Here is a 576,716-nt window from a genome sequence, read left to right as displayed (position 1 = left end):
CCCTTGACGTGAAAGCTGTACCATTGTCTGACTCAAGCGTATCAGGCAGCACAAAAGTGGCAAACAGCTTTCTCAAAGCTCTAACCGTAATGGCCGTGGACGTAGTGGCAATGAGGACAACTTCTAACCATTTCGAGTGGGAATCCACCACTATGAGGAACGTTTGTCCCCGTACTGGCCCAGCAAAATCTACATGGAGACGAGACCATGGTTTCCGGGTATCCTCCCATGTCTGCCCTGGGGCCCGGGGAGGGGCTGGACGTGACTCCTGGCAGGGCCCACAACCCCAAACCCACGTCTCAATTTCTTTATCTATCTTAGGCCACACACATAACTTCGGGCAAGGGCCTTCATTCGCACCACCCCGGGATGTGCTTCATGCAGTGCTTCCATAACTCGTTTGTGTAGTGGGGGTGGAACCACCACCCTGCATCCCCACAACAAACACCCCTTGTGCACTGATAGCTCCCCCTGCTTCTCAACATATGCCGTAAACTCTGGGCCTGGCTTGGCCTCCGGCCACCCCCTCCCCACCCAGTCCAGGACCTGGGAGATGACTCGGTCCCTAGATGAATGTTTTGCAATGTCCTTGGCATGGAGGGGCGTGTCTGGGAGGTCCTCCAGGAGCATTATGGCATGAGCCGGGGCAGGGTCAGGCCCACTCTCTGGTAATGGAAGGCGACTCAGTGCATCAGCATGCCCCATGGCTTTGCCCTTCCGATATACCAGAGAGTACTGATAACCAGCCAGAAATATGGACCACCTAAGAACCCAGGGTGAGAGTACCTGTGGCGTCTGGCAATCGGGTGCGAAAAGTCCCAACAACGGCTTATGATCAGTTAAGATGGTGAAGGGCCTGCCGTAAAGGAAATCATGGAACTTTTTTACCTCCTTTACTATAGCTAGGCCCTCCTTATCTATTTGGGCATAGTTCCGTTCAGCTGCCGAGAGGGTCTGTGAAAAATAAGCTACCGGAACCTCCTTCCCATTCGGCAACACATGGCCCAAAATGGCCCCTACCCCATAAGGGGACGCATCACACGCTAAAACCACTGGGAGCGACTCATCAAAATGGGCCAACACGTTAGAAATCAATAAGTTCTTGGCCGCCCAGAACACTGCTTCCTGCTGCGGGCCCCAAGTCCACTTGGCCTGCTTGTCCAGGAGTCTATGAAGGGGTTCCGCGACCGCAGCCTTGTGAGGTAGAAAAGCATGATAAAAGTTTAAAAGGCCGAGGAATGCTTGCAATTCTGCCTTACTCGTGGGGGCAGGTGCGTCGCAGATTGCCCGTACCTTCTCCGGTGCCGGGTGGATACCACTGGCATCAACCGTAAACCCCAGAAAGTCCACTCGCTCTACCCCCAAAAGGCATTTTTCCCGTTTAACTTTCAGCCCTGCCGCCTGAAACCTTTGCAACACAGCTCGTAGTCAGACGACGAATTCTGACAACGTCGGGGCAGAGATTAGCACGTCGTCAAAAAAGGGCGTTACTCCCGGCAACCCTTTCAAAAGTGAGTCCATTAAGTTCTGAAAGATCCTGGTGCGACACTAACCCTGAATTGTAGTCTTTTCACGCTAAAAGCACCTCTGTGTGTAACGATCGTCTGTGCATCAGCCGTCGCCTCGTCGACTTGCAGCTGTTGATATGCCTGGGTCAAGTCCAGCTTGCCAAAGACTTTAGCCCCCGCTAACGTGGCCAGGACGTGTTGTACGACCGGAACTGGATAGGCGTGGTCGGGCAATGCCTTGTTGAGGGTGCATTTATAATCCCCTCAGAGGCGGACCGCCCCATCTGGCCTCACTGGGGTCACAATTGGGGTTCCCCAAGACCCATGAGGAACCACTTCCAAGACCCCTTGGGCGACTAACCGATCCAACTCAGTGTCGATCTTAGGCTTCAAAGCAAGGGGGACCCGGTGTGCCTTAAGTTTGATGGGCCTAATGGCTGGGTCCAATTGAAGGGAGATTGGAGGGCCATTATATAACCCCAATGAGCCATCAAATACGGTCGAAAACTCCGCGCAGACTTTTACCAAGTCCGAGTCTGCGGTTCTAATCATGTTCATCCCGGTCACCTCAATGCCTAAAGGGCCCATTCAATTCCTGCCTAATAAGCTTGTATACGGCCCTTCAGTTATAAACAATTCAAGGTTCTGTCGGACCCCCTTGAATCCAACTTCGAATGTTCCAACCCCCTTCAACGCTATGGGATTTTTCTGGAAGTCTCTTAACTTGAATGGGGGGGCTTCAAGTGAGGACAACTTTCCGGGGCAGATACTCCGGAGTGTTTTAGCCAAAATAATGGACACGGGGGATCCCGTGTACAAGAACATGGGACACGCTGTGCCCTCAATGTTAACTACTACCCTGATGGAACTTGGGGCTTCTGAGCTAAGGCTGTATACTTGCAAGAGATCATACTGAGGCCGGGCCGTGTCCACTTCGACGTTCGCCGTCTGTCTCTGTCGCGGGCTCCGGCTCTCCTCTCGACCCCCCTTAGCTCAACATGCGCGGGCGATGTGTCCCAACTTCCCACATTGCCGACACTTAGCGTCCTGGAACCGGCAAGTCCTCCGTAGATGATTCCCACCACAGCTGCCGCATTGATGTCCAATGGCCTCCGACGTGTTGTTCCGAGCCATCCCTCCACCGGGCCAAGAGGCACTCCTACACCTCATCAATCACACGTCCTCCCTTCCTGAGTCGGAATCCTCTTCGGGGCTCTCCTGATGAAACCCCACCCAACTGGGTGTCTGTGTGGTTCCCCCCTTCCGGGCCTCTGGGGCCATCTCCTCAGCCGCGATGGCGATGGCCAGGGCATCTTCCATCTTAAGGTATTTTTTTGAACAAAATTTCCTCAACAACTTCTTGTCCGTCTGTCCACATATAAACTGGTTAAATAAAGCCTCATTCAAGTCATTAAATTCACACCAGCGAGCCAATTTACTCAACTCTGCCAAAAACGTTGTGGCTGGCTCGGCAACCAAATGCCTACGATTAAAAAACTCTACCCACCGAGACACCAACATTGGTTTAGGTGCTAAATGGGCCGTGATAATGCCCACCAGGTCAGAGTAAGAGAGCTGATCCACTTTCCTTGGGTGCACAAGGCTCACCGCTAGCCCACACAAGTCATTTCCACAGCAATTCAGGAACCAGTCTCGCCGTGCACCCTCATCGATAATGCCATAGCACCGGAAAAAGGACTCCAGCCACGCTTGGCATATTTCCCACGTATCCCACGTATGTCAAACTCCAACAATGCCGCCGCACCAGCCAACCCCAACTGGGGGGACGGGATGGCAAGGGCACCTGCATGCAAGGTGGCAGACGTACCGGCGTTGCTGGAAGTGCTCGTAGTCCCCCTTGAGGAGCTCATGGCCTTCAGCCTGGAGCAACCACCGGCTCTGAATTGCTGGATGCGTGGGCCGGTGCAGCGTGGTCTTGTGCCGAGCTGCGATGCCGTGCAACGCTGAAGAAGCCGCTTCCTTCAGCATCCCACCTTCGTCGCCAGTGAAATGTAGTGGGTTCCAATGAGCCAGGCAACTCCAAGTGACTTCAACTCTCTTTATTCCATGTTAAAAGCAAGTAGAAAAAGGCTAGAACAAGCTTACTTAACCAGGAACAGACCAAGAATATATATTGTTAAGGCTGCTGCTACAGGCTGGCCACTGGGTGGAGTAATTGACCAACAAAGCTGATTGGACCTAAAACCCCGGCCACCTATTGGTAGAATCAAAGAACCACCAGCTGGGGCCGCTGCAACCCGGAAGCACAGCCAAGCCTATCCCAAGACACAACAAGGTACTTTTACTGGAAAATGAAGTGATCGCAACCAAAGAAAAGCAGGATCTAAGGCAAAAGCACAAAAATTACAGATAGAAAGCATTCCCTCCCACTGTCCATTGTAAATCATCCAATCCAAGGGTCTCCCAAAGGTCAGGTGGGAGCACACGTCTGGCAGCGTCATCAATCAGGAATGCCACGACTGTTGACTCGATACCAGCTTCAAAGATGCAGCCCAGTAGCTTAAGTATCACTTTCATTTCCTTGTCTCTCCAGCATGCTTCCCCTCCTTCATGATAGCTCCCCCCCCATTACCATGGCAGCCAAAGCAGTAAAAGCGGAGGCTGACACAAAGTAATAACTAGCAGTCAGCACAGTTTTGTTAAAAACAGATCATGCCAAACCAATCTTATTTCATTCTTCAACATAGTGACTAAATTAATAGACCAGAGAAATACTGTGGACATAATATACTTAGACTTCAGCAAGGCATTCGACAAAGTAGACCACAACCTACTTCTTCGTAAGCTAGAAAAAAGTGGGATAGATAGCTTCACCACAAGATGGATTCACAACTGGCTGACAAACAGTACAATTGTCCTTAATGGGTCTAAGTCTCCATGGAGAGAAGTAAGCAGTGGGATGCCACAAGGTTCCATCTTAGGCCCAGAACTCTTCAATATCTTCATAAACGACTTAGATGAGGGAATAGAAGGGGAAGTCACCAAATTTGCAGATGATACTAAACTGGCAGGAATAGCTAACACTCTAAAGATAGGCTCAAGATCCAGATGGATCTTGACAGACTTGAACACTGGGCCCTAACTAACAAAATGAAATTCAATGTAGAGAAAAGTAAAGTCTTACACTTAGGTAAGAAAAAACAAAAGCATGCATGTAAACTGGGGGAAACCAGGCTTAATAGCAGTGACTTTGAGAGGGATCTTGGAGTCTTAGTGGACAATCAGCTAAATATGAGCCAGCAGTGTGCAGCAGCAGCTTAAAAAGCCAAGGCAATCCTAAATTGCATTAACACAGTGATCCAATCAAGATCAAGTGAGGTACTAATACCACTCTATAAAGCCCTAGTAAGACCACACCTAGAGTACTGCATCCAGTTTTGGTCACCACACTATAAAAAAGATGTTGAGACTCTAGTAAAAGTGCAGAGAAGAGCAACCAGGATTAGAGGACTGGAGACTAAAACATATGAAGAACGGTTACAGGAACTGGGCATAGCTAGTCTAGTGAAGAGAAGGACCAGGGGAGACATGATAGCAGTGTTTCAATATTTGAGGGGCTGCCACAGAGAGGAGAGGGTCAAGCTCTTTTCCAAAGGACCTGAAGGCCAGACAAGGAATAATGGATGGAAACTGATCAGTGAGAGATTCAACCTAGAAATGAGGAGGAACTTTCTGACAGTGAGAACAACCAACCAATGGAACAGAAGTTGCCTTCAGAAGTTGTGGGAGTTTCATCACTTGGGACTTTCAAGAAAAGATTGGACTGCTATTTGTCAGAAATGGTGTATGGTTTCCTGCTTGAGCGGGGGGGGGGTGTTGGACTAGATGACCTATAAGGTCCCTTCCAACTCTGTTAATCTTTTATCTGTTAGTTGGAAGAGACCTTGGAGGTCTTCTAGTACAATCCCCTGTTCAGGCAGGAAACAGGATCTGCAACAAAGAGCATATGTTTCCAGACAGATCCTGAGATTGTATTGAAAGGCAATGTTGCCAAGAGAAGAGAAGGAAAAAATTGGCAGATAAAATAAAAGCAGATCCACACAATTCACACTGAATGATGACTTTAATGTTGGCTGAAATAAATATTCAACTCTGCTTTGTTCTATTAGCCCTTTACACCACAGACTCAATTTGTTGCAGAGTTCTTTTAAAATGGTTTCTACCTCGTTTGGGAGCTTCCTTAATGGGGCAGGTTTTTCCCCCACCCACCCCATCAGGACCCTGCAGGTTTGGAGCCTACTCTCCACCCATCCGTCACTCATCACACACCTTTTGAAGACCCTTTTCTGCAGCTGCAGAAGCTTTCTTTAGGGTGTGCAGACTGCATTAAGGCAGCAAAATAAGATGTGCTTGTCAACAGACATGAAGATGGCAGTCTAGAAACCACAATGTACCACAAGGCCAACACATAGTATGGCTGGCTGAAGAATTCTGGGAGTTGAAGTCCACAAGCGGACAAGTTTGGAGACCCTTGGCTTAGATAACTACAAAGGCCCTTCAGCTCTATTATCCTATGAACACAGAAGTTGTCAAGCTTACTCAGGTTTCCTTTGTGATTTATCAAGTTTGATAGAAATACATGACTTAAGTCACTCATGTTCTCTTGAAAGGAGGAATAATGAAAACCAGTCCAAATGAACTTCAAGTCTTGAACCATATGGACTTCCAAGTTTACAATGATGGCAATTGTACTGCAGCTGATCAATGATAGGTGAAGATAGTTTTACATGTATTTCTGTGGTTCCATACTATATCAATGAATGCATTTTCAAAGAATACATTCAGTACTTGTTTGGATCTCACTTTTTATTTCTGGCAAACTTTTATGAAAACACCATCTTTCAGATGCCTTATTTCAATGTTGTTGCATTGTAACTACCATTGTAACTACTATAAAAGAGAAAACAACACCTTCATCAATCCCATATTAAAATCAGATCTCACATTTTGCAGTGAAGTTGCTCAAAAGGATCAATAGCGGCATGTTCCCCTCCATTCTGTGTGTCAGACTCTTTGTTTCTAATAAAAAGTGAATCAATAACAAACGTGACTTACAGTTCATTTTCAGTGCTCAATAACCACAGTGCAATTTTGAGCAGCAGTTATGAATGATCTGTTATCTTTTCCAGCCAATCTTCTGCTTTACAGTGTGCTGGCAATCACCGGTGCATATCTGCACGGAGGGTATCAGGCAGGTTTGAAACATTGACTATTTCCCACATTTTTACAATAATAATTTAGAAAAAGGCGAGGCGTGTTGATCAATTTCTTCATCCAAATGGAAGAGTTATTAATGCCTTTAAGATGGAGCCAAAACTTTTCAAGCCATTAGCCCTGCAACCCATTGATTAAATAAATAAATTACAGCCACCTGCTGAAAAGACAACAATTGGAGGCTTGTATTTTCAAAGCTGCTATGATAATGTAATTATTAGAGCCGCATGAAATGATCATGCACTTCCAACACAATTACTTCCTCTTGTGGTGACAAAAGTTCCAATAGTCCATGGTTTTGTCTCTCCTGCCTCTCCCCAAGTCTTGTTTTCTGCAGTGTTTCTTTCTGAAATGTTAAAAGAACGTTGCAAAATTGTGAAAAGCAAGTGACTTATGCCATCATTTTCACTTCCCAATTTCTCCAAGAACTTTGTGGAGGACCAGCAATTTTCTTTTGTTTCAAACTGGCACCTCTGAGAACAAAGAGCAAAGAATTGCTGCCTTTATCAAGGCTCTGACTAACGAACGCAAGAAAATCAGAACTCTAAGACTGGGATCCTTCTCAAAGGTCTTCTTTATTGAGTACATCATATCAGCACAGCTTCAAAGGAAAACCAATTCTAAATCTTTCCCATGATTTCAATATGATTAAACTAGGATATAACCCCACTCCAAATGTCACAGGTCACATTGGCCAATTGGATTAATTGGCAGGCTTTCCAGGCACTCCTTCCCCAACCTTATCCATTGCCAGTAGAGATGACCTTGGTTCTCATGAGAAAGTTCTCTGTTGTGTCTAGCAAGGCATTCCAACTTCCTTCCTCCCTTCCCTCTCTGTATGGCAACTGAAGAACAGAAAAATGGTTGCTGCCAGGTTCAGTTCAAAGTTGACAACCTTCTTTTACTTCTACAGATCCTGAAGAAACAGGATTTAACCATTGGCTTAAAAACTGGTGTTGTCAACAGAACTTCGCCTTCCTAGACCATGGTCTGCATTACTTAATTTCATTGAGGGCTGCATCAGAGTTGTGTTTGACGTACAGAGGAATTATTGAGTCTGTCATCTGCACCTCCATAACCGTCTGGTTTATCTCTGCAACCAAACAAGACAAACACAGACTTCAACGGATAATTAGAACTACAGAAAAAACAATTGCTACCAACCTGCCTTCCATGGAGGTTCTGTATACTGCACGAGTCAAAAAAAGGGCTGTGAAAATATCTACAGATCCCTGACATCCTGGACATAAATTGTTTCAACTTCTACCCTCAAAAGGATGCTATAGGGCACTGCACACCAAAACAACTAGACACAAGGACAGTTTTTTCCCTAATGCCATCACTCTACTTAACAACTAATTCCCACAACACGGTCAAATAATTTATTAAGACTGCATTACTATTATTCTTCTCTTCCTTACTAGTATCTATCTCTTCCCACTTATTACTATAACTATGTTGCTTGTATCTTTCAATTATATTGTTTTTATTTGTTTCCTAGTATGATTTGATAACTTATTAGTAACCTTGACTATCACTAAGTGTTGTATCTTTTTATTCTTGATGAATGTATTTTATTCTCCACTGAGAGCATATACACCTAAGACAAATTCCTTGTATGTCCAATCACACTTGGCCAATAAAGAATTCTACTCTATTCTATCTATCCCCTCATCCAAGTCATTGATGAAGATGTTGAAGAGTACTGGGCCTAAGATAGAGAGCCTTGGGGTGCATAATTCCCTCCATGTAGATGCAGTTCCATTGAGGGCTACATTTTAGTGTGGTTGGTTAGCCAGTTATGAATTCATCTGGTGGTGAGGCTGCCTAACCCACATTTCTCTACTTTATCTAGTAGTAGGTTATGGTCTACTTTATCAAATGCCTTACTGAAGTCCAAGTAAATTATATCAACAGCATTCCTCTGGTCCACTAATTTTGTCACTTTGTCAAAGAATGCAATAAGATTAGTCTGGCATGATCTGTTTTTGACAAACCTGTGTTGGCTTTTGGTTATTACTTTGTTTGCTTCTAGGTGTTTGCTGATTCATTGCTTGATTATTTTTTCCAGAATCTTTCCTGGTATTGAGGTCAGGCTGATAGGTCTGTAGCTTCCTGGATCTATTTTTTTCCTTTTTTGAATATGGGAACTACATCAGCTCTTTTCCAGTCCTCTGGCAGTTCCCCAGTGCTCCAGGATCTTTGAAAGATATAGTTCAGTATGCCAGCGTTCCAGAACGACCCAACTCCAATTAAAAACTCCAAGACTATCTTCATTTCAAAATCTTTATTTATTGGAATAGGTATACTGGCACATCTGGGAAAACCCAAATCTGAGAGTTCCAGGTTTTCCCTCAATAAATCAAAACCCCATATCCAGCCCCTGCACCCATCAGTCCATCACATGGCCCAATCACCATCCGTCTCAAGTTGATACACCTCTGCAACCACTCCTCCTCCAGATGCAGGAGCACCATGACCTTGACCAAAAAGAAGAATGCTATTATGTCTAACAAAAATCGGTCTATCAAATCCCCCCTCCTACTTTCCCAAGTGCAAGAAGGTGGCAGTATGGAAGCTTCCAAGGTCAATATGGCTTCCAAAGCTGATACAGTGGTTCTGAGATTTCATCTGCCAGGTCCTTCAGAACCTTGGGGTGTAATCCATCCATTCCTGGTGATTTGAACTCATCTAGGGTAGACAGGTGTTCACTTACCATTTTCTTCCCTATTTTAACTTGTTTCCTAATCTGTTTTTGTGGTACTGTTTTTGATAGGTTGGACTGTTTTTTCCCTTTGTGTAAAGACAAATTCAAAAAATGAGTTAAGTAGTTCTGCTTTCTCCCTGTTGCTTGTCACCTTCTTGCCACTTTCTCCCAGCAATGGACCAATTGTTTCCTGAAACATACCCAAGACCCATAAAGGATTCAAATGCCTTTACACAAACAAACTCCAGGGAACAAACAGGGTAAATTTGAAGCATTGGTACATGAAGGCAGATATGATGTAGTTGCCATTACTGAAACTTGGGGGAATGAAACTCATGACTGGAATGCAATAATAGAAGGATACAAACTATTCAAAAAAACCAGACCTAACAAAAGAGGAAGTGGAGTTGCATTATATATAAAACATTACTACTTCTCTACAGAAATCCATAAAACCAATAATGAAAACCTCCTAGAATCTATATGGGTCAATATAAAAGGGGAAAAAATGACATTGCTATAGGCGTATAATTCAGGCCATCCAACCAAGCAGAAGAAACAGATGAACTGTTTGCTAATCAATTAACAAATGTATGTAGGAAACATACCACAGTAGTAATGGGAGACTTTAACTACCCTGATATCAACTGGGAGACAAACTGCATCAAGTGGAAGATTGAACAGATTCCTAATCAACTTTGCTGACAACTTTGTCATCCAAAAGGTGGAGGAGGGAACTAGAGGAAAAGCTATACTGGACCTAATTCTTACTAATAGAGAAGTGATAAAGTTGAAGTTGCTGGAACCTTAGGTGAGAGTGACCACTTCATACTGGAATGCAATATAATGCAAACACAACCAATAGAAAACAATCCAACCAGTGTCTTTAACTTTAAAAGAGCTGATTTTAACAAACTCAAAGAGAGCCTAAGCAAAATTTCATTGATAAAAATCCTAAAGGGGAAAACAATTCAAGAAGTGTGGGAAACTCTGAAAAATATGATCATAAAAGCCCAATCCAACACAATACCATTGAAAAATAAAAAACAAGAAATCCAAGAAGAAACTAGCATTGTTGCACAAAGATCTCTTTGATAAACTGAAAGACAAAAAGGATAAGTTCAAAAAATGGAAAGAGGGACACATAACTAAGGCAGAATATCAGCAGATAGCCCAAATCTGCAAAGATGAAGTCAGGGAAAGAAAGGCTCAGAATGAACAAAGAGTAGCAAAAAAAAAAAAAAAAAGTCAAAAATAACGAAAAAGCCACATATGTTCCTCTTGGCTTCTAAATCCTCACTAATAAAGGATTTTTCAAAATGACCATCAGAGCATTAGTATTTTCTATATTATTTTTAACACACTCTGATGCTAAGGAATTCTACTCCCCCTCCCCACCTGAAAAGAAACCTGTTCCAAAGGAAAAACACAAGCAGAGGAGAGGAGTTTCAGTTTCAGTTTTACTTTCACAGCAGCAAGCAGGGGAATGGATAAGGGAGGCTTCTATGAGGCAAGCCTGAGGGAGAGAAGGGGATAGGATAGGGAAGGCTTCTGTGGGGCAAGGCTGAGGGAGAGAAGGGGATAGGATAGGGAGGCTTCTGTGGGGCAAGGCTGAGGGAGAGAACGGGATAGGATAGGATAGGCTTCTGTGGGGCAAGCCTGAGGGAGAGAAGGGGGATAGGATAGGATAGGATAGGCTTCTGTGGGGAAAGCCTGAGGGAGAGAAGGGGAGAGGAGAGGCCGATCATAACTACTCATTCATTTTCAAGCTGTAAGTGTTGATTTATCAAGCCCGATCACATAGTTTCTTAGTGGAGCACGGGTATTCAGCTAGTAACAAGATAAAAGTTAAGGAAACAGTCGGTCAACTAAAGAGAGAAGATGGCAAGGAAGTAACAGGCAGTAGAGAGAAAGCAGAGCTGCTTAACTCATTTTTTGCATCAGTCTTCATACAAAAAGAAACTGTAACCCAACCTACCAAAATCATAACTGTAAAGAACAGACTAGAAATAAAAATTAAAATAACCAAGAAAATGGTAAGAGAACACCTGCCTGGTTTCCAGTCTATTTTTAAAATCCTCCAGTGATGGAGCACCCATAACTTCACAAGCTATTTCATTGAATCTGCACTATTCTGCACTGTCTGGAAATTTCTCCTTAGTTCTAGGTTGGATCTCTCTTTCCGTCCATTGCTTCTGGTGCTTTGGATAATAAGTTAACCCCCTCTTCTCTGTGACAGCTCCTCAAGTACTGGAAGAAAATTATTATTGCATCCCTAATCTTTCTTTCTTTCCCTTAACCGTTCATCATATGTTTAGCCTCCAGACCCCTTACCATCTTTGTTGTTCTTCTCTACATACTTTCTAGGGTCTCAACATCTTTTTTTGTATACCCCAAGCAGGGGTGTCAAACTCAAGGCCAGCAGGCCACATCCAGCCCACAATGTGGCTAGATCTGGCCCGTGGGACTGCCCTGGAGACAGTGAAAGACTGGCTCCCAGTGCCTTAGCCCCAACTTAGGCCAGCTGGCCACTAATTTATAACTTGATGGCATCCCTCTGGGCCGGAACGCGGTCAGCCTTAGATCCGCGAGACTGCCCTGGAGCCAGCAGAGGCTCTGCCCCCTGTGCTAATGTAGAGGAGGTGGTGAGCACGTGCAGGGCCTGGGATCCCTAGGGACCATATTGCCCCACAGGCTGATTGTGTTCTGAATGCTTACCTTTCATCCAGGATGCTAGCACTCATCCAGGTTGAGGGAGATTTTTTTGGTTTCAGTTTGGGTCTTGGGAGTTGTAAGCTAATAATGTGCCTTAGAAAGCTTCAGCTTTGGCAGGTGGATTACCAGTTCTTAGGCTTCATTGGTCTACTGGCACAATATGGGAGGCATCTTCCTTCTGTTGGCACCTCAATCCCTTGCAGATGGGAAGCCCTGGGAGCAAGCTAAGCTGCCCTGGTAGGCCAAGGGTGACTACAAGGGACTTTGGCCTAGGCCAGGCATCTCCAAACTTGGCAACTTTAATCCTTGTGGACTTTAACTCTCAGAATTCCCCAGCCAGCATGACTAACTGGGGAATTCTGGGAGTTTGTTTATTTATTTATTTATTTATTTATTTATTTATTTATTTATTTATTTATTTATTTTATTATCGGACTTATATGCCGCCCTTTCTCCACAAGGACTCAGGGCTGCTCACAGCAATAAACAACAACAAGTCCAATTAAAATTCAACAATAAAAACTAAAATTCCCATTAAAACCCCATTCAGTCCAGGCCAGCTTGGTGAAACAGCCATGTTTTAAGGTCACGGCGAAAGGAGCGAAGGTCGGGGGCTACAAGTCTTAAAGTTGCCAAGGCCAGAGACCCCTGGCCAAGGAGGCATCAGGATCAGGATGAGACAGCTGTAGATCCAAATGGGAGTACAATGAACCCGACGGTAGTAAAACAAAATTTGCCTGGGTCTTTTGAGGGTTGTTCTTTCTGTATGCTAATTTAGAAATAACAATTTCTAAGCCCACAAATTACAAATATAGCTGTTTCCTAGTTGGAATTTGCATACTTTTAAAAGCATTATGTATCACCTGCTGTAACAAGGGGGAAGGATGGTGAAGAGGGATAAAAATAGGGTAGTTTCCTTCAGCTAAATGTCCTTTCACTCTTTTTAAGTTTGCTTATCTGGTGCCTCCCATCTCAGTGTTTAGTGTAAAAATGAAGAGGCAGTGACTTTAACAACAGATAACAGTAACTGGAAATCCTGACTTAAGCAGCAGGAAAGGGCAAATTTTACTGAATGATCTCCAAGTCAATAAAATCAAACCTTAGGTAATCCTCACTTAACAACCACAATTGGGAATGGAATTTTGATAGTTCAGTGGTCACTATATGACATCACTCAATTTTTTGACCATTTTTACAATGTCTACAAAGCAAATCATCAGAGTTATTACACAAGCCACATAATTGTTAAACCATGTGATTGTTAAGCAAATCCATACTCCCAATGGGCATTTTTTGCCAGAAATTGGCCAAAAAATGAAGCAAATTGCAGTCATGTGACTGTGGGATGCTTCAACTTAGCCATAAATGTGAGCTCATTGCCAGGCACCAGAAATGTAGTCATGTGACTCTAGGTGTGTTTGCGTATGCAAACATTTTTTAGTATTGTAACTTTGAATAGTTGCTACATGACACATTGTTAAGCGAGGACTTACCTGTAGGAGATTTGGACATGCCAGAACATAGAAAATAGAACACCAGAGTCGGAAGAGACTTTTTCTAGTCCAACCCCCTTCTCAAGCAGGAGACCCTATATCATTCCAGACAAACAGCTATCCAGCCTCTTTTAAAAGCCTCCAGTGTTGAAGCACCCACAACTTCTGAAAGGAAGCTGTTCCACTGGTTAATTGTTCTCACTATTAGGAAATTTCTCCTTAGTTCTAGGTTGCTTCTCTCCTTCATTAGTTTCCATCCACTGCTTCTTGTCTTGCCTTCTGGTTTTCTGGAAAATAGTTTGACTCCCTTATTTTTGTGGCATCCCCTCAAATGTTGGAAGACTGCTATCATGTCACCCCAGTCCTTTTTTGCTGTACAAAAATGCTGTACAATCAGGCCAGAAATTTATTAACAAGGGAGATCAGAGCAGCAAAAAGAAGCTACTCTGAAAAGCTAAGGAATCAGTTCTCAACAAATGAACCAGCAAACATGTGGTAAACTCTTAAAAATATAACTGGCTACGGCAAACCTCCTTCCTAGGCTGAAGGAAATCAACAACTGGCAGATGACCTGAACATATTTTACTGCAGGTTTGAAAGGAAACTACAGCCACCTATCTCCACAACCCCCATCTCAGAGACACCAACAACAGCCGAGCCTCCTACAACTGACCCCATCCCATTGGGTTCACAACCCCTAGTGATCACAGAAAAGGAAGTGCAAGACCTATTAAACAGACAAAAGCCAGGAAAAGCTCCAGGTCCAGATAAGGTAACTCCTTCTTGTTTAAAAGAATGTGCTGACCAATTGGCCCCCATCTTCACCCATATCTTCAATAAATCGCTAGAGATGTGCTATGTTCCTTCTTGCTTCAAACGCTCTACTATCATCCCAGTGCCGAAGAAGCCCACCATCAAGGAACTGAACAACTACAGACCAGTTGCTCTAAAATCTGTAGTCATGAAAACCTTTGAAAGGTTAGTGCTGTCTCAGTTGAAAACCATCACGGATCTGCTGTTAGACCCCCTGCAATTTGCATACCAAGCAAATATATCAACAGATGGTGCTGTTAGTATGGCTCTACACTACATCCTACAACATCTTGAATCTCCAAAGATCTACGCAAGATTCCTCTTTGTAGATTTTAGTTCAGGATTGAACACCATCATTCCAGATATTCTTCTAACTAAACTAAACCAGCTAGTGGAACCTGAACACACTTGTAAATGGATCATAAGTTTCCCAACAGACAGGAAGCATAGGTGAAGCTAAGCAGAATCACATCAGATACCTGTACAATTAGCATAGCCCCCCGCCCCCCAAGGCTGTGTGCTCTCTCCACTTCTCTTCTCTCTGTATACCAATGACTGCATCTCAAATGATCCATCTGTTTAACTACTGAAGTTCGCAGATGACACAATAGTGATCGGTCTCATTCGAGACAATGATGAATCCGCATACAGATGGGAGGTTGAACAACTAGCCTTGTGGTGCGACCGGAACAATCCGGAACTGAACACACTCAAAACTGTAGAAATGGTGGTGGACTTTAGGAGAAACCCTCCCATACTACCACCGCTTACAATACTAGACAACACAGTATCAATAGTAGAGACCTTCAAATTTCTAGGTTCTACCATATCGCAAGATCTAAAATGGACACCCAACATCAAAAACATCATCAAAAAAGCACAACAAAGAATGTTCTTTCTGCGCCAACTCAGAAAGCTCAAACTGCCCCAAAATACAGTTCTACAGAGGAATTATTGAGTCTGTCTCTGCACCTCTATAACTATCTGGTTTGGTTCTGCAACCCGACAAGACAGACACAGACTTCAAAGGATAATTAGAATTGCAGAAAAAACAATTACTACCAACCTGCCTTCCATTGAGGATCTGTATACTGCACGAGTCAAAAAGAGGGCTGTGAAAATATTTACAGACCCCTCACATCCTGGACATAAACTGTTTCAACTCCTATCCTCAAAACGACGCTATAGAGCACTGCACATCAGAACAACTAGACACAAGAATAGTTTTTTCCCAAACGCCATCATTCTGCTAAACAAATAATTCTCTCAACACTGTCAAACTAGTTACTAAGTCTGCATTAACTATTAATCTTCTCATCATTCCTATCACCCATCTCCTCCCACTTATGACTGTATGACTGTAACGTTGCTAGTATCCATAAGATTTATATTGACTGTTCCCCTATAACTATCATTAAGTGTTGTACCTTATGATTCTTTTTTTATTTAAAAAGTTTTTTTTATTTTATAAACAAACAAACAAACAAACAATACATAATCAATCATTCAGTGTATCATCTGAATACATCTTTTGTGTCTTCTTCTTACTCCTCCAATATTTATCATATCTTAATATTATCATTTCATTTATTATGATATTTCCCCCACATTTCTTACTTCTCTATTAATACATTTATCTATCTTTTTATTTTATTAAAAATTATACAACAATTTTATCCCCACACAACCTTCAACCCCCCCTCCCCACACACACCCTGACTTCCCAGAGTAAAAACAGGGTATAACATTTAACAAACATAAGCTAAAATATGCTAACTTACTACAAGATCAAAACTCCCTCACGCTCTTTAACTCCCCTTTTAAAAATTATTCATCAGCCTTCCTTTTATAAATTCTCTTATCACATTTCACATTTGTTACTAAAATCCTTTCCATACCTTCTTTTTCAGCATTACTCCCTAATAAAATTCTAAATTAAACATTTATCCTCTTTGGTCATTCATAAACCACTTGCCAATTTCTGATTCTTCAACATTACTCCCTTGTAAAATTCTAAATTAAACATTTTAAAACTTTCTTTAAGCATGTCTTTTTTTAAAAAAGAAATATTATTAATCCATTGAGTTAAGTTATATCTAGCTGAAACATTTCATCACATATACCTTTTAAAAATACTATAATCTTAGATTAAACATTTTAAAATCTCTTAATACATCAATTGTATTAAGTTGTGCACAGTCACTCACGCCCTCGTCACCTCTCGCCTTGACTACTGCAATGTTCTCTACATGGGGCTCCCCTTGAAGAGCACCCGGAGGCTCCAGCTGGTCCAGAATGCAGCAGCGCGGGTAGTGATGGGAGCAACATGGCGCTCCCATATAACACCGCTCCTGCGCGAGCTGCACTGGCTCCCGGTGGTCTTCCGGGTGCGCTTCAAGGTGTTGGTTATCACCTTTAAAGCGCTCCATGGCATAGGGCCTAGCTATCTGCGAGACCGCCTGCTGCTACCGACGACCTCCCATCGACCTGTGGGCTCCCACAGAGAGGGCCTCCTCAGGGTGCCATCAGCCAAACAGTGCAGGCTGGTGGCCCCCAGGGGGAGGGCCTTCTCTGTGGGAGCTCCCACCCTCTGGAATCAGTTGCCCCCGGAGATAAGGAGAATCCATGACCTCAATGCTTTCCGTCGTTCCCTGAAAACCCATCTTTTCCAGCAAGCCGGGTTGGCTTAAGAAGAAATTTTTAAATTCTTTTAATTAGTTTGTGATTTTTTTAACTTTCGGGCCAAAATTTATATATATTTTTAAATGTTTTAATATTTGTATTCTATGTTTTTTATCTTGGCTGTACACCGCCCTGAGTCCTCAGGGAGAAGGGCGGTATATAAATTGGAAATTAAATTAAATTAAATTAAAAATAAGACATTCTTCAAAATATAAGGTTTTGATTTTTTTTGTTTTTTTTAAATTTGATTTATATGCCGCCCTTCTCCGGAGACTCAGGGCGGCTTACAATGCGTTAAGCAATAGCCTTCATACTTTTGTATATTTATACAAAGTCAGCTTATTGCCCCCACAAACTGGGTCCTCAATTTACCTACCTTAGAAAGGATGGAAGGCTGAGTCAACCTTGAGCCTGGGGAGATTCGAACATGCAGTAATTGCAGGCAGCTGGATGATAATAACAGGCTATTAGTCTGCTGCGCCACCAGGCTCTAAAAAGTTTCAAAACTTTTTTAAAAAAAGCTATCCATTAAATTTTAAATTAACCATTTTAATACTTCAATAAATTTTAAAAAGCTATCCAATTTTAATTAAGCCTTTTTACTTCAATATAACATTCTTCAGAATATTTCTGAATATTTCTCCTGCCCTTTTTGTTCAACATTTATGTAAAGCTGCTGGGCGAGATCATCCGTGGTTTCGGGGTGAAGTACCATCAGTACGCTGATGACACCCAGCTGTACATCTCCACCCCGGACCACCCCAACGATGCCCTTGAAGTGATGTCCCAGTGTCTGGAGGCCCCGCGGATCTGGATGGGGAGGAACAGGCTCAGGCTCAACCCATCCAAGACCGAGTGGCTGTGGTTTCCAACGTCCCAATATAGTCAGTTGACACCATCGCTGACTATTGGGGGTGAATCGCTGGCCCCCACGGAGAGGGCTCGCAACTTTGGTGTCCTCCTGGATTCACGGTTGTCTTTAGAAGAGCACTTGACGGCCGTGACCGGGAGGATTTTTCATCAGGTTCGCCTGATTCGCTAGTTGTGTCCCTACTACCACAAGCAGCCTCCCACCGGCCGGTACGCTCTCATAGAGAGGGGCTCCTCCGGGTGCCGTCAGCCAAACAATGTCGACTGGTGGCCCCCAGGGGGAGGGCCTTCTCTGTGGTGGCACCCACTATCTGGAACGAGCTCCCCACAGAGATACAGAGGATCACGGATCTACGCACTTTCCGCCGTGCTCTTAAGATTCTTCTATTCCAGCAAGCCGGCCTGGCCTAATTTTCTCCCCTGTTTTAAAATTCTTTTACATCAAAATTTTAATTTGTTTTAAATTATTGGGATTTTTTAATTGTCTTGGGCTAAATTATTTAACCTGGTTTTAATTATATCTTTTAACTTTTGTATTTATGTATTTTATTTTGTGCCTGTTCACCGTCCTGAGTCCTTCGGGAGTAGGGCGGTATATAAATCTAAGAAAAGAAAGAAAAGAAAAAGAAAAAGAAAGAAAAAATATAACCTTAAAAATACTGTTAATCCATTGGGTTAAATTTATTTCTAAATCTTGAGTTCATTCTTCAAAATATAAATTTCAAAACTTTTAGGAAACTATCCATTAAATTTTAAGTTAACCATTTTAATACCCCAATAACTTTTAAAAAGCTATCCATTTTTAGTTAAACATTTTTACTTCAATAAAACATTCTTCAAAATATAACCCTCAAAAGGCTATCCCTTAAATTATATCCAAAACTAAATATAATAAAACACTTCCTTTATATCATTGTCTTAAGATAAACTTAAAAAATACTAATTTCAGTAAACTTTTCAGATTTATTACTAAGATCCTCCCCAAAAGAAATTAATCTTCCATTCTTCCTTTCTTTCTATATTTTTTCCAGTCCTTCTTCTTCAATAATACTTTCTTCTTCAGCATTGCTCCTCCCCCTGCTTTTATTTTCGAGAATTTTTGAATTTGGATTTGAGGTTGATGTATCTTTGGAATTCATTCTCTTCTTAGAATTATTTCCTTCTGGCGGTGAAGTCAGCGTGTCAGGGACCAAGGGGACTGCGCTCCGTTCCCTAAGTTCCAATTTTCGATCTGGGAGCCACTTTTTTGGCACTATTGACCATGAAGAGGTCAATAGATTAAAGGGGAAATCCTGAGGACCTCGGAGGTGACAGCAATCGCCCCGAAGGTTCAGGGAAAACCCCTTAATTCTGACCAAAAAACCCCCAGCCCTTTCTGGGCTGGCCGGAACGCTGACTGCCATCTCAGAAATGGAAGCGAAGATCGAATAAAGACATCACCAAATCAACAAAGAATAAGACTGTGAAAGGTACATACATACAGTGACGGAAGTATAATTAAGAGAGAGACTCCGAACAGATCGGCAAGGCTGAGCCATAAGGAAGCGGAAAAGTGAAAGCAAACGGAGCGAATCAGCGAGACCAGCCAGAGGGTGACTAAGCAGAGCTGACAGACAACGGAATTAAGGTGAACTGAGAGAAATACTGGAGAGTTGTGGATTGAATATCAAATACATTGTTACAAAATTGACTTAGACTTGGGTTTGGAATTGGCAAGGACTAATTGATTTGCGAAGGAATATAAGATCAAGTGTTGGATTTATTATAAACGGAAGTGGAGCTGAGGCAAGATAGACAGAGAACAGATGGTAATTAACTTTGAGAGCAATCAGGAGGAACTTTGAGACTTTGTATCGACGGCAAAGAGATAACATTTTAAAAGACACTGAAGTTTTGGAGTTATAGAAGCAGCATCCCTGGGAGGCACATGGAAGGATTCTGATAAGAACCACAAGACGAACGGTTTGAATGATGCAACATTGAGTGTGGATTGCAATGTTTATAATCCAGGAGCTAAATATAACACCTGAGACTTAATTCAATCAAACCTTTTCTAACTTGTTTTAAATTTTTCTACTAGCAATACTTAACACTTTAATATATAGTATACTATATAGAAGATTACAGTATATATAACACATAGTTTTGGAACGTTTCAAGTTGAAATTTAAAATACAAAATTTAAGCATAAGTAAGAGGAAGTGGAATATAAATTAAGAAAGTAATTTGATTGAAACATAGATTTTGAATAAGAATAATATTATAACAAATAGTTTACTTGTAGTTTATTTATACCTTCTTTGTATTTATTTTATTGTTTTTGTGCTATAATTTAATATTGGATTAAGTGATTGATATATTATCCTATTATCTTATTTATAATTAATTATATTATTTAAGTGAGGAATTGAGGTTGGTAAGAGTTAATAGATTGAATAGAGATATAATTAAGAATTAAATAGAATTAAATAGAGCTAATATAATATTTAAATAGAATATTTAACATAGAAATTGACAAATGACCTGCTGAAATGTCATATTTTTTCCCTACTCCCTGTTAAAGATTAAATTAATCCCTTATATAACGATATTAGCTGAATTTGAGAAATTAGAGTGGATTTGAAATTTGAATAACAGAAATTGGCTCCTGCAACTAACAGAAGAGAAATTCCATTATACAATATAGACTGTGAATGAAAATTTGGGAACTGCTAAACCAGAGAATCAAGATGACAACTACTGGCCCATCCGCAACGACTAAAACTAGTAAAAGAATAGTCACCAGCCAAACATCATCCATTGCATCACCTGCACAACAGAAAACGATAGATACAATGTTATTGGCAGAAAAAGAGAAAACTCCCCAATCAATTAATATCCAAAATATACACTCAATACTAGCAACGATACAAGAGGGGATGAATAGAACACAGGAATCAATTGCCAATAACCATCAAGAAAGCAAGAAAAACCATGAAGAATTGAAGTTGGATGTAACAGAAATAAAGGACAACCTAAAAAAAGATGGATGATAAAATGGAGAAAATTCAGCAAAACATCGCCAAGAATGAACAACAAATCCAAAACATTGACGTAAAGATGGAACAAACAGAGAAAAAACTGGAGGATCTAGAATGTGACCAGATAACAACAAATAAAGAACTGCAAGACTCAATTTCATTCTTAGAGATGGAGAAGGCATCATTTTATCTAAGATTCCAAAATATCGCGGAGACCAAAGAAGAAGATTTGAGAGATTTAATGGTGGGAATTCTAGCGGAGGCGACCCAAAAGAATAAGGAAGAAATAAATCAGGAAATTGATGAAGTCAATAGGGTATTTACCAATTATGCCCGAAGGAATAAACTAACTAAAGAGATTCACATTTGGTTTGCAAGAAAATCTGTGAAAGAGGAAATATACAAAATAATGAGAGAGGAACCAATCACAAAGAAATAATTATACTAAAACAAATACCAAGAAGAATAAGAGAAACAAGAAAAAATTACAGTTTTTTGACAACAGAATTAAACAACCATAAAATAATGTTCCGCTGGTTAACACCTGAGGGAATTCTTGTATCTTGGCAAGACAAAAAACATAGACTTGATATGCTACAGAAGGCACAACAGTTTTTTGACAGCAATTTCATCTTAGAAGAGGAACAAGAATCTGAAACACAGCGAGAATCTGTAAATCAAGAGGACCAATTGGAAGAAGTACAGCGTGAAGGAAGAACAAGGGGAGAGAAAGAAAGGCTGGAAAGAGAGGGAGCAAGGGAAAAAATACGAATTACTGGAAAAAATACTAGGAAACTCAGGACAAGGAGATAGAAGATTGGCATGGAGAAAGAAATAAGATTAATATCAATAAACATAAATGGCCTTAACACTCCATCTAAGAGATCACACACATTCAGGAATCTACAAAAATTGAACATGGATATTATCACACTACAAGAAGTTCATATCAAAAATCAACAACATAGATTATTAGAAAACAAATGACTAGGAACACTTTACACAGCATTATCAGAACAAAAAAAGAAAGGCATAGCAATGTACATTCAAAATTATATACAAGCAAAGCAAATATACACTGATGAGGAGGGCAGGACATTGATGGTCGAAATCGAAACAGGAACAAAAAAAATATTACTAGTGTCACTCTATGCACCGAACGGAACGCAAAGTGATTATTTCAAAACGATCCACAAGAGAATCAAAGAACTGGACTATTCAAACATATGTCTCATTGGAGATTACAGCGCAATTGTAAATACAGAGAAAGACTATCGGACCAGCAAACAAAATAAACCTAGGAAAAAATTACTCCCAGAGACATTTTACGATATGGCACAAGAGTTTCAACTAAAGGACGCCTGGAGGGAAATTAACTATGATAAACATCAATTTACATTCTACTCAAACCCGCACCAATCATGGTCCAGAATTGACAAGGCCTGGATGACAGCAGAACTTAGAGCAGACATCAAAAAAATAGAAATAGCAACTAATACATGGGCAGAGCACAGTCTGATTGAAATAATATGGAAGGGCCACCAACCACAGAGAAGATGGATGATGGATAGAGACCTTATGAATGATAAGCAATATGTGGAAATGATACAAAAGGAATTGAAATTATTTTTCCAAACAAATGTTAAAGAATACACCAGTCTGCAAAATTTATGGGACACAACTAAGGCATACATTAGAGGCCTAACAATTGCCTATACTGCACAAAAAAACAAAGACAAACAACAAACAAAACAAAGCTTATTGACAACACTACAACAATATGAATTAGAACTACAGGAACACCCACATAACCAAGAAATTAAAGAGAAAATAAACCTTACAAGACACAAATTGAATTTGACTACAACTGCAGAGATAGCAAGGAAAATAAAAATGACCAAACAAAATCAATTCGAGCACACAAACAAAACTGGACGGTGGTTAGCTTACAAATTGAAGACAGAAAAAGAAAAGAAGATAATAATGCAATTAAAAGACAAGGACAGATGTTTATACCAGAATAATGAAGACAAAAAACGAATTGCAAAGGAATTCTTCAAAAACTTATACGCAGAAGAAGAAATCCGAGAGAAGGATACAAGAGAAAACCTAAATAAACTAAAAATACAGGAATTAAAAGAAGACCACATTGAATTACTGAACAGACTGATCTCTATGTTAAAATTAATAGGAACAAGGAAGAAACAAAAAAAAAAAACAATAAGACACCGGGAACAGACGGCATACCAGCAGAGTTCTACAAGACATTTCAACAATTGCTAGATGGTATCCTACTACAAGTATTCAATGACGCACTTTTGGAAGCTGCAACCCCGCAATCATGGAACGAGACAATAATCACATTAATTCCAAAACAAGATTCGGACCCCGCTGAAATCAAAAATTACAGACCAATGTCCCTCCTCAATGTAGATTACAATCTATATACATCCATCATAACACAGAGACTGAAAACCTTTATCAAACACTATATACATCCCGACCAAAAGGGCTTCATCCCCAGACGACAAATCCAAAATAACACAAGAACAATTATGGACACCCTTGAATTCTACGAGCAAAGACCAGATAAACAGCTAGCCTTAATCTTCCTGGACGCACAAAAAGCATTTGATAACCTTAATTGGACATTCCTCATTGCACAACTGGAAAAGATGAAATTTGGAGAAAGATTTGTAAAGATGATTAAAAGGATATACAGTACCCAAACCGCAAAAATATTAATTAATGGTGAGACAACAGGACAATTTGACATAAAAAGAGGGGTGAGACAAGGATGCCCCCTATCCCCCATATTGTTTATATTAACCTTGGAAATACTATTAGAAGAAATCAGAAAGGATACAGAAATAACGGGATTAAAAATCAAAAATCAGGAGTATAAATTGCAAGCCTTCGCCGATGACATAGTACTTATCTTAGAAAAACCGCTACAATCAGGACTAAAATTACTGACTAAAATACAGCAATATGGAGAAGTGGCGGGCTTGAAAATCAACAAACAAAAAACTAAAATTTTAACAAAGAAACACCAAGAAAAAGAGTTGGAAAATATGCTAGGAATGCAAACAACAAAAAAGGTCAAATACCTAGGAGTGTGGCTCACCAACAAAATATTGACGCTGAAGGAAGACAATTATACTAAACTGGCTAAACAAGTAGAAAAAGACTTGGAAAAGTGGACAAAACTCCAGTTATCTTTTTTAGGTAAAATTGCCACTATCAAAATGAATATTTTACCAAGAGTGCTGTACCTATTCAGGGTGATTCCAGTAAACCCGGGCAGAACATACTTTAAAGATTTGGACAGGATGATACTAAAATACATATGGCAGAAAAAAAAGGCAAGAATCAAATTAAAGCACTTACAGGATAAACGAGATAGTGGAGGAATGGGCCTTCCTGATTGGCAGAGTTATTATAAAGCGTCAGCATTAACATGGATAAAGGATTGGATTGAATTGAAGAACAGACGAACATTAACATTGGAAGGTTTCCAAGGTTACCTATGGGAAGACAAACCCACAAAACAAGAACAATTCCATAGACATATCATGAGGAATACCCTAATCAAAACCTGGAACAAAATTAAAAAGATTCACTATGATAAGATACCACATTGGATCTCTACAATGGAAGCACAAATCTATCCAAATACAATGGACACAAATAAAATGAAAACATACCAGGATCTCTTAAATGAAGAAGGAAAATTAAAAACAATAGAACAATTAAGAACTCAAGGTCTTGAAATGGATTGGTGGCCATACTTACAATTAAAATCCAAACACAAAACATATATGGAGAAATTTGGAATCCAAAAAGAACTAAACCAACTGGACAAAATCTTATTGGGCCCCAATGAGAAACTAATAACAAAAATATATAACTTCTTACTGGCATATAAATTAGAGGAGGAGATAGTCAAGGAAAATATGATTACGTGGGCGATGAATTTCGGATACCCTATAGAACTAAACAATGGGAAAAACTATGGAAAATTAACAGCAAACTAACACTATCAGTACCGTACAAAGAAAATATCTACAAGATGTTTTATAGATGGCATCTCCCACCGGCACGGATCTCCAAAATGTTCCCCAATACATCTTCACTCTGCTGAAAATGCAAAGCACAAAAACCTTTACAGTCACAACTTGTGAGTTTGCTGACTCATATAATAATGATCCTCCATACTTGATGTCAGCCATATTTCAATTTTCACTTTGTGTTTATTCAGCTATCAGGTCAATAAGTCCAATTATTTTCCACATAATTTAAAAGTGTAAATTAGTTGAGGTCAATACCATAGTCTTTTCCATTCCACTTCTACTTTAAATCTTTTTCTTGATATGTAATCCAGTAGCTTTAACAATGTTGCAAGCGTTAACAAGCACTTTCACTAATAAGCACTACTACCACATGTGGTGGTCGTGTCCCAAAGCCAAACAATTCTGGAATAATATTAAAACCCAATTGGAACAAATAACAGCTCAAAAAGTACCACTAAGACCGGAAACATATTTATTAGGCATATTTACAGGTAATTATGACAGAGAAATAATATATTTGATCACACATATTTTGACTGCCTCAAGGATCACTTATGCACAAAAATGGAAGTTGGAAGAAGTCCCAACACAAGATAGAATAATATCTAAAGTCATGGAATGGAGAGACTCACCAAGGAAATTCAAGGAAAGGAAGAATCTGACTACTACCTGGTTTGGCAAAGGTGGTATCAATGGTTAGAGGGAAAAAACAAGACCAAAAGAGGATCCTAAAAGAGTAAAACAAAATTCTGTACCAAATAAGATATAACAACGCATAATTAAATATTAAAAAATAATATCGTTATATAAGGCGAGAGGAAGGAATACATATCGAGGAATTTAGGTTATTGATGTCAGAGGAAATCAGACATTACGTTTAGATGTTATTTATGTTACTAATGTCGTATTTGTCGCATTTGTATGTGTATGTGTATTTTGTGTGTTTATATATGTAATAAAAATTTATATAAAAAAAATATTTCCTTTAATTTGGAACCCCTATTTCGACTCTTCCTGCTTATATAATCAGTCACTTCATTCCTTAAATATTGATTCTGTCTGTAAAGCCAAGGATTGTCACGGTAAAATTTATCAATCTGCAGTAAAGAGTCTACTTGCTGCTTTTCAGTTGATTGCGTGGAAGCCTCTACCAAAACCTCCGTTTCCAGTGTGCTAACCTCCATCTTAATCCTGACAGCCTCTTTTTTATCCTCCAAAGTCACATTAGCCTGGTTAATTTCTTCCTCTTTTCCAGCCAGCAAATCATTGTTATTCTCCAAATTTTGATTTTGAACAGTCCTTTAATTAAAAGGACTGTTCAAAATCAAAATTTGGAGAATAACAAGAATAAGAAGGTTAAAAATTTAAGAGTTCTTCTAAAACCTTTACAGTCACAACTTGTGAGTTTGCTGACTCATATAATAATGATCCTCCATACTTGATGTCAGCCATATTTCAATTTTCACTTTGTGTTTATTCAGCTATCAGGTCAATAAGTCCAATTATTTTCCACAGAATTTAAAAGTGTAAATTAGTTGAGGTCAATACCATAGTCTTTTCCATTCCACTTCCACTTTAAATCTTTTTCTTGATGTGTAATCCAGTAGTTTTAACAATGTTGCAAGCGTTAACAAGCACTTTCACTAATAAGTTTCATTTTCACACCCTCAGGTGCCATTTTTTCCCCTTTTAAATGGAGTTAAAGTTCAATACTTGCATTTTTTGTTCTCCTGATTTTGCTCTGCCAGCATCCAAGGTCGAAATTTCTTATAATCCTTAAAATTGCATTGCTGGTGTGGTCGCAATGCCTTGTTCTGCATAAAGAAGACTCGTCCTGGATCTGGAGTACTGAAGGGCTTTCAGGGAGCTCTCACCCTGCAAACCCCAGGCTTAAAAAAAAAACCTGGGGGTCTAGGGGAGCTCTATCCAGACTCTTCTGCTCTTCTCTCCCCTTTTTTCCCTGGGGGAGAGTTTTGAGCCTCTAGACAGCTGGTTTTTGCTGTTCTAGTGGCTAACGGAATCACGGGGCTGGAGCTCCTAAAGGAGCATCCATCGGCGTTTGCGGAGCCACCGGAAGTCTGTACCTTATGATTCTTGATGAATGTATCTTTTCTTTCATGTATTCCGAGAGTGTATGCACCAAGACAAATTCCTTGTCCAATCACATTTGGCCAATAAAGAATTCTATTCTATTCTATACTATTTTCACCAGACTAGACATACCCAATTCCTGGAACCATTCTTTGTATGTTTTAGCCTCCAGCTTCTTAATCATCTTTGTTGCTCTTCTCTGCACTCTTTCCAGAGTCTCAACATCTTTTTATACTGTGACCAAAACTGGATGCAATATTCCAAGTGTGGTCTTACTAAGGCCTTATAAAGCAGTACTAACACTTCACATATATCTATATTCAGTATTTTAGTTTTTCCAGCAGCCTAAGTAAAAGAATTGCACCAGAAAAACTTTACTGTTGTTTTGTTTTGTACAAAATGACTAGAGTAATAGATAAGGATATGCTATGGATGTAGTATATTGAGGTTTTGGGAAGGCATCCATTAAAGTGAACCATAGCTCCGTCCTTGAAAAAATGGAACAAAGTGATGTTGATGTTCTTACTAACAGGTGGATTTGAAGTTGATTGAGCAATCATACCAAATAGGTGGTCCTTAATGGCCTTATATCTACATGCAGGGGGATATACAATAGAGAGCATTGGGGAACCTATTTAGAGACAGTAATAACAATATATGCAAAAATGTGCATGAAGCCCAGGAAACAGGGTAAATATTAGGAGGATCCTCAGGCAGGCTCTGCACTGACTCTCTGGGGTATAAGACTCAATCATAATAGAGCTGGAAGGGACCTTGGAGGTCTTCTAGCTCAAGCAGGAGACCATATTACCATATAACATTTCAGATAGGTGGTGCCTAGTCTTTTCTTTAAAACCTTCAGTGATGAATCACCCATGACAGCTGTTCCAGTGGTTAATTATCCTCACTGTTAGGAAGTTTCTCCTTAATTCCAAGTTGCTTCTCTCCTTGATGAGTTTCCATCCATTGTTTTTTGTCTTGCCTTCTGGTGCTTTGGAAAATAAGTTAATCCCCTCTTCTTTGTGGCAGCTCTTCAAATACTGGAAGACTGCTATCATGTCAGTCCTAGCCCTTCTTTTCTCTAGACTGGCCATACGTGCCAGAGGTATGAGGGAGGGAAAGAGGTTTGCAAGATTCTGTTAAGCAGGGGTGTCAAAATCAAAGCCCATGGGCTGAATCAGCCCACGAGGTGCTTAAATCTGGCCCGTGGGGCCGGCCTGGAAATAGCAAAGGAGCAGCCCACAGTGCCTCTGGCAGCCAAAATGAGGTGCAGGGCCCCCCGTGTTTTGGCAAGGAAGGCGCTGCAGGAGGCTGTCCAGGCTGAAAACAGGGTGCGGGAGGACCGTCAGGGTGCTTCAGGAGGCCTCCGTCCCATCTCCCCCCCCCCGGCGGCCCACAGAGGAGAACTACAATGCTGATCCGGCCCTCAAAGAAATCCAATTTGACACCCCTGGTGTCAAAGGAAGCCTATAAAGCCTAGTTCTAGTCACCTTGTAGAATCTGTTCCTTGATTTGGTCAGCCTCAAAGGGCTTCCAGTACCCTAAGTGTTCTGCCTTAGGGGCCGTGCTCTTCAAAATTTAGATTCCTTAAAGGGAGAGAAGGGATGCTCATGAGGTTTGCATAAGACACAAACTTGGGAGGGGTTGCTAACAATGCAGAAGACAGACTCAGAGTTCAAATACACTTAAATACTGGGCCTGCTCCAAAACTGTGCAGTTCAATACTGAGAACTATAACATTCTTAATCTAGGCAGGAAAAAACACACCTACAGGCATGACTTAGGTGATTTCTGACTTCACAATAATTCTTGTGAGAAGGATATGGGCATCATATAAACCAGATTAAGCATGTTACCCTGTGAAGTAGACCAGATTAAGAAACCAACTCCACAGAAGACTAGAACCATACATTATTAAGATAGACTATAGTAAACAGAATCTTGCAAGTTCACAGCTAGTCCTTAACTTATAACTGTTAATTCCAAGTTTCAATGGCCTCAGAAAAAGTAACTTACAATTCATCCTTGGAGTTACAACCATTGTTCCACCCCTATGATTTCAATTTGGGCACTTGGCAACCAGTTCACATTTATAATAGTTGGGAACATCTTAAGTCATGTGGTCCTGATTTGTGACACTCCCCCCAGCTTCCAACAAGGAGGGCTATTAAGATATTCAAATTTAGTAGCTGGAGCAGTGAAGAGTTGTGCAGTGAGCCAGAACACACAGTTCTGGTTGATTGATTGAAGAGTGCTGGCTCCTGGGTGAGGCAATCTGTGCTGTGATTGATTGTTGTGGGTGTGGAGTTTCCCTTTCCCCCCACCTTTTCCTTCTGTGTCTTCTGTGTGCTCTGAGATTTACCTCATGATGCCTTTGTTTGCCCGACTATCTTGTTTAGGGCATATATAGATCAGGGCAGTGGTGGGATTCATGTTTTTTAACAACTGGTTCTGTGGCCATGGTTTATTTGGGGGCATAGCTTGGAGGTCATGTGACTGGGTGGCCATGGCTACATGCATAGGGACTACTCAGAGGGCTGAAAAAAGTTATTTATTTATTTATTTATTTATTTATTTATTTATTTATTTATTTATTTATTTGTTTGTTTGTTTGTTTGTTTGTTTGTTTGTTTATTTGTTTGTTTGTTCGATTTATATGCCGCCCTTTTCCGGAGACTCAGGGTGGCTTATAATGCGTTAAGCAATAGCCTTCATACTTTTGTATAAACCTGCTTAGTAGGGCTTTTGCCCCCCCCTCAAAGTTCTTTTTATACAAAGTCAGCTTATTGCCCCCACAAACCGGGTCCTCATTTTACCTATCTTCGAAAGGATGGAAGGCTGAGTCAACCTTGAGCCTGGTGAGATTTGAACTTGCAATAATTGCAGGCAGCTGGTGTTATCTTAACAGTGCTTTAGTCTGTTGTGCCACCATTTCTGACCGGTCCTCGAACTTTTGACCGGTCCTCACACTTATAACCATCCTAACATTTATGCCCATTACAGCATTCTTAACAACCGTGTCACTCATTTCACAACTGCAGGGCTTCTCTACACCAAGGTGACAAGATAGGGCACAAAATGTAAAATGTGAGGACAGTTTTAAGTGTGAGGACCAGTCAAAAATCCCTTTTTCAGCCCTCTGAGTAGTCCCTATGAGGGCTGAAAAAAGTGATTTCTGACCGCTTCTTGCACTTATGACTGGTAATCATTTATGCCCGTTGCAGCATTCTTAACATCCGTGTCACTCATTTCATAACTGCAGTGCTTCATGTGACCAGGTGGGCATGGCTAGGTGGGCATGTGACTAGGTGGGCATGGCCAACTTGACATTGCTTCTTTGCCCTAATGACAGTTTGCTACAATGGTCATAAGTGTGAAAAATGGTCATAAGTCACTTTTTTCAGTGCCATTGTAACTTTGAATGGTCACTAAATGAACTGTTGTAAATCAAGGATTACCTGTACAAAAATACAAAAAGCTTCTTTGCTTGCAAAAAGCTGCCCTAAATACCAATCATTATATTAGAAATACCTGTAAGATGGAGTTACAAATCAGGCAGGGTGCCAGAGCACCTTGAGGAATGAAAATAGTTAAAATGCAATCTCTTCCCTTTTTAAATATGTAAATTTTTATCTGTTTTTAAATTATTGGGGTATTTTAATTTGTCTGGGCCAAATAATTTAATTTGATTTTATCGGGTTTTTAAATTTTGTGTATTTATGTATTTTATTGTTGGCTGTTCACCGCCCTGAGTCCTTCGGGAGTAGGGCGGTATACAAATCAAATAAACTAAACTAAACTAAACAAAACTATCAGCAGCTAACTCTTGCTCATAAAGTGAAACCCTTTAGCAGAGAGGTCAGTTAAGCTCTCCAGTATGAAGCAAAGGAGCAAACACAGTAGCTGTTTCTTGTTAAACCAATTATCAAAACAAATAGACACAGGAATTAGTCAGATTTTTGAAGCTACTTCTTTTCAGGAACAGAGATTAACATTTTTCCTTTTAAACAAAGCTGAATAGGAAAAATTATCCCATCAATAAACACAGGATTAAACTTCACCAAAAACCAGTTTTAGATCAAAAGTCAGAAAGGGTATGTAAACTCACATTTGAATGTCAATCTTTCTAGCTAGCCAAGATGCCTTGCTGAATGTCACTCATCTTGGTTCCTTGTCATTAAAAGCTTCTTTCCGGCAGCTCTGCTTCATTATTCAATTATTTCTTCAAAGTGCTGAACATTGCATCCTGGCTGGAAGAACTCCAACAGGAGAGTATTTCCTCCCAACAGAAGTGTAAAAAGCTTAAAACAACCCTTCCCCTTTAAGGAAGTCAAGCCAAAAAAAAAAACTCTGAGAAGCTCCAGAGGCGACAGTAAGTCTAGGCGTACTGCCAGGAATGTAATAAGGGTTAATGCAGAGGCAGTTTCTGTAAGCAGGGCAATAAAGATCGGGCTAGAAACAACACCAGAATGTTGTAATTCCTTACAGTATTAACCCTGTAAAGTGGAAAAAAAACAAAAGGAGATTTCTTCTAACAACCAGTTCTTGCGAACTGCTTAGAAAGTTAACAACCAGTTCTAGTGAACTGGTGCAAACTGGTAGAATCGCACTCCTGGATCAGAGATGTCAAACTCCCGGCCAGGTGTGTCACATGCTGGTCACGCCCATGCCTGGTTAAGTGAAGGGAAAAAAAGTCGCGATATGTCATGTGATGTTGCTGTGACGACGTGAGTTTGATATAGATGAAAAATATCTTTATATAAATCTACAAGTTCACGTCAACATCTCTGACATCATTTGGACAACTGCTGTTCAATTCCCTGACAAAGGCCAATTGGGGAAGTCAAATTTGCTTAATGATCACATACTCACTTAATGATAGCAATAGCATTTAGACTTATATACTGCTTCACTGTGGTTCACAGCCCTCTCTAAGCAGTTTATAGAGTCAGCCTATTGCACCCACAATCTGGGTCCTCATTTTATCGACCTTGGAAGAATGGAAGGATAAGTAAACCTTGAGCCTAGTGAGAATCGAACTGCTGTTAGTGAGCAGTGAGTTAGCCTGCAGTACTGCATTCTAACCACTGCACCACCATGGCTATTGAAGTGATTCATTTAAAAACCATGGTAAAATGGTTGTAAAATCAGGTCTGGTCACATGATGACTCATTTAACAACTGCATTGCTCAGTAACTGAAATTCTAATTGCAGTTGTGGTTGTAGGTTGAGAACTATCCGTACTTTTTAAAAAACCTTTCTTCCCTTAGATTTAAGGCAGACTAAGTCTCTTCTTCACACTATCCCCCAACAGCCTTGTGCCTGTTGTTTCCATGACAGCTTCTGAATATCCCTTTCAAGGCCATCTCCTTGGTTGCCTTATAGGAGTAGTGTCAAGTATTTGCAAGCCATTGGCACATATATCATACAGACACTAGTGGAGGCAGAAAGTGCCCCCACCCCTATGTGGAGAGGAGGGGCTTACACTGAGTATAAAACCCCCTCTAACCTCTCCACCATGCTCTCTTTTACGTTTGTCCTCCATGAGACATGATCTTTGATAGGGGTAGTCACACACGCTGTGTGCCCCCTATCCTAATGGATATTAAGACAGCCTCTGTATATAGTTAATATGTTTTGTTATATGAATAAATACGCTTATCACAGTTATTCATGCATCTGCCTTTGGACTCTTCTATGCTCCTGGGTGTTTCTACAATCCCAATTTCCACAGAATGGTAGCAGAGGGAATGGTAGCAGAACTCCATTCCAGGAGCTGTTGAAAAGGCGAGATGCCTTCCAAAATAACCTGTGAGAGAAGCTCCCCTGTTGTGACCAGAGGCCTTCAACGGAGGAGAACTTCACAGCAGCCCCAGACTGAATCAACGATGGAAAACATTGAAGGGGGTTTCCATCCAGCTACACCCTGGCAGCCAGAGGCCACCCAGAGGCAGCAAGAGATCCCAGGGGCCGAGCCAGGCAATGTTGGAGAAGACTTCTTCAGCACTGACGAAGAGGGGGCAGAAGGACCAGATGAAAGCCTGGAGAGGCAAGTGGCTGAGATGTCAGAAGAGGAGTGCTGAGCAGCGCTGGCCTCCCTCCTGAAGACAAGGGCAGCAGCCAGAAAGAGGCCTGAGGAGGCAGCACCAGAGATGCCTGCCATCCCGGTAAGGACTCCCCTGCCTGATCTCTCCAAGATGGCGCCTGCCGCCAGAGAGACTGCCCCCCCACCCAGTTTCCCGCCAAACAAAATGGCCACCAGGCCACTTCCGGAGGCAACTTCCTCCAAGATGGCTGCTCCCCTGGGCACTTTGCCAGCACCACGAGCCAGGCCATCCCCAGCTCCCCAGCCCAGGCCTACAATGCCAGCCAGTCAGCTCAGCATTCCAGCGGCCCAGAGGACCACTCCGAACCCACAAGCCCCTTGCCAGGCCCCGCCTGCCATGGCAAACATCAAAGAGGCCATAGAGGCCCTGGTCGCTGCCCTGCAACTTATGGAGCAACCACCCACCGGCCCCCCCGAGGCCCCAGACCCAGCTGCCCACTCAAGGAGGGCCCCAAATCCAACCTCCCACCCCCCGGAGGAACCCAGATGGACCTGCAGCCTCCCACCCCCCACTGCAGAGGCGCTCACCACTCACTGAATGCTCCAGGGAGGCCCAGGCTGAGGCCTCCGCACCTTTCCGGCCCTGCTGGGATGATCCGGAGCTGCAATCCTGCTCCTCTGATGGAGAAGAGGAGATCCAGAGACATTTCCAGGCCTACCCAGCCCATGGACCTCATCTGATGGGCCTCCAGTCTCCAGAAAATTCTCCAGGCCTTCTTCCCACTCCTCCAAGGCTTCCCCGCCACATCGCTGATGTCCGCGCCTATTCTGAGGCTCCAGCCAGACCTGACTTCAGAGCTCAGAGAGGGAGATCAGAGCTCCAACAAGAAAAGGCTTTGGAGCATGCTCCATTTCCTGCACGTGCCCAGTTGCTTCAAACTACAGAAGGACTACAAAAAGGAGCCAGACCTAAGCAGTCGATCCCAGGCTTAGGGATCCCAATGCCATTCACAACAGGCTCTTTTCAGCCATTTGAACAACTCCCCATGCAGTTTAATGGCAATAATTTTGTAACTTTGCCAAATAATTTTGAAAAATTACATTTAAGTGGTCAGAATTTTAAAAAATGGTGTAAAGAGATTCAGATAATTCTCTTAAGAGAAAATACTCTGGACATGATCAAAAGACCACCCCCTTTACCTTGGAGCCCTGAAATTGAGTTCCTGCATAAAAGAGCTTACACAACCCTGTTAAGTTCTATAGACACAGCTCTGTATGCCAGTCTTTCAGACGGCCTCACAGCTCAGGAAGTTTGGACTGCCCTATATAATTTGTTCCATAGTGACAATATGGCTGCAACCAGCAGATTGTCAAGAATTTTCCACAACTATAAACTCAAACCTGGTGTCAAAATGGGGGAACATTTGGCAACGCTTAAAGCCATGAGGGATGAGCTTATACAGAGGGGGGAGCCTGTTTCTGAATCCAGTTTAATTAGTGTGATGTTGAACTCCCTAGACAAATCCTGGAGTCCCTTTATTATTTCTCTAGAAGGGGTTTCTAGGGAACAAAGAAATATAGAATACTTTTCTGGCCGCTTTATTGAGGAAGATTTAAGGCGCAGAGATGAGGAACAACAAGAAATGAAGGAGGCATATCACAGACCTAGGCCTCAGAGGAGGCGCCAGGACACAAGTGAAAGGATTAATACCCTTCCCACCTGCTTTGACTGTGGCATACAAGGTCACTTTAAAAAGGAGTGCCCTCGCTCTAGGGCCAACATGGCTGGACCTAAGCACAATAAAAATAAAAGAGGCCGTGGAAGAGGGGGAGGTGGTCATAAAGGATACCAATACTGTAGTGTCACTAGTGACAACCACACCTCCCAGATAAAGGATGCTGAGGGGCTGTGGCTCCTTGATTCAGGTGCATCAACGCATATAGCCAACACAAACCAACAATTTAAGGTTTTACACCCACTCAAGTCCTCAGTAAAAGTTGCCACTGGGGACAAGGCAGAGGTAACTGGGGAAGGCGTGATCAATGTGCCTGGTATAGGAGATGTCACTGGGGCACTGTATGTTCCCTCAATCAAGAACAACCTTTTAAGCATCTTAAAATTGACTGAGGATAAAAATGTAAAACTGGTTTTCGAGAAGGGTGGAGGTTATGTTTTCGAAAATGGGGGTGTTGTTGGCGATATTGTAAAAATCAACAATTTGCCTTATTTTTCCCCAAAAGCACAGGTCAAAAGGCACAAGAAACCTAACAAGAGGGCTCAGGGAGCTAACGCCCAGATAGAGCAGAAAGCTTCTATGCCAGCCCCCAGGTTGTCCAAACTCAAGGACCCTGGACCTAAAACCAATGAAGCTTTTAAACCAGCTCCTAGGACATCCAAAGCCATTAAGGCTGAGCCCATTAAGGTCACAACTCCTCAGCCAACCCTGAGGAAATCTAAGGTGACCATTAATCCAATGCCTACTCTCATTAAAGAACAGACCAAGGCTTGTAATGGTAAGATACATAAGGTTGACAAAGTATGCATGGGTAAACCTTTACATTTGGATTGTGCTCATATATTACACCGCAGGCTAGGCCATGCCAGCTTCCCGGTTATTAAGAAAATGCAAGATTTTTCTGATGGGCTTAAGATAAAGAATTGTAATACCTATTTGGAATGTGCCATCTGTAAGGCAGCAAAATCTAAAACTGCTGCTATACCTAAGGTCTCTTCCCGTCGTGCAAGGTACCCTTATCAGCTGGTACACATGGATTTGGTTGGTCCTTTTAGACCCTCCCTTGGTAGGGGGCGTTATTTTTTAACGGTAGTAGATGATTACTCTCGTTATGGCCATGTATTTATTTTAAAGGACAAAACTGAAGTCTTTACCAACTTCAAATATCTTTACAACCAGATCCAAACGCAACACAAGGTGTGCATCGCTCAGGTGCAGAGTGATAGGGGGACTGAGTTTACATCCAAGATTTTTGAAAAGTGGATGAAGGAGAGAGGTATCCTCCATTTTAAATCATCCCCTCGAACTCCGTCCGAGAATGGTATTATAGAAAGGAGAAATGGCGTGCTGCAGAATGTCATGAACTGCCTACTTGCAGATGCTGACATGAGCCAGGTTTTTTGGGCAGAAGCGGTCAAAATGGCTAATTATCTAGTCAACAGGACGTGGAGTAGTGCCATTAACCAAACCCCATACTTCCTGGTCCATGGAAGGAAACCTAGCCTCTCACACCTGAGAATTTTTGGTTCCTATGCCTGGGTCCATATTCCCAAGCACCTCAGAAGAAAGGGGGGCAAGGCATCAAGGAGACTCAGATTTATAGGTTATGCAACCGGCAGCAAGGCCTCTAGGTTTGTAGACAAAAATAACCTTGTCATTGTCTCTAGATCAGCTTCCTTTGAGGAGGGGTCAAATTGGTCAAAAATTCATTCCAATGAACCCGGTTATTCCCCTATTAGAAGCGACACTGAACAAGCAGCACCACCTGAAGAGGATGAACCAACAAACTCCAAGCAACTGACCAGCGAAGATCTGGATGGTGATGAATCCCTACCTGACTCTGACGATTCAGACAAGGAATCCCTGGGTGACTTCACACCTCCTGCCTCACCTAAACGACCATATATTCGCAGCGCCTGGGACAGAGGCCCGCCCCATTTTGATTGGAAAGATACCTCCGGCAGCTCCAATTCTGACACCGATGCTCCAGATGACGATGATGGTGAGTGGCAATTTCCCAGACGGTCAAAACGCTCCAATAAAGGGGTGCCACCCAAAAGGTTGGACATTGGCTGTGTTGCCTCGGTCAACAGCGTTACCATGGCCCCTAAAATGTACTCAGATGTCCTCCAACTTCCCGAGGAAGAACAGCGCAGGTGGAGGGTGGCAATGGAGCGGGAAATGGACAGTCTCAAAAAATTGAAAGTCTTCATCCCCATGGAAGTCCCCAAAAAGAGGAAAGCAATTGGCACCCGTTGGGTCTACAAGGTCAAGCCAATGCCCAACAACAAACTCCTCTATAAGGCCCGGCTGGTAGCACAAGGCTACGCACAGCGCTACTTGCAGGACTTTGATGAAACATACTCCCCCACCGTGAGAGCAGAAAGTGTGAGGGCTGCTTTGGTCACCGCAGCAGCACACGGGGAACACATTTTTCAATTTGATGTGCAAACCGCTTATTTACACGCACATCTAAAACAAGAAATTTACGTCAGAGGTGCCCCTGGATTTCAACGGCAGGAAGGCCACACCTGGCTTCTGAAGAAAAGTTTGTACGGCCTCAAACAATCAGGCAGACTGTGGTACAAATGCCTGACTAAAACTCTCAAATCACTGGGTTTCCATCCATCTCCAGCTGATAAATGTACCTTCACAAGGGATACCAAAGGGGGGCTGGAGAAAGTCCTAGTGTATGTCGATGATCTTTTATATATAGGGCCTGACAAGGGGGGAAGTATTATATTTGCCAGGACCCTACAAAAAAAGTTCACTCTAAAGTCTTTAGGATATGTGGACAAGTACCTAGGCGTACAAATCATCACTACACCAAAAGGTTTTGCTCTCTCCCAAAAGGAAAAGATAGAGGAACTCTTGGTGAAATGTAAAATGGAAGATAGCAAGCCAACGGCTATCCCAATGCAGACCGACTATTATGGATTGGCACACAAGGATAGCCCAGAGTTCCAAAATAATACTCTATTTAGGTCAGTGATCGGCTCATTACTATATATAAGTAACTGGAGCCGTCCAGATATTGCCCTGGCCGTAAACCTGCTATCTAGACAAGTGGAACATCCTACCCAGTTCCACTGGTTGGCCATTAAAAAGCTATTAAGGTATCTCAAGACCACAGCAGATTACGTGCTTCGCTTGGAACCTGAGAATAGAGACAAGGCCCAATTAAAATGCTTCGCGGATGCGGACTGGGCCGGAGATACCAAGACACGTAGGAGTACTTCGGGCTTCTTGGTACTATTAAATGAGGCACCCATCCATTGGCATGTGGGGCAACAGAAATTTGTTTCGTGCTCCACCGCTGAGGCCGAATATGCATGCTTATCAGAGGCAGGGAACGATCTGATATGGTTTGATGCCTTAATTTCTAGCATCTGGACACCACCGACTTTGCCCATCCAAATTATAGAAGACAACACCGGGGCCATAGGCATTGCCAAAGCCTATGCGGTGGGAAAAAGGTCCAGACATATCGATATCCGCTATCAAAATGTTAGGCAACTAGTAGAGATGGGGTTTATATCTTTATCACATTGTCAGACCAAATATCAAACAGCTGATATTTTCACAAAACCTCTACCAGCAGATAGGCACAAAGATCTGTGTAAAAAGTTATGTCTCACAGGGTAAAATCTGTTGTGCATTGTATTTGTATGTTTGCATGCCATTGGCTCGCAAGGAGGGGAACTGTCAAGTATTTGCAAGCCATTGGCACATATATCATACAGACACTAGTGGAGGCAGAAAGTGCCCCCACCCCTATGTGGAGAGGAGGGGCTTACACTGAGTATAAAACCCCCTCTAACCTCTCCACCATGCTCTCTTTTACGTTTGTCCTCCATGAGACATGATCTTTGATAGGGGTAGTCACACACGCTGTGTGCCCCCTATCCTAATGGATATTAAGACAGCCTCTGTATATAGTTAATATGTTTTGTTATATGAATAAATACGCTTATCACAGTTATTCATGCATCTGCCTTTGGACTCTTCTATGCTCCTGGGTGTTTCTACGATCCCAATTTCCACAAGTAGCCTTATATGATTAGCTGGCCAAAACAGCCTGTGCCACCTTGAGCTGCATTGACCATTCTATGCTGCCTTGTTCTGACTGCCAGAATATTGTGCCTATTTCTGGTTATCATTACAAAAGAAGGACACTAAAATCTAGAGCTGAGGCTGTGGCTTGTTGGGGAGCTGCTGGAGAGGACTTGTGGGAAAGCAGGAATTTGTTCTGACTGCCTGTATCACTCTCCATTCTGCCATCCCTGTGGCTGCACCAGCCTGGCCTACCTTACAGGGTTGGAGAAATGATGAAGACAGCAGGGGAGAGTCACTGCAAGCACATGCTCAGCTGGCCCACACAGGAAAGGTCCAATGTACTTTGCGTTGGTTTTCAATATTATCAATTATGTTTCTAGTTACAGAGTATTGGTAAGCAAACTTGGTAGGATTTCTCACCTGACCTATTAGTGGAGGAAACAGACATGCAACGCTCTGAGCATCCTCTCTGTGCCTCCCTTAGAATTTCCTGAGAAAGGAAGGCCAGCAAGGCACAGGGGGATGGGCAGAGCATTGCTGCTGGCTGTGGGTCTTCAGAGAACTCTCCTGGACTGTCTCCTCCTCTGGCCCAGTGGGAGGCTGGCAGCTCTGCCCTTGGCCAGCAGCAGGGATTCCTTGGATGCCCCTTTATCGCTGGGAAACTCAGTGTGAAAAGAGCACCTGTGGCAGAATTTTTGTGTCTGTTTTCCAAGCAGTCCTTGGGGAGACAGGGCTGCAGCTGAATTCATTCTCTTCTGCCCTCTTTCTTCTCCATAACCTTTAAAGCCCCAAGGCCAGCAGCTCAGAGCCAGCTTGCCTTGGCATCCAGCTTATGTTGCCAGCCATCATTCTTTTCCAGGTTGGGCTGCTCATTGATAAACTGATGTGTCAAAGCCTGAGATAGCCAGCTTGGTATGGATGCAAACTCTACTCCACTAGCTACCCAGAAAGTGGTAAACCCTGTACTATTATGCATGGAGTTTTTGTATGCCACTTCTGCAAAGTGGAACAGTTCAGCCAAATTGGTCTGTTGGTAGTTGACATAACACCTCAGGTACTGCTCCAAAACTGTGTTTGTACGTTCACAGGCTCCATTGGTACTACAGTGGTAGGTGGAGCTAAAGCCCTGTGAGGAGTCAATCATGTCAAGGAATTCCCACCAAAATTTGTTTTTATTGAAAAAGTTTGACAAACATCAATTTTCCCCCGTTTCCCCCCCCATCCCTCCCCCCCATGACTTCCCCAAGGTGAAATCCATCCACATTATATTATATCATACTTTACCACCCCTCTATTCTCCCCCCTGTGCACTATACATTTCTGCATAGCAATAATCTATTTTGCCCCCTATAAACTATACATTTCTACACAACATTCAGCTAAAAGCTATCTGGTACTTCCTAGTTTGATATTTATTCTGCACGTAATCTATCCATTTCTTCCACTCCCAAGCATAAGTCTCCTGAGTCCTGTCTTTTAAATATGCTGATATCTTCGCCATTTCTGCAAAACTGGCCATCTTCAAAGTCCATTCTTGAATTGTAGGCATAACATCCCTTTTCCAATATTGACCAATCAATAATCTAGCTGCTGTCACCATATACAATATCATTTTTGTTTCACCCACTGAAAACCCCTTAACTATACCCAGTAAAAACAATTGAGGAGAAAATTGAATTTTTTTCTTCAAAACATTTTGCATAACCCACCAAATTTTTATCCAAAAAGACTTTGCTTTCTTGCATGTCCACCATATATGATAATATGTAGCATCTAAACAATCACATCTCCAACATTTCGGTTGAACATCAGGATACATGCATGACAATTTCTTAGGATCTAAATGCCACCTATAAAACATTTTATAAAAATTTTCCCTCAAATTTTGCGACTGTGTGAATTTAACATTCTGAACCCATATTTTTTCCCAAGTTTCCATCATCACTGGTTCTCCAAAATTTTGCGCCCATTTTATCATACAATCTTTAACCAATTCATTTTCTGAATCTCTTTCTAACAAAACATTATAAACCCTCTTAATATGCATTGGGCCTTTCTCTTTTATCTGTTTAACCAATTCTTCTTCATGCAACATTAAACCAGTTTTTTGATCTTCTCTCCATCTCAATTGAAGTTGATTATACTGTAACCAAGTTAAATTAATCCCTTCTTCCAACAGTGTGTTCAATGTCTTTAGTTGCCATCTGCCCCCATCATTAAAAAGTACTTCTTGGCTTCCGGTTTGCTCTTCGTAGCCACCAGACGGTCCTTCGGGACCGCCAGCCCCTTCGCCTGTAAAGAGCCGCCTGTACAGCGGAAAGGCGGCTCGAAAAACTCCATTTCCAGGAGGAAATGTGAGACAGAGCAGGTGAGTGTAGGTAGAGCTCTCCGTAGCCCCCAGAGTCCTTTTTTTTACTCTTGGGGGCGAGCGGATGACGCTCCCTATAGCACTCGCCGTTTGCTCTGAGCGTTGGGAGACCTCTGCTTTTTGCAGAGCAAGGCTACGAAAACAAGCTTTTCAAGATAACTAACAGATTAACCAAAGAGGATGAGATCTGGATCTGGACCTGTGACCCTAAATTGCAAGTATTAATACTTATTTCGCAAAGGATATTCAATAAAGTAAAAAAAATCTTTGAAAATGGCGACTGCCGAAACTGGAGCAGGGAAGCTGAAAAGGGAAAGTCCTTCCATTTCTTATTAAGCCACAAAGTAGCAGAATAAATGCTCTTGGCTACATTTGAAGAAAAAGCTACACTTTTGTGTTTTCTCCTTCCTGGAGATTTGATTTGATACTGATCCTGTTTGGAAAGAGGCTTGTGGTTTTTTTTTTTTTCTTTTCTAAAAAGTTTGCCTGTGTGGAAATATGGCGTTTAGGCTTATAAAGCTGGACAAACAAGCATGGGGGGGGGATTCCCCCATCCACAAATTATATGAACAAGTTCTTAACTTACAGTCTCAGAAAACTGATTTTAATATAATTGAATTTCTTTTGGAGGAGATTGTAAGAAGGGATGAGATTATGAATCAGAACTTTGAGAAATTTAAGCAGGAAACTAAAGAATTGGTGCAATTAAAGTTTGATATTTTGCATCGAAAGATTATAAAAATGGCTAATGGTTTCTCAGAATTTATGATCAGGCTGGATACAAATATTAATCTATTAGAGTCCAAAGTGGAGGAAATTGAGGACAATTTGGAAAATAAAATAGAAAAAATTGAGAATGATTTGATAAATATTCAAGACAATAGTTTAGAAGAAAAACCTGAAATGGAAGCTGATTGTAATGTAGAAAACATACAGCAATGTATTGAAAGGGAAGTTTAATTGATGCAATATAATTTTACTGAATATGCGATCAGACTGCGAGGATTACAGGAAAATAACAGAGAGGATTTAAGTTCTGGCTGGGATTTTAAAGGTTCAACCTGAGGAGGTATTTTGTAGGATCGATAGAGTTTATAGAATAAACTCCTGGATTGCAAAGCAAAGGCAATTGCCTAGAGATGTGGTGATTTATTTTACAGATAAAGATATAAGAAATAATATTGTGCAGAAATCTTTTAAGTCTACTTTGCAATTTTTTGGAAGAAAGATTTGGATTTATAAAGAGCTCCCGCCTAAGATATTATTGGAAAGAAAGAAATTTGGCTTCTTGGTGGCTGAGCTTAAAAAAAGAAATATCTTATTCAGATGGAATATTCCAGTTGGTATAATATTGAGATATCAAGGAGAAAGATATCAATTAAATACTGTTGAAAAAGCGGAAGAATTTTATCAAAAAAATTTAAAAATGAACTTAACATCTTTATGCACAACACAAGACAAGCAGAAGGAGTTAGAAATAAAGGAAAAACATCGAGTTACAGAGGCCTTTGCAGATGAATTGCCCTTGGATTCTTCAGATACCTCAGATGGATTATATATAAATAAGAGAGAAATGGCACCGGATTCTAACGTGATGATTCGCCAAGTTACATATAACCATGGAAATCAACCAATTGATATACAACTTACAGAAAAGAAATATGAGTCACAAAAACAAAACCAACAAGATCAAGTTATAAAACAGAATGAAAATCGACCAGTTGATACACAACTGGCAGAAAGGAAATCAGGATGGAGACCAAACCCACAAAAAGAAAGGAAAAAAAGAAATAGGTCTCACAAAAGTAAAAATTTCTAAACTAAGCAACAGTAAAGCCAGTTACTTTGAAAAAATACATGACTGAATACATGAAAAGATGGATGAGGCGAAGTAGTGGTTGATATCATCCTGAGGAGAGTGACAGACCTCTGCAATGCTGTAATTTTGGGATGTGAAAAGGGCCTTGAATTGTTGGATTGGAATTATCTATTTTTGGTTTTTTTTTTTCATTGATCAACGTATTATATTTATGCTGAGCTATAAGGCAAGAGAGTTATGCTGGGGCATGCAGAAGATCTGGATGTTACCCCATTATGAGAATGGGAATTAATAATCCTGAAGAAAGCCACTATTACAGATATGGATTACAATTATAAAGTCACTCGGGTGGTTGTTTTCTTTTTATATATATATATGTGAAGATATTCATTATTGATGGGGGCAGATGATAACTGAGGATTTTGAATACTCTGTTGCAACTGGGATGTTATGTTACCCTAATCCGGATGATGGAGTCAGCAATCCAGTGGAAAGACATCAAAGAAGATATTATATGGATTATAAATTTAAAGTCATTGATTTTGTTTATATAAGGGAATATTTTCTTAGTAGGATGGGCAGAAGAATAAAGATATTAAGAATTGTTGTGCATGGTAATCTTGTAGGAAAGTGGGTGGAGATAGGCTAGTGTATTGATTGTATAGATTAAGAAAAGGGATGCTTAAGAGACATATTTATGGGAGTGGAGGAAATGGATAGAGTAGAACAAATGTAAAACTAGAATTCATGGGGAAGGCTGCTTTGAAATGTTATATTAATATACACAAAAGATTAAATGTTAAAGTAGGATTTATTATATAGTTCTAAAGTGGAAGGTTGTTTTGAAATGTTATATTAATATACAGACATAAGTATGGGGAAGGGGGGGAAAAAGGGCAGACTATCGATAAATTGGGAGTTATAATAATATTACTGTGTTAAATCAGAAGTTATCATATAGTGTTTTAATGGAATGTTATTTTGAAGTGTTTGGTAAGAGGGGGAAGTAATAATATTAATAATATCACTAGAAGTAAGGGTCAGTATTTGGAGGGGGGAGTAAGGGGATGGTAAAATATTATATAATCTGTTATGTATTAGGTTTTTATTTTGAAGAAGTAACAGGGGGGATGGGGTGGTGAGGGGGAGTTAGGGAGGAGGGGGGAAAAAAGGGGGGGGAAATTTGTATTTGAAAAACTTTTTCAATAAAAAAAAAGTACTTCTTTATATACCCCCCCCCCCGAGTGACTTTATATTTATATTCCGTATGATATGACCAAGATCCAACCACAACGGTATTTTATAATCCCATTTGAATCGGTGCTTCTTCCATACTCTCATCAAGGAGCTTCTAAGTATATGACTATTGAATACTTTATCCACCTTGTTTTCATAAAATAAATATGCATGCCAACCAAATTCAAGATCATGACTTTCTATATTCAATATTCCAGTCTTTGTCCTTCCAAACCAGTCACTTGCTTGTGTAAACGCTGCAGCTTCATAATACAATCGGAGGTTTGGAAGTTTAAGACCACCCCTTTCACGAACATCTTGCATAATTTTCAATTTAACTCTTGGCTTTTTCTCATTCCAAACAAACTTATTCACTCCTTTTTGCCATTCCATCAAGTATTTATCACTTTTAAGCACCGGAATCATTTGAAACAAAAATAAAAATCTAGGTAGAACATTCATTTTAACTGCTGCTATTCTTCCAAGTAAAGACAGCTGCAGTTTTTTCCAGGTTTCCATATCCTTTTGTACCTTTCGCCACAACACCTCATAATTATTTTGAAACAGTTTTATATTTGAATCTGCAACTTGAACTCCTAGATATTTCACCTTTGATACTATTTCAAAGCCTGCCTTCCTTTCCAGCTCCTTCTTTTGATCAACTGTCATATTTTTAACTATCATCTTGGTTTTTTTCTGATTCAGTCTAAATCCTGATACCATACCATATTCTTCTATAATGTCATTCATCTGGATTATTGATTCCATCGGCTGTGTTAGGGTAACAACCAGATCATCTGCAAATGCCCTTGTTCTGTAATCCTCTTGCCTTATCACCATTCCCTTCAAAGTGTTCGAATCCCGTATTGTATTCAGCAAGACTTCTAAAGTTAGAATAAACAACAACGGGGATAATGGACAACCTTGTCTTGTACCTTTTTCTATACTAAAATTTGTAGTTAAACTTCCATTAATAATAATTTGTGCTGTCTGTTCTTGATAAATTGCTGCAACCGCCTGTACAAATTGGTCCACAAAATCCATCTTTTTTAGAGTCTTTAATAGAAAGTTCCAATTCACTTGATCAAAGGCCTTCTCCGCATCCAAAAACACCAGCACTGCAGAGATCTGTTTATTCTTCTCAAGATATTCCAATAAATCTATAATTTGCCTCACATTATGCTTCATATATCTGCCGTCTATAAATCCTGCTTGATCATAATGAATCACCTCTTGAATAACTGGCATTAATCTGTTGGCTAATACCTTCGCAAAAATTTTATAATCCGTATTCAGGAGAGATATTGGTCTAAAATTTTCCGGTTTTGTAGAGCCTGCCTCCTCTTTCGGTATCAATGAGACAAAAGCTGCTTTCCATGAAGGAGGTATTTTTCCCGCTTGTATGCTACAAAATAAGTCTTTAAGATGTTCAATCATTTCTGCTTGTAGAGTTTTATAATACACCGCAGTTAATCCATCCGTTCCTGGAGCCTTAGCTGTTTTCAGTTGTTTGATAGCAACAATAATCTCCTCAGCTGTTATTGGTAAACTCGTTCTTTCCTTTTGATCATTAGAAATTTTTATAACTCTCTTTTCTTCTAGGTATTTATTTATAAGTTCATTCTGTATATCATCTTTAGCATATAGTTTGGTATAATAATCTAAAAAGGCTTCTTTAATTAGTCTTTGTTGAAATACTTCCTTTCCCCTATACTCAATACTCCCAATAGTCCGAGTACTCTGCTGTTTCCTCAATGTGTAAGCCAACCACCTGCCCGGTTTATTGGCATTACAAAATGTATTGTGTTTCGCAAATTGTAAATTAGTTGCAGCTTGTTCCGCTGTAAGCATATGGAATTGATCTTTCAAAAGTTTTATAACTCCTTGTAATTTTTCGTCTGTTGGATTTTTTATAAACAACTGCTCTTTTTTCTTTATCTCTCCTTCCAATTCTAATCTTTTTCTTTGTCAATTTAATTTGTGTTTAGAATTCATATAAATCAGTACCCCCCGCATATATGCCTTACTCGCATCCCAAACAATTTCAATAGGGGTACCCTTGTTCAAGTTCATTGCTAAAAATTCCTTCATTTGTTTCTTAAGTTCATTTACATTTTTTTCATATCTAAACAAATTTTCATTTACTCTCCAAGATCTTCTCTCATTCTTTCCCATTTCTATTTCTATCCATACCGGGCTGTGGTCTGATAAAGTTCTCGGAAATATCTTTGTTTTCTTTGTTTTTGAGAGTAAATCAACTGTAAGTAAAATAAAATCAATCCTAGAGAAGGATCTGTGTCTATCTGAAAAAAAAGTAAAATCCAGTTCTTTTAGGTTATGCACTCTCCAAATATCTTTCAATTCCAGATCTTCTTTCATATCAAAAAAAGACTGTGGTAGTTTGACACATGATTTTGCCAGACTCTTCTTATCTGTTTTAGAATCTATTACTCCATTCCAATCTCCCATAAGTAAGATAGATCTATAGTCCCATTGTAATATTTTAGAATGCAATAATTTATAAAAATTTTCTTGTTGCTGATTAGGAGCATAAATTCCAATCACCAAAACTGGACCATTATCTGTAAGAAGTTCTATTGCTAAATATCTTCCACAATCATCTGCTTCTATAATTTTTGTTAGCAGTCTTTTATTTGTATAAATCACTACAGCATTCTTTTTCTCCGAATTTGAAGCTATAAACTGTGTTCCTAATCTAGAATTCATTAAATATTTTTGGTCTTGTATTCTAATATGAGTTTCCTGTAAGCAAATAACATCATTGTTAAATTGACTCAAATAATGAAATATCTTCCTCCTTTTCTGTGGTGAATTCAATCCGTTCACATTCCAGGATAAAAACTTAATTGTCATCTGTAGTCTCTTGAAGCGATAAGAGCATTTGCTGAAGTTGCTGTTCCAAACTAGTAGTCTTCGGCTTAGCTCCCCCCGTGGCTTCGGATTTTTGTGCTTCACCATTGACTCCCTGTTTATCTTGTGGTAGTTTAGAGCTCTGGTGTTGTTTCTCTAAAAATTGCTTGTAAGCTGCTCGAGTTATACGCTGGTCTTTAGCACTGTGCAACATCAGGTCAAGATCCATTGCCACTTCTCTTGTATTTTTAGGTAATTCAGATAAAGCCTCTAAAGGAAAATCCAACAAGGGTTTATCTAAAAAAAACCCTATTGCTCCTTGGGTCTCCATTGCCTCCTTCTCCATCTGCTTCCTCTGCTCTTCAAGTTCTTGTTCAAATTCCTTGTCTTTCTCACCCTCCACTGTTGCTAACACTGAAGAAGTACGTGGAGATGCTGCACCAGGTTTAAAAACATTAAGGTAGAATTCTTCCGCTTTTTGAAGGGTGTTTAATCGATATCTCTCTCCTTGATACCTCAATATTATGCCCATTGGAGTATCCCATCTGAATGGTATTTGTTGTTTCTTTAATTCAGTCACCAAGAACCCAAAGTCCTTTCTATCTCTTAACATCTTAGGTGGCAACTCTTTGTAGATCCCAATCTCTCTTCCATCCACTTGAATAGTAGAAACAAATGACTTTTGTAAAATATCATTTCTTATTCTTCTATCTGTAAAGTATATCACCACATCTCTAGGCAATTGCCTTTGCCTTGCCACCCAAGAATTCACTCTGTAGACCTTATCAATTTTGCAAAAAATCTCCTCGGGATCAACCTTTAGCATGACAGCCAAAGCATCAGCACAGATCCTTCTCAGATTTTCTCTAGTACTCTCTTTTATGCCTCTAAGTCTTACAGCATATTCCATAAATCTGAATTGCATCATTGTCACTTCATTTTCAAGCTTCTGTGTTTTGTTATCAACATTAGAAATTTTCTGATCAGTTTCCTTCATTTTAGATTCTACCTCTGAGCTAAGATGTTCCACTTTCTTATCAATCTGGACCACAACCTTTGACAAACCAGTCATAGCTGTCAATATGTCCCACCTCACCTTGTCATACTTTTCTTGAATCACCTCCTTAAATTCTTGCTGAGATTTTTCAAATTTCTGATCTAAAACTTCATTTTGATTCTTCAAAGCCACAGCAATAAATTCCTTCAGGTCTTTAAATCCAGATTCTTGTGTTTGAGTCTGTGTCTGCAAACTTAAAGGCTGCTCTTGTGGGTTGTGAGTGGGGGAGCCCCCCCCAGCAGCTTTAGCTGGCTTTGTCTGCTTTGAAGCCATTCTTCCACGCAGCCTGATTCTTTCTAAAAAGGGTATCTTCTCTCCCTTTCCACCACAAAAACCTTTTAGAAATTTCCCCAGCTTTAATCAAGTCCCAAGGGAGCGGGAACCAGTCAAGTCACTTTTAAAAGAACTTTTCCTCTCTCTTCTGGCCAGCACTGTTACTTTTTGTTACTTTGTAGCGCAGATAAGCTCAAACAGTTTCCACTTTCACTTTCAGCATTCCTTATTGCTAAAGCCGGGCGCCATTTTAAAAGAACTTTCACTTCTTCTCAGTTACTAAACTCATTCACAGGGCTAAGAAAAATACTTGCGGTTTAAATTTGAAGTCCAGATTCCACCCTGCTTATTTTTGACAATTATCTTGGCTTTCTCTCCTTTCGTTGGTTGCATCGCCTGGCTCTGCTAATTGCAGAGTTGTCCTCGGAGCCCGGAGCCTCGGCGCACTGTATAGGGAACCTCACTCTGCTTCCTTCCCAGACACTAAAAAAAACGATCTGGGGACTTCAAAGGGGGCTCTACCTTGTCGCGCCGGCTCTTCTCCCGATTCCTCCGGATCGTGGAGTTTTCCAAGCTGCCTCTCAACTGTAGAGGCAGCTCTTTACGAGCAACGGGGCTGGCGGTCTTAAAGGGACCGTCTGACAGCGACAACGGCTCCAACCGGAAGTCCAAGGAATTCCCACCAAAATTTTAATGTGAACTGGTCTGAAATGATGTGTTGATCTGAAATGATGCATTTTGGGATTTCATGCAGCTGATAGATATGCTGCACAAACATCTTTGCCAGGGACCGGACAGAAGGAATCTTGGGGCATGCTATAAAATGTTCCTGCTTGGAAAATAAGTCCATGATGGTCCAGATTACAGTATTTCCTGCACTTTCCAGCAAGTCCACAATAAAATATATAGAGATCTTTTCCCAGGCTTCATTGGATCAGCCACTGGCTGCAATAGACCAGGAGGCTTCCTGGGTAGCCGTTGGGCAACTGGCTACATATGCCTCTATGTCATTTTTCAACTCTGGCCACCAGAACTGCCTCTTCATTAAGTAAAGAGTTTTTATGAACCCAAAATGTCCTGCTGCCTTTGTGTCCTGACTCCTCTGGAAAATCAAGGGCTGACTGGGACATATAATTTTGCCATGCCAACCCTTCCTTAAGCAACAAATGACTTCTCCAGGTTAGGGTGCTTCAGGACTGGCTCTGCATTGAACAGGCATTTCAGCTTTTCAAAAGCAGCTTGGCAGTCCAGGGGTTGGTTAGATTTTGGTTCCCCCCCCCGCCGCCCCCCAGTTTTCAACAGATTGGTGATCAGCAGGGCTATCTAGGCAAATGTGGGAATGAATTGGCAGTAAAAGTTTGTGAAACCTAGGAAGCTCTGTAACTGTTTTCTGGTTTGCGGGGGCTCCCATAACTGAACGATAAAGTGTTTGATCCTCAAACTCAGGACTTGGTTCATGTGTAAAGTTGTGAAAATCTGTTTGCATGGATGTCTTTGTTGTGTTAGTGTCAGGTGTGCTTCCTTCAAAATCCAGGAAAGAATGACCCAGACTCCATGATTTATAGAGACAGGTACTTTTACTAGAAATGAAATGAATGCAACCACGGCTAAGCTGAAATTAAAGCAATAGGTGCAAAAAGTGCATATAGAAAGCATCCCCTCCCACTGTCCATCGTAAATCATCCAATTCAAAGGTCTTCCAGGGTCAGGTGGAAGCACGTCTGGCAGCGTCATCAATCAGGAATGCCACGATGGTTACCTGATAGCCACTCCAAGGATTCAGTTTCGTTTCTTCTGAAGCCACGCCCCTCCTCCAGCATGCTTCCCCCCCCCAAGCTCCCTAGTTCTCCCCCTCCTGGTTCCTATGGCAGCCAAAGCAGCAAAAGCGGAGGCTGACATTCGGCCCCTCTGCAGAAGAGATGTTAGTCCTAAACAGGGAAGAGAAAAATGCAACACAGAAATTACGGTTTATCAGGGTATTTGGTATGAAACAATTGTACTTTCCTGGATGCCCAGACATCCTGTTTATTCACCCATTCAGCTTGAGATAAAGGAAAATGTTTCCAGGCCACCAGATATTGCACTTTACCATGGTGTTTCCTAGAATCTAGAATTTCCTTAACTTCAAAATGTTGTTCCCCCTCTATCAGTATAGGGACTGGGGGAGAACTTTGGTCTGGGTGCAAAGGGGACAAGTGTTCTGGTTTCAACAAGCTGACATGAAATACAGGGTGTATTCGTCGCAGAATTTTTGGCAATTCCAATTCAACTGTTACTGGGTTTATGAGTCTAGTGATTCGGAAAGGACCCACATACTTGGGTCCAAGCTTTTCTGATTTCTGGGAAGTCTGTAAATATTTGGTGGAAAGATAAACCCTGTCACCCACTTGGTACACTTGTGCTGGGAACCTTTTTTTGTCGGCCTGGGTTTCATGTGCTCGATGTGCATCATCTAAAGCTTTTCGAGTTACTGCCCAAGTACCCCATAGCTGTTCTATCCACTCAATCAAAGAGGGGTTCTGTGGGTCATCCTGTGGTAGCTCGGGAATCGGCACAAACTCCTGACGCTGATGGATGATCTCTGGCGAGCCCGAGATGGGGGTCATTCCTCCATATTGGTGATACTTGACCTCTCAGCGGCTTTCGATACCATTGACCATGGTATCCTTCTGGGACGACTAAGGGAGCTGGGCGTGGGAGGCACCGTGTTACAGTGGTTCTCCTCCTATCTCTCTGGTCGGTCACAGTCAGTGTTGGTAGGAGGACAGAGGTCGACCCCTAGGCCCCTCATTTGTGGGGTGCCTCAGGGCTTGGTCCTCTCTCCCCTCCTATTTAACATCTACATGAAGCCGCTGGGTGAGATCATCTGACGACACGGGGTGAGATATCAGCAATATGCGGATGATACCCAGCTGTATATCTCTACCCCGCGTCAATTCAGTGATGTGGTGGATGTGATGTGCTGGTGCCTGGAGGCTGTGGATAGGAGTCAACAGGCTCAGACTTAACCCAGACAAGACCGAGTGGCTGTGGGTATTGCCTCCTAAAGACTATGTCGATTGTCCATCCTTGGTTCTGGGGGGGGGAGAAATTGTCCCCCTCAGAACGGGCTCACAATTTGGGTGTCCTCCTAGACTCACAGCTAAGATTAGAGCAACATCTGACTGCTGTGGCTTTGCACAGGTTTGCCTGGTGCACCAATTGCGACCCTACTTAGATCAGGAGGCTCTCCTCACAGTCACTCATGCCCTTGTCACCCCACAGTTAGATTATTGCAACACACTCTACATGGGGCTATCCTTGAAAAGTGTTCGGAGACTACAGTTGGTCCAGAACGCAGCCGTGCGAGCTGTCGTGGGTGCACCTAGGTACACCCACATTATACCAATTCTCCGCGAGCTGCACTGGCTCCCTATTGGTGTCCAGTCACAATTCAAGGTGTTGTTTATTACCTTTAAAGCCCTACATGGCTCAGGGCCAGGTTATCTTCGAGACCGCCTTCTGCCGCATAGCTCCCAGTGACCGGTAAGATCCCACAGAGTTGGTCTCCTCTGGGTCCCGTCAGCTAAACAATGTCGGCTGGCAGGCCTGCGGGGGAGGGCCTTCTCTGTGGCTGCCCCAGCTCTCTGGAACCAGTTACCTCCTGAGGTCCGGACCATTCCCACCCTATTGGCCTTCCGAAAAGCGGTGAAGACCTGGCTTTTCCGGCAGGCCTGGGGCCGTTGATCTTGCTCTTGTGATCTGGTGAGATCCGACCATGAATGGTGTGAATGTGTTTTTAATGTTTTTAATGTTTTTTGATTTTTCAATGTCTTTTTATAATGATTTTTTAAATGTATTTTGAGTTGCCCTGAGTCTTTGGAGAGGGGCAGCATATAAATTTAATTAATTAAATTAATTAAATTAAGTTGCAATACTTAGTATACTGGAAACTATACCCTTTGTCCGAAGCTACCTGGGTCAAGAATTGGAGTGTGAAAGCAGATAGGCTAGTCAAACAATTCCATGACAAGTACCCTGACAAGCCAAAGGGTCCCCCTGGGGGAAGGGGAGGGTGGTTAGGGATATGATTAACCCCCTGTATTATTATTTTTTTCCAGGACACATATCTTTTCTGAGGGGGGGCAGCCTGTCAGACCTGGAAGCCATCTTTCTATCTTCAGGCTTCAGGTCTGCCACAAATCCTACTGTGGGAAATTGGGAGGGGGCTAGTATAGAGTGAAGAAGACATGTAGTCAAAATAAAATTCTTTATAGAAAGTCAAGGCCATGGTGCCCTTCAGCTGTGTTGAGAAGAATGAGGAGGTATCTTCTGTCCACCTGATTGGATGTGTGGTGGACTTGTGGGAGAGGGGCAAGGTCTTGAACTTTCTTTTTGGTGTGGAAAACCCGGAAGCTCTCAGATTCGAGTTTTCCCAGATGTGCCAATGTGACATCTCTAATAAAAGTTAGCTTTGAGGAACTTTAAGCCTCGGAGTTTGATTTCGTTGGGGGTGTTATTTGGAACCCTGACATTGCCTCCTTTTAGTTTATCCATGGTCTCCGCTTTTACTTTTTTTTTTTTTTTTAATTTGATTTATAAGCCACCCTTCTCCGGAGACTCAGGGCGGCTTACAATGCATTAAGCAATAGCCTTCATACTTTTGTATATTTTTATACAAAGTCAGCTTATTGCCCCCACAATCTGGGTCCTCATTTTACCTACCTTTGAAAGGATGGAAGGCTGAGTCAACCTTGAGCCTGGTGAGATTTGAACTTGCAGTAATTGCAGGCAGCTGATGTTAATAACTGTTAATAACAGTGCTTTAGTCTGCCACGCCACCAGGCTCTTTCCTAGCCGTAGGTGCACTGCCAGCTCTCTATGCACTCCCTAGCTCTTGCTGGTTAGTAGCTTTTCTCAGCATCCACCATCTCTCTTTGTCCCAGCTCACAGAGGGGTTCTATTTTTTTCATCACACCAATCCCAGGACCATAAATTCAGTCATCTCAGGGACCACAATGAATCTAATAGTCTCTACGTGGGTCCTTGCTTTGAGCTTTATTGGCTCAGTCAGTAAGGCAGCTGGCACCACCCCACCTGTTATTGACCCATCCAGTTGGGAAAATGCCATGAGTCATCTTAGTTTCCTCAGCCTCAGTCCCAGTCCCTCCACCACCTGGTGACTGGCTATGCATTGCACCCCGAGTCCAGCGATGCTGTGATGGTTTCCCTCACTCCTAAGGAGGGCACCATGATCCCAACCTTGGCTGTCATAGAGTTGATGGTGCCAGTTACTATCAGGTCATCTTCCCCTTCACTGTCGTTCTCAGGAAGATTGGACCTGCTAGGGTGGTGGTCGGAGTTCCCTCTTCTTCACTGGATTGGGGAGAGAACTCAATGACCTGCTGCCCTATGCATCCTTTGGCTTCATGGGGAGAGCCTCTTCCTTTTATGTTGACTGGCAGATGGAGGAGCAAATGCTGACCATGGTGTGAGGCACTCAGCTACTCAATGGTCCTCCTTCCAACAGTGGAAACAGGCTCCCTGGTTCTGGCAAGGCTTTCCTCCTCTGGCTGGAGTTGCACCCCCTTTTTGCCTCTGGGACCCGGCCGTTGTTCAGGCATTCTGTGAGGTCGACTCTCCTGTGCAGCATGCTCTTGGAATTCCATCAGGTTGGTCTCTACCTCACTGGCCACCAGAACCATACTTGTAGGTTGTGTGGCACCCCTTGGGGTATGCTCTTGGTTCAGCTCTTCTCAGAAGTAGGAAACCAGCATATGCTCTGGCCAGTCCTTCAAGTGGCTAGCTAGGAAGTCTTGGATGCACTCTATCACTGTCCACTTCCCCTGCTCAAGGGTGCGGATATGGGATTCCACGTGTCAGGCTGCCATGAGGTCCTCGAATCACCCACATAAGAGCTGCATGACTGCATTTAAATCACCCAGTTCTGGCACCCTACTATCATGCAGGCAACACTAGCCAGCCAGCAGCACTGCCTTCCAGTTGGATGCCACTGCGTGAACCCTGGCTGCATCGTCTGAATGCATCCCCCCATAGCACTCCAAGCGGTGCCACATCTGGGTAAAATGGACCATCAGAGTGGGGAGTGGCCATGTGTCTTTTACCATGATGTACCCAGTTGGTAGGCCGCTGCTGCCACCAGTGGAGGAGGAGGAGGAGAGATCCCAGTTGTTGCTGAGGCCACAGGGGCAGAGCCCGCTTTGCTTCTCCTTGTGCCGGGGACCCAATCATCCCAGCAGGTGCCAAAACCATCAGCTCAGGAGGGGAGGAGACAGGGTAGTTAATGATTTCACTCCCCCTGTCCCAGCTACTGCTGCTGCAGCACCTGGTAACACCACTCCTTTGATTTCTAGCCTCCTGAACATTTCTCCCAGTTGCTCCAATGGGCTGTGGGTGGTTGCTGGAAATTTCCACTTGATCTGTTTGTCTGACTCAACTGGCCGCTTTGCCTTCCACTTGCTCCCTGAGATCACATTGACTCCAGAGAGGATTATGGGCTCCTCAGCTTCCGCTGCCTTTGCAACTTCACTGCCCTGCAGGTCTTCTGCCCCTGGTAGGGGGCATCTCTCAGCCATTCCCTTAAGCTCATTGGCTGTGGCTTTGGCCTCTTGGGTCTCTGTTCAGGTCGAGAACTTAGCCTTGGTGGGTATCTCCTCTCCAGTGGCAGAAGGCTGTCATGCATTCCTTAGCCTCCCTCTCACCCTAGGAATTTATTAACCCCCCATCTATTTCTGTTTGGCAAACTGTGTGCTGGACGTTGATGCAGGCAACAAAGAAAATGAATCAATGTTGACACGTATCCAGGCACATTTTGCCTCAGACGTGTACAGCTTCATATGTGCTTTTTCTTCTTGACATGGATGGCTTGAGAAAGCCTCTCTTTATGGGCAGATAAAAAGGTTGCCTGGAGGGGTGCCTGGGATGACAATTCATTTTTCTTTCCAGGTGAGAATAACTGGCAATTGGAAGAAAGTTGCACAGCTACATAATTAGGTTGCAAAGCAGAACGTCCATAGTCCATAGTCTTGTAGGCAGTTCTTAGGAAGTTTGAGAATTTGGTCTTCAATAAGTAAAAGAATGCCTCCTTCTTTCCTTCCCTCTCCCTCTCCTCCCCCACCCTTTCTTAACTTACTCTGTACTCTTCTCATCACAGCCCTATAAAAATGAAAAGCTCAAGAGGTCTCAGAAGCAGCTCTGGCCTCCAGACCCTCTTCTCTCTGTAAGCAGGGGACAATGTAACTGTATCTGAGCCTCTCTGGGTGGTGGTGGGGTGTTCATCCAACCCCTTGAGGGAGTCCTTGTGCGTTCTTGTTTTAGCTTCAGTGAAATTTCTGATGCAGATAAATCTCTTCATGTGGATGTTTCTCCACTTGAGAAATGCTTGGGGAGACACATAAATGAGGGGAAGAAGTGGTACAACCCTCTGGATTAGTCTTCCATCCTAATGAGCCCGGCATCTGCTCATTAGACTCTTTGCCCGAAGACCCAGCTGCTACTCCATTCAGTAGCCAGTTCCTTTTCAGTCCCCAGATCTTGCTCTTGGTACTGACATCCGCTTTGGCCTGGGCATACAAGGTAATAGTTTGTGTGGAGTCCTGGGCAAAACAAATCAGTTGCCCGCAGTTTAGCCTCAAATGTTTGCTTGATTTCCTCTTAACTCATTCCTTGTCTTTCTGCTTGGCTTGTTGTTTGGCAGTGTCCCTGCAGATCTTTGCTGATCCTGGATACTTCTTCTGCCCCTTGTCAGGACTTGCCTTGGCAAGTCCCATTTTCCTCTGCCTGATCAGGGCTACCTGGTGAGTGCTTAGCATCAACCAGAAAATTGGAGTCCTGTTATGGTATTTAAAACATTATTGCAAATCACAGCTTTAGTTATTACGTTATTACACCATGTAGATTGCTGCCGCTATTACACTATCACAGGAAGACTTAGCAAGGATACTTAGCAAGAGAAATCCCATCATGAAATACCTTCTGGGCAGAAAGCAAAAGGGAAAAGCAAAATTGTCATGCAAAAAAATGTATTTTATCCATAAAAGAATTTTGCAGAAAGAAAAGAGAGGGTTTCAACTGAAAGTTGAGATAGTCAAGAGTGCTTTGTGAATTCTCAAAACCTTGCTTGGAAGCATCTCGTCATCTACTTGGGCACTTGATGCCATGTTAGTTCTTGGCTAGTGCGATGTTAGTCCTTGGTTAGTGACTAATATTTTGGCCAGTATTATCCCCTGTGGCAGGGAAAAGTGAATCTCCAGGACAGACCTTCTGCCTCACAAGCTGTGTTGAATCAGCCTAGCCTTTGAGTCAGCTTGGGAATCTTGATGCAGCAGCTTCTCCTGGCCTCCCTGTGTAGATGTCTACCCCGAGGTCTTCAGGAAAAGAGGGAGAACACACCAACCTTCAGGCTTGGTCCAGCCTTCTTCCTTTGCACGGGCAGCATTTTTTCTCCCTTTACCAATGAAAATCACCAGAAATCCTTCTGGACAACCTTCTATAGAATTAAGAATGTGCTATAAACATCTTTCATAGGGCCTTGTCATAGACAGGTAGTTCTCAATTTACAACAGCTCATTTAATCCAACATTTTAATCCAATTCGAAATTTTCTTTTACCCGTGAGTTGGCCAATCAATCACCCAGTACCACCACTCCATTCAAACACCACTCCTGCACAAAAACTTAGTCTGGGTGCCCCAGCTTCAGAGTAGTCATTTTACAATGGCTGCCACCCCCGCTGCTGGTCCGAAGAGATGCCTCCGACTTTTCGAGGAACTTGCCTGTACCTCTTGGTCTTCCGAGATGCCTTTCCTTCTTCACTGTCCCTACAGGACAGTTCTGGTCCAAAGACCCCCCCCCCCAATAGTGGTTTGTCCAGCTGGATTTTTGCAGAGCTCATCGGAGCCCACTATTTTTCCAGCCAGTCTCACTGCAACACTTCCAGTTCCTCTTGGAAAGATGATTTAAGGACCACCTGGTTTGAGATCCTGGACAATTGAGCACATGGAAGAGGGAGGGAGGGAGGGAGGGAGGGAGAGAGAGAGAGAGAGAGAGAGAGAGAGAGAGAGAGAGAGAGAGAGAGAGAGAGAGAGAGAGAGAGAGAGAGACCCTCTCCTGGGCCCCGATTTAGAGCTTCCTGTTCCTGTCTATGGCCAGGTATCCCATTGGTTGCTGTAGGGTTCATGTACAAATCCTAGGAGTTTGTCTGAGATAAGTTTGGTTGAACTGTGGGCTGATGTAATGTCCCTAGATGATTTCGTAATGCAGTAAGACCTTCTGTTAGATGGATAGAGGGCTAATCCTACCATTTATTTATTTTATTTTTTTAAAAAAATTATATCATGTCCTGAGGGCCATGTCTTAATCCCACTGTCAACCCTAACACCCATCACCCCGGAGCTGAAGTAGGGGACAGGGAGCTGCAGGGAGCTGCTTTGTCTTTAAAAACATGTTTCTCTCTTGCAAAATTTCCTCCCTGGGTTAATCTCCCTAACACTTTAAAAATAATAGATAAACAACAGATTGTTAGGAGATAATTAATAAAAAATCAGTTCTATTCTTGGGTAACAGAACTGTTTGCTTGTTATGAAATACATATATTCTCTATCAACATGCTTCCTCGCAGTCCACAGAGTTCTTCACAGCCCAGCACAATCGCTCCTTGCCAGGAGAGGCTCAATTCTTTTACAAACTGCCATGGACCATCTGAGTCTCAGAACCGCCGTTCTTCACCTGCTGGCTTGTGAATTGCACAATTGTGCTGATTGGAGAGGAAGAAAAGGATACCCATAGACATCTTGCAATTCCTAATTCAAGCACAGGGATTCAGTGGGGATTGGGATGGCTCTGGGAATTTTTACAAATTCAAATTGTTGGTGAAATTTTCCAGGATGCATTTTATTTATATAGGCTCAAGCCCTGCTTGGTTTCTTTTGACACCAGCCTTCCCCTCCCCTCCAAAAGAACTAATCAGCATCTTTGGAGAATCACCCATTGTTTCTTGATTCCTACCTCCTCTTTGGAGGTAGGAATCTACCTTGCTAATCCTAGCATTCATTTTTTTTATTAGTTTATTGTAAGATAAAAATAGAAAAAGATTTTAAAAAAGATAAAAAGCTAAGAGAAAGAAGTTGTTGTTCAGTCACTAAGACCGTGAGAGCCTGAAACCTTTTTAAGGTTATCATAGCAAATGTGGAGTTGAAGCAGACAGTTCCCATAACAAACTGAACTTGTTTACATGGACTCCACAAGAGGTTGGGTGTTTGGCTGGGGAAAGTATCATTTAATTGTATGGACTGGCATCTGGGAAACTCAGAGTTAGTTTTGCTTCAACATTACCATCTTACGGTTCAATAAACAGTAAGATTTTGAGAAATGGAAAGAACCTGGAGTTTTATTTGGATTCTCGAGCTGGATGTTGACAATTTAGTTATCAAATGTATATACTGCCCAGTTTACTATTTAATGACTATGGGTAATTTATAAAGAACAAGAACAATAATCTTTTCTTATATTCAGGTACTTCTCCATGATCTGGTGAAGAGCAAGGAGCTGCTTTGCACACTCTGCCTACCAGAAAACTGTGTTGCATTTGTCAGATTGTGTTTATTGTCATCAAAATAATAGAATAACAAAATAACAGAGTTAGCAGGGAATTTGAAGGTCTTCTAATCCAACCTCCTGCTCAAACAGGAGACCCTATACCATTTTGAGTAAATGGCTATCCAATGAGAGCTTCTGAAGGCAAGTTGTTCCATGCATTAATTGTTCTCACCATTAGGAAATGTGTTCTTAGTTTTGTATCCATTTAATCTGCCAAATACCTTCCCAGGCATAAATACTAAATTTAGCCACTGATTGTTCCTAAATTCCTTCTTGCTGTTTTTTTAGCTGCTATGATGTAAGGATTGCCTCTCCCATTAACTTAAGAAAGTAAAAACTCTTGAAACATAGTATGTCAAAAGGAACCTTTTATTAAGCAGAAGTGACAGCAATGGATTCAAAGCAACCTCTGAATACCCTTAGGCAAGACAAGTAGGATTAAAGCAGTAAAGATCACTCCCTTTAGCCAGAATGCAGATTTTAGCCAATACACAAGTGTGAAGATGTTTTCTTTACCAGCTGCCCTGAGAACCGGATAAGCATACATTTCCATTGCTATCCTCCATTATCCTTTAAAGTGAAACATCCCACATGGCTATCAAAAACATTCCTCCATGTAAAGAGGATCTCAGGGCTCTTTGGCACTAGGATATAGGTTGTAAAATATCTGTTGACACAGGCAATACTAGTAAATCGAATCCAAGTCTCCCCCTTCTTCGATTGAATGGCAGTATCACTTTTAGGGATCTGACATGCTACCCTCCTTAGAAAACAAAAGGGTCCACCTGTAAAAAAAAACAACAAATATACACAAAATTTCATGATAGTATATTAACAAGGTTTGTTGGGAGTGAAATTTTCTCAGTAATATTGGAGCCCTTACATGGTGTTTAGCGACCCATTCATTGTGTGCTGATGGTAAATGTTTCCAAGTGACTAAGTATTGGATTTTCCCTCTGTGGATCCTAGAGTCAAGGATTTCCTTGATTTCAAAGTGTTGTTCACCTTCAATCATGATGGGAACAGGTGGTGTAGATGCAGGTGGTCTGAAGGATGAGATTACTTCTCGCTTGAGTAAACTGATATGGAATACTGGGTGGACTTGCCTGAGTGTCTTTGGAAGGAATAGTTCAACTGCTACTGTATTGATGACTCTAGTGATGGGGAAAGGTCCAATGAACTTTGGCCCTAGTTTCTTTGATGGTTGTAATGATTTCAGGAATTTTGTAGATAAGTATACTCTGTCTCCGATATGAAAAAGTTTGGGTTCCATCTTTTTCTTGTCAGCTTGAATTTTAAAAGCCTCTCTAGCTTCTTTAAGGCTAATCTAACCACTGGCCATGTGTTCTGCAAATTATCCATCTACTCCTTAAGTGAGGGGATAGTGGGTTCTTCTATGGGTAGTTCTGGCATGGGACTGAAATCCTGACTTGTTGCTACTCTAAAAGGGGTATAGCATTATTAAACGCAACTTCAGCAAAAGGCAAAAGTTCGGTCAACTTATCCTGTTGAAAATTAATAAAACAACTTCTAGTACCAAATTCTAGTTCTAGTACCAAATTCAAAATTTCAGAATTTCCATTAGTAGATGGGTGGTGAGAAGAGCTCAACTCCTGGCCACTACCAAGTAAGCCCAAAAATGCCCTCCAAAATTTGGAGGTGAATTGAACCCCTCTGTCAGAGATGATCCTTGGTGGAGCTCCATGAAGTCGATAAATGTGTATTAGGAATAATTTGACTAAACTTTTAGCAGTTGGGATCTTTTGGCAGGGTATAAAATGTGACTTTGAAAACAGGTCTGTCACAACCCAAATAACAGTATTTCCCTCACTGTTTGGCAATTCTACGATGAAATCCATAGCAATCTCTCTCCATGGCGCTGAAGGTTCAGCTACCTTCTGCAATAGACCTGGGGTTTTCCCCTGACGTCTTTTTGCTGCTGCACAAATGGGGCAGCATAGCTTTCTACACAGCTTTCTATGTCCTTTTTTAGAGATGACCACCAAAATTGTCTTTTAATCAGGTGTAAAGTTTTCACAAACCCAAAATGTCCAGCTAATTTGGAGTCGTGGCACCTTAGCATTAAGCATAGTCATTGGCTGGCAGGAACATACAACTTTCCTCCCACCCAAGCCAAGTCTTCTTTCATCAGACAGCTGGATTTGTTGTTCAAAATGCCAAGCTTGTTTAAAAGATTGGGTAGTGTCATTGTCCATCAATGTTTCTTGTTTTGCCTGGGATCTGGTGACTACTTTAGCAGCTAGTCGATTGTTTTGTACTATGGGTTTGATTACGTCTGACTTCGTACTATTGTATTGCGGTTAATAATAATAAATTTATTTACGGTCACAGACCAAAATGCAAGCATAGCTACAGAAAAACATAGGAAAAAGAACATCACGAACAGCTGGCCACCAGAAGCCCCGGCCGAGAGGGACCACAGCGCTCTCCTCTAATGGTTACGGCTCTTAGAAAAAATTTTGAGACCTGAGAGGTAGTGTATGAGGAGCCATCCCCTAAACAATACAAGGCCAAATCACGTACTATTGTATTGCGGTTTTCTGGACAGTGCATCTGCCAGAAAGTCCCCCCCCGGGAGGTATTTTAGAGTAAAATCAAACCATTTAAAGTACTGAGCCCATCATACTTGTTTTGGGGAGAGTTTTCTTGGGGTTTTTAGGGCTTCTAGATTTTTATGATCAGTCCAGACTTCAAAAGGGGTCTTACTGCCTTCTAGGAAGTGTCTCCAGGTTAACAATGCCCAACGAACTGCATAAGTCTCTTTCTCTCAAATAGCCCACCTTTGCTCAGTCTCATTCAACTTTTTGGGTGTGTAAGCGCATGGTTGTAATTGGTCTTGCTCATTTTTCTGAAGGAGGACTGCTCACATCGCTGTCATCTGCTTGTATAACAAAGCCTTGATAGTACAGTGGTCTACGCACCCTGTTATTAACACAGCTGCCTGCAATTTACTGCTGGTTCGAATCTCTCCAAGGCTCAAGGTTGACTCAGCCTTCCACCCTTGCTAAGGTAGGTGAAATGAGGACCCAGTTTGTGGGGGCAATAAGCTGACTTTGTATAAATATACAAAAGTATGAAGGCTATTGCTTAATGCATTGTAAGCCGCCCTGAGTCTCTGGAGAAGGGCGGCATATAAATCAATTTTTTTTAAAAAATGGTTTCTCCATGTCTGGGGTTTTTAGAATTGGTTCTGCCAAGAACAGCCGTTTAAGTTTTTCAAATGCCGCCTGGCATTCCATAGTCCAGTTCAACGGCTGCTTCAGTTTAGGGTTGTCCTCCCCCTTCGTTTTTAAGAGCTTGGTGATTGGGGGGGGCAATCTGAGCAAAAGCAGGGATAAACTGGCAGTAAAAGTTGGCAAAACCCAGGAAGCTTTGTAACTGTTTACGTGTGCATGGAGGGTCCCAATCAAGTACAGCCTGCACTTTTAGAGGATCCATTTCTACGCCCTAGTGTGAAATGTGGTACCCCAAATAGTCAATTTTCTCTGGTGGAATTCACATTTGGAAAGTTTAGCATAAAATTTGGCAGAGTGGAGTTTGTTTAAAACCTCCCTGACTAGTTTTACATGTTCTGCTTTGGTCTCGGTATAGATTAAAATGTCGTCCAAGTAGACCAGGACCCCCTTATATAAATGCTGATGCAGCACTTCATTTATTAACTGCAAAAACACTGCAGGGGCTTCTTGTAACCCAAAGGGGAGTACCTTGAATTAGTAGCAACCAAGTGGGGTGTTAAATGCCATTTTCCACTCATCCCCTTCCTTAATTCTGACATGGTAGTAAGCCTCCCTTAAGTCCAGCTTTGAAAATTTTTTCCCTTTAGCGACATGTGCTAGCATATCTTTCATAAGGGGGAGGGGGTACATGTTCTATTATTATTATGTATGTATGTATTATTATGTATCAACATAATAATTTTAAATTGGGGTATTTTAAATTTCTGGGGTTTTAAATTGAGCCAAATCTATTTAATCATTTTAAATTTTAATCGTTGTTTTGTCTTGTGTTTTTAAATAGGCTGTACACCGCCCTGAGTCCTTCGGGAGAAGGGCGGTATAGAAATCAAATTATTTATTATTATTATTATTATTATTATTATTATTATTATTATTATTATTATTATTATTATTCTACATACTGATTGCATTCAGGGTACAAAAATCAACACAGAGATGTTTTGAGCCATCTTTTTTCTCTCTAAATAGCACTGGAGCTGCGATTTTTGGTTGGGCTGTCTCGATGAAATCCGTTGCTAGGTTTTTCTCAATAAATGTTCTCAGCTTTTCCAATTCCTTCAGTGACATGCTGTACATCTTGGGTTTAGGGAGTTTAGCACCGGGTAAGATTTCTATCACCCAGTCAGTGGCGTGGTGGGAGGGGGGGAGCTCATCTGAGGCTTTTTCGCTAAAAACCTCAGCCAAATCCTTGTATTCTATGGGTATGCCCTCAGTTGGTATGGTGTGACCAGGCATGGCTGTTTCTCGATTCTCTGCCCCCTCAGTTCCTTTATGTGGATTCTCAGCAAAAGTCACATCCACCTGAAATTTTATGATGCCTTGTTTCCAATTGATTTTGGGGTTCCATTTTTTCAGCCATGCAAGACCCAGAACCAATGGCCATTCCATGCCAGGTGCCACTATAAATGTAAGCATTTCCTTGTGGCTTCCGATGCCTATATGTAGAGGCTCAGTGGCAAAAGAAGCTGGCTCCCCTCCTGCTATTGACCCATCTAGTTGGCAGAAAGTGATGGGGTTTTTCAGCTTTCTTACGTTTATCCCCAACTTCCCTACTAGGGTTGGGCAAACAATGGGTGCACCCTGAGTCCACTAGAGTGGAGATATTTATCTCCCTGTCCTGGTTTGGGATAAATAGTCTTAAGGGGAGGGTAAGCGGTTTAATTGGTTTGCTTACCAGTGGTTCATCATCTGGATCACTTCCAAATGAGTGTGCTTCCTGCTACTGAGATGCCAGGGTTTCCTCCCCAAAGAGGGGAGGGGATGGAACTTCTATGGTCTCCCTACTTCTCAGGGCAGTCTCCTTCCCATGCCGGCCCGGTTTTGCAGGGTTCTCCCCCGGTGGGTGGTTCTGGGCGGGTGTTTATGAAAGACACTGTGCAGCTCAGTGCCCCTCTTTTCCACACTTGAAACAGGCTGAGGATCTTGGAGAGAATGCGGTTTGTGGTTTGAGGGGCTCTTGCTTCCATTGGGGTGATGATTTTTTCCATGCTCACCCTGCTTGATACTGGTTTCTGGCCATATCGATCTCAGCTTTTTCGGCAGTGACGTACCATTCATGTAGGTGATTCGATGCACCTCAGGCCACACAGGCATTGTATAGATCATCACTCAGCTCGTCCTTGAAACAACTCACCAAAATATCTTCCGGCCAGTTCACACAACACACGAGATCCCGGAATTCCTCAGTATACTCTGCTACTGGCTGTCACCCCTGCCTCACCACTTTAATGCAGTCATGTGCTGCAATCTGCTAGTGGGTCCTCAAACCATTGTCGCAGGGCCATCATGAAATGGTCGAAATCCCACAGAGCTATTTCTATTGGCTATATCTTACCAGAGAAAATTAGTAAAGACAATATATATTTGATTATACATGTAATAACAGTGGCAAGGATTGTTTATGCACAAAATTGGAAAGCAGAGAATATACCATCAGAGGGAGAAGTAATTAAAAAAAATTTAGATTGTGCAGAAATGAACAGATTAACTATGATGATAAAAGAAAGAGAAGATTCAGAATATTTTAAGATATGGAATCAATTTTACTATTGGTTAGAAAAGAGATATAAATAAGATTGAAAAGAGACTGAAAAAAAATGTTTTAACTAGAATATTATATTAGTGGAAATTTTTTGTAATGGACTTGATGAGAATGAAGATAGAAGAGATAAGAGAAGTTTTTGGAGATAACACCAAAATGTCACATGGAAGAAATGAATGATGTATTAAATGTTTGTCATAAAAAATAAAAAAAAAAAACTTAAAAAAAAAGATGCAGTTCAGTGGTGAGACAAGTAAGGTCCTGCCCCCTAGGCAGGAAAAACCAAATGTACAGGCTTAGAATAGGTTACCGAGCTCAACAGTAGTAACTATGAAAGGCATCTAGGTGTCCTAGTGGATCACCACTTAAGTATGAGCCAGCAGTGGGCTGTAGCTGCCAAAAATGCCAACATAGTCCTAGGCTGCATCAACAGAGGGATAGAGTCAAGACAATGAGAAGTGATAGTACTGTTTTCTACTGCACTGGTGAGACCACACTTGAAATACTGATTCTGGTTACCATGATTCAAAAAAGATGCTGAGACATTAGAAAGAATGCACAGAAGGCGCAACAAAGATGATAAGGGGTCTGGAAGCTAAATCATACAATGACCAGCTAAGGGAACAGATATGTTTAGTCTAATGAAGAGAAGGCTCATAGGAAAGAGGACATTGATTTATTCTCCATAGCACCTGAGCAGTGGTGGGATTCAAATAATTTCACAACCAGTTCGCCCAGGGTCACATTGGCCATCGTGGGAGGCGTTGCCCATCCCCATCCTCCAGCTCCGCAGCACGTGTGTGACAAACCTCCTGCGACGGCCACCCTGACTCTGGGCGAACCGATTGTTAAATTACCCCCCACTCCGCTATCAAAGTGGGTCCTGGGTGCTGGGCTGCAATGGAGAAAAGAGAAATGGAGTGGCCAGTATGAGGGAAGGAGGAGGAGCAAGGAGAAGAAAGAGGGAAAGAGGGAAAGTGGCCTCCTCATTCCCTCGTGCCAGTCACTCTGTTGCCCATTTCTCCATTGCTGCACAGCGCCGCACCATGGAGCTTGCCCCAACCCCCCCGGCCCAAATGCCCTCACTTCCCCCAAGCATTTCTTTGCCTAAGTGATTTCCAGGTCTGTCACATTTCTCTGTTGTGTTTCTCACTGTGTCCTGCCTGCAGCAGTGCCCATGCCAGCTGCCACTTTCAGGCCAGATCTGGAATGTCGCCATATTTAAGTGCCGGTAGATGCCGGCCTTCCCTCTGGTGGGCCTGGGCAACTGCTGGAGAGAGATAGGCCCTGTTAAGTTGGGTGAATGAGGACTCAGCAAGCCAGGCAGTGAGTGACAACAGCTCCCTATATATACCTTGCAGCTGTGGTGGTCAGCCAATCAGCTGATGGTCAGTTAGTTCAAACTTCCCGCCAAGAAAACCTATTTACATAACACTCCTCCCCCTCCCAGAAGTCACTTTGGGTGTTATTTACATATAAAATCTCTCAGGTGACCAGGGCGTGTACATATCCTGGTCGACCTGCGCAGTTCAGTTGGAGAAGCGGCATCGAGCAGGTCGGAGGGACTCCCTGTCTCTCCCTGCTCCACCAATGGAACCTCTGAGATCTCTTTGTGGGTGGCGACTTCTCCAGCCAATGGAATCTCTTCGCTGGGGTGGCTCCAGACGCCAGGATCGTCAGCTAAGTCTTCCGCTTCACTCGGGCTTGACGTAGTTTGTGGTTCTGGCTGGTAGTCAGGGAGCGGTTCGTTGAAGTTTTCCTCGGCGTCTGTGGCGATTCACCTTCTCAGTTGATCTATGTGGTTGCGCCAAACTCTCCCATCCCCCATGTCTACTCTATATGATTTGGGCCCCGTGATTTCTGTGATTGTTCCTGCTTCCCAGAGTGCGCCCTTCCCGTAGTTCCTGGCATGGACTGAAGTCCCTATGGTGAACTCCCCGAGCTTCCTCTCCCCCCTTTGAAAACCTTGGGGGAATAGTTAGGATTTAGCCTATCCAGTACCCCTCGGAGCTTCCTTCCCATTAATAGCTCTGCCGGGCTTCAGCCTGTGGCTGTACAAGGTGTAGAGTGCTGGGCTGCTAGAAATCGATCTATTCTTTCCTGCCAGTCCCCAGGGCCTAGGCGTGAGAGGGCCTCCTTGGCTGTTCTTACAAATCTCTCAGCCTGACCATTACTAGCTGGATGGAATGGGGCTGAGAGGACGTGTCTGACCCCAAATCCGCTAAATATCCCTTGAATTGTGTGGTCGTGAATTGGGGCCCATTGTCTGACACTAGGACGTCCGGTAACCCATGGGTGGCGAACAACTGTCTCAGTTCCCTAATAACCGCATCAGTGGTAGTTGCCCTCATGAGCTTAATCTCTAGCCACTTTGAAAAGGCATCTACTACGACCATAAAGGTCTGTCCGTGAAACAGTCCAGCAAAATCTATGTGGATCCTGGACCAGGGCCCCTTGGGTCTTTCCCACTCCCTCACCAGTGCTGTTGGTGGATCTGGCCTAGACTCTTGGCAGGGCTGGCATCTCCCCACCCACTCGGTAATGTCTACATCCATGTTGGGCCACCAGACCTAGCTCCTGGCTAGTCCCTTCATCTGTACAATCCCAGGGTGCCCCTCATGCAACAGTGTTAAGACTTTTTCCCTTAGGCACAAGGGAACAATAACCCGGTCGCCCGGTAACAAACACCCCCCTTGCATGGTTAGCTCGTTCCGTTTGCTCGTGTATTGTTTAAATTCCCTGCCCCCAGTCTTTTCCGGCCACCCCCTCGTCACCCAACTTGCGACCGTCCGGATCACGTGGTCTTTGGTTGAGGCTCTTGCTACTTCTGCTGATGTAATGGGCCCCGAGTCCAAGACGTCTATCAGCAGAATGGGGATGCTGGGTGTGGGGTCTTCCAGCTTGTCTGGTAATGGGCAACGGCTGAGTGCGTCGGCGTTGCCTATGTCCGCCCCTGGTCAATGTACCAGGCGATACGAGTATGCTACGAGGAAGATGGCCCAGCGTGTCATCCTGGGCGATAGGGCTGCCGGTGTTGGTCGGTCCCCTGTGATGAGACCCAGGAGCGAGCGATGGTCAGTGATCAGGTCGAAGTCCCTCCCGAATAGGTACTCGTGGAACTTTTTTACTTCCGAGATGGCGGCGAGGGCCTCCTTGTCAAGCTGGCTGTAATTTCTCTCGGCGTTTGACAGAGTTCGGGAGTAGTAGGCGATGGGTGCCTCTAGGCCATTCGGGAGTCTATGGCTCAGGACGGCTCCCACACTGAAAGGGAACGCATCACAAGCTAAAACAAGGGGAAGCGTAGAGTTGTATTGTATCAAGAAATTCTCGGCTGACAGCAATTTCTTAATGTTCGCAAATGCATTGTCCTCGGCCTTCCCCCATTTCCAGGTGGACTTCTTGGCTAACAGTCTGTGTAGGGGTTCAGCCACTGTTGCCTTGTCCTTTAAGAAAATTGCGTAGAAATTAAGCAGTTCCAGGAATGCCTGTAGTTCCACCTTGTCTTTAGGGGTGGGGGCCTCTTGGATTACCCTAATTTTACTTTCGGTGGGCTGTATGCCGGTGCCGTCTACTCGGTACCCCAGGAATTCTACTGAGGGGACTGCGATCATGCATTTGTTGCGTTTGACTCGGAGTCCTGCATTTCTGAATTTTTCTAAGACCATTCTCAGCCTCCCCCCTAGTTGTTGTTCATCTTCCGCTGTGATGAGTACATCATCGAAATAGGGGACCATCCCAGGAATCCCCTGCAGCAGCCGCTCCATGGTGCTTTCGAAGAGTCCGGGGGCTATGCTAACTCCAAACTGCAGGCGGGTGCATTTGAAGGCCCCTCTATGAGTTATGATAGTCTGTGCTTCCGCGGTAGCACCATCTACCGGCAGCTGCTGATACGCCTGCGCAAGATCGAGTTTAGCGAAAATCTTGCCGGGGCCTAGGGAATGCAGCAGATGGTGTACAATTGGGACCGGATAAGCGCTCTGTTGCAGGGCCTTATTAATTGTACACTTATAGTCAGTGCATATGCGCACTGACCCATCCAGTTTCATGGGTGTCACATGGGGTCTCCCATTTGGCGTGGACAACTGGCACAAGCACCCCTTGCTTAATTAATTTGTCCAGCTCGACATCTATATTGGGTTTCAGGGCGAATGGTACCCTCCTAGGCTTCAAATGGATCGGGGCAACGTTGGGGTTGAGGTTGAACGAAATAGGGGGTCCCCACATACTTGCCAAGCCGTTCGTCGAACACATCCTGGAAATCCTGCTCTGGATGTTCCTCACTCTGATGAATCCCATGCCCAGGGCTCGAAACCAGTCCATGCCCAGGAGGCTTGGGAGCTTGTCACTGACAATGGTGAGGGGCAGTCTCTCACTGAACTCCCCATATCGCACTTGGAACTCGCCTATTCTTTCTACGGGGGTGCGGTTTCCTTGATAGTCCTTTAGCCGGCGTCACTGTGATTGGAGTTGCCGCTTGTGTGCGCTGGGGATGGCTTTCTTTAGGTTGGCCCATGACATGATGGATATGGGGGATCCCATGTCGATCTCCATCTGGCACTCACGTCCCTCGATCTCGACCGTGGTGTAGGTCTTTTCTCCGGGAGAGGTGTAGGTCTGGCCGATGCAGATCGTGTAGGCCTCAATATCTTCAATTTTCGCGCCCTTCCGGCTTCTGCCATCTTTATTGGGCCTCCGGCGTGGCGCAATCTTGGATTGGCTGGATTGGCCTCATGGTTTGTAGCCTTGTGTTTGCTTGGCTCTGCAGACTCGAGCGATGTGCCCCTTTTTCTCGCAGAACCGGCAGATCGCATCCTGGAACTTACAGTTGTGTCGGGGGTGGGGGCTTCCGCAGCTGGCGCAGTCGTCCCTGGGTCCCCGTTGGTCTGGCCTGGACTGCTCTGTGCGGTAGACTTCCTCCTCGGACTCCCCTTCACTCTCGGTGCTTACGGCTTCACGGTACACGGTCACCGACCTCTGCGCTGTCCGGCCATGGGTGGTCCCTTGCAGTCTCTCGGCGGCCTTTACGGATGACTCTTGGGCTCTTGCTTCACCTAGGGCGATGTGCAGGGTCAGGTTCGATCTCACCAATAGCCTCCGTTGTAGTTGGCCGTCCCTCACTCCGCAAATTAGTTGCTCTAGGAGCATTTCATCCAAGTCTCAGTACTCGCACTGGTTTGCGGCCTTACGCAGGGCAGCGACATACTCGCTGATCGACTCGTCGTCCTGCTGCAACCTTTGCCAGAACTTGTACTGCTGGACGTACTTGGAAGGCGTTGGGGCATAGTGGTCTTTCAGCAGGGTCTGCAGCGTTGACCATGATATGGTGTGGACCGAATTCAGCTCTGACAGAACTTCGGCTGTGTCGAACACCCGGGGTCCGCAGTGGCTCAGGAACAGGGCCTTCTTCCGAACGTCTGGTAGCCCTTGCAGGTCGTTGGCCACCATGAAGCACTCGAACCGGGACATGTAGGATCCCCACTTCTCTTCCTTGGGGTTGAAAAGCGCTGGCGGGGTGTAGGCAGACATCGTTCGCGATTCTCCGGTGCTACGCTCGCTCGCCTGGCTGGATTCTGAATTCGGTTGTTCCACGTCTCTCTCGGAACGTGGTTTCAGCTCTTTCGGTTGTGGCTTCAGCTCTTTCCTTGGCTTCTGGCCTCAAATCCCATCCTCATCGCCAATGTTAAGTTGGGTGAATGAGGCCAGGCAGTGAGTGACAACAGCTCTTTATTGTAGGGTGAGAACCCAGAGACTGACCTAGGAAAACAACTCCCTATATATACCTTGCAGCTGTGGTGGTCAGCCAATCAGCTGATGGTCAGTTAGTTCAAACTTCCCACCAAGAAAACCTATTTACATAACAGGCCCATTTTAGCACCTGGAGTCCAGATGCCCTTGCTTCCCCCAAGAATTTCTTTGCCTACCTGATTTCCAGGTCCGCTGTGTTTCTCCGTCACATTTCTCGCTGACGTGTGCAGGGAAACAAGTTTGTGGGACTTTTAAAAAGTTCAATCAATCAATTCTAACTTTATGAGGTTTTGTTTGTTTGTTTTTTTGCGCAAGAAGTTTTACTGAACCGGTGCAAACCGGCTGAATTCCACCACTGCACCTGAGGCAGGACAAGAAGCAATGGGTGGAAGCTTGTGAAAGGGTGATTTTTTTTTTACCTGGAAATGAGGAGGAATTTACTGAGACTAAGAATGATTAATCATTGGAACAGCTTACCTCCCAGAGTTGTCGGTGCTCCATCACTGGAGGTTTTCAAAAAATGATTGCACAACCAGTATAGTATAAGCATTCCTGCCTTGGGCAGTTGGTTGGACTAGAAGACCCTCCAGCCCTAGGATTCTGTGGAACTGAGGGACAGAATATCCTGTCTGAAAGTCAGTAGATGACCCCAAGGACATAGCAGCTCCAGTCCTGAAATTTTGCATTCTCTAGGGTGATGAAATGAGCCCCCCATCACAGGCAGTCAGCAGTCTCAAAGGCTAGTTTTAAATATCTTTAGAGAAAAGAAAGTGAAAAGGGAATTTCCCAGATTCATAGGAAAGGAACAGACATGAATCTGCACATCAACAGACCTTATTGGGTTGCTCCTTCTCCCACATAAGAGGAAAGTCTGGCGAGAGCATATCAGGCCAAAGAAACCCCCTTGGAATAGAGTGATGAGCAGACATACCCAGATAATTATTAAGAGACACAGAATTATTTATTTTCTTGTGCCCTGCTGCCCTTTTCAAGGCATGAGACATGCTGTAATCTTTTGTTCTCTGTGCTCACACCTGCTTAACTGGTACGTGACTGATGGAAAATGACTGGGCTGGAACTGCAGACCAGTCATTTAGTCTGATCTCATATTTCTACACATCCATCACTTGGCAGAATCCACTTTTGGAACTGGGAATCATAGAATCATAGGGTTGGGAGGGACCTCAGAGGCCTTCTAGTCTAACCACCTGCCCAAGGCAGGAAAGAACCTATTGCATCTCAAACAAACAGCTATCCAACCTTTTTTTAAAGACTTCCTGTGATTGAGTATCCACAACTTTGGAAGGCAAGCCATTTCTTACTGTCAGGAAATTCCTCCTCAGTTTTAGGTTGGACCTCTCTTTAACAAGCTTCCATCCATTGCTTCTTGTCTTGAGCAGCTTCCAATGCTCAAATCTGTCAAGATCCTTCTGAAACTTCTAAGCATGAACATTCTGAACACAAACATTCAGAACTGCCTAAAAGAATGAACTGCAAAAAGTATTCATTTATTTATTTATATATGTTCCATTGCAAGTTTAACGGATTCCCAGGACTATCAGCCACAAAGTACTGATGTTAGCTGCAGAGATTTCAGCCACATAATGGTTGAATAATTTCAGCCAGAGAAGATGAAAGTCCAACAGCACTTTAAAGATAAAATTGGTCCCAGCAATCATCATCACTACCAAAGTGGCATCACCGTTTCATCTCGGAATTGCCAGCCAGCAATGGAAGGCACCAAAAGATCAGCTTAGCCCTGAGCCAGCAGTTGGTAGAAATGTGATGCAGCTGCTAAAAAGGTAAATTTTACTGTGGGATGCATTAAGAACAACATAGCATCCAGATCCCAGGAATTAATTAATTGTATATTCTGTTTTGCTCAGGCCCTGTTTACAGCACTAGTTCCAGTTCTGGGCAGCACAGTTCAGAGTGGGCATTGATAAATAGGAGCTGGTTGGGAAGAAAGCTCCCAAGATGGTGAGGAGACTGAGGGCAGGTTAAAAGCTCTGGGTTACGTCTGGCTTACTGAAAAGATGACTGAGGGGAGAAATGAAAGTCATTTTCAAAGGGCTGCACATAGAAGGGGGAGGGGAAAAATATATCCAGGAAGCTATAGACCAATCAGGCTGATATCAATACCTGGGAAGATCCTGGAGAAGATAATCAAGCAACAGATCTGTGAATACATAGGAGCAAGCAAAGTTATAACCAGAAGCCAACATGGATTTGTCAAAAACAGATCAGGCCAAACCAACCTTATTGCATTCTTTGACAAAGTGGCTAAATTAGTGGACGAGCGAAGTGCAGTGGACATAGTATACTTGGATTTCAGTAAGGCATTTCATGAAGTAGACCACAATTTACTTCTTAGTAAGCTAGAAAAGTGTGGGATAGACAGCAGAGCCACCAAATGGATTTGTAACTGGCTGATAAACCAGTCACCATATAGTCCTTAATGCAACTACATCTACATGGAGGGAAGTAGGGTTGCCCTAGTTAGGTGCCCCAAGGTCCTGGTTTAGACTCACTATTCTTCAATATCTTCATAAACGATCTAGATGAGGGAATAGAACTCATCAAATTTTCAGATGGCACTAAGCTGGTAGGAATAGCCAATAGCCAAGAAGATCCAGATGGACCATGACAAACTCAAACACTGGGCCCTATCTAACAACATGAAATTGAATGGAGAGAAAAGTTTTACACTTAGGCAAGAAAAACCAAATGTACAGCTACAGATTAGGTGAAACCTGGCTCAATAGCAGTAACTGTGAAAGGAATCTTAGAGTCCTAGTGGACTCCTTACATTTACATGTAAGGAAGCATTTAAATGTAAGGAAGCAATGTGTGGCAGTAGCCAAAAAAATCAATACAATCATAGGCTGCTTTAATAGAGAGATAGAATAGGCCCAGTACTCTTCAATAGCCTGGTGGCTCAGCAGACTGATAGCATTGTGATTAACACCAGCTGTCTGCAATTACTGTAAGTTCGAATCTCACCAGGCTCAAGGTTGACTCAGCCTTCCATCCTTTCTAAGGTAGGTAAATTGAGGACCAGTTTGTGGGGGCAATAAGCTGACTTTGTATAAATATACAAAAGTATGAAGGCTATTGCTTAACGCATTGTAAGCCGCCCTGAGTCTTTGGAGAAGGGTGGCATATAAATCAAATTTAAAAAAAAATCTTCATAAATGACTTAGATGAGGAAATAGAAGGGAAACTCATCAAATTTGCAGATGATATTAAGCTGATAGGAATAGCCAACATCCTAGATAGGCTCAAGATCCAGATCGATCTTGACAGACTTGAACCCTGGACCCTAACTAGTAAAATGAAATTCAATGTAGAGAAAAGTAAAGTCTTACACTTAAGCAAGAAAAACAAAAAGTTTCTCTACACTCTATACACATATAGATTGGGAGAAACCAGGCTTAATAGCAGTAACTGTGAGAGGGATTTTGGAATCTTAGTGGGCAGCCAATTAAATATGAGCCAAGAGTGTGCAGCCAAAAAAGTCAATGCAATTCTAAGTTGTATTAACAAAGGGATACAATCAAGATCAAGTGAGGTACTAATACCACTCTTTAAAGCCTTAGTAAGACCATACCTAGAATTCTGGTGTTAATATGGTTTCCAAAACTGACAAGATCCAGTTTTGGTCACCACACTATAAAAAAGATATTGAGACTCTAGAAAGACTGCAAAGAACAGCAAGAAAGATGATTAGTGGACTGGAGGCTAAAACATACGAAGTGTCAGGGTTCCAAGTAACACTCCCAACCAATGAAGACTCCAAGGCCAGCAGTTCCTCAAAGTTCCATTTTATTACAGATGTCATATTGGCACATCTGGGAAAACCCGAATCTGAAAGCCCCCCAGGTTTTCCCCACCTAAAGGAAAGTCAGTCCCTTCCCCTGTACCCACATGTCCATCACATGGTCCAATCAATCCACTATCCCAATTGGAGATGATCCCTCAGTCAAGCCTCTCCAGGTGCAGGCTGAATGCCCTTGACCCCCAGAGAAAGGAATGTTGTTATGGCTATATATCTCCGCCAACTCCATGCAAACCCCTCCCGTTTCCCCATAGCACTAAGTATGGCAGCACTGAAGATCCAAAGAAAAAGATGGCCTCCATGGCTGACAGGCTGCCCCCCTCAACCGATGATTGTGTCCTGGAACGAAAGGAATGTAGGAGCTATTCAAGCATCAGCCTGTGGGACAGACTTCCAGCTGATGTCTCCTTCACTAGAATTCCTCAAAGTAATGCTGTCAGATATGTAGAGCCTGCATCGCTTCAAATTGCCTCCACCTGGAACATCCCCTTGCTAGTACACAGGCAGACTAGCCCAAGATCTGGATAACTGAGCAAGAGCAGAAGCCACAGAAGGTCATTTAGCATCTGCAGTCTGGCAGCTGTTCATGCCCTGAAATATCCATCTTTGACCTAAAGCCTCCAGTTCTAACTCAGGACCCCTGGGAAGCCAGTGAAGTGCCTGCAAAACAGGAACTAACATTCGTAAATGTTGCCTCCATTTCTGGGTAGTCTTTAAGGACATTGCAAGAATCCAATCTGGTGGTAATCAGGGAGGAGAACCTCCCACTCCCAAAAGGGCTGCAGTTGGGTCAATGAGTGCTCCACCTCCCAGGGTGATCCTGAATTGTGGACTTCCTCTTTCAGGGGGAGTGTGATCCCCTCCAGAACCAGAAGGAGAGCCAAACAATTATATCACATTATTGCTGAACAAACTGCCATTCTGTCCTGTTGGGAATAAGCCTCAACTTGCTTAGCCCATTCAGACTCCATTTTGAAGCCAGCAAAACCTGGCTGAGGACCTCCCTGGCAAAGTTTGGGGGTGAGCTACTCAGCAGGGAGGGCAGGACAAAGCATAAGCTCCAAGGTGGCCTCCCACTGTAAAGCAGGTGGATGTAGGTCAGGGAGAGAAGAGTGGCAGAGCTAGTGACATCCTTGGCTGGGGAATAGCACCCTGGGACTGCCTCCTGCAGACGGGCACTAGATCACAGTGCTTAAGGCTGGCAAAATCATACAAGCTTCTCTTGTGAGAAGGTCAGCAGAGCAGAAGGGATTTCACTGGTTAGTGTTAACATCTTTCCTTCACTTTAGTGCTTTATCCTGTGTGGTTTATGGATTGCCCTGAGATCCTCGGGATAGGGGGCTGCCTATTAATATTTTAATACACAACAGCACACAATACACAAACAAACACACAGTAAGAGAGTCTGTAGGTTGTAAGACAAATTGAGGCAGAGAGTGAACAAGAACGAATCACTCTTTTTCAAAGCTCTCCATCTTTTCAAAGTGCTGTGTGTATAACCAACTGTCTTAGGGTGAAAGAAAAGGCCCCTCTGTAGTACTCAGTAGCCAAAGTTCATTTCACAAGGACTGAAGCCATTTTGTGAAGAGTCTAGCCTGACCCTGAGCCCTGGCATTTAGCACTTGGGATGGGCCTTGCTAGTCGCCAGCAGAAACACCCCAGGCAGACAGGCTTCCCTTTGGACCAGGATAGGCACCGCCTATCAGACTGGCCCCTTGGATGCAGACTGGCTTTCTGGTATTGAAACCATTATCTGTCAGGGTGGATCCATCCAGTTTAGGGTCTTGATTCTACCTATAAACAGGGATGAGGACCACCTGCAGCCCAGTTCCTTGTAGTCACAGAATCATAGAATTCCAGGAACTGGGACTCAGAAATAGCCTCTCTCTGAAGCTGAGTTTATCTCTCACCCCCACCAACATCACCACTGCCAGCATCACCAGGAAGTACACTGAACAATCCAAAGAAGCAAAGGAAAAAAGATCCAAATATCTCTGGCTTATCTGGCAGGCTAGAGAATAGAGACCCCCACTTTGGTCATTATGTTTCTTAAACAAACAAAAATCTTGTTTTCCTATCCTTGGAAAACCTAGCCCAACAGTTCTGGGATTAGTGTAGCCCTCACCACCATTCTTAAGTGTACCCAGAATAAGGGGTAGGGAATGTGTGCATGTGCACATATGTGTACACACATACACACACACATGTGATGTAACAAAGATTTTGTTGGGTGAAAGGAAAGTTAAACTGGAGATCACAGTTCCAGGTGAAGCTCAAGGACCATGAGAAATTTCACCTTTACCAGGTGAGGGGCTCAAAGGTTCACCTGCCACTTTTGGTTTCTGACTTCAAAAATTTTGCTGCTATCTTTCCTTCTCTAGTAAGTGTGCAACCAAGATAAAGGATATTTGATATACAAAGTGATACACACCATATTAATGTATCCTCATTGAGTTCTTTTTCATTTATTTTATTTTTCTATTGTTTTACTTCTATTTATACTCCTTTCATTTCTCTACTGCCTAAAGTAGCCCCATGGTGAGATTAGCAGCAAATAACTTTAACAAGCAAACAAGGGCATTTGCATTGGCAGCATCAGCTGCTGCTAAACAGAGGCAACTTGGGCTTCAGTGCAGAGAAGGGCCGTTCATTGTAACCTTTCTTGACACATCGATTAGATCATTTGGGAACTGCTAGTTAAAACAGGCATCTTTTCAAACCATTTGATTTACCAAGGGATGCACAGCATGGATGTCATCCTGTTTTTCCCGGCTGGGTATAATGCAGCACTGCCATGCTCAGCTACTGAAATGCAACATGAACCTGAAATGTGATGAAATCTGGATGCTGAGACACAGGGAAGCACTATGTTCAGATTGAGTGGTTCCTGAGTGGTCCCACCTTGCCTGAAAGACCTCTGGTTGGAATGTCTATGGAGGTTCTCAGCAATCCAGATAATGGTTGTCCCAAAGGTACTTTTTCAAAAGGCAACTGGAGTTTACTTTTCCTTGAAGATGTTTAGCTTTTTATCCAAGCAGCTTCTTCAGTTCTTCAATCAGAAATCAGTTCTTCAAGGAAAAACAAAGAAAAACCAGTTGCCTTTTGAAAAAGCACCTTTGGGACCCTGGATGGAATCTACAGTATGGATAGTTGAGGACTTGAAAGGTTTTCAACTTAATATGGGCAGCCTTAGCTTTTCTGCTTGATGTGCCCTGATTGAGCTGACCAGTTCTTGGCAGGAGGGTTCTGACCCGCTTTAGGTGAAGCCATCCCTGAGCTAAGAACTTTGTCACATCTGCTCGGTGGTGTTTGGGGAGGGGTGAGCAAGAGGTCTTGTTCATGTGCCATGCTCCCTCGGCCTCTTTCCAGGGCAGCGGGCACAGGCAGCTTGCCCCAGAAAATGTCCTGCTTTGTTTTTGCCACTTTGTCCCCTTATACAGGAATGGTTTTGCAAGGCAACATTTGCTTTTCTCTTGATTTTCTACTGCAGTGTTGGAGCAGGCAACTATTGCAGCTGGGATTTGAAATGCAGGACCTGCAGTTTTCGGCTAAAATCTCAGAACGCCAGCTGGACACGACATGACAGGAAATGACATTTGCCATTTAGAAGAATGGGACACACACATACCCTTTCCTCTTCCTAGGGTGTGAGGGAAGAGAAGAAAAAGAGCCCAATTCAGAGCCAGCAACCCAAGAAAAGAGCAGCCCGCTCACTTTTCTACCTGCGGGTCTTGAAATTCTTTCAGGGCTTCCCAAGGCAGCAGCGGCTCAGCCAGCACTCTGGGGGGCCAGATCTTGAATGATGCAACTCATTGGGCTGCTCTGAGACCAGCCACGACAAACACCTGTAATTTTTATCCCAACAGATCCCTGAGCTTATTTCCACACCCCAAATGGTCTCAGCTGACATCAGAGCTCCTCCAGACCATGGATTTCACACGTTTGACACAGAGCCCTGGCTGCTCTGCTCTGCTTCTACAATGGGGGCTGCAGGTTTATTGTCATGGCAATGTTTCCTACCCTCTCCCAAATTACGGCAGGAGCTGGTTGGCACTTCAGAAGCCCTGTCCCTTCCTGCACTCCCCAGCCAAGCAGCTGAAAGTGTTCATGGTTACTTTTGGCAGGTCTATTGATCTATTTGGAGGTCAATATGTCCTTGTCAACTCCCTTCCCCCACAAAGAAAAACTAGTCTGCCAATTTTTTTCCAATCTGGTATGTGTGGAAGGGAGTGGGGGGAAAAGCCTCCCCATAGGGAAGAAAGCAGGGGTGAAATCCAGCAGGTTCTGACAGGTTCTGGAGAACCGGTAGTGGAAATTTTGAGTAGTTCACAGAACTGGCAAATACAACCTCTGGCTGATCCCAGAGTGGGGTGGGAATGGAGCAGTGGTGAAATGTAAAATTTGTTACTACCGGTTCTGTGGTCGTGGCTTGGTGGGGGGTAATGTGACTGGGTGGGCGTGGTCAACTTTTTTTTTTTTACTTTTAAAAACATTTTTTCTACAACCTCTTCAGCCAAGGAGGTTGTTTAAAAAATGCTTTTAAAAGCCTTTAACGATCCCAGCTGAGCCGCACGATCATCAGAGGCTTTTTTTTTACTTTTAAAAGCATTTTTTTCAGCTGAAGATGTAGAAAAAATGCTTTTAAAAATAAAAAAAAAGCCTCTGATGATTGCGTGGCTCAGCTGGGTATATGGGGCGGGGGGAGAGATTTTTGCTACTGGTTCTCTGAACCACCCACCATTATCGCTACCAGATCGGGTGATCCAGTCCGAACCAGGAGCATTTCACCCCTGGAATGGAGATTTTGCAATATCCTTCCCCTGCCATGCCCACCAAAGTTCGCCCACCAAGCCACATCCACAGAACAGGTAGTAAAAAAAATTGGATTTCACCACTGGAAGAAAGAGTAAGAAAGTTGTTTCTTGTGATAAATTTATAAGGGGCAACAGACTGGAAAGAATATAGCATGGTGGATTTTTGGTTTATTTTGCAGGACTCAGAAATTGCAAGATACTTACCACCGTAGGAAAGGCAAAATAAAACAGCTGGGAACCACACCTCATGTAAAGATGGCGGGGGAACCTTCTCAGAGATGTGGCTTCATCTGCCCAATTCTGCTCAGCACAATTTGAGCTGCTGGTGGCAGAAGGGGCAGCCTCTTTTCTCAGGCCTCTGGAGAAATCCACAATCAGGGTCTGCCAGGGTCCCACAGCTACTGACTGACTTCTAGAACACAGAATAGGGTTGGAACTTGGAAGGGACCATGGAGGTCTTTTAGTCCAACCCCCTGCCCATGACAGGAGATTCTATACCATTCCAAGCTTTCTTTGGACTTGATGGGATGGATTGGACATTGACTTACCTGAACGTCCTTTTTCTGAGCACTGCGACTACATTCCATGGCTGGTATTTCACTTATTGGTTACTTGAGAACTGAGTGTTAAATATTTAAATTTCTTGCTGGTATCTGCCCACTGATCTCTGATCACTGCGCTGATCTCATCAGTCTTTTCATGAAGGAGCTGGAAACCAGGAATCTAGAAAACAGGAACAAACAACAAAACACCAACACCGCCAACAACAAGCCGGACATAGCAGGAAGCTGGAATCAGGGCGGGAATGGAATGTAGTCGCAGCGCCCAGAAAAAGGACGTTCAGGTAAGTCAACATTCATTTTCCAGTGCGCTGCTTCCTACATTCCATGGCTGGGATATACCCAAGCTCAAACTAATGGGTGGGAGGCTGACTGCTCTCCGACCCCTGGACAGAATGCACTTATTGAAGCACTCGTCTGCCGAAGGAAGCCTCAGCCAAGGCAAAAGAGTCAATCTTGTAATGCCGTATAAACGGCGAAGCCGAAGTCCATGTAGCAGCATGACAAATGTCAGTGATGGACGCTTGCGTAGCCCACGCCGCTGTAGTCACCGCACTGCGGGTAGAATGGGCAAAAATTCTGCCTGGAATCGGCCTGGCCTGATGCTCGTAAGCCATGGAGATACAAGCCTTGATCCACCGGCCTACCATTGAAGAAGACACCTTCCGTCCCATGGATGCCAGATGGAAGGACACCAAGAGCTCCTCTGACTGTTGGAAAGATGCCATACGTCTAAGGTATCTCCGCAGAGCTCTCCTAACATCCAGTGTGTGCTAACGTTGTTCTTGAGGATGGCGAGGATTTGGGCAGAAATCTGGCAAGACCAACTCCTGGGCCCGATGAAACCAAGAGTTAACTTTGGAAACAAAGGCAGGATCCAACCTCAACACCACTCTATCAGCATGAAATATGCAAAGGTCCTTGCACGCCGACAAGGCTGCAATCTCAGAGTTCCTCCTCGCGGATGTGATTGTGAGAAGAAAGGCCAATTTGAAGGAAAGGAATTTAAAACTGATGGATCCCAACGGCTCAAACGGCTCAGAAGTCAGCGCCTGGAGCACCAGAGGTAGATCCCAAGAAGGGTAGTGATGAACAATAGGTGGGGAGATGACCGCCGCTCCTCAGAGAAAACCTCGAATCCTGGGATCATGAGACAAGGAACGCAATGGGTCATGGGAAAGAACCATGGCCAGGGCCGCCACCTGCCGCCTCAAGGTCGCAGGAGCCAAACCTTTGTCCAAACCGGATTGAAGGAATTGTAGAATCTCACAAAGACTAGCCAATGTGGGATCAACATATTTCCTTGAACACCAGAGACTAAAGGCCTTCCAGGATGCCTCATATATACGAATCGTCGATGGGCATCTAGACGATTGAATGGTACGTATCACGTCCTCTGGCAGGCCATCCTTCCTCAGGAGAACCCTCTCAAGTGCCAAACGGTCAACCGGAGCCACTGAGGGTCTGGATGAACGATGACTCCCTGGAAGAGTGACACCCTGTCTTGAGGAAGAGTCCAAGGGGGAGCTATGGAAAGATTCATCAAGTCTGCGTACCAAGCCCTGCACGGCCACCGAGGCGCTACGGGAAGGAGTTCCGCTCGTTCTTTCAGAACCTTCCGAATGACCCTCGGGATCAGTGGTAGAGGAGGAAACACATAGAGTAGACCGGCAGGCCATGGGCAACAAAGTGCGTCGTGACCCTCTGCTCCTCTGCTGGGGAAGCGAGAGAAAAACCTGAGGAGTTGCATGTTTTGAGGCATCGCGAAGAGATCGACTAGTGGTCTGCCGAACCGCTGAACTATTTCTTGGAACATCTCCGGATGGAGATGCCACTCCGCCGGGTCGAGACGCTCCCTGCTGAGCCAATCTGCATGTATATTGGCCTGACCTGAAATGTGATCCGCCTGAAGCGACAGTGTGTGGCGCTCCGCCCAAGCCAGCAACTTCTCCACCTTGATCATCAGAGACTTGGATCAAGTCCCTCCTTCTCGATTTACATGAGCCTTTGTTGACATGTTGTCTGTAAGTACTAGAACATGCCGGCCTTCCAATGTCGGGCGAAAGTGTCGAAGGGCCAGACGCACCGTCCGCAACTCCAACCAGTTGATGTTGTGACTCCTCTCCTCTGGAGACCAAAGTCCCTGAGCCACATAGTCCAGAAGGTGAGCTCCCCATCCTTGCAAGCTCGCATCCGATGTCACCACCAGATGATCTGGTTCGAGGAATGTGCACCCTTTCAAAATTGCCGGGGACAGCCACCACAGAAGAGACAAACGAACCTGTGGTGGGAGCAGAACTGGAGTCCTGGATGAACCACGCCCTGACTTCTGAAACTTCAAGAGGAACCATTGCAACTGGCGAGTGTGTCTGCGTGCCCAAGGAATGATGGCGATGCACGACACAATCTTCCCTAGCAGTTGCGAAAGCAGAAGGGGGGACACCGCTCTCTGTGATCTCACCTGTGACACCAAACACCTCAGGCTCTGGATCCTGTCTGGCGAAAGAAAGACCTGACTCTTGCTTGAGTCTATGATCGACCCCAGGTGAAGAATACGTCTGGTGGGCTCTAGGTGACTCTTCTGTCTGTTGATGGTGAAGCCATGTTGCTGGAAGGTGGTGATCACCTCTACTATGTCTACTGCCGCCTGAGGAGGGGAAGATGAGAGGACGAGGATATCATCCAGATAACACAGGACACATACTGGACGAAGACGAAGCTGAGCCGCCACCACTGCCACCAATTTGGTAAATGTCCTCGGAGCTGAGGAAAGCCCGAATGGCATCGCACAATATTGGAAATGCAGGCCATTGTACTCGAAACGAAGAAATTTGCGATGTGCTGGATGGATTGGCACATGTAAGTATGCCTCCTTGAGATCCACCAACTGCACAAGGTCCCCTTGTCTGATGCACGCCAGAATGGACCGTAGTGATTGCATCTTGAACCTCCGATAAAGGATGAATTGATTCAGATATTTGAGGTTCAAGATTCCTCGGAATCCCCTGGAGGACTTTGGAACCAGAAACACCATAGAATAAAACCCTGTCCCCTCCTGAGACATGGGTACTGGCTCGATGGCATTGATGGATCTTAAATGATGAAGTTCTGCCTCCATCAGCTGTCTTCTTTCTTTTAACGGGGACACGTGACAATGGATGAAGCGACTGGGAGGAGTGGATTGAAATTCGAGGCAAAGTCCGTGCTCCACCGTGCGTAGAATCCACTGCTCGCACATGGAGGCCTCCCATTGATGATGGAACTGATGGAACCAATGGGAGCCGACAGCCCCGAGTCATTTACCCCGTCTGAACGATCTGTATCCAGATCCCGGAATGGGCGCTTCGCCTGAGGTTGACTACAGCCTCTGTCATGAAAGGACTGCCTGTCAGAAAAATGGTCAGATCCGTGAGAGTAGGTACGCTGTTGAAATGACATCCCTGTCTCTGAGACAGGACGAAAGGACTGCCGTTGAGAGTAAGGGGTATATCTGCGTTCTTGCTGCCTGTAAGATGAGGGAAGAACTTTACGTTTGTCCTTGTCTTCCACCAAGATGGGATCCAGGGCTGCACCAAATAGCTTCGAGGCCATGTAAGGAGCTGAAGCTAGCTTCCATTTGGTCTTAACATCTGCTCTCCAGTTGCGTAGCCAAAACATCCTGCGTGAAGTCACAGATGAAGACAGGGCTCGAGAAGCGAACTTAGCTGCATTCAAGGAAGCATCTGCTGAATACTCCGCCACAGCCACCAACTTGTTAACATCCTGATGAAGTCTGATGTCATCGGGGGGCAATCTTTCCTGCAGTTGACGTAACCAGAGCAAGGAAGCCCTTGTGAAAAAGGATGTGGAAGTGGCAGCTTTTACTGCCCAGGCAGCCGCCTGGTGTGTCTTCCTGAAAGCCAACTCCGCCTTTCGATCCTCAGCTTTAAGACCATCAACAATGTCAGTGGTAATAGCAGATGAGGAAGTAAGAGCTGCCACAGGTGCATTTACAGCAGGTAAAGCTAGGATGTCCTCTAACTCAGGAACTGAGCAGTATAGCTTCTTATCCAGTGCACTGGGAGCAGTCAAGGTGTTGAGCCTCGGTTGGGTCTCGCCATCACTGGGGAGGATGACGAGGAGGGGGCAAGCTGCTGGACTCTCCGGGGGGGGGTGTCATCAGCTGTTTGAGAAGTCTTTACCACTCGCGCACAAAACGAAGCAAACTCTTTCATCGGAGATAGGGGGGCATGGAGTTTGCAGATGACGCTGCCTTGTGATGTAACAGAGGTGCGCTCGTCCTATAGGCCAGCTAGGGGAAGGAGGGATGAAGTTGACTGTTTGATTGCTAATTGATTTATTGTGCTCCTCCTACAGGCCTGCTAGAGGAAGGAGGGGTGATGTTAACTGTTTAATTGCCACTTGATTTATTGCTGCGTATATAAAAGGCGCTACACTGCAATTGCGTGTAGCGCTAACTTTAAACCTTGTTTTCAGCTTGTGCCTTTCTCCTGCCTGTGTTTGCTGTGCTGAACGTAATTAAAGGATTGCAACTGCCTTATTCCATTCTGGTGTTGGCTTGTTTCCAGTGCAGTTGGGTGGACTGGCCGAGAGAAAGTTAGTGCTCCCCACCCACCAATTTCAACTGCCTACGTTCCCTAGCTGCGGTCCGGTGAGAAAGGCTGTCAGTGATGGCAGAAGGGACGGCACTAGGTGATTCGGAGTTGGAGGTCCCTCTAGAGGCTGACGGGGAGGAGGTGGTTGTGGAAGAGGAGAAGCTACAAACAGCAACCCCTCACCAACTGGTGGTCAGACCCAAGCTGCGCCAACCACGTGAGGAGGACTGTGTGGAGACGACTGGTGCTCAGAGTCAAGGGCTAGACCCTTCGGGACAGGTTTCCGGTGGGGGCTGGTGGCCTAGTTCTACTCATACCGGGCCCCAATGGCCATCTACCCGCCCGTTGGGTCCGTCATTTAGAGGTTGGCGGGAAAGACGTTGGACAGACGATGAAGAGGCGGATTGGGGCTATGATACTACAGGGCCTGAACCCAGTGCTATGGATGCCATAAGAGATCGGTTTGGAGAAGGGAGTTTCCGGGACGCCCCATCTTGGCAACCCTGGGCCACTGGGGCGGAGCCGTTACAAGGCACGTCTTGGCAGGATGAGGGTCTTTCCAGGCCAGAGGCTCGGTTTCGCATCGCTAGCCCCAAATTCCGAAGGGAACAGGAAACAGGAAAAGGAAAGGGCCAAATCGAAGACCGGGACTACCACCTGCCTAAGAGGGAGGATAGCACCAGGGGCTCCGAACAACCATCGACCAGAAGAGAGGTAGGAGCTGGAAGGTGGGCACAACGTCCTGTGTGGGAACGGAGGCCCGTTGGAGACCTGAGGAGAGATGGGGAGAACAGACCGCCTGTACCACCCCCAGCATGGATCCCGGTTCCTGGGATGTGGGCACCACCTCCAATCTGGGGCCCTCCTGCACTACAAGCCACCTTTGACGGGAGCCCAGACCGTGTGGCGTTGTTCTTAAGCCAGGTGGTTAGTCATCTAGACCAGTATGGTCGCTGGTATCCATCACAATGGGCCATGGTGGTAGCCATTACGGCTGTGTTAACCGGCGATGCAGCAGACTGGGTGGCGGGATTACATCGCAACCATGCTAGAGAACTGGTGGACGTGGGTAGGTTCTTGGAAGTTGTCCGGTCTGCTTTTGAGGATGACTCCAGTGTACAAATCGCGGAAGGAGACCTTGTAGCCCTCAAACAGCGGGGTGTTCCTGCAAAGGACTATGTACGTGATTTCCGGAAAAATGCGAGTCGCTTAAGGGACTGGCCTGAACGGATGCTAGTCCAGCAATTTCGGATGGGGCTGGATCGTGAGTTACGTCAAGCCTGTGCATACCGAGGCCTGGCTCTGCGCCTGGCTGTTTGGTTTAAAGCCGCTATTGAACTGGACATTACATTCCGGGAGTTTAGGCCTCGGTCGGAAGTTAATGTGGGACAGAGACGGGTTCCTACGGAGAGGGCCTCAGAAAAGCCCCAACCACGCGGGTTCAAGTACCTCTGCCCAGCAGCGTCCCACCTGAAAGGTCTCAGCGACCGGCGTTTCATTGTTTTCGCTGCAATCAGATAGGACACAGAGTGGCTGAATGCCCTGTACCTCCATTACAAGTACAGGCCCAAAAGCCGGCTACGGGGGGAGCGACCAGAGGCCGACCACGGCAGCCACAAGAACGTACCCTGAAGCAGAACGGGTTTTCAGTATGCTGCTTTAATAGACACTGGATGTACCCGGTGTCTGGTGCGGAGAAGTGTGGTGGATGCTCTGGGCCTACAGATAAAAAAGCTAAAAGTTCCTGTGAAGTTCGAACAGATGGACGGGTCGTTATTGGGGGGGGCGCCTGCTAACCACGTAACTGAACAAGTGTTGTTGGCGATAGGTGAACATCAAGAGTCCATCCAGTTTATTGTGGTTGAAAAAATGATAGAGCCAGTTATTCTGGGTCTCACATGGTTAGATAAATGGCAACCTCACATCTGGTGGGAGGGAGGTTATCATAAACTTAGAATCCCTGTGGGACCTGCTGTCCCGTCCCCTGCTTCTTCAGTGGGACAGTCGAGTGAGGGACAGGACAATAGCTGTGCCTCCACAGAGGTGTTGCTTACAGCAGACTTTCCTATTGTTTACCAAGACCTTTCAGCCGTGTTTAGTGAAGAGGAATGCCAAGTACTACCCCCACATCGGACTACGGATTGCGCTATCGAGTTGGTGCCTGGGGCTAAGTTACCGAAACCTCGAATGTATTCCATGACCCAACAAGAGTTATCCGAGTTACGACAATATATCGACAAAAATTTAGCTAGAGGTTTCATCGTCCCTAGTAGATCTAGGATGGCTGCCCCAGTCTTCTTCAGGGAGAAGAAGGACGGTGGGGTTCGGTTATGTGTTGACTTCCGATGTTTGAATGGAGTATATATAGAACATCTATACCCCCTTCCGCTTATGAAGGATTTGTTAGCTGCGCTATCTACAGGACGGGTATTTACAAAAATCGATTTACGGGAAGCATACTACCGAGTACGTATCAAACAGGGCAATGAATGGAAGACCACTTTCAACTGCCCTCTTGGTAGCTACCAATATAGAGTTATGCCGTTTGGACTTCAAGGCGCTCCAGCGGTGTTCATGCAGCTTATCAATGAAGTTTTGCATGAACATTTGTATAGAGGAGTTCTTGTTTATTTAGACGACATTCTAATATATACGCGCACATTGGAAGAACATGTTGTGTTAGTCCGTCAGGTTTTGGAGAAGTTGTTAGCTGCTAAACTGTTTATAAAACTTTCGAAATGTGAGTTCCATAAGTCAAAAATAGATTACCTCGGGTACAGGATCTCAAGCGATGGGATAGAAATGGATCCACGTAAAGTCAAAGCTATAGTTGAGTGGCAAGCACCGAAAACCAGGAAACAACTCCAAAGTTTCCTTGGTTTCGCGAATTTCTATCGCCAATTCGTCCCCGCATTTGCTGCTATAGCACTGCCGTTAACAGACCTGTTACGCACTAAATCTCCTGTGATAAAACCAAGACCAAACCAGTTATTGCAATGGACAGCTCAATGTCAAAGTGCATTTGAACAGTTAAAATATCTTTTCACCAGAGAACTTAAACACCCTGATCTGTCTCGTGAATTCATCGTTCAAGCCGATGCTAGTGACGTTGCTGTGGGAGCTGTGTTGCTGCAAAAAGATGAACAGGATAGGATACGCCCTTGTGCTTATACCTCACGCAAATTAAACACCACAGAGCGAGGGTGGGCGATCTGGGAAAAGGAGGCCTTCGCTGTCCGTTGGGCTCTACTTACGTGGCGTCACATCCTGGAAGGGGCTACTATCCCGTTTGAGGTATGGAGAGACCATAAAAATTTAGAGGCATTACAAACGCCTAGACGTCTGTCCCCAAAGCAACTACGCTGGGCACAATATTTTCGAAGATTCAATTTCAGACTCAAATATGTGCCAGCAGGAAAGAACTTCCTCGCCGATGCACTTTCTCGTATGCCACAATATAACAGTAAGCACGAGGAAGTAGTGGAATCTCTTATACCACCTATTGAGAGTGGGCATGCGGTTGCGGCAGTGTTACGGGAAGAAGCGTCTTTCTTAACGAATCTTCGGATAGCTGTCAGCCAGGATACGTGGGTAAATCAAAACCAAACGTCAGTACTCCTACGAGATGGATTAGGGTGGAATGGGGATCGTTTATACATTCCAGAACCGCTTTGAGCTACAGTTTTAAAATGGTGCCATGATGCCAAACCAGCAGGTCACTATGGTTTCCTTAAAACACTTCACCTGATTAGACGTCAATTTTGGTGGCCACGAATGCTTGGTGAAATTGAACGTTACGTAAAAACATGCCCAACATGCGCAGCAGCAAAACCATGGTCAGGGAAACCACTCGGTCGATTACAATTGGTGGCTGGTCCTAGTCGTCCGTGGGAGGAGGTGGCGATGGATTTTATAGTGGACCTTCCACCCAGCAATGGACACACCGTTATTTGGACAGTAGTAGACCTATTTTCAAAGCAGGCGCATTTTATACCCTGTCGGGGTTTACCATCTGCCCGATGATTGACAGACATGTTTATACAACATATCTACCGCCTTCACGAGGTCCGGAAACGTATTATATCAGATCGGGGTGTCCAGTTCACCGCCCAGTTTTGGAGGTCTTTCGTTCATAGGATAGGGTCTACTCAAGGATTAAGTTCAGCCTTCCATCCCAGTACAAATGGAGCAGCCGAACGAGCTAATGCCGCTGTGGAACGATATCTACGTTGCTACGTTTCGTATCAGCAAACTGATTGGTCTGCCTTATTCCCGTTCGCTGAAGTCGCGTACAACAATATCAGCCACCGTAGCATGGGATTTTCTCCTTTCCAAATCATCTATGGAAGAGAATTCCCTGCCATACCTGAGGTAGAACCTCCAGCTATAGGGGTATCTACGCATTCCGGTTGGACCAACAAGATCCCACAAACGTGGCCAGCGGTAAAAACAGCACTTCAAAAAGCAGCAAATGAATACAAACTTTATGTTGATAAAAAAAGAGCTGACCCAAAACCGTTTTCTGTAGGGGATCACGTGTATCTATCTACAAAATACTTGAAATTACGATTACCTAGTAGGAAACTAGGTCCCAAATACATAGGTCCGTTTCCTATAACACGTGTGATCAACCCTGTCACTGTCATGCTTAAGCTACCTTCACTGTTAGGAAAAATACATCCTGTTTTTCATAGCAGCCTCCTTAAACCTGTCAAAGAGGAAAGGCCCACACATCAGCCTGTTTCCCCGGGACCGAGTCATTCAGATCAATATGAGATAGATAAAGTATTGGATTCACGTCTACGTTACAGTACTTAGTACGGTGGAAGGGTTATCCACTAGCACAAGCATCTTGGGTGGCAGCTCCAGACGTTCATGCCAACCGGTTGCTCCGTCGGTATCATCGTAAATATCCAAATAAACCAGGTCCCAGTCGGTAGAACGGTTGCTATGCTAACATCTTTATTTTATTCCTGCAGGTGGACTCCTGGTAGAGGGGAGCCACCTGTCGAGCCTCGGTTGGGTCTCGCCATCACTGCGGAGGATGAGGAGGAGGGGGCAAGCTGCTGGACTCTCCGGGGGGCGTGTCATCAGCTGTTTGAGAAGCCTTTACCACTCGCGCACAAAACGAAGCAAACTCTTTCATCGGAGATAGGGAGGGCATGGAGTTTGCAGATGACGCTGCCTTGTGATGTAACAGAGGCGCACTCCTCCTACAGGCCAGCTAGGGGAAGGAGGGATGATGTTGACTGTTTGATTGCTAATTGATTTATTGTGCTCCTCCTACAGGCCTGCTAGAGGAAGGAGGGGTGATGTTAATTGTTTAATTGCTAATTGATTTATTGTGCTCCTCCTACAGGCCTGCTAGAGGAAGGAGGGGTGATGTTAACTGTTTAATTGCCACTTGATTTATTGCTGCGTATATAAAAGGCGCTACACTGCGATTGCGTGTAGCGCTAACTTTAAACCTTGTTTCCGACTTGTGCCTTTCTCCTGCCTGTGTTTGCTGTGCTGAACGTAATTAAAGGATTGCAACTGCCTTATTCCATTCTGGTGTTGGCTTGTTTCCAGTGCAGTTGGGTGGACTGGCCGAGACAAGGATCCTGGTTGAGCCCAACCACTTTGCACCACCTCAGAAAACAAGGGAGGGCAAGGAATTACATCCTTATCTGGCTTTGACACCTGGAACAAGGGATCATGCAGAGATGGGGCCTTAGCTGCCTTGGCAGAAGAAGTTGGAGTGAGACCAAACTTCGTAGTAACTTTGGCCTTGTGAAGTAGGGATCTGAAAATGGAAGGTCTGAAGAGGCCTGTGAATGCTGGCTGTTCAGGAATGAAGTCCTCATCTTCTGATAATTCCATTTCCTCAGGAAATTCTTCTTCCACTTCAGGATCCTCGCTGGAGACATAGTCATGGCAGGCAGAAGGAGAAGGCCTATCAGACAAACGCCCTCTCTCCACCGGTTATGGATTGGTCTGTTGACCAGTAGACACACTCTGTTGGAGTCCTGTTGCCAAAATCTTTGCCAACACATCTGACAACATTGCCTGGACATTTAACTGGGTCTCTGTTCCAGGAGGCTGTCCAGCCGGAGCAGCCGGAACCAGTTCTGAAGAACCTTCAGGCAAAACTGCCTCTTCTACAATCTCAGCAGCAGGTGGCTGGTGAACCATAACAGGAACCTCAATGGTTCTAGGACTAACAATTTCTTGATGACTTTCCCCAGTCTCCTGGGCCATATTAGGGGACTCTGGGGGAAGATGATGAGGCATAGTCCCGAAAACATGAAGGGAAGAGACTGCAGGTGTAGCAGAAGTAGAAGAAGAAGGGGCCAAAACCTCTGCAGATTTTCTGGCCTTGTCAAATTGGCGTTCCAACGCCTTGTGTCGCCTTAGATGATATTTGTTTGTAGCAGCAGCCTTTCTTGTAGAAGCCCTGAGAACCCTAGGCTCTGTGCTCTTGACCTTAGCCTTAGAGCCTGTAGAACAAGATACTGGCAATTCTGTAGGTGGGCTGCCTTCAGCGTCCGAATCTGAGGACAGGGCAGGGTCAGCCATGTCAATAAAGTAGGATTATGTCTGCAAGAAAATGAGGCAAGACAGAATAATTATCCAACAGGAATTCAAACTGACCATGCAGTATTTTTCCATTATAATTTGAGCCTTATTAGCCTAGTAATCAGACAGGCTAAGAATGTGGAGTGGGGGGGAGGGCGGGCAGTAGTCCCTAATACCCAAAGCCTACTGGTAGTAGGCTAATAGGGTGGGACAAGGCTGAAGGCCCCAAACAAGCAGAAAGAACTGCTGAAATAAATCCAGACTCCCACCAATAATTGTAACATAAACAGCGTTGCTACAGTAGCAATCGATATAAAGAAATACAACCTTTCCACCCGTCACAGAAATCTAGAAAAAAACTTCAATGTGAGTAATACAAAATGGCGGCCACCATGAGGGCTAGCCAAAATGGCGGCCGCCAAAAATTCCAGACAAGATGGTGGTTGTTCTGGGTGCTCCCGCAACAACTGCGGCCTCCCCACACAGCTGATAGTTCACCCAGCCTTAAATAGGTCCCCTCAGGGATCACACAGTAATTTCCAACCATTCTATTCAGCCCATGGCTTGTAAGGCATTCTCGGCAAAAAAAAGGGCTTCCCGAAGGTATCCAAAATGGCAGCCGCCTATCAGCTGTTCGTCAGAGTGTGCCTGGTGCCTAGGCATTAACTTTGGAGCCGCTACAAGCCCTTCTTTAACGAAAGGCAAGCTGGGGCTGAGGCGGGAGCGGATGAACCAGCTCACCAGTTGCCCAGCACCCCGCCTGCGGCAGAAAGAAACCACGGAGCTGCCCAGCCGGGTCAGAGCTCCGGAACGCTGCAAACAGCAACAAAAAAACAAATGGGCGAAGAGGCCTGGAATCTGAAACTCCTAGCCTCGCTCAGCAGCAATAAACATATTGATAATAAATAACAACAGCCCCATCTGTAACTATAACTAAATTAAATTAAATTTAAGAACAATTAAAGACAATTTAACTCAATTAATACATTAAAATTAAAACAAATAACTCACGATACCACACGGAGCTAATCAAGACACTAGTTCTCTCGGTAACTGAGTGAAAAAGACTGATGAGATCAGCGCAGAGTGGGCGGATACCAGCAAGAAATTTAAATATTTAACACTCAGTTCTCAAGTAACCAATAAGTGAAATACCAGCCATGGAATGTAGGAAGCAGCGCACTGGAAAAACATGTGATCACTGAAAGAATAATGGAACGGAATAATAGAGTTGGAAGAGACTCTGGAGGTCCTTCAGCATACCCAAGCAGGAAACCCTACACCATTCCAGAAAAGTGACTGTCCAATCTTTTCTTCAACACCTCCAGTGATGGAGTACCCATAAATTCTGAAGGCAAACCATTTCTGAGTCTGCCAGGAAGAGGTGTGCTTGTGGCAGATTTATGCAACCATAGTTGAGTCTGATCACATCCCAGCCCTCATTGTGCTTCTCAGCCTCGTCCCTGCAGCATCCTAGACCACCCTCTTTCTGACAGGAGAAGGGAGACAACACTTTTGCCTTGGAGCACACAGAGATGGTTCTAGGCTGTGAGGATGAGATGAAGGCAATGTCAGCGAGAGCCAGTTTGGTCTCGGGATGAAGGCACCAGGCTAGAAACAGGAGACAGTGAGTTCCAGTCCCACCTTAGCTGTGAAAGACAGCTGGGTGACTTTGGTAGCACAACCCACCTCACAGGTTTGTTGTGGGGAAAATAGGAGAAGAAAAGAAATATATTTGCTGCCTTGAGATGTTGATAAAGATAATAAAGGCAGGATCTAAAATAAATAATAAATAATAAACATCATGAAGACATAACCCCCTCCCCCAAATGCTTAGCGAGGCATCTTTGTGTCACAGTAAACAGGGCATGAGCACCCTATGGGAAGAAGTCAAAGCTATGGGGAAGTGGAGGGTACAGAGTGCCTATACTGCAAGTGGTAGTTGTGTCATAGTGAAGAAAGGCCAACACACTTCCAACTGGCAGTGTGCGTGTTGGGGAAAACAGAAGATCCGGCTTTCCTTCCAGGCCTTGATCAATCAGACAGAAGCCTTTGTCCTGCGCGCCTGAAGCTTTTTGCAGGGAAGCCCTTTGTTGGGCTTCACACATGCAACATCATTCCTGCCTTGACCCAATGACTTTGGGTCATTCTGGAAGGGTGGTCCCAAGAGCCTCGTACACCCATGAGTGACATGGGTGATGGTGAGATCTGCCTGCTTGGGGAGGAAATAAATCCCCGACTGTCAAAAGGCCCATCGAGCGGCTTCCAGCATGCCTGGGAACTTGGAGCATTTCAGCAGAGGGCACTCCAGACTGCGAAATCTGGTCCTGCCAAATTCCAGGCACATTTCTGGTGGCATTTTGGAAGCTTGGTAATATGTGCGCAGGGCCTCGTAACTCACGGAGTTTGTGCTTGTGTTATACCATGTGCATATAAATTTAAAGAATATGCAGGCAGCTGTGGCTAATTTAACCCAGGACTATTTTATCCATGTTCCTCTTTATCATCAAAAGCCCTTCTTTCATCTTCATTAGTGTTAAAAACCGACCCGCCCCTAGGCAAAACCTGCTTAGTTCAATCTCTTTCTGGGCAGGGCATCCTTCAAACTCCGTTTGGACTTGGACTTTGGATACTTTGTCCCCTCAGCAATTCCCCACCCATCCCTTTCTCCCTTGTTTCAACATTTGCCCTGTCTTGTAAGCAGTTTCCTTTTGTACTTGAAAAAGACTGGCCTTAAATTAATAGGCCCGAGTCTCTATAAATCTGCACTTTTTGCTCACAGTTGTGAGACCATATAGTAATTTAAGCAATAGGAAAGGAGCATTAGCAACCTCTGAATCAGGAACATAGAAACCAAACACAAATGCTGAGAGTTTGGGCCCTCAACTGGGTTGGGCTGTTGTTCCCTAGCAAGAGTCGTAGAGAGCCGGAGGGTCCAATCTGGCTGGTTGGCTGTTTGCTTCATGTTGCAAACAGGGGAGGATGAGTATATTTGGCAGTGAGTACAGCCCCCCCCACCCCAAATGACTGGCTCCCCCACTAGGTATGTCCTGGAAGAGATTCTCAAGAATCAGTACCCTTCTCATCCCAACCTAGGAATCTGCAAAGGAGCTCAATCCACGTTTTGTCAGAATGACATATGGCCCATCAGATTTACTGTAACTGTTTAAAAATAAAACAATAGTCACATTTCACAATGAAGTTGCTGCTGCACTAACATGGAGCGATCCAGTTCCAAATGACGTTTCCATTTCTCCCTCAATCCAAAGGGGGAAAAATGGAGGAGGAGGTGCTATACAGGCTGCCTTAAGCTCTGGGAGGAATGAGGGATATAAGTTTAAGTAAATAAATATGAGTATCGCCCAACTAGTTCTTACCACAGAGCAAGAAGTTGATTTTTGCACGTGATTTCACTGAATGACACCGATTTTGAGGCCAAAAACATTTTGTGGCAGGCATTGGGTTATTTATGAATTCTGCTTTCAAGAGTTTTCTTGCTATTTCATCTTCGAATTTTAAATCCCTGCTCAGTCAGTCATGCCTTAGTCACCCCGTCTTGATTATTGCAAGATGCTCTACCTGGGGCTGCCCTTGAAAAGTACCTAGATGCTTCAATTGATTCAAAATGTGATGGCCTGCCTGCTTTTGTGCTGGCCTAGATGTACACACATCGCCTCTCCTGTGGGAGCTGCATTGGCTGGCGATTTGCTTTCAGGTCCAATTCAAGAAGCTAGTTGTCACCTGTAAAACCCTACATGGGTTGGGGCCAGGTTATTTGAAGGACTGCCTTTCTCTGGTCAAAACTCCCCGACTCACATCCAGAGTGAGGAGGCAGGAAATGTTACAGGACCCTTGTCCTAAAGTGGTCCATTGAGTGGGACCAAGAAGAGCCTTCTCCCTCCCTGTGGAACATCATTTCCATGGAAATAAGATTGGCCCTCACTTTGACACTTTCACACGGCCATAAAGACCTGGTTTTGCCAAAGGACCTGGGGACCCGAGTGGGATGGAGCTATTAAGTGGCTTATTTGATAGTTGTCAACACAGGGATGGAGGGTTATTTTTTTATTTTTGTCAGCTACCCAGAGTCACTGACAGTTTGACACCCCCAATTTCTTAGCTTCTTTTAGAAATGGTCTTAGTCCAGATAGGAGGAGAGTGTTAGGGCAAGAAGTTAGGGTGGGTGGGAGAAGGGCCACGTCTTTGGGGGAATTCAAATCTAGAAGGCTCTTTTTGTGGTTCCCCAAGGCAAGACTCTGACCCGTTTTTCCTGCTCTCTCTTCATGACATTGTCTTGTCTCATCCCCAACCCATGACCATGGAGGGAGTCTAATGCCATCCTTTCAAAGTTGATGCTTGATTTTCCTAGCCCATTCGGTCCCCTGAGTCTGCTACAGATCCCCTTCTCTGGGGCTGCTATGGCTGCAATAGATACCAGACAGCCAGCTCCTCTCGGCCTGGGGCTGGGCACTCTCTTGGAAAGGGAAGACAGCAGCATTCTACGTGTGTGTGTGTTGATACTTCTCTCATTTTCCACAGCTTCAGTTCGCAGAAATCTCATGTTGCTGTTTTTTATTTCCTTATATTTTACTATAATTTCCCAGGACACACAGAGAATTGCTAAGTGTCGTCCTATTTATCAGCACAGCCTCTGGACTAGCTTCCTACAATAACTATTGTCCAGGGAAAGAGGGTAGCTCAGTAACCCCTTGCCAGAAAGTGCTTGGTGAGGCCAGCTGCATTCAGTCAATCGTTGTTGTACACCTATGGAAGTGTGCTGCAGCACACCCATTTCTCCTGGGCAGATTTGGCCACCCGTTTTGCAGCATTATTTGGGGATGAAGCTCACTTGCCATCCATTTCACCTGGTGATCTCCTTCACCTATTGTACCTGTCCACCAAAATATTTTTACATTCAGGTTAGCGCTCTTTCAGAAAATTACTCCAGCTCTGCTCAGAAATTACCAGGCCCGGGTGGTGGAAGACAGGCCGTGTCTTTGGACATTGGGAAAAGGGCCACTCCTACTTCCCGCACACTTTGCAGCCCCTGTCACCTGTAGGATGGGCATCCTACAGGTACTAAATCTGCTATTCTAGCTCCCCCCCTCTGCATTTATAGATTGGCTGGCCTTCCCCTGGGAGGTGATGCCAGGGAGGGCAGTGAAGCCTAGAGGTCATCCAGCCCTCTCCTTGGCCAGCAGCTTTTGCTAGCCACGGAGCAAAGCCCAACCAGCCCTTGAGGTTGCTCTAGGTATGGGCCCCTTTCCAGCCGTGCCCGAGGACCAGTTTGGGGTGTGATGCAGGTCCCGGACTGGGAGCAGGGAGAAGGCGAGGGTTCCCTTTTCCTCCCCGCACGGCCCACCTTAAGGGGAAAATCGAGCGGGCAGCACTTTGGACTTCCGACGACGCCCGCTCGAACACAACCAAACGCAAAAAACGACGGCAAGAAGCCAAGGACGGCAAAGACACGCAGGCCGGCTCGGCTCTTCTTCAGACCACCTTCTCCCCCGGCAACCGCTGCTGGTCCCCCCCCCCCCGACTTCTGCCGCCGCCGCCGCCGCCTCCAATCCCGGGAGCGCGGCTACCTCGCCGGAGCAGCTGGGGCGGCGACCCCACTTCCTGGCCACCGCCCACCTGAGCCCCGCCTCTAAATTGCCCCCCTCCGCCCGGCTTCCTGGAAACGGGACGCTCCGAGCCGAGCCCGTAGCCTCCCCAGCGCAGGGAATCCTCGGGTTGTCCGCTCGCCGATCTCCGGCCGCTCTCGCCCCCTGGGAGGCCGCCACTCTGGCAGAAGGGAAGACGCTCTGCACGTGCTCAGAGACCCGGCTCCCCTTGGTTCCTCCTCGAGTCACGTGCGCACGTTGCGCCCGGAAGTCCGTCTTCCCGAGTTGGGGCATTTTCTCGAGTGGGACGCTCCGGCCGCTTCTTCGGGGGGCAGCCCGCCCGCCGCCCCCGAGAAGGCTCGGATAAAGAATAGCGGCGACCGTGGAGCATGTGCAAAGTACTTTGTCCCTCCCGCCGGCCCCCCTCTCCGCGCGCCGGCCTTCGGGGATGAAGGGGCAGGACTTCCCGGGCGGAAGGCGTGCCTGGCTCTGCGGCTCCAGCCCCTGCACCTTTCGGCCGAGCCTCTCCCGCCAGGCGGACGCCTTCCTCCGCTGAGCGGCCCCGCGCAGCCTCGCCGTCCCGGGAGATCGCGAGCGCGGGTGCCTGAGGCGCCGCGGACAGGGAAGCCGAGCCGGGCGTGGCAGGGCAGGCGGGGCGGCGGCGGCGTTCCGGTTGCTCCGTCCTCTTCGCATCCCGCGCCGGAGCCACTACGATGCTCCCCGCTGCGTCGGGCGCAGCCAGCCCCGAGTCGGACGCGCCTCTGCCGCCGCGCCCAGCCGCCGGGCGCCCCATCCTCGCCGGAGGTCCAGCCGGAGCCGGAGCCTGAGCCGGGCACGCTCGGCCGCGCCTCGCCCGCCTCCTGCCCAGGATGCTGACCTGCTGCCTTGCCCCGCGCCCGCTGCTGGCCCGCTCCTGCGCCTCCGCCGCCGCCGCCGCCGCCCTGCTCGGAATCCTTTGGCTGCACGCCTGCCGCGGCATGCCCCATGTCATCCGCATCGGTGAGCCAGGCCGGGGGGGGGTCGGGGCGGGCAGGGCGCCCGAGTTGTGGTCCCCGGGGCGGGCGGGAGCGCGCGGCGGGCGTCGGCTAGCGGGACGTTTCTGGCACGGGCAGGTTCGGGCTCCGCCGGTCTCCCGGCTGTGTCCCGGCCGGTGTGGTGCGCTGGGAAGACGGGCGCCGCACCGGCCAGGGCTGGGACCACCCGCGCGCCCTTGACGGGGAGCGCAGAGCCGGCCGGTGCGCGGAGCGGAGTTTGGCGGCGCGGCCGGGCGGAGTGCTCCGCGCCGGCAAATCCTGAAGGACTGCGCCGGGCCGCCGTCCCTTCTTACGGCGGCGGGGGTGACGGAGTAGCCCAGCCTATAAGGGGGGCCTGTGCCGGTCTGTCCCGACCCCCCTTTCTCCGACGGAGAAAGTAGCGAGGTAGAAGTCTTCGTAGGGTCGGCCGAAGGCGAGCCGTATGCCGGGGGAAAAGTGACCGGGAAAGTCGGGGCTGTCCGGGCGACTTAATTAAAACCTCCGCAGCCTCCCCGTTTTGCTCCGGGTCTCTTAATCCGCGCGGCTGCTCGGGGTTCCTCCGGCGCAAGTTCATTGTGTAGCCGAGTTCGGAGGGTGGGCGAATGCCAGCCTGTTCCCAACTCTGCGACGGAGCCTCCTGCCAGGGCCGGGCGCGGACCGCCGGCCGGGAAATTGCGGAGCCGCCGAGCCCTCGGCGAAGGAGAGCCCGGGCCGCCTTGGCGTTCTGCGGGGTCGGGCACCTCAAATGCCTCCAGCCAAGCGGGGTGGGAGTGACGGAGGGCCTCTCCCTTGTCCAAACTCAAAGTGCGTGTGGAAGTGTTTTTCTTCGTGGCTGGCGGGCCTGCAGGGCCGGTTCTCCTTTCTCAGGCTGTGCGGAAGGCGATGGCGGCCCCGGCCTTTGCCCCTCGGGCGGCGGGAGGGGGGCTTTCCCCGCAAAGGTGGGTTTCCCTGCCTTAAGCCCCGGACTCCATGCGGTCCACATGCTGCTGAGAAAGGCTCGCCGACCCGCCGGTGGTCCTTCCAGTCCCAAATCCATGAGCTCTTTCTAGCCTTGCCGTTGACTGTGCGTGGATCAAGAATTGACCTTCCTGTGCTCTGCAGTGGGGCCCGATCCTTTGGCTCGGCGCGCTTTGCTTGGGGCACCAGCCTAGAAGTGGCAAAGGGGCTGCGCGGGGCTTGCTTTGCCCTGATTTCAGGGTGGACTGGAAGGGCACAAGGCTGCTCTGGACCTGGGATAGTTCTTTTATTCTAACGGCTTCAGGCAAAGGAAGTCTCCTTCGGGCTGAAATGTTGCAAATGCAGCTGCAAATATTTTGGATGAGAGCCCTTCATTTTAAAAAGTAGGTTCAGATTTTGCTCCGAGAAAACACATATTGATTTTTGGGAGGATGGGTGTTTATTGTGTGTGTGTGTGTGTGTGGAGGGGCACAGGGTTTTTTTCTTTTCTCATCTGTTCAGTTGTGTCCAGTTTTCTGAGATTGCCTGGACAAACCCTTGCAGTCGTCTTAACCAAGGTTTTTCAGAAGTGGGTGCCATTGCTTCCTTCCTAGGGCTAAGAGAAAATGCCTGGCCCAAGGTCACCCAGAAAGAGTGACCTGAGGCAGGTCTAGAATTTGGGGTCTCCTAGTTTCTCATCTGGTGGCTTTACCACAGCACCAAATTGGCTCTGTAAAGGTTGGGTCATATAGGTTTAAATTTGGAATCTGAGAGGACTTTTTAGGAAGGGCAGTTGGGGATTTGATCTCACTTGATCCAGGTTAAGATAGTTTGGGGTGGAATTTGGTCCAGTGAGGGAGGTTTTACAGAAAGAAAAATGGATCCTTTGCGTGACTAGAGATTTGGCATTCTGCTCAGGTGGATCGCTTTCAGGGGCTCCTGCTGTTGTGGCTGCTTTCAGGTGCGCCCCAGACAGCTTCATCCATATGGGAGGAAGATTCTTTTAGTCATTGTCATGTTCCAGCTCTGTGTTGTTGGTGGTACTGGGTTCAAGGAGCTGATATTCCAGGTTTTTTTTTTTTTTAAATTAAGATTAATAATCTCTCAAAATCCCTTTTTGTCAAAGTGCAGAATGAAAAGAAAACTCAACAATGACAAGAGAATTTGTAATAACTGCAGCGGTTTCAGGTTTAGATCAAAGCCGGCCGTCTTTCTGATGCTTTTCTGCCATCTTTCCTTTTCTAAGAAATGAAGAATTTCTTCTATCCTGCATTCTTAATTGGTTTCCTTCTTTTATAGGCACATTTCAAAACAAAAGGGCCATAAAAAGTTGCATTTAAAAACAAAGCAGCTCGTTGAATTTTGATGGAGCTGCCAAATAAATGGCTATGAGCTTTGATTCTGGGCAAAACACTATAGAGGTGTAAGTGTTTGTGGATTTTTCTAGTTGTTAAATTATTTTTCTTTTCTCCAGCAAGACAAAGCATCTCTCTATTTTTCAGTTGTTTCTAAGAAATCTTGTTCTCTGTGACTAAATCAACTCAGATGTTTTTATATTTGGGTTTTCTTGTAGAATGTAATTTTGAGCATAATCCTTTTTAAGTACCATTTGTAATGTCTGATGGAGAAAATGTAATTGCTGTCACAGGAATGGAGGCAGCAAATCCACACATGGCAGAGTGGAATAACCTAATTGACTTAAGTGCTATTAGCTGGTGTCACGGAGGAAGCTTCTTGTATTTGGTGAGTGCTTTGGAAATCACCCTGTCTGGTTCTTTGCGGGAGTATAAAGCCTCTGGCTTGGTCAGGACCTTGAAGAGAATTTCTCGCCTGCTCTTCTTCTTTACTCCAACTTCTGCGCCCTCCGACAGCAACACAAAAGGGGCCGTTTCTCGCACCGTCTGCCTCCTTGCACTCCTCCACATCAGAAACCATCAGAAGAAGGCAAAACTCTGGCAAACAGAAATAGCAAGAGCCTTTTTAATTATATTAAGCCTTGAAATGTCACATTTGATATTTTGATAGCTGAGGCAAATAATTAAGCAGATGGAAGCTTCGGCTGAAAATTATGCCTTGTTAAAATGGGTCAGATATTTGTGGAGTCTAGAAAGGGGTAGGAGGAAGAAAGGGAAGAAAGCCATCTCCGTATCCTGGGCAGATTCGTAACCTTGGCAAGAGGCGTGTCACGGCAGCAGCAGCAGCAGCAGCAGCAGCAGCAGGCCCCCTTGTGTTCACCCACCGCGGCGTCTCCACCTTTCTCTGCATTGTGCTTCAGACTGGAAGGGTCTGGAGCCCAGCCAGGAGCTCTGGCGAGGCCCTTCTCTTCTGGAAGGGCAGCACGGCCGGCTCAGGCTGTCGCCTCTTGCAGGAGAGGCATCTGCTGCTGCGCCATCTCCTGCTACTGCTGTAGGGAGTACGGAGACGGGATTGTGTAGTGGGCATCAGTAGCAGCTGGAAAAGGGGCCCCAGTTGTGAAACATTCAGGGTGAAAGAAGAGACGAGGCAGGCTGAAAAAGAGATTGTCCTGCCTGTTGTTTGGATAACGCACAGGGCACGCAGGAAGAGAGGCGTGTTGGTGTTTGTGGAAATAAAATACCTCGTTCGTTATTGATGTACACATGATCAATTTCAATTCATGTTTCCTTGAAAATGGGTTGATTATTTTCAGGATTTTTCCTGTTTGGAGGATTTATTTTCTGTCTCTTTATTTGTTCAATTTTATTTATTTATTTGTTCAACTTGTATGCCGCCTTTCTCCGAAGACTCATGTTGTTTCCCTGAAATTTTCTTACACATTAATAATAATTTCACTGTTGTTTTAATAACATCCGTTATTAAAAAGAAAAAAAATCTGTTATTTAAAGAAAAAAAAGTCTCACAGGCTAAAATTGCGATTAAGAACTCACCGAAATTCAGCTTTTAAGTGGAAAGATCAGAGAAAATAAATCAGGGGGCCAATGGTGCCTGTGAGCTCTGAAATCCATAGCATAGGAATGTCGGCTCTGCGTTTTTTGTGTCAAGGCAGATCTCTGAAGGGGAGCAGTTTGAAAATGATAGATTTTCTCCCATATCTGGACCAGCAAAGGGACTCAAAAGGCTCCCTTTGTTTTTCATGCAGTATTGAATTCAGCACTGAAATTTGTCCCGCTACAAACCTGGGTCAGTGCCTTGAAAAACAATGACTTGGCTTCCATTCGGCGGAAGCATAATTGAAAATCAATATTATTGAAGTCAAGCTGGCGTGGAAATGTTTGTAGAAGACTGGGGTGCTCAGGATAATTTTCCGGGAGGGCAGTTCCACTTCAGAGCCGAACTAGCCAAAGTGGAAGCGGAGCTAGCCTCTCCTCTCCTCTTGCAAGGCAATGGTTTCCTATCTCTGGGCTGCTGCTGGCAAAGCCCTTGCTCTGTGTGCCGCTGAGGCACAGTCCTTTCAGAGAGGGAAGAGAGACCTGGCAGGCTGGTGTGTGTGTGTGTGTGTGTGTGTGTGTGAGAGAGAGAGAGAGAGAGAGAGAGAGGCTTCGTTATATGGCAGACATAGCCTGAAGAGAGTTGGGTGTGTGCTGGTCACCCTCCCACCTGCCCCAGGCAACCAGCTTGAGACACCCCCCTCCCCCAAAGGCCTGGAACAGATCACCTAGGTTAGGAAACGTTACCTTGAGGAGCTGCTCTGCTAGCTCCAAGTGCTTCCCAAAGATATTTTGAATCCCAGCACAGAGAAGGTAGCCAACAGAAGCAACATTCTGGCTACTTGAACAATGGGAGAATCTGGAAACATCCTGTGATTTATTTTTTTTCAACTGTTGGGTGATAGTGTTGGAAAACAGAATCTTTGAATGTGGGGGAAATTGCCTAATATTTTAAATGCTGAAATAAATGTAGACTTCCCACAGACTTTTCATCCACGAGGAAGAAACTAGGGAGAAGATGAAGTGGTGCTTAATCTGTCGAAATGAAAGGAGCCATTTTTCTTTTGTACCTGCCAATATTTAGATGTACTGCCTGGATGCTGCTGATAATCCTGAGGCAAAAGAGTCCGATTTTGGTGAACCACCAAATTAAAGCAAATCTGCAAATGAATCCACAGAGGCCTTTTCACAGTTCTTAACCCCTCCTTGGTATGGACACAAAACTGATGGAGTTTATAGCAATAATGAACTGGGTTCTCATGTTGCACACATTCCTTGCGCATAAAAGAGCCCAGAAGAACCTGGAAAGTTGATGCAGAGTCCTGTTCACTGTTGACATTCTGACTCCTTTGGGGAGTTATAAATTTAGAGGAAAGTCCCAGCAGGTAGTAAAATTGTCTTTATCTGCAAAAACTGAGGAGCAAATTCACGGGTTCCTTAACACGAGCAGATCTAGTCCTGCCCGGGGGGGGGGGGGATTGATTTCTGATCAGGTGAAGATCAGAATTTTTGTATTTTTATGGAGATTGTGAAAGCAGCTTTCTGAGGCTGATGCTGGTCAAGCTTTGAGCCGTTGGTCAGCCGCTCCAGGTGCTCTTATTTTGGTATGAAGGCAGGTGGGGAAATGCTGGCTAGCGAGATGAATGTCAGGCTAAAGCGTCAAGAGGGCCTCTTGGTAGCCAGCGGCTGTAGTGACTCAGTCCTGATTCTGCAGCCTTCAGGAGAAGAGGCAGCCAGCTTTGAGACGGAGTCAGGGCTGCGGTGGGAAAGCCGGCTACTGTTTTTTCAAAACCAAACAGCTGCTTTCTGCAAATGGCTACGGCTTCATTCTAAGTATGCTGTGTTAGGCTAGTTGCTGAATTTCATGGCCTGAAAGCTTTTTTGTGCACAAATCTCAGGTAATTTCTGATAGTCTAGCCAAGCTCTGTGCATGTATACATGAGTGTTGTGTTCCCATCCTTCGTGCTATATAGAAGAATCTACCTCATGAGGCTGGCAGTGAATTTTCACCATTTCTCCCTAGTGAAGCCTGTGTTTTTGTGTTTGTAATAAATCCTTGGTTCGACTGTGGCTTAGAGAGCTCTGCAATCCACTCACAGATTAATGTGGTCCATCTTGTCCTTTTAACGTGATTCCAAGTCCTCTCCAGCTCCTAGTTTGCCAGTTGAGATGAAGCTGATCTATTGCAGAGCCCAGGGCAGGTTTTGAATCACAGCAGCTGCTCCAGCTGCCGTGGACAGTCAGCAGAGGGCAGGTGTGTGTCAGCTCTTGGTTGGCTCATTGCTTCTTGGCCTTTGGCTAACATCAAGTGTCTCATACCTAGGCTGGTACCCTGTCTCCCACTCCCAAAGCAGCTCAAGACAAGATGCCCTCAAGTCAAGCTCAACGTCTGGAGACTGGACTGTTGGCTTGGCAGCGTCTGTTGTGGCCCAACTTCTTTTGCTGCCAGGATGCCACTGGCCCAACTTGCTATTTCTTTACAGAGATGGGCAGAAAATATGCCAGACTTTCCATGTTTGCCACCTAATATGGTGCATTTCTAAGCTCTTGTTGCAGAAACAGGTTCGGTTTTTAGGTAATTGTATTTTTTTTTTAAATTTGATTTATATGCCGCCCTTCTCTGGAGACTCAGGGCGGCTTACAAGGTGTTAAGCAATAGCCTTCATACTTTTATATATTTATACAAAGTCAGCTTATTGCCCCCACAAACTGGGTCCTCATTTAACCTACCTTAGAAAGGATGGAAGGCTGAGTCAACCTTGAGCCTGGTAAGATTCGAACCTGCAGAAATTGCAGGCAGCTGTGTTAATAACAGGGTGCATTAAACCACTGTACTACCAAGGCTCCTTGAAACTCATTTTATTTCTTCAACTCTAAACAATGCAGACCCCCTCTGTACTTTGCAACTGCTCAAAAGTTTGTAGAACCAAGGGTGACAGAAATGAGAAACAATTTGAAAAACATGGGAGGAAAGCCCCAAGAGATTCTGGCTACAGAGTTGAGCCACCAACCCCCATAGTAAACATTTTGCAATTCCTCCTCCCGCACTCCTCATCAAAATTGTCTTTCTACATATGGTGCTTTCTTCTGCTGTTCAACTTCTCATTGTCTGGACACAAAGCACATTTTTTCAGGTCATGTGTCCACATTCCTTCCTCAAGATTTTGCACATGTGAAAGAGAATCTGAAGAATGGGAATCCCTGTCTATTGGATATTACACAGACTATGCCAAGAATATGGCATCCAGCTCTGGGCTCTACTTTTTAGGAAGGGCTTCGACACACTGAACATGTGAGAAAGCAGCCGAGGGAATCCTGGAAACAAAAATGTAATGGTTGGAGGTGTTGGGTCTGCTTAGCTTGGAGAAGACCTACTAGCTGGACCTGAAGGGCTACCATCTAGAAGACAGGGCAGAATTCTTCAGAGTTTTTTCCAGAAGACAAAACAAGAAAGAAGGAGCAAGGAAGCAGAATTTGCTTGCACATCTGAAAAGGTTGCAGAGGAATAGACTGCATTGGGACTGTCCTTTGCTGGAAGTGTTGGATGATCATCTGTCAGGGATGCTGCTGCTGCTGCTGCAGGGGATTCCTGCACTGGGCAGAAGGTTCGACTAAATGGTCCAAGATGCCTTCTACCCCCTCCCCTCCTGCACAATTTTGTGGCTCAGCAAGGGTCAGAGGCTGGGCCAATCCAGGTTTTTTTCCCCTCTGTGATCCTCTGCCCCCCCCCCAGACTTTGCTTGCTGGAGGGAGGATCCTGGAGGCCCTGGGAGCCTCAACTAGACTATACTCAAGCCCAGGCTGGGTCCCCCCCCCCCTGCTGAAATCTGAAGTTCTGACTAAATGCCTTCCAGGTTCAATATTAGCTGCCACCCTTGCATTAGAAATCTTGCTGCTTTCAGAGGCCCCTTTTTCTTTCACAAATTTGTGGTGCAAAACTCCCAGTGTGACAACTTAGGTAATGGATAACAGTAACAGAGTTGGAAGGGACTTTGGAGGTCATCTACTCCAACCCCCCGCTCACACAGGAGACCTATATTAGGGATTTGAACTGCCGAACTGCCAACATTTCTGATCATCAAACTCAGCATCCAGGTGTCCTGGAACAACTTGTCCCTTGAGGGATCTGAGCAGCCCATGTTTCAGCTGAGTTGGGTGTAAGAGAGTCGTGGCCAGAAAGTAATTGGTAACCAGTGCTGGCTGCTCGGTTTTCAGAAGTTACAAATAGAAGAACAAAACTGAAGTGCATGTGGTGCCCAAATGAAGATGAGCCTTATGGAGGATATCTTGCCACGTCTTGGACTTGATGCAGTCAAGGCTAAGCCCGGACAGTTTATGCAGGTCCGTTTCTTTCTACTACAGTACCTGAAGCTCCAGCAGCAGCAGGGCATAATCTTAGTTTATGTATTCTCATTCAGCATGTGATTGAATCCAGCCAGTATTTTTTTTATACAGCTGAGGGACTCCTGCAAACAGAGATTGTGTATTCCAAGCATCTCAGCTGCCTGACCAAGAATTAATATTTCAAATTGTCCTATAATTCCCACAAGCTGCTCTAGGATGAGTTTCTCGAGTGAACGTTTCAATGTTGCATCTTTGAAATCATAAAACTGTTGCCATAAGAGGCACTCTTATCCGCAAGGCCAGTTCTGCTTTGTCCAGATTATTAGCTGGAAAAGCTGGGTGAAGGGGTTCTCCTTATTCATCTATCCACATTTTTCAAATCACCTGGCTAAAAAGGGGCTTGCCAAGATTGATTGACTTCATCTGAGAGCCGAGGTGGCACAGTAGTTACAGTGCAGCACTGCAGGCTACTTCAGCTGACTGCTAGCTGCACTTCAGCAGTTCAGATATCACCAGGCTCAAGGTTGACTCAGCCTCCCATCCTTCCGAGGTGGGTAAAATGAGGACTCAGATTGCTTGGGGCAATGTGCTGACTCTGTAAAACTGCTTAGAGAGGGCTGTAAAAGCACTATGAAGCTGTATATAAGTCTAAGTTTTATTGCTATTGCTATCTTCCTCTGAAGCCCACCCAAAAATAAGGCCAGTGGATCACTGCGGTCTCCATTGGTTCTGGCTTCTCCTCCCAGGATTCGGGTGAAGGAAATTCTCTCCATTGGGAAAACCATCGTAGGCTGGCATTATACTATTTTCATTGCTGCAAAGAGCTCTTTGCTTGGATTGTAGTCTGTACTTGGGCAAATTCACTGCAATTTTCCCAGCCTGCATTCTTTCTATTTCATTGCTGACAATGTTGCTTCCTTCCTGACTCCATTCTGCATCCATGACAGATATAATTGCCTGGGGTGTCCTTCTCCCCACAATTAGTTATTGTCAGCCACTGAAAAGTCTTTCCCTGCTGTTTGCTAGTAGCGCAAGTTTAGAGTAAGCATATGATATAGTGAACAGGTTTGAATTATGGAAAAGGAAAGAAGTCTCTGCAGATTTTTCTCTGCTAGTCGTTGCCGACTCTAGGAGATGGTGCTCATCTCAGGGGTGAAATCCAGCAGGTTCTGACAGGTTCTGGAGAACTGGTAGTGGAAATTTTGAGCAGTTCGGAGAACCGGTAGCGGAAATTTTGAGTAGTTCGGAGAACCGGCAAATACCACCTCTGGCTGGCCCCAGAGTGTGGTGGGAATGGAGATTTTGCAGTATCCTTCCCCTGCCACGCCCACCAATCCACGCCCGCAGAACCGGTAGTAAAAAAAATTGGATTTCACCACTGGCTCATCTCCAATTCAAGACATTGAGCCATTGTTGTCCGAAGATGTAGCCAGCATGACATCGTGGAGTGGTGCTTTCTCTCCATCGAAGTGGTACCTATCTACCTACTTACATTTGCATGCTTTCAAACTGCTACCGGTAGGTGGGCAGGAACTAGGCGAAAACTGGTGCTCACACCATTGTGTGATTCTTGAGTCTTGAACCCAGCTATCAAGCTCAGTGTCATAAGCACTGAGCCATCATGCTGCCTAGTGAATTACGGAAAGAGGTATGCAAATACAGTAGAAAAATGGAAAAATGGATAAGAAATGATGTGCAAATGCTGATAGAACTATAGTAGATAATATGATAATATTTGAGTTACAACCATTCACTTAGTGACCGTTTGAAGTTACAATGGCACTGAAAAAAGTGACTTATTACCCTTTTTCACACTGTTGCCCTGTGGTCATGTGAGCAAAATTCAGATGCTTGGCAACTGGAATATATTCATGATGGTCGCAGTGTCTTCATATGATCCCCTTTTGCAACCTTCTGATAAGTCAATGGGGAAGCCAGATTCACTTAACAGCTGTGTTACTAACTTAACAACTGCAGTGATTCACTTAACATCTGTGACAAAACTCACTTAACAACTGTCTTGCTTAGCAATGAAAATTTTAGACTCAGTTATGGTTGTAGGTCGAGAGCAATCTTTATGTCCATATATTATGAGCAATGAAAATAGTGTAAGAGGTCCTTTGACTTGCTTTGTGATATAAAAGTGAGATCTGAGCCTGTTTGTATGGTTAAAAGGAGAGAGACTGGCTGGATGAGAGATGAAAGTGACTTGAATACAGAATTGTGTAACCAGCTCAAAAGAAATCAGTTAGGCGATTTGGCCAGAGAGAGAGAAGATATGAGGATGAATCCCAAAGTATGTACATGAAGGAATATGCGATGGGCCAATAGCAGGGCTATCCACATGAAGCCACAGTAATCCTGGATCAGCTCCATCTGATCATGACATTCTTAGACTTCCGCTTCCTCTTGATGTTGGGTGGCAGCAATGACAGGGGCAAATAAGGACATGGGCATGGAGGCATCTTCAAACAAATGCTGCCTTTGCATACTTGCATCCTGATAGATGTAAGTAAGTTGGGCACAATGATTTGCATAATGATGCACATATGGCTGTTTACCCCCTCCACCTTAGCAGACTCCCAAGATCATGAAATAAGGAGAACTTTTCTGACAGTGAGAACAATCAAGCCATGGGACAGAAGTTGCCTTCAGAAATTGTGGGAGCTTCATCACTGGAATCTTTCAAGAAGAGACTGAACTGCCATTTGTCAGAAATAATGTAGGGTCTGCTTGGGTGGGGGGTTGGACTAGATGACCTGCAAGATCCCTTCCAACTCTGTTAATCTGTATCTGTATCTGAATCAAGAGGAAGAGGAAGTCGGAGAAACTCATGACTGGATCAGATTTTTTGATGGGATCTGGGATAAAAAATAGGTGAGACACTAAATGAACAAAAGATATCTTAGGAAGTGGTGTATGGACAAAATAGAAACAAAGTTGGTTTGCCAGGATGGAGTGCCCTGACACTGGCTTCTTGCCTTGCCCGGTTGCTCGTTGCCAAGGACAGCCTCACGATGTCACCTGGTCTGTTCCAAAAACTCTTGACTTGTGGTGCAGAAGTTATGTTTTCCATGTTGTGCTGGTCCAAGATTTTCCATGCCAACAGTCTGGGGAATCGAGACCCCTTTCATCGAATTAGTGAGTTCTGTTCCACAATGTTATTTTGGCTGAGAGAATCCCAACTTTCCCATATTTTATTCAATATATTTTGAATGATTGCTTGAGGTAACCACATATGCATACACAGGAAAAGATTTTCTCAAACACCAACTCTTCAATAATAGTGGCTGGGTCAATTGACCACTAGATAGTAGCCAAAAGACATTAGTGGTCAAGAGATTGACCAATTGACAGGTTGATAATCACTTTGGAAAACTGAAAGGAAGGAACCTGAGAGTATCCCAACTCTTTACATTCTCTCTCAGTTGCAAGAACGCTGATGCGGCAGCCTTATTTGGGCAAATGTGTTGCAGTCAAGAGAGATAGTCTTTGTTGCAGTCTATGCTTGTTAGATCAAGATGATAATATTTCTTTGAGGGAAATAAATACATTGGATAGTGAATGCCAAGACAGTAGGGCACCATCACTACCCAGATTCTATAGAGGTATCGGTGGTAGCCTTTGACTTTCAACCAGGTTAAACCATAAATCACTCTTTTTTATAGAAAAGAGTGCAGCGTAGCAATCCAGAAAGCAGCATCCCCTGGTCCCATTCTGGAGATGCAGAAGGGTATCTGATGGGAGGAAGCAGATTGGAAGTGGCTGTGTGGGTAAACTCATAGGGAGTTCTGTGGAGTACAGGTAGTCCTCAATGTGTTTAGACATGCAAATGCTGGTAGAAACGTAGTGGATAATAAAGGTAATGCTTGACTTAACAACCATTCATTTAGTGACTCTTTAAAGTTACAATGGCACTGAAAAAAGTGACCCATCACCATTTTTCACATTTACAACCATTGCAGCATTCCCATGGTCATGTGATCAAAATTTGGATGCTTGGCAACTGGTTCCTGTTTATGATGGTTGCAGAGGCCCAGGATCATCTGATCATCTTTTGCGACCTTCTGAAATGCAGAGTCAATGTGGAAGACAGATTGACTTAACAACTGGTTTATTAACAATTGCAGTGATTTCACTTAGCAACTGTGGCAAGAAAAGTTGCAAAGTGGGACAAAACTACTGTCTTGCTTAGCAACAAGCTCAATTGTGGTCATACCTGTGTTGCAGAGAATGCTGGTGTGAGCTACTTTCTGTTGTTTCCCTTTTTATCGTATGCTTTTATTTTCTTTGGCTTCTTGATCTTTATGATGCCTATCTTGAAAGAGAATTGCATGAAGAGTAAGAGGACTAGGCTGGGGGAGCCTCCTAGATAAGCAAGTGGGGGCTGTGGGGGGCAGAGCTTCAGTCAGCTTTGCTCGATGACCTTTTCTTCTAGAGCTTGAGGTCCTGGCTAGGGGGACCCTTCTCCCTTGCCCAGGCTTTGGCACCATGGTTGGAAGCTGCAGTTGGTCCCCCTTGTATGCTTGTGGGAGGGCAGGAACAGCTCTTCACGCTTAATACCATGTAGCCAGAAACTCCTGCTTAGACTTAGAAGCGGCCAGCCCAGGTCAAGCCTTCATGTCCACCATGGGTATCCCTGGCTGGGATGCTCTGGGCTCCTCTGCCCCGAGAATCGGGCAAGTGAGAGGAGCCCCACCTGGAACAGCCTGTCACCAGGCAGGATGGCTCCTATTGCAGCTGCTGACTTTTAGAAAAGCCATAACCCCTGAGCAATCCAGAAGGAGAATTCATTTAAGATCTGGCACATTACTTGCATGCCTATTATTAATTTATTTTATTATGATGAATTATGAAAGGGCTTGACAGTTTTAGGAGTCATTATTTCTATATAATTTCTGTATTGCTGTTTGTTTTTCATTCTACACTGCCATGAGTCCATGTGAAATGTGGCAGGGCATAAATAAAGTAAATAAATAAATATTGCTCTTCTCTTTCTTCCTGATGTTCAAGAAAAGGCTGGCCACTGAGTGGCTTATTGAAAAATCGTGATTTCACTTCTGTGATTCCGGGTCTGCCTATGGCTGCTGCCGCCGCTGTGCATGACAAGGGGACAAATCTATTCAAGATCTATTTCCTTGAGGGATCCGGTCAGCCCTGCTTTGCTCGTAGGAGTCGATTTTGCTTTGTGATGTTTGACTGGAAAAGAAAGGCTGAAATGTGTTTAAGAAAAACAGACAACGATTGCGCATTAGCTGCTTGGTCATCCCTTCTTGCTTTTATCAACTAATGTAATTACTTGAGAAAAATCTTTAAGTGGTCGATAGCCATTTAGTTTTTTTATTACTTTTAAAGGAAAGAACTCCCATCCTGAAATTGGCTAAGGAGTGTAAAAGTGGAGTAGTGGAGTAGCAAAGGGAGGGAATAATTTTTAACAGAAAGTGGGTTTGCAAAATGGAGTAAAAAGAAACCCGAATTTCTTCTACCAGTGAACGAGAGTTATTTATTTATTTATTTATTTATTTTATTGAATTTCTATACCGCCCTACTCCCGAAGGACTCAGGGCGGTGCACAACCATGAAATAAAACACATAGATATACAAAATTTAAAATCGAATAAAATGAATTAAATAAATTTGGCTGAATTAGTACCTGTAATTTAAGATACCCATATTTTAAAATACATTAAAAAATTTAAAATTTACACTTAAAAGGGAGAAGATTTAGGTGAGGCCAGCTTGATGAAATAAAAGCGTCTTCAACTCGCGGCGGAAGGTGCGCAGATCCGGAATCCTCCGTATCTCTGGGGGGAGCTCGTTCCAAATCGTAGGTGCCCCCACAGAGAAGGCTCTCCCCCTAGGGGCCGACAGCCGACATTGTTTGGCCGACAGCACCTGGAGGAGCCCTCTCTGTGGGAGCGTACTGGTCGGTGGGAGGCTGTTGATGGTAGTAGGCGGTCCTGTAAATAACCAGGTCCTAAGCCATGGAGCGCTTTAAAGGTGGTAACCAGAACCTTGAAGCGCACCCGGAAGACCACCGGGAGCCAGTGCAGCTCGCGCAGGAGGGTTAAAAGATATTAGAGAGTTAAAAGATATTTAGTATGTCTTTTAGGAAGTCTGAGTTCAGTACAGCCCATATCTAGATTTATTTATTTGTTAGATATTTATTCCACATTTTTTTATGTGGGATAGACGGCATCACCAGATGGATTTGTAACTGTCTAACAAACTTCATTCAACATACTCCTTAATGGTACTGCATCTAAATGGAGGGAAGCGTTCAGTGGGGTACTTCAAGGTTCTGTTTTGGGGATCTCTTCAACTCTTCATAAATGATCTAGATGAGGTGATAAAAGGGCAGCTCATCAAATTTGTGAATGATGCCAAGCTGGGGGTAACTGAAAGGCAGACTCAAGATTCAGAGGGACCTTGACAGACTTGAGCATTGGGCCCTATCCAACAAGATTCAGTTCAGTTCTGTGCAGGCAGGAAAAATCAAAAGCACTGGTATTAAAGAGGCAGTACCTAGCTCAGCAACAGTAACTGAAGAGGGATCTAGGTGTCCTTTTGGACCACCATTTAAGTCATATGAGTCAGCAATGTGCCGCTGCTACTAAAAAAACCCAATGCAGGCCTAGGCTGCTTTTTCAGCTCTACCAGCTCCTATAATTTCCTGGTAGAGAGCAATTTCTGTGCATCTGTCAGCTTTTTCCCATCTTCACTGAACAGTTGAATACTTGTTCTGGTTTCTTCTTTTTATTCTGGACATATCTGAAGAAACATTTTCTTATTGCTCCTAGAATACCTGCTTAACATCAGTTGTAACTGTCCTGATCTTCTCTCTCCAAGTCTGGGGTACTTTGGGTGCTCTTCTTTAACTACATGCCTCACATGATACCTTCTGAAAAACTGTTGTTCAGTTCATCACTGGCTTTTTTTGTCTACTACTCTTATTTTTTTTATGCTTTCCTCCATTTTCTTCTTTGTTGGAATGTTTCTGATTCTACTTTTAGTATCTCCTTTTTCCATTCCTTTCTCCTTGAGGTTATTTTCCCATTTGCTTCTGTTGTGAAATCATGCTTAGCAGTGCTGATTCAAAACTGCTTTTTTAAAGTCTTTAGCTTCCTTAGATACCAGGAATTTTGGCATTATGTGGTCAGTCTCATTCTCCCTAATACATACGCTTCTCTGTTGCAAATTAAAAATTCACTCATCATGTTTACTTCCTGAACTCTGTGAGTTTTATTACAGAGACAGCGAAGGCCATGGACTTTCTAGTTGTATGGCTAAGAGGCCCCGTGTTAACAGTTGGGTGTTTTTGTTTGTTTTTTTTATTTTGATTTATATGCTGGCCTTCTCTGGAGACTCAAGGCGGCTTACAATGCATTAAGCAATAGCCTTCATACTTTTGTATATTTTATACAAAGTCAGCTTATTGCCCCCACAATCTGGGTCCTCATTTTACCTACCTTAGAAAGGATGGAAGGCTGAATCAACCTTGAGCCTGGTGAGATTCGAACTTGCAGTAATTGCAGGTAGCTGATGTTAATAACAGTGCTTTAGTCTGCTGCGCCACCAGCAGACTACAGCTGGAGACTGAATGAGCATCAGTCTTCAAGGTCCCTGCTTCTGGCTTTTCTCTTCCATTTCCAAAGAATTCGATGTGAACCAGTCTTGGTCAGGCTTCATGTCTCTGAAAAATCCAGAAAAAAGATTTCTTCTGTTTGTATAGCCCATCATTTTCTTGTAGTGTTTGCCTAGCTCATCATTTCCTTTTCCCTTCTCCTCCGTGGGCCAGAAAGCGGGCCAAGAAGACTTCCTGAGCTCCAGCTACCTCTTGAGTTTGTGGTGACTCAGTTTAGTCCTGGTTGAAAGGCCATAAGAGCCTATAGGACTGGAGAGACTTGATTGGGGCAAGCTGCTGCCATGTGTAGGTTAATAACGTTTTATTGTTCTATGACCAATCTGCCTTTTTTCTTGGCATGAAGCATTAGGGAGGGACTAATGGGTGGAACTCTTTTTAGACCTTCTGAAACTGATTGAACAGGTGAAGCAAAACATCAGTAATCAAGAAAGTGGGACTCTCAGCTGTGGAAGCTCCCGTGTCCTTGTGTCTCAGTCCAAGAGCCAGATGTGCGTGTGTGCAGTGGGGACGATGCTAGGCTAAGAGTAGGGACATGTAAGGTCACAACCACCTTCAGCCCTGAAAACCACCTTTTAGCTTCGGTGCAGGTTCTTAGCTTCCCTGGTTATGTGGAAAAATAGGAGGAGGAACATTTTGCATGCCCCCTCCCTCCCTTAGCTCCTGTGCAGAAGTCTGAATGAGGAAACAAGCAAGCGTGACGAACCTCCCTAAAAAGAAGCCACTTCAGACCATGAATGCCGAGGTCTTCTGCTCCCATCGGGCGGCCTCTCTCCTGCTTCTGGTTCTGGCCTGGGGCCGGGATCTGTTTTGCTTGGTTGAAGGTTTAGCTGAAATTGTGTTATTGTTTGTTCTGTGTAGTTGTACTGAAATATTAATGTTGCTTTGGATTTTTGATTTTGGAGTGGAACCATTTCTTTTCCCTGCTGTGTGGCTGTTTTACATTTTGAGTACCTGGCTTCTGGGGCCAGATCCATTTCTCCCAATTAGGAAGAAAGCAAATTGCACACTAAAAGCTGTAACCCAGCCCAATTTGCATCTCATTATCTGTAATACGGTCCATTATGAATTCACATTTAATTTTAGTACTTTTTTTTGGAGGCGACGCACAGCCTAATTAAATCTTTCCCTTAATCCAGATATCTGCCGCTGCAGCTTTTCTGCTTCTCCCCCTCCCAAATATAGCCTCCCCCACTAAAATGCCAGCTGAGACCCAGCAGGAGAGAGCTCACCTGCAATATTCCAGTCAGAAGCCACCCTTACAAATGCTTTTAAGCTTTGGATCACACCCTCGTGATTCTCCTCATAGATCCAGTTAAATGTTCTTTCTTGTCTGCTGCTCGCTCACTTTGAATTGCAACCAATCATTGAATTTGATTTACGGATGCAGACAAACTGCAAGAGTTTTCTTGATGAAAAGTCTAAAGCATCCTTTGCCCATCCCTCTTCCAACCCTTTGTACAGCTGGGCTGTACTTCGGCTTCCCTGTCCTGGATGCCCACAATCAAATTGACTTCAGGGCCCACACAGCATCCCCCCGCTGGGTGTTTGTAAAATAAAAAGGTCATTGTTCTAACCACTTAAGGGAATTCTTTGGAATGAAGCTATCAATTCTATCAAATTGTCTCCTCTAATCATGAATTCCAACTCTACTCTTTTCTACTGATTTGCTTTTTCATAATTTGTGAAATTCAGGATTTTCATACCTTTGATTTAAGATTTTCCAAGTTTTTACATAACTTGGATGTGTCCATCCAAGCCATTAAATAGTCTGAGGCTGAGTTGGCTTCCCTTTTGCAGCTTGACTTTGCCCTGTGGGATTTTTCCTTCCTTTGGACCTTAACAGATTGATGAGGTCAGGGCCTCCTAGGGAAAAGGGAACTGCCTAATGAGATGAGGACTTCCAATCAATCTTGTCTTGAATCCGAGAGTCATTTTCTTTTGAGAAGCAGCACTGTTCCCATGCAAGATGCAGTTTGGGCTAAAATGGTCTCAGATGTTTTCTTGCAAAGCCATTAAGGCTCTCCTTGGAACATTTGACCTCAAAGTCCATCTTGCTTGCTTACAGGACTATTATGACCTTGCTCTCCCTGCCCAGGGGCCCTGGGGGTGGGTGGGGGGGACTTGGCATTTCTTTCCTGTGATAAGGAGCAGAAATCTTCAGTCTTGTTCAAGCTGACATGCAATGACACTTGGGGGAAGGCCCGGTGTCATTTTAGGGATGGAGCCGAGCTCCTTTGGGCTGCTTCCAGACTCATCTAGTCTTCCCACCATCTGCTTGACAACTGAGCTGCACTTTTGCCTGTCAGCATCCTTCAACATGACGGGTTGCAAAGATTGTTGTACAAAGATTGTGTTTGTTCATGCTGCCCTATCATGACTTCCAGAGCTGATATGGGCTGCCACCCATATTCCCTATCAACAAAGAAGACTTTCTTAGGACCTGCTCTCTTGCCTGGGGAGAAGTCAGCTGCCCTCAAAGGGCCGGGAAAGGGGGGAGCAAGAGGCAGTGTTGCTGGAACTGTTAATTGATCTTTGCTTTTCCAAGGATTTTTGGGGTTGTGTTACAAGTTCTTTTCTCTCTGACTAACAGAAAATGTAGCATGTGAACATTTACACAAAATACCAGTCTTAGGGAAGAAATTGCAATTTCTGTGTCTATATTGTTTTTCTGTGAAGTTCACCTTGCTCTGGAAGTTTTTCTTTTAAGCTTTGTTTGACAATTATACTCTCCTAAATGCAAACACGATTATGTATGACATTGTCTGTTAGCATTAGAAGCATCATTATACACTAGTAATGAAATGCCCTTTAAAACTACCTGTAGCTTTTTGCTATAATGGAATAGAGAAAAGTGGCAGCGAGAAGCTGGCTAAATCACAGGGAGCATCATTTGAGAAGGAACCGGTGAGAGGAGAGCACTCAGAAGCACTGAGTTCCCTTGCTGTCTAATTTACAGGCTGTTTTGCATTTTTCTTTAATTTGTTTAGGATTCTGTGCTACCTTAGATTTAGCACAATTACATTACATTAGCACAATTTAGTAGAAAATTGTGATGGCAGCTTGTTTACCTATAGATATCAAGGCCATTTGTAAGCTCTCTCTCTCTCTGTATGTTTGTGAAGAAAGGCAAAAGTGAAGCCCCTTTTTGCTAGTCTCTGGCAACAAAAATTCCACTTGCCAGTTGTAGGATCCAGCCGAGGAGGAACCATGTCGGGTGGGAGAGTAGAGATGTCCTCTGGGCTGGAGATGCCACTGCCTCTGGCCCAGGTTTGCTTTCTTCTTTCTTACTTTTATAGGAAAAGAGAAAAACACAACGATAATTATAATGGAAATATGCATACATTCACCGAGAAAAAGACTGCAAAAAATGCTTCAACAAAGTAAAAAAATGCAACAGAAGAAAAACCAGAAGAAACAAAACATAATATCATTATAACAGCAGTTACAATTCTATATATATCTACCTAATGTAAGTATTATTCAAGTACCTATATTTATTTTATTTATTTATTTATTTATTTATTAGTTCGATTTATATGCCGCCCTTCTCCAGAGACTCAGGGCGGCTTACAATGCATTAAGCAATAGCTTTCATACTTTTGTATATACCTGCTTAGTAGGGCTTTCGCCCCCCCCCTCCCAAGCGGTGTTCTTTTTTATACAAAGTCAGCTTATTGCCCCCACAATCCGGGTCCTCATTTTACCTACCTCGAAAGGATGGAAGGCTGAGACAACCTTGAGCCTGGTGAGATTTGAACTTGCAGTAATAGCAGGCAGCTGACAACTAAGTGCTACTTTAACAGCACTTAGTCCACTGCGCCACCAAGGCTCTAATATGAATTTCTAATACACTTATATAACTATCACTCTTTTTTTAACCTACTCTATTTTGTATAAATGAATCAGGGCAGTGGTGAAATCCAAATTTTTTTACTACCGGTTCTGTGGGCATGGCTTGGTGGGCGTGGCGTGGCTTGGTGGATATAGCTTGGTGGGCATGGCAGGGGAAGGATACTGCAAAACCTCCATTCCCACCCCATTCCAGGGGAAGGATACTGCAAAATCTCCATTCCCACCCCACTCTGGGGCCAGCCAGAGGTGGTATTTTTCGGTTCTCCAAACTACTCAAAATTTCTGCTACTGGTTCTCCGAACTGCCCAAAATTTCCGCTACCCGTTTTCTAGAACCTGTCAGAACCTGCTGGATTTCACCCCTGAATCAGGGTATTTCATTATACTTGGGCATACAAAACCTACGTCTCTAAGCAATCCTCTGAAAGTTGAAGATTGCAATCAAATCTAAAATCCATTCAGTAAATGCGGCTTTGCAATATCAGTCTTTCAGAGATAGGAATGGCATTGATTACAGAATAACAGAGTTTGAAGGGACATTGGAGGGTCTTCTAGTCCAGGGATCCCCACTCCCTGGGCCACAGCCCACTACCGAGCTGTGGCTTATTCAGAATTGGGCCACATGAGTGGCTGGCGGGAGCGCATGTGCACAGCGAACAGTGAACTGATGGGCACTTGTGTGCGTGCATGCTGGCCCACCACTCACGCAAGGGCTGTGTGCACTCACACGTTCACGTGGCCCAATTCACCTCTCCCTGCCCCCCCCGCCAGCTAGGCTACCAAGCCACAAAGATTGGGGACTAGTTCAACCCCCTGCTCAAGCAGGAGACCCTATACCATTCTGTACAAATGGTTGTCCAGTCTCTTCTTAAAAACCTCCAGTGATGGAGCACCCATAAAGTCTGAAGGCAAGCTGTTGCACTGGTTGATCCATTTATGTTCTCCGTTTGTCATATTCCACATACTCGGTAGGTAGTTCAAGAGATTATTATCTTCTGAGAATTTTAGCTTTTGTCTCAAGTCACATGTATATAGTCCACTACTTTCTCCCAAAACTTCGTGTTTTTGTTTGTTTGTTCTGTTCAAAGTTGTCTGATTCTCAGAGACTAACTGGATAAGTCCTGGCAGTTTTCTTGGCAAGGTGGTTCAGAAGTGGTTTACTATTGCCTCTTTCCTAGAAGTGACTGGCTCAAGGTTACCTAGTTATGTTAGTGCCTAAGGGTCTCCTTGGTTTCTACTCTGGTACTTTAACTACTACAGCAAACTGGTTCTCGTAGTAAGTATAGGTCATTGAAAAAACATACATTTTAAAGAAAGATTATCCTTATTATATCTCCAACAAAAAAACATCATGCAAACATAATGGAGTCCAATAAATTCTAATTATTTTAAGTAATAATTTGATACTATAGAAGTTAAAACACTAATTGTTTGTGCAATATCTAATTCTTTATTCCACTCATTCTTAACCTCTACATATCAAATTGAATTAGCAAACATCTATAGAAACTAAGAGTAGATTTTTTTTTAGTTTTAAAGGATTTAACAAGCTGTTCTAGCATCTCAGGTGCCTTAGAAGCTGAAAACGCAACTAGTCCAAACAATGTTGTTAACAGATATTGTGGCTGTAGCTGTAAATATTATTATTAGGTTACTTTTGATGGATGATATTTAACTCTTAACACAGCATATGTTAAAAATTCATCTTCATCATCTATCAGATAAAGTAATTTAGCGTGGGTAAAAGGGTTAAGTCTTTTATTTTTTCTTAGACATCTCTCCTATCATTTTCTAAGACTGCAGTTGTTTCCAGAGATACTAGAGTTTCAGTATATTTAGATCCCAATATTTTTCCTCCAATCTAAGGTGCTATATTTGTGTATTCCAAAGTTGTCCAATTCAGAAAATTGCCACTATTATTTGGCTTCCAATATTTAATACTTGATAGTAGACGATGATACAGGTCCAGATTTGGAAAACCAAATCCTTCCTAATTAATTGGTGATTGTATTTTCTGTAAGGTATTCTTGGAATTGAAGAACCTCATAGAAATTTTCTGAAAACATTTTCCAGATATGGGATCTAGAATTTCTCTCAGAATATAAATTAATCTGGGAATAATATGCATTTTGAGAGTGTTCATCTTTCTTCAAAGAGTGAGGTTTAATGACTCCCATCTACAGTAGTCCTTGACTTACAACCACAATTGAGCCCAAAATTTCTGTTGCTAAATGAGACATTTGTTAAGTGAGTTTTACCCCATTTTATGACATTTCTTTTCACAGTTATTAAGTGAATCACTGCAGTTAAGTTAGTAACATGGTTTGTTAAGTGAATCAAGCTTCCCTGTAGACTTTGCTTGTCAGAAGGTTGCTGAAGATGGTCACGTGACTCCAGGACATGGTAAATGTCATAAATATGAGCCAATTGCCAAGTGTCTGAATTTTGATCACATGACCAGGTGGATGCTGAAATTATCATTAGTGTGAAAATAGGTCGTAAATTACTTTTTTCAGTGCTGTTCTAACTTTGAACAGTCACTAAATGAACTGTTGCAAGTTGAGGACTATCTGTATTGATATTTAAAGAAATCTTCTCTATGTTTCATTTATATTACATGTTACTTAGTCATATCTGTTAATATACACATATCTAGATATTTAAAGGATTCAGTACAAATATGGAATTAATATTCCTTAAATGGATGGGTAACCAAGTTTTTACTTGTTGGCATCAGTTCTGATTTGGACTAGTTAATACAGCTATTGTTTGTACTAAAGGTGTCAATCCTTTGCAATCAATACTGGGATAGTAGTAGGTTAGAAATAAGCAAAATGTTTTCTGCAAGTGTTCAGCTGAGCTATATACTACTCTGTAGCTCTCTCAAGGTTGTCCAATAGCACAACTCATGGATTCCGCGCAGGGTGAAAGTGGGCATCTTCTCAGGAGTGGGAAAGTGGGAGAAAACATGCTATTAAACCTTCACTTTGATGGGGGCGATTCCAGTAGTGAAATCCTCTGAGGCCTGCTAATGGTTTGCTGCACGCGTGTGTGCATGCGCATTGCGCGCCAAATGCGTGCTTCACACGGGCATGCGCAGTGCATGCCAAACACGTGCTTCGTGCGCATGCGCACTGCAGGTGCTACCGTGCAACGCTGAAAAAGAAGGCTTAAGAACCCTTTTCTAAGGTAAGTAGAACAGCAAGAGGGGGAAACAGCTGTGCCGCACAATTTATATTCACTAGAAAGCAGGATTTCCTGCTTTCTAGCGAACATAAATCGCGCGGCACAGCTGATCATCGGAAATACTGGTTCGTCTGAACCGGTAGCATTTTTTTGCTACCAGTTCACCCGAACCAGTAGCTTTTATTACTACCGGTTCGCCTGAACCGGTCCGAACAGGTAGCATTTCACTCCTGGGCGATTCATATATCTTATCCATTTTATCAATTGCAAAAGAAATCCAAACGTATTTAGTACAATAAATATTTATATATTTTGTCAAAGGTTTTTTCAGCATCTAATGATAAAATTAAAAATTGACCTTTATTACTATTCAAGGCTATTAAATTTACAACTAACCTAATGATAAAGTTATCTGCCTGCCAAGCTTTTATAAACCCTACTTGATCATTCCTTAATGAACATTGTCATTTACTGTAATCTATTTATTAAAACTTCTGTTAAAATCTTTGTATCAACATTGCGTGGTAACTAGCATAGTGCATGTGATCCTTAACACCTTTTGGTATAATTGTAATACAGGCCTATTAAATGCCGCTGATCAAAATTCCCTTCTCGAATAACTCATACAATTGACAACGTTTGGGTACCAAAAAATCCAGAAGTATTTTATATCATTCCGTAGGGGAACCCATCCAATCCTGGTGTTTACTACCTGTTATTTTTAAAATTATTTACTTTACTTTATGTAGCAAACCAGAGAATGTATTGAATGAAGATATAGAGGCCTTTTAAAATAAAATTAATCTTTCACAATTAAATGCTCCTGCTCAAGCAGTTGGTTAGACTAGTTGCCCTCCAAGGTCCCTGTTATTCTATGATACACAAAACCAACATTTGTTTACTACAAATAAAAGTTGGTTTGGTGAGGCATTTAAATTTACCATATGCTTTCCAGTATTTTCCAGGTATTGATGTCAAGCTGATTGGCCTATAATTTCTTGGATCCATTTTCCCCTAATAATATAATATAATTCTATATAATTTTATACCATTCTATCTATATAATTATGTTGTATGTAATTCAGAATAACATTTTAAAAATTGACAGTTTATATCCATTGAATTTTTACATATTTCTTCTCTTTGACCTCTAATAGATGGAATCACTGCCCTATCTTTCATCGCATTAAGCACAAAGACTAAAAACAACTTTCCCAAAAAATAAAAATAATAACAGTTTCAAACTTACTAATTCAGACAAATGCCTTATGTGCAGAAATAAATGGCAGAGTTGGCAACATGCCTAGATTTCTTTTTTATCTTGAGGTTAACCATAATAAAAACGCAGAAAGGCCTGTAGGGAGAGAAAAGTTGCACCTTTTAAAAATACAGTTTTCCAGGATAATCTTGGGCAAACTCAAACTTCCCCCTCAGCACCTTCCCTGGAATGAAATACAGTCAGTTGTATTTATCAGTAGATTTCAAAGATAAGGTAAAGGCCTCTATTCGAAGGGTTTTCAAATCTGTGAATATGATCTTGGTGAATGCAGAATGTAGTGGAAAGCACATAAAATATTGTAGTTGTATTGATCTGAGCTGTTTTGAGACGACTTCTCTTTTTGGAGACTTCTTCAGTAAAGTTGGGATAAATTGACATTTTACTTTGTCTAGAAACTTCAGGGGAGACCTTGTGATTCTTGGGATAGAAAAAAATCTCATCTCTTGTGGAAACACAAAGGAATTACAGAATAATAATATTAGAAATAGTTCCAGGCTTCCTTCTCATTAAAGGAATTTGAACCACATGATCAATCTCCACTGGAAAATCCCAAAGGGAGGAGCTTTCTGAAAAAAATACTGCATAAATTCAGCCAGGTTTGAGTGACTTGGAGGGTTCAAGTGCCAATCACACATAGATTATTTCCAGTGCAATTGTGATTCTTAAGTAAGTAATTCGTTTATCCAAAATATTATGATTGGCTTGAGTAACTGTCTCATGGGCAGATTAGCCGATCTTCATAATGAGCTGTTTTTTCCTTGCATCTGTTTTAAATCACATTTAAGTTCTGCCAGATCTTGTTGGATCAGCTTCAAGATTTGTACCTGAGCCAGGACCTTTTTAACAAATTAGTAGAAGAGTCTTCCTCCCCCATCTTTTCTAGATTGGCAGATAATGACGCAGCTGAAATTAAGTTAGCTGTTGAACGTCGAGGGGAGGATGTATGGATATTCAGGGAGGGGTAGCACCTCTGGTGCTATTACTATTATTTGACCCACTCACTCATGTTTGGTCCCATTTGTGGCTCCAAGGATCTGTAATGCATCTACTAGCCACATCCTTGTAAACCATGTCGGCAGATGGACCAAACCAAGCGAGGGCAGTCTTTGACTCTTGGTGTGGTAGGGGATTTGTCTATCCAGCTTGCAAAATCTGGCTTGGCAGATTGAGTGGAGGAGACAGATCAACAGTCCAAGAAGGAAGAACCAGCAGCCATTGTGGAATGCTAAGAGTACAAGTCCTGACCATCCGCTGCAGCAGGACAGATCTCCAGCCATAACAGTCCTCCATGACACTGGATTAAGGTCAGAGGTGGGTCACATACTGTAACAACTGGTTTGCTCAGCACTGGAAATGTGAGCGTGCGCACTCTGGCTTCGCTCGCATGTGCGCTATCCGCGCATGTATGTGGCATCAAAAGGAATGGCAATTCATTCGCGCACAACTTCCACACATGCATGCGGCGTCAAAAACACTGCGATATAGGACGGGATTGTGCCTGGGCGGGTGGGCAGGTCCACCCGCAGGTTGCAGCTATCAGTTCACCCAAACCAGGCCGAACCAGCAGCAGCCCATCACTGATTAAGGTCTCTTCTGCCATTTCCTGAGGCTCTGGCACACGCCTCGACTGGAGACCTAGTGGCCGCCTGGGATAGGGCGGCTGCTGGAGCTCTGGATCGGGTCGTGCCTTTGCGGCCTCTGACCCGGCACCGATCTCAACTGGCTCCTTGGTTTACCGAGGAGCTGAGGGAGTTGAAGCGCCGGAAAAGACGCCTAGGGAGTAGTTGGAGGGCCAGTCTTTCTGAATCTGACCGGACACTAGTAAGATCCCATATTAGGAATTACATAGTGGCAATAAAAGCAGCGAAATGTAGCTATTTTACTGCTCTTATTGCGTCATCAGATAACCGCCCGGCCACCCTCTTTAGGGTGACCCGCTCCCTGCTCCATCAGGAAGCGCGGGAGGACCCCTTGGAGGGTAGAGCCGAGGATTTTGTTCAGTATCTGTATGACAAAATCACTCAGATTCGGGAAGATTTGGACTCCGACTGGGTAGTCTCAGGGGGAGAGACAGGGGCAGGTCTTGCGAATGTTATCTGGGATGAGTTTGATCCTGTGACCCCTGAGGACGTGGACAGGATTCTGGGCAGACTGAACACGACCACTTGTTTATTGGACCCGTGTCCTTCCTGGTTAGTACTGGCTTCCCGGGAGGTGACACGAGGCTGGCTCCAGGGGATTATAAATGCTTCATTGGGTGAGGGTGACTTTCTCGCCGCCTTGAAAGAGGCGGTGGTGAGGCCTCTCCTCAAGAAGCCTTCCCTGGACCCGGCAATGTTGGTAAACTATCGTCCGGTCTCCAACCTTCGCTTCGTGGTGAAGGTTGTTGAGAGTGTGGTTGCGCAACAGCTCCTCCAGCACCTGGATGAAAGGACGTATCTAGATCCATTCCAGTCGGGCTTCAGGCCCGGGTACAGCACGGAAACGGCATTGGTCACGTTGGTAGATGATCTCTGGAGGGCTTGGGACAGGGGATGCTCCTCTGCCCTGGTCCTGTTAGATCTCTCAGTGGCTTTTGATACCATCAGCCATGGTATCATGCTGCACTGGTTGGAAGAGTTAGGGGTGGGAGGCACTGTGTTGCAGTGGTTCTCCTCCTTTCTCTCTGGCCGGTCGCAGTCTGTGTTGACAGGGGGGCAGAGGTCGACCCCGAGGCCCCTCATATGCGGGGTGCCGCAAGGGTCAGTCCTCTCGCCCCTCCTGTTCAACATTTATGTGAAACCGCTGGGCGAGAGCATCCGTGGTTTTGGGGTGAAGTACCACCAGTACGCTGATGACACCCAGCTATACATCTCCACCCCAGACCACCCCAACGATGCCCTTGAAGTGATGTCCTGGTGCCTGGAGGCCGTGCGGATCTGGATGGGGAGGAATAGGCTCAGGCTCAACCCATCCAAGACCGAGTGGCTATGGTTTCCGACATCCCGATATAGTCAGTTGGTGCCATCACTGACTATTGGGGGCGAATCATTGGCCCCCACGGAGAGGGCGCGCAACTTGGGCGTCCTCCTGGATTCACGGCTGTCTTTAGAAGAGCACTTGACGGGAGGATTTTTCATCAGGTTCGCCTGATCCGCCAGCTGCATCCCTTTCTGGATCGGGACTCGTTATGCACAGTCACTCATGCCCTTGTCACCTCCCGCCTGGACTATTGCAATGCTCTCTACATGGGGCTCCCCTTGAGGAGCACCCGGAGGCTCCAACTGGCACAGAGTGCGGCCGCGCGCGTGGTAATGGGAGCGACATGGCGTTCCCACGTAACACCCCTCCTACGCGAGCTGCACTGGCTCCCGGTGGTCTTCCGGGTGCGCTTCAAGGTTTTGGTTACCACCTTTAAAGCGCTCCATGGCTCAGGACCTGGGTACTTGTGGGACCGTCTACTACCACCAATAGCCTCCCACCGGCCAGTACGCTCTCATAGAGAGGGGCTCCTCTGGGTGCCGTCGGCCAAACAATGCCAACTGGCGGCTCCCAGAGGGAGAGCCTTCTCTGTGGGGGCACCTACTATCTGGAACGAGCTCCCCCCGGAGATACGGAGGATTCCGGATCTGCGCACCTTCCGCCGCACTCTAAAGACTTTATTATTTCACCAGGCGGGCCTGGCCTAATTTTCTCCCTCTTTTATAAAAGATTTTTAACTTTTTAATATCTTTTAGTATTTTATATATTCATATTTTAAATTGGTTTTAAATAGTTTGGGGTTTTAATTTGTCTGGGCCAAAACTATTTAATTTGATTTTAATTCTACTTTTAAATTTTGTATGTATGTGTTTTATTGTTTGGCTGTGCATCGCCCTGAGTCCTTCGGGAGTAGGGCGGTATAGAAATCAAATAATTAAAAAAAAAAATTGCTGTTGTTGATTTTGTGCTGTTCCAGTTAATCACACATAAATTTCTGTTGTGTAATTCATTGTCATCTACAACTCATCTGTAAATGTTCCCAGTATAAACCTAATTTACTGGGTCCTGCAGTGTCCTAAACATTGCTTGTCCCACAGCAACATCTGGCTAGTTAACTGTAGCTGGTGGTTGAGAATCAAGAAAAACAAATCTAAAACCCCCTCATTTCTGGAGCCTGGAACATCTGTCTGTGGCGGGATAGAGATGGGTGCAAAGGCCTGAAAGATGAAATGCGCTCATAGCAGCCAAACTTCACTGTTACAGCATTGACATTGAGGGACTCAGGCTGGCAGCCGAGGGTTCATTACAGGAAGCAGTGAGTGGAATATATTCTTTGGGGAAGGGAAATCGGAGAGCAACAGTGGGATTTACGTAGTAGATTTTGTAATAAAAAATGCTCTGCTGAAGAACATTTTTACTCTGCCCACAGGAATAAATGAATGCATTATGAAGTTCCGCTGTTCTCTCAGCATGTCCTGGTATATCATCATTGTCAGCGCCTAGGCACCAGCTCTCACCAGTCCAAACAAAGACAACCCCACTAGTGACAAGCCTGTCATTCTGGACAATTAAAATGCTAGGTGGAGACGGATAGTGATAACTGGGATGGAGTCCTTGGGAGACATGGACTCCATCCCAGTCCATGTCTAGGCAGGAAAACTAAATAGCAATGGCCTACTACTCCTAAGTAAATGTGCCAAGCACAACTTCTGCATCACTAACATAATGTTCAGACTTGCAAACAATTACAAAACTACCTCGATGCAATCTATTTGACTATATCATAATATGTCAGTGTGATCTTAAAGTTGTCACCATCACTGTGCCATGCAAAGTACTGAATACCAATAAAGGAGAATATTTGTAGCTCAAGGTTGAAATGAGGGGTTCTTGGTGGTCTCTGAGCTTAATTGTTTTCTTGCAGACGTTTCATGACCCAAACTAGGTAACATCATCAGTGCAGCTCTGGGTGCTGGACAGATCACAGGCTGGTCCGGTCGGTTATCAACCAACACACAGCTCCTTTATATTGTAAGCAACCAAGGACTGTCAGAAACTCATGCAACCTCAGAAGACTACAGGACTCAGACCAAGTCGAACACGTTCAAGATGTACTTAAGGAAAAACTCTCCAGCAATTTACCATTTGTAGGAACCTAAAAGCATTTGACACTGTAATAAGTTGGGACGTTTTCTGGGCCCTCCTGAAATGTTATGGATGCTGAGGAATTGTGTGAAAGTGTTTCAACTACTCCATGATGGAATGATAGGACAGTTATTTTACAATCATGATACATCAGCTGTATTTGCCATTTCTGGTGAGATAAAACAAATTTGTGTGCTAGCCCCACATCTATTCAAGCTACTTTAATTGCATGTTGTCACATGCTCTGCAGGGTCTGAAGGAGGGAATGTACGGTACATTAGGGACTGATTTCATCCCCACTGCTTGAATGCATGGATGAAGTGCCTCAGTGCTTCCATACCAAGTGCCTCATTTAAGAAATCCTCTTTATTGATGACTTTTTTGCCCAATCTTTTCTCAGAGAGCTTAAACTGTGCTCTCAATTTATTCCCGCAACATTAACCTTTGGGTGAGGCGCAATGGAGAGTGGGTGCCATTGCTTTGTGGTCGCATTAACCTGATTTCCCAGGTCCCAGTCCAGCTCCCTAACCATGAGTGATAAGTGACTCTACCAGAGGTTCATGGCAGTGTCCTTGGGAGAGACCCCATTTCATCATGACCAGGATCAGATCAGAGTAAAGGACTCTCAAGACTTAGAGCATTTTCCCCCTAATCTTCAGTTGGAATCTCCCGTACTTTGGGAAGGGAGAATGGCTTGTCTTTCTGTGTCTGCTTTGTGGAAATTTCTTCTGTGGGACGTTCTTCAAGGTGTTTGAAATAACTACCATCTTTCTCCTTTCAATCTTCTTTCAAGTCTGAAAATTCCCAAGTCCTTCAGCTGCTCATCATGTGATTTATTTTCTTTTCTGAATCTGTTCTGGTATGTCAGGAGTCCTTAAAGTATGATGCCTAAAATCGAACAGGTTACTTGAGATGGATTCTGACCAAAGAAAAATACGGTAAAGTATTAGCATGATTTGGAAGGTAGTCTTCTGTTGATGTAGCCTAGTATTGTATGTACCTTTTTTGCAGCTGCATCACACTTCTGACTCATATTCAGTGTGCAATCAGTTATGATTTCAAGATCTTTTGCATAACTACTATCACCAAACCAGATCTCCAAATCATATCTCTGCTTGCTAAGTGGGGAAAAAAGTCTACATTTCTCTCTGCTAAATTATGTTCTTTCATTTTCAGTTATTTCTAATTATCTGGGTTGGATGGAGTTTTATTTCTTTTAGGGTATAGAATATCTCTTAATATTAACATCTGCATATTTCCTGTTGTTTAACCAAGTCCTTCATAAAAAATATTGGAAAAGTATTAAAATATTGAAAAATTAGAGGATTCAGTACTAAGGATACTTGTGGTACCCTACCTGATATATCCCTTTCTAGTTTGAATAGGAAACTTTGATGAACATTTTTTGAGGATTGTTTTCAAGGCAGCAATTATCCACTTAATTGTTATGCTATCCAGTCCACATTTAATTAGCTTGCTAATCAGAATGTCATAAGGTAGTTTGTCAAATGCTTTACTGAAATCAAGATATATTATGCCTATAGTATTCCCACAATCTAATAAGGAAGTTACATGATGTTAAAAAAATGAAATAAGATTAGCTTGATAAGATTTACGACAAATCCAGAGGGATTTCTGGTAATTACTGTCTTGTTTTCAAAGTGCTTAAGGTTTGATTGTGTCATGACATATTTAAAATCTTCCCAGGTATTAATGTGAACCAGTTCAGTGTGTACACACTTCTGTTCCCTTCTGTTTAAAGATGGGGCTTCTTCTCGTTATCTGTCATTTAACTTGTTACGATATTTTCAGGATCAGACTCAATAAATAAGTTGAGAATTATAAATTCAAATAAATCACTGTTTATTTACATAAGGCATTCTATATTCACTGAATATTCACAGATAGAAGCACAGAATGGACGTATGCAGCTCCTTATATATACAATGAGTGGAGCTAGATATGGGAGTGGTGAAATATGAATACATTAAGAGGTGAAGAATAAGTTAACCCCTGATACCCTGTTCATGTACTATTTACATAATGGAGAATAAGGCCTTTACTTGTGACAAATCCCCCTGTAAATGCCGATTCGATATATTACAACAATTACAATCAGATTCAGAACAATATAAGACATGTAATTTAGAAGTCAAGTATTTATGTTGCTTAGACGGCAAAGGCTTTGTTAATATGTCAGCTATTTGCTCTGATGTTTCGCAATGAACTGCTTTGATAAATCCATCTTGAGATAATTGTCTCACATGTTTAAACTTTATATCTATATGTCTGGACCTTTGTCCAATAGCATCAGACCTAGATATTTCGATAGCAGCTTTATTGTCTTCATGCATAATAAAAGGCAAAATGGGTTTCTTCCAAATATCAGAAAGTAAATCGTTAAACCATACAAGGTTATTTGCTGCCTTAGATAGACAAACATATTCTGCCTCTGTTGTTGAAGTGGCTACTAGATCTTGTTTGCCAGTATACCAGTAAACTGGACAACCGTTAAGGAAGAATAAATAACCAGATGTGCTTTTTCTACATGAGGCATCGCCAGCCCAATCCGCATCGGCATAACATGTGAGGATGGGCTCTTTGACAGTATTAGGTTCCAATAACAAACAGAAGTCTAAACTATTCTTCAAGTACCTTAATATCCTTTTGACAGCTTCCCAATGGTATAGTGATGGTTTGCTAACGTGTCTGGACAATAAATTGAGAGGCAAAGCAATATCAGGTCTAGTCCAATTGGAGATATAAAGAAGTGAACCTATGACTGACCTGTAAAATGTATTGTCTTTGAATTCAGGGGATGATTCGTCTGTATTCTTTAAAAAATCAGTTTGCATTGGAGTATCACAGGGCTTAGCATTACTCAAATTACATTTATTCAAGAGCTCTATGATTTTGTCCTTTTGAGAAAGCTTAAATCCCCTTCTGGTTTTACTGATTTGAACACCAAGATACTTATTTACTTTACCCAAAGATTTCAATGAAAAATGTTCATTCAGTTTTGTTACAAATGCTTCTCTCCTCTCATTATGTTTACCTATGTACAAAATATCATCCACATAGATCAATACAAATTCTAGGGAATCATCCTCTTTTTTGACAAAGAAACAATTATCAGCAGTAGTGGCATTGAAATTCATAGTTTTGAGTACTTTTACTAAACAATCATACCATTGTTTACCAGATTGTTTCAACCCGTATAAACTTTTATTTAGTAACCAAGTTTCATTTTTGTTTGTGTATTGACTGTGGGGTGCCCTTACATATATTTCTTTATCTAATTTTGCATGTAAATACACAGTCTGTATGTCGTATTGGAACACATCGAGGTTGAGTGCTGATGCTATAACCAGAGCTGTCTTAACACTCTCTGTTCTTACTGTGGGGGAGTATGTATCTGTATAATCCTCGGGATATTTCTGTGCATAACCTTGTGCAACTAATCTAGCTTTGTATAGAGTATTGCCTCCCTCTAAATTTTTAATTTTATATATCCACCTAGTGCCAATGATGGTTTTGTCCTTTGGTGCAATTGTAGGTGTGAATACATTTAGCCCTCGTAAACTATCCATCTCCTTAGTCATGGCTGATTCCCATTTTTTCTTTTCTTCAGGAGGAAGTTTTAACACTTCCTCATATGTGTTAGGTGTTGGTGATTCTCCATCCATATACATTACATAATCTTTGTATTTGTTTGGCACTTGGTTTCTGCTACTTCTGATTGCTCTTTCTGGTTTAGTATCATTGTCATGTAAATACCTTGCTTCCTTTTTAGTTAATGAATCTGTTCTTATTTTGTGTTGACTGTTTGTCCATGTTTTGATTTTATTCTTATGCGTGTTGTTACTATGTTCTTCTCTATTCCTTTTTTCTTGGAGTTTAGTGCCTGGGTTGGTGTTTGGGAATATTTCATTAAGATGTATTCTAGACCAGTTGGCCTGTTCATGGAACACAGCTGTTCTGGAAACTATAAATTTGTTATTACTATCGATAAATCTGTATCCTTTTGTACCTGTCTCGTATCCCATGAATCTAAGTCTTCTGGATACGTTCTCACCTTTGCGCCTTAATTGTTTAGGTATGTGTACGTCTGCAGTGACTCCAAATATGTGCATGTGTGCTAGTTTTGGTTTCCTGTTATACATTGCTTCATATGGTGTCTTATTTACAACACTGGACCAAGTTCTGTTTTGTGTGTAATTAGAATATTGTAGGGCTTCTGACCAGAATTGTTTACCTAAGCCAGCATCCTCTAATGTGCATCTAATCATGGTTTGTAATGTTGAGTTCTTTCTCTCTACCACTCCGTTCTGGAATGCAGAAAATGGGCTAGATGTGTAATGTAACATTCCTTTGTCTTTTAGCCATTGGGAGAATTCCTTAGACATGAATTCACATCCCCTATCTGTCATGATTTGTTTTATTTTAATATTGTGTTGTGTTTCTATACGTTTGTAAAACTCCTTAAATTTCTGAAAGGTTTCATCTTTATGTTTTAATGTGTAAACAAATCCATAACGACTATAATCATCCACAATGGTTAGAAAGTAACGTTTTTTATAAGTAATTGATGGTGTTAATGGACCAACTAGATCCATGTGTACCAAATCAAAAATTTTGTTAGTTGATCTCGTTGACTTTCTAGGTCTGGGACTAGTTTTGAGTTTTGTAGATTTACATACTGAGCATTCCAAATAGTTTTCACAATTTTTTATTTTAACACCTTCTGCATGTTCAGTCATCTTTTGCACTACAGGAAAACTGGCATGTCCTAATTTCCTATGTAAGACATGAGCACACTCATCGTGAATTGGTTTACCTATTTTAGGTTTTTTTTCATTGTGTGTATCTTTGTGATTATGAGTTACTTCATGTTCCTCATTGTCACTGTTACTATTGTCTCCATTATCTATTTCATTGTCATCTTCCATATTTGAATCAATGTTGTTTAACCATTTCTCCTTTGTCATTAAATAAGGCAGACCTCCTTTGATTATTACTGTGCCTATGTTTGTTCTGTTTTTCTCTAATGTTGCCTTTCCCTTTGAGAACACAATGTTAATGTCAGAATCTCTGCTTAGTTTTATTGCACTAAGTATGTTATGAGGTATTTCAGGTATTAGTAATACCCCCTCTACTTTTCCTAGGCCAGGTAAGATTACATTCCCTCTACCTATTACTTGAACCTTTTCTTGATTAGCTACTTTGATTACAAATTTATCTTCTACAAAAGAAGATAACATATTTTTATTATTTGTAGTGTGATTGGTTGCTCCAGAATCAATAAGCCAATTGTTGTTCTCTGGTTGTTGTATGTTAATGTTGTCATGTTTGTTTAGCCCATTCAGTGAACCAGACTTTCTATCCTTTGAATTATCTCTGCCCCCTCTATGTTCTCTATAGTTGGGTGGACTTCTATACCTATGTCTATCAATGGAAGGTTGTCTGTTGTTGTACCTATTTCTATATTCTGACCTATGTCTTTCTCTTAGAATTTTAGGACAATCCCTCCTATTATGTTCTCTGGACCCGCAATTGTGGCATCCAAATGGTTCATGATATCGTTTCTTGAAATGCTACCTTTTTATATTGTTTGTGTTCTATGTGGTTGTTATAACGACTCCTCCTTGAATTGTCTTCAGCTATTAACTTGTTAGATAGACTTTCTATGGATAAGTATCCTAGATTGATTGTGTCTAAATGTGACATATAATTATCCCATGATGGGTCAAGTGAGTTGATGATAACACTTTTCATCGTTTGATCTGAAATTACTTCCCCCCTTAAGTGCAGTTCTGCTCTAATTTTGTTTAAAGATATTAAATGTTCACTTATGGTAACCCCTGGTTTTATCCTAGAAGAGAAGAAATCTTTAGACATTCTTGTGGTAGTGGCTACACTTTCACTGTGAAATAAATTAAACATGCATTGAATAATTTCTGAGACAGTCAGATTTTGCTTAATACTGTGATACATGGCAGGAGATACACTGGAAATCAATAAGAAGAATGCTCTATGGTGTAGGCAATCTAACTTTAGAGTCCAAGGTCTTTTTGGGGGGTTAGTAATAAAAAAGAGTAAATTTTCTTTCATAAAGATAACCTGGAGCTGCTGATACCATTCTTGCAAATTAATGCCATCTATTCTCAGCTTTGGGAAGTCATTGGGTAAATTCCCAACATTGTTGGGTCCATTACTTACAACCGGAGGTAGTCCGTGGTCTTGCAAATGATGAAAGTTGCAAAACGGCGTGGGGATGCTCGCAACGAGTTTGCATGATTCTCTCCGCATCTCATGTCTTTCAAAGTTGTCTGCGTAGTCTTGCGCATGCGCGTTGCTCATTTCGTTCCTGGAGTCATCGTGAGAGGTTCTCGCTGCTGCAGCTCCCTCGCTTTGTTCTTCTTCCGATGAATCAGTCTCCGGCTCGATCTTTGGAGTCCTGGTGATAGCGGGCGCTCGTTTTCTTTCGCTGAAGGCGCTGGTCCTTGGATTAGTCTGCGGCGTGGGGCGGTATCTGCAGGGCTCTCTGGGCTCAGGCGTCGGTGCTCTCGTCGTCTGGATAGGAGCGGGTAGATTTTGAGGCGTTGGCTCGCTTGCTTGTTTTTTTGTTGATTTTTTAGTGATCTTCAGTTTCGGTCCAAATGCTGCAAAAAGCGTTTTCATTGCTGACTTTACTTGCATGTCTATTGAATCTTCTTCGTTCTCTGTGTCTGATTCTTCTGAGGTATATATTTTTTTCTCTTTCATTTTTGCATCGAGTAAGGCTTTTCGCGCCAGATATTTTGAATCCTGCTTTCTGATTGGCTCTGCTTCGCTCATCTTAGGGGTCTGTTGAAACCAAGATGGCTGCCATTCGAAATTTTGCGCGGGATTGTTGGTTTTCTTCTTCGTTGCGTTTTTATCTGCAAGCATATTACTCACTATTTTTGAGTCTTTTGATTTTTCAGTAACGATGTGCTTCTCTCTCGCTGCTCCGTTGTTTTTTAGTATATCTTGGAGGTTCGCGACGAGACTTTCATCGCTCTTTTGGCTTTTTAAAAGTTTTAGTATCTCTGACCTGTGTTCGTTGTTTTCTATTTCGTTTTCTTCTTGGTCATCATCTTCATTTATTATTTCTTCGTCGTCTGTGGTGTATTCTTCAGATTCTCTCGAAATTGCATTCGTGGACTCATTGATTATTTCTTGATCCGCTTCCATTTCTTTGCTGTATGCCCTGGTGTTGGGCCTATCTCTTTTAGACATGTTTAAGTTTTTATTGAGTCAATTCAACCATCCTCTGCTACCAGATTGTTACGATATTTTCAGGATCAGACTCAATAAATAAGTTGAGAATTATCAATTCAACTAAATCACTGTTTATTTACATAAGGCATTCTATATTCACTGAATATTCACAGATAGAAGCACAGAATGGACGTATGCAGCTCCTTATATATACAATGGGTGGAGCTAGATATGGGAGTGGTGAAATATGAATACATTAAGAGGTGAAGAATAAGTTAACCCCTGATACCCTGTTCATGTACTATTTACATAATGGAGAATAAGGCCTTTACTTGTGACATAACTATCTTCCATAATAACCCATAAAATATTTGATAGACATCAAGTTCTTTTAGGATCGTGGGATGAAGTAAAATACTATCTGCTATCATGTCACCCCTAGTCCTTCCCTTTGTTAGTCTAGACATAACCCAGTTCCTGCAACCATTCATTGTATGTTTTAGCCTCCAGACCATTTATCATCTTCCTTGCTCTTCTCTGCAATCATTTTAGAGATGCAACATCTCTTTTTGTATTGTGGTGACTAGAACTGGACACAGTCCCAAAGGTGCTTTTTTCAAGAGGTCCTTATAGATGTAACCAAAGAGTTAGGCATCCGAGTCCATTTTGGTACTGATAGAAGAGAAGATTTGTAGCTCTGGGTTGAATGGCCAAACTAGGTAACATTATCAGTGTGTTGATGGTGATGCCTAATTTGATAATGAAACATCTGCAAGAAAACAACCAAACTCGGAGAACACCAAGGATGCCAGGGCCTTTTTTGATGACTCAGCATTTGTTAGTTGAATCTTGGAGCGGCTGGACTTGCCTTTAAACTCTTTAATTTTTTTGTTTTACTTTACTTTTGTTTTTGCTTCTTCTCCAACCAAATCTGCTCCTGGAAGAAGCCTTGGACTTTGGAAAAGCCAGTCTGGTCTCAGTTCAGCAGTTGCTTTTCTCTGGAGGGGTTCTTGGAAGAGGCACAGACGTTTTCTGCTGAGGAAGCAGCCGGATGGCAAGCAGGGTTTCCAGCTCTTCAGCGTGTCTCTTAGCATTATAATGGCCCAGAGAACTTCTGCCTTTCAACTTGCTGAGGGTGTGGCTCCCTGTGGCGATTTCATTACACAGTTGGCCTGTCTTTTACTTTTCAGGCCAGGCGTTTTTGCCCATTTCTCTCCTTTCCCTACTGCCTAATGGCTTGTCTAACCAAGGAGACATCCCAGAGTGAGTCTGCTCACCCTTGGGAAAGAAATGCTCATTCCTCTAGAAGTGGAAACCTGCAGCAGCTGGTTCAGCTCATCAGGGCTGCTTGCCTTGCTGCCTTTGAAAGGGAAGAGAGGATTTCCTGGCTCTAGAGAGAAGGACCGTCGAGTCTTGGCCATTTTCAAAGGCAGATTGCTGCATGCGATGATTCCTCTGACCAGAGGGACTCTGAGCAGCCACAGCCGCCCACTCTCAGCCAGTGTTGGAGCCCTTGCTCACTCTGGAGGAAGGAGGCATTATTTGGCTTCAGCCAACTTGACAAGGCTTCTTGCACTTCATGGCTTTGCTTCTTTATGCCAAAAAGTAACATGAAATTATGATATTAAAATAGGATGAACTTATTGTACCGGAAGAAATATTGCTGTTACAACAAGACTCAGGAAGTGGAAGGGGATAGAAATATTACAATTTATATATTATGTGTGGTCTCAACTTATGACCGCAGTTGAGCCCCAGATTTCCATTGCTAAGCAAGAGAGTTGTTAAGTGAGTTATGACCCATTTTGCGCCTTTTATTGCCACAGTTGTTAAGTGAATCACCGCAGTTGTTAAGTTAGTAACGTGGTTGTTAAGCGAATCTTCCTTCCTCATTTACTTTGCTTTTCAGAAGATCGCAAAAGGGGGACATGTGATTCCAGGACACTGCAATCATCATACATACGAGCCAGTTGCCAAATGGGTGAATTTTGATCACATGACCATGGGGATGCTACAATGGTCATAATGTGTGAAAAATGGTCATGTCACTTTTTCAGTGCTGTTGTAACTTTAAACGAATGGTTGTAAGTCAAGGACTACCTGTATGGAGCTGGGCAAATAAATAAATCTACGATGAGTTTATAAATCAAATATTTTGCTGTCATGGGGTGGGGTGGGGAGGGCGATGCAATGTGTCCTTTGTCACCAAGCATTTCACCGAAACCATTTGGGCAGCAGCTGTTTGCATTTCTGTGAACCGTGACCCATAGAACAGCCATGGCCTAATGTGATCCAGGGCTCCTCCCCAGAACCAGCGGGATGGGGATGGTGTAGTTTTAATTAGCCCTGGGAAGGTCACCATTCTGCTGGCATGCACACGATGCTGCTCAAATTTAGGAGCTGCCAGAAAATCTCCTACCCCTTGCTTTCCACTTGAAATACCTTCTCCGAGTGGTGAAAATCCCTCCTTTTTCCAAAGTACGTACATCTCTCGCTGTGCCTTTGCCTAACTGAAGAGGCGTCAGGAAAAGCTGCAGCTGCGTCAGGAGTAATTACAGCCCTGGAGGCTCGTCAAGGCCTCTCTTCTCTGGCTCCGCTGCCATCTGTGGCAGGCTGAATGCAGAGAGATCGGCGGAGTCTTGGAAGCTTCACGTAGAGCATAATTTGAGAGCTTTTAGTTATTTATGGTAAATTATTTAACTTTGGAGTTCAATTTTTATAGCTGCATTATGCTCTTGCAGTAAATCCTCTACTTTGGACTTCCATTTTTGCAGCTGCAGTAGAAGTTCCATGCGGACAAAGGAACTGTAAAAAGCGCTCAGGAGGTCTTGGGGAGTCAGAGCTACACACCCGTCCCCCATGTTCTGCAGCCTTTCTTTCTTCCAGAGTGCTGGTTTCTTGTGGGGGGGGGGAATCATAATGCAGAGCCATTGGTTGTAGGTTTTCTTCTTTCCACATGCTACACCACCATTTTTCTGCCACCAACATCATCTGCTGGAAATTCTGAGCTTGCACCTGACTAGCCACGGCATCCTGCCTCCTTTTAGCCTGATCCTAGTGGTGGATAGGAACATCATGCATGGTGACCAGCCTTGACTGTGGGGATGATGCCACTTCTCCCTCAACAGGGCACTTGTTTATCCTCATTAAGCATCTCTCAAAAGTATTTAATTCATTTACGCTTTCAAGTTATATTTGGAGAGGAGAAGACAATTGAGCTGGAAAGATTGTTTGAAGAATTCTTGATGGCAGAAAGCATCTGTGTAAGAGTCCCAAGGTGTGCAGCAGGATAAGTGAGCCATGCAAGGTAAGAGCTGGAGGGACCTCAGAGTTCCTATAGATGGCCTCCATCCCAGCTCTGGGTAAATACCCCAAGTAAAGGAGAACCCATCCCCTTTCAAGGCAGGTTTGCTCCACTGGTGAATAGCTCATACCACTAAGGAGATTTTTCCAATATTCAATCCAAAATGATTTCTCTACAGTTTAAATCCCTTTCTTGTCCTGCTTTCTGGAGCAAGTCTGAACAGTTCTACCCCATCTTCTGCATGACATCTCTTCAGATACTCAAAGACAGCCATCATGCCTCATACAATCTTCTCTTCACCAGGGTGAAGATACAGCACCAACTCAGGTTTTTCCTTCTAAGGAACCAGTCATTTTAGTCATGCTCCTGTTGGTCAACATATGGTACCTAGGATTGGATCCAGATTTATCAACATACAATGTGGAGAAACAGCAATGATCGTGGTACATTATTTCTGCTTGTGCTGCCTAGGACTGCATACTCCTGTTGGCTTAGTCAGTTTGTGATACAGGAGACACCCAGTATCAGTTCCATTAGGTGGAGTGTCCCATCAGCACCACATGGAGGCTAAGACTACCTTTATTGAAGGTTATTAAGACATAATCTTGCAACCTTTGATAATGCTTTACCCATGTCTTATGGGGTAGGCTAGATTAAGAGACCAATGCTATATAGGTCTAAATCCACTTTTATTAGAATAGCTATAGAAATTTTCTGACAGAACAATCAACCAATGGAACAAAAGTTGCCTTTGGAAATCGTGAGAGCTTCATCACTGGAGGCTTTCAAGAAGAGGTTGGGCTGCCATTGGTCAGAAATGGTGTAAGGTCTGTTGCTTGGGCAGGGTGGGGGGGTGGGGTTGGACTAGATGACCTACAAGGTCCCTTCCAACTCTGTTAATCTGTTAAAACATGATCCTGCGAGCATGAATAGGCTTCCCCCATTCCTCACTCATTTTAACAGAATAACAGAGCTGGAAGGGACCAACCCCCTGCTCAGGGAGGAAGCCCTATACTATTACAGACAGAGGGCTGTCCAGTCTCTTCTTATAAGCCTCCAGTGATGGAGCACCCAGAACTTCTGAAGGCAACTTCTGTCCCACTAGTTAATTGTTATCACTGTTAGGAAATTTCTCCTTAGTTCTAGGTTGCCTCCTGTAATATTATCCCTCTGTTAATGCAGCCTAGGACTGTTTTGGCTTTTTTGGCAGCTGCCACACACTGCTGGCTTATATTTAAGTGATTGTCCACTAGGGCTCCAAGATCCCTCTCACAGGGAATGAGGGAAGGGAAGGGCCTGTCTGAGGCACTTTCTCAAGTTAGTTTCTTGGAATGGACTAAAGTGGTGTTTGTTTGATCATGATTTGGTGATGGATTTTCCCACTGCCTTTCACAGCCACTCTTTATACCCTCTGCAACCCTCCTCCCACTCCAGTGAATCTGCCCAAACCACTTCCAATTATGATTTTGTTTCTCAGGACTTAATATTTCTGTGAATTAAAAAAAAAGTTGAGCCCCTTTTGCCTAGGTAATAGTTCTTGTGTATTTCCATCCAGATCCCCATTTTTCCCGTCTATGCCCAGAGCTTTTCCTCATGCCCTGCTATCCAGTATGCTCTCTATCCGACACTCAAAACTTTGACTTTTCCTAGCCAAATAATTTTTTTTCATTTCTCTCTGATGAAATTAAAGTTGCTTGGGATTTTTTCCAGTCAAAATCCTCTTGAGTCTTGACAACTGTCCTCTGATATAGCATTGATATTCTGTGGCACTGGGAATTCTTAAAATGGCTTAAGTTTTATTGCAAATTGCAAGAAAATATCTGGCTGGTGTATAAATGATTTATTTATGAATATGCCTATATGCCATTTTGACGCAAAGCTTAAGTTATCAGTATAGAAACCAGGAGATGGTGAGTTTTGAACTCACTTTGGGCACAAAACTAGCTGGGTGATCTTTGGCCAGTCACTCTCCTTCAGCTCTCCTAGGAAGGAGACAAGGACAAACCACTCCTGAAATCTTGCAGTCATCAGAAGTCCATGCTGACTTGAGGCACTCCCACCTTCCCCCGAAAAAACCCCAGAAAAAAATGTCATTTTATCTAGTCCCAAATGACTCCAAGGAATATACACATCCGTATACAGCAAAAAGTCTGTAGAGATTCTCAGTCATCCAGGTCATGGTTGTCCCAAAGGTGCTTTTACAAACTGGAGTTCCTTGTTTTTTCTTTTGAAGACAGTTAGTTTCTCATCCAAGAAGCTTCTTCAGCTCTGACAGGACAGTGGGGAATGGAAGGATTCCTTGCAGACAGCTCCTTCCCCACTGTCCTGTCAGAGCTGAAGAAGCTTCTTGGATGAGAAGCAAAACGTCTTCAAAAAAACAAACAAGAAAGTCCAGTTGCCTCTTGAAAAAGCATCTTTGGGACACTATTCAGCAACAATCAAAGTAACAATATCAAAGGTACCCCTTTGCCATTGCTACTATTAGCTCTTTGCCCCAAAACTGTGTCCAAGAGAAGTCCTACCTGATGATCCAATTCTGGAGCAAAAAGCCTGTCCCCCTCTAGAAACAATGAGAAAGTCTTCCTAATATCAGCTGGTTTCTGAACCAAAGACTGCACCATTCTGCTGCAGTTTAGCTAAGCCTGTTCCTCTCCATCCTTACCTAACCATTTCCAGACAACAGGAAAAAAAGAGAAATACTGCAAAATAGGAGCTCTCATTCCCCACCTCAAAGTCTGCCCTGAAGGATATTCTGATGGAACTGAAGACAGCTGGGAAACCCATCAGCACCTACAGGGTGACATTCTTTCAGACTTGGTCCTCCCATCGGCCATTCTTAAGAGCAGTCAGCGGGTATCATGGGTGCGAGTAAAAAAAAAAAGGAGACCAAAAGGAAAAGCCATGGTTCTAATCTTCAGTGCAATGTGGCATACTGAGAATGAGTTTTTAATTTAGAAACATTTCAGGGTGTCTTTATTCTTCATTGTATAATATCCGGTGTTCATGTTATGGAAGGAAAGTCCTTGAAAGTGATCCTGGCAATACTTGGATGATAATCACCTTTATCCCAGCCTATGTGGTTAGTTTATGGATCAACAATTTGTGCAATCTCAGAATATTGAGTTGAGTTGCGTTTGAAGTCCCGATGGTTGACTTCACTGGCTAATTTTGCTGGTCGCTGTGCAAACAAAATATGGGACTAGGTGACCCTTGAGGGTGATTGAATGCCAAGACTTTTCTGTCTTTAAGGATGGTCAGACAGCATTAAACTGGGCAGGCCAAGAGGCCAAAAAGAGACAACTGGTCACAACGGTCAGCCCATCTATCTTGGATCAGGATGGGGGAGCTTGAGAGCAAGGACAGAACAAAGCTTACTAAGGGTAACAAATCATGTTGATCAGACAAAGAAAGAAAAACAACTCCCTTTAGCTCTTTCATAAGGTTTCAGCTATTTTTAAATTATGCATGAAAAATCTTTGGGAGTGCTGTGGAAGTAGAGGCTTTTTGGCATTCCAGTACTCTCTGGTGTATGTAAGTGGGGAGTCTCTGGCTCGGTCAGTGCGCAGGGCTTAATTTCTTGATGGATGGGTAAAGTCAACAAATGAGCCTTGCGGACTTCATACGGCTTTTTCTGTTGCCTCATCAATTACAGGCATTAGTTGTGTCAAATGTTAGGAAGGGTCTGTCTCTGACCCTGCCAGCACCTCAGGAGATGATGGAGGGGATGGCTGGAAGAGAAAGACAAGGTTCTACTGGTATTCCTGGCAGATAACATGAATGATCACTTCATGCTGTCATGAAATGGTATTTGATAGAGGTCTGTTTGCGGCTATTAGCACCCGGGGAATGTTGCACTCTTGATACACTCAATACCTTCTGCAATGGCCTGTCTTATTCAGGGGAAGATAAGAGAAATCCTCTGTAAACAAACTGTAGATTATCCTTTTACAAACCACACTCCATGTTTGCTTTTCTCCCTTGTGATATTGAGTTATCCTTTATAAATTGTGGATGATATCCCTCCAAAGCCAGTTCATTAACATCTCATCTTCACATACAGGGAAAACAAATAAAAGATGCAGATCTACATTTGTCCACTTGCTGAAGTGGAACACGATATCTGGATCAGAGCCAGCGGAGAAGTTGGATTCCTGAGTGCTCCCAGCAGGACGGCCCATACCGTGTGGCTGGGCGGCCTTTTTGTGACCTTGACAGCAGCAGACAAGAGTGTGCCCATGAGCTTGCTAGTACATAATTTAAACACAGGAAAGCCCACAATCTGACTATTGTTTATTCAAGATCTCAGAAAAAGGATGGCAGAAAGTGGCAGATACAGTTCCAGTTTCTCAAAAAGACAAATTCAAACTCAAAGCAGACTTCCAGGCTACAGGAGTGGAGATCAAACGGGAGAATTTGGAAAGTAGCCAATTGAAGCAAAGTCTTCTAGTCGGTGCAGAGGGGAGATGCACGGGTGGGATTTGGCCAGGTCTTCCAGCAGCATGGTAGCCACATTTACTTCCTATCTCTCTGTTTAATCTGCAACCAGCAGCCTTTTCTGTGACCAGTCTTCAGCCTCCTCCTAAGTGGAGCCAGGCTGGGCCTGGGCCGCGGCAGGCAATGAAATAGCTCTGGGGTGTATCTGAATGCTCCAAGCCAGAACTAGAGGAGCCTGAGGTTCCTTGGGCTTTATTGGACCACTGGGATTCTACCTTGGCTCTTTTTTCTTGCTTCACTTGCAGTCACAGGCAGCATGAATGGAATAAAGCAGGATCAACAGTCCACACGTTACTTGGCAATCCTGGAGGGATTTGTCATTTGAGGAGTGACAAAAACGGTCACATCCTTGACATGGATCACCCATGTGGGGCCTGCCTGAATTCTGATATCAAGCAAAGCGCTTGTTGGGGGTGGGGGGGGAGGGTTCAATTCAATTCAGAACAGAGTTGGAAGGGACCTTGGAGGTCTTCTAGTCCAACCCCCTGTTCAAGGGCCAAGTCCCATGCATGTTCCCCTATACAGGCAGAACATTGAATAGTGATGCTGAAGAGGCAGACCTGCATAGCCCAGCAACTCCCCTTAGGGAGCTGCTTCCTAGAGAGGCCCTTTAGGCCCAGGGATTGTGGTGGTGCTGTTTCCCCATCCCCTCATCTGGGGTCCCTGTCAGGCTGTCCCTGAAGAGGGTTGCCCTGCATCAGTTAAGGATACCCTGTGACTCTCCTGGCTCCAGCAGAGCCTCTTCTTCTCCATTCCCCAAACAGCGGATTTGTCTGTGGCTGCTGTCAGGCATTCTGGCATGAAGTATCTGGGAGAATATAATTCTGCCACAACTCCATTAATACACTAGTTTTCAGCTTCTGCCTGTCTCTGCCAATTTTTCTTCTCAGTCTCATAGAGCTGCCACACACATGCACACCAATACATGCAGGCTTTTGAGTTTTAATTCAATCCCCAGTAATCCAGACAACCCCCCCCCCCCACCAGGGGGCTGCAGAAGACTCTCAGGAGCTCAGCCTGCTCCCTCATTCCAGGCTTAAACCCTGATCTGATCTGCTTCTCCCTTCCACAACCCTGAAGCGATTCACACAATTACCTTGGGGAGGGGCAGAGGGTTCGATTCTCATGAGAAGGTCCTTGATTTTCCAGCTGACAAACATGCAAACTCCACACTGTTCCAGAGTTTCTCATCCTCCAAAATAAGTTTAGGGTTTCATTTCAAGGACAGGCTGAAAGGGGCAGTTGGCTCTTGGCACAGGAGATATGCAGATGGAACAGAGGCGGGAGATATGGCAGTCGAAACAGATGCTGCTTCTACAGGTGATGAAGAATGCAACAGTGAAACAGTCAAGTGAAAAGAATTGTTCTTGGCTGCTCTCATGGGCTGCTGGTGCTTTGTCCTCCTGTGTTCTGTTGGAGGATTTATGGATTAACTCTGGAATCCAGTTGCACCTAGGCTGGTTAAGGAAACAAGTGGCTGTAGTATGGCCATTGCACATACCATGGAGAGCGGCTTCTTATTACGGCTTGATGCTCCTTGGATTTTGAAGATCACCGTGTCTTCCTTGAGGAAAAAAGCAGGAAGAAGGCAAAGCTCATCCACTCCTGTGCTGCTTCAGTCTTTTTCCCAAATGGGAATGAAGGTCAAATGGATCAGGACAGAACAAACCCAAGGAAGTCTGTGGAGATTCTCAGTCATAGGTTGCCCTAAAGGTGCTTTTTCCAACAGGCAACTGGATCTACTTGGTTTTTTTTTTCCTTTGAAAATGTTTTGCTTCTCATACAAGAAGCTTCTTCAGATAGAAAACGAGTACAAGTCATCCCAACACTACTGACTGTGTGATCAGATTTAGTTAACCTTGGGGATGCAGTGGACAGTCTACCTGGATTTCAGCAAGGTTTCAGTAAAGATTTCTATGAGATCATAGTAGAGTAGGAAGCAACTTGTATTGTATGGCACACTATGTTGCACAATGAGTGTGTCAGCAGCTTTGCATCAATCTGCAAGGAAGTGTTAAATGACATGCGGCAAGATTCCATTCAACATACTTATAAATAACTTGAATAAGGGGTGAGAAAATACAATGATCATTTGCAGATGACAGCACCCTACAAGAACAAGATGATATTCACTGACAAGCTGGAACACTGGTCAAAATCCAGCATGATAAATTTCCACAAAGATAATTGTAAAGTTTTATATTTTAGTTCACAATTATTGTACGAGTATAGGATATGGAATGTGTGTGACCCATTCTGGGTAGGAGTATATGCAAGAAGGATCTTGATGCTAACAAATTGAACATGAACCAATGTTGTGATGTAGATAAAAATTATTATATCAAATAAATGCCCTCCCAGCCTCAGTTTAAACACTTTTAGAGAAGTAGAGTTTATCACCTGCTGAGAAAGGAGGCATCCCATTGTTGAATATCTCATATCACTAGGAAAGTCTTTGTGATAATCATTCAAATCTACTTCATTGTAGTTGAGTTTCTGTCTTTTGTCCTCGTTCTCTGGAAAAACGTTTATCAATTTTTCTCCATCAACCTACATGACATTCTTTCATATAAGCGAGGGCAGCATGTCTCCTCACACTCTTATTTTCTCCATGGTAATGCCTCTAATCGTTCTTCCTTTCTTCCTGATTCTTTATCATCTTGGCTGCTGTCTTCTGGATGTGCTCATTTTGTGCTTATGTGCTAGTCAAATTGGGATACTCTACCACCTGACTGCTACTAATTAGAGAGGAACAATGAATGTTCTTTGTCACAATACCAGATTTGGAAGGGATCTTGCAGGTCTTGTAGCCCAACCCCATGCACAAGCAGGAGACTCTATACCATTCCAGACAAGTGGCTGTCCAGACTCTTCTTAAAAGCCACAACTTCTGAAGGCAAGCCATTCCACTGGTTAATTGTTCTGTCAGGAAATTTCTCCTCAGTTTTAGGTTGCGTCTCTCCTTGATTAGTTTCCAGCCACTGCTTCTTGTCCTGCCTTCTGGTGCTTTGGGAAATAGGTTGAATCCCTCCTCATTGTGGCAGCCTCTCAAATATGGGAACACTTTTTTATATTATGGTGACCAAAACTGGATGCAGTATTCAAAGTGTGATTTTACCAAGGCATTATAAAGTGGTATCCCACTGCTGACTTCCCTCCATGTAGATGTAGTTCCATTAAGGACTACTCGTTGAGTATGGTTGTTTATCCCACTTTTTTTTTTAACTTACTTAGATTATGGTCTACTTTGTCAAATGCCTTACCGAAATTCAAGCATACTATGTCCATGGCATTTTGCTGATCCACTAACTTAGTCACTTTGTCAAAGAATGAAATAAGATTTGTTTGGCATGATCTGTTTTTGATAAACCCATGTTGGTGTCTGGTTATAACTTTGCTTGCTTCTAGGTGTTCGCAGATCTGTTGCTTGATTATCTTTTTTGCAGGATCTTCCCAGGATCCTAACATTATACTTCTGGTTCAGCTCACTGCTCCTGCCTGGGGTTCTGGTGGCTTGGCTTGAAGCCAGTTCAGAGAGTCCTGTTTGGATGGAGGCACCTTGCATGAACTTGTAAAGTATTCAGCCAAGATGGAAAGAATAGTAAAACAATAGGACTTACCCATGGAATTGCTTGCCTCCAGAGGTTGTGGCTGCTCCATCACCGGAGATATTTAAGAAGATTGGACAGCCAGTCCAAAATGATATAGGGTTTCCTGCTTGAGCAGTAGGTTAGACTAGAAGATCTCTAAGGTCCCTTCCAAGTCTGGTATTCTGTTTTTTGATGTACAGAGAAAGCCAGGAAGCTCAGGGAAGGGGGGGAGTTAATGATGAAAACATCTGATGGGTTTCATATCAGCACTTACCAAGCAAGAGTTATAGCCATTGTGCACCTAGAATACTCATGGAAAGTGTAGCTCCAAAATGAATGGGAGATGCAGCTGGAAAGTATCTTACTTCTCAACTGCAATGAATGGGCAGGTCTGCTCCAAATAGAACAGGGTCACTCAGATAAGGGAGAGAAAGTCTTTGGATGTGAGGTAGAGCAACATTCTTTGGGAGAGTGAACTCCAAAAACAGTTGCTGGCTCCTTCCAGCAACTGGGGAAGCCATTGCTTGGAAACTCCTCAGTGTTTGCACCCAAGTCAGTCAAAACCCAGATGCCAGATGTGATGCAGTGCAATGGGGCAAGTAGTGGAATGGGAAGACTTGAACTTTCTGCATTCTCCAAAGCTCTGGCTGGCGGCAAACAGTAGCCCTGAGGTAGCAGTGAGGAAGGAAGGAAGGAAGGAAGGAAGGAAGGAAGGAAGGAAGGAAGGAAGGAATAAAGCACCTCTTATGATGGGAATGGGAGTACAGAAGTCATTGATTGACAGGGCTGTTAGAGAGCTTTTGCAACCAGTCCACCCAAAGGCACTTTTTGAACAAGTTGGCGGGAGTGGAGGCAGAAAGCAATTGATTTACATTTATAAATTCATAAGTTCCTATTCAATATTTCTGTTATAGCCTCCCCCCCACATCACTTCCACCCTACATAAGTCATTGCTTGTTTTTTTTTTTTAATTTGATTTATATGCCGCCCTTCTCCGGAGACTCAGGGCGGCTTACAGTGCATTAAGCAATAGCCTTCATACTTTTGTATTTTTATACAAAGTCAGTTTATTGCCCACACAAACTGGGTCCTCATTTCACCTACCTTAGAAAGGATGGAAGGCTGAGTCAACCTTGAGCCTTGGAGAGATTCGAACCAGCAGTAAATTGCAGGCAGCTGTGTTAATAACAGGGTCCGCAGACCACTGTACTATCAAGGCTTGCGATTGCCAGAGGCCAAGATGGGCACAGAGGAAGTGGGCAAGAACCGGGGGGGTTTTGCATGGAAGCTCCCAGGGCCCTTGAGTAAATCCCATGTTCTGGGCCTGGCCGAGTGTGCACAGAGGAGGGTAAGAGGAAGGGAGATCCTGAGCACCTGCAGTAATAATCCATGTTTTGTCTTCATAGCTGAAACTGGGGCTACAGATCCCGTGCTGTTTATTGATATAATGCAGCTGAGGAGCTATCGGTAGATGTGCTTCTTGGTGTTTAAAGAGAATAGCAGTAACATACTGCAAAGCATTTGCATAATAATTGGTAAGCATTCACAGAGGAATAGTTTACAGACTGATAGATTTTGTACAGAAACCGTGAAGGTTACACGGAGGGTGAAAACACTTTGCTGTGTCAGTGAACATATTTAATTTTTCTGGGAATGCTGTTTGAATCGTGCAGCATCTTGACATTAGCCTAACAAAGACATACACGTTGGGCGGTATACTCTAGTGGGGAGGGGCTCTCTCCCTCTGCCCCCCATTACTTAGCCAGGCCTAACAAGAAGCATAGTGAATAGGTTTGAGAGCCGCCGCTTTCCAGACACTGGGACCCTCATTTCTTCCAGCATCACTGGGGTCCAGGATCTCCTAGGTTGTCGGCCTACATGGAACACAGATATGTCCCTCCTGCTCTTGCTTGCTCTGGCCTCTGTGTGAGACTGCCTGGTACCTGGCTCCCCTCTTTGTCTCTGGATCCATTGATTTTAAATCAGATATATAGAAAACATCAGTTGGATACAATAGCAAAATATCTGGGGCTTAACATTATTGGGACTCCCTTCCTTCCTTCCTGCCTGCCTGCCTGCCCGCCCATCCCGCCCTGCCCTGCCCTGCCTTTTCTTCATATGTTGCTGGGGAGGGAAGTAGTAGTGAAAGAGGGGCTGGGTTGTACAAGTAATAAAGAATAGAACAGAACAGATTTGTTATATGATCTGAAAGAGCTGCCTCCAAAGATGAAACATAGTACACAGATAGTCCTCGACTTACAACCTTTCATTTAATAATCATTCAAAGTCACAATGGCACTGGACAAAGTTGCAGCATCCTCATAGTCAAGTGATCAAAATTCAGGCGCTTTGTAACTGGCTCGAATCTATGCCTGTCACAGTGTCCTGGGATCATGTGATGTCTTTTGTGACCTTTTGTGACCCTAACCCTGACCCTAACCCTAACTTAAGAACAGTGATTCATGTAACAAGAGTGACAAGAAAAGTTGTAAAATGGGTCACAATCCACTTAAGAACTGTCTTGCTTAGCAACAAATTTTGAGCTCAATTGTGGTCGTAAGTCAAGAACTACCTGTATTTTCTTTCCCATGTTCGTACCTTATTAAACTAATTGAAGATCCCATTACACTGAGTTGCAGCTTCCATCTTGCTCTGAGGTCAGACACTTGCTTGAGGGCATCTGTACACACAGAGCTGCCTCTCTTGGCAGGTGTGATAGATGGGATGCTGTGGGGGAGGGCTTGCTCATTACTAGAGATTATAACTAGCCTTTTCCCCTAAAGAATCCTAGGAATTGTAGTCTGATGAATACAAATCAATGTCTATTACAGTACAGATAATCCAAAAGTTGCAACCATTTGCTCTGACAAAAGGTACTCATGACCATTTTTCACACAACCAGCCACGTGATCAAAATCCAGATGCTGGGCGATTGGCTCATATTTATGACAGTCGCCGTGTCCCAGGGTCACGTGATATCCTTTTGTGATCTTCTGACAAGCAAAGAATAGAATAGAATAGAATTTTTATTGGCCAAGTGTGATTGGACACACAAGGAATTTGTCTTGGTGGTTATGCTCTCAGTGTACATAAAATATCATAAAATAAAATTTCAGATCCCTAAAAATGATACTGCCATTCAATTGCAGGGTCGTGCTGAGGATTTTGTGCAATTCCTGCATGATAAAGTCGCTCGGATTCGGAAAGGCTTGGACTCTGACTGGGTGAGTCCGGGGGGGAGACGGGGGTAGGTCTTGAGAATATTATCTGGGAGGAGTTTGATCCTGTGGCTCCTGAGGGTGTGGGCAGGGTTCTGGGTAAGATTAGTGCTGCCACATGTTTATTGGACCCATGTCCCTCCTGGTTGGTACTGGCCTCCCGGGAGGTTACACGAGGCTGGCTCCATAAGTGCTTCTCTGAGTGAGTGTGCCTTTCCCGCCACCTTGAAAGAGGCGGTGGAGACTTCCGGTTGGCACCGCAGGCTTTGTGGATGGTCTCCTTAGACCGCCAGCCCCGTGACTTTGTAAAAGTCGCTTTGACAGTGCAAATTGGCTGTCTGGTGGCTGAAAAACCTCCCCTTCAGGAAAAGAAGGAGAGGAAAGCCGGTGGGCGAGAGTAGAGCTCCCCGAAAGTCCTCTGGAATAATTCCAGAGGCTTGGAGGGTGAGAGCTCCCCAGCCAGCCCGCGAAGAAGCTCCGAAGCCTGGACTACTCTGTGGAAGCAGAGCTAGAAGCCGTGATCCGATCCTGCTGTCAAAAAGTGAGTTTGATTGATTACAAGCGCAGGCAGAGCGGAAACAGGAGAACAAGCATTAAAAGTAACAGAGCTTAACTCCGGAATTACTTTGTTTCAAACTGAATTTCTTTGAGCTGGAGGCTGAAGATGGCGCCTTTGTTATGGTTTTGAAAGTGAAAGTCAGAAACAAAAGTAATTGCTTATTGAGAACTTTGTACCGGAAGAGTGGATTAAAGCTGCTGGGAAGTGAGAGCTTGTGAAGAAAAGACTATCTTGCCTGATAAATTAGAGACTATAAATTACAAGTATTTTAAAGTTGTTCAAGGGACTTTGAGGCTTTGAAAAAAAAAATCTTTTTAAAAGAGAAAAAAAAAAAGATAGCTTCTAAACAAGTTAAGCCAGAAGTTGTTAAAGGAGGGGGAGGTTCTCCAGTTGTGTCAGTGGTGACACAGAAAGCACAACTTCCTGCTGATTCACAGAGTCAGGAGGCTGCTTTTAATGACTTTAAAGAATTTATGAAGAAGCCATGAACAGTCAAGCAACAGCAATGAAAGAAGCTATGAATAATCAAGCCACAGCAATGAATAATTTAACAGTACTTGTGGAAGGGAAACTAAAGAAAGTTGAGGAGGATATAAAGTCAATTAAAGAAGTGGTTGCAATAAAGCACGATGATGCTGTATCAGGACTATCAAAACTTGTTATCCAGCTGGATGAGAAAGTGGAAGAAATTAATGAAGCCAATTTAAATTTGGATGTCATGACCAAAACAGAGAAAGTGGATGATGAATTGGTAATGTTACAATACAGGTCCATGGAGTTTGCTTTGAGATTGAGAGGCCTGAAAGAAAACAGCAAAGAAAATTTAAAGCATATTTGTGCTGATGCTATTGCAGAGATAATTAAAGAAAGACCAGAAGATGTGGCAAGCCGAATTGATAAAATCTACAGGGTTAACTCCTGGCTGGCAAGACAAAGACAGCTGCCAAGAGATGTGGTGATTTATTTTACAACCAGAAGGATTAGAAATGACATTTTACAAGCTTCCTACAAGAATAAGGTTCAGGTGGCTGGGCAAGAAGTGGTGGTTTTGAAAGAGATCCCTCCAAAGATGTTGAGAAGTAGAAAAGACTTTGGCTTTTTGGTAAATGAGCTGAGAAATCAACAAGTGGCATACAGATGGGACATTCCAACTGGTCTAATAGTGACCTACAGTGGAGAAAGATACCGGTTAAACACAGTCTGGAAGGCAAAAGATTTTTATGTCAATATTTTAAAGGCTGGATACCCACCTTCACCGGGGGGGGGGGGGGAGGAAGAAAATGGAGATTATACAACAAGAAAAAGATGGAAAGCAGATACAAACTTATGCTGAAGTTGCAGCTGGGGGAATTATCATGGAAGATCTTGGGGGTTTACCCCCAACTTTGGAACCAGCTAAGAAGGGAGAGCCGAAAGCACAATTTATTTATTTATTTATTTATTTATTATTTTATTAGATTTTTATACCGCCCCTTCTCCCGAAGGACTCGGGGCGGTGAACAGCCAAAATTAAAAACATACAATATAAACAATTTAAAATACGTTTAAAACAGAATTAAATCTAAAATGGCTCCCCAATTTAAAACGCCTTACCCATACCCCTATAAATAAGACGAATTTAAAATTTAAAAAATTAAAATTTCCACATTTAAAAAGGGGGAAGATTTAGGCCAGGCCAGCTTGATAAAATAGAAAAGTCTTAAGCGCGCGGCGGAAGGTGCGCAGGTGACTGACCCGATCAACTTATAAAGAACAACCATTAAAAATGCAATAATCTCAAGATTTGTCTCAAGAAGTCCAGAAAACAGAAGCAGTGGGGGGGGGGGCTAGGCCGAAGAGTAAGGTGGAGGAGGATCTTCAGCTGATGCTCATGCGGCTTCGAAAGGCTAAAGATGGCAACTAAATTATAAATTCAAGATTAGGTACACACTTTGTGGCATCAGCGCCAGAGAAGAAAAATGGGTTAGTCATATATGTAAGGAAAGGATTATCAGCTAATTTAATTGAGGCAGATGATCAAGGAAGATATATTGCAATTGAATTACTAACACAGACTGGAAAAATGCTTTTAATTGGAATATATGCCCCTAATCAGCAACAAGATAAGTTTTATAAATTTTTACATACTAAAATAACACAATGGGATTATAAATCTTTTATATTAATGGGTGACTGGAATGGAGTAATAGACACACAGAAAGATAAAAAAAGTTTATCAAAGATTTCAATACGTGCAAAATTACCTAAATCTTTTTTTGATATGATGGAAGATAAAGAATTGAGAGATATTTGGAGAGAACGCAACGTGGAGGAAAGAGACTTTACTTTTATTTCTGATAGACATCAATCCTTCTCCAGGATTGATTTTATACTAACCACAAATGATTTTATTTCTAGGGTGAAGAAGACAAAAATATGTCCAAGAACTCTAACTGATCATAGTCCGGTTTGGGCGGAATTTGAACAGGAGAAGGGAGAAAGAAGGTCTTGGAGGTTAAATGAAAATTTATTTAGATATGAAGAAAATGTGAAAGAGCTTAAAAAACAAATGAAAGAATTTTTTGCTATTAATATGAACAAGGGTACCACTATGAAAATGGTTTGGGATGCTAGTAAGGCTTATATGAGGGGCATGTTAATACATATGAATAATAAACATAGACTAAAACAACAAAAGAAGCAGAAAGAGATAGAGGAAGAAATAAAAAAAGAAAGAACAATTACTTATACTTAATCCAGGAGATAAGAAGGTTAAAGAAACAATAAATATATTATGAGGGCAATTTAATATGTTAATGGCTGATCAGGTGGCAACCAGCTTACAATATGCTAAACATAATACATTTTGTAATGCCAATAAACCAGGTAGGTGGTTGGCCTACATGTTGAGGAAAAAACAGAAATCACGAGTCATTGGTAAGATAGAATTTAGAGGTAAGGAAGTTTACCAACAGAATATGATTAAAAAGGCTTTTTTAGAATTTTATACAAAGTTATATGCTAGTGACTCAATACAAGGTATAGATATAGATAGATTCTTAAAGGAAGATTGTACTATGAAGCAGCTGCTTTATCACAAATTAGCGACTGGTTTAACTTAACTGAAGAAAGAATATTAAACATAGAAGGTTATGATTTGTTATATGGATGGCATGCTTATCTGTTATATGAAAAAAAAGTGGATAAAGTGTTTAAGGGTCATATACTTAGAAATGCGTTGTTGAGGGTTTGGAAAAAGTATCAATATAAGCTAAATTATAAGATACCCATATGGGCAAATCCCAGACATGCAATAGAAAATATAAGTATAGAGCAAAAAACAGAGGTTTTTATAAAAAAAAAACCTTATAAAGAGCTTCCTCTTTTGGAACGGGGTAAGCTGCAACTGAAATCTTTAGATGTATTAAAAGAAGAAGGGATAATTTATACTTGGTTTCAGTATGATCAGCTTCAAGCTAGATGGAGGGAAGATCAAAAAATTGGTGTCATGCAAAATGAGGAAAATCTGGTGAAACAGATTAGAGATCAGAGTCAGATGCATATTAAAAGGTTGTATAATGCTTTATTGGAAATAGATTCAGAAACGGAATTGGTTAAGGATTGTATGATAAAATGGGCACAAAACTTTCAGGAACCAGTGATGATGGAAACATGGGAAAAGATTTGGGTCAGAAATGTTAAATTTACGCAAGCACAAAATTTGAGAGAGAATTTTTATAAAATGTTTTATAGATGGCACTTAGATCCTAAAAAGTTACCATGTACTCGAATTTGCAAACTAAATGTTGGAGATGTGAATGTGATGATGCAACCTATTATCATATATGGTGGACCTGTAAGAAAATCAAGGCATTTTGGATAAAAATTTGGTGGGTGATGCAGAACATTTTGAAAAGAAGGTTGAAATTTACTCCTCAATTGTTTCTACTGGGTATAACAATGGATTGTACAGTATTAGAGACTAAATTGATTTTGAACTTAATATCAGCAGCTAGGCTGTTGATAGCGCAATACTGGAAGAACGACTCTTTGCCTACTATTGAAGAGTGGATACTGAAAGTAACGAACTTAGCAGAAATGGCGATGAATGAACACTAAGTATTAGAAGTATTATATTATCTATAGTGGAGTTAAGGTTTCAGGGGGGGAGTTAGTAGTCTGAGGATAGGTAGGTTAATTTAGCTTATGATTGTTAACTGAAATACCTTGTATTTTGCTCTGGGAAGTCGGGGGGGGGGAGAGTGGGATGAGGGGAGGGAAAGAGTGGGGGGAACATTGGGGGGAAAAAAATTTTCTTCTTGTAAAACTTTTTAATAATAATAATAATAAAAGAGGAGGTGGTGAGGCCCCTCCTCAAGAAGCCATCCCTGGACCCGGCTGAATTAGCCAACTACTGTCCGGTCTCCAACCTTCGTTTTGTGGCGAAGTGTTTTGTCCCCGTCCCACACACGCACCCCCACAGACGGCCCGGAGTTAATAAGCCACACGACAAAATCTTTGAAGATAAAGCTGGCAGCAACCCAGTGGCTAGCTGCCAATTCAGACTTTACTCACACAAAACAAAGATTAGACTGCAAGCATTCCGATAAAGCAGGCAAAGTTTCAACAATACAAGGATTAGTCCAAATGCAGTCTGACAAGGCAGGCAGAAGTCCAGTAACGCAGAGATCATGGATTATTTCTAGTTTTTGCTCATCACAAACTGAACCGTTCACCACACCCATATTTATACCCTGTGGGGTGTGGTCCAGTGACTCAGCTAATCTCTGGCACGCCTTCCCCTCTGCTGCGCACACTTCTCCCTGCGCCGCTGCCGAGGATCCAGCCAGCACTTATCTCCTTCATCGCTGTCCACCTGTGGCTGCGGGGACGTGCTTGGCTCTGGGCCTATCTCTTGGCCTTCAGTGTCCTCTGGAGGCATTGCCAGAGGGGAGGGTCCTGGAGAGGGAGACCTTGCCAAGTCCTCTCCCTCACTCTCAGAGTCTGCATCTGTCGATAGCCCAGGCTCAGGCAACAGAGCCACAACAGCGAAAGTTGTTGAGAGTGTGGTGGCACGACAGCTTCCCCGGTACCTGGATGAAGCTATCTATCTGGACCCGTAACAGTCGGGCTTCAGGCGGGGGTACAGCACAGAAACGGCATTGGTCGCATTGGTGGATGATCTCTGGAGGGCTCGGGATAGGGGTTGTTCCTCTGTCCTGGTCCTATTAGATTCTCAGTGGCTTTTGATACCATCGACCATGGTATCATGCTGCAGTGGTTGAAGGGGTTAGGAATAGGGGGCACCGTGCTGTGGTGGTTCTCCTCCTTCCTTTCCGACCGCTTGCAGTTTGTGTTGGCAGGGGGGCAGAGGTCAACCTCGCGTCACCTCACTTGCGGAGTGCCGCAAGGGTTGGTCCTCTCGCCCCTTCTGTTCAACATTTATGTGAAGCCACTGGGCGAGATCATCTGTGGTTTTGGGGTGAGAGTTCATCAGTACGCTGAGGATACTCAGCTGTACAACTCCACCCCAGACCACCCCAATGATGCCCTTGGTGTGATGTCTCACTGCCTGGAGGCTGTGCGGGTCTGGATGGGGAGAAATAGGCTCAGACTCAACCCTGCCAAGACCGAGTGGCTGTGGCTCCTGGCGTCCCGATATAGTCAGCTGGTGCCATTGCTGACTATTGGGGGTGAATCTTTGCCCCCCACAGAGAGGGCTCGTAATCTGGGATCCTCCTGGATGCACGGCTGTCTTTAGAAGAGCATATGACGGCCGTGGCCAGGGGGGCTTTTTATCAGGTTCGCCTGATTCGCCTGTTGCGGCCCTTTCTGGACCAGAATGCCTTGCACACGCTTGGTCACCTTCCGGCTGGACTACTGTAATGCTCTCTACATGGGGCTCCCCTTGAAGAGCACTCGGAGGCTCCAACTGATCCAGAATGCGGCTGCGTGGGTGGTTATGGGCGCAACTTGTGCCCATGTGACACCCCTCCTGCGCGAGCTGCACTGGCTCCCAGTGGTCTTCTGGGTGTGATTCAAGGTATTGGTCACCACCTTTAAAGCGCTCCATGGCTTAGGACCCAGGTACCTTCGAGACCGACTTCTGCCACCAGTAGCCTCCCACCGGCCAGCCGGCTCCCACAGAGAGAGGCTCCTCAGGGTGCCATCAGCCAAGGTACGTCGGCTGGCGACACCCAGGGGGAGGGCCTTCTCTGTGGGAGCTCCTGCCCTGTGGAATGAACTGCCCCCGGAATTGCACAAGATCTCCAACCTCCGTGTATTTCGCTGTGCCCTCAAGACCCTGCTGTTCCACCAGGCCAGGCTATCAATGTAAAGGATTTTAAATTGGGTGTTTTAAATTTTTGGGTTTTAATTTGACCGAAATTATTTAATAATTTTAATTATTTTTTAAGTGATGTCTGTATATTTTTGTGTTTTTAATAGGCTGTACACTGCCCTGAGTCCTTCAGGAGAAGGGCGGTATAGAAATAAAATTATTATTATTATTATTATTATTATTATTATTATTATTATTATTATTATTATTATTATTATTATTATTATTATTATTATTATTATTTGGAAAAAGGGGGAGACTTTGATTCGATTTGATAGCATTGCCTGTGTCAACAGATATTTTACAACCTATATCCTGGTGCCAAAGAACCCTCTTAACATAGAGGAATGTTTATGATAGCCATGTGGATTGTTTCACTTTAAAGGATAATGGTGTGAATACATGGTTGCTCGGGTTCTTAGGGAAACTAGTAAAGAAAACATCTTCACACTTGTGTATTGGCTAAAATCTGCATTCTGACTTAAAGGGAAGGGTCTCTACTGCTTTAATCCTACTTGTCTTGCATAAGGGTATTCAGATCTTGCTTTAAACTGGGTTGCTTTCACTTCTGCTTAATAAAAGGATCCTTTTGAACTATTACATTTCAAGAGTTTTTACTTTCTTAAGTTGGAAGGAGAGGCAATCCTTACAGATACGTTCATAAAGAATCATAAGGTACAAGACTTAATTATAGTCCTAGATTACAAATAAGCAATCAGGAAACAATATCAATATAAATTGCAAGGATACCAGCAACAAGGTTACAGTCATACAGTCAAAAGTGGGAGGAGATGGGTGATAGAAATGATGAGAAGATTAATAGTAGTGCAGACTTAGTAAATAGTGTGACAGTGTTGAGGGAAGTATTTGTTTAGCAAAGTGATGGCGTTCGGGAAAAAAACTGTTGTTGTGTCTAGTTGTTCTGGTGTGCAGTGCTCTATAGCATCGTTTTGAGGGTAGGAGTTGAAACAGTTTATGTCCAGGATGTGAGGGGTCTGTAAATATTTTCACAGCTCTCTTTTTGACTCATGCAGTATACAGGTCCTCAATGGAAGGCAGGTTGGTAGCAATTGTTTTTTCTGCAGTTCTAATTACCCTCTGAAGTCGGTGTCTGTCTTGTTGGGTTGCAGAGCCAAACCAGACAATTATAGAGGTGCAGATGACAGACTCAATAATTCCTCTGTAGAACTGGATCAGCAGCTCCTTGGGCAATGTGAGCTTTCTGAGTTGGCGCAGAAAGAACATTCTTTGTTGTGCTTTTTTGATGATGGTTTTGATGTTGGGTGTCCATTTTAGATCTTGCGATATGGTAGAACCTAGAAATTTGAAGGTCTCTATTGTTGATACTGTGATGTCTAGTATTGTGAGAGGTGGTAGTATGGGAGGATTTCTTCTAAAGTCTACCACTATTTCTATGGTTTTGAGTGTGTTCAGTTCTATATTGTTCCGGTCACACCACGAGGCTAGTTGTTCAACCTCCCATCTGTATGCAGATTCATCATTGTCTCGAATGAAGCCGATCACTATTGTGTCATCTGCAAAGTTCAGTACTTTAACAGATGGATCGTTAGAGATGCCGTCATTGGTATACAGAGAGAAGAGAAGTGGGGAGAGCACACAGCCTTGGGGCTAATTGCTAATTGTACAGGTATCTGATGCAATTCTGCTTAGCTTCACCTGCTGCTTCCTGTTTGTTAGAAAGGTATCTGTTGATCTATTTGCTCAGTATACACATTGCAGGGGGTCTAACAGCAGATCCGTGATGGTTTTCAACTGAGACAGCACTAGCCTTTCAAAGGTTTTCATGACTACAGATTTTAGAGCAACTGGTCTGTAGTCGTTCAGTTCCTTGATGGTGGGCTTCTTTGGCACTGGGATGATAGTAGAGCATTTGAAGCAAGAAGGAACATAGCACATCTCTAGTGATTTATTGAAGATATGGGTGAAGATGGGGGCCAATTGGTCAGCACATTCTTTTAAACAAGAAGGAGTTACCTTATCTGGACCTGGAGCTTTTCCTGGCTTTTGTCTGTGAAATAGGTCTTGTACTTCCTTTTCTGTGATCACTAGGGGTTGTGAACCCAATGGGATGGGATCAGTTGTAGGAGGCTTGGCTGTTGTTGGTGTGTCTGAGATGGGGGTTGTGGAGATAGGTGGCTGTAGTTTCCTTTCAAACCTGCAGTAAAACACATTCAGGTCATCTGCCAGTTGCTGATTTCCTTCAGCCTGGGAAGGAGGTTTGCTGTAACCGATGATATTTTTAAGAGTTTTCCACGTTTGCTTGTTCATTTGTTGAAAGTCAATGGGAAAGCCAGATTCATGCAACAATCATGTTGCTGACTTAATATCTGTGATGATTCACTTAACAACTGTGGCAGGAAAGATTGTAAAATGAGGCAAAACTCATTTAACAACTGTCTTGCTTAGCAGAAGAAATTTTGGGCTCAGTTGTGGTCATAAGTTGAGGAATACCTGCATAACTTCCAGCATTTATTGAATAGTTGCTAAAGCAACTCTCAGTCCCCAGATTACCCAGCGTCAGGGTTCATGTGTCTTTATGTAAAGATGTTCACTTCTGTGTTTATGATCCTTTTTTGCACCTATTGTCCTCTGCAAGCTTGTCGATCAGAAAGGTTGGCAGTTTGGTGGTTCAGATCCCTAGTACAGGTCTCCTGCGTGAGCAGGGGGCTGGACTAGATGACCTCCAAGGTCCCTTCCAACTCTGTTACTGTTACTATTTGCAAAGCACTACAAAATAATCCTGAAAGCAAATTGTAACTGAAAAATCAGAAAGTAATGCTGGATGAGGGGCCTTGAAGGTTGCCATGCACTGCCAAATTATCCACACTGCCTGTTGCATCTCCAGATTTCAGAGAAGAATTTCTGGCCCAGCCACATGCAGAGCAGCTGAGCTGTGGCTTCTTCCCAGAGAGAAATCTGTAGCAAGCCAGACTACCTGCAGTGAAGCATCAGCCTCCAGTCACAGCAAGTTGTACCCAGGCTTCCCACTGAGATATGAAGGCCAGGGTGCCTACAGGGAAAGAAGGGTGGCATGATGTGGAAAATACCTCCATCGGTATAGAATATCTGTCAGTGTTCCCAGCTTGGTCACTAGAAAAGAAAGACTCCCAAGGCCCTGAGTGTTGAAAGTGCCAAGTGGCTACAGGGTAGCAAAGCCAAATCTAGGGTTTCAAGCTCAAACCAAGAAGTTAACCTTCCCCCTTAGGCTCCATCCCCACCCCCCCATGGTTATTGGTGGGTGCCCAGTCATATTCAAACTAATTGTTTTGGTAACAGTCCCCAGCTGCCTGGACTTTGAGGTGTTGCATTCCATTGCGTGACCTGTGGCTCTCAGGAGACAGTAGAGGCTTTCAATTTCTTTTATTTCATCCCACCCTGCAAGTCCCCCTCCCCCCCATTACTCATGACAACCTGGTACTTAGTTCAGCAGAGCTGGTGCAGCGGAATGGCAGGTCTGACAATATTGCTGCATTCTCTATGAACCCATCTTCCCAACTCTTTCTGTCTCCCTAAAGGCTGCTTCGTTTAAAAGTTGTGGAAACCGTCGTACTTAGAACAGTCACACTTTGTGTTCCCTGTGAATCTGGTGGATGTGTTTAACAATACACTCCACACACGCACAAATGCTTATTGTGCAATGGTTGGGGGACAGGTTTTATACTGCCCTGCTTGAACAAAATGGAAGCAATACAGATAGTCCTTGATATACAACCATTCATTTTTGTGACCATGGGAAGTTACAACGGCACTGAGAAAAATGACCTATGACTGTTTTTCACACTTTTTTTTTTAAATTTAATTTATATGCCGCCCTTCTCCGGAGACTCAGGGCAGCTTACAATGCGTTAAGCAATAGCCTTCATACTTTTATATATTTTATACAAAGTCAGCTTATTGCCCCCACAATCTGGGTCCTCAATTTACCTACCTTAGAAAGGATGGAAGGCTGAGTCAACCTTGAGCCTGATTTGAACTTGCAGTAATTGCAGGCAGCTGATGTTAATAACAGTGCTTTAGTCTGCCGCGCCACCAGGGCTTGTGGTGCCCGCGCCACTTATGACCATTGCAGCATCCCCATGGTCATGTGATTAAAGTTCGGACACTTGGCAACTGGCATGTCACTTGCTGGATCCCGAGATCACGTGATCCCCTTTTGTGACCTCCTGACAGGCAAAATCAATGGGGAAGCCAGATTCGCTTTACAACTGTGTTACTAACCTAACAACTGCAGCGATTTAGTTAACAACTGTGGTAAGAAAGGTAATAAAATGGGGCAAAACTCACTTAAGTCTCACTTAGCAGCAGAAATTTTGTACTTTGTATGGATTATCTGGACCCGTACCAATCGGGTTTCAGGCATGGGCACAGCACGGAAACGGCATTGGTCGCCCTGGTGAATGATCTCTGGCGGGCCCGGGATGGGGGGTTTTCTTCCATTCAGATGCTACTTGACCTTTCAGTGGCTTTCGATACCATTGACCATGGTATCCTACTGCGACGGCTCCGGAGGTTGGGGGTGGGAGGCATTGTTCTACGGTGGTTCTTCTCTATCTCTCGGCCGTACGCAGTTGGTCTGTGCGGGGGGAGCAGAGATCCTCCCCGAGGCCCCTTGCTTGTGGGGTGCCACAGGGGTTGGTTCTCTCCCCCCTGCTCTTTAACATCTATATGAAACCGCTGGGTGAGATTATTCGTAGTTTCGGGGTGAGGTATCATCAGTATGCTGATGATACCCAGCTCTACATCTCCACCCCAAACCAACCCAGGGATGCCCTTTCCGTGATGTCCCAGTGCCTGGAGGCAGTACGGGTCTGGATAGGTAGAAACAGGCTCAGACTCAAACCCTCCAAGACTGAGTGGCTGTGGATGCCGGCATCTGATCTAGTTGCCCCATCACTTCAGATGGGAGGGGAGTCGCTGACTCCCTCTGGAAGGGTTCATAATCTCGGCGTCCTCCTTGATTCTCGGCTGTCCTTGGTGGATCATCTGACGGCCGTGACAAGGGGGGCTTTTGCACAGGTTCGCCTGGTGCGCCAGTTATGCCCTTTCCTAGACAGGAATGCCCTCCGTACAGTCACTCATGCTCTCATTATTTCTCGGTTGGATTACTGCAATGCCCTCTACATGGGGCTGCCCTTGGGGTGCACCCGGAGGGTCCAGCTGGTCCAGAATGCGGCCATGTGGGTTGTTACGGGAGCTTCCCGTTACTCCCATGTAACACCTCTCCTGCGCGAGCTGCACTGGCTGCCAGTTGCCCTTCTGATCCGCTTCAAGGTGCTGGTTCTCACCTATAAAGCCCTACATGGCATGGGCCCGGGGTACTTGCAGGACCACCTCCTACTGGCCTCCCACCGCCCTGTGCGGTCACTTAGGGCTGCCCTCCTCCGGGTGCCATCGGCCAGACAATGTCGGTGGCCACACCGACCCTCTGGAATGGGTTACCCATCGGGCTCCGGATGGCCCCTGACCTCCACACTTTCCACACCGACCTGAATACATGGCTGTTTCAGCAATTTCCCTGATCTGCTACAAGATTTTATTCTGTTTGGGGTTTTATATTGGCTGTTTTTAGGATTTATTGTTAAATGTTTTTATTCTGTGCGCCGCCCCGAGTCCTACAGGAGAAGGGCGGCATATAAATTTAATAAAATAAATAAATACATACATACTTAATTATGGTCATAAGTCAAGGACTACCTCTGTGTGTGGGGGGGGAGGTGATGGGGAGAAAAGGCAGCTGACTGAGCAGAATTATTGGGCAACACTGAACAAACTTTTTGTCCTGTGTTGCAAGCGCGTAGAAAAAAACGGTTTTAAAAGTTAAAAAAAAAATTGGCCATGCCCACCCAGTCACATTACCCCACCACCACCAAGCCACGCCCACAGAACCAGTAGTAACAAATTTTAGATTTCACCACTGGTTCAATCCTTGATTCAGTCATACCTTCGGCATTTGGTCTGAAGCTCAGCCAGCCGAATTGTGGCTCCTGTGCAGGTTCCACACTGAGGAACCATCCCAAGAGTGTTGATGAGATGCACCAACTTTATATCTATTCTATCTACTGTAGAGCAGGAGTTTGCCAATTTTTTCTGTAAAGAGCTGGATCCCACCACCTCTCCTCCAGCTCTACACATGCACCTGGCAGGCCTGCAGACCAAGCAGTGGTGCCAGCCCTCCAGTACAGATGTTGCTGATAGTCTGCTGCCCTTTGGAGCATTCTTTCCCCTGCCCTGGGACTCTGCCCACCTGTTCTTAGTTCTCAGGCAAAGAGGCAGTGAGCTGGTTTGGCCCACAGGCCACAGTTTGACCATCCCTGCTCTGGAGCTCTGAACTTGGGTTTTGAGAAACAAAATACAGGCAGTCCTCAACTTACAACCACAATTGAGCCAGAAATTTCTGTTGCTAAGCAAGACATTTGTTAAGTGAATTTTGCCCCATTTTATTATCTTTCTTGCCACAGTTCATAAGTGAATCACTGCAGTTGTTAAATTAGTGATACTGTTGTTAAAAGAATCTGACTTCCCCTTTGACTTTGCTTGTCAGAAGGTCGCAAAATGTTATCACGTGAACCCAGGACACTGCAACTGTCATAAGTGTGAGTCAGTTGGCAAGCATCTGAATTTGGATAACCATGAGGATGCTACAACGGTCGTAAGTGTGAAAAATGGTCATAAATCACTTTTTACAGTGCCACTCTAACTTCCGAACAGTCATTAAATGAAGTGATGCAAATTGAGGACTGCCTGTAGTCCAAAGGGAAATGTGTAGTCACTGGCCACAATTGATTCTGCTCATAAAATTTAAGTTTACTTTCAAGATAAAAAAGGGTATAGCTAGCACATACAGAGAAAGTGCTGTCTGTATTTTATTTATATTGTGCTAGTTTGTGTGCAAGCTGTTCTGACAACTTTGTTAAATTGCCTGATAAAGCAATTAGATTAATTAAATATGGACAAGTGGCAGTATCATTATCACTAGGATGGTCTGTGTTTCGTATGTTCTCTAAAAAGAGGAGCCTGTAGCTGTATTCACACAACATAAAGTGCATTGCTACTGTTAATCTTGGATAGTCTTTTTACAGCTTAGCAAGTTCTGCTAAACCCATCTGGGCTACAGTGTCAAGTGTGCTTCCTTCAAAGTCCAGGAAAGAATGACCCAAACTCCATTGTTTATAGAGAAAGGTACTTTTACTAGAAGATGAAGTGAACGCAACCAAAGGAAAGCAGAATCTAAGGCAATACGTGTGAAAATTGCATATAGAAAGCATCCGCTCCCACTGTCCACCGCCCTGAGTCCGAAAGGAGAAGGGCGGTATAGAAGTTTGAATAATTAATAAATAAATAAATAAATAAATAAATAAATAAATAAATAAATAAATAACTCATCCAATCCAAAGGTCTCCCAGGGGTCAGGTGGAAGCACACGTCTGGCAGCGTCATCAATCAGGAATGCCACGACTGTTGGACTGACGGCAGCTTCAAAGATACAGTCCGGTGGCTTAACTATCGGTTTCGTTTTCCTCCAGCACGCTTCCCCCCCCATGCTACCTAGCTCTCCCCCCTCCCATTACTGTGGCAGCCAAAGCAGAAAAGGCGGAGGCCGACATACAGGTTTTTATTCTGCAATCTGAGAAAATGAGATAACCAGGCTCAGTATTTACCTATGGCTTCTTTGGGAGAGGGAAGGATGGAGGAACACTGCTCCTCTACAAGGCAAGGTGGGGAAGAAGAGCCTGGGGTCTCACTCTTCCTTGCTGGCTTTTTAGCTCTTCAGTTCCTAAGTTGCCAGATCACCGAAGGGTTGCTTAATGCAGTCCTAGGCTGCATCAACAGAGGGATATAATCAAGTTCAAGTGTAGCGTTTGTACCACTTTATAAGGCCTGAGTAAGACTACACCTAGAATACTGCATCCAGTTTTGGTCTCCACAATGTAAAAAAGATGTTGAGACTCTGGAAAGAGTGCAAAGAAGAACAACAAAGATGATTAGGGGACTGGAGGATAAAACATACAGTATAAAGAACGGTTGCTGGAATTGGGTATGTCTAGTTTAATGAAAAGAAAGACTAGGGGTGATGATAGCATGTTCCAATATTATATTTGACTTCTGGTTGATATCGCGGCGAGAACAGCTGTAAAATAGCGGGCTCCACCGAGCCTTGCGAAATCCAGCCGGTAACTGCTGTCGGGAGACACTCCGGGGTCATAGCTGCCTTGTAGGAGTGGTGAAGGAAGGAGAGGCGCTTTGCTGACCACGTGGAACTCGCAATTTCCTCGTTAGGTCCGAAGCAAGCTCTCCCGAACAACAGCAGGGACGATGGACAGTTTTTGGCAGTCACATGCTGGGACAACCCGAACCACAAGATTTGTGCTGGAGCGGTTCATGGACAGAGCATTGAAACTGGGTGAGTTAATTACCAACTTTTACTCTAAAGACCTGCTTTAAGTACAAGAATTTTAAAAGATAACTTTCAAGCCTAAGAAAGTGGCGACTAAATACACAGGGGCAAAAAAACGTGAAAATCAAGAGGCAAAAGAAGCAAAAGAAGCTTTAACACACAGAAAGCTTGAAAAAAGCTTAAAGAATTTAAAAGGTGATTTTTGGGAGAAACTGTCTTGTTTATTTGTATTTTTAACCCCCCTGGATTTATTGGATAATCAGCTGTTTTTGACTGTTTAACATTGGATTTGGGAATAAGAGAGCCATCTACTGGAAGAATAGTACTACAGCACTATAGCCGCAGTATACTCAGAGAAAGTCAACTCAATACACACAAAGTCTAATACACAGAATAGAAGTAATAACATCTGGAAGACGGCCTGACCTTGACTTTATGTTAGAAGATGACTTGGATAATTTGAGAATATTTAATGAGATTTTTTTTTCCCTTCTAAAGATTTTTAAAAGGAACTAACTTGCAAATAACTAAACTTTATTAAAATTGGTTATTGGATTATGGATCTGAAAGATTGGAGGAATCTAGTGGATTAACTTGGATTTGGACTATTAATGTTATTCAATAGAACATTCTACGAGACGAAGAAAGGTGATAGAAGAGAAAGAAGGAAAGTTAAATAAGACTTTAAAATTTGGACAATTGGGAAGATATATAATTGGAAACTACAAGGCTGTAAATTATTAAGAATTTTAAAGATCATAAATTTAGGGGTTTTGGAGGTATAATTATGGGATTGATGAAATTTTATTAAGCAGGAGTTTTTAAATATTGAGATGTTGGAACTATAAAAATATACTGAGTAATTTTTATTAAATTGTTATAAAATACAGGGGATAATAGAGGCATATGAAGAAATATTCTTGATGCTAAAAGCGTGCGTGAATCTATAAAGAAAAATAAGGAGACAAGGAGATTGTTTAAAGACACAGAAATGAATGTAGAAGTCACACAATAATTGAGAAAAGAGGAACACGATATTCAAGAAATAGATGAGAAATTAGAAGAAGCAGTGGAAGGGAAAAATCAAAATGAGACGTAAGAAGCTAAAACTAAAGAAGAGAAAGGATTAATAAGTAGGAATCAATTAGATAACTCCACAAAAGCTTATAATAGAACAGAGAGAAAAGAGAAAAATCTCTTTAAAAAAAGAGAAAGATTTAAAGAAAAAAAATCTCTTTAAAAAAAAGAGGAAGTCTTGTTGATGGGTGTTCAAATAATACAGCAGAGAGAGACAAAGGGTATCCAGAAGGGAATGTTCAGTAGGCACAAAAATATTAAGAAGAGCTACTAAATTCCAAGAGAGAGAGATAAAAGGCTGACTAAAAAGTCAATAAATGATGGAATTTTAAAAAGGTTAAGAGATGATGAATAATGAGAAAATATATTAATAAAATGGGAAAATACAAATAGGGAAAATAGTACTATATATATTAATAGATAATACAACTTATTAAAACTAAAAATAAGTTATGACTCGTAGATGGAAATTTAGGATTAGGTAATTTAATTGTATTATTAACATTGTTAAAGCATATTGTGAATTTAAAATATTAAGGATTAGAAATTGTGGGGATTTTGAGATACACTCCTGGGATTGATTAAATATTGTTAATATTTGACGTTATTAGTAATCCTACACATTTGGAATATTGAAGTTATGGTGGAATAATGAGTGATTCTTAAAATATTAAATAATAGTAATTTAGTAGGGGATAACAAATACATGACGCAAAGAAATGTTATTTATGTTTAAATAAATGGGGAAAATGATAAAGGATTATGAGGAGAGAATAGTATTGCTGAAGTTGGAAGATTAGGATTACACATACTTATTTGTATTATTATTGTTAGCATTGTTTAAGAAAGACTTGACCCAGTCAATACTGTCCACAAAATATTTATGGTGTGAAAAGAAAACTGTAAATAAAACATGTTGGTTTTTTTTTAAAAAAAATAAAATTGAAGGGCTGTTACAAGGAAGTGGGGGTCAACGTAATCTCCAAAGCAGGGCTCCCCAACCAAATTAACCAGTGGAACGACTTGCCTCCAGAAACTGTAGGTGCTCCAACACTGGAAGTTTTTAGGAGATTGGACAACCACTTGTATGAAATGGTATAGGGTTTTCTACATGAGCAAGAGGTTGGACTAGAAAACCTCCAAGGCCCCTTCCAACTCTGTTATCCTGTTATTTTGTTATTCTGGTTCTCATGGGGAGGGCAAAGGGACTCCCATGGGAGAATGCCCCAGAGCATTTTGGGCCTTTGCTATGGAAACAGCAGCAACTCAGGCTCTTCAATTGGTAACCCGCCTGGTGGGATGGCGAGGGCTCCCTGCCCTTCACCATCCTCCATGCCTGACTTTCTCAAACTGGGTATCTGAAAGGTATTAATGCAGTGGCGCACATTACCTCATAATTAAACAAAAGGAGAAATCCCTAGACAATTTTCTGCCATGCGTTTCCTTCTTCACTGACTCAGTGATGCTGAAGGATTGTTCATCTACCTGTTTGCTACTCTTGGATGATCAAGAGCATGGCACCATCTTCTCTAGAGCAGGCTGCAAACCCTCATCCTGGCCTGGCAGTCATTATGGCGCCTCATTGCCTATGAAATCCAAGGGAAAATTGATTTGATTTATGTGGTCTCAGTTGACTTTAAAAAAATCAATGGATTTAGGCATACTTTCACCCACCAATAGTATAATTGGTGGTTTGTCATCAATGCCCCCAATTGTAAGAGGGAGATATTCGGATTTCAAGTCTTCCATGGTGCCGGACAATGACTGCGGATTCTGGCCCTTCCCAGCTTTCGTGAGAGGGCAGCTGGTGTTAACATCTGGCCTTGAAGCGGCTTAAGACTCCATCCACTGCTGTGAGAGACCAGTGGAGTTTACTGACTTGGAATTGATTGAATATCCCTTTCCAGACTTTGGACTAAAGGTCTTGATTACCCCCAGGCAGTCGATTTCCCCCAGATTGATTGATTGATTAATTAATTAATTGATTGATTAGATGTATTCGCTAACAGAGCTTCTTGTTCTGCGAGATTCCCCCCTCTTGCAGGTGTGGCCCTCTACTTAATCAAGGGCCTATCTTTATGACGGGCGTTGGCACCCTGAGAGGTGGCATGTTGCAAAAAGGGGATTGAGGGGTTTTTTAGGGAAACTTTTTGATAGATTTTTAAGGGATTTTAAGGGGCGGGAGGGTTGTGTGGGTTTGGGGGTTAATCCGCCGGGGGAGGGGTCCAGCCCAGCTGTCAATGGGGCCACGGAGGGTGCGGATTCCGGGGGTAAGGGGGACGTTAGAGTCCATTCTGTTGAGGGCTTTCCCATCAACACGTTGAGTGGAAGGTGCAGATATGGCGGGAGCAGGGAGCCGTATCATGTGGTGGGAGCGCGCACTCGCTATCTTCAAGCGGCGGCATGCCCCGGTCCCCATAGCCCTTCTCGCACCCCAGGCTGTTCAGTTTCTCAGGGCCTGAGCCTTCGGCTGCTGTTGTGCAATGCCAGGTCCGTGGTAAATAAAGCCCCCCTCATTTGTGATCTTATTCAAGAGGGGGGAGCGGACCTGGCAGGTATTACGGAGACCTCGTTGGGCCAGGAAGGGGAGTCCCCCTCATAGATATGTGCCCATCAGGCTTCCGTGCATTCCATCAGCTGAGAGCCCAGGGCAGGGGCGGAGGCGTGGCGGTTATTATAAAGGAAGGTCTTGGTCCGAGGGAGACCACTGTTCCACAGATAGCCGGATGTGAGTCCCTTTTTGTGAAGTGGGGCCGTGGAGTACAGATGGGCTTGTTGATCGCGTACCTGGCTCCCTGCCACGTGGCAACGGCCCTGCTCGAGCTGCTCAACGTCATAGCTGAGGTGGCTGTTGGTACCCCCAGACTTTTAGTCATGGGGGATTTCAACCTGCCATCTATCGGTGAAACGTCTGAGGTGGCTCGAGAGTTCATGGCTTCCATGACAGCCATGGACCTTACTCAGTTAATTCATGACCCTACTCACATAGGTGGACACACTCTGGACTTGATTTTTGTCTCTGGTCAGTGGTCGAGTGGCCTCGATACAGGGGATATAGTCATCGAACCCTTGTCATGGTCTGACCACTCGCTCCTTCGACTGGACTTTCTAACCGCTGCACCTCGCTGCAGGGAGGCGGGACCAACCAGGTGGTTCCGCCCCAGGCGCCTGATGGATCCTGATAGGTTCCAGATGGAGCTTGGGCCATTTCCTGAGACTCTGGCTCATGACTCGGCTGAAGACCTGGTATAGTGCGGCTGCCGGGGCTTTGGACCACATCGTGCCTTTGCGGCCTCTGACCCAGCACCGAACTCACCTAGCTCCTTGGTTCTCTGAGGAGCTGAGGGGGAGATGAAGCGCCGGAAAAGACGCCTGGAGAGTAGTTGGAGGACCAGCCGTTCCAAATCCGACCGAACACTGGTGAGGTCTCATATTAAGACCTACATAGTGGCGATAAAAGCGGTGAAATCTAGCTATTTTGCCGCTCTTATCGCATCATCAGATAATCGCCTAGCCACCCTGTTTAGGGTGACCCGCTCCCTCCTCCATCTGGAAGCGCGGAATGATCCCTTGCAGGGTCGAGCTGAGGACTTTGTGCAGTATCTGTATGACAAGATCGCTCAGATTCGGGAAGGCCTGGCCTCTGACTGAGTAAGTCCGGACGGGATGACTGAGGCAGGTCTTGAGTGTGTTATCTGGGAGGAGTTTGATCCTGTTGCTCCCGAGGACGTGGACAGGATCCTGGGATGGCTGAACGCGACCACATGTTTACTGGACCCGTGCCCCTTCTGGTTGGTACTGGTTTCCCAGGAGGTTACACGAAGCTGGCTCCAGAGGATTGTTAACGCTTCTCTGAGTGAGGGGGTCCTGCCCGCCGCTTTGAAAGAAGCAGTGGTGAGGCCCCTCCTCAAGAAGCCCTCTCTGGATCCGGCTATTTTGGCTAACTATTGTCCAGTCTCCAATCTTCGCTTCTTTGCGAAGGTTGTTGAGAGTGTGGTCACGTGGCAGCTTCCCCAGTACCTGGATGAAGCTATCTATCTAGACCCGCTCCAGTCCGGTTTCCGGCCTGGGCACAGCACGGAAACGGCATTGGTCGCGTTGGTGGATGATCTCTGGAGGGCTCGGGATAGGGGTTGTTCCTCTATCCTGGTCCTGTTAGATCTCTCAGCGGCTTTTGATACCATCGACCATGGTATCATGTTGCACCGGTTGAAGGGGCTGGGGGTGGGGGGCACCGTTCTGTGGTGGTTCTCCTCCTACCTCTCTGACCGGTCGCAATCCGTGTTGACGGGGGCAGCGGTCGACCCCAAGGCACCTTGTTTGTGGGGTGCCACAAGGGTCGGTCCTCTCACCCCTTCTGTTCAACATTTATGTAAAGCCGCTGGGCGAGATCATCCGTGGCTTTGGGGTGGAGTGCCATCAGTACGCTGATGACACTCAGCTGTACATCTCCACCCCAGGCCACCACAACGATGCCCTTGAAGTGATGTCCCAGTGCCTGGAGGCTGTGCGGGCCTGGATGGGGAGAAACAGGCTCCGACTCAACCCTTCCAAAACCGAGTGGCTGTGGCTACCGGCGTCCCGGTATAGTCAGCTGACACTATTGCTGTCTGTAGGGGGTGAATCTCTACCCCCCACAGAGAGGGCTCGCAATCTGGATGTCCTCCTGGATGCACGGCTGTCTTTAGAAGAGCATATGACGGCCATGGTCAGGGGGACTTTCTATCAGATTCACCTGATTTGCCAGTTGCGTCCCTTTCTGGATCAGGACTCCCTCCGCACGGTCACTCAAGCACTCGTCACTTCCCGCCTGGACTACTGCAATGCTCTCTACATGGGGCTCCCCTTGGGGTGCACCCGGAGGCTGCAGTTGGTCCAGAATGCAGCCGCGCAGGGGATTATGGGAGTGACGGGGCACTCACATATAACACCTCTCCTGCACGAGCTGCACTGGCTTCCTGTGGTCTTACAGGTGCGCTTCAAGGTGTTGGTGACCACCTTTAAAGTGTTCCATGGCTTAGGGCCAGGGTATCTGCGAGACCACCTTCTGCCGCCAATAGCCTCCCACCGACTGGTTCGCTCGCACAGAGAGGGCCTCCTCAGGGTGCCGTCGGCCAGGCAGTGCCGGCTGGCGACCCCCAGGGGGAGAGCCTTCTCTGTGGCAGCACCTGCCCTCTGGAATGACCTGCCCCCTGAGATACGCACAATATCAGACCTCCGGACTTTTCGTTGGGCCCTGTAGACACACTTGTTCCATCTAGCTGGGCTGGCTTGATCCCATCCTCTCAGTTTTTTTTTATCGATTTCGGTTTTAATTGGGTTGTTTTAAATTTGGGCCAAAATTATTTACTTGTTTTTTAAAATGTTTTTAAATTTTATATGCTATGTTTTATACTGGCTGTACACTGCCCTGAGTCCCGCAGGAGAAGGGCGGTATAGAAATATAATAAAATAAATAAATAAAATAAATAAATAAATGCTAGATGAGTCTATGGGGGGGGAACCCAGAGCATGAATAGTATATGCAATTTCTATAAATGAAAACCTACAAAAATATGGGAAGACTGGTTTCTCAAAACACGGTATTCTTAAAAAAAGAGAAGGATGGAGGGAGAGGGAGAGAGAAAGAGAGAGAGAGGGAAGTAGAGGGCGGGGGGAGGTAGAGGTAGTACAAAAACTAACTTTAGAGTTCATTGAAGTTGAGCCAGCCCATCTAAAAGCCACAGGGATTGTCTGCTGCCAGACATATTTCCAACAAGATGTTCGTGTCCTGCCTTGGTGTATTCTGTTGGGTGTCTACATTCTTAGAAAGAGGCCAATTTATGTGATCTAGATAAGAAGGATCCCTCCAGCAAGGAAGACAACAAATGTGTTGCTAGAGTAGCAAATACAGTAGGAGATTGTAAGAGAGATATTGGCTATTTTCATACTGTCCATTTGATCCATTTCCTGAATTAACCATTTTCTGGGTTTATGCAATTTACAGGTAGTCCTCAATTTATGACAACAATTGAATTCAAAATTTATGTTGTTAAGTGAGAAATTTGTTAAGTGAGTTTTGCTCCATTTTATTTTATTTTATTTTTATTTTTATTTTGAATTTGTATACCGCCCTTCTCCCTGAGGACTCAGGGCGGTGAACAGCCAAGTAAAAACATCAAATACAAATATTAAAATACAGTTAAAATATACATATATAAATTTGGCCCCATTAATTAAAAACAATAAACAAAACATTTAAAAACACTTAAAAAAAATTAGGCCAGCCCGGCTTGCTGGAAAAGGAAGGTTTTAAGGGCACGGCGGAAGGCACCGAGGTCTTGGATTCTCCTTATCTCTGGAGGCAATTGATTCCAGAGGGTAGGTGCCCCCACAGAGAAGGCCCTCCCCCTGGGGGTCACCAGCCTGCACTGTTTGGCTGATGGCAACCCGAGGAGGCCCTCTCTGTGGGAGCGCACGGGTCGATGGGAGATCGTCGGTGGCAGCAAGCGGTCTCGGAGATAGCTAGGCCCTATGCCATGGAGTGCTTTAAAGGTGATAACCAACACCTTGAAGCGCACCCGGAAGACCACTGGGAGCCAGTGCAGCTCGCGCAGGAGCGGTGTTACATGGGAGCGCCAGGCTGCTCCCGTCACTACCCGCGCTGCTGCATTCTGGACCAGTTGGAGCCTCCGGGTGCTCCTCAAGGGGAGCCCCATGTAGAGAGCATTGCAGTAGTCAAGGCGAGAGGTGACGAGGGCATGAGTGACTGTGCACAGGGAATCCCGATCAAGAAAGGGCCGCAACTGGCGGATCAGGCGAACCTGACAAAAGGTTCCCCTGGTTACAGCTGTCAGATGTTCCTCCAAGGACAGCTGCCTATCCAGGAGGACTCCCAGATTGCGAGCCCTCTCTGTGGGGGCCAACGACTCACCCCCAATAGTCAGTGATGGAGTCAACTGACTATATCGGGATGCCGGGAGCCACAGCCACTCAGTCTTGGAAGGGTTGAGCCTGAGCCTGTTAAGGTCTAACAGGACCAGAACAGAGGAACAACCCCTGTCCCGAGCCCTCCAGAGATCATCAACCAACGCGACCAATGCCGTTTCCGTGCTGTGTCCAGGCCTGAAACCCGACTGGAACGGATCTAGATAGGATGTTTCCTCCAAGAATTGTGGAAACTGTCGCGCGACCACACTCTCAACAACCTTCGCCAGGAAGCGAAGGTTGGAGACAGGACGATAGTTGGCCAATATTGCCGGATCCAGGGACGGCTTCTTGAGGAAAGGCCTCACCACCGCTTCTTTCAAGGCGGCGGGGAAGTGACCCTCACTCAAGGAAGCGTTGATAACACCCTGGAGCCAGCCTTGTGTAACCTCCCGGGAGGCCAGTACCAACCAGGAGGGACACGGGTCCAGTAAACATGTGGCCGCACTAAGTCTCCCCAAAATCCTGTCCACATCATCCGGAGTCAGAGCATCAAACTCCTCCCAGGTAACATTCTCAAGACTATTCCTCGTCACCCTGCCCTGATCTACCCAGTCAGAGTCCAAATCCCCCCGGATCTGAACGATTTTGTCATACAGGTATTGTCCGAAATCCTCCGCCCTGCCTTCCAAGGGATCCTCCCGCGCTCCCGGATGGAGCAGGGAGCGGGTTACCCTGAACAGGGCGGCCGGACGATTCCCTGATGATGCAATAGAGGCGGAAAAGTAGTTAAACTTTGCCGTCTTTATCGCCACTAGGTAGGTCTTAATATGCGACCTTACCAGTGTTCGGTCAGATTCAGCGAGACTGGCCCTCCAACCGCTCTCTAGGCGTCTTTTCCGGCGTTTCATCTCCCTCAGCTCCTCGGTGAACCAAGGAGCCGCGAGGGATCGACACCGGGTCAGAGGCCGCAAAGGCACGACTCGATCCAAGGCCCCACCAGCCGCCCGATCCCAGGCAGCTACCAGGTCCTCGGCCGAGTCGTGTGCCAGATCTTCAGGAATTGGCCCAAGCTCCGTCTGGAACCTATCAGGATCCATCAGGCGCCTGGGGCGGATCCATCTAATTGGGTCCGCCTCCCTGCGGCGGGGTGTAGCGGTTCGAAGGTCCAGACGAAGGAGTGAGTGATCTGACCATGACAAGAGTTTCATGTCTATATCCCCTATAATAAGACCACTCAACCACTGGCCAGAGACAAAAATCAGGTCCAGCGTGTGTCCCCCCCTGTGAGTGGGGCCATGAACTAACTGGGTCAGGTCCATGGCCGTCATGGAAGCCATGAACTCCCGAGCCATCTCTGACGTTTCACCAACGGACGGCAGATTGAAATCACCCATGACCATAAGCCTGGGTGTATCAACTGCCACCGTGGCTATCACGTCGAGTAGCTCGGGCAGGGCCGTTGCCACGTGGCAGGGAGCCAGGTACGCAAGCAGCAAGCCCATCTGAACCCCATGACCCCATCTCACAAAGAGGGACTCACATCCGGCAATCTGTGGCACAGTGGTCTCCCTCGGACCCAGACCTTCGTTAATAATAACCGCCACCCCCCCGCCCCTCCCCTGGGCCCTCGGCTGATGGAATGTTCTGAAGCCTGGTGGACACATCTCAACCAGAGGGACCCCTCCCTCTGGGCCCAACCAGGTCTCCGTAATACCCGCCAGGTCCGGGTATTAGGTGATTTTTCTCACCACATTTGTTAAGTGAATCACTGCAGTTCTTAAATTAGTCACACGGCTATTAATTGAATCTGGTTTCTCCAGTGACTTTGCTTATCAGAGGTTGCAAAAGGTTATCCCATGACCCTGGGACACTGCAATCATCATAAATCTGGGTCAGTTCTCAAGCTTCCGAATGTAAATCACATGACCATGGGGATGCTGCAACTGTGAAAAATGGCCCTAAGTCATTTTTTTCAGTACCATTGTAATTTTGAATGGTCACTAAATGAACTGTTGTAAGTCAAGGACTACCTGTACTGAGCCATAAACAAATTGTTTCAGTTTACACAACACACAATCTTAGATGGGATTCTTGTGATTTAAACACATTAAACTGCAAAAACAATCAGTTAGCTAATCATTTAGTTAAAATGTGCAGGAAGCACCCTACAATAGTAATTGTGGACTTTAAAATCCTGACATCAACTAGTAGATAAAATCTGCACCAGGTTGGAGATCAAACAGACTCCTGACATGCCTAGCTGATAACCTTGTCATCCAAAAGGTGGAAGGGGACTAGGAGGTCAGCTATACTGGCCTTAATTCTTACTAATAGGGATGACAGAATAGAAGGGGCAGAGTGACCATATCATACTAGAATTCAACACAATGCAGGCAGAGGTGATAGAACCAGGTCAAACTAGTGTTTTAGACACTATGCAAGGGACGGATAAAACCTCACTCTCCAAAATGTGGGAAAGGAGATTGTGCTGTTACAGTTTGGATAGAATGGAGACGAGGAAGATCATGTGGCAAGTCTGGGTGAAAAAGATGCAAAATGCTTTCAGCCCTGTGAGGTGTGGCCCCATTCTTTAGTTTCTTTCCATTCCTTTGGAGCACAGCCATGAGGATGTGAGGTTGGAGCACAACCTGAGGCTGGAAACTATTTTTTTTTAAATCCAAAACTCAACACTGTACTGTTTTCTACTTCTAAAAAGCTAGTTTCCTTGTGATGAGGCATTGTAGATAAAAAGAAGTAAAGATGAATTGTGGACTTGTAAACCTTGGTGCACGGTATGGAAGAGCCTCCCCCCCCACTAATAAGAGAGGGGCCCCTCCAGGTCCTGGTATGGCAGGAGAGTTCCCCATCACCTAGGCTGCTCAGGGGAAATGATCCTGGGACTGGATCAGGGCAGCCAAGGGTTCCCTGCTTTCCTCCCCAGGCCTTAATCAAAAACCTTTCTGAGGTGGCTCTGCCCTTGTCTTTCTCTGCTGCTTGGAGTGACACAGAGGTGTCCAACAAGGTCCTCAGCTGGAGACCCAACAGGATCCCCATTTTTCAGGCAATCTGCCACTTCTGCTCTCATAAAGTGTGAAATCTGCCCTCAAATGTAAAAGGAGAACAAACCTTTTCTCCTTCCAAGATGAGCTGGGCAGCAATGATACAAGATGAAGAGATGGTACAGAGAGGAGCTACTAATGTAGGCAATGACAAAGGAGGATTTCTGAATGTTGGATTGTTAAGCCACTCAGGGATTTCCTTGACCAGGGTGTGCCCAAGAAAAGTTTGGCAGGCGTGGGGCCATCAATGCCAGGCCTGAGAGGATGGACTGAAAAGACTGGGGGCACGTGGGGACAACATGAAGCATTTGGGGCAGAACATTGCCTGATTTTCTAGCCTGACTTTCTTCCAGTTAAGTAGATCAGGTGGTTTCTAATTCAATGTTTTAAGAGTTGATTAGTTTTAATTTATATTTTAAAACTTTTTTTGCATTTTAATCATTGTTAGTAATTTGAATCAACAGGCAGAGTAGAACGTGAATATGTTAATACAGTGGTGGGAGGAAAGCCAGGAATGTGCAGTGAAGGATGAGACACCCTCGTGTACCTTCTCGCCTTCATCCTGAGCTTCACACGATACCCAGGACCATTTCTTTGAATTTCTCTTCTCCTTTAAAAGAAATTCTCTTTCATCCAATCTGAGCGTTGCATTAAAAAAAGACATGCCTGACATCCCTGAAACTCAGGAAAGTAACTGGGTTATCAAGCACTTCTAAGTGGGAAGGAAGAACCAGGAGGCCGAGGCTGGCTGGCTGGGAAAAGCTGTGGAATCCTGCTTTTCACACAGGAGGCCCGTTCACTCTTCTCCAGACTTGTGGGGGGTCTGATTGCCGTTTAATCTGGTATCTGGTCATTTGCTTCAAAAATACATTGACAAATGATTTCTGCAGCTGTGGGGCTCCAGCTGTGGTTTGGTAGCTCTGGTGGCTGTTGAGCAAGGCTGGCTTCTCAGGTGACGAAAGCAGCAGCCTTTGCAAAGCCTAAATGTCTATGGAGATTCTCAATCATCCAGGTCATGGCTGGCCCAAAGGTGCTTTTTTCAAAAGGCAACTGGACTTTCTTGTATTTTCCTTGAAAACTTTTTGCTTCTCATCCAAGAAAATTCTTCAGTTCTCCAGCCTTTCCCTTACACTCTTTTTGACAGATTTTAGCAGAAAGAGAAGTTAATTGTGGGAGTCTAGTGTTACGGGTTAACCACCTGATCCAAGATGGCGCCGCCGAAGGCTGCCTTGGTGAAATGTTCTCTAATGGTTTCTTTGTTTTTAATTATTCTCTGTGACTCATTATGGATTTCTTACGAGACCATCTGATAAAAATTAAGCAACGTTTCTTTAAGGAGCAGCTTTCTGTGATCTCCCCCCCCCTTACAAACGTGGAGGAGATTCTAACACAGGAAGAAGCAATTTCCCCGGTGCCATGGATTACCAAAAAGACCAAATGGAAGAAGTGAAGAAAGAGAGGTAAAAGGGTGGGGTTTTAAACAGATTAAGGAATAGGAGAAATTAAACTCCTCTGCCTTCAATTTTCCTAATCAACATACGTTCATTTGCTAATAAGATGGATGAAATACTCCTTTTAAACAGATACAATTCTGACTTTTACAATTCAGCAGCCCTTTGCTTCTCTGAAACCTGGTTAAATGAATCAATTGAAGATAGTAGCCTGCATATCCCAGGGTTTCAGATTCGATGATCAGACAGAATTGCAAAAACATCTGGTAAAAAGAAGGGAGGAGACTTATGCTTATATATCAACAACAGCTGATCTCAGGATATAACTATAATATATAAATTCTGTGACAAAAACCTAGAGACATTAATTATCAACTGCAAACCATACTATTCACCTCGTGAATTTTCCTCATTTCTTCTAATTGCTGTTTATGTCCCACCACAAGCCTGTGTAAACAAGGCATTACGAACTCTAGCTGACCAAATTATGGAGGCTGAAGCCAAATACCCCGATTCACTGGCCATTATTTTGGGAGATCTAAACAAGGCAAACTTAAGGAAAGAGCTACCAAAATACTTTCAGCATGTTAATTGTCCCACTAGAGGCAAGGCTACTTTAGACCATTTCTACACAACACTAAAAGATGCTTATCGGTCCTTACCACGAGCAGCTGTGGGACACTCTGATCATTGCACGATTCACCTTGTACCTGCTTACAGGCAAAGATTTAAAACCACAAAACCAACAATTAAATCAGTGAAGACCTGGACGGAGGAGGCAAAGTTAAAACTACACTCTTGTAGCTTGCCTTGACTGCACTGACTGGAATGTTTTTGAAAGTACCTCTGCAGACCTATGTATACCCACCAGGAACTTGCAAATATACAGTAACAACAAACCTTGGTTCACAGCTAAACTTAAGCAGCTACGTTGTTCCAAAGAGGAAGCCTACAGAAAAGGTGATAAAATGTTGTACAATCAGGCCAGAAATGTATTAACAAGGGAGATCAGGAGGAGCCTGAGTGGCGTAGGAGATTAATGCCTCCTAAGGCAGCATTTAATATCCAACTGCCTGCAATTACTGCGAGTTCAATTCTCACCAGGCTCAAGGTCGACTCAGCCTTCCATCCTTTTTAAGGTGGGTAAATTGAGGACTCAGTTTGTGGGGGCAATAAGCTGACTTTGTATAAATATACAAAAGTATGAAGGCTATTGCTTAACACATTGTAAGCCGCCCTGAGTCTCCGGAGAAGGGCAGCATATAAATCAAATTAAAAAATAAAAATAAAAATAAAAAAGATCAGAGCAGCAAAAAGAAGCTAGTCTGAAATACCCCTTGCAATTTGCATACCGAGCAAATAGATCAATAGATGATGCTGTTAATATGGCTCTGCACTACATCCTACAACATCTTGAATCTCCAAAGACAAGGGTCCTCTTGTAGACTTTAGTTCAGCATTCAATACCATCATTCCAGACACTCTTCTAACTAAGCTAAACCAGCTACAGGTACCTGAACACACTTGCAAGTGGATGATAAGATTCCTAACAAACAGGAAGCAGCAGGTGAAGCTAAGTAGAATTGCATCAGATACCTGTACAATTAGCACAGGGGCCTCCCAAGGCTGTGTGCTCTCCCCACTTCTCTCTGTAAACCAGTGACTGAATCTCTAATGATCCATCTGTTAAACTACTGAAGTTCGCAGATGACACAACAGTGATCGGTCTCATTCGAGACAATGATGAATCCGCATACAGATGGGAGGTTGAACAACTAGCGTCGTGGTTTGACCAGAAAAATCTGGAACTGAACACACTCAAAACCGTAGAAATGGTGGTAGACTTTAGGAGAAACCCTTCCATACTTCCACCTCTCACAATACTAGACATCACAGTATCAACAATAGAGACCTTCAAATTTCTAGGTTCTACCATATCGCAAGATCTAGGACAGCTAACATCAAAAACGTCATAAAAAAAGCACAACAAAGAATGTTCTTTCTGCGCCAACTCAGAAAGCTCACACTGCCCAAGGAGCTGCTGATCCAGTTCTACAGAGGAATTATTGAGTCTGTCATCTGCACCTCTATAATTGTCTGGTTTGGCTCTGCAACCCAACAAGACAGACATCGACTTCAGAGGGTAATTAGAACTGCAGAAAAAACAATTGCTACCAACCTGCCTTCCATTGAGGACCTGTATACTGCATGAGTCAAAAAGAGAGCTGTGAAAATATTTACAGACCCCTCAATCCTGGACATAAACTGTTTCAACTCCTACCCTCAAAACGATGCTATAGAGCACTTCACACCAGAACAACTAGATACAACAACAGTTTTTTTCCTGAACGCCATCACTCTGCTAAACAAATAATTCCCTCAACACTGTCAAACTATTTACTAAGTCTGCACTACTATTAATCTTCTCATCGTTCCCATCACCTATCTCCTTCCACATATTTATTTATTTATTTATTTATTTATTTATTTATTTATTTATTTATTGCGATTTATATGCCGCCTTTCTCCCTGGGGACTCAAGGCGGCTTACAAAATGACAAATTCCAATACAAATCACAATGAAATAAAATTAAAATCAGCGACCCTATTAAAAACAGTTTAAAATTATGACAGTGTACCCCCAAACGGATCAGTTGAGTTGACGAAAGAGCCACGTCTTCAGCTTGCGACGGAAGGAAAGAAGGTCGGGGGCTGTCCTGAGCTCGGTGGGCAATCCATTCCAGAGGGTCGGGGCTCCCACAGAGAATGCTCTCCTCCTGTGGGCCGTCAGCCGACATTGTTTGGCTGACGGCACCCTGAGGAGGCCGACTCTGTGAGAGCGCACAGGACAGTGGGAGAGTGGCTGGAGATGGTCCTGCAAGTACCCCAGGCCTAAGCCATGAAGGGCTTTATAGGTGAACACCAGCACCTTGAAATATATCTGGAGCGCCACCAGCAGCCAGTGCAGCTCACGCAGGAGAGATGTTACACGGGAGTATCTAGACGCCCCCGTAACTACCCGCGCGCTGTGTTCTGGACTAGCTGGAGCCTCCGGACGCATCCCAAGGGCAACCCCATGTAGAGGGTGTTACAGTAGTCCAACCTAGAGGTAACAAGGGCGTGAGTGACCATGGCGAGGGCATCCCGGTCTAGAAAAGGGTGCAACTGGCGCACAAGATGCACCTGTGCGAAGGCCCCCCTGGTTACGGCCATCAGACTGTATGACTGTAATTTTGTTGCTTGTATCATTTGTACCAGGAGTGGGTTGTACTTACCTTTACTACCGGTTCGCAACGGGATCACACGCATGTTCTCGCTTCGCTTGTGTACGCGCCTTGCTTCTGTGCATGCGCAAAAGCTACTGCGCATGCGCAAATCACCGATGATGACATCCGGGGTAGTGTGCAGGGCCTCCCACCAGTTTTGCTACCAGTTCTTCCGAACCAGTCCAAACCATGGGCAATCCACCACTAATTTGTACCCTACGACTATCATTAAGTGTTGTACCTTATGATTCTTGATGAACGTATCTTTTCTTTTATGTACACTGAGAGCATATTCACCAAGACAAATTCCTCGTGTATCCAATCACACTTGGCCAATGTAAAATTCTATTCTATTCTATTCTATTCTATTCTATTCTATTCTATTCTATTCTATTCTATTCTATTCTATTCTATTCTATTCTTTGAAAGATTCCATTGGGAACCAGAAAAAAACAAATAGAATACATTTAATAAAGAGCAAAGAATTGTGTTGTTTGGCTGCAGACGGCCTGCATAGTTCGAGGTTGAGGTCTTTAAACATTTTGGGCTAGTGAGCATTTTTGCCCTGCTGAGATTATATTATGAGTGCCCAGCCTTTGGCTGATCTGGTTTGGGCTTAGATACTAAGCATGGTCAGATCTGGATAAACTAGGAAGTAAAAAAAAAAAATCCAAAATAAAATAATGGCAACCAGTTCTGTATTACAACTAAGGAAATGGATCTCTCCTTGAAGTCACCAAGATCCAAGAGGATTTGAGGAAAACTGTTCTGTAGTCTTAAAGAAAATGACTGCCATAAAGCTCTTGTCCATTCAGAAATGGCTGACACGGTCCATCTGGCGAATTATACTAGTTTACCAGAAGAAGAATCGGTAGGATGGTTCCAGGAATTTTCTCTAGCCCCGAAATCTGAAGAGTGAACTTTCAGGAGTTAATTGTCAGTTAAGGTGCCAAGTCCTGGGTCTTTGGGTCATGTGTCTGAAGTAGGATAATTTGAGCCTAGTAATTTGAGCCTAGTGAGAATCAGAGTCATAGGACTTGGCGAGACCTTGGAGATCTTTTAGTCCAACCCGCTGCTCAAGGCAGGAATCCTTTATGCCATCCCGGACAAATGGCTGTCCAATCTTTTCTTGAAAACCTCTAGTGATGGAGCACCATTTCCATTGATTAAGTGTTTTCATTGTCAGGAAATTCCTCCTTGTTTCCAGGTTGGAACTATGTTGATTTATTTGATGATTCTTGACTGCTTACAGTATTAATAGGAATTTTCTGCAACATGAACATCCAAAAGAATAAAGAATACTCTTTCTATCTTGCTTCTTCAATGTCCAACTTTCACTTCAATAGAGGGAATACCATGGCTTGCACAATTAGGATCTTTGTAAGTATAAGAACGGCATCTGAAGTAATTTCCCCAGATCTTCACAGCTCTCTGGCATATTTCTTGAATATTTGTTTCTTTACTGTTTATCCTAAAAAGCAGAAACTCTCCACCATTTGGTATTTTCATGATCAATTCTCAGATGGGTTGTTCTACCTGTTTTCATTAGCTTGGTCCTCTTTACATTTAATTTTAGTGCCATTTTTTGCTGTGTTTTTTGAGTATGGTAGTGCAAGTAGAAGGGCTTGCACATATCATCAGTATAGCAGAGGTTACTGATGTTTCTTCCTTCAGCTTTAAAACCAGGCTCATCTTGCAATCAGCTTCCCTTAATATATATTTGACATATAGATTGTATAAATAAGGGGAGAATATAAAGTCCTGTCTCCCTCCTTGGCCAACCTGGAGCCAACCTGTTTAATTTCTGCTCTAAGCAAAGGGTCAAATACAATTTACAAGCAATGCAAGATGACAGGACCGTCATTCTCCCTGTCCTCTCCTGGAAGTTATTGAAGGCTGTTTTATTTTCCAATAAATCCTGATTCCCTTGACTGCAATTGTCAAGTCCTTAAATAAATTCACTTAGGGAAGATGAAGAGAGATGCCTTCAGCTTTACAAAGTGTAGCTTCTGATCCAGGCGTTGGGAAGAAGGGAGTTCTTTGCACTGCAAAGGTATTGTGTAATCCAATAGACCTATCAACATTCCTTGTCTAACATGTAAATCTTATAGGTGGTTCTTTGGGTATTTAGTTACTCTGGGCCTGCCCCACTGCTCCACTCTGTGGAGAGCCATTTCCTCCCACCTTGATGCTCTGAAAAGGGTGATTGGTTCTTATTGTGGTGGCTGCTGATGACAGCAGCACCATCTGCCTAATTTGGAGTTGATTCTCGTCTGCCTCATTCCTTCCCTTTTTGTCTTGTCCGCCTCTGCCGTGACTCAAGCTCATTCCTGAACGCAATTTGACATATCTGTTAATTATTGCAAAGCCTTTGAGTTCAAAGCTTTCATTGGATCAAACAGCTTTGTCCTCTATGTTTGTCCTTTGTTAAATGTTATAATTGTATAGCCTCACCATTGTCTCCTGCTGTTATAATTGCATTGTTTTAAATTTTTTATCTTTGTATTTCTTTTCATATATTAAGCACTTACCATCCTGGGAGCATGGTGTTTTGTCAGGTTACCAGATAAGTACATGAAATGTTGGTGCCCAATTCTTTGAAGATGGTAATCCATGCTGCCCAATTGGGATCTACAAACATGGAAGGTCACATGACTCTGTGACATATTCTCTCTCTCTATTCTCCCTCCGCCCCCCCCCCATACACTCATACATATGCACACCACACTGTGAGATGTGATATCAGCTTGGATAGCTTCAGAAAAGTGAATTCATAGACAACTCATGGAAATCAGAGGGAAAATGGCTGTTAGCCGTGATGTTAGTGGGACTGCCCTTGAAAGCTATCTGTTGGGAGACTCATGGGGCTTCCTTGGGCTATTAAGAGAATAGACTGCTGGACTAAATGAGCCAAGGGTCCAATCCAAATAGGGCATTGCTGATATTCTTATGCTCTTAAATTTTACAGGTTATGGCCATGCTCTGTAATTGCTGCATTAGGACTATCCTGGTGGAGTGATTGTTTAAGCACAAATCTTGACATCAATAAACATTGAGCAAATCCAGATGTTAGGTTAAGTTACCTTGGCTAAGATGGGTGGCCAATATATTTAATTAATTAATTAATTAATTAATAATTATTCTTGGATCCCTGTAAAACCATTTCTGGTATCCTTCCTTCCTTCCTTCCTTCCTTCCTTCCTTCCTTCCTTCCTTCCTTCCTTCCTTCCTTCCTTCCTTCCTTCCTTTCTTCAACTTTTGCTCTTACTGGAAAAGTATCAGGTGAAGTTAGAATTTAGAATAACAAAGTTGGAAGGGATCTTGGAGATCTTCTAATCCAACTCCCTGCTCAAACAGGTGTACCATTCTGGACAAATGGCTGTCCAGTCTCTTTTTGAAAGCCTCCAGTGATGGAACACCCACAACTTAGGGAGGGAAGCTGTTCCACTGATGAATCGTTGCCACTGTCAGGAAATTTCTCCTTAGTTCTAGGTTGGGTCTCTCTTTGATAATCTTCCATTTGTTACTTCTTGTTCTGCCTTCAGGTGCTTTGGAAAATAGGTTGACCCCCTCCTCTCCGTGACAGCCCCTCAAATATTGGAAAACTGCTATAATGTTGCCCCTGTTCCTTCTCTTGATTAGACTAGACATACCCAATTCCTGCATGACCACTATGGACAAGAAACATTGGTGCCCTTTAGGTGAGGAATGAGAAGGCAGACTGAGGACCTGGTGCTGCTTTCCAGTCTGAGATGCGCCCATTGACAAAACGAAGAGGCCCCTAAGACACCATGCAGTCACTTTTCCTGAGCTTCTACCTCTCTCGTCAGCAAAATTTCCTTGAAGAATGTAATCCCAAAATGGGGGCTGTCAATCTATCTGGTTCTATGAGCTGTCATGTATCATGAGTAGAATTTTTTTCAAGAGTGTTGGAAGTGTAAATCTATCTGGCAGATGAAAGGCAGTCTGCACTAGCACATACAAAATATATGTGACACTTTTGAGAGTCAGAAGGGCTATTTTATACCCACAACTATAAAATAATCCAGGATGATAAAGTTGTAAAATAAATTGCCATCTCTTTCCTGAGTGCTCAGTTGGAATAAGCCATAGCTTGCTTAAGAAAATAAGTCATAATTTAGAACAGAACAGAACAGAATAGACCACCCCAACGATGCCCTTGAAGTGATGTCCCGGTGTCTGGAGGCCGTGCGGATCTGGATGGGGAGGAATAGGCTCAGGCTCAACCGATCCAAGACCGAGTGGCTGTGGTTTCTGACGTCCCGATATAGTCAGTTGACGCCATCGCTGACTATTGGGGGTGAATCGCTGGCCCCCACGGAGAGGGCTTGCAACTTGGGCGTCCTCCTGTATTCACGGCTGTCTTTAGAAGAGCATATGATGGCTGTGGCCAGGGGGGCTTTTTATCAGGTCCGCCTGATTCGCCAGTTGCGTCCCTTTCTGGATCGGGATTCCTTACGCACAGTCACTCAGGCACTCGTCACTTCCCGCCTGGACTATTGCAATGCTCTCTACATGGGTCTCCCCTTGAGGAGTACCCGGAGGCTCCAACTGGTGCAGAATGCGGCCGCGCGGGGGATTATGGGAGCGAGGGGTCGCTCCCATGTGACACCTCTCCTGCGTGAGCTGCATTGGCTTCCAGTGGTCTTCCGGGTGCGCTTCAAGGTGTTGGTTACCACCTTTAAAGCGCTCCATGGCATAGGACCTGGGTATTTGCGGGACCGCCTTCTGCCGCCGATAGCCTCCCACCGACCAGTACACTCTCACAGAGAGGGACTCCTCAGGGTGCCGTCGGCCAGGCAATGTCGGCTGGCGACCCCCAGGGGGAGGGCCTTCTCTGTGGCAGCTCCCGCCCTCTGGAACGATTTGCTCCCGGAGATAAGAAGGATATCGGATCTCCGGGTCTTTTGCCGTGCCCTAAAAACTTTTCTTTTCCATCAAGCAGGGCTGGCGTGACCCCCCCCCCTTTTTTTTAGTTTTTTAGTTGTTTAGCTTTTAATCTGTCAATGGGTTTTAATTCGAATTGTTTTAAAATTGGGTCAAAGTATATAATTCTTTTAATAATTTTAAATTTTGTATTGTTATGTGTTTTAGTTTTGGCTGTGCACCGCCCTGAGTCCACTAGGAGAAGGGCGGTATACAAATTGAATAAAATAAATAAAATAAAATAAATTAATTAATTAAATAAATAAATAAATAAATAAATCAAAACAGAATCTTGGGAGAGATCTTGGAGATCTTCTAGTCCAACCCCTGCCTATGGCAGGAGACCTTATATCCATGATGGCGAACCTATGGCACGCGTGCCACAGGTGGCACGGAGCCATATCTGTGGGCATGCGAGCATTGCCCTAGCTCAGTTCCAGCGCACATGCACATGCCGGCCAGCTAATTTTCTGGCCATTTCCAGCCTCTGGAGGGCCTCTGGGGGGCTGGGGAAGGCCGTTTTTGCCCTCCCCAGGCTCCAATAAAGCCTCTGGAGCCTGGGGAGGGCAAAAAACAGGCCTACTGAATCCACCATGCCATTGCGTGCCAAAAGCGGGGGGAGGGGCACATTGAATTATGGGTGTGGGCACACGTGCACACAACCCCCCCCACACTCCCCCCGCTTTTGGCACACGATGGCAAAAAGGTTAGCCATCACTGCCTTATATCATCCCGGTCAAATGTTTGTCCAATCTTTTCTTGAAAACCTTCAGAGATGGAGCAACCACAACTCCAGGAAGTAAACTCTGTGAATTGGCTCAATTCACACAGCTTTCTAAGCCATGACCTGCGTGCTTTTGATTTTATAAATTTCATCAGATCAGGTTCACTGAGAGAATGACCCGTAAGAGCCAATAAGAGTTTGGCAGGATGATTTAACTGAAGTGAAAGAAGAAGCAGAAGAAGGAAAGAGAAAGTGATAGAATGAAGGAATGGGAAAAGATGGATTGGCCCTGCTTGGCTGCTGCTGTTCCCTGAATGCTCAGGGTAGTGATTAGAGCATTCTTTGCTGATGACCTAGTCGAGGCAGCCAAGGGAGGCATAGATGGAAGCCCATTCCCTAAGAATAAGCTCACTGAGCAAATGAGCAGAGGTTTGGGAAAGGAGGTTAAGGAAGAGGAACACAGAGGTAGAGGGAAATATTCTCATGATCTGCAAAGATGTTCCACATCCCTTTTCCTCCCTACCAGTACTGAGAAATTTGCATGCTACAAGTGCCAGCGGATTGTCCCCTGGGAAGAGAAGGTGAAGGGGCTAAATGCAAAGTTGTCAGTTTCCCAGTTTATCAGAGAAGCTGAGGAAGTCTTGCATTGAACTTGGGAAGCCCTGGAGGAGGGACAGTGGTGTCAAGAAGCTTTTCAAAAGACAGAAGGCAAGGGTAATCAGAGGTCCAAGGGTATCAAGAAAACGGTACTTTTTATTTGGGGCATTGGCAATTTTTATATTAATATTCTTTTAACTTCTTGGAAATCTGAAAGATTTGTAATTGATGGGGAAGAAGGGATTTTCTTTGAAAGGGAAGAAAGGAGAAATAAAGGAGAAGGCTTGGTGAGATGGCATATATCACAAGGCTGAGCAAGCCTTGTATGAATCTTGGACAACAGGAGGATTTTGAAGATGAATCTCCTTAAAAATAATTTTAGTAAGTTCCCTGAAAGAGCTGAACTGGTGGAGAAGAGCAGATATGTGAAAAAAGAAGGAAAAGCTGAGAGACTTCTAATTGTGTAGTGAATCCAATGAAGGAAAGATGTCAACATGAAGGAAGATTAAGAAGGTGATATTGGGGGGAAAAGTGAATGTGAAGATTGTAGATTTATAGTAGTAGATAAACAGTTAGTAGGAGGAAGCTAGAATGGAAAGAAAATGAAGGATGACAAAGTTATGGTTTCAGGGGAAAGAACAATTCATAGAATCTTAGAGTTGGAAGGAACCTTGGAGGTCTTCTACTCCCCCAAGGCAGGAGACTATATCATCCGAGACAACTGGTTGTTCAATCTTTTCTTGAAAATCTCTGACAGCCGCTCAGATATTGGAAGACTGCTATCATGTCTCCCCTGAGCCTTCCCTTCATTCAGCTAAACATATCTAGTTCCCTTAATTCTTTTTAGGTTTTAGCCTCCAAACCTCTTATAATCTTTATTGCTCTTCTCTACACCCAGTTTTTTGTATTGTGGTGTCTAGAACTGTTCAATTAGACCAGGGGTGTCAAACTCACGTCATCACGGTGGTGTTATATGACATATCAGGACTTTCCCCCCATTTCGCTAAACCAGGCATGGGCATGGCCAGTGCGCAAATTAGACCAATTTAATTAAGCAAGGGAAGGAAGAAGGAGAACCTGTGATGGAGGAAACCACAGACAGTGGGTTTGGATTGTGCAATGACCCTTCCTTGAATGTTCAACCAAACTCACATGAAAAATGTGCCACCCATCGATAAGCTGGCCCACCTTTATCACAGGATTTTTATGAAAAATTAGAGGGTCTGCTTAGCTACGGATGGTCTTATACACAAATATAAATGAGAAATATGGATACTTTCAAAAAGTGTTGGCATATACATTCACATATAAGCCTACCTATGCCTACCCAAGCCTACGTGTGTGTGTGTGTGTGTGTGTGTGAATTTTTTGTCTTATCTGGGAGTGTATGTGGTATTGTTTGATTTGAATGGATAGTAAGTTGGAACAAAGAGAGGTTGAAATGTGTGGATTGAAGGTAGGAATGGTGGAAGAGAGGGATGAATGAATGGGAGATTGAAGGAGAGTTTGGAAATTCTTGGTAGTGTTATTTGTGTGGTCAATTGCTTGGATAAATTCACAAACTGGATACTTGCATATAATTTTGGTGTGGCTGATGGGGCTGAGAACTTTGGATAGATTTTACTGCAACCATTTTAGGGGAAAAGAACTGATAGCGCTATTTACAGTACATACTTTTTTATTTTATTTTTAAGTTATTAGGGATGGATGATGTTCAAATTTTAATTTTAGGAATTGCTGGGGGAAATCTTTTTAAAAAGTAAGGATATTTTTGGCTGGAAGGGTTTGGGTTGTTTTAGGATGAGGCTTCTCTTCACTTTACTTAGCGGGTGACTGATGGCAGGAGATGCATCTTCAGGGAGAAGAAGGACAGCCAAGGTGCATCTGCTGAGTCAGGGGAGGCTGAGGGTTGGTTGGGCAGCTTTGGCCTCCCCTCAGTCTGGCTGGGTTTCCAGCCCAGGAGAGGCAGGAAGGCGTGTGTGGTGCTTCAGAGTATTTACTGTGAATAATACATATGATTTAATGACTAGCACTGATGATGTTACCTAGTTTGGATAAGGAAACGTCTGCAAGAAAAGCTCAGAGTGTCAGATCCCTAAAAGTGATACTGCCATTCAAGTGGAGGAAGGGGGGACGTGGATTCGATTTACTAGCATGGCCTGTGTCATCAGATATTTTACAACCTATATCCTGGTGCCAAGGAAGCCTGAGATTCCCTTTGCCTGCAGGAATTTATATGATAGCCATGTGGGTTGTCTCACTTTAAAGGGAAGTGGTGGGAATGCATGTTTGTTTGGGTTCTCAAAGGAAATAGTAAAGAAAACATCTTCACACTTGTGTATTGGCTGAAATCTGCATTCTGACCTAAAGGGAGGGATCTCTACCACTTTAATCCTACTGCTTTGCCTAAGGGCATTCAGATTGTGCTTTAGCTGGATGGCTTTCACTTCTGCTTAATAAAAGAATCCTTTTGAACAACCACATTTCAAGAGTTCTCACTTTCTTAAGTTGGAAGGAGAGGCGATCCTTACACAGAGAGCACCAAGGATAGCAATAGCAATAGCACTTAGACTTATATACTGTACCACTTCATAGTGCTTTTACAGCCCTCTCTAAGTGGTTCACAGAGTCAGCAATCTGTAACCCCCAACAATCTGGGTCCTCATTTTACCCACCTCGGAAGGATGAGTCACCCTTGAGCCAGTGAGATTTGAACTGCTGAACTGCAGCTAGCAGTCAGCTGAAGTAGCCTGCAGTACTGCAGTCTAACCACTGCACCATCTTGGCTCTTAGGTTCCCTCACGTGTGATTTTCTGAGCATGGAGGTTTTAGGAGAGTTTTGACCTGACTATTCTTGTCCATGCTCTTGAAGGAGGCATGGCCATTGCAACAAGTCTACAATGTGAGAGTGAGTTTGGAGTCAGGTTGTAGGAGATGACAAGACTGAGCCTGAGGGAGGAGTCAAGCAGGTCATCAGTCTCGAATCTCTTCACACCCACAATAGATCTAAGTCCAGTCTACCTCGAGCTCTGTTGACTTTTATATATCTCCAGCTTGCTTTGACCATTACTATTCAGATTCTTGTAGAGTGTTAACATGCAATAAACTCATTTGCACAGCCTGGGTTTCTGATTTTCTGCACCTCTGGTGGTGCTATGGCAGAAGTCTGTGTGATCAATTCCAATCCCCCACCCCTCTTGAATGGTGGAGCTTCAGTTTGTAGTCACAGCCACAATCTTGACTTCTCTGACTCCCTGGGGAAACCCTGCTGGTCTCCAGTAGATTTCTGAGTACAGTCAAGGTGCTGTATGTCTCAGGTGCCCAAGAGTGGTTGTGGGCAGTTTCTGAGGGTAGCCTCCCTAGACAGCCAAAATCACAGAGGTGCTCCAGGATGACCTCGGCAAGTTCCTTTAAGATTTTACCAGCAACTGGTCTGTTCCAGGAAATTCATAGCAACCCCAACTCTAACCATCTTTTAACTTATAGAATTACACTATAACAGAGTTGGAAGGGACCTTAGAGGTCTTCTAGTCCAACTCCTTGCTCAAACAGGAGATGCTATACCAGTGATGGCAAACCTTTTTGGCACTTGTGTGGAAATGTCATGCACACATGCACACTTGTTGGGGCTGTGCTCCGGAAAAGCCAAACGTCCGGCACGCACGCACGCACGCCCGACTATCAGCTGGCCAGCGCACTTGCGCACGTGGACAGCTGATCATCATGTGCACATGCACACCAGAAATCCAGGAGACAAGCAGGCAAGGCCACGCATGCTGGGCGACATGGCTTCACGTGCCATTTTGGGCACGTGTGCCATAGATTTGCCATCACGGCCCTATACCATTCTAGACAAATGGCTTTCTCTTCTTGAAAACCTCCAATGATTCAGAGCAACCACAACTTCTGGAAGGCAAGCCGTTCCACTGGTTAATTGTTCTCACTGTCAGGAAATTCCTCCTTAGTTCTAGGTTGGGTCTTCCTCTGACGAGCTTCCATCCATTGCTTCTTGTCCTGCTCTCAGGTGCTTTGGAGAAGAGGTCCCATCAGTTGTTCTTCTTAGATGTGCTTAATCGCAATTTAAAATAAAGGAGGAGATGTGGTGCTCTGCTTGTCAACGCTGAGTGGTGCTCTCTGCGAGGGCACAGCTGGCTGTGGAGGGTGAGAATGTGAAACCTCGGACCTCCTTCCTTAGAAGCATTCTAGATGTGTGTCTCCCAGGCCCTGCTTTGGTGTAGCTGTCCCCATCCTTTTCTCCAGAGATATGCCTTTAGCTGCCCACTCGGCCCTTTCAGCCTGGCAGGTGGAGAGGCAACATTCCTATGGACCTTGAGGGCCAATGGGAGGAAAAGGCAACTGTGAAGCAGGAAACAAATCACTTGGTGGCTCTTCTGGCTGAGTGTCTGGTGAAGGGAATCTGCCTCATGCCTTTGGATAAAGATCCATTCCACAAAGGAGAACTAAAATCATTTTATTAAAAAAAGAGAAAAGGGACATTTTCATTTTGTTGCTTTGAGTAGTTACGTGTAAAACATTGAATGGCAAAGGAGATAAAAGTTGAAGCTAAAAATAAAGAACTGCTCCAAACCGGTCAGTTTCTGAAAAGTGTATCTCAAAGATGTAAAGAGAATCCTAGACGTAAGTGACTTTGATGGACAGATGTGCCTATTTCTATACACAACAGAATTTACTCAGTAGATACATTTTATTTTATTTAGCGTATGGTTGGTCACACACAGTATTAAAACACTTCATTTTTACAGGTTAAAAACAATTAAAACAATAAAAAAGCAGTAAGAAAACCTAAAAGGAAAACAGAAATAACATTTCAAAGTTTAATGTCGAGTTTGGAGATCCAGTCAGTAGCTGCCGTTGTTATGCAGAGGAAGTCCCTAGAATCTCCTGGATACCTTCTGTTAGGGCATTCCCTCACTATGTGCTGGATAGTCTGTCGAGGGGCCCCGCAATCACATTGTGCTGAAGGTGTCTTTCCCCATTTATACAGGGAGTCAGCACACACCCCATGAGTTGTTCTAATTCTATTATATGTCACCCATATGTGTCGGGGTAGGCTAAATCCTGGAGGTATACTACTAGGACTGATATGCTCGGAGACATCTTGGGGGGAACAGCTATTCCACGTCTCCATCCACTTTTGTGTGGTGTTCTGATGATCGGCCATCAACTTACGCGCTGTCAAGATTGGTGGGTTTCTTGACTTTAATCGGCACCTTAAGAGATCAGGAATGTATCCATGTATGGGTAGAGAGGAATTTAACAGGATCTTACTATACTCCTGAATGAGAGCTTCTTGTCGTCGTAAGTGCGGGGGAGTATGTGACTAAGAACTGGTAACCAGTAACTAGGTGTAGATTTTATGCACCCAGTAATTAGCCTCATCGTATGGTTAAGTTGAACATCAATAAGTCCTGTATGTGAGCTGTTTATCCATACAGGTGCACAGTATTCCGCTGCAGAGTAGCAAAGCCCGAGGGCTGCACATCGGAGAGTTGGGGCTGAAGCTCCCCAAGGTGTTCCGCATAGCTTTTGTAGGATGTTATCTGTATCTACTGTATCAGTAGATACAGGTAGTCCTTGACTTAAAACCATTCGTTTAATGACCAAAGTTACAGCCGCATTCAAAAATGTGATTTATGACCGTTTTTCACACTTACAACCATTGCAGCATCCCCATGGTCACATGATCAAAATCCAGATGCTTGGCAACTGGTTAATATTCATGATGGTTGCAGGGTCCTGGGATCACATGATCACCTTTTCTGCCAAGCAAAGTCACTTAAAACTGCAGTGACTCACTTAACAACTGTAGCAAGAAAGATTGTAAAATGGGGCAAAATTCACTTAACAACTGTTTTGCATAGCAACATAAATTTTGGGTTCATTTGTGGTCGTAGATTGAGAGCTACCTGTACAGAGAACTATATAATACTGGCCAGCAGGCACAGACGTGGCCTGCTAATTTTCCTCAGTATCCCCAGGGCAATGGTTCTGACAGAAGGGGTGGATCAGAGGGCCTTGGAGATCGCTAAGTCACTTCCAGGTCTGCAAGGTCAAAATATTTTCCATATAAATCCCAGGAGGCTGTGGTTAGGGTTAGGGTTGTTACGGTTGCTCTGACAGCTGATGGCGTGCATGATTGGGCTTCTCGGGATTTCTACAATTTTCTAAGGTATCTGTTGATGTCAGCATTCCAGAAAACCCCCAACTCCAAGTAAAGACGCGGAAGCAAACATTTTCCAAAGTTCTCTTTACTAGAATAGGCAAACTGGCACATCTGGGAAAACCCGAATCTGAAAAGCCCGGGTTTTCCTTCAGTAAGTCAAAGCTCCCAAAACCATCCCATTTCTCCCCCAGTCGGTCACATGCTCCAATCACGTCGATTCCACCTCGACTCAGCCTCCTGACCACTCCTCCAGATGCTGGATCGCCCTGACCTTGACCGACAGGAAGAATGCTATTATGTCTACTAAATCCCCCCTCCTACTTTCCCACACATGAGAAGGTGGCAGCATTGGAGCTTCCGGCCTAATATTGCTTCCAAAGCTGACAATTGATGGTATTGAAATGTGTGTTTCCAGAGATTTATTTAAAGTACTTCTCAGTACTTCTATTTTGCTCTTTAGTTATACTTGCCATAATCATCATTTAGGGGTGATATGACAGCAGTGATCCAGTATTTGAAGGACTGCTACAAAGAAGAGGGGGTCAAATTATTTTCCAAAGCACCAGGGGGCAGGCAGGAAACAATAGATGGAAACTAATCAAAAAGAAAAGCAACATGGAATTAAGGAGAAAGTTCCTAACATGGAGGACAATTGGAACAGCTTGCCTTCAAAAATCATGCGTGTTCCATCACTGGAGGTTTTTAAGAAGAAGCTAGACAGCCGCTTATCTGAAATAGTATAGGTTCTCTTGCTTGAGCAGGGGGCTGGACTAGAAGACCTCCAAGGTACCTTCCAGCTTTCTATTCTATTCTATTCTATTCTATTCTATTCTATTCTATTCTATTCTATTCTATTCTTTTCTATTCTATTCTATTCTATTCTATTCTATTCTATTCTATTCTGTTCTTTTTTTAAAAAAATTTATTGAATTAAAAACACACATATAGAAAAAAAAAGAACACAAACAAGTACAAAATAAAACAATACACAACATATACAACATTTAAATATATTTCTTAAGAAAATACATCGGTAAATTGTATTTCTCAATATGTATTCCCACATCTCACCTTATATAATGATATTTTTTAAAGTTTTGTTGTAACTCTATTGTATCTCCTTGGTACACGATTTGGTTCAAATCTTTTAGGATCATCTTTTTATTTGGTTTTCCTTTTCTCCAGCCATTGATACCACTTTTGCCAAACCAGATAGTATTCAGATTCTTCCTTTTCTTGGATTTCTTTAGTGAGTTTGTCCATCTTGGCACATTCCATTACTTTCGATATTATTTTATGTTGTGTTGAGATTTCTTCCGATTTCCAATTTTGTGCAAAGATGATTCTTGCTGCAGTCAGAATATGTGTAATTAAAAATATTGTTTCTTTTTCGTAGCTATTTGTGAGTATACCCAATAAATATGTTTCCGGTTTTGGTATTTTTTGTGCTGTTATTTCTTCCAGTTGGATTTTAATTTTATTCCAAAATTGTTTTGCTTTTGGGCATAACCACCACATGTGGTAGTATGTCCCTTTTTGTATTTTACACTTCCAGCAAAGTGGGGAAGTGTTGGGAAACATTTTTTTTTGAAAAAAGTTTTATTTTAGATTAAAATAAAAAAAAAGACAACATAAAAATATCATCCTTACAAACAATTATAGACAGCATCTCAATCAGTTAAAATCATTTTGTGCTTACAATTTTCCAAATCTCATCATATAACAATTATTCTTTACTTGAACTGAAGATAAATATTTAAACATTTCATATATGTTATCTCATCTCCATACTTTTTTGTCAAACCATTGATAAAATATTTCCCATATCAAATAATATTGTTTATCTTCCTGTTCTCTTATTTCAAATGTCAATCTACTCATTTCAGCACAGTCCAACATTTTCATAATAATTTCTTCATCAGTAATTATCTTCTCTCCTTTCCAGTTTTTGGCAAATACAATTCTGGCCACTGTTAAAATGTTCACAATTAAGTATTGTAATACTTTATTAAATGTCTCTGGTAAAATTCCTAATAAAAATATCTCTGGTTTAAAGTCAATATGTCTCTTTGTCATTTTTTTCTAACCACGTATGTATCTTAGTCCAAAATCTCCTTGCTTCCACGCATGTCCACCATATATGGTGGGAAACATTTTTGAAATCCGTGCTGGGGGAAGATGCCATCTGTAAAACATCTTATAAGCATTTTCTTTATATTATTATTATTATTATTTGGATCCTGATTGTAATGGTTGTTCTAGGATGAGTACTATATCATCCACAAATGCTTGCAGTTTGTATTCCTGGTCCTTTATCCTTAATCCCGTTATTTCTTTATCTTCCCTAATTTCTTTCAATGATAATGGTTGTTCAATTCTGTTGTTAGAAAGCTATAATTTTTCCTTGTTTCTCTTATTCTTCTCGGAATTTGTTTTAATGTTATGATTTCTTTATCTTTGTAAGTAATTACTTCCTCTCTCATTATTTTATATATTTCTTCTTTCACCGATTTCCTTGGGATTCCTTATTGGGATTTTTAATTGTCTCAGGCTAAATTATTTAATCTGGTTTTAATTATGTTCCTAACTTTTGTATCTATGTATTTTATTTTGTGCCTGTTCACCGCCCTGAGTCCTTCGGGAGGGCGGTATATAAATTTAATAAAAACAAAACAAAACAAAAACATTGTATCGAAAATGCCTTAATTTTTTTACATGTCCGCCATATATGATGATACGTGGCATCATCACATTCACATCTCCAACACTTAGGTTGCACACTTGGATACATACGGGCTAGCTTTTTAGGATCCAGATGCCATCTATAAAACATTTTATAAAAATTTTCTCTTAAATTTTGGGCTTGCGTGAACTTCACATTTCTAACCCATATTTTTTCCCATGTTTCCATCATTATCCATTCTTCAATATTTTGTGCCCACTTTATCATACAGTCCTTAATTAACTCCGTTTCTGAATCTATTTCTAGCAACGCATTATACAACCTTTTTATATGCATTTGACTTTGATCTCTAATCTGTTTTACCAAGTTCTCCTCATTTTGCAGAAAACCAATTTTCTGATCTTCTCTCCATCTAGCTTGCAACTGTACATATTGAAACCATGTTCGAATTGTCCTTTCTTCTCTTAGTTGATTCAAAGATTTTAATTGTAGTATACCTCTTTCCTTGTTAAGAAACTCTTTATATGTAATCACATCCTGCCTTTGCTCTATACTTATATTCTCTATCGCATGTCTGGGTATTGCCCACAATGGTAACTTCTCATTTAGTTTATATTTGTACTTTTTCCAGACACGCAATAGAGCATTCCTTAATATATGACTTTTAAAAGTCTTGTCCACTTTCTTATTATATAATAAATAAGCATGCCACCCGTAAACCAAATCATATCCCTCAATATTCAAAATTCTTTCTTCTGTTAAATTCATCCAATCTCTCATTGCTGATAGAACAGCTGCCTCCTAATAAAGTCTTAAATTAGGCATTTTGAGACCTCCTCTTTCACGTGTATCCTGCATTATTTTTTGTTTTATTCCTGGTCTCTTCCCTGCCCAAACAAAATTATTAATACCCTTCTGCCATATCTTCAAATTCTCATCTTTTTTAAGTATTGGTATCATTTGAAAAAGAAACAAAAAGAAATAAAGAAATAAAAAGAAAATTATTTTTATTGAAAATAATAGAAAAGATGCAGTTTGGGGAACATTTCACAAAATCTATTAAGGCAATATATCAGAAACAAACAGCACAAATAATAATTAATGGTAGTTTAACAGATACTTTTAATATAGAAAAAGGAACAAGACAAGGATGCCCTTTGTTCATTTTGACTTTGGAATTTTTCTTAAGTAAGATACGTGGGTCGGACAAAATAAGTGGAATTAAGATTAGGCAGTAATAGATTACGAGCATTTGCAGACGACTTGGTTGTTACTTTAACCCAACCATAATAGTCGGTTGTAGGTCTAATGGATATAATTAATCAATATGGACAAGTATCTGGATTTAAAATAAATGCAGGGAAAACGAAGATAATAACTAAAAATATGACTATAAATTAAAAAGAAGAATTAGAAAGACTAACAGGATTTGAAATTGTAAAAAAAGTTAAGTATTTAGGGGTTTATATTATGACATCAAATGCTAAATTTGATGTCTTTGAGTGCCTTTGCGGCCTCTGACCCGGTGCCAATCCCGGGCGGCTCCTTGGTTTACTGAGGAGCTGAGGGAAATGAAGCGCCGGAAAAGACACCTGGAGAGCGGTTGGAGGGCCAGTCTCGCTGAATCTGATCGAACACTGGTAAGGTCGCATATTAAGGCCTACCTAGTGGCGATAAAGACGGCAAAGTTTAATTACTTTTCCGCCTCTATTGCATCATCAGGGAATCGTCCGGCCGCCCTGTTCAGGGTGACCCGCTCCCTGCTCCATCCGGGAGTGCGGGAGGATCCCTTGGAAGGCAGGGCGGAGGATTTCGGACAATACCTGTATGACAAAATCGCTCAGATCCGGGGGGATTTGGACTCTGACTGGGTAGATCAGGGCAGGGTGATGAGGAATAGTCTTGAGAATGTTACCTGGGAGGAGTTTGATGCTGTGACTCCCGATGATGTGGACAGGATTTTGGGGAGACTTAGTGCGGCCACATGTTTACTGGACCCGTGTCCTTCCTGGTTGGTACTGGCTTCCCGGGAGGTTACACGAGGCTGGCTCCAGGGTGTTATCAACGGTTCGTTGAGTGAGGGTCACCTCCCCGCTGCTTGAAAGAGGCGGTGGTGAGGCCTTTCCTCAAGAAGCTGTCCCTGGATCCGGCAATATTGGCCAACTACCATCCTGTCTCCAACCTTCGCTTCATGGCGAAGGTTGTTGAGAGTGTGGTCACGCAACAGTTTCCACAATTCCTGGAGGAAACATCTTATCTAGATCCGTTCCAATTGGGTTTCACAGCACGGAAACGGCATTGGTCGCGTTGGTTGATGATCTCTGGAGGGCTCAGGACACGGGTTGCTCCTCTGTTCTGGTCCTGTTAGACCTCTCAGCGGCTTTTGATACCATCGACCATGGTATCATGCTGCACCAGCTGGAAGAGTTGGGGGTGGGAGGCACCGTGTTGCGGTGGTTCTCCTCCTTTCTCTCCGACCAGTCGCAGTTTGTGTTGGCAGGGGGGCAGAGGTCGACCTCGAGGCCTCTCATCTGTGGAGTGCCGCAGGGATCGGTCCTCTCGCCCCTCCTGTTCAACATTTATGTGAAGCCGCTGGGCGAGATCATCCGTGGCTTCGGGGTGAGATACCACCAGTACGCTGATGACACCCAGCTGTACATCTCCACCCCAGGCCACCTCAATGATGCCCTTGAAGTGATGTCCCAGTGCCTGGAGGCTGTGTGGATCTGGATGGGGAGGAACAGGCTCAAGCTCAACCCTTCCAAGACTGAGTGGCTGTGGCTCCCGGCATCCCGATATAGTCAGTTGACTCCATCACTGACTATTGGGGGCGAGTCTTTGGCTGCCACAGAGAGGGCTCGCAATCTGGGAGTCCTCCTGGATATGCAGCTGTCCTTGGAGGAACATCTGGCGGCTTTAACCAGGGGGACCTTTTGTCAAGTTCGCCTGATTCGCCAGTTGCGGCCCTTTCTTGATCAACAACACACAACAATTGGTGTGTTTAATGGCACCTTGCGCTTTGGTAAAATTATCGGCAATATTGTCCTCTGATGCGCAATATTCCAATGTAATCATGTTATCCTTAACACATTGCCAAACATTCAGATAATGTATATCAGTGTATTTAGTCCTTGTCTTTACAGCAAGATTCGTTGCCATTTTAATGGCTGCCTGGTTATCTTCATAAACCGTAATAGGATAGTCCATTTTGAATCCAATATCTTCCATCAACTGTTTATAATAAATCAGTTCAGTACATGTAAGTGATAAACAAGAAAACTCCGCTTCCATGGTAGACAAACTGATGTGTTTCTGGCGAATTGATCTCCATCCAATCAGGCAGTTATCCAACATGATTGCTATTCCAGACGTAGATTTTCTGGCAAAACTGGCATCAGCATATGCCTTTAACACCATATTGGCATTTGGTTCTAAATACATAGCAAAATGTAACGTTCTTTTAAGATATCTAAGAATACGTTTTGCAGCTTGCCAATGCCTATCAGTAGGCTCTGAACTATATTGTGCTAGTTGATTAACACTAAAAGCTATATCAGGCCGTGTCCAGTTGCTCAAATACGACAAACTGCCTATTAATGATTGATACAGTTCTTTACTGAACTGTGGACTCTGCAAACTATCCTGCTGGAATTCCTGTGTCATAGGAGTCTTGGCAGGTTTACATAATTCCATCCCATATTTTTTTAACAATTTGCAGATTTTATTAGATTGTGAAATTTTAAATCCTCTAGATGTTTTCAGGATATCCAGCCCTAGATAATGCCGTATATGTCCTAGATTTCTAAATTTAAATTTTGTTTGCAACTGACCAATAATCTCTCTGGCCTCAGCGTCAGTTCTGGTAATTATGGCAATGTCGTCTGTAAAGAGTAACAAGAATGAAACACATCCATCCTGTTTTTTTTTTAAACAGACATTTATCTGCTACGCCCTCATAGAACCCAATGTTATGTAATTTCTGCACTATACATTGGTTCCACTCGTAACCTGATTGCCTTAAACCATATAGGCTTTTTTGTAGCCTCCAACACTCAGTGCTATCCTGTGTATCATAACCAGGAGGTTTCTTCATATATATTGTATGCCTCAACGGAGCGTTCAAGTAAGCTGTCTCGACATCTATATGAGTAATAGAGCATTTATTTCTAGCTGCCCAAACCAGCATCGTTCTCAAAGTGCTTGCTCGTAAACTCGGAGCAAAAACCTCATCTCATAGTCTCTATCTGTCTGTGAGAACCCTTGTGCAACAAGCCGAGCTTTATGGGTTACTACCCCATCTACACTTTTCTTTACCTTGTAGACCCACCTACAGCCTATAATTCTCTCATTTGGTGGTATTCTTACAACTTCATAGACACCAAGCCTCTTCAATGACTCAATTTCTCTATCCATTGCTTCTTGCCAGGCTTTTTGCTCCTTTTCTGGATATAATTTTATATCATGATAACTGGATGGTTCGATATCTACTTGGTAAACCACTGTGGCTTTATAGCGATCTGGTGGATGCCGGTCCCTGGAAGATCGTCTAGGCATAACAGGACTAACATCAGGTATATTGGGTTCATCCTCCCCTAACCCTGATTCCTGTTCCTGTTCTTCAACCTTAATAGATGGTTTATCATCCATCTCAGATGAACTATCATCAAGAATATGGTCTACCTTAACATCCACATCTGTAAAACCATAGTCTGCTTTTTCTAACCTGTCCCAGCTTTCATGTTCTAGGAATTTAGCACTAGCGCTACACAAAACTTTTGTTGTTCCTTTTTCCCAGAACCTATAGGACCTATGGTTAGCCTCATAGCCAACAAAAATCATTTTCTTTGCTCTCTGTTGGTCCTTCCTTCTCTGACTAACCGGTATATGCACCCAGGCTGGTGCACCAAAAGTATGTATATAATTTAAATCAGGCTTCCTCCCGTGCCATAAAGTAAAAGGAATTTTTCCTGTAGAGGAGTGCACCACATTATTTAAAATATGATTGGCACATAGTATTGCTTCTCCCCACAATTTATCAGGTAAACAAGCATCAGCCAGCATAGTCCTAGTCATAGCTTGTAGGGTCTGGCCTCTTCGTTCTATATATGCATTATGTTCCGGCCGAAAAGGGGCAGAACGTTTATGCTGTATCCCAGAATCCTTCAAAAACTTAGCCAACTGATGGTTAGTAAACTCAGTTCCATTGTCAGTAACAATGCATTTCACCTTAAATCTCTGCTTCCTTTCTACAAAACAAAGCCAGTTTGTGATACATTGGAACGTATCACTTTTGGACTTCATAAGGTAGCAAAAACCATATCTGGTAAAGTGATCAACTATACTCAAAATATAGCATGCTCCCCCTAAACTGGGTTTCTTTGGCCCTATTAAGTCTAAAAAGACTACCTCCAAAGGTTTAGTTGTTTTAAACCCATTGCAGCGGTTTGCAGGTGTAACTTTACTTTTATGCTGGTTACAAGTATTACAGTTCAGGTATTTGCTGCAAGCCCTTAACTTAATGCCTTTAGACTGCTTAACAGTCGAATGCAACAACCTGAAATTCAGATGACCAAGCCTTCTATGTAGTAAATGTACGCATTCATCATGCGGCCTTACATTTCCAAATTTAGCTTTTGACTGAACTAACAGTAATGACTTATCCCTAATGACAAATAAGTCGTTTTCTAATTCTGCAGTAACTACAGTGCCTTCACATTCCAGCAAACATTTGTTGTTTTTAAAAGTTACTGTAAACCCAGAATGTAGTAATGACTTTACAGATAAAAGGTTATATTTCAAACTAGGGATATAAAGCATGGGTAAAGGGTGCTTACTAATAGAACATTGAACAAGTCCCTCCCCAGCCACAGTCACATTCCAGCCATTAGCTAATTTGACCTTTTTAGTACTTTTCTTCATGTTTAGAAACAGTTTTCTGTTTTTTGTTATGGATTGAGAGGCACTGCTATCAATCACCCACCAATCATCTCTTATATTAACAGATGAACTGGTTGCTAAATTACACCCTTTCCTGGGTTTAGCAGAGTTTCTAGCAGACACTTTCTTATTATTACAATATTTTGCAGTGTGCCCCTTAGCCCCACATGCATAACAGCGTTTAACAATATTGACATTCTCATATACATCTTCCACTTTTGGTTGCTGTTGCATCCTTAACTGGTCTCGTTCTTGCCTACGTTTGGCCTCATCCAGTAACCTACCAGTTATACTGGCCAATGTTAGTTCATCTCTAGACAATACTTCTAATGATGAAACAAAAGAGTCATAACTGTCATCCAACGATGAAAGAATAATATAGTATAGTATAGTTTATTGAATAGCCCGAAGGCCTTTTCAAACAAAACAGAAGAGAAAAAGGGAAAAAGATAAAACAGTTACAAAAATAGCAATCTAAAAATATATGATAGATGACATTAAAATTTTACCATATCAAATTTCAATAGCTAAATTGCCAGAAAGAATAATATAAACTTGCTGCAGTTCAGTAAACACAAGGTCTTTCTCATGTAGCTCCTGGAAAAGCCCTGTCATGGAGTCCAGGTGAGCCATCATGTCTCCTCCTTTCTGAAGATGTAAGCGAAATAATTTCCGTGTCAGGTAGATATGGACACCCACAGAGTCACGAACGTAGAGCTTCTTTAGCTTTGTCCAACACCTTGCAGCAGACTCTTCGCCCCGGAAATGGACAAGTTGCTGGTCTCCCAGTGTCAGGCCAATGATGCATAAAGCACGCTCGTTGTCCCTGTGAAACTTCGCTATCTTTTTGGCATCTTCGTCAGCAGCATTCAATGCAGTTATGTCTGGTGGATTATTAACCATGTCCCACAGTCCTTCTCTTCGCAAAAGTAGACAGCATTTTGTGGACCAGGTAACATAGTTTGTACCATCCAACCGGGTTATGGTAGAATAACTTGTACCTTGCTCAAAAGCCATCATCTTGACTACTACACCCACTGCCTGCACTTCTCACTTCCGCAAAAACAAATTAAAGAGCCCTGAAACGTTCTGGGCCCATAACCAATGTTAGGGTGTGTGTAAAAAAGTATTTGTTGCTTCTGCAACGAGCAGAGCAGAAACACACAGGGAAGGAGATAAACGTGCAGCTCGTGTGAGAAAAATACTTTATATACAAGATAATAAGCAGTCTCGGTGTAGGTAAAACACTCCAAGGTCATAAACAGTAATATCAGTCCAGTAAGTATCTTCCCTTACCAAAGCAAACAGACTTTAGTAACTCTCGGTATACAGTACCATATAACAATCCAGTCTAACACTAATCAGCAGAAAGACGCAGGAAGCAACAGGAACAGGTACAATCAGGAACAAAGAACGCTTCTCTGCGCTGCTTATGTATGCACTGTAGCCTAATTACAGGATTCAGCAAACCCTGATTACGTGGCTCAGTTGTTTCTTAAAGAAACAGATATATTGCCTGACCAACAAGTTAGGAGTAAGCTACAAGCTGAACCTAACAACACTAATCAATTAAATATTCCATTAATAAAATCAATATATTTACAAAAAGCTGAGAAATTCTAAAGGAGTCTGCTGTTCTCACACTCTTTCACCTGTCACTTTCTGTTGTGTAATCTGCCCCTGAGGATCAAGGAGACCTTCCATATCCTGTAGCTGCTTGCTTGTGGACTTTGCCCAAAGTCTTGAAAATCCCAAGCAGCTGCACCTCCAGAAGTATTCCCCTGACGGAACCTGTTCTAGAAGCAACTGAAGGCAGCTGCTTTCTATTGAAGGTGGGAACCAGGAAGGACGATCAATATGCCATCACCCAAATCAATGAGAAGAAACAGCTCGGTCAAGTCTGTCCATTCCTCGAGGTGGCTGGTCTCTCTCTGACCGTTGCCTTGAGCCAGGTTAGATTTCCCTCTTGCTTTTTCTTCTGAGATGTTCTGCCTGAAAGAGTTCAAGAGCCAGAAATCCCAAGTAGTGAGCGATAGGAAAAGACATCCTTCTCTGCCTTCTTGCCTATTTATACACGCGTTGCCTTGGTGCAGACAGCAAAAGTTGCGACCCAAGGAGCAAAGAGTTATTTGCTACATTAAGTGGATCATAAGGCATCTTCTGACACAGGCAGGAGGTGACCCATGTTGAACCATCATTAACTCTGAAAAGAGTCTCTGCTCATTAGCACCCAAGCATATTTCAGTCTTTTTTAAAATGAGAAGAGAAAGGGAAATCGCCATTGGTTATTTTTCCTCCCCATACACATTTATAAGAGTTGGAGAAATCTCTTCTAAAATATAACTTTTCACTGCCCGCAATGAATAATATATGTCAGAAAGGTTTAGAAACTGTCTGTGTACATTCTCTGTAAAAAGAAAAATCCCTATTAAGTACAGTATTCAGAGTGTATGAAGGGGATAGAGCAGAGTTCAGCCAAATCAGGATTGAAAAAGAGAAGCTCCTTTCACTAATATTGTAGACTGCCTGAATTATGTCTCTCCAACTCTAGTGGAGCATCATGTTCTCAACATGCCTCGTAGAAAACCAGGTGACAAGGAGTCTCCTTTGGCATCCTCTGAAATTGGTCTGTCTGTTCTCTTCACTCTCTGCTTGAAGAGAAGGACCAGCGGGCTGTCCTTGGCACCTGCAGGTTTTCTGCTGCCTTTCGCCTGTCCTCTGAGATTAATCACCATATCCTCTTCTCCTTTATTGGATTCTGCAGATCCAAGGGCATCTTTTAGCTGTCATTTGAGAGGAATGTTCGGGTGCATCAGCTTTCTGTCAAAGCCACTCTTGACAAACTCTGGATATTTGCAATAGCTAAGGAGTGATCCCTCTGACAGGCCATGGCCGCAGGGGGATTCTCGGGCAGCCTCAGGTATGCGAACTGTGTTGCCGTTTGACACCCAGTATTTGGGAAAGAAAATTAACAATGAAGAATGAAGAAAGGTCACTAGAACAACAGAGACTAACAAAGCTGGAAGGGACCCTGGAGGTCTTCTTGAGCAGGAGACCCTAGACAATTCCAGACAAATGTCAGTCCAGTCTCTTCTTACGAGACCTCCCATGATGAAGCACCCATGGCTCTTAATTGTACTCACTGTCAGGAAATTTCTCCTTAGTTCTAGGTTGCTTCTCTCCTTGATTAGTTTCCATCCATTGCTTCTTGTCCTGCCTTCAGCTGCTTTGGAAATTAGGTTGACCCCCTCTTCTTTCTGGCAGCCCCTCAAATATTGGGATATTGTTATCTTGTCACCCCAGTCCAGTGGTGGGATTCAAATAATTTAGCAATTGGTTCTCTGCCCTAATGACCGGCTGGGTGGGAGTGGATGGATGGGCGTGGCAAGGGTGGACGTGGGGGCATGACAGCACTCAGCCTCTTCCAGCACTCTGCCAGTCAAAATGGGGTGCAGAGGTTAATTACAAAATGTGGGGTTTGCTTTGTGACATCCAGATCCAGCGAGCAAGGGGTGTGAACTGCACAGAAAATATACACTTTTGTTTGGTCATGAAGAAATATCCCCAAAGTCAGATGTAGACTAAATGTAGACTGACTTTTAGCTATACATCTTCCTAGCAAACAGCAAGTTTTGAAGCTCCAGATAAAGAGGATTCATTTTAGGATGAGTAATCACAGTTTGCATGTTGGGGGTTCCTAAAGGAATGCTGGGAAACTCTGTATTTTAAAGAACATTTGAGGGAGGGGTGCAGAATAGCCCTTCTCTGCCTGAGGCTATAGAAAGCTGGCACCAATCAAAACATTATTTGTGTAGCAACTGATCAACACTGACAGGGGGAAGCCACTAGTATATGAAAATAAGAGCAAACTCCACTCCCTTCTAGTTCTGATGATGTTACCTAGTTTGGTAATGAAACATCTACAAGAAAACCATCAACCTCAGAGAGCACCAAGGACCCCACAGTTCATCCCTGAGCTACAAATATTCTCTTCTATTGATAAACACTTTTTGGTTAGAGGGACTCAGAGCCTGCCTTATATGAGATGGCTCCCAGTGGATTTCATTCTAAATTTGGATATGATTTCTGTAAATAAGGAATGTAGAGTTATAATGGCTGAGTATTTGATCCTTCATACATCAAAAAAATACAAAGTTAAGGGATAAACAAATAAAAAACATTTGAAAAAAGAAAAGGCTCAGGAAAGAAAAAGTGAAAGTGTAAGAAAGAAAGAAGAAAAGAAGGAAAGCTGAAAAAGAATGACTTCCAAATTTCTTTGATACAGATATAAGTACAAAATATATCAAACTCTTACTCTAAAATTAACATTTGTCTACATTATTTCCATAATCCCATATCTAATCATCAAAGCACAGATCAACTTTTAATTTCAGTTTCTCACAAAAAGTCCAATAATGGTTCATATTTTTTTAATCACTATTTGTTAAGGAAACCACAACTGATTTATTTAATTGCACCAAACTCTAAATAAAACAGGAATGGAAAATTCTAAACTCTAGTGTAGACCCATGCTTCTCAACTTTGGCAACTTTAAGGTGCATTCAATTCCCAGAATTCCCAAGGCAGCATGAAGTTTGCCCATCTTAAACTTGCTAAGACTGAAAAACACTGAAATACATATAGGGTTTTTTCCATTCATCTTTTACTGGTTCTTACTTACTTATAAGCAATCATGAATGCAAAATCCTCACTCCCACCCCATCCCAGAGCAACCACCATTCCCTCATTAATCTGCTTTCCAGCTCCGTTCTCCTACGTGCAGGGCAACAAAAGAAGACCATGTGACTACCAGTTTAAAAAAAGTTCAGTCCGACCTTCCAACTTCTTGGGGGAAAAAGATCTCACGAAGTTGGAAAGTCTGACTGAACTGACTGATCAGCCTCCCACAGCTGATGGGGCAGCCAGTCCATTGCCACCTCCCAGCTGATCAGTGCAGCTCCCAGTCATGCCATTCAGGGTGACTGAATGGCAACCTCGGAGGGTGGGGCGGGGCCAGCCAGTGTGGGGAACAACTGGTTAGCTGAACTATGCAAAAAATTAACAACAGGTTTGGCCAAACCGGTGTGAACCAGCTGAATCCCACCCCTGCCCCAGTCCTTCTTTTCATTAAACTAGACAGACTTGATTCCTGCAACTGTCCGTTGTATATTTTAGCCTCCAGCCCCCTAATCATCTTTGTTGCTCATCTCTGCAGTCTTTCCGGAGTCTCAACTTCTTTTTTATATTGTGTTGATCAGAACTGGACACAGTGTTCCACTAGCCATCCTCCCCTGCAGCCTTTCTCTCCAAGCCTCATTATAGCACTTTATTTTCTGATTTGTTTTCAGATTCATCACTACCTCCCCTTTCTGATTTTGATACCGAATTCTATGGCTTTCCTAGTTACTACTTTTCCTAGTAAGGGAGAGGAAAATACAACAGAGCATCATGATTTCATTTGGGAAAAGAACTTCCAAGGTCCCTTTCCTACTGGGACTTTGCTCTTGACTTTAGCTTCCCTCCTCTCCCTCTCTTGCACCCCTCCCCCAATTTCCCCATTATGCCCTTAATTTAAGATATGAAGCACTGTGAAGAGGTATATAAGTCTAAGTGCTATTGCTATAATCTACTTTCTTTTCCCTGGCAGGAGATAAGGTGGGAGGGTTCCATGTTTTTCCTCCTGAGCCAGATCATGCTTCTCTACTGAGTCCCCTGGAGCTGGGTTTAGCTTACACTGGAGATGGAACCAGCAAGAGTAGCAGTGATTTTTCCAAATGGCCAACTCATATATTTTAATTATTGTGTCTGTGAGATCCATTTCTATGAATTACTGCCTCTTTTTTTTTATTGAAAAAGTTTTTCAAATACAGATTTCCCCCCCTTTCCCCCCTCCTCCTTAACCCCCCTCCCCCTCCCCTCCCCCTGTGGCTTCTCCAGAATAAATCCCAAATTAATAACAGATTATATAATACTTTACCATCCTTTTTGCTCCACCCCCATACGCTGACCCTTTTTTTCTAACAATATTATTATATCCCCCTTATACTATACATTTCAAAGCAACATTCAACTGTAAAATTATATAATAAATCCTAATGTAGCAATTTCATCTATTCAGCTCATAATCTATCCATTTCCTCCTCCCCCATACATATATCTCTTAATTCAAATCTTTTACATATATTGATATAACATAACATCCCTTTTCCTAAACTAAACAATCAATAAACTAACCTATCTCCACCCACTTTCCTACAGGTCTACCATACATAATATTTTCAATATCTTTATTCTTCTGCCCACACCACTAAAAAAATATTTACATATATATATAAAATCCTCAAATGACTTTAAATTTGTAATCCATATGATATCTTCTGTAATGTCTCTCAACTGGATTGTTAATTCCATTACCCATGTTAGGGTAACATCACATCCTAATTCCAACAGTATGTTCGGTATCTTCAATTACCATCTGCCCCCATCAATAATAAATGTTTTCATATATAAAAAACCACCCGAGTGACTTTATATTTATATTCCATATAGTGTCGTCTATAATGTCTTCCATCTAGATTATTAATTCCAACCACCGTGTTGGGGTAACAGCCAGATCTTCTGCATGCCCCAATCCCATAGTTCTCTTGCTTTATAGCTCAACATAAACGTAATCCATTTGTCAAAGAGTCCAAAATAGAAAGTTCCAATCCACTCAATTTGAGGCCATCTCACATCCCAAGAGTACAGCACTGCAGAGATCTGTCACTCTCCTCAGGATAATATAAACCAATACTTTGCCTCAACTATATTTTCATATATTCAATCGTCTCTTAGGTAACTGGCATTATACTGTTGTTTAGTCTAAAATTTTTTGTTTTTTGTAGGACCTGCTTCTTCTTTTCTTAACTTTTTGTGGCTTAGATCTCCATCCTGGTTTCCTTTCTATGAGTTGTATATCAACTGTTTGATTTCCTTGCTGATCTGTAGCTTGATTAGTCATCACATTAGAATCCAAAGCCGCCTCTCTTGTATTTATAGATAATCCAATTATAACCTCTGAAGAAGAATCCAGAAGCGGCTCGTCCAAAAGAACCTCTGTGACTTGTTGTTTTTCCATTATCTCCATCTCCATCTGCTTAGCCTGAGTTTCAGTCTCTTGTTCATTTTGCATTTCTTTATTCCCCTCCTGTGTTCCTAACGAAAATGTCATACGTGGAGATGTTAAATCCATTTTAAGAACCTTGTAGTAAAATTCTTCCACTTTTTCAACAGTTTTTAATTGATATCTTACTCCTTGATATCTCAATTTTACACCCACTGGGACATCCCACCTAAATGGGATGTTTTGTTTCTTTAGCTCAGTCACCAAAAATCCAAATTGCTTTCTATCTTTTAACATCTTAGGCGGCAACTCTTTATATATCCAAATCTTTCTTCTGTTCAGTTCTAAAGTAGAGTTGAAAGATTTTTGCACAATATCATTTCTTATTCCTTTGTCTGTAAAGTAGATCACCACATCTCTAGGCAACTGCCTTTGCTTTGCAATCCAAGAATTTACTCTGTAGGCCTTGTCAATCCTACAGAATACCTCTTCAGGATGAACCCTTAAAATCCCAGCCAGAACTTCAGCAGACATCTTTCTCAAATCATCTCTATAATTTTCCTGTAGTCCCCTCATTCTGACCGCAAATTCCATGGACCTATATTGCATTATTGTAACTTCTTTTTCAATCCTTTGTTTTATATTATCAGCATTGTAAGTCTCGTGATCAGCTTTCTTTTTAGACTTTACTTCTGAGCTATTGTCTTGAGTATTTATCAAATCATTTTCAATTCTTTGTATTTTATTGTCCAGATTATAAATCTTGTGATCAACTTCCTTCATTTTAGACTCTAGTTCTGAATTAGTATCTTTATCCATCTTTATAACTATTTCTGAAAAAGTTTTCAAAGCTGTTACAAACTGTTGTTTCAGATTGGCATATTTTTGTTGTACCAACTCTTTAATTTCCTGCCTGAATTTTTCAAGATTCTGGTTCACAATCTCATCATGTCTTGCCATGTCCTCCAAAACAAATTCTTTTAGGTTAAAACCAATCTTCTGAGTCTGCAAATTCAAAACTTGTTCATATGGTTTGTAAATGGGGGAAACCCCCCCCCCGCTGCTTGTTTATCTGGCTTTGTTAGTTTTAACGCCATCCTGCTACACAGACAAACTCTTTTTAAAGAAAAGGACTTCTCTCCAGACAATATCAATATCAAATCTCCAAGAGGAAAGAAACATAAAGTAGAAATTTTTTTTTCAATTCTAGCCAGCACTATTATTTCTGCTACTTTGTAGCTTGTTAAACTATTCAGGTGGAAGGACTTTCACTTTCACTTTCTTCTTCTCAAGCCTCAGCTAGTCGCCATTTTAAGGTTTTTTTCCTTCGCTTTTAAAATCACTTATAAAATTGTTAAAAATACTTGCGATTTAGGGTCCAGAATCCAGATCTCATCCTCTTTGTTTAAACAATCTGTTAGTTTTCAGTAAATGGCTTGGTCCTGTCGCCTAGCTCTGCAAAAGGCAGAGTTCTCCCGAAGCCCGGAGCAGCAGCGAGGAAAAGAGGGAGCCTCATCCTGCTTCGTCCCCAAGAGTAAAACAAAAACTCTGGGGACTTCGCAGAGGGCTCTACCTGCCCTCGCCTGCTCTATCTCACATTTCCTTAAGGAAATGGAGTTTTTCGAGCCGCCTTTCAGATGTAAAGGCGGCTCTTTACGAGCGACGGGGCTGGCGGTCTCAAAGGACCGTCTGATGGTGACGGAAGCCAAACCGGAAGCCAATTACTGCCTCTTTTTAATTAAGGGTATTATTACAGCATTATGTAACATTGTTATGCTGTTGAGAATGGATTGTTTGTGTGTGATGGGAATGCTTCTATGAAGGAGAGAACAAGCTTTTTACTTTAGAAACTGGTTTTGTGCAAGAAGCTGAACCGGTTAAGGATGCTTACTGCCCAAATGTAAATCCCTGGGTGGCCCTTGCCTCACATCAGGTTTATGAAGATGGTCAAGAGAGGTCTGGTATTTGGTCTCTTTCCATCCTTGTCCCTTGCAAAGTGCCTCAAAATGCCAAGAAGGAGCCATGAGCACCAGGAGCTAGTCCGTGCTCCCATCAGGTAACTGAGGGAAAGAGGAGCAGAGAAGGACAAGGAGGAGGATCGACAGTGGAGCAACTGGGAATGTTTTGCCTGGGGAATAGCAGGTTGGGTGGGGATAAGGTAGCCCTCTTCAAACGCAGGAAAGGATGTCACACAAGTATCTATGGAGATTCTCAATCAGCCAGGTCATGGTTGTCCCAAAGGCGCTTTTCCAAAGAGCAACTGGACTTCCTTGGTTTTTCTTTTTTTTGAAAACATTTCAATTCTCATCCAAGAATCTTCTTCAGTTCTGAAGAAGTTCAGTTCCTCCTGGATGAGAAGTAAAATGTTTTCAAATAAAAGAAAAGCCAAAAAAGTCCAGTTGCCTTTTGGAAAAGTCCCTTTGGGACATGCCACACAAGTCAACATCTGCTCTCCATAGTCAGGATATGGAATAATAGTTAAAGAAATTAGACTGTCAGTGTTCCAGAAAACCCCAACTCCGAGTAAAGACGCAGAAGCAAGCATTTTCCAAAGTTCTCTTTACTAGAATAGGTAAGGATAAGGATAAGGATAATTTTATTTCTATACCGCCCCTCTCCCGAGGGACTCGGGGCAGTGTACAGCCAGGTAAAACACAATACAAATATCACAATTTAAATTTAAAAATTCTTAAAAGTATTACATTTAAGGCCAAAATTAGCTAAAAAGCCCAAAAACTTTAAGAACTCCGAATTTAAAACTCAATTATGAAGCTAGCCCTGCCTGTCAGAAGAGCAGGGTCTTAAGAGCACAATGGAAAACTCGGAGGTCAGAGATCTTGCGTATGTCCGGGGGCAGTTCATTCCAAAGGGCAGGGGCTCCCACAGAGAAGGCTCTCCCCCTGGGTGTCGCCAGTCAACATACTTTGGCTGATGGCACCCTGAGGAGTCCCTCTCTGTGGGAGCGAACTGGTCGGTGGGAGGCTATCGGTGGCAAAAGGCGGTCTCGTAAGTACCCAGGTCCTCAGCCATGGAGCGCTTTAAAGGTGGTAACCAACACCCTTGAATCGCATCCGGAAGACCACTGGGAGCCAGTGCAGCTCGCGCAGGAGAGGTGTTACATGGGTGCAATGAGTTGCACCCATAATTACCCACGCAGAAACATTCTGGACCAGTTGGAGCCTCCGAGTGCTCTTCAAGGGAAGCCCCATGTAGAGAGCATTACAGTAGTTCAGCCGGGAGGTAACAAGGGAGTGAGTGACTGTGCACAAGGCATCCCGGAGCAGAAAGGGATGCAACTGGCAAATCAGGTGAACCTGATAGCAAGTCCCCCTGGCCACGGCCATCATATGCTCTTCTAAAGACAGCCGTGCATCCAGGAGGACATCCAGATTGCGAGCCCTTTCTGTGGGGGGTAGAGATTCACCCCCTATAGACAGCAATAGTGTCAGCTGACTATACCGGGACGCCGGTAGCCACAGCCACTCAGTTTTGGAAGGGTTGAGTCTGAGCCTATTTCTCCCCCTCCAGACCCATACGGCCTCCAGGCAGCGGGACATCACATCAAGGGCATCATTGGGGTGGTCTGGGGTGGAGATGTACAGCTGAGTGTCATCAGCATACTGATGAAACTTCACCCCAAAACCACGAATGATCTCACCCAGTGGCTTCACATAAATGTTGAACAGAAGGGGCGAGAGGACCGACCCTTGTGGCATCTCCCAAGCGAGGCGCCTCGAGGTCGACCTCTGCCCCTCTGCCAACACAAACTGCGAGCGGTCGGAGAGGAAGGAGGAGAACCACTACAATACGGTGCCTCCTATTCCTAACCCCCTGAACCGCTGCAGCATGATACCATGGTCGATGGTATCAAAAACCGATCTAATAGGACTAGGACAGAGGAACAACCTCTGTCCCGAGCCCTCCAAAGATCATCCACTAATGCGACCAATGCAATTTCCATGCTGTACCCCTGTCTGAAGCCCGACTGGTAAGGGTCCAGGTAGACAGCTTCATCCAGGTACTGGGGGAGCTGTCGTGCCACCACACTCTCAACAACCTTCGCCACAAAGCCAAGGTTGGTGACCAAACTGTAATTTGCTAATACAGCCGAGTCCAGGGAAGGCTTCTTAAGGAAGGGCCTCACCACCACCTCCTTCAAGGCGGCAGGAAAGGTCCCCTCACTCAGAGAAACATTTATAACCCCCTGGAGCCAGCCTTGTGTAACCTCCCAGGAGGCCAGTACCAACCAGGAGAGACATGGCTCCAATAAACATGTGGCAGCACTAAACCTATCCAGAATCCTGTCCACGTCCTCGGGAGCTACAGGGTCAAACTCTTCCCAGATAATGTTCTCAAGACCTACCCCCATCTCTCCCCCTGGACTCACCCAGTCGGAGTCCAAGCCTTCCCGAATCCGAGCGACTTTATCATGCAGGAACTGCACAAACTCCTCAGCTCGACCCTGAAAGTGGTCTTCCTGCGCTCCCCCCCGAAGAAGGGAATGGGTCACCCTAAACAGAGTGGCTGGGCGGTTCTCTGCAGATGCGATAAGAGCAGAAAAATAGTTAGATTTTGCCGCTTTTATCGCCACTAGGTAGGTCTTGATATAAGACCTCACCAGTGTTTGGTCGGAATCAGATTGACTAGTCCTCCAGACATTCTCTAGGCATCTTTTCCAACGTTTCATCTCTCTCAGCTCCTCGGAGAACCAAGGAGCCAATTGAGATCGGCATCGGGTCAGAGGCCACAAAAGCACAACACGGTCCAAAGCTCCGGCAGCCGCCCTATCCCAGGCGGCCGCCAGGTCTTCAGTTGAGTTATGTGCCAGAGTCTCAGGAAATGGCTCAAGTTCCGTCAGGAACCTATCAGGGTCCACCAGGCGCCTGGGACGGAACCACCTGGTCAGTTCCATCTCCCTGCGGCGAGGTGAAGCAGCTCAAAAGTCTAAGTGAAGGTAAACTGGCACATCTGGGAAAACCCGAATCTGAAAGGACCAGATTTTCCCTCAGGAAATCACAACCCCACAAACCATCCCCTCACTCCTCAGTCGATCACATGCTCCAATCACCATCTGTCCCATCTCGAGACATCACTCTGACCACTCCTTCTCCAGATGCCGGATCACCCTGACCTTGACTGACAGGAAGAATTCTATTATGTCTACAACCAACCCCTCTACTAAATCCCCCCTCCTACTTTCCCACACATGAAAAGGTGGCAGCATGGAAGCTTCTGGCCTAATATGGTTCCAATGCTGACATAGACTCTACTTCAATGTTATAAAATAATAGCAGCTTGAGAGTAGAATCAGTGACCCAGAGAGATGGTGGGTTTCTGTTTGTTGCCGATGTTCAGCAGAGGTTAGGCAGCCATTTATTGGGGCCACTCTGGTTCCTGCACTGAATGAGGTTTGAACTCTGGTCTAAATAGCTTTTTCCAACTCAATGATTTCAATGGGAGATCTCAGAAATTAGATTCAAAGGTATCCCAAGCTACCACAGTTCCTGGGTTAAATTTAACAGGTAGCACGTGGATTTATATATCGCTTCATAGTGCTTTACCGCCCACTACACAGTTTACAGAGTCAGCATCTTGCCCCCAACAATCTGGGTCCTCATTTTACTGACCTCGGAAGGATGGAAGACTGAGTCAACCTTGAGCCTGTCAGGATGAAATTCCTTTCTGTGGGCAGAGTTGGCCAGCAATACCACATTCTAACCACTGCGCAACCAGGACTCCTTATGTTACACATGTACACACACAGAGTAAATTGCTAGGGCCACTTTTTCTGTACTAGTTGGTGGCTAGTTTGATTGATCGATTGATTTACAAATAATGTTGCTCATCCCCACAGGATGTCAGACCATTTGTGAAAAAGAAAGGAAAGAAAAACAAGCATGTTGTAGGATTGTCTATCCTGCTGTGAAGGCAGCACTTCTTCAGTTTCTGGGGAAACCCTGGCCCAGCTCTGTGGCTTGCAGGACACAATGGTTAGTTTGCCTAACCACTTAAAGCAGGTTGCAGGGAGTGGGGAAAGGGAGGAGCCCCGAGACCAGGAGGCAGCAGCTCCAGAACCAGGCCTTTGTGTGTGGCCTTCTGTGCAGTGCAGATCTGATGTTTGCTTTGACAAAAGCAAATTGTCCCCTTGAAGCTGCTTCCCTGAGCCACATGGTTTCTCCCTCCTAAAGCACAGGCTGGGCATTGCCAGTGCTGGACAAGAGGCAGGGCTTGCCAAGGACCTCATGAGGTGGATTGTGCCCCCTCGTTGCCTCTCCATAAGGAGAATCACATCTCCTTTGCAATATCAACCTCTTAAGCAAAGCACTCCAAGCGGCCTCAAGTGGCAGGATGGAAAACTGGTGGCAAATGTTGAGATCAGGTTTGCTGATAGAGAAGCCCATATTCTCCGGTCTGATCTGGGTTATTCTGTGCCACAAGAGGCATGGGAAAGAGTAGAAATTGCTGAGCAATCTGGAGATTGCTATTTTTAACATGTCACTTCGTTTTCTCCTCTTCTTATTCCTTTCCTCTGAGCAATTACCTTTGCTTAAAAATCTTCATGTAAAGGAATATGCATTTTATATAAGCAAACATGCACTTTACTCTCAGTTCATACTATACCAGGTTCCCAAGAAAAGACATTATTCTGAACACATAACAGAGGCAACAAAAACAGCAAGATTACAAGGACAAATTTGGTCTACTGGTGAAGACACCAGACTATAAAGCAAAAAACCATGAACTCAAGCCCCACCTTAGCCATGAAAGCCAAATGGGTGACTTTGGGCCAGTCCCTCTTTCAGCCCAAACCACCTCACAGGGTTGTTGTGGGGAGCAAAATAGGAGGAGGGAGGTGTGTTGGCTATGTTTGCCTAAGTTATTTGTAAAAAAATAAAGGTGGGATATAAATAAATAAATAAATATACAACCCCTGTAGCAGTGCACCGTCCCAAGGGTCTGCCTGCCTCATTGCCTTTTCCCTGTGCAAGGAGCCCAGAGATTCTTCCTCAGCCCTTCTTGCTTTCAGGGGTTTGTTGTGCCAAGAGTTTGGTGTGCCCAGAAGTGGAGGCCTAATATTGTAGTGACTATTCTGTTTCCAAGCATTAGGCTTTGCTGGGCACAGTCAGATAAACTCCACCAACGGGTTTCATGCAGATTACATTTATTTATCAGGTATTCTCAAATCAATGAAGATATTCTTGTGATTGCTCATAATCTGTCCCAGTTATGTAGTGTGAAAAAGAGGTAGATTTACTCCCATGATGAGAAAGAGCATTGCTGCTCCTGCACGGCTGGAATTTGTAATGGACGGGCTTTGTTCTGCATGTAGGCAGTTTGCCCCCAGTGGCCAATCAGAAACACAGATGTGACCACGTTACATAAAACTACATTTCTCAAAGAGCAATCCTACATTTCCCAAAAGGTAATCAATCCCTTAAGGGGACAGTTCTTAATTCCTAAACTATCTATAACCTCTAACCAGCATACTCCCTGCCTGGGATTATAAATTTCCGCTATTAACTAACTATTAATTAAAGTAAACAGAGACATAGCATCAAACAATTCAACAATGAGGTAGACGCAAGCCATGTATAGCTTGAGGTTCCAACTTTGAGTTCGGTCTCCCTTAGCAGCAATACCAGGTCAGTGATTGGCCTGGTATAGAGCTTCTTGACAAAAGTCTGTGGGTCACAGCATGCCTCTTGTGGTTTTGCGATCTGAACTACAACTTGGCGAAGCACCTCTGGTCCTACGGGCAGTCACGGACCAAGGGCCAAAGAAGTCTAGACTTTCCTGTCCTGACTGAGCGATTTGCTGGGTACCTGAGGTCGAATGTCATCATCTTGATCTGGGTGTAGAAGCTCATGGTCTTCTGGTCTCAGTGACATCAGGCTGTCTGGGCGAGCCAAGAACTCAGGACCTTTTAGTCAGATCGATTCTGCCAACTGGGATGCAGGAATAGACCATGTAGCATGGTCTGATTGGTTCTGGTCCATTGGTACATACTGCCACACTCAGGATTTGAAGATCTTCTGATCCTTTCTACTCTATTGCTCACATAGATGTAGAAGCATCTGCTTTGGTTGTGAATGTAGCCCAACACCACCTTGCTGTCCATATAGAAAGTGGTGGGTTGTAACTCAAGGTTCATCATTTTTGTTATTATGTCTGCGAGTTCCACAGCCAGTACAGCACTGCAGAGTTCCAACCTTGGTACAGTGTGAACTGCATTGGATAAGAGGGTTATCGGTGCCAAAATCGAGGTCCTGTAATCCCTTGACATGGTCATCAGGATTGAAGGCTTCTAGTACTTCTTCACTGTTGGATGCAATTTTGTGCAGCCTGAGGTTGGCTGCCGCTAGGGTTGTGTTCTTTTAAATAAGTCTATGGCTTTTGCTGGGGTGGCTACAGATTTCAGGCCATCATCAACGTAAAAGTCCCATTCCACGAATTGCCTGGCATCTGCATCGTATTTGGCTTTGCCCAAATGGGTGGTGTGTTGCAGGCCATAGTTAGTGATTGCAGGGGAAGAACCATTCCCCAAGATGTGCACTCACATTCTGTATTCTGTTATTTGATGGTTGTGCTGTTCGTCACTGAACCACAGGAAATGTAGGTAGTTGTGATGATCTTCCCTGACGAGGGATGAGTAAAACATCTGCTGGATGTTGGCCATGATGGCTGTGGCTTCCTTTCTGAAGTGGATGAGCACACCGAGCAGACTGTTGGGGAGATCAGGCCCTGTGAGAAGGACTTTGTTCAGAGAGAAGCCTTGGAACTGCGCACTGGCATCGAAGACTACTCGTATCTGACCTGGCTTTTTGTGGATGGTACACTCCAAAGAATGGCAGGTTCCAGCATTCTTCATCTTTCCCTAGGGGTGGGGCTAGCTTGGCGTGTCCAATCTGCATCATCTTGTCCATAAACTCCATCAGATGAGCTTTCATTTCAGGCTTCCTGTTCAGGATTCTCCTCAGACTCATGAGGCAAGAGAGAGCTTGCTCATGGTTGTTTGGCAGGCAGAGGGTTGTGTGATTAATTTTGATTTTTTTTTTCTGGTTTGGGATATTGCACAACAGTTGCTTATTTGGGTACTTCAGTGTGTTGGGCAAAACCAAAAGATGGGTTAATTCACTGGTCATCTTTAACAGTGTTGTGCCAGCCCAACTTTTAAAGATGTTTTCTGGTTTAAGATGACAGAAACAGCCGCCTTGGGAAGTTATGTACTTCCTGACAGATGTTTTCAGAAGCGATTCCCCCTACCCAAATCCCAGGCATTTTCAGAAAGACCCTTCTCTTCTTGAGAGAGACAGCTAGCTTGCTTGCTTGCTTGCTTGCTTGCTTGCTTGCTTGCTTGCTTGCTTGCTTGCTTGCTTGCTTGCTTGCTTGCTTGCTTGCTTGCTTGCTTGCTTGCTTGCTTCCTTCCTTCCTTCCTTCCTTCCTTCCTTCCTTCCTTCCTTCCTTCCTTCCTTTTATTGACTACCCACCTTATCGCAGGGTAACTGGTCAGTTTACAATATTAGAAAATTGCATACAGTTTGTAGTGTAGATAGATTTGCAAAACAATAGGATAAAGGAATATTCCTGAACTTTGTTTTATTTATTTATTTATTTATTTATTTATTTATTTACTTACTTACTTACTTACTTACTTACTTACTTACTTACTTACTTATTTATTGGTTCGGACTCTATTGCTGCCACTTCACCACAAATGGGGGCGGACCAGCTGACCTAATCACCGTGAGAGGGTGGTTGGATCGATTTTCCCCCTTGGATTGCGGTCGTTGTGGAATGTGACTGTGTCCTCTGTTGTGAGGGGACAGTGGACTTGGTCCTGTGAATTATGTGTGAGATTCCCCATTTCCCTACCTTCTTCCCTGTCCTTTTAGGACCCTTAGGATATGGTCATGGCGAGCCACTATGACCAAACTGTACTCATCAGCGGAGCTTCTTGGTCTGCGAGACTCCCCCCTCTCGCAGGCTTGGCCCTCCACTCTATCAAGGGCCTACCTCGATGACGGGCTTTGGAACCCCAAGAGGTGGCATGTCGCAAAGAGGGGGTTGCGGGGTTTTTTAAAATTGTCTATGTCTAATCTTTTAAGGGGTTTGGGGAGGGGGGAGGGGGGTGGTATTGGAATTAGGGGCGTGGGTTTGGGGGATAACCCACCAAGGGGAGGGTCAGGCCCGGCCACGACACGCGGCGGGGCGGGTGGGGGACCCGGGGGCAATGGAGGGGGTCGAGCTTGTTCGGACTGTGTTTTTACCATCAGTACTGTGAGTGGGAGGGGTAGATATGGCGGGACCAGGGGGCCATATCATGTTAAGGGAGCACGCACCCGCTGTCTCCAAGCGGTAGGGTGCTCCGGCCCCCAAGGCTCCACCCGTTTGCCAGGTTGCACAGATCCTCACGGCCCGGGCCTTCGTCTGATGTTGTGCAACGCCAGGTCCGTAGTAAATAAAGCCCCCCTCATCTGTGATCTTGTTCAGGAGGGGGGAGCGGACCTGGCGGGTATTACGGAGACCTGGTTGGGCCCGGAGGGAGGGGTCCCTCTGGTAGAAATGTGCCCACCAGGCTTCCGCGCATTCCATCAGCCGAGGTCACAAGGGAGGGGCGGGGGAGTAGCGGTTATTATTAGAGAAGGCCTTAGGCCCAGGGAGACCACTGTACCTCAGACAGCTGGTTGTGAGTCCCTCCTTGTGAAGTGGGGCCATGGGGTTCAGATGGGCTTGCTGATCACGTACCTGGCTCCCTGCCGCGTGGCAGCAACCCTGCCTGAGCTACTCAACGTTATTGCTGCGGTGGCGGTTGATACCCCCAGACTTATGGTCATGGGGGATTTCAACCTGCCGTCCGTGGGCGAGACGTCTGAGGTGGCTCAGGAGTTCATGGCTTCCATGACGGCCATGGATCTGACCCAACTAATTCATGGCCCTACGCACACTGGGGGAAACACACTGGACTTGCTTTTTGTCTCTGGACAGTGGTTGAGTGATCTTGAGATAGGGGATGTAGTCATCGAGCCCTTGTCATGGTCGGATCACTCTCTCCTTCGCCTTGACCTTCGTACCGCGGCACCCCGCTGCAGGGAGGCGGAACCGATAAGATGGTACCGCCCCAGGCGCCTGATGGAACCTGATAGGTTCCAGACGGAGCTTGGGCCAATTCCTGAGGTTCTGGCTCACGCCTCGACTGGAGACCTAGTGGCCGCCTGGGATAGGGCGGCCGCTGGGGCCCTGGATCGAGTCGTGCCTTTGCGGCCTCTGACCCGGCGCGGATCTCGCCTTGCTCCTTGGTTTACCGAGGAGCTGAGGGAGATGAAGCGCCGGAAAAGACGCCTAGAGAGTAGTTGGAGAGCTAGTCTTTCTGAATCGGACCGGACACTGGTTAGATCCCATATTAGGACTTACCTAGTGGCGATAAAAGCAGCAAAATGTACGCATTTTGCTGCTCTTATTGCGTCATCAGATAATCGCCCGGCCGCCCTGTTTAGGGTGACCCGCTCCCTGCTCCACCAGGAAGCGCGGGAGGACCCCTTGGAGGGAAGAGCCGAGGACTTTGTTCAGTATCTGTATGACAAAATCACTCAGATTCGGGAAGGTCTGGACTCTGACTGGGTAGATCCAGCGAGAGTGACGGAGGCAGGTCTTGAGACTGTTATCTGGGATGAGTTTGATCCTGTGACCCCAGATGACGTGGACAGGATTCTGGGTAGATTGAACGCGACCACATGTTTGTTGGACCCGTGTCCCTCCTGGTTAGTGCTGGCTTCCCGGGAGGTGACGCGAGGCTGGCTCCAGGGGATTATAAATGCTTCATTGGGTGAGGGTGTCTTCCCCGCCGCCCTTAAGGAGGCGGTGGTGAGGCCCCTCCTCAAAAAGCCTTCCCTGGACCCGGCAATATTGGCTAATTATCGTCCAGTCTCCAACCTTCGTTTTGTGGCGAAGGTTGTTGAGAGTGTGGTTGCGGGACAGCTTCCCCAGTACCTGGATGAAGCGTCGTATCTGGATCCGTTCCAGTCGGGTTTCAGGCCTGGATACAGCACGGAAACGGCATTGGTCGCGTTGGTTGATGATCTCTGGAGGGCTCGGGACAGGGGTTGTTCCTCTGTCCTGGTCCTGTTAGATCTCTCAGCGGCTTTTGATACCATCGACCATGGTATCATGCTGCACCGGTTGGAAGAGTTGGGGGTGGGAGGCACCGTACTAAGGTGGTTCTCCTCCTTTCTCTCCGACCGGTCGCAGTCTGTGTTGACAGGGGGGCAGAGGTCGACCCCGAGGCCCCTCATATGTGGGGTGCCGCAGGGATCGGTCCTCTCGCCCCTTTTGTTCAACATTTATGTAAAGCCGCTGGGCGAGATCATCCGTGGTTTTGGGGTGGAGTACCATCAGTACGCTGACGACACCCAGCTGTACATCTCCACCCCGGATCACCCCAACGATGCCCTTGAAGTGATGTCCCAGTGCCTGGAGGCCGTACGGATCTGGATGGGGAGGAACAGGCTCAGGCTCAACCCATCCAAGACCGAGTGGCTGTGGTTTCCGACGTCCCGATATAGTCAGCTAATGCCATCGCTGACTATTGGGGGCGAATCATTGGCCCCCACGGATAGGGCTCGCAACTTGGGCGTCCTCCTGGATTCACGGCTGTCGTTAGAAGAGCATGTGACGGCCGTGTCCGGGAGGATTTTTCATCAGGTTCGCCTGATCCGCCAGTTGCGTCCCTATCTAGATCGGGACTCCCTACACACAGTCACTCATGCCCTCGTTACTTCTCGTCTGGATTACTGCAATGCTCTCTACATGGGGCTCCCCTTGAGGTGCACTCGGAGGCTCCAACTGGCGCAGAGTGCGGCCGCGCGGGTGGTGATGGGAGCGACATGGAGTTCCCATGTGACACCTCTCCTGCGCGAGCTGCACTGGCTCCCGGTGGTCTTCCGAGTGCGCTTCAAGGTTCTGGTTATCACCTTTAAAGCGCTCCATGGCTTAGGACCTGGTTATTTACGGGACCGCCTGCTACCACCAATAGCCTCCCACCGGCCAGTACGCTCCCATAGAGAGGGGCTCCTCCGGGTGCCGTCGGCCAAACAATGTCGGCTGTCGGCCCCTAGGGGGAGAGCCTTCTCTGTGGGGGCACCTACGATTTGGAACGAGCTCCCCCCGGAGATACGTAGGATCCCGGATCTGCACACCTTCCGCCGCGCACTTAAGACTTTTCTATTTTATCAAGCTGGCCTGGCCTAAATCTTCCCCCTTTTTAAATGCGGAAATTTTAAATTTTTAAATTTTAAATTCGTCTTTTTATAGGGGTATGGGTAAGGCATTTTAAATTGTGGAGCCATCTTAGATTTAATTCTGTTTTAAACGTATTTTAATTGTTTATATTGTATGTTTTTAACTTTGGCTGTGTACCGCCCCGAGTCCTTCGGGAGAGGGGGCGGTATAAAAATCTAATAAATAAATAAAATAAATAAATAAATAAATATGCCGCCCTTCTCCGGAGACTCAGGGCATCTTACAATGCGTTAAGCAATAGCCTTTATACTTTTGTATATACCTGCTTAGTAGGGCTTTTGCCCCCCCCGAAGTGGTATTCTTTTTTATACAAAGTCAGCTTATTGCCCCCACAATCTGGGTCCTCATTTTACCTACCTCGGAAGGATGGAAGGCTGAGTCAACCCTGAGCCTGGTGAGATTTGAACTTGCAGTAATTGCAGGCAGCTGGTAGCTAAGTGCTACTTAACAGCACTTTAGTCCGCTGTGCCACCAAGGCTCCTTAATTGCATGGTTACTGTGAAATTGTGTAGATGCATCAATGCAGTGCATGTTATATCAGCTTGCAGAGCTTGGATTCATTGAATGAGTTTACCAAAATGTAAATATTGCAGAATATACGCCTCATGCTACATAACTAAGGTCCATTTCATGCTGAATAAACTAAATTATTAATGTATCTTAAATAGAAAACTATCTTTAGATATATTTTTATTCCAAAAGCATTTTATTGAAATAAATTAGATAAAAATAAAAAAAAATCCACTTTAAATTTAAAAAATCCAATTTAAATTAAAAAAAATCAAATTTAAATTTAAAAAATCTGATTAAAATTTAAAAAATCAATTTTTAATTTTTTTTTTTAAATCATCGATTTTTATCCACCCTGACACCAACCCTCAGAATTCCCCAGCCTGCAAGCCTGGTACCCCCATCTCTTCTGCCCTTCCAAAAGCCACCATCTTCCATGCTGTTGAGCTAATGCCTCCTATTAAGGCAGCATTTAACATCCAGCTCAATTCTCACCAGGCTCAAGGTTGACTCAGCCTTCCATCCTTTCTAAGGTAGGTAAATTGAGGACCCAGTTGTGGGGGCAATAAGCTGACTTTGTATAAATATACAAAAAAGGATGAAGGCTATTGCTTAGTGCATTGTAAGCTGCCCTGAGTCTCGGGAGAAGGGCGGCATATAAAAATAAATAAATAAATAAAAAAAGCTACAGCAGGAGAGAGGCTCCCCTAAAACTTGTATGGTCTCTCCTGGACTTGCCTAAACCATCTTGAGGTGCTTAGTCATTTCCAAGCTTCTTGGGGAGGCTGCATTCAGGTTAATCGCCTGGGGCTGGAGCTGGGTCTGAATGTGTGGCTGAGCTGCCAATGTGCTGGCCAGGATTGAGCCGCCAATGTCTGAGCACCAGGACTGGGATCTTCCAGAATCAGCCAGTACTCCATACAGCAGGTCTGCCTTTCACCTCATAATAACTCTGTCGAGGTGACTTAAAAGGGTTTTTAATTTGATTTGCATCCATTATAAGCTTTCCTCCTGCTTTCCTTTTTTCATAATTGGTGATAAATCCCAAGAGTGCTTATTATGAGACTTTTTAATGGGCTTCCTTAATGCCTAAACTTTCTGTTTGTTTATGTTAGTGATGGGGGAAGCCACGTGAGTTGTTCCACCAGGGAGGCTCTGCTGGTGTGCCACCTCTTCGGGAGTCTGTCCCTGCTATTTTGTGCTGCCTGCTTCTGGGAAGGGGTTGGGATTCATGATTCTGCAATTGAAAATTTGAATTCTGCAATTTATTTTATTTATTTATCTTATTTTATTTCGAATTTATATACCGCACCTTCTCCCGAGGGACTCAGGGCGGTGTACAGCCAGCTAAAAACATACAATATAAACATTAAAAACAATTAAAAGGATATATTAATTTGGTCCCAATTTAAAATGACAAACCAGTTAAAAATATTTTTTAAAAATGTTATGTTAAGCCAACCCGGCTTGCTGGAAAAAGAAAGTTTTAAGGGCACGTCGGAAGGCACCGAGGTCTTGAATTCTCCTTATCTCTGGGGGCAGTTGATTCCAGAGGGTAGGTGCCCCCACAGAGAAGGCCCTCCCCCTGGGGGTCACCAGCCTACATTGTTTGGCTTATGGCACCCTGAGGAGGCCCTCTCTGTGAGAGCACACGGGTCGATGGGAGGTCATCGGTAGCAGCAGGCGGTCTTGAAGATAACTAGGTCCTATGCCATGGAGCGCTTTAAAGATGGTGACCAACACCTTGAAGCACACCCCGAAGACCACTGGAAGCCAGTGCAGCTCACGCAGGAGCGGTGTTATGTGGGAGCGCCAGGCATTCTGGACCAGTTGGAGCCTCCGGGTGCTCCTCAAGGGGAGCCCCATGTAGAGAGTGTTGCAGTAGTCCAGGCGTGAGGTGACAAGGGCATGAGTGACTGTGCACAGGGAATCCCGATCAAGAAAGGGCCGCAACTGGCGGATCAGGCGAACCTGACAAAAGGTCCCCCTGGCTACCGCCGTCAGATGTTCCTCTAAAGACAATTTGAAAACATTTCACTTCTTCGGGAAGCTTCTTGGATGAGAAGCAAAACATTTTCAAAGAAAAAAACCAAGAAAGTCCAGTAGCCTTTTGGAAAATCACCTTTGGGACACCAAGCTTTGACCTACATCTTCATGGGTTAAACAGTGAGATAGTCGGGGTCCCCCACCCCTTTTTTAAATTGTTGATGGAAGGCTAAAAGGAGGGACCTCATCTTGGGTTTCTTTTCCTTTTTAAAACAGGTGAAATGGAGTCCACCCCCTTAACCATCTAGACAGAGTGGCAGAAAGAGTGGCTCCCAGGCTCTCTTTTCTTTCTTTCTCTGGTCTTGTAAGGACAGAGTATCCACAGATCTGGGCCTTTTGAATTATAGAGATGGAACTGCTTGGCCAAAGCAGAAGAAGGGGATAAAATGTGAAAAGGGGTTTCTTAAATCAGCTTCATTCCCAGCCTGTTGAGGTGCAGTTGTCCAGTGGCTGCATGTGCAAAAGGTCTCTGTGAGAATTACAGGCATCTACCATGAAATCCCCAGGACAGGCATATTATTATTATTATTATTATTATTACTATTATTATTATTATTATTATTATTATTATTATTATTATTATTATTATTATTATTATTATTATTATTTGGTTAATCTTTAGTGAGATTCACAGCCTTTGAGGCTGGTTAATAGCTCAGCAGCTCGAGTCCTAACCAAGGACCTAGGAACTGTTAAGGTATCGTCGGAGGATGTAAGCTGTTCCAAATAAGGTACTTTTTTGTAGAGTCAAAATGTTCAAGTCCGGCAAATTTAGAATTTCTAAATAGCGGGGTAGCCCTTTGGGGATTGCTCCGAGGGCTCCAATTACAATCGGGACAACACACGATTTCTTTTTCCACAGTCACTCAACTTCAATTTGTAAGTCCTGGTACTTTGTGATTTTTTCTTGCTGCTTATCTTCAATTCGTGCATCACCAGGTATTGCAATGTCAATGAACCATACTTTTTTCTTTTCAACTATTGTTATGTCAGGTGTGTTGTGGACCAAGTGCCTGTCAGTCTGAATCCTAAAGTCCCACAAGATCTTGAGTTTCTCATTCTCTAAAACTTTCTCAACCTGATGTTCCCAGTGGTTTTTGCTGTACTCAAATCCAAACTTCTGGCACAATTTCCAGTGAATGATCTTAGCAACACGGTCATGGCATTGTAGGTAGTCAGTTTGTGAAATTTTGCTGCACCCACTGATCAGGTGGTCAACTGTCTCTTCTTTTTCATTGCAGAGGTGGCATTTGCTGTTGGTGGTAACATGTTGAATTTTTGCCTTCATACAGTTTGTGGCTAGGGCTTGTTCTTGAGCTGCCAAAATAAAGCTTTCTGTTTCTTTTTTCAATACTCCTGATCTTAACCAGTTCCAAGTTAGTTTCTGGTCAGCTTTGCCTTCAATACTTTTCAAGTATTGGCCATGCAGAGCTTTGTGTTTCCAATTTTCAGCTCGCTGTGTCAGCGTTCCAAATTAGGCTCTCTTCCAGCGCTGACATAACAAGATGAACTTTTACCTAGTTTTGTATGTACAGATAGTGTTTCCTGGGAGACGAGGATGGGGGCTACATTCCTGTGAAAAGAACGTGCCGGGAGGTAGAGATGGATCTGCATGATGGCCAATGGGACATTGGGGTTGGAGAGCGGAAGAGGAGGGGGTTGGAAGGAGGGGCCAGTTTGGCTGCAAAATGAAATCAGAAATGTCGGACTCGGCTATTCTTAAAATAAAAGTGATTCATTAGACTTTGCGTTTGAGAATGAAGTTTATTCAAGATAGCACCGAAACCTGACACGCTGCTCAATTACTTCTTTCTTATATTCTGCTTTTGTTTTAGTTGTTTTTAAAAGGCCTCCTTTATTTACTTCCTTAATCATTGGTTCTTCACTTTTCTGGATGTAACCATTCAAGCTGCGTTTTTCTTCTTCCACAGTCTGCTTTACTTGTAGGAGTCCTCGACCACCCTCTGCTCTTGGTAAATATGATCGGTCAACATCACTTTTAGGGTGCAAGGCATGATTCATTGTCATAAGCTTCCTTGTTTTTCTGTCCAAATTGTCTAACTCCATCTGGGTCCAGTCAATTATTCCTGCAGAGTATCTAATCACAGGTATAGCCCAGGTATTTATGGCTTTTATGATGTTTCCTCCACTCAATTTGGTCATTAATATCTTACGAATTCGTCGAATGTACTTGGCTGAAGTTAATTCCTTGACTTTATTATGCATTAAGTCAGAGGTTTCTAAAATTCCCAAGTACTTGTAGCCTTCTTCTGATTTTACTGCCTTTATCATTTCTTCATTCTCTAGTTCTATTCCATCCTCTTCTATGATCTTGCCTGCTTTGGTTGCTATTGTTGCACATTTGTCAATTCCAAACTGCATACCGATGTCTTGGCTGAATTCTTTTGTGTTTTCAATTAATAAATTCAGTTCAGCTTTTGTTTTACCAAACAGCTTCAAATCATCCATGTACATCAAGTGCGAGATTTTCAGTCCTTTCTTTGCAAGTTCGTATCCACAGTTCATCTTCTTCAAAATGATTGTCAGTGGTAGCATTGAGAGTATAAAAAGTAGGGGTGAAAGGGAATCGCCCTGGAAAATGCCTCGTTTAATTTCAACTTCACCCAGTTCTTCTTCATTAGCCATAAGTTTTGTTTTCCAGAGGTTCATTGAAGATTCCATGAATTTTTGTATGTTGCTGCTGATGCCTAATATTTCCAGGCATTTCTTGATCCAGCTATGGGGAACTGAATCAAATGCTTTCTTATAGTCTATCCAAGCCATGAACAGGTTGGTTCGTCTTTTCTTTGAGTTCTTTAGGATTAGCTTGTCGATCAGCAATTGATCTTTTGTTCCTCTTGAGTTTTTGCAGCATCCTTTCTGTTCTACAGGAAGCAAGTTATTTCTTTCCAGGTATCCATAGATTTGGTTTGCAATGATACCAGTAAGAAGCTTGTATGTTGTTGGCAAGCAGGTGATTGGCCTATAGTTTCCAGGGTCCTTTCCTTTTTCTTTATCTTTTTGGATCAAAAATGTCCTTCCAGTTGTCATCCATCCATCATTTTCAGGTGTTTTTAGGATCTGGTTCATCTGGGTGGTTATTATTATTATTATTATTATTATTATTATTATTATTATTATTATTATTATTATTATTATTATTATTATTATTATTATTATTATTATTATTTGAATTTGTATACCGCCCTACTCCCGAAGGACTCAGGGCAGTGAACAGCCAAATAAAATACATACAATACAAATGTTAAAAAACCAGTAAAATATAATTAAATAATTGGCCCAGAAAACAAAATTTAAAACACCCCAAATTCATAAGACAAATTTAAAATTGAAGAATTTTAAAAATTTTAAAAAGTTAAAAGAGAGGTTAGGCCAGGCTGGCCTGCTGGAAAAGAAATGTTTTGATGGCACGGCGGAAAGCGCGCAAGTCCGGGATCCTCCGTATCTCTGGGGGGAGCTCGTTCCAGATGGCGGGTGCTCCCACAGAGAAGGCTCTCCCCCGGGGGCCGCCAGTCGACATTGTTTGGCCGACGGCACCCTGAGGAGCCCCTCTCTATGGGAGCGTACTGGTCGGTGAGAGGCTACTGGTGGCAGAAGGCGGTCTCGTAAATACCCTGGTCCTGAGCCATGGAGCGCTCTAAAGGTGGTAACCAAAACCTTGAAGCGCACCCGGAAGACCACCGGGAGCCAGTGCAGCTCACACAGGAGGGGGGTCGCATGGGAGCGCCCCGTTCTCCCATAACCACCCGCGTGGCCGCATTCTGGACCAGCTGGAGCCTCCGGGTGCTCCTCAAGGGGAGCCCCATGTAGAGAGCATTGCAGTAGTCCAGGCGGGAAGTGGGATGAGGGCATGAGTGACCGTATTGAACGAGTCCTGATCCAGAAAGGGATGCAACTGGTGAATCAGGCGAACCTGATAAAACACCCTCCCGGCCACAGCCGTCAAGTGTTCTTCTAAAGACAGCTGTGAGTCCAGGAGGACCCCCAAGTTGCGAGCCCTCTCCGTGGGGGCCAATGACTCGCCCCCAATAGTCAGTGATGGCACCAACTGACTATATCGGGACGTCGGAAACCACAGCCACTTGGTCTTGGATGGGTTGAGCCTGAGTCTGTTTCTCCCCATCCAGATCCGTACAGCCTTCAGGCACCGGGACATCACTTCAAGGGCATCATTGGGGTAGTCCGGGGTGGAGATGTACAGCTGGGTGTCATCAGCATACTGGTGGTACTTCACCCCGAAACCACGGATGATCTCACCCAGTGGCTTCACATAAATGTTGAACAGAAGGCGCGAGAGGACCGACCCTTGTGGCACCCCACATACAAGGGGCCTCGGGGTCGACCTCTGCCCCTCTGCCAACACTGACTGCGACCAGTCGGAGAGGAAGGAGGAGAACCACCGCAACACAGTGCCTCCCACCCCTAGCTCTTCCAGCCGGTGCAGCATGATACCATGGTCGATGGTATCAAAAGCTGCTGAGAGATCTAATAGGACTAGGACAGAGGAGCAACCCCTGTCCCGAGCCCTCCAGAGATCATCAACCAATGCGACCAATGCCGTTTCTGTGCTGTACCCATGCCTGAAGCCTGACATGCCCAGCTCCTAGAACATTCCTGTCAGTGGGAAGAATTAACCAGTGAAATGGCTTCCCTCCAGAAATCATGGGTGCTCCATCACTGGAGGTTTTCAGTAAGAGATTGGTGAACCTTTTTGGCACAATTGCACGAAGACCAATTGGCTGATGCCCATATGCGCGTCAGAAACCAGAAGAGCAGCTGGAGACGGCGCGCGTGCCCACAGAGAGGGCTCTGTGTGTCTGGCATGCGTGCCTTAGGTTTGCCATCATAAGTATAACGTCTCCTGCTTGAGCAGAGGGTTGGACTAGAAGACCTCCAAGGTCCTTTCCAACTCTGTTATTCTGTTACTCCCCCTTTCTGCAAAACTATTCCCTGTATAAAGGAACTCTCTCTCAGACAGACAGGCGGACAGACTCCTTTGTAGAATTAGAGCAACTCCCAAGTCCTAAGGAATCGGAGGGCACAAAGAAGTTGGTGGAGTCTTCCTGTATGGATACATGCTTGGTCCCAAGGGACACTGGAAGTGGTCATCCAGCAGGTCTTCTGAAGGCATTTTCACCAGTGAGAATGTTTAATGCCAGACTAGGCAGTAACATTATCCATCATTAATACTGGGTCCAAATTCCAGCTTGAAATACTTCAAGCAGCCTCATTTCATACATGTGAAAGTTCAATTATTCAAAGCAGAAGAAATCAAGCAAAGATTTTGATAATGAAATTTCAGGAAAAGTTTTCTCCTAGGAGAAGTTATCCTGGTTAACTTCAATTCACAGCCATTCACTCATGCCTGGACAAATCTGATTCTAGTATCTATATTATATAGGTGAAACTCGAAAAATTAGAATATCATGCAAAAGCTCATTTATTTCAGTAATGCAACTTAAAAGGTGAAACTGATATATGAGATAGACTCATTACATGCAAAGCGAGATAGTTCATGCCTTGATTTGTCATAATTTTGATGATTATGGTTTACAGCTCATGAAAACCCCAAATTCACAATCTCAGAAAATTAGAATATTACATGAAATCAATAAAACAAGGATTGTACATAGAACAATATCGGACCTCTGGAAAGTATAAGCATGCATATGTACTCAGTACTTGGTTTGGGCCCCTTCTGCATCAATTACTGCCTCAATGCGGCGTGGCATGGATGTTATCAGCCTGTGGCACTGCTGAGGTGTTATGGAAGACCAGGATGCTTCAGTAGCGGCCTTCAGCTTTTCTGCATTGTTCGGTCTCATGTCTCTCATCTTTCTCTTGGCAATGCCCCATAGATTAGGCGAGGTTAGGCGAGTTTGCTGGCCAATCAAGCACAGTAATCCCATGGTCATTGAACCAGGTTTTGGTACTTTTGGCAATGTGGGCAGGTGTCAAGTCCTGCTGGAAAATGAAATCAGCATCCCCATAAAGCTCGTCTGCAGAAGGAAGCATGAAGTGCTCCAAAATCTCCTGGTAGATGGCTGCGTTGACCCTGGACTTAATGAAGCACAGTGGACCAACACCAGCAGATGACATGGCTCCCCAAATCAACACAGACTGTGGAAACTTCACACTGGACTTCAAGCATCTTGCAGTGTGTGCCTCTCCATTCTTCCTCCAGACTCTGGGTCCTTGATTTCCAAATGAAATGCAAAAGTTGCTCTCATCAGAAAAGAGGACTTTGGACCACTGAGCAACAGACCAGTTCTTTTTTTCTTTAGCCCAGGTAAGACGCTTCTGACGTTGTTTGTTGTTCAGGAGTGGCTTGACAAGAGGAATACAACATTTGAAGCCCATGTCCAGGATCCGTCTGTGTATGTGGCACTTGATGCACTGACTCCAGCCTCAGTCCACTCCTTGTGAAAGTCCCCAACACTTTTGAAGGGCCTTTTCCTGACAATCCTCTCCAGGCTGCAGTCATCCCTGCTGCTGGTGCACCTTTTTCTTCCACACGTTTCCCTTCCACATAACTTTCTATTAATGTGCTTTGATACAGCACTTTGGGAACATCCAACATATTTTGCAATTACCTTTTGAGGCTTTCACTCCTTATGGAGGGTGTCAATGATGGTTTTCTGCACAACTGTCAGGTCAGCAGTCTTTCCCATGATTGTGATTCCTACTGAACCAGACTAAGAGACCATTTAAAGGCTCAGGAACCCTTTGCAGGTGTTATGGCTTAATTAGCTGATTAGAGTGGGACACTTTGAGCCTAGAATATGGAACCTTTTCACAATATTCTAATTTTCTGAGATTGTGAATTTGGGGTTTTCATGAGCTGTAAGCCATAATCATCAAAATTATGACGAATCAAGGCTTGAACTATCTCGCTTTGCATTTAATGAGTCTATCTCATATATTAGTTTCACCTTTTAAGTTGCATTACTGAAATAAATGAACTTTTGCACGATATACTAATTTTTCAAGTTTCACCTGTAAACCTTAGATCTCATTACAGGCAGTGATCTTTTTTCCTCTTGCTCTGTATTTGATGAACTTAAGAACTGCCCACTTTTTCATTTATTTTTTTTGAGTGGACTTCACAGCATGGTGATTTTTGGAAAAGCACTTTTGGGACAACCATGACCTGGATAATTAAGCATCTCCATAGATATTCCACTGATGAGCTTACAAAAGAAAAGACAGCATATGTGGAGTTCCTGCCACAGTGCAGCAGAACCAGCTGGAGTGGAAAGGATGGCTCCAGGGAAGGGAAGGGCTATGGATATGCAGAGGAGGAGGCAGCAGAAGTGGCCTTCCCAGGGTCCCCTGAGAGGGAGAAGAAGAGGCAGAGGCTGTGCGTTGCTGCCTCAGAGAAGGGGTGTGTAGACTGCACTCCTGCTTGGCTAATGGCCCCATGAATTAGCCCAGAGAAGCTGCTGGCCAAGGACATGTATAGAAGAGGAGCTGAGAGTGAGCCATTCCAGTTCCAATACTCCCTGCCAGCTTCCACAGGGAAAGTCACTGGGGAAGCCGGCAGGAAGTCGGACGTTGCCCCTGCTCCAACTGCTTTTTTGCCCACCCATGGTCATTCTGTTTCTCTCTTTAAGTAATGAAATGAAATCTCTGTAATGATGATCCAGCAGAACATGAGCTAACTAGTATTCTAGACAGTATTCTAGTATAAATGAACATATATTGAAACAAGCTGCAGAGCAGAAATTGGCACTCTGTGCGGTTTCTGTACCATTCCTAATTGCTTTAGAGTATGACCAAACTAAACGACTGCTCACTCAAAGAATAAGGGATATGGCGTTTCAGACCGCAATAATAAGTGCACTTGGGAACCAGACAGATACGTACAAAAATCTCACTTTTCCCAAGCCGAGGAAAGCACATTTTAAAGCCTGGAGTAACACTTCATCATCCGCATTGCTGCGAGGCCAAAACCCCATTAACCGAGCATACCTGTCCACAAGGCATAACTGGTCACAGAAATAACCACTTCGATTTATCACTTTAGGCTTAATACATGCTATCTATCTTGTTTCAGGCGGTACATATTTTTACTTCATAGATTGTAATATTTTAGATTTAGGCTTGCACAGGTAATTAACACACTATTACAGAAGCATATGTTACATTACTATTACAGAGACTCATTAGTATTTTATCTCACCTGTGGGGTTCTTTTGTGTGTGTTGTGTTTTTTCAAACCATATTTCATTTCATTTTATCTCATTTCAATGAAAACATACTGATGTATATTTGGGGACAGAAAACTGCAAGACCAACAGCCAACCCCATCCCACCTGGTCTATCCCTTCTGATCCATGCACTGAGTGGGGGTGGGAGAGTTTCCACAGCTTCAAGTCCTTCTGCACCTTGGGGCCTGCAATCCCGACAGGTAAGGCACATTCTCTCACTGTATCTTGGGGGAGTTAAATTACCAGTCATGACATCCCCCACCCCACCAAGAGAATGAAGTTGACCTCCCCACTTTTAAATAAGTATTAGAAAAAATTGCAGAACTGACAAACAACTTGGAGTTGGGGAGCAGTGAGATCTGTCTTTCCCTAAATACTCTCTTTCCTTCCCTTGTCTGCAGTTTACTGAATTTATTGAACAGATTCTTAGTGATTTACCGCATCAAAGTTTAAGCAATGATATCAAATGTCAACATAAGATTTATTCCCTATGAATTTTCCAGGATAAAGACCTGGAAATAGGATGTCTAGGACAGCATTTTCTCAGGCTTCCCGCAGTAGCTGCCCATCAAGCAGCTTCATCGTCCACGTCCTTCTCAGGGTGTAGTGTCCATGTCCCTCCTTCTCTTTGTTTCAAGTGTAGTGACTACCTGGCCCAACAGGCTTGGCCCAAAGTAAGTTTGGAGGAAAAGAAGATCAGGAAGGGCAGCTGCCTCTGAGCTCTTCTCCACAGCCAAGCCAGAACTGGGACAGAGAGATTTTCAGGCTGCAGGGTTTTGCTCCAGAAGGTGGCAAACTTTGCCTTTGAGCCCCTCTTGCAGAGGACTTTGGGGGTCACCCTTGAATTCTGCTAAACCAGTAGGAGGACCTATTTTGACCTGCCTTAATCTTGAGTGCTGTATCTGGCCTCAAGTTTTTGTTGGATGAGAGAGTTTTAAGTGAATAGGTCCGCCTAGCAAAATTCTAGTGGAGAAGATATTTATGTCAGAATTGTCTGCAATCAGAACTATGTTTTCTGTTTTGTCTGAAAACTTGCAATGTGCTTGTAGGGTAGAAACCAGCTGAACATCTGTTTTTGATGTTTTCTTGGGTTCAGCCCTTCCACTTTCGGGGAGTAAGTGAAATAAACCAAGACAGAGCTTTTTCCTGGGTCTGAGTCGCTTGACAGATTATTGTGTCTCTGCGTCAGGTAGGAAACTGAATAGCACTTGCTGACTCACCTCTCCCTGATGCCCATGGACTCCTTGCAGAAAGCAGCAGAAGGATTCACCTGCTGTGCTTGTCCCCTAGGTCAGGTGGTCTTCTATACCACCTCTTTAACCTGTTGTGGACTAATAGCGCTAATAGTGGGTGGGTCAACTAAGGATAATTAAAGAAAGTTTTATTTATTTCCACTCTTGTATTTTGGGCAAAAGCAATTGCCCTCATTTGAACGCTGGTTCTCGCCTCCTGCCTGATTCTTCCTGCTGAGGGGAGCAGTGAAATGGATGTCAAGGCTCCTTCGATTGTTCAGACTGAGCTGAAATGCTTTGGCTTCTTTCATCCCTTTTTAGAATTGAAGGGACAGGAACAATCGAGAGCTCCCACTCCCCCCAAACCAGGGCTGGGCAATTCTTGGGAGGCTACACTTCACATCAGGATGGGGCAAAAATCACTGAGAGCAGGATAATGCTGCAGAATGAGAAGGACTGTGTCAAATCTTGGGCAGGACTGGGACTTTTTCATTGTTTTCCAAGTTTTTGAAAAGACTGGGAGATTTTCTTAAAATAGCATGAAACCTGTTTTAGGATTGGACTAGGCTTATTCGAAGCAGAAATGAGCAGAACTCTCTGTGCTCCAGCTGTAAAGAAATACAGAGAACTTGCTTTTCTGCTAACTCATGGTCATCTGGATCATAGATGGTAGCTCAGTTGTTTGAAGCCCAGGGGAAAGAGTGCTGAAGGGGACTCCCATGACCCCCCCCCCGAACCTGTGCACCCCAATGCAACCCTTCCCTTGCCTCAATGCTATTTAGGCCTAGGCTGATCTTAGTTTCATGAAGGGCTGCTCAGGATCACTCATTTCGTCCCAAAGTCTGTGGTGGCTTCTCAGTTACCATAAATCAAAGCGGCAGTCTGGGGATAAAAGCTCCGGGCTACTTGGTGGATCTGCTCAGCTGAGATGATTCTTTGCCTCTTCTGTGGATCACATCATTCACTGAAGGTCTGCCAGATACAGTCAAAAGTTGCCACTCCAGCACTAAGCAAATCATAGGAAGAGTTCTGGTCTGGCCAGAGGAAACATTCCCACAATTGTGTGCAAACATAATGTCTGAAAGCCTCGGCTGAGCTGTGAGTTGTTTCCACTTTCACTATTTTGACCAGCTCATTTTTTTCCCCATGATGGGAACCTCCAGTCAGACCAACAAATTTTCCTTACAGTTATTGCTCTGAGCTGAAATCCTTCTTTTCAAAATTAAAAAAAATAGTTGGATATTTTTCTGGTGCTTATCCAGATTACTTTTATGACTATTTTTTTCCCCTCAGATTACTAATGCCTCCCAGTAAACCTGGGGGAAGAAGTCATTTCCGTTTATTCTAATTAGCAATGTGAACGTCCTCAAGAATTGTATTACTGGCTCCATCCCATTCAGCTGCACTGAAGTCCTTTGATCTCCAACTTCTAGTTAAGCAAAGACCACACATGAGTGACACCAGAGTCTCTTATGGATCAGGGCAGTGGCCTTGCTGCTCAGTAAGAACCTGACGAAGAATAAATTCCCTTAGGAACCATATTGAACGTGCAGTCTTTATTACAGAAGACATAGAAAAGGCTAGAAAGATTCATGTTTTTCCCAATGGGGAGCAGATAATTCCAGGCTCCCAATTCTGCCATGTTTTTTGGTTGATATTTAGACCAAAATTTATCTGTGCTTATATGTGAAGTATTGTGAAGTTCTTTGTAATAACAAGTGAATTCTTGCATATGTTCAAACTTCTTGTCTGCTCTCCCAGGTAAATCAGACAGCAGATACAACAACATAAGCTAATTTTATTTCTATTATTTATTTGCTGCTGTCTTCCTCCAAGACATGTTTTGTTCCTCCAAGCTCTGCATTTGCAGTTCTTGACACCTAGCCAAAGCTGACTTTTGGCTAGGTATCTATTGGTCCAGCTAATTTCAAGGAAGTGGAGCAGTGGAAGTTGGACAGAGGAAACAGCAGCATGGGCTTCCCGGACTACAAGCCTGGCTACAAGGAGTGGATATTTTTTCAGGTTCCCTTCACAGGGTGTTTTTGCTCACAAGGCCTATTTGCTTGCCCATAGATTGCTACATGGGCTGCTACAGAGATCTGGGTATTGCAGGCTCTGATCCAGAGAAAGATCACATTAGATCATCTTCTGGAAATATTTTGAACATTCTATTGGATCTTCATTGGTTTGCATCTCCATCTCTTTCTTATCCCTCTCTGCCATAGAAATCCCATTATTTTTCTATACACTTTCTGTTTTATGTTTGTTACAGAAGCACCTACCATATTCCATTACTTCCTCATTTAATCTGCATAAAGTGCTGATATATACATTTTACCTAGGGTCTGTGTGTTTTTTTAATCAGTTAATTTAACTTGAAACATTAATAATGTAGTTCCTTTGCTCCTTGACTGCTCTTCTGTTAAATGGCTTATGCACAGGAGAATACTGTCACCCAAGTGACAGAAAATACCTAATATAATGAAAACAGAATGTTTAATGCCAAAGGGAACAAAAAATTAGTTCTCTTCTCTTCTCTTCCCCTCCTCCCCTCCCTTCCCTTTCCCTTCCCTCTCTGTGTTTCACTTTAAATCTGCCAACAACAGCAAACATAAAAAGTGTCTGATCTACCTGGAAATGACATAATAGGGATACCATGCATCTGTGACAAATGTCCTCCTATAACAAACTGTATAATAAAACATGGTCAATTGATTCTTCACTACACTCTGGATATGAACATAATGCTGAGCATAAGGTATCTTTCTGTATCTTACATGTGCTACAGTAGTAATAGGGCATCGGAACAGTCAGGATGAATGTTCTGCATTTTTTGGGGACCTCCATAGTATTTAAATAGTTTCCTGGTGAAAACAATTTGTTTGAGGATATCTTCTATGTACCCTTCTAATAGCATTTTGTATTATTGCATTCTTTAACAATTTCTCAGGTTCTTTGTGGGCCATCTCCCTCAAAATGGAAAGAAAGGTGTCAAGTATTTTCCCTCTAGTGTTTTTATCCAGCCTGGTCACAAATTGTCAGCAAATATAAGGGGAGCTGGATGCTCTCCAAAGTAAGAAACAGTTTTGACTAATAGCAGATTTTGATTAGCCAGGTTCTTGCCTTCAGGGAGATGAAGCCAGCCTGTAACTGGAAAGCTCATTGGGTATATGAGACGGGACACTGAAGACAAATCTCAGAACACTTCTTTGGCTGGTTTCTAGAACAGAAAAATCTTTCAGTATGCAACTCTGGAGGATTCAATTCCCTTCCTCTGAAGAGGAAAACATCACAGCCGTGCTTCATGCTTGATCCCACAGTGTGTGCCACATGGACTTTTTTTTGACTCCTAGAGATTTACACTAGAGGCAGATTCCTTCACAATATCCAGATGGACTCTACAATCACAAACAGAAAATGTAGGTACTTGTAGATGAAACAAGGATGTTTGCCTGCTAAAAAGAGACTACAATGACCTTCTGAATGTCAGGTAGACATAACAATTGGTACCAGATGGTGATGATGTTATACATTTAGTTGTGTCCAATTCTTGGCAATTCTATGGGCCAGGTCCTTCCACATCTTCTGATCTTGCACTACTTCTTTGAGTTTTTCTATGCTCTGGCTGGTGTCAACTTTGATGGTGTCCATCCACCATGTTTTTTGACAGCCTTTGACAGCCTGGTACCAGTGAAGTTCCCTATAAAAGGAACAAGGCAAAAACAAACAAACAAACCACCTTCTCTGAAGGTTTCCAACTGCCACTGAGCTGGAGAGTCAAGCAAGTTTATTCTAGACTATGTTCTTGAATTTGCCCTCCAGCAGAGTAGTGAAGTATAGGCTATAAAGAACTGTTTTATACATTTGGGCAGAGCCAAAGTCTTAAAATAAAAGGCTAGTTAACTGCACAAAAGTTTGGGCTTCATAGTTGAAATCTTCCTTAGTAGATCAGTCTGTGACCCTGTAAAAAGAGTTCTCTGCTTTTCTCATAGATTACAAAAGCTCTAGTGTGAACAATATTTTATTGTACAAATTTCCTGCTGCCACGTTTAACTGCTTGATCCATTAGGGTGGGTCCATCCTAAGTTTCTTCCTCTACCTTTGAGCAACTGGTGTTCCTGCCTCTCTTTTCTGATTGTTTCCTAGGAAGTATCTCTTCCCCTCATTCTCCCAGGTCACAGACACATTCTATTACCTTGGCTTGTGGCAAAGCTCTCCAAAATTGGAATTGTAGCTGGGCCTGCTGTGCTCCATCAGAGTCAGCACAGAACCTCGGTTCATGCATCGTCAGGGCTTTCTTGTCAATAAAACAATTTTACAATAGTTGAGAACAATGGACTTTGGGGAGAAAGAAATAGTTAACCCATTTGAGAGGGATGAACTGTTTGAAGGATGGTGCCATCATTGTGTCATTATTCTGTTGTTTCCCTTTCTGAGAGGGACGCCCTTGGCCAGTCCTATTAGCACTGCAGAATAGCACACTTTTGCATGCAGGAGGTGTGATAATCCCACGTGTTGTTCTGTTCTTAGGCAAATGGCTTAGGAAGCCCAAGGAAGATTTGACCTACCTTCACCTGCTTCTTGGACAAGAGATAAAATCTTAATTCTATTTGAGATCATTTTTGAAGAACGGACACCCCAAAGGTTAGCAGGATCTATTGGGATTTCTATAGCAGCAAGAAATGAGTCAGTGTTAGCAAAAGAGCCTGTTTGTCAAAGCACAAAAACTAAGAGGGGGTGGGGCTCCTATACTGCAATTAACTTGCCCTCCCTCCTCTTAAAACGTGCCACTCAGGCTTGTTTTTTCTTCACATATTTTTGTATTATGCCCTTGAGAGTGGGTCTTTTCTTCCTTTTCTTCTTCTGGTTGGCCATTGTAAATGAAACAATCATGAGTCATTTACGTGGAAGGCACTTGGCCTGAGACTCAGCCTATTAAGCTAGCAGGAGGAGGGAACTGAAGGGCAGGGCTGAGCTTCCAGGAGTGCAGCCAGGGGTGTCCTCTCAAGCCTTTGCGGAGTCTGCAAAGCTCCTTCTTGGAAAGCTGCTTGGAGCCGAGAGAGGCTCCTTCAGGGCACAGGCCATCTCTCCACATTTCACATTTCACAACCATACCAGATCTTTGGATCTGGTATGGTTTCCAGCAGCGCATGGGAATTGTTTTGATGCTTTGCCATAAAAAGCAAAAGTTCTGCCTCTCCTCTGTTTGTTTATCCAACCACCTATCCATCCATCCATCCATCCATCCATCTATCCATCCATCCATCCATCCATCCATCCATCCATCCATCCATCCATCCATCCATCCATCCATCCATCCATCCATCTATCATCATCTATCCATCTATCCATCCCTCCCCTCTCTTCTATCTATATCATCTGCCTACTCTGCCCTCTTTCTATCTGACAATGTTTGTAACTCATCCCAATCCATAAACTCTGGGCAATATACAAAATAGAATATATAAAACCTAAACACCAAACCAAGATGGATATCATAAAAGCTTGATGGGATGTACAATTGTTTTCTCGTTTCCTAAATTAGTGCTTGTTCTTAAATCCTCCTACTCAATATGCTAGCTTTCACTAATCCAGGAGTACTTGGTGACAGAGCATTCAGACATGTAGTTCTCCCTACCTGCTCTATCCACCTGGGTTGGTATACATGCTAACCTCTGTTACACCTTCATTGTTTTGTCTTTTTCTATTTTTTGTCTTGTGATCTGTCATCATTCTGTTGCCATTTCTTGCCTTGGATGAAATTCCACATCCTTGGCTTGTCCCACACAGGAGTGGAGGTGTCTGCAATGCTTCTTCAGAGCCCAGGCTCAGTATCAGATTGTTAATTGATTCTTTTAAATATATATATATATATATTTATAGTTTTTTCTTTAACATACATGATTGCTTAGTGAACAGTATATTGTCTGGGTCAATTTACTTTATACACAATACTAATAATACTAATACTATTTAAGTATACATGGTAGTACTCTTCCAACTTCTAACATTTATGTATCCTTAGTAATTGTAGTAAGTTATATTATGTGATAATAAGCATAATAATATTTTCCCAGTTTTCAATTTCTATCTCTGTTTTCTGATTTTTAATAAAATAAATCCCATATTAAAAGATATTCTATATCTATCCATCATCTCTTGCCCTTTTTAGTATTTCAGCTCTTATTGACTTTTTGAGTAATCTTCCAACTTCTAACATTTACGTATACATAGTATACATGATATACTATAGTAATTATAGTAAATTGTATTATGTAACAGTATGCATAGTAATATTTTCCCATTTTCTAATTTGTACTTCTAGAAATCTTTAATAAATGTTAATAAATCTTTATTAAATTTATTAATAACTATTAAATCTAATAAATTTATTAATAAAACCAATCCCATATTAAAAAGTATTCTATCTCTATCCATCATCTCTTGCCCTTTTTAGTATTTCAACTCTTATTGATTTTTTGATAGGTCTCCCATGTTCCTCCCTTGGGATCTTGCATTCCTTTACATCACTCATATTTAATCTAAGTATTTCCTTTTCCTCCACATCTGCCTCTCACTGTCTATTCTCTGAAACACCCATCAGTAACTCTATCACCACTTCTGGGAGATCTTTTTCTTTGCCCTCTTCTACTCCCTCTTGCGAGATAATCTACCTTGACCTCTTGCGAGATAATCTACCTGCTCTATATCAGGAAATTTTACTATCTCTTTTGTATCTTTATCTGCTTGTATCGTTTATTGATTTATCTCCTCTATTCTTTCCTCTAGTCCTTCTGGTTTCTCCTCTATTTTCTCAATTTTTTGTTCATTCTTCATCTCATTTTCTGGGAGTTTCTTAGTTTCACATCTGAATCATGCATTAATTCCATCATCTCCCTATGGTTCCTTGTCATCGCTTCCTAAATACATTGAAGCATTAATAGTATTTTTTTGGGGGGGAGTGTATTTGTTTTTCCTTGTTGTAATGTTTTACTTTATTTTAATGTGCTAAAAGATACTCAATAATCCATCGAAATCCCAATGTCCCAAGTGTCCAAAAACACCAAAAAGCCAATATTAGAAAAATTTACTCAATCCCTGTACTGTTCCTCAGAATCCACAATGTTTATCCACAGTTGTTTTTATTGGGTATAATTACAGACTGCACGGTTATAGAGACTAATTTGATTCTGAAGTTAATAATTGCAGCCAGACTTTTGGTGGCGCAGTATTGGAAGAAGGAAGACTTACCTACTATTGAAGAATGGACATTAAAAGTAGCTAATTTGGCAGAGATGGCTAAAATCTCAGAATATTTGAAGGATTGTTCAAATGAAAGATACATATTGGAATGGACAAGATGGATTGATTATATTCAAAACAAATATGGGAGTAAAAAGTTGCAAATAGCTTATGAATGAAATATTTAGGTGAATTTGTATATTCTTGTATATTTTGATATGTATGGGGGAGTTAAAGTGTAAGGGGGAGTGAAGAGTTTATAGTTAGTTTGTTTATGTTTGATTATGTTTGTTAAATGCTATACCCTGTATTTTGCTCTGGGAAGTCGGGGGGGGGGGAAGGAGAAGGGAATGGGTGGGGGGAGGAAGGGGGGAAATTTGTTTGTAAAAATATTTTAAAACTTTTCAATAAAAAAAAAGAATCCACAATGTTTGTAGTCCTCTGAATCTGTTGTTTTGCTCCCTCTAAGTTATTCAAATTTGTAGGTCTTGTTTAATTTCTTTTCTTTTGCCTTGTAAGATGTTCTATCATATAGTGGTTCCATCCCAGGCACCTGATGGATCCGGATAGGTTCCTGACAGAGCTTGGGCCATTCCCTGAGGCTCTGGCTCACGACTTGACTGAAGAACTGGTGGCCACCTGGGATAGGCGGCTGCTGGAGTTTTGGACTGTGTCGTGCCTTTGTGGCCTCTGACCTGGTGCTGATCTCAATTGGCTCCCTGGTTCTCTGAGGAGCTGAGGGAGTTGAAGCGCCGGAAAAGATGCCTGGAGAGCGGTTGGAAGGCCAGCCGTTCCGATTCTGATTGAACACTGGTGAGATCTCATATTAAGATCTACCTAGTGGCAATAAGAGCAGCAAAATCTAATTATTTTTCTGCTCTTTTTGCGTCTGCAGATAACTGTCCAGCCACCCTGTTTAGAGTGACCCACTCCCTACTTCATTTGGGAGCACGGGAAGACCCCTTGCAAGGTAGGGCTGAGGATTTTGTGCAATATCTGTATGACAAAATCGCTCAGATTCGGGAAGGCTTGGACTCCGACTTGGTAGGTTCAGATGGGGTGATGGAAGTGGGTCTTGAGAGTGTTATCTGGGAGGATGATGCCCTTGAAGTGATGTCCCAGTGCCTGGAGGCTGTGCGGATCTGGATGGGGAGAAACAGGCTCAGACTCAAACCCTCCAAGACCAAGTGGCTGTGGTTTCCGGTGTCCCGTTATAGCCAGCTGGTTCCATCACTGACTATTGGGGATGAGATCTTGGCCCCCTCACAGAGGGCTTGCAACTTGGGTGTCCTCCTGTATGTGCGGCTGTCTCTAGAAGATCATGTGACAGCTGTGGTCAGGGGGGCTTTTTAGCAAGTTCGCCTGATTCACCAGTTGCGCCCCTTTCTGGATCGGGACTCCTTGCGCATGGTCACTCATGCCCTCGTCACTTCCCATCTGGACTACATGGGACTCCCCTTGAAGAGCACCCAGGGGCTCCAACTGGTCCAGAATGCGGTCACGCGGGTGATTATGGGAGCGACACGGCGCTCCCATGTAACATCTCTCCTGCGCGAGCTGCACTGGCTCCCGGTGGTCTTGCGGATGCGATTCAAGGTGTTGGTTACCATCTTTAGAGCGCTCCATGGCTTAGGACCTGGGTACTTACGAGACCGCTACCGATAGCCTCCCACTGGCCAGTACGCTCCCACAGAGAGGGACTCCTCAGGGTACCGTTGGTCAAACAATGTCAACTGGCGACCCCCAGGGGGATAGCCTTCTCTGTGGGGGCACCCACCCTCTGGAATGAATTGTCCCTGGAGATACGGATGATCCCTGACCTACGCACCTTTTGCCGTGCCCTCAAGATGTTATTGTTCCAGCAAGGTGGGCTGGCCTAAACATTAATTTTAATGGGTTGCTTTTGTTTTTTAATGATGTCGGGGCCAAATTATTTAATATGTTTTTAAATTGCTTTTAAATTTTATATATGTGTTTGTTTTATCTTTGGCTGTGCACCGCCCTGAGTCCTTCGGGAGAAGGGCGGTATAAAAATTAGATTAAATAAATAAATAAATAAATAAATATAGTAGAATGGCCCACCAAATTTCCCCTTGTCTCAATAGTTCACAGAATCAGGTGTTCTATTTCAAGGGCAATTCCTATTATTATTATTTTTAACGTTTGTATTACATGTATTTTTATCGTTCGCTGTTCACCGCCCTGAGTCCCTCAGGAATAGGGCGGTATATAAATTTAATAAATAAATAAATAAATAAATAAAATTTATAATTGGCACTACTTTGAAAAATTTTAAAAGGCTTGCCAATTACTCCCAAGCCACCAAAAGACAAAGATAGAGCAGCCTTCCAGATGTTGTTTGCCTTTCCCTTTGTTTTCTTTCTTCTTATCAATCCTGACTTTTTTTCAAGGTCTTTTCCAACTATCTATATATATAAAAGTGAAATACCACTCAAGATATCACAAAATCTCCATAACTGTAAAGCCTACAAACTTGAAATTTGCCACGTATATTCCTCTTGGCTTCTAGGTGCTCACTAAGAAAGGATTTTTCGAAATGACCATCAGAGCATTAGTATTTCCTATATTACTATTAACACGCTCTGATGCTAGGGAATTCTACTCCCCCTCTCCACCTGAAAAGAAATCTGTTCCAGATGCAAAACACAAGCAGAGGAGAGGCGTTTCAGTTTTACTTTCACAGCAGCAAGCAGGGGATAGGATAGGGGAGGCTTCTATGAGGCAAGCCTGTGGGAGAGAAGGGGATAGGATAGGGGAGGCATCTGTGGGGCAAGGTTGAGGAAGAGAAGGAGATAGGATAGGATAGGTTTCTTTGGGGCAAGGCTGAGGGAGAGAAGGGGATAAAACAGGGGAGGCTTCAATGAGGCAAGCCTGGGGGAGAGAAGGGGATAGAATAGGGGAGACTTCTGTGGGCAAGCCTGAGGGAGAGAAGGGGATAGGAGAGAAGAGGCCTCTGTGGGGCAAGGCTGAGGGAGAGAAGGGGAGAGGAGAGGCTGATCATAACTACTCATTAATTTTGAAGCTGTAAGTGTCGATTTATCAAGCCCGATCATATAGTTTCATAGCGAAGCACGGGTATTCAGATAGTATAATAATATAATATCATCTTTTGCCAGTAGGTGGCATCCCAGCTCTTAGTTCCAATATTAAAATAAGGCAGAAGCTATCACAGCTGATTGTCAAAGTTCAAAAAATCCATTTTCTTTATGCAATTTCCTCCGGCAGTCAGACAGTATTTCCAACAGATTAAAATCACTTTTCACAGTACCACAAATTCCAGTTCAGTCTTTCTATTATTTAAAACTTCATAGCCTTCCATTAAAATTTCATTTCTCTTTTGGGTCTATAATTTATCTCTCTGTGTTAATTTGCCACTTTCTAGCACTTTGGAGTCTCTGTGTTAATTTGCCACTTTCTAACACTTTGGAGTCTTTCAAAAATTTATTTTGGGTGAGTCTCTAATAAAGAAGTTGAAAATTGTCTCACCCAATTCCAATCCACTGTTCACAAACCACTTCAGCTCATTTCTTTCTTCAATTGCCCCAGGCCATAATGGCGGTCTCTCTTCTTTGTTGATTGGGAGGGCACCTCGGATCAGACGGAAGAGCCGCCACTCTCCCGCGATCAGCAAGGGATCCCTCCTTTCTTTATCACCCCTCCAGGGTGACTTTAGTCCCTTAGGGCCCCCAATGAGGAAAAATTGGCTGGGATTTCATGGAGCCCTGCTATCCCAACCGTCTTGCCACAATATCAAACCAGAAGTCCAGATTGTTAATTGATTCTTCAAGCCCCAGTTCCATTGATCATCCACCTTGCCCGTTGTTCAGCCTACTCTTGGTCAGATGTGATTCTTGAAGGGAACTTGAAATAGCATTTCCAGCTCCTTCTCCACAAAAGCATCCCTGTTTGCCCCCCCGCATCCAATAGGGCATTTTGCTTCTTGAATGCTCATCTGCTCACAACATGGCCAGTAGGAATATTTTTCCAGATGTTCAAGTACTGTTGATGGTCAAATTAATGGCCATCTGCTGCTGCTTCTGAGTGCCAAGCTTATGGCTTCTTTCAGATAAATTATGGTGCCTTAGGGGTTTGCGTATATGCGCAGGATGGTGTGAGACTTTTTAGGAGGGGGAACTGGCTTTTCACTGGTTCAAAGGAAAGCACCAGAGTGAAGAAGACTGTCTTATGAATATAAAAGTTTCCAGCGAGTTAAATATCTCTCTAGTCGAAACGAAGCTGATGTCAGCTTTGGAAGCCATATTAGGCCGGAAGCTTCAATTCTGCCACCTTCTCATATGTGGGAAAGTAGGAGGGGGGATTAAGGAGAGGGGTTGTTAGTAGACATAATAACATTCTTCCTGTCTGTCAAGGTCAGGGTGATCCAGCACCTGGAGAAGGAGTGGTCAGGGGGCTGGGTAGAGATGGGACGGACGTTGATTGGAGCATGTGATTGACTGGGGAGTGAGGGGATGGTTTTGGGGTTTTTTGTTGTTTTTTTTAAATTTGATTTATATGCCGCCCTTCTCCGGAGACTCAGGGCGGCTTACAGTGCGTTAAGCAATAGCCTTCATACTTTTGTATATTTATACAAAGTCAGCTTATTGCCCCCACAAACTGGGTCCTCATTTAACCTACCTTTAGAAAGGATGGAAGGCTGAGTCAACCTTGAGCCTTGGAGAGATTCGAACCAGCAGTAAATTGCAGGCAGCTGTGTTAATAACAGGGTGCTTTAAACCACTGTAGTACCAAGGCTCTTCTGAAGAAGTCAGTTTTGACTTACTGAGGGAAAACCCGGACTTTTCAGATTCAGGTTTTCCCAGATGTGCCAGTTTACCTATTCTAGTAAAGAGAACTTTGGAAAATGCTTGCTTCCGCGTCTTTACTCGGAGTTGGGGTTTTCTGGAACGCTGACAGCTTATTCTAATTAGCTTTTTCTTTCATTTCCTGATTGAGGTACCCCAGGGAACAATTAGCTTGCTTTTGAATTCCAGGAAAGATTGTAAAGTCCTTTACCTGCCCACCTTGATATTTAAAATATAAGAAGAGTTTATATCAATACTTGTTGTACAGCCTCCACAATTCTTTCAATTCAGCTCTTTACATATTTTGATAATGCAGAATTTCCTTCAAGATATAATAACCCCTTGGAGGAAGAAGACAAAAGATTGGGAAGGGTGCAGTCCCCTTGTGGAAAACGGGAAGGTGGCATAGCTAGTCTTGACTTAAATATTCATCAATTAAATGTACTTGTTTTTCATTTGCTAATGAGTAGAGCTTCTCCCTTGATGCCAATTGCCAAGTTAGGACTTTGGGGAGAAGATCCATGTTCCGGCTTTCTTAACCAGCTGTGCGGACAATGTAGCTTCTGCCTCCCAAGCCCTGTCTCTGAAAGGTTACAACTCTGTTGCAGGTGGTATTGAGTTGAATTGAGTTGGTCCTGATTCTTCCAACTGACTCTAATTGCAGAGACCATTTGCTGGATTCCTCTCCTCTCACTGCTGGTGTGGAGAGCAGCATTCTGAGATGGAGGGAAGGTCTCATTTTCTTCTTCTTGGGCGTGTGTGTTTTGAATTGAATTGAATTGAATTGAATGTCTAGCCTAGAAAAGAAGGACTAGAGGTGACATGATAGCAGTGTTTCAATATTTGAGGGGCTGCCACAAAGAAGAGGGAGCTATTTTCCAAAGCACTAGAAGGCAAGACAAGAAACAATGGATGGAAACTAATCAAGGAGAGAAGCAACCTAGAACAAAGGAGAAATTTCCTGACAGTGAGAACAATTAGCCAGTGGAACAGCTTGCTTTCAGAAGTTGTGGGTGCTCCATGACTGGAGGCTTTTAAGAAAAGGCTGGACAGCCACTTGTCTGGAATGGTCTTGTGCCCTCTGAAAATTTTATCAGAGTTTCATTGAACTGTTCATACTGCTCATTAATAAAGAAATTGAAAAGTAAGAGGCCAAGGACTGAATTTTGATTCATTCCATTTGACTCGCCCTACAATTCTATGATCCTTCACTCTATTTTGATAAGGAAATGTTGATGAGGACTCTTCAAGTCTGGAAGTCCAGAAATTCAGGCAATTAGCAAGTATGATAGGCTGAACTGGTCTCTACTATTACACACTATTACATTAATTTTTCACACACTGATCTCTGTTGTGAGAGAACAAAATCTGAAGTGTTGAAATAAAAGAAAAGCAGAAAAAGAGGAAGAAAAGAGTGATAAGAGAAAATACCAGGGTAGCCCTTTTAACTAAGGATAAATTTCCTGACAGAACAATTAATCAGTGCAATGATTTGACTCCAGAAGTTGTGGGTGATGCAACACTGGAGGTTTTTAAGAAAAGACATCTGTTTGTCTGACGTGGGATAGGGTTTCCTGTTTGAGCAGGGGTTTGGAATGGGAGACTTCCAAGGTCACTTCCAACATTTTTGGGGGGAATCATTAAGAATGTTTGGCAATTTCCAAGTTTAATTGAAGACTTTCAGGAAATTTTTCTTAGCAAATATATAAAGGATGGATGGATGATTGGAAAAACAAAATGTCCCATGGCAAAGGGAAATTTTTCAATGTAAATAAAGTATTTTCTACGCAAATCTCCTTATTCAGGTCAGTTCAGTTTTCCAGAAAACTAGTACCACCCTAGCCCAGTGTTTTTCAACCTGGGCCTTTTTAAGTTGTGTGGACTACAACTCCCAGAATTCCCCAACCTGCTTTGGGAGTTGCAATCTACACATCTTAAAGCAGTCCAGGTTGAGAAGCACTAACCTAGACCTAACCCTTGTTTAATTTATGGCTTATGGAAGGCACATCCACTCCTTTTTATTAAAACAGAAAAGCTGTAACAATTATTTTCATAATTAACTGGCTCTCCAAATTAACATCAATTACACTGTGTAATCATGATTAAGATTATGCATTAATCAACAGCTCTAAGTTGGTGATTAGGCTCTAATGACTTGCAAAGAACTTGCACAGAGGTGTGAATGGCTGGGTGAATACAGCTGTCTCACAGTAAAGTGGAGGAATGTATTAGTAGAAGTCCCAGGATTGGAAGCTCTCCAAGACTTTGAGTCAAGTACTTCATCCCCAAGAATGTTGTTGGGGTAGGCAAAGCATGAAGTCTTGTATAGGTTTTTGGTTGATCATGCCAGGATTTGTTGCACGGTTGTTCTGATCAGTTTATATTTGCTTCCTGTCAAATAATGGACAGCATTTGAGAAGAAAATCCCCCTTGATAAACATCAGCATTCTGCTAAGGCATCCAGATGGTAGAGGGGAATTGGTGCATTGCTTGTTCACTCCACAGAACCTTGCTTCCTACCTCAGATACCTCCTCCTCCTCCTCCTCCTCCTCCTCCTCCTCCTCCTCCCCGCCCCCAAAGGGAAGGACAAGAAGCAATGGATGGAAGCAGTGGTGGGATTCAATTTTTTTAACAACCAGTTCTGTGGGCGTGGCTTAGTTGGGGGTGTGGCTTGGTGGTCATGTGACCGGGTGGGCGTGGCTAGCTGGTCATGTGACCGGGTGGGCGTGGCTATCTGCATAGGGACTACTCAGAGGGCTGAAAAAAGTCATTTCTGACTGGTCCTCGCACTTTTGACCAGTCCTCACATTTATGCCCATTGCGGCATTCTTAACAACCGTGTCACTCATTTCACAACTGCTTCTCTTCACCATGGTGACAAGATAGGGCAAAAACATAAAATGTTAGGACAGTCGTAAGTTCGAGGACTGGTCAAAAGTGCGAGGACCAGTCAAAAATAACTTTTTCAGTCCTCTGAGTAGTCCATATGCATAAAAGGATACAGCAATAGAGAGGGATGAAGGAAGGGAAGGGAAATTAAAGTAGGAGTGAGGGTAAGAGAGGGAGGAAGAGAGGAGAAGAAGGAGAAAGGAAGAAGAAGTAGGGAGGAGGAGAAGAGGGGGGGGAAGAGAAAGTAAGAAGGAAAGAAAAGAGAGGGGCGGTAGGTTTGAGGAGAAAGATTGCTGTACAATAAAAAAGATGAAAGGGAAGAAAGCCAACCCCAAAGAAATATAAAGATATTAAGATAAAGAATGAATTGTTAAACTTTAAAGAATAAAAGAGAACAAATATGAATAAATAGCAATAATTAGAAACACACATACAAACATATAATGTATTTTCTTTGGACAGAGTATTTGGCTGGTTCACAAATTTAAACTGTTTAGTCATTTCAATTAAATTTACAATTTCTATATTTCCTTTTTGCCATATTTATTTCTCATCTATTTTTTTAAAAAAACCAATATTACCCTTCATCCTCATCTCTAATCTTAATCAAATTCAATTTTTCCCTTCTATTCTATATTATGCCCCTTCCCATTGTCATCTATTTTTATATCCATCCTCACATTGGTTAATTATGTAATATTACAGTTGTTTAATACAAATTCAACATTTTAATATAAATCAATCAGTTATATAACTATCTTTTTTGTATATTAATCAATATGAACATGAATATTCCAATTATTTTCATGCAATCCAATTTCTTACAAATCAATTAATTATATTTACCAATAATAATAAACCAAATAATTCCCCCCAATATATTCCTCCAAACCACAACTTAACCATTTCTGCTTTCAACACAATATACAATTAATAGTATCTCAATTATTACAATTCCCTAGTTAAAAAGAGCTTTTTTTCTTTTGTGTTTTAAAATCTTGAACTCTCCTCTTTTTCCCTAAATTTCCCATTGTTTGCACCTACCTTTTTTGGTGAGAAAAAAGACATCTCTCTCTGCCTCATTTTGTCACGTTGCAGCAAAGACCCTGCTTTACTTTCAGTTTCACTTTTTCAGCATAGCTAGGCTAGGGGAAAAAAAATCTGCTCGAGCACTCTTTGCAGAGAGCAACAGAGCCCTGGCAAAACAGCTGAGAGCAAATCAGTTGAGAGGCGGGAGGCCAATCAATTAACCGATGCTGAAGCTGAAGGGGCTGTTTTTTCTTGCTGTTTGTTTGCAAGGAGGTAAGTGCTGCGAGGCACAGGGCAAAGGGTGGGGGCCACCCTCCTTGCCATTTAGCCCCTCCTGCCGCCCCCCTTGCGTCTTACTGCCCCCTAAGGCATTCCACCGCCCCCCAGGGGGTGGTACTGCCCACTTTAGCAACCACTGGCTTAACTACTTAACTACTTAACAACTGTTTCTACCGAAGTAGAATCCCACCACTGGGTCTACCCATTTATTTTTGCAGGCGTCGGTCTACTCATTTCTTTTCTTTTAACACTGATCAGCTGTAGGGCGGCTCTTTGAAGCCCCGCGGCAGCTGCGAGGCCAATAAAATTATAAAAAAACACCGAACCATTTGTTAAATTGCTGGCTCGCCCACCCCTCGCCCAGTCGTGCGGAGGGGCGGGGCAAGGGACGGGGCAAGCCAGCAATTTAACAAACGGTTCGGCCGAACCGCCTAGAACCGGCAGAATCCCACCACTGGATGGAAGTTCATCGAAGAGCTTTCCAATCTGGAACCAAGGAGAAATTTCCTGTCAATGAGAACAATTAATCAGTGAAACAGCCTGCCTTCCTGAGTTGTGAATACTCTGTCACTGTAGGTTTTCAGTAAAAGTTTTAACAACCATTTGTCCAGAATGGAGTATAAGGTCTCCTGCCATGGGCAGGTGGTTGGACTAGAAGACCTCAAAGGTCCCTTCCAATTATAAGATTCTATGACTTTTTCCCATACTGGTTTTGCCATTGACAAACTTTCCAATTTGTACTGTCTGATTCCCATCAGCTCATCTTCAGAGATGCAAGCTGGTCTCAGAAAGGGAGATTCAGGACAGGTCCTCCATAAAATCTATTTCTCTGGACCATCTTCTTACCTGTCAGCATAGTTGAAATCAGTATTTTCCCTTTGAGGTGTCCTAAGTTCACCATGCTTGTTTGTTCATTGGCTTCAGTTGTCACCCAATTCAAAAAATTATCAGGTGCCTGTTACAGAATCAACTGGTCTGATGTCCATTCTGCTTCTGGAAAGGGTGATCTCAATTTCAGACAATTCTCTGTCAACTCACCCTTCCATAGAGCAACTCACTGGTTCTCTCAGGCCCAGGACTTTCATGGAACAGATGTAGTGAGGCAGATTGCTGCTATTAGCCTCCCCTTCTGCATTTTCTCTGTATCATCCTACAGAGTCTTCTGTGTTCCAAGATGCTCCTTTGAAACACATGCATCCTCTGATCTGCCACCCAGGATGACTTTTTTCCCAAATGTCACCCTCTCCCTCTCTCACCCAGTTGACAGTGACAATCCTCAAGCTTTGTATGAGCTGAACAATGACTCAACCCCCTTCTGGATGGTGCATTCTCCCAAACAGCCTTTTTCTGGGGCATTCCCTGCTGCATCTCCTACATAGCAGACTGGACCTTCAGTTCCCAAGAGATGCAGCCTTTGGAAAGACTCCCCTCCCCACCCTGCTCTTTTGTCACTTTATGAGGACTGGATGCTCCTCCAAGCAAGAAGCTTGCTCTTCAACTGTGTGTGTGAATCCCAATTACGATGAAGAACTAGCTACTTATCTGTAGGCATTCGGATTTGTAGGCATGTAGGCATGCAGACTTGAAGAACTAGAATAGAATAGAATAGAATAGAATAGAATAGAATAGAATAGAATAGAATAGAATAGAATAGAATAGAATAGAATAGAATTTGGCCAGAAGCGTTGCAATGAGACAGATGGGGAATAGGGGCTCCGATGAGCCTTGCAAAATCCCACACTGACAAACCGCTGTCAAGGGGTCTTCAGATCAGATCTGTCCTGTAGGGACAGAGAAGAAGAGGCATCTCGGGTGACCAAGAGGAACAGGCAAGTTCCTTGGAGGTCGAAGGAATCTCTTCGACTCAGCGGTGGGGGTGACGGCCATTGTGGCCACCATAAAGTTGGGGCAACTGAACCAGGTCCTGAGCAGGAGCGGTGATTTGAACGGAGTATTGATGCCGGATGAGTGATAGGCAAAAAAAAAAAAAAAAACATTTTTAAATTGTTAAAAGGTGCCCCAGCGAAATAACAGCAGCTAAGGGGTGTGGGGGAATGTAAATGAAGGAAGAAGAATAAAGTGGAAGTTTAAAGTAGTAAAGCCTGAAACAAAACTTGATTTTTGGATTAAAACGGGTGGAGATAATTAAAAAAATTGGAAGAAAAGACTCATAATAGGTGTGAAGAGGATTGGAAAGAATTTAAAAAGATTTTTTTTTTTGACTGTTGAAGAAAGAACAAAGGAAAATTTAAAATTAAAGCCCTGTAATAGAAGATTTTTTTAAAAAAATTGGGTTTGGAATTTGGATTTGGATCTAGGTCCTAAAGTGGATTTGGGGAAATATAAAATTAAGAAGAGAAAGATAACATTGGTAATTATTGGTAACATGGATTTTAAACAAAATGGATACTTTCTTAGGCTGTTAATTGGAATTGTGGATTGGAGAGAGACATCTACAGGTGAAAAAAGAATATTACAACATTGAACTTTTATTTTGGAAAAAAATAAAACCTTTTAAAATGATAAGAGCAGTGGGAACTTTTAAGGAGGATTTGTTTGCTTGCAAGCTGTTTGACCTTGACAACCAAAGAAGGTGGATTATAATAAAATTTAAAATTGGAATAACAACAACCCAGAAATAATAAAATGGTGCAGGAACTAATTGAAATGATTAAAAGGATGTGAATATCACTTAAAACAGAACGAAATGAAATGATTATAATGATGCATGGAAAACCCAAACTTGATGAACCAGAAACTATGTTAGAATATACCCAAGTATAGAATACCCAAGAATAAAGAGACTACGAATGAGAAGCAAGAAAGTGATACTGAAGATAAAGATAAAAATAAAAATATTGATTATGAAAAATTAAATGATTATGTGGGAAGCACAGGGGTGAAATGCTCCCGGTTCAGATCGGATCGCCCGATCCAGTAGGAATGGTGGCGGGTGGTTCGGAGAACCGGTAGCAAAAATCCCTGCCCCCCTACATGCCCAGCTGAGCCGCACAATCATCCAAGGCTCTTTTTTTTTTAACTTTTAAAAGTAAAAAAATGCTTTTAAAAGGCTCGGACGATCCCAGCTGAGTTGCCTGATCATCAGAAGCTTAAAAAAAAAAGCAAAAAGAATGCTTTTAAAAGAGAGAAAAGCCTCTGACGATCAGGCAACTCAGCTGGTATCATCAGAGCCTTTTAAAACATTTTTTTTAACCAACTCTTCGGCCGAAGAGGTTGTAGAAAAAAATGCTTTTAAAAGTAAAAAAAAAAAAGTTGGTCACACCCACCCAGTCACATTACCCCCTACCAAGCCATGCCCACAGAACCAGTAGTAACAAATTTGACATTTCACCACTGGGGAAGCAACAATGAAAAGGAGAGGAAAACTGGCAGAAAAGGGAAAAGTTTAGCAATGAAGGTGAACCTTACATTGGGATTAACAATCATTAAAAAGAGAGGGTGGAAAGAGGCAAGGAGAGAAAGAAGGGGGGAAAGAAAAAAATGTAAAAAAACTCAAATTATTTATTTATTTATTTATTTATTTAATTTATTTATTTTATTTTATTTCTATACCGCCCTTCTCCTGCGGGACTCAGGGCGGTGAACAGCCAAAATAAAACATTTATACATAAAGTATGATTAAAAATAGATTTAAAATAATTAAATTTGGCCCATAGTTTAAAATTTATCAATTTAAAAACCATATCAAAATTTAAAATCAACCATAAAATCATAAAATCAAGAGAGACCGGCTAACTGAAAGAGATGAGTTTTTAGGGTCCGACGAAAAGTCCGGAGGTCGGAGATCACTCGTATCTCTGGGGGTAGATTGTTCCAAAGGGTAGGTGCCACCACAGAGAAGGCTCTCCTCCTGGGGGTCGCCAGCCGGCATTGTCTAGCCGACGGCACCCTGAGGAGGCCCTCTCTGTGGGAGCGAACTGGCCGGTGGGAGGCTATTGGTGGCAGAAGGCGGTCCCGTAAGTACCCTGGCCCTAAGCCATGGAGCGCTTTAAAGGTGATCACCAACACCTTGAAGCGCACCCGGAAGTCCACCGGAAGCCAATGCAGCTCGCGCAGGAGAGGAGTCACATGGGAGCACCTAGTCGCTCCCATAATCCCCCGCGCGGCCGCATTCTGCACCAGTTGGAGCCTCCGGGTGTACCCCAAGGGGAGCCCCATGTAGAGAGCGTTACAATAGTCCAGACGAGAGGTGACGAGTGCTTGAGTGACTGTGTGTAGGGAGTCCCGATCCAGAAAGGGGCGCAACTGGAGTATCAGGCAAACCTGATAAAAAGCCCCCCTGGCCACGGCTGTCATTATACACATATATTTGAAAAAGTAATGGAAAAGAAATGAATGATTGCAATGTTATATATTTAAGTGACTTCTGGTAAGATATTTGATTGTAATATTTGGGTAAGTTGACAAAGAAAAATATTTGTGATTGGAATAAGGGAATTTAGGAAATACTGGAAATTATATAAAGTTGTGAAAAGGATGCAATAGGAAAATATTTGAATAGGATGATTTAGAGCTAAGGTTAACTATTAGAAAAATGATTGTTAAATTTAAGAGTTTTAACTTGGAGAAAGTAAGGGAAAAATAATTTTGATTAAGATTAGAGATTAGGGTGAATGGTAATATTGGTTAAATATCAGAAGAAACAAGGAAAAGAAATTAAAAATTAGAGAGAAAGAATATTATGGCAAAAAATTAAATATATAAATTGTGTTGGAGATAACTAAAAATTGTATAAATTTGTGACTCAGCCATTACTCCGTTCAGAAAAAAAACTTTTATAATAATAAAAATAGAATAGAATAGAATAGAATTTTATTGGCCAAGTGTGATTGGACACACAAGGAATTTGTCTTGGTGCATATGCTCTCAGTGTACATAAAAGAAAAGATACATTTGTCAAGAATCATAAGGTACAACACTTAATGATAGTCATAGGTAAGGTGACCAGATTTTAACATTGGTAAAGAGGGACATTGTGGGCGTGGCTTATTTTGTGGGCGTGGCTAGCTGGTCATGTGACTGGGTGGGCGTGGCTAGCTGGTCATGTGACCGGGTGGCCATGGCTATGTGTATAGGGTAAGGTGAACAGATTTTAACATTGGTAAGAAGGACACCATTGTGGGCGTGGCTTATTGTGTGGGCGTGGCTTGGAGGCCATGTGACTGGGTGGGCGTGGCTAGCTGGTCATGTGACTGGGTGGCCATGGCTATGTGTATAGGGACTACTCAGAGGGCTGAAAAGTCATTTCTGACAGGTCCTCACACTTTTGACTGGTCCTCACACTTATGACCATCCTCACATTTATGCCCGTGCAGCATCCTTAACAACCATGTCACTCATTTCACAACTGCTTCTCTTCACCATGGTGACAAGATAGGGCAAAAACGTGAAATTTGAGGACAGTCGTAAGTTCGAGGACTGGTCAAAAGTGCGAGGACCAGTCAAAAATAACTTTTTCAGCCCTCCGAGTAGTCCATATGCACAAAAGGACTAACCAGAGGGCTGAAAAAAGTCATTTCTGACAGGTCCTCGCACTTTTGACTGGTCCTCACACTTATGACCATCCTCACATTTATGCCCGTGCAGCATTCTTTACAACCATGTCACTCATTTCACAACTGCTTCTCTTCACCATGATGACAAGATAGGGCAAAAATGTAAAATGTGAGGACAGTCGTAAGTTCGAGGACTGGTCAAAAGTGCGAGGACCAGTCAAAAATAACTTTTTCAGCCCTCTGAGTAGTCCATATGCATAAAAGGATACAGTAATAGAGAGGGATGAAGGAAGGGAAGGGAAATTAGAGTAGGAGTGACGGTTAAGAGAGGGAGGAAGAGAGGAGGAGAAGGAGAAAGGAAGAGGAAGTAGGGAGGAGAAAAAGAGGGTGGGGGGAAGAGAAAGTAAGAAGGAAAGAAAAGAGAGTGGTGGTGGGTTTGAGGAGAAAGATTGCTATACAATAAAAAAGATGAAAGGGAAGAAAGCCAACCCCAAACAAATATAAAGATATTAAGATAAAGAATGAATTGTTAAACTTTAAAGAATAAAAGAGAACAAATATGAATAAATAGCAATAATTAGAAACACACATACATACAATGTATTTTCTTTGAACAGAATATTTGGCTGGTTCACAAATTTAAACAGTGTTTAGTCATTTCAATTAAATTTACAATTTCTATATTTCCTTTTTGCCATATTTATTCCTCATCTGTTTTTTTAAAAAACCAATATTACCCTTCATCCTCATCTCTAATCTTAATCAAATTCAATTTTTCCCTTCTATTCTACTTTATACCCCTTCCCATTGTCATCTATTTTTATGTCCATCCTCACATTGTTTAATTATGTAATTATGTAATACAGTTGTTTAATACAAATTCAACATTTTAATATAAATCAATTAGTTATATAACTATCTTTTTTGTATATTAATCAATATGAACATGAATATTCCAATTATTTCCATGCAATCCAATTTCTTACAAATCAATTAATTATACTTACCAATAATAATAAACCAAATAATTTCCCCCATATATTCCTCCAAACCACAACTTAACCATTTCTGCTTTCAACACAGTATACAATTAATAGTAGCTCAATTATTACAATTCCCTAGTTAAAAAGAGCTTTTTTTTCTTTTGTGTTTTAAAATCTTGAACTCTCCTCTTTTGCCCTAAATAATTTCCCATTGTTTACACCTACCTTTTTTGGTGAGGAAAAGGAAAATAAATCTGCTGCCTAATTTTCCAACGTTGCAAGCAAACAGCAAAGCCAACAGCCAGTTTCACTTTCGTTTTGAGCTTGGTTTGCACAAAGAGAAAAAAAAAACTGCTGGAGCAATTTAGGAAGAGCAGAGCCCTGCGCAAATCAGCTGAGAGGGGGAAGCCGAGCTAATCAAGGTAGGGCGGCCCTTTGAAGCCCCGCGGCAAGAGTTTAAACAGGTTTTTTCCCTCTAGCCAGCAGCGGGGATTCAGGAGGCAGAATGAAAAATCGGGACTTTTTTAAAATGCCGCGGGACGCGGGACAAATTGCTCAAAAGCGGGACTGTCCCGCCAAAAGCGGGACGTCTGGTCACCTTAGTCATAGGAAACAAATAAGCAATCAAATCATATTAGGAAACAGTCAATATAAATCGCAAGGATACCAGCAACAAAGTTACAGCCATACAGTCATAAATGGGAGGAGGTGGGTGAATAGGAACCATGAGAAGATTAATAGTAGACTTAGTAAATAACCTCAACACTGTCAGTATTGAGGGAATTATTTGTTTAGCAGAGTGATGGCGTTCGGGAAAAAAACTGTTGTTGTGTCTTGTTTTCTGGTGTGCAGTGCTCTATAGCGTCTTTTTGAGGGTAGAAGTTGAAACAGTTTATGTCCAGGATGTGAGGGATATGTAAATATTTTCACATCCCTCTTTTTGACTCGTGCAGTATACACATCCTCAATGGAAGGCAGGTTGGTAGCCATTGTTTTTTCTGCAGTTCTAATTACCCTCTGAAGTCGATGTCTGTCTTGTTGGGTTGCAGAGCCAAACCAGACAATTATAGAGGTGCAGATGACAGACTCAATAATTCCTCTGTAGAACTTTATCAGCAGGTCCTTGGGCAGTTTGAGCTTTCTGAGTTGGTGCAGAAAGAACATTCTTTGTTGTGCTTTTTTGATGAGTATCAATCAATTCAGTATAGAAATTTAATTAATTAATAAATAAATAAATAAATTAAGTATCAATCTTACTCCAATACCTCTACATTTAGATTCATATAACACAATACAATTCCCATTTTTTTTCTTAAATTCTCTTGTTCCAATCTCGTAGTTTTTTCTTTATCAATTGTCCCAAATAGTACACTTCAACATTTTTATCAAAAACTAGTTAAATATTTCTAACTAATTTGTAATTTAGTTAAAAATATTCCAATTATTACATTCATCATAAACTCACTTCATTAAAAATACAGTTCATTTCTCATTAAGTAATTCATTATTTAGCATTAATCCAATTATCATAATTTCACTAATTAATTAGCCATATTCCATAAAAAATCAATTCAATATCCATCTTACTCTAATATCCCTAAAGTTATAACATAATACAATTCTCAGTTATTTTCTTAAATTCTTTTGTTCCAATCTCAAATAATTTTTTCTTTGTCAATTATTCCAAATAGTACACTTCAATACTTTTATAACATTTTTATAAGATTTTTATATCATTTTTATAGAGACCAGTTAAATATATCTAATTAGTTCATAATCCAATATTATTTCAGCTTTCTGGTTTTCTTTAGTTAAATTAAATACCACATATATAATTAAGGATATTTCATTTATTACAATCCCCTTCATTAATTAAAAATATTCCAATTATTCATATATCCATATAGCTTTAAAATCACTTCATTGAAAATACAATTTCATCTTTTCCCTAGTATTCATTTTCTTTACCTCATTTTCTCCTTCCATTTCTTTCTCTTTCTCCCTTTATATTTCCCCTTCTTCTCTTTTGTATTTTAAAATCCTGATCTCTCTTCTCCCCTTTTTTCATCTCTCCATTGTTAACCCCAGTGTAATCATTTTGTTTTTTAAGATCATAAACTCTTCTATTTTGCTGTATCTTTCCCATTATTTTCCATCCCTTTTCCCTTTTTTTTATTTTCTCGCTGATAATTCCAGTGTAATCATTTACATTTTTTTATATTCTTTCTATTCCATCCTCTTTTCTTTATTTGTTTTTTCCCCTTTTTCTGTTTTTTCCATTGATAAACCCAATGTAATTTTTAAAGTTCTCCTTTTTATTATTACTACCTATGTAGTAGGTAGTAGTAGGTAATCATTTAATTTTCTATAATCAATCTCCTTGTCTTTGTCTTCTTCTTTATTATCAGTCTCTTTTCCTTGCTTCTCATTAGTGGTTTCTTTGTCAGTTTGAATGTATCCTAAGTCAATTTTTTGGTCATCAAGTTTCAATTTTCCATGCAGCATTGTGGTCATTTCCCTTATTTCCATTTTCAATGATAGGCACATCGATATCATCATTTCCTTCAGTTCCTGCACCATTTTGTTCTTTCTAAATTGATATTGTTCCAATTGAAGTTACGTTATAGTCCTCTTCTTTTTTTCCCCTCCAAGCCAAAATGCTTGTGAACAAACAAAATCTCCTTAAAATTTCTCACATGCTGTTATCTCTTTCAAAGTCCAAGGTTTTTTTTTTTTCGTTTTCTTTTTCTGAAACAAAAGTTCAGTGTTATAATGATTCCCCCCCCCCCCAGAAGATGGCTCTCTACAATCCACAATTACAATTGACGAACTTAAAAGGCATCCATTTTAGTTGCAGTCTGTTTTAAAAGTTTTTACTTATTTGGCAAACCAATTTGAAATTCAGTCCAGCTTTATATAGTCCAAATTCCATGTTACATTCCAATTGAGTTTCAATTTAGAGTCATCAACCAGTCCTTCTATTACAGACTTTTCTTCATTTTTTTAAAACTCCCTTTAAATTTTCCAAATTGAAAAAGAATCTTTTCGGGTTATTTATTTATTTATTTATTTATTTATTTATTTATTTATTTATTTATTTATTTATTTATTTATCAAATTTCTATGCCACGCTATTCCCAGAGGACTCAGGGCGGTGAACAGCCGAGATAAAATACAGATAACACAAACATTAAAAGTTCCTTAAAATTATTAAATATTTTGGCCAAAACTCAGATTAAAACACCCAATTTATAAAACAAATCAAACGATTTAAAAAATTTAAAAGGGAGAGTTAGGCCAGGCCAGCCTGCTGAAATAAAAAAGTTTTGAGAGCACGACGAAACGTGCGCAGATCCGGGATCCTCTTTATCTCTGGGGGGAGCTCGTTCCAGATGGTAGGTGCCCCCACAGAGAAGGCTCTCCCCCTGGGGGCCGCCAGTCGACACTGTTTGGCCGACGGCACCCTGAGAAGTCCCTCTCTATGAGAGTGTACTGGTCAGTGAGAGGCTATTGTTAGCAGAAGGCGGTCTCGTAAATACCCCGGTCCGATGCCATGGAGCGCTCTAAAGGTGGTAACCAAAACCTTGAAGCGCACCCAGAAGACCACCGGGAGCCAGTGCAGCTCGCGCAGGAGGGGAGTCACATGGGAGCGCCACGCCGCTCCCATAACCACCCGCGCGGCTGTGTTCTGGACCAGCTGGAGCCTCCGGGTGCTCCTCAAGAGGAGCCCCATTTAGAGAGCATTGCAGTAGTCCAGGCAGGAAGTAATGAGAGCATGAGTGACCGTATTTAATGAGTCCCGATCCAGAAAGGGACGCAACTTGGTTTTTCTAATTTTTTTTTCTTAAAATTCTCCAAGTATTTTAAATCGGAAACAAACAAACGGGTTCTGTTACTTTATAACTTCCACCTTAATCTTCTTCTTCTGTCCTTTCCCATGCCTATTAGCTGCTATTCTGATGCCAGGACATTTACAGTGATTTTAAAAATCCTTTTTTTCTTTTTCTTTTTTTCTGCCTATGAGTTAGATATCACTCACCCGGCAGCAATATTCTGCTCAGTTTTCTGCTCTTGCATATCTCTTAATCCAGTTGCCTCAGGTTGCTTGCGATCGCAAAGGCCGCTGTCCCCCGCTGCAGAGTCAGAGAGAATTTCCTCTGACCTCCGAGGAACTTGCCTGTTCCACTCGGTCTTCCGAGGTGCCTCTCTTTCTTCTCTGTCCCTGCAGGGGACAGATCTGGTCCAAAGGGGACAGATCTGGTCCAAAGCCCCCTCTGCAGCGGTTCGTCAGCCCAGAATTTCATGGGACTCATCAAGCCCCTAGTCCCCAACTGTCTCGCTGCCATGCTTCCGGTTGAATCTCTCCTCTTTTATTTCCTATGTGAAGGGCCAATCACCTCCAAGGTGTGGCTTTACTACTGAGTCGACCCTATTTTCTGAGTTGTTCTTGTCTTCTGGCAGCTCTGCGCATGCGCACACTGGGAATGGGCTCCAGCTGTTCCACTGCCTCGCTGCTGTCTAACTCCCTCTCTTCCTTCGACACAGAGTCCTCGTCTGAGTTTTCCGCAGCCCCCAGGACTGGCCCAAGTTCCTCCCCAACCTCCTCACTGTTCGACTCTGCTGCTGCTGGCGGCCGCCGGCCACAACAGGAAGCACCAAAGGGGAGCTCTTGTAACAGGTTCCCCTTTGCCTGTCTGAGCCATTGGGCTAATGGGAGCAAGTGTGTTCCCCCTCTTTTGCCTGAGAGAACAATGTGGGTTTTTGAAGACGGTTCACGCCTTCCTGCCCTCCCTGCCTGGGTTTGCCTCTGCAAGCTCACCAGTCGTGTCCCATTTAATTGGTTGAGAACATGACAGGCCTGTTGAGGGGCCAATCCATGTGTCTGTCTGTCTGTTTTTGGAAGTAAGGCAGAGCAGGGTGGTGCTGGGGCCAGAAGCTGTAGCATCCATCTTTCAGTCTGGTGCATCGTTGTGGGATTAAAAGGGAACGGGAAAGCACACTTTTCTGATTTTAATATTTTGGGAAGGCTTTGACAGTAGAAATGGGGTTCATTGGTCTTTCCAATCCTTTATTTCTTTTCCAGTTGGGTCCCACAAATGTATAATCTAGCTGGGGAAAAAAATAAAACATAGAACATGAAATAACAGAATTGGAAGGAACCTTGGAGGTCTTCTAGTCCAACCCCCTGCACAACCCGCTGCTCAAGCAGCAGACCCTGTACCACTTATCATAACTATTTATAAATACTAGCTGCCTGAATATGGTAATATGGTAAAATATTTTTCTTATAGTCAATACTGTATATTGCTTTACATTAGGACCTGTTTACATCTGTTTTGGGAGACTTCACTAAAATCTTGGCAAAAAGATGAAAGGGAGATCCTGGGACAAGATGGTGGGATTAGAGCAGAATCTAGTATCTGAACCAACTTTGGAACAGCAGATCTGGCCCTGGCATCCATTCTGGAAAGCCTGCAGAAGCTCTGGCTTGTACAACTGCAAAGTTAAGGTTAAGGAATTAGATGAAAATTGAGAGCCTGAAGCACATTTAGGCTTCATTTATGAATCAGCAGACAGGGCCAGTTACAGACTTCACTTCCATATATACCCCAAAGAAAACAGAACATATGTGCAGACATGCCCCCCTTTTCTCTCTCTCTCTCCCTCCCTCCCTCCCTCTCTCTTTCTTCTCTTTCTCTTTCTCACTCCCTCTCTCTCTTGTTCTTGTGTAGAAAAGCTCACCCCCATCAAAAGGAGATTCCCTTACATATCCAGGGTGGAAAAATTAAAAAAATGCTGTGTTGAACCGAGCTTGAGCTTGGATCCCGCCTGCTCTCAGTCTCCTCTAGTTTACAGGATTGTTCAGCAGACAGAAGGAGGCAGATCTTATATTTTGCTCCTTGAGCTCATTTGGAAGAAGAAACTGAGAAATACAAATCAATATAATCTAATTAAGTGCCTAGAGAATTGCAAATGTTAAAATACAAAAGCCAACAAGGTCTCCTGACACTGAAACAGAAGATCTGCTTTCTGCTAATGAATTGACGATCCATCTGTTCCTGGCTGCATTCGTGTTTTTCATTCATCTATTAATTATTTTGAGTTGCTTGTTACTCAGTGAGAGCTGGGTTTCAGTCTCTTTACACAGCTCCTGGGGGGGCGGGGAGGAGAGATGCTTACTATCTATTGGATGCAAAGCTTGCAAGGTCCTGAATTTTTTTTTTGGGTGGGAGGGGAAATCCCGGACAAGAAAAACAGTTTATGACCCAAGGAAATAGGAGGAGAAGAAAAACTGTCATGGCTATTTTGTTTGCCTGGTTTTATTTTGTATCATTTTAAAAAATTGTTCAGACATTAATTTTAGAAATTGCTTAAGGTGGATCATTTTAAAAAGTCAGGATATTTTTGACTGGAAGGGTTTGGGTCAGGGGTGAGTTCTACTTACCTTTACTACCACTTCGCAGCTTGCTTTGCTCATGCGTGCGCACTTCTGCACATGTGCAGATCACCCATGATGACTGTGGCAGGTGGGTGGAGCTTCCCACCGGTTTTACTACCGGTTCTATAGAACCGGAAAGAACCGGGAGCAACCCACCACTGGTTTGGGTTGTTTTAGGATGGGGCTTCTCTTCATTTTACTTAGCAGGTGGCTGATGGCGGAAGATGCATCTTCAGGAAGAAGGACAGCCAAGCTGCACCTGCTGAGTCAGGGGAGGCTGAGGGTTGGTTGGGCAGCTTTGGCCTCCCCTCAGTCTGGCTGGATTTCCAGCCCAGGAGAGGCAGGAAGGCCTCATAATAGCCCTCCCCTGTGGTGAGGGGAGGTCACCACAGGGGAGGGCTACTGTTCAGCGCCAGCTCCAGCAGAAAGGAAGACTCACCTCCTGGAAGTCATGAATGACCAATTGAGTTGGGGACATTAGGCAAAGCTATCTGGGCCCTGACTCTCCTTCCCTCCGGCACTCCATATTCAAGATTAGAGTTACAAAGGTGACCCTCATCATAAAGACCTCCATTCTAACAAATTTAGAGGTAAATGAGCTTCTCAAGTAAACATGTTCAGTTGCCAAGATTTGGGCAACCAACCTTTGTTTTTTCCCCCTTCAATAAGATTCTGTGTCAGGCTGGATGGCTATGGCAACTTTACAACCTGTGGATTTCAACTCCCAGACTTTCTGAGCCAGCCATGTTGCCAGAGTTGCCCATCTCTCCCCATCCCAGGTCAGTCAAGCTTCCTTGCGAGTAAGCAGTGACGGGGGCTTGACAACAGCCCAGGATCATCCCAAGGTCTACTGGGTTTTCTAGAGTCTCAAACACAGCCCACGGCAATTAACATTTCATTCTGCTTTGCATCTTGACTGAGCAATGGAGGTCTGAGCCTTAACTGCATTTGGGCTCACTTGATTGGGTAGAATAATGGATGTTCAGCTTTTCTAATGCTGCTCATGGTGTCTTTTAATCTGGATAAATTCCTGTGGTTTTAGCATCACCATAGATGAAGCTTTTTGTGCTTACGTGAATTAGTTGACAAAGAAGAAGAGGGACGACAGCACATTTCCTGGGGATAAGAAACTCTTCTGCTGAATCCACCATAAGCTGGCTGCCAAACTCAGCTATGCTTCAGTGAGCCATCATTTGTATCCATTCAAATGGGAGCTTTTCATAGCAGCACATGATGGTTAACAGGGTTGTATGTTGTCCAAAGGCCACAACGGCTGTGCCTGTAATTTGGAATCGTTTAAAACTACACTGGGTAAAGTTCAACCTTTTGCCCACACGTGGCTTTCCTAATTGAGATCCAGTTTCTTTAGCTTGAATTACTTTGGGTGAAAGAAAGACATACTGGATGAGGCCATGGCAATCCAGGGTGTAAGTAGTGCACCATACAAGGACATGTGGGTGTGCCAGCTGCACGTTTTAAAATGGATCCAAAGCTCCACAGCAGAGTTATAGAGTGGGAGACCATCCAAGAAAGAGAAGATAATGATATTTTGAATAATATAAGCATGGTGATGGCGGTATTTATTTGTTCCTATTTCTATACCGCCCTTCTCCAAATAGGACTCAGGGCGGTGAACAGCCAAAGTAAAAAACAGAACATACAAAATTTAAAAGCAGTTTAAAATAATTAAATATTTTGGCCGTAAATTAAAACAACCCAATTTAAAATCAATTTAAAATTTAACTCAAGCCAGCCCAGCTAGTTGAAATAAATGGGTTTTCAGGGCCCGACGAAAAATCCGGAGGTCTGTTATTGTACGTATCTCTGGGAGGAGGTTGTTCCAGAGGGTGGGCGCCGCCACAGAGAAGGCTCTCCCCCTGGGAGTCACCAGCCGACATTGTCTGGCGGACAGCACTCTGAGGAGGCCCAATCTGTGCGAGCGTACTGGCCGGTGGGAGGCTATTGGTGGCAGAAGGCGGTCTTGTAAGTACCCCAGCCCTAAGCCATGGAGCGCTTTAAAGGTGGTCACCAACACCTTGAAGCGCACCCGGAAGACCACCGGGAGCCAGTGCAGCTCGCGCAGGAGAGGTGTCACATGGGAGCGCCTCGTCGCCCCCATAATCCCCCGCGCGGTCGCGTTCTGGACCAGCTGGAGCTTCCGGGTGCACCCCAGGGGGAGCCCCATGTAGAGAGCGTTGCAGTAGTCCAGGCGGGAAGTGACGAGTGCCTGAGTGACTGTGCGTAGGGAGTCCTGATCTAGAAAGGGGCGTAACTGGCGTATCAGGCGGACCTGATAAAAAGCCCCCCTAGCCACGGCCGTCAAATGATCTTCTAAAGACAGCCGTGCATCCAGGAGGACGCCCAAGTTACGAGCCCTCTCCGTGGGGGCGAGTGATTCGCCCCCAATAGCCAGCGATGGTGTCAGCTGGCTATATCGGGACGCCGGAAGCCACAGCCACTCGGTCTTGGACGGGTTGAGTCGGAGCCTATATCTCCCCATCCAGGCCCGCATGGCCTCCAGGCACTGGGACATCACTTCAAGGGCATCGTTGGGGTGGCCTGGGGTGGAGATGTACAGCTGGGTGTCATCAGCGTACTGATGGAACTCCACCCCGAAGCCACGGATGATCTCACCCAGCGGCTTTACATAAATGTTGAACAGAAGGGGCGAGAGGACCAACCCTTGTGGCACCCCACAAGCAAGGTGCCTCGGGGTCAACCGTTGCCCCCCTGTCAACACAGATTGCGACCGGTCAGAGAGGTAGGAGGAGAACCACCACAGAATGGTGCCCCCCACCCCCAACCCCACCAACCGGTGCAACATGATACCATGGTCGATGGTATCAAAAGCCACTGAGAGGTCTAATAGGACCAGGATAGAGGAGCAACCCCTATCCCGAGCCCTCCAGAGATCATCCACCAACAGGACCAATGCCGTTTCCCTGCTGTGCCCAGGCCGGAAGCCGGACTGGAGCGGGTCTAGATAGACAGCTTCATCCAGGTACCGGGGAAGCTGCTGCACCACCACACTCTCAACAACCTTCGCAACAAAGCAAAGGTTGGAGACTGGACGATAGTTAGCCAAAACAGCTGGATCCAGAGAGGGCTTCTTGAGGAGGGGCCTCACAACCGCTTCTTTCAAAGCGGCCAGCAGGACCCCCTCACTCAAAGAAGCGTTAACAATCTTCTGGAGCCAGCCTCGTGTCACCTCCCGGGAAGCCAGTACCAACCAGGAGGGGCACGGGTCCAATAAACATGTGGTTGCGTTCAGCCGTCCCAGGACCCTGTCCATGTCCTCGGGAGCCACAGGATCGAACTCCCCCCAGATAACACTCTCAAAACCTGCCTCAGTCATCCCGTCCGGACATACCCAATCAGAGGCCAGCCCTTCCCGAATCTGAGCAATTTTGTCATACAGATACTGCACAAAGTCCTCAGCTCGGCCCTGCAAGGGGTCATCCCGCACTTCCAGATGAAGGAGGGAGCGGGTCACCCTAAACAGGGCGGCCGGGCGATTATCTGATGATGCGATAAGAGCAGCAAAATAGCTAGATTTTGCCGCTTTTATCGCCACTAGATAGGTCTTAATATGAGACCTCACCAGTGTTCGGTCGGATTCGGAGTGGCTGGTCCTCTAACTACTCTCCAGGCGTCTTTTCCGGCGCTTCATCTCCCAAAGCTCCTCGGAGAACCAAGGAGCTAGGTGAGTTCGGTGCCGGGTCAGAGGCCGCAAAGGCACGACACGGTGCAAGGCCCCGGCAGCCGCACTATCCCAGGCGGCCACCAGGTCTTCAGCCGAGTCATGAGCCAGAGTCTCAGGAAATGGCCCAAGCTCCATCTGGAACCTATCAGGGTCTATCAGGTGCCTGGGGCGGAACCACCTGGTCAGTCCCGCCTCCCTGCGGCAGGGTGCAGCGGTTAGAAAGTCCAGTCGAAGGAGCGAGTGGTCAGACCATGACAAGGGTTCGATGACTATATCCCCTATATCAAGGCCACTCAACCACTGACCAGAGACAAAAACTAAGTCCAGAGTGTGTCCCTCTGTGTGAGTGGGGTCATGAATTAACTGAGTAAGGTCCATGGCCGTCATGGAAGCCATGAACTCTCGAGCCACCTCAGACGTTTCACCGATAGATGGCAGGTTGAAATCCCCCATGATAACAAGTCTGGGGGTGTCCACCGCCACCTCAGCTATAACGTTAAGCAGATCGGGCAGGACCGTTGCCACGTGGCAGGGAGCCAGGTACGTGACCAACAAGCCCATCTGTACTCCACGACCCCACTTCACAAAGAGGGACTCACATCCGGCTATCTGTGGAACAGTGGTCTCCCTTGGATCCAGACCTTCCTTTATAATAACCGCCACCCCCCCGCCCCTGCCCTGAGCCCTCGGCTGATGAAATGCACGGAAGCCTGGTGGGCATATATCCATGAGGGGAACTCCCCCCTCCTGGCCCAACCAGGTCTCCATAATGCCCGCTAGGTCTGCCTCCCCCTCCTGAATAAGATCGTGAATGAAGGGGGCTTTATTAACAACGGACCTGGCATGGCATAACATCAGCCGGAGGCTCTGGCCCTGAGAATCTGGACAGCCTGGGGAACGAGGAAAGCATTGGGGACCGGAGTGTGCAATCGCTCTAAGATAGCGGGTGCGCATTCCCCGAACATGATGTGGTTCCCAGCTTCCGCCATATCTGCCCCTCCCACTCACTATACTGATGGAACAGCCCTCTTTAAATCGAACTCCAACCCCCTCCCCGAGCTCCGGTTCTACGTCCCTAGTGTCGCAGCCCTTCGCTAAGGCTGGTCTTGAACCTGGTGGATTTCCCCCAGAACCCACCCTAATCCCCCCTGAACCCCTTAAAATTTTTGTTAAAAACCCACTTAAAAAACCCCTCAAACTCTTCTTTGCCACATGCCATCTCTCGGGGCTCCAACGCCTGTCATCAAGATAGGCCCTCGATAATGAAGAGGGCCAAACCTGAGAGAGGGGGGAATCTCGCAGGGCACAAAGGTCATTCACCGAGTACATCTGGACATCAAGGGGAGGTGATAATCCATGGCCAATAGCCAGGGGACAATTTGATGTTATCACAGTCAAGAGGAGTGAATGCCAGGCTTCAATAGAATTCCAATGGGACACGTAGGACCTCATTTCCCTCTCACAGCAATGGCAGGAGTAAGAATGCTGTTTCAGACTGGTAAAGGGTGACCCAGCCCCCCTCTCACGGCGGCTGGTCAACCACGATCGTCCAAAGAACCGGAGTTGAGACAGCAGCTGTAGACCCACTCCACCAAGACTTGAATCCCCAGATGTAAACCTCCATTCAATGGAGGGAAAGAATGGGATCAGGTCAGTCCACATAGTCCAGGGCAGGCTCAACGGTGGAGATCATAGCAGTCAAAAACTCCAGGGAGGTCAAGATGACACCTAGTCCAGGAGATGATGGGAGGGGAAAGAGGAGAGCCAAGGCAACAAACGCCGGAGGGGGGGAAAACCCTCAGTCATGGTCCAGCTCTCCCCCATCCCTCCAGATCTTCCTTATAACCATGCTGCTCATCTCACCCAGCCTTCATAGATCAACATGGAGGCCTCTGGGACGACCAAGGGTATGGTTGTGGTCATGATGAATTCTGCACAAGGGCACCTTGAATGCATCAGTCTCAGTGGATGTCCATGATTGACACCTGCCAGAGCTGGTCCCAGCAATGTGGCAGTGAAGGACTCTTCCAGAGTGGAGTTGCTGGCCCATCTTTGAAAGTTGATGGCAGAATTTCAAGAGACATTCCAAGGTGCTTGATTAGCTCAGACTGAATGTAACCCAGGCCAGAAGTTTTGCCAGATTTCATAAGCTTAATGGCATTTTCTAACTCTACCACTACAAAATGTATTTAAATTTTTCATTCTCTTGATGTTCTTGCCATTAAATTTCTCTTCCTGTGATTTGTTTGGAGGGTTTCTGTTTAGAAAGCAATTGCTTAAAAAGATTAAAAAGTAATACGAAGTAGACAAATAAAAGAAGAAGAAATCAAAGAGAAAGTAAAACATGAATCATAAATTCATTTTTCCTGTTTCATGCAAAAAGGCTATAAAGAGTGTCCAGTCAGCATATTTTATCACAGAAGTCAATCTGCACATCTCGGTTCCCTCATCTTCACCAAACATTATTATTATTATTATTTATTGAATTTGTATACTGCCCTACTCCCGAAGGACTCAGGGCGGTGAACAGCCAAATAAAATACATATAATACAAATGTTAAAAAACCAGTAAAATACAATTAAATAATTGGCCCGGAAAAAAAAATTTTACACCCCAAATTCATAAGACAAATTTAAAATTGAAGAATTTTAAAAATTTTAAAAAAGTTTAAAAGAGAGGTTAGGCTAGGCAGGCCTGCTGGAAAAGAAATGTTTTGATGGCACGGCGGAAAGCGCGCAGGTCCGGAGATCCTCCGTATCTCCGGGGGGAGCTCGTTCCAGATGGCGGGTGCCCCCACAGAGAAGGCTCTCCCCCTGGGGGCCACCAGTCAACATTGTTTGGCCGACGGCACCCTGAGGAGCCCCCCTCTATGGGAGCGTACTGGTTGGTGAGAGGCTACTGGTGGCAGAAGGCAGTCTTGTAAATACCTCGGTCCTAAGCCATGGAGCGCTCTAAAGGTGGTAACCAAAACCTTGAAGTACACCCGGAAGACCACTGGGAGCCAGTGCAGCTCACGCGGGAGGGGGATCACATGGGACCACCCCGTCGCTCCCATAACTACCCGCGTGGCCGCATTCTGGACCAGCTGGAGCCTCCAGGTGCTCCTCAAGGGGAGCCCCATGTAGAGAGCATTGCAGTAGTCCAGGCGAGAAGTGACGAGGGCATGAGTGACCATATTTAATGAGTCCCAATCCAGAAAGGGACGCAACTGGCGAATCAGGTGAACCTGATAAAACGTCCTCCTGGCCACAGCCGTCAAGTGCTCTTCTAAAGACATCTGTGAGTCCAGGAGAACCCCCAAGTTGCGAGCCCTCTCCGTGGGGGCCAATGACTCGCCCCCAATAGTCAGTGATGGCACCAACTGACTATATCGGGATGTCGGAAACCACAGCCACTCGGTCTTGGGTGGGTTGAGCCTGAGTCTGTTTCTCCCCATCCAGATCCGTACAGCCTCCAGGACCAGGACATCACTTCAAGGGCATCATTGGGGTGGTCTGGGGTGGAAATGTACAGCTGGGTGTCATCAGCGTACTGGTGGTACTTCACCCCGAAACCATGGATGATCTCACCCAGCGGCTTCACATAAATGTTGAACAGAAGGGGTGAGAGGACTGACCCTTGTGGCACCCCACATACAAGGGGCCTCGGGGTCGACCTCTGCCCCCCTGCCAACACTGACTGCGACCAGTCGGAGAGGAAGGAGGAGAACCACTGCAACATGGTGCCTCCCACCCCTAGCTCTTCCAGCCGGTGCAGCATGATACCATGGTTGATGGTATCAAAAGCTGCTGAGAGGTCTAATAGGACCAGGACAGAGGAGCAACCCCTGTCCTGAGCCCTCCAGAGATCATCGACCAATGCGACCAATACCGTTTCCGTGCTGTACCCAGGCCTGAAGCCCAACTGGAATGGATCTAGATACGACGCTTCATCCAGGTACTGGGGAAGCTGTCATGCTGCCACACTCTCAACAACCTTCGCAACAAAGCAAAGGTTGGAGACGGGACGGTAATTTCCCAATACTGCCGGGTCCAGGGAAGGCTTCTTGAGGAGAGGTCTCACCACCGCCTCTTTCAAGGCAGCGGGAAAGACATTCTCACTCAGAGAAGCATTTATAATCCCCTGGAGCCAGGCTCGTGTAACCTCCCGAGAGGCCAGCAGCAACCAGGAGGGACACGGGTCCAATAAACATGTGGCAGCATTCAGTCTACTCAGTATCCTGTCCACGTCTTCGGGAGTCACAGAATCAAACTCTTCCCAGATAATATTCTCAAGACCTGCCTCCATCCTCCCCCCTGAATCTACCCCATCAGAGTCCAGATGTTCCTGAATCTGAGCGATTTTATCATATAGATACTGTACAAAGTCCTCGGCTCTACCCTCCAAGGGGTCCTCCTGCGCTTCCTGAAGGAGCAGGGAGCGGGTCACCCTAAACAGGGTCGTCAGGCGGTTATCTGATGATGCAATAAGAGCGGAAAAATAGTTACATTTTGCCGCTTTTATCGCCACAAGGTAAGTCTTAATATGAGACCTTACCAGTGTTCAGTCAGATTCAGACCGGCTGGCCCTCCAACCGCTCTCCAGACGTCTTTTCCAGTGCTTCATCTCCCTCAGCTCCTCGGTGAACCAAGGAGCCAAGCGAGATCAGTGCCGAGTCAGAGGCCACAAAGGCACAACCCGATCCAAAACTCCAGCGGCTGCCCTGTCCCAGGCGGCCACTAGGTCTCCAGTCGAGCCATGAGCCAGAGCCTCAGGAAATGGCCAGAGCCTCAGGAAATGTCCCAAGCTCCATCTGGAACTGATCCAGGTCCATCAGGCGCCTGGGGTGGAACCACCTCATCGGTTCCGCCTCCCTGCTGCAGGATGTAGTGGTTCGAAGGTCAAGGCGAAGAAGGGAATGATCCGACCATGACAAGGGTTCAGTCACTATATCCCCAATATCGAGATCATTCAACCACTGACCAGAGACAAAAACCAAGTCCAGAGTGTTTCCCCCCATGTGAGTAGGGCCATGCACTAACTGGGTCAGGTCCATAGCCATCATGGAAGCCATGAACTCCCGCCCTGCCTCAGACGCTTCACTGATGGATGGCAGGTTAAAATCCCCCATGACCATAAGCCTCGGGGTATCAACCGCCACCCCGGCTATAACGTTGAGCAGTTCGGGCAGGGCCGCTGCCACGTGGCAGGGAGCCAGGTATGTGATCAGCAAGCCCACCTGTATCCCATGACCCCACTTCACCAGGAGGGACTCACAACCGGCAGTCTGAGGAACAGTGGCCTCCCTCGGACCAAGACCTTCTTTTATAACAACCGCCCCCCCCGCCCCTACCCTGTGACCTCGGTTGATGAAATGCGCAGAAACCAGGAGGGCACAATTCAACGAGGGGGAACCCCCTCTTGGCCCAACCAGGTCTCTGTAATTCCTGCCAGATCCGCTCCCCCCTCCTGAACTAGATCACAAATGAGGGGGGCTTTATTTACTACAGATCTGGCATTGCATAACATCAGTCGAAGGTTTGGGCCCTGAGAATCTGGACTACCTGGGTAACGAGTGGAACCTTTGGTGCCGGAGCGTGCCACCGCTTGAAGACAGCACTCCCAGAACCAGGTTTGGCCCCCAGCTCCCACCATATCTGCCCCTCCTACTCACAGTACTGATGTACTGGCCCTCATTGTTACAAGCTCTAACCCCCTCATCGACCCAGAGCCCTGCGCCTCTTGTGCCATGCCCCCCAGCCGGGCCTGGTCCCTCCCTCGGTGGGTTATCCGCCAAACCCACAACCCTAGTTCCAATCCAACCTTCCCCCCCTTAGAACCCCTTAAAAATTTAATTAAAAATTTAGGTAGAAAACTCCTCAGCCTCCTTTTCGCTGCATGCCACATTCTTCCATTGTAGGTGGTACCAAATGTTTTCAACTTTGTGCATGCAATAATTTTGTTTCTATAAAAACAGAGTTCCATGCCCCTTTTCCAGCAGTTTGCCTATCAGGTCCCAAAGAAAATTCTCTGGTTTCAATTGTATATTAATCTTTAAAATCCTTTGAGTCAGTATATGCATCTGAATCCAGGATTTTCTAGGTTTTTTTACATATTGACCAAACATATAAAATGTTCGTTCCTGTTCAGATTTTCAACATAAATTTGAAGTGCCTTTATACTATCACAGAGAAGAGGGGGTCAACCGGCTCTCCAAAGTACCTGGGTATCGGACAAAAAGTAATGGAGTCTGTGTTGACAGGAGGGCAGAGGTCGACCCCGAGGCCCCTTGTATGTGGGGTGCCACAAGGGTCAGTCCTCTCGCCCCTTCTGTTCAACATTTATGTGAAGCCGCTGGGTGAGATCATCCGTGGTTTCGGGGTGAAGTACCACCAGTACGCTGATGATACCCAGCTGTACATCTCCACCCCGGACCACCCCAATGATGCCCTTGAAGTGATGTCCCGGTGCCTGGAGGCCGTGCGGATCTGGATGGGGAGAAACAGACTCAGGCTCAACCCATCCAAAACCGAGTGGCTGTGGTTTCCGACATCCCGATATAGTCAGTTGGTGCCATCACTGACTATTGGGGGCGAGTCACTGGCCCCCACGGAGAGGGTTCACAACTTGGGTGTCCTCCTGGACTCACGGCTGTCTTTAGAAGAGCACATGACGGCCGTGGCCAGGGGGACTTTTTATCAGGTCCGCCTGATTCACCAGTTGCATCCCTTTCTGGATCGGGACTCGTTAAGGCGAGACCACCTTCTGCCAGCAATAGCCTCCCACCGGCCAGTACGCTCGCACAGAGTGGGCCTCCTCAGGGTGCCGTCCACCAGACAATGTCGGCTGGCGACCCCCAGGGGGAGAGCCTTCTCTGTGACGGCGCCCACCCTCTGGAATAACCTTCCCCCAGAGTTACGTACAATAACAGACCTCCGGATTTTTCGTCGGGCCCTGAAAACCTATTTATTTCAACTAGCTGGGCTGGCTTGAGTTTAATTTTAAATTGATTTTAAATTGGGTTGTTTTAATTTACGGCCAGAATATTTAATTATTTTAATATTGTTTTTAAATTTTGTATGCTCTGTTTTTACTTTGGCTGTGCACCGCCCTGAGTCGTTTTTGGAGAAGGGCGGTATAGAAATTTAATAAATAAATAAATAAATAAATAAATAAATAAATAAATAAATAAATAAATAAATAAATAAATAAATAAATAAATAAATAAATAATAAATACGGTCACTCATGCTCTCGTTACTTCCCGCTTGGACTACTGCAATGTTCTCTACATGGGGCTCCCCTTGAGGAGCACCCGGAGGCTCCAGCTGGTCCAGAATGCGGCCGCGTGGGTGGTTATGGGAGCGATGTGGCGCTCCCATGTGACCCCCCTCCTGCGCGAGCTGTACTGGCTCCCGGTGGTCTTCCGGGTGCGCTTCAAGGTTTTGGTTATCACCTTTAGAGCGCTCCATGGCATCGGACCGGGGTATCTACGAGACCGCCTTCTGCTACCAATAGCCTCTCACCGACCAGTACGCTCCCATAGAGAAGGGCTCCTCAGGGTGCCGTCAGCCAAACAGTGTCGACTGGCGGCCCCCAGAGGGAGAGCCTTCTCTGTGGGGGCACCTACCATCTGGAACGAGCTCCCCCCAGAGATACGGAAGATCCCGGACCTGCGCACGTTTCGCCGTGCTCTCAAAACTTTTCTATTTCAGCAAGCTGGCCTGGCCTAACTCCCATCTTTTAAATTTTTAAATTTTTTAATTCGTGATTTTATAAATTGGGTGTTTTAATCTGTGTTTCGGCCAAAATATTTAATAATTTTAAGGGATTTTTTTTAATATTTGTATTATCTGTATTTTATCTTGGCTGTTCACCGTCCTGAGTCCTTCGGGAGTAGGGCGGTATAGAAATTTGATTAATAAATAAATAAATAATAAATAAATCCATAGAATCAGAGGTGGTATTCAGCAGGTTCTGACCAGTTCTGGAGAACCTGTAGTGGAAATTTTGAGTAGTTCGGAGAACCGGTAAATACTACTTCTGACTGGCTCCACCCCCATCTATTCTCTGCCTCCCGAGTCCCAGCTGATCGGGAGGAAATGTGGATTTTACAATATCCTTCCCATGGAATGGGGTGGGAATGGAGATTTTACAGTATCCTTCGCCTGCTCTGCCCACCAAGCCATGTCTACCAAGCCACGCCCACCAAGCCACACCACGCCCACCAAGACATGCCAACAGAACCGGTAGTAAAAAGTTTTGAATTCCACCATTGTATGGAATCCTTCCCAAGCTCTTTCCAACTTTGTCGAAATCAGCTTTCGTAAAGTGTAAGACACATTTGACTTATTTCTGTTGTTTGTGTCTGAATTATATTGAATTCCAATATGACATGGTCATTCTGTCCCAAAGTTCTCACAATTTCAATCCCTTCTATCATTTCTTCTCTATTAGTAAGAATTAGGTCCAGTATAGCTGACCCTCTTGTTCTCTTCTCTACTTTTTGGGAGACAAAATTGTTTGCTGGGTTTGGCGGGGTTCGGTTAATGTCCCACTTGCTGCAGAGTTTGTCTCCCAGTTGATAAAATGATAGTTAAAGGTCCCCATTACTACTATGGTGTCTTTTCTGCATACATTTGTTAACTGGTTAGCAAAAAGTTCATCTATTTCTTCTGCTTGGTTTGGTGTCTTGTCATATACACCTATGGCAGTGCCATTCTTTTTTCCTTTTTTATTAGCCCGTATGCATTCTAAGAGGTTTTCATCTTTATTTTGCAATTCTAAAGAGGTGTATCTATCTCTTACATATATTGCAATTCCACCCCCTCTTTTATTAGGTCTGTTTCTTTTGAGCAATTTAAATCCCTCTAGCATGGAAGCATGATAGTGTTGACAGCCTGAAGAGAGAGCCCTTTGCATCCCTATGCCTTCCGTCGTTCCCTTAAAACCCATCTTTTCCAGCAAGCCGGGTTGGCTTAAGAAGAAATTTTTAAATTCTTTTAATCAGTCTGTGATTTCTTAACTTTTGGGCCAAAATTTATATATATTTTTAAATGTTTTTTAAATATTTGTATTCTATGTTTTATGTTCTATGTCTTGGCTGTACACCGCCCTGAGTCCTCAGGGAGAAGGGCGGTATATAAATTGGAAATTAAATTAAATTAAATTAAATTAAATTAAATTAAATTAAATCCCATTCTTGCAGTGTTAACTTTAGATCTTTAACTATCAGCCAGTCTTTATTCCCTTTTGGGGGAAGGTTATTCAGAAAAAGGTAGGGTGGCTATTCCAAAAAAGTTCTGGAAGAACTAGATTATCTGTTGCAGAATTGAGATCCAGGCATGATATTGGTTGCTCTTATGGATGACCTGTTATGGACTTAAATGGTGGAACATTGCCTTACTTATCCTGCTGCGATTCTCATTTCCCATCAGTATCACTGTGGTATTCTTCAGAACCTTCTGTGAAATTCATTGATTAGAAGCACCATTTTGTAGTGGTTCTGCTCCTTCCTTATGGGGAAAGTCCAGTTGATGTGTATGAGAGAAGAGAGATCAAGCCATCAAACCTTCAGGCACTTCATTTTATGATGTCCACTCCACTTATGATGCTCAATCCTCTCTTTCATTTGTTTAATATCCATATAAATCTACTGGGAGGATTAATCTGATGATTTGTATGATATCATCTGTAAACTGATGATCCCCAGTTATACAGAATATCCATCCCAGACCAGATGTGAGATAGAGTGAAAATCTTGACCAGGATCTGAACTCTATAAGGTTTGGATGAGGATGAAGCTCAAGCCAAACAAAACAATATGGATAGCCAACTGATTCCAAAATGGTTTCACTTTTAATTCTAAATATAGTTGAATTTGCCACAAAGGAACTGTTTTTTAATCTTGGGTCTTTCTGGACTCATGGCTCCTGCTGAATCAGCAGATGGCGGTTGTAACCAAAAAGGCCTTTGTATAATTTTGTTAGGAGTTGAGTGTAAGTATGACTTTCATGGGATAGGAGGCACTTGAAATACTCACACCCTTGTCATCTTGCAGTTGGTCTGTCTTAATAAATTTATTTATTTATTTTATTTTATCGAATTTATATACCCCCCCTATTCCCGAAGGACTCAGGCGGTGAACAGCCATAGAATAAAACATATAAATACAAAATTTAAAATAAAATAAAACGAATTAAATAATTGGGCTGAACAATTTAAAACCCCAATAATTTAAAAACAAATTTAAAATTTCCATTTAAAAAGGGGAAAAACTTAGGTCAGGCCAGCTTGATGAAATAAGAAAGCGCGACGGAAGATACGCAGATCCGGGATCCTCCTTATCTCTGGGGGGAGCTCATTCCAGATAGTAGGTGCCCCCACAGAGAAGGCCCTCCCCCTGAGGCCGCCAGATGACATTGTTTGGCCGACGGCACCCGGAGAAGCCCCTCTCTATGGGAGCATACTGGTCGGTGGGAGGCTATTGGTGGTAGCAGGCGGTCCCATAGATAACCAGGTCCTAAGCCATGGAGCGCTCTAAAGGTGATAACCAAAACCTTGAAGCGCACTCGGTAGACCACCGGGAGCCAGTGCAGCTCACGCAGGAGAGGTGTTACATGGGAGCGCCACGTCGCTCCCATCATTGTACGTGCATATACAGTATTACCCATACAACGAAATTCACTTAACACCCAAAGACCAGGTCCAACACACATAATAATCCCCAAACACATTCCCACCCACCACAATTCCCCACCCCTAAACCACCCAAACATCCACACAACAGACCAAGTAATACTGTAGTCACTGATGGTGGCCCTTTAGTTCATTGTTGAGTGCAATTATAGCTCTGGGATAAAAACTATTCAGAAAATGTGTGGTCTGAGTTTTAATTGTTCTGTATCTTCTGCCAGAAGGTAACAGTCCAAAAAGATTGTAAGCCCCCTCTGCATAAGACTGTCCTTGAAGATTGCTGAGAAACTAGACTTGGTGCAGATATGGCAGCCCAGATACTAACAAGAGTGTTATATTACTCCCACATAACTTTCCTTCTGTAAGAGCATCATTGGTTGTCTTTTTGTTTCTGGGTGCAGTTTAAGGTAGTGGTAATAACTATGAAGTCCTACATGGCTTAGTACCTGTCAAACTGCTTGTTTCTGGAAGACTCTGACTGACCAAGGTAGGCCAACAGAGGGTATGTGTTAAGAGTCATCACCCTCCTTGCAGTATGTAAGTAAGGATTTGGAGATTAGTTTGTGAAGTATCCTTCCCGTGAAATCATTAGACTCAAGTATTGCAACCTCACTATTAATATTGAGAAAGCTGTTAAAGAAAGCTGTTATGCAGATATTTAGAGATTACGGATGTGATAATTAGCTATCTCAGATGTATGTGGAGTCTTTAAGAATCATGTATCAGGCTCTCCTATCACCTTAATGTCCTCCTTTATTCAAGTTATAATCCCATTTATTCCTAGAGTATGGGTCTTACTATTTTACAACTAGTATTGGGGTGGACTTCCCTGGCCGGCACCAACTCTCCAGAAATGCAACCTGATATTTAGGAATAGCAGAAGTTCATAGACATGATGCACCTAATTTAGTTCCTTTAATGCAGTCAAGGAAGAACCATGAGCTGTGTCTCCTGCAGAAGAGGAAGTCCAGCCTCTCTGTGCCTCTGTCCCAGTTTGCATGTTGCAGACCCTGGTTCCACATTTATACAGTACTTTTGCCTGGCCTAAGCATCATCCATTCCTGACTTGTGTTAGAAAAAAAATCTGGTCTGGTTCCAAGCCGGGAGAAAGGTGCTGGAAATAAAATGGAGGCTGCAAGGAAATAAGGTTTATTTGAATTCCAGAAACTTCATTGACAGAAGCATGTTTCTGGGGTGGCTGACCCCTTGGCTTAGGAACGGGTGGATTTTTTATAGGGTTCTGAGATGCTCTAGGGCCGTGATGGCCAACCTATCGCATGCATGCCGGAAGTGGCACGCAGAGCCATCTCTCTGGTCTTCGCGTGTGAGGGAGCACTGGAAACTGGAAGAGCAGCTCCCTGGAGTGCATGTGTGCACTGGGAAGCTGAGCTTCTGGTTTCCAGCATGCACATGTGTGACAGCCAGCAGGTGACTGGCATGCGCACATTGGAAACTGGAAGCTCAGCTTCCCAGCGCACGCATACATGCCGGGGAACTGTTCTTCAGGTTTCCGGCACTTTTGCATGTGCAAGCCAGGGAGCTGCTCTTCCAGTTTTCGGTGCTCCCCTGCGTACACATGTGCTCCCATTTTGGCACTCAGTGCCGAAAAGATTCGCCAACACTGCTCTAAGGGGTTGTGCAATGTAGGAGCCTTGTGCTTTTTGCTATTCTAATGGTGGTGGGTTAATCCTATTATGTCCTAGAGGTGATGTCCTGTTCTTAGAATTTGGGTGGCGGATGTAAATTCTTAATCCCATCAACTCCAGCCTGGTGGAGCTTGGTTGAAAGCACTTTGTTTGTGAATTGATTGGCCCAGTCTTTCATAATAGATACAAAATATCCATCTCTAAAGACTTCAGGCATCTGCTGGAGGCTGTTTTAGTATGCAGGAAAACTGGAGCTGCTTTCTGCCTTTAATTACATGCTTCTCCATTTTTTCTTTGGGTAAATATAATACACTGCCTCTTTTAATATTCCCCAAAACATTTCATTCTCAGTGGGGGGCGGGGGTTCCTCCACTTGCCAGCTTCAACCCATGGCCAATTAACAGTTGACCTCATTGAAAACAAATAATTTCTTACTCTCAATAGAAGAGAATATTTGTAGCTTTGGGTTGAACTATGGGGTCTTCTATACTCTCTGAGCTTGGTTGTTTTCTTGCAAACTTTTCATTACCCAGCTAGGTAACATCATCAGTGCAAGTAGGGAATAGGGATTTTGCTTTCATTTTATATACCATGTTTCCCTGAAAATGTGACCTATTCAAAAAGTAGTGAAGGGGGTGGGGTGGCCAGCACAGGAGGCAGCCCTTCCCCGGTCATCTCATGGCTGCTTGGCCCCTTACCCATGACCCGTGGATCAGCTGATCCAGTGAGGGCCAGGAGTTCTGTCTCTCTGGGTGCCTGGAGATATTTCCAGCACACTCTTGCTAGCCCCAGCCCTGCCCACGGTGCCAGGCAACCTTGCAGCCGAGGGCCCATCTGTTTCACAGCTCACCTTGTGGCTATGGAGCAGGCAGCGACCATGGTTAGAAAGGGTTTCCTCTGTGCCATTTCTCTTCTCCACTCCACCTGCCTGCCTGCCCCTGCCTGCCCCTGGGCCTGCCAGGCACCATCTGCCTCAAACCAAGAGGCGGGGAGGCTTCAGAACAGTGCCCTTCTAGTGCCTTCAGCCCTGGCAAAGGTGAAGCTGAAGCAGGCAGGGGCTGCATGGGGCTCCTCTGATGGCCTCCCCATCCCCACTCCACCCGGGAGCGGCCCATACATGAGGTGTGAGTGTGATTTGAGTTTGGCATTTCACCTTCTTGCCTTTTGCAAACTTTTGGCTGCATGCAACAGAAGCAGCAGAAGTCTTTCTTTCTCTCCCCCAAACTCCACCAGAAATGAGTCTTTGTGAGACTTGTCACGCTGCCGTAGCCTCTTGGAGCAGGACGCTGCAAGGCTTGTTGTGCTGTTGCATGCACAAACAGCAGCACCACTGCATGCTTCATCATACCAGCACGGCTGGCATCCTGCCCCTCGCTTAGCCACCTGTCCCCTTTATCGAGGGGTGGGGTGGGAGAGAAACAAGACATGTGGAGTGAGGAAGCCCTGCATGCCCGGTGAGGGGGGGGGAGAAGAGATGGCAAGAGGAGTCCCGTTTCGCTCCACACGCCCCAATGAAAGGGAACAGCAGCCTGGCTACTTCCGTTCTACACCCTCTCTGGTGCTGGAAGTCAACGGACAGGCACACACTCAGTCGCTCATTCATCCCTCCCTCTCTCTCTCTCCCCTTCACCAGCTGAGATCAGCAGGCCAGATTCAGTGAGCTGAACGCGCCACCACCGCCCGGGAGGAGAAGAATGTGAAAAATGGACTCTCTTGCAGTGCCTCCTCTCCAGTGGTGAGATTCAGCCAGTTCACACCACTTTGGGAGAACCAATTGTTAACTTTCTGAGCAGTTTGGTGAATTGGCTATTGGAAGAAATAATTAGGGCAGAGAACCGGTTGTTAAATTATTTGAATCCCACCACTGCTTCTCTCCCTCTTTTCCTCCCAGGCAGCAGCAGTGTATCCGGCCTGCTGATCTCGGGCAGCAGTGGCAGCAGCTCTGACCCGATCCTGGCCAGCAATGCTGCGGGAAAGAACTGGCCATGCCAATCCCGCTTCATGGCTGCGCAGACAAAGCCCGCACCGGCCACTGCTTGGTCCCCCTCCCCCAGTCCTAGGTTGACAGGTTGCTCAACCTGGGACTTATGGCCCAGTGCTGATCCCCATGTCACCCACCCCGCGTATTTGCTCAGTAGGGATTTGGGGACTAGCCGAGTCAGCTGAATGTGCACAAAAGGCCGAGGTGGGGACCGGGGCTCGAGCCCAGCTGTCTTCACGCAGGAGAGGAGGCACTGCGAGGGAACCCATTTCTCGCGTTGGCTGGGTGGGGTTTGCCCATGTAGAGGCCGAGCGTGTGTGTGTGTGTTTGTGTGTGTGTGTGTGTGTGTGTGTGTGTGTGTGTGTGTGTGTGAGAGAGAGAGAGAGAGAGAGAGAGAGAGAGAGAGAGAGAGAGAGAGAGAAAGAGAAATGGCGGATAGGAAACCCTTTCAAACAGCGTTGCCTGCAATTCTTGTTACTCCCCTCCACCGTTTCTCTTTCTCTCTCATTCTCTCTCTCTTACACACAGACATTTGATTGCTTGAAAGGGACAAGCTGTGCTTTGCTTGTACCATAAGCAGGCGCTTTAAGCACGTACTGCCCACAATCTTGCCTGCCTTTTCGTCCTTTTCTCAAGCAGCAGCAGCTGGGTAGAGGAGGGGAGCTGATTCCGATGGGCTGCATGACTTTCTGTCTCATCGTGGCAGCAGCCTGAGCAACACCCGAGCTCCAGGCCTGGCTGAGCGCAAACTGTGCTTGCCACCTGCTCCATAGCCACAAGGTACAGTAAGCTGCAGAAGAGAGGAGCCCTTGGCTGCAAGGTTGCCTGGTGCCGTGGGCAGGGCTAGGGCTGGCAAGAGTGTGCCGGAAACATCTCCAGGCACCCAGAGAGACCAAACACCTCTGTACCGCTTGCCCTGTCAGTGGAAGTGGTTTTGGTGATTCCTTGATTGGGCTGTTGTTCAGTGTTAGCTTCTTTGTCAGTTCCTTGATTGGGATATTATTTGCTTCTTGATTGTTGGTCTAATGTTAATCCTGATGTTAATCTGTGCTCATCTGGGTGTTGATTGCTGATGAGGAGGTGTTTTGGTCTTTTTGTTTTCTTTTTTGGCCCAATCAAGGAACCACCAAAATCACTCCCACCAACACTGACAGAGTAAGCCACTAGAATATAAAATAAAAGCAAAAATGTCTGCAAGGAAAAGGCCAAGGTCAGAGAGCATCAAGAACTCCATACTTCTTAGTCTCTTCATGTATTTTAGCAAATAGAAGCTTTGGCAGAGATTGATACGACCTCTGAATGGAAAATTTCAAAGGTGGCTCTAGTAGAGGCTTTATTGCCCTTTTTAAAAAATTATAACCATCTTTGAAATTGGATTTCAAGTTAATTTTGTGACATGATATTACAAAGATTAGTGATACAACAGAAACAAAATTTCTCTTGGTTCACAAATAGGAACATGGACACTTCTGCTGTGGTCCCACAGAGTTAATAATTGTGAAGTGTTGTGTTTATAGTTACCATAAATCAGGGAGAAGGAGATGTCAGTGGATTGCATATAGGCTTTGATTCTAAAAAAATACTGTTCCAGAAATATAGCAGTGATGGACATGTCAGCAGCATCCATGAAAGTATGCCACCAGGCTTAAAATTTTGGGCTTAGACAATCTTTAATTGAGCCTCCTGTGGTCTGATTTAAGCATAGTACACAAAATTGTCTACAACATCATGCCTGTCAACGACTTCTTCAGTTTCAACCACAATACAATCAACAATTATCAACAATCGATAAAATTCAAGATAAATCGCTTCAATCTCAATTGCAGGAAATACGATTTTAGCAACAGAGTGGTCAATGCCTGGAATGCTTTACCCGATTCCGTTGTTAAAGCCTCAAACCCTCACAGTTTCAACCTCAAACTGTCTACCATGGACCTCCATTCTTAAAAGATCTGTAAAGGGGGTGTGCATAAGCGTCCCTGTCTTACTGTCCCCATTTATTTGTATTTACTTCCTTTGTTTATGTTTACGTTCATACCTACACTTATTATCTTGTACATGTTTGACAAATAAATAAATAAATAAATAAATAAATAAATAAATAAAGTAAGTAAGTAAGTAAGTAAGTAAGTAAGTAAGTAAGTCAGTCAGTCAGTCAGTCAGTCAGTCAGTCAGTCAGTCAGTCAGTCAGTCAGTCTTGGTGGGATGAACATGGTACCTCTGTGTAGGACAACCAGGAAGACTTTGTGCAAAAGATTTAATGAATACAAGTTTGAAATCAGTACTTAGTTCAATGTTGGGGTTAAGGCTCCAGACTAGTTTTAGTCCCACTTTAGGCACAAAGTCAACTGCGTGGCTTTAGGCTAGTTGTTCCCTTTCAGCCCTGGGAAGGAGGCAAGGTCAAACCTCTTGAAAAAATGCTGCTAAGAAAACTGTGGGGACTTATACTGGCAATTGCCAGAGTCAGCATTGACTAGGAGGTCCAAAAAAAAAAAAAAAAAACTGAGCGAGAGACTGTTACTCGCATACATCAAAAGGTTTCCAGCAATCTCAGAAGGCTGCAACAAGCATAATGTGTTATTAACCCATTATAATTGTTAATTGATGAGATACTTGTAATCTGTCCCACATGTAACCAGTATTTGCATAAGCAACCTGTCTTTCCCTGCCTTCTCCTCCCTTTACTCAGCCTCCCAATTTAAATCCAGATCAGTTTAGCCATTCTGTATATCTGCTGAGGTAGCTGCAGTTCACAAAAGCTTTTGCCTTTTAGTAAAGTTTGTTTATCAGAAAAGATGCAAGCGATTTCTTCTAGGATATCTATTGAAATGCTTAGATGGAAATATGGAAGTTTTAAGATGTAAGTATTCTTTTGAAACTTCAACATCCAGAGCAATTATATTTTTGAACCAAAGAAAAGATTTTACACTATCTATGTACCATCGTGTTTCCCTGAAAATAAGACAGGGTCTTATTATTTCGGGGGTGCAGGAGGCCCCAGGTGGCCCACGCACTCACAGCCAGGAGTCCGGCAGAGAGAGGGTCCCTTCACGTGCCGCCATCAAGCTCCTCCCCTCCTGCAGTGTGTGTGTGTAGAATGCAAGCGGCCTGAAGGCACCAAGTTGCGCAAGTGCCTGTCCCCACCCCCCACTCGCACGCCTCCCAGGCCTCACCACGTTGATGTGGGTGAAGCCGGTGAGCACCAGATCCTTGAGGAGTTCGTAGCCAATGCCCTCGGCACCACCACCAGCACCCGTGCATAAGCCACGGCCTGGGCCATCTCTCCCTGTAGGGTCCAGCTCCAGCTGTCACCATAGGAGTGGGAAGGACACTCCCAGAGCGGCTGCTGCCCTGGCTGGGGTTGGAAGCCGCAGAGGCAGAGTTTAGGAGAGAGAAAGAAAGACTTCTGCTGCTATCCTTGCATGCAGCCAAAAGCAGAAGTAGCAGAAGTCTTTCTTTCTCTCCCCCAAACTCTGCCTCTGCGGCTTCCAAATCTCAGCCAGGGCAGCAGCCACTCTGGGAGTGTGCGTCCCACATAATAATAATAATAATAATAATAATAATAATAATAATAATAATAATAATAATAATAATAATAATAATAATAATAATAATAATAATAATAATAATAAACCTTCAATGAACCTCTGGAAAACAAAACTTATGGCTAATGAAGAAGAACTGGGTGAAGTTGAAATTAAACGAGGCATTTTCCAGGGCGATTCCCTTTCACCCCTACTTTTTATACTCTCAATGCTACCACTGACAATCATTTTGAAGAAGATGAACTGTGGATACGAACTTGCAAAGAAAGGACTGAAAATCTCGCACTTGATGTACATGGATGATTTGAAGCTGTTTGGTAAAACAAAAGCTGAACTGAATTTATTAATTGAAAACACAAAAGAATTCAGCCAAGACATTGGTATGCAGTTTGGAATTGACAAATGTGCAACAATAGCAACCAAAGCAGGCAAGATCATAGAAGAGGATGGAATAGAACTAGAGAATGAAGAAATGATAAAGGCAGTAAAATCAGAAGAAGGCTACAAGTACTTGGGGATTTTAGAAGCCTCTGACTTAATGCATAATAAAGTCAAGGAATTAACTTCAGCCAAGTACATTCGACGAATTCGTAAGATATTAATGTCCAAATTGAGTGGAGGAAACATCATAAAAGCCATAAATACCTGGGCTATACCTGTGATTAGATACTCTGCAGGAATAATTGACTGGACCCAGATGGAGTTAGACAATTTGGACAGAAAAACAAGGAAGCTTATGACAATGAATCATGCCTTGGACCCTAAAAGTGATGTTGACCGATTATATTTTCCAAGAGCAGAGGGTGGTCGAGGACTCCTACAAGTAAAGCAGACTGTGGAAGAAGAAAAATGCAGCTTGAATGGTTACATCCAGAAAAGTGAAGAACCAATGATTAAGGAAGTAAATAAAGGAGGCCTTTTAAAGACAACTAAAGCAAAAGCAGAATATAAGAAAGAAGTAATTGAGCAGCGAGCTGAAAATTGGAAACACAAAGCTCTGCATGGCCAATACTTGAAAAGTATTGAAGGGAAAGCTGACCAGAAACTAACTTGGAACTGGTTAAGATCAGGAGAACTGAAAAAAGAAACAGAAAGCTTTATTTTGGCAGCTCAAGAACAAGCCCTAGCCACAAACTGTATGAAGGCAAAAATTCAACATGTTACCACCAACAGCAAATGCCGCCTCTGCAATGAAAAAGAAGAGACAGTCAACCACCTGATCAGTGGGTGCAGCAAAATTTCACAAACTGACTACCTACAATGCCATGACCGTGTTGCTAAAATCATTCACTGGAAATTGTGCCAGAAGTTTGGATTTGAGTACAGCAAAAACCACTGGGAACATCAGGTTGAGAAAGTTTTAGAGAATGAGAAACTCAAGATCTTGTGGGACTTTAGGATTCAGACTGACAGGCACTTGATCCACAACACACCTGACATAACAATAGTTGAAAAGAAAAAAGTATGGTTCATTGACATTGCAATACCTGGTGATGCACGAATTGAAGATAAGCAGCAAGAAAAAATCACAAAGTACCGGGACTTACAAATTGAAGTTGAGCGACTGTGGAAAAAGAAATCGTGTGTTGTCCCGATTGTAATTGGAGCCCTCGGAGCAATACCCAAAGGGCTACCCCGCTATTTAGAAATTCTAAATTTGCCGGACTTGAACATTTTAACTCTACAAAAAACCACCTTACTCGGAACAGCTTACATCCTCCGACGATACCTTAACAGTTCCTAGGTCCTTGGTTAGGACTCGAGCTGCTGAGCTATTAACCAGCCTCAAAGGCTGTGAATCTCACTAAGATTAACCAATAAATAATAATAATAATAATAATAATAATAATAATAATAATAATAATAATAATAATAATAATAATAATAATAATTTTATTTCTATACCGCCCTTCTCCCGAAGGACTCAGGGCGGTGTACAGCCAATTTAAAAACACAGGACACAACAATGATTAAAAATTAAAATAATTAAATAGATTTGGCCGATTTAAAACCCCAAAAATTTAAAAAAAACCCAATTTAAAATTATTATGTTGATAGCCCTGCCTGGCAGAACAACAGGGTCTTCAGTGCGCAGCGAAACACCCGGAGGTCGGAGATCTTACGTATTTCCGGGGGCAGTTCATTCCACAGGGCTGGGGCTCCCACAGAGAAGGCCCTCCCCCTGGGTGTCACCAGCCGACATAACTTGGCTGATGGCACCCTGAGGAGACCCTCTCTGTGGGAACGGACTAGTCGGTGGGAGGCTATTGGTGGCAGAAGACGGTCTCGAAGGTACCCGGGTCCTATGCCATGGAACGCTTTGAAGGTGGTAACCAACACCTTGAATCGCACCCAGAAGACCACTCGGAGCCAGTGCAGCTCGCGCAGGAGGGGTGTTATGCGGGCACAACCAGTTGTGCCCATAACCACCCGCGCGGCCGCATTCTGGACCAGTTGGAGCCTCCAAGTGCTCTTCAAGGGGAGCCCCATGTAGAGAGCATTACAATAGTCCAGACGGGAGGTGACAAGGGCATGAGTGACCATGCGCAAGGTGTCCCGGTCCAGAAAGGGCTGCAACTGGCGGATCAGGCGAACCTGATAAAAGGCCCCCCTGGCCACGGACGTCATATACTCTTCTAAAGACAGCCGTGCATCCAGGAGGACACCCAGATTGCGAGCCCTCTCTGTGGGGGGCAAAGATTCATCCCCAATAGTCAGCGATGGCACCTGCTGACTATATCGGGACGCCGGCAGCCACAGCCACTCGGTCTTGGACGGGTTGAGTCTGAGCCTGTTCCTCCCCATCCAGACCCACACGGCCTCCAGGCAGCGAGACATCACATCAAGGGCATCGTTGGGGTGGGGTGGAGATGTACAGCTGAGTATCATCAGCGTACAGATGACACTTCACCCCAAAACCACGGATGATCTCACCCAGCGGCTTCACATAAATGTTGAACAGAAGAGGCGAGAGGACTGACCCTTGTGGCACTCCCCATGCGAGACGCCTCGAGGTCGACCTCTGCCCCCCTGCCAACACGAACTGCGAGCGGTTGGAGAGGAAGGAGGAGAACCACCGCAGGACGGTGCCCCTTATTCCTAACCCTCTCAACCGCTGCATCATGATACCATGGTCGATGGTATCAAAAGCCGCTGAGAGATCTAATAGAACTAGGACAGAGGAGCAACCCCTGTCCTGAGCCCTCCAGAGATCATCCACCAACGCGACCAATGCCGTTTCTGTGCTGTGCCCCTGCCTGAAGCCCGACTGGTACGGGTCTAGATAGATAGCTTCATCCAGGTGCCTGGGCAGTTGTCGTGCCACCACACTCTCAACAACCTTCGCCACAAAACGAAGGTTGGAGACCGGACGGTAGTTAGCTAATTCAGCCGGGTCCAGGGAAGGCTTCTTGAGGAGGGGCCTTACCACCGCCTCTTTCAAGGTGGCAGGAAAGGCACCCTCACTCAGAGAAGCAGTTATAATCCCCTGGAGCCAGCCTCGTGTAACCTCCCGGGAGGCCAGTACCAACCAGGAGGGACACGGGTCCAATAAACATATGGTGGCACTAATCCTACCCAGAACCCTGTCCACATCCTCGGGAGCCACAGGATCAAACTTTTCCCAGGTAATATTCTCAAGACCTACCCTTGTCTCCTCCCCCGGACTCACCCAGTCGGAGTCCAAGCCTTCCCGAATCCGAGCGACTTTATCGTGCAGGAATTGCACAAAATCCTCAGCTCGACCCTGCAAGGGATCTTCCCGCACTCCCCCCCGAAGAAGGGAGTGGGTCACCCTAAACAGGGCGGCTGGGCGGTTCTCTGCAGATGCGATAAGAGCGAAAAAATGTTTAGATTTCGCCACTTTTATGGCCACTAGGTAGGTCTTGATATAAGACCTCACCTGTGTCCGGTCGGAATCAGAATGACTAGTCCTCCAAATGCTCTCTAGACGTCTTTTCCAATGCTTCATCTCTCTCAGCTCCTCGGAGAACCAAGGAGCCAATTGAGATCGGCATCGGGTCAGAGGCCGCAGAGGCACGACACGATCCAAAGCTCCGGCGGCCGCACTCTCCCAGGCGGCCACCAGCTCTTCAGTCGAGTCGTGTGTCAGAGTTTCAGGAAATGGCCCAAGCTCCATCAGGAATCTTTTGGGATCCATCAGGCGCCTGGGACGGAACCATTTGGTCGGTTCCATCTCCCTGCGGCAGGGGGAAGCGGTAGGAAAGTCCAAGTGAAGGAGCGAATGATCTGTCCATGACAAGGGTTTAATATCTAAGTCCCCTCTACCAAGATCATTCAACCACTGACCAGAGATGAAAATCAAGTCCAGAGTGTGTCGCCCTATATGAGTGGGGCCTTGAACTAACTGGGTCAGGTCCATGGCCGTCATGGAAGCCATGAACTCCCGAGCCACCTCTGACACCTCACCCGCAGATGGAAGGTTGAAATCCCCCATGACAATAAATCTGGGGATATCAACCGCCACCCCGGCAATGACATCAAGTAGCTCGGGCAGGGTCGCTGCTACGTGGCAGGGAGCCAGGTACGTAGTCAGCAAACCCATCTGCACCCCACGGCCCCACTTCACAAAAAGGGACTCACATCCGGCTATCTGAGGAACAGTGGTCTCCCTCGGACAAAGACTTTCCCTAATAATCACCGCCACTCCCCCACCCCTCCCCTGGGCCCTTGGCTGATGAAATGCATGGAAACCTGGTGGGCACATTTCGACAAGGGGGACCTCCCCCCTCTTGGCCCAACCAGGTCTCCGTAATACCTGCCAGGTCCGCACCCCCTCCAAAATAAGATCACAAATGAGGGGGGCTTTATTAACAACCGACCTGGCATTACACAACATCAGCCGCGGACCCTGGGCCTGAGACTCTGCACAACCCAGGCCACGAGTCACACATTGGGGGCCGGAGTGCGCAATTGCTTGTAAACAGCGTGTGCGCACCCCCGACACATGATATGGCCCCCTGCGTCCGTCATACCTGCCCCTCCCACTCATTATTTCAATTTCATTGCCCTTCCTGTTGCCCCCCTGTTCCCTGGATAAATTTCCTTTCCCGACCCCTCTGCTGCAACCAATCAACCTATCGTCCCGCTCAGTAGCTATCTGGACCCCCCCAGGTCCACTTTTACAACCCCCTCCCTTCCTCCTGGGTCCCCTTAAAATTTTCATTAAAAATTTAAATAAAAACCCCCTCAACCCCCTCTTCGCTGCATGCCATCTCTCTAGTTATTTTAAGGGGCAATGAGTCCAAATGCGGAAAGGATCCAGTCCAGATGATAATAATCCCAACCAACGCTCACAGCCGGGCCGCGGTGGGAAAAGGGGGGAAGGGGGGGAGGGGGAGATGGACCGGGGCGATAGGCCAATCATAGCCTAGCTCTTCCCAACCCCTCCAATCTCCACAAGATCTTCTAATTCCCCCCCCTCAAGTCCCAAAGTCTTCAGAAGGTCTTCAGGAGAGCTACCAATCAGGTAGCTCCAAATCAGTTCGCCAGGACTCCCCTTCTACAGCTGGCAATAGACCAGTTGGAAAAGGTCTAAGTTTGAAAAGTTCCACCAGGGTCGTGCCACTCCCCTCGGCGTCGCCCCAGCAACCGCCATTTCACTCCCGCCACCGCAGCCACCGCGCCCAATGTCGCTGCCGCTGCTAGCAGTCCTGAGCTTTTCCGGGGGTGGGGGGCACTCTTGCATGCCGCCATCGCCCTCACACACCCCTATCCCATCCGGCTGCCGCTGGGGGGACGCCGAGGCAAAAGGCGCCATCCCAATCAATTCCAAGCCTCCCGTCTGCGCCGCCATAGCCTCGCAGCGCTCCACGGCTCCAGACAGCCTCATGAGCGGCTCAAAAGAGTCCAAAAGCTCGCAGCAGGCTGTCCTCATGTTCGACTTGCTGGGCCAGGGCCGTTGGTTGGAAATTCGGCCCTCCAGGAATCCCTGGGAACACCTACATTGCCCCCAGACGTCGGAGCTTCACCCGCGAGCCGCCATCTTCAAGCATGTGCAAAGGAGGCCTCCCCTCCCCCCCTGCTCCTCTCCGCTCCGATTGCCATGAGACACTGGGCAGCAATGCCGAGGGCAGTCCCGACAGACAACAGCTTGGCCGAACCAGCCATGACCAAAGCTCCTCGCTTGTGGCTGAGCTTGGCTGCAGGGGGCCGCTGGGCCTCTGCAGGCGGCGGCAGCAGCAACACCTGCAATGCCTCAGCCATCCCTGCTGAGACCTGCGCCCAGCCGCGGGACGCACCAGGCCTGCCTTTGTAGTCCTCCATGACTGCCCACCACACCTGGAGGCCTCTCTGCCATTGGTGGCCGCCCTGCCAAGGAAGCTCCGGGGTGGCGATGCTTGCACAGGGGCTTCTGTGGCGAGTGCTTGGTAGCATGCGGTAGCATGCGGACACAGTGCCTGGGAGTGGGGGCGAGAGTGGGCGGGCCACCACCACGGAGCAGGAGCAGGCGCTCGAGGTCTACGGTCAGTGCTGCGGGCAGCAAAAGGGGTGGGGGTGCAGGAGTTCACAGGGATGTGGCTGCCTTGGGAAGGTTGGGGGGGGGCTGAGGGACCTGTATGTGTGTGTGTGTGTGTGAGAGAGAGAGAGAGAGAAAGGGACTTATTTTGGGGGGAGGGCATATATTTAGGCCCACCCCAAAAATCAGGCTTGGCCTTATTTTCGGGACATGTCCTATTTTCGGGGAAACACGGTACTAAAATTCTCCTATCTGTTTGTAACTTTTAATTGTGTGAAATTGAAAGGCATAGGGCAGCAATTATTGAACCAAGGTACAGTAACTTAAATGGTTTAACTTACAGAATGCCATCACCCATGACTCACACGGGAATAAAATGTGGGAAGTTGTCGGTGCTTCAGTGTTTCCGGTTTGCTGCTGCTTTACTGCTGTCGCAATGCTGCCACAGTCAGCTGTAATCATACGATCCTCACTTCCAACAATCTCTGACAGCTCCCCAATAATCAATTGCGAAACTGGCAGGAAATCAAAAGTTGCTCCCCATTGCACTGTTTGTTTGCCCATTGGTGGTCATTTTATTTCTCTGTTTAGTTAAGGAACAATCTATGAAAGGTGACCCAATAGCGCACAGATTGTCTAGTAAGATAGGAATGGATTCTAGGCGATTTCTGCTTTCAGAAATTAAAGCAAGTAGGCAACTTTCACTATACTAGACACAAGGGAAGTTACAGGAGAACAATACCATTGAAACACAGAAACTTTGGCATCAGTTAATGATGATCAATAATTCTGTTCTTGTTTGTGCACCTCAAACTCACATGAAAGTGACTTTCTTTGAAATGCACTTGGGAGGGAAGAGGCATTTAGAAAGGTATGTTTTTGTTTCTTTTCTATCACCAACTTCTACCACAAACGAATTCAAGTCTAAAATAAATACGGTTAAAAAATTAAAACCCTTGAATTAAACTGTAGCCCATTTTCCTGCTATGTTGAGATGGGGAAATGAGAATAGAAGTCTTAGTACCCTTTTAACAGACAGTCCACTAAATCACAAAATTTAGCAGAGGAGAGAGATTCTGGTCCCATCACTCAGCCACTTTGATCCATGATAAGAAGTAGAGCAGGCAAGACTCGCTGGAAAGCGTGGAAACAGCTAAGACTAAATTCAGCTACAGCCTGATGAATTTCAGAATTATGTAGCATGAGGAGGAATTAGTTAAAGGGGAACTTAGAATGCAAGTTAATCACTCCAGGACTCTTGAAGGTGACAAAAGCTTATTGTGTGATTCAGGCACAGAATCAAGGAGATTTATGCGCTGAAAATAAAACAAACAAAGGAGAAATGTGTTAGTAAATACAGAAAGGTCAGAATAATTTCTAACAATTGAAACATACTGGAAGCAGAATATCAGCCAAGAATTTGCTTGGCTGTTAGAAAATAATGGATTAAAACACCTGTCTGAAGAGGGAGGGTCAACTTGTTTTCCAAAGCACCAGAAGGCAAGACAAGGAAAAATGGATGGAAGCTAATCAAGGAGAGAAGCAACCTGGAATTAAGGAGAAACTTCCTGACTGTGAGGACAATTAATCCATTGAACAGCTTGCCTTCAGAGGTTGTAGGAGCTCCATGACTGGAGGTTTCTAAGACTGGACAGCCACCGATCTGAAATGGTCTAGGGTCTCCTGCTTGTGCAGGGGTGGAACTAGAAGACCTATTCTGATTGATTAAAAGTCAGTTCAGAAAAGGTGTTTGAAATCCTTTGAAAGAGGTTCTTCAAAAGAGGAGAAAAGGTCTCCAAAGGGCCTGTTTGAATCTAGGATTAGGGGTCTGGAGCACACGATGAACAGTTATGAGAACTGGGTATGTCTAGTCTAATGAAGAGATGGACTAGGAGAGATACAATAGCAGTCTTCCAATATCTGAGGGGCTGTGACAAAGAAGAGGAATTCAGCTTATTCTCCAAAGCACCCAAGGACAGACAAGAAGAAATGCATAGGAGATGATTAAAGAGAGATCCAACCTAGAACTAATTTCAGAGATCTCAGGCAGGGGTGGGTTCTAATTTTTTTTACTACCGGTTCTGTGGGTGTGGCTTATTTTGTGGGTGTGGCTTGGTGGGGGTAATGTGGCTGGGTGGGCATAGCCAACTTTTTTTTTAACTTTTAAAAGCATTTTTTCTACTACCTTAAGAGGTAGAAAAAAATGCTTTTAGAAGCCTCTGACGATCAGACAACTCAGCTGGGATCGCCAGAGGCTTTCAAAGGCATTTTTTCCCCCTACAATCTCTTTGGTCGAAGAGATTGCAGAAAAAGATGCTTTTAGAAGCCTCTGATGATCCCAGCTGAGCCGCGCGATCATCAGAGGCTTTTTTTTTTAACTTTTAAAAGCATTTTTTCGGCCGAAGAGGTTGTAGAAAAAATGCTTTTAAAAGTTTAAAAAAAAAAAACTCTGATGAGGTGGGCAGGGTAAGCGAGCAGCGACCGGGCCGAGGACTGGTTCGGGGCATGGCCAGCCAATGTTATTACCGGTTCTCCAAACAACTACAAATTTTTACTACCGGTTCTTGTGAACTGGGAGCAACCCACCACTGGTCTCAGGCCTAAGCCAATGAGGGTCAAAGCAATAATAATCTTAAAATTAGAAGAGTCTTCTAATGTCTTTGGAAACTGCTGTAATATCTCTACAGGAGACGCTTGGAATGCAGCCTTTGCAGAGATCTCTGTCTTCTTCTGTAACAATGGTGATAAGTTAGTTTGATCAGCCATGGCTGCAAAATGCAACTTTCAGAGCTAAGACTTTGCTAAGGTTGCTTTGTTTGTTCTGAAGAGAGCCTCAGAATCTGAATGCCTCAAGAATGGCCTGCAAAGATGGCACTTTGCACTGGCCAGTTGGCAAAGATGTTTAAAGATAAATCAGCTAAATGTTGGAAATGCCACCAGGTACCTGGGTCTTATTATCATATGTGGTGGACATGCGTGGAAGCAAAAAAATACTGGACAAAAATACATACGTGGCTGGAAAAGATGATAAAACAGCACATTGATTTAAAACCAGAAATATTTTTGTTGGGGATTTTACCTGAAACCTATAGTAAAGGGAATGCATATCTAATTATTCATGCAGCTAGAATTGTATTTGCACAAAACTGGAAAAATGAAGAGATCCCTACAGATGAGAATGTGATTAGGAATATATTAGAATGTGCAGAAATGAATAGATTAACACTTGCAGTTAAGAAGAAAGAATAAACTGAATACTACACAACATGGGAATTATTTTATCAATGATTAGAAAATAAAAACAGAAGTTAGAAATTGGGAAATAAAAGAAGATTAATGAAATATAAAAAATATGTTAAGAGAGACGTAAACACTATGATGATGATGATTATTATGACTATTATGTTTAATATTACTGTTATATTCTTATTAGAAGATATGTTAAGAGAGAGAAGTGAATATATTTATTATGCTCAATATTAGTATTGTAAAATCAAAGAATTAAAATTAATGTAATGAATACTGTTTAAACTTTGATTATTACTGCACAAAGATATTTGTACCCAGATGACACACTGTTTATTATACTAAAATATAGGAAAAAAAGAATGGCCTGCAAAGACTGGCTGGAAGGGTTTGCTCTATTTTTTAATATTGCTCTAAAAATGAAGAGTGGAACAGCAACAGAGGTGAATTGCAAGGGTAAGAGATGCTTGGTGTGCTTGCTGGAAGAACATAAAACCAGGAGGAAAACTGAAGTCTATCCCCATTTTATGTAGTCACTTTTCTTCTTTCATAATATCAATGATATTTGCATTTATTATGTCAGATCCTGCTTTTTCTCCATTTAGAAAGATAAGACACTTTTGGGTTTGACATTGGTTGTTTTCTTAAGCAAATCAATCAGAATTCCTGATCTGTATCTGGTGATGACCAAAGTAACGGTTTCCTCTTCAGTGGATATGTTCACACAGAGGCTAGTCTGACATTGACTGGGATGCTGCATTGGGGCAGGGCCTTGAATTTAGTTGCCTTGATTTCCAGGTGTTTCACTACGTATTGTGGGCAACTCATATAACACCCAGAGCACACAAGAGTATGCCACTGAAAATTAGCAGCAAAATGGTTAATTGATGGCAGTTCTTGTTGAGCCATCCGGGGAGGAGATTTTGAGAATTAAGGGAGAAAATGGTAATAATCTGTTTTCCCGCCCTCAATTTTTCAAACAAAACAAAGAGCTAGAAAACTCTCATTCCACCCCACCCCTTGCAATTTCAGACATTCTTCTAGGAACATCACTGGAAAATCTTCTAGAACTCCAGAAAATCCAGAGGTTGAATCGAGGTCTACAATTCCAGTGCAGCAGTTTATTCTATAGGAGGCCTATTAATTCTGTTTAGATGATTAGTATCTATAGCAAAGGAGTGTTAGTTAAAAATAGGGCATTTCACTCCAAGAATGGATAGCAAAACAGAAAGTTGTACATTCTGTGATATTGAAGTAAATACAGGGTAGATGAATGGAAACTATTCACACAGTAGGTTGTCAGCCTCCTAAGTAGACCAGACAAGAAACATGACCAGATGAGCTACTCCTACTTTATTGTATGGCTATATTAACAGAATCTTGCAAGTCTGTCGCTTTTTAGTTTCTGACAATTTTGGGCAGATCCTTTCTAAGTTTCTTCCTCTGCCTATTGTTCCCTTGTGGGCTCTCCCGTCCTTTTAAATTCCTTTGGCAGCATCTCCTACCCTTATTTCCCAAGGTCATTCCCACACACCACTACATAGGCACAAACCCAGGACAAACAACAACTATGTTTGTATCTGTCTGAGACATATTCCCTGTGCTGGTCATCTCACTGCTGGACTACTGCAATGCGCTCTACATCAGGCTACCCTTGAAGAGCATTTGGAAGCTTCAGCTGATGCAGATTGTGGAGGCAAGGGCAGTTCTTGCACTCTCTAGGATGACCCATGTTACACTGCTGCTCCACAAGTTGCAGCATCTGCTGGTCTCCTTCTGGGTGTAGTTCAGGGTTTAAAGATCTTCATGGTGTGGGTCCAGGCTACCTGAGGAACTGTCTCACCCATCTGAGACTGGTCCACTCCAGCCACCCCAGCCAAGAAGGCATGCGGTGGGCCATGTTGGTCAAGGAATTCCAGCTGGTGGGGTCCAGGCTGTGGCTCTTGCCCTTTGGAACATCTTGCTCGTGAGGTGAGATTGGGACCCACCCTTCTGTCCTTCTGCAGGAGCCTGAAGACCTGACTCTGCCAAGTGTCCTGTGGCCCTGATGGGGGAACATCACCTTGAAGGTGGTTGAATGAAGAGGCAATCCCACCTCTTCCCCCCACATCCTGTTCTCTCCCTCCCCATCAATTTTGTTTTTATTCTTTTAAATATATTTATTTGTTAGAATTTCAATATTTTAATGTTGGAAGCTGCCGATAGTTGTTCATTGGGCAACAATAAACTAAACTAAACTAAACTAAACTAAACTAAACTAAACTAAACTAAACTAAACTAAACTAAACTAAACTAAACTAAACTAGTCTTTTTACTGCACTGTTTAAGGCAGTGGTGAAATCTAAAATTTGTTACTACCAGTTCTGTGGGCGTGGCTTGGTGGGGGGGGTAATGTGACTGGGTGGGCGTGGCCATTTTTTTTAACTTTTAAAACCATTTTTTACATGTAAAACCATGTAAAAAAATGCTTTCAAAAGGCTCTGACGATCCAAGCTGAGTTGCCTGATCGGCAGGCAACTCAACTGGGATCATCAGAGCGTGAATCGTCAGAACTTGGCTCATCAGAGGCATTGAAAAGAAAAAAAGCCTCTGATGATCGCGCGGCTCAGCAGGGCATGGGGGGTGGGGGCAGGGATTTTTGCTACTAGTTCTCCAAACTGCCCACCGCCATTGCTACCTACTCGCCCGAGCCGGTCTGAACTGGGAGCATTTCACCCCTGGTTTAAGGGTTTATGTATCTTCTTCCCATTTTCTTTTCTTCTGGAACTGCAATCTCAGCTTGGGCCTGACTGGAGCAGAATGGCCATGACAGTCTGTAATTGTCTTGCAGGAGGAATCTTTGAATATGCTGATGGTCCAAATGCCCAGGTAATGAACGCCGAGGAACAAGCATTCCGATTCTCAGCCAATATCATCAACAGGAATAGAACTTTGTTACCCAACACAACCTTAACCTATGATATCCAGAGGATACACTTCCACGATAGCTTTGAAGCCACTAAGAAAGGTGAGTGTGGAGGATCAATGTTCTTCCTCAGCTTTTGGGGTTTTGTCTGATGAAGGATTTTATGTAAGTGAACTGGTGAAAAGCAGTTGTTCTTGGGGCCAAAGTCCATAGAAGCTACAAGTTCATGAAAGCTCCAGATTGACTGTCAGTCCCAAATGGGGAATTGAGGAAAGGAAAGTCAGTGATGGAGAAATTAATTGGGAAACATACTTTATGGGTGGAGGGCAGCAGAGACTGTGGAAAGATGGTGGGTGAAGAAGTGAGTGAGGGTGCTGGGAAACCAGCTGTGAATCAGGGTGCCAAATACATCAGGTACCAAAGGGGACAATGGCAGTGGTGGGATTCAGCTGATTTGGACCGTTTGGGGCGAACCGGATGTTAATTTTACGTCCGGTTTGGTGAACTGGTAGTTCCGATGACCGGCTGTCCCTGCCCACCCCAGGAATCCCCACACAAGCCGTTTTGGATCTCAGGTAAGTGCAGGGGCACGTGGAGCCTGGGGAGGTGGAAAATGGGCCTCCCAGAGGCCCATGGAGGGAGAAAATGGGCCTATTTCCTGCCTTCAGAGAGCCTCTGGAACCAGGGAAGGTAGAAAACGGGCCTTCCACAGCCTGTTTTTGCTCCCAGGGGGCTGCAGGGAGGCCCACTAGGCCCAAAATGGGGCACCGGAGGGGGGGTACAGCTCGGCTCCCCTGCAGTCCATTTTTGCTCCCAGGGGGCTGCAGGGAGGCCTAGCCTGTAAGGCTGGGGCACCCAATCAATCTATTCACTGCCTCCCAGCCTCCCAGCTGATCAGTGTGGTCATCTATTGCTGCCTCCCAGGTGATTGGCTGGGTCTTCTTTTGTTGCCCTGCACAGGAAAACAGAGCTGGAAAGCAGGTTAGTGGAGTGGGGAGGGAATGGGTATTTTGCCTAACCTTTCCCAAGGAGTGGGGAGGGAATGGGGATTTTGCAGTATCCTTCCCCTGCCACAACCACAAAACCAGTAGTAAAAAAAATTTGAATCCCAAAACTGGACAAGGGGGGTAAAATTTGGGAGAAAAGAACACCAGGGATGAAGCCAGAAGTCCAAGGAGCTAAACTGAAGATTGTTTTGGTCTTTTCAGCACTTCAGCAGCTGAGCGGCTGCTTGGTTGTCCCTGATTGCTACTTTCCTTGCATTGATTTTGCATTAAAGTCAGATCGGTGCCCCACAAAAAGCATACTGTGCACAGAGAAGTCAAGGAAATGATGTGCAGAAGCTGAAATCCCTTTTTTTGGCTCTAATACCTGGAAAATCTTTGTGGAATCTTTTTTATTATTATTATGTTGTACTTAAATTTATCTGATTCTTTTTGTTGAAGAATTTTAAACTTTTATATCATTCCACTTAGAGGCTATTCTAATGAAATGTGATGAGTAAATAAGATCAATCTTTTTTTAAACACCCTCTTTTTTGTGTTAATGTTTAATGTTCCTCTTGTGAATAAGATTATGATGACAGCTTCCTTTGCACAAGAACTGCAACCCATTCTCTGTAAGTGTATTATGCATGAGCATATCTATGTTCACACACTCATAGAGTGACGCATTGGAGCAGATGGTTGCGATATGGCTCTTTGTCTCCCGTAGGTCGGTCCCTGTAAGAGCCACGAACCAGGAGAACGGGGACTCCTTATTGTGGGGAGACTCTGCCTCAAGGATTTGGCTGGCCCTAGCAAACTCAGAACGCAAGTAGCTTCCTCATCCAAATTCAAGATGGGAGCCAACATTTGCTGTTTTAAAAGAGAATTTGTTGAAACTTTTCAGGAAAAGATAAAAAAAACTAATAGAAATTAATATAAAGTGAGACGAAGAGAAAAAGAAAAGAATTAATGAAATAACTAAAAATACAAAAAAAAAAGAAAGAAAATACAAAGTAGTTTCTGGTTTTCTTTACAACAGTTATAAGTAGAATTATAAATTTACCTCCTGCTTTATGGTTATAGCGTAACTCAATTTTTTCTATAATCTGTTCTGTCTAATCATCAAACGTTCTTTCATCTTCCATTTAATGCAAAAAAAAAAATTACAAAAATGCCTTGTCAGCATTGTCTTTTCTCTGTTCAAAAAACCTCAAAAGTTTCATCATCTTCACCAATCATTTCTCCATTGTGGGCAGTACTGAATCTCTCCATCTTTGCCCATTCAAAATCTCTTTTTTCTTCTGCTTCAAATTTCAGTAACAGTTTATACATTTTAGCAATTAAATATTCATTATACACAATTCTGCTTCAAACTCAATATTTCAGTGCTCAAACCTAAATGTTCTTGTATCTACATAAAATCTTTTTAACACATAGAATATAAGAAAAGCATTGATAAACATTTCCTTCTGCCATCGTATCTTCTCCTGATTTTATCTTACATTCCTTTTGACAAAATTCTAGTACCTTATGATAAAGTAACCATTTGAGATTGGTTGTGATTTCTTTTTTTAATATATACATTTTATTAAAAGTTTTAAGGGAATATAAAATATTCTTAAAAGAATAAAAAAGTAATACAGAATAAAGAAAACAAAGAGAGAGAAAAAACAAGCATAAAAGAAAAAGAAAGAAAGAAAGAAAGGATAAAAAGAAATAGAAACTTCCAATTCCCTCTGTAGCAAATGCAAATATTATTACAAAGTTATCCCTTAATCTGTGATTACAAAACAACCTCGCTTTTTCTTAACCCTTTTTTCCCTAATCTTCCAAACCACAAGTCATAAATACATTTTTTTCTGTTTCATGTAAAAAGTTCATTAGGGATTTCCAGGCAGCCATAAATGCAAATGTTGTTTTTTCTCTAAACAAGGAAGTCAGTTTAGCCATCTCTGCCATCTTCACCAACTGTCCCTCCATTGTGGTAGCATCCAATCTTTCCACTTTGGGGCATATAATAATCTCACCGCGGGTATCATATATAAAAGTCCTGTGACTTTTTTTCTAGTTGCCTGTTCTTTAGTTCCAAAAGACAAACATCTGGTTGTATTTTAGTCTTTATAAATCTTCTAAATTTATAATCTTTATAATCTTCTGAATTAATGTATATATTTGTATCTACATATTTTTGGCTTTTTAAGACATCCATGAGATGATGAAATCTCCATTCATTTACATTTCCAGTAAAGATTCAGAGTACCTGAATTACAGGCAATTTCTTTGGTGACAAACACCAATAATAGATGATTTGATAAAAATTCTTTAAGATTAGAACATATTGTAAATTTCAATCCTTTCAATCACATATGGAAACCACATAATGAAATATTGAGAGCCAGTATGCTACACTGGTTAAGGTGCTGACCTAGAAATCAAGAGAAGGTGAATTCTGCCTTAGCCATGAAAGCCAAGTACGAGTCACTTAGGGCGGGTCATTCTTTCTCACTTCAACCAACTACACAGGATTGTTGTTGTGGGGAAAATATGAGAGAAAGGAATATTAGGTATGCTTGTTGCCTTGAGTTTCTTATAAAATAATAAAGGTGGGATAAAAATATAATAAATAATTTTTCTCCATTGATCCATTTGTATACTGTAATCAACCTTTTTACCTCATTTTATCATACGTTCTTTCACTTGTTCTTCATCTGCATAAGGATGAATATGTGTCAATATAAAAGAAAAAAAGAATGATATTGCCAAAGATGAATGCTACAGACCACCCAACCAAGCAGAAAAAATAGATGTACTTTTTGCCAACCAACTAACAAATATATGTAGGAAACACACTACAGTAGTAATGGGGGACTTCAGTTACCCTGACATCAATTGGAAGACTAATTCCTCACCAAGTGAGAAATTGAATAGGTTCCTGACCAACCTAGCTGACAACTTTGTTGTCCAAAAGGTAGAAGATGGAACTAGAGGGACAGCCATATTGGACTTAATTCTTACAAACAGAGAAGAAGTGATAGAGGTAGTAGAAACTGCAGGAACCTTGGGTGAGAGTGACCATGTCATATCAGAATTCAACATAACACAAACACAAGCAATAGAAAACAATGATACCAGACTCCTCGATTTTAAAAGAGCTGATTTTAACAAACTCAGATAGAACTTGGAAAGATTCCTTGGATGAAAATCCTAAAGAGGAAAACAACTCAAGAAGCTTGGGAAACTGAAAAATATGATCATAAAAGCCCAGACCAGCACAATACCACTGAAAATGAAAAACAAGAAATCCAAGAAGAAACCAGCATGGCTGCACAAAGATCTCTCTGACAAATTGAAAGACAAAAAGGACAAGTACAAAAAATGGAAAGAAGGACACATAACTGTTGTTGAGGTTTTGTAGACCGCAACCTTATCCACTTACAATATACCAAACAAACGAGTCAGAGGAGTTTAAAATAAACTAGTTTAATAAAATAAATAAAACAAAGTCTATAAAAAAGTATCAATAATTACCTCCCTTTTTGCAATGTCCATTCAGCTCTTTTTGCAATCACTCTATGTGATTGGAGTCCGGGTCTTCCTTCCTCGGAAGGAGGCTATATTGACTTCAGATTTGTCTCTGACCCAGAACTGAATTCCTGCTGGAGAGCAGTTCCTTATATACTGTGTTAGTGTCAGTTACAAAAGCCCGGGAAACTCAAAGTCAGGAGCCCGCACTCTGATTGGCCCATTCAAATAAGAATAAGAATAAGAATAAGAATAATTTTATTTCTATACCGCCCTTCTCCCGAAGGACTCAGGGTGGTGTACAGCCTATTAAAAGCACAAAACAAACATCAATTAAAATAATTTAAAATTATTAAATAATTCGGCTCAATTTAAAACCCCAGAAATTTAAAACACCCAATTTAAAATTATTATGTTGATAACCCAGCCTGGCGGAACAACGGGGTCTTGAGTGCACAGCGAAATACCTGGAGGTCGGTGATCTTACACACTTCTGGGTATCTAAACCAGAAGCCAATCAATAGGCACAGCAAGCATGAGGGAAACTTTTCTCTCACAATTCCCTTCTCTGTGGCTATTGATCCCAAGTATAGATTTCTCTGATACATATAATACATTGAATACATACATAGTAATGATAAATAGTACATTCTTCACATAGCCAGAGGTATTTTGCCTAAGAGATATTGATGTTCCCGGGGTAATGGTTTAGTAAGTATATCTGCTATGTGTTCTTTAGTTTCACAGAATATTGTCCTAATAAAACCCGTTTTTGACAGTTGTCTCACGTGCTTGTATTTTATATCAATATGGCATGACCTTTGCCCCACAGCATCAGCCTTTGATATGTTAATGGCAGCCACATTATCTTCATGAATATTTATAGGATACATAGGTTTTTCCCACAAATTCATTAAAAAATCATCGAACCAGATCAGATTGTTTGATGCCTTGGACAGACACACATACTCTGCCTCAGCGGTAGAAGTGGCGATCAACTTCTGTTTCCTTGAGTACCAGTGGATAGGGCTCCCATTCAAAAATACAACATATCCTGAAGTACTCTTCCTGGACTTGATATCCCCTGCCCAATCTGCATCTGAATAACAGTACAAATTTGGTCCGTCTGACACATTCGGTTCTAATAGGAGTGAATGATTAACAGACTTCAGATACCTAAGAACCCTCTTGATCCCATTCCAATGAAATTGAGTGGGGTTTTCAGAATGCCTGGACAATACATTTACAGCTAGACTAATATCTGGCCTTGTCCATCCTGTGATATACAATAATGATCCTATTACAGATTTGTAAAATGTCTTCTGTTCAAACTCTGCACTTTCAACATACATGTTTTTAAGAAAGTCGGTTTGCATAGAGGTGTCACAGGGCTTAGCCTCTGCCATGTTGCATTTTTCAATTAATTCTAAAATTTTATCCTGCTGAGAAAGTTCAAACCTCTTCTCAGTCTTAACAAATTGTACCCCTAAAAATTTATCAATTCGGCCTAGAGGCTTTAGGGCAAAATTCTTGCCTAATTTGTCAGAGAACATTTTACATCTGTTCTCAGAATTGCAGATATACAAAATATCATCTACATAAACCAAAACTGTTTCTTTGGTGCCCTGGTGGCTTCTGATGAACACACATTCATCGGCCGATGAGGCGGAAAAGCCCATCTGCCTTAGACGTTTGGTAAGACATTTGTACCACCTCCTGCCCGATTGTTTGAGACCATAGAGGCTTTTATTTAAAAGCCGAACATCACCTTCCTGATGATCTACACCCTGAGGAGCTTTGACATATAATTTTTTGTCCAATTTGGCATGTAAATAGGCAGTTTGTATATCAAATTTCGCCTATGTGACAGTTGCGCCCTTACTTGGACCAAAATGCCCTACGCACCATTACTCATGTGTTGGTTACTTCCCGTCTTAACTACTGCAACGCTCTCTACCTAGGACTGCCCTTGAAAACCACTCGAAGGCATCAGCTGGTGCAGAATGCGGCCGCGCGGGTTGTGATGCGAGTGTCCCGACACTCCCATGTTACACCCCTCCTACGCGGCTTGCATTGGTTACCGGTTGCCATTCGGGTGAGGTTCAAGGTGCTGGTTATCACCTATAAAGCCCTTCATGGCCTAGGCCCGGGATATCTGTTGGACACCCTACAGCCAGTGACAATCCCCAATCGCTTGGTGCATTCCCACAGACAGGGTCTCCTCAGGGTGCCATCAGCCAGATAGTGTCAGCTGGCGACCCCCAGGGGGAGAGCTTTCTCTGTGGGCGCACCCACCCTCTGGAACCAACTTCCTTTGGAGCTCCGGATGGCCCCTGACTTTCACTCATTCCACCGCGAGTTGAAGACCTGGTTGTTCCGTAGCCTGGACTGATGGGGGTTTTTTAATTAATTTTAAACTGTTTTAAATTGAATTTTAATTTTATATCATTTTAATAAGGAACTATGCATTTTACCGTTGTGAGCCGCCCTGAGTCCTCGGAGATAGGGAGGCATATAAATTGCATAAAATAAATAAATAAATTGGTACACACTCTCTCCTTGTATGGCAGCTATGGTGAGCACAGTCTTAATGCTCTCCGGGCGCACTGTAGGCTAGAAGGTATCAACGTAGTCATCAGGGAACCTTTGTGAGAAACCCTGTGCAACCAACCTTGCCTTATAAATGAACTTCCCATTATCAATGAGTTTCTTCTTAAAGACCCATCTAGTGCCAATTACCTTCTTGTCTTTTGGTAATTTCGTTGGTGTGAATACCTCTAACTTCTTTAAACTGTCCAATTCAGTATCCATTGCAGCATGCCAATTCTCCTGCTCTTTTTCAGATAGTGTTAACACATCCTCATATCTTTGGGGTGTGATTGAAATTGATCAACAGAGGTAACAAAATCTTTATATTTCTTTGTCTTATTGCCCCTAGTGGACCAAATTGGCCTATTAACTGGTTCTTCATCTATATCAGAGCTATCTGATGAGCTATCCTCCTCATTACTACTATTTTGAATCTTTAGAGTGGAGTGCCTTTCTTTCCAGACTACTCCCTTCCTTTGTCTTAGTATTCCTTTCAAAGGTCTGGAGGGCATACGTTCTCCCTCATCCTCAGATCCAGATGTCTCACCATCACTAGATGGATTTTCTAACACATCTTCTACCTGTTTGTCCAGATTACGAGGAGGATTAGGAGTCAGGATCTCGTTGGCGTGAATCCTGCTCCAGTTTGTACTCTCGTGAAAAGTAGCTGACCTGGATATTACTATTTTTCTGTTTGAGTCCACAAACTTAAAAGCTTTAGAGCCTGTTTCATAGCCAACAAACCTTAATTTAGCTGAAACTCTGTCCCCCTTTTTTCTAAATTCCTTGGGGATGTGGACATCGGCCATCACTCCAAATACATGAAGATGTGTTAATCTTGGCTTATGGCCATAAACTACCTCATATGGGGTCTTTTGGACCACACTAAACCATACCCGGTTGAGAGTGTATTTTGCATACAAAGCAGCTTCCGCCCAATATGAGAAATCTACATCAGCATCCTCAAGGGCGCACCTCATCATTGCCTGCAGTATACAGTTTCTCCTCTCCACCACCCCGTTTCGAAAAGCGGAGTAAGGGGCGGTACGCAAATGGACTATGCCCTTCTCCTTCAGCCAACCAGAGAACCGATCTGAGTTAAACGCAGTTCCTCTGTCGGTCAAGATCTTCTGGATGTTGACCTTGTGCTGATTCTCAATCAGATTACAGAATTCCTTAAATTTAGACCAGGCCTGACCCTTGGATTTAAGAAGATAGACAAATCCAAACCTGCTATGGTCATCAACAATGGTCAAAAAGTTACAATTCTTATCAATGGAGGGTTTCAAAGTTCCCACCAAGTCCATGTGTACCAACTGGAATATGCGTTCAGAGTGCCTCTCAGATTTCTTGGGCGTGAGCCTTACTCTGGATTTTGCACTCCTGCAAACGGAACAGTCCAAAAAATTATTACAATCTTTAATTCTAATTCCCTTTGAGCATTCAGGCATTCTTTGCACTACGGGGAAACTCATATGACCCATTCTGCGATGCCTGAGGTGAGCACACTCATCATGCAGTGGCTTGCCAATAGAAATTGCATTGGCATTCTCAGGCCCCTCATCGCTTTGCTCCAGATTAAAACTCACATACTTTTTACACTTTAAAATGTTTCTACAATTGTAATTACAACTCCTCTTTCCTTGGGTACCTTCAGTCTCATCATCTGATTCTGGTTGAGCTCCATCATCACTATCAAAAGCAGTGACCTGGTTGCTAACATCAGACTCCTCAGCTCTTCTAATAGGGGAGTAATAGGGTAGACCATTAATCTTTAACACTTCCCCAATGCATTTATTGTTGGTAACTATAACAGTACCTTCTGTAAACAATACTTCTATCTTGGTGTTCTCACTTATTTTTACAGCGCTGAGCAAATTGTGAACAATCTCAGGTACATACAAAACACCACTGACCTCCCCAAGCCCGGGGATAAAAACCCTCCCAATACCAGTAACTCTTGCTCTTTTGCCATTGGCAACCTTGACCAGAGACTTATGTTCTTTTAATTCAGTAAACAATTTTCGGTCACTTACGATATGTTTACTTGCCCCACTGTCCAACAGCCATAGTTGCTCGTGTTGCTTCCTTGAAAGTTTTGACTCAGTAGTTTCAACCACAGAGCAAAATTGGTGATTTGTTTTATTTTATTTATTTTATTTTATTTGTATACCGCCCTACTCCCGAAGGACTCAGGGCGGTGAACAGGCACAGAATAAAACACATAAAATACAAAAATTAAAACAGAAGTAAAATTGAATTAAATCAATTTAGCCCAAGACAAATTTAAAACCCCAGGTTAAGAACAAATTAAAATTTACATTAAAATTTACATTAAAAAAGAATGGGAAAGATTAGGCCAGACCAGCCTAATGAAATAAAAAGGTTTTAGGAACACGGCGGAAGGTGCGTAGATCCGGGATCCTCCGTATCTCGGGGGGAGCTCGTTCCAGATAGTAGGTGCCCCCACAGAGAAGGCTCTCCCCCTGGAGGCCGCCAGCCAACATTGTTTGGCCGATGGCACCTGGAGGAGTCCCTCTCTGTGAGAGCGTACCGGCCGGTGGGAGGCTGTTTGCGGCAGCAGGTGGTCCCGTAAATAACCAGGCCCTAAGCCATGGAGCGCTCTAAAGGTGGTAACCAAAACCTTGAAGCGCACCCAGAAGACCACCGGGAGCCAGTGCAGCTCGCGCAGGAGAGGTGTCACATGGGAGCGCCATGTTGCTCCCATAACCACCCACGCGGCCACACTCTGCGCCAGTTGGAGCCTCCGGGTGCTCCTCAAGGGGAGCCCCATGTAGAGAGCATTGCAGTAGTCCAGGAGGGAAGTGACAAGGGCATGAGTGACCGTGTTTAAAGAGTCCCAATCCAGAAAGGGACGCAACTGACGAATCAGGCAAACCTGATGGAAAATCCTCCCGGTCACGGCCATCAGGTGCTCTTCTAAAGACAGCCGTGAATCCAGGAGGACGCCCAAGTTGCGAGTCCTTTCCGTGGGGGCCAGCGATTTGCCCCCGATGGCATCAACTGACTGTATTGGGACGTCGGAAACCACCGCCACGCGGTCTTGGACGGGTTGAGCCTGAGCCTGTTCCTTCCCATCCAGATCCGCACGGCCTCCAGGCACCGGGACATCACTTCAAGGGCATCATTGGGGTGGTCCGGGATGGAGATGTACAGCTGAGTATCGTCAGCGTACTGATGGTACTTCACCCCGAAACCACGGATGATCTCACCCAGCAGCTTTACATAAATGTTGAACAGAAGGGGCGAGAGGACCGACCCTTGTGGCACCCCACATATAAGGCGCCTCGGGGTCGACCTCTGCCCCCCTGCCAACACTGACTGCGACCGGTCGGAGAGAAAGGAGGAGAACCACCGCAACACGGTGCCTCCCACCCCCAACTCTTCCAACCAGTGCAGCATGATACCATGGTCGATGGTATCAAAAGCCGCTGAGAGATCTAATAGGACCAGGACAGAGGAACAACCCCTGTCCCGAGCCCTCCAGAGATCATCCACCAACGCAACCAATGCCGTTTCCGTGCTGTACCCAGGCCTGAAGCCCGACTGGAATGGATCCAGATACACCATTTCATCCAGGTGCTGGCGGAGCTGTCGCGCAACCACACTCTCAACAACCTTCACAATAAAGCGAAGGTTGGAGACCGGACGATAATTAGACAACACTGCCGGGTCCAGGGAAGGCTTCTTGAGGAGAGGCCTCACCACCGCCTCTTTCAAGGCAGCGGTGAAGTCACCCTCACCCAATGAAGCATTTATAATCGCCTGGAGCCAGCCTCACGTCACCTCCCGGGAAGCCAGCATTAACCAGGAGGGACACGGGTCCAACAAATATGTGGTCACATTCAGTCTCCCCAGAATCCTGTCCACGTCATCAGGAGTCACAGGATCAAACTCATCCCAGTTAACATTCTCAAGACCTGCCCCAGTCGTCTCCCCTGAACCTACCCTGTCAGAGTCCAGATCTTCCCAAATCTGAGTGAATTTGTCATGCAGATACTGTACAAAATCCTTGGCTCTACCCTCCAAGGGGTCCTCCCGCGCTTCCTGGTGGAGTAAGGAGTGGGTCACCTTAAAAAGGGTGGCCGGGCGATTATCTGATGATGCAATAAGAGCAGCAAAATAATTACATTTCGCTGCTTTTATCGCCACTAGGTAATTCCTAATATCAGATCTTACCAGTGTCTGGTCGGATTTGGAAAGGCTGGCCCTCCTACTGCTCTCTAGGCGTCTTTTCTGGCGCTTCATCTCCCTCAGCTCCTCAGTGAACCAGGGAGCCAGGTGAGATCAGCGCCAGGTCAGAGGCCGCAAAGGCACGACCCGATCCAGAGCTCCAGTGGCTGACCTATCCCAGGTGGCCACTAGTTCTCCAGTCGAGGCGTGTGCCAGAGCCTCAGGAAATGGCCCAAGCTCCATCTGGAACCTATCAGGTTCCATCAGGCGCCTGGGGCGGAACCATCTTACCAGCTCCGCCTCCCTGCGGCAGGGTGCAGCAGTTCGAAGGTCAAGGCGAAGGAGTAAGTGATCTGACCATGACAAGGGCTCGGTGACTATATCCCCTATCTCAAGATCACTCCAGAGACAAAAACTAAGTCCAGCGTGTTTCCCCCCGTGTGTGTAGGGCCATGAATTAGCTGGGTCAGGTCCATAGCTGTCATGGAAGCCATGAACTCCCGAGCCACCTCAGACGTCTCACCCACGGATGGCAGGTTGAAATCCCCCATGACCATAAGTCTAGGGGTATCAACCGCCACCGCGGCAATGACGTTGAGTAGCTCAGGTAGGGCTACTGCCACGTGGCAGGGAGCCAGGTACGTGATCAGCACACCCATCTGAACCCCATGACCCCACTTCACAAGGAGGGACTCACAGCTGGCCGTCTAACCCTAACCGCTACCCCCCTGCCCCTCCCCTGTGGCTTCGGCTAATGAAATGCATGGAAACCTGGTGGGCACATTTCTACGAGGGGGACCCCCCCCTCTGAGCTCAACCAGGTCTCCGTAATACCTGCCAGGTCCGCTCCCCCCTCCTGCACGAGATCACAGATGAGGGGGGCCTTATTTACTACAGACCTGGCATTGCACAGCATCAGCCGAAGGCCTGGGCCCTGAGGAATTGAGCAACCTGGGGAACGGGTGGAATCTTGGGGGCCGGAGTGCGCTACCGCTCGTAAACAGCAAACGCGCGCTCCCCTAACACGATATGGCCCCTGCTTCCACCGTATCTGCCCCTCCCACTCACAGAATTGATGTTAAAAATACTATCTGGATAAGCTCTGACCTCCCCTCGACCCTGGGCCCCCCACCTCCCACACCGTGCTTCGTAGCTAGACCTGACCCTCCCCTTAGTGGGTTTTCCCCCATACCCACAACCCGATTTCTAATCCAACCCTCCCCCCTCCTGGAACCCCTTAAAAGATTAACTAAAAATTTAGATAAAAAACCCCTCAACCCCCTCTTTGCGGCATGCCACCTCTCTGGGTTCCAAAACCTGTCATCGAGGTAGGCCCTCGATAACGTGGAGGGCCAGGCCTGTGAGAGGGGGGAGTCTTGCAGTGCAAGAAGTTCAGTGGTGGAGTACATTCACAAACGGAAGCGGTGAGGACGACAGTGGAGAGAGTCTTATGCTATTTCTGCATATCCAGGGGGTGTTCCTTCCAGGCATCCTCTCACAATGCTTGGGCAGATATAGTATGTTCTAGAGAAAAGTCAGGAAACTGTCCCCTCAGGTAGGAATGGCAGTGGTGACCCGGACTCCCTCAGGGCCCATACCAAGCTGTCCATTTGTCCACCAGTCAGGGGCAATAGTTGAAATAAAGCCGGTTCAGAAGGTAAATATATAAGCCCGGGGGCAAAGTTTGATGGCATTCAGCAAGACGAAAAAATGGCTTATGAGGCCGAAGGAGACTGGAGTAATGACCATGATAAGGCCTACAGAGGCCAGAAAGGGGGGGGAGGGTGTGACCCAAGACAGCCCAACCATCTCTCGACCATCTCCCCACCTCTCCCACTCCCCAAGGTCTTTGGCCATTTTTACCCCCAGGCTACAGCCCGCAACTCAAGGGGGGCCTCTGGGTTCATGCAGGAATGGGCCCACAAAAGCCAGCTCCTGACAGGTCCAGGCTGTCGGCCTCTCACCATATTGTCTTTCAATAATAATAGTCGACTACCGCCCCCTTCGGCCAGGAACAGTCAACACCGCATAGGCACCACCACCACCACCGCCACTTCCACAAGGGCTCCCACCGCGCTCCAGAAATGCTGGGAGCTTTGAAGGAAGCCCCAGAGAGGCCAGAGAGCCGGGGAAGCCCTTGTATCTCCGCTGCCACCACTGCAGAGCTGCCACCGTTCCGACTGCCGCCAGCCAAAGAATGCAAAACTGCCGAACAGCTGTTTCTACCAGCACCCCGCAGCTCCTTCTGATGGCCCTTTCTTGCCCGTCCTGGTGTCCTGGTGATGAACTTAAATTTGTCCTTTTTGTCATCTTTCCTTGGCCATCTACCCCTTCTCTGGTTGGAAGGGTTGCTTTGTGGCTTTCTATGTGGGGTAGGTGATCTCCTTCTATATCTGTCACCAGAAGGTGCTCTTTGACATGTCCTAACGTTGGCATTACATGGGCAGTCTCTTTTATAATGGTCCCTGGATCCACAGCTAAAACAGTCCCCAACAGTGTAAACCCTATCAGGGCTATTGGACCTCCTTGGTGGTCTCTCCTTCCTATGGTAGGCTGCCCTGTCCTTCCTTAGGTTATCCTCAGTGATAAGTTTGCCAGACAGGACTTCCAGGGACATACTCTCATAACTGGTATTGTCCAATTGAGAAATAAAATTATTCCAGCTAGAATCTAAAGAATTAATTATGATGTTAATTAAACTTCATTCAGTCACAGGCTCTCCCCTTAAGATTAATTCCTCTCTCATCTTATTAAGCTCATAAAGATGTTCATTCATATCCACCCCTGCCCTCAATTTAGCAGAATAGAACTCTCTGGAAATCCTGCTAGTTGTATTAGAATTTTTACAATAAAATAAATTGAACAATTTTTCCCAAACTTCACATATACTTAAATTGTGCGGAATACTCGGGTATAATGCTGAATCAATCGACAGTAACAAAATACAAAAAGCTTTATGGTGCAATAAATCAATTTCCAGAGTCCAAAGTTTAGGGGGAGGCTCTAACAATAATGACAACATATTCTCTTTCATTAGAATCACCTGGACCCCTTTTACCCATTCTTTGAGGTTTTTACCGCTTACGCTCAAGGTTTCAAATCCAGGCGGCAAAATGCTGGCATTTGCAGGCATTGAGACAGATAGCTGTTGCTGTCCATGGTGCTGCAAGCTTTGGAAAGGACAATACGGCATTGGTATTGAAGCAGCCATCTTGAACCCTATTGGCCGGCTGTTTAACAGTTGCCCCTCCCTGGTGGGAGGGGTTGAAACTCCAAACTGCACAGGTGCGCAGCTCATTCTTACCTGGACGCCAAGGTGTTAGGATCTCCTCGGCTGCTCCTCTGTAGAAGGCCTCGGGCCTACCTCTGGGACCTCAGCCTCAGTTGGAGTACTTCCAGAAATGGCCCAGAAAGCTGGAGACACCGCAGAAGAGCCCGCCATGCTGGGAACAGATAAGGAGCGGGCCGCAACCGTCAAGAGGGTGTCGGTGTGGGCTGCTGTTGCACGGTGGGTGGAAGGGAGCTGAAAAGTGGTTCCGAAGGCTGCTGTCAATGTCTCGATCGCTTTTGTGATTTCAAGCTCGGTGGGCAAGCTTCTTGGATTTGTTACTTGGGCCGCCGTGACCGGATTGGTCATCTGGATGAGGGTCCATTCAGCTGGTGCCTGGCACAGCTGAGACCTGCGATGTTGCTGTCGTCAGGGGAGCTAACCCTCCAGCTGACTGGTCGTTCTGGGTCACCGCAGCGATAGGCGCTGCCAAGTGGGTGACTTCGATGCCAGTGCTCGCACGCCATTGCGAGCCGTCGGTAGCTGGTTGAGCAATAGGTGGCGCCATGTTAATTTGGCCATCCTGAATTGGGAATTGGCTGGGCGCCATACTGTTTGGCAGGAAACTTAATACAGGCAGTCTATAGTTTCCCGCCGTCGACTCACTGGCAGTAAAAGGGGTTGCAGGACAGGATTGGGTATTTCTTACTGGTCCAGCACTGTCCTGGATCTCAATCCCATCCCTTGCCGCTGTCACCGTGGTCGTAATCCTCAATAGGGCACTGAAGTCAGCAACTGGGTCCTCGCTTGCTGCTGGCAAGCCGAATGCTTGAAGTATTGCTGACCTCATTTCATCCCTTCCTTCCGGGTTCATGTTCAAGGCTAGAAGGGGCGTCCTTCTGGTCTTGGCTTCTGCCGGCGGAGGGTATTCGCTCACAGCGGCAAGCAATTCAAGAGCCAGGGTACTTGCTTTAGAATTCGTCGTCCCTCTGTTCTCCTGCTCAGCTGATGCCTGGAGCGCTTCAGCCGAAGTTGTCCTGGCCTCTGATTCCATTGGTCGACGTTGGGGTGCTTGCTCCTGGTGAAGGCTCGAATTACAATTCTTTCCTTCCGCATCAGCTTGATCATTGGCATGCCTGTTTAGTACATTATAATGCAAATAAGGTCTCAACCATCCTCTGCTACCAATTGTTGTGGAGGTTTTGTAGACCGCAACCTTATCCACTTACAATATACCAAACAAACGAGTCAGAGGAGTTTAAAATAAACTAGTTTAATAAAATAAATAAAATAGTCTATAAAAAAGTATCAGTAGTCATCTCCCTTTTTTGCAATGTCCATTCAGCTTTTTTTGCAGTCTCTCTATGCAATTGGAGCCGGGTCTTCCTTCCTCGGAAGGAGGTTATAGTGACTTCAGCTTTGTCTCTGACCCGGGAACTGAATTCCTGCTGGAGAGCAGTTCCTTATATACTGTGTTAGTGTCAGTTACAAAAGCCCGGGAAACTCAAAGTCAGGAGCTGCACTCTGATTGGCCCATTCAAATATCCAAACCAGAAGCCAATCGATAGGCACAGCAAACATGAGGGAAACTTTTCTCTCACAATAACTAAGGCAGAATATCAGCAGATAGCTAGAATCTGCAAAGACAAACTCAGGAAAGCAAAGGTTTAGAATGAACAAAAACTTGCAACAAAAGTCAAAGATAATAAAAAAAAATTCTTCCAACATATAAATAACCAGAAAAAAAATCAAGGAAACAGTTGGTACACTAAAGAAAGAAGACGGCAAAGAAGTAACAGGCAGCAGAGAGAAAGCAGAGCTTAACTCATTCTTTGCATCAGTCTTCACACAAAAAGAAACAATAGTCCAACCTACCAAAAACATAACTGTGAAAGACAGATTAGAAATAAAAATTAAAATAAACAAAAAAATTGTAAGAGAACACCTGTCTGATCTTGATGAATACAAATCACTGGGACCTGATGGATTACATCCCAGAGTTCTAAAGGAGCTGGCAGATGTCATCTCAGAACCACTGTACCACAACTTCCAAAAATCCTGGAGCACAGGGGAACTACAAGCAATCCTAGGCTGCAACAACAGATGGATAGCATCAAGATCATGAGAAGTGATCGTACGGCTTTATACCAGATTAGTGAGGCCATACCTAGTGAGGAAAACTGTGTTCAGTTCTGGTCACCACAATACAAAAAAGATATTAAGAGACTAGAAAGAGTTCAGAGAAGACAATAAGAGGTCCATCGCTGGAGATCTTTAAGAAAATATTGGACAACCATTTGACTAGGATGGTATAAGGTCTCCCACCTTGGACTAGGAGACCTACAAGCTCCCCTCCAGCCCTATGATTCTATATTTCTGTTTCTCATCTATGAAATAGCTTCCTGTACTGAAAGTCACGAAGGTGTTTTCGGGCACAAGCTGGTTGTGTAACTGTTCCATATTTTCAGTATGGCACATCTATCATAATGATTGTTAAACTCTACATTAACCTTACCTTCATTGTGCCACAAGTATCCACACCACCCAATTCGCAGGCTGTGTCCTTGTAACTCCAAAACACTTCTATTTCTCAACAACATTCACTCTTTCATCCAAACCAAACAACAACCTGCAAAATGTAAGTTCAAATCAGGTAAACCCAATCTTTCTCTTTCCTTCACATCTTGCAGCACCTTCCTTTTTATTCATGTTTGGTTCCCCTGCCATTCAAACTTAAATATGACCTTCTGTCATTGTTTAAATGACACATCAGTTGTCAAGATAGCTATTATCTGAAACAAAAATAATGTTCATCTTAATCACCAAAATTGCCCCTAAGAAAGAGAATTTTACTTTATCCCATCTTAACATTTTTTTTAAACTTCATTCTATGTCTTAACATAATTATTGTGAAATAACATATCGTACAATTCATATTTGTCATATTGATACCCAGGTATCTTGTCTACTTCTCAATCCTAAAACCTGTTTTATTCTTCAGTTCTGTTTGTGTGATAGTGTCAATCCCTATTGTGATACTGCCATTTCTGTGGGGAGGGGGACATGGATCATTTATTCACTTATTACAGATTTAACAGATTAACAGAGTTGGAAGGGACCTTATAGGTCATCTAGTCCAACCCCCCACTCAAGCAGGAGACCCTACACCATTTCTGACAAATGGCAGTCCAATCTCTTCTTGAAAGACTCCAGTGATGAAGCTCCCACAATTTCCGAAGGCAAGCTGTTCCATGGGTTGATTGTTCTCACTGTCAAAAAGTTCCTCCTCATTTCTAGATTGAATCTCTCCTTCGTCAGTTTCCATCCATTGTTCCTTGTCTGGCCTTCAGGTGCTTTGGAAAACAGCTTGAGCCCCTCCTCTCTGTGGCAGCCCCTCAAATATTGAAACACTGCTATCATGTCTCCCCTGGTCCTTCTCTTCACTAGACTAGCCATGCCCAGTTCATGTAACCATTCTTCATATGTTTTAGTCTCCAGTCCCCTAATCATCCTGGTTGCTCTCCTCTGCACTTTAGTAAAAGTCTCAACATCTTTTTTATAGTGTGGTGACCAAAACTGGATGCAGTACTCTAGGTGTGGTCTTACTAGGGCTTTATAGAGTGGTATTAATACCTCACTTGATCTTGATTGTATCCCTCTGTTAATGAAATTTAGGATTGCCTTGGCTTTTTTAGCTGCCGCTGCACACTGCTGGCTCATATTTAGCTGATTGTCCACTAAGACTCCAAGATCCATCTCACAGTCACTGCTATTAAGCCTGATTTGCCCCAGTTTACATGCGTGCTTTTGGTTTTTCTTATCTAAGTGTAAGACTTCACTTTTCTTTACATTGAATTTCATTTTGTTAGATAGGGCCCAGTGTTCAAGTCTGTCAAGATCCATCTGGATCTTGAGACTATCTTTAGGGTGTTAGCTATTCCTGCCAGTTTAGTATCATCTGCAAATTTGGTGAGTTCCCCTTCCATTCCCTCATCTAAGTCATTTATGAAGATATTGAAGAGTCCTGGGCCTAAGATGGAACCTTGTGGCATCCCACTGCTTACTTCTCTCCATGGAGACTTAGACCCATTAAGGACTACTCGTTGAGTATGGCTTGTCATCCAGTTGCGAATCCATCTGGTGGTGAAGCTATCTATGGCATGCAGCGAAGAGGGGGTTGAGGGGTTTTTTACATACATTTTTAGCTAAACTTTTAAGGGGCTCCAGGGAGGGGGAGGGCCGGATTAGAATTAGGGCTGTGGGTGTGGGGAATAACCCACCTAGGAAAGGGCCAGGTCTGGTTGCGAGGTGCGGCATGGGGGGTGGGGGTTCCGGGGTCGGGGAGGGGGTTAGAGCTTATACATATGATGTTTTTGCCATCAGTACTGTGGATGGGAGGGGCAGGCATGGCTCTGAGGCTCTGGCTCACGCCTCGACTGGAGACCTAGTAGCCGCCTGGGACAGGGCAGCCGCTGGAGCTTTGGATCGGGTCGTGCCTTTGCGGCCTCTGACCCAGCGCCGGTCTCACTTGGCCCCTTGGTTTACTGAGGAACTGAGGGAGATGAAGCGCCAAAAAAGATGCCTGGAGAGCATTTGGAGGGCCAGTCTTTCTGAATCCGACCGAACACTGGTAAGATCTCATATTAAGAATTACCTAGTGGTGATAAAAGCAGCAAAGTGTAATTATTTTGCTGCTCTTATTGTGTCATCAGAGAACCGCCCAGCCACCCTGTTTAGGGTGACCCGCTCCTTGCTCCACCAGGGAGTGCCCCTTGGAGGGTAGAGCCGAGGACTTTGTACAGTATCTGCATGACAAAATCACTCAGATTCGGGAAGATCTGGACTCCGACTGGGTAGTTTCAGGGGGGATGACTGAGGCAGGTCTTGAGAATGTTATCTGGGATGAGTTTGATCCTGTGACTCCTGACGACGTGGACAGGATTCTGGGTAGACTGAACGCGACCACATGTTTGTTGGACCCGTGTCCCTCCTGGTTAGTGCTGGCTTCTCAGGAGGTGATGCGAGGCTGGCTCCAGGGGATTATAAATGCTTCATTGAGTGAGGGTGACTTCCCCGCCACCTTGAAAGAGGCGGTGGTGAGGCCTTTCCTCAAGAAGCCTTCCCTGGACCCGGCAGTGTTGTCTAATTATCGCCCGGTCTCCAACCTTCGCTTTGTGGCGAAGGTTGTTGAGAGTGTGGTTGCATGACAGCTCCTCCTGCACCTGGATGAAATGGTGTATCTGGATCCGTTCCAGTCGGGCTTCAGGCCTGGGTACAGCACGGAAACGGCATTGGTCGTATTGGTTGTTAATCTCTGGAGGGCTCGGGACAGAGGTTGCTCCTCTGTCCTGGTCCTATTAGATCTCTCAGCGACTTTTGATACCATCGACCATGGTATCATGCTGCACCGGTTGGAAGAGTTATGGGTGGTGGGCACTGTGTTGCATTGGTTCTCCTCCTTTCTCTCCGACCCGTTGCAGTCTGTGTTGGCAGGGGGTCAGAGGTCGACCCTGAGGCACCTCATATGTGGGGTGCCACGAGGGTTGGTCCTCTTGCCCCTTCTGTTCAACATTTATGTAAAGCCTCTGGGCGAGATCATACGTGGTTTCAGGGTGAAGTACCATCAGTACACTGATGATACTCAGTTGTACATCTCCACCCCGGACCACCCCGATGATGCTCTTGAAGTGATGTCCCGGTGCCTGGAGGCCGTGCGGATCTGGATAGGGAGAAATAGGCTCAGGCTCAACCCATCCAAGACCGAGTGGCTGTGGTTTCTGACGTCCCGATATAGTCAGTTGACACCATCGCTGACTATTGGGGGCGAATCGCTGGCCCCCACGGAGAGGGCTCGCAACTTGGGTGTCCTCCTGGACTCACGGCTGTCTTTAGAAGAGCACTTGACGGCCGTGACCAGGAGGATCTTTCATCAGGTCAGCCTGATTTGCCAGTTGCGTCCCTTTCTGGATCGGGACTCCCTACACACAGTCACTCATGCCCTCGTTACCTCCCGCCTGGACTATTGTAATGCTCTCTACATGGGGCTCCCCTTGAGCACCCAGAGGCTCCAACTGGCACAGAGTGCGGCCACGTGGGTGGTTATGGGAACAACATGGCGCTCCCATGTGACACCTCTCCTGCGTGAGCTGCACTGGCTCCCGGTGGTCTTCTGGGTGCGCTTCAAGGTTTTGGTTACCACCTTTAGAGCGCTCCATGGCTTAGGACCTGGCTACTTACAGGACCACCTACTATCACAAACAGCCTCCCACTGGCCGATACCCTCTCATAGAGAGGGGCTCCTCCAGGTGCCGTCAGCCAAACAATGTCGACTGGCGGCCCCTAGGGGGAGGGCCTTCTCTGTGGGGGCACCTACTATCTGGAACGAGCTCCCCCCCGGAGATACGGAGGATCCCGGATCTGCACACTTTCCGCCGTGCTTTGAAGACACTCCTATTCCAGCAGGCCGGCCTGGCCTAATTTTTCCCCCTTCTTTTAAATTTTTAAACTCAAATTTTAATTTGTTTTAAATTATTGGGAGTTTTAAATTGTCTCGGGCAAAAATTATTTAATTGGGTTTTAATCATGTTTTAACTTTTGTATTTATGTGTTTTATTTCGTGCCTGTTCACCGCCCTGAGTCCTTCGGGAGTAGGGCGGTATAGAAATTTAATAAAATGAAAAATGAATCTCGCCAAGGCTCAAGGTTGACTCAGCCTTCCATCCTTTCTAAGATAGGTAAATTGAGGACCCATTTGTGGGGGCAATAAGCTGACTTTTTAAATATACAAAAGGATGAAGGCTATTGCTGAGCACATTGTAAGCCGCGTGTAACACCTCCGGGTGCCGTCGGCCAAACAATGTCAACTGGCGGCCCCCAGGGGGAGAGCCTTCTCTGTGGGGGCACCTACTCTGGAATGAGCTGTCCCCAGAGATACGGAGGATCCTGGATCTACGCACCTTCCGCCGTGCTCTCAAGACCTTTTTATTCCATCAGGCTGGCCTGGCCTAATTTTTCTCCTTTTTCCCTTTTTAAAATGCAAATTTTAATTCGTTCTTAATTTATTGGGTGTTTTAAATCTATCTTCGGCCAAATTGTTTAATTCGGTTTTATTCAGTTTTAAATTTTGTATTTATGTGTTTTTATCCTGTGGCTGTTCACTGCCCTGAGTCCTTCGGGAGTAGGGCGGTATATAAATCAAATAAACATAAATCAAATAAACATAAACATATCCCACTTTTTTCTAGCTTACGAAGAAGTAGGTTGTGGTCTACTTTGTTGAATGCCTTGCTGAAGTCTAAGTATATTATGTCCACAGTATTTCTCTGGTCTACTAATTTAGTCACTATGTTGAAGAATGAAATAAGATTGGTTTGACATAATCTCCTTTTAACAAACCTGTGCTGACTGCTAGTTATTATTTTACTCGTTTCTAGGTGTTGGCAGATCTGTTTTTTTATTATCTTTTCCAGTATCTTCCCAGGTATTGATGTTAGGCTAATTGGTCTGCAGTTTCCTGGGTCGTTTTTTTCCCCCTTTTTTTGAAGATGGGAACCACATCAGCTCTTTTCCAGTCCTCTGGTAGTTCCCCAGTGTTCCAGGATTTTTGAAAGATGTGGTGCAATGGTTCTGAGATGACCTCTGCCAGCTCTTTTAGAACTCTGGGATGTAATCCATCAGGTCCTGGTGATTTGTATTCATCAAGATCAGACAAGTGTTCTCTTATTATTTTTTTTTGCTTATTTTAACTTTTATTTCCAGTCTGTTTTTTACAGTTATGTTTCTGGTAGGTTGGGCTATAGTTTCCTTTTGCGTGAAGACTGATGCAAAAAATGAGTTAAGCAACTCTGCTTTCTCTCTATTGCCTGTTATTTCCTTGCCGTCTTCTCTCTTTAGTGGACCAACTGTTTCCTTGATTTTTTCTTCTTATTTATATGTTGGAAGAAACTTTTTTTTGTTATTTTTGACTTTTGTTGTAAGTCTTTGTTCATTCTGAGCCTTTGGTTTCCTGACTTCTTCTTTGCAGATTCTGTCTATCTGCTGATATCATGACTTAGTTATGTGTCCCTCTTTCCATTTTTTATACTTGTCCTTTTTGTCTTTCATTTTGTCAGAGAGATCTTTGTGCAGCCATGCTGGTTTCTTCTTGGATTTCTTGCTTTTCTTTCTCAGCAGTATTGCGCTGGTCTGGGCTTTTATGATCATATTTTTCAGGGTTTCCCAAGATTCTTGAGTTGTTTTCTCCTTTAGGATTTTCATCCAAGGAATCTTTCCCAAGTTCTCTCTGAGTTTATTAAAATCAGCTCTTTTAAAATCTAAGACTCTGGTACAGGGGTGAAATGCTCCCGGTTCAGATTGGATCGCCCGATCTGGTAGCGATGGAGGCGGGTGGTTTGGAGAATCGGTAGCAAAAATCCCTGCCCCCCCCATTCCCAGCTGAGCCACGCAATCATCAGAGGCCTTTTTTTAATTTTTAAAAACATTTTTTCTACAACCTCTTTGGCCGAAAAAATGCTTTTAAAAGTAAAAAAAAAAAGTCTCTGATGATCGTGCAGCTCATCTGAGATCATCAGAGGCTTTTAAAAGCATTTTTTCTACAACCTCTTTGGCTGAAGAGGTTATAGAAAAAATGTTTTTAAAAGGAAAAAAAGCCTCTGCCGATCAGGCAAGTCAGCTGGGATCGTCAGAGGCTTTTAAAAGCATTTTTTAACAACCTTTTCAGCTGAAGAAGTTGTAGAAAAAATGGTTTTAAAAGTTAAAAAAAAAAAGTTGGCCACGCCTACTCAGTCATATTACCCCACCACCAAGCCACGTCCACCAAACCGGTAGTAACAAATTTTACATTTCACCACTGCTCTGGTATCATTTTGTTCTACTGCTTGTGTTTGCGTTATGTTGAATTCTAGTATGACATTGTCACTCTCACCCAAGGTTCCTGCCATTTCAACTCCCTCTATCACTTCTTCTCTGTTTGTAAGTATTAAGTCCAGTATGGCTGTCCCTCTAGTTTCCTCCTCTACCTTTTGAGCAACAAAGTTGTCAGCTAGGTTGGTTAGGAACCTCTTTGATTTTTCACTTTGTGCAGAATTAGTTTTCCAATTGATATCAGGGTAATTGAAGTCCCCCATTACTATTGTAGTGTGTTTCCTACATATGTTTGTTAGTTGGTTGGCCTCTTTGTGTTTCCTACATATCCTGTAATCCAGAGGTGGGTTTCAGCAGGTTTTGACCAGTTCTGGAGAACCGATAATGGAAATTTTGAGTAGTTTGGAGAACCGGTAGTAAAAATTCTGACTGGCCTCACCCCCATCTATTCTCTCCCTCCCAAGTCCCAGCTGATTGGGAGGAAATGGGGATTTTCCAGTAACCTTCCCCTGGTTTGGGGAGGGAATGGAGATTTTACAGTATCCTTCCCCTGGTTTGGGGAGGGAATGGAGATTTTACTGTATGCCATGCCCATCAAGCCACGCCCCCCAAGCCACACCCACAGAACCAGTAGTAAAAAAGTTTGAAACCCACCACTGCTGTAATCCCTTAGTTTATAACCCTAGCTCTGACACCTATCTGCCCTGTGCTTTGATTTACCTTTGGGGAATGTGTAAGGGTGGGGGGCCATCTGTTTTGTCTCAGTTCTGAAGCCTCCTGAAAGAAGCGCCTGGGGACAGTCCCTTATCTCCTTCCCAGGATGGACCAGGAGAGGTCCAAAATCAGAGGCTGCACCATCCCCAGCCAGATGGAAGAAGGAGAAAGAGATTCAGGGTAGCCACACAGTGGAGTCTCTCAGGAAATATCTAGTAACTTAATCTGGCAAGATTCTGTCTATTAGTAGAAACAAATAACTGGACTCTATTAGATTTTGCTGTTTCATGTTTGAACTTGGATTTGACAGTTGGATCTTTATTTTCCTTTTCTTTTGTTAACATCTTTGTTTCTTGCAAATGCATCAAATGCTTTTAATTTACCCATTACAATTTCAAGTTTCTTTAAAGGTAGTATTTAGCTTCCAGCTGCCTGCAATTACTGCGAGTTCAATTCTCACCAGGCTCAAGGTTGACTCAGCCTTCCATCCTTTCTAAGGTAGGTAAAATGAGGACCCGGTTTGTGGGGGCAATAAGCTGACTTTGTGTAAAATATACAAAGTATGAAGGCTATTGCTTAACGCCTTGTAAGCTGCCCTGAGTCTCCGGAGAAGGGCGGCATATAAATAAAAGAAAGAAAGAAAGAAAGAATCTTCCAAAACCAAGATTGAGTCATTTGCAAAAGCTCTTAGTTTATAGGTTCCTTTTTAAATATTTATTCCCACAATCCTCTCATCATCTTATGTGTCTATTCAGTATTTCAAGAACTAGAATAAACAGGAGAGGAGACAATGGAAAGCCTTGTCTTATTCCTTTTTGTAACTTGCATGGTTTTGTTAGAATTCCATTAACAATGATTTGTGCTTTCTGTGAAGTGCAAATCGATCTCACTCATTTTATAAAATTCTCTCCAAAGTTGATAGCTTTCAGTATCTTGAACAAGGAAGCCCAATTCAAATAGTCAAAAGTCTTCTCTGTATCCAAGATCAATACAGTTTGCTTTTCATTATGTTGCTCCTCATATTGTCTCTTAATGGTCTTTTAGGTAAAAACTTACATTGATCCTCATGAATAAATTCTTGCAAAATTATTTTGAATCTTTCAGCTGAAATCATGGTGAACATCTTGTAGTCATGGCTCAGTGGCTAAGACACTGAGCTTGTTGATCAGAAGGTTGGCAGTTCAGCGGTTCAAATCCCTAGTGCCATGTAGTGGGGTGAGCTCCCGTGACTTGTCCCAGCTTCTGCCAACCTAGCAGTTTGAAAGCACATAAAAATGCAAGTAGAAAAATAGGGACTACCTTTGGTGGGGAGGTAACAGCGTTCCGTGCGCCTTTGGCATTTAGTCATGCCGGCCACATGAGCACGGAGATGTCTTCGGACAGCGATGGCTCTTCAGCTTTGAAACGGAGATGAGCACTGCCTCCCTAGAGTCAGGAACGACTAGCACATATGTGTGAGGGGAACCTTTACCTTTAACTTATCATTCTATACTTTCTTCTTAAAAGTTGAATTTTATACCTCTTTAGGTATTAGTGCTATATTAGCTTCTTGCTAACCCTCTGGTATCTTTTCTCTTTATAAGATAGAATTCATCATGTTTTGTGGAGGCTATAAAAGTTCATCCTCAGAGGATTTATAGTAAACCGCTAATAACCAGTCTTGTCTTTCCTGGCTTTTTATAGCTTCAGAAATTTCCCTTATTGTTATAGGTCCATTTATACGTTGTCTTTGTTCTTCTATAATCCTTGATAAATTTTATTTTAATTTACATTCCTCCACTACTGCTTTGTGTAACAGCACGTCATTTAATCTCTATCCAAAGGAACTGGATTTCTTTTTATAAACCAAATTTACAGAATTAGAAACCTTAGTAAACATGTTCTTTGAAATGCAAATCATATCTATTCTTTAAAAGGATCTATGTCCTTTTAGAAAGTAGGTCTACTCTCCTGAGTTGCCATTTTTCTGTCTCCAAATATCAACCTGAACCTGTTCATTAAATTTAAAAAAAGTTGGCAATTTGTCTAGAATGATTTTACTCTTTTTCTCAGAAATTCTCCAGTATTTCTCAACCTGGGCTACTTTAAGATGTGTGTGGACTTCAACTCCCAGAATTCTCAGCAAAGCAAAGAATTCTGGGAGTTGCGTATCTTAAAGCAGCCCAGATTGAAAAACACTGTTCTATCCAGTTATGGGAAACTACTCAATTCCAATCCCCTGTCAACACCAATGCCAGTTCTGGTTTCAGTAGGCCTGATGTGGTTCCCATCTTCAAGAAAGGGAAAAAAAACAGACCCAGGAAACTATAGACCAATCAGTCTAATGTTAATATCTGGGAAGATCCTGGAAAAGATAATCGAGCTGAGGATTTTGTGCAGTTCCTGCATGATAAAGTCGCTCAGATTCGGGAAGGCTTGGACTCCGACTGGATGAGTCTGGGGAGGGAGACGGGGGTGAGTCTTGAGAATATTATTTGGGAAGAGTTTGACCCCGTGGCTCCCGAGGACGTGGACAGGTTTCTGGGTAGGCTTAGTGCTGCCACATATTTATTGGTCCCGTGTCCCTCCTGGTTGGTACTGGCCTCCTGGGAGGTTACACGAGGCTGGCTCCAGGGGATTATAAATGCTTCCTTGAGTGAGGGTGCCTTTCCTGACACCTTGAAAGAGGCAGTGGTGAGGCCCCTCCTCAAGAAGCCATCCCTGGACCCGGCTGTATTAGTAAATTATCATCTGGTCCCCAACCTTTGTTTTGTGGCGAAGGTTGTCGAGAGTGTGGTGGCACGACAGCTACCCTGGTACCTGGAGGAAGCTGTCTATCTGGACCCGTACCAGTCGGGCTTCAGGCAGGGGTACAGCACAGAAACGACATTGGTCGCATTGGTTGATGATCTCTGGAGGGCTTGGGACAGGGATTGCTCCTCTGTCCTGGTCCTATTAGATCTCTCAGCAGCTTTTGATACCATCGACCATGGTATCATGCTGCAGCGGTTGAGGGGATTAGGAATTGGAGGCACTGTGTTACGGTGGTTCTCCTCCTACCTCTCCGACCACTCGCAGTTTGTGTTGGCAGGGGGGCAGAGGTCGATCTCGAGGTGCCTCACTTGGGGGTTGCTGCAGGGATCGGTCCTCTCGCCCCTTCTGTTCAACATTTATGTGAAGCCGCTGGGTGAGATCATTCATGGTTTTGGGGTGAGAGTCCACCAGTATGCTGATGACACCCAGCTGTACATCTCCACCCCAAACCACCCCAATGATGCTCTTGATGTGATGTCCCGCTACTTGGAGGCCGTGCGGATCTGGATGGGGAGAAATAGGCTCAAGCTCAACCCTTCCAAGACTGAGTGGCTGTGGCTTCCGGCATCCCGGTATAGTCAGCTGGTGCCATCGCTGACTATTGGGGGTGAATCTCTGCCCCCCACAGAGAGGGCTCGCAATCTGGGCGTCCTCCTGAACTCACGGCTGTCTTTAGAAGAGCACATGATGGCCGTAGCCAGGGGGGCTTTTTATCAGGTTCGCCTGATCTGCCAGTTGCATCCGTTTCTGGACTGGGATGCCTTGCGCACAGTCACTCACACCCTCATCACCTCCTGTCTGGACTACTGTAATGCTCTCTACATGGGGCTCCCCTTGAAGAGCACTCGGAGGCTCCAACTGGTCCAGAATGCGGCTGTGCGGGTGGTTATGGGCACACCTCGTTACGCCCATGTAACACCTCTCCTGCGCGAGCTGCACTGGCTCCCAGTGGTCTTCCGAGTGCAATTCAAGGTGTTGGTTACCACCTTTAAAGCACTCCATGGCATAGGATCAGGATATCTATGGGACCGCCTTCTGCCACCAACAACCTCCCACCGATCAGTTCGCTTCCACAGTCTGCTTTACTTGTAGGAGTCCTCGACCACCCTCTGCTCTTGGTAAATATGATCGGTCAACATCACTTTTAGGGTGCAAGGCATGATTCATTGTCATAAGCTTCCTTGTTTTTCTGTCCAAATTGTCTAACTCCATCTGGGTCCAGTCAATTATTCCTGCAGAGTATCTAATCACAGGTATAGCCCAGGTATTTATGGCTTTTATGATGTTTCCTCCACTCAATTTGGACATTAATATCTTACGAATTCGCCGAATGTACTTGGCTGAAGTTAATTCCTTGACTTTATTATGCATTAAGTCAGAGGGCAGTATATGAATAAAATTATTATTATTATTATTATTATTATTATTATTATTATTATTATTAATCAAAAAACAGATCTGCAAACAATTAGAAGCAAATAAGGTTATAACTAGTAGTCAGCACGAGTTTGTTAAAACAGATCATGCCAAACCAATCTTATTTCATTCTTTGATAAAGTGACTAATTTAGTAGACCAGCAAAATGCTGTGGACATAGTATACTTAGATTTCAGTAAGGCATTTGACGGAGTACAACCTACTTCTTGGTAAGCTAGGAAAATGTGGAATAGACAACATCACCCCCAGATGGATTTGTAACTGGCTGCCAAACTGAACTCAATGAATAGTCTTTAATGGTAGGGAAGTAAGCAGTAGGCTCCGTTTAGGCCCAGTTCACTTCAATATCTTCATAAATGACTAAAATTTGCAGATGATGCTAAATTGGCAGGAATAGTCAGCACCCCAGAAGACAAACTCAGGATCCAAAAAAATCTTGACAAAGTTGAACAATGGATCCTATCCAACAAAATGAATTTTAATGTGGAGAAAAGCAAAGTTTTACATTTAGGCAGGAAAAATCAAAGATTATAGATTAGGCGAGACCTAACTCAAAAACAGTGACTGCAAGAGTGACCTTGGAGTTCAAGTTGATGATCACTTGAATATGAGCAGAGAATATGTGCAGCAGCACAGCAGCCAAAAAAGCTAATATAATCCTGGGTTGTATAAACAGAGGCATAGAATCAAGATCATGTGAAGTATTAGTACCGCTTTATAAAACCTTAGTAAGGCCACACCTGGAATACTGCAACCAATTTTGGTCATCATATTACAAAAAAGATGTTGAAACTTTGGAAAAAGTTCAGAGAAGAGCAAGTAAGACAATCAAAGGCACATAGACTAAAACATATGAAGAACAACTGCAGGATTTGGATTTGACTAGTCTAAAGAAAATAAGAATTAGGGGTGGCATGATAGCAGTATTCCAGTTTTTGAGGGGCTACCACAAAGAAGAGGGGGTCAAATTATTCTCCAAAGCACCAGAGGGCAGGACAAGAAACATTGGTTGGAAACTAATCAAAAAGAGATGTAACATGGAATTAAGGAGAAACTTCCTAAAAGTGAGGACAATTAACCATTAACAGCTTGCCTTCAGAACTCCAGCACTGGAGGTTTTTAAGAAGAGACCAGACAATCACTTATCTGAAATAGTATAGGTTCTCCTGGCTGAGCAGGGGGCTGAACTAGAAGACCTCCAAGGTCCCTTCCAGCTCTATTTATTCTATTCTATTCAAGAGGAAATTATTTTAAATTATAGGAACTATCTTAGGAAGTTTGGAAAAACTCTCCTGAGGACCGCAGATGTCTGCAAAAAGTTGATACTTATCACTTGTGGATTCTTCAAAGTAAATTCTTGCACCCAGGAACCTAAATCCCTGCCCTTGATATCCTAAAATGATCCATCCTATGATTTCACATTAGAGTTCTAAGCAGAAATTCTGCACAGTCTGTATAAAAATGCAGAAGCAGACAATGATGGGAAAATACTGTGGAGTTGTGTGCTTCTCCTGCATCTGAGGACACCCACTAAGAGAGAATCTAAACTGTTTTGTATATCTTCCAGCTTTTTTTTTGCTTCTGCTGAATAAATTCTTCATCCAAATTTTTAAAATCAAATGTTTTATATCTTTTTTCTAATATGTGTCTCTTGTAGTCAGATTGTATCTTGCTTCATTTTTTTTTAAAATAATAGAATATTTCATCTCTTTTGAGGAACATTTGCTCCATTTATATTAATGTTAAGGTATTTGTAATCCATAATCAAACCATTTAAAAATTCAATACTAGTAACAGCTAGCATCATCCCTTTCAGTTTCTTTCTCTGATAGGTTTTATGTGTAGTCTCCTCTGAGTGCTCCATTTGCATCGCCTTCAATTCTTCCTAGAATATAATTATCTCATCATCTGAACAGAATTCAGCCTAAACCTCTACTGTTTAAACATAACAATCACACTAAGATTCTGATAGGAATTCCTTTAAGAACAATTATATTTGTATTATCAGTTTTTAGTCTTATATTAAAATCCTGCTGCAAAATCTGATCCCTTGTCATTTTCCTTTTATTTTTTTTATTTCTAATTAAATTTCATAATATAACATACAACTGAAAATAAAGATAATAGGGAAATGGGGAAGGGAAATGACAAAGTGTAGCAAAAAACCCCTTTGAACATTTCTTGTTCTTTCAAACCTTGAATTTATTCTATAAACATCATCAATTTCTACCTCTGTATCCTACTTCCCAGTCCCCCAAAATTGTCAAGGCTTTAATAATCTTTTCTCTAATATCTTCATCAGAAGCATCTAAGTCTCAAGCAAAATTCCTTCACTTTCAATTCCAGGGGTGCCAAATTCTCTGTCTTTCCAATCTCAGCCTATGGCATCTATCTTACTCAGTATAATTTCCTTTGTTATTAGTTTGTTTTATCTCACCAGAGGTTTGTTGTACAGAGCTTTCCATCTTATTAACTTCTTGTTTTATTTCCTCTTTCATCTTTACAAGTCTTTCAACCATTCTTTTTTTCAAAAACTGTCAGTTTGGTATCACGTGCTTCTAATTGCAGTATTTCTCATTTGCTCAAATAATGTCTGCAGAAATTCTGGCGTAATTCCTTTCTGCACATTGATCTAACAATCCCATCCTCCCTCTATTCTTGCAGTTTTTCAAGTACTTGCCATTATGAAAGAATCTCACTCAAGTGAAAAGGTAAAAGCAATCTTCTCCTCTTTTCTTTTTTTCTTCCCTCCCATTTTGGGGAGGTCTTCTTTTTCCTTTAATACTTTTATCTTCAAGGGTACTTCAAAGTTGCAATCAATATCACAATCCACATCTCCATAGTTACAATCAACACCATACTCTGGCTTATATTATGGTTTTGTTTTGTATAATTCCTGTCTGCAGTCTTTGACAATAAACAAAAAACATTTCCATGAAGACCCAGTTCTTTTGCCTAATTTAATTTAGTACAATTTGGTCTAAAGCAGTTTCACTAAAAAAAACAATCTTTCAAAATAATTGTCCCCTTTAACTGTCAAAATCTTTCTTACTTTAATTCTTTTTTTTTTGCTTTTTGTCAGAAAACTGTAAGTAATTTGTTTTTTTCACTTATTGCTTTCTAATCCAAAAAAAATGATGTCACCAAGTGAAATCTTTTCCTGTCACTCAAAAAATCCCTCTACAGTTATAAATTCATTAAATCCAAAGGGATTAAGAAATGAAGAAAATGAAGTTCACCTGAACTTTATGTCCACATAGGCTACACTAAGGTTGTGAGCGTAAATGGTTAGAGCTTAGAACAGCTGCTCAGTTTGTGAGCTGACTGCAAAACTTCCATTTCTGAAGTTTACTCATGAGGAACAACTGTCCAGAGTACAAGTGGGCAATCTCACAATCTCTCCTTTATTCAGAGAGACTTCATTCAGCCTCTGACTGCTGTTCATCTCACAATGTTGTTTTAAATCTGAGCTGAAATTATTTAATAATTTTAATTATTTTTAATTGATGTCTGTCTTTGTGCTTTTAATAGGCTGTACACCGCCCTGAGTCCTTCGGGAGAAGAGCGGTATAGAAATAAAATTATTTATTTATTTATTTATTTATTCCAACTCCCTGCTCAAGATGGGAGACTTTATTGCATCCCAGGCATATGGCCATCCAATCTTTTCTTGAAAATCTCCATTGATGGAGTACCCACAACTCCCAAAGGCAAGCTTTTCCATTGATAATTGTTCTCAATATGAGAAAATTTCTCATTATTTCTAGATTGGATCTCTCTTTTACAAGCTTCCACCTATTACTTCTTGTACTGCAGTTTGGTTCTTTGGAAAATAAGTTGATGTGACAACCCCTCAAGTACTGGAAGAATACCTATCATGTCCTTCCTAATCCTTCTCTTCTTATCTTCTCCAGTTCACCATGATCCTCACTGGAAGCCAGGAGCCAGTATTTTCTGTTGTTTCTGTGCATTGCAAAATCGACATTAATCAGTACGGATTAATTCTATTACTGTATTTGAGCTTCACGTTATGACAAAAATCATTTCCCATATGACCCTAACGGTTTGAGATCATGTATTTTCATAACAGGGATGTTATTATTCACTATTAATGTCAGTATTATTTTTAATATATTGTATGTCTATTGCTGGTCGATGACCGTAATAAAGTTATATTCTATTCCATTTCCCATATGTACTCAGGGAAAGACAGTTCTTCACTGTCTCACCTCCACACAGAAATACACATGGCATTACTTATTCAGTAATCATAAGTTCATTTTTTCTTGTTTTATACAAACAGTTTCCAGTCTGTAATAAATGTACAGACTGGAAATTGTTGTTTGCTTTGCTCTGATCAAACAGGTCAATTTGGCCATCTCTGAAAGTTCTATCATTTTCACCAACTATTCCTCCATTGTAGTATTGCAGATCTTTCAATCTTTGTGTGTACAATAAGCTCACTGCAGTTATCATATATAAAAACATAGTTCCATTTTCCCCCAACTATTTATCCAGTAGTCCCAGAAGGAAAAGTTCTGGTTTCAGTTGTATATTAAAAAACCTCTGAAGCGGTGTATGTATTTGGACCAGTGGTGGGATTCAGCCGGTTTGCACCAGTTCAACAGAACCAATACCTAATTTTTTATTGAGTTCGGCAAACCAGCTCTGAAATGGCCAGACTAGCATGCATTCACGTGCCTCCAACCTTAGTGTAGCCTATGCGGACATAAAGTTCACATAGATCAGTTGCCACAACTTCAGTTCTCTGCCTAAGTTAACATTGTATTAGCAATGCCCTAAGTTTCAATGGAGGCATTTGATTTAAAGATGTTGATCAAAATCAGTCATGAAAACAGATCCATGACATGACACTCTTGTGGACTGGAACGGATATATACCGTATTTTTCAGAGTATAAGATGCACCAGAGTATAAGACGCAGCTTAGTTTTTGGGGAGGAAAATAGGAAAAAAAATCTGCCTACCAGGTATTCAATTGGCTAGCGTCCTTAGTCTGGTCAGTTTCAACACATTAGTTTGCTGGTTTTGAGCGTGCACACATAAAAAAATAGCTTCTAAAGCACATCTGAGAGTCAGAGGGAGCAGGCAAAGCACAGAGATCGATCACTTGCTAGCGCCTCGTTAGGGCTGAAAAAAAGCTTTGAAAAAGCTACATTCAGATTATAAAATGCACCCAAATTTTCAGCCTGTTTTTTTTGGGGGGGGGAAGTGTGTCTTATATCCCAAAAAATACGGTAGCTGTTCCAGTCCACATGTACAAATACCATGTCATGGATCTGTTGTCATTCCAAGGCTTCTCTTCAGCCCGTTCTCTGCCCTTCTGCATGTCCTCAGTGCATAAACAGATGCCGTTTGCCTCAAAGCCTGGGTGAAGCCAATTGGCCTTACTTGATATAGCATACTGTTGGGTGGCCTTTGTCCACCTGATTGGCAAGGCAGGTCAGGTGGCTTTTATGGATCAAAATGAAGTACCAAGACTGATTCATGCCTTCTGCATAGCCTTTTCTGTATGCTTTGTCAAATCATCTTCCTTCAGAAATCTCTTTCCTTCAGTCTCGTGGTATTCTGGAAATATTTAGTTTAGTTTAGTTTAGTTTAATGCAATTTATATGCCGCCCTATCTCCGATGGACTCAGGGTGGTTCACAACAATAAAATGCACAATTGCACATTAAAACAATATAAAATTAAAAGTCCAAATTAAAACAATTTAAAATCAATTTAAAATCTATTTTAAAAAAAAACCCATCAGTCCAGGCTGCGAAACAGCCAGGTCTTCAAATCACAGCAGAACGAGCGAAGGTCAGGGGCCATCTGGAGCTCCAAAGGAAGTTGGTTCCAAGGGGTGGGTGCGCCCACAGAGAAAGCTCTCCCCCTGGGGGTCGCCAGCCGACATTGTCTGGCCGACAGCACCCTGAGGAGGCCCTGTCTGTGGGAATGCACCGGATGATTGGAGATTGTTGCTGGCTGCAGGGGGTCCGACAAATATCCCGGGCCTAGGCCATGAAGGGCTTTATAGATGATAACCAGCACCTTGAACCTCACCCGAAGGGCAACCGGTAGCCAATGCAGGTCGCGCAGGAGGGGTGTAACATGGGAGTGTCGGGACACTCCCATCACAACCCACACGGCTGCATTCTGCACCAGTTGAAGCCTTCGAGTGGTTTTGAAGGGCAGCTCTAGGTAGAGAGCGTTGCAGTAGTCAAGATGGGTGGTGACCAGCGCATGAGTAACGGTGCGTAGGGCATCTTGGTCCAAGTAAGAGCACAGTTGGTGCACAAGGCGGACCTGGGCAATTGCCCCCCTGGTCACGGTTGCTACATGATCTTCCAGCAACAACCTTGAATCCAGAAGGACACCCAAGTTGCGGGCCCTATCCACAGGGGATAACACCTCACCCCCGATGGTCAATGATGGGATATCTTGATTGGACCCAGATGCCGGTACCCACAGCCACTCGGTCTTGGCAGGGTTGAGTCGGAGCCTGTTCCTCCCCATCCAGGTCTGTACCGCTTCCAGGCAACAGGATATCACGTTGAGGGCATCACTAGGCTGGTTCGGGGTGGCTATAAAAAGCTGGGTATCATCAGCATACTGATGATACCACACCCCGAAACCACGGATGATCTCCCCAAGTGGCTTCATATAGATGTTGAACAGGAGAGGCGAGAGGACTGAACCCTGGGGCACCCCACAAGTGAGGGGCCTCATAGCCGATCTCTGCCCCCCCTGCCAACACCGCTTGCGTACGGCCTGAGAGATAGGAGGAGAACCATCGTAGAACAGTGCCTCCCACTCCAAACCCCTCAAGTCGTCGCAGCAGGATACCATGGTTGATGGTATCAAAAGCTGCCAAAAGATCCAAGAGGACCAGAACAGAGGAGTGTCCCCTGTCCTGAGCCCTCCAGAGATCATCCACTAGTGCGACCAATGCCATCTCCGTGCTGTACCCTGGCCTGAAGCCCAATTGGTACGGATCCAGTCTGTATCCTCCAGGGCCAATGGGAGCTGCCGAGCCACCACGCTCTCAACAACCTTCGCAACAAAGCGAAGGTTGGAGACCGGACGAAAGTTATTCAATATGGTTGGATCCAAGGCAGGTTTCTTGAGGAGGGGTCTCACCACCGCCTCCATCAGGGCAGCAGGGAAGATCCCCTCCCCCAAAGATGCCATTATTACTGCCTGGATACAATCCTGTGTCACCTCTCAGGCCCCATAGGCAAGCCAGGAGGGACACGGGTCCAGTACACACGTGATGGCACTCAGCCTCCCCATAATCCTGTCCACTTCCTCAGGGGTGACAGGATCGAACTCCTTCCAAATCACAAGACCAGCTGTCTCCTCACCGTCTGACCCTGCCCAGTCAGAGTCCTGAATCTAAGCGATCTTATCCAGCAGATGCTGACTAAACTCCTCGGCATGTCCATGCAAAGTATCCTCCCCTGCCCTCCGATTCAGGAGAGAGCGGGACACCCTCAACAGGGTGGCCAGGTGATTATCTGCGGACGTGATGAGGGTGGAGAAGTGTGCCCGCTTCGCTGCCTCTGTCGCCACCAGATAAGATCATGTGAACAATCTCAACTGGGAACTGTCAGATTCGGAACGACTGGATCTCCAACCGCTCTCTAGGCCTCTCCTACTGTGCTTCATCTCCCGGAGCTCTTCAGTGAACCAAGGAGCCAACGGGGATCTGCGTCGAGTCATAGGCCACAAAGGAACGACACGGTTGAGTGCCCTGGAGGCCGCCTTTTCCCAGGCATCCACCAGAGCTTTGACCGGGGCGTGGGAGAGAGAGAGAGAGAGAGAGAGAGAGGTATTGTCCCAAGCTCCATCTGGAACCATTCTGTCTCCATCAGGTGCCTGGGGCGGAACCAGATGGTCGGTCCCGCATCCCGGGAGGGGTTGACCTCATGGAAGCCCAGCCGCAGGAGATGATGATCAGTTCATGACGGGATGAGTAACTGGTGCTCCCCCACCGAGCTCATCGTGCCATTGTTCCAAGATAAAAACAAGATCGGGGGTGCACCCCCCCCTCAGGAGTCGGGCCCTGAATAATCTGAGTCAGGTCCATGGCTGCCATGGAAGTCATGAACTCCCGGGCAGCCCCTAACGCTCCACCCAGGGATGGCAGATTGAAGTCCCCCAAAACAATAAGTTTAGGGAACTCAACCACCAACCCCGAGAGAGCATCGAGCAGCCCGGGCAGGGCCATTGATATGCAGCTGGGAGATAGGTACGTAATCAACAGGCCCAACTGCACTTGCAGACCCCATCTCATGAGGAGGGACTCAGACCCATCTATCTGAGGAAAAGTGACCTCCCGCGGACCAAAGGACTCCCTAATAACAACCGCCACCCCCACCCCTACCCTGGGCCCTTGGCTGATGTAGCACCCAAAAACCTGGTGGGCAGAGTTCAGTCAGAGGGACCCCTCCCTCCGAGCCCAACCAGGTTGCCGTAATGCAAGCCAGGTCTGTGTTCTCCTCCTCAATCAACTCGCGGATGAAGGTAGCTTTGTTAACCACAGACCTGGCATTGAAATAAACCAGCCTAAGCCCAGGGACCCTCTCTCTCAAACCCCCGGGCGGTCGGACAGAACCAGAAGGGTCAGAGCACGCCACCACTCGAAGATAGCGGGGGCGTGCTCCTGAATACTGATATGGTCCTCCGTTCATCCACCTGCCTCCATTCCCAATCGCAACCGGGATCAAAGTCCCCACCCTCTCCCTCAGGGCGCCAGTGGCTCCCGTCCCTGCTCCAGTCCCACCTCTCTCCTCCCCTGGCCTGGACTGACATTGATCCAGAGGATCCCCCCCCACAACTGCCTGCCAGAAATCCCCCTCCCCCCTCCCCAATCTCCTTAAAAATTTACATAAAAAATTATATAAAGCCCCTTTAGTAAAACCCTTGAGGCTCTTATGCCACCTCTCAGGATCCCAGGACCTGTCCTTAAGGCAGTTCTTGGAGAGGCCAGTCAGCCACACCCAGGAATGGGGGGCATTCCTGAGGGCATGTAGTTCAGCACTTGCGTAAGTTCGAGATGCCTTCATCAGCCATGGAACAGATATGGCAATGGCAAATGGGGGACCATCAATGTCACAGTAGATGTAAGGCCAGCTATCTGGAACAGTCACTCGCGGTGCTCTCTTACAACATCCAGGGGTACAAGGTTTACAACCCTTGCCTCCCTCTCACCAAGACAAGGTCGATGTAACACGCAGGGTGTCGTAAATCATTTTGCTGAAGGATGCATGTACTCAGTGTGTCACAACCCTGGAAAGCTGAGGGGATAACAAATATAGAGCCCTGGGCTACAACTCTGAAGATACACAACTCTTCTGATCTGCCTTTAATAGCAGGGAATGGAAATTCCATATATTTTGATCATAGCTGAACCCAAAGCCAGAGCCAACATTTGTGTTCTATTTTTTATATTATTTTTTAATATACATTTTCTGTTATATACATGTTATGTATCACATTTCCATTTGTGCAACAACAGTGTACTATCAGTATCAAATCTCTTTTGAATACACATATTATACACCTTAATTATAGCCAGTTTCATTGTACATACAATATGATCTTTACTCTTGATCATTCTATACAATTTAATCTGTGATCAAATACAATTCAATAATAATAATAATGTATAATGTTATGCGTATGTATGTATGTATGTATGTATGTATGTATGTATGTATGTATTTCTCTTTAGCCAGGTTCTTCCTACGTAAACCAAGATTTTTATGCAGCCCTAGTTCAGTGAAATCCCAATCCACTAGTTTCTAGGCTTTTTTTAGTCTCCCAATGGGCATACATACATACATACATACACATAACATTATACATTATTATTATTATTGAATTGTATTTGATCACAGATTAAATTGTATAGAATGATCAAGAGTAAAGATCATATTGTATATACAATGAAACTGGCTATAATTAAGGTGTATAATATGTGTATTCAAAAGAGATTTGATACTGATAGTACACGGTTCATGTAGGTAGAACCTGGTTAAAGAGAAGTGTGTGTGTGTGTGTGTGTGTGTGTGTGTGTGTGCATGTGTGTGTAGGTCTTTGGTTATTCGGGTTTTCTCCTGCGTAAAATTGGAAGTGTCTTGGTGACGTTTCGACGAAGTCTCATTCGTCATCTTCACGCTGGTGTTTTCAGCTTCGTGATCGCTTCTAGAAGCACGAAGCCGAAAATACCAGCCTGAAGATGACGAATGAGACTTCGTCGAAACGTCGCTAAGACACTTCCAATTTTACGTGGGAGAAAATCTGAATAAACAAAGATCTACATACAAACACCCGCGAAAACCTCAGAAAACATATACATACATATACATATACATATACATATCTACATACATACATACATACATATATATATATATATATATATATATATAGTGTTTTTCTATTGAGGCACCTGGTCTACCTCAGCATGTGGGAGGGAGCATACTGCATCCCTTTCGCCTTTCAGCTCCAATCCAGGAGCCCTCAAGCAGTCGCATTCACGACAAACCATTTTATACCAAATTTATATTTCGCTGATAAAGAAATACGAGGAGACTAGTATAGATCTATTTCAAACTATTTCTCTCTCATCAGCTAGCCATACCCTTACTTGGATTAGAACTTGGGCTGCCTGCATGTTAGACAGTTGCATTAACCTCTGAGCCACAAGTTCTCCTCCCTTCATCAGTTTGAGCCAGGGGAGAGATTATTTATTTTAATTTATTGTTTTTTTTTAATTGGTTCGATTTATATGCCGCCCTTCTTCAGAGACTCAGGGAGGCTTTCAATGCATTAAGCAATAGCCTTCATACTTTTGTATATACCTGCTTAGTAGGGCTTTCGGTCCCCCCTAAGCGGTGTTCTTTTTTTATACAAAGTCAGCTTATTGCCCCCACAATCCGGGTCCTCATTTTACCTACCTCGAAAGGATGGAAGGCTGAGTCAACCTTGAGCCTGGTGAGATTTGAACTTGCAGTAATTGCAGGCAGCTGGTGTTACTTAATTTATTTTTTATTATTAATAAAAATTAATAAAATAATTTTTTATTATTAATTTATTAATTTAATTTATATGCTGCCCTTCTCCCAAAGGTTATTTACGGGACCGCCTGCTACCACCAATAGCCTCCCACTGACCAGCACGCTCCCATAGAGAGGGGCTCCTCCGGGTGCCGTTGGCCAAACAATGGCGGCCCCCAAGGAGAGAGCCTTCTCTGTGGGGGCACCTACTATCTGGAACGAGCTCCCCCCAGAGATACGGAGGATCCCGGATCTGCATACCTTCCGTCGCGCGCTCAAGACTTTCTTATTTCATCAAGCTGGCCTGACCTAAGTTTTTCCCCTTTTTAAATGGAAATTTTAAATTTGGTTTTAAATTATTGGGGTTTTAAATTTGTTCAGCCAAATTTATTTAATTCATTTTATTCTATTTTAAATTTTGTATTTATGTTTTATTCTATGGCTGTTCACCGCCCTGAGTCCTTCGGGAGTAGGGCGGTATACAAATTCAATTTTTTTTAAAAAAGGGACTCAGGGCGGTGTACAGCCAGCATAAAACACACAAATATAAAATTTAAAAACAATTTAAAAAAATATTAAATAGTTTGGCCCATATCTAATTAAAATAAAACTACCCGATTTAGACATTTAAAAATTAAGAATAGACAATTTAAAAATTTAAAAAATTAGGCCAGCCCGGCTTATTGAAATAAAAGCGTCTTGAGGGCCCAGCGGAAGGTGCGTAAATTGGGAATCCTCCGCATCTTGGGGGGCAATTCATTCCAGAGGGCAGGAGCCGCCACAGAGAAGGCTCTACCCCTGGGGATCGCCAGCCGACATTGCTTGGCCGACGGCACTCGGAGGAGCCCCTCTCTGTGGGATCGAATTGGCTGGTGGGAGGCTATTGGTAGCAGCAGGCAGTCTTATAAATACCCAGGTCCTAAGCCACTTAACAGCACTTTAGTCTGCTGCGCCACCAAGGCTCTGATTAAGTGTTTATACACACACACACACATATATATATACACACACATTTAACTCTATTCTATTAATCATTCTTAATTATAAATTTACTAACTTCTACTTCTGTTTTCTAACCATCTATAGAATAAGTCCCATGTTAAATAATATTCTGATTCCTCTTTGTCCTTAATTCTCATCATTAACTTGTCCATTTTGGCGCAGTCTAGTATTTTCTTTATTATATTTTCATCTATAGGTACACTTTCGCTTTTCCAGTTTTGTGCATAGATAATTCTTGCTGCTGTTATTACATGTAATATTAAATATATGCTTCTTTCTTGTATTTCCCCGGTAATATACCTAGTAGCAGTGGTGAAATCTAAAATTTGTTACTACCGGTTCTGTGGGTGTGGCTTGGTGGTGGTGGGTAATGTGACTGGGTGGGCATGGCCAATTTTTTTTTATTTTTAAAACCATTTTTTCTACATTTTCTACCATTTTCTGTAAAAAAAAATGCTTTCAAAAGGCTCTGACGGTCCCAGCTGAGTTGCCTGATCATCAGAGGCTTTTTTTTTTTACTTTTAAAAGCATTTTTTCGGCCGAAGAGGTTGTAGAAAAAATGCTTTTAAAAGTAAAAAAAAAAAGCCTCTGATGATTGTGCGGCTCAGCTGGGCATGGGGCAGGGCAGGGATTTTTGCTACCGGTTCTCCGAACCACCTGCTTCCATTGCTACCGGATCAGGCGATCCGGTCTGAACTGGGAGCATTTCACCGCTGCCTAGTAGAATAAGTCTGGTTTTAAATCTATTTGTTGTGCTATCATTTTTTCTAACCACCTTTTTATCTTTAACCAATATTTTTTTGCCATTGGACAAGTCCACCACATGTGGTAATAGGACCCCTGTATCTGTTTACATTTCCAGCACTCTGGCAATATGTTTTGGAACATCTTTGCCATTCTTGCTGGTGGCAAATGCCATCTGTAGAACTTTTTATAAAGATTTTCTTTGTATGCTGTTGACATCATTAGTTTGTAATTTCTTTCCCAAAGTTTTTGCCAATTGTCTAATTCTATGTTGATCCAAAGTTTTTGGCCCATACTATCATAGTTTCTTTTACATGTTCTTCTTCCATTGTAAAGTTCAATAAATAATTATAAATTTTCTTTATTAATTTATCATCTGTCCCTAGGAATATCTGATCTAATTCTAGGTGTTCTTTGTAAAATCCATATATTTCTGCATCTTTCTTGTGTCTCATTTGTATTTGAATATGTGGCCACCAGTCCAGATCAATTCCTTGATTTTTTAGTCCCTGTTTTGATTTTAAGTCCCCTAGTCTGTTTAAGACATCTATGTTTTCTTTATGATATTTGTGAAATGCTTGCTGTAATACAGACTTTTGTGAATAAAATTAAATGATGTATGAACAGTTACTAGAATGGCTAAGCTTATGGCCATTTAGCCATTGGACAGCACTGACTTCAAGATGATGTAGTTCTTGTAGGGATCCAGGAAGCCTTTGGAGGGGCCATAGCAATTTGCTATGGTGATGCACCAGTTTCACAACAAGCAGGGTCAAGAGATGGCTTAGTCTGTTTTGTTTAAGCACCTTTGCATCGTGTGGTTCATGCCAACTGCACCATGCACACACCACCGAAAAGCTGTAACCGGTACTGGTAATGGATGAAAACACAGTCACAGTGTACAAACCACTAGGGAGAATGAAAACTGAAAGTAAGAATGAAAAGCTAATGGGTACAGAAAGAGGCACAGAAAGACACATCATGCTTAGTACTAAAGAGCTAAATGAACTTTACAATTACTTGCCGGTGAGGTGGAATAACACCTGGGAGGCTCCTGGGCGGGTTGGTTAGCCACCTCATGGCTTCTGTAAATCACACCTGATATCCTCCAGAGTAAGTCTGGCTAACGGTCTGGATTCTTTTCTTCCCAGCCTGTGACCAGCTTGCCCTGGGCGTTGTAGCTATTTTTGGGCCTTCTCAGGGCTCATGCACCAATGCGGTCCAGTCCATCTGCAATGCGCTGGAGGTTCCTCACATACAGCTGCGGTGGAAGCATCACCCTTTGGACAATAAGGACACCTTCTATGTCAATCTCTACCCGGATTATGCCTCTCTCAGCCATGCCATCTTGGACCTTGTACAGTACCTGAAGTGGAGGTCGGCCACTGTGGTGTACGATGACAGCACAGGTAAGTTGGACTGGGGATGTGTCCCTTGTCAAAAATGTCTCCATTGGCCCTATTCCCTAAGCCTCAAGGAAAATATGGATAGTGGCTACCAAGGAAGGGAACAAGTGTTACAGTTGCCCACATTCAGGAGAATGGACCAGACTGACCCTGTCACCAGAGTCTCTTGCAGCTATTTCTCCGGGCTCTTCCTATGCGAGATACAATGGTGATAGTCCTGTTTTCACTAGTGTGGACTGCCCTTGTGCTCCAACTCCTCTTTCGTTGGGCAATCCTTAATTTTCTTTCCACATTTTGGGTTCTGTCATGTGATGAAGTCACACAGAGCAGAGCCTTTTCTGTAGGAGCATGAAAACTGTGATTTCTCCTGGCAGGCCCCTCTTGGCTTCCTCCTCACTGAATATGGGGTGGGCGCAGTTTAGAATTGCTTGTTTTAAATTATGACTCTGTGGACATTTTAACAAATCATTTAAAATATGCCATTCTTTGAGTAAAGACCTGACTCTGCCAGCTGGCTTGGGGAGGGCTTCCCATTGGGATGGTTGACAGACTAATAACAGATCCCTCTCACACACCCCACTCATCCTATTTCCTCCCTCCCCATTTTTTAGCTAGGGCTGAGTATTTATCTTTTTTTATTATTTAGTTCCTATTCTGTATAGGTTTTGTAAAATTTTATCTTTTTATTATTGAAAATCACCCAGAGTTGCCTTGGGGTAAGATGGGTAGTCAATAAATTTAATAAATAAATAAATAGTATAAATATATTAAAATAATATTAATATGCTACTAAATAATATTTCTAACTCACTTCGGAGTGGCTGTAAAATGAGTGCTACTAGCATATTAAAGAATAATGGCAGCCTCTTCTGGTCTGCTGGAACTTGTTCGTTTCTTTTAGTGGGTCTCCATGGTCATGTATATGGAGATTCTCAGTCACCCAGATGATGTTGTCCATGTTGCCATGAACTGAAGAAGCTTCTTGGATGAGAAGCAAAACATCTTCAAGGAAAAACAAAGTCCAGTTGCCTTTTGAAAAAGCACCTCTGGGCCTCCTTGGCTGCAATATGAAAAGGCTGCCCCTGTCACTGCCCTTTGTCCTTCTCAGAGCAGTCTGATGACCTCCCTCAGATGAATCTCTACCATGCTGCTTAGACTGCTAGGCTGGACTTTCTCCTTCAGGTTTCAAACAGGGAAGGGTCCAGTTCTGCTGTCTTTCCCCAGAGGAGAGAGAATTGGTGATTCCTCCATCAAGGAGATACTTGAGCCAACAGCATGCACACATTTTCTGGTGGAGAAGATGTCAAAGGATTGCTTCTGGCACTAGATGTCATTTAATGATACTTGTTCTTCTCAGCTTTCATTTCCTTAGCTTAAATTTGCTGCTGCTGCTGCTGTTACTTGTAATTGCAAAACCTGCTCACCTATGTAGATTCAGTGATACTTTGTCTGGGCCAGGTGTTTTTCTTAATTGTTTGGGATAGCATAATTGGAATCACGGATTGTTCTTCTGTACAATGGAATACTTTTTCCCTAATGAGCCTTTGTCTGAACTTTCAAATCCATTTGACATTGGGAAGATGGCTTTTTATTGCCCTGCATAATTCAGAGTGCTAGACTCACCAACCTGGATCAGTCTATAGCATATCAGGAATTCTCCAGTGAAGAAATTATGTCCTCTCATGACACTGTACTGCCTTGTCCTCTCTTGGGAAGGAGTGGCATGGGTCAGAATGCCCGCACAACTAATTTTGTGTTGGTCCTTGTCTTCCCCCAAGGCCTTATTCGGCTGCAGGAGTTGATTATGGCTCCATCCAGATACAACATCCGTTTGAAAATCCGCCAGTTGCCCCTCGACACAGAAGATTCCCGGCCTCTGCTAAAGGAGATGAAACGAGGAAGAGAGTTCCGTATCATCTTTGACTGCACTCACACAATGGCTGTGCATATCCTCAAGCAGGTAGTGTGTGTGTGTGTGTGTGTGTGTGTGTGTGTGTATTACAAGGCCTAGCAGTTCTGATGGTGCTTTTCATATCTCTGCTCAGTGATGAAGCTCAAGTTTGTGACTGCAGTTCAATCTTTCAGTTGTTAGCCATACTGGCTTCGATTTGGAGCAGACATGAGAAGTAGAATGAGGAGCAAGGTCTGGGAGCAGCTGTAACATATCTGTAGTTTCTGGTCCCAGTTTTTACATCATGGAAATAGTTGTTGATAGTTCATTTTCCTTGCAGCTCCTCATGTACCTGAATGTGGCTATCATGTCTCCTTTAAGTTGTCTTTTTTCAGGGTGAGCATCTCAGGTTCCTTCAGCCTGTCCTTATAAAGCATGTCCTCAAGTCCCTGAATCCTCTTTGTTGCCCTCTTCTTAGTCCTTCCTATTCTGTCAATGTCAATTTTTAGATGACACTAAGATGGCAGGAAAAGCCAATAGCCCAGAAGATCCAGATGGATCATGACAAACTGAAACAGTGGGCCCTATCTAACAACATGAATTGAATGGAGAGAAAAGCAAAGTTCTACCCTTAGGCAAGAAAAGCCAAATGTACAGCTACAGATTAGGTGAAACCTGGCTCAACAGCAGTAATTGTGAGAGGAATCTTGGAGTCCAAGTGGACAGTCATTTAAATATAAGAAAGCAGTGTGTGGCAGTAGCCAAAAAAGCCAATACAATCATAGGCTGCATTAATAGAGAGATAGAATAGGCCCAGTACTCTTCATTATCTTCATAAATGACTTAGATGAGGAAATAGAAGGGAAACTCATCAAATTTGCAGATGATACTAAGCTGGCAGGAATAGCCAACACCCTAGATGATAGGCTCAAGATCCAGATCAATCTTGACAGACTTGAACCCTGGACCCTAACTAGTAAAATGAAATTCAATGTAGAGAAAAGTAAAGTCTTACACTTAGGCAAGAAAAACCAAAAGTACATATATAGATTGGGTGAAATCTGGCTTAATAGCAGTAACTGTGAGAGGGATCTTGGAGTCTTAGTCAGAAGTGGTATTCAGCTGGTTCGGACTGGTTCGGGTGACCCAGTAGTCTGGGCTGCCCACCCGCCTGGGTGCAATCCTGTCCTATATCGCTGTGTTTTTGACGCTGCACATAATGTATGTGTGGATGGTGCGCATGAGCGAATTGCTGTGGTTTGTGCTGCTACATGTGCACTCACATTTCCGGTGTTGGCCGAACCAGTTGCTACAGTATGTGAAGACCACCTCTGGTCTTAGTGGACAACCTATTAAATATAAGAAAGCAGTGTGCAGCGGCAGCCAAAAAAGTCAATGCAATCCTAAATTGCATTAACAAAGGGATTCAATCAAGATTACATGAGATACTAATACCATTCTATAAAGCCTTAATTAGACCACACCTAGAATACTGAATCCAGTTTTGGTCTCCAGTTTACAAAAAAGATGTTGAGACTCTAGAAAGAGTAAAGAGAAGAGCAGCAAAGAGGATAGCAATAGCACTTAGACTTGTATATCACTTCACAGTGCTTTACAGCCCTAAGTGGTTCACAGAGTCAGCATATTGCCCCTAACAATCTGGGTCCTCATCTTATCCACCTCAGAAGGAGGGAAGGCTGAGTCAACCTTGAGCCTGGTGAGATTTGAACTGCTAAATTGCAGGCAGCTGGCAGTCAGCAGAAGTAGCCTGCATTCTAACCACTGCACCACCATGGCTCTTGATTAGGGGACTGGAGGCTAAATCATATGAAGAACAGTTGCAGGAATTGGGTATGGCTAGTCTAGTGAAGAGAAGGACCAGGGGAGACAGGATAGCAGTGTTCCAATACTTGAGAGGCTGTCACAGAGAGTGGGGGTTACAACGTATTTTCCAAAACACCTCAAGACCAGATAAGGAACAATGGATGGAAACTGATCAAGGAGAAATTCAACCTAGAAATAAGGAGAAATTCCCAGCATCCCATTCTCAGTTGCATATTGATTTCTTTCACAATTTCTTTGACCCAGTCTGGAAGTTGGGCAACTGGACTTATTTTCTTGTTGGTTTGAAATGTTTCACAGTTTGTCCAAGTAGCTTCTTCAGTCTGAGTAAGTTGGTTAGGCGGAATCTGAGTAGGCAGAGTTGTTGGAATGTAGCGACTCCTAAAATTCTAATGCTAAAAATTCTAATCCTAAAACTGGAAAACTCTTCCCTCAATAGAGGTGGAAACTTTATACACAACCTGTCCCTCATTTTTTAAAATCCTGCTCTCTCATCAATCCCCAGGAAGATTAAGACCACTTCACAGGTTCACCAGGGAGGCCACACTTAATGACCCTTAAGGATTTTAGGAGTTGATACATTCCAGCAAGTCCAATTGCCATGACTCAATTTCCAGGCAACTCTCAGACTGAGAATCTTCATTGACATTTCTAACTAGAGTTTCCTCACTTTGACGAAGAAGCTACCCAGGATTGTTTCTTAAATAGCTGTATAGTACATGGCAAACCAGTACTCCAACCATCCCATGTCATTGTGTTTCCTACAAACCTTGCATTGGTCCTCCTAGCAAAGGGGATGATCTCAGCTTCCAGGAGCTGCTTGTCCATCAGCAAAGTGGTCCTTTCTGATCAGGCCTTGGGTGCCTCTTCCTTTGGGCCCAATTTCACAGGTAGTCTTTTAACCTCCTTCTCTCTGCATTTTCCCAGGCCATGGCGATGGGGATGATGACAGAATACTACCACTTCATCTTCACCACACTGGTAACGTATCTTGACTCATTTATCAGCCTTGCCTTCCACAAACTGAGTCTGATCACTCTTTGTCTCTGAGGAAGTCACTCTAATCAGGGCCAGAAAGGGGGAGATGTTCTTGAGAGACAAAGAAATGAGGATTGTGCACACAGTATTTTTATGAATGAGTATAGGCATTCTGAAAACAAATGTGCTGTAATGGATCTTGGGTTCAGATCTAATCTAGCCAACAGAGTAAACTCTTAAATATTGAATGTACTATCCATGGATAAACCAAACTCAATTTTGGGGGTACATTTTTGAGCTTACAATTCTTAGCTTATGTGTGCATATATACTGTATAGGAAAAAAAAGAAATTTAGAATATTTTTTCCCATCAGAACTCCAATATACTGTACACTGGTGCAATTTTTAGTTCGTGACTTATGACTACAATTGGGTCCACAGTTTCAGTCACTAAGTAATGTGGTTCTTAAGTGAGTAATCACATAAACAGAGCCAATTTTATTATCAATTTTAACACAGTCTAAGCAAATGTAATGGAATGCATGGATGACCTTGGGGAATGAGGGAAGAGATGCTATTTAGGAAACATAGAAGAGCAGGGGGGAATCCCTGTCACCTAACGGTCAGAGGAAGAAACTTAGAAGCACCTGTTCTAATAGATCAAGCCATTGAAAGTGGAGGAGGGAAGCTTGTGCCTTCAGACTTGCTAGATTCTGTGGCAATGTAGCTGTCAGGCTCAAGAAAACAGGAGCCAGGATAGAGTTCAAAAGCACTCATGGCACAAGAATCTGATCTATTAACAGTCAAGTCCAATTGGCACCTGATAAGAGTCAATGGATGTCAAGGGGGAGCTGGACTTAGGTCTCTTTTGGGGGCATAGAGATTCCAAACTGATCATGGTCATTTCCTACATCAGCCTTACAATGAAATAAAATTAATTCATTAGTTGTGTTTCCTGTCTGGTTTACCTGGGAGGGTTGATAGCAAATCACATGATCCTTAAAATGAATCACATGGTTGCTAAGCAAATCCAGCTTCCCCAATTGACTTTACTTGTCGGAGGCTGGCAAGAGAGGTCATAAATCATGATCGTGTGACCACAAGACACTACAACTGTCAAAATGCAAGTCAGTTGCCAAGTGCCTGAACTGCAATTTCATGTGACTAAGGGACGGTGCGATGCTCATAATTTCAAGGGCAGGCTGTAAGTGTTTTTTTCTAAGGCTATTGTAACTAACCTCAGACCATTATTAAATAAATGGTTGTAAGTTGAAGATTACCTGTAGCTGGAGTTACTTCCACCCTTTTGTGCTTTGCTTGTTTGGGGGAAGGAAAGGAAAATAGCCTGGGAAGAGATGCAGAGTGATCTGTCACAGAGGCCATGGGATGGCCTATTGGTTGAAGAAATGCATCTTTTTCGGCCACCTGGGAAGCAAACTTGAAGGAGCCAGGGTGGAAGAATCCCTTCAGTTTCTCTTGTTGTCCCACTGTGTCATTTCCAGCTCCCATAACCTCAGCTGGGGTCTGCTGGGGCCTGGCTTTATCTCCAGAGCAAAACTTGTCCATGCAAACAACACATTTAATTTTTAAAATTACATCCTTTCCCCCCATAACCAGCCCTGCCAGTAAAGTGATATTTTGGTGACCACTGCCACTGTTACCTTTCCGCAGCAGCTTCTGCAACTCTCTGATAGCTTCAGAGCTGGAACTTTGTTTCTGAAGTCAAAACTGAAGATGAGAAAGACGGTGTTTCTGAGCAGCCGAAAATAATGGAAATAAAAGACCAGATAAACCACGGCAACAAGTGTTGTTTCCCTGAAATGTCAGATGAACTTGCTCACAGGCGCCCATGCTGTGGGATTGCTGCAATGCTCTCTCCCCACGTGGCTGCCCTTGGAGCACATTCAGAAGCTTCAGCTGGTGCAAAACGCAGCAGCAAGTGCAGTTGTGCTGCTGTTCATCCAGCACATGTGCCACCACTGCTCTGCAAGCTGCATTGGCTTCCTATGTGTAGCCAGGTGCAATTTAAAGTGCTGGGAGTCACATATAAAGCCCTTCATGGCTTAAGCCATGTTACTTATGGGACTTTTCTCTCCCCACTAGTATCTACCTGGCCCATTAGCTCGCACAGGAAGGGCAAGATCTGAGTCTCATCCATGAGAGAGAGCCATCTGGCAGGATCCAGGAAGAGGGGGGGGGGGTGGCCATCAGACCAACCTGTGGACCCTCATCCCCCTGGAGATCCTGCTGGCTTTTTCCAAGGCATTTATTCCTGAGTCGTGCAGTTGAACCTGATAGTTTTAAAGCCATGCTGCAGAAAATTAGTTCAGGATATGCTATGAGAAATATATCAGTAGCATCGAAAAGAAAGCCAAAAGCAGAACTGGGCAGAATGGAAATGAGGGGAAGATTTGATTGAAGAAGCAACTGAAGGAGACATTCCCTGGCCTTAGCTCACAAGAAAGATGGAAATCTGAAGATTTGCCAGGGCCGCAAAGAATTAAACAAATATATTCAATCAGAGTCTTATAACAGCCTGATATGAGTGAATTCTTAGCAGAATCTCCTTAGATATTCTTAGTGGAACTTGCAGACATAATGCTGAATGGATCAGCTACATTTTGATATATACTACTGGATGAAAAAAACACATAGCTATGTATTTTTAAAACATCAGGTCAATTTTCAGTGCAGGCGGGCAGTGTGGCTTGTGTTCTGGGCCTGAAGTGTTTCAGTGCACCACACAATTGATGAAAGGTGCTCCAGGAATCAGGATATAGACAAAGGGCACTCTTGTGTGACACTGATGAAAGCTGATTTAAAGAAACAAAAAAACAAACAGGTTATCCCATATTAAAGTACAAGAAGTACAGTATTTTGTAGGAATATTAATGAAAGATGGCATTAAATCAGACAAAGCGAAAGTAAAGCAGTCGCAGTTATGCCAAAACTGACATGCTAGAAACAAGCTTAGAAGTTCATGGGAAAAGTAAATAATGTCACAAAATTGAAGAATAGCTTGAGTGGTGTTTTATTCCAGGAAAAAAGATGCTGCAAGAAGACACTCATTTCATGAATCAGATTTAAAAAAAAAACAAAACCACAATATGTTGGAATGCTTCTTAGATTCAAATATTTTCATTTCTATCTATATGGAAGAAAGTTGATAGTGTAACCAACCATGAATTATGATTATCCATGATAACGAACCATGATTATCATCCTGCAGAGAGAACTAATTTATACCCAGAATAATAGGGTGAACTGTGATCCTGAAATCTAGGTAAGTAGCATAGAGCAGAACCACTCAGTGGGCCATCACATCCGATGACAAATCACACAGGCCACTAAAACAGGAGAAGTTCTTCAGTGTGTCAGGTGATTTGAGGGCATGCCGAGGATGCTGGATGTTTCAGTTTCTCTTGTCTGAGCTGTCCAAATATAAAGGCTTTTTTGTCAACATCACCAGAAGATCATACCTCACTCATTACTGCCTACAAATTTAACTTGCCTGAATGATGTTAACATAGGGTTTGAGAAGTCCAAGTAATGTGCCAAAGACACTCTGCACCAGCTTCTCATGGATTCCTAATAAGATTTAAGTGTGATTTTCAAAGTCTAAGGTTTATCAGATATATCATCTTAGCTACCAATCCTTCAAAAAAGAGGAGTTTCTTTTGGCCCCATAGAAAAAGGCAGGCAGTGGGTTGTTCACACAACATGATAAATACCATGTTAGGATAAAGGGTTATTATTGGCATGTCCAAGATGGCGGTACCTGCTTGAACCGCGATGGAGGCTGGTGGCCTGTTCTTGTTGTAGGTCCACTTGGGGGGTCGTTTTGCAGATCTACGACCCCTGGCCCGGTTGGGGGAGTTCTTTGCCAGCCGATTGGGGGCTTTGCCCCCTTTGAACATCGAGGCTGGACGAAGATAGCGGCATTGGCGTTGGCATCTTCGGCGCGGCTGGTGAAGTCTGGGGGCAGTGAATTATGTCAGCTGGGCGGCGGCGGCGTTTTCTTGTGCCGGAGTCTTCGGCGGTCGGAGTAGCGGCAGCTCGTGGCTCGCTGATGGCTCGCTGATGGCGGTTACGACGTCTGCGGTTCGGCGGTGTTTCCTGAGCCCCGAGGTTTTTTTCTTCTGGGTGTCTGGGGGCCGCCGGGCTCCCTGCTGAGTTCTGGGATGCTGCCAGGGCTTTTTGCATGGCAGCGGCAGCGGTAGCAACAGCGGCGATATTGGCTGCCGCTGAAATGGTACCGTATGACGAGGGCGGAGAAAATGGCGGTGAGGAGGGATCTGCTCTGAGCCCTATTGAGAGGGCAGAGGGGGTCAACGTGGCAGACAACATCCACTGCTCCGGGATTGGCCAGGTTCTGTATGAGGGTTGCCCAGTTGATGGGTCAGCTCCTTGCAGACATTGGGAGCCCCCCATTGGATTGTGGGGGGCTGGGGTTTTTCCATCATTCCCCTACATGTTATGGCGATCCTGGACTGGCTGCTGCCACCACCGACTCACTGACTCACTGGCTTATTAACATCACTGCCTGATTGGTTTATGGACACTGACATCTGTCTTTATGGCTCATTTCCATCTGAGCCCTTCCTTCCCCCTGACTGTTGGAGGGATTATTAAATATGCTGGGATGCTTTGGGGTCGGTATATCTCTTCCATCTCATCAGCAGAGGGGACTGACCATCAACCACCATGAGAGGGTGGTCTTGGCTTGTGCCCCTTGGGCTGAATCGATTTGGTTTTACCCCATTATTCACATTTTGCCAGTAGAGGGAGCTGACCATCTGACCAACCACCGTGAGAGGGTGGTGTGAACTTTAACCCCCCCTTGGGTTGTGTGGATACCGTAATTTGGTTCATTACTTCCATCGCACCAGCAGAGGGGACTGACCATCAGACCAATCACCGTGAGAGGGTGGTTGGATTGTATCCCCCCTGAACTGTGTCGATTTGGCAGGAGACTTGCCTGCTGTTGTGAGGGGACAGTGGACTTTGGATCTTGGACTTTGGACGCTCCCATTTTATTTACTTCCTCTCCCTTGGACCTTTTTTCCATCTGGACATTTGGGCATGGCCACTTATCCTCTTGTAGCAAAATGTACTCGGCAGCTGAGCTTCTTGTTCTGCAAGATTCCCCCCTCTCGCAGGATTGGCCCTCTACGTTATCAAGGGCCTACCTCGATGACGGGCTTTGGAACCCCGAGAGGTGGCACACAGCAAAGAGGGGGTTGAGGGGTTTTTTAAAATTGTCATTATGTAATCTTTTAAGGGGTTTTAGGGGGAGGGAGGGTGTTTTGGTGGGGGGGGAGCCAGGCCCGGCACGGGATTGTGTCCGAGTAGGTGCAGAGCGGGGAGTGGAGGGGGTTAGTGTTGGTATGGAGGAGGGCGATTCCATCAGGATTATCGGTGGGAGGGGCAGATATGGTGGGAGCAGGGGGGCACATCGTGTTGTGGGGGCACGTGCCCACTGTCTTCAAGAGGTGACGTGCTCCGGTCCCCAATGCTCATCTCATTCCCTGGGTTTTCCAGAGTCTCAGAGCCCTGGTCTTAGGCTGATGTTGTGCAACTCCAGGTCCGTGGTTAATAAAGCCCCCATCATTTGCGAGCTAATTCAGGAGGGGGGAGCGGACCTGGTGGGTATTACAGAGATCTGGTTGGGCCAGGAGGAGGGAGTCCCCCTCGTTGAGATGTGCCCACTGGGTTTCCGCGCATTTCATCAGCCGAGGGCTCAGGGTAGGGGCAGAGGAGTGGCAGTTATTGTAAAGGAAGGTCTTGATCCTAGGGAGGCCACTGTACCTCAGATTGCCGGATGTGAGTCTCTCCTTGTGAAGTGGGGCCATGGGATGCAGGTGGGCTTGCTGATTGCGTACCTGGCTCCCTGCTGCGTGGTAGCGGCCCTGCCTGAGCTCCTCAGCGTCATAGCCGGGGTGGCGGTTGAGACACCCAGGCTTATGGTCATGGGGGATTTCAACCTGCCGTCCATCGGTGAGACGTCTGAGGTGGCTCGGGAGTTCATGGCTTCCATGACAGCCATGGACCTGACCCAGTTAATTCATGGCCCTACTCATATAGGAGGACACACTCTGGACTTGGTTTTTATCTCTGGTCAGTGGTCGAATGGACTAGATATAGGGGATATAGTCATTGAACCCCTGTCATGGTCAGACCATTCTCTCCTTAGACTTGACTTTCTGACTGCCACACCCTGCCGCAGGAAGGCAGAACCGACTAGGTGGTTCCACTCCAGGCGCCTGATGGATCCTGATAGGTTCCAAATGGAGCTTGGGCCATTTTCTGAGACTCTGGCACACGACTTGATGGAAGACCTGGTGGCCGCCTGGGATAGGGCGGCCACTGGTGCTTTAGATTGGGTCGTGCCTTTGCGGCCTCTGACCCGGCGCCGAATCGGCCCAGCTCCTTGGTTCTCTGAGGAGCTGAGGGAGATGAAGCGCCGGAAAAGACGCCTAGAGAGTAGTTGGAGGGCTAGTCGTTCTGGATCTGACCGAGCACTAGTGAGGTCTTATATCAAGACCTACTTAGTGGCGATAAAAGCAGCAAAGTGTAACTACTTCTCCGCTCTTATCGCGTCGGCAGATAATCGCCCAGCCGCCTTGTTTAGGGTGACCCGCTCCCTTCTCCATCTGGGAGTGCGGGAAGACCCCTTGCAAGGGCGTGCTGAGGATTTTGCGTATTATCTGCACGATAAAATTGCTCAGATTCAGGACGGCTTGAACTCTGACTGGGTGGGTTCAGGCGATGTGTCTGAGGCGGGTCTTGAGAATGTCATCTGGGAGGAGTTCAATCCTGTGACTCCCGAGGACGTGGACAGGATGCTAGGGAGATTGAATGCAACCACATGTTTACTGGACCCGTGTCCCTCCTGGCTGGTGCTGGCTACCCGGGAGGTTACACGAGGCTGGCTCCAGAGGATTATTAACGCTTCTCTGAGTGAGGGTGTCTTACCTCCTGCCTTGAAAGAGGCAGTGGTGAGGCCCCTCCTCAAGAAGCCCTCTCTGGATCCGGCTGTTTGGGCAAACTACCGTCCTGTCTCCAATCTTCGCTTTGTGGTGAAGGTTGTCGAGAGTGTGGTTGCGCGACAGCTCCCACAGTACCTGGATGAAGCTGTCTATCTGGATCCATTCCAGTCCGGCTTCAGGCCTGGGTACAGCACAGAAATGGCATTGGTCGCGTTGGTTGATGATCTCTGGAGGGCTCGGGACAGGGGATGTTCCTCTGTCCTGGTCCTATTAGATCTCTCAGCGGCTTTTGATACCATCGACCATGGTATCATGCTGCGCCGGCTGGAGGGGTTGGGAGTGGGAGGCACCGTTCTATGGTGGTTCTCCTCTTATCTCTCCGACCAGTCGCAGTCCGTGTTGGCTGGGGGGCAGAGGTCGACCTCGAGGCACCTTGTTTGTGGGGTGCCGCAAGGGTCGGTCCTGTCGCCTCTCCTGTTCAACATTTATGTGAAGCCGCTGGGCGAGATCATCCGTGGATTTGGGGTGTGATGCCATCTGTACGCTGATGATACTCAGCTGTACATCTCCACCCCAGACCACCCCAACCATGCCCTTGAAGTGATGTCCCGGTGCCTGGAGGCCGTGCAGGTCTGGATGGGGAGGAACAGGCTTCGACTCAACCCTTCCAAGACTGAGTGGCTGTGGATGCTGGCATCCCGATATAGCCAGCTGGTGTCATCTCTGGCTATTGGGGGCGAGTCATTGGCCCCCATGGAGAGGGCTCGCAATCTGGGAATCCTCCTGGATGCACGGCTGTCTTTAGAAGAGCATATGATGGCCGTGGCCAGAGGGGCTTTTTATCAGGTTCACCTGATATGCCAGTTGCGTCCCTTTCTGGATCGGGACTCCCTATGCACGGTCACTCATGCCCTCGTCACCTCTCGCCTGGACTACTGCAATGCTCTCTACATGGGGCTCCCCTTGAGGAGCACTCTGAAGCTCCAGCTTGTCCAGAATGTGGCTGTGCGGGTAATTATGGGGGCGACATGGCGCTCCCATGTGACACCTTGCCTGCGCGAGCTGCACTGGCTTCCGGTGGTCTTCTGGGTGCACTTCAAGGTATTGGTTCTCACCTTTAAAGCGCTCCATGGCTTTGGGCCCGGTTATTTGCGAGACCACCTTCTGCCACCGATAACCTCCCACCGGCCAACTCGGTCCTACAGAGAGGGCCTCCTTAGGGTGCCGTCGATCAAGCAATGTCAACTGACGACCCCCAGGGGGAGAGCCTTCTCTATGGGGGCACCCGCCCTCTGGAACGAGCTACCCCCAGGAATACGACTAATCCCGGACCTCCGGACCTTCCGTCGAGCTTTGAAGACCTTCCTATTTCAGCAAGCTGGGCTGGCTTAAAATTTTAATGGGTTATTTTAACGGGTAATGGGTTTTAATGTTTTGGGAAGCCAATTCGATTTAATCCTGCTTTTAAATTATTTTAAATTTTATATTGTATATATTTTAATTTTGGCTGTTCACCGCCCTGAGTCCTTCGGGAGAAGGGCAGTATACAAATTTAAATAATAAATAAATAAATAAATAAATAAATAAATAAATAAATAAATAAATAAATAAATTATTGAAAAGAAACTCAACTAGAGGATTTGTTAGCGTGAGCAACTATTCAGCACATCAAAACTGTGATTGTTAGTCCATTGCTTAAAAATGTCCCTCAATATTTTCAGTGCTAGGATATTTTGCTTCATTCTGTACTTGTAATTCAAATTTATGTATTCTTCTCCTTTAATTGCAATCTTTACTTTCCTCTAATTCCCTCTAGTGCCCAATTTTTAAAACCTTAATATTATTATTTTAAATCAAAACAAAAGTATTTCCCATGGAAAGTTCTTTTTTTATATAATTTTGTTTTAATTTTCTCAAACATAAACATAAAATAACTTTCAAGAACAAAGTCTCGATCCGGTCATAGATAGATACAACGCTTACATTCCTTTAACAAGCTCCATTCCCATTTTCTATTACATCTTTTAAACACAAAAATCAAAACATGAAGAGAAGAAAAAAAATTAACATGAATTCTAGCATCTTAATCTAAACAGATCTATTATGTCACCGCAAATTTAATTTCCAGATAAACAATTCATTTTTATATCCATGTCCAACTTATATCTGGTTCTTCTCCAATTTTTCTTCCTTACATCTTTTAACATCAATATCAAAGTATAAATTTTAACAATCTTTTAACCTCATAGTTTAATTATTTACCTTACATTTTTATCACCACAAATCTTAATTTCAAATTCAATACAACTCTATTTTTATTCCAGTTTATAAAACAAAGTTCTATCCATTTTTCTTAATCTCTTGACCCATTTCATCAAATATTAAAATCTTAAACCTTATCAATTTATCTTTAATTTTTCCCCGCTTATCATCTATTACACCTAACTCCTACTATTGTTTGGCTGATTTCCAGCATCTTTTATTTTGGGTGATTTACAGCATGCTCTCCTCCATACCTCCAGTTTTTGTTTGGCTGATTTCCAGCATGTTCTATTTTGGCTGATTTCCAGCATAGTTGTTATGGGGTTGTGTTTGTTTTTAATCTTTATCTCTATGTGCCTCTATGAGGTGTTTCCGGTTCCTGGGTGTTGCCTTTGAAGATGCTTTATAAGCGTTGTTAGTTAGTTTTACATCGTTAATAAAAGCATATCCGAAACAGGGTGTCAGAAGTGGTTTGGCCTTGAAAGTGGAGCATTTGAAGTAAGAAATATAGCACCATGGCAGATAATATACCACTGCCGCAACCCATGCGAGTAAGTGAGGACTCTAGCACTAATTGGGAAAACTTTAGGGCAGAGTTTGAAGATTACTCTCTGGCTACAGGCTTAAATGATAAACCAGCAGCAGTACAAGCTGCCACATTAAGAAGACTGATGGGTGCAGAATGCCTTCATATTTATAAGCATAGTTTAACTCTTACAGAAGAGCAGAGGACTGATACTAAGGCTATTTTGGATGCTTTGGAAGCTTTCTTCAGACCGCATAAGAATGTTATATATGAAAGATATCTTTTTGGCAGCTGCATGCAGGAAGAAGGGGAGATGATAGACGCCTTTGTAACACGCTTAAAGGAAAGGGTGGCAAGTTGTGATTATGGTTCCCTGAGAGACAAACTCATCCAAGACAAAATAGTTTTGGGTGTTGCCAAGGAAGGTACATGCCGCCGTTTATTAAGGGAACATGGTTTAACCTTGCAATTAGCCATAGAAATATGTCGGACTATTGAACTTACAGATAAACGGCTGATGGCGTTGGAGCGAGATAAACAGACCAACTGTGTTAATGTAGCTTCCAAGCACCAGCCAAATGTGAGGAATCGTCAGCAACAGCAGCAGTTTAACAGAAGCCTCGCAATTTGTCAGCAGACAATCACACACCGTGTAAATACTGTGACAATGTGCATGCACGTGGGAAAGATCGGTGTCCAGCGTATGGTAAAATCTGTAGGGTGTGTGGGAGGCTGAACCATTTTGCTGGGGTGTGTCTGGCAGCAAGGAAGTTGCATATGGTCGAGCAAAGGCTGGATTTAGAGGATGTATTGCTGTTTACCACTGATGCGATCTATACGAAAGAATGCATTGGTGCAGTACATTCAAAAGGCAAAAAGTGGTTTGTTAATCTTAAATTTAATGATATAAGTCAATCTTGTCAGTTGGACTCGGGGGCAACATGCGATGTGATGAGCCTAAAGGATAAAAGGAAATTGGCACCTGAGACACCCCTCCAGCCTAGTAGTGCCACGTTAAAGTTATATTCGGGGGAACTGATGGAGTCGCTAGGCTTATTTTATACAGAGTGTAACATACGTGGGGTTACTCACAATTGGAATTTGAAATTGTGGATGTAGATCAAAAGCCGTTACTGTCAGGCTCAACATGTGAGCGTTTGGGACTGATGTGATTTACCATTCCAAGGGAGTTGCATAATGTTGAAACCTATTCCTCCAAAGCCTTGGGGAGGCCATTGATAAAGCACCAAGTCCTCCAAGTTTATAGGGAGGTGTTTGAGGGCCCTATTGCATCTGTTCCAGGAGAGGTCCATTTTCAACTGGATCCCGCTGTCCCTCCAGTACAAAGTGCCCCGCACTATGTCCCTATAGCCATTAAAGCACAGGTTAAAGCACAGTTGGATAAATATGAAGCAGAGGGACATATTGTTTCAGTAGCCGAGCCAACCGACTGGATAAGTAATATGGTGGTGATTAGGAAGTAGGAAAAGATCTGAATTTGCATCGATCCTAAGTTTTTGAATATGGCTTTGAAACGATCGCATTACCCAATGCCAACGTTAGAGATGTTTTGAACAAGCTGCCTAAGGCACGGGTTTTTACACTTGTTGATGCCAGGGATGCCTTCTTACAGTGTAAACTGGACGAAGAGAGCAGTTATATGACTACTTTTTGGACTCCTTGGGGCAGAAAGAGGTGGCTTAAACTGCCCTTTGGTGTCTCTGTAGCACCAGAGACGTATCAAAGGAAGCAGCGTGAATTATTGAGTGGCCTCAGCGGAATTGAGCCTATAGCTGACGATATCCTTATAGTTGGGTGTGGCGACACTGATGATGAAGCGGAGCATGATCATGATGGGAAATTAATGGCACTATTGGAGCGGTGTAAGCAGGTGAAGCTGAGGCTCAGTATAAAGAAGCTGCAGTTTAAGGTGCGAGAAGTCTGCTTTCATGGACATATTTTAACATCACAAGGGTTAAAAGCGGACCCAGACAAGATCAGAACTATTGTGAATATGCCATCGCCTACTGATGCAGTGCAGAGATTCATTGGCTTTGTTACATATCTAGCAAAATTCTTGCCACACTTATCTGAGGTGTGCCAGCCATTGAGATGTCTGTTGGATAAAGACGCAGTTTGACACTGGCTCCCCAAACATGACCAGACAGTGCAAGAGATAAAACACTTGGTTACTACTGCTCCAGGATTAAAATACTATGATGTCACAAAGATGGTTACTATTCAAAGCAACTCAAGTAAGAACGGTCTGGGATGCTGTCTGTTACAAGAAGGTCAGCCAGTTGCATATGCGTCCAGAGCGCTTTCGCCAGCAGAGTTTAACTATGCTCAGATCGAGAAAGAATGTTTAAGTATCGTATTTGCTTGCCAGCGTTTCCATTATTACCTTTATGGTAGAGATATAATTACAGTTGAAACTGATCACAAACCGTTAATAACTATATTCAAAAAGCCTCTTCTGTGTGCCCCTAAGCATTTGCAAAGCATGATGCTCAGTTTACAGCATTATAATCTTGATGTCGTTTTTAAGCCAGGACGTGAAATGTATATCAGCGATACTCTGAGTAGAGCCACAGTAGATCAGACAGCTACAGGAGGAGAATATGAATATCAGACAGTTTGTTGGCTGCGACAGGAACAAATATGTTTTGCTGAAATTAATCAGGCAGATTATCTTAATGTTACGAATCAGTGGTTACAGCAGTTGAGGCAACATATGGACGCTGACGTGGCCCTACAGACACTAAAGAATATCGTGCTGAGTGGGTGGCCAGATGTGAAAGAGGCAGTTCCCATGATTGTAAGGGAATACTGGTCCTTCAGAGATGAGATCGCTGTACAAGATGGCATTCTGTATAAGGGTCCAAGAGTTATAGTGCCAAAGTTATTGAGACCGGAGATGTTATCGCGCATCCATTCAAGCCATATTGGTGGGGAGGCATGCTATAGACAAGCCCGTGACACATTGTACTGGGCGAATATGCGAGGCGAAATTGAGGATTTTGTCAGTAATTGTACCATCTGTAATGAATATGCATATCGGCAACAGAAAGAAACTATGATGTCACACGAGATGCCATCCCGACCCTGGCAGATCATTAGTATGGACTTGTTTAATTATGCAGGGAAGAGCACTTGATAATAGTGGACCATTATTCTGATTTTTGGGAAATTGACCTCCTTCCAGACCTTTCAGCTGAGACCACCATCAAGAGATGTAAGTCTCAGTTTGCACGTTATGGGCAACCAAATATAGTGATTACAGATAATGGTCCTCAATTTGTAAGTCTGGATTCAAGAAATTTGCTGCTGAATGGGAGTTTGATCATATTACTTCATCGCCATGTTATCCACAAGCGAATGGAAAAGCCAAATCAGCTGTAAAGATTGCTAAGAACTTATGTAGGAAAGCACATGGCGAATGTAGCGATCCGTGGAAGGCTATTTTACATTGGAGGAATACTCCAACCGAAGGTATGGACAGTAGCCCAGCACAAAGATTAATGTCACGGAGATTAAATACGTCCTTACCCATGGCAAATAAGTTGCTTGAGCCCGTGGTGATACAAGGGGTCCCGGAAAGGCTACGGCAGAAGAGGCAAGTGGCAAAGGCCAAATATGATAGATCTGCAAGAGACTTGCCAGAGTTAAAGGTGGGAGAACGAATTCGGATGAGACCACTGCCTGGAGATTGGATTGGCCGTTGGGAAAGGGGTACCTGTTTACAACAAGTGGCACCTTGCTCCTATTTGGTGGAGCTTGGAGGAACCCGATATAGGCGGAACCATGTGGACTTGCGTGTGGCTGAGAAACCAGACTCCTCATATCCAGTGGGTGGATCAGAGCTAGTTGTCAAGCCAACCCCACTTAAGGATAATAAAGATTGCCCATCGGACATTGACGACAGTTCTGAGCAAGTTGGTGTGTCTGGTGATAGGCAAACATCCGAGGCCTCAGAAAATGGCGAGCAAAGAGATCCGGCCTGCGTGAGAGAGTTAGATGTGAGAGAGCCGGTTGTTACTTGGAGTGGTAGATGTTCACGTCTCCCTGATAGACTCAACTTGTAGAAAGTGTTGCTGTTATTAGAAAAGGGGAGATGTTATGGGGTTGTGTTTGTTTTTAATCTTCATCTCTATGTGCCTCTATGAGGTATTTCTGATTCCTGGGTGTTGCCTTTGAAGATGCTTTATAAGTGTTGTTAGTTAGTTTTACATCGTTAATAAAAGCATATCCGAAACAATAGTCTCCTCCAAACCTCCAACTACTGTTTGGCTGATTTCCAGCATATTATATTTGGCTGATTTCCAGCATAATCTCCTCCTGAGCACCCCCTATTGTTTGGCTGATTTCCAGCATAGTCTCCTCCAAACCTCCCCCTATTTTTGGCTGATTTCCAGCATATTATATTTGGCTGATTTCCAGCATAGTCTCCTCCAAAACTCCCGGTATTGTTTGGCTGATTTCCAGCATTTTCCATTTTTACTGGTTTCTATCATATTCTCCTCAAAGTCTCAAACTTTTATTTAGTTGGTACCCATCATCTCTTATTTTAATATATTTATCTATTATATGTCAGTTTCCCAGCATATTTTCCCAAATTAATTCTCAGTATGTTTCATAATATTAATCATTTCCAGCTTACATTGAATTAAATTACAATTTATAACTGAAGTCAGTGTATCTTGCAGCATGTTTTTCCAAATTAATTCTCAATAATCACAATTTATAACTGAAGTCTGTGTATCTTGTACTTACATCCAATAAAACATCAATCAATCATATTCACCAATCTGAAGTTTGTTTACAAGTTAAAGTTAAAACATATTACATCTAACAGTAAATTTTCTTGGAGTTATCTCATATTAGTATAAACTCTTATTTATTATCTTTAACCACCTAAACATCAATCCTCTATTTTAGTTACCATCTCTTATTTTTCATCCTTATTACTCCAAAAGCCCTCCTGTTTTTATCCAAAAATAATTTATATATTTAAGCTTTTAAACATTACATTTCAATTTTATCTACTTTATTTCTTCCTTTCCCTATCTGTCCATAAGTGTTCCACTTAAAAATCTATACATCCAAGTTGAAAACTCTGTGTGTCACTTTAATGCTTTGTAACATTTGTTCCATATATAACACATCAACTTCCTTCTCTTTTGTTCCTGCGCCACACCTTTTTCTTGCTAAGCCAGTTAATTTCAATTCAGAGTAAATCCAGAGTATTTCTTCTTTCTTCTTCATAAAATCACCCAGCGACAGAATAGGAATCTCCAGAGTCCATAAATCTAAAGTTAATTTCAAAATAATCCAAAGTAAAACGCCATTCAAAATGTTTCTTTTCCAAACAGAAGGGAAATCTCTTCAATCCACATTCTGCTTAGTCACCACAGACTCCATAGCTATTATGTAACCATCCACCTGTCTTTCTTCATTCACTTTTCAAAGTTGTTAACTCCCAAGGGGGAAAAAAAAAGAATGTTTCTCCAATCTATTCCAATTAAAAGAGAAACCCAATTTTCTGGTTCATAAAAAGCCAATTCTTCCAGATCAATTGTACTTAAATAAATTCTATAGTGGGTCTTTATTTCCAATTTTTTTTTCCCTTATGAAATCTTCAAGCCCCAATGATCTGTAGCCGCTGTTTAAAATTTGGGGTCCTATTTGTAATAATCCATGCAGTTATGTTGTTTCTTGCCTGGGTTGGTGTCACTCATCCAGCTTCGAAAAAACTCATCCTTTCCTCTTCTCTCCTGCACAATTTTTTCACGGTCTGCTGAGGCTTTGCAACAGCCACCATGGCTGCCTACCCCCACCGCCGACTTTGAGGATTCCCTCTGGCCTCCGAGGAACTTGCCTGTTTCTCTTGGCCTTCTGAGGTGCTCCTCTTCTCCCCCCATCCCTACAAGATGGTGGTTTGTCAGTCGGGGGTTTTGCGGGCTTGTTAGAGCCCGCCATATCCCCGACTGTAGCACCGCAGTGCCAGACCGGAAGTCTCCATGGAAAGTTCTTAAACTTGTAGTTAAAACTTTTTTTTGCTAAGGACTGAAGAAAGCTTCCCCATTGCTATCAAATTTGTCGATCCGAAGATTCCTACTGCTGAAAAACTGTTAAGAAACAATTTCTAAAACTAATTAGAAATGGAAGTATGCAAATTTAGCGTCAAGTGCAGGAAACAGTTCAAATGAATATAAAGTTTTATTGCAAACTTATGCTCTCTAAAAGAATCTGAACAGTAGTGGCCAAAACAAATTGGTGTAGACAAGAGTCAATGGAACTCAAAATGAGTTGGATTTAGATCTCTTGTGGCTGTAAAGGAACTTGAGACTGATGTTGTTTTTGACCCCTCCCTCGGGCTCAGACGAGTCATCTCCTACACTTAGTGATAAATTTGAGCAAGGTAGCTAATCCCTTGTCTCCCAAAGCTCTAAACTCACCACTGTTATGTGCTCTGTTCATGAGGAGCAGCTGCCTGGAACATTTGTAGGTGATCTCAAGACCTCTCCTGAAAAGGAGAGGAATTATTAAAGATGGTCTACATGCCAACTGTTCATTCCACTTCAGTTGCCAGCTCAGCTTTTCAGAACTGTCTTCAGTTTGCCATTTCTTCCTCTGAAAGCCATTAATTTTAATATCAATAGACACACCTACCTCTATGGAGAGGATGTGTCTAAAAGGTATTATGGAAGAGGAACACATTTGACCTGACAAGATTGAGACTGAATTGAAAGTGCATTTAGAAAGAAATAAAAAAAAAAATCAAGGTTAAACTAGACATGTTGTTATCTCTGGTAACCCATTAATGGACATTTGCTGACATCAGGACTGAAATGATCAGATGTTATACCATATAGTCTGCAGCATTGCTTGTATACTGCAGTCTTCACATCCCTAGAGAAGATCAAGAGGACTTTCAGTGGGTCATCCCTTGGCTTTGCCAGTTGAGAAGTCTGTGGGTAGATTCTGGGCAAACAGAGATGGACCAATTCTTGCTGATTTATTGAACCCAAAGCAGCAGAAGAGCAATTCTTATTCTTTTATTCTAGGTGCCATTCCTGGGCATAGTGAGGCCCACAGGCTGTTGCAATGTAAGCCCCTGCTCTTTAGTAGTTGTGGTGTTGTGATGTCAGTTTAATAGTGGCAGAGTTTGCATCTCCATGTCAGGATGCCCTCAGATACCCCATAGATACCTATACTGGAACAGGTGACATTTGTGGATCTAATCCAGACGACCATTATCTTTGGAATCCTCTCTCCAGGTCAGTCCTGTTGCTGACCTTTTAGCCAAGCCAAAGCCACCTTTTCCACCTGAAAAGTTGCCTTATCCAGACAGCAGGAAGGAAATCCCAGAATGCATCCATCAGGGATCAGGCTTATGCATCCAGGCAAAGCCAGAAGCCTGCTGGACCCTTCACCAGGCTTTGCAGAGAGACTCCTATCCACACAGAGCAGCGGGAAGGGAGACAGGCAGGCAGGGTGAGTTTATATCTGAACTCTAATTGTACTGAAAATACTGGGGTGTAACCACCTAATGAAGTATTTAACTTCTATTGATTCTTTTTAAATAAAACTTGATGTGCATAATTATGGTTTAAGAACAAAAACTTCTTCCAGATTATTGTAGTGTTTGGGGCACAACATTGCAGCATCCCAAGTCAAAGCCAAAGTAAAGTTTGGATTGCACCTGATACATTTTACTTGGGACAGCCTTCAGAATTATTTTAATTTTTCACAATCTTGCAACTCAGCATGGAGTAGAAAAAATTACAAATCTACGATACAAATAATAAATGAAAATAGAATACATGAGTTATAACCAACAATCCACAGCCTTCCTGAAGCAATATTATCTAGCTATGTACCATATCAGCAATATTAGAATAAGGTGACCAGACGTCCCGCTTTTGGCGGGACAGTCCCGATTTTTAGCAATTTTTTTGCCGTATCTTGTCATCATGGTGAAGAGAAGCAGTTGTGAAATGAGTGACATGGTTGTTAAGGATGCTGCATGGGCATAAATGTGAGGATGGTCATAAGTGTGAGGACCAGTCAAAAGTGCGAGGACCTGTCAGAAATGATTTTTTCAGCCCTCTGGTTAGTCCTTTTGTGCATATGGACTACTTAGAGGGCTGAAAAAGTTATTTTTGACTGGTCCTCACACTTTTGACTGGTTCTCACACTTATGACCATCCTCACATTTATGCCCATGCAGCATTCTTAACAACCATGTCACTCATTTCACAACTGCTTCTCTTCACCATGATGACAAGATACGGCAAAAATGTAAAATGTGAGGACAGTCGTAAGTTCGAGGACTGGTCAAAAGTGCGAGGACCAATCAAAAATAACTTTTTCAGCCCTCTGAGTAGTCCATATGCACAAAAGGACTAACCAGAGGGCTGAAAAAAGTCATTTCTGACAGGTCCTCGCACTTTTGACTGGTCCTCACACTTATGACCATCCTCACATTTATGCCCATGCAGCATCCTTAACAACCATGTCACTCATTTCACAACTGCTTCTCTTCACCATGGTGATAAGATAGAGCAAAAAACGTAAAATGTGAAGACAGTCGTAAGTTCGAGGACTGGTCAAAAGTGCGAGGACCAGTCAAAAATAACTTTTTCAGCCCTCTGAGTAGTCCATATGCATAAAAGGATACAGTAATAGAGAGGGATGAAGGAAGGGAAGGGAAATTAGAGTAGGAGTGAAGGTAAGAGGGGGAGGAAGAGAGGAGGAGAAGGAGAAAGGAAGAGGAAGTAGGGAGGAGAAGAAGAGGGGGGGGGAAGAGAAAGTAAGAAGGAAAGAAAAGAGAGAGGTGGTAGGTTTGAGGAGAAAGATTGCTGTACAATAATAAAGATGAAAGGGAAGAAAGCCAATCCCAAACAAATATAAAGATATTAAGATAAAGAATGAATGGTTAAACTTTAAAGAATAAAAGAGAACAAATATGAATAAACAGACATGGTTGTTAAGAATGCTGCATGGGCATAAATGTGAGGATGGTCATAAGTGTGAGGACCAGTCAAAAGTGCGAGGACCTGTCAGAAATGATTTTTTCAGCCCTCTGGTTAGTCCTTTTGTGCATATGGACTACTTAGAGGGCTGAAAAAGTTATTTCTGACTGGTCCTCACACTTTTGACCAGTCCTCGAACTTACGACTGTCCTCACATTTTACATTTTTGCCCTATCTTGTCATCATGGTGAAGAGAAGCAGTTGTGAAATGAGTGACATGGTTGTTAAGAATGCTGCATGGGCATAAATGTGAGGATGGTCATAAGTGTGAGGACCAGTCAAAAGTGCGAGGACCTGTCAGAAATGATTTTTTCAGCCCTCTGGTTAGTCCTTTTGTGCATATGGACTACTTAGAGGGCTGAAAAAGTTATTTTTGACTGGTCCTCACACTTTTGACTGGTTCTCACACTTATGACCATCCTCACATTTATGCCCATGCAGCATTCTTAACAACCATGTCACTCATTTCACAACTGCTTCTCTTCACCATGATGACAAGATACGGCAAAAATGTAAAATGTGAGGACAGTCGTAAGTTCGAGGACTGGTCAAAAGTGCGAGGACCAATCAAAAATAACTTTTTCAGCCCTCTGAGTAGTCCATATGCACAAAAGGACTAACCAGAGGGCTGAAAAAAGTCATTTCTGACAGGTCCTCGCACTTTTGACTGGTCCTCACACTTATGACCATCCTCACATTTATGCCCATGCAGCATCCTTAACAACCATGTCACTCATTTCACAACTGCTTCTCTTCACCATGGTGATAAGATAGAGCAAAAAACGTAAAATGTGAAGACAGTCGTAAGTTCGAGGACTGGTCAAAAGTGCGAGGACCAGTCAAAAATAACTTTTTCAGCCCTCTGAGTAGTCCATATGCATAAAAGGATACAGTAATAGAGAGGGATGAAGGAAGGGAAGGGAAATTAGAGTAGGAGTGAAGGTAAGAGGGGGAGGAAGAGAGGAGGAGAAGGAGAAAGGAAGAGGAAGTAGGGAGGAGAAGAAGAGGGGGGGGGAAGAGAAAGTAAGAAGGAAAGAAAAGAGAGAGGTGGTAGGTTTGAGGAGAAAGATTGCTGTACAATAATAAAGATGAAAGGGAAGAAAGCCAATCCCAAACAAATATAAAGATATTAAGATAAAGAATGAATGGTTAAACTTTAAAGAATAAAAGAGAACAAATATGAATAAACAGACATGGTTGTTAAGAATGCTGCATGGGCATAAATGTGAGGATGGTCATAAGTGTGAGGACCAGTCAAAAGTGCGAGGACCTGTCAGAAATGATTTTTTCAGCCCTCTGGTTAGTCCTTTTGTGCATATGGACTACTTAGAGGGCTGAAAAAGTTATTTCTGACTGGTCCTCACACTTTTGACCAGTCCTCGAACTTACGACTGTCCTCACATTTTACATTTTTGCCCTATCTTGTCATCATGGTGAAGAGAAGCAGTTGTGAAATGAGTGACATGGTTGTTAAGAATACTGCACGGGCATAAATGTGAGGATGGTCATAAGTGTGAGGACCAGTCAAAAGTGTGAGGACCTGTCAGAAATGACTTTTCAGCCCTCTGAGTAGTCCCTATACACATAGCCATGGCCACCCGGTCACATGACCAGCTAGCCACGCCTACCCAGTCACATGGCCTCCAAGCCACGCCCACACAATAAGTCATGCCCACAATGGTGTCCTTCTTACCAATGTTAAAATCTGTTCACCTTACCCTATACACATAGCCATGGCCACCCGGTCACATGACCAGCTAGCCACGCCCACCCAGTCACGTGACCAGCTAGCCACGCCCACCCAGTCACGTGACCAGCTAGCCACGCCCACCCAGTCACGTGACCAGCTAGCCACGCCCACAAAATAAGCCACGCCCACAATGTCCCTCTTTACCAATGTTAAAATCTGGTCACCTTATATTAGAAACAAGATGAAGTTAAATGGGAGTAAATCTCTTTAAGCATTCCTTCATCACGCACACTTAAGAGGGACATCAAGATACTGTATCTCTCCTGTCTTCTGCTTGCTGAGTAAAGGACCAAATTTTCTAAGCTTTTATTAAAAAAAGTCTATCAGCTAAAAGGAAGGTCCTTGTGTGGAGTATCTTTTCCATTAGCCTTTCATCCCAAGGCCACTATATTGCTTGAGGATTTCAATTTAACAATTTAAATTGTATTTTGTGGCGTAACATAGTCTGGATTTCCAAGGGGGAGGAGCTGCTTTCCAGAGGGCAAAGAAATGGCAGAGCTTGGAATGTCTGGTAGGCAGGAAGAGAGTGAAGGAGCCCCTCCCTGGCAGTTCACAGAGTATATCTATAGGTATGCAAATACAGGTAGTCCTTGACTTATGACCACAATTGAGCCCAGAATTTATGTTGCTAAGTGAGAAATTTGTTAAGTGAGTTTTGTCCCATTTTACAACTTTTCTTGCCACATTTGTTAAGTGAATCACTGCAGTTGTTAAATTAGTAACATGGTTGTTAAGTGAATCTGGCTTCCCTCTCCACTTTGTTTGTCAGAAGCAAAAAATGGTCACATGACCCTGGGACACTGCAACCATCATAAATATGAACCAGTTGTGAAGCATCCAAATTAAATCACGTGACCACGGGGATGCTGGTCATAGGTGTGAAAAATGGTCATGTCATTTTTTTCAATGCCATTGTAACTTTGAACAGTCACTAAACAAACTGTTGTATGTCAAGGACTACCTGTAGTTCCTTGAGTCTGACAAGATTCTGGCTACAGTTAAAGAACAATAAAGGAAACCTCTCAGAAGTAATCCCACATGTCATTCTTGGGGCCTGAGCACTTTAGAGCAGATTGCTGAGGTTGTGATGCCAAGGTGATCTTTCTTTATTCGTGTCACAAGCAAATTATAGACATACAACGTTTAATACCGAGCCAGTAAAATAATGCCAAGGCGCTGAAAAAAGGCAGTCCTGCTTAAGAAGGTGGTTGGTTCTGGACCCACAAAATGTGAGAACCTCTTTCTTATGGAAGTAATCCATGCGTTTTAATTTAAGATGACATCTTGCAGCTTTTTAAAGGATGCCCAGCCCCACTTTGCTTCATTGAACTGCCCACTAGATATTTCTCATTTCAAATGACTAGCTTGACAAATGAATGGGGGAGCAGCTGTTGCCTGATCTGGGTGTCCCCTCAGCCACCCTTGCAGAGGAAATCCAGTGCAACCCTTTGGGAACTTTCAGGATGATAGGAAGAGGCTTCCTTCAGAGCTGCAAGACTTGAAGCCGGGACCGAAGAGAGCAGCAGCGTTTGGTGGGCTGAGAAAGAAAAGGGCAGGATAAATGGGGTCATAAAATGCGACATGAACTTTTGGTATATGCCTTTTAATCAACCAATGTATTTAATGGGGTTAAGGTTTTAAATCATAGCACATAAAGTGAGAAAAGTGATGGGAATATTATTATGCGTAAATAAAGAATGTAATAAAAAGATTTTTTAAATGATAACAAAAGCGAGATGCACATAACGAGCATGACAGTGAATCTTAAACCCCCCAAATCCCCTTGTGGGTCTTATGATAAGGGGAGCTTTCCCTGTCTGAAAACAATAGCTTGTAATTATTAATTACTTTAATTACTGTTGGTAATCAAGGTTTTGATTTTATATTTGTTTATCATATTTATATTGCCACATATCTCACAGACCATGATTCTGGGTGGTTTACAATAAAAAAAACCCTCTAAAATGGCAATATAAAAACCAATTAAAACAATAATATATGATTAAAAGGCAAGGGTAGAGCATCAGATCTTACAGAAAATGGAGCCATCTCATTAACTCACCAGTCCCTTGAGACCCCAATGCCTGATGACACAACACAACCAGGTCTTGAGAGGTTTACAGAAATTTAAAAGCACCTATAAAGTATGGAACTCGGAGCATGTAACATATGAGTTTATACAGCACAGTTATATACAAATAACACAATAACCAGCTCCTGTTATTTCACAGCTGGCTTGAGATGCCCGTTGTGCAAAAGATTCAGTGAGCAGGTGCAAAATCCCCTTTGACAGTTTCTGCCAGATTCACAGTCAGTTTGCAGTACAGTGACCCAGCGGACTTATATTTCATCTGGTAGTCTGCAACTTTATTTTCTGATTATTTGAATTGTCAGGAAGAAGGAGACTGGTTTCTGCTCCCCTGGTTCTTTGCTTGAGTGACTCAGCCTGGTTATCCAAGTACCTGTGAATTTCAGGTCTTTCTTTGTCCATATTCCTCCCTCATCAGTTGCCCACCTCTTGTTGTATTCATACAATTTATTAACACTTGGAAGAGTTTCTTCTTTCCTCCCTTTTGGTCCAGTTGTTTTTTTCTCTTCACCAGGCAGAGTAACTGCCATTTAGAACTTAGAATAAAACAGGGATGGAAGGGACTGAGGAGGTCTTCTAGTCCAACCACTTGCTAGAGCAGGAGACCCTATACCATTCTGGATAAAATGCAGTCCATCCCTCCTTGAAAATCTCCATTGAGGGAGCATCCACAATTTCTGGAGGCAATCCATTCCACTGATTCTAATTGTCAGGAAATTTCTCCTTAAGTCTAAGTTCCATCTCTGTTTGAAAGTTTCCATTCTGTCACTTATTTTTCTGCCCTCATGTACTTTGGATAATTTAATTTAATTTAATTTAATTTAATTTAATTTAATTTAATTTAATTTAATTTAATTTAATTTAATTTAATTTAATTTAATTTAATTTAATTTAATTATTTAATTTAATTTAATTTAATTTAATTTAATTTAATTTAATTTAATTTAATTTAATTTAATTTAATTTAATTTAATTTAATTAATTTAATAATTTAATTTAATTTAATTTAATTTAATTTAATTTAATTTATTTAATTTATATGCCGCTCCTCTCCAAAGACTCAGGGCAGCTCACAATACATTTTAAAAAATCATTATAAAAAACATTTAAAAATTAAAAACATTAAAAACATTAAAAACTCATTCACGCCATTCATGGCCGGATCACGCCAGATCACAAGAGTGAGATCAACGGCCCCAGGCCTGCCGGAAAAGCCAGGTCTTCACCACTTTTCAGAAGGCCAATAGTCACAGAGAAGGCCCTCCCCACGGGCCCGCCAGCCGGCATTATTTAGCTGACGGAACCCAGAGGAGACCAACTCTGTGGGATCTTACCAGTCACTGGGAGCTATGCGGCAGAAGGCGGTCTCGAAGATAACCTGGCCCTGAGCCATGTAGGGCTTTAAAGGTAATAACCAACACCTTGAATTGTGACCGGACACCAATAGGGAGCCAGCGCAGCTCGCAAAGAATTGGTGTAATGGTGCACCTAGGTGCACCTACGACAGCTCGCACGGCTGTGTTCTGGACACTTTTCAAGGGTAGCCCCATGTAGAATGCGTTGCAATAATCTATCCATGAGGTGACAAGGGCATGAGTGACTGTGAGGAGAGCCTCCTGATCCAAGTAGGGTCGCAATTGGTGCACCAGGCGAACCTGTGCAAAGTTCCCCCTAGCCACAGCTGTCAGATGTTGCTCTAATCTTAGCTATGAGTCTAGGAGGACACCCAAATTGCGAGCCCGTTCTGAGAGGGACAATTTTGCCCCCCCCAGAACCAAAGAGATTGACCTCTCTTCTCTGTGACAGCTTCTCAAATGTGAAAGACTGTTCCCCTCATCCTCTTTGCTAAAGTAGATATACCAGTTTTTGCAACCATTCATCGTATGTGGGCAGCATTTGTATGTGGGGGGATGTCACTGGCCCCTTTCACTGTCGTGAGAGGGCAGTGAACCAGCTCCTGATATGAAGATCTACTTTGACCCAGTATTATTGGACGATCTGGTGAAGCCCTGACCAGTTGACTCTCCATCTCTGTTTTGTGCGATGTTTATGGCTGCTGACCTGCTTGCGCTGCGAGACTCCCCCCTCTCGCAGGTTTGGCCCTCCTCACTATCGAGGGCCTACCTTGATGACGGATTTTGGAATCCCGAGAGGTGGCATGCGGCGAGGAGGGGGTTGTGGGGTTTTTTGGGGAAATTTTTAGATAAGGTTTTAAAGGTTTCTGGGAGGGGGGTGGGTTCGGTGGGTTTGGGGGAGAACCTGTCGGGGAGGAGGCCAGAGCCGGCTGAAGAGCACGGCACTAGAGATGCGGGAACTGGGGTCAAGGAGGGGGTTAGAGCTTGTGTTATGGATGGTCATTACATCAGTACTGTGGGTGGGAGGGGCAGATATGGCGGGAGCAGGGGGCCACATCAGGTTGTGGGAGCGCGCCCCCGCTGGCTCCAAGCGGTGGCGCGCTCCGGCCTCCAATGCTCCCCTCGTTCCCCAGGTTGCACAGACCCTCAGGCCCTGGGCCTTCGGCTGATGCTGTGCAACGCCTGGTCCGTGGTAAATAAAGCCCCCCTCATTTGTGATCTTGTTCAGGAGGGGGGAGCGGACCTGGCGGGCATTACGGAGACCTGGTTGGGCCAGGAGTGGGGGGTCCCCCTCGTTGAGATGTGCCCACCCGGTTTCTGCACATTCCATCAGCCGAGGACACAGGGGAGGGGCGGGGGGGTGGCGGTTGTCATTAGAGAAGGTCTTGGTCCGAGGGAGGTCACTGTTCCTCAGACGGCTGGTTGTGAGTCCCTCCTTGTGAAGTGGGGTCATAGGGTGCAGATGGGTGTGCTGGTTACATACCTGGCTCCCTGCCACGTGATGGCAGCCCTGCCCGAGCTGCTCAACGTTATAGCCGCGGTGGCGGTTGACACCCCCAGGCTTATGGTCATGGGGGATTTTAACCTGCCATCCGTCGGTGAGGTGTCTGATGTGGCTCGGGAGTTCATGGCTTCCATGATGGCCATGGACCTGACCCAGTTAGTTCATGGCCCTACTCACACGGGGGGAAACACGCTAGACCTGGTTTTTGTCTCTGGTCAGTGGTTGAGTGATCTTTTTTTTTTTTTTATTGCAAAAGTTTTACAATTACATTTTCACCCCTTTTTTCACCCCCCCTCCCCAAACTTCCCATCCTCCCTAACCCTCCCTAACCCTCCCCCCCCCGGACTTCCCTATTATGTACTCATAACTAATGACACTGATATATAAGCTTGAACCCATCCCTCCCCCTGTATAATTTTTCCTCTTTGTCTCTTTACATTAAAATATTTCTAATACATTATTTTCAAATAAAAGCTATTTGATACTTTCTAGTTTGGTATTTGTTCTGAACATATTCTATCCACCTTTTCCATTCCCATTCATAAGTCTCTTGTGAACAGTCTTTTAAATATGCTGAAATCTTCGCCATCTCTGCAAAACTAGCCATCTTCAAAGTCCATTCCTCGATAGTGGGCAAAGCTTCATTCTTCCAGTATTTACCTATCTTGCTGCTGTTCTTACAATCTTGCTGCTGTTATCATATACAATATCAGTTTTGTTTCACCCCGTGTAAAACCCTTAACTATACCCAATAAAAACAACTGTGGAGAGAATTGAATTTTTTTCCTCAAAACATTCTGCATGACCCACCAAATTTTTATCCAAAAAGCCTTAACTTTCCTACAGGTCCACCAAACATGATAATACGTAGCATCCAAACATTCGCATCTCCAACATTTTGGCTGAACATTAGGGTACATACATGACAACTTTTTAGGATCTAAATGCCATCTATAAAACATTTTATAAAAATTTTCTCTCAGGTTTTGCGACTGTGTAAATTTAACATTCTGAACCCAAATTTTTTCCCAAGTTTCCAGCATCACTGGTTCTTCAAAATTCTGTGCCCACTTAATCATACAATCTTTAACTAATTCCGTTTCTGAATCTCTTTCTAACAAAACATTATAAAGCCTTTTAATATGCATTGGACCTTTCTCTCTTATATGTCTAACCAATTCTTCCTCATGCAACATAATACCAGTTTTTTGGTCCTCTTTCCATCTCAGTTGTAGTTGATTATATTGTAACCAAGTTAAATTAAACCCTTCATCCAACAGTGTCTGTAATGTCTTCAGCTGCCATCTGCCCGCATCTGTGAAAAGAACCTCTTTATATAAAAACCCCCCGAGTGACATTATATTTGTATTCCACAAAGTATGACCAAGATCCAGCCATAGCGGTATTTTGTAATCCCATTTGAGTCGGTGCTTCTTCCAAACTCTCATCAAAGAGTCTCTAAGTATATGACTTTTAAATACTTTATCTACTTTATCGTCGTAAAATAAATAAGCATGCCATCCAAATTCAAGATCAAAACTTTCTGCATTCAATATTCCAGTCTTTTTACTTCCAAACCAATCACTTGTTAAAGTTAAAGCTGCTGCATCATAATATAACTGTAGGTTTGGGAGTTTAAGGCCTCCTCTTTCTGGAACATCTTTACTTGGAAGAATAGCAGCAGTTAAGATGAACATTTTGCCAAGATTTCTGTTTTTGTTTCAAATGATTCCGGTGCTTAAAAGTGATAAACAACTGAAAGTTTGGCAGTCTGGTGTGAATAAGTTTGTCTGGAACGAGAAGAAGCCGAGAGTGAAATTGAAAATTATGCAAGATGTTCCAGAAAGTGGTTGAGTGATCTTGAGATAGGGGATATAGTGATCGAGCCCTTGTCATGGTCAGATCACTCCCTCCTTCGCTTTGACCTTCGAACCGCCGCACCCCGCTGCAGGGAGGCGGAACCATTGAGGTGGTACCACCCCAGGCGCCTGATGGATCCTGATAGGTTCCAGACGGAGCTTGGGCCATTTCCTGAGGCTCTGGCACACGGCTCGACTGAGGAGCTGGTGGCCGCCTGGGATAGGGCGGCCGCTGGAGCTTTGGATCGGGTCATGCCTTTGCGGCCTCTGACCCGGCGTCGATCTCGCCTGGCTCCTTGGTTCACCGAGGAGCCGAGGGAGATGAAGCGCCAGAAAAGACGCCTGGAGAGTGGTTGGAGGGCCAGCCATTCTGAATCTGACCGAACACTGGTAAGGTCTCATATTAAGACCTACCTGGTGGCGATAAAAGTGGCGAAGTATAACTATTTTGCCACTCTTATTGCATCATCAGATAATCGCCCGGCTGCCCTGTTTAGGGTGACCCGCTCCCTGCTCCACCAGGAAGCACGGGAGGACCCCTTGGAGGGTAGAGCCAAGGATTTTGTACAGTATCTGTATGACAAAATCGCTCAGATTCGGGAACATCTGGACTCTGACTGGGTAGATTCAGCGGGGAGGACAGAGGCAGGTCTTGTGAGTATTATCTGGGAAGAGTTTGATTCTGTGACGCCCGAAGACGTGGACAGGATACTGGGCAGACTGAGCGCAGCCACATGTTTACTGGACCCGTGTCCCTCCTGGTTGGTGCTGGCCTCTCGGGAGGTTACACGAGGCTGGCTCCAGGGGATTATAAATGCTTCCTTGAGTGAGGGTGTCTTCCCTGCCGCCTTGAAAGAGGCGGTGGTGAGGCCTCTCCTCAAGAAACCTTCCCTGGACCCGGCAGTGTTGGCAAATTATCGTCCAGTCTCCAACCTTCGCTTCGTTGCGAAGGTTGTTGAGAGTGTGGTAGCGCGACAGCTCCCCCAGTACCTGGATGAATCGTCGTATCTGGATCCGTTCCAGTCGGGCTTCAGGCCTGGGTACAGCAGGGAAACGGCATTGGTCGCGTTGGTTGATGATCTCTGGAGGGCTCGGGACAGGGGTTGTTCCTCTGTCCTGGTCCTATTAGACCTCTCAGCGGCTTTTGATACCATCGACCATGGTATCATGCTGCACCAGCTAGAGGAGTTAGGGGTGGGGGGCACCGTCCTACGGTGGTTCTCCTCCTTTCTCTCTGACCAGTCGCAGTCTGTGTTGACAGGGGGGCAGAGGTCGACCCCGAGGCCCCTTGTATGTGGGGTGCCACAAGGGTCGGTCCTCTCGCCCCTTCTGTTCAACATTTATGTGAAGCCGCTGGGTGAGATCATCCGTGGTTTCGGGGTGAAGTACCACCAGTACGCTGATGATACTCAGCTGTACATCTCCACCCCGGACCACCCCAATGATGCCCTTGAAGTGATGTCCCGGTTCCTGGAGGCCGTGCGGATCTGGATGGGGAGAAACAGACTCAGGCTCAACCCATCCAAGACCGAGTGGCTGTGGTTTCCAACATCCTGATATAGTCAGTTGGTGCCATCACTGACTATTGGGGGCGAGTCACTGGCCCCCACGGAGAGGGTTCGCAACTTGGGTGTCCTCCTGGACTCACGGCTGTCTTTAGAAGAGCACATGATGGCCGTGGCCAGGGGGACTTTTTATCAGGTCCGCCTGATTCGCCAGTTGCATCCCTTTCTGGATCGGGACTCGTTAAATACGGTCACTCATGCTCCCGTTACTTCCCGCTTGGACTACTGCAATGCTCTCTACATGGGGCTCCCCTTGAGGAGCACCCGGAGGCTCCAGCTGGTCCAGAATGTGGCCGCGCGGGTGGTTATGGGAGCGACGTGGCGCTCCCATGTGACCTCCCTCCTGCGCGAGCTGCACTGGCTCCCGGTGGTCTTCCGGGTGCGCTTCAAGGTTTTGGTTACCACCTTTAGAGCGCTCCATGGCATTGGACCGGGGTATCTACGAGACCGCCTTCTGCTACCAATAGCCTCTCACCGACCAATACGCTCCCATAGAGAGAGGCTCCTCAGGGTGCCGTCGGCCAAACAGTGTCGACTGGCGGCCCCAGGGGGAGAGCCTTCTCTGTGGGGGCACCTACCATCTGGAACGAGCTCCCCCCAGAGATACGGAAGATCCCGGACCTGCGCACGTTTCGCCGTGCTCTCAAAACTTTTCTATTTCAGCAAGCTGGCCTTGCCTAACTCCCATCTTTTAAATTTTTAAATTTAAATTTTTTAATTCGTGATTTTATAAATTGGGTGTTTTAATCTGTGTTTCGGCCAAAATATTTAATAATTTTAAGGGATTTTTTAATATTTGTATTATCTGTATTTTATCTTGGCTGTTCACCGCCCTGAGTCCTTCGGGAGTAGGGTGGTATAGAAATTTGATAAATAAATAAATAAATAAATAAATAAATAAATAAATAAATAAATAAATAAATTCATCATAACGTGGGCAGCCTCCTGCCCATACCCTCTCACCTTTCTTGGTGACCTCAACCTACCTCTTATTAATTGGACAATAAATGAATGTACAACTGAACCCATCCATACAACCCTATACAATGCTGTTACAAATCTAGGTCTAAGATCAGGGGTGAAATCTAAAAGTTTTTGCTACTGGTTCTGTGGGCATGGCTTAATTAGTGGGCGTGGCTTGGTGGTAAGGTGACTGGGTGGGCGTGGCCAAGTCAATGTCACTTCTTTGCCCTTTTTTAACCTACAAAATACAACACAACACAACTGGCTCACCCACAATGTAAAAGCAGCTGTGGTAGACTCAAAATGGCCCCGCAACAAGCAGGAACCTCACACAGCCACAAAAAGCCCCAAAAAACAACTTTCACACTTTACACACACACAACACAACACAACACAACACAACACAACACAACACAACACAACACAACACAACACAACTGGCTCACCCACAATGTAAAAGCAGCTGTGCTAGTCCCAAAATGGCCTCTGTAACAAGCAGGAACCTCACACAGCCACAAAAAGGCCCCAAAAAACAACTTTCACACTTTACACACACAAAATTCCACATACAGCTTTACGAGATTTTGTGTGTTTGTGTAGTTAGAGTGAAACACTACAGAAACACACTAAATCTCAGAAAGCTGCACAAATATTATTTTATTTTATTTTTATTTTTATTTTTATATAAAAGCAGCTAAATTTAAAACTTCCTAAACTTTAAATGGCTAGGTCTAAAAAAAGAACAACTAAAAAAAACTCCAATTAACTATTTTTTTTAAAGCTCCCAAAGGGGAAAAAAACTTACCCAATAGAACAGGGGTCTCCAACCTTGGCAACTTTAAGACTTGTGGACTTCAACTCCCAGAATTCCTCAGCCAGCTTTGCTGGGAGTTGAAGTCCACAAGTCTAGGCAGGAAGGCAGGCAGGCAGAAAGAGCTGCTCACCAATGAGCTTGATTGCAGGCAGGAAGATTCAGTTGCTTGCTGATGCAATGGATTGCGATCATCATGCGACCAGCAGCTAAGGTAACCAAGCTGGAGGCTGGGGGGGGGGAGAAAAAAAACTTTTTTTCTTTTACATGGCTCTGGCGATCCAAGCTGAGTTGCCTGATTAGCAGCTGGGATGTCAGAGCTTGGCTGGTCAAAGCCATTTAAAAGGAAAAAAGGCTCTGATGATCGCAGGGCTCAGCTGGGCATGGGGGACGGGGGCAGGGATTTTTGCTACCGGTTCTCCGAACTGCCCGCCACCATCACTCCTACTCACCCGAGCCGGTCCGAACTGGGAGCATTTCACCCCGTCTAAGATCAACTAGTAACTAACAACATTAGACTCAACAACTGCCTTGACCTCATATTCTGCAACAGCTTAAACTCAATTTATGGACTACAAATAAAAGAACCCTTTTCCAACAGTGACCACAGCATGATTGACTTTTGTCTCAATATACGCCCTTACAAAAATCACCAAAATAATGGGACACCCAACTAAAACTTCAAAAAAGCCAGCTATGATCTCATAGACTCCAACCTCTCATCTCTTGATTGGCAAATTCTATTCTCTGGCTGTAACATTGCCAAAGACCATTATAACATTTTCTTGCTCAAAATCAATAGAGTTATTAAACTATATGTACCACTAATCACCAGCAAAACCAGGAAAAACCCATATCAATAAGAAAGCTCCAATCCCAAAAAAAATCCCTCTGGCAAAAAAAACAAAACTGGCTATATAGCTAACTTTAAAAGCCACTACAAAAATATATGCCACCAAATAAAGACTAAAAGCACCAATTACCACACCAAACAAGAAAAGAATCTCCTGTGCACGAGATCCAACTGCGCCTTCTATAATTTTGTAAACAACAAACTTAGACTCGAGATCCATCCCACCCCTAAAAGGACCTAATGGTAAAGAATGCAAAGATGAAGCAGTTAAAGCAAACCTGTTCAACACATTCTTTGGCTCAATCTTTGTAAACAGCAATGGCTCATGCCCAACATTTCCTAGCCATACCACAAATAACTACAATGATCTAACACAAATAGATTTCACAGAAGATAACATTGAAAAGGCACTACACAGACTAAAACCATCTCTATCTATCGGACCTGATGGACTATGTGCATACTTCTTAAAAAAGCTTTCCACTGCTATAGCAGAGCCCCTAAGCATAATCTTTGAAAAATCCTTCAGGACCAGCTCCCTACCCAACCTATGGTCACTAGCCATAGTCACCCCTACCTTCAAAAAAGAAAACTCCAGCCTAGTTGAAAATTACAGATCAATCTCTTTATGCTGCGTCACCTGCAAAATCATGGAATCAATCATTAACCAATCCATTACCCTCCACCTAGAAACAAACAACCTACTCTCTAATAAACAATTTGGTTTCAGGAAGAAATTATCCTGTAATCTACACCTTCTACACTGCAAAAACATATGGACCTCAAATCTCAATCAGGGCAAAGCAATCGACACAATTTACACAGACTTCTGTAAAGTCTTTGATTCAATGGTACATGACAAACTACTTCTAAAACTAAAATCCTATGGCATCTCCAGACCCCCACATACCATATTTTTTGGAGTATAAGAAGCACCCTTTTCCCCCCAAAAAGAGGATGAAAATCTGGGTGCGTCTTATACTCCAAATATAGCCCTACCCAGCCTAGTAAACGGAGATTTCAGAGGCTGAAAGAAGCCTCTGAAAGAAGCTTCAGAAAAAAAGCCTCAGAAATGAAGCTTCAGAAAAAAAAAGCCTCTGAAGGGCTGTTATCTAAAATAATATGGCAAGCAACAAAAGAAGAATCAGTAAAGGTTCTAACCAAACTATGTTAACAAATCTGGAGAATGACACAATAACAAACAGATTGGAAGAGGTTGATCTACATACCAATACCAAAAAAAGGAGATTGAACAGAGTACAGATAGTCCTTCAGAATAAAAGCCCCTGAAAGAAGCTTCAGAAAAAAAGCCGCAGAAAGAAGCTTCAGAAAAAAAGCCTTTTTTTCTGAAGCTCTGTTTTGGAGGCTTTCAGAGACAGAAAAAAAAGCAAGGCACAGAGCTCACAACCAACCAACCTGTTGCTAAAATTCACCTCTGAAAACAGCTGATTAGGCGTATTCCAGGAGGCCGATCCACCCACCAATCAGCTTTTTTCTTATTTTCCTTCCCCAAAATTAAGGTGTGTCTTATACTCCAGTGCATCTTATACTCCGAAAAATACGGTAATTGGATAGCTGGGTTCCTGTCAAACAGACAACAAGTGGTCAAAGTAGGGAGCGCCCTATCAAATCCTGCACCTGTTAATAGCGGTGTCCCCCAAGGCAGCGTTCTAGGACCAACACTCTTCATACTATACATAAGTGACCTTTGCAATCATATTATAAGCAACTGCATTCTCTTTGCCGATGATGTAAAAATATTTAACATCACCAAAAATGCTGCTACCCTTCAAAAGGACCTTAACTTTGTGTCGGAATGGTCAAACAATTGGCAACTCCAAATCTCAACCAACAAATGCTCTGTCTTATACACTGGTAAAAAGAATCAGAACACAAAATACAAGCTGAGTGGACACGACCTTGTAGATGACCTCACTCTGTCAAGGACCTTGGAATACTCATATCTAATGATCTAAGTGCCAAAGCTCAATGTAACAACATTGCCAAAAAGGCATTAAGAGTTGTAAACCTAATCTTATGCAGCTTCTTCTCCGGTAATATCACACTACTAACCAAAGCATACAAAACATTTGCTAGACCAATTCTTGAATACAACTCATCTGTCTGGAACCCGCACTGCATATTGGACATTAATACAATCGAACAAAATATTTCACAAAAAGAGTCCTCCAATCCTCTGCTCATAACAAAATACCTTATGCCACCAGACTTGAAATTTTAGGCCTAGAAAATATAGAACTACACAGTCTTAGGTATGACCTAAGCATAGCTCATAAAATCAACTGCTACAATGTTTTACCTGTCAATGACTACTTCAGCTTCAACCACAACTATACACAAGCACACAGTGGATGCAAACTTAAAGTGAACTGGTCCAAACTCGATTGCAGAAAATATGACTTCAGCAACAGAGTGGTCAATGCCTGCAATACACTACCTGACTCTGTGGTTTCATCCCAAAACCCCCAAAATTTTAACTTAAGACTGTCTACTGTTGACCTCACCCCATTCCTAAGACGTCTGTAAGGGGCGTGCATATGAGCACCAGTGTGCCTACCGTCCCTGTCCTAATGTTTCCTCTATTTGTATCTATTTTATGTATTCAATTCATGCTTATACTTATATATATATTACCTAATATGTTCTTTACAAATAATTTTTTTTAAAAAAATAAAACTATGGCTTAGCCTCTAGTTTCCTAATCATCTTTGATGCTCTTCTCTGCACTCTTTCTAAAGTCTCAACATATTTTTGTATCATGGTGATTAGAACTGGACAGAGTATTATAAGGGTGGTCTCACCAGAGCAGTGTAAAGTGGTACTAACACTAACACGTGATCTTGATTTTATCCCTCTGTTGTTGTAGCCTAGAACTGCGTTGACTTTTTTTGGCAGCTGCAACATACTGCTGGCTCATATTTAAGTGATGGTCACCTAGATTCTTCTCAGAGTGACTGCTAGTGAGTCAGGTATCGCCTGTTCTAAACCTGTAGCTTTGGTTTTTCTTGGCTAAGTACAGGATGTTACTTTTTTCACCACTCAACTGCATCTAGTTGGATAGGGCTCAATGCTCAGGTCTATCAAGGTCCTTCTGTATCTTGAGTCTATCTTCTAAAGTGTTGGCTGTTCACCCCAGCTTGGTGTTGTCTGTAAATTTGATGAGTTCCCCTTCTATCCTGCCGTTGATCAGTTAATTGCAAATCCATCTAGTGGTGATGCTGTCTCTCCCACATGGTTCTATATTACCAAGAAGCAGATTGTGGTCTGCTTTGTCAAAATGCCTTACTGAAGTCCAAACATTGTCAAGGAATGCAGTAAGGTTTGTCTGACAGTTGTTTGTCTTATTATTATTATTATTATTTTTGACAAACCCATGTTGGCTTTAGTAATAGCTTTGCTTGTTTCTTTGTTCCAGTCCTATGATTCTATGTTCTAGGTGTTTGCAGATCCATTGCTTGATTATCTTTTCCAGGATTTTCCAGTTGTTGATTGGTCTATGATTTCCTGGTTCCGTTTTTTTCCCCTTTTTGAAGATGTGAACCACATCAGCTCTTTTGTAGTCCTCTGGTAGTTTCAGAATAGAATAGAATAGAATAGAATAGAATAGAATAGAATAGAATAGAATAGAATAGAATAGAATAGAATAGAATAGAAAGCTGGAAGGGACCTTGGAGGTCTTCCAGTCCAGCCCTCTGCTCAAGCAGGAGAATAAGTGGCTGTCTAGCTTCTTCTTAAAAATCTCCAGTAATGGAGTGCCCATGATTTCTGAAGGCAAGCTGTTAATTGTCCTCACTATTAGGAAGTTTCTCCTTAATTCCATGTTGCTTCTCTCTTTGATTAGTTTTCAACCATTGTTTCTTGTGCTGCCTTCTGGTGCTTTGTAGAATAATTTGACCCCTTCTTCTTTGTGGCAGCCTCTCAAATATTGGAATACTGCTATAATGTCACTCCTAATTCTTCTTTTCTTTAGACTAACCAAACCTAAAACCTGCAGCCATTCATATGTTTTAGTCTCCAGGCCTTTGATCATCTTAGTTTTTGTTTTTTTTAAAAAATTGATTTATATGCCGCCCTTCTCCGGAGACTCAGGGCGGCTTACAGTGCGTTAAGCAATAGCCTTCATACTTTTGTATATTTTATACAAAGTCAGCTTATTGCCCCCACAAACCGGGTCCTCATTTCACCTACCTTAGAAAGGATGGAAGGCTGAATCAACCTTGAGCCTGGCAAGATTCGAACTTACTTTAATTGCAGACAGCTGGTGTTAAATTGCAGTGCCTTGTCTGCAGAGCTATCCAGTTGCTCTTCTCTGAACTTTTTCCAAAGTCTCAACATCTTTTTTGTAGTATGGTGACCAAAATTGGTTACAGTATTCCAGGTGTGGCCTTACTTTTATAAAGTTTTATTTTTAGAAAGGTTTTATAAAAAACCAGGATCTTTGAAAGATATGGTTCAGTTGCTCTGAGATCACGTCTGTTAGCTCCTTCAGAGCGGCTAAACTTGTCTATGGACCTGTTTCCTCTAGACTCTAACTTTTTCCTCAAGTAATTCAATTAGTTTATATTTGATACAAATATAATTTGGGTCTTCTATGGGTATAAATATATACATGGCACATTTTTTGCAAATCACAATAGTGTTAGGCTTTCCCCCCCATGGTTATGTGTTTTCCATAATTACGTTATTCTTTTTGTAAATGCTCCCAGTAATTCTAATGCAGGATCCTTTCTTTCTTTTAAAATAGGTTTTATTTTTTTTAGCAGTATTTTGTAAAGTTACAGAAAATTTGCAAACTTATAAATATTGTAAATTCTCAATTGCTCCAAAACAAGGATCTTCTTTTTTCTTAGCAGTATTTCTAATATTGCCTAATTTTGTGCAATTTATTAGGCTTTGGGTTTTTTCTTTGTTTAAAAACATCAAAGATTTACAATGTATTTTTTAAAAAAATTGAATAATTTTCCCTCTTTTGTTTTAATTTTTTTTTAATTATAAAAATTCAAAAAACTATTTTCTAAAAAATTCAAAATTTAATTAAAAGTATCTTTGTGTAAATTAAAGTTGGATTCCAACCTGTTGAGATTAAAGTTAGTCCTGAATTCAAATATTCTTGAAGTGAAACAGTTTATACTCCTCAGCTCCGTCGTGTGACTAGTGTTGAAATGATACTTTTGCACTCCTCAGAGGGAAGAAGAAAAAAGAAAAAAGGCATGGAGAAAAACGAAGAGAGAGAAATACAGAGAGAGAGAGGGAACATTGAATAATATAGTTGAAAAGGATCTTGGAGGTCTTCTAGTCTTTGCCTATGGCAGGAGACCCTAGATCATTTCTGACAAATGGTTGTCCAGTCTCTTCTGGAATGAGAATAATCCCAATTAACATAAAAGTGTAGAAAAATAGTAAATTGCCTTCTTTTCCTCGTTCTTTTGCTTCTTAGTGTCTCATTGTAACTGCTTCCATTCTCAGCTGTCATGCTGCACGTCCCTCTGTCTTTCCAATGGCATTCTTTCTCCCTGTCTACCTTTTTTCTTTCCTTTGCTTTTTTTTTAAAGTTTCCTAACTTCATTTTGTCTTTACTCTTCCTCCTCTTTCTTATCCTCCATTCTGAACACCTCGTTGGCCCCGTTGCTGCTGGCCTTCAGAAAGCATCTCATTATTACCAGGGGTGGGTTCTAAATTTTTTTATTACCTGTTCTGTGGGCGTGGCTTATTTTGTGGGTGTGGTTTGATGGTCATGTGACAATTCTTTAGGATTTAACAGAGGTACTGGTCTACTAGGCTTTTAACTGCTTGTAGAGCTGTACCAGTCTACCCATTTGTTTTTGGAGCGCACCAGTCTACCCATCTGTTTTTCGAGTGCACTGGTCTACCACCACACTGCCTTTTAACACTGATCAGCTGTAGGGCGGCCCTTTGAAGCCCCGCGGCAAGAGTTTAAACAGTTTTTTTCCTTCTAGCCGATCAGCTGGGACTTGGGAGGCAGCGAATAGATTGGGGCGGGGCCAAATAAAAGGTAAGAATAATGCAGGGGCCGGCAGGAGGACTCAGCTCCCGAACAAAGAGAACCAATTTGGTGACATCATATCGTCACCAGCTCGGCCGAACTGGGCCGAACCGGGAGGAACTCACCACTGATTACTATCCTTGGCAGTGGTGGATTTCTATCGGTTCGCCCTGGTTCGGGTGAACTGGTAGTGGCAATGATGGGAGGCTCTGCCCCCCGCCCGGACGTCATAACGGACACTCTGCACATGCACAAAAGTGCCATGTGCGAGCAAAGCATATGCGCACATGTACACACGCTCACAATTCCGAACCGGTAGTGAAGGTAAGTGAAAACCACTACTGGCTCTCGGTAAACGTCTTGTGTTGCTACCACTATTGCCACTGGTTGCGCCAACTACCCACTTCTGGTGTTCTGAGTGTCACCTGCTGCTGACACTCACCCATTGCACTCTTAGCAGCTCCTGCTGTCCTCCTTTCTCCTTCTCCTGTCTTCCTTCTCCATCTGCTGACTTTTCCTTTCTTCCCCTCTGGTCATTTGCACTTGTTTGCCAGCCATGCTCACTGGTTGTTCCCGCTCACCCTCTCACCAGTTGCAGTCAATCAGGTGCCCTCTCGTTGATTGCATCCGCCCAGGTGCCCATTCACCCTCTCAATGCTTGTGCTCACCTGGGTGTCCTCTTGCCTTCTGCCACTGGGTGCAGTTTCCCTCTCATCAGTTTTACTCACCTGGTTGCCTTTATCCTTGCTCTCCTGTCCTCCCATTTTGGTCATTTCTTTGCAGCAAATAAAGGTGCCATCCTTGAGTTGGCAAGAATGGCATTAGCATGCAGATAGCTCCATCTCTGTTTCTCCATCTCATTAACTTCTCTCCCGATCCCAATCAATGCGATGCTGGTTTTTAGTGTGTCAGGATAAGGGGCAAACACTTTTATCTCCCTCAGGGTTCAAAGCAAGTCATGCAGTTTCTCATGAGCTGGGACTAAGATGAAGGCAACCTCGTGAGGGCAGGGCAGAAAAAGAGGTTGCCAGGGCATGTTTGTCGCCTGGGTAGGCGAGAGTGGGCAAAGGCCTTTAGATTAAGCTTGTGAAGTCTGAATTTCAGGCTCCCCAGTTTGGGAGTGAATATTCTGCTCCAGGACTGCAGCACCAAGCCATGACTTGAGCAAGTGAACCAAGGCAGGGCTTGCAGTGACCCCTTGTGCAGAACACCAAGTGTGCTGCTTCCTCTCTGCTGCCTGTTGCTTCCTTGGCATCTTCTGTCTTTAATGGACCCACTCTTTCCTTGACTTTTTTCTTGTTATTTACTGTATTTTTCGAACTATAAGAGGCACTGGTGTATAAGACGCACCAGGATTTTGAAGAGATAAGTAAGAAAAAAAAAAGGTTTTTGCCCTCCTTGGCCCAAGGAACACTCTGCAGGCCTCCCAAACCCTATGAGTGCCCAATTTTTCGCAAAAATGGCCCCGTTTTTCACCCATTTTTGCAAAAAACAGGGCCTGCAGAGGGTTTGGGAGGCCTGCAGAGTGCTCCTGGGGGCTCCTGCTCTCCTTTTTGCAAAAAACGGGTGAAAAACGGGGGGGGGGTTGCCCTCCCCAGCCAACCTCCCCTGCAAGTTGAGGACTACCTGTACACCAGTCTAGTATCTTATTTTTTTCATATAAAGGATGCTGTGCTTCAATGGTTAGAATAGAATAGAACTGGAAGGGACCTTGGAGGCCTTCTAGTCCAGCCCCCTGCTCAAGCAAGAGAACCTATACTATTTCAGATCAGTGACTGTCTAGTCTCTTCTTAAAAGCCTCCAGTGATGGAGCCCCCACGATTTCTGAAGGCAACTTCTGTTCCACTGGTTAATTGTCCTCACTGTTAGGAAGTTTCTCATTAATTATTAATTAATTATTAATTACTTAGATGGCCTAGACCAGGGGTGCCAAACTCAATTTCATTGAGGGCCGCATCAGGACTGTGGTTGACCTTGGGGGGCTGGGCAGGTGTGGGTAACTGGGCGGGCATAGCCAGCTTGATGCCACTCCCCAAACTGCTGTCATGTTTCCTCTTTTCATTGGGTAGACCAGGCCAAAGTCACACTAGCCCGAGGTTTCCTCTTTTCATTGGGTAGACCGGGCTGAGGCAACGTGGGTCAGCTCCTTACACTTTCCAGGATTGTGGACCGGATTCAGCCCACGGGCCTTGTGTTTGACACCCCTGGCCTAGACATTGGTGTCTGAATATAGATCTTTATAATATTCATATTTTATTGTGTTATTTTTAATCTAGGCATAATATTAATATGTATCGCAAGTCCACGTATTATATGCCATGTGCTAAATAAATAAATAAGGCACATATGGAGAGGATGATTTCCAAGGCTAGAAGTTCACTGCTGTGTCTCAGGCACCCAAGAGAAGACTTACTCTTCCACATACTTTGGCATTTCACACAGTTTTTGATTCCTGCAAGTGCTAAGAGCAACAAGGCTTAATATCGGAGTTTCCCATTCATTGATTTCTCTTTTAAACATTTTATCTTTTTTCCTTATGCACAATTAATCATCATAATTAACTGATCCTTGGCTGAGATATGCTTCCCAATTGGAACCAATACTGATTTCTGCACCTAAATTTTAAGGTGAATTCCCCCCCCCGCGCGCAAAAAAACCCCCTGAATTTCAGAAACGTGGGTGACATTTCTCAACAACCTTTCTTTTTCTCTTACTTTGCAACAGTTTTTACATTCAGTCATGCCAAAAGAAGAGCAGGGCCCACTGGAAGTATTACTGCTAAATTTATATAATGAAGCATTGGAACAATCTAAACTACCACAGATATGGAGGGAGGCACTAATATCACTTATCCCAAAGGACAGCACAGACACACAGCAAATCAAGAACTACCAGTCAATCTTGCTGCTTAATTTATTTATTATTTATTTTATTTTTGAATTTGTATACTGCCCTTCTCCCTGAGGACTCAGGGCGGTGAACAGCCAAATAAAAACATCAAATACAAATATTAAAATACAGTTAAAAATATATATAAATTTGGCCCCATTAATTAAAACAATAAACCAAACAATTAAAAACACTTAAAAAGAATTAGGCCAGCCCGGCTTGTTGGAAAAGGAAGGTTTTAAGGGCACGGCGGAAGGCACTGAGGTCATGGATTCTCCTTATCTCAGGGGGCAACTGATTCCAGAGGGTGGGAGCCCCCTCAGAGAAGGCCCTCCCCCTGGGGGTCACCAGCCTGCATTGTTTGGCTGATGGCACCCCGAGGAGGCCCTCTCTGTGGGAGCGCACGGGTCGATGGGAGGTCGTCACTGGCAGCAGGCGGTCTCGGAGATAGCTAGGCCCTATGCCATGGAGCGCTTTAAAGGTGATAACCAACACCTTGAAGTGCACCCGGAAGACCACTGGGAGCCAGTGCAGCTCGCGCAGGAGCGGTGTTACATGGGAGCGCCATGCTGCTCCCGTCACTACCCGCGCTGCTGCGTTCTGGACCAGTTGGAGCCTCCGGGTGCTCTTCAAGGGGAGCCCCATGTAGAGAGCGTTACAGTAATCAAGGCGAGAGGTCACGAGGGCATGAGTGACTGTGCACAGGGAATCCCGATCAAGAAAGGGCCGCAACTGGCGGATCAGGCGAACCTGATAAAAGGTCCCCCTGGTTACAGCCGTCACATGTTCCTCCAAGGACAGCTGTGTATCCAGGAGGACTCCCAGATTGCGAGCCCTCTCTGTGGGGGCCAAAGACTCGCCCCCAATAGTCAGTGATGGAGTCAACTGACTATATCGGGATGCCGGGAACCACAGCCACTCAGTCTTGGAAGGGTTGAGCTTGAGCCTGTTCCTCCCCATCCAGATCCGTACAGCCTCCAGGCACTGGGACATCACTTCAAGGGCATCATTGGGGTGGCCTGGGGTGGAGATGTACAGCTGAGTATCATCAGCGTACTGATGGTATCTCACCCCAAAGCCACGGATGATCTCGCCCAGCGGCTTCACATAAATGTTGAACAGGAGGGGCGAGAGGACCGACCCCTGAGGCACTCCACATATAAGAGGCCTCGAGGTCGACCTCTGCCCCCCTGTCAACACGAACTGCGACCGGTCGGAGAGAAAGGAGGAGAACCACCGTAACACGGTGCCCCCCATCCCCAACTCTTCCAACCGGTGCAGCATGATACCATGGTCGATGGTATCAAAAGCCGCTGAGAGGTCTAATAGGACCAGGACAGAGGAACAACCCCTGTCCCGAGCCCTCCAGAGATCATCAACCAACGCGACCAATGCCGTTTCCGTGCTGTGCCCAGGCCTGAAACCAGACTGGAACGGATCCAGATAGGATGTTTCCTCCAGGAATTGCGGAAACTGTCGCGCGGCCACACTCTCAACAACCTTCGCCAGAAAGCGAAGGTTGGAGACAGAACGATAGTTGGCCAATATTGCCGGATCCAGGGACGGCTTCTTGAGGAGAGGCCTCACCACCGCCTCTTTCAAGGCCGCGGGGAAGTAACCCTCACTCAATGAAGCGTTGATAACACCCTGGAGCCAGCCTCGTGTAACCTCCCGGGAGGCCAGTACCAACCAGGAGGGACACGGGTCCAGTAAACATGTGGCCGCACTAAGTCTCCCCAAAATCCTGTCCACATCATCGGGAGTCACAGCATCAAACTCCTCCCAGATAACATTCTCAAGACTATTCCTCGTCACCCTGCCCTGATCTACCCAGTCAGAGTCCAAGTCCCCCCGGATCTGAGCGATTTTGTCATACAGGTATTGTCCGAAATCCTTCGCCCTGCCTTCCAAGGGATCCTCCCGCGCTCCCAGATGGAGCAGGGGGCGGGTTACCCTGAACAGGGCTGCCGGACGATTCCCTGATGACGCAATAGAGGCAGAAAAGTAATTACACTTTGCCGTCTTTATCGCCACTAGGTAGGTCTTAATATGTGACCTTACCAGTGTTCGGTCAGATTCAGCGCGACTGGCCCTCCAACCGCTCTCTAGGCGTCTTTTCCAGCGTTTCATCTCCCTCAGCTCCTCGGTGAACCAAGGAGCCGCGAGGGATCGACAGCGGGTCAGAGGCCGCAAAGGCACGACTCGATCCAAGGCCCCACCAGCCGCCCGATCCCAGGCAGCTACCAGGTCCTCGGCCGAGTCGTGTGCCAGATCATCAGGAATTGGCCCAAGCTCCGTCTGGAACCTATCAGGATCCATCAGGCGCCTGGGGCGGACCCATCTAATTGGGACCGCCTCCCTGCGGCGGGGTGTAGCGGTACGAAGGTCCAGACGAAGGAGTGAGTGATCTGACCATGACAAGGGTTCCATGTCTATATCCCCTATAACAAGATCACTCAACCACTGGCCAGAGACAAAAATCAAGTCTAGAGTGTGTCCCCCCCGTGAGTGGGGCCATGAACTAACTGGGTCAGGTCCATGGCCGTCATGGAAGCCATGAACTCCTGAGCCATCCCAGACGTTTCACCAACGGATGGCAAGTTGAAATCACCCATGACCATAAGCCTGGGTGTATCAACTGCCACCGTGGCTATCACGTCGAGTAGCTCAGGCAGGGCTGCTGCCACGCAGCAGGGAGCCAGGTACGCAAGCAGCAAGCCCATCTGAACCCCATGGCCCCACTTCACAAGGAGAGACTCACATCCGGCAGTCTGAGGCACAGTGGTCTCCCTCGGACCAAGACCTTCTTTAATAATAACCGCCACCCCCCCGCCCCTCCCCTGGGCTCTCGGCTGATGGAATGCTCTGAAACCTGGTGGGCACATCTCGACCAGAGGGACTCCTCCCTCCGGTCCCAACCAGGTCTCCGTAATACCAGCCAGGTCCGCTCCCCCCTCCTGGATAAGATCGTGAATGAGGGGGGCCTTATTTACCACAGACCTAGCGTTGCACAGCATCAGCCGCAGGCCCAGGTCCTGAGTATCCAAGCCACCTAGTATCCGAGGGGAGCTTTGAGGGCCGGGGCGCGCAATTGCTCTCAAACAGCAAGTGCGCGTCCCCAACACATGATGTGGCCCCCTGCTCCCGCCATATCTGCCCCTCCCAACCACCGTGCTGATGGTATTTCCCTCATTGGGATAGCCCTCCGCCCCCTCCCCATTCCCTCGTCCAGTGTCCTCCAAACCGTTACCCGTGCCGGGCTCGGCTCTGACCTTGGTGGATTACCCCCACCATCCCCTTTGGTCGTCCTCCCGGTTCCCCTTAAAAAATTATTAAAAACCCTAATTAAAAAACCCCTTAATCCTCGCTTTGAAACATGCCACCTCTCAGGGCTCCAAAACCCGTCCTTAAGGTAGGCCTTTGATAACATGGAAGGCCATCGCCGCGAGAGGGGGGCATCTCGCAGCGCAAGCAGGTCTGCTGAGGTATAAGCCATACATAGATGAGAGGTAGAAAGTCTGGTCAGGAGTTTGATGAATAGTCTAAGGTATTGGAGCAAGATGGACCTCAGAGCCGGTGGGCTGGACTCCACTGCCCTCTCACTGCAGTGGGAGGAGTCCCGTGTCAGTTCATCAAAATTGGAGGTAAGGATCCAAGCCACCCTCTCACGGTGGCTAGCCCAGATGGAAAGGGCTTGGGAAAGTTAGATGGTCTATTCCTCCGTTGGTGAAAGGCAACAGTAATGTGGATTATAAAACTTTTGTAACAATAATAGCTGAAAGGGCCAAAAATTTTTTAAAGGAAATTATTAATTTGGATCAGAATGGATTTTTGCCAAACAGATATATAAGAAATAATATAAGGATGATCATGGATACATTAGAATATTATGAGTCCCACTCGGATAAGCAGCTGGCATTAAGTAGACACTCAGAAGGTGTTTGACAATCTGAACTGGAACTTACTTTCTTTTTTCTTTTTTTAAATAATTTTTATTAAACAGTTTGTCTTTAAAAACAACACAAAAAACAATCACACATATATAAAAACAAAACATGTCAAAACATAACGTATTAAGCATTACATAACATTAATGGTAATTTTACAGCAACTTTCTTATTAACCAATTGGAAATTATGAATTTTGGGGACAAATTTACAGACTTAATTAGAATGATCTATTCGAAACAATCAGCCAGAATAATAATGAATGGAGAAATGACAGAGAAGATTAATATAACTAAAGGGATAAGACAGGGATGCTCCCTATCACCTCTATTATTTATATTATCTTTGGAAATATTGTTAATACAAATTAGGAAAAAACCAAATAATAAGGGGTTTGAAAGTCAAACAGGAGGAATACAAGGTCTAAGCATTCGCAGATGATCTAGTTTTTGTCATGGAAGATCCTTTGGAGACGGGAACCATCTTGATTAATGAAGTTGAAGAATTTGGTGAAGTAGGAGGGCTTAAAATAAATAAGAAAAAAACTAAAATGGTAACAAAGAATTGTACAAAAAGACAACAGGAAGAATTGGAAAGGAAATTGAGGATTCAAACTGCTAAAAAGGTGAAATATTTAGGAATTTCGCTTACGGCGAAATGTTCCACAATAAAAGAAGACAATTATGATTTTTATTTTATTTTTTATTTTATTTTGAATTTGTATACCACCCTTCTCCCTGAGGACTCAGGGCGGTGAACAGCCAAGTAAAAACATCAAATACAAATATTAAAATACAGTTAAAAGATATATATAAATTTGGCCCCATTAATTAAAAACGATAAACAAAACAATTAAAAACACTTAAAAAAAATTAGGCCAGCCCGGCTTGCTGGAAAAAGAAGGTTTTAAGTGCACGGCGGAAGTCACTGAGGTCATGGATTCTCCTTATCTCTGGGGGCAACTGATTCCAGAGGGTAGGTGCCTCCACAGAGAAGGCCCTCCCCCTGGGGGTCACCAGCCTGCACTGTTTGGCTGATGGCACCCCGAGGAGGCCCTCTCTGTGGGAGCGCACGGGTCGATGGGAGGTCGTCGGTGGCAGCAGGCGGTCTCGGAGATAGCTAGGCCCTATGCCATGGAGCGCTTTAAAGGTGATAACCAACACCTTGAAGCGCACCCGGAAGACCACCGGGAGCCAGTGCAGCTCACGCAGGAGCGGTGTTACATGGGAGCGCCATGCTGCTCCCGTCACTACCCGCGCTGCTGCGTTCTGGACCAGTTGGAGCCTCCGGGTGCTCTTCAAGGGGAGCCCCATGTAGAGAGCATTGCAGTAGTCAAGGCGAGAGGTGACGAGGGCATGAGTGACTGTGCACAGGGAATCCCGATCAAGAAAGGGCCGCAACTGGCGAATCAGGCGAACCTGACAAAAGGTCCCCCTGGTTACAGCCGTCAGATGTTCCTCCAAGGACAGCTGCGTATCCAGGAGGACTCCCAGATTGCGAGCCCTCTCTGTAGGGGCCAAAGACTCGCCCCCAATAGTCAGTGATGGAGTCAACTGACTATATCGGGATGCCGGAACCACAGCCACTCAGTCTTGGAAGGGTTGAGCTTGAGCCTGTTCCTCCCCATCCAGATCCGTACAGCCTCCAGGCACTGGGACATCACTTCAAGGGCATCGTTGGGGTGGCCTGGGGTGGAGTTGTACATGATAAATTAATACAACAAATTCAAGAAGACTTAGATATTTGGGCCAAATCACAGTTATCTTTAATAGGTAGAATAGCCGTGATAAAGATGAATATATTACCTAAATTGTTATATATTTTTCAATCGATACCAATTAGACTAGGGAAACCGTTTTTTGAATATCTAAATAGAATGATAGGTAAATTCATTTTGTTGGGGGAAAAAGCCCAAATAAAATGTAAACTTCTGCAGGACTCCAGAACCAAAGGAGGATTCGGCCTACCCGATTGGGAATTATATTATCAGGCAGCTGCAATAACTTGGTTAAAAGATTGGATCCAATTAAGAAATAAGAGAATATTAATATTGGAAGGCCATGACCTCCAATTGGGATGGTATGCATTCCTTTGGGAAGGGAAAATTAAGACACATACATACTTCCAGAGACATCTAGTGCAAAATGCTTTGATCTATATTTGGAATATTATAAAGAAAAATCATTATATGAAAGTTCCAGTGTGGATATCAATGATGGAGGCCATAATCTATCCCAATGTATTGGATTTAAATAAAATAATAAGATATTTGGACCTATTAGAAGAAATTGGAAATTTAAAGTCAGAACAGGATCTAATAAAACAAGGAATAAAAATTGATTGGTGGCCATACTTACAGATTAAAACAAAATATAAAAAAGATAAGGAACAATTTGGCATATACAGAGAACAATTGGAACTTGATAGGGTCCGGGGGAAAATGATCACAAAAATATATAATTTTTTGTTGAAATTTAAAATGGAAGAGGAAACCTTGAAAGAAACAATGATTAGTTGGGCAAAAATTTTTGGACATAATATTCATTTGGATCAATGAGATAGATTATGGGAGAGAAATTACAAACTAACAATGTCAGCTGCTTATAAAGAAAATCTTTACAAAACGTTCTACTGATGGCATTTGCCACCAGCGAGATTGGCCAGGATGTTCTTGAGTGGGTCTCCAAATTGTTGGGGGTGTGGACACAAACAAGGGACATTCTACCACATGTGGTGGACCTGTCCTAAGATTAGGAAATTTTGGGGCAAGATTAAAAAATGGCTGGATGAAATAACAGGGCGGAAGATAGAAAGAAAGCCGGAACTGTTTCTCCTGGGTAGTCTGGAAGGGGAAATGTGGAAAAGTATACAATATATCATATTACACATACTAACGGCAAGTAGAATTGTGGTAGCACAAAATTAGAAACAACCAGACACCCCTCCAGATCAAATCATAATTAAAAAAATATACGAATGTGCAGAGATGGACAGATTATCTATGGAAATGAAGGAGAGGGAGGACACCGAGTACTATTTAATATGGAATAAATGGTATTCCTGGCTGGAGAGTAAACATAAAATTTAAGGGTTGTTTTTGTTATGAGATTGAATTGTAAATAGAAATCAAGATAATTTAAATAAAGATGTAAATTTAAGATAGAGATATTTAGAAGTAGAATTTGTGTAAAGAGGCTAAATAGATTACAGATACCGATGCAGAAAAGTTGTTATTAGTATTGAAATTTTGATATGTTTGTTTTTGGTTGTTTATATTTGTGTGTGTGTGTGTGTGTGTGTTTTTTTTTTTCTTGCTTTTTGTGTATTATGTTTCTTTTTGTACTGTGTATTTTAATCTTTGGAAATTTAATAAATATTTTTTTTTTTAAAAAAAAGAAGATCAGGAAGGGGGTTGAGATGAAGGTTCTTTTTTTTAACAGGATCTGTATGCACTCGATCTTGAGCAATATCGCTACTCTGGAGTAAACCTGACCGGCTTCCGCATCTTGAACGTGGATAATCCTCATGTGTCTGCCATAATTGATAAGTGGTCCATGGAGAGGTTGCAGACGGCCCCCAAACCTGAACCTGGATTGATTGCAGGGGTCATGATGGTACGACAATCACTTTGAATTCCTGATGCACTTTGAATTTCCTGCTGGTGTGTAATCAGAAAAAGGTTTGCAGCTCATTTGGCTTGTGCCAGGCTGTGCCAAAAGTTTTTAGCACCCTCTGCTTTTGTCAGAAGAGGAGTCTAACAACTTGCATCTTCAGGCTGAACTACACATTACATCTGAATGGGTAAAATAACTTCCTGCCCCCTTCTTCCAGAGGACAAGAATCCTAGGAGAAGGAACTCTTTGAAGCAAGGAGGCTGCAGCAGAAGGGAGTTTTTCTCCTAATATTATCCTGGATTCAGGATTGATTCCTGGAGGCCTGGGTGCATGGCAAGTTGGGCAATGCCAGGCTTTTAGGGGAGAAGCAGTGGCTCCTTACAGTGGGCTTAGCTATAGAATCAAAAGAACATTTGGGGCCAGGGAGGATTGTTTTTAGAGTGGCTGCATGTGGTCAAAACAATTACTGTCCACCTTTATTTTAGACAGACGCTGCCCTGTTATATGATGCTGTCCACATAGTCTCTGTGTGTTACCAACGGGCCCCTCAGATGACGGTCAACTCTCTTCAGTGCCATCGACACAAAGCCTGGCGATTTGGTGGGCGCTTTATGAATTTTATCAAAGAGGTAAGAAGAGCCCTAGACTCAGATAGATATTGCTCAGGAGGCAGTCACAGAGCGAGGGGCTGGGGCTTGACTGTTGGAAACCCAGGCATGGACGGATTTATAGGCTGTAACACTTCATGTCGTCAGGACAATTTTTAAATGAAAGGAATGCTCTGGTGGAGCTACGCCTTGCCTGGTTTGGCTAGCCAGCTAGGTATTTATCCTGACATTTCTCAAGCAAGCAAGACTGAATCATCTCAATTGTAGACGAAGCCCACTAATTCACTTGTCACCCCTCCACCAGATGCATAATTTCAAAAGGTTCCTGCCAGCTCAAGTAGAAGTAATTGCCATGAGAGCAGCAGATACGCTCAAGTACTGTTCAGATTGTTGAGGAGGTCATGCAATGACCTCACAATTATGTGCATGAAAAATTGAAGTGCTTCCTGCAGACATGCACACAAAGACAGAAACAGGGAGTCAGTCTGTTCATACCTTTGTCCTTGGATTAAGACCCAGCTTCTTTTGGATGGGCTGGTCTACACAGATTCCTTTCCTGAAAATTTTCTTTTTCTCGAAATGCTATGCTTGGCTCATGTCCCTTTTGTTGGAACACCAGATGACATTGCTGCCAAATCTCTATAACCCAGGGCTCTCTTGAGGCTTTCTTGTGGTTTCTCAGGCTTGATGGATCATTGCCGAATGGTGATAAAATGCATACAAGATCAGGCTTTAAGTGGCTGCTGGTTGCAATGGCAATTGGAATGAAGTGATTCTGGTATGTAAAACTATGCACAATGTGGAGAGAGAGACTACACTTATGTCACTGGCCAGCCAGCGGAGTTAAATGGCTCTGATTGGGAAGGAAATATTTTTGTCCACAAGCTGTGGCGCTTCTATCTCAGGGTGGAGAGTTGTCCAGCCATTTGAAAAGCTTTAAAAATAATTCAGCCGTATCATGGAGAAAGATGGCTATGCAATTACTTGTAATGGAGGCTGTACCTATTACTTTCAGGGTCAGAAGAAGGAGGCTACTCAAAACCGCTTGTCAAAGAGCAGGAGGAGACACAGCTACCGACTTCCTTGCTATCTGGTTAAGAGTGAAGCCTTCAGAATGACCTGCTGCAGGACAGTTCTGACAGCTAGTCATGGAATGAGCCAAATAATAGGAGGCAGCTGATAATTAGAGTCTTCTTTGCTGCTTCCATCATAAATTGAGAGGGACATTAGCAAAATTCAGGCTGATCAAGGTGCAGTTCACAATCTACCCAGCAGTAAGCAAGAACAGAACTTGGACTAAAAGCCAGAAAGAAAATTCAGAGGCCTGAATGCTTTTCTCACTTTCTTCCCAATTCCCAGGCTATCTAGATTCAAGGACTACTTTGGATGCTCTTAAAACTTGTGTTTCGTTTGGGATCAATCTGACCCCAGGGTCTCCTGCTTCCTTGTGTTTTAGCTAGTTGCAAATTTGCAAAACCTGCTGCTGGAAGCAACACCATAAAACAGCCACTGCAGCAGCCCTCTTGGGAGCAGCTCTGAACAGAAGGCCTTTTTGAAGTTGGCCATCCCCTCCATGTCACAACAGATGCTTTTGACAAGAAGGGACAGTTGAGATGAACTAAAGGAGGCAGGCCAGGTCCTGTAATCAAAGCTGGAACCAGGCAAGGCTTGCAAGTTAATTTGCTCTGCGTGCTTCAGACACCATTGAGATCTAGACTCAGATCTGGCCAACTTATTTTAATTTATCCATTAAATAAAATGGAAGAGAAAGGAGGATGAGTGGAAAACCAGAACTTTAGTCTATCTCTTCTCTTTCTCCTTTGTTTGGTCTGAGAGGAGAGGAGAAAGTCATAATAAGCAGTGGTGGGCTGGAACTGGTTTAACAACCGGTTCTGTGAGCATATGCACCTAACGTGCTTGCACGCAGCGTTCAAAATACAGCAATTTGAAGCTTAGCTGCTTACCTTCTAAGGCAGCCCCGATAAGTAGAACAGCGGAGGCGCAGAAATCAACTGTGCTGTGCAAATCAGCTAAGCCAGAAAGAAGGAAATATAGGACAGGATAGGATGGGGGCAGGTGGGTGGGGCCAGCTGATTGTTGGGACTACTGGTTCACCTGAACCAGTCCGAACCGGCAGCAGCCCACCACTGATAATAAGTACCACTTGTAGGAGGGTAGTCTATCACAGCCAAAAATTGGGTGGAGCGAGGTAGTACCTTTTCAAATAACAGATTTGATTAAAAGGCCTTGATTGCTGTTCAGTTGCTAAGTCATATGAAACTGTTCGCAACCAGTGGTGGGATTCTGCCGGTTCTAGGGGGTTCGGCCGAACCCTTTGTTAAATTGCTGGCTCACCCCACCCCTTGCCCCGCCCCTCTGCACCACTATTTATTGCCAATAAATAGTGGTGGGCGAGGGGCAGGCGAGCCAGCAATTTAACAAACGGTTCGGTGTTTTTTTGTAATTTTATTGGCCTGCGGAGCTTCAGCATAGGCTAATTAGCCCCTTGATTCTATTGGCCTCCCGACTCTCAGCTGATTTGCTCTCAGCTGTTTTGCTCAGGGCTCTACTGCTTGCTTGCAAAGAGTGCAGATTTCCCCCCCCCTATCTATGCTGAAAAACGAAACTGAAAGTAAAAGCCTGCTTTACTGTTGCTGCAACGTTGGAAAATTAGGCAGGCAGATTTCTTTTCTTTTTCCTCACCAAAAAAGGTAGGTGCAAACTACCTTTAGTGGAAAGGTAGTTTTCCCTAAAGAGGTAGTTCCTCTTTAGGGAAAAAGAGGAGAGTTCAAGATTTTAAAACACAAAAGAAAAAAAGCTCTATTTAAATAGGGAATTGTAATAATTGAGATACTATTAATTGTATATTGTGTTGAAAGCAGAAATGATTAAATTGTGGTTTGGAGGAATATATGGGGGAAATTAGTTGGTTTATTATTATTGGTAAATATAATTAATTAATTTGTAAGAAATTGGATTGCATGGAAATAATTGGAATATTCATGTTCATATTGATTAATATACAAAAAAGATAGTTATATAACTAATTGATTTATATTAAAATGTTTATATTAAAATTTAAATTTATATTAAAATTAAAATTTATATTAAACAACTGTAATATTACATAATTAACCAATGTGAGGATGGATATAAAAATAGATGACAATGAGAAGGGGTATAATATAGAATAGAAGGGAAAAATTGAATTTGATTAAGATTAGAGATGAGGATGAAGGGTAATATTGTTTTTTTTTTAAAAAAATAGATAAGGAATAAATATGGCAAAAAGGAAATATAGAAATTGTAAATTTAATTGAAATGACTAAACACTGTTTAAATTTGTGAACTGGCCAAATATTCTGTTCAAAGAAAATACATTGTATGTTTGTATGTGTGTTTCTAATTACTGCTATTTATTCATATTTATTCTCTTTTATTCTTTAAAGTTTAACAATTCATTCTTTATCTTAATATCTTTATATTTGTTTGGGGTTGCCTTTCTTCCATTTCATCTTTTTTACTGTACAGCAATCTTTCTCCTCAAAACTACCACCTCTCTCTTTTCTTTCCTTCTTACTTTCTCTTCCCCCCCTCTTCTTCTCCTCCTCTCTTCCTCCCTCTCTTACCCTCACTCTTACTCTAATTTCCCTTCCCTTCCTCCCTTCTCTTCCTTCCCTGTCTCTCCTTCTTTCTTCCATCTCTCTTCTCCTTCCTTCATCCCTCTCTATTGCTGTATCCTTTTGTGCATATGGATTACTCAGAGGGCTGAAAAAGTTATTTTTGACCGGTCATCGCACTTTTGACCAGTCCTCGCACTTACGACTGTACTCACATTTTATGTTTTGCGCCCTATCTTGTCACTGTGGTGAAGACAAGTAGTGGTGAAATGACTGACACTGTTGTTAAGAATGCCGCAACGGGCATAAATGTGAGGAAGTTCATAAGTGCGAGGACCGGTCAAAAATGTGAGGACCAGTCAGAAATGACTTTTTTCAGCCCTCTGAATAGTCCCTATGTGCATATGGACTAGTCAGAAGGCTGAAAAAGTTATTTTTGACCGATCCTCGCACTTTTAACCAGTCCTTGAACTTACGACTGTCCTCACATTTTACGTTTTACGCCCTATCTTGTCACCATGGTGAAGAGAAGTAGTGGTGAAATGACTGACACGGTTGTTAAGAATGCCGCAATGGGCATAAATGTGAGGATGGTCATAAGTGTGAGGACCAGTCAGAAATGACTTTTTTCAGCCCTCTGAGTAGTCCCTATGCACATAGCCATGCCCACCCGGTCACATGACCACCAAGCCACACACCCCAACTAAGCCACGCCCACAGAACCGGTTGTTAAAAATATTTAATCCCTCCACTGTCCGCAACCCCATAGACCACAGCATGCCAGCCCCCTGCCCCCTGCCCATCCTCCACCATCTCCCAGACTTTGCCCAAATTCATGCCCAGTATTTATATATTCATGTCAGAAGCACCACAATTAAAATAAGGCATACTATATGACATAAAATTGAAAATGTAAAGTACAAGATTAAAATATGTACAAAATAAACAGATCTTGCCCAGAAACTAGCAACATTGTGTTCTGCCATGCCCACTGATGCCATCTAAACCATCTAAACCATCTCACCCTCTGCCTTCTCCTTTTGCCTTCTGTCTTTTCCAACATCAGGGACTTTTCTAAGGGTCCCCTCTTCTCTTTTGGTGGCCAAAGTATTTGAACTTCGGCTTCCAAAATGGCCAAAGGACAGTCAGATTTGATTTTCTTCAGGATTGACTGATTGGGTCTTCTTGCAGTCCAGGGGACTCTCTAGAGCAGGTGTCAGCAACCCGTGGCTCCGGAGCCGTATGTGGCTCTTTTGTCCCCCTGCTGTGGCTCCCTGTTGGCTGAACCCACCACTGGCTGGCCCCACCCCTTGCCCTCCCCTCCCAGTCACTCCTCGCCTGGCCTGAGAAGGTAAGGGTGACAGGGAGGGTTGGAGACTCGCTCCAGATTCCAGAGCTGGAGCAAAGCACCCCTGTACTTGCCTCCTCTTGCAGGCGCTTCTTCCAGCACCTTGTTGGTGCTGTGCGCACCTCGGTTGCTTGGGGAGATGCGTGATTTGCTCTCTGCCCTGAGACACTGGCCCACCCTGGCTGCTCTCACTGCCGCTGCTCTCACCGCTGCTGTTCTCACCACCTCCATGGCCTGCCCACTATTCTGTGCAGCACCTTGCACAGCACAATTAAATTTAGCACGCTTCACAATGGGGGTCACAGCGTCCCCTCCTCCTCCTGGTGCCCATTACGACATGAAGCATCGGCTGCAGCCGGGGCAAGCCAGTGTCTTGGGGCAGAGAGCAAGTCATGTGTTTTCCTGAGCAACTGAGGTGCGCACAGCACCAAGGGCTGGAAGAAGCACTCATAAGAAGAGGCAAGTACAGGGATGCTTCACTTCTGCTCTGGAATCTGGAGCGAGTCTCCATTTCCTGCTGTCACCCTTATGTACATAATGGTACGTTTATCATATGGTAAAAAGCACCCAAAGAAGAAGAAAGAACAACATCAGCAAAGGAAAAAACCCACCAATCCTCACCTTTTTTTGGAAATAGTTCAAGAGGGAACACACGAGAGAGAGAGAGAGGGAGAGAGGGAGGGAGAGAGAGAGAGAGAGAGAGAGAGAGAGAGGGAGAGAGGGAGGGAGGGAGGGAGGGAGAGAGAGAGAGAGAGAGAGAGGGAGAGGGAGAGAGAGAATTGTTTCCCACAGAAATGAAAACACCGGGAGCCACAAAACATGGGTAGGCGTCACTGGGGAGGTGTCATGTGACTAGGTGGGAGTGAGTGACGTCGAGTTGGCCAACGCCTACCCAGCTTTTGTGGCTCCTGGTGTTTTCTTTTCTGTGGGAAATGGTCCAAATGGTTCTTTGAGTGTGTCAGGTTGCAGATCCCTGCTCTAGAGTCTTCTCCATCACTATAAATTTTCAAATAACAGATTTAAATAAAAGGTATACACTTTCATAAGCTGTAGCTGCCTGTCACAAAGGCTTATGCCTTTGAAAAAATATGTTATTTGAAAACGTCCTCCTGACTTAAATTTCTGCATCCAAGGAGTGCCTACGTTAAGGAAGAATGCAGATTTTTCTTTCATGTCAGATCATCAACTAATGCTCTTGTAGATCACAGGGCGACAGAGTTCAGTCACCTGGTAAAAATCAATGTTCCCCTGGGGAGCAGAGGAGAGGGGCAAATTGTTCCCCCACTGAAGGTTTAGAGGGGGTTCTTTAATGCCTTAACAACCCAATGCTCCCCCTCAATCACCCAAGGTGGGCTCTCTTGTCTTAGGATGTCATTCCAGTTTCTGGAATAATGGTCATTCTTAACTCTTCCACTACATCTTCACATTATATAAAATCTATCATGAGAACTGGACAAGTTACCTAAGTTGCAGGTAAGACTGCTGTGTTGTGTGGCCTCTCTTTTGATCCCTTGCCAGCTTCCTCAGCAGCTTCTTTTTTGCAGCTTCCAGCTCTCAGGTAATGCTTAGCTCTGGGTATCCACTATCCCAGCTGAAATCCTCTACTCACTCCAACCCAGTCCAGTCTTCCAGCCAGAAAGAGCAGAACTTTGCAATTGTCTGAGAAAGATTGACAGCTTGGAAGAGGCAATGCATCAGCCTCTTCCAAGGGTGTCAGCCCAGATCCAGCAGACCAAAGAGAGGAGGACTAAAAAGGTTCTTCTGAACTTGGAGGGCCAGAGGATTCCCCGTAGTGCACAAGAGGAGCAAGGAAGGGAAGGGAAACCCTTATAGGACTCAGGCCCAGTTATGCTATGGTAATAGTGAAGTGTCTCTGTCATCTCCCTCTTTCTCATCAGCCCCTTAGGGGCCACAGCCAAGAAGTTTGTCTTGGGCCACTGGAGATGAACCTGCCCCTAGGGCAGAGATTTCTCATGTAATTTTTCATGGCTCATGTTGGACATCTTCACACCCATGGCCAGGAACATACAGAAGCATTTGACCAGCTTGGTCTTTAATGGATGGAGCAGCAGATACCACACCAAGGCTCAAAATAGTTTTTAGGTTGAGTGAGCCAGGACTGGTTGCACTAAATCTCTAGCCTCACTGCCAGTACAAAGCTACCCTCCACCTCCCCAATCCTGGCACTCTGCCTGCAGGATGGACCCAATGAAATTGCAGGATGAAGCCAGGGTGATCTTGGAGATAACATTATGGAGGGAGAAGGGGAGAAGAAGCACTGGCCATGACACCCCCAGTCCTTAATGGATCATCTGTATAACTCCAGAATGATTGCTGGTTTTGGAAGGAACATCTAGAAAAGTGGCCTGGGATGGCTTAGAAAGGTCTCCTTCAGGGGTGAAATGCTCCCGGTTTGGACCGGATCGCCTGATCTGGTAGCAATGGTGGCAGCCGAAGAGGCTGTAGAAAAAAAATGCCTATAAAAGCTTCTGGCGATCCCAGCAGAGTTGCCTGATTGTCAGAAGCTTCTAAAAGCATTTTTTTCTGCAACCTCTTCAGCCGAAGAGGCTGTAGGAAAAAAAATGCCTATAAAAGCCTCTGGCAATCCCAGCTTCTAAAAGCATTTTTTTCTACAACCTCTTCAGCCGAAGAGGCTGTAGAAAAAAAAATGCCTATAAAAGCCTCTGGCGATCCCAGCTGAGTTGCCTGATAGTCAGAAGCATCTAAAAGTATTTTTTTCTGCAACCTGTTCAGCCAAAGAGGTTGTAGGGGAAAAAATGCCTTTAAAAGCCTCTGGCGATCCCAGCTGACTTGCCTGATCGTCAGAGGTTTCTAAAAGCATTTTTTTCTGCAACCTCTTCAGCCAAAGAGGCTGTAGAAAAAAAAATGCCTTTAAAAGCCTCTGGCGATCCCAGCTGACTTGCCTGATCGTCAGAAGCTTCTAAAAGCATTTTTTTCTGCAACCTCCTCAGCCGAAGAGGTTGTAGAGAAAAAAAAATGCCTTTAAAAGCCTCTGGCGATCCCAGCTGACTTGCCTGACCATCAGAAGCTTCTAAAAGCATTTTTTTCTGCAACCTCTTAAGGTTGTAGAAAAATGCTTTTAAAAGTAAAAAAAAAAAGTTGACCATGCCCACCCAGTCACATTACCCCCCACCACCATCAAGCCATGCCCATAGAACCAGTAGTAACAAATTTTAGATTTCACCCCTGGTCTCCTTGCTTTCCCTCTAGGCTGTCTCACCCAAAGTTCCAAAGAGTTTTCCCCCTTCAGGGCTCAGAGCTCAGCAATACTTCATCATTCTCTCCAGTGAACTGGAAGCGGTGGGCATCGACGATTTTTAAGGGGCAGTGGGGGTGGTGTGGATTTCTCCAGTTTTGCGGAACAGGAAGCAGTGATGGGTTTAGCAAAGCTAAAAGAGGGAACTCACTTCTGACTTATGCGCTTGGTGCAAAGTTCCTTTATGCCACATGTTCATTGCCCCTCCTTTCCTGGTGCCACCCCTACTCACTGTTCCTTCCTCTCTGTCTTTCAGGCACAGTGGGAGGGCTTAACGGGACGAATTGCCTTCAACAAAACCAGCGGGCTCAGAACTGACTTTGACCTGGACATCATCAGCCTCAAGGAAGATGGGCTGGAAAAGGTCAGTGGCTTCTTTGCTTGCTCTTCTCTTTGCGCATCTCAGGAAAGTTCTTGGGAGCTGCCAGAACCCCCCTCTTGAGCAGCTTCAAAGGGAGGAGGATGTGCTAGAGTCCCAACAGAAACAAATACCCCCCACTCAAGATGGTGGGCTCTACTTTGTTGTGGGTTCCTTGCATGAGTGGGGGCTGGGCCCAACTTGGGTTCGGACGCTTCATCTTTCCTTAAAGCTTTTTGAACCAATGACATTTTTTCAGCTTGTCCAGCTCCATAGTTCATACTAGCCTAAAAGATATAGAAAATATTATAGAATCCTAGGGCTGGAAGGGACTTTGGAGGTCTTCTAGTCCAACCCCCTGCTCAAGGCAGGAGACACTTTACCATTGCATTCAAATGGTTGTCCAACGTTTTCTTGCAACTCAGGCCTTGAATCAGCAGTGAATGGTTTGGCTAGATTGGTTGGAAGACTCTTGCATGTTTCTTTCTTTCTCTTTCTTTCCGTCTCTCTCTTTCTCTCCCTTCCTCCCTCCCTCTCTCTCTCACACACACACATACACCAGTTAGTTCATACACACACACACACACACACACACACACACCATCTGGCAATCCAGCCTAGGTCATTCAGGGGAATGTGGCCCTCCCCTGGCCTTTCCAGGTTTCATGTGGCCACACCAACCAGCAGTTGTGGATGACCCATTGGTCCTGGAGGCCCATGATTTCCCTTGTGTCCATTGGGGATCCTGTAGTGGTGGCCAAGGTAACTCTGTGAAGGAAAAAAATCTCCCTTGTGACATTTGGTGCAGGGTCACTTTTCTGCATCTCCTTTACCACAAACAGTTTCTGAGGGCAGTAACCTGAAGCTGAAAGACTCCTCCCATCAAGAAACAAACATCATTTGTTCGTTTTCCTTGTTTCCTGGTTGTTTGTGTCTCCTGCAGGCTCTCACCCTCCTCCTGAGTGTGTGTTTAGAGCTTTTTCTGAGCTCAAGAGAGGCTTTAAAGTGGCTGCGTCAAATCTCAGCAGAGTGGGGCATGACGGCCTTGTCAGGATGTAATGTGAATTAATGGCATCCCAAATGGAATCAAATCCCTGTTGTACTTGAGCCTTCTGTTCAGTATTTTACATTTGCTAAGGTTTTGGGTTTAGCACTTTCTTGCCTTCTGCAACTTGCAGATTGGTAATGTCGTATTCTGTGCTCTTGAGCTACAACAGTTAGAGGAATCATGTTAGGGATTTGCAAAACAACAATGAGTGCAATCAGCTTTCCGGCTCCTGCAGAGATGGCCTCGTCTTGCTGAAGTCATCGTCACTGAGGGGAGTGGGAATCTTGGTGTTTTGCTTCCCATCAGACCCACTAGTCTTCACTCCCATTGCTTATTGTCAGATAAAGGGGAGGGGGTAGTTCTCAGATAAGCAGCAAATCGAAAAGTGTTTTCAGTAAACTCTTTCATTGTATTGCTGTTCATTTCTTTTGTGTGGGTTACTGTATAAACAGGTGAGTTGTATAGTATTCTAAAATAATATTTTAAAAAGAAGTTTTTGAATATTCTGTATTTTGACTGGGACTGGATCCTTCTGTCCAACTGAGAAAATGGGGAAGAAATCTTTATGTTCTGCTTTCTTATTTCTAAGCTTTATGGACATCGACAATGTATCTCCTAACATTTTAGAAAGATCATTTGAAGTCATTATGCACACATTCCACATTTTCTGCAGAACACAACTTGTTTCAAGGCTGAACTGGAGTCTTCGGATGACACCGGCCTGCTGGCCCCCAGATGATTTCACCATTCCAATCTGTGTGTGTGTGGGGGGGGGGGGGAACCAAAGATAAAATGTTGCCACAACTCATGAGTCCAATATTTACATCTGACACAATTACCAAAGGCTAGGGTTGGTTGTGATGTTGCAACACATCTTTCTTTCTTTTTCCCTCCAACATGCTGATTTTCAGCAGATACCTGTGGATCTAAAGTTTCTCTAGTTGAGGCTGGGGGGTAGGGGTGTCATTTCATTGCATGTTCAAGCAAAACCACCCAGCAAAGGAGCTTTGTGACACAGCACAGCCCCCTCCCACTGAAGATAAAACCAAGCAGTCCCCTTGCTTTGCTCATCTGTGAGGCAGGGACAGCTCCCAGACAGAAGTATGCATTTCCAGTTTTTGCAAGGAAGCAGCCACCAAGTAAGTCAAACCAACCTGAACAGATCAAAGGGCTGTTCAGAAACCCCAGGATCCTCCCACTGTTCAGAATGAGGCAATTGACTGTACTCCGATTGCAAAAGCCCTGGTGACAGCTGAATGCAACAACTCTCTCCCTCCCTCGTAAGGCCATGGTCAACCTTTGCATAGCACTAAAGGTTGCTGGGAGAGCAAAGTGTTGCCCACCACAACCTCCAGAGAACTGGGACTTAATCCAGTGGCTCAAGCTACCAGCCCACAGACCTAAAAGCCTACAACTAAAAGTCTAAAGCAGAAAGTCTATAAGAAATATATTTGTACCTGCACAAATCCTGAAGCATAAGATAGTCATAGCTAGTGATGTAGCGACCAGCAAGGTATGTTCTATATTTGTATTCCTGCCCATGGAGGATTCAAATTACACCTGCAACAAGGGCAAACTGATCTGATTCCTAGAGGAGAAAATGGAAGGCATGTCTAGCCACTCTGAGTCTCATCTGTGAAAAAGAGGAATTCCTTGGAAAGTCAGAAGTCTGCATTCAAACTAAATGCAGCAAGGAAGAAACAAATACAGGAAAAAAATGAAGCCCATGGGGCAGACCAATGGCAGCATGTCACTGAAAGGACAAAAATAAAAGGAGAGGGTCCCTGCCAGTGAAGTTGAACAATCATTTGCATAACCTCCCTCTGTAAGAAAACACACCAGACATCTGGAGTTTCAGATATTCCCATGAGGAAGAAAAGTAGTTCAGACTGTCACAAAGAGGAGTCTGCTGAGATCCCCAAAGAGACATAAGTGGGTGATTGGTGACTCACTTCTCAGCAATTTGTAGACTGCACAACCTATCAAGAGTTGTGTTGTCTCCCAGATGCAAAGATCAAAGATGTGACACAAGGTTTACCCACATAATCAATCCCATTATAATCCTCTTTCATGTTAGAAAGAGTGCCTGAAAAACATATCAGGCGGCTATGAACAGCTAGGCAGGAAGGCAAAAGAGTTAGGAGTACAGATGGTGTTTCATCTATACTGCCAATGGAAGGTCAACATCCAATGAGGGAACAGAGAATTACCTAGAGGAAGGACTTTTGACAAGTGATTGATTGCACCTCACAAAGACTGGAAGAATGTGTTTGAGAAAGCTCAGGCTTGGCTTATCCATAGGTCTTTCAATTAAAACTGGAGGGGCAGGGAGACCAATTTTTAGGACCAAACCTAAAGCTCAAGTCCCAAGACAACAAATCAGACAATGTGGAAATGGGTGGTGAGAAGGAAGGGGCACTCAGGCATGTAACAGGAGATGCAGAAAGCAAACACTGGGTCAACCATAAAGGGCTCAGATGCCTGTACATTAATGCTCAAAGTATGGGGAACAAACAGGGAGAACCTGAGGTCCTAGTACCTGAGGACTGGTACGATATTGTTGCTATTACTGAAACTTGGTGCAATGGAACCCATGATTGGAACATTTTGCTTAGAAGGATATACATTGTTCAAAAGAAACAGAACCAATGCAAAAGAGAGGGGGAAGGAGTTGCACAGAATGTAAAGAACTACTATATCTCTACAGAAATACACAATACCAAGGATAAAGGCAGTTTGAAAGTATTTGGGGGAATATTAGGGGGAAAGGACATAACTACAGGCTGCCTAACCAGGTTCCCCAACATGTCTAGATGACAATTTTATCTCTCAAAAGATGGAAGGACCTAAAGGTCAACTATACTAGATTTAATTCTTACTAATAGGAACATAATGATTGAGGGAGTTGAAGTGGTAGGAACTCTGGGGGAGAATGACCACATCATACTAGAATTCACCATAATGCAAAGACAGTTAACTGAACAAAGTTAAACTAATGTTATCGACTTCAACAAACTAAGAGAGAGAATTGGAAGGATAGGAATCTTAAAGGGAAAAAAAGTACAAGATGCTTCGGATACTTTGAAAACAAGATAATAAAGGCCCAAACAAAAACAATACCACAGCAAAAGAAAAATAAGAGGCTCCAGACCAGGCTTGCAGGTTTGTACAAAGAGCTCTCTGACACACTGAGGAGCAAAAGTACCAGCAAATAGTCCAAATCAGGGGTGTCAAACTCAATTTCCTTGAGGGCCACATCAGGGTTGTGTTTGACCTCAGAGGGCCGGGGGCATGGCCAGGTGGGTGTGGTCATGGTGGGCATGGCCATGGTGGGCATAGCACAGGACTTGTGGAGGCACCTGTGGTGGCCAAGTGCTAAGGCAGGACTTCCCTGAGACCCTCCCTCACTCTCATTATACAGGAAATCCTCGAGTTACGAATGTAATAGAGCCTGCCAATTACATTCTTAACCTGAGGATTTGTTTGATTGAATCACATTAAATGAACATGATCACTCCCTGCTTTCCCCAATGCATTTGTTAATTGAATGCGCAGGTCATTAAATGCACATGAGGTATCTCAGAGTGGGGAAGAGCATGCAGGGCCTAATGCTGGAGCAGGCCATCCAAAGCCTCCCCCAATCCACTGAGATACCTCATACTCCCCTGGGGTCCCCACAATTGCTTCCCCACCCATCCTGCCCTGCCGTATCTCCACAGACTGGGCCTGCTTTGCTAGTCTCCCAGATTTCACTTACTCCTCCCCACCCCATTTTCCATGGAATACTTACTTTTTGAAGATATCCAGAGCTCCAGAAGAGACTGACCCACTGTAGAGAAGCCAAAGTGTTTTATTCATTTATTTATTTTATTTCGTCAAGCATGTATTTTATGACAGATACAAGTGTAAACTTAATTATAAATACATGAAAAGGATACAAATAAAAGAAAACATTAGGACAGGTATGGTAGGCATGCTGGTGCACTTATGCACGCCCCTTAATTCAGATGATGGTGAAGCTGTAAGAATGTGAAATGTGAGGAAAACATTTTCACCAGCTTCTGAGTAAACAACTTCAGCTGGGGCCATGTGGCCAGCAGGCCTAGGCCTGAACTGGGCCACAGCAGCCTCCTGCTTCAGGGATTGAACCAGCAGCAGCAGCCAATCAATGAGGAGCTTGCTTCCTTTGTCTCATTGGGCTGAAGTCCCTTGTTGATTGGTGCCAAGCCCCAATCCCTGAAGCTGCTCATTCGAACTAGCCAGTCAGCAGCAAGCAGGAGGCCAGACTGGGCCTAAACTAAGCCTGCAGGCCCTCATGGCAGAGAAACTGGTCTTTTACTCGATGGGGAAAACTGTTTTCCTTACATCTCACCTTCTTACAGCTTCATGGGGTTCTGAATAAAAGACTTTGGCTTCTCTGCCACATGGGTCAGCCTCTTCTGGAGCTCTTCAAAAAGTAAGTACAGTAAATCCATGGGAAATGGGATGAAGGCCCCTCATGGCCCATTTTTGGCAGACAGAGTGCTGCTGGAACCCAGGGAGGCCAAAAATGAGCCATGCGGAGGCCTCACAGGGCCTCACAGGGCCTCCACATGGCCTGGTTTCAGCTGGGAGAGAGCTGCTGGAGGCCAGGGAGGTCAAAAATGGGCAGGAGGGGGGCCACAAGCACCCCCCGCCACCTGTTTTGGCTGGAAGAGGCACCATGGGCTGGTCCTTTGATATTTCCAGGCTGGCCCCATGGGTCAGATTTAAGCACCCCGCAGGCTGGATTTGGCCTGCAGGCCTTGAGTTTGACACCCCTGGTTCAAATCTACAAAGACGGAGTCAGGAAGGCCAAGACTCAGAGTGAACTTGCAACAAATGCCAAAAATAACAAAACACATTTCTTTCAATATGTAAGGAAAAGAAGAACATCAAGGAAACAGTTGGTCCACTAATGGGAAAAGATAGCAAGAAGGTGACACGCAGCAGGGAAAAAGAAGAACTGTTTAATTCCATCTTTGCTTCTGTCTTTACACAAAAAGAAAAAAGAGCCCAACCTATCAAAAGTAGCACTGTGGAATACAGTGTGGAATACAAAAGGAATACAGATCAAAATAGGCAAGGAATTGATAAGAGAATACTGTCTGCTTTGCATGAGTTGAAATCTCTGGGACCAGATGGTTTACATCCAAGTGTACTGAAGAAGCTGGCAGATGTGATCTCTGAACCAGTGAATGAAATCTTTCAGAGCTCCTGGAGCTCAGAGGACTGGAAAAGAGCTGACGTGTTTTCAATCTTCAGAAAGGGTAAAAAATGTTGAAGCTGCAGGAACCTTGGGGGAGGGGGAATGATCATGCAATTTGGAATTTAACATTATGCAAGCACAAGCAATGAACAAAGTCAGACTAGAGTCTTGGACTTTAATAAACTAATTTCAATAAACTTAGAGAGAACTTGGGAAGGATTCCACGGATGAGAATCCTCAATGGGAAAACAACTCAAGAAGTTTGGGAAATTTTGAAAAGTGAGATTATAAAAGCCCAGTCTAGCATAATACCAATGAAGAAGAAAAATAACAGCTCTCAAAAGAAACCAGCATGGCTGCATAAAGAACTCTCTGACAAACTGAAAAACAAAAAGGATAAGTATAAAAAGTGGAAAGAGGGGCACATAACTAAGGCAGAATATCAGCAAATGGCCCGAACCTGCAAAGATGAAGTGAGGAAAGCTAAGTCTCACAACGAACAAAGGCTTGCGACAAAAGTAAAAAATAAAAAAAGCTTCCAATATGTTAAAAACAAGAAAAAAGTCAAGGAAACAATTGGTCCATTACTGGGAGAAAGTGGCAAAAAGGTGACTAGCAACAGGGAGAAAGCAGAACTACTTAACTCATTTTTTGCATCTGTCTTTACACAAGGGGGAAAAACAGTCTAACCTATCAAAAACAGCACCACAAAAAACAGATTAGGAACACAAGTTAAAATAGGGAAGAAAATGGTAAGTGAGCACCTGTCTACCTTAGATGAGTTCAAATCACCAGGACCAGGTGGATTACACCTCAAGGTTCTGAGGGAACTGACAGATATGATCTCAGAACCACTGAACTATATCTTCCAAAGATCCCGGAGCACTGGGGAACTGCCAGAGGACTGGAAAAGAGCTGATGTAGTTCCCATATTCAAAAAAGGAAAAAAATAGATCCAGGAAGCTACAGACCTATCAGCCTGACCTCAATACCAAGGAAGATTCTGGAAAAGATAATCAAGCAATGAATCAACGAACACCTATAAGCAAACGAAGTAATAACCAAAAGCCAACATGGGTTTGTCAAAAACAGATCATGCCAGACTAATCTTATTGCATTCTTTGACAAAGTGACAAAATTAGTGGACCAGAGGAATGTTGTCGATATAATTTACTTGGACTTCAGTAAGGCATTTGATAAAGTAGACCATAACCTACTACTAAATAAAGTAGAAAAATGTGGGTTAGACAGCATCACCAACAGATGGATTTGTAACTGGCTGATCAACCGCACTAACATGTAGTCCTCAATGGAACTGCATTTACATGGAGGGAATTATGCAGTTGAATACCCCAAAGCTCTGTTTTACTCTTCAACATCTTCTTCAGTGACTTGGACGAGGGAATAGAATAGAATAGAATAGAATAGAATAGAATAGAATAGAATAGAATAGAATAGAATAGAATAGAATAGAATAGAATAGAATAGAATAGAATAGAATAGAATTTTTATTGGCCAAGTGTGATGAGCACACAAGGAATTTGTCTTAGGTGTATGCTCTCAGTGTACATAAGGAGAATAAAATACATTCATCAAGAATAAAAAGATACAACTCTTAGTGATAGTCAAGGTTACTAATAAGCTATCAAATCGTACTAGGAAACAAATAAAAACAATATAATTGAAAGATACAAGCAACATGGTTATAGTAATAAGTGGGAAGAGATAGATACTAGTAAGGAAGAGAAGAATAATAGTAATACAGTCTTAGTAAATTATTTGACCGTGTTGTGGAAATTAGTTGTTAAGCAGAGTGATGGCATTTAGGGGAAAACTGTTCTTGTGTCTAGTTGTTTTGGTGTGCAGTGCCCTATAGCATCTTTTTGAGGGTAGAAGTTGAAACAATTTATGTCCAGGATGCAAGGGGTCTGTAAATATTTTCACAACCCTCTTTTTGACTCGTGCAGTATACAGATCCTCAATGGAAGGCAGGTTGGTAGCAATTGTTTTTTCTGCAGTTCTAATTATCTGTTGAAGTCTGTGTTTGTCTTATTTGGTTGCAGAGACAAACCAGACAGTTATGGAGGTGCAGATGACAGACTCAATAATTCCTCTGTAGAACTGAATCAGCAGCTCTTTGGGCAGTTTGAGCTTTCTGAGTTTGCGCAGAAAGAACATTCTTTGTTGAGCTTTTTTGATGATGGTTTTGATGTTAGGTGTCCATTTTAAGTCTTGAGATATGATAGAACCTAGAAACTTGAAGGACTCTACTGTTGATACTGTGTTGTCTAGTATCTGATGTGATGTGATGTGATGTGGAACTCATCAAATTTGCAGATGATACTAAGCTGGCAGGAATAGCCAACACTCCAGAAGATAGGCTTAAGATATAGAAGGATCTTGACAGAGTTGAATATTGGGTGCTATCTAACAAAATGAAATTCAATGGTGAGAAAAGTAAGGTTCTACATTTAGACAAGAAAAACAAAATGACAGGTACAGTATATGTCCGTTATGGCATGCATGCCAGAGGTGGCACACAGAGCCTTCTCTGTCATCAGCTGCTCTTATGGTTTCAAGCACATGCATGCATACCGGTCAGCTGGTCTTTGGGTTTCTGGCACTCTGGCATGCGCATGTTCCAGTTTGGGCACTCGGTGCTGAAAAGGTTCGCCATCACTGGTATATGTGGTACCTTGATCTTGGAGTCCTAGTGGACAATCATTTAAATAGGAGCCAGCTGTGTGCAGCAGCTGCCAAAAAAGCCAACACGGTTCTAGGCTGCATAAACAGACGGATAGAATCAAGATCACGTGAAGTGTTAATACCACTTTATAATGCTTTGGTAAGGCCACACTTGGAATACTGCATTCACTTTTGGTCGCCACGATGTAAAAAAGATGTTGAGACTCTAGAAAGAATGTAAGATATTCAGAAATCTTAGATGAAAAAGGAGAATTAAAATCAGTGCAAACACTGAAAAAGCAAGGAATAAATATAGAATGGTGGCCCTACCTACAAATTAAAATAAGACTAAAAAAAGATCAAGAACAATTTGGCATACATGAGAAACAATTGGAACTGAATAAAATTTTATTAGGAATGGGGGGAGGAAATGATTACAAAATTATACAATTTTTTACTAAGATGTAAAATGGAGGAAGAAGTAGTACAATAAATGATGATTAGCTGGGCCAAGAACTTTGGTCATAACATAGAGTTAGAATAGTGGGACAAACTATGGAAAAGGAACTATAAACTTACAACAGCAGTCACCTACAAAGAAAACCTCTATAAAATGTTTTATAGATGGCATTTGTCCCCAGCGAGATTGGCCAAAATGTACCCAAACTTATCCCCCAAATGTTGGCGATGCAACCACAAATCTGGAACATTCTATCACATGTGGTGGATGTGCCTCATCACAAGGAAATACTGGTGCAAAATTCAAAAATGGCTGGAAGAAATTACAGAGCAATAAACAGATTTGAAACAGGAACTATTTTTATTAGGAATACTGGACTCGAAAATGAATAAAAAACTCCAATACATTACATTACACATACTCATCGCAGCAAGAATCATATTCGCACAAAATTGGAAACAAAATAATATATCCTCAGACAAAATAGTAATTAAGAAAATTCTTGAATGTGCAGAAATGGACAAAATGACTATGGAGTTAAAAGAGAGGGATGATTCAGACTATTACAAAGTATGGAATTAAATGTACAGTGGGCTGAAAAATAGAAACCAAAACAAGAAATGTTTAACTTAGTACTGATGAAACTTAAATTGGAGTAATTGAACAACATTAAACAAAGAGATGTAAATATAAATTAATATAAATTGGCAGATAAGAACAATGAATACTACTGTGTGTTAATATATACGTTGGTGTAACGTTATTATACTACTATCGAGAAGTAAATAGATATGATAGAATAGAGAACTACAAAAGCAAAATACGTATGCCGATACAGAAAGCTGTAAAATGACCTTAGATGGTATATATTGTTTGTTATGTTATGTTTTGTTTTTATGTATTTGTGGTTGTTTTTGTTTTTAAAGACAAAACTGTTTAATAAAAACTATTTTTAAAAAAGAGTTGGTTTGACCTCTGTAATGAGAGCCTCTGTACAATATATTAGCCTCTGTATTCTCTACCCTGAAATGACTTGCTTCTATGAATATTGCTTCTGTGTTCCTGATATTGTATGCTGAATTCTGCTGTATATAAAGAAGTTTCTTATATGTAATTTCAATCCTGCTGAAGTTCATTTAATTGTGTCTGATTGTGTGTGCTGCAACAAATTCTGATACCTAGTCATCTAGTCCAACCCCCCCACCCAAGCAGGAGACCCTACACCATTTCTGACAGACAGCAGTCCAGTCTCTTCTTGAAAGTCTCCAGTGATGAAGCTCCCACAACTTGCTTAGAAGGATATACATTGTTCAAAAGAAACTGTAGTAACTGTGAAAGGACTGGGCAGGAATCCCAGAGGAAGTTTCCTGTGCCTTCATTTAAGGCTTTCAAACTATCTGACCACCTTTATTTGCCACCTGTTTTTTTTTTCAGGTCCAAAAGCTCTAGTTTGGTTTCTCCTCACTCTTAGCCTTTGTTTCCATCCCAGGTTGGAGTGTGGAGCCCCTCAGATGGGCTGAACATCACTGAAATCACCCGAAGGCAGGGGCCCAACGTGACAGATTCCCTGACCAATCGATCTTTGGTGGTCACCACAGTTCTGGTACGTTACTTGGGAATTCAGTGTAACCCTTCTGTTTTCCTGTACTGTTTCAGATCTGAGATAAATATATTCCTCAAAAAATGAATAAACCTGCCCCATTGACCTGCCTTGGGTAACCAGGCAGGAAGGGATTCTGTAAACTCTTCCTGCCCAAGAATTTCTCTTCATGAGCTAACAGAGATGACCAATAGATTGGCACTGGCCTGCTAGGGATTGTTGTCCTGGGCTTCAGGCTCCTTATTGAGGCCACCCAGCCAGGAGCGACTCAGGATTTCTATGAACCCATCTCAGTTGGTACCTCTCCCCCAGTCAGGCACAGGTTGATGTTCAGTGTGACTGGAACTGGTGCTCTGAGGAGCTTTCTGTAACCCAGCTGCTGTAGCAGGTCATTCTCTGGTCATGGTGACTGGTAGCTACTCTGAACCTCTGCAGGGTGGGAGATCAATTAAAATGGTTTGTTCCAAGCAACTCTGGATCAGGATGATTTCCTAAATATGTCTGAAGAATTTAATGGGCTGGGAAGGTAATATTTTTCTCCTGTGCATGTTCTTCCCTTTTATTTCCCAGGGGGCTAAGTGCAATGAAGAGGATGGGGGGGGGGGTGGTGGTAGAATAGATTAGGGCCTTTTTTGAAGCCTACCAGAAATCCTTCTCTGTGGCAGTGGGGACACAAAGAGGAGCTTTTTTCTTTGCTTCTCTTGCATAGCCTGGAAGGCCTGCAATCTTCTCTGGGAACATTTTTGTAATTATAGAACCTGTCCCAAATATTCCATTCAAGGGTGGGGTGACTGAGAAAGTGGTGGCCTTGAAGTGCCAGATCTGGATCCATTCCAGTCTCTTCCCTCCGACCCTGCAGTGTAGTTCCAATCCTTTGTGGGTTAGCTGAAAGAGAGCCGGAGGCTGATCGTCATTATCTAATGCATTGTTGTTTTGTGCCTGATCTCTGATTGTCTCAGAAAGGATCCTTGTACCACTGTCATTTTGAGTTTGGAAAAGCAAGCCTGTGTGGCAGGGTATCCACAAGGTATGGCCCAGAGGCAAGATGGCAGCAGCAATGATGCAATAAAGCTCTAAATGTTTGATTTTTTTAAAATAAGCATGTCATCTTGACATTTTGTCTGTTTAGCTTTCCCTTGGAGGGTCTCCTGATTCTTCATTTAATTTAGGAACTCCAGTTTTGTTCAGGATTAGCCTATCACTTTAGCTCCTGGTATAGGAAGAGAGGAGTGGAGGTTTTGTATGCGGATCTGTTCAAAGGATTTTGAGTGAGGCCTTACTTAACATTTTTTAGGGGTCAGAAAAAAAAGAGAAGAAATTGCAGGAAACCACAGATACATTCCTAACAAAAGATGGATTTTTTAAAATTTATTTATTTATATGCCGCCCTTCTCTGGAGACTCAGGGCGGATTACAGTGCGTAAAGCAATAGCCTTCATACTTTTGTATATTTTATACAAAGTCAGCTTATTGCCCCCACAAACTGGGTCCTCAATTTACCTACCTTAGAAAGGATGGAAGGCTGAGTCAACCTTGAGCCTGGCAAGATTCGAATTTACTTTAATTGCAGACAGTTGGTATTAAATTACAGTGCTTAGTCTGCAGAGTATCCAGGCTCCTGATTGATTCAACTTTCTATGATGGAGAGCAGTTGCAAGAAAAAAATCCCCGTTGGAAGCACCAACAAGTTGGAGAGCATGAAGGGAAGCTGATGGCCCTCACCACCCTCTTAGAAAAGTCTCAGGTGCGCTTGTCACTTGCCACCTCAAATACTTTTCTGACTTTCTACCTCTCTCCTCAGCAGCAGCACAGACTGTGGCCATCTGCTTCCCGTTCTCTGCTGTCATCCTGCTCTCAAAATCCATCCCCAAATATCCCTCTGAGTCAGCCATACATGCTAATATACAATTACGAGCCTTAATCACAGTAATTTCTAGTTAATGCTTTTATTAAGGCCAATTTCAGCTTTAATGAACAAGATTTGAGTTCCCTAGAACTTCTCTCCAGGTCCTTTAAAAAAAAAAAATCAAGAATAATAAATTCTCAGATTCCCATTCAGCTTCTTACCTTGTCTATAAGGCAAACTTCTCCCTTTGCCCTGCCTTTTTAAATGGAGGCACCAGACCAAATGAAGGCAGCCTCACTCCTGCATGCCTTTGCTGAAGGAGATATTCCAGTCCAGATGTATCGAGGCATTGCTGGTGACAGACTCTCCCAGGTCCTTTTCTGCCTCCAAAGCTTTGGTTTTTCCAAATGTTGAACATTTGCAAATCTATTGTGGAAGATTCAGCCTGCTGTATTTTTAGCACAGATTCACTGTTATCAGAAATTAAAATGTGCATCCTTGAACTTTATTCTTGTTAGAGATACTGTGTTTCCTCAAAAGTAACACCCACTCTTATATTTTGGGCCCCCCCAAAAGATGCATTAGGGCTTATTTTCAGGGAAACATGGGCAACAGGGGCAAGCTGAGAGATGGAGGGGTGGATTGACACCCCATTTAATGGAGGCAGGTGATTTTGATGCACGGTGGCACTGGCAGCAGGCAGAGGGAGGGGGTGGGGGGGGGAGGCAGGTGATTCCAGAACTGTTACATATAAATGCCTAACACTGTGCACCCATGGCAGGGCAAGGGTTAACACCACCCATCCCACCTAGTCCTTCCCTTGACCCCTCCTCACCTTGACTCCGCCTCCCAGGTATATAAGGTGTTGCCCAAGAGTCCAGAGAGCACTCCAGATGTTCACCTGTAAGAGATAAGAAAGATATAAATAAATACCTTTTGAATCAAAATATCCTGCGTTGGAGTTATTGGGCTAGATCCTCGGAAACACGCAACAGAATGGTAGCAGAGGATGGTTTTCAACCCAATTAATCCAAGATATGCAAGGAGCCCCCAAACTGCCTGAAGCGAAAGGGAGACCAAATACCAGAGCGTTCAACAAGAGAATGGCAGCAAAGTCATCTACTACCAAAACCATGCCAAGGGAGACAGCAGACGAGGAAGAGCAGACCTCCAGCCCAGGGACCCCAGCAAAATCCAAGAGATGATGACCCCGCGATCAACACACAAAGAAAATGAGGCAACCTGAAAAAGAAGCTGCTGGACCTGATAGATTCAGCCCCGACCAACCTGGAACACATCGCGGAACTCCAAGCCCTGATCGAGGACTGCGGAGCAGCGACTGAAGGGGAGGGAGCAGAACCCAACCGCAAGGAAGAGAACATGGTAGGAAACCCGTATACCAAACGTTTCCCCGCCGAAGAAACTGAGGCCGAATTTGCACCTTCCTTGTGGTGGCCATCTTGGGTAATGACATCACCCAAGATGGCCGACCAACAACCAATGGGATCCCGGGATTTGAATTTTTTGGTGGGAACCGAGGCCTACTTGCAAGCCACCGAAGAAAACCCTAACAACGGCAAAGACAAATGGGGAGATGACCAAGCTAGCTCACCTACCAAGCTAGACATCGACAAGGCCATGTGGAAAAATTGTGCCTTCGGTGCAAAAATAAACCTACCAGGCCCACATCCGAATACTCCGGAGAGACCCAAAGGGGCAACTGACATACTAGGGGCCCAAGGGAAAACTACACAGAGTGTGAGGCCACCGTGACCAGGGTACCGCGTACACAACCGCCCACCGGGGACCACTACTCGCCGCGCCCGAGGCCCACACCAGAACCCAGGGGAATCGCCCATCACTTATCGACCCAGCGATCCGTTCCGAGACACCCGGATCATCCAGCCAGTGAGGGCTTCGGCCTGGACCCAGCTCACCACTTCTGCGTCGAATTGAACCGTCCAGACGTCCGACCGACCATCACGGGACATCCGAACCTCCAGAGCCGCCGAGGGAGCAATCCAGCGATCCAGATGACTTCCCGGCTGAACTATGACCAACCGAGACCACCCAAGGCCGAGCCATGGAGCCATCCTGCTGATTGGGGCCTTCTTCCAGGAGCCGTGAACACAAGCTCCTTCTTCGGTGACTGCTGGACGAGGATGAAACTGGAGCATGTGCAAAATCCATCTGTAAGAAGAGAAGAGAGAAACATAGAGATAAGTCAGTTCAGAGTCACAACAAGCATCCCTGTGCCATATTGTGAGTTCCCTCACGTTCAAAACCATGGACAGCGACAGTCAGTGAGTAATTTCACACACAACACAGTGATATTGCCTGCTGATTTCCACAAACTAAAATTAGATGGGACAAATCTCCTAGAGTGGAATCAGCAGCTCCAGATTGTTTTCTTGAGAGAAAATATGCTATTCTTAATCAATGACCCACCTAGAAAACCCTGGACATTTGAAGTGGACTGCTTGCACCACAGGGCTTATTACATACTCATAGCAAGCATTTCACCCAGCATCTATCCTAGCCTTAACCACCATTTGACTGTATCAGAAATATTACAAAAACTGTTCAATCTATTTTACAGTAAGAGTGTGGCCACCACCACCAGAATCTCTAGGGATTTTCACTCAGCTAGGCACAAGGCCAGGACCTCTATGGGTGAGCACATCTTAAACTTGAACGCTACCAGGGCTGAACTGATACAGAGAGGGGAAGCCATCTCTGAGGAAAGTATGAAGAGTATAATTATTAATTCACTAGACTCTAGTTGGGATAATTTCATAACACAACTAGATAGCCTCAGTCTAGAACACCTCACCCTAGAAACACTCATGAACAAACTCATAGCGGAAGATAGCCTAAGAAGAGACCGCTCAGTATGTTGCAGAGACAACAGGCCAGCGAAAAGGGTTGAGTTCCAAACCAGAAACCACAACACCCCAGAGTGCTTCATATGCGGTTCCAGGAACCATTATAAAATGGAATGTCCCAGGAACACAAGGGATAGGAATCACTCCCACCGCAGGGATAGGCAAGGCTGGAGGACAGGGTTTACTGACAAGCACTCACCAGAAAATAGGTACAGACGCAGGGACTCCCCCAATCCGAGAGACAGGAGAGGACAGAGAGACAGTTCCAGGGAAAGCCAATCAGGGTCACTGTATGGCCTTGGAGATCACAAACACACATGGATAAGTGAAGGAAATGCATGGCTCATAGATTCAGGAGCCACCAATCACACCACTTACAATAGAAAGCTTCTCAAATCATTCACAGAAGAAAATTATCACATCAAGGTAGCAAACCAGGATAGGGTCCTAGTGACTGGAAAGCGAGACACATACATAAATGGAATAGGCAAAATAGAGAGGGTATTACTCATACTCGAATTACCACACAACATATTAGCCACACTTAAACTAAGCAAGGATATGGGTATCGAGACTACGTTTAAGGGAGGAAAGGTTTATATGACCAAGAACAAGAAGGACATTGGCAAGTTCATTATCAATGGGGGGCTAACATACCTCCAACCCGAAGGGGATTGCCAATCAAGCATGAATGCTCATCTAGAAAACAAGGAAAGCGAGATGGATGCCCCTGAGGAGATAGTGGGGGATAAGACAGATGACGCCACAATAGATAAACACACTCAAGATACAACACACAAGGGAAACTGTCTATTGGCAAGCCTATACATGATAACTGTGCCCACTTACTTCACAGGAAGTTGGGTCACGCTAGCTTCCCAGTCATTCAAAAAATGGTCGACTGTTCCAATGGTTTGCAAGTAAAGAGCTGTAAAAACTACCTTGAGTGTTCCGTGTGTAAATGTTCCAAACTCAAGACCAAACCCAAGCCAAAGAAGGCCACACACACCACCAACTCCGTTTTCCATTTAGTACATATGGACTTAGTGGGCCCCATGAAGCACTCTATAAAATACAAAAAAAGGTTCTTCTTGACCATAGTAGACATTTCAGTCGTTATGGGTTTGTGTATACGCTCAACCATAAAAATGAGGTATTCCAGAAGTTTAAGGAGTTTTACAAAAGGGTAGAAACATAACACAACACTAAAATAAAACAAATAATGATGGATAGAGGGTCTGAATTCCTATCAAGGGATTTTTCGAGTTGGTTAAAGACGCATGGGGTATTGCATTTTACTTCTTCGCCATTTTCCACATTTCAGAACGGAGTAGTGGAACAAAAAAACGGCGTCCTACAGACTATGATGAGGTGCGTGTTAGAAGACGCAGGGCTAGGGCAATCTTTCTGGGCTGAGGCACTCACGTACTCTAACTATACCCTAAACAGACTGTGGTCTAGTGTAGTAGGTAAGACCCCTTATGAAATAATGTACAACAAAAAGCCCCATGTAGCACATCTACACATATTTGGGGTCACAGCAGACGTGCATATCCCAAAACAGTTAAGACGCAAGGGCGACAAAGTCTCGAGAAGATTGAAATTCATGGGGTATGAATCTGGGACTAAAGGATATAGATTCATAGACAAAGACAATAAATTTATCATATCCAGGACAGCAATGTTCCACAAAAACACCAATTGGTCAAAAATACACCTCAATGAAGTATTCCCCAGACAGGAAACCACAAACAATGTAAGGGATGAGGATAAGCAAGACACAGTAGAAGCCAAAACACATGAGAGACACAAACCTAGACACCAGGGGGTAACTACCAAAGAGTGGAAAGAGGACCATCCCATCATAAAGCTAGACACACTCACAAAAAGGGAGGCCAGATACATGCATGACATGGGGACACAACAAATCAGACCCGTTAGAGCCAACAAAAATAAGACCCCAAAAAGATTTGAGGATTACATCCTATCAATACACACAAACAAGATAACACCCAGCTCATACGAAGAGGTGCTCAGACTGTCACAGGAAGAAAGGGTTAGGTGGGAAGAAGCCATGGAGGAGGAGATGGCCAGTTTGAGAGAACTTAATGTATATACTCCCTCTAAGGCCCCAGCCGACAAATCACCCATTGGGACAAAATGGGTCTTTAAAATCAAAGAACTTGAGGACAACAAGACTCTATATAAAGCCAGACTAATAGCACAGGGGTTTGCACAGAAATACCCTGATGACTATACAGACACATATTCACCCACAGTTAGGGCTGAAAGTGTCAAGAGTGCCCTGGTAATAGCATCCATTCTAGGCCTCGAAGTATACCAATTTGACGTACAGACCGCCTATCTCCACGCAGAACTAGATAAAGAAATCTTTGTCAAAGCACCCCCTGGGAAAGATACGCAAAAGGGAGATACTTGGTTGTTGAACAAAAGCTTGTATGGCCTGAAGCAGTCTGGAAAGAGGTGGTATGAATGTCTGGCAAAAATTCTCAAAGACATGGGTTTCACAGCCACTTCTGCTGATCTATGCTTCTTCATCAAGAAAGAAGGCGCATCTATTGAGTATGTGCTCATGTATGTGGACGATATATTATATTTTAGCCAACATAAACATAAGTGCGATGAGTTTGCCGAGAGGTTAGGGAAACACTTCACACTAAAGACCTTGGGAAAAGTGAACAAGTACCTAGGGGTCCAAATCAACAAAACACAGAAGGGATTCAGAATCTCCCAGAAAGAAAGGATATTGGAACTCCTACACAAATGCAACATGAAGGATGCCACACCGTGCGAAACACCCATGAAGGCTGACTTCCTGAAACATATGTACGACGAAGGTGAACCATTCAAGGACAATACACTATATAGATCCGTCATTGGATCACTATTGTACATAGCTAAGTGGACAAGGCCAGACATCATCCTTGCGGTCAACCTTCTGTCTAGGCATGTCAGCGAGCCAAAAACATATCACTGGGAGGGTGCAAAACGAATTCTCAGGTATCTAAAGTACAGCATGGACGCTTGCCTATGTTTAGAACCAGTAAACTCCAGAGAACCTATCTTAACTTGTTATGCGGATGCTGACTGGGCAGGGGACACAAAGAGCAGGAAAAGTACTTCTGGCTACATATTCTTCATCAACAACTGCCCGGTGCATTGGTATACCAGAAAGCAAAATTTGGTAGCTACATCCACAGCGGAAGCAGAGTACATCTGCCTGTCAAAAGCAGCCAACAACTTAACATGGTTCGATGACCTGCTTTCCAATATATGGACTGAACCAGCCTACCCAATAATTATACATGAAGACAATAAAGCGGCTATAGACATATCCACGGTGGACGCTGTGGGTCAAAGATCAAGACATATAGATATCAAACACAAACACGTTAGGCAGTTATCAAACATTGGTTTCATCAAAGCCATACATTGTGAGACTGTTGAACAAATTGCGGACATCCTGACCAAACCCTTGCAGAACAAACAACATGCCTACCTTACTTCAAAATTAGGTATACATATGCAACACACACACATCTCTAACTGTTAGGCATTTAGAGGGGGATTTGTTACATATAAATGCCTAACATTGTGCACCCATGACAGGGCAAGGGTTAACACCACCCATCCCACCTAGTCCTTCCCTTGACCCCCTCCTCACCTTGACTCCGCCTCCCAGGTATATAAGGCGTTGCCCAAGAGTCCAGAGAGCACTCCAGATGTTCACCTGTAAGAGATAAGAAAGATGTAAATAAATATCTTTTGAATCAAAATATCCTGCGTTGGAGTTATTGGGCTAGATCCTCGGAAACACGCAACAAGAACGTGATTTTGGATCCACTGAACCAAATCTTCCCTGGTGCCAGGAGCACCAGGGAAATATCAGAGGACTGGAAAAGAAATGTTTTCCTAGCTACGAAAAAAAAAGGGGGGGGGGAGCCACCATATATATTCAATTGTTTTCATTCCCAAACCAAACATCCTCTCCTCTGCCTTCTCCTCAGAAAGAACAAAGTCTTTGTTCAAAAAAAGAATAATTAAAGAATAACTAAGCCTCTAGAACAGCACAAAGCAACAAGGTCCTCTGCACTGATATTGTTCCCAAGATACCCCAAAAATACCTGGTCAAGAAATATCATCTTAGAAACACATAAGATTAACGAAGCAGTGGAAATAACAAAGCAGCAACTAACAGCTATAGCAAAGAAGACCAGCAGATTTAAAGTTCAAATTGCACACTATAGGCAGACTCTACAATTTCAGTCAAATCAGAAAGATTTCTACCAATCCATTCAATGGAGAGAATGCAGTGAACCAGTCAATGCCTGACAAAGATGAAACAGTGCAATTCTGAATGCAGCTATTGGACAACCCAAGCAAGAATGCAGCCTGGACAAAGGAGATTGAAAAGAATAAGAATGTCGAAGCGTGAATCAGCCTCGTCCCCCCTCCCCCGGGGAAACTATAATTAATTAGAGGTGAATGGATCTTGTTTTCCATGCTGTATACTTTAAAGAAAGAAAACCCGAAGTATATTCTAAGAAACATTTTATTATAAAAATAGAAAAACTAGCTAACTACATTTTACCGGCAGTTGATCACAGGGACGAACAAAGGAAGTATAAATCAGGAAGTTAGAAAAGAAAAAATGTAGACATGCGCAGTAGTCCAATGTCTCACAAGACCAGTCTTATCTCTGTTACTACAGATAAGTTCTCTGGCAAGCTACCGTAAGTTTTAGGATGAAAGCTCAGCTGGCAAACACCTAACGCAATGACAACCCCTTCTTTGTCAGTTGAGCGGACATCAGGTACTGCCATCAGATAAGGCACATCTTATGCAGATACTCGTGCTGAGCTGCTGGAAGTGGTTTGTTGAGCATGTCAGCAATCTGATCATGTGTAGGCACATACTGCAATTTTACAATTTCACTAATTGTTTTATATTTTTGTAACGGATGTCAATGTGTCTGAACCTAGAACACGTGAAACGTGATTCAGAAATATAAACCACAGATTCATTGTCTTCCATGATGGTGATTGGTCGAATCGGGAATGTCCAGATATCTGTGACCAAAGCATCAAACCACGTTAGAGAATTACATGCATCTGAAACACAAGCATATTCAGCCTCAGTAGATAAACAAGAAACAAAATTCTGTTTTCGCACATGCCAGTAAACAGGACATCCATTTAAGAACATCATGTAACCTGAAGTACTTTTATGTGATTTCTTATCGCTCGCCCAATCAGAATCTGCATAACAACATAATTCTGCATAATCAGTATGTGTTGGTTCTAACAATAACTTCATATTTTTAGTGTGTTTTAGGTATTTCAATAATTTCTTAACACATGTCCAATGAAACTGTTTTGCCTTACCTACGTGTCGGGACAAGAGATTAACACTAAGTGCAATGTCAGGTCTAGTCCAACTACTAATATACAACAGTGACCCAATAACTGAACGATAAAGTGTTTGATCCTCAAACTCAGGACTTGGTTCATGTGCCAGGTTGTGAAAATCTGTTTGCATGGGTATGCTTCCTGTATTAGCATCTTTCATGTTGCAATGATGCAAAATTTTTCAATTTTATCCTTTTGTGAAAGACTAAACCCCTTCTGTGTTTTGACAACCTGAACACCTAAATAAGTGTTAACATAACCTAAAGATTTCAATGTGAAATATCTCTGCAAAGCTTTAGCAAAATTCTCACTCATCTGCTTATTTGGACCAATATAAACAATATCATCAACATAAACAAGAACTATCTCATACATATTATCAGATCTTTTTGTAAACACGCATTCATCAGTTTCGGACTTAATAAAGCCCATTGAATTTAGTTTGTCAGTAAGACATAAGTACCACATTAAACCAGACTGGTTCAGACCATACAGACCAGGTATCCCCTTCTTGCTGACGGAACCCTGGAGGACCTTTTACGTAGATCTCCTCATCCAGGTCAGCATGTAGATAAACCATGTCAACATTGAACTGGAAAGCTTCTAAACCAAGAATAGTGACAGTGGCTAAAGCAATTTTTACACTCTCAGTCCGGACTGTCGGTGAGTAGGTATTTGTGTAGTCCTCAGGATAACATCGAGTGAAATCCTGAGCTACAAGTCTGGCCTTGTACAACGACTCACCATTTGGCTTCTTCTTGATTCTGTAGACCCATCAGGTGCCAATGACTTTTTTGTTTGCTGGAGGTTTTGCAGGCATAAACACCTTAAGTTTCTTTAGACTGTCCATTTCAGCCTGCATTGCCTCATACCACTTCTCTTGCTCTGAATCAGGAAGATGCTTGATTTGTGTGAACTTATCAGGAGGAAGTGTAACAGTACAAATCAAAGGCAAGGGTGCTTTTGTCAGTTGCCACAAATATCGCTTTGGAAGGATCCCCTTTGTGGCCCATTTGGAACACCTCGGAACAGCCATCCATTCTTCTTCCGTTTTGTCCTCGTCTTCACCATCATCGCTAGCGTCAGCATCAGCGGCTTGCGAAGACGGAACATCAGGTTGAGAAAAACTAGTGGATGGAACATTTGCCTGTGAATCTTGATCATCAGACTGTGAGGCATCAGCAACATCATCTCTAGGAAAATAAACTCCAGGATCATTGGAATGAATCCTGGACCAGTCAGCATCTTCCTCAAAATTAGCGGATTGGGAAATCATTACTACATGTTTGGAGTCAATAAATTTGATCCATTTTGAATTATCATCAATACCCGTAAATCTCATCCTCTTTGCTGCTGGACCTCCTTTCCTTCTTTGAGCTAAGGGAATGTTCACCATAGCGTATGAACCAAAAATATGGAGGTTTTTGAGATCGGGCTTGTACCCTTACAACATGAAGAAAGGAGTCTGATTTATTACACTACTCCAAGTATGGTTGACAATATAATTTGCATATTTAATAGCTTTACCCCAGTATGGGATACTGTGGTTGGCGTCTTCTAGGAGACAATGCATCATGGTTTGCAGGACCCCTTGTCGCCTTTCTACCACCCCATTATGCGCCGATGTATAAGGGCTGAGGTCTGATGAAGAATTCCATTCTTACACATCCAGTCCTGGAACCGCTGAGACATGAATTCAGCACCACAATCACTTTGAATTCTGGCGATGCTTACTCCGTGTTGGGTATAAACAAGAGCAGCAAAGTCTTTAAAGATCTGAAAGGACTCAGATTTTTCTTTCATAGGATATCAACAGACAGCAAACACCAACTTTGCAGAGAAGCTGAAAAAACAGTGGACCATCTGCTTAGCTTCTGCAAGAAGATCGCACAGACTATCTACAAACAACAGCACGACAAAGTAGCAACAATGGTGCTTTGGAAGATCTACAAGAAATATCATTTGCTCGCAAGCAAGAGTTAGTGGGACTAAAGAATAGGCAAAGTCATAGAAAATAAAGAAGCTTAAATGCTCTGGAATTTAGAATTCAAAGACAAGCGCCTGCCACATAACACATCAGACCAATGGTGGGATTCAAATAATTTAACAATCGGTTCTGTGGGCATGGCTAGGTGGTCATGTGACTGGGTGGGTGTGGCCAACTTGATGTCACTCATGGCAAGGTGGGGCAGCACCTTGCTGTGAGTAATGTTGGCCATGTCCACTCAATCACATGACCGATGCTGCAGAGACAGGGAGATTTCCTACTTTCCCCTCCCCTCCACCCTTGGGCTGGCAAAATAAAAGCCCATTTTAAAGAGTATTGCCTGCCTGCCGAATACTAGCAAAAGGAGGCTGGGGGGGGAAGAGAAGGGCCCAAGGAAACACCCTGTTTTCCACACCACGCTGGATCGGGATGGGGAGGTGAGGGGGAACAAAAAGCCTACTCAGTCCATATGTACTCACCAGCATGACAGTGAATCTCTCTTCCAGCTCGCCAATTCAGGCATTGGGAGCTTGGCTAATTTTCTTCTAGCGCTCGTGCAGGGAATCCTGGGAGCGGCCGAATATTGCATGCTTTTCACTCCAAGCAGCCCAGACTGAAAAACACATGGCTAGGGTGGAGGAGTGGTCCTTCTTAACAAGCTCAAAACTTTTGCTGCAAGCCTGAATTCCCCGCACAAGAGCTGCAAGCCCAGCTCTGGCTGCAGACATGCAATTATGAGGGCAGGCTTTTTCCAAGGCTAGTCATAGAGGGAAACAGAGATGAGTGTGCCAGAGTACAGGACTTCAAGCTCTTGTGCGAGGAACCCAGACTTGCAACTCAGTTTTGAGCTTGTTAAAAAGGATTTCTCCTCCACCCCAGTCATGCATTTTTAAGTCCGGGCTGCTTGGAGTGAAAAGCATGCTGTCAAGTCCCAATTTGGGGCTTGCCATACCTGGGGGGGTGGGAGGGCACGGAGCTGCAACTATCAGAGCTGGCAAGTCCAACAGCGAGCAAGGCTGCGGCTGCGGTTGTGGCAGGACACATCAGGACAGCACTAGCCTGAAGCTAGCATGGCCCTGCTGGGATAACACTTGCCTCACTGGTCAGGAGGCTGCTCACCTGCCTGGCCAGTGTCAGAAGAGAGGGAGGCAGAAAAGTTCAGCCAAGTCTTCTCCTCCTTCTCGGCCTCAAGCAAACAGGCACATGCACCTCACAGCGTCAGGATCTTCTGTGAGGAGACGGTGCATGCCCAGAAGGTCCCGGTGCTGTGAGATGTGTGCATGCTCTCTGAGAAGGAGACGACTTGCCCGAACGTTTCCTGCTTTGGAAGCTGCCTTTAAGTAGCAAGGACAGGCTGTGGCAGCTGCCTTCCGAGCAGCTTCGGCCGGCCCAAAGAACAGGGCGGTGACAGCGGTGACAGGCCAGGAGAATGTCAGGACACATCAGGACAGCACCAGCCTGAAGCTCATCAGCAGGCTGTCCTCTTAGCCGGGTCTGGCCGCAAGTGGCACTGGCACTGGCAGGCAATGGGGTGCATGGCCGGCACGAAGAACAGGACAGGACTTCCGATAATGTGGTTGGATCCAGCCCGCGGGGGCCATCCTGGTCTACCCAATGCGAAGAGGAAACATGCCAGCAGTTTGGAGAGTGGTGTCAAGCTGGCCTCATCCACCCAGTCGGCCACATCTGCCCGCCCCCCACCCCCCCGATGTCAACCACAGCCCTGATGCGGCCCTCAATGAAATTGAGTTTGACACCCCTGCTTTAACACCACAAATATCCACATCTGTCTATTCCAGGTCCTTGGGAAGTCCTCCATAGGTGGACAAAAATGTCAATTCCACTCTGACCATCTGGCTGACTGTGTGACCAATCATATAAATAACAATGCTTTCTTTTTAAAATATTGGATCTTGATGCTAGTTCTTGTGAAAACTTCTGTGGAAACTCATGTTTCTGCAGCACACACAGTGAAGTGTCTTCCTGGGCCTTTGTTGGTGAATAAGAAAACTTATCAAAGTGATGAAAAGGGGCACTGGAAGGGAGAGAACTGACTTGGGTCTGGGAACAGCTATGGAAAAATCTAACAGACACTCACCCCAAACCTGCTAGGTTTTTTTTTTTTTTTTTTCTGTCCTTGGTCCTGTTACTCAAGCTCCTCAGAGGCCGTTTCTAATGGAGAGATTTGGACCTTGATGTTTGTAGAGCTTGTTTTTCTTACATGAGAGCAAAGACAATTTCGAGGGGGGGGGAGAGAGAGAGAGAATGAGAGAGAGAGAGAGAGAGAAAGAGAGAGAGAGAGAGAGAGAGAAAGAGAGAGAGAGAGAGAGAGAGAAAGAGAGAGAGAGAGAGAAAGAGAGAGAGAGAGAGAGGGAGGGAGATGCTCTCTTGTTCTTTGCTACTTTGTGTGTAATAATGCTGCTGGTGGGGAAAGGGGAAGAAAGGAGAAGGCTGCCTCAGTCCCTCCCTCCCTCCCTTTCACACCCTTCTGCTCATATATTGCAGCAACATGTTGGGAACAGCCTCGTGTTGCCCAACAGACGGGTCTGCTTTCCCCAGGCCCTAGAAGAACTGTGAAGATCTTGAAATTGAGGGCACTTTTGCTGATAAATTTATTAGCAAGCATTGAAAGCTTGCAAATTGAAAGCCTGGCCATTTCACTAATAAATTGTGAAACAGCCTCTGAATATGTGCCTTGCAGAGTTCAGGAATGACTCTGTGTTGGAGAGTGCTGAAGGAAGAAACCTTTTTGCACAGAGCCATGGCTGCTTTGTTGGTGTATAATATGGGCGGCTTTGGAGCCTCCTGGGGTTCAGGAGGCTGTCAGGTGCCTCCAGGTGCTCCCAGACATGGGTTACAAATCTGACCATTTTGCCAATTTCATAACACGTGGGATCCATTCCTGATACTGTCCACATTTCTCAGTCATGTTACTCTTGAGACAGACTCTGGTCACAAACTTTTGTCGTCTGGTCTGGACACTAATATTCTAACACTATTGGATAGTGCAAGCCATTGTTTTTTGAGTTGAGTGTTGACTTCTACATAATGTGGAGAAAGAACAGTTCAAAGTTTCATGGATGCAGAAATCTGTATATGTGAGGAAGTGCTCGACTGGACACAAAGAGAGATATCCACCAGCAACCTGGTCTTCTGCCATATGTTTGAGCACTAAGAGCCAGAATCCAACGTAAGAAGCCAGTGTGCTTTTAGTGACACTTCAGAATTCTTAACTTTGCTTGAATCTGATCAGCCAAACCTGCAAAGCGTAGCTATTTCTACATATCGTAATGCTGGGATGTGGGGGTTTTTATGATCAAGTTGGTTAAGAGGTTAATGCCAGCTGGCCATATGCTTGGGGGACACAACTCCCTGGCTCAGTCTCTCTCTCTCTCTCTCTCTCTCTCTCTCTCTCTCTCTCTCTCTCTCTCTCTCTCTCTCTCTCTCTCTCTCTCTCTCTCTCTCTCTGTGTGTGTGTGTGTGTGTGTGTGTGTGTGTGTGTTGAATTCAATACCTGTGTACTTCATGTGATTGTGTTATCTTTTCTGGCCATTAGGAAGAGCCATTTGTCATGTTTGCAAAGTCGGACATGGTTCTATCTGGGAACAGGCGTTTTGAAGGCTACTGCGTGGATCTCCTCTCAGAAGTCTCCCGCATCCTTGGCTTCTCCTATGAGATTCGACTGGTGGAGGATGGGAAGTACGGAGCCCAAGATGAGAAGGGCCAGTGGAATGGCATGATAAGGGAACTGATTGACCACGTAAGTGAGAAGCCTTTTCCATCAGAGGAACTTTCTCTCGCAGCATCCTTCTTTTTCTCTTCCTCATTTGCTTCCTAAAATACTTGTTTAAACTGGCATGAAATTCCATGAGAAACCATACTCAATGCAAACTATGAAACCACTAAATGTAAGCATAATAGGTAAAATCTGTAACAATGGTCAGATATAAACAAGAATTGGGGAAATTTTGCTTTACCCTATCTTTCTTTCCAACACACTTTGGCTGTGGAAATTCAGGGTCTATGGGGGAAAAAAGAAGCTGATTGCACTATTTCTGCCCTCTCACTCACACACTATGTCAGGGGTTGCACAGGGCACTAAATCAAGGGCTGCTGTCAGGCTCAAGAAACCAGGAGCCACCACGGACTTCAAAAGCACTGTGAGTTTATTCCATGTCACCTATATACAAGAATTGGATCTACTAACGGTCAATGTGAATTGGCACCAGATAAGAATCAATGGACTTCAAGGGGGACTGGACTTGGGTCTCTTTTGGGGGTGTAGCAACTCCAAACTGATGATGCATTTGACCTCTCCCTCAGGCTCAGCCTAGTCATCTCCTGCAGGCATACTTACATGACTTACGGCCATGCTGTCTGGCTTCACCGAACATACCAAGCCTTTATCAGACCACCCATCTGCTCAGGACTGGGCTTGACTTGAGCAATGCTTGAGTGAAGTGCCTCTTTGAAGTTGTCCTGGGAAGCAATGAAGTCCCCCCCCCCCGATCCAAAGAGCAAAGCAGGGCAGCCCTGTCCCTGCTCTGGACTGCTTCCAGGGTACTTTTGTCTTAAGGAAATGCAGTATCCTGGGTGCTCTCTGAGCTTAGTTGTTTTCTTGCAGATGTTTCATTACCCAAACTAAGTAACATGATGAGATCTATGCTAGATGTTGAGCATAGATTAATTCCAAGATTAAGATCAGTCCATCAATTAAGAATCAAACAATCAAGAAACTGTCAATCAAGCTAACATTAAACAATCCAACCAAAAAACCTCCAAGACTGCTCCCACCAACACTCACAGGGCAAGCCGCTAGAATATAAATTGTGAGCAAACCCAATTTCTTACTAATACCGATGAGTAACAAATATCTGCATAAAAACTACAAAGCTCAGAAAGCACAAAGACTTCTCATTCCAACCCTGAGCTATAGATATTCTCCTTTATTAAGGAAAATCTTCAGGAAGGCCCCAGCAGAAGTGCCTGAACAACGCAATATGAAGCCAAGCAGAAGTGCTATTGCTATCTTGCTTCCAAACACTTTGTGGCAGGTGATGTTTCTGAATGCTTGACAGAAGTGAGGAACGAGCAAGGGAGAGCAGTTCTCTGGTTCATCACAATCAGATTTGATATTTCCAAATATGGGCACAGCTCAGTGGTGGGTTCCTCCCGGTTCCGCCCGGTTCCGCCGAGCCGGTAGCGGTGATGATATGACTTCACCGAACCGGTTCTCTTTGTTTGGGAGCTGGGCCCTCCTGCCCCGCCCGCATTATTCTTACCTTTTATTTGGCCCCGCCCCCAATCTATTCGCTGCCTCCCGAGTCCCAGCTGATGGCTAGAAGGAAAAAAACTGTTTAAATTCTTGCCGCGGGGCTTCAAAGGGCCACCCAACAACTGATCAGTCTTAAAAGGCAGTGTGGTGGTAGACCGGTGCCTCCAAAAACAAATGGGTAGACCGGTACGCTCCAAGAACAAATGGATAGACCGGTACAGCTCTGCAAGCAGTTAAAAGCCTGGTAGACCAGTACCTCTGCTAAATCCTAAAGAATTGTCACATGACCATCAAACCACACCCACAAAATAAGCCATGCCCACAGAACCGGTAGTAAAAAAATTTAGAACCCACCCCTGGCACAGCTGGACATACCAGGCCAAAGAAGCCAGGCACTTCTGGCCATCACTGAGGCCATGCATTTTTTTTCACAAGAGGTGTGGCAGTCAGGCAGAGATCAGGCTTTCTTCTTATCTCTTTTCTTCTTTTTCTGATCCCTTTCCTTGTTTCTCAGCAGCAAGTTCAGTTCTTCACTTTGGCTCCCATTGTATCCAGCAAGCTGCCTGCCATGTAACACTGCCAGAAAAATGTTGCACCCCAAGATATATGCTGCTAATGGGAGATGCAAACTCGTGGAGAATGAGCTTAAAAAGGCAGTCACCCTTTCATGGGAATTGAAGCATTTGGAATTCTGACCCAAAGGTGCTTTTTCAAGAGGCAACTGGGCTCTCTTTGTTTTTTCTTGAAGATGTTTCACTTCTCATCCAAGAAGCTTGGACAGAGGCAACTGGACAGTTCTGAAGAAAGTCCAGTTGCCTCTTGAAAAAGCACCTTTGGGATAACCATGACCTGAATGACTGAGTACCTCCATAGACATTTGGAATTCTGACGTTCCTCTCTTGAAGACATGGAATGGATCTTGGTGAGGCTGTTATCGAAATAAGTCCTTCGTCATGAAATCAAGCTCTGATGTTGCATTTCCCATGCTTGTGTACATTGGAAGATGAATATGCTTTATGGGGATGGATAATTGGAACCCAAATATCTGGTAGCCCTAGTCTGATACTCTACACTATGCTTTTTATTTATTTAGTGAGGAAGGAACACTCGGCCATCCATCCTTTGCTTCTTCATTCTCCCTTGGAATTGTGGCTTATCCTGTACAAACATGAGCTAAGAAGTCATTTTCCAATAGGAGAAAAGGCTTGAGAGGGTAATTTAAAAGTAATACATTTTTAAGCACACTTTCAGAAAGTAATCACCACTTACAGTTATTGAAAGCATTTTTTGAAGTCAAGTTTCCCCCCCAAACAACCTTCAAGCATTAATTACCCGCCCTCCCCCTCCTCAACGCTAAGTGGGCTCCCTTTTAATTGAAGCTGTAAATGATTTTGCTCAGAGTTGCACGCTGCATAATCAGGGGAAGATAGATGGAATCCCAGAATCTCAGCAAGCCAGAATCTGGATGCCCAAGCTGCAATGGGACTCACTTTTGTCAGTTTCTGTCAGCCATTTAAAGAAAAAAAAATCAGTTGGCAAGGTAGGATAACCTCAGAGCAAATAGACCTTATTCACCTTGATTACCTGGGGGAGACATATCCTTCTCCAGCCATCTCTTTATTAATAGGGTCTCCGCCACTGACAGCGTCTTTCAGCCATTTGATGATGAACCTGAGCTCTAAGAGCAGAAAGTCGTAGGAGGCCTGGCCCCTTCCTGGACACTCTAATAATTGCATGTAGAAATGCATGGAAGGGCTCACTAATCTCTCATCCCATTCTGTGTTTTTCATGCAAATTCACGGCACAGCTCTCCTCAGACTGAGCCTGTAGAGGAGCACAATGTAATTAATGGCATAATTACCCTCTGAATGCCATTTCAAGAGGGCCATGAATGGCAGAGCAAGGGAGAGGAGCTGATTCTGCCTTCCTCAGAGGGCTTCAGTCACCCTCACATCGCTGTAGCTGCAGGGGAGCTTCTGGGTGTTTTAAGGACCATCAGGGACATGTAATGAGGACCCTGGGCAATATCGGGCTGGGAGTGGGGCAGGGAGCGAGGCTCTCCTCAGGACTCCCAGCATTCTGGGTCAGGAGGAGACCCAGCAGAAGAGGCTTCAGGCTACCTCCTGCAGGGAGATATGGGACTTTAGCTTGCTTTCTGCCCCAGACAGGAAATGGCTCCCTTTCAGCCTTAGATCTGGACTGGGGCTTCTCAACCGGTAAGGCTGAGGAATCAAAATAGAAGAGAAATTGAGCGAGAAATGTGGAAAAGAGAAATCAGGTGCCACATTGCAAGCATACACAAGAGAGCATCACACAAAGCTTCAGAAGGCCAAGTCTGATGGACTTACCTGCATTTTCTTCAGGCACTTGGGGCTGCAGGCCAGATCCAGAGATGGGTCTTCAGGAGCTCACAGAAGGCCAGCTGGATTGGCCATCCTGATCACCATTGGAAGAATGTTCTCAAGAAAGGGCTCTTTCTGGGCCCAGAGTTGCCCCCAGACTCATATAACTGAATTGGCATAGAGCTGGAAAAAACTGCCCTCACCATCACATTCTGCAGGAGTTGAAGCTTCCAAACACTCTTCAAAGGTAGCTCCATGTGAACTGCTTTGCAGTAGTCTGGATGAGAGATCACAAGGGCACGAGGAGCAAGACTTCCCAGTCCAGGTATGGGCAGAACTAATGCAGTAACCAAAAGTGTGCAAAGGCCCTTCTACGTGTCAGTGTTCCAAGTGATGTACCCACAGAAAGGAGAACTCTGAGGCAGGCCAAGTTCCTGAAAGAACAATTTATTGGAAACATCATATTGGCACAACTGGTGAAAGCCAACGCTGAAGTTCCCACGGCTTTCACCTAATTAAAAAGTAAAAGTTTCCCCTTTCCCCCAAGTCACCAGTCACGCTGTCCAATCCAGTTGCTGGCTGGTTGCTTGGTTACTCACTCCTCCCCTGGCCAGCCACCTGTGTGAATGTCCTTGGTTTCCACAGGAAAGCTTTATTGTTTTGGCTACAAAGCCCCCCTCCCTCTGTTGTGTGGCAACCCTGAAGCCTCCAAGATGGCCTCAGCCAGCTGGCAACTTGAAAGCTTTGCTTTCTTCAACTTCAGGGTTGATACTACACTCTTGAGCAGGAGCCATGAGTTCAGGAAGACACCCCCCCCCCCAGATTACACATTGGATCTGTTTGGTACTGTGCCACCCTTTCTAGAAAAAATGGAAGATCTCCAGCAGAAGGTCTAAACGCTCAAATTCACTTGGTCTTGCTTGGGTTCAGCTGAAATCTGTTGCTCCTCTTCCAGGCCCCAACATCCTCCAACCACTGGAATGGGACATTCAAGGCATCCTTCAGAGGCCTGGAATGAAGATAAAAAGCTGAGCATCATTAGCATACCAATGACCTCATCCGATGTCTTCATGTAGATGTTAAACAGAAGAGGGAGAGAGAACTGAGACCCATGGCACCCCAAAAAGTAAAGGCCATGGCTGGACCTCTCCTCCCATCCATGCTGACAGTAATCAGCCCTGGAGGAAGAAGGAAAACCAGTGCAGCACCCCCATCCCGTAGAATCACCCTAGAAGCTTTCCCAGGGATGAGGCAGTAAATCAGAGAGAAGCCCAAATTAAGAGACTGCATTGTACCAAATTGAATGGGGGAGGGAGGAAGAGGTTCAGGATAGCCACATCCTAGAATTGCTCAGGATATATTGAGGAGGTTAGAAGGTTTTAGCTTTAATGTGGCAAGATTCTGTCCTTTAGGTGAAGCAAATATGGGATTGGATTCAGCTACATATCAATGTTTCATCACTCGGCTTGGACCTGGCGGCACATCATTTTGTAAGAGCCCTCTCTCAGACCTTCCCTGACTTGGTCCTTTAGGCAAGAAAGACTCTAAACGCCATTTGTAGTGAAAGGTATACTTTACTAAAAGCCAAGTGGTTTACAGTATAGCAAAGCCAGAAATGAAGTTCATGTGCCAAACTTTCCCAGTTAACTTTCCTCATCCAGTTCTTCTCCCTTGCTGGTACAATGAGTAGTTAGCCTTTCCTCCTCCCGATCAGCTCTTCCCCGTCCCCCATCATAGTTTATGGCAGACTGGCAGCTAGCGAATGCAAAGCTCAAGCGTAGGCTGGCAGTCCTGATAACCTCTATAGCACAATGTAAATTACAATCCTTTCAGCCACGTATTTTCTGCCAATGCCTTTGGATTGATATCAACACTGTTCAGATAACATGCACAATAACCCTGGTCCTTGAGGCTGTGGTGTTTCTCCCTAGGAATCAACAGGGAGCCCTTCTGGCATCTCCTAAAAGTCATGGGAATTCTGAGTGCAAGACTGATCCTGCAACCAGACCAAGACTGGCTGTAACATTGCCCACAGGAAGTGGATGGAAGCACCTCCTTGAGCACTATCACTTCCAACTATCATTGACATCTCTCAGATGACCTGGATGGTCTTTGAAGATGATGCAGTCTTGTTAAGTAACATCAGGATGAGTGAAGTGCAAGTACTGCCAGCTTTTTGCAGTGGCCAATTTCTGATTCTGTTTTTACAAAGATCATGCGGTTAATGGGGGCATTTGCCCATCTCATAGTGGAAAGTTAGGCTTGAGAGTGAGGGTACCAGATCTAGAATGAGGAATAAAAATTGCATCTAGGTGAGAGGAGAGTAAAGCTATGCCAAGACCACCTACCTCCTGTTTGAATAAAGAGGGGGTTACTTGAACTTTTAAATAACTTTCATCAGTGGGATTGATCTATAATGAAAGGAGAGGTTCACCTTATCTATTACCTAAATCAGGGGTGTCAAACTCGATTTCATTGAGGGCTGCATCAGGGTTGTGTTTGACCTCAGAGGGCCGGGGTGGCCATGACCATGGTGGGCATTTGATACAGGCTCAAGATGCATTTTTCCCTTCTCTTCTTTCTTTCCACAGTTCTTTACTATAACCATTTTCCTATCTCTTCTACCAGATATTATTGGCAAACATTTATTGCTTATTCTTCATACTCCACTAAACTTTTTATTTCTAAATTTATACCCCACCGTTTAATAGTAAATTGCTTTTCCAGGCAGAAAAGCTATTGTATTTTTATTATTCAACTAATAATAAAAATACAATAGCATAAATAACATGATAATACAAAATCTAACAGCAGAGGTAAATTTCCAGGATAGTAAATTGAAATGGCTGTCAATTATAGATTGTTGATTGTAGATTAAATGAACTTTACAGTATGTAAAATCTGGCATTAAACTGTAGAATTAACATAGGATGTTGCTTGTTTTCTATCCAGATATCCACTTATTTGAGGCCACATAATTGTAATCCAGTCCTCCTGCAGCATAGCAACCCATTTTTGGTCCGTTTTTGGGCAGCAGAGTGCTGCTGGAGGCCGGGAAGGTCAAAAATGGATCATGCAGGGGCTGCATGTAGCCCGCCCCCCGCAGCCGGTTTTGGTTGGCAGAGGCACTGTGGGCTGGTCCTTTGACATTTCCAGGCTGGCTCTGCAGGCCATATTTAAGCTCCCCATGGGCCAGGTCTGGCCTGTGGGCCTTGAGTTTGACACCCCTGACCTAAATCATAGATGTGGGCAGATCTTTATTTAAATAAATATGAAATACTGTTATCTTTCTTTTTAACAAGTCAAGTCAAATCATGGGAATGTTTGTGTGAGAGTTCATTAGAGAATAGAACATAGAATAACAGGATAGGATGGGACCTGGGAGGTCTTCTGGTCCAAAAGAGCAGGAGACCTATTCTGGACAAGTGGCTGTCCAATCTCTTCTTGAAAACTCCAGTGATGGAGCACCCACAACTTCTGAAGGCAAGCCGTTCTACTAACTAATTGTTCTCACTTTCAGAAAATTCCTTCTTTGTTCTGGATTGCATCTTTCTTTTATTAAGTTTCCATCCATTACTTATCTTGTCCTCAGGTTCTTTGGAGAATAGGCTGACCCCCTGTTCTCTGTGGCAATCGCTTAAGTATTGGAATACTATTATCATATCTCCCCTAGTCCTTTTCTTCTTTAGACTAAATATAACTATTTCCCTTAGTTGTTCATTGTATGATTTAGTCTTCAAGGTCTCTATCATCTTTGTTGCTCTTCTCTTTACTCTTTCTATGGTCTCAGCACCTTATTTGTATTTTGGTAAACCAGAATTGGATGCAGTATTCCAAGTGTGGCCTCACTAATGCAATATAAAGCCAAAGACCACAGTTTCTCACCCAGATGATAATCTCATTCTTTTTTTCCTTCTCTTCTTGCGTGTGGCCGCCCGGCTTTTGACAGCTCCTAATGACTGTTTTCCCTTGCTGCTGGGTCGGAGGCTGATGCAGACACTTCAGGGAACTTGCAACTTTCCTGTTCATGCCTGCCTGTGCCTCCGTTCTTCACTGTCCCTACAGGACAGTTTTGATCCCTGGGGATCCCCTAAAGCAGCTGAGATATCAGCATTTTCCAGGAGCCCCGGAATTTGCTTGTACCGCTGCTGGCACTGGCCACACCCCTCTCTCTCTTGGCATTTGCAACACACTGCTGGCTCATACTTAACTGATGATCCACTAGGACACCTAGAGCTCTCTCATAGTTTCTACTATTGAGCAAGGTACCACATATTCTATATCTGTGCATTTGACTTTGGATAGGACCCAGTGCTCAAGTCTGTCAAGATCCTTCTGACTCTTGGGTTTATCTTTTAAAGTATTGGCAATTCCCCCACCTTCGTGACATCTGCAAATTTGATGAGTTGCAATTTTATCCCCTCATCTATATTATTCATGATGATATTGAAGAGTACTGGATCTAAGATAGTACCCCACTGCATGATTCCCTCCATGTAGATGTGATTCCATTAAGGACTACACATTGAGTGTGGTTTGTCAACAAATCCATCTCATGATGATGCTGTCTATCCCACCTTGTTCTGTCTTACCAAGAAGTAGGCTGTGGTCTACTTTGTCAAATGCCTTATAGAAGTCTAAGTAAACTATGACCACAGCACTTCCCCCATCCACTAAATTAATCACTTTGTTAAAGAAGGCAATAAGGGTTGTCTGGCATGATCTATTTTTAACAAACCCATTAAGAAGAACACCAGAATTGCAACCTCTTCCAGTTTTGGGTATTGGTGTACCAAGAACATGCAGGATTCTCTTTAAACATTAAGGTTCAGTCACCCTGTTCCGTGCATAGATTCAACTAACCTTCTTCCCTGCCCCTTGAACATAGGACTTTTAATGCATCTCAGTGACATGCAGTGTGTAAATCAAGACAGCTTTAACCATTAGAATGATTACAACTATCATTACTTATCCCTGCTTCTCCTTCTTTTGGTTTTCTTTCCTTTTTTCTTTTTGTCTTGCAATCTTCCTAGCAAGAAGGTATGTGCGTTAAAGAAGAAATTAAAGAATCTTAGAGGTCCTTTTGGTAATTTTTGCCATTTTTAATCCAATCTGTTCCACCACCACCTTCCCATAATGTTACAGTTAATACCAGAATACTTTTCTACACAAATATTGGAGCAGTTTGGGATGGGAAATTTGCCATGATGATAACAAAGCTTCAGGCTAACCACTGTGCCTTGCCTGTGATTCTCATCTTCTCAGAAACTTAAACCCTATGTGTTACCGAAAGCCTAAAAGTGTGCCTGAAAATAAAACCCCTCCAGGCAAGAGAACAGAAGGTCTGCTCCACTTCACCTTGCTCCTTACATGCTGCCAGATTCTTTGTAGCTACAAGGGATTACGAGGCTGCTCAAACCTAAAAGAAATTCAGTGAGGTAACTGAAAAATGATGCACAGAATTTGTTCCTCGCTCATTAATCCCACTTTTCAACACATTTGAGGAGGAAAGTTTGCCCCTGTTCTGCTCTGCTATTTGTATGCCTCCCATTCAGATCTTTGAAGACTGCATACGGTTAGCAGCTCATTCATTCATTTACTCATTTTTGGTGCCTTCAAATCAGTCTTGACTCTGGGACTGCCTGGACAATTCCTTGCAGTTTTCTTGACAAGATTTTGGAACTGGTTTGCCCTTGCCTCTTCCTTTTGGGGCTGAGAGAAAGGGATTGGCCCAAGGCCACCCAGCTGGCTTTGTGCCCAAGGTGGACCAGAATTCATGGTCTCCCAGTTTCTAGCCTGATTTCTTAGCCACTATACCAAACTGGGTCTTTATCAGGTCTATAGGGCTGAAATCTGTTAAAATAGAAGGCTTAAGTGAAACATGGCGATTAAGTGATTGTGTGCATCATCTTACCTTGAAATTACTATCATAGCACTTTGGGAGGTGATATAATCCAGATGGTAGTCCTTTTTCAGGGATACCTGCATTATTGGTATGGTTGAATAGCTCACACCGTGCTTCCCCCTGGAAGGGAATTCTGATGGAATTAGTCCACCTTTTGCCAATCACCAGCTTCAATTTGCTGGAACTAACAGCTGCTTATTCCTTTCACCACACCCTGCTGTCTTCAGTAAAATCAATGAAATATGCATTATTTATCTTGTTTTCCAGTGACACGGACAATTAGGTTATGAATTAACTAAAGTAAATCTGTCTAGCTCTGTCCTGGCTTTGGGGACTATTGTCACCTGTGGGTTTAGACGTCTTGTTTAATTTGTTCAGTGCCTGTTGTACAAATGCATTAATTGTGGAGCCAAGGAAGTCTTTGCTGACAGAGGATTGAGGTGTTTTCTTTCCACCCTTAACCCAACCTTCTCCATTAGAAAGTGCCCCTTCCTTCTCAGCTGCTTTATGGATGATCATTCTCTAGTTTGAAAGCTCCTGATAGGACATCCAGTGGGTACAACCAAAACACCAATAAAGGGGGATATTTGTGACTCCTTGGTGCTCTCTGAGCTTGGGTGTTTTCATGCAGACATTTCAATACCGAAACTAGGTAACATCAGCAGTACTGGAAAGGAGGAGGGGGAGCAGCAGCAACTGTGAGGTCCTTGGTGTTCTCTAAACTTAGTTGTTTCCTTGCAGACTTTTCATTCCAAGATGATGTTTACCTAGTTTGGGTAATGAAACATCTGCAAGAAAACCACCAAGCTTAGAGAACACCAAGTGTCCCTCACCACCAAGACAATCCTGGGGACCCTTACCTTCTAGTAAAAGGGATCAGAGTATCAGTTTATACAACTAAAATAGATCCAAGATACCACAATCCAGCATATTAATTGCATGGAAAAATCAGTACAATTTCTCTTTAGGTTATGGGTTTTTTTCTTTGCAAAGACCAAGAAAAGTAAAGTTGGAAGAGATATTTGATAGTACTAAGATCCATAATCTTCTCCATGTTATTTGTTTTATATTTGCATCACATCAAACAAAATGAAAAAAAGGATCACACACATAAACAGTGTTACGAAATTTAGAGAAATGAAAAAAGACAACAGAAATATTTTGAGTTGTGAGAAGCCTGTATTTTGACTATGTAAATTCAGAAATGCTAAAGTATTATTATTTATCAACCAGGATTAACAATCAAGTTCTTTTCATCTGATACTTTCTACACATTGGGAAGTACAATTTACATGCACCTGTACTATTCAAGCAGGAAAAAAGAAGAGTGCAATAAGAAATCAAATTCACTTCCTATTTGTAAAAATGTAAGTAACAGCTTGATATACTTAGGAGACCTCAGTCCCCTAAAATGATAGAAAAGAAATAGCAATTAAACAAGGATTTGAGAGAAGAAAAAAGGCAATTGCAATACCCATCACAACAAGTACATGCATCACAACAAAAGCATTCTAGCCTCCCTCAATGATGATGCAACATTGCCAATCTGAAATGTGTGGATTGCTTGGATCTACTCTGAAGCTGCTCGAGTGGAATCTGCCTTCCTAAAACCTAAGCCCACCATTCTGTATCTTGCAGTCAAGGTCAAAGGGGAAGGTCATCTTCTATGTGGCATTCTTAGGGATATGTGAAAAGCGTTAACTTTATTAGACCTTCATTCTTGCTTAGCTTTGAAAAGAAAAATTTAATTCCTTTAACTTAGTTTCTAATCCCTTGACCAACCCTGTCCTTCCTTGACCCAGTTCCAGATTTTCTATATTAAAGAATACATAATGCCCCTAAACTGATGGGAACTCTACTCATGAGTCTGAGCAATGCAGAATGGAGTGGAACGATGCCTCCCCTTAATTCTGAAATTATTCTTTGTTGCCTAAACATTAGGCTCTGCTTTCCTTCCTGCTATAATCAAAGATATTTTTCCTTACAGCATTGCAAGGTCTGTTGTCCCCTATTCTATGTATCTGTATGTCATTTCTGTTTTTTAAAAGTATAAATTTGTTTTTCAACCTTTTTATTATCAAACAGAACACTATTAAATAGAGAAATGAGAAAAAGAAGAAAAAGAAAAATATACAAGGGCACCTTGTGTATATACACATGCATACACACAGGAAAAACACACATACACACACACACACAGAGAGAGAGAGAGAGAGAGAGAGAAATATGAGTCCATATATAGTAAAGTTGATCATATTACATTATATATATATATATACTACACTATCAGAAAAAAGATAAAAGAGCTGATGTATTCCCATCTTCAAAAAAGGGGGGGGAAACAGATCCAGGAAACTACAGACCAATCAGCCTGACATCAGAATCAGAATCGAGCTGGAAAGGACCTTGGAAGTCTTCTAGTCTAGCCCCTTGCTCAAGCAGGAGGTCCTATACCATTTCAGATAAGTGACTGTCCAGTCTCTTCTTAAATCCTCCAGTGATGGAGCACCCACAACTTCTTTTTTTTAATAAAGTTTTTATTTTTATTTTTCATAAACACATTTACATGTACAGTCATTTCCATCATTTTTCATTCATCTTTTCTTTTAACTTTCATTTTTCATTTTTACTTTATGGGGGCTGGTCTTTTATCCTTAACCTTTACTCTAACCTTTCTTCTTCTCTCCCCTTCTCTTCCTTCCTGTTTCTCCTCCTACTTCCTTCGTTCTTCCTTTCCTTCTCTTTCCTACTTCCCCTCCTCTTCCCCCACTCTCTCTTCTTCCCCCCTTCTAACCTTCTCTTCTACTCCTCTTTCCCCTCCCTCTTCTTCCTCTCCTTTTCCCTTTCTTCTTTCTCCTCTTCTCTCCTCTCCTCTCTTTTCCCTTCCTCTCTCTCTACTCCTTCCCCTCTCTCCTGTTGTTTCCCTTTTCAGTTCAATCTAAAGTGGTATTCGAGCAGCCCCGATTTTCTAATTATCTTTACTCTCATTTCAATTTCTTATTCAATTATTATTTATTTTTGTTTCATCATTTGAGTACATTTTTATAATATCTCACTTTTTTCCCCTTTACTCCCCCCTCCCCTTTCTCCTTTTACTTGACATCATCTGGGTATCTGCTTTTCTAATTGTTTTCTCCCATCTATTCTCTATCTATTTATATCTTTATTCATATTTATTCATGTATAGAAATTAAATTAATAATAATAATGTTTCTTTTCTAACCAATCATAAAATTTATCCCATGTCTTGAAATACATCGACTCCTCTTTATCTTTTATTCTCAATGTTAATTTATTCATTTCTGCACTTTCTAAAATTTTCTTTATAATTTCTCCTTCCAACGGGATTTTATTTGCTTTCCAGGTTTTTTTGCAAATACAATTCTAGCCGCTGTTATTATATGAATAATCAAATATGTATCTCCTTTTGTTAAGTAGGGTGAATGAGGACACAGAAGCCAGGTTGTGAGTAACAACAGCTCTTTACTTCATGGTGTGAATCCAGCAACTGACCCAGGGAAACAGCTCCCTTTATATACTCTACAGTCCTGGCAATCAGCCAATCAGCTGAGAGCAATTACATTCAAACTTTCCCGCCAAAACAATACACATAACACCCCTCCCCTCCCAGAAGGCACTTGGGATACACATTTACATACAAAATCATGCAGGTGACCAGGGCGTGTCCGGACCCTAGTAGACCTGTGCAGTTCAGTCTGCGGTGTGGCGTCGAGCGGGTCGGAGGGACCTTTTGTTTCTCCCGGCTCCGCCAATGGAACCTCCTGGATTTTTCTGGGGGCGTTGACCTCTTCAGTTGTTCTCAATTCCTTGGGTTGCTGGCTCCGGACACCGAAATCTTCAGATAAGTTCTCCGCTTGTCTTGGGCTTGAGCTAACTGTTGGAAGTGGTTGGTAGTTAGGAACCGGATTGTCAGGTATGGTTTCTGGTTCGGCGACTACCCTTTTTCGTAACTGGTCTATGTGCCTACGCCATACCCTTCCATCTCCCATGTCAACCGTGTAAGACTTGGGCCTGGTTGTGTCTGTAATCGTCTCTGCTGTCCATAGGGGTCCATCTGCATAGTTCCTGGCATACACTGGCATCCCTAGCGGAAATTCCCTCAGTTTCTTTTCTGATCCCTTGAAACTGTCGGGGGAATAGTTAGGATGTAGCCTATCCAGTATACACCTGAGTTTTCGGCCCATCAGCAGTTTGGCCGGACTGCGCCTGGTGGTGGTGCATGGCGTAGCATGTTGGGCAGCCAAAAACGTATCTACCCTTGCCTGCCAGTCCCCGGGGCCTAATCGTGAGAGTGCTTCCTTAGCCGTTCTCACAAAACGTTCAGCCTGCCCGTTACTGGCTGGATGAAATGGGGCAGACAGGGCGTGCCTGATCCCTAGCTCTGCCAGGTACCCCTCGAACTGTGTGGCAGTGAATTGGGGCCCGTTGTCTGAGATCAGCGTGTCTGGTAATCCATGGGTGGCGACCTTCTGAGCACCCTGATGACTGCATCAGTGGTAGTGGATTTCATTAGCTTGATCTCGAGCCATTTCGAGTAAGCGTCAACTACAACCAGGAAGGTTTGGCCGTGACAGGGGCCCGCAAAATCTATATGTATTTGTCAGGGCCCTCATGAACTGGTTGTAATTTCTCAGCAAGAGGGAGTTGTTATTGTGGAGAACCACCATCCACTCAGCAGCTACTCCCTCTAGGGCATTTGCAACGCTTCTGACTTTAGCCGCCTCTGTTTCGTAGTCCTCCCCCCAATCCTGCATGTGGTTCCACACTTGGGTCAGGAAAAATCCCAAGGCTTTAGGATTCCCATCAAACTTCCCAGGAAGGGGGGGTTTTGGCTTTTTACGTCTGCGGGGGGGGGGGGGCTGCAAGGCTGGGGTTCTCTGGCCGGCTGCATCTCTTCCTCGAGCTGCCGAAGCCTGGGATGTTCCCTCCTCAAATTCTTCCTCTCCCCCGCAGGCTGTCTCTTCTGGCTCCCCCCTGGGGCCTGCTTCCCCCTTCTCCACAGGAATTCCAAAAGACTCACGGTTTTTTCTGCTTTCTTCTACATCACGGATAAGCTGCAAGGCTTGGTCTATCATGAGACGTTCCTTCTGCTGTTGCATCCACACTGCCTCCTTTTTACGGGGTCTGGAAGTCGTCACTCCCCGGGGGTCCTCTCCCCAGTCCGGCAGTCTCCCCACTCCTTTGGACCATCTAGCTTCCTCCGGCTCCAAACGGAGTCTTTCCAACCATTCTGCAGTTTCTCTTCCGACTGGAGGGCGGTTGAACTCGCTGCCCCCATCTTCCCTTCTTCATCACTCCCTCGATCTGACATACTTTGGATTTACAGTCCCCTCGGTTTTTGTCTGGGATGACTGGTTGGCACTTCCAGCTTAATGTCAGGTATGCTTTCTTCAGTATCCAGGAAAGGAAAACCCAAACTCAAGCATTTTGAAGAATTTAGTACTTTTACTGAAAATGAAATGATAGCAACCCAGGTAAAGCTGGTAGTGAGCAAAACACGCGAAATGCATCTACTAAGCTTCTCCCCCCCCTCGTGTTCATAAATCATCAGCCAATCCAAAGGTCTTCCAAAGGTCAGGTGGCAACACGTCTGGCAGCGTCATTCATCAGGAATGTAGGGCAGTTGGTCAGCCGTCCCCTTTTGAAGATTCACTTTCGTTTCTCACGAAGACACAACCTACAAGGAAAAAAACACCTCCTGCTCCCTTCCCCCCCCCTTTGCTCCATAACTAATCCCTCACCCGTTTCTTATGGCAGCAGAAGCAGGCAAAGCAGGCAAAGCTGAGGCGGACAGTATTCTTGACCAGGGGCCCTGGGGACGTTCCCATTCTCTTACAGGTGCTGTGGGAGGATCTGGCCTAGACTCTTGGCAGGGCTGACACTTCCCCACCCACTCAATGATGTCGTTATCCATGTTCAGCCACCATACATAACTCCTGGCTAGCCCCTTCATTTGCACAATCCCTGGCTGTCCCTCATGCAACAACTATAAAACCTTTTCCCTTAGGCACAAGGGAACAACGACCCAATTGCCCCACAATAAGCAACCCCCTTGCATAGATAATTCGTTGTGTTTGTTGACAAAACATTTGAATTTCCCGCCTTCAGTCTTTCCTGGCCACCCCCTCATGACCCAACTCATGACTGTCTTAAATACGTGATCTTTGGCAGAGGCTCTTGCCACTTCCGCGGAAGTGAGAGGCCCCGAGTCCAACACATCGATAAGCAAGACTGGAACTCCAGGTGTGGGGTCCTCTAAAATGTCTGATAATGGGCAGCAGCTGAGGGCATCGTCATGTCCCAAATTCAGTCCTGGCCGATGTACCAGGCGATATGAATACGCCGGTAAAAAGATTGCCCAGAGTGTCATCCGGGGAGACAAGGTAGCAGGAGTTGGATGGTCTCCTGCCAGGAGGCCCAAAAGTGGCCGATGGTCTGTGACAAGTTCAAAGTCCCAGCCAAATAAATACTCGTGGAACTTCTTAACCCCAGATACAGCTGCTAAAGCCTCTTTGTCCAGTTGGCTGTAGTTCCGCTCAGCGCTGGACAGGGTGTGGGAATAATAAACAATGGGCGCCTCTAGTCCATTCGGTAGTCTGTGGCTCAGCACGGCCCCCACTCCAAATGGGGATGCATCACAGACTAAAACAAGGGGAAGTGTGGTGTTATATTGGATCAGGAAATTTTCTGCAGATAAAAGTTTCTTTACAGTGGCAAATGCTGCAGATTCAGCTTTTCCCCAGACCCATGGTGTGTTCTTTGCCAATAGCCGGTGCAGGGGTTCCGCTACTGTTGCCTTGTCCCTCAGGAAGATTGCGTAAAAGTTTAGGAGACCCAAAAACACCTGTAGTTCCGCCATGTTCTTAGGGGTGGGTGCCTCTCGAATTGCTCTGATTTTGCTTTCTGTGGGGTGAATGCCAGTTCCGTCTACCCAGTACCCCAGGAATTCTACAGAGGGGACTGCAATCATGCATTTGTTGCATTTGGCCCTGAGGCCAGCGCTCCTGAATTTTGTTAGCACTGCCCTCAGTCTGTCCCCCAATTGCTGCTCATCTTCTGTGGTGATGAGGACATCATCGAAATAGGGGACTACCCCTGGCAGACCCTGTAGCAGCCGCTCCATTGTGCTCTGAAACAGCCCTGGGGCTATGCTGACTCCGAATTGGAGTCTAGTACACTTAAAGGCACCTTTGTGCGTTACGATAGTCTGTGCTTCTGCGGTAGCACCATCTACCGGCAACTGCTGCCAAATTCAATCTTACCTGCACAAGATTGAATTTGGCGAAAATCTTGCCAGGGCCCAGGGAATGGAGCAAATGGTGCACAATAGGTACCGGATAAGCACTCTGTTGGAGAGCCTTATTAATTGTGCATTTATAATTTGCGCAGATGCACAGACTTAACTGGTGCTAACTAAGATGTGTCAGGCTTAACTGGGGTCACAATTGGGGTCTCCCATTTGGCGTGGTCGATGGGAACTAGCACCCCTTGCTTGATTAGTTTGTCTAGCTCAATGTCTATCTTTGGCTTTAGGGCGAAAGGTACCCTCCTGGGTTTAAGGTGGATTGGGGTGACATTGGGGTTGAGGTTAAATGAAATAGGGGTCCCCACATACTTGCCGAGCCATTCGTCGAACACGTCCTGGAACTCCCGCATCAGGTCGTCCTTCAGGGTGCTGCTTTCATGGCGGCTGCTCACATTGCGGACTCCAGTGAATCCCATTCCCAAGGCGTTGAACCAGTCCAATCCCAGAAGACTTGGAAGATTCTGGCTGACCCCGGTGAGGGGCAGCTCTTCCGGTATTCCCCATACTCGACCTGGAACATGCCGCGTCCTTGCACTGGAATGCGGTTGCCCTGGTAGTCGCGTAGTCCAATGCTCTGGTGTCTTAGCTGGTGTTCTTGATGCTGGGTACAGCCTTCCATAGCTTGGCCCAGGACATGATGGTTAGTGGCGAGCCGGTATAGAGCTCCATTCTGCACTTGCTCCCTTCTATCTCAACCATGGTGCACACCCTTTTCGCCAGCGTTGTGCTTGCATGGCCAATGCGGATGGCATAGGTCTCGCAATCTCTGAATTTTGCGCCCTTCCTGTAGTCACTGTGTCTGTTGGTTCTTTTCTGCAGTGCCGGCTCTGGTTGGCTGGAGGCGCCTTATGACTTGTGGTTGGCTGGTTGAGTAGCTCTGCAGACCCTTGCCAGGTGGCCCTTCTTATCACAGCGCCTGCAAATGGCGTCTTTGAATTTGCAGGTCTTGTGATGGTTGGACCCTCCACAGCTCACACAGGTTTCTCGGTGGTCTCTCTGGTCCCGCCGGTATTTCTCGGTCCGGAAGATGTCTTCGTCAGACTCCTCTTTGCTTTCTGTTTGGACCGTCTCACAGTGTACCGGGGTCGACCGCTGTGTTGTCCTTGCTTGAGCTGGTCTCTTTAGAGTTTTTACAGCCTTTGTGGAGGATTCATGAGCCCTCGCCTCATCTAGCGTGATATGGAGAGTTAGATTGGCTCGAGCGAGTAGCCTTCTCTGTAGGCGAATATCTCTCATGCCACAGATTAGTTGCTCTAGGAGCGCGTCATCTAGGTCTCTGTACTCACAGTGCGTCGCCGCCTTACACAGGGCGGCCATGTACGTGCTGATCGGCTCTCCCTCTCACTGCAGTCGCTGGTGAAATTCGTACCTCTGTACGAACTTGGAAGGCGCCGGAGCGTATTGTGCCTTCAGCGCAGCCTGTAGTGCTTGCCATGATACGGTCTGAACCGGGGTCAGTTCAGATAGTAACTCGGCCATGTCGAACACTTCGGGTCTGCAATGGCTTAGGAAGAGAGCTCTTTTCCTGTTGTCCGAGAACCCCTGTAGGTCGCTTGCCTCCAGGAAACATTTGAATCGAGCCATGTATGACACCCATTTCTCTCTGGCTGGGTAGAAAGGCATTGGCACATAAGCGCACATCGTGTTTGTCTCTCTGGGTGTTCCGTTCGTCTGCCTGGCTGGATTCTCTGTTTCAGCTCTCTCTGTTGCTCTGTGGCTTCAGCTCTTTCCTTAGCTCTGTGCCTCAGAATCCCACCTTCGTCGCCAATGTTAAGTAGGGTGAATGAGGACACAGAAGCCAGGTCATGAGTAACAACAGCTCTTTACTTCATGGTGTGAATCCAGCAACTGACCCAGGGAAACAGCTCCCTTTATATACTCTGCAGTCCTGGCAATCAGCCAATTAGCTGACAGCAATTACATTCAAACTTTCCTGCCAAAACTATATACATAACACCTTTACTATAATTCTCTGGTAAAATTCCCAATAAGAATATCTCTGGTTTTAACTCTATATGTTGCTGCAACATTCCCTCTAACCATGTTTGTATTTTCACCCAATATTGTTTTGCTTCTTTACACAACCACCACATATGATAGTATGATCCCGGCAACTGGTGACATTTCCAACACTTAGCTGATTTATCTTTAAACTTCTTAGCTAATCTTTCTGGTGGCCTATGCCATCTATTAAACATCTTATACAGGTTTTCTTTATAGGCTGTTGCCATTGTTAATTTATAATTTCTTTCCCAAAGTTGTTGCCATTTATCCAATTCTATGGTGTATCCAAAATTCTTTGCCCATGCTATCATTGTTTCTTTTACTTCTTCATCTTCTAGTCGAATACGCAATAAATAATTATATGTCGAAGTGCCTGGAGGCGGTGCAAGTCTGGATGGGTAGGAACAGGCTCAGACTCAACCCCTCCAAGACGGAGTGGCTGTGGATGCCGGCATCCTCTGATCTAGTGGCCCCATCACTTGTGATGGAAGGGGAGTTGCTAATCCGTCAGAAAGGGTTTGCAATCTTGGTGTCCTCCTGGATTCATGGCTGTCGCTAGCTGACCATCTGATGGCCGTGACCAGGGGGACCTTTGTGCAGGTTCACCTTGTGCGCCAATTGCGCCCTTTCCTAGACAGAGATGCCCTTCCTACAGTCACCCACACTCTTGTCATTTCTCGCCTGGATTACTGCAATGCCCTCTACATGGGGCTGCCCTTAGGGTGCACCCGGAGGCTCCAGCTGGTCCAAAATGCAGCCACGTGGGTTGTTACGGGAGCTTCCCATTACTCTCATGTTACACCTCTCCTGCACGAGCTGCACTGGTTACCAGTGATCCTCTGGATCCGCTTCAAGGTGCTGGTGCTTACCTATAAAGCCCTTCATGGCATGGGCCCGGGGTACTTGAAGGAGCACCTACTGCCTGCCTCTCACCAACCAGCACGCTCACATAGGGCAGCCCTCCTCGGGGTGCCGTCGACCAAGCAATGTCGGCTGATGGTGCCCAGGATGAGGGCGTTCTCGGTGAGCACGCCGACCCTCTGGAATGCCTTACCCACTGAGCTCCGAACAGCTCCTGATCTCCGTTCCTTCTGCAAGGACCTAAAGACGTGGCTTTTTAAACAACTCATCTGATCTGTGGGGTGTTTTTAGTTGGTTTTAATATGGGTTTTAAATTGTGGGATTTTAATTATGCTAAATTAATTATATTTTTTATTGTTCTTTGGTTTTTAACCTTTTGTGAGCCGCCCCGAGTCCTTCGGGAGAAGGGCGGCATATAAATTTAACCAAATAAAAATAAATAAATAAAATATAATTTCTTAATCATTTTCTCATCTGTTCCTGTCAATATTTCATCCAGTTCTGATTTCCTCAAGTTAAAGCCATATTGTCTACGATCTATCTCAATCCCTTGACTCTCTAGTTCTTGTTTTTGTTTCAGTTCTCCCCAATCTGTCAAAATGTCTTTATATCTAACAATATTCCCCATGTTCACAATATTTGGGTATGTCACCGCTTCTATTGTAGAAAGCCACATTGGAATATTCAAATAATGTTTTTCTTTCACTCTCTCCCACACTGATAGCAAACCATTTCTTACATAATGTCTTTGGAAATATCCATGTATCCTTTGTTTCCCGTACCATAAAAAGGCATGCCAACCCAGTTGTAAATCATGACCCTCCAATGTCTTGTATTCCTTAATAAAATCCATTCTTTAATCCATGTTAACGCTGCCGCTTGATAATACAATTCCCAATTCGGAAGGCCAAACCCACCTCTAATTCTTGCATCTTGTAGCATTTTTATGTTAATCCTTGCTCTCTTTCCTTGCCACACATATTTCCATGTTATTTTCTTCAATTCTTCAAAATATTTTTTCTCCAGTTTTATTGGTATTGTTTGAAATAAAAATAATATTTTTGGTAATACATTCATTTTTATTAATGCTATTCTTCCCATTAGTGATATTTGCAAGTTTCTCCATTTTTCCAGGTCTATTTCAATTTGTTTTTTCAGTTTGTGATAATTGTCTTCCTTGAGCATTGCACATCTTGATGTCAGATAGATGCCCAAATATTTCACTTTCTTCACAATTAGAATGTTCAGTTTCTCCATCACCTCCTCTTTTTTTGCTTTTTGACTAATATTTTTGTCTTATCTTTATTGATTTTCAGACCTGCTACTTTCCCATATTCTTCTATTTGTTCTAATAGTTTTGGCGCTGTCTCTATTGGATTTTCCAGGATTTTGCTTTGTTGTGAAGGTTGTTGAGAGTGTGGTAGCACGACAGCTCCCTCAATACCTGGATGAATCGGCTTATCTGGATCTGTTCCAGTCTGGCTTCAGGCCTGGGTACAGCACAGAAACGGCATTGGTCACATTGGTTGATGATCTCTGGAGGGCTCGGGACAGGGGTTGCCCCAATGATGCCCTTGAAGTGATGTCCCGGTGCCTGGAGGCTGTACGGATCTGGATGGGGAGAAACAGACTCAGGCTCAACCCTTCCAAGACCGAGTGGCTGTGGTTTCCGACATCCCGATATAGTCAGTTGGTGCCATCACTGACTATTGGGGGCGAGTCGTTGGCCCCCACGGAGAGGGCTCACAACTTGGGTGTCCTCCTGGACTCACAGCTGTCTTTAGAAGGGCATCTGACGGCTGTGGCCGGGAGGGCATTTTATCAGGTTCACCTGATTCACCAGTTGCATCCCTTTCTGGATCGGGATTCATTAAATACGGTCACTCATGCCCTCATCACTTTCCGCCTAGACTACTGTAATGCTCTCTACATGGGGCTCCCCTTGAGGAGCACCCAGAGGCTCCAGCTGGTCCAGAATGTGGCCGTGCGGGTGGTTATGGGAGCAATGTGGCACTCCCATGTGACCCCCCTCCTGCGCGAGGTGCACTGGCTCCCAGTGGTCTTCCGGGTGCACTTCAAGGTTTTGGTTACCACCTTTAGAGCACTCCATGGCCTAGGACTGGGGTATCTATGAGACCGCCTTCTGCCACCAGTAGCCTCTCACCGACCAGTACACTCCCACAGAGAGGGGCTTCTTAGGGTGCCGTCAGTCAAACAGTGTTGACTGGTGGCCCCCAGGGGCAGAGCCTTCTCTGTGGGAGCACCTGCCATCTGGAACGAGCTCCTCCCAGAGATACGGAGGATCACGGCTTTCCACCGTGCCCTCAAAACATTCCTATTCCAGCAGGCCGGCCTGGCCTAACCTCTTTTTTAAACTGTTTTTACATTTTTAAAATTTTAAATTTGTCGTATAAAAAAAAATTGGGTTTTTAAATTTTGTTCCTTTTCTAATATGTATTTTCTCTGTCATTTCACCATTTACCATCACCTTTGCCGCTTGGTCTCTATATATAGTTTGGATCATATTTATAAATCTGTCTCCAAAATCCATCATTTTCAATTGTTTTATCATAAATTGCCAATTTACGTTGTCAAACGCCTTTTGTACATCTAAAAATAGCAACGCTATTTGTTTCTCTGAGTGTAATTCATAATATTCTAATGTGTTTAATATAGTTCGCATATTGTCTCTAATTTGTCTTTTTGGTACCCACAACTTCTGAAGGCAAGCTGTTCCACTGGTTAATTGTCCTCACTCTTAGGAAGTTTCTCCTCAAGGATTTTTTTTTTTTAAAGTGTGTAGAATTTGGATACTCAGATGAAGGAAATGGAAAGAAGCAATACTGTTCTTCTGAGCTTCTGGTTTTAAGGTTGTAAATACTAGTATGTAAAAAAAAAAAAAAAATCCAAAGGAACCAGGTAAGAAATATGCTACAAAAATCTATCTCTAAAAAATAATCTAGAAATATGCATAAATATTTTTTATTTAGAATATAGTTTGCTATTTTAGCTTTACCATCTTTGGTTTTATCTCTCTACAAGGCCAATTGCTGGATTTTATGCAGTATGGAAACTGTACTTTGGAGCACTGCAAGAAGTTTATATTTCCTTGAATATTTTTGTATTGGAGGTTCTTTTAAAATTGCATTTTTAACAGCTCTATATTTTTATATCCTCCACATCTGGCTACTTAATTACAAAGAAGTTAGTAACTTTTTTAAAAATAAAGTATGATTTTATTCATACCTTTCCAGATTAGTCTGCCTGCTAAAGGAGATGGGGGCTGATTTCAGGTTTAAAGCTACAGAAACAGGAAATGATGTTATTGAGTTTATTTCATTAGTTTCTTTATACCAGGGCTGAGGGAGCTCTATCTCTCTCATCCACTCAAATTAGGAATAGTATCTCAGGTGAGATGCCCTCCCAGAAGATAGCAGGTAACAGCAGGAACTAGGCTGCTCAGAGCCAGAGGCCTTGAGGGAATGGAGGAGATGGGGGGTGGGGGGGGGGGTTGGAACTGCCAGACTTCAACTCTTGCAGGCTTGGCCATGTCATTCTAGTGGGCAAACATGCCCTGCTATCTCTAGCATGACGAATTGTGGAGCGTTTGTGGATAAAGGTAAAAAGGAGGCCTTCTCATGAAAGGAAAAAAAGTGGCCTTTAAAAAAAAACTGGATCCAATAAAGGTAGTGCTCAACTTACAACAGTTCATTTGGTGACTGTTGGAAGTTACAACGGCACTGAAAAAAGTGACTTACGACCTTTTTTCACACTTACGGCCATTGCAACATTCCCATGGTCATATGACCAAAATTCAGATGCTTGGCAACCGACTCACATTTATGACAGCTGCAGTGTCCTGGGGGGTCATGTGATCCCCTTTGGCAACCTCCTGACAAGCAAAGTCAATGGGGGAGCTGGATTCACTTAAAAACCGTGTGGCTAACTTAATAATTGGAGTGATTCTCTTAACAATTGTGGCAAGAAAGGTTGTAAAATGGGGCAAAATTCATTTAATAAATGTCTCACTTAGCAACAGAAATTTTGGGTTCAATTGTGGTCATAAATCAAGGACTATCTGTAAAGGCTAAAGTGGATAATCTACACGTTTGCTTCTTAGGAACATAAAGAAAAGTTCTAGATATTCTTTAATATGTTACTCATCAAACAATAGTCCCTCCCCAATTCCTTTGTGATGGTTGTTCCCTTAAGAAACTGCTCACTAAGACAGTTCGATATTTTAACCGAAGCTAAAGAGGGGCACCTCAACAAGTGTCACTGCCTGGCTAACTTGGTCAGGATCAGATAGTAAGCACTGCCAGGACTGGTTAGTCCTTGGACAAGAGATCCCCTCAGAATCCTGGGGCTGTGGGCTGCAGTGAAGTTTAAAAACATCCCTAAAGGAGGGGAAAGCACTTCTGCATGGTTGCCAGAAAACATCATAAATGTGGCATCATTAAGAGCTGAGCTACTTTACCTAAAGGAGATGCAGTTCTAAGATCTACTCAGATCTCTGTGGAGATTCTCAATCATCCAGGTCATGGTTGTCCCAAAGGTGCTTTTCCAAAAGGCAATTGGACTTGTTTTTCTTTGAAATTGTTATGTTTCTCATCCAAAAAGCTTATTCAGTGAAACTTTTACAACAACAAAAAAAAAAAAACCCAAGAAAGGCCAGTTGCCTTTTGGAAAAGCACCTTTGGGACATTGATCCAGATCATATTCTTTTGCTCCACTTTCCTGCTTGTCTCTAACCACTGCTTTCTCTCCCTGTACTTCTTGCCAATTTGCTTTGCAGAAAGCTGATCTGGCAGTCGCTCCCCTCACCATCACCCACATTCGGGAGAAAGTGATTGACTTCTCCAAGCCCTTCATGACTCTTGGAATCAGCATTCTCTACCGAAAGGCCAATGGAACCAACCCCAGTGTCTTCTCCTTCCTGAACCCATTGTCTCCTGACATTTGGATGTACATCCTCCTTGCTTACCTGGGAGTTAGCTGTGTGCTTTTTGTGATTGCCAGGTAAGGAACTTGCCAAAAATAAGCCTTGGGTACATAGTGGGAGCTTTCCCCTGAGCCCCTGGATCAGCCTCTGTACCATAGCAGACTCCCCCTCCCTTTCTTTCCCTCACTAGAAGGGGTTCTCACTCATATTTTACATAACCATGTAGATGGTTATAACCATGCAGATGGTTATGTAGAAGAGAAGATGCACCACAAACTCTCACTCTCTGGCTAATAATTCTATGCCACAGAACTATCTCACTATCTCTAAAGTCCCCCCTAATCTTTAAGGAAGCAAACACAGTTCATGTTCTGACAAGGGATTTGGTCTAGTAGTTTCATCCATTTCCATCAATTCAGCCGCTGATGAAGAGTCTCATTGAAATAATTTGCCCTGAATCCTTGCTCTCCACTTAATCATTTATGGCAGGTGTCTCCAAACCTGGCAACTTTAAGACTTGTGAATTTCAACTCCCAGAATTCCTCAGCCAGCACGAGCAACTCCCAGTCAGCATGGAAGAACTCCCTCAGCCAGCAGAATTCTGAGAGTTGAAGTCCACAGATCTTAAAGTTGCCAGGTTTGGAGACCCCTGATTTATGGGAAGACCCAGTACAAATATGGGCGGGACTAACTTCTGCACTTCTTCAACACCACTACTAGGGAAGGTGCAGGATCCCTTCTCCCTTGCATGTACTCCCTGACCATGCTTGGATGCAACCTGCATTTTGGCTCTCCATGATAATTGTTTGTTCAATCTAGGCCTGGGACTAAGTGGCTCCAATAAATTCTCTACCATTTTTACTTGTGGGGCTGGCATTTCAGCTGTTGGGGAGAGGCACGGCATGAGAACTTCCCCAAGACTTAGTGGGTGACAGCTGCCTTTCTCTCTTCTTTACCAACAAGTAGCACCACCCTCAATCTGATCAGGTTCACTTCAGTGCTGGTGGTCTATAAGATGTGACTTTGACACGGGATACACGAGCTGCTAGGAAATGAAAAACAGCACATCACAGAGCTCTACATGCCATAGGGCCAGGTTATCTATGGAACTGGCTTTGCCCCATTACATCAGCTTGTCTCACTCATTGTGGGAGGGAAGGCAGGGTCTAGGACAGGGGTGTCAAACTCTATTTCATTGAGGGTCACATCAGGGTGTGTTTGACCTCAAGGGGGGCATAGCCAGGGGCATGGCCAGCTCAATGTTACTCATGTTGGGGGCACCTATAGTGGCCAAGTGCTAAGGCAGGACTTCCCTCAGACCCTCCTTCCCTCTCATTATAATCTCCTTCCTTCCTTCCTTCCTTCCTTCCTTCCTTCCTTCCTTCCTTCCTTCCTTCCTTCCTTCCTTCCTTCCTTCCTTTTTCCTTCCTTCCTTTTCTTCTTTTTCTTTCCCTCTTCATTCTCCTTTCTTCTTCCTTCTCATCTTTCCTTCTTTTTCTTTTTCTTTTCTCTTTCCCTTTCTCCTTTCTTGTCCCTTTTTGGATGCTCAGATGCAAACGGGAAAACATTTCTCCTTTTGTTTCACTTTTAGTTTGTTTAGCTAGCCCTCTGCCAGCAAAAACGGAACCTGGGGAGACATGCACAGCCCCCCCCCCGGGGCCTATTTTTGGCTGCAACAGCCTCCTGCAGCCCTCTGCCAGCGAAAATGGAGCCTCCATTTTCACTGGCAGAGGGCTGCAGGAGGCCGTTGCGGCCAAAAACTGAGCCCTCCCGAGCTCCATTTTGGCTGGCAGAGTCACTGCGGGCCGGTCCTTCGCTGTTTCCAGGGCGGCCCTATGGGCCAGATCTAAGCACCCCTGGGCCTTGAGTTTGATACCCCTGGTCTGGGACAACTCGCTGCAGGACAACTGGCCACAGCCAACACACCATGGGAAAAGAGTTACAATAATATCAAAGAAAGGGTGGAATAGAATCGTTAAAGAACGGATGTCAAAGGAGGGACAGAATGAAATGTGAATGATAAAAATTTTAATAAATAATTAAATGGAATTGCTGAATTGTCCTGCAGCAAGTAGGCCATGATGAGTTGTCCCATTCCAGCGAACGCATGCTACAGACCCATCTGTCAGGGACTTTTGTCTGGCTGCGTCAAGGAAGAGGGCCTTTTCTGCTGCTGCCCCTGCTTGGTGAAACACCTTGCCCAGAGGCAAGATGGGGGTGTGGAAAGTCCCCAATCTTCTGACTTGCTATAAAGGGGTCAAAACCTGGCTTTGTAACCTTGTGTGGGGGACACAGGGGCTGGATGGCCTCAGGAGATTCCCCCCCCCCCCGGTGCCTGTATTAACAACTTTTGATCTTCCCATCTTGGATCTCTCCATCTTTTGCAATTTTATAATGTTGTTTTACATTTTTTAAAAAAATATTAAATTATTTGCTTTTAATGTTTTATTGTATTGATTGAATTGTACACCATCCAGAGCCCCTCTGTAAGGGAGATGGGCAGTTAATAAGTTTGATAAATAAATAAATAAATAAATAAATAAATAAATAAATAAATAAATAAAACTTTGCCATCATCATCATCATCATCATCATCAGGACCAAAAAAACAGACAATTAAAAAGATAGGCTGTGTCATGAAACTGGTTTTGTGAATCTACTCAGCACATACATGCAGAGGCAGCCACGGACACAGTCTTAGGTTGCAAATAATCCAAACAGACTTTTGTGGCTGCAGCCCCACACAGAACTAGCGATGGGCAACTTGGCTGCCTTTGCTGCATCTGTTAAAAAGAGAGAAGTGTCACATACTCAGTATGATCATCTCTCTCTTGCTGACAGCAGGTGGGGAAATGGCTTCCCACCCTTCCTGCTTCCTGGGGTTGGGTTAATGGGAACTAAATGAAAGGTGGGAAACCTGCTGAGGACTGCCTCTCGGTCAGTTTAGCCAGAGCCTGTCCAGGTGGAGATTAGAGAGAAGAGACTTGGGATGATTATCTCCATCGGCCTCAGGGCTGGGGGAGGGGTGATGATGCTGTGCTGGCTCCCTGGGGCCATTACAGCATTTGGAGGTGATTACCTGAGCTTAGTGCCTAATACCCTAATTTTGTATAATGTGCTTGTCAAAATTAGCTCTGCGGGGAACAGACCAGCTCCTTGTTTGCTCTGGCAGATTTGGATTGGCTAAGTGGTTACTGCAAAGGGTGTGAGGTGATGAAAGCTTTAGAGATGCCTTTTGCCGACACTGAAAGGAGATTTTAAGAAATGCAAGATCTGGGCCATCATCCTTCTTAGTCAGGGTCCCCTTGCAAAAACACAATTCATGGGAGGGGCAGTGGGCTTTTAGTAGCTATGTCTTTCTCTATACTCAGACAATTTTACCATTTAATTGCTCTAACTAGAGGCAAGTGAAGTTGGCTTTCGGAATACTTGGCAGTGAAGCACAGGAGTCCTCTGTTGCTCCCCTGCTCCCATATGTCTTTCTCCTTCATCCAGTGATGGATCCATGACTTTTAAAACTCATAGAAATTTAAACGCAAGCCCACATTGCTGCTGCAGTTGCTGATTTCCTGTCTATGCCATTTTCCATACCAAGCATTCCCAGCATTATTATTTGAGAGACCTAATAAGATTATTGAAGAATGAGCTACACTGCAGGCCACTCAACCAAGCAGAAGAAACAGATGAACACTTTGCTAAACAACTAACAAATGTATGTAGGAAACATACCACAGGAGTAATGGGAGGATTTAACTACTCTAATATCAACTGGGAGACAAACTATGCAGCAACTGGGAGATAGAACAAATTCCTTACCAACCTACCTGACAGCTTTGTCATCCAAAAGGTAAAGGAGGGAACTAGAGGAAAAGCTATACTGGACCTAATTCTATTAATAGAGGAGAAGTAATAGAGGGAGTTGAAGTTATGCAACCTTGGATGAGAGTGACCATGTCATAATACAATTCAATATAAGGCAAACAAGAGCAATAGAACATAACCCAACCAGTGACTTAAACTTTAAAAGAGCTGATTTTAACAAATTCAGAGAGAGCCTAAGAAAAATTCCATGGATAAAAATCCTAAGGGGGAAAACAACTCAAGAAGCGAGGGAAACACTGAAATATGGTCATAAAAGCACAATCCAACACAATACCACTGAAAACAAAATATAAGAAATCCAAGAAGAAACCAGCATGGCTGCACAAAGATCTCTCTGATAAACGAAAGACAAAAAAGACAAATACAAAAAATGGAAAGAGGGTCACATAACTAAGGCAAAATATCAGCAGATAGCCAGAATCTGAAGTCAGGAAAGCAAAGACTCAGAATGAACAAAGACTTGCAACAAAAGTCAAAGATTAATAAAATAAAGTTTCTTTCAAAATATAAATAACAAGAAAAAAAGCCAAGCAAACAGTCCATCCACTAAAGAGAGAAGATTGCAAGGAAGTAACAGACAGTAGAGAGAAAGCAGAGCTGTTTAACTCATTCTTGGCATCATTCTTCATGCAAAAAGAAACTATAGCTCAATATACCAAAAACAAAACTGTAAAAGATTAGAAATAAAAATTAAAATAAGCAATAAAAAGGTAAGAGAACCACCTGTCTGACCTTGATGAATATAAATCGCTGGGACCTGATGGATTACATCCCAGAATTCTGAAGGAGTTGATAAATGTTATCTCAGAACCATTGTATTATATTTTGCAAAAATTCTGGAGCACCGGGGAACTACCAGAGGATTGGAAAAGAGCTGATATGGTTCCCATCTTCAAAAAAGGGGGAAAAAGGGAGGAAACCACAGACTAATCAGTCTAAAATCATTACCTGGGAAGATACTGGAAAAAATAATAAAAATCAGATCTGTGAACCAGAGTTGGGTTTCAGCAGGTTCTGACCAGTTCTGGAGAACCAGTAGCAGAAATTTTGAGTAGTTTGGAGAACCGGTAGTAAAAATTCTGACTGGCCCCACCCGCATCTAAACTCTGCCTCCCAAGTCCCAGCTGATTGGGAGGAAATGGGGATTTTAGTTTAGTTTAGTTTAGTTTATTAGATTTGTATACCGCCCTACTCCCGAAGGACTCAGGGCGGTGAACAGCCATGAAATAAAACATATCAATACAAAATTTAAAATAGAAATAAAACAAGTTAGATAAATTTGGCTGAACCATATTTAAAACCCCAATAATTTAAAACCAAATTTAAAATTCCCATTTAAAAGAGGAGAAGTTTAGGTCAGGCCGGCTTGCTGGAATAGGAACGTCTTCAGCGTGCGACGGAAGGTACGCAGATCCGGAATCCTCCGTATCTCGGGGGGGAGCTCGTTCCAGATAGTAGGTGCCCCCACAGAGAAGGCTCTCCCCCTGGGGGCCGCCAGTCAACATTGTTTGGCCGACGGCACCCGGAGGAGCCCCTCTCTATGGGAGCGTACTGGTCGGTGGGAGGCTATTGGTGGTAGCAGGCGGTCCCGTAGATAACCAGGTCCTGAGCCATGGAGCGCTCTAAAGGTGATGACCAAAACCTTGAAGCGCACTCGGAAGACCACCGGGAGCCAGTGCAGCTCGCGCAGGAGAGGCGTTACATGGGAGCGCCACGTCGCTCCCATCACCACCCGCGCGGCCGCACTCTGCGCCAGTTGGAGCCTCCGAGTGCTCCTCAAGGGGAGCCCCATGTAGAGAGCGTTACAATAGTCCAGACGGGAGGTGACGAGGGCATGAGTGACCGTGCGTAACGAGTCCCGATCCAGAAAGGGACGCAACTGGCGAATCAGGCGAACCTGATGAAAAATCCTCCCGGTCACGGCCGTCAAGTGCTCTTCTAAAGACAGCCGTGAATCCAGGAGGACACCCAAGTTGCGAGCCCTCTCCGTGGGGGCCAATACTTCGCCCCCAATAGTCAGCGATGGCACCAGCTGACTATATCGGGATGTCGGAAACCACAGCCACTCGGTCTTGGATGGGTTGAGTCTGAGCCTGTTTCTCCCCATCCAGATCCGTACGGCCTCCAGGCACCGGGACATCACTTCAAGGGCATCGTTGGGGTGGTCCGGGGTGGAGATGTACAGCTGGGTGTCGTCAGCGTACTGATGGTACTCCACCCCGAAACCACGGATGATCTCGCCCAACGGCTTCACATAAATGTTGAACAAAAGGGGCGAGAGGACCGATCCTTGTGGCACCCCACATATAAGGGGCCTCGGGGTCGACCTCTGCCCCCCTGTCAACACAGACTGCGACCGGTCGGAGAGAAAGGAGGAGAACCACCGTAGTACGGTGCCTCCCACCCCCAACCCCCCCAACCGGTGCAGCATGATACCATGGTCGATGGTATCAAAAGCCGCTGAGAGATCTAATAGGACCAGGATAGAGGAACAACCTCTGTCCCGAGCCCTCCAGAGATCATCCACCAACGCGACCAATGCCGTTTCCGTGCTGTACCCAGGCCTGAAGCCCGACTGGAACGGATCTAGATACGTCGTTTCATCCAGGTACCGGGGAAACTGTCGTGCCACCACACTCTCAACAACCTTCGCAACAAAGCGAAGGTTGGAGACTGGACGATAATTAGCCAATATTGCCGGGTCCAGGGAAGGCTTCTTGAGGAGAGGTCTCACCACCGCCTCTTTCAAGGCGGCGGGAAAGACACCCTCACTCAATGAAGCATTTATAATCCCCTGGAGCCAGCCTCGTGTCACCTCCCGGGAAGCCAGCACTAACCAGGAGGGGCACGGGTCCAACAAACATGTGGTCGCATTCAGTCTACCCAGAATCCTGTCCACGTCCTCAGGGGTCACAGAGTCAAACTCATCCCAGATAACATTCTCAGGACCTGCCTCCGTCATCCCCACTGGATCTACCCAGTCAGAGTCCAGATCTTCCCGAATCTGAGTGATTTTGTCATACAGATACTGAACAAAATCCTCGGCTCTCCCCTCCAAGGGGTCCTCCCTCGCTTCCTGGTGGAGCAGGGAGCGGGTCACCCTAAACAGGGCGGCCGGGCGGTTATCTGATGACGCGATAAGAGCAGCAAGATGAGTACATTTCGCTGCTTTTATCGCCACTAGGTAATTCTTAATATGAGATCTTACCAGTGTCCGGTCAGATTCAGTGCGACTGGCCCTCCAACTACTCTCTAGGCGTCTTTTCCGGCGCTTCATCTCCCTCAGCTCCTCAGTAAACCAAGGAGCCAGGTGAGATCGGCGCCGGGTCAGAGGCCGCAAAGGCACGACTCGATCCAGAGCTCCAGCGGCCGCCCTATCCCAGGCGGCCACTAAGTCTCCAGTCGAGGCGTGAGCCAAGACCTCAGGCATTGGCCCAAGCTCCGTCTGGAACCTATCAGGTTCCATCAGGCGCCTGGGGCGGTACCATCTTATCGGTTCCGCCTCCCTGCGGCGGGGAGCAGCGGTTCGAAGATCAAGGCGAAGGAGAGAGTGATCCGACCATGACAAGGGCTCGATAACTATGTCCCCTATCTCGAGATCACTCAGCCACTGTCCAGAGACAAAAATCAGGTCCAGTGTGTTTCCCCCCATGTGCGTAGGGCCATGAATTAGCTGGGTCAGATCCATAGCCGTCATGGAAGCCATGAACTCCCGAGCCACCTCAGACGTCTCACCCACGGACGGCAGGTTGAAATCCCCCATGACCATAAGTCTGGGGGTATCAACCGCCACCGCGGCAATAACGTTGAGTAGCTCGGGAAGGGCTGCTGCCACGTGGCAGGGAGCCAGGTACGTGATCAGCAAACCCATCTGAACCCCATGACCCCACTTCACAAGGAGGGTCTCACAACCGGCCGTCTGAGGAACAGTGGTCTCCCTCGGCCTAAAACCTTCTCTAATAATAACCGCTACTCCCCCACCCCTTCCCTGAGACCTCGGTTGATGGAATGCGTGGAAGCCTGGTGGGCACATTTCTACCAGAGGGACCCCTCCCTCCAGGCCCAACCAGGTCTCCGTAATACCTGCCAGGTCCGCTCCCCCCTCCTGAACAAGATCACAAATGAGGGGGGCTTTATTTACTGCAGACCTGGCATTGCACAACATCAGCCGAAGGCCCGGGCCCTGAGGATCTGTGCAACCTGGAGAACGAGTGGAGCCTTGGGGGCCGGAGCACGCTACCGCATGGAGACAGCGGGTGCGCGCTCCCTTAACATGATATGGCCCCCTGCTCCCGCCATATCTACCCCTCCCCCTCACAGTACCGATGGTAAAAACACAATCTGGACAGGCTCGACCCCCTCCATTTCCTCCGGAACTCCCACCCCCCCCGCCGCGTATAGTGGCCAGGCCTGACCTTCCCCTTGGTGGGTTATCCCCCAAACCCACTACCCTAGTTCCAATTTTGCCTCCCCCCCCCCGGGACCCCTTAAAATTTTTTCCAAAAATTTACATAAAAAACCCCTCAACCCCCTCTTCGCCGCATTTTGCAGTAACCTTCCCCTGGAGTGGGCTGGGAATGGAGATTTTACATGCCATGCCCACCAAGCCACACCCACAGAACTGGTAGTAAAAAATTTTGAACCCCACTACTGCTGTGAACATCTAGAAACAAATAAAGTTATATCTAGTAGCCAGCATGGGTTTGTTAAAAACAGATCACGCCAAGCCAATCTTATTTCATTCTTTGATATAGTGACTAAATTAGTAGACCAGTGAAATACTGTGGATATAGTATACTTAGACTTCAGCAAAACATTTGTCATGCCCACTCACCCCCCCCCCACCGTCGGAGTCTGAATCTGGGGGGGGGGAAAGATGAGCTGGAACAAGAATTGAGCGATTGAGAAGGCAGCTCCATTGGCCTTGGAGGAAACTGGGGGAGGGCAGAGTCAGTCCAGGCAAGGCTTTACAGAATTAGTAAGGCCTGCAGGCAGGGAGGAACGGAGGCAGGATGAACATGAGACACAGAACTCAGACGAGGAGCAAGGACCACCCCCTCCTGATCCAAGGGCTCGGAAAGTGCAGAGAAGGCATAATCAGCACAGCAGGCTACTCAGGAGGATAGCGCTCCATCCATCTTCACCAGGCACACCTAGGGAATGAGACTTCAGGAGATGTTGTGGGGAGGGGCATTTGTTGGGAACAAATGTGAGGTTCCTGAAGTGTTGCATGCTGACGTTGGAACTTGCCAAGAGTCCTTGCATTCTTTTTGGCGTCCTGGACTAATTACCTGGATTTTTTGCTTCCTGAACTCCTTGATTTGCCAAATACATTTGGATTTATTGCTGTGCAGACAGCACTGGGCTGGACTAATTGCAGCCAGAGGCTGCTTGAAGTTTGTGTGGGGGTTTGTTATCATTCTGCTCTGGGACTTGCCAGAAATGTGGCAGCATTTGGGGAGATTTGGAGCAATAAAAGGGCAGTATGAACTGCCAGCTGTTTGTGTTATCTCTGTACCGTGCCATGGGTCATCACAGCATTTGACAAAGTAGACCACAACCTATTGCTTAGTAAACTAGAAAAATGTGGGATAGATTGCTGTGGATTTGTAACTGGCTGACAAATCATACTCAGTGAGTAGTCCTTAATGGTACTACATCCACATGGAGGGAAGTAAGCAATGGGATACCACAAGTTTCCATCTTAGGCCCAGTACTCTTCAATATCTTCATAAATGACTTAGATGAGGGAATAGAAAGGGAACTCATCAAATTTGCAGATGACACTAATCTGGCAGGAATAGTCAACATCCTGGAAGACAAGCTCAGGATCCCAAAAGATATTGGCAGACTTGAACAGTGGATCCTTACATGAAATTTAATGTGGAGAAAAGCAAGGTTTTACACTTAGGCAGGAAAAACCAAAGGTATAAGTACAGATTAGGTGAAATCTGGCTCAAAAACTGTAACTGTGAGAGGGACCTTGGTGTCCTAGTGGACGACCACTTAAACATGAATCAGCAGTGTATGCCAGCCAAAAAATCAGCTAATACAATCCTTGGTTGTATAAATAGGGGCATAGAATCAAAATCACATGAAGTATTAGTACCGCTTTATAAAGCTTTAGTAAGATCACACCTGGAATACTGCATCCAGGTTTGGTCACCCCATTACAAAAAAGATGTTGAGGTTTTGGAAAAAGTGCAAAGAAGAGCAATTAAGATGATTCAGGGCCTGGAGACAAAAACATATGAAGAACGGTTGCAGGATTTGAGTATTGCCAGCCTAGAGAAAAGGACTGAGCAGGACAGACATGATAGCAGTCTTCCAGGATTTGAGGGGCTGCCACAAAGAAGAGGGGTCAACTTATGTTCCATCTTTTTTGTAATGTAGTGACCAAGCCTGGATGCAGTATTCCAGGTGTGGTCGAACTAAGTATTTATAAAGCAGTACTAATGCTTCATTTTTATTTTATGCAGTGAGTGGGTGATGGAACAGGTTTCTGACATGCCTAGCTGACAGCTTTGTCACCCAAAAGGTGGAGGTGGTAACTAGATGGTCAACTGTACTGAACTTAATCCTAACTAATAGGGCTGAAATGGTTGAGGGAGTGGAAGTTATAGGAGCTTTGTGGGAGCTTCCATGTCATACTAGAATTTGCTATAATGAAGATATAGATATTTTAGACTTTAAAAGAGCTGACTTCAACAAACTAAGAGAGACATTAGGAAGGATTCCATGAATGTAAATCCTAGAAGGAAAAACAATTTAGGATCCATGGTAAATTCTGAAAAACAAAATACTAAAAGCTCAAACAAAAACAATACCAAAAAGAATAGAATAGAATAGAATAGAATAGAATAGAATAGAATAGAATAGAATAGAATAGAATAGAATAGAATAGAATAGAATAGAATAGAATAACAGAGTTGGAAGGGACCTTAGAGGTCTTCTAGTCCAACACCCTGCCCAGGCAGGAAACCCTAAACCACTTCAGACAAATGGTTATCCAATGTCTTCTTAAAAATTTCCAGTGTTGGGGCATTCACAACTTCTGCAGGCACTTATTAATTGTTCTGTCAGGAAATTTCTCCTTAGTTCTAAATTGCTTCTCTCCTTGATTAGTTTCCACCCATTGCTTCTTGTTCTACCCTCAGATGCTTTGAAGAATAGTTTGACTCCCTCTTCTTTGTGGCAACCCCTGAGATATTGGAACACTGCTATCATGTCTCCTCTAGTCCTTCTCTTCATCAAACTAGACATACCCAGTTCCTGCAACCGTCCTTCATATGTTTTAGCCTCCAGTCCCCTAATCATCTTTGTTGCTCTTCTCTGCACTCTTTCTAGAGTCTCAACATCTTTTTTACATCATGGCGACCAAAACTGAATGCAATATTCCAAGTGTGGCCTTACCAAGGCATTATAAAGTGGTATTAACACTTCACGTGATCTTGATTCTATCCCTCTGTTTATGCAGCCCAGAACTGTGTTGGCTTTTTTGGCAGCTGCTGCACACTGCTGGCTCATATCTAAATGGTCCACTTGGAGTCCACTAGGACTCCAAGATCCCTCTCACAGTTACTACTATTGAGCAAGGTACCACATATACATACCTGTGCATTTTGTTTTTCTTCCCTAAATGTAGAACCTTGCTTTTTTCACTGTTGAATTTCATTTTATTTATTTATAATGCAATTTATATGCCGCCCTATCTCCAAGGACTCACAATGGTAAAAATGTACAGTTCCTCATTAAAAGACAATATAAAATTAAAATTACAATTTAAAACAGTTTAAAATTCATTAAGAAACCCCCCATCAGTCCAGGCTGCGGAACAACCAGGTCTTCAAATTGCGGCAGAACGAGCAAAGGTCAGGGGCCATCCGGAGCTCCAAAGGAAGTTGGTTCCGGAGGGTGGGTGCACCCACAGAGAAAGCTCTCCCCCTGGGGGTCGCCAGCCGACACTGTCTGGCCGACGGCACCCTGAGGACGCCCTGTCTGTGGGAGTGCACTGGGAGATTGGGATTTGTCACTGGCTGCAGGGGGTCCGACAAATATTCCGGGCCTAGGCCATGAAGGGCTATTTTGTTAGATAGTGCTCAATGTTAAAGTCTGTCAAGATCCTTCTGTATCTTGAGCCTATCTTCTGGAGTGTTGGCTATTCCTGCCAGCTTGGTGTCATCTGCAACTTTGATGAGTTCCCCATCTATCCCCTTGTCCAAGTCATTGATGAAGATGTTGAAGAGCACTGGGCCTAAAACAGAGTCCTGGGGTACTCCACTGCATACTTCCCTCCATGTTAGATGCAGTTCCATTGAGGACTACACATTGAGTGCAGTTGGTCAGCCAGTTATGAATCCATCTGGTGGTGATGTTGTCTAACCCACATTTTTCTACTTTATCTAGTAGTAGGTTATGGTCTACTTTATCAAATGCTTTACTAAAGTCCAAGTAAATTGTATCGACAGCATTCCTCTGGTCCACTAATTTTGTCACTTTGTCAAAGAATGCGATAAGATTAGTCTGACATGATGTGTTTTTGACAAACCCATGTTGGCTTTTGGTTATTACTTGGTTTGCTTCTAAGTGTTCGCTGATTCGTTGTTTGATTACCTTTTCCAGAATCTTCCCTGGTATTGAGGTCAGGCTGATAGGTCTGTAGTTTCCTGGATCTATTTTTTTTTTCCTTTTTTGAAGATGGGAACTACATCGGCTCTTCTCCAGTCCTCTGGCAGTTCCCCTGTGCTCCAGGATCTTTGAAAGATATAGTTCAGTGGTTCTGCGATTTCATTTGCCAGTTCCTTCAGAACCTTGGGGTGTAAAATTAAGAGACTACAGATGAACCCAACATGATTGCACAAAGAGCTCTATGACAATCTAAGGGACGAGAAGAACAAATATAAAAATGGAAAGAGGGGCATATAACTAAAACAGAATGCCAGCAAATAGCCCCAATCTACAGGGATAAAGTCAGGAAAGCTAAGACTTAGAATAAACTAGAAATGTAGTCAGGCTGGGGAAAATGTTGAAGAACGGAGGGGAAAATTATGCATGCATACATATTAATAAGTAATAACATAATAGATCTCAGGTTGCTTCCTGCCCTTCTTTTATCTACAGAGAACAATGGCCTTAGAAGAAACTTTTATATCTTGAGATTCAGGGGTTGCAAAGGGGGATGTTCTGATAAAAACTTACAAGAACCTCTGCAAACCAGAAGTTACAAAGCCACATTCTTTTTGTTTTAAATTGTTCCATTCATCTGAAAACTGATTTTGCCTACAGAAGGAAGGAAGGAAAATTTCCGATGCTCCCTGCTAGCTTCCCACAAGCAATGTCAGTGGGGAAGCCTGCAGGAATTCGGAAGTCACTCCCAGTCTCATTGCTTTTTTGCCCATCCATAATCATTCTGTTTCTCTGTCTAGGAAAGGAAATACCTTTGAATCAATGACCCAACAGGGCATGGCTTGCCTAGTTATTAACAAACCCATACTAGCACCTGTTAAACAATTTTTAAAATTTATTTCAACTTTTATACTTATATTTGGATGGGGTTGTTTTATATTTTAATGTTTTATTGTACACTGTCCAGATCCCCTCTTTGAGGGAAATGGGTGGTATAGAAATGTGAGAAACAAATAAAATAATTTTCTAAAGGCTAATAAACTGACTGTTCAATAATCCACACTTTTACCTGGTATCAATGTCAAGTTGACCAATAGGGTTCCTCCTTTCAGGCTCTTATCTTGGTGCATCTTCCCCCTATTTTGTGAAGATAAGATTAATATTCATTGTCCTTTAATCCCTAGAGAAGTGCTCCAACATGCAGTGACATCTTCATGCTTTATCTTAGATAAAATGTATTAGACTCAAACTAATACCTGGTGAAAAGGTTGCCACTCCTTCCTTTTACTACTGATACAACAAAAAGAAAGGAACCAAAGGGGGTGGAGGGAGCCCCTTTTGTACTTCCAGTATTTTACTTTGAGTAGATTCACCCACCCTTATATTTAAGAATTTCCATCCATGGGATCCCACCTAGTATATCTCTAAGATTTTGCAGCTGCACATCCTGAAATCTCACTTTCATGTATGACTTTGTTTCTGTGACTAGAGGAATTAAATGAACATAGGAAGCTTGTTTTTTGTAGAGATTTGGCAGGAACAGAGGCTTTTGGTCTCCAAGGAATATTTCCCTCTTGGTTGGAATCAGTTCTAAATTTTGTTTCATTTTGCTGGGGAATGGAAGAACCAGCCAAACCACTGAGGATGTGGGGGGGGGGAGGCAGAGGGAGGGCTGTTCAATCTAGGTTGAGTTGGTTTTCCAACAAATGTTTGGGTACTTGAGGTGTCCCATTATTGTATTCCTGAAATGCTGCAATAACTATATATGAATTCACCTACAGTATTTATTTCTTCCACAGAGCTGTCCCTTGGCTTTTTTTTTTTTTTTTTTACATATATGGAAAAGATTTTAATTTAAAATTTCCAGTTGGCTGGCTGGGAGTGATTCCTGCAGTTTGAGATTCCCTCAAAAGTCCCTTTTATGCCTTTTTTCATCCTTTGCATGTACCTGTTCTAGCAAAATAATCAATGTGCACAAAAGTTGTGAGGAGAAAAGTTTTCCCAAATGAGGATCTTTTTCACAGCTAACTACCCTTTCTGTGAGTCCTCCCAGGCAGAAAGATTTCTATCACCAGCAGGGCTGCTCAGAACCTCAAAGGTGCCTCTGCTTAAGTGGAGACACAATTCGCACCAGTCACCAGGATGGGATGCCAGCAAGAAAATTGGTCTCACTGCATGGATGGCAAGTTTTGCTTAGTCTTGCTTCCATTTTATTCTCCTAACAAGGCCCCAGTATTATCTCTTTTCCCTAGCTCTCCTCCTCCTTCCCTAGCTCTCCTCTTCCTCCTTGGCTCCCAGCTTGCTTGCTTGTAGAATTTCTATCCTGGTTTTCACTGCAAAACACTGCAAATCACACTCTCTTTAGTACAAATTGTTGCCAAGAAAACAACCTGGATCTTTTCGCAATCACTGGGAATGAAATTCAACTTAAAGCAGGCTGCAGTCCATCATTTCAAACGTTTGTAAGCAGTCCTGCACTAGGCACATATATGTATATTGCTATGAATACCATTCAGGACATAAAAAGACTGTATGAACAATTTTATTTTTATACACATCAAAACATGTTTATGCAAAGCCCCTTCCTCTTACTTATTCAAATTGAGTGGGGTCTCTCTCCTCAGAGCATGCAACTTTGTAAAATAAAGGGAGAAAGACATAGGGAAATTAAACTATAAAAGCTACTTTCACAATTCATCCACATCTCATTGCCAAAAGGTTATTGTTGCTACGTGTATCAGCCAGTTTCACAAAACTACGGCAGTAACGTACTGCCATAGGCTGTTTCTCCAGTGATAGTTGGGGAAGGCCAACTTCTGAATTCCACTTTTGCTCGAACCTGAACGGGGAGGCCAACCTGATTCAGATTGCCCAAGTGGTGCCCAACCCATGGCATTTCTCTCCTGCCCATCCATGCCTGTCCTTTCTGCAGGAGTGTGACCTCCCCTCTTTCCACATGTAGGTTCAGCCCTTACGAATGGTATGATGCTCATCCATGCAACCCTGGGTCAGACATTGTCGAGAACAACTTCACCCTCCTCAACAGTTTCTGGTTTGGAATGGGAGCCCTGATGCAGCAAGGTAGGTCCTGCTCCTCCTCCTCCCTCCTTCTTGTATTGCTCTATGCGCATGTAGCGTGCTTCTCGATTGACAGGTGCAAGCTGAATGTTGTTGTTAGGGGAAAAAGCCTTGGAGCAAGAGATGTAATACGGTGTCTTCTCTCCTTCATGGTTACAAGCAGCAGCAGAGCACCAAGGAGTTGCTCTCATCACACAATGACAAGCAAAGACATTGCTTTTGAAATGGGGGGAGAGAGGATGTCTCTAGGCAGTCTCTGAAGAGCTTGTCAAGATCAGCTTCTCTGTCTCTTCCACTGGGGAGGATCTTTAGAGCGGAGGCGAGACCTACTTCTCCCTGATAGAACTACCCAGTCCAAGGGGTCCCAGGGAGTGAGACTTCCTCTGCTCCACACAGGACCTACTCACCAGCCCTTCCTGCCAGGGAGAAGTAGAAGTCCAGGGGCTTCCACAGGTCTAAATAGCTAAACTAATGGAAGGCCCGCAAGCCAGAAGGGTTCCAGCAGGCAGTAAATTTCCCTGTGCTCAACGCCTGACAAGGATTACTCAGCATTTGGTCTGGATACTTTTTCATTCGTGAAAAAAGAATAAAGATCCAAGGAAAACAGGGAGGCCTCAGACCAGGGCCAGAGGGCCCAAGCTGGGGAGGGTGAAAAAGTCACGCTGGAAGTTGCAGCTGCACCCTAGAAGACTTTTGCATGCAGGGGTGACATTGACACATCAACAAAAAGAGGGAGGCTGTCATCATGTTCTTGTTGAATGTCTATGAATGCCACGGATCAGAACCTGAGGTTGCATAGGAAGCTGCCCCTTCATAATTTTTTAAGAAATTTACTTCCCTTCTTTCTGAATATTCATCCGAGTCTCTAATTTGCCATGCTTTGTGTAGTCACATATCTGTTCTAAGAGTCATAGCCATACTGAAAAATGGCACAGAAAGAATGCAAGTGTTTGAGTTTTCAAGAACTTTGCATCAGGCAGGAAGTTATCCAGTGGCCAGCAAGGGGTGGGAGAGGTGTTCTCCTGAAGAGAACAAAAGCCAGATCTACATCCCTCAGACCTGGAGGTGGAAGGACAAGAAGCAATGCGTGGAAACTAATCAAGGAGAGTAGTAACCTAGAACTCAGAAAAAAGGCTCAGGAGGTCTTTCCGTGTCTGTGAATTGTAGTCTTGAGGAGATTCACCAGCCAGAATCTGGCCAGCCAGCACAGAAAAAGGCTCCTTGGATGGAACAGACTAGGTAGCAGCAAGGCACCAGGTCCCCCAAGTTTTCAGACCTCCTATCTTGAGTATTCTTCCCCTCACAACTGCTATCACTTTTCAGCACTGAAGCACAGTGGGGATATGGTTTCAATGTCTTTGAAGACATGCACTTTTTCATCTCTTAATTTTCAGCCTTCTGGGGGACGGGATTCCTCCACTTTTAAACCTGGTTCCACCTGGAATCAGGAGCAGAAGAGAAAAAACCATCCATGGATGTCCTTCTCTCTTTGGACAAAGTCACTGTAGGCCTGTAACACATTTTAAATGGTGTTTGCTACCCTTGGCTGCTATTTACAGCCCTAATCATTTCTTGCCCAGAGGTTTGGATAAAAAAAAAAAAGCCTGTATATTTGAAGAATGTCCTCGGAGTGAGCCCTTTTGAAAAACAATCCACAAAAAAGGAGTTTCTTTTTATTTTAAACGATTGAACAAAAGAGACATAAAAGTTCACAAATGGCTTGCTATTCAAATCACATAAAAGCTGCTTAGTTAATTACCGTATTTTCCGGCGTATAAGACGACTTTTTAACCCAGGATAATCATCTCAAAAGTCGGGGGTCGTCTTATACGCCGGGTACCCGAATCTGAGTTGCTGGCGCTGACCGATGACACTTTGGGAGCGCCGGCAACATTGAGGGGAAGCTGTACTCCAAATGAGTTCCAACCTACAAGAGGTGCCAGGCAGTGCGTGGCCCACGAGAAAGGAACGCGTCCCCACTCTACCCCAGAATTCGGGTCACCTTCCTTTCTTTCCCAGCAGTCCACAGTGAAAGCGGCACCGCGGTCGACCTGGGCCAGCGCCTTGCACACCTGGCTCTGCGTCTCCATTATGAGAAGCTCCATGCGACTTCGCATGTCTCCGCCCCAGTCGCGCAGCTCTCGCAATCCGCTCACCGGAGGAGCCATGAAGTGCTCGCACCGCCTTGCCAGATCTTCCTCGTCCTCCTTTCCCCATGGCTTTTCCAGTTGTAATTGGTGCTGCTGCTGCCGCCGAGGCTGCTCCTTCATCTCCGCCCGCCGCAACAGACCCAGCCCGGCCAGCACCGCCGTGGCTCCCGCAGTCCAAGCGGATCGGCACCCGGGCTCGCAGGCGAAGGGTGGGAGTGCGCAGCGCACTTTCCTGGCTTGGCGCCGATCCGGGCGGCTGCAGAAGGAACTGGGCACCGGCTGTCATGTCTTTTCTGCTGTGCGGGATTCGGCACCTGGGCTCCCGGGGTTTAAGCCTCCGGGCCGGCCCGCGCTGCTCCAGGATGTTCGCTTCGGGCTCCTTGGAATCGCTGCCGGGCGGTTCTTCCCGTTGGGGTGATGGTGGGTGGCAGCGATCGGCATCGCTTGGACTGCAGGAGCCACAGCGAACTCCTTCCCCACGAGGTATTGCTCTGCATTTCACCACCTCTTCCAGGCTCGCAGCCACTCACCATCGCCCCAATGGGAAGAACCGCCCGGCAGCGATTCCAAGAAGCCCGAAGCAAACATCCTGGAGCAGCGCGGGCCGGCCCGGAGGCTTAAACCCCGGGAGCCCAGGTGCCGAATCCCGCACAGCAGAAAAGACATGACAGCCGGTGCCCAGTTCCTTCTGCAGCCGTCCGGATCGGCGCCAAGCCAGGAAAGTGCGCTGTGCACTCCCACCCTTCGCCTGCGAGCCCAGGTGCCGATCCGCTTGGACTGCGGGAGCCACAGTGGTGCTGGCCGGGCTGGGTCTGGTGCGGCGGGCGGAGATGAAGGAGCAGCCTCGGTGGCAGCAGCAGCAACAATTACAACCAGAAAAGCCATGGGGAAAGGAGGAGCAGCGCTAAATTACCTTCCGGGGTGGAGGGGTGTGTGTGGAAGAATAGGTGAAGCTAAAACGGCTTTCTCGTTCATCCCGATGTCAGGAGAAGCGGCTTGAGGGGCGCCCGAGCTTTTAAGATTTTAACCTGGGCTAATCGGGCGGGGGAAAGAAGTGCTCTAGTCTGCAAACTAGGCAGGGTCTTGGGTTTAAAGGGTGGGGGGGCAGAGAAACTTTCAAGGCAGTTTTCTCTCAGCCAGAGGTAGAATCTGAACGGGAGAATATGGACGTCGCTGCGTGGATTGCATTATTTCGCTCATTTCTGGAAATATCCCTGCGCCCCTTTTCACCTCCCGGAATTATGTGGCTCCCACCCACCCCATCCCACAACAGATCTGCGCGAGAGGCCAGAAAACTGTGGGTTTCGTGTGTGTGTATGTAACAAAAGGTGCAGATGTCTTTCCCCCCCGTTTCGTTCCGGCTGCAGCCTTTCTTCTGAATGGGGTCGGGCTGGATACGCTGCGAAAGAGATCGGCTTGGGGAAAAAAAAACTGGTCTGCCGCCTTTACCACTACCTCCCCTCTCCACAAACACACACTTTTTGTTGTTGTTTGTTGCTGATAACATTCCCCCTCTCTCCCCCCCAATTCCACGGGTTCAAAGCCACCGAGAGAGAGAGAGAGAGAGAGAGAGAGAGAGAGAGAGAGAGAGAGAGAGAGAGAGAAAGAAAGAAAGAAAGAAAGAAAGAAAGAAAGAAAGAAAGAAAGAAAGAAAGAAAGAAAGAAAGAAAGAAAGAAAGAAAGAAAGAAAAAAAAAGAGTTTTGATTCTGCCGGCTTATCGCGAAGGCATTGGAACAAGCAGCCTAAAACTAGGAGGCGTGTAAAGTCACGGCTTAACGTTGCCGCAATGAGACTTTGGTGCCTGTTTGTGTGGACGGTGTCCATGCTCGCCGTGTCCTCTGTATCGAGACCTCTTTTAAAGCTCCTTTTTGATAAACCCCCCTTGTGCCTCTTCTCCGGGTTTCTTGGTAACTGGGATCCGCTACACGTGCAAAACGGAGTCCCGAAATGGCTCTCCCGAGGTTGCCCGCTCTCACCATTACTGCAGCCGTCCGGATTGGCGCCAAGCCAGGAAAGTGCGCTGCGCACTCCCACCCTTCGCCTGTGAGCCCGGGTGCTGATCCGCTTGGACTGCGGGAGCCACGGCGGTGCTGGCCGGGCTGGGTCTGGTGCGGCGGGCAGAGATGAAGGAGCAGCCTCGGCGGCAGCAGCAGCAGCAATTACAACCGGAAAAGCCATGGGGAAAGGAGGATGAGGAAGATCTGGCAAGGCGGTGCGAGCACTTCATGGCTCCTCCGGTGAGCGGATTGCGAGAGCTGCGCGACTGGGGCAGAGACATGCGAAGTCGCATGGAGCTTCTCATAATGGAGACGCAGAGCCAGGTGTGCAAGGTGCTGGCCCAGGTCGACCGTGGCGCCGCTTTCACCATGGACCTCCTTGGAATGCTGGAACCAGCTGGTTGCTGCGCGGAGCTTCCCCCAGGCATCCAGGGAGATATTACCGACGCTCTGACTTCCCCAGACCGGTGGACCTCGCCATCAGTGGGGGTCAGCTGGGGAAGTCAGAGCATCGGTAATACCCCCCTAGATGCCTGGGAGAAGCTCCGCTCAGCAGCCAGCTGGTTCCAGCATTCAGCAGCATGCAGCCTTGACTAGATTGGCACAGCTTTCTGTCAATGTCATCAGTCAGTGCCAGCAACTCAGATTCATGAAGCTGTGCGGACCTCGACAAGGCTGCATGGGTGAAGGAAAAAAACCTGGTACAAAATAGCCCTCTTGCCACTACACCTAGCGTAGCCCATTACCTTTCTCTACAGTACAGCAACAATACATACAGTACAGCAACAGTACATACAGTATAGTATACAAATATAACAGTCAAGACCCCATCATGGCTCCACCAGCAAGAAGAAAGAAATATGAAGCCAGTTTTAAACTTAAAGTTGTAAACTTTGCCATGGAACATAATAACTGTGCTGCTGCAAGACAATATGGAGTAACAGAAAAGATGGTTCGGGACTGGAAAGCAAATGTAAAAGCGTTATGCCAAGGGGTAAGTGTGCATTAAGAAGAGGCACCCCACATTGGCCAGAACTCGAAAAACATGTAGCAGACATGGTGAATGAGCATCGCCGAAACGGTTATGTAGTGACACGAAATAAAATACGTTTGTTTGCACTTCAGTGGGCCAAATCTAACCCAGATCACAGCAACAGATTTAAGGCCACTGTATCCTGGTGTACTAGATTCTTGGAAAGGCATAAGCATTTGAATTAAAATTACCATATTGAAATCAAATCTGATGTTTTTTAATTTTTATTTGGTGTGCGTTGGAAGAGGGGTAGTCTTATACGGCGAGTATAGCCCAAACCCTATATTTTAACAGGAAAAGTAGGGGGTCGTCTTATACGCCCAGTCGTCTTATACACCGGAAAATACGGTACTCTGATTTGTAGTTCCCCATAAATTACTGACTGTGCCCAAGGTCAGCAGGAATGGGCTGGGAATTTCTGCCAACAGCAGAAGAAAAGACCGGAAACAGCAGGATGGTTTTCTTAGGCGTTGCTCAGGTTGACCTGGTGTAATTGGGGTGGGGGTGGGGGGGCTGTCCAGCCTGTGACTGTTTCCCTTTTTTTCTCCCTTCTTTCCCAGGCTCTGAGCTGATGCCCAAAGCTCTGTCCACTCGGATCATTGGGGGAATTTGGTGGTTTTTCACCCTCATAATCATCTCTTCCTACACGGCAAACTTAGCTGCCTTCTTGACGGTGGAGAGGATGGAGTCCCCCATTGGCTCTGCAGATGATTTGGCCAAGCAGACCAAAATTGAATATGGAGCAGTCAAGGACGGAGCCACCATGATCTTCTTCAAGGTGAGCTTGCAATCTTTGTGACTTTCCTCCATAGTGGCCCCAGAGCATCTGTCACAGCCGAATGAGTGAATGGAGCCCCTGCGTCCATGCAGACCTGCCATTGGGATGGCTGCTTCCTCTCTTGGCCCTCTCCTGTCTGCCCATCCCAAAGGGGGGCCCACTGCAGTGGTGGGTTGCCCCCGGTTCAGACCGGTTCGCAAGAACTGGTAGTAAAACCGGTGGGAGGCCCTGCCCACCGCCACCAATATCATCATCGGCGATCTGTTCATGCGCAGAAGCAAGGCGCGTGGCCGAGTGAAGTGCACACACGTGCACGATCCCATTGCGAACCAGTAGTAAAGGTAAGTAGAACCCCTGGCCCACTGCCTCCCCTTTCAGCCTCCCTCCCCTTTCCAAAGGCCCTGTCAATGTAAGCAGAGAGCAATTTGCCCATGGAAGCAGGCAGGGGAGCCCAACAATAGGCAAGGGTCCCAAGTCAGCCAGGGAAGAGGGTGCCTGTGGTTGAGAAGCTCACCAGAGCTGGGCATCCTTGTTCTTGCTGAAAGGAGAAGGTTGGAGGCTGCCATTTGAGGAGGCATCATGGTGGGATTTCAGTTGCTAATCAAATCTGCAGGTCCTTGTCTGCAAAATACATTTGGGCCTGGGTATTCTGCCCCAGCTACGGACCCCAAAGAACACAGCACACACAGTCCGTTCAAACCTTAGTTTTAGTAAACCAGTTTTTTAATAAACCAGTTTTTTACAATGACGGCTGTTAATTAACTGCATTAACAGCCGCCAAGAATTCAAAGAATAATACTGAAAGCTTACTGTGGATGGCAGAATGCCCAGAAGCAATTTCAGGAAGCTGATAAGATAAGCAAGGCAAGACATGAAGGTAATTGAACAGAGTTGTTCCGTGCAAATTGCTTCAGTCGGCGTTCCTCCTTAAATAGGCTAAGGGAGTGGCCAATTAGCCCCAAGCCTTATTCTCAAGGAGATCTCCTCCTGAGGAGCCACCCCTGCCTTTTGGCAGCACTGCGCGCCCGTGCATCGAGAAGAGGCTCCTCCTCTTCGTCCTCTTCACTTAAGGGAGCTTCTGGAGGTTCTGAAGGCCCTGGCTGAATCCCTGCCCCTGGCACGACATTTTCTCCAGCCTCCTCATTGTCTGACTCGAGCGCCAGCTGCACAGGCTGCTGGCGCAGCACCACACCAGCCTCCTCGCTGTCGGAATCAGCTACTAGCTGCACAGGCCACTGACGGGCCACAACACTGGGATAAAACAGCTGCTTCCATGCATCTGGGGCCCCAGAGACAGCAGGGGCTCTGGAACTTGGTATCAAGGGATTTGGTGGCTGTGAATGCCAAAGAGGATCCTGGCACAGGCCAGGAGCATTTCCAAACTCCTGATCTGTGATCTCCAATAATGACTCCTCGAGAGGGAACAGAGCAGGAGCGTCATAATGAGATTGACAAAATGAAACAGGAGGGCAGCAGAAGTCTCAGTCAAGAAATGTAAGCAAGGCCTGTCAGGCCCCCAAAACAGTGGTGGGTTGCTCCCAGTTCGGACCGGTTCGCTGGACCAGTAGTAAAACCGGTGGGAAGCTCCACCCACTGACCCAGATGTCATCATAGGTGATCTGCGCACGCGCAGAAGCTTCTGCGTTCCCATTGCGAACCGGTAGTAAAGGTAAGTAGAACCCACCCCTGCCCCAAAAGCCCTTGCTGAAAAGGGCAGGGACTCCCTGATGGGGGGAATTCCCTGCTCAGAGAACTGTGGGATGCCGTGCTAGCCGCCCTCTGTCCGATTCTCCACCTGCAATCACTTGGATGCTGGCAGGATGGAATGACTACTCAAGCCAGGAACCCTGCAGACTTGATCCGGAAACAAGCTCTGGACTGCTAGAACAGGAGGAGCATGGCTGGAGGGACAGGAGAGCCCCATGGATGCTTCTGCAATTACAGCTAGTCCTCGATTTACAACAGACCATTTGAAGTTACAGTGGCACTGTAAAAAGTAACTTATGACCGTCTTTCACACTTATGACCATTGCAGCATCCCCATGGTCATGTGATCCAAATTCAAATGCTTGGCAAGTGTTCATATTTATGACGGCTGCAGTGTCCTGGTGTCACATCATCACTTTTGTGATCTTCTGACAAGCAAAGTCAATGGGGAAGTCAAATTCTCTTAAACAAACATGTTACTAACTTAACAATTGTAGTGATTCCTTTAAAAGTGTGGCAAGAAAGGTCGTAGGATGGGACAAAACTTACTTAACAACTGTTTTGCTTAGCAAGATAAATTTTGGGCTCAATTGTGCTCATAAGTCAAGGACTACCTGTGCCCCTGTGCTGAGTGGTTGCTCTGATGCAGCCAAAATAAAAGCTTCTGGGATGGCCGTAGTTTCTTATGTGATTGCACCTGGACCCTCTCTCCACTTCCAAGGGAGCCCCAGTGCCCAGCCCAGGTTACCTGGGCCTTCTGCCAGCCAAGCTTCCCTTGGCCTCCCTTTCTGGGCAAGAACAAAGCAACTGATGGTGGAGGCACAGAGTCAGGGGAGGGAGTCAAGAGCAGCTTTGAGTTGTAAATAAAGGTAAAGATAAAGGTTTCCCCTATCCAGTCAATTCTGACTCGTCAGAGGCTTTTAAAAGCATTTTTTTTACAACCTCTTCAGCCAAAGAGGTTGTAGAAAAAATGTTTTTAAAAGAAAAAAAAGCCTCTACCGATCAGGCAACACAGCTGGGATCATCAGAGACTTTTCAAAGCATTTTTTTTTACCACCTCTTCTGCCAAGAGGTTGCAGAAAAAAATGCTTTGAAAAGCCTCTGACGATCCCAGCTGAGCCGTGCGATTGTCAGAGGCTTTTTTTTTTTTTACTTTTAAAAGCATTTTTTCATCGGAAGAGGTTGTAGAAAAAATGCTTTTAAAAGTAAAAAAAAAAAGCCTTTGATTATCGTGGGGCTCAGCTGGGCATGGTGAGGGTGGGGGCAGGGATTTTTGCTACCGGTTCTCCGAACCACCCACCGCCGCCATCGCTACCGGATCGGGTGATCCGGTCCAAACCTGGAGCATTTCACCCCTGCTGGGTGCTATATGAGCCAATCGTGTGCAGCAGCCACCAAGAAACCAATGCAGTCCTAGGCTGCATTAATAAAGGGATAGAATCAAGATCACATAAAGTACCACTTTATAAGGCCTTGGTAAGACAACACTTGGAATTCTGTATCCAGTTTTGGTCACCACGATGTAAAAAAGATGTTGAGACACCAGGGAAAAAAGTGTTGGCCAAGCTGTATAACTATTTATTAGAGGAAGACAGAGACGAGGATATAATCAGAAATCAATTGAGAGCATGGGAGAGAAATATTGGACACAGTTTGAACTTTAATGAATGGGAAGAAGCCTGGAATAAAAATTATAAATTAACTAGAGCAGCCACATATAAGGAAAATCACTACAAAATGCTTCATAGGTGGCATTTGGCACCTGCAAGACTAGCAAAGATGTTCCCCAATGCGCAGCCAAATTGTTGGAAATGTGGCCATGGTCATGGCACCTTCTTTCATACATGGTGGACATGCCCCGAAGCAAAAAAGTACTGGAGTAAAATTTGGAGATGGTTGAAAGACATACTTAAAGAAGACATTGATCTGAACCCAGAAATATTTCTCCTGGGAATGGTAAAGAAAGGGTACGGAAAGGAAAAGGTCCACCTCCTAATACATATAATTACAGCTGCCAGACTAGCATACGCTCAATACTGGAAAAAGAAAGATCTACCACCAGATGACCTTATAATTAACAAAATATTAGAGTGTGCAGAGATAAGTAAATTAACTCACGAGATAAATGATGATGAAAATTCTGACTATGATACTGTGTGGGGAAGATGGTACAAATGGATAGATGATAGAATTAAGGAAGAAATAAAAGGTGCAGAAATCAATTAGAAATGTATAGTATAAATGACACCAGACACTTATTCATGTATATATGTATAAACACTGCGAATCCGATGTTAAACAGAATTGTTATTATATTTTATTTGTGTAAAAAAAAAAAAAATCAATAAAAATTGTATTAAAAAAAAAGTTGTTGAGACTCTGGAAAGGGTGCAAAGAAGAGCAATTAAGACAATTAGGAGGCTGGAGGCTAAAACATAAGAAGAAGGATTGCAGGAATTGGATACCTCTAGCCTAGTGAAAAGGAGGACCCTGGGTAACAGGATAGCAGTCTTCCAGTATTTGAGGGGCTGCTACAAAGAGGAGGGGGGTCAACCTATTTTCCAAAGCACCAGAAGGCAGGACAAGAAACAATGGAGGGAAACTAATCAAGGAGAGAAGCAACCTAGAACTAAGGAGAAATTTTCTGACAATTAACCAGTCTATGGAGATTCTCATAACCAGTGGAACGGGTTGCCTCCAGAAGTTATGGGTGCTCCATCACTGGAATTTTTTAAGAAGAGATTGGACAATCATTTATCTGGAATGGGGCAGGGTCTCCTGCTTGTGCAGGGGTTGGACTGGAAAACCTTCAAGGCCCCTTCTGTTATTCTGTTAAATTGTATATGTGGAAACAACCCAGAATCTTTTTTTTTTTTTTTTATTGAAAAGGTTTTCAAATACAAATTTTTCCCCCTTTTTCCCCCCCCTCCCCCCCTCCCTAACCCCCCCTCCCCACCCTTCCCCCCCTGTGACTTCTTCGTAACAAAAAAAAACCCTAATTCATAACAGATTACTTACTCCCTCCTCAAAATACTGACCTTTACTTACTAAAAGTATTATAAATCCCCCTCTATCCATACATTTCAGAAAAGAAGAAGAGAAAAAAAACAAAAAAAAAACAAACACATTATACTATAACTATTATAAAATAACTTCTAATTTAGCATAATAGTGTTTTATATCTATACATTATTGCAACAATTCAAAACCACCTTCCACTTTAAAACTATACGATAAGTCCTACTTTAATAACATTTCAAAGCGGGCTCCCCATAAAATCTAATTTAACATTTATTCCACTCTATCCATTTCCTCCACTCCCCTAAATGTATCACTTAAAAATCCCTTTTCTTAAACTAATCAGTCTGTAGCTAGCTTATTCACCCACTGTCTTACAAATTTACCATACACAACAATTCTTGATATCTTTAATTCACTGCCCACACTACTTAAAAATATATATATATATATATTCCATTATATCTAAATAAAAAAAGAAAAGACAATAACTTTAAATTTATAGTCCATATAATATCTTCTTGAAGTCTTTCCACTGGATTGTTAAAACCAACATCCATAATAGGGTAACATAGCTTGCTGATGCAACAGTTTATTCAAGATCTCCAATCATATCTGCCCCCATCAGTAGTAAACATCTTCTTATATATATAAAAGTAAAAACAACCACCCGAGTGACATTATAATTATATTCCATATAATAATAATTGTGGGTTTCATCAGGATTATTAATTTCCATCATCGTATTGGGTAACAACCCGATCTTCTGCATGTCCCAATGTGATTCTCTTGCCTTATAATTCAAGATAATTATAATATATTTATCAACACAAAAAGAAGTTTCAAAGTAGATAATTCAAAACCATCAATTTGAGGCTCTTTCCATGTCCCAAAATTACGGCAATGCAGAGATCTGCCACTATCCTCAGGATGATATTGACCAATATGTCGCCTCCTCTATGTTTTCACATAATCATTCATATTTTAAAATCACTGGCTTCACTGTTGCTTGGGTTAGAAATTTCTATTTTTGTACAACCTATTTCTTTTTTTGTTTTCTTTTTGTGGGTTTGACTTCCATCCTAATTTTTTGTGTCTCGCGTTTCTTTTTTATCCCTTGTATATCCTCTAATTGGTTTCCATGCTTGTCCTTGCCTTGATAAGTCATCACATTAAAATCAGATGGCACTTCTCTCAAATTTGTAGATAATCCAGCTGGGGTATCCGATAAATCCAAAGGCAATTTATCTGGTACAGTCTCTGTCTTTAATTCCAGCTCCTTCTGCTTGTCCTGTATTATATCTGAAGACGTTAAATTCATTTTCAACCTATTTTGATAAAATTCTTCCGCTCTTTCAACAGTATTTAACTGGTATCTTTCTCCTTGATATCTCAATATAATACCAACTGGGACGTCCCACCGGAATTGAATATTTCTCCTTTTTAACTCAGACACCAGAAAGCCAAATTTCTTCCTTTCCATTAATATCTTAGGTGGGAGTTCCTTGTAAATCCAAATCTTTCTTCCATACAATTGCAAATTAGAATTGAAGGAATTTTGCACAATTTTATTCCTAATTTCTTTATCTGAAAAATAGATTACCACATCTCTAGGCAATTGCCTTTGCTTGGCAGTCCAGGAGTTTATTCGATAAGCTCTGTCAATCCTACAAAACACTTCCTCAGGTTGAATCTTTAAAATCCCAGCTAGAAATTCAGAAGATATTTTCCTTAAGTCATCTCTGTTATTTTCCTGCAAACCTCTAAGTCTTATTGCATATTCTGTGAAATTATATTGTATCTTTAGAACCTCTTTATCAATCCTCTGTTGCAAATTTTCTACATTACCAGACTTTTGGTCAGCATCCATTTTAAATTTTTCTTCTGAACTATAATCCTGAATATTTAACAAATCATTTTCAATTTTTTGAATTCTATTGTCCAATTTATCTTGAATTTCATCCATTTTTGACTCTAGTAAATTAGTATTTGTATCCAACCGAATCATGAATTCTGACACTTTTAAAATTTTTTGCTGCAAAAAGTCAAACTTGGATTTCACCAATTCCTTAGTTTCCTGCTTAAATTTTTCAAGTTGCTGATTCACAATCTCATCCCTTCTTTCAATCTCCTCTAAGAGAAATTCTATTATATTAAAATCAGGTTTCTGGGACTGAAGAGTTAAAACTTGTTCCTTTAAATTCTTAGTGGGGGAATCCCCCCCACCTATTTGCTTGTCTGACTTCACAAGCCTCAGTGCCATGTTTCCGCCTAAACAGGCTTTGTTAGAAGAAAAAAAAAAAAAAAAACCAAGACAAAAGACTTCCAGCCAGCAACAAGGGAAAAAGAGAAAAACAAAAACAGGAGCGGAGTTTTATCTACAAATGTAGCCAGTGGTATTTATTCCGCTACATTGTAATAATAAAAAACGGAAGAACTTTCCCTCTCAAACTCTTCTCCAGCCGCGGCAGACGCCATTTTAAAAAGAAACTTTTTTCCTCTTTCTCTTCCTCTATTCTCTTAAGTAATTTTTAAAAGATAAGTAAAATACTTGCGCTTCAGTATTACAGGTCCAGCTCACATTTTCTTTGAGTAATCTGTCAAATTCGCAGGCTTGCTTTTGACGCCTGGCTCTGCATTAGCAGAGGTCTCCCAAAGCCCGGAGCAGCGGCTGGGGATATGGGGCATCTCATCCGCTCCATCCCAAAAGTAAAAGAAAAACTTTTGGGACTCTGCAGAGAGTTCTACCCACCCCTGCCGGCTCTATCTCCGTTTCCTCATGGGAACGGAGTTTTTTCGAGCCGCCGTTCCGTTGTGAAGGCGGCTCTGACAGGCAGTGGAAGCTGACGATCCCAAAGGAACGTCTGGCGGCGGCCAGCAGCAAACAGGAAGTCCTAAACAACCCAGAATCTTGTGCTTACCACAGAGGTACATGACAAGCTGCACAAAGGGTTTTCCTTTGCCAAAAGGAAAATGGATCCCAAATCAGCAGCTTAAATGGCTGCAACTGCAAGACGCTATCAATTTGAGCAAAAAAACTAATTTAAAGTGCTTTTCATTTGCTTGAGGGTGGAGAAGCATTAGAGCACCCAGTCATGTTGTAACAAATGTGGGGGTGTCTCGATAAATCTTTTGTTTGGCTATTTTCAAAATGCTGTGTGGCAGTTCAATCAATATATGCCAGATACCCGATTAACTTCAAAAGCTGATATTGTTAGCCACCTATTGTATTGATGTCAGCTTCTAATTGCTACCGTAGTAATATACGTAACCTCTTCAGATGCAAGTTAAGGCTGGAGCAAGTGTACACCCACGTCTGTGCTAATTGTATATTGCCTTCCCTTAGATTCTGGTAATTTTTCTGGCAATGAGTGAAAATATAGTGCTTTTATGACACATGTGGTTCTCCATGTATACACACACACACACACACACACACACACACACACACACACACACACACCAATACACAAAAAGGCTAGCTTGGCATGGAAAGTACAAACTTATTTTTGTAGGCGCTCTCAAAATTTGCTGGAAATCAAAGGCAATGGGCTAGCGACAGATACCAAGGGTCTGTGTAATTGTGGTAGGGGGCAAATCAAACAAACAAATAAGAACTTAAGTTGAAAACGGTAGTATTGAAGCCATGTTTTCTATGAGATACAATTTGCTTCTCCTTCTGAACTTGGCAGTGAGAAGATCAGAGGAGCTACTTTGTTTTCTGCTAAACTTAGCTGGTTGCTCCATCAGCTTGGATTTATGGAGCATCTGCAAGTTCAGAATGAGACTAAGAAGCAGAAAAAGGTGTGGGCCTCAAAATGAACCTCCTGAGAAAAGGTTGATGGGCCTTAGTACACCTTAAATTGCCTCAGAGATACTGTAAATCAGAGATAGCATTTTGGAATATTGGAAAGGCTGATCCATGAATGATGAATCAAACTGGTTCCCTGTTATAATGCAATGGGGTTCAAGACGGCCAGGCGGGGTGAACTCCTGGAAGTGGTGTTGGCGTCCTCCAAGGAGATAGACTCTTTCTTAAGCTAATGTTAGCAGAGACTAGATAGGTAGACTGGGTTACTGCCTCTGCATGGGGATGGGCTAGATTACTTTTGATGTCTCTTCCAACCCAGCCACTGAGTCATGATTTAAACTATTGTCTAGGGCAGGAGTCTCCAAACTTGGCAACTTTAAGACTTGTGGACTTCAATTCCCTGAATTCTTCAGACAGCGTGGCTGGTCTAGGATTATATATAAGCACAGCCAAATACTTCTTTATTTGCTTTTGTTTTAGAAACATCTGAAATGGATAGCTTTATTTATTTATTTGATTTATTTATTTAATTTTTTAAAATGTTATTTCATGTTATTATTTTATTTCATATTTCTAAACCTCCTTTTAGGCCATGTACAATATAACCAATAAGCAAAACAATGTAGAAAAATTAGCATTAAAATTAAAAATTAAATTAGGATTAAAAATTTTAAAATTATAGAATAAAAAAAAAGTCCTAATATGGCTATTTAACATCCAATAGTCTGAGGGGGGGGGTTTGCTCTCAAGGAACTACCCAGCCACACAACTGGGTTTTCCTCTGTGCCCCACCACCACCACAAAGCCAAGGCCAAGTTCTGACCCCTTTGTGGAAAGTCAATTGGGGGCTTTCCTCCCTTCTGGGGGTTGGATGTTCAATAAAGCAGGGGCAGCGACTGAGAAAGCTGCCTTCCTAGATTGTGCCAGTCAAAATCATTTGACTGATGGGGTCTACAACATACCTTCCCTGCCTGATCAAGTGAGACGGGCTGATGAGATTGGGTGAAGCTGGATCTGTAGATAACCTGGTCCTATGCCTTGTAGAGCTTTATAGGTGATGGCCAACACCTTGAATTGGACCCAGAAGCAAACTGATACCCAGTGCACTTCACTGAGCAATTGGGAGATGACCAGGGCATGAGTGACTGAGTGTAGAGACTCCCTGTCCAGGGAAGGATGCAATTGGTGTGCAACACAGAATTAGGCAAAGGGCCTCCTGGCCATGGCTGCCACCTGCTTTTTGAGCAGGAACTGTGAGTCAGGGACCCCCAAGTTATGCATCAAGTCTGCCTGGGATAGTTCAGCCAGGGGTGAAATGCTCCCAGTTCGGACCAGATCGTCTGATCCGGTAGCGATGGAGGCGGGTGGTTCGGAGAACCGGTAGCAAAAATCCCTGCCCACCCTTCACCCCCCCATGCCCAACTGAGCTGCACAATCATCAGAGGCTTTTTTTTAACTTTTTTTTTAATTAAAATTTTATAAATTTTATTAAAACACAAATTAGACATTTACACAACATACAACATATAAATAAATAGCTTATCCTTTTAAAGCATTGTTTCATAGTGGTTTTCCATCTGATACTTTATATTTCTTCCCCTTCTTCTTAATCTAATACTTTTTTCCCCCTCTTCCTATTCTTCTTTTCTTTTTTTCCCCCTCCTTGTCTTTCCCCCATAGAAATCTATATATTTTGATTATATCTTTACTTTTTTACATTTCTATATTCATATTATATACCTATAAAAATTATTTATATACATATTTACATTTTTATTCTTTTCTTCTTGTATTTATGTTTCTTTATTGATGGTGTTAAGCCAATTATACCATTTGTTCCATATTCTGTAGTAGTCTGTCTCTTCTTTTTCTTTGATTTCTTTTGTTAATCTGTCCATTTCAGCACATTCTAAGATTTTATCTATTAGTTCTTCTTCGGTTGGGATTTTTTCCTGTTTCCAGTTTTTTGCATATGTTATTCGTGCTGCAGTTAACATATGTATCATCAAATATTTTATTTCTTTGGGGTATGATTTTGTAAAGATTCCTAACAGGAATGTTTCTGGATTCTTTTCTATTTGCAGTTTTGTTATTTGTTCCATCCATTTCTTAATATTAGACCAAATTTTTTTTGCTGCCGGGCATGTCCACCATAGATGGTAAAAGGTTCCTTGAGATTTCTTACATTTCCAACATATTGCACTGTTTTTCGGGTGTATTTTTGCCAAACTTGTTGGTGACATATGCCATCTGTAAAACATCTTCAACTGGTTTTCCTTGTATGCCTTAACGCTAGTGTTAATTTTGCGTTCACTTGCCATAATTTTTCCCACTTCTCCAAATCTATTGTATATTTAAAATTTTGCGCCCATTTGATCATCCTATCCTTCACTGTTTCCTCCTCATTTTATATCGTAATAAAAATTTATAAATTTTGCTAATTAGTATCTCTTCTGATTCTAATATAATTTTATCTAATTCTTGTTTCTCTCTATAGATTTCATATGCTTTTATATGTTCCTTGTGTTTAGATTGGATTTGTGTATAAGTCCACCAGTTGATTTCTCTGTTTAGGTCTGTTTCCAACTGTTGTTTTGATTTCAATTTTCCTTGTTGTTCAATTAAGTCTTTGTATCTAATTACTTTTTAAAGTTCTGTTAAATTTGGATGCCTTACTGCTTCTAGTGGTGAAAGCCAGATCGGTATTTTCATGTAATGCTGTTTTTTTATTTTTAGCCAAATTTGTAATAGTGCATTCCTTATTGTGTGTCTTTTGAAGTAGGTATGTGTTTTGTATCTCTCATCCCATAGGAAAGAATGCCAGAATGATGATCGTGCGGCTCAGCTGGGATCGTCAAAAGCTTTTAAAAGAAAAAAAGCCTGCCGATCAGGCAACTCAGCTGGGATTGTCAGAGTCTTTTGAAAGCATTTTTTTACAACCTCTTTGCCGAAGAGGTTGTAGAAAAAAACGGTTTTAAAAGTTAAAAAAAAATTGGCCACACCCACCCAGTCACATCCCCCCCACCAAGCCATGCCCACAGAGGATTTCACCACTGAGTTCAGCCCCATCCAAGTCCAAGGATGATAACCACCTGGGATCTCTCCTAGTTGAGAGATGTATTATCTATCCTGTTTTACTTTTTAAAAAGAAACATTCTTATGCCTGTGCCACTTTCTAATCTTAATGATCCTCTTTCTTTACATCAGTGACAATCATCCAGTGGAACAGCTTGTCTCCAGAAGTTGTGGGTGCCCCATCAGGTTTTTAAGAAGAGATTGGAGAGCCATTTGTCCGGATTGATATGGAGGTCACTTGTTTGAGAGGGTGTGTTGCACTAGAAGACCCCAAGGTCCCTTCCAACTCTTCTACTCTGTAGTTCTGTTCTTCTCCTCCAGCACTTGCAAACTTGGAAAGAGTCATGGTAGCTACCTGCTAGTCAGAGCTTGTCTGCCTTAGTTACAGGTTGCCAGTCTAACCAAGGAACCGGCCATCAGGTTATGTGTTACTTGCCTGCCAAAACAGTCCTGCCAAAAGCTCTTTGAATTTTGGATGAATTTTCTGTGATTCCACCTGCTCAAACTCTTCTCATTCATGATTTTCATGGAACTCCATCCATCACCAGAAACAGTAGAGGCATCAAAGAGCCATGTGCATTATGGAGGAGCTTGATCTGTCCCCGTCCACACACACACACAAACACAGCCAGCCGAGGGTTAAGGAAGCACTTGGCACACACCCAGGTCTTTATCTCCAACTTGGCAGCGATATACACACCGTCTGCCAAGTGCTTTTATTTCCACAGAAACAGAAAGATAATATACTCAGCGTACAAGAGTCCAACAGGAATAATATTCCTCTCAGCAGTTTCAGACGAGGCTTTAGTGACTATCCAAGGTTTATTTTTGTTCGTCACAGGGATCACTGGCCACCACCCTCTATTATATAGTCTCTGGGGTGTGGTCCAGTGACTCAGTTCTAATCCCTAGCACGCCTCCTGAGCTGCTGCAATCGTTTATCACGCCTTCGGAGGCGTGCGTCCAGGAATGATGTCTCTCCTTCACTCTCATCCGAGACACCTGTCTCCCGGCTAATCTCCTCTCCCTCGGCCAGCTCCTGAGACAGTGCCAGAGGGGAGGGGCCTGGAGAGGGAGGCCTGGCTGACTCCTCTTCCTCATGCTCGGAGCTTTCTTCCTCTGATGGGATAGGCTCAGAGGGCGGGGCCACAACAGAGCTGGAGTAATTTAGCTCATGCAGAATTCTTCTGTGTAATGTAAAGGAAGAGTGTTTTTGCTTGACCCCCTTTTGACTGCTGGCCCATTTTGAGCCCAAATCTCCTGCTGTATGACAATTGAAATGAAGGCAAGGGCTGTGCAGAAGCTGGCCCACAATGGCTTTTGAGTGAAGTCTACTTTATCCCTCTTGCCTTGGCTTAAAAAACCTCCCTTCTTGTTCTTTTGTTTTCCATTGATCTGCCCTTTCAGAAGTCCAAGATCTCTACTTTTGAAAAAATGTGGGCCTTCATGAGCAGCAAACCCTCAGCTCTTGTGAAGAACAACGAAGAAGGGATCCAGCGTGCCCTGACTTCTGATTATGCTCTGCTGATGGAATCCACCACCATTGAGTACATCACCCAACGAAACTGCAACCTAACCCAGATTGGGGGACTGATCGATTCCAAGGGCTATGGGATTGGCACTCCCATGGGTGAGAGCAGCAGGGTCCAGAGAGAACAAGAGGCTAAAGGGTGGGAAAGAGGGGGGCAGCATTCGATAAAAGCATGCAGGAATTTGGGCTCTATAGACTATGGTTTAAACCAAACGGGCTGCTATCAAGGCACAATTGCAAAGCTTGTCTTGGGTCAGTCTAGGGTTAGAGATAATCCCTCATCATCCCACATGTCTACTCTAGCAATCAAACAACCAATAGAAGAGAATATTTGCGGCTCAGGGTTGAACTGTGGAATCCTTGGTGTTCTCTTTGTTGTTTGCTAGTTGATGTTTTTTTGGCCAACTCAGTGCACTAATGATGTTACCTAGTTAGGTAAAGAAAACTCTGCAAGAAAGCAACCATACTCAGAGAATACCAGGGAATCCACTATCAAAGAAATCTGGACAGCTTCCTGCACATGCTTTAGAATCACCTCTGAAACTGCCTTTCTCGAGCTGACTTATCCTGCACCAAGAATGTGCAGTGATTCCTTTGAGGCAGTGAAAATTATTAGTGCAAGCAGATAGGAAACTTATGGCTGTATCAATTATGTCTGACATTCTAGTCAATAGGAATGTCTGCAAAAAGTGTGTTGCTTTTCTAGGTTTGCGGGAATCCACAGATCTGACTGAAAATTCTTCTGTAGGTTTTGCGCAGAGCAATCTTCCTTTTAGCTTTATCACCTGGGTATATCTGCCTTGTCCACTTATAGGTTCGCCATACCGAGACAAGATCACCATCGCGATCCTCCAGCTTCAGGAAGAAGCAAAGCTGCACGCCATGAAGGAGAAGTGGTGGCGAAGCAATGGCTGCCCAGAAGAGGAGAGCAAGGAAGCCAGTGCCCTCGGCATTCAAAACATCGGTGGGCTCTTCATTGTCCTGGCTGCTGGTCTCATCCTCTCGGTCTTCGTAGCCACCGTGGAGTTCATCTACAAGCTGCGCAAGACAGCCGAGCGGGAGCAGGTACTGGCCTCCTTCTTCCTCTTCCTTTTTTCTTGGACCATCCCAAAGGGAAGAGGCGCCCCAACATCATGGTTTTACTAGCTCAGAGCCAACCCACAGGTGAATTCCATAGTGTGTGTCTGACTCTTCTCCCCCCCCCTTTTTTTTTTTACACTGATCTAGAGAAGATTGTCCTGAGAAGGAGGGGAAGCAGCTTCTCAGGCACCTAGCTTGAAATCCCTCCTTCCCTTTAGCCCCGGGGAAGCAGTGATGAGGTCTCTATGGAGATTCTCAATCATCCAGGTCAAGGTTGTCCCAAAGGTGCTTTTCTTCAAAAGGCAGCTGAACTTTCTTGTTTGTTTTTTTTCCTTTGAAAATGTTTCGCTTCTCATCCAAGAAACTTCTTTGGTTCTAACTGACTGGTGGGGAATGGAAGGATTTATATTTCTTGCAGTCATCCAGTCATAGCACTTGGAGAGTCATTGAGGCCACTTGGGGGATTCTCTGTATCAGAGGTGAAATGCTCCCGGTTCGGACCAGATCGCTCGATCCGGTAGCGGGTGGTTCAGAGAACCGATAGCAAAAATCCCTCCCCACCCCACCCCATAGCAGCTGAGCTGCACAATCATCAGAGGCTTTTTTTTTTAACTTTTAAAAGCATTTTTTCTACAACCTCTTTGGCTGAAAAAATGCTTTTAAAAGGAAAAAAAAAACCCTCTGATGATTGTGCGGCTCAGCTGGGATCCTCAAAGGCTTTTAAAAGCATTTTTTCTACAACTTCTTCAGAGGTTGTAGAAAAAATGCTTTAAAAGCCTCTGACAATCCAAGCTGAGTTGCCTGATCGGCAGAGGCATTTAAAAGAAAAAAAGCCTCTGCCAATCAGGCAACACAGCTGGGATCATCAGAGCCTTTTGAAAGCATTCTTTTACAACCTCTTTGCTGAAGAGGTTGTAGAAAAAATGGTTTTAAAAGTAAAAAAAAAAAATTGGCCACACCCACCCAGTCACATTACCCCCGCACACCAAGCCACGCCCACAGAACCGGTAGTAACAAATTTTAGATTTCACCACTGGTCTGTATCCTCAGAGTCACCTGAATCAGAGTGAAAACGGGTGTGGAACCTTCTTGGCACTGCCGAAAGGGCTGTGTTGTAGACAGGAGATAGGTCGCTCTCTGCTAACAGGGAGCCACGAATCCAAAGCAGGGAACTGGGAAGTTGAAAGAAATGCTGTCTGGGGATGTGGAGAATGACTTCCTCTGTCACCTGATGAACTGGTGGTTCTCTCCAGGGGTTGGGGGAGCAAACACTGTCCCAGGGGCAATACTAGGTACAGTACTCTGAACTAACATGCTCCAGATGGGCAAAAGTCTGCTTTACTTCTAAACACCCCAACACAAAACAACACATTTGGCTTGCTGGCCTTATTGGAAAACACTCCCCCCCCTCCCAAAAGACACAACTTCAGGGTGGAACAAAGTGTCAATGTGTTGGGGTTTATATAGCAAACAAATTGGTAATCAATTAGAAGAGCCAGAGTCTTAAAATCATAGAAATATGTGCTGAAAGGCACCACAAGCATTATCTCGTCCAGCCCTCTGTCATCTGCAGGAAAACGACTTAATCCATCTGGCTGTTCAGACCCTTAACAAGAGTTGGAGAGAGACTGCTCCACTCTGGTATAGAGGAGACCATCAGAAAGTTCTTCCTTATATTTAAACGAAGTCTAGGGAGTGCAACTTATCCCTTTCATTTCTGATTCTGGATGCTCTGGGAATGGAAGAGAATTTCTGACCATCTTCCTTAGGCCATCCTCGACATATCCGAACACAGGTATTCAGTCTCCCCTCCATCTTTGCCAGACAGTCCCCATATCCCCTTAGTTACCCTCACCTGACTCTCCTAACTCATCATCAGCCACATCCACATCAATCCCCCCCTGCCGCTGCATGGAGAAGAGGAGGGGCTTCCTCTGTATGGCTCCCCTGCAGCACCATGGTGCCCTGTAGGTGGGCCTTTTGGGGTGCTGGGCTTGCTTACCTTTGAACGAGCCGAGCCCGGACTCTAATATCCTCTTCCTCTGGCCTCTCTGCTTCCAGCGGTCCTTCTGCAGCGCCATGGCTGAGGAGATTCGGCTGTCCCTCACCTGCCAGCAGCGCACAAAGCACAAAGCCCAGCCTCCCCTCATGGTGAAGACCGATGCCGTCATCAACATGCACACGTTCAACAACCGGCGGCTTCCCAGCAAAGACAACCTGGCCTGTAACACGGGGTTGACCCCTGCCTTCCCCTAGCCAGCAGAGGGGTGAGGACTGGGGCGCTGAGGAAAAGGCTCCCTGAGAAGCAGCCCACTGAGCAGGAGACCTGTGGAAGGATGGACCCCCAGCAGGTGGCCCCACTTCTGCAGCCAGGGGCCTTATTCTTCCCTTGCAGGCCTCGCAACAGCTAGCCCCCCATTCCTCACCTGGACACCTCCAAGAGTCTCGATGTTTACATATCAAGAAAATGTAAAAGACAAAGCAGACACCTCCCTCCATCTGAGATCTCGGATCCCACTCTTTGGATTAAGTATGGCAATAAGCAAGAGGGCCTTGGGTCAGGAGGTACATGGAGCCCCACATGGACCAATGGAGCAGAGGTGGGGGGGATGAGGGCAATGGAGGGGTCCTGGCCAGAGCAACCACCCTTGCTGGGAGGAGCAGAAGTGTTTTGTTTTTTTTTTACTCCCTGCTGGGCTGAACAATGGTTCCTCAGGAAGAACCGCCTTGGCATGGCATGTAGGGTGATGGTGATGCTACGGGGGCCCTCCCTTCTTCAGATGGCAGATGTGGGGCTCCCTCAGCTGTCAGGAGATACAACAAGAAGGCGACAGAGCACACCATGGCAGATCAACATGGTCCTGCCACCCTGGAGAGGAATTCTCTTTGCCAGGCTCTGCTCAATCCAGTCACCAGATTCAGCTGGACAGAGTTCCCAGGAAAGAAACACGCCAACGTCTACAAATAGGAAGCAATGACAATGTGGCTTTGTGGGGGGTGAACAGGGGACAAAGTTGGGCATTTGAGAGCTGTATGACCTAGTGACATTCCATACATGTGGACGGACATTCCCCCATGCTGGCAGCAGTGGCAAAGCCTGTGGCCGAAATGAGTGCATGGATGCTCCTGGTTAGCCACTCTGTGTACAAAAGTGCCATGGTGCCCAAGGATACATTTCCAAGTAAGGTCCCAGGTAATTTCCCAATATCTGAGGGGCTGTCACAGAGAAGAGGGGGTCAGCCTATTCTCCAAAGCACCTGAGGGCAGGACAAGAGGCAACGGATGGGAATTTATCAAGGTGATCCAACCTAGACTTGGAGTTGCCAGAAGGGTTCTCCTTGTTGTCCCTAGCTCTTCCCAAAGGATGAAATTATTCCAAAGCTTGGCCTTGACCAGGCACCACAGAGAGCACATGGTTTGCATTTTTCTTCCAACCAGAGTTTTTCTCTCCCGATGACCAAAGACCATCGCCACCTGCCATTTGGAAGGAGCCAGAGGTGGGGCTGCTCTTCCCCACCCTCCTCTTTCTAGAATTGCCAGGTGTAGATTCTGTGCCATCCCTTGGCCTGGGAAGTTACTGGTAGATAAAAGGCTGATGGTGTAGTGGCAGCCAGAGCCAGATGACACATTTTTATCCAACATCAGCATTTAGCATCAGCATCTTTGGCTAAGCTTGCCACATTTCTGGAACGGGTACTTTTCCAAGCTGAAAGCAGTTCAAGAAAAACATGCCCGGGAACACGTAGCTTCCCTCCATCATTCTGAATCTTGGCATCAGTGGATGGCCAGAGTGGCAAGAGGGAGAAGGCTGTTTCAAGGCTGTCCTCTAAAGTGCCTTTTGAGAGCTGTCCCCTTGGCCTCTTCCACAGCCATCCGGCTGCTTCAACAAGGTCACCCAAGAGATCTGGGCACAACAGGTTCAGCTGGCCCATTAGCAGCAGAAGCAGAGCTTGGCCTGGAGACTCATCAAGAGTTGTGTGGAATCCTTGATACTCTCAGAGCCTGTTTGTTTGCTTGCAGACACTTTATTGCCCTACTAGGTAGCATCATCAGTGCTACTGAGTGTGGGTTGGCTCCCTGTTGATGTACGACAGCTTGCTGAGTAACACCAACAGTCCTTTATCCTTTTCCTGCTCCTCCAGCAAAGGCCTAGCATGCAAGGCTGCAACCAGAGAGACATTGTAACCCAGGGGTTCAAGTGTGGGGCTGAGCTGGGTCCAGCTTCTTTGGGAAACAACAGGCTAGAAGAGAGTTCGAACATAACTGCAGCCCAGGGAAGGATTTCAGTACGCCCTTCCCATCTCATTTCAGCTCCAAGCAGCTGCTTTGTGATGAGAAGCTGGTGGAGAAAATATTCTCAGCCACTTCCTATCTTGGGTTACTTATATCAGCAGTGATGGCAGGAGATAGTAAAAGGGAGCCAAGAGTTTGGAAATATTTCTCAAGGTGTTCAGTCACATCCTGAAAGAGAAGATATTTGATTAGGAGAACATTAAATGTTTTAGCTCATTTTAAACAGGGCCCCTTGGGACCTTGAAAAAAGAAAATGGAATGGGGGATTCTCCGTCCTATAAGGAGGGTCTTAAGGCAGAAGAGGAGGGATGCTCCTTAGCTTAATCCACTCTCCCCGCAGAGTCCTTTTTGTACAGCATTGAATGTGATGATAAGTAAAGCCAGTTTTGTGTATCCATTTCATTTACTCATTTTTAATTACCAATTCGTTTCTCCCGCTCCAAGAAACACTAATGGTTTAATACATCAGAAACAAGCTGTTTTAGTTATCACAGAATCCTTTCAAAAGTCAGGAGTTCCTCTCTTTGTTTTGTGTTTTGGTTTGGCCAAGTTTCACTAGTCTGGAAGAGCTCCCTTAATCTGATCTCTGAATTGTAGGTGAAATGGACTCCTTTTCTTTTCAGTTTTAAGCATGGCAGCAAGCTCTTTTTTCCTTTCTGTTGTCTTTCATCCTTCCCAACCAGTCTGCTTATGCAATTCTTTTCATTTTGTGTGTAACGATAAAGAGGAGGCTTCCAAAGGCTGAACTTGGAGGAAAGGCCATCAGAAGAGGTCACCTGCCCACTGAGGGAGACCAGGCATCTGAATCAACAACCGGTTCTCTTTTTTTCAGCTTTCTGGGAAGAACTAAAAGTAAACGTGAGGTATATCTGAAGACCATGTTTCTTACACAAAGTGGTGCTGGCTGAATGTGCACAGAGAGCCGTGGAAATGGTTGAGGTGGCTGTTCCTTCATTAGAGCAACTGAGCTTTTCCACAGCTGAGACCCAGGCCAGGGCAGTGCCCTGGAAGCCTAAGATAGCCCAGCTGCTTCCCTGGCAGCCAGCAAATGCTGACCCACCAGACCAGATGTATAAGGCCCTCTGTCACCTTCAACATCTTGGCTAGAGGAAGACCAAACAGCTTTGACTTTGGACATTGAGCTGTTGGTCTACCACAAAAGTTGCTGTGCAAGGCCAGTTGCAAAAGTCCACATGCTCCAAACTCACAACCACGCAACTCATTCTTTATCCTTAGCAGGGCTTCTTTGGCTCTCGAACAATATCTCTGCACAAAAAGAGTCTATTTGCAGTGATTTTGGGGATGGCAACTGAACTGCCCTTCCATCCTCTCTCTCTCTGGACTGATTTCCTAACAACAGCCACAGAACTGGTCTCTGTGACATTCAGGGGAAAAATTCCTTTGTGGACATGCAGAAATTTCTATAAATTTAGTTTTTTGTAAACATTTTGTAAGAATTTTGGTTTCATAGTAACTGTGTTACTTGCAGATCATTCTAGGCAGATGTAAATAGAATTTCAAAAAAGAACTAAAGTTTTAAAACAAACAAAAATGATTATTTTCCTTTTTAAGACACTGTGATATATCAAGTGCACAGTTTTGCTGTATGCGGTAACATTGTTAAAATTTTAAATAAAACATTTCTACAAAAGAAACATCCAAACATTTTGCATCTTTTAATTTAAAAAAAAGCTTAAAAGAAGCCACAATGTCTGCAAGAGAAACAGTTGAACTGCTTTATATGTCCAAAAAATTCCACCGATGAATGAAAAATCACCAACAGGAACTTAGATGAGATGGGAGAAGAAATAAAAGAGGAATAGAAGCAGAATCAGGAAGTTGGAAAACATTTTCTTTGCAATCAAGAGATTTAAACACCATTAAAGAAACCAAATTTTCATTTTAATAAACTGTGGAAAGGGCCAGATTCTTCCTCTTTCCAAGGAGCCTGTTATTTGCAAGGGACTAAGACCTGTACAAGGAGAGGCAGTTTGGTGTAATGGTTAAGGCATCAAGCAGGGAATGACAAGACCATGAGTTCCTGTCCCTAAGCCAGGCACTCTCTCCCAGCCCTAGGAGGCAGATAATAGCAAACCATTTGCCAAGAAAATTGTCCAGGCCATCAACAGGAATGAAGACTAACTTTGAAGTTCCAAAACAACAACAACCACATGGAATACGCACATACATTTGATATAACAATCCCTTTTATAATAAATATGTAAATAAATAAATCCAATTTCCACCTCCCTAAGAAGCTATCTGAATATTAAAAAAATCTAACACCAAGCTTTACTTGGTTTCTCCAAGCATGCTAACAGACTAATTCTGGCATTAGCATAATTGCATATGGACTATGAAGTTGTGAACTAAGTTGTGAACTTTATCCAAAATCCCCCAAAAAACACCTTTACCCCTTCCCTCCAAATCCTTTAAAAGTTCCAATTCTTTGAGTTTAATTTTTGTAGGAATCAACTTCAGTTCTGAACTTAAACTCTGGATTATTTTTTGGAAGCCTTGTATCTTGAAAATCATTCTAAAAATATTGTAAACTGGACTCATCTACCAGAAATGAGGCCCCTTCCAAATTGGCTCTTATTTCGAGATTCTCCAATCCTGTGATGGGTGAACCTGTGAGAGGCTGAACCTAAAGATGGGCCGTTTCTGAGGATGAGTGGAAACCTTGAGCTGCGGCAAGAACCAGTAGCCACACCTTGAAGATGGCCTCTGGTTTGCAACAGAATAAAGAATGACTTCTCTGCATGAGACGACTGTCCACTGGTATTTAGGGAGCGGGAACAAGTTTTCTCTGTTGTTTTAAGTGCAAGGTTATTCTTTGGAGGCAATTCATACATTCAACTACAAGCGGTCAAAGGATAGCTTTCATTTCAGTTGTTCCATAATTTACATAGTTCAATTGTGATAAGCCTCTAAGCATCCTTGAGGTGAGGTGAGGTGAGGTGAGGTGAGGTTGGGTTCCCCAACTTCTCTACAACTTTCAATAGACACAAGTTTTTACACAAGAGAAACATTCCTGCCTCCTTACCAGTTCAAAACACTAGGCAATGTTCTTTCTCATCTTCCATTTGATCTACCTAAATATAATTAAAATTTCTCACTAGTGATCCCAACTCCAAAAGCCACAGCTGGAGTAATTGTAGTTTGGAAAGGAGAGCACAAAAGAGATCTCAATGTGAATCGTGGCTGGAGAGTGGGGATGATAAATTGTCATATGACCAGCATTCATTTCCACTTTAGAGTTGTCAGAAAAAAAACACTCAACCATTCAGTTCTGAACTTCTCTTCTCAAAGGATTGTTGTTCATTAAGAAATAAAGTGATCAACTTGAAAAATTATCATTTGGAAATCACATTAAGGTCCACTTTCTCAGAAAACAGAGATAATTGGCAAACTGACTTTATGGCAGAATCTTGATGACCCCACAGGGCCCAGCCCCATGTCCACTTAACCTGGTGTATCTCACAAACTCGTGGGATTTGTGAACTGATCTTCCGGGCACTCCTCTAAAATGTAATTCCTGCTTTGGGAGAGAAAGGAAAGCTAAAACCTCTTCCTCATCAACTACTGTGTAACTTCTCCTTCGGATGTGCAATATTTAAAACTCTTTCTGCATCTCAGGTTCTTTGTTACACAGACTCTTCCCTTGACTGGAGCTCCCTATGTGAGGTAGGTCACAAATAAGGCAATGTCGTGTTTATTTAAAACAAAAAAGATAAACTTCTTAATAAGTAGTTTAGTTTAGTTTAATGACTAATTACTGACTTGAGTTGGTTAGTCACACAGTCATCCAGAAATTTAGACTGCGTTTGGCATTTTTAATCTACTTAATCAAGTCTTTCCCAAGGACCTGGGATAAGCAGATGACATTGTTTGATAGTCTTAAAGATACCATCAGAGGATGTAGTCTGTTCCGCATTAAGCTGCCTTTTGCAATTGATTAATGGGGATTTTGTCAATGCTGATGGGGTTCAAGTGGTGCTCCAGATGTTTTGGAATTGCACCCAAGGCACCTATTATTATGGTACTATTTTTTGCCCAGTTGTTTTACATCTATCTGTAAGTCTTTGTATTTCATTATCATCTCCATTTCCTTCTCTTTTATTCTGCTGTCTCCAGGTACTACCACATCCACTATACAAATTTTTTTGTCTTTCTTATCAACAATTGTTAAGGTATTGTGTGTCAGGTCCTTGTCTGTTCGAATTCTAAACTCCCAGAGCACTTTAGCTGCTTCATTTTCTATGACTTTTCTCTATTTTATGGTCTCACTATTTCTTGCTTGCAGGCAAATGTTCAGGGGTGATATTTGCTTACCTTCGCTACCTGTTCGCAAATGTGAGTGCGCACCTGCTCTTAGTCATTACTAGCCCAGTTTGGTCTCTTTGGTATCCAGTAACAGTTCATGGTATAGTAGCTGCAGTGCATCTTTGCTGCTCTTCGGATATTGTACCAATGTCCTTCCCCCCCCCCTCTGGTGTCCTTGCAACATTCCATGCCCACCTATTTTCCTTGGTAAATAAGAGTCTGTCATCATTGGGCAGATGAAAGGCATGAGGATCATAGAATCCCAGGGTTCTGACCCAGCTCCCCAAACACGACAAACCTTCTGAAGTGAACTTAGAGATTCCTTTATGAGGAGCCCCAGCAGCCCCAGCAAAAAGTTTCTCTCTCACCACAGGCTAACAAGTCCGGCCGGCCGGAAGATGAATAGTTCTCTGTCACATCTATTCATCTCTGCCCCCTGGCTTTTATCCCCAGAGCTAGGTTGGGGCTTCTCTAGCAGTGGTGGCTCTTCCTTCCCAAGGATCGGCCCATGGATTTCCACTGCTCTCCTCTTCTCTGCCTTCTGTGCATCCATACATCAGGCACTGGACCCAGCTGTTTCTCCTGTTCCTCATCAACCACCTCCACTTGGGGGCTGTTTACTCTCCATCTGAGGGCTGAGGGCCGGCCCAGACTCTGCCTCTCTCTCTCCCTCTCTCTCTCTCTCTCTCTCTCTCTCTCTCTCTCTCTCTCTCTCTCTCTCTCTCTCTCTCTCTCTCTCTCTCTCTCTCTGCCAGATCCATTCCCTCTTCCCCTTCAGAGCTTTCAGGTTACCTTGATGCTGACCCTGACTCCTACACCTCCTCCTCCTCTGTTTCAGCTGCTGGAAGGGCTGGTGGCCAAAAGGCCACAGCACATAGGCTGGAAGGGACCATGGAGATCTTCTAGTCCAACTCCTATACATTATACAATTCCAGACAAATAGTTGTTCAATCTCTTCTTGAAAATCTCCAATGATAGAAAAACCACAACCTCTGGAGGCAAGCTGTTCCACTAACTAATCATGCTCACTGTCAGGAAATTTCTCCTTAATTCTAGATTGGATCTCTTTGATAAGTTTCCATCTGTTACTTCTTGTCCTGCCCTTAGGTGCTTTGGAGAATAGGTTGACCTCCACTTCTCTGTGACAATCCTTCAAACACTGGAAGACTGTTATCATGTCATCCCCTAGTTCTTCTCTTTGTTAGACTAGACATACCCAGTTCCCACAACCATTCATTGTATACTTTAGATTCCAGACACCTTATCATCTTTGTAGCTCTTCTATGTACTCTTTCTAGGGCAGGGGTGTCAAAGTCACATTGTTGTCATATGACAATGACATGACTTTTTTCCCCTTCGCTAAACCAGGGTGGGAGTAGCCAGCACATGTTGCATCCAGCCCACGGACTGTGAGTTTCACACCCCTGTTCCAGGGTCTCACAATCTTTTTTTGTATTGTGGTGAGCAGGACTGGATGCAGTATTCCAAATGTGGTCTCACTAGTGAAATATAAAGCAGAACTATCACTTCTTGTGATCTTGACGTTTTTCCTCTGTTAATGCAGCCCAGGACTGCATTAGCTTTTTTGGCAGTTGCAGCACAGGGCTTTGTCCATTAGGACACTTAGATCCCTCTCACAGTTACTGCTCTTGAGCCAGGTACTGCCTATTGTATACATATACATTTGGTTTTTCTTGCCTAAGTGTACCACCTTACTTTTCTCATCACTGAATTGCATTCTGCTGGCTAAGGCCCACTGTTCAAATCCATCAGGATGCTTTGAATCTTGAGACTATCTTTTAAAGCATTAACTATTCCTCAGGCTTGGTGCCATCTGCAAATTTGATGATGTCCTCTTCTGTACCCTCTTCTAGAACATTTATGAAAATGTTGAAGTGTCCTGGATCTAAGACAGAATTTGGAGTACTGCATTGCATACTTCCCTCCATGTAGATGTACTTCCATTGAGGTCTGCACACTGGGTGTGTAGGAAATGCTCACAAATCCATTGTTTGATTATCATTTCCAAGATCTTCCCAGATATTGATATTAGGCTCATTGGTCTGTAGTTTCTTGGATCCACATTTTTCCCTTTTTGTAGATTTGAACCACATCAAGGCTTTTGCAATCCTCTAGTAGTTCCTCTGCTAGTTCCCCTGTGCTCCAGGACCTCTGATCAGTGGTTCAAAGATCAAGCCTCCAGCTCCTTCAGAACCCCGGATGTAATCTTTCTGGCCCCAGCAATTTGAACTCATCTAGAGTGTTCCCTTACCATTTTCTTGCCTAATTTGACTTGCATTCCTACTCTGTCTTCTTCAGTGTTGCTTTTGATAAGTTGAACTATTTTTTCTTTTCCATAAAGACAAATGCAAAGAATGAAGTAAGCAAATTCTAGCTGAGCATGTGCAGAGAGCTTGCCTCATTTCATTTAAATCCAGCCATCCTGAAGCTCCCCACAGTGATGACATGGAGGTCATACAGGCTTTCAACAACAAGCACCAGGAGAGTTCACAAGGACAACTGAGATCAACTGTTTTTGTGCTCTGAGCTCCTTTAGATCATTTCCCCCTCATCTTCAGGCTACCAAGACACCAGCTGAGCCAGGAGCCCTTCCTTGATGAAGGATCCTTGGGCAAAAAATTATCCCAGCACTGGTCAGTCTGAGATGGCACTTCCTTCATTCCATCCAGTTTGTTCCCCTGGCCAATTCCTAACTTTTTTCCCTTTCTTTGCTTTTATTATAGCAATAGCACTTAGACTTACTTATATACTGCTTCATAGTGCTTTACAGTCCTCTCTAAGTGGTTTACAGAGTCAGCCGATTGCCCCCAACAGTCTGAGTCCTCATTTGACTGACTTTGGAAGGATGGAAGTTTGAGTTAACCTTGAGTCAATCAGGATCAAACTTCTGGCAATCGGCAGAATTAGCCTGCAATATGGCATTCTAACCACTGTGCCACGGAAAATATTAAGGCATAGAATTGACATTTTATTTTAAACCAGCTGAAAAAAAGAGATGTTGGAAGGAAGTCAGTTGCAATGGGCTTCTCCAACTTGATGTTTATTGCATCAGTTCTAAGTAAAACTAAACAAATATACTGGAAGTTGGCTGATGAGAGGGCAAAGGGAAGGCTGAGTGAAATGCCTGATTGATATAGACCTTTAGTATGGAAGATGTTGAAGAGAAACCCATATTTGGGCCAATGTGAAGTTGGAATGGCACCTAGAACATAGAACATAGAATGTCAGGGTTCCAAGTAACACCCCAATGAAGACTCCAAGGCCAGCAGTTCCTCAAAGTTCCATTTTATTACAGATGTCATCTTGGCACATCTGGGAAAAACTAAATCTGAAAGCTCCCAGGTTTTGCCCACCCAAAGGAAAGTCGAAGTCCCTCCCCCTGCACCCACATGTCCATCACATGGTCCAATCAATCCACCGTCCCAACTGGAGATGCCTCCCAGTCACACCACTCCAGGTGCAGACTGAATGTCCTTGACTCTCAGAGAAAAGAATGTTGTTATGGCTAAATACTTCTACCAACTCCATGCAATCCCTCCTCTCAGTTTCCCACAGACTAAGTGTGTGGCAGCCCTGAAGATCCAAAAGAAAAGATGGCTTCCAGGGCTGACAGGCTGCCCCTCCCTCAACCGATGATCATGTTCTGGAGCGAGAGGAACGTAGAAGGTTAATTCAGTCATTCCCTAACCACCTCTCCCCCCACCCCAGGAGGACCCTTTGGCTTATCAGGGAATTTATCATGGAATTGCTTTACTAATCTATCTGCCTTTACATCCTAGCTCTTAACCCAGGTAGCCTCAGATAAAGGGTATTCTTTCCAATGAACTAAATATGGCAATAATTATTATCAGAATGGGTCTCCCGTTGTACCACGAGGGCTTGGGTGCTGGTCAGGTCTGTGGTCTCAACCCACAGCCAACTGACTGTTGGCTTCAGCAGGCTGCAGTAAAAGGCTGGATGCACTTTCCCTAGTATGTGTGGGAGGTTAAGCTGAACTGTCACTGGGGTTTTTTTTTTAATTAATATTTTTATTCAACATTTTTAACCTTTAAAATCACAATTACACTATTACAGCTTTCCGTTATCAGAATTTTTTCTTAATTTCAACTTATCCATAAGCCTATTGTTTTATACATATACAGTCTTATTTCATAGTTACTTATTTGTATAATATATACAATATTTACATGTCTACTACATGTATATAATATATTTTTCATTTTATTATCTTTCCTATACATTCACTATATGTTGATTTTAGACTTCTTTTCAAGCCAATTATACCACCTGTTCCACGTCTCATAATACACTGTTTCTTCTCTGTCCCTTAATTCCATCGTTAATTTGTCCATTTCTGCGCATTCTAGCACCTTTTTAATGATCATTGCGTTTGATGGAGTGTTTTCTTGCTTGAACTGTCACTGGGTTAATTACTTTCACTATCGGAAAAGGCCCTAAGAATAGCTTCTTGCTGGGTAATTTCAATTTAATGTATTTGATTGATAGGTAAACTCGATCTCCCACACGGAAGGGGGGCTGGAGAGATCGGCGTTTGTCAGCTTGTTTTTTGTATGCTTCCATGGCTTCAGCCAGTGCTTTCTTAGTCTCCTCCCAGCCCTTCTTTAACAACTCCATCCATTCAGCTAGAGCAGGGGTCTGCAACCTTAAACACTCAAAAAGCCATTTGGACCCGTTTCCCACAGAAAAAAAAACACACTGGGAGCCACAAAACCTGGGTGGGTGTGGCCAATTTGATGTCACTCACTCCCATCCAGTCACATGACCCTCCTAGCCACGCCTACTCAGCCACAAAACCATTCTCTCTCTATGTCTCTCGCTGTCCCTCTCCCTATCTTTCCCACTCTCTCCCCCTCTATCTCTCTCCCCCCTCCCCTTCTGTATCTCTCTGTCCCTCTCCCTATCTTCCCATCTCTCACCCCCTCTCTATCTCTCACCCCTTTCCTCTCTCCCCGTGTCTCTCTCTCCCTCTGTATCTCTCTCTCTATCTTCCCCTCTATTCTGTCCCCCTTCCCCACACAGGCAAACACACAACCAGGCACGCCTGCCAAGATTTTATTAAGCAATCAGACTAGAAACCCTTGCAGATAAGAGTTTTGGCAGTAAACTGCGAAATGCCTGCCAAGTCAGTTTTCACTCACAGTCAGCAAGAGAGAGTTTCTCCTCAGTCCGGTTCAGTAGCAAAAAGTAATCCACAAAGCAAGAATTGGCCAAGGTCCAATCCAAATATGCACAAGCCAGATTTCAGGTAACGCGATGTGACTCTCATGTTTTTAACTTTGATCATCACAAAGCCTGAAGAGAAATCACACCCACTTTTATTCCTTGTGGTATGTGGCTCAGTGACTCAGCTCAATCTCTGGCCTTCCCACGCCTCTTTCGTTGCTGCGCACACTTCTCCCTCCGACGCTGCCTGGGATCAAGCCAGGATTCATCATCCTCGCTCCCTATCTGTTGTTGTTCCAATACTGTATGCTTTCCTCCTGGCATATCCCAGGCTGTTCCTCTTGGCCTTCGGATGGAACCTGAGGTGTTGCCAGAGAGGAGGGTCCTGGAGAGGGAGGCCTTATCAGTTCCTCCCCATCACCTTCTGAGTCCTCTTCCTCTGTTAGGACAGGCTCAGGAGTCGGGGTCACAACACCTTCTCTCTCCCCCTCTCTTTCTGTATCACTGTGTGTGTCTCTCTCTCTCCCTCTCTCCCCCTCTCTTTCTGTATCACTGTATGTGTCTCTCTCTCTCCCTCTCTCTCCCTCTCTTTGTATGTGTGTGTGTGTGTGTGTGTGTGTGTGTGTGTGTGTGTGTGTGTCTTTCTGTCTGTCTCTGTCTCTGTCTCTCTGTCTCAGAAAGCCACGACTGGGCCAAGCCAGCAAGCTCTTCTTGGGGCATTTCGCTATTCCTTTTATTTCTTCTTTTTTGAAATCTGGGCTGGCTGAGGAAAGATCGCCAGCAGCGGTGGAGGCTTCCCTTTGGGCAATCGTCCTCCTCCTTCCCCCCCTCCTTCTCCTCTCGCAACCCCCTGGCCAGCTGTGGCTGAGCTGGGAATGTGCGCATGCATGAGAAGAACCTCCGCAACTGAGCGCCAAAGCATAGCAAAGGCATGCATGCTTAAGGAGGGTCTTAACAGGATGCAACAGGACGTGGCTTCCCTCCTGCACTGAGGCTCTGGCCATCACCTTGCCATGTCGTCCCCCACCCCTGGCAGCTCTTCGGCTGAGCGTGGAGGGCGTGAACTCCAGCCCGAAGCAGCAGGAAGCAAAGGCTGCCTTATGCACAAATGTGGTGTGAAGGCAGGTACAGGGCCACTTTGCTCCTGCACTCTCCGGTGACCCTCCTCCCCCTCCTCTTCTTGTGACCCCCTGGCCAGCTGAGGCTGAGCTGGGAGTGTGCATACATGTGGGGAGACCCTCCTTGTGTGTGGCCACCCACCCTGCATGCACCTTTCCTGTGCTTTGGTGCTCGCTTGAGGAGGGTCTCCCCACATGTGAGCATGCTCCCGGCTCAGCCACAGCCTGCCATGGAGTCACAAGAGAATGAGAGGGAGAAGGATCACCCAAACGGAAGCCTCCATCATGGCTGGCGATCGTTCCTCAGCCAGCCCGGATTTCCAAAAATATCCCCAAAAATAAAAGGGGCGAGGGGGCAGGGCCAACCAGTGATGGGACAGGGAGCCACAGCAGAGGGCCCAAAGAGCTGCATGGGGCTCCGGGGCCACGGGTTGCTGACACCCGGGCTAGAGTCATGGAGGAGGGTGGCTCTCTCGGCAGCTCAGGCATGGGAACAAAGTCCATGCCACTGGTGACCTGAAAGGGGTCAATCCGGTGCTGCTATGCATGGTGTTGTTGTAAGCCACTTATGCAAAAGGCAGCAGATCCACCCAGTCCTCTTGCTGGTAATCCACATAACATCTTATGTATTGTTCCACCATTGTGTTCTTCTGTTCCGCGGCTCTGTTCGTGCTCAGATGAAAAGATGAGCTAATTCCCTGGGTCAATCTGACAGATTTCAGGAACTCCCTCCAGAACTTGGTGGTGAAGTGGACACCCTGGTCTGATATCACCCGGTGGGGCACTCTGTGCAGCCAATAAATCGGCTTGATGAACATTTTAGCCAGCTTTTTGGCTGAGGGTAATCCTGAGCAAGCAGTGAAGTGAGCTTGCTTAGAAAATAAGTTGATTACCATCCAAATGTCTGTATTCCCCCCACTCTCTGGGAGTTCAACTATGAAGTCCATGGCAATCTCCTCCCATGGTCAGCTGGGGTTAGCCACTTGTTCGAGCAGTCCAGGAGGTTTCCCTGGTCTCATCTTCATGGCAGCGCAGGTGGCACAACTCCTTACATAGTCCTCCACATTGGCCTTCATCTTCGGCCACCAGAATTGTCATCAGGCCAGGTGAAGTGTTTTTAGTAAGCCAAAATGGCAACCCAATCATGAATCATCGCTGTATTGTAAAACTTGCAGCCTCAAACTGGTGGGGACATACAGTTTGGACCCCTTCCAAGCTAGCCCCTCTCTCAGGGTTAAAATGTCTCTGTTATCATTAAACTACTGGTTAGCTGGGAGTGCCATCTTTATTGCAGCTGTCAGTTTTTCCCACATGGGATCAGTTTGGCATTTGGCTTGGCCCATGATGGTGACTTGTGCTGCTTGTTGAGAGGGGGGAATGATGGCATGAATGACTTCTTCCCTCCGGATATCACATTCTTGATAATGCGTCAGCGAGCAGATTCTTCCCCCCTCCCCCCAGAATGTACTTTAGTTCAAGGTTAAATCACCAGAAATATTGTGCCCATTGGACTTGCTTGGGGGAGAGCTTTCGGGGTGTCTTTGGGGCTTCGAGGTTTTTGTGATCAGTTCAGACCTTGAAAGGCACTTTACTCCCTTCCAAAAAGTGTCTCCAGGAGAGGAGAGCCCACTGAACTGTATAGGCCTTCTTCTCCCAGATCGACCACCACCTCTTGGTGTTGGTGAGCTTTTTGGACACATATGCACAAGGCAGGAGCCAGTCCTGTGGGTACTTATGGAGGAGCACCACTGCCATTGCCACATCGCTGGTGTCAGCTTGGACGATGAACTGTCTCTCCGGGTCATGGTGTTGGAGAATTGGCTCCTCAGTGAAGAGCTGCTTCAGTTTCTCGAATGCTTTTTGACAGTTGAGCATCCAGTCCAGCAGCTGGGTTGGGCGCAGTTTCACTGGAGGGGCTCCTGTTTTTAGTAGCTCCTTTAGAAGTAGGGCTACTTCAGCGAATGCTGGAATGAACTGTCTGTAAAAATTTACTCCAGGAAGCTTTGGATTTGCTTGCGTGTGTGAGGGGGTTGCCAGTCCAGCACTGCTTTCACTTTTCCTGGATCCATCTTGATCCCCTCACTTGACACTTGGTAGCCCAGGTGGTCTAGGGAGGTCTTATGGAATTCAGACTTAGAAAGCTTCACATAGAGCTTTGCAGTGAGCGTTTTTTTCAGTACCTGCCGCACCAGCTTTATGTGTTCTTTCAGCATCTCACTGAATATGAGAATGCTGTCCAGGTAAACTAGGACTCCTTTGTACAGGTGCTCATGCAGCACTTCATTTATTAGCTGCATGAAGACTGCGGGGGCTCCCTGGAGCCCAAACGGCATGACCTTAAATTGGAAGCTGTCCAGAGGGCAGTAGAGTGCGATCTTCCATTCATCTCCTTCTTGAATTTGTATTCAATAGTAGGTTTCTCTCAGGTCTAGCTTAGTGAATACCTTACCCTTCGCTAGGTGGCTTAGCATGTCCTTCATTAGGGGTGGGGGATAGGTGTTTTCCATGCAAACAGAGTCAACACAAAGCTTCATCCGCCAACTTTTTTCTCTTTGAACAACACGGGGGTTGCCACTTTGGATTTTGCGGGCTGAATGAAGCCCCTGGCCAAATTGACATCAATGTATTTTCTCAATTTGGCCATTTCTTTTGGGGTCATGGAGTACATTTTTGGCTTTGGCAGCTTGGCTCCCGGCACGTTCAATCAGACAGGCTGTTTGGTGGTGGTGGGGGAAGAAGTTGCAGTCCCGTTCGCTAAAGGCGTCTGCCAAATCCCAATATTCCTTGGGCACCTGGGGGCAGCTGGGGAGCCCATCCAAGGTGGCAGCAACATTTTCCCACCGGCTGGGGTCACTCGGGGCTTTTCCTTGTTGGCAATTGTCTGGTGGGATTGGTGGCAGTGATCCAATACCTATTCTTAGCTTTCGGTACCCATCTTCCCACATGATGGTTGGGCCCCACTTGTCTAGCCAAGCAAGCCCTAGTATAATTGACTCAGTTTTCTTGGGGGCTACTACAAACTGGATAAGTTCCCGGTGGTGCCCCATCTCTAGCCTAACGAGCTCCATGACTAAAGTGGCTGAGGCTCTGCCTATTAGCACCCCATCAACTTGCTCAAAGCATATGGGATGCAGGAGTGGCTTTGTGCCTATCCCTAACTGCTGGACAATGGGGAGGCTGATTATGCATCTGGTGCAGTCTATGATGGCCTCTATGTCCCTCTAACCCCAGTTTCTGGCACTACTATCCAGGTCTTGACCATGAAGGGGTGGACAGCTTCACTTACCATCAGCTCTTCTTCGCTGATGCCCTCACTGGCAGAGCCTGGAAGGGTTTCCAAAGCTGGAGTTTCCTCACTCCCGGTGGGGGGGGGAGAGACCACAAGGGCTTGTCAGGCAATTCTTCCCTTGTCTGGAGGCTTCCTTGGAGTCCTCCTTCTGTTGGACGCCAATGGGGTCCAAAGTTGAGGGACTGGAGCCGAGACAGGCACTTGGAAGCCTGGTGCCCATGTTGACCACATCTGAAGCACTTGATCATCCCTGGCGCCACTGGTTGTGGTGCTTTGCAGGGGCTCGGTGACCCAGGATCCTCCTGGCCAGTTTCTCCTGGGTAGGCTTCTGGTGTGGATGGATCTCCAAGTCCATTGCCATGGTTATATTGTACCAGTCCTGTATACGGTCCAGAACTCCCCTGATGCCGCAAGCTTGCCTGTGGTCCTGGTCTAGGGCCTCCTTGAAGTGGTGGATGAGGAGTCATTTAGACCAGTCTTTCAGTTTCCCAACCAACTGCCATGCCATCGGAGTCTGAATCTTAGATGGAAGATGAACAGCTGACAGAGAGCAAGAGTGGCTCCATTGGCTTTGGAGGAAACTGGGGAAGGGCAAAGTCAGGCTGGGCAGAGCAGGGGAGAGATAGAACAAGGGAGAGGGGGTTCAAATGAAGACCGAGGCCCACCCCCCCTCCTCATCCTAGGGCACATAGGGAAGAATGCAGAAAAGAGCAATGTGGGTTCCGTGGCTTACGAGGAAGGAAAGGGCTCCGATTCCCTTCACAAGGCACACCTGGGGATAGAGTTCAAAGGAGAGGCAGTTGGGAGGGGTTTTTGTCAGGAACAAATGCTAAAGTAATCTGGTGTTGAGAGTTGTGCCTGCATTCCTGGCATTCCCTCCTGACTGTTTGAATTACTGCCGTGCTGCTGTGTGCCTATGTTGTCTTGCTGGGATTATTCTTCCCATCTGGGACTCATTATCTTGCCCTGCTGGAGTGATTGATTGCAGTCATTCTGTTTACAGCATTTGGACTGGAGTATCTGCAGCTTTGTGGGAGAGATTTTCTCCAGGCCATAAAAGGGATGTTGGGGGCAGAGTTGGTGCCAATAAAGGGATTCATACCAGTTCTCTGGCTGTGTTGCCTTCATGCCATGCCCCAGGTCATCACATCAACTTTCAGAAATCCCAGACAAAGTCTTTTGTGGGTCGGCCTGTTTGCTTCAGGGCTTTGATCTGGGCTTCTGCCTCTTGCCTATGGGCCATGTCTTCAAATTGGGCTCTGAGTAGTTGCATGAACTCGTTAACATCTTCCAGCTCCTGAGCTCCTTCATCATGTAGGTAGGCTATCCAATCAGCCGAGTCCCCCTCATTCATGCCATCAGCAATGGCCGATACTATGTCTCGAACGGTCTGATATTGGTCCCCATAATGGTCAATGTGGGACCAAATCTGATTGTAGAAATAAGCCAGCAATTAAACCAGAAATAAGCTATTTGAGGGGATCCATCAAATGTCACTCTGAACCATGAGGGAGGAGCGGCTGGCTGGGCTGGTTGTGGGGCCGGTGCTGGCATCCACTGGTACTGTACCCACCCCTGGCCAGGGTAGAAGGTCCAGCCAGGGGGGATCTGGTCAGCAGGGGGCAATCATAGGACTGGCTGGCAAGGGTGGGTGTTGGGTCTCAGCAGCCCCAACGTCTCTCCCCGCAGGCTGAACATCCTTGACTCTCAGAGTCATGTTGTTATGGCTAAATACTTCTACCAACTCAATGCAAACCCCCCTCCCAGTTTCCGACAGACTAAGTGTGGCAGCCCTGAAGATCCAAAAGAAAAGATGGCCTCCAGGGCTGAAATAGAATAAGGGACCTTGGAGTCCAACCCCCTGCATGAGCAGGAGATCCTATACCATTTCAGAGAAATGGTTATCCAGTCTCTTTTGAAAGCCTCCAGTGATGGAGCAACCACAACTTCTGAAGGCAAGCTTTTCCATTGGTTGATTGCTTTCACCATCAAGAAGTTTCTCCTTAATTCCAGGTTGCTTCTCTCCTTGGTTAGTTTCCATCCATTGTTTTTTGTTCTTGGTTTTTGGTGCTCTGGAAAATAATTTGACCCCCTCATCTTTGTAGAAAATAGTTTGGCCCCCATGCTTTTGTAGAAGCCCCTCAAATATTGCTATTATGTTTGTCTGAGGAACTGTTCTTCTTCATCTGAGAAGAACATGTTATTCCTTTTTTTCTCCTCAAAGCTCAACACTTTTTGTTATCATTGTTCTTCTTAGATGCAATAAACACCTGATGCTTAAGTGCATATCTGTCAAGGAAGTGTGCCAACCATTCTGCTAATGTTGAAATGGTAAGAGTGATACTACATATATGGAAACAAAGATGAATGCAAAATATTAATAAACACAAATATAACTAGCTAGCAAAATTAGTAGCAGATGGAACATCCCTTAGGGTAATTTAAGATGGATGGATGAAAGGAAGGAAGGAAGACAGTTCCAATGTGGTTAGACATCATTTTTATATCTCTATCCTGGGTTAGGATTTGTAGACATACCTAAATGAGCCAACCATAACTCCCAACATCAGGAGATTCTTGTATTCTTCAACACAAAAAAAAGTTGTTGAGACTCTAGAAAGAGTGCAGAGAAGAGCAGCAAAGATGATTAGGGGGCTGGAGACTAAAACAGGATGAACAGTTGCAGGAACTGGGTATGTTTAGTGGGTACTCCATCACTAAGGCAGCAGGTGTGACTTGGACTCTGGACCAGACATTTTTGTTGTAAGCCGCCCAGAGTCCCTTGGGAGTTGGGAGGCATAGATTTAAATTAAATTAAATTAAATTAAATTAAATTAAATTAAATTAAATTAAATTAAATTAAATTAAATTAAATTAAATTAAATTAAATTAAATTAAATTAAATTAAATTAAATTAAATTAAATTAAATTAAATTAAATTAAATTAAATTAAATTAAATTAAATTAAATTAAATTAAATTAAATTAAATTAAATTGTTTGCTGCTGCTTGACCTCTCACTGGGATCATTGTGCTTTCAGTGGTTCTGCATCACCAATTCTTTGTCTTGCAGTAGAAATGATTGTTTTGTAGATTTTGTTATTCATGCAACATAGCTGGTCATGGGAGAATAATTGAACCCATCTGATTTTCAGTCAGAACAAGTTCTGTGCCCCAATGCTAACATACTACAAGAGACTTGTCTTGACTTTGGCTTGGTTAAGTATGTTGTTAGAATGTAGATGAGATGAATAGGAGCAAAAAAAGGAATTTTCTAAAGTGGGGACTGAAAGAAGGAGAAGAGGGGAAAGGCCACAAAAAGTTATTAGAGGATGGCGGTGGTGGGGGGAGGAGGAGGAACTTTAGTTGCTGAAGAGCTCCTGCATAGGGCTATTCAATGACCCTTATGGTAATAACAGCCTTCTAATTGCGGGGTGCTGTATTGTGTTGGAGATCACAGGGTCATGCTTGAGTTGGCATACCAATAACAACCTATTTCCCAAATGAGGCTGCCTCAGTTTCAGCTCAGCCCAGATATTCTAAGTCTCCGTCTTTCTGGCTGCTGTTTAAATGACTCATTATACGGACACATTCTGCCAATGGCATGGAAACCACCTTGTAGTTGCCACATCCCTGATTTGACAGAAAATGCATCAGGGAAATAAATGGTGGTTAGTTATTGCACATTAACTACTATTAACAGTGTTGGAAGAAATATCCAGTTCCAGTTTCAATCAGGGAGAAAGACACTGGAGACAAAATCGAGGCTGGACGCTGATTGGAAAGAGGATCCGTTTATTGGTAAACAGAAGCACATGTTTGTGGTTCTGGTTCAGTTGACCACATGGAGTTGAAAGTGGGAGGTATTTATATCTTCTCTTGGGCTTTGCATTTGAACTACCTGTTCTTGTGCAAGAACATGTATTCCAAGGGTCCTCGAACTATGGCCCGTGGGCCATATACTGCCCACCAAAGCCATTAATCTGGCCCACGCAGGACGACGAGGCTACCCTGCCCACCCACTGGCCCCCACTCTTTGGCCGAGCACAGGACTTACCTTCATGAGCCTCGCAGGCTGGAACTGGAAGGTAAGCCCAACATTTTTGGCCTGCAGAATGCTTCTGGAGGCAGGAGAGGTGAAAAACAGGCCCATTTTTGGCTTCCCCCATCTCCAGTACCAGTCTGCAGGCCAAAAACAGGGTGCACAGAGGCTTCTCAGAGAGTCTGTATGCCCTGTTTTTTACCTCGGCCTCCAGAAGATAAACAGAGAAAGAGAGAGAAATAGACACACACAGAGAGAGAGAGACACACACACACAGAGAGAGACAGACAGACAGAGAGAAAGTGAGGGAGGGAAAGAGACAGAGACAAGACACAGAGAAAAACAGAGGGAGAAAGAGCAAGATATATATAGAGAAAGAGAGATAGACAGAGAGAGAAAGAGAAAGGGGGGAAGAGAGAGGGGCGGGACAAGAGAGAGACGGAGAGGGAGGGGTCAAGAGAGACGTTGATTGTAAGCTCCTTGGGGCTGAGAAGAATTGCTGCAAAACTGAGTTTCCTGAAGTGGACCACTAGATTCCTAAACAACTGAAAAAATGATATAGTAAAAAGAAAAATCAACCAAAAGAGCAACATTCAAACAAAACACTCCCAGGAGCAAAACAAATTAAAATTTAATTTGTGTGCATTGTTTAATGGATTGCTAAATTGGCCATGCCCACCTAGTTGCATGACCTCCTAGCCATGCCCAACCAGCCAGTCCAGCCCCCCAACAGTCTGAGGGACCATGAATTGGCCCCATTTAAAAAGTTTGAGGACCCCTGATGTATTCTATTGGCTGTTGTAGGGGTCATAGCTGGCTCTGTAGGTAGCCTGAGCTAAGTTTGGTTGAAGTTTGGAGGGTGATGCAATGAAGGGGCTTGTTGGGCAATTCCTATTGTGGCTGAGGGCTAACCGTACCTTTGTCCAGACCTTGCTGCAGGTAATTTGCTTATGAATACAGCTATCTATCTCTTTATCTCTTAAATGGTGACATCTGCTATGGGCTATTAAGAAAGGTGGGGGCTATTAAGAATGAGTCTGCTTCCTGTCTCTAAAAAAACATGTTTTTCCATCATCCAGGAAAATATAATACTCTGCCTTTTTTAATATTTCTCAAAATATTTCATTCTTCTAGAAGAGGGGTGAGTGCTACCTTTCTACAGTTAACAGAAGCACATGTTTGTGGTTCTGGTGAAGGTGACCACATGGAGTTGAGAGTGGGGGGTATTTATACCTTCTCTTGGGCTTTGCACTTGAATTTCCTGTTCCTGTCCAAGAACATGTATTTGATTGGCTGTTGTAAGGTCATAGCTCGCTCTGTAGGTGAGCTGGGCAATGGCTTGCATGCCCACAGAGAAAGCTCTGCGTGCCAGCTGTGGCACACATGCCATAGGTTCACCATCACGGATCTAGGGTGTTGCCTATTCCTGCCAGTTTAGTATCATATGCAGATTTGGTGAGTTCCCCTTCTATTCCCTCATCGAAGTCATTTATGTAGATGTTGAAGAGTACTGGGCCTAAAATGGAACCTTGTGGTACCCCACTGCTTAGGTCCCTCCATGTAGCCAGTTACAAATCCATCTGATGCTGATGCTATCTATCCCACTTTTTTCTACCTTACCAAGGAGTAGGTTGTAGTCTACTTTGCCTTGCTGAAGTCTATGTATATATGTCCACAGAATTTTGCTGCTCACTATGTTGAAAAATGAAATAAGATTGGTTTGGCATGATCTGTTTTTAAAAAACCCATAGTAACCTCTAGGTTCCCCCCTTCCCCCTCCCTTTTTTTTTTTGAAGATGGGTATCACACCAGCTCTTTTCCAGTCCTCTGGTAATTCCTTGGTGCTCCAGGATTTTTGAAAGATGTGGTACAGTGGTTCTGAGATTACATCTGCCAGATCCTTCAGAACTCTGGGATGTAATCCATCAGGTATCAACTTGCAAAGCTTTCAAATTGCCATGAGCAGGAGGGAGGGAGAACTGAAGTGAATTCCATACATTCTTCCTGACCGCAATCAGAAGGAGGGTGTTAGGTTTCACAGCCAGCCAAAGTGGTTAATTGGAGAATGTGATTTATGAAATGGCCAGAGAGGAGGGGAGAGACAGGGTCATCGGGGAACGTAAATCTACGTGGGATCAGTTCTAACTGCATCCGAGTATTGCCGGAATGTTGCTCCTATTAAATGACTGTATTTCCTTTGAAGTTTGGATCATGGCTCATGAATTAATTAGTGCATCTTTCGGAAACTTGACATCAGGTTCCATTGATTTGTATTCATCAAGATCAGACAGCTTATTTTAACTTTTATTTCTAGTCTGTGTTTTACAGTTATGTTTTTGGTAGGTTGGACCAGTGGTGGGATTCAAAATTTTTTACTACCAGTTCTGTGGGCATGGCTTGGTGGGTGTGGCTTGGTGGGTGTGGCAGGGGATTGTCGACAAACCCTGGCAGAGTTTGTTGAGGTATTTTCTATAGAAAGTCTGGAGGAGTTTAGGCACCCAGACATGTTTAGCATCCACCCATTCAGACTGCGCAGGGGGATAATGTTTCCAGGCAATGAGATATTGGACCCTCCCTCTATGTTTCCTAGAATGTAGAATTTTTTTAACTTCAAAATGCTGCTCCCCTTCAATCAGAGTGGGTGCAGAAGGAGTGTCAGTTGCAGGGCAAAGGGGTGATACAGTTTCAGGTTTCAATTGCAGTGAAATAGAGGGTGATACACTTAAGGTTCTTGAGCAACTCCATTTCTACAGTGACTAGGCTAATTACTTTAAATATTGGGAATGGGCCCATGTATTTAGGACCAAGTTTCTTAGATGATTGGGTGGACTGTAAGTACTTTGTGGAAAGGTAAACTCTGTCACCTACTTTAAAATCTTTTGGCTTCACACATTTTTTGTCAGTTTGTTTCTTATGTGCCTGACGTGCCTCCTCCAGTGTCTTACGGGCAACTGGCCAAGTGTTCTGCAGTTGAGCTATCCACTCCGCTAAGGAGGGTACATGTAGTTTCCTCTTGAGACAGCTCTGGTATAGCTACAAAGTCCTGACCAGAGGCCACCTTAAATGGGATGAACCCCATGCTATGATGCACAGAATTGTTATATGCCACCTCTGTAAAAGTCTAAAGGTCAGCCCAATTGCCCTGCTGGTAATTAATGTAGCACATGAGGTACTGTTCCAGGACTACGTTGGTTCTCTCACAAGCCCCATTAGTTTGAGGGTGATGGGAGGAGCTTAAGCCCTGGGTGGTTCCCAACAGCTTCAAAAATTCCTACCAAAACTGTGATGTAAATTGCAACCATCTATTGGAAATAATGCACTCAGGTGCACCATGCAACCTACATATACACGTGTTATACAAAGAGTTTAGCTAACATCTTTGTGGAGGGAATTTTGGGGCATGGAACAAAGTGCACCTGCTTTAAAAAAAGTTCAGTAACAACCCAAATAACAGTGTTCCCCCCACTTTCAGGCAATTCCACAATAAAGATATTTCTTTCCATGGTGCCCGGGGGTTAGCCACCATCTGTAAAAGCCCTGTGGGTTTCCCCGGAGGTCTCTTTGCTGCAGCACAAACTGGACAGCTGGACAGCTATGTAGCTTTCAATGTTTTTCTTCAAGGAAGGCCACAAAAACTGCATCTTAACCAAGTGCAGGGTTTTTACAAATCCAAAATATCTTGCTGATTTAGAGTCATGGGGTGCCCTATATGGTGTCTCTCAAGCGGGAGGGCATGTATAATTTGGCCCCAACGCAAAACACTCCATCACACATGGTCATTTTTGTGAGTAGTAAACCATTCATCAGCTTTTAGTGCTTCTTTGAGCTTCTCACACAGTTCATTTGGAATCTCAGATTCCTCCTTCCCCTGAGCTCTAGTGGTTACTAGGGCCACTAGCTGCTTCAAGGGGATAACAAGTCTGACCACTTTAACTTTAATCCTGTTGCATTGGAGCAATCTAGACAAAGCATCCGCCATAAAATTCTTCCCCCCGGGACATAATGCAGGGTGAAGTTGAAATGATTAAAGTATTAAGGCCAATGGATTTGTTTAGGGGACAGCCTGCACGGAGTTTTCAGGGCTTCCAGATTTTTATGGTCAGTCCATACCTCAAGTAGCATCTCTGCCCCTTCCAGGAAATGCTGCCAAATGAGTAGGGCCTACCGCACTGCATACACCTCCTTCTCCCATATCGCCCACCTCTGCTCAGTCTCCGTGAGTTTCTTAGAAGTGTATGTGCATGGCTGTAGCAATCCCTGGGCATTCCTCTGCAATAACACTGCCCCCATAGCTACATCACTTGGGTCGGCCTGAATTACAACTGGAGTGTCTGGGTTGGGGTACTTCAGCATGGTTTCTGCTGCAAGCAGTTGTTTGAGCTTTTCAAATGCTGCTTGGCATTCCTGACCTGGTTTCAGCTTCCCCTCACCCTTAGTTTTTAAAGGGTTGGTGATTGGCAATGCAATCTTTGCAAAGGTGGGGATGAATTGATGGTAGAAATTGGCAAAACTGAGGAAGCTTTGCAATTACCTCCTAGTGCGGGGAGGGGCCCACTCTAACACTGCCTTTACCTTTTCTGGGTCCATTTCCACTCCTTCATTTCAGATACAATAACCCTGGTAATCAATTTTATCTTGGTGAAATTCACACTTTGAAAGTTTTGCATACAGTTCAGCGGCTTGGAGCCTTTTTAGAACTGCCCGCACCAATTTCACATGTTCCTCCCTTGTTTCAGTGTATATTAAAATATCACTCAAATACACCAACACTCCCTTGTACAAAAAGTCATGCAGCACCTCATTGATGAGTTGCATGACAGTGCGGGGGGGGGGTGCACTGTAAGCCGAAAGGGAGCACCTGGAACTGGAAACATTCCAGGGGGTAATTAAACACAGGTTTCCATTCATCACCTTTCTTGATTCGCACCCGGTAGTAAGCTTCCTGCAAGTCTAATTTAGAGAAGATTTTTCCTTTGGCTAAATACACCAACATGTCCTTCATCAGGGGCAGTGGGTAGACATTTTGTGTGCACACTGCATTTAGCCCCTTATAATCAATGCATAGACAAAGAGTTCCATCTTTCTTCTACCAGAACGAAACTGGGGCTGCCACTCGTGGCCTTGCTGGTTGGATAAATCCACATTTTAAGTTCTTGTTTATGAAGGTGCAAAGCTTTCCTAGTTTGCGTGGAGTCATCGAGTAAAGTTTAGGCTTCAGGAGTTTAGCTCCAGGAAGGATTTCAATACTGCAGTCTGTGAGGCGATGGGGTGGGAGCACATCAGAGCCTTTCTCACTAAACACATCTCTCAAGTCCCAGTACTTCTTCGGGATTTTGGAGTCGCTTATTGAGTGGTCCCAAAGTGCTGCCCCCAGCTCCCTTTGCCCTTTATTTCTCTCACCACTGGGTTTTGGGATCTCTTCCTCTTCCTTGGCCACTTTCTGCCAAATCTTTAAAAGCCCTCTCCTCCAATTCACTTCAGGATTCCATTTCTGCAGCCATGACAGTCCAAGTAAGAGAGGCCTTTCCATCCTTGGCGCCACTATAAAACTCAGAGTCTCTTTATACTTTCCCACTCTCATCTCTACTAGTTCAGTTATAAAGTGAGCCGGGGCCCCTCCAGCTACAGTCCCATCTAGCTGGCAAAACACTATGGGCACCTTCAGCCGTTTGAGTCTCAGTCCCAGCTTTTCAACAACTTCATGACTAACTATGCACCTAGTGCAGCCTGAGTCCAATGAAGCCAGCATCCTCCCTTGGGTCCCCAAAGAGGGCACCACTAACTCCACAGGGAGGGTTACAGGGATCACCTTTCAACTTACCAGGGGATCATCACCACCATCACTGTCAGCCTCACCCAAGTTGGTCAGAGTTCCCAACCCCTCAGAGCCAGGAGGGGTAAACTCTATGACGTCCAGACCTGGAGCTGGTTTTGTTGCAACCTTGGGGTTGCTGTGGCGCTGAGGTTGGGTCTGCTGGATTGGTATCAGGGGTGAAATTTAGCAGGTCCGGACAGATTCTGGAGAACCAGTAGCAGAAATTTTGAGTAGTTCAGAGAACCAGCAAATGCCACCTCTGGCTGGCCCCAGAGTGGGGTGGGAATGAAGATTTTGCAATATCCTTCCCCCAGGAGTGGGGTGGGAATGGAGATTTTGCAATATCCTTCCCCTGCCACACCCACCAAGCCACACCACACCCACCAAGCCACACCCACAGAACCGGTAATTAAAAAATTTGGATTTCACACTGATCGGTATGCTGCAGCTCGGTGCCCCTCTCCCCCACGTCTGAGGCACATTGGTGCTCCTTGGGTGATTCTTATGCGTCTTACTAATCCCGTCTGCCAGTCCTCCAGCGTCAATCCCAGGCAAGGTCAATCTCCACTTCTGCTGCCAACACATACCAGCGTTTAGGGTTCGTGGGGCCACGTACGAGATGCAGGTGTGGTAAATGTCATCATTGAGGCCATCTTTAAAGCAGTCAATGAGGATGTCTTCGGACCACGCAGCCAACTGACATGCCAACTCTTGAAACTCCTGGATGTACGTGGCCACCAACCGTCGCCCTTGGGTGATGGTCATTATCTGGATCCTAGCCTTGTGTTCAGCCAGTGGATCTTCAAAATGTTGGCAAAGGGCTGGTATAAAATGGTCATAGTTCTATAGTTGGGGGGCATTGTCATTGTGGATGGAGATGATCCACTCTGCCACCACCCCTCCATGGCCATGGTTACTTGTCTTATCCAGGCTTCTGTCATCTCCAGTTGGGCCCCATACTCCTGCATGTAGTTCCAGACTTGCTCCAGGAAGAACCCCAATCGCTCAGGGTCTCCCCCATACTTAACACCCAAAGCTGGGACCTTTGGGGCCCAGTGCCTTCGAGGAGCGGTCCCTGCAGGCGAAGTGGTTGTGCAGCTTGGTCTGGGGTGACCCAGGGACCTTGAGAAGCTGCCTGTGCATGGCAGGGGGGGTCTTCCTTTTGCTCCACCCCCTCACCCACCTGAGCCTTATGGGCTTCTCACTGAAGTCCAGCTTCTCTTGCCATTCTGCCTCACCTCGGGTCCAGTGTGGTCTAGTGGGGGAGCCAGCTGTAGCTCCAATTTCCCCTAGTTCACCTATATTGGACATTGCATGTTTGGTCCCCATGGTAGACTGCTGTCTCCTGGTTGATTATAACTTGCTTAATGTCAGGGCTGCCTCTGTTCATTTCCTTGGAAAGAAAAATCCTTGGCTCCATAGATTTAGAGAAAAGTACTTTTACTAGGAACAAACGGAAAGAAAACAGTTTCAAGCAAGCTATGAGGTAAAACACCTGAACACAGCAACTTCAAACACAGTATACAGCCCAACCCCTTTGGTGCTAGGCAACTGCATACCAGAACCCATGGATTTGGCCTTGGAGATAACAGCAGTTGCAAAGCTGCAATGTATGCTTCCTCCTTTCTCTCCCCCTTATTCTATGGCAGCAAGCAACAGGCTAGCTGACACTTTTTCTTTTTTTCTTTTTATTAAAAAGTTTTAGAAAGTTTTACAAATGTTTTCCCATCCCACCTCCCCCCTCCCTCCCCAACCCTCCCCCCCCCTACTTCCCAGAGCAAAATACAGGGTATAACATTTAACAATCATATGCTGACATATGCTAACTATCTGTAGACTCCTATCTCCCTCTTGTACTTTAACTCCCCTTTTACATAACTAAATTTAAATACTTTTCTAAAATCTCTTTGTTCATTCATAAACTATTTGGAACTTTTTAATCCAATATTCGCTTTGAATATAATCAATCCATCTTCTCCATTCCAAAATATATCTTTCATTTGAGTGGTCCTTCAAATATGCTGAAATTTTGGCCATCTCTGCTAAATTTGCTACTTTTAGTGTCCATTCTTCTAGACAAGTCTTCCTTCTTCCAATACTGCACCACCAAAGTCTTGCTGCGGTTATTAAATTTAAAATCAGATTAGTCTCTATAACCGTACAATCTGTAATTATACCCAGCAAGAACAGCTGTGGAGTAAACTTTATCTTCTTTTTAAAAATATTTTGCATGATCCACCATATTTTTATCCAAAATGCTTTGATTTTTTTGCATGTCCACCATATATGATAATACGTGGCATCATCACTCTCACATCTCCAACACTTAGATTGCAAACTTGGATACATATCAGCTAACTTTTTAGATCCTAAAAAGTTAGCTGACACTTTTTCATTATCTCTGACTTTTGTTACAAGTCTTTGTTCATTCTGAGCCTTTTTTTTTTTTTTTTGATTTATATGCCGCCCTTCTCCAGAGACTCAGGGCGGCTTACAATGCGTTAAGCAATAGCTTTTATACTTTTGTATATTTATACAAAGTCAGCTTATTGCCCCCACAAACTGGACCCTCATTTCACCTACCTTAGAAAGGATGGAAGGCTGAGTCAACCTTGAGCCTGGTAAGATTCGAACCTGCAGTAATTGCAGGCAGCTGTGTTAATAACAGGGTGCTTTAAACCACTGTACTACCAAGGCCCTTTGCTTTCCTGACTTTGTCTTTGCAGATTCGGTCTATCTGCTGATATTCTGCCTTAGTTATATGTCCCTCTTTCCATTTTTTGTACTTATCTTTTTTGTCTTTCAGTTTATCAGAGAGATCTTTGTGCAGCCATGCTGGTTTCTTCTTAGATTTCTTGTTTTTCTTTCTCAGCGATATTGTGCTGGTCTGGGCTTTTATGATCATATTTTTCAGAGTTTCCAAGCTTCTTGAGTTGTATTCCCCTTTAGGATTTTCATCCAAGGGATCTTTCCCAAGTTCTCTCTGAATTTGTTAAAATAAATAGTAAATAAATAACTTTATTGTCATTGTGTGTGTATACGCAGTATACACAGTATACCCATACAACAAAATTCACTTAATACCCAAAGACCAGGTCCAACACACATAACAATCCCCAAACACATTCCCACCCACCACAATTCTCCACCCCTAAACCACCCAAACATCCACACAACAGACCAAGTAATACTGTCCAACAGCTCACTGATGGTGGCCCTTTAGTTCATTGTTGAGTGCAATTATAGCTCTGGGATAAAAACTATTCAGAAATGTGTGGTCTGAGCAGGGGTGAAATGTAAAAATGTTTGCTACCAGTTCTGTGGGCGTGGCTTGATGGGCGTGGCTTGATGGTCATGTGACCTGGTGGGTGTGGCCAACTTGACATCACTCACTGTTAGAGCCAGGAGCTGCACATTTTGAAGGACATTCTGCCCTTCTGAAGCCCCAACGCTTTGAGTTTCCCTTTGCCACCCAAGCGAACATTGGAGCCTTCTCTTGCCCCATTCTCCATCCCAGAGGGCCATGCATCCCCCCACCAATCCTCTGTATAAACCGGCCACCCCGTTTCTGCAAAGGCAGAGCCCCTCCTTGAAGTGATGTCCCGGTGCCTGGAGGCTGTACGAATCTGGATGGGGAGAAATAGACTCAGGCTCAACCCATCCAAGACCGAGTGGCTGTGGTTTCTGAAATCCCAATATAGTTAGTTGGTGCCCTCACTGACTATTGGGGGCAAGTTGTTGGCCCCCACGGAGAGGGCTCGCAACTTGGGCATCCTCCTGGACTCACGGCTGTCTTTAGAAGATCATATGATGGCCGTGGCCAGGGGGGCTTTCTATCAGGTTCGCCTGATCTCCCAGTTGCAGCCCTTTCTGGATCGGGACGCCCTGCGCACAGTCACTCACGCCCTCGTCACTTCCCGGCTGGACTATTGTAATGCTCTCTACATGGGGCTCCCCTTGAGGAGCACCCGGAGGCTCCAGCTGGTCCAGAATGCGGCCGTACAGGAGCGACGTGGCACTCCCATGTGACCCCCCTCCTGCGCGAGCTGCACTGGCTCCCGGTGGTCTTCCAGGTGTGCTTCAAGGTCTTGGTTACCATCTTTAGAGCGCTCCATGGCTTAGAACTGGGGTATCTACGAGACCGCCTTCTGCCACCAATAGCCTCTCACTGACCAGTATGCTCCCATAGAGAGGGTCTTCTCAGAGTGCCATCGGTCAAACAATGTCAACTGGCAGCCCCCAGGGGGAGAGCCTTCTCTGTGGGGGCACCTGCCATCTGGAATGAGCTCCCCCCAAAGATACGGAGGATTCCAGATCTGCACATTTTCCGCCGCGCCCTCAAAACATTTTTATTCCAGCAGACTGGTCTGGCCTAACCTCCCTTTTTAATTGTTTTTAAATTGGTTTTATAATTGGGGTGTTTTAAATCTGGCCAATGTATTTAATGTATTTTAAAGGGCTTTTTTTTTTTTTTAATTTGATTTATATGCCGCCCTTCTCCGGAGACTCAGGGCGGCTTACAATGCATTAAGCAATAGCCTTCATTCTTTTGTATGTTTTATACAAAGTCAGCTTATTGCCCCCACAAACTGGGTCCTCATTTCACCTACCTTAGAAAGGATGGAAGGCTGAGTCAACCTTGAGCCTTGGAGAGATTCGAACCAGCAGAAATTGCAGGCAGCTGTGTTAATGACAGGGTGCACTAAACCCCTGTACTATCAAGGCTCTTTTTTAACTTTTGTATTATGTATATTTTATTTTCTGGCTGTTCACTGCCCTGAGTCCTTCGGGAGTAGGGTGGTATATAAATTTAATTATAAATAAATAAATGTAGGGCAATCTAAAGAGGGGAGGGGGATGCTGCAGAAAAGACAGACTTCCACCCGTGCCTCCCATGCTGGCTCCACGGGGCTTGGGGCTCCAAAGCAGCCCACTGGATTCCCACCCAGCCACCTCCTGCCAGCACTTCTTGGGAACTTAGCCCGCAGAGTCTGGCGCTCCGAGGGAAGGAGGCTCAGCCACAGTGCATTCGAGAGGGGTGGAAGCCACCAGCAGGGTGGCAGCCCCCCGCACAGGGAGTGGGTCAGGCCTGGCCACACCACCATGGAGCCCGCGGCACTTTCCCTTCAGCCTGGGCAGTGGCGCGGGCGGATGCAGCCCCAGCCAAGGGCGCTCTGGTTGAGCGATCACCATGCCTCTGCAGCAACAGATGTGCTGGGGCCACCTTGCCAGCCTTCATTGCCTCCATGCGCTGTGTGTGGAAGGGGCTGTCGCCACCGCTCTCACCACCATCCCATCCTGCCTGGTTGCAGAGTGCAGACGTCTGCCTGCCTGAAGCAACCCTGTCACCGTTTGCTTTCGTTTCATGGCAGGAGAAGGAAGAAAGCAAAATGCTGCTGCCTTTCGCTTGGAACATTCCTCTAATGTTGGAAATGTCATCAGATACCGGGCTCATGTTACCATATGTGGTGGATGTGTGCAGAAGCTAAAAGATACTGGACTAAAATCCATACATGGATGGAAAAAATGTCACAAAAACACATAGACTTTAAACCAGAGTTTTTTTTTATTGGGGATTGTACCTGAAATATACAATAGAGAATTGAGATATTTGATTGTGAATGTATTAACAGCGGCTAGAATTGTGCTTGCTAAAAATTGGAAAAATGAGAAAATACCAATGCAAGACGAAGTTATTAAGAAAATAATGGAATGTGCAGAAATGAGTAAATTGACATTTGAAATTAGAGAACAAGAAGATAAACAATATTATAAGATATGGGATCTATTTTACCAATGGTTAGATAAAAAGACATGGAAATGAAATATGGTAGAGATTTTTCCAATGCAAGAAATGTAGAATTATATAAAATACAATATAAAGATGTACTGTTATTGGAATGATTTAGGAGAATGAAGGGCATAATACAAATTAACTTAAATCTTAGATTATTTTGTATGAAATGAGGGAAGAAACAGCCATAGTTAAACATATGATTAATGAGGATAACAATACATGGATATATATGAATAGAGTGAAGATGCACAAAAGACTTGTAACCAACTGATACACTGTTTGTATTTACATTGAAGATGGTTTTTTATTTGTTTTTTATATATTTGTTTAAAAATAATTTTTTTGTCAAAAAAAAAAAAACCCAACCTGTTGGGTAAAATGGTGTTAAAGGCAGAGCTATAATCCACAAATAACAGCCTCGCATATGTCCCCTATTGTTCCAAGTGATTCAATACAGTATAGACAACAAGAGACATAGCATTGTCAGTTGATCTATTACCCCTATATGCAAATTGGTATGGGTCCAAAGTAGATGGAAGACTAGCGTTAATATAGTTCAATACCAGCCTCTCAAAACATTTCATGACAACAGATGTTAAAGCATCTAACGGTCTAATGGTCCATCTAATGGTCCACCTAATGGTTTATAATCATTAAGGGATACCACTACTGTCTGCTTAGGAACTGGCACTATAATAGATGTCTTCAGGCAGGTAGGGATAGAGCACTGCGACAGGGATAGATTGAAAATATCCATGAACACTCCAGCTAGCTCTGCAGTGCAGTCCCTGACAACTCGTCCCAGAATTCCATCAGGCCCAGCTGCCTTCCGGATATGAACATTCTGGAAAGTGTGTCTCACATCAGAGATCTGCAGTAGAAGTTCTCTGTCTAACTGGTGCAGAATGCGGCTGCGCGGGGGATTATGGGAGCGATGGGGCGCTCCCATGTGACTCCTCTCCTGCGCGAGCTGCATTGGCTTCCGGTGGACTTCTGGGTGCGCTTCAAGGTGTTGGTGATCACCTTTAAAGCGCTCCATGGCTTAGGGCCAGGGTACTTACGGGACCACCTTCTGCCACCAATAGCCTCCCACTGGCCGGTTCGCTCCCACAGAGAGGGCCTCCTCAGGGTGCCGTCGGCCAGACAATGCCGGCTGACGACCCCCAGGAGGAGAGCCTTCTCTGTGGTGGCACCTACCCTTTGGAACAATCTACCCCCAGAGATACGAGTGATCTCCAACCTCCGGACTTTTCATCGGGCCCTAAAAACTCATCTCTTTCAGTTAGCCAGTCTCTCTTGATTTTAGGGTTAGTTTTAAAATTTTAATATTGATTTTAATTGACAAGTTTTAAATTATGGGCCAAATTTATAAATTATTTTAACTTTATTTTTAACTGTGATGTTATGTATAGATGTTTTTATCTTGGCTGTTCACCGCCCTGAGTCCGAAAGGAGAAGGGCAGTATAGAAATTTGAATAATAAATAATAATAAATAAATAATGAATAGGGGGCTAACTGTAGGATGAGTGGTTAAGGGAACTAGGTATATCTATTCTAACAAAGAGAAGGACTAAGGGTGACATGATAGCAGTCTTCTAGTAGTTGAGGGGCTATCATAGAGAAGAGGGGCTTATTTATTCTTTCAAATACCCAATGCCAGGACAAGAAGCAATGGATAGAAGCTCATTAAAGAAAGATCTAACCTGGAAGTAAAGAGAAATTTCCTGACAGAACAAATAATCATTGGAATGGATTACCTCTGGAAGTTGTGGGTGCTCCATTTCTGGAGATTTTCAAGAAGAGGTTGAACAGCCATTTGTCCCAGATTGTATTAGGGTCTCCTGCTCAAGCAGAGGGTTGGACTCCAAGGTCTCTTCCAACTCTGTTATTTTGTATTATGTATTCAATCAGGTTAAAGTGTAATGCAGCTAATTTGGACATTGGGTTCTCCCAGCCTCATTTATTACTCACTTTTGGAAATTGCTTTTTAACTGCTTTTCAGCTAATATTAAACTTTGGATCAAAAAAGTTTATGTAGTGATGAGTTTCTGTCAATCCTTAGTGAAGTATGTTTTAACTACAGTGTTAAGTACATTAAAACTCTTTTTTGGGAATAATAGCAAAAGGGTGATTAGACCATTGATTTTAGAAAGTTAAAAAGGACTAAGGGCCCAGATGGATGTCAAATGAGATTTTAAAATTTATTTTTGGAAAATGATATTGTTTTGAATTCCTAAAAGAGCATGATGGGATGAGACTTTGAATGTTGGACATTAGAGGGAACCAGAAGGAAGTAAAAGTTACAATTAAAGGAGAACACTTAAATTTAACTTACTAAAACAGAATGGAGCTAAATACTTTAATGTTGGCTATATTGGAGGGAATTACTGAACAATGAACCCAGAGTTAACTTTAGGAGCAGGGGTGAAATGCTCCCGATTCGGACTGGCTCGGCTGAGTAGGTAGCGATGGTGGCGGGCAGTTCGGAGAACCAGTAGCAAAAATCCCTGCCCCCGCCCCCCATGCCCAGCTGAGCCCTGCGATCATCAGAGCCTTTTTTCCTTTTAAATGGCTCTGACCAGCCAAGCTCTGACATCCCAGCTGAGTTGCCTTCTAATCAGGCAACTCAGCTTGGATCGCCAGAGCCATGTAAAAGAAAAAAAGTTTCTTTTTTTCTCCCCCCCCTCTCCTTGCTTACCTTAGCTGCTGATCGCATGATGATCGCAATCCATGCATCAGCAAGCAACTGAATCTCCCTGCCTGCAATCAAGCTCATCGGTGAGCAGCTCTTTTTGCCTGCCTGCCTTCCTGCCTAGACTTGTGGACTTTAACTCCCAGCAAAGCTGGCTGAGGAATTCTGGGAGTTGAAGTCCACAAGTCTTAAAGTTGCCAAGGTTGGAGACCCCTGTTCTATTGGGTAAGTTTTTTCTCCCTTTGGGAGCTTCAAAAAAAATAGTTAATTGGGTTTTTTTTTAGTTGTTCTTTTTTTAGACCTAGCCATTTAAAGTTTAGGAAGTTTTAAATTTAGCTGTTTTAATATAAAAATAAATATAAATTAAAATAATATTTGTGCAGCTTTCTGAGATTTAGTGTGTTTCTGTAGTGTTTCACTCTAACTACACAAACACACAAAATCTCACAAAGCTGTATGTGGAATTTTGTGTGTGTAAAGTGTGAAAGTTGTTTTTTTGGGCTTTTTGTGGCTGTGTGAGGTTTCTGCTTGTTGCGGGGCCATTTTGAATCTAGCACGGCTGCTTTTACATTGTGGGTGAGCCAGTTGTGTTGTGCTGTGTTTTGTAGGTTAAAAAAGGGCAAAGAAGTGACATTGACTTGGCCACGCCCACCCAGTCACCTTACCACCAAGCCCCACCCACTAATTAAGCCATGCCCACAGAACCGGTAACAAAAAAAATTAGATTTCACCCCTGTTTAGGAGTATAGACTGTGTGTGTGTGTTTTTTTTAAAAAAAAATGATTTATATGCCGCCCTTCTCCGGGGACTCAGGGCGGCTTACAATGCGTTAAGCAATAAGTGTTTAAAATACAAGTTTTACTGGACAACACTGCATTAAGAATGACAGGCTATAAGAATGGTATGGAAAAAGAAGCTACACTGAATGTACAAATAAACCAGTTGATGTCTTAATAATTAAAAGGGTTATACGAATAACAAATTTATTTATTTATTATTTATTTATTAATTAAATTTCTATACCGCCCTTCTCCAAATAGGACTCAGGGCAGTGCACAGCCAAGGTAAAAACAGAGCATACAAAATTTAAAAACAGTATTAAAATAATTAAATATTTGGCCGTAAATTAAAACAACCCAATTTAAAATCAAATTAAAATTTAACTCAAGCCAGCCCAGCTAGTTGAAATAAATAGGTTTTCAGGGCCCGACGAAAAATCCGGAGGTCTGTTATTGTACGTAACTCTGGGGGAAGGTTGTTCCAGAGGATGGGTGCCGTCACAGAGAAGGCTCTCCCCCTGGGGGTCACCAGCCGACATTTTCTGGCAGACGGCACCCTGAGGAGGCCCACTCTGTGCAAGCGTACTGGCCGGTGGGAGGCTATTGGTGGCAGAAGGCGGTCTCGTAAGTACCCCGGCCCTAAGCCATGGAGCGCTTTAAAGGTGGTCACCAACACCTTGAAGAGCACCCGGAAGACCACCGGAAGCCAGTGCAGCTCGCGCAGGAGAGGTGTCACATGGGAGCACCTCGTCGCCCCCATAATCCCCCGCGCGGCCGTGTTCTGGACCAGCTGGAGCCTCTGGGTGCACCCCAGGGGGAGCCCCATGTAGAGAGCATTGCAGTAGTCCAGGCGGGAAGTGACTAATGCCTGAGTGACTGTGCGTAGGGAGTCCTGATCTAGAAAGGGGCGTAACTGGCGTATCAGGCGGACCTGATAAAAAGCCCCCCTGGCCACGGCCGTCAAATGATCTTCTAAAGACAGCCGTGCATCCAGGAGGACGCCCAAGTTACGAGCCCTCTCTGTGGGGGCGAGTGATTCGCCCCCAATAGCCAGCGATGGCGTCAGCTGACTATATCGGGACGCTGGAAGCCACAGCCACTCGGTCTTGGAGGGGTTGAGTCGGAGCCTGTTTCTCCCCATCCAGGCCCGCACGGCCTCCAGGCACTGGGACATCACTTCAAGGGCATCGTTGGAGTGGCCTGGGGTGGAGATGTACAGCTGAGTGTCGTCAGCGTACTGATGGCACTCCACCCCAAAACCATGGATGATCTCACCCAGCGGATTCACATAAATGTTGAACAGAAGGGGCGAGAGGACTGACCCTTGTGGCACCCCACAAGCAAGGTGCCTCAGGGTCGACCGCTGCCCCCCCGTCAACACAGATTGCGACCGGTCAGAAAGGTAGGAGGAGAACCACCACAGAACGGTGCCCCCCACCCCCAACCCCACCAACCGGTGCAACATGATACCATGGTCGATGGTATCAAAAGCCGCTGAGAGGTCTAACAGGACCAGGATAGAGGAGCAACCCCTATCCCGAGCCCTCCAGAGATCATCCACCAACGCGACCAATGCTGTTTCCGTGCTGTGCCCAGGCCGGAAGCCGGACTGGAGCGGGTCTAGATAGACAGCTTCATCCAGGTACCGGGGAAGCTGTTGCACTTCCACACTCTCAACAACCTTCACAATGAAGCGAAGGTTGGAGACTGGATGATAGTTAGCCAAAACAGCCGGATCCAGAGAGGGCTTCTTGAGGAGGGGCCTCACAACCGCTTCTTTCAAAGCAGCCGGCAGGACCCCCTCACTCAAAGAAGCGTTAACAATCTTCTGGAGCCAGCCTCGTGTCACCTCCCAGGAAGCCAGTACCAACCAGGAGGGACACGGGTCCAATAAACATGTGGTCGCGTTCAGCCATCCCAGGACCCTGTCCATGTCCTCGGGAGCCACAGGATCAAACTCCCCCCAGATAACACTCTCAAGACCTGCCTCAGTCATCCCGTCTGGACATACCCAGTCAGAGGCCAGCCCTTCCCGAATCTGAGCGATTTTGTCATACAGATACTGTACAAAATCCTCAGCTCGGCCCTGCAAGGGGTCATCCCCCGCTTCCAGATGGAGGAGGGAGCGGGTCACCCTAAACAGGGCATCCGGGCGATTATCTGATGATGCGATAAGAGCGGCAAAATAGCTAGATTTCGCCGCTTTTATCGCCACTAGGTAGGTCTTAATATGAGACCTCACCAGTGTTCGGTCGGATTCAGAGCAGCTGGTCCTCCAACTACTCTCCAGGTGTCTTTTCCGGCACTTCATCTCCCTAAGCTCCTCGGAGAACCAAGGAGCTAGGTGAGTTCGGTGCCGGGTCAGAGGCCGCAAAGGCACGACACGGTCCAAGGCCCCGGCAGCCGCACTATCCCAGGCAGCCACCAGGTCCTCAGCCGAGTCATGAGCCAGAGTCTCAGGATATGGCCCAAGCTCCATCTGGAACCTATCAGGGTCCATCAGGCGCCTGGGGCGGAACCACCTGGTCGGTCCTGCCTCCCTGCAGCGGGGTGCAGCGGTTAGAAAGTCCAGTCGAAGGAGCGAGTGGTCAGACCATGACAAGGGTTCGATGACTATATCCCCTGTATCAAGGCCACTCAACCACTGACCAGAGACAAAAACTAAGTCCAGAGTGTGTCCACCCGTGTGAGTGGGGTCATGAATTAACTGAGTAAGGTCCATGGCCATCATGGAAGCCATAAACTCTCGAGCCACCTCAGACATTTCGCCGACAGATGGCAGGTTGAAATCCCCCATGACTAGAAGTCTGGGGGTACCAACCGCCACCTCAGCTATGACGTTGAGCAGCTCGAGCAGGGCTATTGCCACGTGGCAGGGAGCCAGGTACGTGATCAACAAGCCCATCTGTACTCCACGACCCCACTTCACAAAAAGGGACTCACATCCGGCTATCTGTGGAACAGTGGTCTCCCTTGGATCAAGACTTTCCTTTATAATAACCGCCACCCCCCTGCCCCTGCCCTGAGCTCTCGGCTGATGGAATGCTCGGAAACCTGGTGGGCACATATCCACGAGGGGAACCCCCCCTCATGGCCCAACCAGGTCTCTGTAATACCCGCCAGGTCCGCTCCCCCCTCCTGAATAAGATCGCAAATGAGGGGGGCTTTATTTACCATGGACCTGGCATTGCACGACAGCAGACGAAGGCTCAGGCCCTGAGAGTCTGAACAGCCTGGGGTACGAGAAGGGCTATAGCGAGTGCGCACCCCCACCACATGATGCGCCCCCCTGCTCCCGCCATATCTGCCCCTCCCATTCAACACATTGATAGAAAAGCCCTCGACAGAATGGACTCTGATGTCCCCCTTACCCCTGGAATCTGCACCCTCCGTGGTCCCACTAACAGCTGGGCTGGACCCCTCCCCCCGTGGGTTAACCCCCAAACCCACACAACCCTCCCGCCCCTTAAAATCCCTTAAAAATCTATCAAAAAGTTTCCCTAAAAAACCCCTCAATCCCCTTTTTGCAGCATGCCACCTCTCGGGGTTCCAAAGCCCGTCATAAAGGTAGGCCCTTGATAAAGTGGAGGGCCACACCTGTGAGAGGCGGGAGTCTTGCAGAATAAGTTCTGTTGGCGAATACATCTAATCAATCAGTTAATTAATTAATCAATCTGGGGGAAGTCCACGGCCTGGGGGTAATCAAGATAGTCCAAAGTCTGGGGAGGGATATTCAATCAGTTCCAAGTCAATAAATTCAATAAATTCAATAAATTCCACTGCTCTCTCACAGCAGAATGACCTGAATACGTTTTTTATGCTGGATTTACAAAATAAACCTGTTAACATTTTGAAGGAGTTTCTCAGAAAGAATAAAGGAAAATAAATCAAATTCTATGACATTATTCATGTCTGATCAAGATTGTTAAAAGGAAGGAATAAAAAGTTGGTTTATCTTATCAAGGTTAAAATAAATTGTTACCTCTGGTAACCCTTAATAAATGTTTGCTGATAAGAATTGAATAATAAGTCTTTAAGATTTGATTATAGATGAGAAATGAGATATGGAAATAGTGATCATTTGCTGTATTTTAAAAGAGAGCATGATAAGTTACTAAATTGTTAATGGTTGTGATGAAGGGGTAAGTTATTGTTTATATATTTTTCCTTTTTCTTTACTATATTTTTCTTTTGCTAGTGGCAAAGATTATGTGAAATGCTTACATATATTTGGGTTCTGGACACCAGAATCTGTCTGCCATAGATCTGTGTTATTCCCCATTTCTGGCATAGTACAGAGACTCACTGGGATTCAATTTATCCAGCTGCATTTTTAATGATAGTTTACTTATTTTCCTATCTGTTTACACATGTTTTTAATATCTAGCAGCTCTTCAGGGGCACCTGCACTGGGACATCCTACAAAAAACAAAGTGTCAGGTTGTTTGTTTTGCTTAGTCAAGAACAATTTTCCAGTATTTAGTTTGGGAAAGACTTGGACGAGAATAATTTGATTAGATGCAGCCAACTTGCCTTGCATAAATGGGGTCTACCTTAACTAATCTGCTGGATGCCTTCCAGGTTTTCATGGCTGCTGCACTGATTCATGGGGATGCAAAATCCTAGGCAGGAATATTAGGAGAAATTCACTAGATAACCTCTGGCTCAGTCAAGCCAATTCCTGGTCTGAGTCACATGCCTCCATTCTGCTAAGCGAAGGTGCCATTTTGCACCTGATCCCAGTTTGTGCATTCTGAGGTCCTCATAAAAACTTGAGAACTTCAGCCATAGCGGGATAATGCCTAGACAAGCCCATAGTACTCTGTTTAGTGGGCTTTGCAGAGTGATTGTGACAAAAACATCATGTACTGATAGTCCTTGATTTATGACCATAATTGGGACTGGAATTTCTATTGCTAAGCAAGGCAACTGTTAAGTAACTTGCATCCAATTTTATGGCTTTTTTGCCACAATTGTTAACTGAATCACTGCATTAGTTCAGCGTATCATATGGGTGTTAAGTGAGCTTCCTCATTGACTTTGCTTGTCAAAAGCCGGCTGGAAGACTACAAATGGTGATCGCATGACCCTGGGACACTGCAACCGTCATAAATACATGCTAGATTTTGATCATGTAACCATAGGATGCTGCAGTGGTTGTAACTGTGAAAAACAGTCTTAAGTTACTTTTTTCAGTGCTGTGGTAATTTTGAATGGTCACTAAACAAATAGTGGTAAGTTGAGGACTACCTATATAAAATGGGGGTTAGCAAAGGTAGGATCCCCTTCAGATCTGCAATTCAAAATGTTTCCAATAGTACAACTAATAATTTATGTAGCAAGAAATAAGAATAGGAAGAATAAGAAATTAATCTATAACATTCCAGTGACATATTCTGTGAAAAGGGTGAGCAGTCTGGTTTTCCTGCTGCTGTTACAAAATCTGCTGCCTTCAGAAAAGATGTTTGCTGTCTGGAAAAAGAAGAGGAAATCATTTCTGCTTGACCCCTGACACCTTTCTAAAGTGAGTTTGATCTTGATTTTTTTTTTAATCTCCTAAATCTCCCCTGCAGAAATATAGAAGTAGTGCTCAACCATCAAACCAGGTGGAAGAGGGGTTCCTGATCAAGAATTTCATTCATTCATTCATTCATTCAATCAATCAATCAATTTTTAATGCTACCCATTTCCCCTGCATGGTGTCTTTGGGCAATTTACAGGTTATAAAACAAGTAAAAAAATAGGTAAAATGTTAAGATTAAAATATTTTTTCTCTTTTTCTCCCTTTTTCTCTTTTACTTTTGATCCCAAAGAAGTCATGTCAAAATCAGCCATGCCCCCAAAGGTGAAATTCTCATACTATGTTTCTCATAGAATCATACTCCTGGAAGGGACCTTAGAGATCTTCTGGTCTAACCTCCTTCCCACGGCAGGAGACTTTATATTATCCTGGACAGATGGTTGTCCATTCTTTTCTTAAAAACCTCCGGTGATGTTGCACCCGCTGTCAGGGTGGCAATTAGTCCCATTCCGCTTTGGGGTAATTGCACCTGATTAGAGACGGGACCGTGGCTTTTACTTGAAGTATACTTTAAGAAAATAAACCCGAGATATATTCTAATAAACACATTTTATTATAAAGAAGTAAAAACAGTCTTACTAGCTAATTAATTACATCTTAGCAGCATTCCTGCCGTGCCTCTTGGCAGGCGAACAAAGAAAGTTAGAAGAAAAGTGAAAGAATGTGAAAGAATGTGGACATGCGCAGTGGATTCTGAGATAAGAGTCAGACAGACTACTGTAAGTCTCAGAATGGGAGCACAGCTGACAAATACAAAAACACAGTGACACCCACAACTTTGGGAGGCAAGCTGTTTAATTGGTTAATCATCTCACCATCAAGAAATTTCTGCTTAGTTCTAAGCTGGAGCTCCCTTTAATGAGCTTCCACCCATTGTTTCTTGTTTTGCCCTCAAGGACTTTGGGGAATAAATCCACACAATCTGTCTGTGGCAGCCCCTCAAGTATTGGAAGGCAGCTATCATGACACCTAGTCCTTCTCTTCATTAGGCTATACATATCTAGGTCCCTTAAACCATTCTTTGTATGATTAATCCCACAGACCCCTTATCATTTTATTTTCTCTTCTCTGCACACTTTCCATGGTCTTTTTTATCTTGGTGGACAGAACTGGATGCACTGCTTCAAGTGTTGCCTCACTAATGTAATATAAAGCAGGGTTTACTCAGTATTTATTTATTTAGGAATCCTAACATACAACCAGTTAAGTATGAGCCAGAAGTATGCTGCAGCTACCAAAAAAGCCCATGCATTCCTAGGCTGCATCAACAGAGGGATAGCATCAGGATCGCTTGAAACACTAGTATTGCTATATACTGCCTTGGTAAGACCATATTTGGAATACTGTGTCCAATTCTGGTCACTGCGATACAAAAAAGATGTTGAGAATCTAGAAAGAGTTCAGAAAAGAGCAGCAAAAATGATTAGGGGATTGGAGCCTAAAACATATTAAGAATGGTTGCAGGAATTGGTTATGTCTAGTCTAGTGAAAAGAAAGACTATAGGTGACTATATACTTGAGGGGCTACCACAAAGAAGAATAAGAATAAGAATAAGAATAATTTTATATCTATACCGCCCTTCTCCCGAAGGACTCAGGGCAGTGTACAGCTATTAAAAGCACAAGACAAACATCAATTAAAATTATTTAAAATTATTAAATAATTCGGCTCAATTTAAAACCCCAGAAATTTAAAACACCCAATTTAAAATTATTATGTTGATAGCCCGGCCTGGCAGAACAACAGGGTCTTGAGTGCACAGCGAAATACCCGGAGGTTGGAGATCTTACGCACTTCCGGGGGCAGTTCATTCCACAGGGCTGGGGCTCCCACAGAGAAGGCCCTCCCCCTGGGCGTCACCAGCCGACATAACTTGTATTCCTGAGGAGGAAGGGAGGAAGGTAGATAGATAAATTTGATACTTATATTTAGATACTGATTAATATATATTGATTAACCTCCTTATTATATATTTGAACACAGATACTATTGTATAGACATTGAAGATTTTTTGTTAAGACTATAGGATAATTTTTGATGGTGAGCTCATCTCTTTGTAGGGAAAACAAAACATAAGAAATACAGGAAATATAAGTGACAAGGCAATATAAGGTATAGAATTATAGATACAAGCTTCCTTTGGGTACGAATGAAGGTTACTCTTAGCAACACTAGAAATCAAGACAGCGACAGATAAGGAGAATAAGAAAAAGTACAATAGGTAACACTAGTGGATGATAGTTTGGAGGAACATTGATGGGATAATGAGAGATCAAAAGAGGTTCCTAAAAGAAATGACAAGCCTCTCCACAACAGTGCTAAGAACAGGGAAAAAAACCACCTCAAACCCCACAATCACTATGGCCTCACCTGCAACTCAAAGATCAACAGAAGGACTATCAAAAACCGAAAAATCCATGATAATCCCAACAATGCAGGCCATGCAATCCACCCTGACGCTGATACAAGAAATGATGGTGAAAATGCAGGAGAAAATGTCCAGCAATCATGATGAACTAAAGATAGATATCCAATCCCTAGATTGTAAGATGAATGACATACAAGAGTCAATCAACAAAAATGAACAAAAAATAAAGAAAGTAGAAACTAGGGTGGAAAAAAATGATTAAAAAGCTTGAATTGGTAGACCAAAAATTGATGGCTCAAAACAGAGAACTCGAGGATTCAATCATTCAGTTGGAGATGGATCGGACGGCCTTCTACCTACGATTCCAAAACATAGTGGAAGGTAAAGAGGAAGATTTGGGACAAATGACAGCCGAGCTGATTGCTGAGGCCCTACAACAGGATAAACAGGAAATAATAAAAGAGCTGAACGAAGTGTACCAGGTGCAGAAAACTACTCTAGAAGGCATAAGCTGCCAAGGAAGGTCCACATTAGGTTCGTCAGAAAAAAGGTCCGGGACATATTGTACAATATAACAAGGGAAGATGACTTCCTGTGGCTCCGTGATTGCTGATGGACACTCCTTTAGGAGCTCCAGCCCCGTGATTCCATTTGCTGCTAGAACAGCGAAAATCAGCTGTCTAGCGGCTCGAAACACTCCCCCAGGGAAAAAGGGGGAGAGAAGAGCAGAAGGGTCTGGATAGAGCTCCCCTAGACCCCCAGGTTTTTCTTTTTAAGCCTGGGGTTTGCAGGATGAGAGCTCCCTGAAAGCCCTTCAGTTGCTGGACTTATTGACCTGATAGCTGAATAAATATAAAGTGAAGATTGAAATATGGCTGACATTAGGGCTGGAGGATCATTGTCTGGTGAGTCAGCAAACTCACAAGTTGTGACTGTAAAGGTTTTTCAAGAACTTTTAAACTCTTTTACTTCTGCCTTCTTGGAATCAATTGATAGAATTTTTCAAAAACATAACTTGGAGAATAACAATGATTTGCTGGCTGGAAAAGATTATGAAATTAACCAGAATAATGTGATTTTGGAGGATAAAAAAGTGGCTGTCAGGATTGAGACGGAAGTTGGTTCAGCAGAAATAGAGGTTTTGGCAGAGGCTTCCACGCAACTAATTGAAAAGCAACAAGTAGACTCTTTACTGCAAACCGAAAAATTTTATCATGACAATTCTTGGTCTTACAGACAGAGGAATGAACTGATTGATTATATAAGCAGGAAGAATCGAAATGGGGGTTTCAAACCAGAGGAAATAATTCCAAGAAGAGAACGAGTTTTCAAGATACATCAACCTCAAATCAAAATTCAAAAATTTTTGAAAATAAAAGCAGGGGGAGGAGCAATGCTGAAGAAGAAAGTATTACTGAAGAAGAAGGACTGGAAAAATATGGAAAGAAAGGAAGAATGGAAGATTAATTTCTTTTGAGGAGGATTTTAGTAATAATTATTGTTTTATTGAAGTAAAAAGGCTTAATTAGAATTGGATAGCTTTTTGAAACTTATTGAAATATTAAAATGGTTAACTTAAGATTTAATGGATAGTTTTTTTTAAAAAAAAAGTGTTGAAACTTGTATTTTGTAGAATGTCTTATTGATAAGAAGGTATGGAAAGTATCTTAGTAACAAATGCGAAATGTGATAAGAGAATTTATAAAAGGAAGGTTGATGAATAATCTTTAAAAGGGAATTAAAAAGTGTGAGGGAGTTTTGAATCTTGTAGTAAGTTAGTTTATTTTAGCTTATGTTTGTTAAATGTTATATCCTGTTTTTGCTCTGGGAAGTCGGGGGGGGAGTGGGGAGGGGGGATTGAAGGATGGTTGAGGATAAAATTGTTGTTGAAAAAACTTTTTTAATAAAATAAAAAGATAGATGAATGTATTAATAGAAAAGTAAGAAATTTTGGGGGAATGTTACAATAAATGAAATGATAAAATTAAGATATGATAAATACTGGCAGAATAACAAGAAGATACAAAAGATGTACTTAGATGATACACTATGATTGATTAAGAATTGTATGTTTGTTTGTTTATAAAAAATAAAAACTTTTTTAATACAAAAAAAAATATAACAAGGGAAGAGCCGATGATCTATAAGGGGAAGGAAGTGATAACGCTGAAGCAAGTTCTTAGAAGAGTAAGGGAACTACGACGAGACTACTGTTTCCTGGCCATGCAACTAAAGAAAAGAAACATCTTGTTTAGATGGATCCTACCGGAAGGCATGCTAATTACGTGGCTTGGGAAAAAAATCAAGATAGATAGTCTAGTAACCGCACAAGACTTCCTAGACCAATTAGTAGGGATGGAAGAAGAACAGAGCAGCAAGGAAGAAACTGAAAAGGCAGCCCAAGAAGAGGAAATTCTCCATCAATGAGACTCCGAAGAAGTGTCCTTGGAAAAGAAGGAAACAGAAGAAAAAGAAGGCAAGGACACAAAAGGAAAGAAACCGAGAGCCCAAAGAGCCACAAAAGCAAACAAAAACTAACTCCACCTAGGGAATCTAGGAATGGAAGATTGGAAATTAATATCGATAAATGTTAATGGACTGAACGAGAGCAGAAAGAGGAGACAGATACTTACAAAATTAGTCAAACGAAATGTTGATATTATATGCCTCCAGGAAGTTCATATACGAAAACAAGACAAAAAATATCTAGAATACAACAAATTAGGGAAAACCTTCACAGCATTAGCGGGAAAGAAAAAAGAGGGGGATAGCAATGTCAGCACGTCAAGATGCATTTATCCTAGTGCTGACATGAGAAGAAGAATGCAAGTGTCTGCAACAGGACGGTTGCCTTTCACCTACTTATTTTAGCTGGGGATAATGTCCCCTAGGAGATGGATGGGAGGAGGGAAATTCTTTGAATTGGAGCAGTAGATTAGGGGTGAATGATTGGGAAGATGGCCAATGAATGCAGAGGAGTGGGGAAAGGAAGAGGAGGGATTTTGGGTCAGCACGGCAGTGCTGGCTGCATGGAGTCAGTGAAAAAGTTGCCGTGCTAAATAAAACGGAAGCTTGTTTCAAAAAAGACTTTGTTTGAGATGCAATTTATTTGAAGATGGCCTGAAAACCTGACAAGCAATATACATTAAGGGAGGGATTGTCGCGGAACAAAAATATGCCGATTCCAAAGGAAGAACGCTAATGCGTGTGCCCCAAATAAAAACCAAGGAGAATATTATAGAAAACTGCATGAATGAATAAGCAAAATGGAATATAGTAACATCTGCATAGTGGGCGACTTCAATGGGATAACGGATATTGATAAAGATTATAAAAGCAGCAAAGATAACCAAAAAAAAGAGATAAGCTACCCAAAACCTTTTTTGACTTAATAGAGGAACTGAATTTAATAGACATTTGGAGGACCCTGCATCCCAACGAGAAAAAATACACCTTCTACTCAAACCCCCAAGCATCATGGTCTAGAATAGATATGATGTGGGTTAGCAAAAAAGTGGGATTGGAAATTACTCCAAATATATGGGCAGATCACAATCCCCTAGAAACAAAATGGAAGACTCCACAGAGAAAAAAGTTTAAGAGATGGAGACTAAATACACAAATTTTAAGAGAAAAGGAATACATAGAAAGAATTACAGGAGAACTGAAACTATTTCTCAAAGAAAATGAAAACCAAGAAATATCCCGAACAAATTTATGGAACACAATGAAGGCATACCTAAGAGGGTTAGCAATAACGTATAATGCACATAAAAATAAAGAAAAACGGAAGGTGCAAAATGCTCTTCAGGAAGAAATTGGGGAAATGGAAAAGAAATTACAGCAAAACCCAGGAGATAAGGTGATAAAAGAGAATTTGACAATGTTGAGACACAAAATGAATATACTAGACCAGGAGGAATTGGCTAATAAAATTAAACAATCCAAACAATATTATTTTGAAAACACCAATAAGCCGGGTAGGTGGCTGGCTTACAAGTTAAAGAAAGAAAATGAAAAACGGATTATCCAACAATTGGAAGATCTGAAGGGGAATCGACAAAACAAAGAAGAAGATAAACTCGAAATTGCCTGGGAATACTATACAGAGCTCTATAAAGAGGAGGAGGTCCCAAGAGAAGGGATTGACCAATATATACCAGAGGAAGAATCCCCACTGGTAGGAGAGGAGGAGAGGGAAGTGCTGAATAAAGAAATCACGATAGAGGAATTAAAGGCAGCAATCTTAAAATTAAAAAACAATAAATCACCAGGCCTGGATGGTCTCCCAGGAGAAACATACAAAAAATTAGATGAAATATTATTACCAAAATTACTGGAGATATGCAACGAGGCGTTATTGGAAGCTAAAATACCTGACTCGTGGAGGGAAGCATACATTACTTTACTACCAAAAGAAGGTACCGACCTAAAACAAAAAACTATAGACCAATTTCCCTTTTAAATTCGGACTATAAAATTTTTATGAGCATAATGGCTGAAAGAATGAAAAGAATATTAAACGCTATGATACATACAGACCAGAATGGCTTCCTGCCCGGCAGACAAATTAAGAATAATATAAGAATAGTTGTAGATACTTTAGAATATTACAAAGCCCACCCAGAAAAGCAAATGGCCTTAGTCTTTTTGGATGCCCAAAAAGCTTTCGACAACCTTAACCTTATGATCGAACAAATTAAAACAATGAACTTCGGAATGAACTTCGAGAGAATGATAAAAACAATTTATAACCAACAAAGGGCAAGAATAATAATAAATAGGGATATGACCAAAACATTTCAAATTAAGAAAGGAGTAAGACAAGGGTGCCCATTATCACCATTACTATTCATCATGGCTTTGGAAATTTTGTTAAACAGGATTAGAAATAATTGTGAAATAAAAGGTCTAAAGATCAGGAGAGAGGAATATAAAATGCAGGCCTTTGCTGACGATGTAGTGCTGATTATGGAGGAACCATTAGAAATGGGCTAAAGAATTCTGGAGGAACTAGGAAGATATGGTGAGGTGTCCGGGTTTAAATTAAATAAAGCAAAAACGAAAATGTTGGTCAAAAATTTGACAGAAAGGCAAAAGGAAGAATTAGAAAAGACACTGGATTTACAAACTGTTTAAAAAAAATCAAATATTTAGGAATTTGGATAACATCAAGATGTTCGGCCCTGAAAGAGGATAACTATATACCTCTGATCAAAAAATTCAAACAGGATCTGGAAAGATGGGGGAATTTGCAACTATGACTTTTGGGCAGGATAGCATCAATAAAGATGAATATCCTGCCCAAGTTATTATATTTATTCCAAATTGCACCAGTCACGCTAGATTTTTTTTTTTTTTTTTTTTTGTAGAATTGAATAAAATTACCAGGAAATTTATTTGGGGTGGGAAAAAACCTAGAATTTCACTTTGATCATTACAGGATAATAGAAGCAGGGGAGGCTTTGGACTCCCAGCCTGGGAAATTTACTACAAAGCGGCCAATTTAGCTTGGATAAGGGAATGGGTCACCCTAGAAAATAAAAGAATTTTAACTCTGGAAGGGCATGACCTACAAAGAGGATGGCATGCCTACCTATGGGACAAGAAAAAGAAGAAAAAAAACATATTTCCACAGACACAAGATAAGGGACACGCTAATACAAACCTGGGAGGAAATTAGACAAAAACAATATATGAAGGTTCCGAATTGGCTTTCAACAATGGAAGCCATGATATACCCCAACACGCTAGAAATCGACAAAATATATAGATATAAAGAGCACTTAGATAGTTGTGGAAACCTTAAAACCAATGAATTATTAGGAGAATAGGGCATCCACATCGACTGGTGGCCATATTTACAGATTAAATCTAGGCATCAAAAAGATAAGGAGGAATTTGGAATAGAGATGGGAACAAATGGATTTGATAAAATATTGATAGGCCCAGGAAAAAGAATACTAGCCAGACTATATAACTACCTATTAGAATATGATAGGGCAGAAGAGGTGGTAAAAGAGCAAATGATCGCGTGGGCAAAAAACATAGGACACAATATAAATTTGGACGAGTGGGAAACAATTTGGAATAGAAATTATAAATTGACAAAAGCAGCATCATTTAAAGAAAACCAATACAAAATGCTATATAGATGGCACCTAGCCCCTGCAAGACTAGCTAACATTTACCCAAACATAAACCCTAAATGCTGGAAATGCGATTACTACCAGGGTACCTTCTTTCATATGTGGTGGTCATGCCCCAAAGCGATGAAGTATTGGGAAAAGATCCAAAATTGGATACAAGAAGTAATTGAAGAAAAAATAGATTTGGCACCCGAAAGCTTTCTCCTGGGAGTACTAAAAAGGAAGTACGAGAAAAAAAAGAGGTACTTAATTATACATATCATCACGGCAGCTAGATTAGCATATGCACAACAGTGGAAAGGGAAGGGAACACCACCGGAAGAACATATAATTCAGAAAATTTTAGAATGTGCCGAGATGAGCAAACTAATGTATGAGATAAATGAGAAAGAGGACTCGGAATACTACACAGTGTGGGGACTTTGGTATAATTGGATGGAAGATCGCATAAAGGAGGGATAAGAGATAGTGTAAATATTAGAACAAATGGGTAAATTAGGAGACACTATAATAAAAGAATGTATCCAATCTGTATATAAACTATCACTGTCTAACCGATTTTACTTATATTGTACTACAATGTAACTTAATAAAAATTTATAAAAATAAAAAATAAAATAAAATTTGAATTAGACTTTTAAAGAAAAGAAGATAAAGAAGAATTATTACTTTTAAAACACAGAAAAAGGAGAGAATTGGGCTGGAATGTTATATAATTGAAACAAAATGGCGATTTGCATGACTAGAGGAAATTGTGGATTGTAGAGGGACACTTTCTGGTCTAAAAAGAAACATTGTAACTGGCTTCTTATTTGGGAACATTGTGAATACTTCAGATAACATCTGTGGGATTTTGGAGATGGAGCTGTCTTTTCTTTGTCTGCAGACGATTTGATTTTGTTGAAAAAAAAAGGGAAAGTATGATGGAACTCTTATAATTGGACTAATTGGAGCACGAACAAAAGAAGTTAAATGGCGCAGGAACAAAAGAAGAAAATTGATGTGATTTATTTGAAATAGAAGTAAGAAAAAGAACTAAAATTGATATATGGAGAATTAAAATGTGAACATTGAAACTGAAATGGAATATAGGTTACAGACAAGGAAATGAGGAATGATATACACACGGCTGGAAAAAAGAAGATAAAAACAATGTGATTAAAAATAAAGCAATGTATAGATGAACAGCAATAATAAAAAGGAGGTTTTTATAGATTAATAAAAATGAATATGAATATGAGAAGAATTTGATATAATATGTAAAAAATTGAAATAAAGAAAAAAGTAAGAATATGAGAGGAATAAAATATATTAACAGAAATTTACTAATTTATATAAGGAAGGGTTTCAAGTAAGAACTAAGCCTCAATGTTAAATTGTTATAAAGATGATAATGATAATGTGATTGAATATTAACAAGTAATGTATTGATGGATGGTAAAATTTAAAAAAAGGTGATTATGCTGGGATAAGCAGCAAATTAAGATGATTATACTGGGATAGACAGCAAAACAAGAAAATTATACTGGGTATAACAGTAAAGATAAAAATAATTATGCTGGGATTGAGAGCAAAAATGATGATTATATTTGTAGATATAATAAGATTGAGAGCAAAAATGATGATTATATTTGTAGATAAGTCGATGAATCGACTTATCTAGATCCGTTCCAGTCGGGCTTCAGGCCTGGGTACAGCACGGAGATGGCATTGGTCACATTGGTTGATGATCTCTGGAGGGCTCCGGACAGGGGCTGCTCCTCTGTCCTGGTCCTATTAGACTTCTCAGCGGCTTTTGATACCATCGACCATGGTATCATGCTGCACCGGTTGGAAGGGTTGGGGGTGGGGGGCACTGTTTTACAGTGGTTCTCCTCCTTTCTCTCTGACCGATCACAGTCTGTGTTGACAGGGGGGCAGAGGTCGACCCCGAGGCCCCTTGTATGTGGGATGCCGCAAGGATCGGTCCTCTTGCCCCTTCTGTTCAACATTTATGTGAAGCCGCTGGGTGAGATCATCCGTGGTTTTGGGGTGAAGTACCATCAGTATGCTGATGACACCCAGCTGTACATCTCCACCCCAGACCACCCCAATGATGCCCTCGAGGTGATGTCCCGGTGCCTGGAGACCGTACGGATCTGGATAGGGAGGAACAGACTCAGGCTCAACCCATCCAAGACTGAGTGGCTGTGGTTTCCGATGTCCCGATATAGTCAGCTGGCACAATCACTGACTATTGGGGGCGAGTCGTTGGCCCCCACAGATGGGGTTCGCAACTTGGGCATCCTCCTGGACTCACGGCTGTCTTTAGAAGACCATATGACGGCCGTGGCCAGGAGGACTTTCTATCAGATTCACCTGATTCGCCAGTTGCGCCCCTTTCTGGATCGGGACTCGTTACGCATGGTCACTCACGCCCTTGTCACCTCACGCCTGGACTACTGCAATGGGGCTCCCCTTGAGGAGCACCCGGAGGCTCCAACTGGTCCAGAATGCGGCCGCGCAGGTGGTGACGGGAGCGACGTGGCGCTCCCATGTGACCCCCCTCCTGCACGAGCTGCACTGGCTCCCAGTGGTCTTCCGGGTGCGCTTCAAGGTTTTGGTTACCACCTTTAGAGCGCTCCATGGCTCAGGACCAGGGTATTTACGAGACCGCCTTCTGCCACCAGTAGCCTCTCACTGACCAGTTCGCTCCCATAGAGAGGGGCTCCTCAGGGTGCCATCGGCCAAACAATGTTGACTGGCGGCCCCCAGGGGGAGAGCCTTCTCTGTGGGGGCACCTGCCATCTGGAACAAGCTGCCCCCGGAGATACGGAGGATTCAAGACCTATGCATCTTCCGCCGCGCCCTAAAAACATTTTTATTCCAACGGGCTGGTCTGGCCTAACTCTCCCTTTTAAATTGGGTTTTAAATGTTTTACATAAATTGGATGTCTTAAATTTGTTTTTTGAGCCCAAATTATTTAATTTATTTTTAATAGTTTTTAACTTTTGTATGTCCTTTGTATTTTTATCTTGGCTGTTCACCGCCCTGAGTCCTCCGGGAGTAGGGCGGTATACAAATACGATAAATAAATATTGGGAATAACAGTAAAACCTAAGAAGACTATGCTGTGACTAACAGCCAAAAGAGGATGACTAAGAGGAAGATTATATACTGGGATAAACTTTTAGAAATAAAGATGACCATGCTGGAATTGATACTAATAATGAAATGATTATTTTGTGTTATGAAATGATTATATTAAAGGGTTAAGCTGAGATAAATAGTAAAATGAAGATGATAAATGCTAACAGTTAAAACACTGTGTAAATATTTTGTTGATTTATGTCTTTAAGATATATCCATCCATGTGAAAAGGAAAAGAAATTGAAATGATACTGAATTAAGGATTTTAAGATTAATGTAATGGGTTTTAAGAATTTTTTTTCTTCTTCTTTCAGATAGAATTTATGGCAATAATGTCAGAAAAAATTAAGTTGTGTTATTTGAAAACTAAGATTTGTGGTGAAATAATAGAAAGTAATTGATTTGTGTAAAATGATATAAGTTAGGAATTTTTTTTCTTTTTTTTATGGTAATTATGGGATTCGGGAAAAGCTTTTGTTAAAGAGAAATTAGTAAGTGTACCTACTTATGACTGGATCAACAGCTCGTTCTGAAAAGATTTTTGTATGTTTATGTGTTTTAAATTTTTTTTAAAAAGATTGTTCAAAAAAAGAGAAAATATTGGAATGTGCAGAAATGAATAGACTGACATTGGCAATTAAAGGGAAAACAGAATCGGAGTATTACAACATTTGGGGGAAATTTTATCAATGGATAGAAAGTGAGTATAGATAATAAACAGGATAAAGACAAGAACTTTGAGATGAATATGTTGTAGAATATTAAAATTAAATGAAAGAAGGAAAGATAAATATATATTTTAAAAAATAATGGTAAACTTTGAAGATGATAGCACAAATGTTATACCCAGATGATACATGGATTGATTAAAAAAATGTACAGGAATACTAGAGGAATAATGAAGTAAAGTAAAAAATGAAATTGGAAATGAAGACGTATGTAAATAGAAATCGGGTCTGCTCGAATACCATCTCAGATTGAATTAAAAAAGGAAACAACAAAGGAATGGAAAAGAGGGGAGGAGTAGAGAGGGGAAAGTAGGGGAGTTGGGAGGTGAGAAGAAGAGAAAAGAAGAATGGGAAAAGGAGAGGAAGAAGGAAGGGGAAAGAAGAGCAGGAGAGAGGGTAAGAAGGGGAGGAAGAAGAGAGGAGAGGGGAAAGAGGACAGGAAGTAGGAAAGGAAAGGAGAAGAGGAATGAGAAAAGAAATAAAGGAGGAGAAAGAAGGGAAGGGAAAAAAGAAAGGTTGTAGTAAAACAAAAGAAGGAAATGGTAAAAGAGCAGACCCGAACAAATAATTTATTAATTACCTAATGGAAGTTAAAGAAGAAGATGAATGAACAATGTATAAGGATGGATAAAAGACTGTACATTTAAACATGTTGATGAAAAATAAAAATAAAAAACTTTTTTCAAAAAAAAAAAAGCATAGAGGAAGCATGTGGGCATTTCCCAGAGAATGCTGGGGTTGCTATTATGCTTGGCTTCTTATTTAGACTTTGCATCTCCTTCCAGCAGCTTTGCTCAGGAGTCACAGAAAGCAAATGTCTTTGTCTTCATCCCACAGTACTTCCAATTCCCTTTCCTGGGAGGCTCTTGGGCCACCCAGATGTTCTCTCCAAACTCTAGAGCAGGGGTCTCCAAACATGGCATCTTTGAGACTTGTGAACTTCGGCTTCCGGTTGGTGCCGCCGTCGTCGCCAGATGGTCTCTCAAGACCGCCAGCCCCGCCGCCCGTAAAGAGCTGCCCCCACAGCTGAGAGGCGGCTCGAAAAACTCTGTTTCTTTAAGGAAATGTGAGAAGAGCTGGCGAGAGCAGGTAGAGCTCCCTGTGAAGTCCCCAGATTGTTTTTTTTTTTTTTTTTGCTTCTGGGGAGGAAACAGGATGAGGCTCCCTATCCAGCTCGCCGTGGCTCCGGGCTCCGGAGGAACTCTGCATGTAGCAGAGCCAGGCGACGCGACCAACGTAACCAGTGAAAGTTAAAGGATTTATTAAAATAAACAGGGTGAAATCTGGATCTGGAATTCAAAACTGCAAGTATATATAATAGCCCTGTGATTGAATTTAAGAATGAAGAAAGAGTGAAGAGAGAGTGAAAGTTTAAAATGGCGTCCGGCTTTAGCTGCTTGAAAAGAAAAAAAAAGCTGAAAGCGAAAGTGGACTTGCCTGATTGTCTCAGTATGCTACAAAGTATCTAAAATAACAGCGCTGGTTAGAAGAAAAGGAAAAAGTTTTTTTTTTCCCAAACTGTCTTGATGTTCTATCTCCCTTAGAGACTTGATTAATTCTGAGAGGATTTTGTGCTGGTGAGAAGGGAGAGAAGACTTCCTTTTTAAAGAGTTTGTCTGCATGGCAGAATGGCTTTAAAGCCAGATAACAAAGCTGTATGGGGGGGTTCCCCTATTCACAAGTCACAAGAGCAGTTTTTAAGCTTGCAGATTCAGAGCCAGAGACAGGAGACTGATTTTAAAGACTTGAAGGAATTTATTATTGCGGCTCTGATGAGACAAGATGTGCTTATGGACCAGAAGTTTGAGAAATTTCAACAGGAAACTAAGGAGGTGGTTCAAGAAAGGTATAAGATGAAGCGAGATTTTTTGACAGTCCTGACTGGCTTCTCAGAAGTAATTGTCCAGATTGATAAAAAAATGGAAGAAATCAACTTAGAAGTAGAGTCTAAAATGAAGGAAGCTGATTATAAGATCCATAATGTGGATAATAAAATGCAAAGGATTGAAAATGAAGTGATAATGATGCAATTCAAATTTATGGAATTTGCTGTAAGACTGAGGGGGATAAAGGAAAACAACAGAGATTTGAGAAGGATTTGTGCTGATGCTTTGGCTGTGGTGTTAAAGGTTAGCCCTGAAGAGGTTTTGTCCAAAATTGACAAGATTTACAGAGTGAATTCTTGGGTAGCAAGACAAAGGCATTTGCCCAGAGATGTAGTGATATACTTTACAGATAAAAGAATAAGAAGTGACATCTTGCAAAAGTCTTTTGTTTCTACCCTACAAGTGGAGGGAAAGCAGATTGGGATTTATAAAGAGCTGCCACCTAAAATGCTAAAAGACAGAAAAGATTTTGGATTTTTGGTGACTGAACTAAAGAAACAAATTCCATACAGATGGGATGTTCCAGTTGGCATAAGATTGACGTATCAAGGAGAAAGATACCGATTAAATACTGTTGAAAAAGCGGAAGAATTTTATCGCAATGTTTTTCAAATTGGCCCAACATCTCCATGTATATTTTCAGCATCAGGAATACAGGAGGGAGATAAAGAAAAGCAAATTGAACAAGAGATTGAAGCTCAGTGGAAGCAGATGGAGATGGAGCCAATGGAAATACAAGGAACTACAGGGGGCTTTTTGGATGACCCGTTCTTGGATCATCCTTTAAAGGTTATAGGTGGACCACCTAAAAATATAAGACAAGTGGCTTTGGATCTTGATCTGATGTCCTACAAAGTTAAAGATCAGCATATAACTCAAACAGCATGCAAACAAATTCCAGAAAAACAACAACAGCAGAGGTTTAAACCAGCACAAGGCAAGAAAAGAAGCAGGTGCCATAAAACTAGAACATTTATACCAATATTTCTTTTGAATATGGATTAAAAATTTTTGTAAAGTTATTAGCCAACAGATCAATGCCAGTTATCCAAGAACTGATTAATGTTTAAGCAGGATTTATAGAAGGTAGATATATGAAAGATAATGTGAGGCAAATTATAGATTTATTGGACTATCTTGAGAAGAATAAACAGATCCCTGCAGTGCTGGTGTTCTAGGATGTGGAGAAGGCCTGTAATTGAGTGAATTGGAACTTTCTATTATAGATTTTAAGAAAGATGGATTATGTGTACGTTGAAGGGAATAATCATGAGGCAAGAGGACTATGGAACAAGGGCATTTGCAGGTGATCTGGTTGTTACCCTAACATGCTCGATGGAACTAATAATCTAGATGAAAGACTTTACAGAAGATATCATATGGAATATAAATATAAAGTCACTTGGGGGGGGGTTATATATAAAAGTACTCTTCAATGATGGGGGCAGATGACAACTAAAGACACTAAATACACTGTTGGAAGAAGGACTTGATGTGATTGTTTAGATTTGATAAATTATTATATATGGCGGACCTGCGGGAAAGTGGGAGAAACAAAATTGATATGGTATATGGTGATAGGCTAGGTTACTGATTGTTCAATACTGGAAAAGGGATGTTATGTTTATTATTGAAGAATGGACTCTGAAGGTGGCCAGTTTTGCAGAAATGGTGAAGTTATCAGCATATATAAAAGACCGGATATAAGAGATTTATGTAAGGGAATGGAGGACATGGATAGATTATGTGCAGAATAAATACTAAACTAGGAAGTACCAGATAATTTTTAGTTGAATGTTGTGTAGAAATGTATAGTTTATAGGGGATAGTATACTAGAATGTCAGGAAGAAATGTTTACCACACAGGGGGTAGAGTAGATGGGCAGTAAAGTATTATATAATATGATTTGGATTTGGATTTCATCCTGGGGAAGCCATGGGGGGAGGGGAGGGTAAGGGAGGGCTAAGGGGGAAAGGCGGGGAAGGGGGAAAAATTTGTATTTGTAAAACTTTTTCAATAAAAAAAGACTTGTGGACTTCAACTGCATGGCTGGCTAGGGAATTCTGGGAGTTGAAGTCCACAATCTTAAAGTTGTCAAGATTGAAGACCTCTGCTCTACAGCTCAAAGTTCTGCTCTTCAGATTATAACCAAGTTCTCCCATTGTGCCATCCAACCTTCCTTGTTCCTCCCCTGGCCTTTTGACACCCACAGCCATTCCTGAGAACCTCCTCAAGTAACCACTTCTCTAGCTTGTCTCTGCATATTTGGTGAGGAGCCTCAAAGTCTGGCTGGCATTTCATAGGCCAAGAAGGCAGGACAAGTCAGGGCCCCACAGATATGGCCATCTGGATCACTGGGACTTTGGGTTAGGCTCCCCACTGCTTCTGGGTGGAAGCTTACTGGACAAATGCACCCATTGAGCCATGGTGGTGCAGTGGTTAGAGTGCAGTTCTGCAGGCTACCTCTGCTGACTACTGGCTGCCTGCAATTTGGCAGTTCAAATCTCACCAGGCTCAAGGTTGACTCAGCCTTCCATCCTTCCGAGGTGGGTAAAATGAGGACTCAGATTGTTGGGGGCAAGAGGCTGACTCTGTAACCACTTAGAGAGGGCTGTAAAAGCACTGCGAAGCAGTATATAAGTCTAAGTGCTATTGCTATTCTTGTGTCCTTGAGGGATTCAGCCCCCTTCCTTAGCAATGCATGGCTGCAGGCAAGAGTGAAGAGCAGAGGTGAAGAAGGGATCCTGGTCAAAGACAGGAACAGAATTCCAGAGCCTGATCTACATATCCTCTACTGTTGCCTGAGAGGCCACTTCAGGACACCTTAGAAATTTTTCTGCACCTCAATATTCAGCCTGTGCTCTAAGCTAGCACCAAAGGACAAGTGGTTGGGATGAATTCCAAGGAGATCTTAGCTCCTAGCCCCTTCCGTTAACCCGCAAATCCCGCACCCGCACTGCCTTCTTAAGTGCTCGAAGTTGGAAGCATCCACCGTTTCTCGCAAAAATGACAGCATTCGGCTGTCTGGCCCTCTTTGCTAGCAATTAATGAGGCTTCTTTCGCTCTTTAGCCAAATGGTTCCTTTGCTTTTCTCCAGGGATCCATTAGACTTTTAGAATATCAATCTAATGTAGACCTTTCTGAGAATTTTTAAATTAATCACCCTGATTACTGCTTTATTTACTCACCCAGGCCTACTTAGAACGTCCTTTGTTGCTGTAAAAAGCTTGTTATTCTCTTTAATTGAGCTGGCTTTTGTTAGCGGCATGCATTTTTGTTAATCACTTTCCTTGATGAGAGTAGAATTCCTAATTGCTAGTGCTTGGGCTGAAAATCCATCATGTGATAAGGGATTCTATAAGGAACGGCTGCTTCGTGGGGAAAGTGGGTGAGAGTCCAAAGAGGCTCTGGAGGGTCCAGGGGAGGCTACTGAGGGCATCACCTTGAGCTGAACATCCATTTCATTTGGCTTGGTCAGAATCAGGCAGCTTTAGCTGCTGACTTGTTTTCCACAAACATTCTCAGAGGTGCTGAAAATTGGTCCCTGTGCAGGTTCTTGCAGGCACGTGGCTAAAAGCTTCATTCAAGCTGTGCTCATTGTCCTCATTTGCCCAACTTATTTATTTTTTGACATAAATTGAGCAATGGCAAAAAGGACGAATAAAAATAAGCACACCAAGAAACTGCAGCATTGTCAGGATGCTTTCCCTTTAAAGGCAGCAGCTGAGTCTTGCTTGGTCCATTATAACGGAGTGCAAGGCAAGTTCTTCACCAGCTGAAATACAGGTGGAAGGGTGGGTGGTCGGTATTGAGACCATAAAGTGAGAGGGAAGGAAGAAGATGTTTCTCTTGGTTCATACTTCTCACTGCTGGCCAGGAGGACACTTTCAACTACATGTTCAGCACAGCTGATCAACTTTTGATGGCGTAAGTTCACACTGCCATGTTCTCACTACTTGAATGTCAGTGACAGATTAAACCCACTTCAGGTGCCAGGTGTGACCCATAAAAGCATTCTGGCAGTACATTGGCCAGTAGCCACATGATAGGGAGTAGCAAAAAACTCAAAGGAGAGTTAAAATCAGTGAAGGATGATGATGAACCAGAGGCCTGCCTCAAGCCCTTTCCCTCCAACAATGATGCCCTCCTCATACAATTGTACCTCTGAGGAGATTCCTAATGGGATGGGGTTGCCCATGTGATTAACCCAAGCAAAAAACAAAAGAATGGCAATAAAGCAGCAGGTTTTATTAGAAAGAAGTTTAAAACAATAAGCTTTGGACAACTATATTTTCAGGACAACTTTCAGTGGAATCTCGAGGGCTCGGGACAGGGGTTGCTCCTCTGTTCTGGTCCTGTTAGATCTCTCAGCGGCTTTTGATACCATCGACCATGGTATCATGCTGCACCGGCTGGAAGAGTTGGGGGTGGGAGGCACCGTGTTACGGTGGTTCTCCTCCTTTCTCTCCGACCGGTCGCAGTTTGTGTTGGCAGGGGGGCAGAGGTCGACCTCGAGGCCTCTCATTTGTGGAGTGCCGCAGGGATCGGTCCTCTCGCCCCTTCTGTTCAACATTTATGTGAAGCCGCTGGGTGAGATCATCCGTGGCTTTGGGGTGAGATACCACCAGTACGCTGATGACACCCAGCTGTACATCTCCACCCCAGGCCACGCCAACGATGCCCTTGAAGTGATGTCCCAGTGCCTGGAGGCTGTGCGGGTCTGGATGGGGAGGAACAGGCTCAAGCTCAACCCTTCCAAGACTGAGTGGCTGTGGCTCCCGGCATCCCGATATAGTCAGTTGACTCCATCACTGACTATTGGGGGCGAGTCATTGGCCCCCACAGAGAGGGCTCGCAATCTGGGAGTCCTCCTGGATATGCAGCTGTCCTTGGAGGAACATCTGACGGCTGTAACCAGGAGGACCTTTTGTCAGGTTCGCCTGATTCGCCAGTTGCGGCCCTTTCTTGATCGGGATTCCCTGTGCACAGTCACTCATGCCCTCGTCACCTCTCGCCTTGACTACTGCAACGCTCTCTACATGGGGCTCCCCTTGAGGAGCACCCGGAGGCTCCAGCTGGTCCAGAACGCAGCAGCGCGGGTAGTGACGGGAGCAGCATGGCGCTCCCATGTAACACCGCTCCTGCGCGAGCTGCACTGGCTCCCGGTGGTCTTCCAGGTGCGCTTCAAGATGTTGGTTATCACCTTCAAAGCGCTCCATGGCATAGGGCCTAGCTATCTTCGAGACCGCCTGCTGCTACCGACGACCTCCCATCGACCAGTGCGCTCCCACAGAGAGGGCCTCCTCAGGGTGCCATCAGCCAGACAGTGTAGGCTGGTGACCCCCAGGGGGAGGGCCTTCTCTGTGGGGGCACCTACCCTCTGGAATCAGCTCCCCCCAGAGAAAAGGAGAATCCAGGACCTCAGTGCCTTCCGTCGTGCCCTTAAAACCCATTTTTTCAAGCAAGCCGGGCTGGCTTAAGATGAAATTTTTAATTGTTTTTAAATGTTTTAAACATTTTAATTGGTAATGAGTTTTAATTGGGCCAAATTTATATATCTTTTAATTGTTTTTTAATATTTGTCCTGCATGTTTTTTAATTTTGGCTGTACACCGCCCTGAGTCCTCAGGGAGAAGGGCGGTATAGAAATTCAATAATAAATAAATAAATAAATAAACCTCTTCTTGATCTTAGATAATGTGACATATCTGGCACAACTCTGCTCCTGACTGGCCTCTCTTCCTGTCAGATTCAAACACCAGACCTCCCCCAAGAGACCATGGAGGGTCACATCTCCCAAAAGCCCAAAGAATAGGGGACAGGGGCAGAGAGAGCTGAAAGCCTGCCCCTCTTCGTATCCAGTCAGTCTGAACGCACTGAATCCAAAGGAAGCTTTTTTTTTTTTTTAATTTGGAGTGGGAGGGTAAAAGGTATATGGGTCTGAAGCATCTAATTATGAGATGTCCCATTGGCAAGTGTGGCCCTCAAGAAGCACAATACTGACTTTTGCCTGCCCTGAGATTAAACCAATGTTGAACGTTTATGGTGTCCCAAAGCTGCTTTTCCAAAAGCAGCTTTGCCTTTTGGAAAAGCAGCTTTGGGACAACCATGATCTGGATGATTGAGAATCTTCATATACAACATTTATGGTAATTTATAAATAAAATAGCTTGAAGAAGCACTAGAAAACATTAGGATAAAGCGAGGGGTCCTTGGTGTTTTCTGAGTTTGATTGTTTTCTTGCAGATGTTTCATTATATAAACTAGCTGACATCATTAGTGCTAGTAAAGAGTCTATTCTATTCTATTCTACATTTTCAGTCCTATTCTATTCTATTCTATTCTATTCTATTCTATTCTATTCTATTCTATTCTATTCTATTCTATTCTATTCTATTCTATTCTATTCTATTCCATTCCATTCCATTCCATTCCATTCCATTCCATTCCACTCCACTCCACTCCACCCCACCCCACCCTACCCTACCCTACCCTACCCTATCCTATCCTATCCTATCCTATCCTATCCTATCCTATCCTATCCTATCCTATCCTCTGTTCTCTGTTCTATTCTACATTTTCAGTCTATTCTCTATTCTATTCTATTCTATTCTATTCTATTCTATTCTATTCTATTCTATTCTATTCTATTCTATTCTATTCTATTCTATTCTATTCTATTCCATTCCATTCCATTCCACTCCACTCCACTCCACCCCACCCTACCCTACCCTACCCTACCCTACCCTACCCTATCCTATCCTATCCTATCCTATCCTATCCTATCCTATCCTATCCTATCCTCTGTTCTCTGTTCTATTCTACATTTTCAGTCTATTCTCTATTCTATTCTATTCTATTCTATTCTATTCTATTCTATTCTATTCTATTCTATTCTATTCTATTCTATTCTATTCTATTCTATTCTATTCTATTCTATTCTATTCTACTCTACCCTACCCTACCCTACCCTACCCTACCCTACCCTACCCTACCCTATCCTATCCTATCCTATCCTATCCTATCCTATCCTATCCTCTGTTCTCTGTTCTCTGTTCTATTCTACATTTTCAGTCTATTCTCTATTCTATTCTATTCTATTCTATTCTATTCTATGTTACAAAAATAGTTTTGTATTTCAGTTTCTTTATCTATAACTGTAATTCTTCAAGTGATTATCTGCATGTCTACCCTTACAGATAAGTAGCTAGTTCTTCATTTTGTTGTGATTCACACACACAGGGTATTGCATATACACACCAGAAGAAAATGTGGCATGAGTCCTCAAGTCATTGGGTTGACTGCTTTGGTCCAGAGCAAGAGGGACAATCTTTTCTGACTCAACATTAAACTCCTTCACGATTCTTTTGACCAGAAGCTGCTTATTAATCAATTAATGACTTGTTTAACTGAGTCCAAGACCGATTTGTCTCCAACTTACATCAATATTTATACTTGGCCTAGAAACATCTGCAGAATTTTTGTAGAAATATTAGTTTATATTTTCTTTCAATCAAATTTTCCATGCACTTCCCCCATATACAAAATTTGGGAAGGCAAAACTGTTATATTATGATGGAATGAATTTCTGGTTTACTTATTTGGAAAATTTATATGGTTCAAGTTCCGTAAATAACTTGGGCAGCCAACAATATAAAAAGCAAACAGAACAGAAGGATGTAACTTAAAGCAATGGCCATAGAATACAAAAGCTGAGGCATCTCACCAATCATTCTTGCCCCCCAAACATGCATATGGTGGTCCACAAACTGCTGCCTCTAATATCTGAGGGCAAAGCCGGGTTTCCACATCCCCCCAAGAAGGGTAAGTAAATACAGTAGATAGATAGATAGATAGATAGATAGATAGATAGATAGATAGATAGATAGATAGATAGATACATACATACATACATACATACATACATACATACATACATACATACCGTGTTTTCCTGAAAATACGACGTGTCCCAAAAATAAGGCCAAGCCTGATTTTTGGGGTGGGCGTAAATATATACCCGCCCCCCCCAAATAAGCCCTAGTGAAGGGGTGGGTATTGCCAGCACAGAAGGCAGCCCTTCCCTTCCCTGGTCACCCCAGGGCTTCTCAGCCCCTTAATTGGATCAGCTTAGCCGCTCTGGGCACCATTCATGAAACAGCTGATTTGTGGATGCCGCTCAGGCCGCTGCCTCCAGCAAGCACAGCCTCTTTTGCAGCCAATTGCGGCTGCAAAAGAAGCTGGAGGCCAAGCTACGCACCCCACACGCCCCGCATCCTCCTTACCTAATGGTGACAGTCACAGCAGGCAATTCCATCCACGGAACAGCTGCCTCATGGGTGCCACTCCAGATGGTGCCTCCAGCAAGCGCAGCCACTTTTGCCATCGATTGCAGCCACTTCTGCAACAGGAGGCCAAGCGATGCATCCCATGCGCCTCTTGCCGGCCTTCTGAAGGGTAATGTAGCAGCAGCTAGCCACAATTTTTTTACCCTTATTTTGTCCTGACCGTACTGGACCACGTGGGTCAGGACAAATAAGGGTTCAAAAATTGTGGATAGCTGATGCTACAGTACCCTTCAGAAGGCCGGCGTGAGGCGCGAGTCTCCTGCTGCAGAAGTAGCTGCGCCTGAGGAGTGCTTTTGGGAGAGAGGGCAAAGGGGCAGCAATCACTTGAAAACTCTCTTCCCGCTTCTGCCTCTCCACTGGGCGACCCCCTGAAGCCCCATATGCCCAAAGACTGCATCTGCCCAGCTCCCTTTTCCACAGTGCCCGCCTCTTTATCGAGGGGGGTGGGAGGTGGAGTGGGGGAGAAATGAGATGCATGGAGTGAGACAGGGATCACTCCTCTTGCCATCTCTTCTCGCCCTCTCGCCAGACATGGCAAGGCTTCCTGCCCCTGCCCAAATTGGATGTAATTTGTGGGTTTCAGGTGGGGAGGGGTGGGGCTAGGGAGATGTGAGATGTGTCTTACCTGCCTTGCAGATCTATCATGTGTCTCAACGTTGTCTGCAAGCAAACACATTGTAGGGTAAAAAAGAACTTCTCACAAGTTTGAGAAGTTTGATTTAAAAAGAGCCTTGGTACTACAGTGGTTTAAAGCACCCTGTTATTAACACAGCTGCCTGCAATTTACTGCTGGTTCGAATCTCTCCAAGGCTCAAGGTTGACTCAGCCTTCCATCCTTTCTAAGGTAGGTGAAATGAGGACCCAGTTTGTGGGGGCAATAAGCTGACTTTGTATAAATATACAAAAGTATGAAGGCTATTGCTGAACGCACTGTAAGCCACCCTGAGTCTCCGGAGAAGGGCGGCATATAAATCAAAAAAAAAAAAAGTGTTTTTTTATCCTACAATATGTTTGCCTGCAGACAACAGCAAGACACGCAACGGAGCTGCAAGGCAGGTAAGACGTGCATCTTGTGTCTCCTGTCTCCCTGGCCCCACCCCTCCCCACTTGCCACCCCCAAATTCCATCCATTTTGGGCAGGGGCAGGAAGTCCTGCCATGCCCGGCGAGGGGCGGGGGAGAAGAGACGGCAAGAAGAGCCCCATCACACTCGCTTCTCCCCCACCCCACCTGCTACCCCCCTTGACAAAGAGACGGCAGGGAAGCAAAGCAGCCAGGATGCTGTTATGGTACCATTGGTGCATGTGGAGCCGCCTTACTTACCTTGCAGCTCCGTCACGTGTCTCTCCATTGTCTGCAAGCAAACATGTTGTAGGGTAAAAAAAAACCTTCTCACAAGTTTGAGAAGTTTGATTGAACTTGCGATCAGTTTTTTTTAACCCTACAACTTGTTTGCCTGCAGACAATGGCAAGACACGTGATGGAGCTGCAAGGCAGGTAAGACACGAGTCTCGCCTCTCCCTGACCCTGGCAAGGGGGGGAGAAGAGACAACAATAGAAGCGAGGCCCATCTCACGCCACACATCTTGCTTCTCCACATGCCACCCCCCTCAATAAAGAACTGGGTGCTGCGGAAAAGGAAGCCAGGTGGGCACAGACTTTGGGCATCTGGGGCTGCCGGAGGTTGCCTGGCAGAGAGGTGGGAGCAGGGCGGGAATTTGCAAGTGAGGGAGATGGATGGATGGATGGATGGATGGATGGGAGGTGGGTGAGTGCCAAGAACGCCGGGGAGATTCCCACCTTTGGTTGCCCCAGCGAATAACTGACAAGTTGACAGCAGCACAACACAGCAGCAGCCATAAGATAACCCTGCTTACCGCCTCCTGCACCCCCAAAATAATAAGATCCCTCTGATAATAAGGCCAATCCCTTATTTTGGGGTTCAAAAAATATAAGACAGAGTCTTATTTTCAGGGAAACATGATAGATAGATAGATAGATAGATAGATAGATAGATAGATAGATAATAGATAGATAGATAGATAGATAGATAGATAGATGATAGACAGACAGACAGACAGACAGACAGACAGACAGACAGACAATAGCACAAACATATAGACATATATTCCTCCACAATGTTTTACAGCCCCCACTATGTGATTTACAGAGTCAGCATCTTGCCCCCAACAATCTGAGTCTTCATTTTACTGACCTTGGAAAGATGGAAGGTTAAAACCACTGCACCATTGGGGGGGGGAGAGAGAGAAGGTCAAGATGATTTGTGCAAAAGCCCACCTAGCCACAATTGCCACCTGCTTCTTCATACTGTGCACCTTCTCTGTGCACTGGAGTGGGACCGTGCCACTCCATCCAGAGTTATTGGTGGAAAACTCCATATCCAGGCAATGTGAACATCCAGAGCCCTTCACATCTGCCAGGACTGAAGCCTTTCATCAAGATCCTCATTGCCATCAGACACAGGAGAAGGATCTCAACAGCATCATTTTTATGACTAGCATCAGAGATGCATGGATGAGGGCCATCACATCACTGATGGTATTTAACCCATGCTGAGGAATGACCTTGCCCCGTGACTTGATGTGGACATTAAGTAAGACTGGAGAGAGAGTCCAAAGGTGCTTTTCCAAGAGGCAACTGGACTTTCTAGGAGGCGGGTCTGATGTTGTGGCAATACAGTATGTTTTCACAGGGCTCTGTAGAAACTCAGTGAATTCTACCTGCCAGAAGGTCCTTTGGGATCCAAGTCATGCCAGACAGGTGATGAAGACAAAGAGGCTCCATCGATGACAAGGAGACTGCAAACTCCTTGTTTGGTCCGGAGGAAGCTCTCAATCCGGCAGGAAGAAAAAGATGGCCATTATGCGCCTGACCAAGGCTGTGACAGCCAACCAATTAAGCAAGACTGAGGACTTCCGGCAGTGACGTCTGAGTGGAGTGGGTGAGGGTGCAAGTGATAGCTCCCGAAAACCCAACTAATTCCTGGAAAGGAGCCCTTTAAGGGCAATTCCAGACCCGGAGGGCTTGGAAAACAAAAGGGGAAGGCTTTGTGATCTGGGCAAGATGCTAGTGCTCAGGAGAATAAAAGCCAAATCCCTTAAATCTGGCAGGAAAAAATCTGTCTTCAGGACAGATCGATGGCGATGGCGGCCGCATAGCGAGGAAGCAAAGAATGTTATCAGCGTTGGTGGTCATGAAGGATTTGGATTTGAGAAAGTGAGAAGACTAATAAAAGAAAGTGCGAGTGAGAGAGACGCAGAGAGCGAAGAGAGCGGCGAGCAGGAGGCGAGCGCTTAATTTGAGATGATCAAACGGAGACAACAAAATAATAAGCAGCGGAACTGAGAACAGAGAAGAGAAGTAATATTTGGACTTAAACTCACTGTGGAGAAAGGATGGGAAAGGAATACAATTTGATCGTGAGGAAAATTAGAATTACAATCTGTGGAACTAAAGTTTAAAAAGTTTCTTCATTTTTCCAGTCAGTTGGTGGAAATGACAGACCTGGTGGATTGAGGAGGGGGTATTCTGGAAAGAATTTTATAGATGGACTTGTGGATAATTGGGGATTTATAAACTATAAAAAGAAGAAAGAGTGGACAGAGTGAACTAAAGGGAAAAATAATAATAATAATAATAATAAAAGGGACTCAAGATAAAGAAGAAGGAGTTGGAAGAATCCAGAGACTATGTATAAGAAGTGGACTGACTAAGCGGAAATGGTGGACAAGAATGAACTGATGCAATAAGGAGTGGAAGCAAGAATCTTAAAGGAAAGAGTGGTTGGAATCTATTATACTTAATATACTGATAAAAATAGTAATTGAAGAGGGGTATTGTTGAATTGAATATTGTTTGGTGGATAATATTTGAAAAAGGGAAATATAGAAGATATTATTAAGATTATTCTGACTTAATTTTTTTTTTTTAAAAAAGATCCTAATAAGAGGTAAAGGGGAGGAAATATCTTGTTTATTGGTGTAGTCGATACTATCTGATACTATATAACAATTATATAACAAATATAGTGGAATTATCTGAAAAAAGATTAGAATACCTGATCAATTAATTAATAATTTGGTCTTTGGGGAAGGAAAGGGGTGTGTGGAAAAGGTTGTTAAAGAGTATTTGAATGGTAAAAGTTTACTTGAGTGGTGGTGAAGAAATTGAAGGATTTGATATAGAAGAAGTATTTGTAAAAGGTAAAGAAGGATAATTCAGAATATACAATATTGCTATAGGTGGAGAAATAGAATTAGTTAAAAAAAAAGGACAATTGGAAGAGTATATGATTTTGTGGAGGAACTTTACAAGAAGTTTAATAATGTCAACCACAACAACAGTGTCAAAAATTGGAAAAAAACCAGCCTCTAATTTAACATCTATAGCCTCCCCAGCTACACAACAATCAATTGAAAACATGTTAGGAAAAGAAAAAGATAAAATGGAACTGACAATGAACAGCATGCAAATTATGCTCCAAATGATTCAAGAGACATTAGTGAAGTCGCAAGAAAGAATGGCAGAAAATCAAGAAGAGGAAAGAAAACACCATCAAAAAATTAAAAGTGAAATAGGAGAAGTAAAGGAAGACCTAAAAAATATGAAGGAAAAGATGGAAGATATTCAACAAATATTGAAAATGAGCGGAAAGTTAAAAAAATAGAAACTAAAGTAGACCAACTAAATTATAAGTGTAAGGATCACCTCTCCTTCCAACTTAAGAAAGTATGAACTCTTGAAACGTGGTTGTTCAAAAGGATTCTTTTATTAAGCAGAAGTGAAAGCCATCCAGCTAAAGCACGATCTGAATATCCTTAGGCAAGACAAGTAGGATTAAAGCAGTAGAGACCCCTCCCTTTAAATCAGAATGCAGATTTTAGCCAATACACAAGTGTGAAGCTGTTTTCTTTACTATTTCCTTTGAGAACCTGAATAAACATGCATTCCCACCATTATACTTTAAAGTGAGGCAACGCACATGGCTATCATATAAATTCCTCCAGGTAAAGGGAATCTCAGGCCTCTTTGGTGCCAGGATATAGGTTGTAAAATATCTGTTGACACAGGCCATGCTAGTAAATCGAATCCAAGTCTCCCCCTTCCTCCAATTGAATGGCAGTATCACTTTTAGGGATCTGACATGCTACCCTCCTTAGAAAACAAAAGGATCCACCTGTAAAAAATATATATATACACAAGATTTCAAGATTTCATGATAGTATATTAACAAGGTTTGTTAGGGTGTTGGGAGTGAAATTTTCTCAGTAAGATTGGAGCCCTAACATGGTGTTTAGTGACCCATTCATTGTGTGCTGATGGTAAATGTTTCCAAGTGACTAAGTATTGGATTTTCCCTCTGTGGATCCTAGAGTCAAGGATTTCCTTGATTTCAAAGTGTTGTCCACCTCCAATCATGATGGGAACAGGTGGTGTAGATGCAGGTGGTCTGAGGGATGAGATTACTTCTTGCTTTAGTAAACTAATATGGAATACTGGGTGGACTCGCCTGAGTCTTTGGAACAGTCTTCAACTGTTACTGGATTGATGATTCTAGTGATGGGGAAAGGTCCAATGAACTTTGGCCCTAGTTTTTTTGATGGTTGTAATGATTTCAGGAATTTTGTAGATAAGTATATTCTGTCTCCAATATGAAAAGGTTTGGGTTCCATCCTTTTCTTGTCAGCTTGAATTTTAAAATGATCTGAATACCCTTAGGCAAGACAAGTAGGATTAAAGCAGTAGAGACCCCTCCCTTTAAGTCAGAATGCAGATTTTAGCCAATACACAAGTGTGAAGCTGTTTTCTTTACTATTTCCTCTGAGAACCCGAACAAACATGCATTCCCATCATTATACTTTAAAGTGAGGCAACGCACATGGCTATCATATAAATTCCTCCAGGTAAAGGGAATCTCAGGCCTCTTTGGCGCCAGGATATGTAAAATATCTGTTGACACAGGCCATGCTAGTAAATCGAATCCAAGTCTCCCCCTTCGTCCAATTGAATGGCACTATCACTTTTAGGGATCTGACAATAAGTTAGAAAGGGCAGAGCAGAAGACACTGCAATTGAACAAAGAATTATCAGATTCGATTATCCTCCTAGAAATGGAGAAAGCCTCTTTTTTCTTGTGCTTCCAGAATGTTGAGGAGGAGAAAGAGGAGGATTTGGGGGAGAAAATGATTGAAATAATTGCAGATTTAATACAGAGAGACAAATTGGAAATACGATACACCATAGATGAAATTTACTGAGTCCACAACAATTACATAAGAAGGCACTGTCTAGTATGTGAAGTACATATAAGATTCATGAAAAAAATAATGAAAGATGAAATTTATAAAAAATCAAGGGAAGAGACAGTTACATACAAAGGAAAGGAAATCATAATTCTAAAACAAATCCCACGAAGAATTTGAAAACAAAGACAACAATACCATTTCTTAACATCACACCTCATTAAATATAAAATAATGTTTAGATGGATTATCCCTGAAGGAATTCTTATTACATGGCAGGACAAGAAATATAAACTTGATTCGATAGAAAAAGCTGAAGAAATTTATAAAAAGTTCCTGGAAGAAGAGCAAGAAAGCAAGGACGAATCAGAAAGTAAAAGTCAAAAAGAGCATCAACAAGAAGAGATAGAAAGAGAAAAAGAACTTAAGAAAATCCAAGAAAGAGAACGAGAAGAAAAAGAAGGGGCAAGAGGAAGAGTAAAAAGGGAGACCAGAAACACCAAAAAACAGGCACAGTAGGAGATGGAAGAGGCAATATCTCTATTTTCTGTGAACATCAATGGTTTAAATGCACAGAAAAAGAGGACACAAATATTTACAAAATTAAAAAAATTAAACACTGACGTGATTTGCTTGCAGGAGGTTCATATAAAAATAGCATTTCAAAAATTACTAGAAAATAAAAAATTAGGAAAACTACATGTATCACTATCACAACAGAAAAAAAGAAGAATAGCAGTTTATGTAAAAGAAAGAATAAATTCAGAACTAGTTTATGCAGATGAGGAGGGTAGAATTTTGATGATAAAACTAAATACAGAACATAAACAAATTCTATTGGTAGTAGTATATGCTCCAAACAAAAATCAACAGGAATATTACAAAAAAGTACATAATAGAATATTGGAACAAGAGATAGAAAATGTGTGTATGATAGGAGACTATAACGCTATAGTTGACAGTAAAAGAGATTATTACAGCAATGGGGGGAAAAAAAGGAAACACTTCCTAAGAAATTTTTCAACATGGTAGCAGAACTAAGTTTAAGGGATACATGGAGAGAAATCAACAAAGAAGAAAGACAATATACATATTTTTCACATCCGCATCAATCCTGGCCCAGGATAGATATGGCCTGGATGACAACACAACTACAGTTAGAATTAGAAAAAATAGATATAGGTACAAATGAATGGGCCGACCATAACCCCATAATTATTCATTGGAAGGAACAGAAACAATATAAGAATTGGAGTTTGAATCAAACTATATGTAAAGAGAAAGAATTTAAGCAGTTCTTAGAAAAAGAATTAGAGATCTTCCTATGAATAAATAAGAAAGAGGACATATCAACCCAAAATTTATGGGATACATTGAAAGCATACATTAGAGGACTGACAATCGCATATATGGCAAAGAAAAGAAAAGAGAAAAAGTCCCAACAAAATAAAATACAGGAAGAACTTAGAAAATTAGAAGGAATTCTACAGAAAGACCCTCAAAATAAAAAAGTAAAAAGATTGGAGAATGATTAAACACAAACTAAATTTGATAACCCAAGAGGAAATTGCTATGAAAATAAGGATGGCAAAACAAAATTATTTTGAACATGCAAACAAAGTAAGCAGATGGTTATCCTACAAACTAAAAAAGGAAAGGGATAAAAGAATGATACAATGTTTAAAAGATGAGGAAGGGAAAACCCAATACAAAAAAGAAGATAAGAAAAGAATAATTCATACTTTTTTCTCCAAACTATATACAGAGGAAGAAATAATAGAATCAGAAATTAAAACATATTTAGAGGAACTAACCATAGGTAAGCTCATGGAGGAACAGAAAGATGAAATAAATCGACCAATCTCGGAAACAGAATTTGGATTTGCAATAAAAAGGCAAAAAAGCAATAAAACACCTGGACCAGATGGAATACCAGTGGAACTATACAGGATAACACAAAAACAGCAGGAGGATTAATGATGGAAATATTTAATGAAGCATTACAACAATCCAATATTCCCCAAACATGGACAGAAGCCTTAATCACACTTATACACAAGGAAGATTCAGATCAGCAATTGGTACAAAATTATAGGCCTATTTCACTACTAAACTCCGATTGCAAAATATATATGTCAATCATTGCTGCAAGGTTAAAGACAATTCTAGATAAGTTTATACACCCAGACCAAAATGTTTTTTTTGCCTGGCCAACAGATTAAAAATAATTTATGGATTATAATTGATATTTTAGAGTTCTACGAAGTCCACCCAGAGAAACAGGTTTCACTGGTTTTCCTTGATGCCCAGAAGGCCTTTGACAATTTGAATTGGACTTTTATGATACAACAAATTAAAAAGATGGAATTTGGATTAAAATTCGAAAAAATGATTAAAAAAATTTACTCAAAACAAACTGCAAGGGTAATTATTAATCAGGATATAACAGACAAATTTGAAATTACTAAAGGCATGAGACAAGGCTGCCCACTTTCCCGACTTCTCTTTATTCTATCATTGGAGCCACTGTTCATTTATTATTTATTTATTAATTCAATTTGTATGCCGTCCCTCTCCGAAGACTCAGGGCGGCTCACAATGTTAACAAAAATTAGGGAAGATCGAGAGATTAAGGGATTGAAGATAAAAAATGAAGAGTATAAATTGCAAGGCTTTGCAGATGATTTGGTTTTTGTAATCGAGGAACCTCTACAATCAGGTCCCAAATTGATTAAAAAAATAGAGGAATTCAGCATAGTGGCAGGACTAAAAATTAACAACAACAAAAAATAAATCCAAATTGCTAACAAAAAACCTTACTGGAAAACAAGAGATAGAATTGGAGAACATTACAGATATTCAGATAACAAGGAGAATAAAGTATTTAGGGATTTGGTTAACAGCAAGAGGTTCCTCAATCAAAAAAGATAACTATGATAAATTAATGCTGCAAATTGGAAAAGATTTAGAATATTGGAAGAACCTTCAAATTTCATGGATGGGAAGAGTAGCGACAGTAAAAATGAATATCTTGCCCAAAATACTGTTCCTCTTCCAAGTTATAAAAATAGAATTTTTTTTTGACCTATTAAACAGATTGATTGCAAAGTTCATTTGGCAAGGGAGGAAACCCAGAATTAGGTTGAAAATTTTACAGGACACGAGGGACAGAGGAGGAGTTGCCTTACCAGATTGGGAGACCTATTATCAAGCCGCATGTCTGACCTAGATAAAAGAGTGGATTGAGTTGGGCAATAAAAGAACTTTAATAATTGAGGGTCATGACCTACAGGCTGGATGGCATACATTTTTATGGGGCAAAAAATACAAATTACATGAATATTTCAAAAGACATATAATCAGGAATTCACTATTAATAATTTGGAACAAAATTAAAAAACAACATTATACAGGAATGCCAAATTGGATTTCGCCCAATGAAATATTAACCCTCCCAACTCTATTAGATTGGACTAAAATAATTAGGTACAGTGATATACTTAACAAATTGGGAAATCTAAAAATGAAACAAGAATTAGAGCATGATTTGAATAGGGAAGTACAATGGTGGACATATTTGCAAATCAGATCAAAATACACAGAGGACACAAAGATAATCAGATACAATTGGAACAAAACGAATTAGACAAAATTATATATGGAAAAGACCAAAAATTAATTAGTAAAATTTACAAATTTTTATTGTGGTATAAAATGGAAGAGGAAACTGTGAAGGACACTATGATTAAATGGACAAGAAATGTTAATCACACAATAGAGTTAGAGAAGCGGGAAAAGATGTGGAAAATAAATATGAAATTGACAGTATCAATGGCATACAAGGAAAATCAGATCAAAATGTTTCATAGATGGCATCTTCCGCCAGCTAGAATAGCAAAAATGTTCCCCAGTAATTCACCAAAATGTTGGAAATGCAAGAATAAATATGGAACATACTATTACCTCTGGTGGACGTGTCTGGTGGCAAAACAATTTTGGACTGAAGTTAAAAAACTTTTAGAAGATATAATACAGAAACCAGTAAAGGGGGAGCCAGAGCAATTCTTATTAGGGATTCCAACAGAAAACTATACAAAAGAAATTCAATATTTAATATTACATATATTAACTGCAGCCCGCATAATATATCATGCAAAACTGGAAGAAGGAACAGAAGAGGATTTAATCAAAAAAATCCTTGAATGTGTAGAGATGGACAAGCTTACAAAGGAACTTAAGGAAAGAGAGGACTCAGATTACTAGAGAGTATGGTTTAGATGGTATGATTGGTGTGAGAAAAGGAAAAACGAAAAAAGGAATAAAGGGGGGAAAAAACGGAAATAATACTCTATTGTTTATTTTTGTGATAATATGGATTGAATGTGCTGAAGATCAAAGTGAAGAGAAGTTGACACAAACGAAATTAGATTATTTAAATAGATTAAGATAAAGTTAGAATATATGTAAATAATAAGAAAGGATCACCTTAAATGAGCTGTTAACAACGGAAAAATGATTTGTATATATGTGTTGTTTGTTTTGTGTTTGTTTTTAATGTATTCAAAAATAAAAAACTTTTTATAAAATAAAAGTAAGCAAGACTGAGGAACAGTGTGGCTGATCTGGGTGAGACTTTTCCAACTTTTGTTGAGGAACTTTCCCCCTTAATAATTAACTTGGGTGAAAGTGGGACTCAAAGATGAGGAGGTGGAATTGTTTGTTTTCCACCCCCCCCCCAAGAATAGTGGTGAGCAAGTTTGAGAGCTATTTACAGATCCAAAAAAGGGAACGAGAACTGTTTGAGACAGAGAAATAAGTTCAAAGCTGGGAAAACTTCATTTCATTTCAACAACAATATTAACTGAACTGAAAACTTTTTGGAATATGAAATTCTGACCCTGGAACATCTAAAAAGTCTGGATTGGATAATATAATATGTTAAAAAGAGAGAAAAATGAGAGAAATAGAGCAACAGCAACATCTACAGGTGGAGAAAGATATTTAGAAGTGAAAGTGAGTGAAATGAACCGTCCTTGAACGTCTGTGTGGGTTAACCTATCTGCTACAAGTATCTGCACCTGCAAACTGTTTATACTGGATAGCAGAAACAGAGAATGAAACATTGTAACTTTTTAAAACATTGTAGCTCTCTGAAATTACATGAAAGCTAAACAGAATAAACTGAAGCTGGGAAATAGTAGGGATTTACTTCTAGATCAAGTGGAAGATCTTTTGAGCTCTCTTTTTGGTGATTTACTGTATGAGACTTTATTTATTTATTTTATTTTATTGAATTTTTATACTGCCCTTCTCCCGAAGCACTCAGGGCTGTGTACAGCCAAAAATAAAACCATGACAATATAAAAATTAAAAGCAATTTATAACAATTAAATAAATTGGCCAAAAAACTCTAATAAAACAACCCATTGAAAATAATAAAATGTTATTATTATTTAGGCCAGCCCTGCTTGTTGGAATAATAATGTTTTAGGGCGCGACGAAAGGTACAAAGGTCGTGAATCCTACGAATCTCTGGGGGCAGCTCATTCCAGAGGGTAGGGCCCTCCACAGAGAATGCTCTCCCCCTGGGGGTTGTCAGCCCCCAGGGTTGAACTCTGGTTGAACTCTGAGGTTTGGTGGGCCTTTGTGGATTACAAATTTATCAAGAGAAAAAGAGAACAGTTTTTGAAGAAAACCTGGGGTTCACATACAAACTGACTTTGTGGATTACAACAGCAAAGAGTGTGAAGCTGTTTGGAGACTTAGAATAAGAAGAGGGGAAAAAGGAAAGGGGATCTTGTGATGGATTGTTTTTAATATACTCTTTAAAAGTGATATAAACTGGTTGGGGATTGTGGTATTGGTGGTGTAATATTTGATTCATTATTGATTATCTTTCTTAAATTCCTTAAATTACCCAAAATGACAACTACTTCAAATTTAAGTAAAACAGTAGAAAAAATATAGCATCAGCAACATCAGCAACATCAGCATCAGCAGCATCCAGTCCAGCAAGTCAGGTCATTAGATAGCATGTTGCAACAGGAGAAACTGAACACAATTCAAACAGATATGAAAGCAATGTTTTAATGATTACAAGAAACTATGATTAAAAACCATGATAATATGAAGGAAAGAATGGAAAAGATGGGTGGGAAAATGGAGAATATTCAACAAATAATAATTAAAAATGAACAACAGATCCAGAAAGTAGAAGAAAAGTCAGAACAAACAGAGAAAAAAGTGGAGGAGATGGGCCACAGGCTTACACAGACAGACAAGGAACTAGAGAGGACTGTAATTACTTTAGAGATGGATAAAGCCTTATATTTTCTGAGATTTCAGAACATTGAGGAAGAAAAAGGGGTTTTCTTGCTGAGAAAAAGGCAAAATTGCTGGTGGATGCCCTGGAGGTGAATAAACAAGAGATGCTTGCTGGGATGGGTGAAATATTTAGAATATATACAAGATATGTGACAAGGAATGAACTCCCCAGAGAGGTACACGTGAACTTTTCTAATAAGAGTGGAAATACTCCAGAGAGTAAGAGATGAACCATTGAAATATAAAAGGAGAGAAATAGTAGTCCTGAAACAGATCCCTAGAAGTGTAAGAGACACAAAGAAACAATACCAATTTTTGACAAGACAATTAATTAAACATGAAGCAAATTCCAGATGACTGACACCCGAGGGAATTTTGGTGACTTGGATGGAAAAAAACACAGATTAGGCTCTATAGATAAATCAGAGCACTTTTATGACCATTACTTTGGGTCATATGAGGAAAAAAGAAGAGAGGAAATAGATGATAAAAGACAAGAGGAAGCATTAGGAGGGGGAAACACACAGTAAGAGGAAGGTGAAATAGAGTGGGAGAAAAGAGCAGAATGAGAAAGTGCAAGGATAAAAGAACAAAGAGAAATAAGAGCAACTAGAACAACAAGACCTATTCATAAATAAAGCGTTGGAAGAAGAAATAAAATTGCTGTCAATTAATATAAATGGACTGAACTCTCCTATGAAAAGGAAAAGTATTTTTAATAAATTAGGAAAATTAAAGTTAGACTTAATTTGTCTTCAAGAGGTTCACATTAAAAAAACAATACAACGAATTATTGGAATATCCTACATTTGGGAAATTATATTTTTCATTAGCACAGCAAAAGAAAAGGGGTGTTGCCTTATATATTAAAGAAACAATAAATGCTAGACAAATTTTTGCAGATGAAGATGGGAGAATTTTGATGGTGGAGGTAACAATGAATTACAAACAGAAACTTTTGATAGCAATTTATGCACCAAAAAACAAACAAGGAGATTTCTATGAAAAATTCTACAACAAAATTATAGAATTGGAATATGAAAATATTTGTGTGGTAGGAGATTTTAATGCAATTGTAGATGCAGAATTTGATTATAAAAGTAGTAAAGTAGGCAAAAAGCTAGAGAAACACTTCCAAAGACCTTCTTTTAAATGATGGAAGAAATAGATGTCAGTTTTGGAAGACAATTTTCTTTTTTGCTTCTTAACTGCCACATATTTTAGGTGGGGAAGTTGGGAGGGGGTTGTTGTTGGAGTGATAGAAAGTTAATCATAACAACATTCCATACTCAAGGACTTTTGCCTGCCTCTGATGCAGACTACATGAGGATTGTATCCGGTGGAGTGTGAAGAGTTGATTGGACAATGTGATGAACTTGTGGGTGTGGGGCAGGGCTGTGAACTCTTAGCTGGGTGGGGGAAACCTGGAAGCTTTCAGATTCGGGTTTTCCCAGATGTGCCAACATGACATCTCTAATAAATTGAAATTTTGAGGAACCTCAGAGTTTATTTTGTTGAGGGTGTTCCTTGGAACCCTGACATTAGGCATTCAAAATGTATGGAGAGAAATATACCCTAAGAAAAATCAATATTAATTTTACTCAAATAGACACAAGTCTTGGTCAAGAATAGATATGATATGGATGTCACTGGAGTTAAAAGTGCAAGAAATAGAAATAGAATAGATGATCTGGGCAAATCACAACCCAGTAAAAGTTAAGTGGAAAGGACAAAAGAAAAAATTGAGATGGACACTGAATCAATCAATATTAAAGGACAAGGAATTTATACAAACTATGGAAAAAGAACTGGACTTCTTTTTTAAAGAGAATAGGAAAGAAAAGACTTCACTGCAAAATGAATGGGATATTGCTAAGGCGTAACTAGCCATAACTTATATGGGAAAGAAAAATAAGAAGAAACAAAACCAAAAGATATTAGAAGAAGAATACAAAAGATTAGAATTAGAACTACCAAAAGAATCACACCAAAAAAGAATTTAAAAAATCAAATGGAACTAATAAAACATAAACTGAATTTATTAGATAAAGAAGAATTGGCACAAAAAATTAAAAGTGCGAAACAGAATTTCTTTGAAAATGTAAACAAACCAGGAAGATGGTTGGCATATAAACTAAAAAAGGAGAAAGAAAAGAAATTGATACATTGATTGGTAGATGAGAAAGGAACTCTCTATTACCAAAATGATGATTAAAAAAAATAATAATTCAAGATTATTATGAAAAACTGTATGATCATGAGAAAATCCCAGAAGACAGAATAAAACAATATTTGGGAAAAGCTGAATTACCTAAAGTACCTGAAACAGTGAAAGCCATGTTAAATGAATGAATAACAATGATGGAATTAACAGAAACGATCAAGAGGCAAAAAATAACAAAACACCAGGACCAGATGGGCTACCGGCAGAACTTTATAAGTATTTAAAAGATACTTTAGGTCCATCAATGTTGGAAGTTTATAATGAAGTACTGTTAGAAGCAAAGGTACCAGATTCATGGATGGAAGCAAATATTACTCTTATACTGAAATAAGATTCAGATTTAATGCAGATAAAAAATATCTTTATCTTTATTGAATGCTGATTATAAAGTATATACCGCAATAATAGCTGAGAGATTAAAAAGGGTTTTGAACAAATTTATACATTCAGACCAGAATGGATTTTTGCCTAAGAGACAGATTAAAAACAATATGAGAATGATTTTAAATACATTGGAGTATTATGAAGCACATCCTGGAAGACAAATGGCATTGATTTTCTTAGATGCGCTGAAAGCATTTATTTTATTTTTTTAATTTTATTTTTCAAATTTATATACCGCCCTTCTCCCGAAGGACTCAGGGAGGTGTACAACCAAAGTAAAAACATAAATACAAACATTAAAACAATTTAAAAAGATATATATATGTTTGGCCCCAAAATTAAAAGAACAATAACAAAGCAATTAAAAACATTTTAAAAAAGTGTTAAGCCAGCCCTGCTTGCTGAAAAAGAAAGGTCTTCAGGGCACGGCAGAAGGCATTTACATTTGATAATGTAAATTGGCAATTTATGTTATTACAACTAAAAGCTATGGACTTTGGTGAGAGATTTATTCACATGATTAAGGCAACAAACAAAGGGAGAAGGCGATATGCCAGAGAATATTAATATAAAAAAAGGCACAAGACAAGGATGTCCACTATCCCCTTTACTATTTATATTGACATTGGGAGTGTTAAATAGAAAAGTCAGACAAGATATAGAAATAAAAGAAATAAAAAAAAAATACAAGCTACAGGCATTTGCAGATTATTTGGTTTTCATTCTGGAAGACCACAAGAAACTGTACCCAAATTAATTTAAAAAATAGAAGAATATGGTAAGGTTGCAGGATTGAAATTAAATAAGGAAAAAACTAAAAACTTAGTCAAAAACTACTATAAAATTGAATATCTTGCCAAGATTATTATATTTATTTCAAATGATTCTGATAAAGCTGGAAAAATATTTTGAAGAATTAAATATAATAATATTGAGATATATTTGGCAAGGGAAAAAAAAGCAAGAATAAGTTTGAAAATGCTGCAAGATTTTGCAGCATTTTCTATTGCTTAGCGCATTGTAAGCCACCCTGAGTCTCCGGAGAAGGGCGGCATATAAATCAAATTAAAAAAAAAAAAGATTCTAAAAACAGAGGGGGTTTTGGGCTGCCAGATTGGGAGTTGTACTATTCAGGCCTTGGTACTTACATAGGTGAAAGAATGGATTAGTTTGAGGCATAAAAGATTATTAATTTTGGTGGGACATGAACTCCAATTGGGTTGGCATGCATTCCTATGGTATGGGAAAAATAAAATACATACCATATTTTTTGGACTATAAGATGCTCTGGACTATAAGACACACCTAGCTTTTGGGGAGGAAAACAAGAAAAAAATTCTGCCTCTGCCTTCCAGCAATTTGCCTCCTTGCAGAAAACAGCACACAGCCTGGTCAGCTTGAGCACATCCTGATTTAGCATGAGCAGCTAATTGGCGGTTGGATCTGCCTCCCCGAATACCACCGATCAGCTGTTCCAGGCTGCGGGGATCACCGCCGCCCATCACCACCATCGCCGCCCATCGCCACTGCCACCTAATGCCACCTCTGTGTGCCCCATTTTTGGCCTCCGTGCACCTCATTTTTGGCCTCCACACATCCCATTTTTGGTCCTTTCCAAGATACTGCCACCTATCCCCGCCGCCTGGAACCGGCTGAAAATGGGATGCGTGGAAGCCAAAAACGGGGGGTGCGAAGCCCAAAAACGGGACACACAGAGGCAACTATAAGGGGCAGCAACGATGGGTGGTGATCCCCACATCTTGGAACAGCTGGTCAGTGGTATCCCAGGAGGCAGATCCAACTGCCAATCAGCTGATCGTGATAATCAGGCTGCGCTGAAGCTGACCAGGCTGTTTGCTGCTTGTTGCAAGGAGGCAAATTGCTGGGAAGCAAAGGCTGAAGGGTGGGGGGTGGGCGGGGCTTCAGTAACATTTGGACGCACAGACATTCCCCCCCCCCTTTTATATTAGAAATGCATTACTATCCGTATGGGTAAAAATGAAGAACAACATTATTTGAAAGTATAAATCTGGCTGTCCACAATGAAGGCACCAATACACCCAAATATTATTAATATGGAAAAAATTACAAGATACAAAGACATTTTGAATGAAATAGTATGGACTAAAATTTTTGGTTATACAATAGAAAAATTTCAGAAATTGTGGGATAAGAACTATAAATTAATGATGTCTACTGCATATAAAGAAAATCTTTATAAAATGTTTATAGATGGCATTTTTCACTCACAAGGTTGGCAAAGATGTTTAAGGATATGTCTGCTAAATGTTGCAAATGTCACCAGATAATAGGACCATGGGTCATATTATCATATGTGGTGGACATGCCCAAAAGCAAAAAAAAATTGGACAAAAATACACATATGGTTGGAAAAAATGATAAAGCAATATATAGATTTAAAACCAGAAATATTATTGTTGGGCATTTTATCGGATAAGTATAACAAGGGGAATACATATTTGATTTTACATGTATTAACTGCAGCTAGAATTGTATTTGCACAACAATGGAAGAGTGAAGAGATCCCTACAGATGAAAATGTGATTTAAAAAATATTAGAATGTGCAGAAACTAACACTTATAATTAAGGAAAAGGAAGAAACTGAACACGTTTTGACATGTGACTTATTTTATCAATGGCTAGCTAATAAAAACAGAAATTAGAAACGTGGATATAAGAAAAGGACTAATGATACAAGAGAGGTTTGTTAAAATGGACAGTAAGTATTATTATTACTATTATTGTTATAGAACTTTTGAAGACAAAAAAGTCCACATTTTGGACAGAGAGGTCTGCTGGTGTTGTGGCTCCGTTACCTGAGCCTCCCTCTCCAGGACCCTCCTCTCTGGCAATGCCTTCGGTGTCCGCCGAAGGTCAAGAGATAGGGCCGGGGCCAAGCACGTCCACGCAGCCACAGGTGAACAGTGATGAGGGAAATGAGTCTTGGCTGAATCCTCGGCAGCGTCGCAGAGATAAGCGCGCGCAACAGAAGAAAAGGCATGCCAGAGATTAAGCTGAGTCACTGGACCACACCCCACAGGGTATAAAAGGGGGTGAGGTGGCCATTCAGACTCTGTGATGGACAAAACTAACTAACTACTATCGAGTCACATTGCATCTTTGGAAACAACATCATCTGCCTTGGATTTATTTTACGAACTGGACAATTTTCAAACTGTGTGTATTTTGTTTATGAGTAAAGTTCTTGGCAAGCAGCTACTGGGTTGCTGCCAAGCTTCTTATCGGAAGAATTGGTTGTCTGCCAGTTTATTTAACCCCCGGCTGTCTGTTTGTGTGCGTGTGTGAGACGGGGACAGAACAGCTGGTTTGAAAGAGGGGTCAAAGGAAGCGCTCTCTCTCTTCAGCAGTTCCAAGAAGGCTCCACACCCATTTGCATACTCAGATGACCCTGATAACACAGGTAAACCTCTAAGTGTCCTCAATGGCTCTCTAAAAGAATGCAAGTGACCAGCTGCCTGCAAAGAATATAAACCCTTCAATTCCCCACCATCCAGTCAGAGCTGAAGAAGCTTCTTGGATGAGAAGCGAAACATCTTCAAAGAAAAACAAGAAAGTCCAGTTGCCTCTTGAAAAAGCACCTTAGGGACAACCATGACCTGGATGACTGAGAATCTCCATAGAGTGGAAAGAGAGGTGAACCAAGAAGCACCACACATCTTCATCTAGGGCTACACTTTTGCAACCCCCTCCCCTCATGGGGACGGGAACCAGTGCCTTGGTTTTGCCTGGCTCAGCAAATTCCCATCTTGCTGTTCCTTCTTTCCACATGCAAAATCATTTCAGAGGATCCTAGACTGGACGGTTCTGAAAGATGGCCTATTTGGGAGAGTCTTCACACTTCTGTTGTGCCTCTCTGAGCAATCGATTTAAAGTATAAAGGGAGAGGAAAGTTGAAGCCCAATTCTGGCACTGAGCCCAGTGAAGGAGGAAGAAGGCAAACTTTCCATGCAGGCAGAAGTGATCTTTTCTGGAACCCATCATGAGCTGCCCTAGGAAGCTGGCAGTTGTGTGGCTTTGGCCCTGACAAGTTGCTTGCCTAACAGACTGGCAAGGACTGGCATTTTAGATGCAGGCAGAAGACTCTGTTTCTAATTACCTGGCATGGGAAGAGCTGGAAGCTTTTCTTCCCTAAGCAACGCTCATCTACACCCTGCCACAAACAAACAAACCTTTTCTTGCCTTTGACGTTACAGCACACTTTGTTAATAATCTGAGATAGGACTGGAACAGAACAAAAACCAAACCCAGAGAGGAGTGGAAAAGCAGCAGCAAATGCAGTATTGATTGGAACGGTGGCTTCAAGCACAGATAAAGGCTTCTTTTAAAAGAGAAGGGGGAAAAAAGAAGTAAATTACTGGGTCTCCTTGAATGCTTTTTCTTCCTTTCATCCTTCATGGGCAGCTGTCATTATATCTGACTGCTGGAGCTGAAACTTCCCGAATCAGAAAAATAGCATCTCAAGGAGCTACCTGGGCCATCAGACTCACTTCCTGTCATGAATCAGGGGGTGTCTGGGAGGTCCCTTTCTGAGCAGCCAGTTTTTTCAAAGGCTTTTGTGACCTGCAGCTCCCTTTATTGGATGCCTGGAGTGGTTGGTGTCAGATCTGTGTATCTGCAATTCTTCGTGGAAGAAGGGGGGGGGGATTTGGAAATGTCACATTTATTTATTTATTTATTTATTTATTTATTTATTTATTTATTTATTTATTTATTTATTTATTTATTTATTTATTATTCAAATTTCTATACCGCCCTTCTCCTTTCGTACTCAGGGCGGTGAACAGCCAAAATAAAAACATCTATACATAACATTACAGTTAAAAATAGAGTTAAAATAATTTATAAATTTGGCCCGTAATTTAAAACTTGTCAATTTAAAATCAATATTAAAATTTTAAAACTAACCCTAAAATCAAGACAGACCGGCTAACTGAAAAAAATAAGTTTTTAGGGCCCGACGAAAAGTCCGGAGGTCAGAGATCACTCATATCTCTGGGGGTAGATTGTTCCAAAGGGTAGGTGCCACCACAGAGAAGGCTCTCCTCCTGGGGGTCGTCAGCCGGCATTGTCTGGCCGACGGCACCCTAAGGAGGCCCTCTCTGTGGGAGCGAACCGGCCGGTGGGAGGCTATTGGTGGCAGAAGGCGGTCCCGTAAGTACCCTGGCCCTAAGTCATGGAGCGCTTTAAAGGTGATCACCAACACCTTGAAGCGCACCCAGAAGTCCACCGGAAGCCAATGCAGCTCACGCATTTAGTTCTCTTTCCTATGTATCCTAAGTATCCTATTTCCTGCCTGGTCCTCTTTGCATTTAAAAAGTTTAACCTAATTTATAACTGTTGCCTGCCACCAGAAATGCCTGGAGAATTCTCACATCTTGGGAAATGAGAGGGAAGGGGGAGGGGACGTGTGGATTGCAAGATGGCCCTGAGAAGCTCTTCTTATCTGCTTCTCAGAGAGGCCGGTATGATATCATCTTCACACTGGCGGATTGGTTGGAATCCACATCGGATGGTGGGGAGGGGTTCCTAATTTCCGTTATCCTGGCTGCATGCCCTGAGGGACCTCAGAGCCTGCTTTGAATTTTGACTTGCTTTCATCCCTTTTCAATAAAAGGTTCCTTTTGAAATACAATGTTTTCAAGAGTTCGTACTTTCTTGGAAGGGGGGAGAGGCTGGTCCTTACAGTTGGACTGATGGAAGACTGAACGGGAGGGAGGGAGTAAGACTGTATTATAATCTATATTATGCAGATTTAGATTATATTCGAGACCTATTACAGGTAGTCCTCAATTTACAACAATTCATTTAATAACCATTCAAAGTTACAATGGCACTGAAATGAGTGACTTATGACCGTTTTTCACACTTACGACCATTGCAGCATCACATGATCAAAATTCAGATGCTTGGCAACTGGTTCATATTTATGATGGTTGCAGCATTCTGGGGTCATGTGATCACCTTTTGCAACCCTCTAATTAGCAAAGTCAATGGGGAAGCCAGATTCACTTAATAACCATGTTAATAACTGCTATGATTCGTTTAATAATTGTGGCAAGGAAGATTGTAAAATGGGCTAAAGTTCACTTAACTGTCTTGCTTAGCAATGGAAATTTTAGGCTCCATTGTGGTTGTAAGTTGAGGACTAGCTGCACAATTACCTGATCACTTAATAATTATGAGGTCTTTAAAAACTATTCTATTTGGGACACCTTCTTAGGTTACCTTGGTTAAGTCCTTTTATCACAACGTCAAGGAAGTAGACGAAATGTGTAGATAAAGAGCCATGGTGGCCTAGCGGTTATGATACTGGGTTTGTCAACCAGAAGTTTGGCAGTTTGAGATCCAAGTACTGTGTGATGGGTTGAACTCCTGGTCTTGCCCCACCTCCTGCCAACCGAAGTCAAGACCTGGCACATGTGCTAACCTACATGCAAGAGTACGGGCGGGATTTCCAAACCCAAGGATCCCAAGTGCGAGTTGTGACCCTAGCCCTAGAGGGTGCCGCTGCCAGATGGATGATGACCCTGCATAACGCCAATGCACCAGAATTGCGGGATTTTGACCATTTCATGATGGCCCTGCGATGCTGGTTTGAGGACCCACTAGCAGATCGCAAAGCATGCGACCACATTAAGGTGGTGAGGCAGGGGCGATGGCCAGTAGCAGAGTATACTGAAGAATTCCGGGACCTGGCATGTCATGTGCACTAGCCGGAAGATATTTTGGTGAGCTGTTTCAAGGACGGGCTGAATGATGATCTATGCAATGCCTGCATGGCCCAAGGAATCACCTACATGAATGATATGTCACCACTGAAGAAGCTGAGATCGATATGGCCAGAAACCAGTATCAAGTGGGGTGAGCATAGAAGAAATCCTCACCCCAATGGAAGCAAGAGCCCCTCAAACCACAAACTGCATTCTCTCTGAGAGCTTCAGCCTGTTTCAAGTGTGGAAAAGAGGGGCACCGAGCTGCAGAGTG

General features: G+C 43.8%; 1 protein-coding gene and 1 long non-coding RNA gene across 3 annotated transcripts; one reads left to right on the top strand and one right to left on the bottom strand.

Moving 5' to 3' along the window:
- The first annotated feature begins 97,050 nt into the window (after positions 1–97,050).
- Positions 97,051–494,895, top strand: GRIK3 (glutamate ionotropic receptor kainate type subunit 3). Of its 2 annotated transcripts, none has more exons than XM_034413166.3 (16): positions 97,051–97,775; positions 296,740–296,916; positions 339,143–339,400; positions 341,176–341,357; positions 344,058–344,111; positions 391,974–392,147; positions 392,633–392,776; positions 401,257–401,364; positions 412,268–412,381; positions 428,082–428,285; positions 453,035–453,258; positions 468,651–468,769; positions 474,508–474,725; positions 487,744–487,966; positions 488,682–488,932; positions 491,009–494,895. In XM_034413166.3, exons 1-16 carry the CDS (start codon positions 97,646–97,648, stop codon positions 491,201–491,203), a joined length of 2,775 nt encoding a protein of 924 aa, XP_034269057.1. In that variant the 5' UTR covers positions 97,051–97,645; the 3' UTR covers positions 491,204–494,895. The 2 variants fall into 2 exon arrangements, with proteins under 2 accessions (XP_034269057.1, XP_060547349.2); XM_060691366.2 differs by lacking the exon at positions 97,051–97,775 and adding an exon at positions 164,073–164,190.
- LOC117663218 (uncharacterized) lies at positions 365,756–367,295 on the bottom strand. The gene is made up of 2 exons (XR_004590651.3): positions 367,136–367,295; positions 365,756–366,210 (listed from the first exon to the last, which is right to left on the bottom strand). It is a non-coding gene; the product is annotated as an uncharacterized LOC117663218 (long non-coding RNA).
- Positions 494,896–576,716: the final 81,821 nt, after the last annotated feature.

Source organism: Pantherophis guttatus, chromosome 10, assembly GCF_059756535.1.
Source record: "Pantherophis guttatus breed Tessera chromosome 10, ASM5975653v1, whole genome shotgun sequence".
Taxonomy (NCBI): domain Eukaryota; kingdom Metazoa; phylum Chordata; class Lepidosauria; order Squamata; family Colubridae; genus Pantherophis; species Pantherophis guttatus.
The sequence above is the reverse complement of the archived record's forward strand: the minus strand, read 5'-3'. Positions and strand labels throughout refer to the sequence as shown.

What these genes read in the sequence shown, in the direction of transcription:
- GRIK3 (XM_034413166.3), top strand. Translation starts at nt 97,646, where the DNA reads ATGCTGACCTGCTGCCTTGCCCCGCGCCCGCTGCTGGCCCGCTCCTGC. An exon ending in ACTTCATCTTCACCACACTG is followed by an intron (nt 344,112 to 391,973) that starts GTAACGTATCTT and finishes TTTTTTTAACAG; the next exon opens with GATCTGTATGCACTCGATCT. An exon ending in TGATTGCAGGGGTCATGATG is followed by an intron (nt 392,148 to 392,632) that starts GTACGACAATCA and finishes CCTTTATTTTAG; the next exon opens with ACAGACGCTGCCCTGTTATA.